The 576,716-nt window shown below is 41.4% G+C and overlaps 2 protein-coding genes across 19 annotated transcripts; one reads left to right on the top strand and one right to left on the bottom strand.

The window, feature by feature from the left end:
* Nucleotides 1-24,368: 24,368 nt before the first annotated feature.
* On the bottom strand, nt 24,369-172,055 carry zeb1b (zinc finger E-box binding homeobox 1b). 8 transcript variants are annotated; one of them, XM_048548937.2, is made up of 10 exons: nt 171,927-172,001; nt 151,253-151,369; nt 92,106-92,312; nt 75,134-75,196; nt 69,183-69,368; nt 61,161-61,363; nt 50,081-50,189; nt 36,510-38,266; nt 31,802-31,982; nt 24,369-26,687 (listed from the first exon to the last, which is right to left on the bottom strand). In XM_048548937.2, the coding sequence occupies exons 2-10, from the start codon at nt 151,272-151,274 to the stop codon at nt 26,158-26,160; spliced, it is 3,258 nt and encodes a 1,085-aa protein (XP_048404894.1). In that variant the 5' UTR covers nt 151,275-151,369; nt 171,927-172,001; the 3' UTR covers nt 24,369-26,157. The 8 variants fall into 8 exon arrangements, with proteins under 8 accessions (XP_048404894.1, XP_048404923.1, XP_048404877.1 ...); XM_048548966.2 differs by lacking the exon at nt 151,253-151,369 and adding an exon at nt 170,126-170,202 and having other exon boundaries at nt 171,927-171,943; XM_048548920.2 differs by lacking the exon at nt 151,253-151,369 and having other exon boundaries at nt 31,802-31,979; nt 171,927-172,054.
* Nucleotides 172,056-248,220: 76,165 nt separating this feature from the next.
* znf438 (zinc finger protein 438) lies at nt 248,221-501,876 on the top strand. Of its 11 annotated transcripts, none has more exons than XM_059639208.1 (9): nt 248,222-248,324; nt 254,849-254,938; nt 255,361-255,413; nt 386,006-386,094; nt 390,457-390,539; nt 415,146-415,231; nt 433,179-433,304; nt 437,488-439,600; nt 481,491-487,889. In XM_059639208.1, exons 4-9 carry the CDS (start codon nt 386,023-386,025, stop codon nt 482,431-482,433), a joined length of 3,423 nt encoding a protein of 1,140 aa, XP_059495191.1. In that variant the 5' UTR covers nt 248,222-248,324; nt 254,849-254,938; nt 255,361-255,413; nt 386,006-386,022; the 3' UTR covers nt 482,434-487,889. The 11 variants fall into 11 exon arrangements, 9 of the variants coding, with proteins under 9 accessions (XP_048404813.2, XP_059495191.1, XP_048404822.2 ...); XR_009442880.1 differs by lacking the exons at nt 254,849-254,938; nt 255,361-255,413 and adding exons at nt 493,521-493,594; nt 501,483-501,876 and having other exon boundaries at nt 248,237-248,369; nt 481,491-482,469; XR_009442881.1 differs by lacking the exons at nt 254,849-254,938; nt 255,361-255,413 and adding exons at nt 493,521-493,594; nt 495,090-495,191 and having other exon boundaries at nt 248,237-248,369; nt 481,491-482,469.
* The last annotated feature ends 74,840 nt before the right edge of the window (nt 501,877-576,716 follow it).

Here is a 576,716-nt window from a genome sequence, read left to right as displayed (position 1 = left end):
AGGTGGATTGGCCATGCTAAATTGCCTAGGGTGGGAAATGCAGGGATATGGTAAGGGGTGAATCTGGGAGGGATGCTCTTTGGAGGATCAGTGTGGGCTGAATGCTTCCAAACTTTAGGGAATTCTATGAATTCAGCATGGCCAACCCATTGAACCTGCATACTTTGGACTGCGGGAGGAAACCTCTGTAGACACAAGGATAAAGTGCAAACTGCACAAAGACAGTTGCCTCAGGCAGGAATGGAAACTGGGTCCACTGTAATCCTTTGTTCAAGGAGACAATGAGATGAATCCCTCCTCTTTATTTATTTTTTGCTGGGATGCAGGATGTCATTGGCAAGGATAACATTTCTGCCCAATCCCAAGTGCCCTTGAACTGAGTAGCTCTCTGGACAACTTCACCAGATTACTGTGGGTCTGGAGTCACATATACATTAAAGAATTGGAGAATTGTAACTGGGACAAAATGACCATCCTAACTCAAGCCAAACACAGACATACACGGGAATTTCCTAATGGTCTGGTTTACAATCCGCAATGCAACCAACAAACATAAGGAACTAGACCCCAAATACAAACTCTTGCAAAAAATAATCTGGATATGACACAACCCAACTTAATGGACTGGATCAAATAAATTCCATGCAGAGTAGAACAATATCGCTTCATCGGAGATCGCACTGATGATGTTACCTATCATGGTGGCGAAATATCTGTACAATAACCAGCCAGCTCAGTGAGCAATTCAACAACCTGATCAGGATCATGTCTGCTGGTGCTGCCTTCCTATAACTCCTCTTGGAACTTGTGGAATAAATGGGAGAGTGTAATTCACTTCAAAGCAAAGTGAATCAGCATTCAGAAGAGAAACAGAAGCTGCTGTTTAATGAGAGATAACGGGAACTGCAGATGCTGGAGAATTCCAAGATAATAAAATGTGAGGCTGGATGAACACAGCAGGCCAAGCAGCATCTCAGGAGCACAAAAGCTGAAGTTTCGGGCCTAGACCCTTCATCAGAGAGGGGGATGGGGAGAGGGAACTGAAATAAATAGGGAGAGAGGGGGAGGCGGACCGAAGATGGAGAGTAAAGAAGATAGGTGGAGAGAGAGTGCACTGCCACAATGATGCCACCCGAAGGTTGCAGGAACAGCAACTCATATTCCGCCTGGGAACCCTGCAGCCATATGGTATCAATGTGGACTTCACCAGTTTCAAAATCTCCCCTTCCCCTACTGCATCCCTAAACCAGCCCAGTTCGTCCCCTCCCCCCACTGCACCACACAACCAGCCCAGCTCTTCCCCCCCACCCACTGCATCCCAAAACCAGTCCAACCTGTCTCTGCCTCCCTAACCGGTTCTTCCTCTCACCCATCCCTTCCTCCCACCCCAAGCCGCACCCCCATCTACCTACTAACCTCATCCCACCTCCTTGACCTGTCCGTCTTCCCTGGACTGACCTATCCCCTCCCTACCTCCCCACCTATACTCTCTCCACCTATCTTCTTTACTCTCCATCATCGGTCCGCCTCCCCCTCTCTCCCTATTTATTCCAGTTCCCTCTCCCCATCCCCCTCTCTGATGAAGGGTCTAGGCCCGAAACGTCAGCTTTTGTGCTCCTGAGATGCTGCTTGGCCTGCTGTGTTCATCCAGCCTCACATTTTATTATCTGCTGTTTAATGAGTTGGGATGGGTGGGGTGGGAGTACAGTGCCTGATGTTGACCAGGATAGCCCCTGGCCACAGTGCTGATCAACCTAAATGAGGAAATGATTCTTTTAAATAAATGGCTTCTTCGGTGGTCCCTCCATATGCTGTTGTGGAGGCTAGCATGTCTAAGCTCTCTCACTACAGTCACCGAAACACTGAGAAACTCAGCAGGAGAGATTTCCAAACTGGTCTTACCCATGATCCGTTATTCGCCTTGTCCTCAATGTCAATATGAAGCAGTAGTAATAAAAGATCAGAATTACTCCGTAATATTTTAAACTTGAGGTCAGAGAGAACAGTTTAGAGACAATTCCTTAGGGTCTTAAGCTTTCTGCAAAATATACTACACCATCTGAATATTTGATTTAAACAGTGTTATGTACTGACTACAACACTACTGCAGTGCAGTTGAAGAGGAAACACAGCTAACTTATCTTCAGATGTAATGTTGATATTTTTAAAAATCCCAACACATGGCCAATTATACTAAATTATGTTTGTAGTGAGGAACCCTTACATCTCTGATGGTGGATAACAATTTCATGCAATTAACACTTACACTATTATTTCATGCTTATTGTGCCAGCATACAGAAACATTTGCAGCTAACGAATGTAAACTTTAAAATGCAGTTTCATCTGGGAGTACCATAAATTATCTTCGAATGTAAACAATACGATAACAGATCAAGTCCAGCCTGACAGCCCCAGTGGATATTCATTGAGCAGTGATTGATGCGAAAAATGCTGGAGCTGCAGTGATCCTGCATCAGTCACAGTTCTCTGCTGGCTCTGGAGCTGACCCTGTTAGCACAGACTGACTCAGATCATTTGTTTCAATGGCACAGAGGGATTTCAGAACAGCTGTGTATCACTCCATTGCTCTGACTGCACTGCTTGTACTGTGTGTATTTCTTCCAGGTAGGAGACACGCCAAGTATACAAATTAGGGCTGCCATATTAAAAGAAAATGTACCTTTAGCTGTTCTGACAAATACTTCACCACAGATACAATTCACATTTCCATCTGTAAATGCGGTAAGCTTCTTAAGGAAATGCAATGCAAATATTCTTGAAATTTAATGAGACAGAAAAAAAATGTTTTAAATGTGATGCAGAAAAGCTTAATGATTACTAAGCACTAGTGGATATATTTCTTTTGGTAAAACCTTATTTCGAAGGTAGTCTTAATGCATATGTTAAATAATTTCGCATAATTCTACATATGGATCTTGTGAGAAGTCCTGGATTGATTAGTTTACACAGTACAAGGCAAGAATGCAAACATTTACACCAACCATTTTGGTGTTTCTTTTTCAGTTTGAAATAAAATATGCTGACCACACAATAAGTTTACGGAGAAAAATACGTTATCAAATATATTGTACAATACAAGGGCTGCTGGACACCTGTATTAGGTTATGGATTCCATGCACCATTTATATTGGCATTTAACCAAGAGCTAACACAGCAGAATTTCAAGGTTCTGTCATCTAGCTTTTCAGTACTGTAGTCTCCTGATTAAGTTGTTCAGAACATTTGTTAATACGCTGCTGATTTTCTATAATTCAAAATAGGATTGAAATATAATTTGTTACCGTCAATTAATTTTCGTTTCAGAAAAGGTTTTTTGATCTTGTACATGATACATGTACTTTCTGATTCTACATTTAAGGACCATATATTCTTTGGGCGGGCATGCTCTATTCAGGGAAATTCAAGCTTGGTTAGGTAACTGAAGGACCAAGCCCTAATTTCCGACAGTGATCATTCCTCAAAAACCTACTCCCTTACGTCCATTCAAAAGCATTTGTCGCTATTTTGAATATCTCTTTATATCTCTCCTTTATTGAGGAATCTATTTCTCTTAAATTAGCATTGCTCTTACCTCTAGCTCTCACAAAGTTTTCCTAAACCAGGCTTCATTATCCTTGGTCAAATTTGACAAGTTTGTTGAGAGGACATTATTCAATCAGATCTGTGAAAAATTTTAATGGAAAATAAAGAGAGAGCAGGAGAGAGAACTCACCGCAGCAACTTTTGTAGTGTTACAATTACTATAAAATTCTGACATCATTCGTATTCACCTTGGTGAAATCAGACTTTGGAGTGAGCTGCACATTTGTTTTAGACTGCAATGTGCATAGGGGCATTAAACTACGGTGTTAATAGGAAATAGGAAGAGTAGACTATTCAGCCCCTCGAATCTGCTCTATCTTTCAATAAGGTCTAATTGCAGAGTGAACTCCACTTTGCTGATGGGACGAGCCAGCACCATTTAGGTGTGGGGCATAGGTCATGGGGAGAGCTTTGGAAACCAGTACAAAAAAAACTCAACAGGCCTCGTGGAGAGAAACTCTTCATGACACTTGCGTAATTTGACACTTGGGACTGGATTTTACTGGAAATCAGCTTTGTTGCAATATGATCACTTTCCAACAGTAAACTCAACTTGTTCAACAGTTTACAGCAAAATATTGATGGGGTAAGAAAGCAGACTAAAAATTGGCAAACGGAGTGTAATGTGGGAAAGTTTTAGAAGAAAGAACAAAAGTATTATTGAAATGGAAAAAAATTGCAGAATGCTGCAATACAAAAGGGCTTAGAGATCCTTATCCATTAAATACAGAAAGCCACAACATGGGTGCAGCAGCTAATCAGGAAGGTTAAAGGAATGTCGGCACTTATTTCAGGGAGGTTGAGTATAAAAGTCAGGAAGTCTTACTGCAACTGTACAAGGTATTGGTGAGACCACATCTGGAGTACTGTAAGCTGTTTTGCTCCCCTTAGAAAAGTAATGTATCGTTTCATGAGAGACAGTTTAGAGAAGGCTCACTAGGATGATCCCTGGTATGGAGGGACTCTACTCACTGGGGTTTAGAAGTATGAGAGATGATATCATTGAAATATATAAGATTCTTAAGGGGCTTTACAGGATAAATGCTGAGAGGATGGTTCATGTTTCATGCAAGAGTCTAGGGCCAGAGGGCATAGTCTCAGAATAGAAGGGTGCCAAGTTAAGACTGAGATAAGTAGGAATTTCTTGTCTTGGAGAGTTGTGAGTCTTTGTAACTCATTGCCACAGACAGCTGTGGAGGCACAGTCCTGGAGAATTGAGGCAGCTAGATAAGCTGAGATAGATAGCTACCAGGAAACCAAGATTATAGGGAAAGGGCAGGAAAGTGGACGCGAGGAATATTAGATCAGCCGTGATCTTACTGAATGGCAGAGCAGGCTTGAGGGGCTGAACAGCATACTCCTGTTCTTATTTCCTATAGTATTATGGTCTTCAACCTTTCTTCATAAGACAGAATGTTCCTCCCATGTGTAAACTCAGTGTTCATTCTCTTAAGTGCCTCCAATACAAGTGTAACCCTCTTAAATAAGAGACCAAAACTGTACACTGTATCCCAGGTCTTTTATCACCAATGCCCTGTACAATTGTGGTAAGACCTCCCAATTTTTATATTACATGATCTTTGCAGTGAAGGCTAATATGCCACATGCATTCCCAGTTAATAGTCATACTTGTGTGTTAATGAAGATGATCTTTCTATCAGAGCATTCTTTGATCTCTGTCCAGGAAGATAATATTATGCTTCAATTCGTTCCATCAAAGTGGATTAGTTTATGTTTTCTCATATCCTCCTCCATATGTCAATTTTTTGCTCATGCATCATTTACCTAAGTCATTATTCAGACTCTGTCCGTTTATTTGTTCGTGGAATGTGGGGACTACTTTGCCCATCCCAGCATTCCCTGTCCGTCAACGATTGCCTTGGAGGTGGTGGGGGGAATGGACTTCTCAAACTGCCACAAATCTTTGAGGGTGTCTGTTCTCCACGTGCTGTTAGGAAAGGGGTTCCAGAATTTTATTCCTGTGACAGTGAAGAAACAACAAGATTGTTCCAAGTCAGGGCAGCATGTGATCTGGAAGGGAATTTGCAGTTCATGGCGTTCACATGCAGCTGTTACCCTTAGTTGATGTTGTGAGTACGTAAGGTAGTGTCAATGGAGTACATATTCTCCATTGGGCTTGCTCTCCAACCTGTCTATGCATCATCAGAAAACTTCTTACAAAACACTCACTCCCTTCAACCAAATCATTAATAAAGATTGAAAATAGTTGGGATCCCAGTATTCATTTCTATGGTTCATCATAATTTGCAGACGTGAAAATGACATGATTATTCAGACTCTCTGGACAGAATTTTAACTTCTCTGGAGAGGCATAGGTAACAGTGAGGAAATTGGGAAAAAATGGCAAGAATGAAAAAATCAGAATCCCAACATTGTTTCTCCACCAACAGCATACAATGACTGAAATGTAAACATGGTCTACACGATGCACTGCTTTAAATTGACAAGGCTTTTTGGCAGTGCCTTCCAAACCTGCACAATTTCAAAGGACAAGGAAAGCAGATGTATTCAAATATCACAATCTCAACCACTTCTTACAAAATCCCATGCCATCCTGACTTTGATTGGGGGACTATAGACAGAACAGCAATGGTTAAGGCTTGGAATCTCCACTTTATTAAAATGTGGAAGCACATTCATCACAAACTACACCCTTCAGCTTTAAACAGTGACTTCAGAATTTCAGCAGAGAACCATGTTATTTGCATCTCATGAATGCATCAACTCACCTCATTTATTATTTACCACATCCAATTCTCCTCTCATTCCCAGAGAAAGTGGATGGTGCAAATTCCTGATGTGAACATTAGAGAGGGTGCTCATCGATTGGATATCTGGGCCATTTTTCTCCTCACCACTATGTCCCTGCATGCTCTACAGGCAGTATCATTCTCCTCTCTTCATCCGTTCAGGTCGACATTAGCAAACCACAGACCTCATATCATCATGCCAGCTTTCTGTCCAACTCCCTTACCTATCAACCTTTCAGGACTCCACCATGGAGCCCAGGGGCACGTACAATTTTTATTATTCTGCTAGTTCACCTTGCACGCAGGGACACGTACGTCTTCACAGGGTGCATCTTTTAACTCTTAGATTCATTGCTTAACATTCACTCAATTTGTACATACTTGGAGGTCACCAGCCTCTGTGCCTTACGTTCATTTTAGTGTAGAAGGAGGGGCAGAAAACTTGACTCTATCGGTGTGTGCACCCAGGACTTTGCAGTCCTGGCATTTGTCTGTAGTCAGATTGTTAAAGGTAGACATGAATGTATGTAAAATCCGGCTCAATGGAACCGACCAGCTATTTAATCCTAGCAGAACTTTCAAGCTGTTAAGGCATTTAAATCTCCTACCCTTGAATGCGAAAAATGCAATTTAAAAGCAACCGTGCTAGGTATTTCATTCCAACTGTTGACACAAACCTCAGGAGTGTCCTCTAGAATTCATACTGAATGACTGAATTCTGTCCAGTAACTGTTATTATTGGAAAAAGGACGCTTATTCACAATTTGATTGATAGATCCAAGTGTCTATAAAGTCTTTGATGTAGGGCTCAGAGTATAATGACTTGCATCTATCAAGCATTAAACAGTTCAATGAAATATTTGCTATTATAAAAGTGATTAAGTAGTTGAGGGAATATAAATGTAGTGACTGGGTCTTTAATAATGATATAATGTTCTTTTTTAAAAAAAGTGAAGTCATCAATAGAGGAAGAGGTGGTGGCCTAGTGGTATTATCGCTGGATCATTAATCCAGAGGCACAAATAATATTCTGGGGATTTGGGTTTGAATCCCATCATGGCAGGTGGTTGAATTTGAATCCAATGAAAATATGTGGAATTAAGAATCTAATGATGATCATGAAAACATTGTCAATTGTCAGGAAAAAAAAAACATCTGGTTCATTACTGTCCTTGAGGAATGGATACTGCTATCCTTACCTGGTCTGGCCTACATATGACACCAGACCCACAGCAATGTGGTTGACTCTGAACTGCCCTCTGGGCAATTAGGGACAAGTAATAAATTCTGCCTGGCCAGCGACACCTTCCTTCCATTAATGAATGAAGGAATAGACACAATTCATCTCATTATGGCTACGATTGTATGTCCATGTGGATATTTGGTCAGTTGGCATGGTGACTACAATGGCAAAGAATGGAGGACAGGAAATCATAGGTTGGTATTAAGTTGGCATGCTGCTATAGAGGCACAGGTTGGCATGTGGTATGTGAGGGGCATTGGCTGGCACGTACAAAGCATGGAGAATGTGTAGCAATGAGGATTTGAGAGGGTGAGGGCTATGTATTTTCATCAAATATACCTGGGTTGAAGTCACAGATCACCCAGCAGGACCTTTCACACAACACATCTTCACCCCTGTTCGTCCCTTTGGCTTCCTCCACAGTCCTGATGTGGTAGCAAAAATTCAACCAAAATTCTTTATTTAGGGTATGAACAGGGCTTTGGAAGAAATCAAGCTTTTATAATAGAACTGGAGATAAAATATGTTTATGAAGGAAATGAGGAGTTGGGAGGAAATAGGTGGAGATGGGGATAGTGGTACTGAGGGGATTGAAACCATTTATATTTTTAACAGATTTTGTGATATTCTTGAAATTCTTTTAGCCTAATGTAGTTATGAATTGCTGGGAGTGGAAATGAACTTGTTGACCTGCACACTGGAGTCTGCTCACTTTGGGTGTGAAGTGGACAAGGCCAAACAAGTAGTGGATCTACCTCTCAGCGTCAGGGACAGCAAAATCATATTCCCCAGCAGCCTGGGGATGGAAACTGAAATGTAATTGGAGTTCAGTCCTGATTCATGCACCCTACAGGAAAACTGCGTACACGGGCTCTTGTTCTACTGCCACCCTTGTGCATGCATTTTAGAAGTTCAAATCGACCACACCTCCAGGCTCTCCTTTATCCAACCCCCTGGAGTATATTCTCAAAGAACTATAATAAATTTCTTGAACATTATTTCCCTTTCAGAAATCCATGCTGACTGCTTGATTGTACTATAATATTCTACATAGTCTGCTATTACACCCTTAGTAATTGTTTGCAACATTTCACAGTGCCTGATGTTAAGGTCTCTGGCTCATAGTTTACTGATTTTTGACTCCCTTTTTTATTGACTATTACATTTGTGGCTTTCCAAAATTTGTAGGATTTTGAAAGATAACCATCTGTGTATCCACTGCTTCAGTAGTCAGTTTTTTTGCCAGGAGCCTAGAAATCAGACAAACAGGTTCATTAGTTTACCTAAAAAATTCCACTTGCAACCAGGATTGTTTAAGCTCCTCCCTCTCTGCTATAGGGTTTCTTACATATTTAACTAGATTTTTTTGTATTCTAAGAATGCTTTCTGTACCTTCCCTTGTGAACAGTGATACACAATAACTGTTCCAAGTCTCATTTAATGCCCCAATCTATTTCACTTTTTTTTTATATACAAACGCAACTCTTACTGTCCTTATGTATTTTTCTAATTTACTGGCATTCTAATTTCTTCCTCTATTATCTTTTCTAAACCAGCCTTTGCTGGTTTCATTTTTAACATTTCCCCAAGCATCTGGCCCACTACTAATCTTTACATTGAAAGAAAAGGCATACAATTTGATCTCACTATTAGCTTACTTAATTAATAATGACAGCACATCCTTCTTTTCTAAACAAAATATGTATTTTAGCTGAGTTATAAAATACGTGCTGCTGATTAACTAAAGTCTCACCTTCTAATCCATTTTCCCAGTTCACTGTAGCCAACTTAGTCCCCATATAGAACACAGAACATAGAACAGTACAGCACAGAACAGGCCCTTCAGCCCACAATGTTGTGCCGACCATTGATCCTCATGTATGCACCCTCAAATTTCTGTGACCATATGCAAACTTACGTGAGGAATAAGAGAATGATCAAAGAAAGCGTACAGCCGATCAGGGATAGCATAGGGAACTTGTGTGTGGAGTCTGAGGAGGTAGGGGAAGCCCTAAATGAGTGTTTTGCTTCTGTCTTTACGAAAGAAACGAATTTTGTAGTGAATGAAACCTTTGAAGAGCAGGTGTGCATGCTGGGATGGATAGAGATAGAGGAAGCTGATGTGCTGAAAATTTTGTCAAACATTAAGATTGACAAGTCGCCAGGCCCGGACCAGATTTGTCCTCGGCTGCTTTGGGAAGCGAGAAATGCAATTGCTTCGCCACTGGCGAAGATCTTTGCATCCTCGCTCTCCACTGGAGTCGTACCTGAGGACTGGAGAGAGGCAAATGTAATTCCTCTCTTCAAGAAAGGAAATAGGGAAATCCCCGGCAATTATAGACCAGTAAGTCTCACGTCTGTCGTCTGCAAGGTGTTAGAAAGGATTCTGAGGGATAAGATTTATGACCATCTGGAAGAGCATGGCTTGATCAAATACAGTCAACACGGCTTTGTGAGGGGGAGGTCATGCCTTACAAACCTTATCGAGTTTTTTGAGGATGTGACTAGAAAAGTTGATGAGGGTCGAGCTGTGGATGTGGTGTATATGGACTTCAGTAAGGCATTTGATAAGGTTCCCCATGGTAGGCTCATTCAGAAGGTCAGGAGGAATGGGATACAGGGGAACTTAGCTGCTTGGATACAGAATTGGCTGGCCAACAGAAGACAGCGAGTGGTAGTAGAAGAAAAATATTCTGCCTGGAAGTCAGTGGTGAGTGGGGTTCCACAGGGCTCTGTCCTTGGGCCTCTACTGTTTGTAATTTTTATCAATGACTTGGATGAGGGGATTGAAGGATGGGTCAGCAAGTTTGCAGACGACACAAAGGTCGGAGGTGTCGTTGACAGTGTAGAGGGCTGTTGTAGGCTGCAGCGGGACATTGACAGGATGCAGAGATGGGCTGAGAGGTGGCAGATGGAGTTCAACCTGGATAAATGCGAGGTGATGCATTTTGGAAGGTCGAATTTGAAAGCTGAGTACAGGATTAACGATAGGATACTTGGCAGCGTGGAGGAACAGAGGGATCTTGGTGTGCAGATACATAGATCCCTTAAAATGGCCACCCAAGTGGACAGGGTTGTTAAGAAGGCATATGGTGTTTTGGCTTTCATTAACAAGGGGATTGAGTTTAAGAGTCGTGAGATCTTGTTGCAGCTCTATAAAACTTTGGTTAGACTGCACTTGGAATACTGCGTCCAGTTCTGGGCGCCCTATTATAGGAAAGATGTGGATGCTTTGGAGAGGGTTCAGAGGAGGTTTACCAGGATGCTGCCTGGACTGGAGGGCTTATCTTATGAAGAGAGGTTGACTGAGCTCGGTCTCTTTTCATTGGAGAAAAGGAGGAGGAGAGGGGAGCTAATTGGAGGTATACAAGATAATGAGAGACATAGATAGAGTTGATAGCCAGAGACTATTTCCCAGGGCAGAAATGGCTAGCACGAGGGGTCATAGTTTTAAGCTGGTTGGTGGAAAGTATAGAGGGGATGTCAGAGGCAGGTTCTTTACGCAGAGAGTTGTGAGAGGATGGAATGCGTTGCCAGCAGCAGTTGTGGAAGCAAGATCATTGGGGTCATTTAAGAGACTGCTGGACATGTATATGGTCACAGAAATTTGAGGGTGCATACATGAGGATCAATGGTCGGCACAACATTGTGGGCTGAAGGGCCTGTTCTGTGCTGTACTGTTCTATGTTCTATGTCCAGCAGTCTCTTAAATGACCCCAATGACCTTGCTTCCACAACTGCTGCTGGCAACGCATTCCATGCTCTCACAACTCTCTGTGTAAAGAATCCGCCTCTGACATCCCCTCTATACTTTCCTCCAACCAGCTTAAAACTATGACCCCTCGTGCTAGCCATTTCTGCCCTGGGAAATAGTCTCTGGCTATCAACTCTATCTATGCCTCTCATTATCTTGTATACCTCAATTAGCTCCCCTCTCCTCCTCCTTTTCTCCAATGAAAAGAGACCGAGCTCAGTCAACCTCTCTTCATAAGATAAGCCCTCCAGTCCAGGCAGCATCCTGGTAAACCTCCTCTGAACCCTCTCCAAAGCATCCACATCTTTCCTATAATACGGCGACCAGAACTGGACGCAGTATTCCAAGTGCGGTCTAACCAAAGTTTTATAGAGCTGCAACAAGATCTCACGACTCTTAAACTCAATCCCCCTGTTAATGAAAGCCAATCCCCCTTTTTTGTTATTACATTAAGATTTGGATATTGGTTTCAGGCATGTGCTTCTCATCCTCAACACAACAGAATTTCCCTTTCAGATTGTGTAGGCTCTTGCCTACAACATCATGTACAATTATACCATTAATTTAGTCTAATGAAACGTTACCATATCTAAATAACCTGCTCACTGGTTCGTTCAAAAATGCAATATTCTGAGAAACTGTTCTCAATGTAATTTTGTGAGCTTATTCTCAAGGATACCTTTGCCATTTTGTCTAATTTACACAAAAATTAAAATCATACATTATTAATGCAGTTCCTTTCTTACAATGGCCCTCCTCTACTATTTACCAATGTATACTTTGTCCGACAGTAGCTAGATTAGGGATGTAAACTACTCCTACCAGTGACATTAACCTTTGCTATAACTACTATTTCTAACTGATTCTACATCATAATCTTGAGGCAAAATCATTTCTCATTGGTGTATGGAGATCCTTTATTAGTCAAGCCACCCCGCATCCTTTTCTCCTTAGCCTTTAAAAATGTCAAATATCTTTGCATGTTCAATTTCCAACCTTGGTCATCTCACAACTATGTCTTTGTTATGTCCACCAAGTCATATCCAATTTTTTTTTGCTTTTTTGCTGTCTATTCAGGCATCTTATGTCAAACATTGTATGCTCGCATAACAATGAGCATCATTCCCTTCAAGTTGTGCAACGACTGGAGGTTTTGTGCTAGCCCATTAACGTACTGATGCATTGGCTTCTATCATCAGACGTCACTGCTATGCACGGAACTTAAAAAGGCCCATTCAACAGAAATCAAATATGAGGGAACATTGATAAAGAGCCTTTAATCTTATTGTTACTCTGACCCTATTTGCCAATATACTCATGTGTGTTTTCTCTGTTCTTTGCTGTCACACGAAAATGCACAATTGCCTTGCCCTCTGTCACTTAGTGTTTAAATCTTGTGAAAACTGCCTGCCCCCAGCTCATTATTTATTTTCAAGGCTTCCCTGCAGTCCTTAGTGTATGATTCAGCAGGTTAGATGCTAATCCCAGGACAACTTGAATGAAGAGGTTATTCGAATGGTTCAGCTCTTTCATTCTCTCTAGGTTAACAACTTTCAAACATTCTGACATTTATACAATCTGTATTTTTTCTTTAATTTTTCCTTCTGACTACTATCATATTTTTGCTGAACTAGATGCATGCCACAAAAAGTGCTCCTCTGGGCAATTTTTGCCTCTTTCATGGAAACTGACAACTTTTCAATTTTTGATCACCTTCTGTGTAACAAAATCCTGAGGTCCGGTTGCCCTTACGTGTCAAAGTATTGCTTTGATTTAAGAACCTTACAATAGACTTGTGTTTTTACAGTGCCTTTCACACAAAATGTCTCAAGGTGTTTAAAAACAAATTTAATGCTTTTCTAAATTGCAGTCAAAGTTGCGATGTAGGAAACCAACAATCTGCTGACTTAGACAAGAATGCTACCACCAAGATACAGCCAAAATTTCAGCAACTTTTAAAAAAGCTATGAGGCATCTCTGCATAAAGTTGAATTGCCTCATCAAATTGTTCCTCATTTTTGTGCCATTTGACTCAGGGACTATCTTTGTTATTCGATGGAGGGGAAGGGGCTTGAAAGCTTATAGGACATTGATCAGAACCTTACTCTCAACTTTGTTCTGTTTATGCCATTACACATTTTCAGTATGGCCTGCAGGAATAGGAAGTGAATTGATTTAACAACAGAACCGAGTAAGCTTATTCACTTGGTCACCTTGAATATTTTTGATATGGAATCTGACATGTCAATTACTGCCCTGAGATTTTATTCCCAGCTGTTCCAGGCAAGCTATATCTCACCTTTGGTGATATGTACAACTCCAATTTCTTACAGGTTAAACTGGGCAGTAAGGACCAGTGAATCAAAAACATTTGTGGATAAACTCATTTTGCTGAGTTTTACCAGTTTTGGTTAGAGGGGGAAGGGAGACGTCCTACTGAAATAGCAGGGGCCCACATCAGAACAGTATTTTTTCCCCACAAACAGCTGAGTATTAGATTGGCTAGTGATCCACAAGGCAGGCAGCATCTTTGCAGAATTAAAAGCCATATTACTGACTTTACTGAGTTACAGGACTTTGCATTTGGTGCGGCTGAACCCTCAGCGACAGGGAGGCTTCTTGGAAATGAAATGAACTTTCTGGAGGAGCCCAAGACATTATTAGAGTTGAAATGTCCCCAGTCCCAGGACAGAGTAATGAGGTAAAAAGCAGGTAGTTCCCACAGCTCCAATAAACACTCCAGACGGGCCTTCCCTCAATCTTAGGACCAAATTTTGACTTTTAATTTACCTCCCCAAGGTCAAAGACTGGACCTCCTCAAGGTCCAATCCCTACTGTGACAGGTGAGCAGCACAGGAGACCTGCAGACAGCCAATCAGGTCAGTGTTTGTAGTAAAATTGATGAGCCAATCCAATTACTAGCAACATGGGATCAGCACAATGTCACAGCCCAAAAGTTCAGTCATTAGAAACCATAATTAAACATCAGTTTAGAAGCATGTGGAATAGGTTAATGAAAAAAAGCCTGCAAAAATTTGTTAAAGTTATTTGATAGTGAGTTTGAAGACATGCAATAGATGTAACAACTTATCAAATGCAATTTGATTATCTATCTCAAGTGTAAAAGTAATCAAGTAGTGGTAGTGCAGTATTTCAACAGCCCCAGCATTAACTTGGGTAGGTATCACGGAAAACATTTAGAGGTAGTGGAATTTTTAGGAGAGATTTTTAAGCCTGTACATAGAAGTACCTACAGAACGGTAAGTGGTCCTGAACATAATTTTAGATATTGAAGTCAGCAACTGGTTGACAATATTAGTGGGGAAGCATTCTGGAAACAGCAACCATAATATTGTTACTTTGAAGACTATAGAAAAACACAAGGATTGGTCTGAAATCAAAGTTCTATATTGGGGAAAGGCCAATTTTAATAAGATTGGGTATAATTTAGCCAGAATGCACCAGGAGCGGATATTTTCAGGTAAATCTTTTGTCAAAACAGTAGGGCGCATTGAAGGAGGAAACACAGGAGAGTACAGGGCCAGTGTATTCCAATAAAAATAAAACGTGGGACCACGAATCCAGCAAATCCCAATGAATGGAAGAGACAAGATTGGATAAAGAGAAAAAGGCAGGCTTTGGAAAATGCCGAGAGCTCAAAATAACAGAAGCTCGAACAGCATATAGAATGCACAAAGAGTAACTTCAAAAGGAAATTAGGACAGTAAAAAGAAAAGGGGTCTTGCAAGGGTAAGAGCAGGAAAGAAGGAAAAGGGAAAGGGAAAAAAGTACATTAAAAGGGTAAGAGGATAACTGAGGAATGAATATTGTATCCATGTAAAGGACCAAAATGGTAATTTGTAGATGGAGCCAGAGGAAGTACGTAGAGAGCTAAATGAGTAGTTTGTCAATGTTCACTAGTGAGAGGGTCAATGTGGGTATGAAAAATCAGGCAGGACTGTAATACACTTAAAGAAATTAGCATAGACAGAAATGAGGTACCCAATGGTCTGGCAGGTTTAAAGGACAATAAATCAACAGCGCCAGATGAAATGAGAGAGTGAGGCAAGGGAGGAAACAGCAGGGGTGCTGGTAATAATTTTCAATGCCTCTCTAGCCACAGTTAGAGTACTGCATTGTAGCTCTGAAATCCACATTGTAAAAGGGATGTGACTGCACTGCAGAAGGTGCAGAGGACATTTACCAAGATATTGCCTGCGCTGCAGTGTTTCAGTTACGAAGACATTGGATAGTCTGGGGTTGCTTTTCTTTGAGCAAAGGAGAACACAGGTGGACCTGATTGAAATATCTAAAACTATGAGGGGTAGAAATAGGGTAGACGTTAAAAACACATTCCTCCTTAGTGGAAAGATCAAGGACAAGGAGACACAGATTTAACCTAAGATGAAATGTGACAAAAATATTTTTCACCCAGATGGTACTGGGAGTCTTGAACTCACTACCTGTAAGCGTGGTAAAGGCAGAAACACTCATAACTTTCAAAAAGTATGTTGATGTGCATTCGCAATTGCAAGGCATGCGATGCTGTGGGCCAAGTGCTGGAAATGGAATTAGAATAGTTTTTGATCAGCAGAGATTTGATGAGCTAAAGACTGTTTTATTTCCATGATGCAGACCTGTACGACAAGTGGAGTATTTCATGAATTCACATGAATAAAGGTTCCTTGAATGTGAAACTAAAACACTGGGTTTTCATGGAATCTAGAACACTGCATCTACCTTTGAAAATAATAAGCAGAATTAGAGACAGTAGGAACTGCAGATGCTGGAGAATCCGAGATAACAAGGTGTAGAGCTGGATGAACACAGCAGGCCAAGCAGCATCAGAGAAGCAGGAAAGCCAATGTTTCGGGCCTAGACCCTTCTCCAGAAAACCTTTTCTGATGAAGGGTCTAGGCCCGAAACATCAGCTTTTGTGCTCCTAAGACGCGGCTTGGCCTGCTGTGTTCATCCAGCTCCACACTTTGTTCTCTTGGATTCTCCAGCATCTGCAGTTCATCTCTGATTCCAAGTGTCATGATCTGATTTTAAAATACCTCAGTTCCTCAACACAATTTAACTGCTTTGATTGACAGTCAAATTTGTATATGTTTTAAAAAAAAATCCATTCATGGTGAAAGTTGAAGGAGTTCTTTTTGGGGGTGTGGGGTTTGGAATAAGGGGTGAATACGTGTGATATTAGAGCTGGGCAGTGCTGCATGAGAATCTAACACAGTGAGACACGCAGAGCAAGAGTTGAGGAGTCAGCAGTAACAGCTCTTAATTCACAAGAAGATAGGAACAAGAGTTAGAAAGTGCATCTTTAGGTCAGCATGGACAACATGGGCCAAGTTGCCCCCTTCTGGGTAAATCATTGCTATAATTCTATACATCTTCAATAGAGATCTTTAAAACCATTTCCTAATCGCTGCTATTTTATCATGATGACTGCTTGAATGAGTTTCAACATCTACAATTATTTCAGCAGGATATTCAGTGTTCAGTTTAAAGAAACTATTGAAGGATTATGATGCATGGTCTAAATAACATTTTAAACACCCGAGAGGTTTAAAAGCTAGATACTGGTGAACAGTTATGGGGCTGGTGAGGAGGGGCCAAGGAAGGCAAGGGAATTCAGTGACAGTTAGGCTAAAGGGGCTAACAGCTTCCAACTGAGAAAATCCAAGTGATCCAAGGACAGTCTTTTAAATCAGCCAACATCAGTACTGTGTCACCCTTATGGCTGTCTAGAATTTCCTACTGGGATTAGTGTGTCTGACATAACACTGTCCCCTCAACCATGCAGTGAAAATTGGGTCTCATTGGAATCCTTTAAATGAAGGTGGCTCTGCTTAGTCTGAAATTACCCAACTCCTGTTCCAGTCTCAGGAGATAAAATCTTGCCCAAGGCATTGGGCAGGTGAAGAGAGCAGTTATAAATAAAGCCAAGAATACAGTATGCTTTAATAAGAACAGAGTACAAGAGGAAAAGGGGTGATGTTGAGCTTGTACAAGAAACGTTACACCTCAGCAGGAATATTGTGTAGTTGTGGGTACCACATTCTATCAAAGATGTGAATGTGTTGGAGATAGTGTAGAAGTGATGAACAAGAATGGTTCCAGGAATGGCAAACTTCAATTATGAGGACAGGCTGAAGAAGTTGGGTCTATTCTCCTTTGAGAGAAAGCTGACAGGAGGTTTTCAAAATCATGAATGGACTGGATAGTGTAGGTAGGGAAAAAAAAACTGTTCCTAGTCAAAGAAAGAAAGATGCAAAAGCATAGATTTAAAGTAAAGATAACAAAGCGCGAAGCTGGATGAACGCAGCAGGCCAAGCAGCATCTCAGGAGCACAAAAGCTGATGTTTCGGGCCTAGACCCTTCATCAGAGAGGGGGATGGGGAGAGGGTTCTGGAATAAATAGGGAGAGAGAACCCTCTCCCCATCCCCCTCTCTGATGAAGGGTCTAGGCCCAAAACGTCAGCTTTTGTACTCCTTAGATGCTGCTTGGCCTGCTGTGTTCATCCAGCTTCACACTTTGTTATCTTGGATTCTCCAGCATCTGCAGTTCCCATTATCTCTGATAGATTTAAAGTGATTCACAAATGAAACAATGGTGATGTGAGGAAAAAACCTTTTCACACAGCGCAGTTAGAATATGAAGTAAAGAGTCTGGACGTGTGATGGAGGCCAGTCTAACTGAGACATTCAAGACAGCATTGGATGATTAGTTGTATAAAATAATGTGCAGGGATATGAGGGAAAGCAGGTCACTAGGGTTACATAATAGAAATGATGCCAGCACGATGGGCTGAATGACCTTCTTCTCGGCCATAACAATTCTGTTAATCCGTGGGTAACAGCATTGTACAGACTTGAGAGCTTGGAAGCAGTCAACTGTGGATCTGTTTTAGTACTAAAAATATATAGATCATTTGGAATTGAAAGAACAAAGTATCAATACTTAGGAAACTAAACAAAGTTGCTGGAAAAGCCCAGCAGGTCTGGCAGCATCCGTTAGGGAGAAAACGGAGTAAACGTTTCAGCTCCAGTGACCCTTCCTCAGAACTGATGGTGGCGGGGAAAATGTCAGTTTATATGCAGACAATAGGGAGGTGGGTGGGGTAGAGTAAATGATAGGATAGAGCCCAAAGAGAGAGAAAGACACTGGGACAGACAAGGGAGTTGCTAATGGCCAGGCTGGGAGGGTGAATAGTTGTTAATGGGGACTGTTAGTGACTAATAACAGGGGGTGTGTAATGGCAGGCTACTGGCAGTGGTTACAAGGGCTGGTGTGTGGGATAGGGGGCTGGGACCTGGGAGACTTTAGATCCTAAAATTATTGAACTCAATATTGAGTCCGCAGGGTTGTAGGGTCCTCAAGTGAACACTCCGGCTCATTCGATGTGCTAACAAGAAACTTTTTCTTTTCCTTTCAGGCAAAGCCCACAAGATGCAACAACTCAAAAGATGCCCATGGCCCTCTAGAAGCTTCCTGTCCTCCCCTTCGTCCTGACTCCATCCTCTCTCCCAATCCCTCCACCTCCTGTCAGGTACTCACCATCCCTCCTAATCTTCCACTCTCCAATGCTGAACGTTCAGTACTCAGTAAAGGACTCAGCTTTATCCCTCTGAGTCCCCACCTTAACGAATTTTGGACACGACGTGACGCTGAACACTTCTTCTGCCATCTCCACCTCCGTGCTTCCCACAGACCCCTTTGCCCAGTTCCAATGCTCTCCCTCCACCTGGACCCTTCTCTCCGGCCTGTTACTTGCACTCGATCTTTTCATTGAGAACTGTCGACGTGAAATTAGTCATCTCAATTTCACTGCTCCCTCACCCAAACCAGCCTGTCCCCCTCTGAACTGATTGCACTCCGTACACTCAGATCTAACCCTGAATTTGTCATTAAGCCTGCCGATAGGGTGGTGCTGTTGTAGTCTGGTGTACCGACCTCTACTTTGCAGAGGCTGAGCGTCAACTCTCAGATACCTCCTCCAGGACCATGATCCCACCATGGCACATCAGGCCATTGTATCGACAACAGTAACTGATCTTATTTTATCCGGTGATCTCCCCACCTCCAGTGTCTGCATGGGCTTCCTCTGGCAGTCCAAAGATACGTAGGTTAGATGGATTGGTCATGGGAATTGCAAAACAAAAAAGGCAGCGGTGGATGGCTCTTTGGAGCAGCGGTGGGGGAACCTGATGGGCTGAATATCATGTTTTCACATTGTAGGGATTCTACGATGGTAGAGGCAGAAACACTCATAACATTCAAGGAGGATTTAGGTGCACACTTGTGATGGCAAAGCGCTTAAATGCTATGGGCTAAATGCTGGAAAATAGGATTAGAATACTTAGGTGATTCGTTTTGACTGATGCAGGCACAATGGGCTGAAGGGTCTTTATCTGTGCTAAAGATCACTTCTTACTCAGTAACTATAAACTCCTCAGTCACATGGCTCTCGAGTCTGTCCAGAGCAAATATGGGGCAAGAAAGAATAGGGCTGGGCAGGATTAGAGACCACGTGATGTTGGAAGATTGGAAGTTGACAAAAGGTTATGGTGCCCAATTATATTGAATTAGGCTAATGTCCAAGTGAATGGGAGCAGGTCTCTCCATTTCGGTATTCATCTGGCTTTGCTTCTGTCTTGGGAGGTGGTAGTCTCAACTCCAGCCCATCCCACCATGAAAATAGCCTGGCCAGCAGTACCACCTAGGGGGAGGGATCACAACATCAGGAAAAACCTTTGATCTTTGACTCAAAGGGCATTTTCTGGGCCACAGACAACACAAGTATAGAAGTTAACTTGCTTAAAAGCATATTTGTAAAACCACTGATGCCATACATTAACAAGGCAGATTGCCCATCTAAGACCTAAAGTTGACGTTTAAAAAGCAAATCAAGACAGCCTGTTTTAATATTCCAACCTACTTTAATTTTAAGGGACATGTTTGGCTTACAGGGTTATCAGTAACTGAATAGAATGACCCTCCGATCCTGTATAAGCCGGTATAAGCCATTTAGCCCCTTCAACCTTCCCTACCATTCAATAAGAACACACCTGGTCTGATTGTATACTTAAACCCACACTCCTTCCTAGCCCAAAAATCTTTCATCCATTTGCTTAACAAGAATCTATCCACCTTCGCACTGAAAAAATTCAAGAAGCCTACTTTCACCACCATTTCAGAGAGCCCCAAAGACACATGATACATCACACCTCCATTTTAGAAACTCCCATAACAGGAAACTATACAGTAAATGGAAAAGTCCTGGGGAAAACTGGTGTACAGAAAGATCTGGTGTTCAGGCCGATTATTGACCTGTGTGGCCACCTTCAGAGAAGAGAGTGGTCAAGAAGGCATATGGCATGCTTTCCTTCATTGGATGGGGTATTGAGTACGAGAGTTGGCAGGTCATGTTACAGTTGTATAAGATTTTGGTTCGTCCACATCTAGAGTACTGTGTACACTTCTGGTAGTCAAGTTACCAAAAGGATGTGGATGCTTTGGAGAGGGTGCAGGGGTTCACCAGGATGTTGCCTGGTATGGAGGGCGCTATCTATGAAGGTTGAGGAGATTGGGATTATTTTCATTAGAAAGACAGATATTGAGGGGTGACCTGATTGAGGTCTACAAAATCATGAAGGGTATAGACAAGGTGGATAGCAAGAAGCTCTTTCCCCAGAGTGGGGGACTCAATTACTAGGGGTCATGAGTTCAAAGTGAGGAGGAGGAAAGTTTATGGGAGATATGCGTGGAAAGTTCTTTACACAGAGGGTGGTGGGTGCTTGGAATGCATTGTCAGTGGAGGTGGTAGACACAGACACGATAGTGTCTTTTAAGATGTATGTGGACAGATACATGGATGGGCAGGGAGCAAAGGGAGACACAGACCCTTAGAAAATAGTTGACAGGTTTAGACAGAGGATCTCGATTGGCACAGGCTTGGAGGGCCAAAGGGCCTGTTCCTACGCTGTAATTTTCTTTGTTCTTTGAAACATCCTCATCACATCTATCCTGTCATGACCGGTCAGATGATTTGATGGAAAAATATCAAATCCTTTCATCCTCCTTAACTCAATGATATAGACCTAGCCTGTTCAACCTTTCCTTGTAAGATACTATCAGTCTATCAGTCTGATAAACCTCTGAACTGCCTCCCAACAAAAATAACCTGAGGTCCCATTAGAATTCTAACCAGTCTGAATAATAAGCACCACGGTTTGTATGTGCTGTTGAAATGCCTTGCCTAGAAAATCATGTAGCAAAATTTGGTTCCTAACTTCAATTGGGCACCCGGCATATTAGAGACTATCAACAACTTGTCTCCACTACCAGCTGATATAGTTGGTAGCTAAATACTAGACTTGCATTGACCTTTATTTCTTTATCATTCTATCTCGTCACCCTTCACTTCAGGTAAACATTGGTTTCTGGCTTTTCTTACAAAAATATTGCCTTACATACATATCCATTTCAACTCTACTTTTAAATTCACTCACGTAATATGAGCCATCATTATCGCCCATCCCTAGTTGCCTTTGAGAAGAGGATTGTGAGCTGCTTTCTTGAACTGCTGCAATCCATTTACTGCAGGTACATCCGGAATGCTGCTAGGGAGCGAATGCCAGCTTTTTGAATTAGCAACACTGATAATCAGAACAGTGATTTCAGGATGGTGAATGGCTCAGAGAACTGGGTGTTGATGTCCCCATATATTTACTACTCTGGTCATTTTTAAATGGTTACAGTTGTTGGTTTGGATGATGCTACTTAAGGAGCCTTGGTGAATTTCTGTAGCGCAACAGCAGTTAGCACTGCTGCCTCACAGTGCTGGAGAGCTGGATTCCATTCCAGCCTTGGGTGACTGGGTTAAGTTTGCATGTTCTCTGTGTTTGTGAGGGTTTCCACTGGGTGTTCTGCTTTCCTCCCACATTCCAGACATGCAGCTTAGGTGGGTTGGCTATGCTAAATTGCTCTGTAGTGTCCAGGGATGTGTGGGTCAAGTGGGTTAGCCACGGTCAGTGTGGGGTTACACGGATAGGATGGGTCCGGCTAGGTTGTTCTTTGAAGCGTCACTGCAGACTCAAATGGGCCTCTTCTTTCGACACCAAACAGATTCCATGACTATTGTGTCCATAGACACCTTGTAGCAGTGTGTGTACCATCTACATCAGTAATGGAAAAGATATGGCAATTGAGTGGGTTGCTTTCCCCCCGCCCCCACCCAAATGGTATCAAGCTTCGTGCGTTATGGAGCTGCATTCATCCAGGTAGGTGAACAGTAAATCATCACACTCCCAACTTGTGCTTTGTAGTTAGTGACAGGCTCTGGGGAAAGAGGTGGAGAGCTCTATATGGCTGTATTCCTAATTGAGTCTGCTCTTGCAGCCACAGCATTTATACAATTGGGCCGCTCAGTTTTTGGTAAATGGTAATCCTCAGGATGTGACAGTGGGGAAATTCAGCAATAGTAATGCTACTGAAGCTCAGGTCTGGCAGTATCTGTGAAGAAAAACAGAGGGGGGGTCTGGTGACACTTCCTGTTCTGAGGAAGGGGCACTGGACTCAAAATGTCAACTCCTTTTTTCTTCACAGATGCTGCCAGACCTGCTGAGCTTTTCCACCAACTTTGTTTTTGTTCCTGACTGACAGCATCCGCTGTTTTTTCAGCAGTTATTGGATATTGTCCAGGTCTTGTTGCATTTGGACACACACAATTTCATTACCTGAGGAATTCCAAATGGTACTGAACATTGTGCAATCATCAGCAAACGTTCGCACTCTGACCTGACGATGGAGGGAAGGTCAATGATAAAGCAGCTAAAGATGGTTTGGGCCTAGGACTCTGAGGAACTTCTGCAGGGATGTCCTAGAGCTTACCTACCTAGAACTGACCAACTATCACAATCATCTTCCTTAGAGTAGCTATGACTCTAAAGTACAGCGACAGCCCCAGATTCCCAAAGGCTCCAGTTTTGCCGTTTCCTTGCTGTCACACACAAACTTTCATTTTCTACTTGTCTACCTGTTCATTAACCTCTCTCAGGCACCTAAATCTTCTGCAGTCCTCTTCTTCATTTGTAAAATCGGAGGTTGGTGCAAACAGCAGTCAGATCACACGGAGGCCCCTGTGTTGGTCTGCTACAGAGACAGTTTGGGGACAGACAGTGATGTTTGTCTTTTTAACTTTGCTTCTTGTTTTTTCTGATCTATGGCCAGACTGTGCAGAGCTGTAATATAACTTTTCTTCTTCATTTTTCTATTCTGTACTTAGAAATTGTACCTAGGTGCATTTGTACTTAAGATGGCAGTCTAAGTGGAGACAATTTAAGTACTCATTTAAGTACGTGACAATAAAGCTAATTCAATTCAAAATCAAATCCCAATATTATCTTCAAACACTGATTACACTTCCTTTGCCAAATCCAAAATATGCATGGATAGTAAGAATAAAACAGATTCATTATTGACACCGGGGGGGGGGGGGGCTATTAGCCCCATTTCATCATTAGAAAAGCTGTTAATCAAATTTTAAAATGTACAAATGATAGTTACCAAAAAACTTTAAGGATTAGATGAACTTGAATTCCTAATCTCATTTATCACAAACGCTGATAATAGAAACTCTCTCTCTAACACCATATACATTCAAGTGGTAGGATCAGAATGGTAGTAGCATGGACAAACAAGCAGACCACTTACCCTGTTGACCAGTTATTACATCTGAAGAAAACAAAATAAGGATGCTATCCATATATGCTTCAAACTGAAGATATCAGCGAACATTAGTAAGAAACTGATTTTCTGGAAAACCCACTCTAAAAGGCAAAGAGGCATTGAATCACAATTAACATTTACTGATTAAGATATTGTTAACATATGATCAGGAAATCATTCATTCTAATGAACAGCAAAATGATTTCATGAAAGATGCAAATTATTCAGTAATTTGAAAAAAAATGACATGTATTTGGGGGTATCTTTGCACAAGAACCTAATCACAAACCCATGATTTCAAAAGTCACAAGTTAGCCAAAATCTTGAATAATACACATAATACAAATGTCTATAATATTTCTGGAACAGAATTAATACACAGCAGTGGAGTCACATCTTCAAACAGTTTGCTGATGCATTTTATTGTGAGATGGGGAGTTTGGTATAAAACTAGAAAATGACTATGTAACTAGGCAATTAAAAAAAAACTTCTGGTTTGTATCAGATGTAGACTAAAACAAACTGGCACAAAGCAAAAAAATGTTCCCAACACTGCGCATGACTTTGTAATTTGGCTCATTGAGGACAGTAATACAGTTTCATGGTTACACAGTAATTTAAAAAAACTGCAAAAATACCATGCTGTACATTATATTTGAAATTCAGTAGCCCAATGTTCCAAAAGTGAGGCAGGGCAAATAACAGGATTCTGAATGTAAAATTTATACATTCCCATTTGATACTCTAATTCTACAGTCCAAGGCAAGTAGTATTGTTACATAACACTTAAACAAAATCTCATTGCAAGAGAACCAATTGTATTTCTGCTTTGAATTCTTATCAACCTTCCAAATCATTTTTCTTACTAAAATATATTATTGTATTAATACAAACTACAGTATTATACACTACATTGTGTAATAAATAACAATAAAGAAATATAAAAATAAGACACATAAATATAAAAGTTTTCTAAAACTAAAAGTTACACGTGTCAGTAAGTAGGGTATTAATACTGCCAGGTTCAAGGACATACAGTACAAAATTTGCACAAACATAGGAAACTAAGTTATCATAATCTGAATTAAAATAATACTGAAATAAAAATCAGCTAACACTGTTAATAACTTGCACCAAAGCTAAGGGCTGGTTACAGCCACATTTCCATAATACTGTTTTGTAAAATGGCACTTGCAGCACACAGGTCTTGCATAAGGCCAGGGGGATACAAAGCTCCATACCATAATCCTCATTTACCTAATTAACACTGTCACTCAAAACACTGACTTTTGTTCTCTCCAACACTAATACTGTTAGTTCTTACTTTGAAGACTTGGCAACAAACCGCTATACAACTAACTACAAGTCTTACCACATCCTTCTCAGTTTTATTTTTCTAGTAGCTGCTTTAAGGCTAACATTATGCTTCAAATGAATTTATATTCTAAAATAAGATCAACTAATGTTATCAATTACTAACCTCTAGTGCGATACTGATAAAGGTAGACAATAATACTTAGGAGTATGTTAGATACAAGTATAAAGGGAATTCTGTAGTGCAGAAATTTTCACATCCTTTCAAACCAAAGAAACGTTAAGGTTCAGCAATGGAGTAGAGAGCTGTAGTACTACAAGTCTACAATTAATACTTGCATTTGCAATAGAAATTTTCATAGAAATCTCTCCCAGCTGTACAGTGTTGAAGTTAATGAGATACATGAACAGCAAAATGAAGAGCAATACAGTTAAACAGATAATACAGGATGACTGGTAGCAAATTCTTTTAAAACCTGTTGGTTTGCCTTTTGAATCAAGACAGTTTATGCAATTTATCACTTGCAACTTTTTTTGCATTTTTAATACAAACATCATTCCTAATATCTTGACGGTTCATATGGTAAATTGTTAATTGTTGAGGTTCAGGCACGCTGGGGTTTCTACACAGTAGTGAAAACACAGTAATCGAGTGTTTCTGGAATTTTTGTTTTACATGGTACTATATTAGGTGCAGAATATTTCTTTGCCAATTTATATTCCTGATCAAGTATTCATTACATTTTTTCTGCTGCGTTAACTTCCAAAGCCTTCAGACTATTCATTGTATTTTCCTGTTCCGCATCACTCATTAGGTCTGTCCCATTTACTTCTCCTTCAGCTTCCACTTCCTCCTCCTCCTCCTCTTCCTCTGATTCTTCTCTCATTTCCTTTGCACAATTATCCTGCATTTCATCACTTTCTTTCTCTTCCTCCTCCTTTTCACTTTCATCTTCCCTTGCAGTGCTGTCCTTGTCATCCGAGTCCATGTGGGACGGAGAGGTCCTGTTGTCTGTGTACTCACTGTTGTTCAGTGAATCAGGCCCAGTCTCCTCTGGCTCTGCTCCTTCCCGTTCTTCAGCTTCTCGCTTACAGTATGAGTAACGGTGGTTCATATGCTGAGAGTAGGAGCCAGAATGCGAGAAACGCTTGCCACATTTATCACACTGATATGGTTTCTCCCCAGAGTGCAGTCGTGTGTGTTCGATCAAATGGTGTTTATGTTTGAATGCTTTCTTACAAATCCCACATTGATGAGGTCGCTTACCTGTTCAAAATGAACAAATTAGAAAAAAAACAAAAAACTTGCTACAAGCAAAAAAAAAGTCATTGATCTCAAGGCTATACTGAACAGTCTGATTACTGTAAAAATATAACCGCAAATATTACTGCTGCACATCTTGCTTTTTCTATTTAGCATTTCATTTGAAAAAGAATCACTTTTCAAAGTTGGACCCCATTTTATTTGAAATACATTTCAAAATGAGTGTCAACCAGTTTACAAACCAATTTTATTTCAGGAGATCCATATATTAGCTTGTTTCAGGATTAAATATTTTGCATCTTTGATTTAAAACGAAATTAAGAATGGAACTTAAGGAACAAGATGGCTGACTACTGGAACAAGAAGAATTCAATCACATCACGTCACTAACAGTACACTGGAGGCTGCTGGAAGAGGGTCAGGGATTAGTTCCAATCTCCACCAAGTTCGAATGCTGAGAGAGAAAGCTTGAACACTGGAGAAATGCAAGACCCACAGCGCAATATAGACGTGGATGCTCCTTAAAGTCAGTTAAATTCACATTACTTAAATTGCCTGCCCTTTAAATTTTAAGAAAGAATTCCCTGTTGTGTAGGATTATTTTTCGATATTGAGTGTAATGACCAAGTAACAGGTATTAATTAGTCTGTTCTTTGTGATTCTTGTAAGTTATTATCTTCACACTTTGTGGCTGCATTTCTGTTTGCCAGGTGAGTTACACCATATTGCCTCAGGCCAAACCAAGGTCATAAATTTATCTTTAATGGAACAAACATGGAGGTCAGTTTATAGCTTAATTGTTGAAGCATATTGCAAAGTAAAACTGCTTTAGGTCTCAAGTTGTAGTTCTTTTCCCAAAATTGACTTAGCTTTTTAAACTTAATGTGCTTTGAACAGAGACTTTTGTTTAAGCTATATAATAAACCTGTACATTTCTTGGGAATTAAGCTCTGTAATTTCTGCAAGGTTGCTTACAGAAAGTAAATCCAGAGTTGTAAATCAATTATAGATAACAAGGTGTAGAGCTGGATGAACACAGCAGGCCAAGCAGCAGAGGAGCATGAAGGCTGACGTTTCAGGCTGGAGGGTCTAGGCCCGAAACGTCGGCCTTCCTGCTCCTCTGGTGCTGCTTGACCTGCTGTGTTCATCCAGCTCTACACCTTGTTATCTCAGATTCTTCAGCATCTGCAGTTCCTACTATCTCTATATCAATTATAGCATTGTAGCATTACACAGCTCAGTAGCAAAAATCTTAAATTCCATCTTTGATGGAACAGATAAAAGAGGAAAAAGGACAATACCATAAAACAGACTTTCAGTGCACCTTTGCATCTCATGAGATGGTCCCATTTAGGGTGCATGCATTCAGAATAAACAACCTCAAGTGGTGATAGATTTTCCCCTATCTTCAAACATTTGCTGTTCATTTTGCATTACCATTAGACAGGGTGGTTAAAGAAGGTGATTAGCATGCTTGCCTTCATTGCTCATACATTTAAGTATGGGAGTTGGGAGGACATGTTGGAGGTTGAATAGTATATTGGTGAGGTCTGTTCAGGAGAACTGTGTGCAGTTCCTGTCACCCCACGACAGGAATGATATTATCACTGTTTACATTCAAGTAAAAGTCAATCTTATGTAAAAGTCAACTCCCTACTTTTGTCCAAAAAATACTAGAGTTTTCCATACATGTTGTGTAAAAGTCAACCCTAGATCTTCACCGACAACAGGTCAATGTTTGAGAGTCTACTGTCATTATCCTGTACATGCATGTTACGAAAAGGAAACTTTTTGTGCTTTTGAGAGTTCTGATGTACAATTCACACCAACATTGGCCGACAGATTTCTTAAGCTCACCACTGAATAAGCACTATAATTAGTATGATACAACATTTATTATACCATTTCCAATACAAGATAGGCTTATATGCATTTACTTCGGTATAATTACCATACCCCTGATCAGATGGACGCACACCTGATGATGATTTCTCACAGCTTCAATGATCAGTAAGACTGTACAAAAGTCAGATGTCTGATAACTTTACTTTAAAAGTCAGAAATAAAAGCTTAAAAAGCGTTAGTTTGAAAAACTAAAACAGCAGCAATGAGAAGAAATGGAAGAATTTGGCACAAAAATTTAAAACGCATCAGGTCAGAGTCAGCTGCCAACCTCCCTTTGTGCGCGATTGGGCTTCTGCTAACAATACCCTATTTTTGACTGTAGCATGAATTTCTGCCCCTCAAAAGTACGCTCCACAGAATAGTCAACCCCATAAACTTCAACCTTAAAAGTCTAAGAAATTTGACTTTTACACAGGTACGTATGTTAAATTGGAGAAGATTCAGAAAAGATTTATCAGGATGTCACTAGAAATGGAGGGTTTGAGTTATAAAAATAGGCTGGGACTTTTTACACTGGACCATAGGAGGTTGAAGGGTGATCTTACAGAGGTTCATTAAATAACGAGTGGCACAGATAAAGTGAATAGCAAGAGTCTTTTTCCTAGGATGGGGGGAGTTAAAAATAAGTGGGCATATTTTCCAGGTGACAGGAGAATGATTCAAAAAGGATGCAGAGCAATTTTCTTTTTTTCAAAACACAGAACGGTTCTGTGTGAAATTAACCTCCAGAGCAAGTGTTAGATGCAGGTACAGTTACAACTACAACATTTAAAAAGACATTTGGATAAATACATAAATAGGAAAGATTTGAAGAGCTAGGGGCCAAATACAGGTAAGTGGGGCTAGTTTTGTTTGGCAATGTTGTTGGCAAAAGTTGGACCGAAGGGTCCGTTTCCATGTTCTACGGCTCTATAAACCATAAAGGCAACAGAAGTTGGGGCGGCAAGGTGGCTCAGTGGTTAGCACAGCAGCCTCACAGTGCCAGGGACCCGGGTTCGATTCCCACGTTGGGTGACCGTCTGTGTGGAGTTTGCACATTCTCCCAGTGTCTGCGAGGGTTTCCTCCAGGTGCTCCGGTTTCCTCCCGCAGTCCAAAGATGTGCAGGCTGGGTGGATCGGCCGTGCTAAATTGCCCATAGTGTTCAGGGGTATGTGGGTTATTGGGGTGGTGGGGGGGAATGGGTCTGGGTGGGATGCTTCAAGGGGCAGTGTCGATTTGTTGGGCCAAGGGCCTGTTTCCACACTGTAGGGAATCTTTAAAAAAGACGTCACCACTAGTGGAACGAAATCCAACCTAAAAAACCTACCAATAAAGCTGAGTTAATATTTTATATCTACCTGTATCTATTAATTGTAATTGGGAAAACTAAAAATATGTATTAGGCTTTGAGCAAGGAGGAAAGATTGAAAGACAAAAGAACATAGAACATTACAGCACAGTACAGGCCCTTCGGCCCTCGATGTTGTGCCGACCTGTCATACCGATCTCAAGCCCATCTAACCTACACTATTCCATGTACTTCCATATGCTTGTCCAATGACGACTTAAATGTACTTAAAGTTGGCGAGTCTACTATCGCTGCAGGCAAAGCGTTCCATTCCCTTTCTACTCTCTGAGTAAAGAAACTACCTCTGACATCAGTCCTATATCTTTCACCCCTCAATTTAAAGCTATGCTCCCTCGTGCTCGCCGTCACCATCGTAGGAAAAAGGCTCTCCCTATCCACCTCTCTGATTATTTTATATGTTTCTATTAAGTCACCTCTCAACCTTCTTCTCTCTAATGAAAACAGCCTCAAGTCCCTCAGCCTTTCCTCGTAAGACATTCCCTCCATACCAGGCAACATCCTAGTAAATCTCCTCTGCACCCTTTCCAAAGCTTTCACATCCTCCTTATAATGCGGTGACCAGAACTGTATGCAATACTCCAAGTGTGGCCGCACCAGAGTTTTGTACAGCTTCACCATAACCTCTTGGTTGTGGAACTCGATCCCTCTATTAATAAAAGCTAAAACACTTAATGCCTTCTTAACAGCCCTGTCAACCTGGGTGGCAACTTTCAAGGATCTGTGTACATGGATACAGAGACCTCTCTGCTCATCTACACGACTAAGAATCTTACCATTAGCCCAGTACTTTGCCTTCCGGTTACTCCTACCAAAGTGCATCACCTCACACTTGTCTGCATTAAACTCCATTTGCCACCCCTCAGACCAACTCTGCAGCTTATCTATGTCTCTCTGCAACCTACAGCATCCTTCGTCACTATCCACAACTCCACCGACCTTAATGTCATCTGCAAATTTAGTAACCCATCCTTCTACGCCCTCATCCAGGTCATTTATAAAAATGACAGCAGCAGTGGACCCAACACTGACCCTTGCGGTATACCACTAGTAATTGGTCTCCAGGATGAACATTTCCCCTCAACTACCACCCTCTCTTCTTTCAGCAAGCCAATTTCTGATCCAAACTGCTATACCTCCCACAAGAGTTAGGTCTTCAGGGCCAAAAACAATGGTGATAATACAAGAAGATAAATAAAGAGAGAAAGATTTTCCTCTCCCTGCAAGTTACAAGGGGAGCAGCAAAAGTGAGTCCATTTCCTCTATTTAGCTCAATGTGCAGGCAGGTGATAGCCTTTGAAAGCCAGCATTGGTAACATTCAGAATTAAAAGTTTGTTTACATGGTCAACATTAAAAAGTGTGTTGATGGCCATTAAAAATCCTCTGGTTCACTAATCGTAGATTGTCACAGAATCCCTGCAGTGTGGAAACCAGGTCATTCTCTATCCCAAAGAGCTATAGATGCTTAGCCTGGGAATTTTCAACAGATATCGATAGTACCTAAAGCACTAGGGAGATTGAGGACATTGGAATTGTGTGGGAAAGTGAAAGTAGATGATCAGTTATGGTCTTGCTGAATGGTGGTGCAGGCTTGAAGGGCTCTGATATATTCTTCGCTAAGGTACATGAGTTGCTTTACTATGTGTGCAGCACATGAAAAAGGAGCTCTCTGAAGAAGGGTCTAGGCCCGAAACGTCAGCTTTTGTGCTCCTGAGAGTCGCTTGGCCTGCTGTGTTCATCCAGCTTCACTTTGTTATCTCTGACATGAAAAAGGAGTACCCAGTTTATAAAGTTAAGTACATCAATTGTGTTTCAAACTGAAAACAGACAAGACAATGTTGTATAAAAATACACGGTTCTCTTACCTGTGTGCTCATACTTGTGTCTAAGAAGTGAACTACTTTTCTGAAATATTTTATCACACAAATCACAGGCATACATTCCATTCTCTGTCTTTTTAATTTTCTTACGAGGAGGCATAGAGTCTGAATCATTCTGATCATCAGGATTGGGCACATCTCCGGAACTCATCTCTTGTTTTTCCTGCTTCAGAAATACAAATTACCTTTTGTTATGCACTTTCATGTAACTAAACTGTATTAGTTAGGTACAGTTGCACCCTTAATTATTAGGTTACTTCACAATTCTACAAAAGTGAGGAGCTTACACTAACCTATTGGGATGGACAATGGGGAGGGGGGGGCGGGAAAGAGAAGAGACAGCCTGAGCGAGAGCGAGCCCAAGCCCGAGCGAGACAGAGACAGAGCAAGAGAGAGGAAACGTGAAATGCAATGTTATTATGGGGAATAAAAAGCTTATAGGATAGGAGACAGTTGATTTAGGAGGAAGAGCAAAGAATTTCTATTAATCTCAAATTCTTAGTCAATAGTACAAGAGTAAAGTTAAAGTCAAAGTCATTAAAGATACCAAGTAACTTATTATTTAAGGTATTACAGTGCAGACAGCTGGAAGTGTGAAAAATTTTGGGGCCCCTTATCGACACAATATATTGGCATTAGAGGCAATCCAGAGAAGGTTCACTTGGTTGATACTAGGTAAGCAGGGAGAGGCTAAGTAAATTGGACCTGTACTCATTAGAATGCAGAAGACTAAGAGGCAAACTTACTGAAACATAGAATTCTTCGAGGACTTGACAGAATAGATGTGGAAATGTTGTTTCTCCATGTGGCAGTATCTAGTGCATAATCTCACAAAAAGGGGTTGCACATTTAAAACATGGATGAAGAGGAATTTCTTCTCTCAGAGAATTGAGATTCTTTACTATTGAAGACTGTTAAGTCTGGGTCATTAAGTATCTTGAAGGTTGAGATAGACCAGACTTTAATGAATAAAGGAATCAAGAGTTATGGGGAGTAAAACGCAAAGTAGAACTAAGGATTATCAGACCAGCTGTGATCTCACCAAATGACAGAGCGGACCCAATGGGCTGAATGGCCTACATCTGAGTAGAATGGCCATCTTGTGGCATGTGGGAAGCTGTGGATACTTCTCCTGACCTAGTCATTCAAAGCTCAAAATGAAGGTGGTGATGGATTATTGAATGAATGCAGCAATCCTGATGCCTGTGGCACCATTGGTAGCACAGCTGTAGAGAAGTTGGTGGGGGTGGGAGTGGGTTAAAGGGCAGAACCAATAGGGGATTCTGTAGTTAACAGAACAGGTAGGTGTTTCTTCAGTCATCAAAGGTTACATCAGGATGGTTTGGTGCTAGCATCAAGGATATCGCAGAATGGCTGGAAACAGACATTATTCTGCAGAAGGGTAAAGTCAGCAGTGGGACATATTGGTACAAATGACAAGTAGAAAGAGGGACTGGAATTTAGAGAGAGTACAGTCAAAAATTAGCAAGCAAGACCTTGAAGGTAATAATCTCTAGGTGACTCCTCGTGCCTTGTTAAATTCAGTACAGAAATAGGAAAATAGATAAACGAGCGGCTGGAAAAATACTGCAGGAGGGAAGGTTTTAGACTGCTGGGATAGCTCTGGAGGAGAATGGCACTTGTACAAACCAGAGAGGTTACATCTGAACAGGCCTGGGATTCGCTTCCTTACGAGGCATTTTGCTAATGCTGTTGGGGATGGTTTAAAGTCACTCAGCCGGGATGTGGGAACCAGGACAGAATACTACAAAGTGATATCAGGGTGCACAAATGCTGGGAGAGGCAGGAAGTACTAGAATAGAGAACTGTCAAGTTTATCTATTGAGTTGAGTAAGGGGAAAATGTAATGAAGGCTAAATCAAACATACACTGCATGTGAGAGAATATTGGGGGTATAATAAATAAGATTGAGGGGTTACAAGCAAAGATTGTCCAGTGGGATTAGATCTTGAGGTGATAATGAAGTCTTGGCTTAAGGGCTGGCATATCTGGATTTTGATTATAATTAGTTACAAGGTGTTTAGAGGAAAAGGAAAAGATAGAAAGGGGATAGGTGGCATTCTTGGTTAGAGAGAGCACTGAGGTACTTGAGAAAGAAGCTATTTCAGAGGGGTAAGAACAGAACTGACTTGGCTAGAGCTCAAGATTAACAGTACTGCAATTACACTTCTCAATATCCTCTCCACTAGCTACTGAGCAACAAATCTGCAAAGAAATGAGAGATCTCAACATTATACAGTAGTTCTAATGGGCAACAATGATTGCCTGATTATTACAGAAATAGAATATTTACTGGGATAAATACAGTGCAAGAGACAGCAATTGGCCAGTAATCCTTGATTGAGTTCTGGATTCTTTTCTGCAGCAGGATGTCCAACAAGAAAGAATCCATTGCCAGGCCTATTTGGGAATGAGGTGCGTCAAATAGGTCATGTGATTGGCAGGGAACATTTGGGGGACAGTGATCATTATATCATAAGATTTGAATTAAGGTTAAAAAATTAAACTGGTCAATCCAGAGTAAGAATAATTAACTAGCAAAGAGCAAAATTCAACTGGGTTGGGTAGACTGGAACCAAAGGTTGGTGGGATAAACAATGGCTGAACAAATGGGCTAACCTTCAAAAGAGATAAAGTGTGGAGCTGGATGAACACAGCAGGTCAAGCAGCACCTTAGGAGCACAAAAGCTGACATTTTGGGCCTAGGCCCTTCTTCAGAAAAGGGTGAGGGGGGAGAGGATTCTGAAATAAATAGGAAGGGGGGGGAGGCAGATCGAAGATGGAAAGAGGAGAAGATAGGTGGAGGGGAGACAGACAAGTTAAGGGGTGGGGATGGAGCCAGTAGAGTTGAGCGTAGGTGTGGAGGTAGGAAGGGGATAGGTCAGTCTGGGGAGGATGGACAGGTGAAGGGGGCGGGATGGGGTTAGTAGAGGATTTGGTTTAGGCACAATTAAGGTATGTTTCCTCAAAATGGAAAGGCAGGACAAGTAAACAGACAGATCACAATGATAAAGGAACTGGAAAGTGCTTCTGGTAGGTGTCGGTTAGAAAATACAGTTGAGAACCATGCTGAACTCAGAAGGTTTAGGAAGGGCGGTCAAAAAAATACAAATATGAGAAGCAAAGAAGGATAACGAAAACTACTGGAATTCAGCATAAAAAGGAAATCACAAAACCTTCTCAAAACACATCAACAGTAAAAAGGTGGTTCAAGAAAAAGCAGGGCCGATTAGGGATCAAGACGAGATTGTGCTTAGAGGGTAATTGCATGGCTGAAGTGTTAAACAAATACCTTGCATCTGTCTCTACCTATAATGCTGATGCTGCCCAGGCCATGGAGACAGAAAAAGAAACTCAGTCATTAGAAGGGTTTAAAACTGACAATAAATACAAAGGATCATACTGGATAAGCTGCCAGTACTGAAGTTGATAACGCACTGGAATTGGACGAGATGAATCGAAGAACCTGAAGGTAGTGAGAACGGAATTTGCAGAAGCACTGGCAATTATTTTTCAATCTTCCTTGGATTCAGATGTGGTGCCAGAGAATTACAAATGTTTTGCCCTTGTTCAACAAAGATCATAAGGGCTGGCCCAGCATTTACAGATCTGCCAATTTAACAGTGGTGGTGGGTAACTTTTGAAAACAACTTTAGGTTAGAATTGGATTGATTTGGAAGGGTCAACATGATTTCTTCAGGGAAAATAGCACCTAAGTAGCTGATGTTTTTGAAGAGGTAATAGCAAGGGCCAATGAGGAGAAAGATCTTGGTGTTTTTCTTCACTCATTCAGAGGATGAGGGTGTCGCTTTCAGGCATTTATTGCCTGTTCCAGTTGCCCAGACAGCAGGAGAGAGTCAACCACATTGCTGTGGGTCTGGAGTCACACGTAGGCCAGACCAGGCAAGAATGGCAGTTTCCTTCCCAAAAAGGACATTAGTCAACCAGGTGGGTTTTTCCCAACAGTGTACACTGACTTCCAAAAGATTTGAGAGGAAAGTTAAGGTCATAGCATAAAAGGGGCCGTGACAACAGACAAAATTGGCAGCAATATGGTAAACAGGCTGTAAACAGTTAATTAATATTTTTAGGCTCTAAAGGTGTTTACTGAGCTTGGGACCCATGCTTTTCCTGATACATACAAAATTATCAAGATATTGACATGCAGAGGGCAATTTCAGAGACTGTGGATGACAAAACTTGAAGGAATTATAAACTGTGGTGAGCACAGCATAAAAGTTTTAAAAGACATTGATGGTATGGGCAGATACGTGGCAGATGAAGTTTAATACAGAGAAGTAGAACGTGAAGCTCTTTGGTAGAAAAGAGACAGAGACACAGCAGAAAAGGCCCTATTCTCAGGGGTGTGCAGAAGCAGAGGCCAGGGTGTACACAAAGCTTAGTAAAAGGTGGCAGATCATTGCAGTTAATGAAACATACAGTGTCCTAGGGAAAAGGCAAGAAACTGACATGAAACTAAAATGCCAGTGTAGACGTGATGGGCCATATCGCTTTCTTCTGCTTCATAACAATTCTGAAATTTGGTGAAAACTAATGTTCAGCTTTACAAAATAGAAAGAAACTTTGTGAACTATCCATCTACTTTCTTTTGAAAACCTATTTAAATACCAGATAACAATTCATAAAAGATCTGTAATAATGGTATACTTACTGCATGATTTCCATTGGTTTGAATTGGTTTCTGTTGTGATTCAGATCCATTTGAATTTGTTGTTTTATATGTGTAGGCCACCTGTGGAATGAAGCTGGCCTGCTTTATTGTAGCTAAGGCTCTGAGACATGGAACATTGTTTTGGCTTGAAATGGCAACAATTGTGGGTAATTGAGTTGTATTTGTAGGAATTGCAATATTTATAGGTTTGGCACTTGAGTTTACTTCGGAATTATCATTTTCTATTTGTTCTTTTTTTAAACAAGTTAGGTTTAAGGGCTCCTCTTGAACATAATGAACACTGCTGTGGTAAACACTGGTAATTGTGGGTCTTTCTAGTCCCTCTTTTTGCTGTCTTGGAAGTGACAGATCAAGAGGTTCCAACTGTAGATCCTCTTGGTTGCTATCGGGTGTGTTAAGATAACTTTGTGAATTTCTTGAAGATGCAGAAGAGAGATTTAGAGGTGATGGGGAGGGAGTATTACTCCTTGAAGGATCTGCCATCACATTAAGTGGTGTACTTGTAGTCTTAGATTCAGTGATCTTATCGAGAGCTTCTGAACTTGCAGTGTTGCCTTGTAAATCACAAGCAGGTGAAGTATCTGTATGACTGGCATGAAGATTTGATTTGACCTCCTTGTTGCTTGGTGTGGGAGAGGAAGGACAAGATGGCAGGACCGGAATCTGACCTGTTTGCATTTTCTCAAACCACTTTTTCACTTTTTCTAATGGTAGGTTTACAGCAACTGAAATTTTTGCTAATTCTTCCGATGTTGGTTCTGCATTCAATGCATAATATGCCTTAAGAAGTGACAACAGATTCTTCAACGGCTCTTGATCTGAAGAGGTGCTCTCTTCTGTTGATACAGAAGCTCCAGAGGTCCTAATATTATTTCCTCCTGAATGAGATTCAGTTTTAAGTTGATAGTGCTTTAGTTCATGAAGTGCATTTAGTCCACCAGGGCATTCATTACAAAGCAGACATGTGTTACCAACTCCTTCAACACTGGTCTCCATTTTCTCAGTTTTGACTGTGAGGTCTTCTGGCGGCTTTCCATTTGTACAATTGTCTGCTAGGTTAGGAATCTCCTTTTTCAAATTTTGAGGCACAGTTTGAAGTTGACTTGGCTCCAAGCTGTAGTTGATGATGATTTTCGTTGTTCCATCTTGATCAATCAAAGGAAGACTGATTGATGAAATAAGGGAATGACTGTTTTGTTGAACTGATGCAGAAGAAACTGTTCCTGGGTCTTTGGAAGGGAGAGTGACATGATTATTTTCCAATACTGCAACTTTAAGAACATTCTGAATGTCACTTAAATTTATACTAATAGGAGAGACAAGGCCTACAGTTGGCAACACAACAGCCTGAACCACGCTCTGAGGTGAAGTTGTGACCTGGAGAGGGTTATTGCCACTTAACCCTCCATTCTGGAAAGAGCTTGCACAGTTGATACCAGAGGTCACAACCATAGTTTTGTACTCATAATCCACAGGCTCAGTTTTGATTTGGTTTACGGTAGGCTGTTCTTGTAAAGGCTTATTGTTTTCTAGCTTATGACGGAGTTGTGTTCTAGCAGGGCTATTAGTTGATGGTGAAAGGGATGGAGAAGTGCCTTGAGGTGTCTTGATTCCTGAACGTGCTCTACCATTAAGTGATATAAGACCAATGCACTTCTTACTACTGATGTGTGAACTGTAAGAGCCAGAGTGGGAAAACCGTTTCTTGCAGTTCGGGCATTCATATGGCTTTTCTCCTAGAGAGAGGGAAGAAAAGAAGACAGTGACCTAAATCGTACATTCTTTGTTATACACAACTCCTTGCAACTTCAGGTCATAAAATGTTCATTCTCTCAAGACGTTTTCAGACAAAACCCAAAAATTAAAAATGTGCTTCAGCCAGCACTCTCTCCAAGAAGAGGTCAATCTAATGTAACAAAAGCAAAATCCTGCAGATGCTGGAGTTCTGAACTGATTGGCAGAATCTACGGAGACGGAAATAGAACGAACATTTCAAGTCGTATATGACTCAGTTTTTCCCAGCACTTTCTGTTCATATTGTAGCCTTGATATGCAGGTCAGTAGAAATTTCCAGTGTTTGAACTCAAGCTAATTATTAATAGATGGGCTCATGTATCTCATCATTGATTCTGATTCAGATGGTGCAATGGTTTCTCTTGGCAATAGGTACCAGAAGAACCCAAGCTTACAGATGTATTCATAATCTCATAATGGCTGATTCATTTGAAATGGGCTCTTCTCTGAAGTACTATTTGATGTAGTTCATTAAAATGTGACAAGTCCATTTTACATCTTTTGTGTCTCCGATTTGGTTTGATTCAAAAGTTTCTGCATCAACTCTGAATAAAGAAATGTATACTGTAAGCTGCTAGGCCCGAAACATCAGCCTTCCTGCTCCTTGGCCTGCTGTGTTCATTCAGCTCGATACACCTAGTTATCTGTTATACTGTAAATTATCTGCCGAAATCTCAAGTCAGCTTTGCCTATATCTGTAGGAGATAGGCAGGAATATTTGTCACAATCCTTTCATATAATCACGATTGGAAATTTTACAATTTACTATACTGAGAGAAAGGTGCCCTGCAGCTTCTAGAAATTAGCTCTTAGCAATTGATTCAATCTTGGTCATTTTCACAAATGGATTGCAGTATCTTACTTGTATGTAAACTAAATGCTTGTAAATAATACTGAAATTTTAGCCTGCTAACTCTGCATTTTCCACTACTGGAGAGATCACAAGTGCATGACCAAATGTACAATGGGGGTGGGTGGGGAGAAAGATCCAGAATAGGTATTAATTGGTTACTAAATGGACAGCAGCAGTTCAAGACGACAGCGTATCAAGACTGTCTCACAGACAATTAGAGATGGGCACTAAATGCCAGCCCACCCATTAACACCCAGATCCCCTGAATGAATACAAAGCGCACAGAGGAGGCCATTTGGAGAATTAAGCTTATGCAAGCTCTTTGCGGGAACTAAGCTTGATCACACTTCCTCATCCTTTTCTCAAAGCCCTGTAAATTTTCTCTTCACAAAGTAATCTGCATTTAGAAGCAAGTGGACTTATTAGTGATAGACAATGTGGTTTTGGGCAGGGGAGGTCATACTTCACTAACTTGATCAAGTTTTTTTTTGAGGAGGTGATCAAGATGATTGAGGAGGGGAAAAAAGGGTTGTTGCTGTCTGCACGGACTTTACTGAAGTCTCTCACTAGGTCCCTCACGACAGTCTTGAACAAAAGGTGAAGTCACATGGTATTGGGGTGAGCTGGCAAGATGGAAACAGAACTGGCTTAATCACAGAAGACAAAGGGTAGAAGCGGAAGGATGCTTTTCGAAATGGAGGGCTGTGACTACTGGTGTTCCATAGGGATCAGTGCTGGGATTTCTGTGTTTGTGATCTGCGTAAACAATTTGGAGGAAAACGTAGCTGGTTTAATTATTAAGTTTGTGGATGATCCAAAGATTCGTGGAGTTGTGGTTACTGAGGAGGATTGTCAGAGGACACAGCAGGTTATAGATCAGTTGCAGGCACGGGCAAAAAGAGTTTAGCCCAACAAACGTGAGGTGATGCAATTTGCAAAGTCAAGTACAGGTGGAAATTATACAACGAATGGCAGAGCCCTTTGGGAGCACTGATATGTAGAGGGATCTGGGTGCGCAGGTCCACAGATCACTGAAGGTGGCTGTACAAGTTGATAAAGGTAGTAAAAAAGGCTTTGGCATGCTTGCCTTCATTGGAAGGGGCATTAAGCACAAGGATAAATAAGTTATGCTGCAGCTTTAAAAGAACTTTAGTTAGACCACACTTGGAATATTGCCTATGGTTCTGGTCACTACACTACCAGAAGGGTGTCAATGCTTTGGAGAGGGTACAGGGTACAGAAAACATTTACCCGGACGTTGCCTGGAGGCGGGAAGTTGGGCTGTGGCGGCAGCAGCAGTGGTGGTGGTTTTAGGTGTGAAGGAAGGTTAGCTAGACCAGGTTTGTTTTCACTGGAACACAGAAGGTTGAGGATAGCAGTTTAAAAGATTGCGAATGGCAGGCATAGGGTGAAAGGATGAGGCTTTTTCCCCCAGTATGGAGGGGTCAATTTCTAGGAGACACAAGTTCAAGGTGTGAGGATTGGCAAGTTTACAAAAGATGCGTGAGGCATTCCCCCCCCCACCCCCACACAAAGAGTGGTGAGTGCCTGAAACGTGTTGCCAGAGATGGTGGTGGAAGCAGGCACAATAGCAGCATTCAAGAAGCACTTGGACAAATACATGAATAGGAAGGGAATAGAGAGATACAGATCCTATAAGTGAAGACAGTTTTAGTATGGAAGGGCAAAATATGGCGACGGAGGCTTAGAGGGCCAAAGGGCCTGTTCCTGCACCATATTAGTCTTTGTTCTTGTTCTAATTCAATTCCTTTTAAAAGCCCCAATTTTATCACCTCCACCACACAATTAGATAATGCATGTTGGATCCCACTTTCAAAGCTGGCACTGGCTCTTATAGGATGCAAAAACTAGAGTTAGTAGGTAATTCAGCCCCGAGCCTGGGCCATCACTTTACACAATCATGGCTGGTCTCATCTTGGCCTCAAACTCGCTTTCCTGTCTACTCTCCATAACCCTTCAATCCATTACAAATTAAAAATCTATTAGCTTCTTAAATTTACTTAATATCCCAGTATCCTGGGCAGTGAAATCCAGATATATGATCCTTTGAATCAACTAATTTCTCCTTATCTGTTCTAAATCCATGACCCCTTAACCTAAAACCAATATCTCTTGTTCCAGATTTACCCACAAGGGAAAGTCTTTTCTACATATCAGTGCTCCCAAAGGGCTCTGCCATTCGTTGTATAATTTCCACCTGTACGTGACTTTGCAAATTGCATCACCTCACGTTTGTTGGGCTAAACTCTTTTTGCCCGTGCCTGCAACTGATCTATAACCTGCTGTGTCCTCTGACAATCCTCCTCAGTAACCACAACTCCACGAATCTTTGGATCATCCACAAACTTAATAATTAAACAAAGCATTGACACCCTTCTGGTAGTGTAGTGACCAGAACCATAGGCAATATTCCAAGTGTGGTCTAACTAAAGTTCTTTTAAAGCTGCAGCATAACTTATTTATCCTTGTGCTTAATGCCCCTTCCAATGAAGGCAAGCATGCCAAAGTAGAAAATTACCATGTCATTACCATAACTATAGCCTCTTATTCTACTAAACTCTTGAGCAGTATACACCTACACTGTTACTATCTATGTACGAGACAACCCACTCATCTCTGGAATCTCTGGAATCCAGCTAGTGAACTTCTTCTGAACTGTCTCCAATATAGTTACATCCCTCCCCAGGTAAGGGCACCAGAATTGTATGCAGCTTTCTAGACATAATCTCACTAATATCTTTTACACTTGCAGCAACACTTCCTTACTTTCATACTCTATTCCTTGAGAAATAAATGTCAAAATTCCACTTGCCTTCATTATCACCTGCTGCACAGCAGATTTCTGCACATGTTCCATGCACAAGGTCAACCAGACCTCTTCACTGAAGGACTCTGAAATTCCTCTCCATTTAGAGAAGTTGCCTCTCTATTCTTTCAACCAAAATAGATAGCCTCACACTTATCCATGTTAAAGTTTATCCGCCAAATGTTGGTCTCTTCAAGTAACCTATTCATATCCATCTGTAAATTTTTCTTATTTCTTCATTGCAACTTAGTTTCCCAACTATTTTAGTGTCATCTGCAAATTTGGCTACAGCGTTTTCTATCTTCTCATCCAAGTCAGGAATGAAGATTGACAGTAGTTGGGGCCCAAGGACTAAGCCCTGTGGCACCTCACTAGTATACCTATTTATCCCAATTGTCTTCTGTTAGTTAGGCAATCTTTTTCTAAGTTAGTAAATTACTCTGACCCCAGGTGATCATAATGTTGCATATTATACCTGTTGTGCAGCACCTTATCAAAAACAAATTTTGCTAACCACCTTGACGGTCTCCCCTCAAGTTTGTTGTGACTAGGTCACAGGGACTAAGACTGCTTTATTCCTCATTCTTACAATACCTCCATTAATTTTCCTCTTAAATTTCTCTAAGAAAAACAGGACCAGCTTTACTTATCTACTTACCTGAAACCTTTCACACCACATCATTCTTGTCATCTTTTCTGACCAAAACTATCATAGACCTAGTACTGTAACATATAATAATTTGTTTGGTTGACTCAACAATTAGATATATGTTCAGTTTTAATGGGATCCAATGCTGGTAAAAATTATTATATACTTCTGAAATGCTTAATGCATTTCATGCTTGATTTTGCAGTTTAAAAATCTACAATTGGTTAAAAGAAAAGATCATTATTTTCCACATTCTCGCCTCGCTCAGAAATAACTATTCATAACGCACATTTATATCCTCAACCACTGGACTCAAAGTACTTCACAGTCAGTTAAGTACTTTTGAAAATGTGGCAGTCAACCTTCATAGTTGCAAGCTCCCAAGACCAGAAATCATGTTTTATGATCTTGTCTGACAAATAATATTGACATTGGAGACAACACCCCAGTGCTTTCTGGACATAACGTCATAATGTATTTTATATCCTCCTGAAGGGGCAAAAGGGACCTCATTTTAACATCTCATTCCAAAAATTGGCACCTCCAAAAATATAGTACTTCCTTGAGTTCTGAACTGGAGTGTCAGTCTTTAATTTTTCCCTCAAGTCCTAAAATGTGTCATGAAGGCATAAACCTGTGACTCAGGAATGTGTGCTACCAATCAAAACTGACCGACTTAGATTAATATAATCATTTTCTGTTTTTGTCTAACTTTAGTAGTATTATTTGAAGAAGTAAATTTGGTTTGAACTTCAGTCCCTCTTCAAAATGTCATGCTCAGTCACGAGTGGTGTACCACAAGGATCAGTTCTGGGTACTCTTCTATTTGTGATTTTTGTACATGATTTGGATGAAGGAGTGGAAGGGTGGATTAGTAAGTTCGGACAGTACGAAGGTGAGTCACGTTGTGGACAGTGCGGAGGGCTGTTCTCAGTTACAAAAGGATATTGATAGGATGCAGAGCTGGGCTGAGAAGTGGCAGGTGGCGTTTAACCCTGAAAAAAGGAGAGGTGATTCATTTTGGAAAGACAAACTTGAAAGCAGAATACAGGTTAATGGAAAGATTCTTGGCAGCGTAGAGGAGCAGAGAGATGTCGGGGTTCGTGTTCACGGTTTCCTGAAAGCTGCCACTCAGGTGGATAGAGTTGCTAGGAAGGCATATGGTGTGTTAGCTTTCATTAATGGAGGGATTCAGTTCAAGAGCCAGGAAGCCATGCTCCAGCTATACAAGAACCTGGTTTGGCCACACCTGGAGAATTGTGTCCAGTTCTGGTCACCTCATTACAGGAAAGATGTGAAAGTGTCGGAAAAAGGTACATAGGAGATTTACCAGGATGTTGCCTGGAATGGAGGGAAGGCCTTACAAGGAAAGGTTAAGTGCGCTAGGGCTCTTCTCTTTAGAATGAAGGATGAGAGGTGACTTGAAAGAAGTGTACAAAATGATCAGAGATATAAATAGAATGGACAGCGAGACTTTTTCCTAGGGTGGGGTTGCTTTTACGAGGGGACCTAATTTTAAAAAGAGAGTGGGGGCACATATCCAGGGAGAGGTCAGAGGTAGGTTCTTTACTCGGAGTGGTAGGGGCATGGAATGCATTGCCAGAGAGGGTAGTGGAGTCAGCTTCATTAGGGGCATTTAAGCGGCTATTAGACAGGCATATGGATGATAGTATAAGTTAGCGGTAGAGGTTAGATAGACCACAAACAGGGCCTCAATTCAACTTTTGATTTGGAAATAGTAATAATGCCAAAATGACAGCTTTCAGATCCCTTTCACAAATCTGATCACTGAAGCGACCTTTCTACTAACATTTTATATTTATGACATGGACGGAAAATCAAGGAGACATGCAAAACATCAATCTGTAAAGTTAGTCAAGAGAACATATGACCAAATTCAAGGTTCTGTCTTATAAGGACTGAACCTAAATTTTCGCAAGAGAACTGCCCAAGTACAATAGCATGAGAATCAAACTCTACTTACTGAATTTTATGCTCAAGAATGACACATTACGAGTGACATTCTTGAAGATAAACTGCAGTCCCCTAAATGGTATCAATACAGTTCTGCAGTTGCAACACTGTATTCTTTGCTGTGTTGTATTACACTAATGTACTTCATATGGTGTGATCTGCCTGTGCTGCATGCAAAACAAAAAAAACAACTTTTCACTCTACCTAGGTAGATGTGACAATAATAAATCAAATCAAACAAATTAATCACAATGTAGATCCCTAGGCTAAATTTTGATCTTATTAGTTCTGCACGATTTTTCCAAATTTCATGCAGTCAAATTCCTAAACTGAAAATTTGCCTAATACAAATATTGACATTGATCTGATATCCTGGGAAGTCTATGCTCTAATTTCACAATTCTCGACAGGCTTGGAGTTGATGGGATTGTCCAGCTAAGAGGGGGAAAAAAAAAATCCTTCGTAAGGGAGTTAAGGCAAATAGTTGGAAATATGTTAGCTATACATCTATCTGCAAGTATGCTCAACTCTGAATACAACTGCAAGGCTTCTCCTTTATACATTCCATAATCTATTCTTGAGGGTGAAAGTTCAGCAACTCTAGTCAAGACAGAGGAAAACATACCTAAATTCTTTCAATAGAATTTGTTTATATTTATTTCTTTAGATCTTTGCTGCTCCTCGAACGTTGGTTCCATGCAGCAACTCGGTCCCACAAAGATTGACAAATTTCCAATACTTGGCAAATGTTGGATTGCTAATATAGGGTAGACACCTCAATTCTGTTATCACCTAATATCTACATACTAATATTTTCAAGCAAGGACTACTAATTTGCAATCAAGACCAGATAGCTTACTGGATTTTTCCATTGACACAAAGCTCAGTGGAAAGCTGAGCTGTGAGGAGGATGCAGAGAGGTTGCAATGTGATTTGGACAGGCTGGGTGCAAATGCAGCAATGTTTTGATTAATGTAATTTTATCCAATTTGGTAGCAAAAATAGTAAGACAGATTATCTGGATGGTTGTAAATTGAAAGGATAATGTTCAACAAGATCTGCTAAAAAATAAACACACAGGTGCAGCTAGCAGTAAAGTTGACAAACTGTATGTTGGCCTTCATAGTGAAAGAATTCAAGTACAGGAACAAGGATGTCTTGCTGCAATTATACAAGGCTTTGGTGATGCCACAATGAGAGTACTGTGTTCAGTTTTGGTCTCCTTATCATTGGAAGGATGTTCTTGCTATAGTGAAAGTGCCGCAAAGATTTACCAAATTGATTCCTGGGGTGCAAGGACTGACGCTTGAGGAGAGATTGAGACAGTTAGGATTTTATTCACTAAGGTTTACTAGAATGAAGGGGTGGGGGGAGCAGGGAGGAATCTTACAGTAACCTATAAAATTCTAACAGGATTAGATGCAGGAAGGGTGCTCCCAATGGTGGGGTGTGCTGGACCATGGTTAGTAGTTTAAGGATAAGGAGGTAAAACCTTTTAAGACTGAGACAAGGAGACAGCTCTTCATCCAGAAACAGGTGAGCCTGCGGAATTTACTACCACCGAGAGTGATCAAGGCCCAAATATTGTGGCGTTTATCAGAAGGTAGATGAAATGAAATTATCACACCTAAAGAAATTTACAAGGATCAACCTGTGGGCATAAACCTTAGGAACTAAATACACTCGGCACTGCTCACATTGACAGAAAACAAAATGGACATCAGATCAAACAGTAAACGGTTTGCTGCCTTCTCATCAATTTTGGGTATGGAAAATACTTTCAAAAAAAAACTTCATTCTTGGACCGTAACAGAAATTTCAGTTAATTATAAGCCCAACCATTGGTTGGGATGCCTTCATCTTGACTTTGTTTACTCGCATGGGCTCCAATTTGACAATTAATAAATGACAAGAGACAATGTGACCAAGGTTTCAAACTTGGATGCTTAAGGGAAGCTGACAACCTCCCCCCAAAATCAAAACAAATGAAATCAAGAACCTTCAAAGGATATAAAAACTGACATGAAAGAAACAAGTACGTTCTTTGGCTCTCTGGCAGCTATCCAGACAATCTGGAAATTGGTTAAGCACAAAAATATCTTATTTCAGAATCATAACACTGAACATAAGGTGAAATAACTTGTGAAATGCTCGAGTGAATCAACTTCAGCACCCAATGCCCAAGATGAGAAGTATGCACCAATAAACAGAGTTTCCCAAGCCATCACAAAGTATATAATAAATGTATGAAATTCCAAGGGGATCAACAAAATGACCAATTTTCATGACCGACTGCTATTTACAGCAGGTTTCTTCAAGAACTATTTAATCTAACACAAACAACAGCAGTGAAAAAGTGTTCCTAATTTACGCAACTGAATAGTTTGGAAGAAGAGGGTTGTGTGCAGCACTAACAAACCAGTGGAACCAAAGAGTCTGTTTCCATGCTCAACATTCTACGTATTCATTGATATTTCCAAATTAAAAGATACACCCAGAAACTTAAGCAACAGAGTAATTTCAGATCGGTCAAACAAGTGTTTGGTGGTATGCAAATGCTAAGAAAATATGCTATGAAAAATAACTCCATGATGGTGTCCAATTTTAACAATTCAGGATTAAACCATATTTTGAAATCTAAGATGAAACTAGTAAAAATACTAAAATATCATCTTTTGGACACAAAAAAGATGCCAAATAATCTGTTCAGGCAGTATTAAAGCAAGATTACAATATATTTTCTCAAAATTTTCTTTCTCACCCCAAATTTACAGATTTCAATGAGCCTCCTTGGGTGAATAAAATGCAAGGTATCTTTAATTACTCAATTCAAAAAGGTAGACTTCTAAAAGCCAGAAAGGGGATGGGTCTTGTCAAAGATGGCGATGGCATTCATTGTCTGAGGTCAGTAATCATGTACTTTAGAAGTATTAGTCTTATATTAATGCTTCTATCAGTCCAAAAGCTAAGTGCTCTCTGTTCCATCACTTCAAACCATATTGGTGAAACCTTGAATGATGTCGTTAACATAAAAATTAGCTCCTTGGGAAAATACATTCTCTGTTGAAACAAATCGCTGACCCAATTTTTTTTTTAAAAAGGACCTGGAGAGCAGAGACAATTTCAAAGAACGATATCCAGTGCAAGTATCTTTGTGTCAAGCAGTGCAGGCTTGGTTTTCAATCAGGTACTACTATAGGATACATATATTTTGAATTTTGGTAGTGCAGGCAGTTACAAGAGTAATATTAATTCCCTAAACTATAAGCTGCATGTGCATCGTAATAGAATAGAAAGATCCTCGAAAAGGTTAATACCATTTGTTGCAAATTAATAGAAAAAAGAAAGATTTTTTCCCCCCCTTTGAGGATTAAATGCTAATCAGGCAAAGTTCCATACAGTGAAACTAGCAGCCTAGCTTGTTCACAAAGCCCTCTAGAGTAAATATCAATCAGGTCAACTGATAAGCTTTTTGAAAGCTTACCACCATAACTACACAACTGGAGCAGGAGGAATTGCCCACTTTGAGATGTCAGCTAATCAAAGGTTGGCATCCAGAGCTCAGCAGAACCATGAAAGGCCATGGCTGCTGCTGAAATATCACCCTAAGACTCCAGATGGAGAATCACAACAAACTGCTGGAAACAAAGTAAGCAGTCATGAGAGGAGATGCTTACATGGTTATTAATTGACAACTAAAGGGCCTTAAATAGCATTGGGTTAGGAAATCAAATATGGACCCTTCTACCTAGACTTAATTTCTCAGGTGGCAGGATTCTCCTACCATGACACTCTGTCCTTCTGGATTCTACCCTCACTATTTTCCAATTGAAAAACAGCATTGGGGATGAAAAAGAGCAAGGGGGAAGATCAAGAAAAGTCACGATCATTCATACATAAAACATCCTAATTCAAATGATGTTTTCAAAATATTTGTTAAGCTTTGTGACCAATTGATGCCAGTCCTTCAGATTATGTATTGCTGAAAAAAAAATTCTTTCCATACATCAGGAAATTTGCAAGAATACCAAAGTCACACAACCCCAAGACTGCCAAATTGTAGCAATCAGAATGTCTCTTCAGCAGTTCACAACAGGCAAGTTACTGACTGTATCCTTCTACCCCACACTTAGAAAATATAACTGGAATCTTAATGTTGTTCGATAACATTTGCTAAACAATCCAGACTGTTATGCACTATTTCAATTTAACAAAACAGGCAACAGCCATTCTCTGATCCTTCAAGGGCAATTCCTTAAATCAGGTAACCTCTAGACTTTAAATTTTAACAATTAATAGTCAGCTGTCATTTAACTGGTGCATTTTCACAGGCAACACCTCTTCCAATCAGAGGCTACTTGCCAAATCACACACTTTTCTCATATAGAATGAAATGTTGGTGTTCTTTACATTTGCATTCTTGTAAACGTCAGGAGTACAAGATAAAGATGCAAACATTTGTATCCTTCAGACTATTTGGAGTAACTGCAAGGTTCAATTTACTGGATTTGTTCGAGGTAGTTGAATCATCCTTGGTGAACCTTCTAAACTGGCGTCACTCGAATGTCTACATTCATTTGTTTACTTGTATTGGAGTCTGATCTTGTTCCAGTTCCAACTATAGTCTTTATATAAGGAAGCGACTTAGACATTGAGATGTTAGGAGAGTGAGGTACAAATGCCATAGTCCAGAGGACCACTAAGCTGCTTCCTCAGACAGACAGAGGAAACCGTTGGAGAGTTTAACCAAAACAGGCAAGGTAGAGAAAGCAGGGGCTTCATGGTGATCCCAGCCCGATTAGGTATTGAACCCATGCTGTTGGCATCACTGTGCATTGCAAACTAGCTATGCAGCCACAAAACTGACCAAACACCTGGCAGCAGAGAAGAGGACACAGAAAAAACAAAAATCACACAGATAAACGGCTGCAAGCAATTTGCTATTTGGAGGATAAAGTATGTTGCACAGAAAGACAGAAGATGGGAGTATGCCATTCAAACCCTCGTGCCTGCTGATTTTCAGCAGAATGAGTGAAGAATGACTGAAGGCATTCCTCACCTCAGTTCTAAAATGATTACCCCTTATCCTTAAACTATAACCTTCTGGTTCTGGTTATCACCATCAAGAACATCCTTCCTGCATTTAACCTGTCCAGTCTTGTTAAAATTTTGACGTGTCTATGACACCACCCCCCCAGGCCCATTCTTCTCAACTCCAGTGAATACAATGCTAATTAACTTAATCTCTCCTCTTACGTCAACCCTGTCATCCAAGGAAACAATCCGGTGGCATACCTTCATTGCACTCCCTCTTTATTGCAACAGCATCCTTCATCAGATATGGAGGCCAAAGCTGCACAGTTTTCCAGCTGTGGCTTCACCAATGCCCTGTAGAATTGCCTCTTTTGCCATCTAATTGAAACACAAAGGACCAAAAATAGTTCTATACTTACCACTATGGATGCGTAAGTGCTCCTTTAGATGATGCTTGTATTTAAATGCCTTTCCACATTCAGTGCACTTGAATTTCCGGTTCCCACCTGTCTGTGTTACAACATGGCGCTTACATGCAAATGAAAAGAGAATGGTATGAATAAAGATCCTTAGAACAGGTATTTTAGACTTAGCAAAAAAAGGTTACATAGCCTCTAGATTTCAATGACCAGCCCTTTTCAGATGTCTAAGTCTTCATACCTGCATGCACCAAGACCTGGATAAAATCTAATCTAGTTTTTGCTACTAAGTGGAAAGAACGTAAGTACTGTCTAACTAAAGCAATGACTATCTGTACTAAGAAAGTACAACTATCACCTCTTGAAGGTCAACATTACCACTGTTTAAATCTCACCATCAACATACTAGCAAGGATGAGTCCTTGACACGAAACTAAACTGCATCTACAAAGCTGGATTTAACACGTTTCCTGCTCTCATCTCCAGCACAATATCAGTCACAGGCCATTGTAAAAAAAAGCCAGCTGCCCCACAGCCATTTTATGCTCAATGTCACTTTCGGTCAAATACTGCCTTGATAACAGAGGCAATCCCTCTCACCTTACTCTTTTATTCAGGTTTTCATCAAGGGTATAAAGAGGTCAGGAGCTGAGAGTATCTGGTGGGACCCAAACTGAATGTCATTGAGCTGGTTATTGCTGGTTAAGTGCCATTTGATAACAGCAATGGCCATTCCCATCACTTTTCATGAAGAGTGAACCAATAGGTTAGTAACTGGCTAGGGTTGGAGCTGTTCTGCTTTTCGTGGACAGCTGAGTTGGGTAATTTTCTACCTTGCCAAAGACAATGTGGTAGCAGTTTGGCTAGAGATGCATTTACTTCTTGACCACATCTTCTGTTGACAGAATATTGTCAAGGTCCACAGTGTTTACCCAGTCATTTCTCAACATCACATGGAATGAATCGATTCAGGTAAAGGCTAAAGACATTTTATGCTGGGGCCTCAACAGAAGGCCATGATGAATCATCCACAGGGTACTTCTGGCTGAAGATGGTTGTAAATGCTTTAATTAGCTTTGAGCACAGATGTACTGGGCTCCTACATCTTGCAGAACAGTTATTTGTGGAGACTTTGCCTATCGATTGCTTAATATTCCACTACCACTCAAAAGGGATGTGGAAGCCTGCAGAACTTAACCTGGTCCATCATGGCCTGATTACCATCAGACAGGGGATTATTGAATAAGAAATGTTGGGAGGAGGCCGGAAAATGCACCAGGTGTACCTAAAGAACGAGATGCAGTCCTAGTGAAGCCACAATGCAAAATTAGCCGAATAACAGAAGCAACATGCTTTGGACAAAACGAAATTAACTCTCAACGAATAGATCAAAAACAAAAGGGTAAAGATGAAGAGTTACAAACATTTCAGCATGAAGGACTGAGTAGATAGTTCAGCTTGCCCATCCCTAAAGTCCCAACTGTCAGATACCAATCCTAGTTTGTTTTTAATATCACCTGGGAATGAATCAAACTGTTGAACACACTGGATACAGGAAACGTTATGCGACTGGACAACAATGGATGCAGTGCTAAAAATTTGTATTCCAGAAATGACTAATTGAAGTATAACTACAACACTTGCATCTATCCAACAAAATAGAAGACTACCTTGGTATGTCCTGTTCACTAAAAAGCACGAAAGACCCGTTCTTGCCAATTAGCATTCCATCCATCTTCTTTCGATCATTAAAATGATGGAAAATGTTAACAGTGCTATCAAGTAGCAATTACTCACTAACAATTTGCTCAGTGGTGATGAATTTGGATTCCACTCTGACCACATAGCTTCAGACCTCCCCATGTCCACAATGCAAGCATGGACAAGAGTTGTACTTCAGTGGTAGGTTGGAAGTAACTGCCTGGACATCAAAGCAGTGTTTGACAGAATGTGGCTTCACAGAACATGTAAAAATTAAAAATCAATATATGTCAGCAATAAAAAAACTTTGATGGCTGGCTCAAAAATAGGTACTTGTGGTTGTGGAGACCAATCATTTGGTACAGATGTTCTTCAGGGCGACATCCAAGGCCCAGCTAACTTCAGGGGCTTCAATGACTTGCTTTTTATACTAAGGTCCAAAATATGTAGTAGGATTGTTGTCTGACATTTGCTGTGTTGCAACTCTGCAGATACCAAAACTAGCACATTCATACTGTCTCCAGAAAGAATGAGACTGTCTCCCCACAATGTTATTCATCACGACCACTGCTGAATCCCCCACTATTGACACCCTTGCGATCTCAACTGATCAGAATCTGAACTGCTTCAACTGTATAAATAAATACAGGGACAAGATTAGGTCAGAGACTGGAAATCCTAGCGTGAATAACAATCTTCTGACTCCCTGAAGCCTTTTTGTCAAATGCAAACCACAAGTCAGGTGTATGATTAATGCAACTCCACAACACACAAGGGGCTCAATGACATCTGGGACAATGCAGTCCACAATCAGATTCCAATAGTCATGGGCCAAATGTGGCATAGTGGTAGCGTCCCTACCTCTGACGCAGAAGGCACAGACTGAAGTTCTACCTGCTCCAGAGGTGGCATGATGTGTCTAAACACATTGATTTTAACAAACCCACAAAGCAGCAGTGTGTTCCATCCAAACTGCACTGCAGCAACTTGCCAAGGCTTTAACAGCACAAACCAAACCTCTACAGCCAAAAAGGACAAGGGCAGATGTTCGCTAACACCGTCATACATTCCTCTAAGTCAGTCCTATGAATTGGAAACTCAAAATCCTGAAGTCTCCAGCCTACTGAATACTATTATGGAAATACCTGAATCACATGACTACTGCAGTTCAAGAACGAGGATCATAATCTACCTCAAGGGCAGTTACGGATGGGCAACAAATGCTGCAATTTCCAGCAACATCCAAATTTCATGGAAGACTTTAAGAACAGGTGCTAGAAAATATTGGTTCTGAATTTTAAAGTGAAGAATTCTGAGTGCCAGATGGACCCAGGCAAGACCGATAGGGAACAGAAACAGAAGTTGCTGGAAGCTCAGCAACTTCTGTTTTTGTTCCTGATTTACAGCATCCACAGTTCTTTTGGTTTTTAAGACTGATCCGGACCTTGAATGATATTAGATCCTATCTTGGAGAATTGAGTGAAAAATTCAACTCATTGGCTTCAGTAAAACAATTAATTCCTCAAGTGAAAGAATGGGAGGAGCAAACAGATGCCAAAAAGGGGCCTGACAGTAAAAAAAAAAACTCTTGATAACAAATTCTCTACACGTGGAATGCAGCAGTTCGGAAGGCAGCTCATCACCATCTTCTCAAGGGCCATGAGGGACAGGCAATAAATGCAAGCCTAACCAGCGACACCCACACCCCATGAGTGAATTTTTAAAAAAAGACTTGTTGGGAAAGGTTGTTCATACTAATAAGCTATTCAAGAGTGCACACTGACGTACCAGGCTGGAAGTATTTCAATGGCTAGCTCAATTTCACTGTCCATCATGTTGCAGCGATCTGCTAGGTAAAGCTGCACAAAGTGCTACCGCTTGCAGGTACAATGTTGTCAGGGAGAGTTTTCAAGCATATCAAGGCAACTCTTGTACTCAATGTTTGTGATTTTCATAAATGATCTGGAGGCAGGTACAGATGGTCTGATTAGCAAGTTTGTAGATGACATTAAGGTTGGTGGAACAGCAGATAGTGAAGGGGGCTGTCAGACATTGCAGCAGAATGTAGACAGACTAGAGAGTTGGATGGAGGAATGGCAGATGGAGTTCAATCCAGGCAAATGCGAGGTGATGCATTTTGGAAGATCCAAATTCAAGAGCAAACTATATGGTAAATGGAAAAGCCCTGAGGAAAACTGATGCACACAAAGATCTGGGTGTTCAGGTCCCTTGTACCCTGAACGTGGCAACGCAGGTGATCAAGGCGAATACGGCATGCTTTCATTCATCAGACGGGGTATTGAATACAAGAGTTGGCAGGTCATGTTGCAGTTGTACAGGCCTTTGGTTCAACCACATTCAGAGTACTGCGTACAGTTCTGGTCGCCACATTACCAAAAAGATGTGGATGCTTTGGAGAAGATGTAGAGGAGGTTCACCAGGGTGCTGTCAGATATGGAGGGCACTAGCTATTAAGAGAGGTTGAGTAGATTAGGATTGTTTACATTAGAAAGCAAGAGGTTGAGGGGGGACCTGATTGAGGTGTACAAAATCATGAGAGGTATAGATGGGGTGGACGTCAAGAAGCTTTCCAACACCCACTTCCCCGTCCCCTTCCCAGAGTGGGGGACTCAATTACTAGGGATCACAATTTCAAGGTGGGAGGAGAAAAGTTTAAAGGGAGATATGTGTGGAAAGTTCTTTACACAGAGGATGGTGAGTGCCTGGAACACGTTGCCAGTGGAGGTGGTAGAGGCGGGCACGATAGCGTGATCTAATATGTATCTAGACAGATACATGAATGGGCATGGAGCAGAGGGATATAGGCCCTTGGAAAATAGGTGACAGGTTTAGATAGAGGATCTGGATCGGCACAGGCTTGGAGGGTCGAAGGGCCTGTTCCTGTGCTGTAATTTTCTTCATTCTTTGCTCTTTGTTCAACAGCCTGTGCGCTCTGAAACATTGAAGGGACACAAAGAAGGGTGAAAAGAATCTTCTCAGGACCTGTCTTGACCTACGGTGCTCAAAATTGGTCTATGCATCACACAGTTTCAGACTTGCATGACTGTAGTGCCATGATGTCAGTCCACTGTCTCACAGATGGTTTTCTCCTCATAGTGATGAGGGAGTTTAGCATAGCTGCTTTAACGTTAGTCAACTTTAATTCATAGACGTGTCCTTTACACGGAGGCAGGAGCTGCATCCCAGATGAGCAACTTAAATACAAAGCCAAATCAAGTCTGCATTAATCTCATTCACTCCGGCCTGTTCAATAGATTGCTCCATCCTCTTCTCATGGAATGACCTCACTTCATCGTCAAGGGTTGTTCTCATTGCCCCATTTTGCCATTATTCAGAACATTGTCCCCATTTGTTGGCACATGCTGTGAAGGGCACAGCATACCATAATGAAGCAGGACACCCCATCTGGAAGAGAGTCAAAACCGCACCAGGTGGCACAGTGGTTAGTACTGCTGCCTCAGAATGCCAGGGACCCGGGTTCAATTCCACCCTCAGGTGATTGTCTGTGTGGAGTTTGCACATTCCCCCCGGGTCTGCATGGGTTTCTTCCGGCTGCTCCGGTTTCCTCCCCCAGTCCAAAGTTGTGCAAGGTAGGTGGACTGGCCATGCTAAATTGCCCATTGTACCCAGGGATGTTTAAGTTAGGTGGGTTAGACATAGGAAATGCAGGGGTACAAGAATGGGTCTGGCTGTTGTGCTTTTCAGAGGGGCAGTGTGGACTTGATGGGTCAAATAGCCTGTTTCCGTACTGTAGTGATTCTATGATCCGTCCAGGGATCTTCAAAAAGGTCTAGGTCGGAATCCTTTTGGCCCCGGCGTAAGAGTGAACAGCACCAATTCTTTGCGCTCCGTCAATCTGTGGATTCTTAAGCGTGTCAAGAGCCAGGCTTGGAAGGGATATCACTGATCTCCCAGCAGCTATCCTTGTATAGTCCAAGGTCTTCAGAAAGGCAGGCATCAGACAGTGCTAAATATATAATGGGTCTTCTGAAATTTGACATTAATAATCACAAATTATTTTAATAGGGAGTAGAATCCTTTCCCAATCACAAAAACAACTACTGGGTGATGACTGAGCACTTACATAGCAACATGAATACAATTAATAACACTTAGGAACCCCAGCGATCGAGAATCCTAATGCCCTATCTGTTTGACTGTCTACTCAGTTAACCTCAAATGACAAGGTAGGTTCTTCAGTACTGCATCAGTAACATTTTAGATGCACATGACTGTATTGGGTGATGCCACAAAGGTCCCCAGTTACTCCCTAAAATGAGCTGCTGGTACATCGCATCCAAAGCTTTCAAGTTGCCTTTGAGTTAAGGGAAAGCTCAGAGGGTGGCTATCCTCCAAGTGGAAAAGACCTTGTGTACCAAAAAAAAAAGACCCAGGTGTCTTTCTCCATGACAGCCCAACAAAATCCTGCATAGGTGTATGAGATGGTTGGCTGTCTCTCACTGTAAAGCAACCTGCCAAAAACAGTGTCCTGGAAGTCACTGAACTCTAAAGTGGTAGCTGAATTGGGTCAAGACCAAGCATGATATAACTAAGAGGCTGGTGCTTTGATAATACCAGATTGCCTGGATAGAACATCCAGGAAGTGTGGGGCAGTGACCACGGAAAGATCTTGTGTACAAGTTGTTTCAAGTGAAATTAAGCTACGTGGCCAGCACAATCACTCCCAGGGTTTCAAAAGAGACAAGTCACCAAGTACCCACCTTCCAAAGCCATGACCACTTCTATTTAGAAGGGCCAGTGCAGGAGAGAAAAGGGAACACTACCACCTACAAGTTCTCCTTCAAGCCACTCACTATCCTAACTTGGAAACATTTGCCATTCCTTTGTGTCTCTGTGTCAAAATCCTGGAAACCACCACCCCCAGGATAGCAGTGTGGATTTAGCTACAGCACATACACTGTAATGTTTCAGAAAAGCAACTCACCACCACTTCCTCAATGGTTAACAAATACATCCTCAGCGTCTCCCGCATTTCCCGCTACACATCCCTCACACCCCGACCCCGCCACAACTGCCCAAAGAGGATCCCCCTCGTTCTCACACACCACCCCACCAACCTCCGGATACAACGCATCATCCTCCGACACTTCCGCCATCCACAATCCGACCCCACCACCCAAGACATTTTTCCATCCCCACCCCTGTCTGCTTTTCGGAGAGACCACTCTCTCCGTGACTCCCTTGTTCGCTCCACACTGCCCTCCAACCCCACCACACCCGGCACCTTCCCCTGCAACCGCGGGAAATGCTATACTTGTCCCCACACCTCCTCCCTCACCCCTATCCCAGGCCCCAAGATGACATTCCACATTAAGCAGAGGTTCACCTGCACATCTGCTAATGTGGTATACTGCATCCACTGTACCCGGTGTGGCTTCCTCTACATTGGGGAAACCAAGCGGAGGCTTGGAGACCGCTTTGCAGAAACACTTCCGCTCAGTTCGCAACAAACAACTGCACCTCCCAGTCGCAAACCATTTCCACTCCCCCTCCCATTCTTTAGATGACATGTCCATCATGGGCCTCCTGCACTGCCACAATGATGCCACCCGAAGGGTGCAGGAACAGCAACTCATATTCCGCTTGGGAACCCTGCAGCCTAATGGTATCAATGTGGACTTCACCAGTTTCAAAATCTCCCCTTCCCCAACTGCATCCCTAAACCAGCCCAGTTCGTCCCCTCCCCCCACTGCACCACACAACCAGTCCAGCTCTTCCCCTCCACCCACTGCATCCCAAAACCAGTCCAACCTGTCTCTGCCTCCCTAACCTGTGCTTCCTCTCACCCATTCCCTTCCTCCCACCCCAAGCCGCACCCCCATCTACCTACTAACCTCATCCCACCTCCTTGACCTGTCCGTCTTCCCTGGACTGACCTATCCCCTCCCTACCTCCCCACCTATACTCTCTCCACCTATCTTCTTTTCTCTCCATCTTCGGTCTGCCTCCCCCTCTCTCCCTATTTATTCCAGAACCCTCACCCCATCCCCCTCTCTGATGAAGGGTCTAGGCCCGAAATGTCAGCTTTTGTGCTCCTGAGATGCTGCTTGGCCTGCTGTGTTCATCCAGCCTCACATTTTATTATCTTGGATTCTCCAGCATCTGCAGTTCCTATTATCTCTCATCCTCAGAACAGGTCATTTGACCTAAAATGTTAATTCTGATTTCTTACCACAGATGTTACCATACTTGCTGAGTTTTTTCAGCAATTTCTACTTTTGTCTCTGGTTTACAGCATGCTCAGTTCTTTCAGATTTTAATGAAAATTCTGTTCCTGTTGAGTGTTGCACCCAGAGTTTCTTGATTGTGGAGGGAAGATTGGAAGTGCATAGTTAATATGGTGGAATGGAGTATCAATGAGATACAAACGTATGGAAATAAGCTTCTCACTACTCGTCAGAAAGATTCTGATCTTGCCACTTATTCCTCAAGAACTAAATCTGGTGAAATTATTTCAATGATGAGCATGTGCGGGGTGGGAAAAAGACAATGAAGTAATTAACTTGCCAATATTATCAGCATACCAGGTACGGGAAAAGATCCTCCCCAACAGTGAGGAGAAACAAGCCAGAAATAAAAATCCAGATCATTACACCTAAACATTTGAATTACCTTAGGCAACTAGGCTAGAATCTAGAAAAAATACTTATTGCTTTGCTAGTGATGAAAACCTCTTCTGTGTGTTCATTTTTTGAGAATGAGGTCAAATCAATTCCTAACAGGAAATCCATTACTTCCAAATCATTTATTGGAATGTTTAATACTGCACTAAAATCTTTCACACAATGCCAATATCCATAGCTACAAGAAGGTTCAGTTACTTAATTTGTGGCGGTTTTTGATAGATTTATAGCAAAACTTGAGCCATGCCCACTGACACTATTATATCATGAGCATTTCTTGATGGTAGGAAAATGGCAATGCAAAATATTGGGTAAAACCAGGTCTTGATAACATGCCTTCATTGATACAAGTAGGGACTGCAGCTGCATGGTCAACTGAACAGCTCAAAAATATCCTGGGATTTTTTCGCTCTAGATTCAACATATGACAGTAGTATTTCATTTTTCTTTCTCAATACAATTCAAAGATGAGTTGTTTCTGATAAGAAACTCCAACCCTCAGCATCTGTATGAATATTTCAGTTTATTTGCTAACTGCAGAATGTAAGAGATCAAGGTTACATTCAGAAACCACTAACACTACTCAATTTCACTCTGCCCTATTCCTTCAGCAATTATTACTCTAATCCAGCATTTCATGGATTTCTGACATATTCTTGTTAAGAGTATTCTTTCCTCATCAAACCTGCAACTCTACTGTCTATACCAAGTGGTCACAATATCCTCCAACCAACTACTTGACCATTTTATACCATCTCTTGTGCCTCTCAATATATAGACTACAAAGTTCTTTACCACCTTTTCAAATTTCTCCATAATCTCAGTTTTTGATCTCAGCAATTTTATTTTATTTAGTGCACTCTGTTCTCTTCACTCCAAGTCTACATTAGTACTCCTTTAGTCCCATCACTGGAAGCCAACCTTTCAGTCACTATGAATTTGTTCTTAGCAGCTGCCTCCCGTAAGTACTTCAACATACTACTTTCTCCTTTTGTTCAAAAGCCTTCTTAAAAGCTAGCTAACTGTGTAATTTACCTACCACCCTTACTTCCCTTCTCTTAAGTGCTGTGAACTGCTTCACACAATATAGGCTGTAAAAATGCAAGCTATTTTTATCTACACTCTTGCCCATAGAGACCAGCCATTTCGTATTCCTCCAGTCCGTAGGGAATTGCCCAGCTGGCGTGAGATACAAGCATCAATAAGCAGCTCCACAGGAAATCTCTCAGATGAAAATCCCATCTGACCCCCATACAATTACGCTGGATCCTCCATAGAGCTGTTCAATGATAGTTTTAAAAAAAACTGCATTAAGAAAAACGATCCAAGAGAAATTATAAAAACAAACAACAGATCTCCAGATAGGAATCAAGTTCACTTTTTAACATGTTGGCACCTTAATTATTTATAAAGAATGCTTAAAATCAATGGTGGTTGGTGGAAGGAAAGGAGGGCAGGCAGGAGGCAGAAAGGTGGACAGGAGGAAAGGAGGGCAGGAGAGTGCACAAGCAAATTATAACAAAAGCAGCCATATAAGTACAGTGGCTACAAGAGCAGGTCAAGGCTTGGAATTCAGCACGCAGTAATTGATCTTGAGTCCCAATTTGATGACTGCAGTTCCAACAACACTCAAGAAGCTTGATGCCATCCAAGGACAAAAGTCTGCTTGCAAGATAACTGTGGCACCACCTCCAACATTTACTCCGTCCACTACCAACACATATTAGCAATATTACAGTAAACAAAGATGCACTGTAGCAACTCAGCAAATGTTCAATCGAAAGCAAACCCACAACCGCTACCACCCTGGAAGGAAAGGGTTGCAGATGGCATTGGAATACTACATGTTTAAGATTCACTTCAAACCAGATGCCCTTCAAGTAAGAAAATGTGCCATCCTTATTTGGATTGGCCTACCTGTGTCTTCACACTTAGAGCAATATGACTGACTCTTAATCATTCCTTGAAAAGGCAAAGTAAGCAAATCAGTTTGAGGACATTTAAGGACGTCCTCATCTCACAAAAGAATAAACCCAAAAAAAAGCAGCCACTTTACAGAGGGATTGGTCAGTCAACATTCCACACTACGCAGGACAGAGATAACCAAATACAGTAGTGTTAGATAGACAGTCCAGAAGAGATTTGAATAAATTCAAAACCTGTTGAGCTTTTTAAAAAAAATTTTTTTAAAGTACATTATGCTAGAGATGCTCAGTAGATCAGGTGGAGGGCACCATCATGGAGCAAAGGAAATGTGCAACATACAAAGGCCAGAACTAGAAAACTGACATAAACATGCTAAGGAAGTTAAACACAAACTGGAAAATTTTAAAGTGTTATAGGACTGAAAGCCAACGCACTTCAGCGAGCACTGGGGTGAAGGGCGAACAGAAATTTTTGCAAGTTAAGATATGAGCAGAATTTTGGATGAGTTTATTTACAGTAGGTGAAAGCTGATAAACCAAAACAGAAGAGTATTTGAATAAGAGTCTGGATGTAACAGAAGAATTGACAGGTTCCAAAAATGGTGGGCTGAGACAAAGGTGAACTTCAGAAAAAGAAAATCCCACAGCGAAATGAGACAACTCCATATTTTGAGTTATAATGGTGAACTTGCCTTACCAATCAGCAGGGTTCAAGAAACAGGATAAATAATTAATGGCACTTGCTAATATGGCTTATACCTGAATATTTAATTGCCACTTTCATATTACCTGATCTCGCCCTGACTTATGTGAAGCCATGTGACGATCCAGTTGTGTCCTGTAGGCAAAAGTGTAGCTGCAAATGGAGCAGCTGAAGTTGTCTTCATTTTTTTCATGCCGATATTTAATGTGCTCTTTGAGAGAAGTCAAGCGCTTGTAGCCTCTATCGCAATATGGGCAGGTAAGTAGCTGAGCAAAAGCATCTGGTGTTCCTAAAAACATGAAATAACACTCAGGTAAATCTTCAATTTTAAGATATTTCTAAGATGGAACTGACTACTGTAGGCTTTTGTTTAATATTATGGCTCCAAAGTGAATGAAAATTGTATTAGAAAAATAAAAACAAGATAACTAAATTAATACAATTACTCAGGGCAATTATAGATATTAGACATATTATACATAGATTTGATCAAATACTTGCAAATAAAATCACACACAAACATGGATGGTACCCAGATTTTCTTCCCTCTTTCCTAGTTAAAATAAGTGTTACCCACATTTTAGCTTGTAGATATACTGCAAAAATATCTATTATAGCTTGTGTGGCTTGCATCCAAAGGTTAAAAATTAGAATGCTCATGGTATTTGTTTGTGACTAAGCCAAGTGAAGGTGTATTTTACCTTTGCAATAGAAACCAAATTTCACGATACTACGGGAAATATACCACAACCTTTAAAGGGCCAACATAGCTTTAGTTGAATGATCATACAGAACGTGAAGAGACTGAAAACACAAGATATTTTGTTAAAGCCTTTTGTCTTGCACTGACCAAAGTTATTTGCAAGGAATACTAATGTAAAGGGCAACAACATTTTATATAGCATGAAGATTGATTGGCAAGTGGCTCTGCTTGGTTTCTCCATGACACCACCACTTCTTATCAGCATTGTCTTGTCATACAGTATAAAAAAGTTGTTTCACAATGCTCTACCTTTACTTACAACATGTCTTAAGTGACAGTCAAAACAACGGCCCCAAGAAGGCTTCCAAAAAAGCAGCAACCAAGAATTGTGAAGGCCAGATAAAGCACTGGAAGGAGAACTACAGCCTGTGTCCACGAGATGCTAAAGCAAGTCCACCCAGAATTCAGAATCTTCTCCTCTGCCACAAGTGTCAATAATTCATTTGTCAATGATATTTTCAAACAAAGGGTGAGATAGGCGTTCTGTTTTATCCACTACAGCAATGGCAGATCATCTGCTCCTGGGAAATCCAGGCCACAGTCCACTTGTTGCTACCCAGGGAGTTACAATTAGGCAGTTACATTATTTATGTAGATATATTAGTTTCTTTGCATTCATTCAGTTCAACATAGATAAACTGTTGTTGACATACAAGGTTTACTCTTCCTGTTACACAGCTTCTAGAGCACTTCTTCTAGTTGCTAATTCATTACCTGCAGCATTGATCTTGAACTCAGCTGCACATTTTGTAATCTCATTCTAAACTATGCAGCTGAGTGCAGAAATTAAGATGAAACCACTTAGATTCAGAGAAATTGATGTGCCAGTTTAATACAGGCAGGGATACAGGAAACAAGGATATGATTGAGCTCTTCAGAGTTTCTGTTCAAAATTGGATTTCTATCAAAGGCTATCTTTGTAATACTTGTATTTTTAAACTGTACAAATCAGAAAATTAAGATGTGATGCATTTACAGTGTCAGAATACAGCAACTGACATTTGGAATGCAAGGGCTTCAGATACCATATGCAAAGACATTAATTTAATTCAGTGGATGAACTGCGGTATTGCTCACCAATCTGCAGAAAAGAAACACTTCCATCTTTTTGATCTTTACTTATGGTGGCACCACATGCTCTTGGACTGTGCAATTAATTATCTCCCAACATAGAACATAAAACATTGGACATGCATTTTTCTTTGTTCAGTTTTGAGCAACTACTCTCAATTGCACATTGATCAAATGTTTCAAGAATGCTGTAGATCTTTCAGCTGAGACGTATGAAACTCAACAAGTGCCAGCAGCTTGGATGTTACAAAGGTCGATTAAAGGGAGGCCAATGCTGACTAATCAAACAAAGAAAATATTGAAAAAGAAGAGAAACCCAAAGAGTAAACATGTTTGGACCTTTTTTTTGGGGCAGAAGGCAGCAAAGATGTAAAAGCTGCTGAACAAAGTTGCGATTGCTCGTTAGTTATTTTCCAGTTATTGAATTATTGAACGTTCTGACAGAAAAACACTAACAATAGCCTCCAGCAGTCTGTAAAAATTGCACTGACCCAGTGACTTTGAAATTCAATTAAGACAAACAGTCCCACATGCCAATGAAGAACTCATTGGAAACAGGTTTATTGTCACATGTACTCATGAGTTCAGTAAACAGTTTACCAAGTCACCACTTACAGGGCTCCATCTTGGGTTCAATGATACCTAGGCACAGGATCTTAGTAACTAAATTAGAAAACTAAAGAAATAAGAAGTTCAGCATTACAGTTCAAGTAGACATCGCCACCAGACCATGTCAGGACCTCGCCTCCTCAAACTATCAAGTCCCCACTGTGGGCCTACTGCAGTCCCAGTCTGGGCACCAAGCTGTGTCACAGCCGATAGCCCAAGGTCCCAAATCCAGGCTCTGGAGTCCTCGATCCTATCACTGCTACTGCAGATGACCTTCCCCCAACCTGACATTGCTCCGGCTTCCCCACAATATCATTAGAGAGAGAAAAAGATGAAAACTGAAAAAGGAGTTTGAAGGAAGTGGCTGGCCTTGAGCAGATGGGCTCAGGAGCCCGAACACATCCTTCCATTCCGGCTCCACCATCTCGGGCAACTTTTGATGAAGCTCATTTTCCAAGGATTGCATGAAGTTTAGCAATCATCTTTTGAAACTGCCCAAGTGAACTGGCCAGTTACTATTCTTACTTTGTTTCTAATTTATCCCTTAACTGTGTCGGTCTGATCAAGGGCCTATGAACAAACATGACTGAGTTTAAATCAACATCATTAATTAGATTACTTTAAATTTTGCTCTGCTAAATTTACAATATTAATAATAAATTGTTAATTTCTTTTTAGACTATACACTTGGTATATAATATCAGTTATTCATAAAATCTAGTTAAGAATAATTGGGCAATTTTGAAGGGTCATTGAATTTTTAATTTCACTTATGATATCTAGTGCTAGCAAGTTTAAACTTGACCTGGCTTGTCCTTTCGTCCAACATTTTTTTTTGCATTGTACTGTCAGGAAACTGCTAGCATACAAAAAATGTCAAGGTATTATCTTTAAAAAAAAACAATGTTTTTAAAATCTATACAATACTCTCTCCGAACTGTGTCAATAACATGTCTCCAAATGCTTTTAAAGATGGAAATAAACAGAGGCAGAGAAACGTAGCAAATGAAGAGTAGGATTGATGACGAAAGAAAGATTGAGAATCAAAGTTTCGAAAGAGGTGGCAGCACAGTGGTATTGTCACTGGATGAATAACCCAGAGACTCAGCCTAATGCTCTGGGGATATGTACATGAATTCCACCACAACAGATGGGGAAATCTGAATTCAATCAATAAAAACCTTGAATTAAAAGCTAGTCAAATAGCAAACAAAAATTCTTTGCCCAATTTCGTAAAATACATCTGGTTCACTAATATTCTTTTGGAAACGAAAAATCTGACTTTCATTGCCTAGCCCATATGGGACACCCCATCCACAGCAAGGTGGTTGACTCTTAAATACCCTACAAAGTCCAATCAATGGAATTAAACAGGACAGATCACACCACATCAAACAAGGCACCAGAAACAACAATGACAGATACAGTCCCACTGGCCCCGCAAAATCCACCTAACATCTGAAGGCTTATAATCAAAATTGGAAGAGGTGTCCTACAGTCTAGTCAAACAACAGCTTGACAATGTCTGTGAGGTATGATTTTGTGAAAATGACCATGTCCCAGACACCATCTACAGTCCTTGTTATGTCTCGTCTAACTCTGGTGGACGTGTCAGTAGAAGTCACAACTGTATACAGTTGGGAGAGTGTTGCCCTGGGAATCCTCAACATCATCTCAAAATCCCATGAAGCTGCATGGCATGAGGTCTATCATGGGAAAGCAAACATCCAGATTGCCATGTGCCATCCCAGCACATCATCATCTGATGAATCAGTAATGCTCCATGTCACACAGAGAAAAAAAAAATAGTAAGAAAAAGAGAGAGTGTGAGGAAATGGCCAAGTGGTATTATCATTAGACTACTAATCCAGAGACCCAGCATTAGTTCTGGGATAATCAGAGATAATGGGAACTGCAAATGCTGGAGAATCCAAGATAACAAAGTGTGAAGCTCGATGAACACAGCAGGCCAAGCAGCATCTCAGGAGCACAAGCTGACATCCCGGGCCTTGACCCTTCATCAGAGAGCCTGGGCTCAAATCCTGGCATGGTAGATGGCTGATTTTAAATTCAATAAAGAGACTGAAATTAAGGGTCTAATGATGACCATGAAAGCATTTATGACTGTCTGAAAAACCCACCCGGATTCACTCATGTCTTTTAGGAAAGGAAATCTGTCATCATTACCTGCCTACATGTGACTCCTGGCTCTCAGTAATGTGATTGACACTTGACTGCCTTCTAAGCAATTAGAGATGGGCAATAAATGCTAGCCCAGCCAATGATGTCCACATTCTTTAGCGTATAAAACAAAAAAGGGAGTGAGAGAAAAATAAAGGGAGTGAGAGAAAATAAAGGGAAAGAGGACGGAATAAGTGAGAGAAAATAAGGAAGAGCAGACAAAGGAGTTGCCGATAGCAACCCAGGACAGAAGTAAATGTTGAATGGAGAAAGGCAAATATGGTTCCATTGTTTAAAAGGGAACAAAGGAAATACCAAACAATTTAGGCCAGTTAGTCTTACTTCAGCAGTAGGTAAATTGTTAGAATTAACCCTGAGAGATAGAATAAACTGTTACTTAAAAAGGCATGGACTATTCAGGAATAATCAGAATGATTTTGTTAAGGTCATGCCTTACAATTTTCAGTGAATTCTTTCAGAAAGTGACAGGGAGGATCGATGAGGTTAGTACTGTGGATGTTGCCTTCGTGGAATCTAGAAAGGCATTTGACAATGCCTCAAAAGGCAGATTGGTTTAAAAAAGTAAAAGCCCATGGGATATAGGATAATGTGACAAATTGGATCTAAAGTTGGCTCAGTAACAGGAAACAAAGGGTGACAGCCGATGACTGCCCTTGCAAATAGAAAGCTCTTTCAAATGGCGTTCCACAGGCCTGTGTGGGGACCTCTGCTGTTTGCTTTATACACTAATGATTTAGATCTGAACATGGAGGACACAACTGGGATATTTGTAAAAGAAAAACTGGCCATGTAGTACATAGTGTGTAGGATTGCTGTTTAAGATCCAAAATGATATAGATGGGTTGGTGGAAAGGACAGGCAAGTGGCAGGTAAAGTTTGACTCTGGTATGTGAGGTAATGCACATAGGTCAAACAGTAAATCAGAAGAAACATTAGACAGGAATATATCCTGAGAGAGGGCGATGAAGTAAGAGATCTCCGTATCCAAACGTAGGTCCCTAAAGATGGCAGTACAGGTAGGTAAGGTTTTAAAGAAGGCATATGAAATACTCTCCTTCATTGGCAGAGATACAGAATACAAAACTGGGATATAATGACGAAACAGTATAAGACACTGGTGAGGCCACAACTGGAGTAATGTGTAGTTTTGGTCACCTCATTACAGGAAGGATTAATTGCTCTTGAGACAGTACACAGAAGCTTTGTTAAAATGTTGCCAGAGCAGAGAATTGTAGCTATGGGGAGAGATTGGGATTATTTTCCTTCGAACAGAGAAGGCTGAGGGGTGACATTATGAGGAATGCAAACTTGAGGGCCAGAGATACAGTAGACAAGAAGAACCTGTTTCCCTTGGCAGAGTTCAAAAACCAGGGGTCACAAATTCAAATCAGGTGGCAGAAGAATTGTGAAGAGATAGGAGGAAGAGGATGGTGGATATCTCTGGAATTTGCTAACTGAGTCAGTGGTGGAAACAGAGATGCTAAACCCTTGAAAAGTACTTGGATCTGCACCTTAAATGCTGTAAGCTGCAGGGCTATGGGCCACGTGCAGGAAAATGGAATTAGAAAGGGCATCTGGCTCAGCATAGACAAGATGAACTGAATAATCATCTTCTGCAGTCTATTTTTATGGTTCTACGGCTGCTAACTGGAATTTAGAATAGTTGAAAATTGGTTGGCTATGCTGGGAGCAATTCATATCTTAGGTCTGCTACAATACTCCAGTTAAGCTCAGTACAAGTTGGTGAAACAACACCTCATCTTCTGCCTCAACACCTTACAGCCCTCAGGATTCAATGTTGTCAAACTCCATGTCAAAGCTTGAACACTTTCCTCTACAGTCATTGCCCACACTGACAACCACAAGTCAAACCTGGGGTAAAGAGCTGAGCACCTTTCCCACTGATCAAAAATCACAACACCACATTATAGTGGAACAGGTTCATTTGAAAACAAGATTTCTGACTTTGTCCACTCCAGACCAACATCGGCACCTCCACATCAGAGGGAGGGTGACAGTAACTGCACTTTATATCAAAGCAGCATTTGACCTCGTGTGACATCAAAAAGCCCTGACATTAGTGATACTCAATAGGAATCAAGGGAAAACCTCTCCCCTGGTCAAGAATCATACCCATCACAAAGGAAAATGGTTGTTGCTGTTTGAAACCACAATAGCATTCATTCAGTTGAAATATTCAAATGTTTCATGAAATTCAAACATGTAGTTAAAAATAAACAAAAAATCTGGCTTTTAGGAAGTATCCTAAATAGCCTCCTGGGAAATATTATGTTTTAGAACATAAGAACCAGAAGCAGGAGACAGCCATCTGGCCCTTCAAGCCCACTCTACCATTCAAAGAAGATCATGGCTGATCTTTTCGTAGCCTCAGCTCCATTCACCCACACTCACTATGACCCTTAGTTCCTTTACTGCTCCAAAAATTATCTACCTTAGCTTTAAAAACATTCGATGAGCAAGCTTCAACTACATCCCTGGACAGGGAATTTCACAGATTCACAACCCTTTGAGTGAAGCCATTCTTCAATTTAGTTTTAAATCTGCTCCCCCTAATTTTGAGGCCATGCCCTGTTGTTTAGTTTCACTAGCAAGTGGAAACAAACTCCCTGCTTCTTTATCTATTCTTCATAATTTTATATGTTTCTATAAGAATCTCCACCTCATTCCTCCAAATTCGAAAGAATATAATCCCAGTCTACTCAGTCCCTCCTCAAAGGTCAACCCTCTCATCTCCAGAATCAACTTAGTCTCCTCTGCATCCCCTCCAATGCCAATACATACTTTCTCAAGTAAGGAGATCAAAACTGCAAGCAGTACTCTAGGGTGTGGCCTCACCAGCAAACCATACAGATGCAACATAACGTCCCTGCTTTTAAACTCAATTCCTCTGGCAATGGACAACATTCCATTTGCCTTCTTAAATTACCTGCTGTAACTGCAAAGCAACCTTCTGTGATTCATGCACAAGGACACCCAGGTCCCTCTGCACAGTAGTATGCTGTACCTTTTGACTGTACAAATATTAGTCATTTTTACCATTATTCTTACCAAAATGGATGGCTTTACATTTATCAACATTGTACCCCATCTGCCAGGCTTTTGCCCACCCACAAACTATCTATCTCTCTCTACAAACCGATTGAGTCTTCTGCACATTTTGCTCGAACACTCAGATGAGTGTCATCCGAAAACACTGACATCCTACTTGTGGTCTCCAACTCCAAATCAATGTAAATTGTAAACAATCATGGTCTCAACACTGATCCTTGAGGCACACCATTAGTCACTGATTGCCAACCAGAAAAGCACTCATTTATCCAAACTCTTTGCTTTCTGTTAGTTAACCAATCCTGTGTCCATGCTAATACACTGACATTAGATAAAGGCTCACAGCATCATGGGCAATCAATCATTTAAATTTTATTGTAAAAAACCAAGTTACCATTTTCTTCTTGTCCACAAGCTTCTGGTGTGCCTCGTCTATGTTGCTCTTCTGGTGCTTCAGGGAAAATGACAGCAGTATCTCCTTGCTGAAGGTATTCTTGAACATTTGGATCATTCTCATTGCTCTGCTCATCTCCTGCAGTTGAATCACGAAAGCAGTTCTCCCCTTCGGAATCACAGCCTTCTTGATGAAATATCAAAACATATCCTACGTTATTGAAAAGCACAGAACCAAACCAAAAAGAGCCTAAAATGATTTTGAATCTATGCATTTACTTCAAAATGTATATTTAATAAACCTAATTATAGTTTACACTGAGCAGACAATTGATAAAGTGGTCTACTTCTATACTATCAATTGTTATGGATTCTTTTAAATTTACCAAAAGTTTGGTTTTAACCAGAAAGTGTCTAAAGGTTTAGCTGCGTGTTCTTGCTTTGAAGACATTGTAGCTTCAAACTTCATTCAAGAATTTCAGCATTTTATCTCAATGATATTTCAGCACAACACAGAATGCTGCAATGTTGAAGTTGCCATTTTACAACTAAATAATTAAATTTAGGTCTCCACTGACATGTTCAGTTACATATTAAAAAGCTCATGGAACCACACAGAAATGAATCGGGAGTTGGGTGCGTTCTGAATTTTTTTTTTTCAGAAAACCTTGTCACTGTTTAAATGCACATTATTTCCTTTCAAAAGGAACCACCGCCAGTTATATGGAAGCAATACAATGTTTATCAAATTTTTCAAACTAGTTACAGGACAGTATGGGCTTTGTTTAAATTAAGTCATATTTCTGTAACATTAACTAGCCAATTTTTGGCAAAAAAGTAATTTAGGATTTTAGATCTATATTCTTTGTAGTAAGGATTTGGAATTAAGCTATATTCCAGCGTTGTGTTTAACGAAGTTCTAAAGAAAAAGCTACAGAACATAGTGAGAACGTGCAATTATTCCAACTGAGTCAGGTTATGAAATGTTGCAGCTCACCAATTATTTCAAACTGATATCAGGGTTAATTATATCATCCCTGACCTGTTAAAACAGGATGCACTTTATTCATTTTGAGACAAGCAAATGTTGCTTTATTTAAACCTGAATCTGGGGTGGGGGAAGTGAAAGGTTGCACTATCAGGCAGTTACAGGAGAATGGTGCAACATTGAAACTTTCATATTTGGCCAATGGAAAATGTTGTGTGCTATGCTAATATTGAACAAACGCAAGAGTCAAACTCTATTTCTAAGTCTCTCAGTAACCAAAAGACAAAATGAAAATTAGTATCAGAGATAACAGGAACTGTAGATGCTGGAGAATCCAAGACAAGGTATAGAGCTGGATGAACACAGCAGGCCAAGCAGCTTCTGCTCCTAAGATGCTACTTGGCCTGCTGTGTTCGTCCAGCTGTACACCTTATTATCTCACGAAACTAAGTATATTTTGCAATACTGAACTAGAAATCAACTAAGAAAAAAGCTTAAAAACACTAACTTATGTATGCAGCAGTGTGAATAAATAATCATGCAGGTTTTCCCACATATTTTCTAACTTGGGCTCAGGGAGATGTGAAAGTAATCCACTGAAAAGGGGCAGTAAGGTCCTATATAAAACTGTAACAGTAACAAATATTCTCCTATTCAAATTCAGCTACTTTCCTCCCTTTCACGGGTTACTTAGAAATTGTGTTTTAATCAAAATTAATTCATTCTGCTAATTCAAAAACCGGTGTCGCACAATTACAGATCAGACATTCAGAGGCACCCAACTGATCTCAAAGGTCAACTGACTGCCCAGTGAAGACGGAACATTAAAATATTTAAGCTGCAGAAAGTTGCCGAGTAAGCAACAGATCGCTAATTTTAGGTAATGCTGAAATTTTAACCATGAGGATGTATGGCATTGCAGAATAAGTAGCAAGCTACAACACTGCCAGCATGAAGATACAGCAATTTTAATTCCAGAGCATAATTTTAACATGGTTGATTGCTGCCCTCCTGATCACAATATAAAATAAAACATAAAATGAAAATATATAAAATATTTTCTCTGTACTATTTCTGGACTACCTTTCAAAGCTTAAGGTAAGAATGCCATGCTTAAATTAAGGCCAATTTTCAATATTAATCTGTTGGAACATCATTGGGATACAGATCCCAAGGTTTCTGCGAGAATTTCTAATGCCTCAAAGGAAATGAGAAACTGTACTTTCTATTCCCCTACGGTCTGCATGAAAATCTTCACAGCCACCATCCAGCAGACCCGAGTAAAAGGTGGCTGACATTCTCAGCACCTCTGTTCAAATCAAGAAGAGTTTTAATAAGCTCTCAAATTCAGCAAGGCTCTATCACCCTTAACCTGACAGCACAATTTCACCTCACTTTCCACCATTCTCACTGATTCCCTTTGCCTAACTACATTCTTCCACAAATACCAAGGGCACTAACTCTCATTCCTGACACCATCACCTCTTCCTTAACTACGTTAATCTACCACATACTAACAGACTTGTCATACATATTACCAGCATCAAAATCCAATAGTCCCATCTTTTCCTCACTTCATAAGAAATACATGCCTTTATTTGTCATGACCTCATTTTGGTTCTTCTATAATTTAGCATCGCCAACCCACCTAGCCTGCACATCTTTGGACTGTGGGAGGAAACTGGAGCACCCGGAGGAAACCACCTAGCCTGCACATCTTTGGACTGTGGCAGGAAACTGGAGCCCCCGGAGGAAACCCACGCTGATACGGGGAGAATGTGCAAATTCCGCACAGACAGTCGCCTGAGGCTAGAATCAAGGCCAGGTCCCTGGCGTTGTGCGGCTGCAGTGCTAACCACTGAGCCACTGTGCCGCCCCATTATCCTTGAAAAGATGGTGGTGAGCTGCTTTCCTGAACCGCTGCAGTCTGCATATTGTCGGTTATCTTACAATGGCATTAGTGAAGGAATTCCAGGCCTTTGACACAGGATAGCGAAGCATTGGTGATATATTGCCATGTCAGCATGGTGAGCAGTTTGGAGGGGAGCTTGCTGCGGTGTGTGTTCTCATGTATCTGCTACGCTTGTCCTCTTAGATATGTGATCATGGGTTTGAAAGGTGCTGTCTAAAGATTTTTGGTGAATTTCTGCAGTGTATCGTGCAAATGGCACATGCTACTGAGCGTCAGTGATGGACAGAGAGGATGTTTGTGGATGTGGTACCAAAGAAGTGAGCTACTTGATGGTGTTGAGCTTCTCCTATGTTGTTGGAGCTGCATCCATCCAGGAGAGTGGGGAGTATTCCATCACATCACTGGCTTATGCCTTATTGGTGATGCGCAGGCTTGGAGAGTCAGGAGGTGAGTTTCTTGCTGCAGGGTTTCTCATTGCTGACCCGGTGTTATAGCCACGTAGTGATAGGGCTGTTCCAGTTCGTTTCTGGTCAGTGGTACCTTTAGAAGTTGCATATTTACTGATGGTGATGCATTGAATGTCAAGTGGGTGATGGGTGAATTCTCTGAGAATGAAAGACCCCCATGATGTTGATATAGGGCTGAATTCAGTGATGGAACACCAGTAAATTTCAGTGGGGCTACAGTGAATGTACTGTGGTCAGCCAGGGGGAACCTCTCAGAGTATGTGTTTCCGGACTGGGACTGTTAAGGTATACAAGATAATGAGAGGCATAGATAGAGTTGATAGCCAGAGTCTATTTCCCAGGGAAGAAAAGGCTAACACGAGGGGTCATAGTTTTAAGCTGGTTGGAGGAAAATATAGAGGGGATGTCAGAGGCGGGTTCTTTACACAGAGAGTTGTGAGAACATGGAATGCGTTGCCAGCAGCAGTTGTGGAAGTAAGGTCATTGGGGACATTTAAGAGACTGCTGGACATGCATATGGTCACAGAAATTTGAGGGTGAATACATGAGGATCAATGGTCGGCACAACATCGTAGGCTGAAGGGCCTGTTCTGTGCTGTACTGTTCTATGTTCTATATCTCAGCATGTAGATTAAATTATAAGCTTCATACATCTCCACTGATCTAGTGAGCACATTCCTTCTGCAGGGAGAGAACCAAGACAGGTAATAAGTTTTTAGTATTTCCCTCACTCTGGCAGAGTTATGATTAATGGAAAATATAATACAGCAGTGCTTCCAAGCAGGATGTCTTTGTACCACATACCTGTTCATTCAACTAAAAACATGCAACAAAGTTCACTCTTTCAAACTACAGTCTCATCACTGGTGCCTGCAAATGTCCAATTTTCCACTACCATTCTAACTTCTGGGAATAATATCTTTATTATATCTTGCATGTTGGGCTGTTTTGCATTTTTATAGCAGCTGTGTTGGCATTGCCAGCATGTTATTATGACAAGTTATCAGAAAAAACACTGAAAATGTTCAGGATGAAAAGGGAGTTATGAAGAATGTATTTGAAGAATATTAGGTCCCCAGTGTCAATGTAAAAATTGAGTATATCACCAGAATTGCTTAGCAATGAACTCATTGTGTACATCTATAATTGCATGATATCCATCAGTTTTCCCACAAACAATGAAGATCGCTGTGGCATCACCTTCAATGCACAAATTTCTCTATTTGGTAGCTGTACAGGATGCAGCCAACTAATATAATACAGGAGATTTCCTGTGGATACTTGGTAGTCAGCAACACTTACTGATCCAGACAGCTGAAGTTCTGCTTCATTTAGTCCAGTAAGTGCTTATTAACTATCCTTCTGGTTCTATAGGATAGAGTATACATTTGGTGAGATGAATCAGCTGCTGAATTACATTTGCAACTGGAGGTTCCTCAGCACTTGCAAACTATTCTGTCAAGTTGCTGGGACGGCAGGATGGCTGAGTATTGAGCGAGAAGAACCCACCAACTACCTGAGTATCATGCATAAAATGAGATCCACGACCCACAATAGGTGCATATTAATTTTACTTGAGAATGTTGCTGGTTTGTGTTTTGGCACTCGGACAGTAATATATCCAATCCAAAGCAGGAGACAAAAAAGAAATTAAAGGGTTGTGGTGGCCCTGTTGATCAGCAGGAGCCGCATGGTTTTTAATAGCTAGCCTGAAGTAGTGCATCCTGAGAAGATGCTGACTCAAAAGGTGGGAAGGGGCTACTTCCAGGGTCAGGTTGGAAACATTCGAAGTGGAAACAGGAGTTGGCCATTTGGCTCCCCCCTTTCCCCAGCTTTCAAAACAATCATAAAACAACAAGAACTGCAGATGCTGGAAACTAAATAAAAACAGAAATTACTGGTGAAACTTGGCAGACGGTAAAGGAGGAAAGCAGAGTTAACATTCAAGTTCAATGACTCTTCAGAACTTAACTGTTAACTTGGATTCGGTTTCACTGGAATCAACAACCGAAATCAGCCATCTACCCAATCCTTCCAATTTCAGCAGCAAAAAGCATACTGGGAGGGGATGGGAAAGAGAAATAATTTGCGAGGACTGGTCAGACTGGAGGTCAGAGACAAGATCAGCATTTTGAGCTGCAGTGGAATTAGAGCCCTATAGCAAGAGGCTCTCTTTTCCCTAAGGGTAGGGAAGGGGGAGGGATCTTCAGCTCACAGTGCTCAGCTTGGCAAAGGGCCAACATTCCATTAACCAGTCTGATGACCTGCTACACCTATGTGCTAGATTTCTGTATTTTGTGTAGTGCACCTAAATTCCTTTGCATTGCAATTTTTGTCTATTTAAGTAACACTGTTCTTTTGTTTTCCCAAAATAGCTTTCGCATTTTGCCACATTATACTCCATATGACAACTTTTGCCTACTTGTGTAACCTATCAATATCTCCAAAATTGTTCGTACCACTAAAAATAACCGACTTTCGACCTTTTCTGGTGCTGTCTGCAAATTTGGCTACAGTACATTCATTTGCTTTCCCCAAGTTATTAATATATATTGTAAACAGTTATATAAACATTTAGGTTGTACCTGTGTAACCATCACTGCGTGTCTGAGCTTCAGGCCCCAGGTTGTCTGCATTTTCTTTCCTTCCTAAAATGCAGAAAGTGATTGCTGTCAAACTCCAAATCAAATGGTGATGAATACAGGTCAGTTAATTGATAAAGTGCATCGTCTCCGTTCTGATGAACATGCAACACCAAAATCAGGTTCCTGATTGCAGTTTTTGGGTGCAATCTACTCTACTTTGGAATGCAGATATAAGAACAAAACGTTCCAAATAGTGGTCATCTTCAAGCCACAAAGTGACTTTAGTTCTGGTACCACAGGAAAGCACTTGCGTAACAGTCAATGGGATTTACAAATTAAAATCCCACTGTCATAATTAAATAAAGTACAGAAAAAGTTCAACTCATGTTACTCTGGATTAAGGGGTAAAAATCAGCTTTGCAAAAATCGTATTGCATTGTCCATTGTTCCTAACCCTAACCCAGTTTGCAATCAACTCACATGTGAAGTGCTTGAAAATTGGTTTGAACAGTTTACGTAAACAATTTATTTTTCTGAAATATTAATCACAATATCACAGTGAACAAGACTGAATTTTCCTAAGGTTTATATTTTTAAACTTTTTTTAGATGTTATTCTGCTGCAATGCACTAGAAATAAATACAGCTGTAAAATATTTCAAGCACACAGGAACTGAAGAAAGAATGCAGAGATATGAAGCTATTTTGTGATCTTCATTGCATTAGATTATGATGAAAATGACATAACCTAGAAACCCGCTTCCTATGAGGCAAGCCCATCTGAAACCGTTTCACTGCAGCTGCTTCCTTTCATTTATGCTTTTAAGGTGAAAGCCTGAAGGGAGCACTTGAGTTCAACCTGAAGCAAATATTGCATAGAACATAGAACAATACAGCTCAGGACAGGCCCTTCGACCCTCGATGTTGCGCTGACCTGTGAACTAATCTAAGCCCCTCCCCCTACACTATCCCATCATTATCCATGCATAAGATGTGCTATGTATAAGCATTCTAGTTTTTAAAACTGAACTAGTTCTTATCCTTATTAACATTTTATTTTAAAAATCCATTTTCAGGGTTTTATTGCACTTGATGCACTCAGTGGCAAGTATGGGCCTTAGGGTTCCTGCAGTTTGTCTCCTTTACAGTAGCTTGATCTAACTGAGTGGCTTGCAGTCACATACAGTCTGGAGGACAATCCAGATTAATTAGACAGCTTCACTGTCAATTTTATTGATGCAGGGTTTCTAGTACCAAGATTTTTAAATTCAAGCTTTCTGAAACCACCATGATGGGATTTAAATGCACATTCTCCAAATTTTGAATGCTGATCTTTGAAATTACAAATCCAGTGATATAATTACCTCAGCATTGATTCAACTGCATTAAAAGTTAATTGGAAATAAAAATGAAGATAGAGACTTTCCACTATGTCGGAACATGAACCAAAATGCACGTTACTTCCAAAGCTATGGTAACATTTCAGAATAGATTATAACTTCTAAAGATACTTTTTTGTTCCATATACTTTGCGATCTTACAGTTAACGGTCTTTTCGCAAAGTGCTCAAACTAAAAGTACTTGGAATTTCTGAAGGCACAGCGGAGGCAATATTTTCTGTGCCAACAGAACTGAAATGCAACAGTGAAATGGCATGCAAGTGCCTTTTGTGCCTCCCACAAAGTTTCCACATGAGTCATTAAAAATAACATTTTTTCGTTGGTGTGTGAACCACATCCATGCCAGGTAACTTCAAGAATTACTCAACCACTATTATGGGAAGAAACAGAGTGCCTATTATGGAAGAAGGCATGACAATGTTTCAATTTATTGGCAGAATAAACAAACCGCCCCTTACAAAACACTATACTCCTTAAAGCAACATGTCTTTAAGTTAATGTTTTACAATTAGTTCAAAAGCTCTTGTTCCTATCACCTTTGATTTAATACTGTAAAGATGGCATCTTTCCTGGCAAATATCACCTTCCACATCAATGAGATGAAGCTCGACTGTCAGTTTTCTACAGAACTTTGACCAAACAGCACGGGCTATTATTAAAGGGAAATCCTTAATTTCTACCTTAATTACAAGGGATTACAAAAGCTGTATTTTAATGCATTCTGTAGAATGCAAAACCTTTGCAAGAGAAAGCAGCAATTGAGTTGCCCATGTTCTCCAGTCATCGGAACATTCCAGGATAATAGCTTGGTCACTTGTTCCTTGCCTATCAAGGGTATTGTAGATATAATTACTGGTACAGACTATAGTTGCAGGGTAAGCATTAAACTTATCCTTTGCCAGCTAGTACTCCAGTAAAGATCTATACATCTTGCTTTCTGTTATTTGACACCACCAGGTCCAATTTCATGAGACATGTGGCCTTAAACATAGTTTAAAATCTCCATTTCTTATACTACCCAAAGTTTAAAAAAAAAATCACCTTCAGGGATGTACACATAGTCGATGTTACACAAAGAACATGACAAACTTCTTGCATTTGTACTATGCCTTAAATATATTGGAGTATCTCACCATCTTAATAGCAAGATTACACAACAAAACACAAATTCCAACCCCTATTCCACATTCCTCCGCCTCCGCCGCATCTGCTCCCACGATGAGGCATTCCACTCCCGCACATCCCAGATGTCCAAGTTCTTCAAGGACCGTAACTTTCCCCCCCCACAGTGTTCGAGAACGCCCTTGACCGCGTCTCCCGCATTTCCTGCAACACATCCCTCACACCCCGCCCTTGCCATAACCGCCCAAAGAGGATCCCCCTCATTCTCACACACCACCCCACCAACCTCCAGATACAACGCAACATCCTCCGACACTTCCGCCATCTACAATCCGATCCCACCACCCAAGACATTTTTCCATCCCCACCCTTGTCTGCCTTTCGGAGAGACCACTCTCTCCATGGCTCCCTTGTTCGCTCCACACTGCCCTCCAACCCCACCACACCGAGCACCTTCCCCTGCAACCGCAGGAAGTGCTACACTTGGCCCCACACCTCCTCCCTCACCCTCATCCCAGGCCCAAAGATGACTTTCCACATTTAGCAGAGGTTCACCTGCACATCTGCCAATGTGGTATACTGTATCCATTGTACCCGGTGTGGCTTCCTCTACATTGGGGAAACCAAGCGGAGGCTTGGGGACCGCTTTGCAGAACACCTCCGCTCGGTTCGCAATAAACAACTGCACCTCCCAGTCGCAAACCATTTCCACTCCCCCTCCCATTCTTGAGATGACATGTCCATCATGGGCCTCCTGCAGTGCCACAATGATGCCACCCGAAGGTTGCAGGAACAGCAACTCATATTCTGCTTGGGAACCCTGCAGCCCAATGGTATCAATGTGGACTTCACCAGCTTCAAAATCTCCCCTTCCCCCACCGCATCCCAAAACCAGCCCAGTTCGTCCCCTCCCCCTACTGCATCACACAACCAGCCCAGCTCATCCTCTCCCCCCACTGCATCCCAAAACCAGCCCAGCCTGTCTCTGCCTCCCTAACCTGTTCTTCCTCTCACCCATCCCTTCCTCCCACCTCAAGCCGCACCTCCATTTCCTACCTACTAACCTCATCCCACCTCCTTGACCTGTCCGTCTTCCCTGGACTGACCTATCCCCTCCTCTCCACCTATCATCTTTTCTCTCCATCTTCGGTCTGCCTCCCCCTCTCTCCCTATTTATTCCAGAACCCCCTCCCCATCCCCCTCTCTGGAGGGGGGTCTAGGCCCGAAACGTCAGCTTTTGTGCTCCTGAGATGCTGCTTGGCCTGCTGTGTTCATCCAGCCTCACACTTTGTTATCTTGGATTCACCAGCATCTGCAGTTCCCATTATCTCTGTACGACACAGATAATGTTTTAGAGGAATAAAGCAAGGTCTAGGGAAAGGATTTGAGACATGAGGACGTAGGCAATTAAAGGCATTTATTATCAGAATAGGAATGCACAAGAGTGCAGAATTAAAGGAGTACAGATATCTGAGGTTTGAAAAGATATCAAGTGATTACAGGGACATGGAGAGGCAAGGCTATAAGAGGGATTTGAAAAGAATTTTAAAACTAAGATGTTGCTTGATCAATATAGGTCAGTGAGCAAAGTGGTGACTCAGGAATAGGACTCATTATGACATTCAGTTTTAGATGACTGCTGAGTTTTAGATGCCAAAAACTGAAGTTGCTGGAAAAGCTCTGCACATCTGGCAGCATCCACGGACAAAACAAAAAAAAAATCAGAGTTAACGTTTCGGGTCCAGGTGACCCGAAATATTAGCTGATTCTTTTTCCTCCACAGATCCTGCCAGACCTGCACAGCTTTTCCAGCAACTTCTGCTTTTGTTTCTGATTTACAGTATTGACAGTTCTTTCAGTTTTTATTGAGTTTTAGGTGACCTCAGCTTCAGGGTAGACTATGGGAAACCAACCTGGAGTGTGATATATCAGTTACTAGTCCAGACATTAAAAAAGCACAGATAAAAGCTTATGCAGATGAGCTTAAGAAGAGACAAAGTCAAGTGATTTTCCATAGTTAAACAGGCAGTCTTTAGAGATGGCATGAATGAAGTCAGAATATTATCTAAGGATCAAATGTGGAACTGTGGGTGTGAACAGACTGGTGACCTCAGGCTGTTGCTAGAGACAGGGATGGAATCTGTAGCTAGGGGTGGGAGCTTGGAGCAGAGACTGAAAACAATGGCTTCAGTCTTCACAATATTCAAAGAGAGGAAATTTTGGACATCCAGCACCAGATGTCAGATAAACCGTCTGACAATGTAACTGAAAAATAGGAGTGGGCAAAAGACCGATCCTTGGGCATAACAGAATCAAACTGTCCCTGAATCTGACGTGGTTCCATGACTTGCATTGGACTTTTCAAATTGCAAGATAGTTGCTAGACTACAGAATCAAACAGTGCACCCACTGTTCCATATATTTCAAAATGGACTAAATATTTAAGCAAAAAGTCAAAAAGGACTTCAGTTGAATTTTAAAAAAAATCATTTACTTGGTTTCCTTTCAACTTACTCCCTGCATGTCTCATGAATGGCTCAGCTCCTTTGAGGTATGATTCCACAGATACTAGTCAGATACTAGTTCCCTCGTCCATTCAGTATTATTTTTGATTCTCCCACATAATGAATATTTATTGTTATTCAACTTTTGTTGGCAATAACCCACATATTTCAGGGATGCAAAGAAAGGTGGGGTGGAAAATGTTACAGATTCTCACATGCATTCCCTGCATTGCTAATTTCAACAAACTGGATTGAAGACTGCTATATAGATCAAATGCTCCAGGATAAAAGATACACGGCCAGACATAAATTTCTCAAGTTTCAACACAGGTTCATACAAAGAAGGAAAAAGGATAGTCAGCAAGTTTGTGAAAAGGTTGGCCATGATCTGTGGCTAACATTACACACAAGTCTGAAGGGACAAATAAATTCCTATCTTTTCAGACCTGAAGTTCGCACAACAGTTCTTTTTCGAAATTTTTCAACAGATCCGTATTTCCCCCCACCCTCGCACCCCCCAAAGTGGGATGTACTTGATAACTACATTCAAGTTATCAATACAGACCTCGAAGTTCATTAGAACTCACTCAAGGTAAAGGGCAAAAAGGTGGGGAACAAAAAAAAAGTCCCAAACTTTACTATAAATGCAAGCATGCAACCAAACAGAACAAGGAAAATGTTCAGACGAGGCAGATTGAAAAGAAAATTACAGTTTTTCTCAAACATATTTGTGCAATACAGATAGCCACATTTTAAAAGATCAAGGTTCACAGTCAATTTTCTATCAGGGCTGGTCACTGTGGACTTGGAAAGAAAGCCGTCACATTCTGCCAGTTCTTCACCTTCACATCACTGTTTTCTGTAGTGAAAAACACAAGCTTATAATTATGGCTTGTCACTGAGTAGAGATTTAAAACATCAATCATGGTTATTAGTCCGCAATGGGGAAAATCCATTTTTGAGAGATTTGATGGTCCACTGTCAGAGTTCCCATTATTCTTTGGGAAAGATAGGCTTTTCAATCCTCCTCTTTATACAACAAGTTTCAATCAAAGCCTTCATTCTAACAATACCTGGAATCAAGAAGTGTCAGTCCACCTTATTTGAAGGTCTCATTTTGAGTGAAATATTCCAGATGAGGAATTTTAATGTTCGGATAATTATCCTTGGACACCTATTTCAGCGGGAGAAGCAGTTTCAGCCATGTTATTTTCACACTGGTTGCAAGTTCCATTGAACTTGGCTGCTTTCAGGTGATGCAGCAGCCATTTTTCAGTGCCCATCTCATTCTTACACCTTTGCTTCAAACCAAATTCCAAGGCTTTTTAGTTAGTTGTTGAAATTTAAATATTAATAGATTGTATTTCACATTAGCTTAGCACTAATGATCGTCAAAATACATTGCTGACAAAATTAGAAGTGCAACAAGTATTTCAAACTAAATATTTAAATAAATCTACAGTGATCAAAGTGTATGGTGAGTTGATGCGTCTATTATTTAATAGTACAGTCCAATCATCAGTTTAAAATTACATCTTTCTCATACCCAATTTACATGGTCACATTAACATCTGTGCAAGTCAGTGACTTGGGTTATTATTCAGTGCAGATATGCAATTTCAATTGTGCTTATTTTGGAATTCTGGAACAGTCACATAGTGAATTCAATGTTAACTGTTTCATCCTCCACAAATGCTGTCAGATCAGTTTAGTTTTCATTTCTGAAAAAAAAGTGTGTGTGTTTGGCATTTCCAGCACCAACACTGACTTGCTTTTATCCAAGATAATAAAATGTGAGGCTGGATGAACACAGCAGGCCAAGCAGCATCTCAGGAGCACAAAAGCTGACGTTTCGGGCCTAGACCCTTCATCAGAGAGGGGGATGGGGTGAGGGTTCTGGAATAAATAGGGAGAGAGGGGGAGGCGGACCGAAGATGGAGAGAAAAGAAGATAGGTGGAGAGCGTATAGGTGGGGAGGTAGGGAGGGGATAGGTCAGTCCAGGGAAGACGGACAGGTCAAGGAGGTGGGATGAGGTTAGTAGGTAGGAGATGGAGGTGCGGCTTGGGATGGGAGGAAGGGATGGGTGAGAGGAAGAACCGGTTAGGGAGGCAGAGACAGGTTGGACTGGTTTTGGGATGCACTGGGTGGAGGGGAAGAGCTGGGCTGGTTGTGTGGTGCAGTGGGGGGAGGGGACGAACTGGGCTGGTTTTGGGATGCGGTGGGGAAGGGGAGATTTTGAAGCTGGTGAAGTCCACATTGATACCATTGGGCTGCAGGGTTCCCAAGCGGAATATGAGTTGCTGTTCCTGCAACCTTTGAGTGGCATCATTGTGGCACTGCAGGAGGCCCATGATGGACATGTCATCTCAAGAATGGGAGGGGGAGTGGAAATGGTTTGCGACTGGGAGGTGCAGTTGTTTATTGCGAACCGAGCGGAAGTGTTCTGCAAAGCGGTCTCCAAGCCTCTGCTTGGTTTCCCCAATGTAGAGGTAGCCACACCGGGTACAGTGGATGCAGTATACCACATTGGCAGATGTGCAGGTGAACCTCTGCTTAATGTGGAATGTCATCTTGGGGCCTGGGATAGGGGTGAGGGAGGAGGTATGGGGGCAAGTGTAGCATTTCCTGCGGTTGCAGGCGAAGGTGCCGGGTGTGGTGGGGTTGGAGGGCAGTGTGGAGCGAACAAGGGAGTCATGGAGAGAGTGCTTTTATCCAGTTTAGTTTTAAACTTATTTTCAATAAACTAGAAAAAAATGGTAGAAGGCATTTCAAGATGTAAGTTAGGAAGCACACAGTAATATTGGGCAAAGTTAATATTGCTTAGTAATATTGGAAGTCTATGGTGCAAGAGTACTAAGAGGAGTTGACTGATGTACTGGCGATCAAATTTGCACTGCGATATGATATATTTGAGTTTCTTAAATGTTGGAATGGCCTTTAGGCAACGTTAAAAGAGTCTGACAGCGCTGGCTGGTGGTAGAATACTGATATTTTAAGGATCATTGTTGGTGACAGAATTGGGGGGCGGCGGCGGGGAGAAGAGTAGAGCTGGTGAGTCAGAACAGTGGGAAGGAGGAATAATGTGGAATGGCTTCTAAAAGAAATTGAAGACATTTCCTGGATAAGTTTTATGAAATTACAAAGTGACAGGAGAACAGCCTTATTATAGGAATAAATGGTCTTTCTCCAAACATATTAGAAATCATTATTAGTGTGCACTGGGCCAATTCCTACCAAATTCTTACATCTCTTTTTATAATGGAATTATCTGCATAAATTTATAATCACAACCTTAAAATGGTCACAACACAGGAGGTAACATTGGGTCTGTGTCTGTGTTGGCTCTCTGAAGGAACAATTCATGTAGTGATTCCCTTGCATTCTCTTTGCAGCCCTGTGCACGCTTTCCTTTCATTTAATTATTCAAATCCTCTTCAATGCCTCACCTGAACTGATTTCCATACTTTTGGGTCACGCATTCCAGATCCTATACACTTTATGCTTCAAAATTCTTCCTCAAGACACCATTATTTCTGCCAGTTACCTTAAATGAGTGCCTCCTAGTCCTTGACTCTTCTACCAACAGGTACAGTTTTGCCTCATCTGATGTGTCCAAATTCTTCAGGATTTTGAATAGCATTATCACGTCACCTTTCAGTCTTCTCTTCTCCAACACTCCCAACTTCTGTAATCCATCAATGGAAGCCACTCATCCTCAAAACCATTTCCATGAACACTTTCTGCAGCCCTGCTGCTTTCACATCCCAAATTTGATGTCCAACCCCATCCTGCCACCTTTAAAAGTTCAGTCGTTTGTATGCCTGCCCAACCAATGTGTTCACATCCTTTTGAAGTACTGCACCAGCCATTTTACAGTTCACAATATTTCCAAGTTTTATATGATGTGCAAAGTTTGAAATTGAGCCCTATATACCAGGAATATTACCAAAAATCAGCAAGAGCAGAGAGCCTAACACAACACATTGGATAGTTCATTGTAAACCTTACTTCAGTTCCAAAAAAAAAGTACCGTCCAGGATGGCTTGTTCCCTCATTGGTTCCTCAAAGTACTGATTCAGAAAATCAGCCCATAGACACTACATGAATTCCTCCTCTATTGTTGTTAGTAATTTGATTTGCCCAGTCTATATGCAAATTGCAGCCATCCATAATTATAGATGTTCCTTTAGTACATGTGTCTCTAATTTCCAATTTAATGCCATCCCAAATCACCCCTACAGTTTGAGGAATCTATGCACAATGCCGCTAACTTTTTTTTTTGCTTTGTGGTGTTTCTCAGCTCTATCTATACAGATTCCACATTGTCAGAGCTGTTATGCTTCCTCATTACTTCGTTAATCACCTCTTTGACCAGCAATGCAACTCCAACAACATTTTTTTTAAAAAATGGAATATCCCTGGACGTTCACTTCCCATCCCGTCATCCTGCAGCCAAGTCTCCAAAGTGCCAACCATCACACCTGTTTTGATTTATGTACCATTAATTCAAGCAATTTATTGTGAATACTTCTTGCATTAAAGGTAGAAACCTGTAAGGTTAGTCTTTTTAGCACTACTTGTGCTTTTCCCATTATTTTCCATTGTGGCCCTATTGGATCCTTTATTTCTCTGCTTAATCACATTTCTTATTCCCTTCTGTCTTGTTTTTTTTTGTTTCTTGTTATTCAGTCCATTTCATAGCAATGTTGCTCTGCCTACCAGTTTGTTGCACAGCACTTCCTGAAATGAGAGTCTACATACATCACATCAACAGCACTGCTCTAGTCAATCCTTTGTAATCTGACCAGAAAAGTCAAGTCAGTCAGTTGGCGACAATTTAGGAAAAATTGGAGCATTGGAAATAGGAGCACAAATAGGCCTTTCAGACTCTGAAATGAATTATTGCCATTGTCTTTGAGCCTGTTCCATCATTTAGCTAAAACGTAGCTGGCATTCATCATCAACATCAATTTCCAAAGCAATCTCCATATCTTTCAATATCATAATATTTAGAAATCTTTGATTTCAGTGTATTCAAATGATTGAGCATCCAAAAACCTGGGGTACAGAATTCCAAAGATTTACCCTTCTCTGAAATAAAAGTCTCCTCTCAGTCCTACATGGCCTACCTCTTTTTGAGTTTGGGTCCCTTAATTCAAAAGCCCTTTCCCCCCAAAGCAGGGAAATTATATGTCCTACAACTACCCTCTTGAGCCCTATGACGATTTTGTACAGTTCAATTAAATCATTGATTATTCTTCTAAACTGTAGGAGATCAGAGGCCCAGTCTACTCAGTCTCTCCACACAAGGCATCCGACCATTTTAGGGATCAGTCTGGTGGACGCTGGTTGCACTCCATTTTTGCTAAGTTTGTCTTTCCCAAGGCAAGGCCAAAACTAAACAATACACAATCTTCCTAACTATCATTCCATATAAATTATTGCAACACTTCTTTAACTCTGAAAAGAAACTGTCTTCCAATAAAGGTCAAAACACTACTTACCTTCCTAATTGCATGCTGCACCTGCATCTTAGCATTCAGTGACTTTACGAACAAGGACACCCAGGTTGGTTTATAAAGCTATTGTCAAAAACGGCATTCAAAAAATTTCTGGTTTTCCTACCAAAGTAGGCAACTGTCATTTGATAGTCCAATCCTAAAACGTTTCTTCAATGTTCAACATTAGATGTGATTCATGTGCTAAATGTTATATAAACTCGTACACAGGGAATTGCCCTTTGCAGACAGAAAGAAAAGGGCATGTACAGGTAGTTCTCCTATAACAGGATAGTTGTGTTCTTGTATGATCTCATGCTATAGAAAATTGTCATAGAAAACTGCGTTATAAGAAAATCACTATAGCTGTAAAGCAGAAAGTCTGCGCTATCCAAACTGCATCCATTATTCACCAGTCACATTACAGCTGATTTGCTTTCATGAAATACACCTTACAGCAGAACCAATTGCACATGCACTGTGCTCATTTCAGTTCAAGTAGGTGATAGCTATTCATTGGCTCATTTTTTTTCTTAGGGCAGTGCTCTGATCAGCGGCAACCTGCCTGGGTTTAAATTTAAACATCGTGTGGCAGGTAATTGTCAATCAGCATTAATGGGTACAGTCTCCACGGCAATGCCTTTACCAGATTCTAATTGCAAACCAACCAGGATTCACTCCATCATGCAGTATAAATGTCATTTTCCCCCCGGAATTGGCATTTTGGCAAATTGTCCTGATGAGATCAAGCTGAAAAGCTTTGACAAATGTACTAGTGAAAACAAAGTTGATAACTATGCGCATTTAATATTATAATTCCATCTGTTATACTCTAAAAACTTAGCCTTTCTAAACCTACTTGAACCCCCGTTGCATCTTGCTCAAACATTGCCAACCAGTTTTGGGTCACTAGCAAACCTGGAAATATTATATTTAACCTCCATATCATGCATATATATTGGGAGCTGCAACCCAAGCAGGAATTGTCAGCCGGCTAACCCAAGAATGAATCGGACATTCTTGGGTTTTATCCTGTTTACTGTTGACCAGTTCTCAACCAATGCCAACATGTTATCCCAAGTGTTCCTCCAAAGCTAGATTTCTGCCTCACTCAGCCACACCCTCCTGTCCATGACCACTGACTAAATTTAATGCAATTAATCTGAGGGCTGTGGCTGCCTCATGAAAATGTCCAAGTACCTCAGGCCCTCACTGATGTGTTGTAACTTTTTGCATCTCCAAGCTGGGGTTCCTCCATCTGCCAAAACTGGCTGAAGATGTGGACTGCACTGGTGTCTACCAGCTCCTCCGTACAACAACTGTGGTATACCATCTACACAGTCATCTCTATTCCATTCAATTAAAATAACGCATGTGAAAAATTTTTAAAAAGTGTATTTCTTAACTGTATGCTTCAACAGAAGAAATACACATCAATCACTTGTTTTCCTGTGATGTCACGTGTTGGCTTTTAGATGAAGCAACAAGTTGAACAGGCTCTTGGCCATCAGTTTTTCATCACCCACCTTCACTGCCCTGCTCATGCAGGTTTGCTCTTCACTTTATGAAGCTGCTCAGCCATTCTTTGTTGTTTCAGAAGCATAGGTTCCACCTTGCCTTTGCTGAATCCGCTTCTCAATAATGCTGACACATGACACACTCCTCTTACTCTGCTTCACAGTGAGGCTGACTTGCTGCACATTCCACCCTGTCTATTTAAGTTATACTGATTATAAGAAGTAGGCCATTTTCTTGCCTTAATCCCATAAACCTTGATTCCGGAATAAAAGAATGAATGATGGAGTCTGAACAGCTCTCTGTAGTATTCAATAGATTCATGTCCCACAGAGGAAATTCCTCTTTGTATTCACTTATGGAAAAGTGGGTGTTGCTGGCTGGCCAGCATTAACTGCCTATCCCAAGGTGCCATTGATAATGTGGTGGCGAGCTGCCATCTTGAACCATTGGAGTTCACATGCTGCAGGTTGTTCCACAATGCCTTTATGGAGGGAAGTCCAGGACTTTGACTTAGCGACACTGAAGGAAGACCATATATTTTCTAGTCAGGATGGTGAGGGGCCTCGATGGGGATCTGAAGGTGGTGGTGCTCTCATGTACATGCTGCCCTTAGCCTTCTAGATGGAAGTAGTTGTGTGTTTGTAAGGTACTGTCTAAGGATCTTTGGTGAATTTCTGTGATGTATCTTGCAGATTGCACACACTGCTGCTACCAAGCGTAGGTAGAGATAGATGCTTGGGGATGTGGTACCAATCACAGATCAGTGTAGAAACAGGCCCTTCGGCTCAACAAGTCCACATCTGACCCTCAGAACATCCGACCCAGACCCATCCTCCATAATCCACCTGATCTACACATCCCTCAATACTATGGGCAATTTAACATGGCCAATCCACCTAGCCTGCATATTTTTGGGCGGTGGGAAGAAACTGGAGCACCCAGAGGAAACCCATGCAGACAAGGGGAGAATGTGCAGATCACCCAAGGGTGGAATTGAATCTGGGTCCCTGGCACTGTGAGACAGCAGTGCTAACCACTGAGCCACTACGTCACCCAAATCTTATGGGCTGCTTTGGGCTGGATGGTGTCAAGCTTCTTGAGTATTGTTGGAACTGCACCTAGCGAAGCAAGTGGAGAGTATTCCATCAAACTCCTGACTAGGGCCTTGTAGATTATGGAAAAGGCTTCCGGAAGTCAGGAATCTTGTATATTTCATAAGGCCTCCTCTGATTCTTCGAAAATCCACTAAGTACAAACCCAACCTACTCAACTTTTCATTATAGGAAAACCCTGCCCAGCCCTGAATCAACCTAGTAAACTTTCTCTGATCTGTTTACAGGAATGATCCTAGGAATGAAAGGCTTGTCATAATAGGAGTGGTCAAGAACTTCAGGTTTGTACTCATGTTTAGAAGGGTGATGGAGAGTCTGATTGAAATTCATGGAATACTGAGAAGTCTGGATAGAACGTATGTGCAGATAGTGCTTCCACTAGTAAAAGAGACAAAGACCGGAGGGCACAGCTCAAAATGAAGGGAGAAACTGTCGGCACTGAGATGAGTAGGAATTTCTTTAGCCAAAGGGTGGTGAATCTGAGCGACACATTGCCCCAGAAACTGTGAAAGCCAAGTCATTAAGATATTTGAGAGAGACTTAAGTTGGCTCATGATTGGTAGGGAGATCAAGGGTGATGGGGAGAAGGTAGGAGAATGAGGTTGAGAAAAGTATCAGTCATGATTGAATGGTGCAGCAGACTCAATGGCCTAATCCTATTTCTATACTTTACAGCCTCCAATGCCAAGTACGCATTTCCTTAGAGAAAGGAAAGGAAACTATTCACAGTATTCCAGGTGTAGCCTTGAATAATTTTAGCAAGACCTCCCTATTTTAATATGCCATTCCTTAATAAAAGAGCAACAGTTTAGTTATGTTCCCTATTACCCATTGAATTTAGATGGTAGCTTTTCATGATTTATGCACAATGATCCCTGCGTTGCAACCTCCCTCTAAAATTTAGTATTTAGTCCTTCTACTGTTCTTTTCAAAGTGCATAACCTCATTTTCTCTACATTACAGTCTACGTCAAGTTCTTGCTCATGTAATTTGTTTATATCTTCCTGTATATCGCTTGCATCATCTTCACTAACTTCCAAATAATTTTTAGATCATCCATAAAACTGATGACAGTACATTTACTTCTGTCACCCAAATCATTAATATACATTGTAAACAATTGCAGCCCCAGTACTGATCCCAATGACACACGACTAGTTACAGGTTGCAACCCTGAAAATATCCCCCTTTTCTGTACTCTATTTGCCAATCCTCTATTCAGGCTACCCCCAACATCATGGGCTCTTATACTAATAAGCAACCTTTGTCTCAAAAAATCCAGATTTTTGGAATTCCCAATTTCTTACATCTATTGGTTCCCCTTGATCTATCCTGTTGGTAATCTCCTCAAAGAATGGCAATAAATTTGTCAAGCACAATTTCTCCTTTGAGACACCATGCTGACTTTGCTTCATTTTACTGTACTTCTAAAATGGTGCTATAGCATCTCTTGTAACAGACTCCAATCTTCCCAATGACCGATGTCAAGCTAACAGATCTGCAGTTAGCTATGATTTTGTCTCCCTTTTGAATGAGGATGTTAAACCAGCAGTTTCATAATCCTTTGGGATTTTTGCCAAACTTCAAATTTGGCACACTGTCCAGACTAACAACGATGTATCATTTGGGGCTAAAATTACGAAGACTAATAGTTTTAATGGAAGACCTAGACACAAATTACTTAAGGCAATAGTTTTCTAGATCGAATCCAAGAATCTTGCAACATAGGAAAGTGCCATTTAGACTATCATATTTATATCAATACTTAGAAAATTTGGTAAATTCAGACCCACATTCTGGGTTTTTCCTCAGAGCCATGTAACTTTTCCTTTAAGTACACAGCTGAAGTACACCTTTTGAAGTTTTCTATGGAAACTGCTTCCACCAACTTTTCAGATAATCCACCGCAGACAAGATAAAATCTGGCTCTGGAAAATAAAATCCAACTTCCCCTCAGTCCTTTTGTCTATTATTTTAAATCTTGGACCTCTGGTTACCAATCGGTTTGCCAAAGGAAATAGTGTCACCACTCTTGCTCCAGAGAGGATCCTTCACAATTATAAATACCTTTATTATCAAGTCCATAAGTAACTTTTCTATTTCAAACGACAACCATCCCAACTTCTCCAATCTCCCAGATAACTGAAGTTCTTGGTATCCTACGGATAAACCTCCTCTGTAGCCTTCCCAACACTATGATCTCCTTTCAAAAAATATGATGCTCATAACTGAGCATGAGATTTCAGTTTAGCCAGCTGAAATTTAACCAAGATTTAATGATTGCCTCATTTTTGTATTCAGGGGTCCTATTTGCTTTCATAACTCAGTTTATTTTGCCATCTTCAAAGATTTGTGAATACGTCCCCAAGTCTCTCTGCTGTGCACACCCTTCAAATAGCAATATTTAAAAATACTGTTGTGTCATTCCTTCCAAATGCATCACAATACATTTGCATTAAATTGAATGTTGAAGATTTAATTTTTGTGTATTCCTGGGATGTGAATGTCTTTTCAAAGCCAGTATTTGTAGTCCATTCGTAAATGCCATTGAGCAGGAGGTGGTGAGCCATTTCTTGAGCCTCTACAGTTCATCTGGTTTGCACCCACAGCGGTCATGGAGTGTGTTTCAGGATTTTGACGTATTGCTGGTGAACAAATGGCAATATAGTTCCAAACCAGATTGGTGTGATAGATGTCTGCCCGTAAACTTGTACTAAGTTAGAATAGCCTACATAAATTATGCACCTTTTGTCGCTTTTCGACACGTAGCTCTTCTGCAAAATTACTGAAGACTTCAAAAAAAAGTGAACTGCACCACAGTTGACCAATTAGTGGAAAAAATTCTTGCATAGAAATGAAAAAGGGAACAAATGATTAAGAAGTGCTAAAACAAAACTACACTAATACAAGCAGGATTGGTGACAGTGACATCCTGACAGGAGCTTATATCAGGAGGATCAGCTGCAAAATGAACAAGAAAAACAGAGTGATCAGGAACTGACAAAATCACTTAAGTACATAGGTAGTGCCCATGATATTGGCTGCAAACATTTTTACCACTGTAGCACAAAATTAAATTGCCTTTTCTGCTTTCCATAGAAAGCAGTCTTTACAATTATATTGGTTCAAGTGAAATGCGATCCATTAGGACAACGAGTCATGGTGGTTTTTGAGCATACATCTGCAACAAACGTGTGAACTTAATATGCTTAGCATGCTGCAAACAGGGAAGAAAAAGAATGACCAGAGGATTGGGAATGTAAACAATGTGCATTCAATACTGATGGCTATCTCAACCAAAAGAGAAATCAATTTTCTTAGCACCACCTCCCCCGTCAGCTGTTCAAAGGCCAAAGGCCACAGGCCACAAGTTCATAATGTGGCCACATGAGGTTAGGCCACAATTATAACCTGAACTGGTGGTGGTATGCTTTCTCCAAAAACTACAGTCCATGGCAGGTGTTGGGGTTTGGGGAGGTGGCGGTTGGCAGAGTTCAGAAGGAAGTTCCAGTGCTTTGGTCTCAAGTTACGCATCTGAGAGACAATACAAAACTAGAAAAAGCGTGCAGTTTGAAGTGAAATCTGTGTGGCGATGTTCTCTTGTTTCTGCTGCACATCTCCTTCAACGAAGTATAGGTCAAAGGGTTGTTCTGTTTACGATTATTAAAAATTGCCACACTAGAAATTTTACAGCAATGGACTTTGAGCTGACAGTTAACTATCATTCCTGGCAAGATAGTCTAAACCCTAATAACTATATACAATTAAAAGAGACAAGCAGCGTTATTCTTTCAAAGCACTAATCCCAAAATGCTTACCATCATCATCAATCCAGTTGGAGCTCTCATTTTCTTCGTCTGTCTCCTCTTTTCTTGATAATACTGAACGCTTTGTTGGCAAGTCATCCTCCAGTGCATTTGTATCACCATCTCCAGGATCAGTCACACTCTCATCTTCCACAATATGCAATTTATCTTCATCATCTGTATCTGAACTTGCTTCAACTACATTATTATAGTTGGTGACTGCAAACAAAAACAAATAAAATGATTATGCTAACATCAGTGATAAAGTACACTAAGATCCTTGTGATTCACATTTCAATGTATTACTGGAAGTCACATCTGATAGATTGCTCTTAAAATCAAGAGTGGCACCGTGTCTTGTAGGAATTGGGAGTGGGAGTAGACAGTTACACCTTTGAAGTCACTCTGCCATTTAACATGATCATGGCTGATCTTATTCTAGTCTCAACTCTACTTTGTTGCTTGCTCCTGATAGCCCTGTCCGCCATGTTCATCAGAAACATATTTTTCATTCTTGAATCTATTGATTGATTCTGCCACCACTGCATTCTGGGGCAGTGAAGCTCCACAGATTACGAACACTGAGAGAGGCAGTTTCTCTTCCATTCAGTTTTGAACCTATTCACTCACTATATCCATGACATCTTGTTTGAGACTGTCCCAGAAGAGCAAACAGCTGTTTAAAGTCCACCATATCGATCACCTTTAGAATTTTATATACCTCACACTATAACAATCTCAATACTGAAATTTGTATTCAGGTAGTCCAATTAATTTAATCTTGCTGTGGAAACCAACTACACTGCATTTTGTTTGACATAAAAGGCAACAATTAAAATCCCTAAAAATTCAATCACAATGAAAATCAGTATGCACACAACTTAGGTTTTTCCTCGAAACCAGTAACCCCAAGGAAGCTTTTAAGTGTGATAAGTCCTCTTACTACAATTGGTTTAGAAATTTTTAAAAAGTTAGCTTTTCCCAGACAACTAACACCCCCACTGTTTTAAACATTGCTTAATATAAAAGTTACGTGAAACTGTTCATCAAAATTACACACAGAAAAGAAAATGAAGTTTTTCTCTGTATTAACTCAATCTTTCCAAGGGAGCATTCTCAGCTAAGCTGCCCTTCCAGGGAAGCTAGGCAGTATTACAAGATAACAAAGTGTGAAGCTGGTTGAACCCAGCAGGCCAAGCAGCATTTTAGGAGCACAAAAGCTGACATTATGGGCCTAGACCCTTCGGGGGGGGGGGGGGGATGGGGAGACGGTTCTGAAATAAATAGTCGGGGGCGGGGGGGGGACCGAAGATGGTTAGAGGAGAAGATAGGCGGAGAGGACAGTATAGGTGGGGAGGTAGGGAGGGGATAGGTCAGTCCAGGGAAGACTGACAGGTCAAGGAGGCGGGATGAGGTTAGTAGGTAGGAAATGGAGGTGCGGCCTGAGGTGGGAGGAGGGGATAGGTGAGAGGAAGAACAGGTTAGGGAGGCGGGACAAGCTGGGCTGGTTTTGGGATGCATTGGGGGGAGGGGCAAGCTGGGCTGGTTTTGGGATGCAGTGGGGGAAGGGGAGATTTTGAAGCTCGAGAGGTCCACATTGATACCATTAGGCTGCAGGGCTCCCAAGCAGATTCCCAAGCAGAATGAGTTGCTATTCCTGCAACCTTCGGGTGGCATCATTATGGCACTGCAGGAGGCCCAGGATGGACATGTTGTCTAAGGAAGGGGAGGGGGAGTTAAAATGGTTCACGACTGGGAGATACAGTTGTTTGTTGCAAACCAAGCGTAGGTGTTCTGCAAAGTGGTCCCCAAGCCTCCACTTGGACAATTTTGTTTTTAAAAATCTTTCTTGAGGGGGGTTTCTGGATGGCTAAACAAAGCAACACAGCTGATTTCCAGGTTTTAAAATGGTGATGTTACCACCTTCTCAAGCTTAATTAGGGCTGTGAAATAAATGTTGGCTTAGCCAGCAATTCCCACATCCCATGAATTCATATAAAAAAACAGAAGTAGTTAAGTCTTTAGAAAGATTGATAAAAATAAGATAGATGTAAGTGAAAAAAAGATACCCATAGGCAAACAAAGTGTCCAGTGCAGAATATTAAACAATATGAAAGTGGTTTGAACTAACATTACTGCAAAAGAAATCCAAGTATGGATAAATAATGAGAAGACTTAGTTAAGGTTACACATGTCCTTAAGAAAAGTAAAATTATAAATACCATCTTGTAGAAGCCACCCAAAAAACAAAATTGACCGTGAGAAGAAACAGTTTAATGTAGGCAGAAATGAAGCTTTGCAGATATGTCACAGTAGTGTTCAGGTATGGAATGACATTGTGAAGATCTTATTAACAGCAACTTGCCTGAATAAACAGTAGCTTGCAATAGTGATTCAATTCTATTATACTTGCCTTATTGCCAGTTTTCTTTCAATTAGGCCTACGTAATGTTTCTCAGTCCTTGCATGGTATTTTGTATATTATGTTAGTTTTGTTGGTTGTGGGTATAGGATCTTTATGTTCGTCAGTAGCTGTCACAAGGTGGTTGTTGGTTTGTGGGGTTCCCTGATACCTGGGGATCAGAGTAGTCTTGCGGACATCTCAGATATATGAGAGATGTACGGTAGGGCAACTAACGTCTGGCCATGTTGTTTTCCTCCTTTATTCATTCATGGGATGAAGGCATCACTGACTAGGCAGCATCTATTGCCCAGCCCTAATTGCCTCAAGGGCAGTTCAGAGTCAACCATATTGCTGTGGATCAGAAATCACATGTAGGCCAGATCAGGTAAGGGTGGCAGTTTCCTTCCCTAAAGGACATTGTTGAAAACCCCATCTGGTTCACTAACTGACATTCACTGTCATCTTTAGATACGTAATTCCAGATATTTATTGAAATCAAATTCCACAGTCTTCCATGGCAGCATTTGAAACTGGGTCCCCAGAACATTAACCCAGAAATCCCAGATAACAGTCCAGTGACAATACCACTAGGCCATTGCCTGCCTATGTTGTTGCGGTCTGTTGTGGAGATAACAGCAGGTTGCGCTTTTTGGGTACCTATTCCTTTTAAAACCTCCATATAAGTGCTCCTGTTTTGCTTTGAGCAATTTTTTCAGATTGCTGCAAGGTAATGTGGCTCATTTTAATAAAAACCTGATACAGCTCCATTTATGGGTGCTGGTGCATGTATGTATCTGGGCCACATGGGCAGTCTTTCAGTATATGCTGGTCAGGTGTTCTTATATTACCCACCATTATCCACTATCAATAAACTAACAATATACAAAATATCATGCAAGGACTGTGAGAAACATTGCATAGGCCAAATTGGAAAAAACTAGCACTGAGGATACACAAACACCAACTAGCCACTAAAAGACTTGACCAATTCTCGCTTGTCTCAATATACCTAGACAAAAGGATATAAACTCAATTGGGACAAAATATCCATAGTAGCACAAGCGAAACAATGACATGCCAGGGAATTCCTTGACACCTAGCATTCCAACCAGAACTCCAAACACATTGAAAAACAAAACCACAAGTGACGCCAACCACCCTAGCAGAACTGAGGTATTTAAATCGGCCCACGGTATATTTTAAAAGCTTTTCTGATGAAGGGTCTAGGCCCGAAACGTCAGCTTTTGTACTCCTAAGATGCTGCTTGGCCTGCTGTGTTCATCCAGCTCCACACTTTATTATTCCATTTAAATAACAAGCAGGACAGAACACCAATGCTTCAACAGAGGCGCACTGATGTTACCGAGCAGGGTGATGAAACGTCAGCAATCAAACATACTGACTCGGTCATCTAGTCTACAACCTCATGCATAACTTGAGCTACAAACCTTCTCAAAAACTTTAAACCTCTATTTATTCTGCTCTTATTTCAGTGATTGTTCATTTTTGTATTGTTTGTAAATATCAATCCTTCCAAAAGTTTAACAAATTTACCATAATGTCAAGTTTCCTAAGTCAAAGCTGTTGCTGCAATTCACAGAATTTATTGCTCTAAATCTTTTGTTTCTAATGACACCGATAGGGAAATCATCAGTACTTCTGATGCTTATTGCTACGTAGTAACACAAATGTGCAAGGCCTATAATGGTTATCTAGACACCAGAATACTATAGCAATTAATTACCATGTGTTAATCCACTTTTATTGCCTCCATTTTGAACATAATCTTTTACAGTTCAGTAATTGACTCTGGAAAATTGTAGCAAAATGTATTATTTTGTTATTTCTTTTACCCATTTCTTGCAAAGATTCCTTTTGACAATTCTAAAGGTCATCTACTGTAATGCATGAATCGTTTCATTCTACTTTAAGAGTAATAGTAAAGTCACTAGCCCTACCAGACCATAGGGTTACTCTTCCATTAGGCTTACAACTAGCAGTGACTTAACTTGGTGGATCACCTCAGACAAGAGGCGAGTTTGAGAAGGTGTGACCTTCATGGTAACCTCAGCCAGTGCTGAGAAATGAACTCACACTACTGGCATCACTCACTGCAAATGAGCTGTCAAGTGAACCTGAGCTAACCAAAGAACAAAGGAAATAACATTAGCTGCTGAATTAAGTGAAATGTTCAAGATTATTACAAATCTGAATGCATGTGAAATAATTCACAAATGTGAGAAAGCATTAATGGTAGCATACCACAATAATTTAACAGCACATGAGCTCAGTATAGCTGATAAACTCTGAAAAGGTATTTGATGCCTTAGTTATTAATCATAGAAAAGGGCAGTAGCAAAATGGGTACAAGTTAGCTGAAGGATAAGTAAAAGGTTAATGAGTATTTTTCAGCTGGAAGGTGAAATCCCCAGTGGAGATCCCCAGGGGTCATTACTGGAATCCTTGCTTTTCCTGATCTAAAAGTGATCGAGACCTCAATGCGTTGTACCCAATTTCGAAGACTACAGATGCCACAAGCCTTGGAAGGATTGTTAACAGGGTAAAAGAGAGAACTTCAAAAAGGATACAGGAAGTGGGCAGATTTGGTTTGAATTGGCAGATGAAGTTTCAATGCAGGAGTGAGAGAGAATTCATTTTGACACCAGGAATTTGGAGGGACAGCATAAAAGGGAACTGAAGGGTGTGCAAGATCAGAGGTACATTTGCGCCCAGGTGTCTAAGTGATTATCAAAGGCAAGACAAGACAAGTAGATAGGCAAGTTAATAAAGCATGCAGTATACTAAATGCCATGATTAGAAGCATACAGCAGGGAACCAATGAAGTACTTGCACAAGACACTGGTTACACTATAGCTGGAATGCCAAAATTTAGAGGATTTAATGTATTGGAGAAAATGCAGAAGAGGTTTATGAAAATGGTTCCAGGGAAGAAGCATCTTAGTTATTAAGAAAACTTGGGACAGTTTGTCTTGTAAAGAAAAAGGCAAAGAGGAGATTTGACAGTTTAAAATCATGAGTGGTCTACATAGAGTAGATATGCAAAGCTATTTCCATTTGTAAATGGATTGAGATCAGTCTAAAATTTGGAAGAGAAACAACTGCAAGGCAAGAAAAAAAAACTGAATTGATAGAGTCTGAATGCATTGCCTGGAAGTGTGATAGAGGTAGGCTCATTTAAAGCATTCATGAAGCACTGAATGATTATTTAGAGAGAAACAATATGCAGGGTTACAGGGAAAAGACATGGCACTGAATTAATATGTACAGAGCCAGTGCAGACATGGTGGATCTAACGGCAACATTCTGCACCATTACAACTCTGAAGAGTACTAGGCATATCAAATTAATGCAGAAATTGACAGAAAAATGAAGGGTAATTTTACGAATGGAAGGTTTCACCTGTTAGGAAATGACCAACTAATGACCAGCCTGAGTGTGGTCCCAATGGTAAACATTACATGACCCTGTTCTGGTGAATAGTTATCGATCTGAAACATAGACTCCGTTTCTCTTCATGGATACTGCCTGACCTGCTGAATCTCTGCAGCTTTTGTTTTTATATTATCCTTCCCGACCAAGGAACAAGGAAGGAGATACTTCTAGACACAAATCATTGTCTACTACGTACTGAAGGTGTTATCCATGCACTGGTGGAGTAGGACTCACTTTTGAAGATTCTGTAATTCGAAACACAAAGTGCACAAAGAGAGGGTTTTGAACACCAATTAATACAAGAATCCATGAGATGCAATAATATTTTGACCGAAAGCCAAACAGCACTGAATCTAAGCCAAAGAACCAGGCAGGCTCTTCTGTGGCACGACTGAAACAAATATATTAAGAATAAGGAGCATGACAAAGGTAAAGATAAAGTATAAGTAAAGGGTCACAGAATAATGGAAAAGTTACTACAGCCCTATTTTAATGAATATATAAATATGCACTAATCAATAGCAGCAGCAAAATGAGCAAAAAAAAAAATGCTCTCTAGCATATGGTAGGCTGGATTGCTGTTAGCAGCGAGAGAAAAAGCACTAACGGGGCGGTTCAAAAAGTGGACAGGCATATAAAGAGGAACACCATGTTAAAGACAGTAGCAGGTGGCAAACTTCTTAATAGAACTATAAATCGACAGATAATTTCTCCACACATTTTTGTTAACAAAATCCTATTTAAAAAACTCTAGTAATTCAGCAAAATGTTGAGACTTGTTCCAAAAAGTATTAAAAAATATGTTTTCATTCAACAAAACCCCTGAATAAACTCCTTCAACTTTATTCATCATGATCATCTGTGTTTAGGTCAATTAAGCAGTTACTGAACTGTATTAGGAAGCAACTAGTTTCAAGCAGACAGTAATTACTTCAACCTGGAAATCAAGGTCCATAAATGGTAACTAGACAGCATTAGCTACACTTGAAAAATTTCCTGATTAATGACTTTAAGTTACCCCGTGCAAATCTGCCAAATTTAAACAGTCCTTTTTCATGATTCAGAAGAACAATCACAAGCATGTTTACTGGCAAGTCACCAAAGACACTTCAACTAAGGACGATCACAGCTCATAAGCACAGCTATATATAAAATATCTAGTCTGATTCCAAACTATTGGGTGAAATGTTGCCCAGAAGCCACTTGATCCCTTCTCGTTTTTCTTGGTTTCTTTTTGCTTTGAACACACAACTTCAAAACACTCAAATGCTTCAAAATTTCTAGGCCTGTCCAGTTGTGAAGGGAAAAGGGTAAAAAACAGTGTAGGAAAACAATAATGGAGGCAGTAGCAAGGGACTGACTTTACACAATGCAAGGGGCATGAGCATGTAAGAGTAAAAGACAGGTGTGAATGCACACAGAGGAAGGAAATATGAAAGCAACAGGTTAAGTTAGGGAGGAATACAAGAAAAATGTCAAAAATCAGAAGACAGACGTTTTTTAAAGAGGAATAGGACCCTATCAAAAGACCACGAACTAGCTAAATTTGGATGCACGTGAAAATAGATAGGCCAAGTGGAAACAGACCTATTTTTCCGCACATAGGCTACAGTTTCAAGACCCTAAGTTCCAGTTCCACATGATAGGGGGTAATTCATGGTAAAAATTGAAACTTTAAAAATTGAAGTATAAACTGCAAAGCATCTGAATGAATGGGGATTAGCAGTCAGCCCAAGACATAATTTTCAATTCGCCTAAAAATGGTACAAAATTTTTAGACAATAGTAACAATGCTGTCACTAATGGATCAGCGGCACTATTGTAATTTTTTTTAAAACCTTTAGTTATACTGGAACAAATCTCATATCTAGTACAATATACACTGCAGAGCTCACTTTACTTAATGTTAGAAATTGCTACTGCATACTGGCTTCATAGCATAATTATACATCAAGAACCAGAATCATAGAGTAAGGTCTAGGGCCGAAACGTCAGCTTTTGTGCTCCTGAGATGCTGCTGGGCCTGCTGTGTTCATCCAGCCACACATTTCATTATCATAGAGTAATACAGCTTTTGCAGATATAATCCTTCTGACTTAAACAGTTGAAAAACCAATTCAAACCCTGGCCTCTCTCTTCCAGAATAACCATCTCCCTGCAAGGTCCTGTGAGGTTCACATTCAAGACCTGCTTGAGTATAAAGTTTCTCAGAAGGCAAAGCATCTGTACAGCAGTTTTCATAAGAAAAATAACCTGCAGTTAACCTTCTGGCCTGACCTCAAAAGCAAACAACAGCTTGCTTGTTCTTTTTTAAACAAGGTGCTGCTCACGCTCCAAAAAGATCAGTATTCAGTTCATAGCTCCAAACCAACAATGGACTAAAAAAAGCGAATTAAACCAATGAAAAATCAACGAGAATTCTAATATGAAGAAACCCTTTTACATACCAAGGTAGACAGAAATTTGGAACTTTTTTTGAAAACTTTAAATAGAGTCAGAGTCATCCAACAATGAAACAAACCCTTTGGTTCAATCAGTTCACATCATCCATGTTCCTAAATTAAAGCTAATCCCAATTAACTGTACTTGGCCAATATCTATACCTTTCTCTTTCATGAACTTATCCAAACATCTTGCAAAGATTTTAACTGTACCTACATCCACCACTTTCTCTGACAGTTCATTCCACACACAAACCAGGACTTTGTCTAACGAAGCAGAACTTTTAAACAACCTGCACTCTAGTCCTCTAGCTTATAGGCCAGAATTTCATTAGCTCTTGATTATACACTTATTAATAGCATTTTTACCCAAATGCTGACTGTGTCCACACCATTGAACTCCAATCACAGATTCTCTAATTTGTACCTTGTCACCATTTATAAAGTACCCTGTTCTACAGTTTTGGTTCCAAAGTGGATGCCTTCACATTTTCTGACAAAATCCTTTTTGCTTATTTACTTCACCTGTTGACAGCTCAAACTTTAGGCCTCCATCTAACTTGGTTATAATGCCAGTCAACTTAGTGAAATTTGATACATAGCTTTACATTCGTATGCAAAATCATGAATGGTCAAGACCACAACACAGATCCTGCAGGACCAATGATCACATCTTGCCAACTGGAATTCTTGTTTACCTTCTGCTGCTCAGCAAATTTGTTAACCAGGTCAATAATATCTTTCATTTCAAAGGCTTTAACTTTAAGTAGAGGTCTCCTGTGAAAAACTTTACATTTGGTTACCTGACAATTTCTTGATCAGTAATTATCAGCATTCATTTACCAGATTAACTTTGTGTTTCTCCAGGCAGAGCAGGTAATTAAGGAAGGCAAATGAAATTTTGGCATTTATTGCAAAAACACTAAGAGTATAAAGTACAGAAAAGTGCTGATGCAACCACATAAGGCATTAGTAAAATCACAAGGAGTATTATATAAAAGTTTTGGTCTCCTTACTTGAAGCGGGGAGCGGGGGCGGGGGCACGAGGAGGAGGAGGAGAGATGTCATGGTGTTGGAGGCAGTTCAGAGAAGGTTCACTAGATTAATTCCAGAGATGAGGCATTTGTCTTGTGAGGAGAGAGACTGAGCGGTTTAGGCCTATAGTATCCAGAGTTTAAAAGGATAAGAGGAAGCCTAAATCAAGATATATAACATCTTAAAGTAAACAGTGATGTTTGCTCATGCGGACCAAGCAAGAACAATAGCTCTTATTTTTAGATCAAGGGGAACAGATTTAAAAACAGACAAAAAGAAATTACTTCCCTCAAACAGTCATGAGTCTTTGGAATTCACTACCCTAGAAGGTGTAGGGGATGTCGGGACATCTTAAATTCCTAAAATTTACTCAATTTATCATGAGCTGAACGGTTCTGAACAGCAGGCAGGAATGAGGACTTGTGGCAGAGATCAGCTAGGATTGCATTTAATGGTACAGCTCAAGGGGCTCAATTGCCTACACCTGCTCACAGTCCTCATGTTTCTAATGTCGACTTATTAGTCATTAAAAAGGAAAGCACAAGTTGGGCAAGCTTAAACTGTAAAAAACTGATGGTAAGATTGAGAAGAAATTTGTTGATATTCTAAGGCATATCATTGAGGTGGTAGCATTGGGTGTCTGGAGAAACAGGAGGTCCCCAGGGCCGGGAGGAGTCTATCCCACGATACTGAGGAACGAAAGGCAAGGTAGGATATCACTGAGGCCTTGACACAGCTTTGTATCCTTTTTAGATACAGTTAAAAATTCCAGAAGACTGGAAAATGGCTAATTTTGTTCTTTTAAGAAAGGCAACAAGAATAATCCAGCAAAGTATAGCCTGGTGAGCCTTACGTCAGTGGCAAGGAAATTATTGGAGAAGACTCTTAGGGACAGGATTTACTTGCAATGGAAAAGAAGAGACTAATTAGGGATAGAATGGCTTTGTACAGGAGTGGTCTTGTCTCACAAAATGTGAGATTTTGAGAGAGTGACAATGATGATTGATCAGGGTAGGACAGTGGATATTGTCTACATGGACTTAACTAAAGCATTTAATAAGGTCCCTCATGGTAAGCTGGTCCAGAAGATTAAGTCACATGGGATACACAGCAGAGTCAAGTTGGATACAAAATTGACTTGGTCACAACATCTGTAAAGTGTTTTTTTTAAACTGGAGGTCTGTGCTAGTGATGCTCTGCAAGGATGAGTGCTGACCTCTTCAGTCAGTAATGTTATTGACATTTCGGTTGAAAAATGACAGATGGATTTTAATTTGGACATGAGAGTTTTGCAATTTGAGACACCAAATGCACGAGAAAAGTCTACAGTAAATGTAAAAGAGCACTGGTTATACAGAGAGGTCTTGGGGTGCAAATCCATAGCTGCCTCAAGTGGATAGGGTGGTAAGGCGGTATATAACACATTTGTCTTCCTTGGTTGGGGCACTCAATATAAAAGTTGACAAGTCATTATGCAGCTGTACAAGACTTGAGCTGGGCTACATATGGACTGTTGTGCGTAGATCTAGTCACCACACAATAGGAAGGATATAGAGGCTTTGGAGAGGGGGCCAGAAGAGGTTTACCACAATATTGTCCAGATTGGAGGGCAATTGCTAATCGGAAGATGTTGGATTGTTTTAACTAAACTAATGGAGGCTGAGGGGACAACACGATACATGTTATACAAAATTGAGGGGTACAGATAGGGTGAATATTCAGAGTCTTAATCCCAGGATTGAAATGTCAAAGAGGAGAAGGCATAGGTTTTGGGGGTGGGGGTGGTGATAAGATTTTTAAAAAGATGTGCAAGGCAACCTTTCATTTTACTCAGAGGGTAATAAGTGCCTGGAACACACTCCCAGGGGGAAATGGTAGAGCAGATATAACAATGTTTAAGAGTCAGACAGATGTGAACAGGCAAGGAATAAAGGGATAGGGGACATGTACAAGCAGATGCAATTAGTTTAGAATAGCATCATCATTGGCACCAATTTAATGGCCCAAGGGGCCTGTTCCTGTACTGTACTGTTCTTTGTTCTAAACAAGGATTTACCATACTGCTAAATGTGAAGTTTCAGACAGCACTGGGTGTCCTCATACAAAGAGCACAAATTCAACATGCAGGCACAGCAAGCAATTCAGAAGGGAAATAACATGATAACTGAATTGCAAGAGGATTAAAAGGTATAGAATATATAACCTTTGCTGCCTGTTCTTGTACAAAGTTTTGGCGAGACCACATCATAGATAGTGTGGGGGTTTTTGGTCTCCAAATTTAAAGGAAGGATATACTACATTTGAGCTGGAACAGCCAACATTTACTGGATTGGATTCTGTGATAAGAGTGTCCTATGACAATAGGCTGAGTAAATATGGTTTATATTTTCTAGAGATGACAGCAGATTCAATCTAAACATTGAAAATTTAAGAACTTGTCAAACTGGATGCTGAGAAATTGTTTCTGCTGGTCAGGGAATACAAAGCCCATTTACCCTCAAGGAATCAAGGGGTACAGAAATCAGATGGCAAAGTGAACTGGCAACCCAAGATTAACCATAAACATATTGAATGGTGGAGCAAGCTCTACAGACCATATGGTCTAGTTCAGCCCTAACATATTGTTCCCATATAAAACCATAAGAAAGAGCACTATTGCAACTGAAGGATATGCAAAAATAATTCAGAGATGATTTTTTGACAAACATTTCATTGAGGAGAGCAAAGGACAGCACAATGGCAATAAGTGAATTTCATTATGGTTGTGTTTAACAGTCGCCAGAATGAACTACAGAATTTATGAGTAAGATGGATAAAGATACCAGGTGTGGAGCACACAACTCTTCATTTTTGAAAGAAATGAAACAGTCCAATGGGGAGTAGCAAGATGAAAGTATCAGATCTGTTGCTGAAGTCCTTCCTTACCAAATTAACAACCATACTAACAAAGACAGAGCATTAGAAATATGAGCATGGCAGTAAGACCGAACAAGCTTGGTACAGAATGCTCATCCCACTTGACAGACTATTCCAAAACAGACAAAATTGCTATTAAAGTTCAATTTACTACAAAACAACAAGTTAATAAAAAAACTTATAGAAAGAATGCAATGATAGAATTTTTTTGAAGTTATATTTGGATGCAGAAAAGAGGTCTTTAAAGATTACAAGTGGCCAGGCCAATCAGGAATACAAGTTGGCTGACTCAGTTAATGTCATTCAAAACAGAAGGACTGAGCAATATTGTCTTGATGAGCACAGCAGTTAAATGTGGCTTCACCATAAAATTAGATTCCCTACAGTGTGGAAACAGGCCCTTCAGCCCAACAAGTCCACACCGCCCCTTGAAGCATCTCACCCAGACCCATTCTCCTATAACCCTACATACGCCTGAGCACTACAGATAATTTAGCATGGCCGATCCACCTAGCCTGCACATCTTTGGACTGTGGGAGGAAACTGGAGCACCCGGAGGAAACCCACGCAGACACAGGGAGAACGTGCAAACTCCACACAGACAGTCGCCCAAAGCTGGAATCGAACCTGGGTCCCTGGTGCGGTGAGGCTGCAGTGCTAACCACTGAGCCACCGTGCCGGTCTAAAAAGGTACTAAGAATGAAATATCAGGAACAAAAGGCTTTGATTATTTTATTCCGAGAAAATATCCTTGCCTCTGGACCCAAAGGTCTTGGTTCACGTCCTACCCAGGCCCAGAAGTGCTTCATCACATGCTCAAGCAGAGTAACTGAAGTCACTATAAAAAGGCACAGGCCAATCACCATACAAGTCTGAAATATCTGATCTTGTCTCAGTTCAGGGCTAAGTGAACCCCTGGCTATAGGGCTTAGAAGGAAGTTTAGCCAAGAATAGCAGCTACAGTAGGTAGTTCAAAAAATATACAAACAGAGACTAAAATTTGGGAAGAAAATAGAGTCATTATGCATGTAGAGATTCTAGCATTGTGATATTGTCTTTGGACTAGTAGTCCACAGACCAAGGTAATGCACTGGAAACTCAGTTTAAATCAAGTCCGAGTTGTCAGCATAAGCCACTGCATTTCATTCGTGTTAGTATTGTGTGTACTGGGTGTACCTAACAGGTAGGTGATGGCATTGTCGTAAAATTGCCAGACTATTAATCCAGAGATGCAAGTAACGTTCTGGAGAGTTGGGTTCAAATCCTGCCATGGCAGATGGTAGAATTTGAATTCAAGAATAATCTGGAGTCACGAATTTAATAATGACCAGGCATAGTGGAATGTTTCTTGCTGCAGAATTTCTAACTTTTGACCCATTCTTATGGCCACAGAATTTATATGACAAGTCCAGCTTAATTGCCAATGGTAATCCCCAGGTGTTTTGAAGTGGGGAATTCAGCAGCAGTAATGCATGGGGAAATTATCACTTGTTGGAAATGAGCATTGCCTAGTACTTACGGAGGGTTTAACATGATTCTTACAGACTCCAGTTTTGCAAAGGATGCTTGATGCTTTGTCAATTGTGCCTTTAATATCAGGGGTAGTCACGCAACTGACTTCTGGAATTCACTTTCTTTGTCCATGTTTGAACCAAAACTTAATGAGGTCAGGAGCTGCACGGCCATCGCAAAATTTTAACTGAGCAGCAATGAGCAGGTCACAACTAAGCAAGTACTGCTTCAGAACACTGGTGACTTGCATAATTTTGCTAATGAGCCAGAATAGATGGGATGGCGACTAGCCAGGTTGGATTTGTCCTGCCTTTTGTACATAGATCATACCTGGGCAATATTCCCTATTGCTGCGCAGACATCAGTGTTGTAGCTGTATGGGAACAGCTGGAAAGAGCAAGGCAGGTTCTGGAGCACATGTCTCAGTACTATCTCCTTGATTCTGTTCAGGCCCAAAGCCACTGCAGTATCCATTCCTTTCAATCTTTTCTTCATCAAGTGGCATGAAATAGACGCGAGTCTTCAGCCAATTCAATCATGCTGTGCACCTCCAGCACAGGCAGAGATGGATCATCCACTTGGTACTTCTGGCTGAAAATTGTTACAAATGATTCAGCCTTACCTTGTGCACTGATTGCTTATCCCCAACCCACCTAGCCACCACAGAGGCAGAATGTTTCTGGAGCCTTCTCTTCCAATGAACTTCGACTATATCTGGCAGAAGTAGAGCCTAGATTTGATCCACTGGTTGTGGAATAGCTTTGCGCTATCAACTGCTGCTTATGCTGCTTTGCATGCAAGTACACCTGTGCTGTTTCTTCAAGATGACTGCCTGGCAGTGCTCCTGGAAGCCTGTACTCATCATTAAGCCAGGGTTGATCCCCATGTTCATGGCCATTTTTATAACAGCAATTAAGCATGGTCAATAATTGTTGTACTCGACAGTGCAGCTCACATCCCTTTAAAATATAAACACAAACATTCAGAATTAATTTAACATGCATGTACAAGATGGACTGTGGTTCTAACCTTGACCAACCAGCCTCCTACATTAGTGTAAGGGAACATGGAGGCATCCCAGACATAAATGCACATGACCTCTCAATTGTGAATTTTCAGTGCAGCCAGAACAGGATTTGCATTTGCTAATGGGTCAACTCCCAAACTACAAAACACAGACATATTCAGGTGGTAACAAATTTGTGCCACAGAGCCACTCTGTGTTCTTTTGGAGAAAAGCTCTCAAAACTAAAAGGTACATGTTTATGGTATGTCCACAAAACAATAGGATCAATGGCAAGGCCAGCATTTAATGCCCATCACTGACTGATATCAAGATGTTGGTAGTGTACTGCATTCTTAAATCATTGCAGTCATGTTGGAAACATGCAAGGTAGTGTGTTTTCCAAGATTTTGACCTAGCAATGTTTTTATTCTGTCAAAGATGCTGGGAAAGCTCAACAGGTCTGGCAGCATTTGTGAAGATTTACAAAAAAGTTAACGTTTTGGATCTGGTGACCCTCAGAACTGACGGCAGCTGGGAAAACGTTAGTTTATATTGAGTCTGAAACCTGAATACAGGGTAGGCTAGGATATGGAGGCTCATGACCTGTGACTAGTTGCAGCTAGGAGCAACTGCCTGACGAATGCTCTTGGTAACTTAGACAGCAACAAGATGGCTTCTCGATGCAAGTTAGCACAACAAAAATGGCTTCTAGCCTGGGCACTGTAAATTCCGCTGGAGCTGCATAATGGTTTCTAGGCTGCTAATTACTAATTCTGCTAGAGTTGCGTAAATAACTAACCCCCAGACCGTATCAAAGAATGATTAGCAGACAAAGAACCCTTTAGAATACAGAAGTAACTTGATAAGATAAGGAAGTACTAACTGCTCTTCGGGTTCAGGTGCGGAGGCACCATGTCGCTAGAAAGAAGTGACCTAAGCACTGCGAATTAAGTTGTTCACCAGTTAATATCATTGAATCAAGTAAATGCCAATGAAGCAATATCACGTATTGATCGGTAATTGTTTGAACATACTATGTGATCACGCCTTGTACCTGCTTCAAGAAAAGTATAAAAATGTCTTCGTATTAAGTTGTTGTGTGCAGCTCCTCCGACAAATATGGAAGTGCTCAACTTGTGTGTTTCTGGATGCTCTATATCCGGCCATAAGAAGAAATAAAGAGCAAAGCCTTAAACAGCCAGACCGATTGAGAGTACTCATTGATTGATCGCGGAACCAAGAGTCCCCACCGGGGGTCAAGATTTTCAATATGTCAGTTTATAAACTGATGTTTTCCCAGCCACCATCAGCTCCGAGGAAGGGTCACTGAACTTGAAGCATTAACTTTTTTTTCCTATCTTCACAGACGCTGCGAGACATGCTGAGCTTCCCCAACAATTTTGTTTTTGCCCCTGATTTACTGCATTTGCAGTTCTTCCATTTTTAAAAATAATAATGAAGGAATATTGAATATATTTTCAAGTCAGGATGATGTGATCTGAGGTGGTGGCGTTCCCCTATGTTTGTTCTGTTTTCTCAGCAGTAGGCAGAGGTTTGGGAAGTGCTGAAGGAGTCATATCAGCAAGTTTCTGCAGTGCAGCTTATAGGCAATACGCACTGCAGCAATAATCTGTCACTGGTGAAGAAAACAGCAAACTAAGGTGTTGTGATCTGATCCAATTTCTGATTGTGAACGTACAGATAATAGCCTAGCTAAAAACAACAATAATAGCACTTTAGATCCTGATCTCACCCTATAATCTTCAAAATCAATTGTATTAATAAGCTTTAACTATTAGTTGAATAGAAACTTAATCGCTGAAATGTAATGTCATGTATAATTAACTATACAGGATTCTCAGGTCAAAGTACTAAGCCAATTGCATCTCTGTATTTGGTTAATTTCTAAGAAATTAAAAATAGTACAGAAGAACTTCCATAGTTGTGGTCATTTATTATCAGTGTTACTTATCTACTGATGCCCATTTATACCCTTTCTTAAGGAGTCTTTGCCAGACCACAAGTTATATGAAATTAGATTAGATTCCCTACAGTGTAGAAACAGGCCCTTCAGCCCAACAAGTCCACACCGCCCCTTCGAGCATCCCACCCAGACCCATCCCTGAAAACTATAGGCAATTTAGCAATGCCAATCCACCTAGCCTGCACATCTTTGGACTGTGGGAGGAAACCCATGCAGACATTGGGAGAACGTGCAAACTCCGCACAGATAGTCGCCCGAGGCTGGAATTGAACCTGGGTCCCTGGTGCTGTGAGGCTGCAGTGCTAACCACTGCGCACCATGCCACCCCGAGTCATTTTTAAGTCAAATATCATCGTGAAATTAAAATGGGTGCTCACAATTCAAATCCTTCAAAAGGGCAAAAAAATGTACATTTGTCAGCTTTCTCACTGAAAGCAAGGAAACAAACCTCATTATTGGCTGGCAAACAAAAATTTTGAAAATGTTCTCCCTGTGGGCTTTATTGTAATGTTCAAGTCAACTTCAGGTTACTACTCAAAACTTGCAACAGTTAGATAGAGGAGAGAGAGTAAGAGAGTCAGTAAACATTTTTACTATCTTTACTTCTGTGAAATTTGACTAATCTCAGCACAAAGAATTATAAAACTGAGTGTGTAATCATGGTAGAAACGCACTGCAAGTCAATCAATGCCCAACAAAAAACAAAAGTTGGCAGCTTGTCTTTTCTGTCACAGATAGAGTGACTAATCATATCTGTATCAACACCACTGTCAACATCTCACAATTAAATATAAATGGCTGATCACTCAAAGACAAATATGTGTTGGTGAGATTGTAGGACACTTATGGATTATGTCGTGCCTGAAGACTAAGCATGGTATGACAATACAGTTTGAAAATTTAAAGCAAAAAACATTCTTAGCAATATAGAATTCGGTCCTGACGAAGGGTCAACAGACCCGAAATGTTAACTGATTTTTTCTTCACAGATGCTGCCAGGCCTGCTGAGCTTTTCCAGCAACTTCTGTTTTTGTGCTAGAATTCGGCAATAAAAATTTATAAGACTTAGAATTCAAAATGAATTTGTACACTTCAAGAAGGGCAACACGTATGCTTCTAAGAATTAAAAGACTGAAGTTGCAATAAGCTAAATTATGCTAGAAGCTCAAGGCAAAAATGCTCCAAATAACTTTTTGGACAAAATCAAAATTTCTCAAATCACAAATACAGTTCATTTTCAATAACAGACATTCATCCATGTCAAAAACAAGAATTTCTAAAACATGACAAAATTAAAAAAAGTCCTTGACAACTTCACACAAGACAATTCTAGAATTAATTCGTTGCTCATTCATGAATTTAACGTTTTTTGAAAATCACTTGAAGTACACATATTTTATAAACCTTTAGCGGGCCTCGAAGATGCTATATTATAAGTCTCTTTCAGGTAGAAATTTCCTTGAATAAAAATATATCAAACATACAATTTTCAAAGTTTAATTATGTAGTTTTCTTGCAGCTGTTGAGAGGGCAAAGAATTTGTCTTTCAGTCATTCAGGAGAATTTCTTTTAATTTGGAAATATCCCAATGCTCAGCAAATCGGCAATTTTTTGAACTAGTGCTATTAGACTAAATGCAACACTGTAGAAGGTTTAGTCCATCTGTGCCCATCCTCTGTAGTGGCAAGAATTTTAACAACAATTTATGAAACTAAACTACCCTGTAGCTACACTGAAGATAAATTATTTAAATTACTAAGTAGGCATACTGCTCAGAGTATCAAGAACCGTGTGATAAGTGTCATTACAAGCCATGAAGAAAGTAAAGTAATACAGTGAAACTTTATTTTTCATAGTGAAGTGCTGGGAATTCCAAATTTCCTTTCAACTCACTAACTATAATTAACTATTTTTAATACCCATTACAACCATTTGATTCACTCAATGAAGATATTAAGGAAATGCATGATATGCAATAGAACAGGAAGGAAAAATTACCCAGTGAAGTTACATATGCCCATCATTCCTCTTGAAGTTGATGAACATTTGCCTGCATAACATACAGATACGTCACTAATGATTTCCCAGAAAGCTTTATTACTCTCTTCTTGAACTTGAAATTCATTCTTACTGAAGTTTTTAGTATTAGCTTCAGTCACTTTTAAAGTATGCTAGGTTCATCATGCCTAGGTCCATGGTTTAAATTTTCTATGAGCAGTGGAGGAAAATAAAATTAAAAACTTTCATGAGCAACCAAGCTGAAGTTATGCCAACCAAGAAAATGACTTTACTATAAGACTTGAGATGGTACAAAGATCAAACTGAAATTCTAATTCTAGCTAGTTAATCAGATCAACTACAAACAAGCAGAGAATGCTGAAAGTAGTTGTATCTAGTTTAAGTGAACTAATCTCAATATTCTACATTTACAAAATAAATAGTAATCTTAGTCAGAACCTGAGCTATACAGAACGAATGAGCAGTTTCAGTATCACGAGATATTGCTCAGAGTCAATGAGAAATTGCTAATTTAGAAAAAAGTTAGTTAGGGAGGAACTCTCAGTTGACAAAAAACAAAACTGTTGAAATTACTGACATAGATTGTAATTAAATTCTCCTTCTGTAAAGGGACAGCCGAATTTTCGTGCATGTAAATTTTACAGTAAGGTTACATGACTCATATTCCAGCACATGCAAGTAATGTCTCACTCCATTTCCCTAAACATTTAGAAAGCACTAAACAAATCTTTGTTGTCAGTCAGTATTCTGGAAACAGATAACAAACAAGTACTTACTTAATCACGTGAAACTAAGTATAAATATAATATCCTCGTAAAGGCACATCAATCTAGGGCTTTGTTAGGGGGTTGCAACCAAAAGAGGAATACAAAGCTTAAGGCTGAAAACGGGAGGTGAAGGTTTGTACATGTTGACAAACAAAGATTTTTCTGCCATTCTTCTCCACCCCCAAAAAATTACATTTTCCAGCAGGTTTGAAAAATGTAAGCTTCCATGACTCAGAAATGTACAACTCAAAAAACCTTCAGTTGATTGACTACTTTTGTCATTTTTACTAAGATTCACACTTTTATCCTGCCCAGGTATTTTCTTCAATGGAGATGGTGGCCTAGAAAATCATCCCTAAATAATCATACTAGATGCTTCATCAACCACCTGTTGCATGCAAGTGGTCCACTATCAGATAGCCAATCCTGGAATGTTTCTCCACAGCAAACTAATGTTCAACTAATTCTTACTCTGTGCTCGTAATAAATGGTATAGTTGAAACCAGGGTTGCAATACATGAAATGAAGATGCAAGGCCCTGCGGTACCATTGATGCATTGCATATTGACACACAAAATTGCGCAGTTGGTCAAATTTATTTTAACACATTAAAGACCTCAACATATTCAAAAAATAAGTAAGTTATTGACCCGAGTAGGATAATAGGTTTGGCACAACATTGTGGGCCGAAGGGCCAATACTATGTTATACTGTTCTATGAAGTTCACATTCTTTTCAAAGAAATACATGGCTAACTAGAATAAACAATTCTCAAAATGACATCAAGTCTAGCTTGTAGGCAAACTGTTTCAGTAGCTTAAAAAGCATTTTCTATTCAACCTCTTCAGAGGCATTACTACTCACTTCTGGAGCAGGTGAGACTTCAGAGCTAAGATACCATGTAAATGAGTTCCTTGAGTTGTATGTGAATCACACCAATGACAAATTATGTGATAAAGCATATATACCGGTGAAGCTAGTCAGATAACATTGAAAATGTACCTCTTGTAGTTTTCAATGTTATAAATATTGTGTTACATCAAGATCAATAAACTATGCTTTAGTTAATAGCAAAATGGAAGACTGACTTTGGAAATGAAAGCTACGTCCGAGTTGGAAGGCTTTGGTTAACCACAAATATTCTCTCTCGTCTAGCTGAAACAGTGTACATATCATTGCTAAACAGTGAACACCAGTTTTACTTCTGTATAACTTAGATGATAAATCCCACGAAAATTTGTCACAACATCCTTAAAGACAGATTAACAAACTGGTCTCAGTTCCACCATTGCTGATATTTCCATAGTCTGAACTATTCATGTTTAAGCTTACCACTGCCCACTGAAGTCAGCTGCTCCTAAACCAAGCACCAAAGTGACCTGTGATGGCTTAGCTACCAAATGAATAAACTTTCGAGTAGTTGGGAAGTCAGTTACAACTTTTAATCCACACTTCTTCAGATTAATACCAGTTCAATAACAATATAGAATAACTTAAATGTTGATGACATTCTTCCAATGCATAAGTTAATAGCAAAAGGGGAGGCAGTAGTCTAGTGGTCATGTCACTGAACTAATAATCCCACAGTTCCAGACATGTTCTGGGGAAACTGTTTCAAATCCACCATAGGATATGGCGAGATTTCAATTCAGACAAAATAGAGTAAAGGAGTCCAAAGAACAGCACAGCACAGGAACAGGCCTTTCAGTTTGCCATGGCTGCACTGACACATGACGCCTTTCTCAAATAAAAGCCTTTTGCCTCTACATGGTTTATATCTTCATTTATCTGTCAAGATGCCTTATAAACAATGCTGTTGTATCCACCTCCACCACCTCCTCTGGCAGCATATTCCACACACTTAGCACTCACTGTTGGAAAAAAGCTTGCCTCACATTTTCGTTATACTTATCCCCTTTTACCTTAAACCAATTCTACCCTGCAAAAAGACTACCACTGTCCATTCTAACCATGTCTCTCATGACTTTGTAAATTTCTATCAAGTCTTCCCTCAGCTGTTACATTCAAGTGAAAAGAAACCAAGTTTGTCCAACCTCACCTCATTGCTAATACCCTCCAAAACAAGGCTACCACCTGTAAACTGTTTTTGTACCCTCTCTAAAGCCACCACATCTCTCTCGTACAGTAGTAACCAGAACTGTACACAATATTCCAAATGTGATTTAACTAAAAGTTCTATGCAGCTGCAAAATGAATTAGCAATTTTTTATATCCTAGGGCGACCAATGAAAGCAGTTTTCATTCAATTGGGGAATGAGGGAGTCCATTTATTGCTCAGAAGGCAGCTATGAGTCAGCCACAGTACCGTGGCAGTTTTCTTCCCAAATGGATATTCTTGAACTAGATAGTCTTTCTGTTAGAAAAAAACCTGTTAATTTCAGATATTTACTGAATTCAAATTCCACCATCTGCCATGGCAGGATTTGAACTCAGGTCCCCAGAACACTACCTGTGTCTCTGGATTAGCAGTCCAGGTGATAATACCTGGAGGCCATTGCCTCCCTTCTTGACCAGCTTATCCACTTGTTGCCACTTTCAGGGAACTGTGGATCTATATGCTTAGATTCCTTTGTATTTGGATGCTACTAAAGGCTTCTGTCACTTACTGTAAATCTGGAATTAAAAATTGATCTGACAGATGTTGTTTTTGACCGTGGTTGCAAGGTTGTTATCTGATTCACTTAATTTCCTTGTGGGAAGAAAATCTTCAACCACTACTAGGTTTAAACTAATCTAGACTCAAGAATGTGGTTGATTCTTAACTGCCCTCTGAAATTGCCTTGCAAGCCACACAGCTCAAGGACAACAAAGTGGTCATCCAGATAGCATTGCCTCCACGCCAGGAGCAGATAAAAAAAACCTGTTCCAACTTAATTTGATTCACTATGTATATTGGTTCTTACAAAATGTATGCACAGAAAAGGTATCTCTTCACTTGACTGCCAACTTATATCCACATCCCTGCCACGTTATCAATCTCCCTTGTGCTCAAGCTAACTTGAAATCAGAAAAGAATTCTTCTTCAAATTCATAATTTAAGAATCTGAATGGCAAGATTTCCAAAGTAGAAATCCAGAAACCCACTGGACAGTATCTTCAGCCCTACCTTGTTCACTTTCACCAAGCCACTATCCAATTTGGACCATCCAACTAATATTCAATCCATCTAGCATCTGAAACCAATTTCAGTCTCTGTGAAAAGCATGATTATTCCAAGTTCTGCCTTTTTGAGGCAGTTCATCAACATTTCCAACTGTGCTGCGAGCTGCCACCTATCTACAAGAGCTTGTTATACATCTTACAGTAACTTTCCACAGACACAGAGCACAGGATGATTCTATGCTCATCTCCACAGTAAGGAAATGAGTGTAGTCTTGGGAACAAATCGTAAACACCAGTTAACAAAGAATAAGTCGCTGAAGGTAGCAACACAGGCCAACAATGCAGCAAAAATGAACCACAGGACTCAAGATCACTCACTGCACAGACCACATTTCACAAATTCCACCAATTTGAACTTCCACTTTGATCCAGCTAATCGCCAGGGAAAAACTGCTTCAGTTATTAGATTGTAAGCATAAACATAGACACAACAAAAAAGTGCACTTTTCCTCAAAGTGGTAATCAATATTTACAAAAGGATTCCTAAAATAGATTTTTTAAACTAACCGCATGCTAGCATTAGCACATGCAAATTGTTAACAAATCAAAAGCATTAAATGATATAACAAAAGGTTCTCTAGTGGACAAAGTGAGTTCCACTGAATAAAAACATAAAACAGAACAAGAGTTGACTGTTCAGCCCCTTGAGCCTGCCCATCATTTAATAAGGTGGTGGCTGACTGGATTGTAACCTCAAACTCAGTATTCTTGCCTACCCCTGAAAACGTTTCACACCTTCACTTAACAAGTATTAATATTAATCTGAAGTATTCATGCAGCAAAAAAAGTGGCCAAAATAAACTTAAACTGAACTAAATGGCCAACTCTAACTTGCAAAATTCCAAACAAATGCCATGTACAACCATAAGCTAACTTATTTGATGTATTTAGCATTGAAAGCAAGTGGAAATTAAATATTTGTACCGCAAGATTATAACCTACATATACATCTACGTATGGCTATTAATGTCATTAAATTTTTCCAAGCAAAAATAATACTTTTAGTTTTTAGATAAAGCTGATACATACCTACAAATGTATCGAATTAGGAGACTATTACAGCCTGCTCTGCCATTGAAAAAAAGTAACGGTTGATCTGACTACTCCATACTGTTGCCTACCCTCAAAATCCTTGCACCCCCTTGCTTTTCTCATCTGCCTTCAAAGTCTTCGCTTCCACCAACATAGAGTTTCAAAGTTTCATTACTGTGTGACTTTGTTTTCCTCTCCAATCTGTCTCTAACATGCTGTTCCTTGTGCTTTTTATAAAATAGTAGTCCTTATTTCCAGAATCCCTGCCAAGAAACATCCCATCACCTTCTATTGTATTAAGAATCCCTCAGGATCTTGTATTTTTCAGTCACGTCACTGCTTACTCGAAAACAAGAACGAACACAAGCCTAGCTTGTCCAACCTTTCCCCAGAAGAAAGCCTGCCCATTCCAGATGGTAGGGTTACTAGACTGTGAACTACTTCCATCTTTCCTTACATTTAGAGTAAAATATAAAGTATTGGTCTCCTTTTGTAGTCTCACCAAACACCCTACATGTAATTGAAGCACTACTTCCATTCTTGTATTAATTTACTTTTATAATAACCATTTATTAGGTTCTGATGACTTGTACATCCATAAAATGGTTGCAATTATGCACGTGGATATCCAGATCGCTCTATCATTCACCATTCTTGTGCTGATTATGTACTGTTTTAAAATTCTTCCCACCAAAATAGGTAATTTTCCCCAACTTTTGCCCACTTACTAAAACCACCTGTAGTTCTTTGTAGCCTTATGTCCTCTTCACACCTTACTGTCCTACTCAGTTTGGCCCAGTCAGCTAGTTTAGCAACTATACGAACACTCCCTTGATCATTTATATAAAAAAAGTTACAAAAAAAAATTGACAGCCCACCACTGATCCCTCTGTTACTCTACTCATCACATCTTGCCAACTAAAAAATTACCCACTTATGTCTTTTGTTTTCTGTTAGCTAGCCAGTCTGCTACCCTTACACAAGCTAGAATCCCTATAGTCCAGCAAGTCTACCCTGAACCTCAAAGCATGCCACCCAGATCCATCCCTCTATAGTCCACCTAATCTACACATCACTGAACACTACGTGCAATTTAGCATGGCTAATCTACCTAACCTGCACATCTTTGGACTGTGGGAGGAAATCGGAGCACCCGGAGGAAACCCACGCAGGTACAGGGTCAAATGTGCAAACTCTGCACACTTTTCACAGGGTGAAATCAAATGTGGGTCCCCGGTGCTAACCACTGAGCTACCGTGCAAGCCCAGAATGAGCTTCTATATTCCACAACCACTTTTGATGGGGCACTTCATATAATGACTTCTGGAAATCCAAGTACAGTACATCATTGATTCTGCTTTATCCAGAGAATGTAACTTCGGTAACTATGGTTTATGCAAAACCATGTTGACTTTATTTCAATATTTTTTCCGAATACTCTGCAATTACATATTGCAGCTAACATCTTACAAATACGCAGCATAGATGAGTTGGACGTAAGGGTTGGTCTCAGTGCTGTCTACTGCTTTCTGCCTCCCTCCTATTTTGAATAAAGGAGTTACATCTGTTATTTTCCCATCTAAAGAGCTCTTCTCTCAAATTCAGGGAATTTTGGAAAAGCAAAATAAATGAATCAATTCACTCACTAGTCACTGCTCTCTGTAAGGCTCCAGACTGTATCTGAAGAAATGTTTTCAGGGTATCCTACGCAAAGTCATAGAAGTGGATTCTCTTCTAGTCCATATGAAGTTAAAAATCTTCATGATCACTGTGCTTTTCTGACGAGCTCCCACTTCTTCCATGACACATCCTAACATGCAGTTATTGTACAAATGTCTACATTCTACTCCCACAAGTAACTTCTTGCCTTTTATCACTTTGCATCCATGCCAAACCATTTTCTATATCCTGATTACCCAAACTTGAGTTACTCTCTACTACGCTAATAACAGTTGAACAATTTCTTGCTTGCCTTCTTCGTAAATGGCATATACACTCAAAATGCACAGATTTCAATCACATCAATCTGCAGACAATTTTCTACAATGGCCTACAGATCACACTACAGATCACTGTGCGTAGCATTCAAAACAAACATTCAGATATCCTAATATCGTCATAAACCTTACTTGTTGAATTACACTTATATTTATACTATGTCCTTTCTTCCAATGCAAAGTCTACAATATATTTAAATACTTTTGCTTTTTGGATTTACCACACCTTCCCAAATTATATCCATTACCTCCAGTCTGTCACTCAGAATCCTCTCTAACACAGAATCGTAGAATTCCTACAGTGCAGAAGGAAGCAATCAAGTCCATCAAGTTCACACCTACCCTTCAAAGATCATCGCACCCAGATCCACTTCCTTATCAATCCCTATAACCATGCATTTCCCACAGCTAATCCACCTAATCTGTACATCTTTGGTCTGTGGAAGGAATCTGGAGCACTTGAAGGAAATCCACAGTCACAGCGAAATCTTGCAAACTCCACAGTCACCCAAGAGCAAAATTGAACCCAGGTCCCTGGGGCTGAGAGGCAGCAGTACTCACCATAGAGCCACCGTATAGCCTTAACCTGCCTTTACAGATGCCATTCTTTGAGCCAAATGTTTTTAAAAAAAAAACACATTTCTAAAGTTAAATTTTTGGCATTTGTATAAGATTGGTGGAAAATGATGATGTTTTGGTCCATCTTGAAAGTTAGACCCTGATAGTTAATTTAATATTGATTGATTGCCTGAAAAACAGTAAACAAATTCTTGAACACATAAAAGGCTTGGTCTAGAATTCATAATGTGTCAAAATCAGGGAAAAAACATTTGAAAATTTTCTTCAAAAGGCCTACCACACTATTAACCAAAGGAAACTATTTTCATCATTATAAGCATATTAATAAAACTTTTAAAACATTGCTCATCCAACTTTTACTGTAGGATTCCAGCTTTAAAAAAAATCAACAAGGAAACAAAGCAGAGTTCATGTAAAGTTCAGTTAACATATGGATAAATATTTGAGTTAGTGCTCAACAAGTGTGACACAGCCTTCCAGTGCTTGTTTTAATTATTTTCACAGAAGAAAAAGGAAAAACATTTACGTGGTGGTTGCGATAGCCACATAAAACTTAGCAATTATTGCTCATTTGGGGAAGAAAAATTCAAAAATCTATTCTGTGTCACATTTACAAAGTAAGCTGACAAAATTTAACAATCTATGTTACCTTGCAAGTTAAAATGTGATATGTATTAATTTTTTTTAAAAAGTCAAAGCATCACAGAAGCAGAATTTTGCTATTCAGTCCCTTCAGTTTGTTCTGCTGTTCACACAAGATTTGATTAGCATACTGATCTGAGCTGTATCTCAACTCTACCTAGCCACCTGTATTTCATAATACTTAATATGACCTTGCCATTCAGTCAACATGCTTGAAATTTATTCATGTCTAATCCATCTGGGAGAAGGTCCAATTATGAAAAACATGTAATGGCATCAGTCATACATACGTAGAATGGCTCAAGCATAAGGCTCCTCCATCTCCTAATCTGCGGCCTTTAATCCAAGTTAAGACTTTGAGCAATACTTTAAATTGCTGAAAGGAAATGATTAAAGCTTTAAGCTTCAAAAAAGTAAATCTGAGGCAGTTAACAGACCTTTTCACATTGTTATAATTGTGGCATAATGATTTAGTCCAGAACAGTGATACAATCAAGTAGCACCAAAGGCTACAATGTTCAAACAAGGACTTTATGTATGCCACAGGATTGATACAAGTACAATAATGGAACCAGTGAAGAACTATCACTTAACATGTAACAAAAATGAAAGGGGACTCGTGGCGCAGCGGTAACGTCCCTACCTAGGGAGGTTAGAAGGGCCATGCTCAAGTACCAACTGCCCCAGACGTGTTTCATGACAGCTAAACAGGTTGATTTGAAAACAGTTAAAATGGAGAGGATGAGGAAAGAGTAACTCATGTAAAAAAGGAACCCAAACATCTTTGGGTTCTTGTTAGTGTCTCTCTGACCTACAATATCTCAGTTTAAGATTTACTTGCCCAAGAGCTGTATTTTAAGGAGTGGATTAAAACTATTTTATTGGAGGCTGTCGCAGAATTCTAACACGACTGAACCTGAAATCTAAAAAGCCCAGACTAACGTTCTGGGGACATGGGTTCAAATTCTACCACTGCTGGCTAATTAAATGCAGTTGGAAGCCTGAAGGCAGTCATCTTCAATTTAAGGATATATGAGGCACTGCTTGTGATTCTCTAACCCAGAAGGCTTTGGTTCAAGTCTGACATGCTTCAGGTGTGTCATAACGCATTTGAACAGGTTGATTAAAAATACGTATTAATAGAACTGACTATCTATTCCACATTGCCAACCATTATGAATTTATTTTGACATCACCCCAAAAAAACTCCTTCCACTCAAGAGATCACACAAGAGTGCAAGCTAATGCACTCAAAGTTTTGGGGGGAGGGGGCACGGAATATATTAGTATGAATTGAGAACTGGTTAGCAGACAGGAAACAATAGAACAAATGGGTCTTATTTTGAAGTACAAGGTGGTGACTACTGGAGTACTACACATCACTGCTTACAGCCTAAGCTAGTCTTCACCTGTATGGGTTTGGATGACGGCAAAATGTAACAAATCCAAAATTGCTGACAATATAATATTAGGAGGAGTTTTTTTAAAAAGCAGTGGGAGGAAAGAGGAGCCTCAAAAGCAATATAGAGATAGCAAGAACTGCAGGTGCTGGCGTCAGTGATAACAGTACGAAACTAGAGGAATACAGCAGACCTGGTAACATCACAGGAGCAGGAAAGTTGACATTTCAACTATGATAACACAGTGTGAAGCTGGATGAACACAGCAGGGCAAGTAGCATCAGAAGAGCAGGAAAGCTGACATCTCATGTCAAGATCCTTCTCCAGAAAAGGATCTCGATCCAAACGTCAGCTTTCCTGTTCCTCTGATGCAGCTTGGCCTGCTGTGTTCATCCAGCTTCACACCGTGTTATCTCAGATTCTCCAGCATCGGCAGTTCTACTACCTCTATTTCAATTAAGGACCCTTCTTTAGAAATGGAGGGGTGGAAATGAAGCAGGGAAATAAATAGAGAGGGTGGTGTGGGGCGGTGAAAAGGCGATAGGATGGTGATAGGTCAGGGCAGGTAGGGAGTAGTGGGGATTTGTCAAGTTGCATAAGGTCAAGGAGGCAGGGATCAGATGGAGGGTCGGACATAGGATGAAGTTGGGGGGGAGGGCGCGTTTAAAACTGTTGAATTCCATGTTTAGGCCATCAGGCTGTAGGCTCCTGAGATAGAGTGAGAGTTGTTGCTTCTCCAGTTTGGCAGGTGTCAGTGCAACACTGAAGGCGGCCCAGGGTGGACCTGTCACAGAGGGAGTGTGAGGGCGGGGGAAAGAAGAGAGTTAAAATGGTCAGCGACCGGAAGGTGTCGTCATTTGTCACGTACAGCATGTAGACAGACAGTCTTCAAAAACGGTCTCACCAATGTAGGGGAGACCATATCGAGAGCCGTTCCTTCGAAAGGCAGTTTGGTTGTGGGGTTGGATCGTATTCCCCACAACCAATCTGCCTTTCGAAGGGAAAGCTCACTCCGCAGCTCCCTTGTTAGCCCCACACTCCCCACCACCTTTCTCTGCAAGTGCGACACCTGCCCCTACACCTCCACACCCACCACCAGCACACCTCAACCCCCCCAAACCCTCACTTCCATTCAAGGCGCCAAATGAAGCTTTCATATCAGACAGGAGGTTCATCTGTACATCCTTCCATTTGGTCTATTGTGTTCGCTGCTCCTAATGTGGTCTCCTTTACATTGGTGAGGCCAAGTGTAGACCTGGAGACAGTTTCATAGAACATCTGCACTCTGTATGTGACAAATGACAACACCTTCCACTAACCAAACATTTTAACTCCCCCTCCCACTCCATGGGTGACATGTCCATTCTGGGCCTTCTCCAGTGTCACCACCCACAAATTGGCAAAGCGCCACCTCAAATTCCACCTCACAAGCCTACAGCCAATGGCCTAAACATGGAATTCACCAGTTTTCAAGTCTCCCCACTCCCAGTCCAATCCTACGCCCAACTCTCCCTCTCATCCCCGCGTCCTTGACCAGACAGAACCTGTCCATCTTCTCTCCCACCTATTGAACACTCCCACCTCACTGACCAATCCCCACCACTCCTTACCTGCACTCACCTATCACCATCCCACCTACCTTCCCCAGCCTCACACCTCCTTACCCCTCATTTCTGAAGAAGGATCCTGACCTGAATCATCAACTTTCTGGCTGCTCTGTTGCTGCCTGGCCTGTGTTCCTTGAGCTTCACACTGCGTTTCATAGCAACATTGAAAAGCTGAGTGAGCAGACAAATACATGGCACTTGCAGCAAAATGTAAATAATTTTGAAGTTGCCCACTTCAGTAAGAACTGAGTGGCAGAGTATGATTAAACAGTTGAAATGAAATGTCAATGCATAAAAAGGCGCTGTGGTATCCTTGTACACCAGTCACAAAGAAATCATGCAGGTGCAGCAAGCAGTTCCGAGCAAAGGTTATATTGTCCCTCATACCAGAACGGTCTGAATGCAGGAGGAAACATGTCTTTGAGACTTTGGGAGATCATAACTGGGAGTATTGTGGGCCATTCACAAGGATTTCTGTGATGGCTGATTTGCCACATCAGGAGATATTGGGTTTCCTTGGCCTATATTCAGTGGGAGTACGAAAACAAAAGGCATCTCATTGTAACATAAAACTCACTCAGGGCTACACAGACTGGATGGTGGCATTATTTTCCTTCTAGCTGGGGAATGTTTAATAAAGGAAACACACTAACGGCACAGCATGGACCATTTAGAATTAAGGAGAGGAGAAATTTCTTCACTCAGAGGGTGGTGACCCTTGGAATTCACTACCATATCAGGTAATGGAGGCCAAGGTGATCCATATTTAAAAAGCAAATGGATAGGTTTTCACTGTCCAGAACCATCGAGAGAGTTAGGCAAGAACACGAGTAAAGCAGTGAGTGGGTTGGAGGATCTGCATTGATCATATCTAATAGCACAAAGGCTCAAAGAGCAAAAGGCAGACACTTGCTCCTATTTTCTCAGACTCTTAACTGTAGATGTTTGCCATGCAACTATTAAAAGACTTTAGGATAAAAACGTGCTGAATACAATTATTGAGGAGCCAGGAACAAGAAAAGAATTCACCTAAAGGATTCATTATTCCCAGCTATATTTTTCGAAGAAGCAAGTGGGGAACATGAACGTTTCGAAGACAAACTGAAAAAAAAAACTAGTTTGCTTAAAGAAATGAGTTCCACATCTCATCCTCACATATAATACCCTTTATGCCTTCACTGTCACCACACCCCACCTTTACAGGGAACACTTAAGAAGTCTCACATGAACCAGTTTTGGGGAATTAAGTTACTGTAATATTACAAACAAGCCACCAACTTCACTATTCACTGTCTGCTGTGAAACTCAAACCTTGATTCCACATACAGCCAGAGAACTGCTACTCTTGGCAGGCCCAAGAGTTTCCCCTTTTACACACAGTGCTTCAGCATCATAGACAGTACATGATCTGCTCAATTTCCTTTTCGCAGAAGGGTTCAATCATTTATGAAACAGCGTACCTCAGCAGTAGTGTGTATGAAAAGAACCACCATCAGACCCATTATGATGCCATTAAAAAAGGGAGCTCCATGATAGGGAGAAATACTGCCATGAGCAAAAGACGACTGTTCCACACCAATAAACATGCTGCTATTGGTGGGCTTCTGATAGGCAGCACTCTGGAGAAGCTCCAAGAGCCACTGGATGCAGTAGTGTGTTGGGCTGAGGATTTTTGTGTGAACTTTCCTATGCTTCAGCCTCCCTGTAGATAAAGTTGCTAGGCCTTACCTTGAATGCTTTCAGATGCTTTTTAAAGTTTCTTTAAATCTCAAGGTAGTAGCCTGGATACGTGCTCACCTCTTCGAAATATCATTCATCTCACTTGATACTTAAATAAACCTAACCATATGACACTGAGCAGCAGCCAACTTGAAGAATGATTTACTGGACTGTAATCTCTTACACTGCTTCCTTTTCGCTCCACAACCTTAGCATCCAGCTCCTCTGATGCTGCTTGGCCTGATGTGTTCATCCAGTTCTACACCTTGTTATCTCACCCTACCAGTTTGCCACCTCAACATGTTGTATACATGTATCAAGTCACCGGTCGTCCTTTGTCATTCTAAAGAGAAAAGCCCTAGCGCTCTCAACCTTTCCTTGCAAGGCCTTCCCTCCATTCCAGGCAACATCCTGGTAAATCTCCTCTGCACCTTTTCACATCTTTCCTGTAATGAGGCGACCAGAACTGCACACACATACTCCAGATCTGGCCAAAACAGAATTGTGTATAGCTGGAGCATAACTTCATGGCTCTTGAACTGAATCCCTCCATTAATGAAAGCTAACACACCATATGCCTTCCTAGCAACTCTATCCACCCGAGCGGCAGCTTTCAGGAAACTGTGAACACGAACCCCGACATCCCTCTGCTCCTCCACGCTACCAAGAATCTTACCGTTAACCCCGTATTCTGCTTTCAAGTTTGTCTTTCCAAAATGCATCACCTCTCACTTTTCAGGGTTAAATGCCACCTGCCACTTCTCAGCCCAGCTCTGCATCCTATCAATATCCTTTTGTAACTGAGAACAGCCCTCCGCACTGTCCACAACGTGACTCACCTTCGTATTGTCCACGAACTTGCTAATGCACCCTTCCACTCCTTCATCCAAATCATTAACAAAAGTCACAAATAGAAGAGGACCTAGAACAGATCCTTGTGGTACACCACTTGTAACTGAGCACCATGTTGAATATTTTCTGTCCACTACCACCCTTTGTCTTCAATGGGTCAGCCAATTCTGAAAGCTTCCCAAAAGGCCAAGGAATCCAGAACCAGCAGTCATAGTTTCAGTATATGAGGTAGACCATTTCTGACTGAAATGAGGAGAAATGTCTTCACTAGAAAGTGGTGAGCCCAGGGAATTCTCTGTTATAGAAAATGGCTGTGGCAAAAACACAATGTTTAAGGAGGAGTTAGATACAATTCTTTGATCCCTTCAGCCCAGAAGGGTATGATTTGAAAGCTGGAACAAGATACTAAATTGGGTAAATCAGCCACGACCATACTGAATGGTGGGTGGCCTTAAAGGGCCGAATGGCCTGTTCCTCTGTTTCTAGAATGTGGTTTGTTTCGTTAAATTCAGTTAATTGCAAATCTAGTAATATCAATATTATTCAATGGATTGCAGGAAGCACTTGTTTCATATTACTTATAGTGGAAATCTACATTTGCAGTGCACGTCTGCTAAAAGAATATTGTAATACTGGACTTTTTAAAATTTATTTAATTAACGTACAATGCGTTAGCAGATAAATTACCTTCTAATTTCACACAAGGCATTTCAAAGCGTGTAACTGAAAGGTGGAAGAATCTGGTAATTTAAAAAAAGCATTCATCTCCCAAAGGGAATATTTTAAGCCAGCTACGCCATTCCTGGTACACATTTTGCTTAATGGACAAATATACAATTTTAATTTAACCTATACATGTATCTGATCAAACGATTCTGGCCACTGCTCAACAACATAGACAAATAATACACTTCTGATCTAATAACAACCTTCAATATAGTACAGCATTGCCAATTTTAACATGAATTTTTAGCCTGTGTTTTACAGGTAGCTCTCCTTTAGCACGGTAGTTGCGTTTGTATGTGACCTCACCCTCCCAAAAATCATGCCGTAGAAAATCATCATAGAAAATTGTGTTGCAGGAAAATTGCTATAGAAAATCACTACATTGTGCAGTAGAAGCTGCGTTATCCAGCGTCCACTATTCATTCAGATGACAGCTCATTCACGTTAACAAAATGCACATTATAGCAGAACTACCTTAAAGTTTCTCAAAATGACTGTCAAACCAATAATGGAAACATCCATTCATGCTCCATTTCAAACTTAAATCTAGGACAAAAAAAACTTTTTCAAACAAGTACCATGCTCTCAAATACAGCCTTATGGATTTGCGTTTACAACCACCCACACATTTCGTTTTTTCAGCCAGGGTATCCCCAATGAAATTCGTGTCTATCATTCCTTTGCCATGTGATTAGAGTATGTTAAAATATATAGGCTGTGGAAATCTCAACTTTGCTTCTATTAATTATAACACCTCCGCAATTGCTATCTGAGCATTATGGTGATTATTTGACAATATACATACATCTTTAAAATAGTTAAGAAATTTAATACAAAGCTAATGTACAACTTAACTTGCCAGAGCATCCAGGGCAATGGGCCAAAAGCTGGAAATGGGATAAGTCAGTCAGATCTTGGTTGACTGGCACGTGGGATAGGTCACGTAGACTAATAGATGTTTACAGTGCAGGAGGAGGCTATCATTTACACCTTAATTTTAAACAAATTCCAATATGAAAAACTTTTGGAACTTTTCTTCATGCTGGCGTGGCTAGAATGCTGATTAAAAAATGTTCTAGTTTCTACCTCAAGGTTCCACAATTTTCAATGTAGGTATGCCCACAAAAGTTTTCTTTAGTGTTTTCCAAGTATCACTGAGTCTGTTCTACATGGTCTTAGATGACAAAAAGTTGAAATACATAGTAATTTTATGACAACAATACAGGAGATCAGTAAAAAAGGTAAATTGTCCTATAGTCTGTACTTCTGTCATCATCCTTCTCTCATACCAAATTCACGCTCCTTTTATTCACTGTCAGCAACCGCCACATTCCACATATCATACCTTAAGCATGACTCCAAACATCAACATATCTTGTGCTCTACACTCACCCACTGCTTTTGGGAAGACTGCTGTCAGATCAAGTGTCTGCTTAATTGAACACCACCATTGAGACTGCAAAAGACACATACACATGCTAATCCAATCACTTGCCACTTCCTTCCTGCACTGTTCCAATGCAGTCTTAAAGAACACCACGTCTTCGTTCCAGAGATAAAGAAGGTCTATGCCCGAAACATCAGTTTTCCTGCTCCTCTGATGCTGTTCGGCCTGCTGTGCTCATCCAGCTCTACACCTTGTTATCTCATACTCTGATGACGGCAGGTTTCACCACCGAAAAATTCAACACCTTGTGACTGTACATGTCTACCAAATATTTTGCTGGCATTTCAAATACAAAATGCAATCCCATAGCAAAAACCGTGACACATGAATTAGGACCTGAAGTAGGTGATTCAGCACCGTGGGCCTGCTCAAACAAGATCATGGCTGATCTGACATGAAACACTATTCTGCATTCCCAACCTCCTGATAACGTTTCACTCACTTGCTTATCAAGAAACTATCCACTTCTGCCTGTTACAATATTCAAGGACTATACTTCCACTATCTTTCAGAAAGGGAGATTCAAAGACTCAACTATCTGAGGAAAAAAAATACTGTTTTATATGGGCAACACACAATTTTTAAATAATGGCTCCTGAGCCTAGATTCTTCTCTAGGAAGAAACATCCTCTCCACTCTGACCCTTTTGAAGACTCCTCAGGATCTTACATCTTCCAATGAAGTCACTTCTTACTCTTTTCAACTCCAGTGGATACAAACCTGTCCAACTTTTCCTCATAAAGACAACCTTCTCATTTTGGGTCTGTCTACAGCAAGAGTGCAGGAGTGGTAACCACCATGTCTGTTGGCAGGAATGGCCTGCTGCGATCAAAATTCTGCTCCATTTATCCCCTATTACTCCAGGATAAGATACAGACAAGTTGGCACAGAAAAGAGGGCACAGAGTCACAACACAGAAACAGAACTTTTGGTCCAACTCATCTGTGCCAAGTTTCCTGGACTAAACTAATCTCACTTGCCTGTATTTGTCCCAGTACCCTCTAAACCTTTCCTGTTCATGTGCCTGTCCAAATGTCTTACATGTTGCTACTGTACCAGCAGCTACTTCTTCCTCTGGCAGTTCATTCCATGCATGAACCACACAGTGAGGAAAAACTTCTTTTTCACAACCTTTCTCCTCTCACCTTAAAAATTTGCCCCATGGTTTTGAAATCCCCTGCCCTAATAAAAGACCTTTGCGATTCACCTTATCTCTGCCACTCAATTGTATAAACCTCTATAAAAGATCGCTCCTCAACCACCTGCACTCGTGTGTGTGTGCGTGGAGAATAGTCCCAGCCTATCCAGTGTCCCCATATAACTCATATCCTCCATTCCTGGTAAAATCATTTCTGAACTCTCTCCAGCTTAATAATATCCTTCCTATGGCAGGGTGACCAGAACTGGACACTATAGCCCAGAAGAGGCCTTACCAACATCCTATACAACCTCAACATGATGTCCCAAACTCGTATACTCAAAAAGGTCTGAGCAATGATGGCAAACATGCTACACACCTTAACCATCCCGTCTACCTGCCACACCACTTTCAAAGAACTATGTATCTGAACCTCTAGGTCTCTATTCGACATTGACCAGAGCCCTAGCCATGAACTGTACAAGCCCTGCCCTTGTTTATTTTACGAAATTACAATATCTCACATTTATCCAAGTTAAATTCCAATCTGCCACTCCTCAGCCCAAAACATAGGCACCGTCACCTTAATCTTGAAATGACCATCTTTGCTCCCTTTTCAAAGCCAGGGGACACTGGATAGGCTGGGACTATTCTCCACTCACACTCACATGTGCAGGTGGTTGAGGAGCGATCTTTTATAGAGGTTTATAAAATTGAGTGGCAGAGATAAGGTGAATCGCAAAGGTCTTTTATTAGGGCAGGGGATTTCAAAACCATGGGGCAAATTTACTTCGGAACTGGTCTGTGGTTTTCATGCTTCCATTTGCACCTGCTATATTACCATTACTTCAACTACACACAAGTACTTGCAGGAAACATATGACAAGCACATTCAAACACTCAAATTTATGCTGTTATCTTGGTTAGAAGATTGACAAAGCATGTACAGCCCATTAAAATCCAACAAAAAAAATCAAAGCTACTGCTTTATGAAATTTCATATACTTCATTCAAAAAAAAAATCAGTCTACAGTACACTGAGATAATTAAGACAGCAATAGCAAATAATCAAGAAGGCTGATTCTTGGGATGAAGAGGTTTACATTTCAAGTAAAATAAAACAGGTCGGACTTCATGTTATTAGTGCACAAAAGAATCACAGATAATCTTGGGGAAACATAGCACAGCCAGAGGACAGTTAATAGGGAAATGCTGATAAGAGATGTCCCCATATCAGGGTGTCAAAAACTAGGGAGCAGTGTTTCAAAATAATGAGACCCCCATTTAAGATAAAAAAGAAGAACAATTTAATCTCTCATGGGTTATTAGTCTTTGCAATTCTTATTATAGGTGCTCAAACCTTTTAGGTAACATGCTACTGCATCCAAAATGTGGCAAAACAACAAGATCAAATTGAGCGCTTCAATGTATATTTAATGAATGGATTCAAAACCAAGAACATATTTGTGTCTTTATCCACCAATGCTTCCACCTTTGACATGGCTACACACCAAAGCCTATTTGCCCTCTATTCCATTTAAAAAGACCAGAACAATTCAAAGCACTGATGTGGTGCGCACTTATTATTCTCATCAGCATCACATTATTTTCTTCATGAGTCACTCGCTGACTAATCAAGCAATTGGGTGGCCAGGCAGAGAACACACTCTGGAAGCCACCTTTCTGTCCAGTCTCCCCAAATCCCTTACCTCTGGCATGCAATTTAACAAACCTTCCTCAGAAAAGGCAACACCAATCTCAACGGCTCTCTAGCTGACAGGCAAGATATTCAAATTCACAACAAGATGCCACCCATTAGCCTTATTTCTCTGTACAGAAACTGCCAGAACTGATGAGTATTCTCACTTTATTTCACCACCTATTTTCAGCTGAGCAGAGCTTGACAAATCAGGTCATTTGTTGGGAAGTCTCTAGCTTGCACATGTTTGCTTACCATTTGCACTTGACCAAGTGATTGGAATTTAGCAATATTTCCATTCTCAGAAACCCTTCCTAATTTGACCATAATATTTTTTGCCTTAACATAACCTACTACAAAAAGCTCTCAAAGAATTACGAGCTACTAGCATCAGATCCTTACAGTCAACTTCCTCTACACAGTTGATTGTACAGGATACTCCCAAATGGTAAAGGATTCTACCATCTTTTAAAAAAATTCCACACTGCAACAAAAACAAAAGCTTTGCTTTCTATGGTCACAACTGTATCTTAAATTTATAAAGATGAGTCATTGTCACCTTATCATTTCTTAAGACATAGCTGGAATTGTTCATCTTAACTCAGTTGATGTCAACACAGGAAGTCAAGGTAATTTTCACACCTCCACAACGTGCCTGAGATTTCCTTGAGGGTTACCTCTTGATTTTCCAGGCTAACTTTTCAACTGTCAACAGTTCCTTTCTTATTCTCACCAAATCAATTAAATGTCATTTTCAATGGAGAGCCAGAGTTGATTAGGGGAAACAGACATCCTATTGCTTTTGGTTTTCTTAAACTTTTGCCGTTTTCAGGAATTCAGACTCACACAGTCACAGTGTAGGAAATGCCCTTCCACCTATTCAGGCTGCACCAACATTACTAAAGGCACACCAATCCCAATTTCCTGCATCTGTCCCATATACTTGAATGTGATGATATGTGAAACACTCATCTAAAATTTTTTGTTTAAAAAGGCTGTAGGCTTTCCAGACTCCACTACCTTCCCAGCAGCACATCCAGATTCCTACCAATGCTGTGTGAAAAAAAGATTTTCCCAAATCCCCTCTGAATCCGCTGCCCCTTACCCTAAAACTATTCCCTCCCGTGATTGACCCCCACCCCCACAACCAAGGGGCCAGCTGCTTTCTAAATCACCTTATCCATACTGCTAATAAACTTATACACAATCATATCTCTCCTCAGCCTTCTCTGCTCTACAGAAAACAACCCAAACCTACTCAATGTCTCCTTAAGCTTAATTTCTCCATCCTAGACAACATTCTGGTCCACCTTGTCGGATGCTATCACATCCGGCCTAAGGGAAACAGAACTGCACACAGTACTCTAGCTGTGGCCTAACCAATGCTCTGCGCAACTCCAACATAATCTCCTTGGTCTTATACTCCATGCCACAACCAATTAAAGCAAGTGACCCATACACTTCCTTAACTATCCTATTCACGTGCTGTAGTGACCTCATGGATCTGTGAATAAGATCCCCTGTTTCTCTCAGCTACCCAGTGTCTGGCCATTCACCAAATACTCCATCTTGTTTTGTCTTATAAAGAGCATCACCTCGCACTTAACAGGGCTGAATACCATCTGACACTGATGTGCCTATCTGACTAATCCATCTATATTTTCCTGTAACCTACAACCATAACTATTACCACTCTACCAATCTTGCTATCATCTACAAATTTGCTTAACATTCCCTCCACATTTTCATTTATTGTTTACGCACATTAGAAATAATAAGGGTCCCAATATTAATTCTTGTTGTACACCACTGGACACTGGCCTCACGTCATCCAAACAGCCTTCTATCATTATCCTTGGTGCCCTATTATACTAAGCCAGTTTCTGAGACGTCTTGCCAAGTAGAATTCAATGCGTTTTAACATTCTCAAGTCAATCTCCCACATGGGACCTTGTCAAAAGCTCTGCTAAAATCCATATCAACTGCATGTCCCTCATTTACTGACTTGATCACATTTTCAAAAATTCTAAAAAAATTTGTTCAGCATGACCTCCCTCGAACTAACCCTATTTAACCCATGCCCTTCCCAGTGGGAGAAAATTCTGAAGGAATTAATGCAATAGTTTCCCTATCAGATTTGAGACTCGCTAGTCTGCAATTTCTTGGCTCATTTCTACTACTTTAAAAAAGTGGAACCACGTTAGCCATCCTCCAGTCCTCTTGCACTTTCCCAATGACCAGACAAGAATTTAAATTTGTATCAGGAGTTCCTGCAATTTCCCATCTCGCCTCCCAGAGCAGCCTTAGGTGCAATTCATTCAGGCCAAAGAAACAGTATCTAAGGCCAGAGTCTCCAATACATCTTCATCTCTGAGAAACTGTACAAGTTCCTCACAATCCCCTTCCCTAAGTACCATATCTTACATTCTCCTTTTCCAGAGTGAGAGCAAAGTATTCATTCAATACCCTTTCAATGTTCTGCAACTTCACACACAGGCTGCCTTTCTGGTCCCCAGTAGGCCCTAATCTTTCCCTGGTTAACCCTTTAATGTACGTATAAAATATCTTAGGATCCTCCCTAGACCTCTTCTCATGCCCCTTTTTTGCTCTAACTGCTTTCTTAAGTCCCCTCCTGCACTTCCTGTATTTCAAGGGCCACAGCTTAAATTGTTCCCTTTAGACTGTTAAAAACCCTGCTCCTTTGTCATCCAGTCCTGAATTGTCCTAGGCATCTAGGATTCTGTGAATTTACTGCTCCTGCATTTTCTGTCTAAAAGGGTACACATTGGACCTGTACTCTCCCCAGATCCCTTCCGATTGCCCCTAGCATTACTCCACTATAGACTTACTGTCTACTATGCCAAATCATGCTTTATTTAAAAAATTGCCATCCCCCAATCCAAAGCTATCTTTTTCAAGATTCTTTCTAACTCTGCTACAGAAGAATCTAGTTATTTGGTGAGTATCTAACATGTGTCTAAGATCTATTCCAGTCCCAACTTTAACACAGCACAGCAACTGGCGGTAATGTTAGTAACACAGTAAATCACTAAATATATAGTTTAAAAAATTTAGTGGCTCTTGTGGCATAGTAGTAATCCCAGCTGCTTCAGAGATGTGCAATAATCTCACCCAACAGGTTGATTAGAAAATGCATAAAATAATTAAGTGCAGTTTAATTTAGATAAATGGGATGTGCTGCATTTTGGAAAGGCAAATCAGGGCAGGATTTACACACTTAGAGACCTTCGAATGCAGGCACATAGCTCGTTGAAAGTGGAGCCCCAGGTAAATAGGATAGTGAAGGCAGTGTTTGGTATGTTTGCCTTTACTGGTCAGTGCATTCAGAGTAGGAGTTGGGAGGTCATGTTGCAGCTATACAGGTCATTGGTTAGGCCACTTTTGGAATACTGCATGCAATTCTGGTCTCCCTGCTTTACTAAAGATTTTCTGAAACTTGAAAGAGATCGGAAAAGATTCACAAGCACGCTACCAGAGTTGCAGGGTTTAAACTGTCAGGAGTGACTGGACAGGCTGGGGCATGACCTTATCGATGTTTATAAAATCATGAGGGGCATGGATATGGTGAATAGCTGAGGTCTTTCCCCACCCCACTAGGGTGGTGAAAGATAAGAGAAGAGAAAGGTTTGAGAGAGACCTAACGGGCAAATTTTTCATGCATGTATGGAATAAGCTACCAGAGGAAGTGGAGGAAGCTGGTCCAATTTATTTAAAAGGCATCTAGATGGGTATACAAATAGGAAGAATTGAGATGGGTATGGGCCAAATGACAAATGCGACGAGATGAATTTAGGATATCTGGCTGGCACGAAAGAGTTGGACTGCGGGTCTGTTTCTATGCTGTACAACAACACAACTAGTCCCTTAGAACACAAGACGATGCTTTTAATCAACTTGTCCAAACACGTTACAACCTAACCTGGAGCAGCAGGGACTTAAAATCAGCAGTATTCTGACCCAGGAGATTCTTTCAATTTGCTGGAATGGGGATGAAAATGAACAGCATTGACGAGTTAATTGACAATAGCGCTGTGGTACAGGAAGCCATTCAAGAGGTGGGAGTAAAAAGGAATTTAGTGATAGTAGGATTCTGTATGATGAAGGGACCATTGATGCAATCCTCAGCAGAAAGCACAAGCCCAGGTGATGACACTGGACAAGCGGTACAAGGTTTTAAAGGAGTTCAAGGATAGAGAGAAAAGTTGCAGCACAAGGGACAGGCTTCAGTTGTTGTGATCAATGTAGTTATAAATGACATAGCTAGGAGGAAGAGAGGGGTTCTATATAGTTACTCAGAGGAGCCAAGCACAAAATAAAAAGTGGAACATCAACACTCAGCATTTACATTGCAATTTACAACTGGATCAAAAAACAAAAGAAAGCAAAAGTCAGATTTTAGGAATGAATGTTTAGTTCAGAGACTCAGACTTGTGGGCTCTTAAAAGCACAGGAGACCATTCAGCCCGTTGCATCTATGGTCAAAGATCGGACTTCACTAATCCAGTTTTCCATCCCTTCAATGATAACTCTGGAGGATATATGGCAGTGTAAGTGAATCTGTTAATGTGCTCAGATGTTACAAGAGTTTAACTCAACCACCTCTTTAGGTACTGAGTGCAAGACACCAACCTCCCTCCAGGTGAGAAAAATTCTTAACTCTTCTCTTAGATTCAACCTAGCAGGTAGAAGGCTGTCCCCAGATTATTGAACACTCCACAAATGGAAAAAAAGTGCTTTCCTATCCACTCTAAAAAATGCCCCTCAAATCTTATATCTCTATCAAGGCCCCTCACAGCCTTAAATTTTAAAACTGAAATTTGGGCGGGGGGGGGGGGGGAAAGAGAGAGAGAGAGCGGTTACTAGTCCCAGGATATTAATTCTGTTCTCTCTACACAGATGCTGTCAGAATTGCTGGGGAGAGATTTTGACTGGTATGCTGTGCATGCTACTCGTTACCTTGACTAAAAAGAAATATGTAAATGTTGGGATGCAGAACACCAAACCAATATCTGGGAACAGAAGCTGGTTTTATCAAGAAAGGTTGGACAGACTAGGCTTATAAATCGATCCACTGGTGTTGAGAGAGAAAAAAATAAGAGGTGAACTGACTGAAATATACAAGATCCAAAAGAGACAGATGTGCAGAGAGCATGAATCCAGAACTAGGGACCACTTTTCAAAAATCAGGTATCATCCATTTTAACAGATCAGATTATTTTCTCCCCCCCTCCAAGAGCCAAAAGGCTTGGCTTCCACTACCTTGTCAAGAAGTATTCCAGAGTCCTTAAGTATTTTTAAGCCAAAGGCAGTGCTAAACAAAGGGGTGAAAAGTTATTCAGGTAAGCAAAAATATAGATTTGAGGTTACAATCAAATCAATGATTTTTACTGATTGTTGGAGCTTGAGCGGCTTAATGGCTTCCTCCTGCTCCTTGATCATAACAAGGCCATTGATGCACACGTTGACAAGATATTTGCTTTCTCTCAAAAGCAAAATAAGCATTCGTCAATATCCTCAATAATCATCAACACTCCAATAAAATTAAAACCATAACACACAAGCATTAATGTCTTTGATAATAAAGTGTGAAGCTGGATGAACACAGCAGGCCAAGCAGCATCTCAGGAGCACAAGAGCTGACGTTTCAGGCCTAGAGGTCTGATGAAGGGTCTAGGCCCGAAACATCAGCTTTTGTACTCCTGAGATGCTGCTTGGCCTGCTGTGTTCATCCAGCTTCACACTTTATTATCTTGGATTCTCCAGCAGCTGCAGTTCCCATTATCACAGCATTAATGTCTTTGACAGTTTTAAACAGGCACAAGACATGGGAAAAGTTACCAAAACAATTTTATTACAAATAACCACCACATATCTCTGCATACAAAAAGTTATCAACACATGCATAACTTCCGCATGTTGGTGAGGTCACAACAAACAAGCTTCCATCACACATACACAAAGATGGAATATTTTAACCAAGTAGCTTCAACCCTTTTTAATGCATCTTGGATTTAAATGTCACAATTGACAGAGTTCATTATAATAAGACACTATATTTCTACTTACGTAGTAGCACCTGAACACATGTAACCTTAAACTGTAAATTATATTCATTTGAGAGGAATTCATTAACTCTATGATTTCAGATTCTCCTGGCTTCTAGTGAACTGAGTACTGCTACGCAGCCTCCTTCTTCCAATCCCGCCAATGCCCTGAAAGACTGCTCCTTCATCTCTCACTGCTCAGAGCCACCACCTCCCCAGCAAAACCACGCAAATCATGCGCAACACGTCATCCATGGCAGACTGATACTTCCAGCCCCTCATTCAACACATTGATTGCTTTCTAACTGCTCATTCCTCCGTCAAAGGGTGCTTCCCTCCTATTCACATCAAACAGGAGAGAATTGGTCTATACTTGAAGCAGCAGTTCCTCACAAAATTTTGTCATTCTACTTGATTGTGGTGAAAGATGAGAATGGTAATTTATTGGATTGGTTGCCCAAGTGAAGGATTTTTTAAAAAACACTGTTCGGGAAGCAAAACTGCCAACTGTACATTTTAAGCACTGAGCAAAGGTTACATTTGACACCTCAATCTAGTTAAATTATTCTACTTGCCTAACTATTCCACACACTTCACACATACTCCTTCTTAGAGGGATGCTAAGGACTTTCTTCAGCCAGAAGGAGGAACTCATTTCTGCAGAAGGCTGTGGAGGCTAAGTCATTGAGTGTATTTAAGAGAGAAATAGATAAGCTCCTGACTCATAAAGGGGATCAAGCAAAAGAATGTGGTGGAGAAACATATCAGCCATGATCATATGGCAGAGCAGACCTGATGCGCTACACGGCCTAATTTGGTTCCTATATTTTATGGTCCCCTATGAATGCCAAGTCCAACCATAAAACTGTCATCCACTTCAGTACTTTTAGCTTTTCCAGTATTTCTCCTTGTACCAAGTCTTTTTTGTGACCATTTTATGCTTTTACAATATTCACCCAGGAAAAGGATATAGAGGATAGTGAGATTTGTGTGGACCATGCTAATATGCTAGGGTATTTTAAAAATCAAGAAATAAGTGGTGTTGGATCTCTTGAGGAGCGTGAAGGTGAAGTCATCCCCAGGGCTGAGTGGTATCTACCCTAGGTTACTGAGAGACGCAAGAGAAGAGATTGCTGGGGCATGGACCGAGATCTTTCTATCCTCACTAGCCATTGGAGAGGTCCCAGAGGACTGGCGAGTTGCTGATGCTGCTCCTCTGTTCAAGAGTGGAAATTGAGATAAAGCAGACAACTACAGACCACTGAGTTTCACATCTGTGGTTAGAAAGTTATTGGAGAGAGGTCTTAGGAATGGGATCTGCACACATCTGTAACAGCATGGCCTAATTAAGAATGGTCAGCATGGCATTGTGCAGAACAAGGCATGTCTTACTAACTTGACTGAATTTTGAGGAGATGACAAAGATGGTCAATACAGGTAGAGCAGTGGATTTTGTTAACAGTGATTTTACGAAGACTTTTGACAAGGTCCGTCATGGTAGACTCATCCAGAAGATTAAGGTGCATGGGATCCACAAGTGACTTGGCCATGTGAATTCATGAACTGGTTTTCCCATAGAAGAGGGTATTGGTGAAAGGGAGGTTCATGACTAGGTCCATACTGGAGCCTCTGTGGTTTGTGATATATATAAATGATTTAGATGAAAATGCAGGATGGGTGGGTTAGTAAGCTTACAGATGATACAAAGCTCAGTGATGTTGTAGATAGTATAAAAGGTTGTCAAAGGATACAGTGGGATATAAATTTGTCGCACAGATGGGCAGAGAAATGGCAATGGAGATAATCTGGCCAAGTGTGAGGAGCTGCACTTTCAGAGATCAAATGTTAAAGAAAAAGTATACAGTTAATGGCAGGACTCTGAACAGCTTTAATGTAAAGAATCTTGGGGTTCAATTCCACAGCTCCCTGAAAGTGACCACACAAGTAGATAGGATGCTAAAGGTGGTGTATGGCAGGCTTGCCTTTACTGAGCAGAGAATAAGTACAAAAGTCAGGATAGCATGTTATAGTTTTAAGACTTGGGTTAGGCTACATTGAGAGCAGTGCCTGGATTAGAAGATATGAGCTAAGAAGGAGACACTAGAAAAACTTGGGTTGCCTCCCATCAAATGGCGCAGGATGAGGGGAAACTTGATAGAAGTCTGTAAAATTATGGAGGTGCATAGACAGTCAATCTTTTTCCCAGGGTTAAAATGTCTAATACTAGGGGACATGCATTTAAGATTAGAGCGAGAAAAATTCAAAGGAGATGTGAGGGACAAGTTGTATTTTTAAAAAAAATGGTAGGAGTCTGGAACACACTGCCCGGGGTGATGGTGGAGGCAGATGTAATACGGGCATTTAAAGGGACTTTTAGGTAAGCACATAAATACGCAAGGAAATGGAGAGATATGGACCAATGGTAGACGGAGGGGATTAGTTTTATTTGGCGTCACATTTGGCACACAATGGGCCAAACGGCCTGTGTGCAGTACAGTTCTTCTCAGCCCTGTAGAGATGAACATTTGTCTTTCCCTAGTCTCAAGAATTACAACTCTACCACACTCTGCAAGGACACCAGTATGAATCACGTTCAAATGAAGTGCATTATGTTCCAAGTTTCAGAGTAATCTTAAACTAGGCAATCACATTTAAAAAGCTGGCTGAGCGAAACAAAACAAGGGGGACGTGAACATTCATAAAAGCGAAACGCACTATGAAGTTGTCACTATGGTAATCATGAGAAAAACTATATTGCAAAAACGTCACAAGATGAGACAAAGTACAGATTATTCTGGAACACAGTCAACTTACAGACAAATGGAATTGAACACATTTCCCCCCAAATTGCCACAGTACAAAATAACCACAATTGTGCAACACTATTTAATCTGGACTTGAAGGGCATGTTTGGAATCTAAAGTTAAGGAAGACCTTGCATCTTTTTGCTTCACTATAAGTCATGTTCTGAAATTTATCCTAATGTTTGCAACTGTTTCCTGCTTGAAACAGTGCATGTGAACAAAAGGATATTTAGAAATGATGGTGCATGCACAATTAACAAGATGCACTCACATGGTGTTTTAACTACAAGGGATTTCAATAAGCTCTAAACAAAATTTAACAGCAATATAAAAGGAGATATCAGGGAAAATAAACAGAAGTTTCAGTAAAAATGAATATCTTAAAAGGAACAAAAGAAAAGGGAAAGATTTAGGTGGGAATTTCCATTGCTGAGATTTTCAGCAGCTGGCGAGCTGTTCAAAAAAACACAAATGTACAAAAGTCAGAAGTGAAGCAAAGGGAAAGTCCATGGAGAGATGTGAAAACAAGGATCACAATTCTGAAACCAAGAACTGCCTGACTGAGAACCAAGTAGGAGAAAATTACTGCAGATTCTGGAATCTGAACTGAAAACAAAAATTGCTGGAGATCACAGGGGGTCAGGCAACATCCAGGGAGAGAAAGCAAGCTCATGTTCAGTCTAGATGACTTTTCAAACAAACACAGCTCTGAAGAAAAAAGTCATCTAGACTTGAAACACAAGCTTGGCTTTCTCTCTATGGATGGGGAGAAATAAACTTTCTGAAATAGGGAGAAATTAATCGCTGGATGTGAAATTGGGCTCATTAACACTTTCTTGGAAATGAAAGTGTTCTTACAGCTGCAAAATATTTGTGGGGATCAGAGGAGACCTTACTGAAGCAGAGGATTCTTCGGAGACTTAGATGTGAAGATGCTGTTGCCCCTTGCAAGCCTGTGTAGGATCAGAGGGATTATTCTCAGTCAGGCTCTCCTATTTACAACCATGATGATCAGAGTCATACTTGATATATCGGAAGACAGCTGTGGTTGTCCAAGGTCAGTCATCCTAGCTTCACGATATCGCCGCAGCAGTCCCTTAGGGTAGTCTCCTAGACTCAACCATCTTCAGCTGTTCACCAAATGAGCGACATGTCCTTGATCAGAAGGTCAGAACTGGATGTTCACCAATAATTGCACAACATTCAGTTTGGATGCAATTCCTCAGACTCAGAAGCAAGCCATGTTCAAATGCAAGGTCAAGAGCATGGAATTTCCTCCCTAATTGCATTTTGGGTCAACCTACAGCATGTGGGCTGTGGCAGTTCAAGAAAGCAGCTTACAAGCACCTTCAAGCACAGCTAGAGACAAGTAATGAATGTTGGCCAGCTACTAACACCCAGATGCAAACAAAAAGGGGTTGTGGCAAGCACATTTAATTGGATGAATCAAAAGGGACAATCAGAAATGACATGCAATAAGTAATATTTAACACCACAAAAGGGCCAGGCAACAATCACTGGCAGGAGAATATATAATGATCACCCATTGGCATTCAATGGCATTGACATCACCAATCCCCCTACATAGCATTCTGGTGATCACCATCAAATAGAAGCTGAACTGGGCCTTAAGTATAAATGCCTGTAGCTACAACAATGTCAGAGGCTAAGAATTCAGAGGCATATAACATGCCATGTGACTCCACAAAGCCTCTCCACCTTCTACAAGGCACAAGTTAGGAACGTGATGGGATATTCCCCATGTGACTGAATGAGTGCAACTCCACTAACACATGAAGACCTGACACCATCAAGGTGTAAGCAGCCCGATTGACTGACCACCCCATCCACCAGTTTGAAATGCTCATTGTTCACCATAAATGCTCAGTGGCAGCACTTTAGGCCATATGCAAGGTATTGTACAGCAATTCACTGAACTTCCCCTAACAGCATCTTTCAACCCTTAACTTTGATCACAAGGACAGCAGATATGCATGGGAATGGAGCCAACTGTCATGTCCCCTTTAAGCTACATACCATCTAGTTACAGCCATTTCCGCAGTGCTAATGCATCAATGAAGTGTTAGAATTCCTTTTCCAGTAGCAAACCACATGATCTGCAGTAGCAAGAAACAGTTACTCTTATCTTCAAGAACAATTAGGAATGGTCAGTCAAAGAGGCCCATATTCCATGAAAGATGTTTAAACTAGAGGAAAAAAGGGCCAAATGAGGAATGGAGGTATTTTTACCTCCTGGATCGTGGCAACAGTGTTTACTATCCATAAGATGCATTCCACTATCTCACTAAGACTTCTCAGACAGCAAAATTGTTCTCTGTAACCTCAAGTAGATGGAAGGACAAGGGCCCCCCAAGCCGCATATTGTGGGACATTATACCAGCCCATGGTAAAAATATAGCAGAGTTATCTGCAAAAGTTGACAGCCCATTCCAAACACAAACTCTATGCCTAGAAGGATAAGAACAGCAAATGCATAAAACCACCACCACCACCACCTGGACGTTTCACTCCAAGATACACACCATCCTGACTTGGAACTATATCATTCCTTCAATGACCTGGTGTAAAAATCCTGAAACTCCCTACCCAATAATGTCCCACAAAATGCGGCTTGGGGGCCCCTTGTCCTTTCATCTAGTTGTGTATATCCCTATAGCTCAGGATCACCTTTGCTAGGGCAAATGGGGATGGGCAACAAAATATGCCCTAACCACTAACATCCACGACTGATGAATGAATGAATGAATGCGAAAAGAGCAGTGAACAGGAAATTCAAAGACGTGGCATGCTAAAAACTGATAAGAGTGGAAGGAAGACCGGCTGTGCCTAAAACCTATAAATCACTCAGAACAGATGGGATGTATCCCAGTTTCCCCAAGGTCATAGAACTTTTGATAACATGGCCTCCAGGTCCTTATGACTTTACTCCCAACACTGACTGCCACATATCCACTCCCACTGTTTTTTTGTAGGAGACTGAAGGGTGACTTGCTGATTCAGATCATTTCCTACTTGCCATTTTCTCATTTAAGAGGAGGGCCCAGAAACATTGGTGTATATTCTTTTCCCCTGCTGTGCCATTCTTAAGACTAGGACTGGTAGCCCAAAGGTCCACCTTCCCCTCAGTGTCATCTCTACCATTCAACAAGATCACAGCTGACTTGACAGTAGTCTCAAAGCCACTTCTCCTGCTTTGCCCTGTAACATTGAACATCAATGCATAACAAAAATCTTAACTGACTGCCAGGCTAATTAACCTACGGTGACAGCAAATTGCAAATTTGTTCCCCCTGCTGATGTACGCAGCTGGGGAACAGCAAGGTTAATAACTGCATGAAATAACCATTCAAACAAGCAGGCTGGATGAGGCTGGCCTGCTGCCTCGAGTGCATTGAACATACCTGGGTTAATAAAGCCTACATTGAATAAGTCATAAATGATTCATAATTTTAGGACTAAATCCTTTGGTTTGGGCAATAAATTTTTAAAGCCTGTTCATGGGGTGTGGAAATTCGCAGGTTGTGCTATCTCTTTGGGCTGGTATAATGTCCCACAATATGCGGCTTGGGGGCCCCTTGTCCTTTCATCTAGTTGAGGTTACAGAGAACAATTTTGCTGTCTGAGAAGTCTCAGTGAGATAGTGAAATGCATCTTATGGATGGTAAACACTGTTGCCACGATCCAGGAGGTGAAGACAGCGAGTGTTGCAAGTAGTGATTGGTATGCCACTAAGTGGGCTGCTTAATGTAGGATGGTGTCAAGCACAAATTTGTTGAATCTGCCCTCATTTTTACATGCAAGATTCCAATTTTAAGATATCAACAAACCTAGAGTAACTGCATTTCAAAATAGCATCCCAGAAGAAAAGGAACGCCTTGTTAATTGGCAGCTCATTCATCTAAATGTGCATCTCAAACATCTCAGGTGAACAATGTTGTCTGAGGATAGATCACAAGGGCCTTTAGAAGGACTCCTGCAGCACTTCTCTCTCTCTCTCTCTATCTCCCTGAGCCAGGAGGCCTGGGTTCAAGTCACAACTGCTCCAGAATGCACACCAGAGAGGGGCATGGAGGGCCAGGGTGAGGCTCAAGAAAGCACACACCTCAGTCAGTGTAGTACAGTACTCATTACCTCATCAAAGAACGCAAGTGAATTTGAAGCAGTTGAAAGGGGTTTACCGGGAATGAAGGATCATTGCGTGAAGAAAGGCTGGCTAGGCAGTTATATCAAAGATGTTTCCTCTTCAGAAGTATCAAACAGCCAGGGGTTAGTGTTTAAAACAAAAAAAAAATCAGGGGCCCCCAGTTAAACCAGATGAGGCAACTTTTTTGCACCCAACTGGCCATGAATCTTTGGTTTCTTCTTGAAAAAGGCGGTGGAAACAGAATCCTTGAATTTTTAAAAAGATAGAGGTGGATTGATTCCCTTTAAAAGGTAAAATGTTATTGGAAATAGGCAGGAACATGGATTTGAAGTTACGGTCAAATCAGCAGTGATCCCTTTGAAAGGCGTGCAGAGCCAAATGGCCTACTCCTGCTTGTTGTGCATATACTAGTACGGATAGTAGAAATACTGTGTAAAATAAATTGTAATGCTGAGAGTCAAGGCACACATCACTTGGCTCCAGAAGTAAAGATGCCCTCAAGTTGCTGTAAAACATAGCTAAATTCATGAGAGGACATGAAAACATATCAGGACGGTTACAGTTGCAATTTTAAGCTGTAAAGTGCAAAATCTATATATGAATAAAGTTAGGTGTAGCCTTTATTGCAAGACAATTTTGAATACAGGAAGAGAGGTCTTGCTTCGATTGTAGTAGTTTGTGTAGTACTCCAGGTGTGGCTTAGCGTGAGTTTTTGTCTCCTAATCTCAGAAAAGATTGTTTTGCCTTAAACCGACTGCAATGATGGTTCGCAGGATGGGAATATACATGAGGAAAGCTTTCGCCCAACAACTTCACTCTAGTCCAAAGGAATAATGGACCTTCTGGGAATGCAAATTCTATAACTACTTTTGCATATTTCTTAACAACACTTGCAGTAGTGGTCTACAAGAAAGTCATTCTAAAGGAGGATTACATGAAATAGGAGACATGCTTTGAGATGGAATAAAAATTGGCTATTGTGAAGAAAAAGCAAAGGATAATGGAAAATGCAGCTTCACCAACACAGCAAGTAGTCAATACAGGAGCACCACAGGAATATACAAATTTTTGCTCCTAAAATAGTTTAGAGCTGGAGACAGCAAATAATAAAACTTGCAGATTCTGCCACATTAGGAAGCAAGGGAGTTTCAATTAACAAAAAATTTGCTCAAGGGATCAGAATAGCTTGAAAAGGTGAACTGAGGAATAGCAAATTACTTGTATTTATCCATATTAAAAGCAATGAGGCTAGAGACAGGATATATGCCATGCAACATTAAATAAATAGCCATAAGCCTCAGGACAGCTGAAAGATCTGGGATCTAAATCAGTGGACAGCTCAATGAAACCAGTACCCCAAAAACCATAATCCCCTTGATCTTGCTAGTGTTTTTTCTGCTTCCACTGTAATTTCTGCCAGAGTACAAAGCTCACAGAGTGAGAATAAATATATACAGGGACTTTAGCACAAGCATACCTGTAACTCATTACACAAGTTTAGTCGCAAAACTGTTGAAATATGAGAATGAAAGCTGCATTTATGTGAAAACGTCTCAATTGAAGTGAATCCTCAGGAACTATTATTGAAACATTTAAAATTCTTTTGGAATAAGTAAACTGAATGAAATGATTGGCGTTCCAGAAGTAGGATGATCAGGTGCAAAAATCAGGAGAAGATGCAGAATTTGGGTTGAACAAAACTACACAAGGAGGAGTAACAAACATTAAAAGGAAAATACAAGAATTGCCCAAAGCAAAACAGAAAATAGGAACAAGAGTAGGTCATTCAATCCTTAAGTCAGCTCTGCCATTCAGCATGATCAAGGCTGATCATCCAACTCCATAACCTGTTGCCACTTTCCACCATATGTTTGGGTCCCGTTAGCCATAAGAACTAGCCCTCAACTTAAAAAAGGCAGATGGTACAAAAGAAGTCAGGAACAAGGCAGATATTTGAGATAGTGGGGTCCTGAAAGTTATTAATTTTAGAATCAGTGCACATTTTTATGTTTCCGCACATTTTATAATAGCCTTTATAGGAAATTACCAGCCTGACAAAGGGGAAAATAGCTTTTAATGCAGCAAATGTTTCAGCTTAGAACTGCACAAGTTTCAATTTTTCAGCAATGAGAAAAAAGTTAGGTTAAGCTATTGTTCTGTTTGCAACTGTGCACGTGCACCATACCAGAAATGCGCATGTACAAAATGCCAAAAGTATTGCTTCATCACGTGGAATTCCAAGGATGCTGTTCAAAGGATCTGCACATTTCAGCAGTGTACAGTTGCACTGAACACACCAGCGCGTAGCACACTTACACAGGGTGTCAACAAACATTGTGAATACTAAAATCAAGAGCTAAAATCATTACCCAAACTGAAAGTGAACAGCAGTTGGCCTTCCAAAAGTGCCGTTATGCAACTAAAGAACCACATGTTGACATTCAAGTTATTCTTATTAGGTCTCAGAATGGCTTCCACAATTCACTGAATTTTCTCGCAATGCACAAGTATAACCGGTTTAAAATTATTACTTTCCAACATTTAACATGAAGCATACATATAAATACAAATAATCCTAAAACTGCAGAATGATAAATATTTTGTGTGCCAGCATTTTTTTCATTTCAGAAATTTGAACTCTAAGGAAAGCTGTGTATTCTAACATAACTTCACCAATTGTGGCAAAAATAAAGTACAAAAACACCAACTCCACGTGTATTATTATTTCTCCTAAAGTTAACAAATTGATGAAAGCAGGTTTGTATGAAAACACACATTATTTGGCATTAATTCATTTTGGAACCTCACTCAAACAAAATTCACAAATGAAGTATTATGCAAATATCTAACAGATAACAGCAATAACAAGACTTAAGTACTGAAATTTGATTCAAGATTGCTTTGGTTTTATAAAAAAGGTCGATTATATTCACTTGCTACATCACTTCCTGGTATCAAAATTCTTAAAATTATACTTGAACCCTTCAGTCTTCCTCTACAAACCCCGTTACAATCTTAATTAGCCTGCAACTGTCTCCAGTATCATTTAAGACAAGTCTGATCTTTAATACCAAAATACAAACCACAGTAAGATTTTAACAATTTCAGCAAAACACAAATAATCCACATCTACTCTAATTGATTTCTAAAGACTACATTGGCAACTGCCGCAGAGAATAAACTGAAGTAATGGATTATAGCAAGCATGGCAAAAAACTGCCTCAGTTGTGATTTTGCGAAGGGGTGTAGAAAATAAATTCAAAACATATGAGATACTAACTAGGAGTCCAACATTCTAATGAATGCATTCTATTGGGTATAGCCTTTTGTCAGGGTCTATCACATTTCCTCCACACCCTTCCTCACGGAAGTTTGTCTGTAGACGAGAAGTTGCAAAGGGTTTAGCAGAGAGAAACTTGTACCATATTCTAAATTATGGCAATATTCATTTAGTCATCAAGCAAAACTGAAATCAACAGTGTCCACTAAGGCAGTTAACCTGTACTTAATTCACTATCTATACCCAGGTTCAAACACTGTATCCAAGTAGTTTCATTTTTGCTAACAAAAAGCAAAGCGCTACTTAATGCAATGTACCACAAAAATTAAAGCAGAACAATTAAGCTTATGCATTTTCAATTGGAATACCGCAGGAAATCACTGCAGTTGTGCAGTAACAATGGACACAGTCATCCTCATGTTAAACAGTTTTACAACTGATACTTAGCTCAATGTAGAATCTAGTTTAATTTTGCCACGTGAACTAGACATTTATTTTATGGGGATAAATGATCACGCATGTCTTCTAGTCTTAAAAGATTCCTCAAACAAAACATGAACACCTTCAATATTGTTAACATATGCCAAGAGATTTCTTCCAAACAACACAGCATCAATATTGACGCAATTCACTTCTACAAAATATCAGGTACAGAAATCATTCAGGTCAATACCAACATCCTACCATGAATACATCCCGTACTGACTCTATTTTGGAGGTGGACAGCAAAACCGAAACCTCAAAAAGAAAATTAATATTGTCTTTAAACCATTGCCAGAATTTCAAGGAACCCCCAAGAAGGGGGATGAGACAAGGGGACTAAAATTTAGTACTATGCCTACGGCATTATTTGCGATGCTTAAACACCAACGCTGTGATATTGCCAGCAGCAAGGAAGACATCAGGCAGCTCAATTGCCTATGGACAAATAGAAGCCTGAGTGGCCAGTTAGTGACTTCTCCCATAACTTTTGGGATTTCAGTTACAGTAAAGGACTCCCACACCTGGTCACAAGTTATCCACTACAAGAAAACCATGGTGCAGAGTTGGAGGTTTCCACAATGATAAAAGCAGATTACAGTAGAAAGGGTAAAGGGGATGCATCCACTCATGCTTCCCCCCACCTCACCATACTCTCACACTCGCTCTTTCACCTAGGCCTGCCAGCCTGGCCCCAGTGAGACCCTGAACTCAACACTAACATCAATTCAATTTCCAGCCTACTTCTCACTAGGACTTGCTCCAGGTGGGTTCTGCTAGGATATGATAACTGCCAGCCATTTGATTGGTTAGGGTCTCCAAGAGGTGGTACACACTTTTGGGGAGGGATTGTCATCAAATCTCCAGCCAGTTAAAGGCGGTTTGGCCAACTGGATTAGATTTAAACTTGTAACATGAAATACATAAATCCTTTACGAAACTTGGTCACCTTAGCACAAATGCCGCCTCGTACGGCTCTTAATCAGAATGTTAAAAATTTCAAAGCACATACCAGACAGACAGTCAAGCATTGTACTTGTGGAGCCGATTTATTGAGGTCTAATTTTTTTTTTCAGTTGCTTCATTAAGCTGCAACTTATGTGTTTAAGCTGTAAATGCAAGGATAGTGATGTTGATACTCTAGAAGGATAACATGAATTACAACTCGAAACAGATTTCATCCAAACTTATCCCTTAACATTCAGCAAGCCAACCAAGTTCCCTTAACCCAGAACTTCCCAAAGTGGGGATTAGAATTCCAAGTGGGGTTACAAACTGAAATTTTGGGTTGCAAGCAGTGTAGTTTTCCTTTTCCTACTCACATTCATAGGTCTTCTGGCCCCCACATCCTGCTTTATACGCCCTCCAACTTCCCTATCTCCCATTCCCAGTTTTCAGAGAGTTTGTAACAATATTTAAGCTTTGAAATGGGTCACAGCTGACCAAGGTTTGAAAGCACCACCTTTTGGATACAAGCCGTTTCAAATTTTTGGTTCCTAAAACAAAAATCACATGTGTTCCCAACAGAATATCAGACCCGATTTTAAAATCATAAAATCTGTAAAAACTCCATACCCCATAACTATCAAATGAATACAAAGAACAATACAGCATAGGACCAAGCTCTTCAGTCCTGCAAGCCTGTGCCATTACAATTTGCTCTTCCTCACTAAAAAGGTCTTCACTTACAGGATCTGTATCCTTTTATGCCTTCCTATTCATGCCTTCATCCAGGTGTTTTACGAATGTTGCTATTGTATTAATACGATGACATTAACACATGATTCATCTACTTTGCTAGAAGAAGGAAAAGAAAGTTGGAGTAGGTAGAGTTGTAGTCCATATTCTGGATTTCAAATTTCACCAGCTGCCACTGGATTCCTGGGTCCCTGGATTAATAGTCCAGCAATAATACCACTAGGTCATTGCTGTTGTTGCAGTCCATGTGGTATACATATATCTGCAGTGTTTTTAAAGAAGGGAATACATACACATGCATAATTACAGAACACAGACGTAAAATATTTTAATGCAATACATCAATCCAACCCAAAAGACAGCATTCTCTGCCCAGAAGACCTCCAAAGGCAAGAAAAGTGTTTAAACATCAGGTTCATCAACTCAATTTAAGCTGATCCTCCTCTAGGGGAGGCCGTGGCCCGACAATGCTGCACTGTTAATTCAGAGTCCCAGATAACAGTCTGGGGACCCGGGTTCGAGTCTCACCATGGCAGAAGGTGGAATTTTAATTCAATAAGTATATGGAATTAACAATCTAATAACCACCATAAATCCATTGCCGATTGTCAGAAAAGGCCCACCTGGTTCACCATCTTCAGGAAAGAAATCTGCCATCCCTACCTGGTCTGGCATACATATGACTCCAGACCCACCAACACTGGTTGACTCTGATCTGCCCTCTGGGCAATTAGGGATGGGCAATAAATGCTGCTTGGCCATGAATGAACAAAGAAATTAAAAAAATTCAGTGTTGCATTGCCATTTCTCATATCTTTCATATGAGAAATTAAACAACCAGAAAAGACAGAGGTGTTTTTATCTCCAGGGAACTTAACTCTTTAAAAAAGAACTGTAAGGAATTCTTCCAATATCTTGGCTATCCTTCCGAACAACACCACCACAGGATATTAAAAAAGCTGTCTGAAATCTGTTTCCAAACAGTGGCAGATTGCAATAGCGTATTAAATTCAAAGATAGACCAGCGAGTCAGGAAATATGCTGTAACTTCAGGGTTATCAACAGCCATTCAAAGGGACTCAATTTAAGTATTGGATAGCACGATGGTGGCCTGGCTTGGTTTGATCAGTTACTTGACCAAGTAAACGTGCTGAATAAACAAGCTGTTATTTTCATTTGTCCACTATTCTCTTACTTCGATGTATAAAATGTCCAATAAAAGGCTCTTCCTCCTCAATTTTAAAACTATCAGGTAGAATTCAGTAGTCAAGTATAAAATTTGGTTTGGTTCACGATTCAGAAATCACACTATTTCCAAAACCAAAATCCACAAAACATACATTTCGCTGACATGGAGAAGTGAGTAGCCAACAAGAACAAGATTAGCCTATCAGATTCTTTTATTTCAACAATTGTGCAATATGCAACCATATTACTGAGTGGCAATTTAGCAGATGACTACTTTCATCAGAAGGGAGCCAAACCTAACGTGAGAATTTGTTCGAGTATTAATTAGGCAAAGTTAAAAAAGGTACTTCAACTACAGTAATGCACATAACCAAGTACTGACCAGTTCAAAGTACATTGTGTTGCGCAGTGAATTAATCTAAGAGAGAATGCAGTATATCCAAATTGTACTTCCTATTCAGACAGCCAAGTTGTATTTCCTATTCAGTTTCCTTATTGTAGTAATAGATGTTTACCAGCTTTATATCTGGCTGGCTAGTTTGATTATTACTGCCAACTTCACTATTCTAAAAAGGCAGATAACATTTGACTGAAAACCCATGAGAGAGTCTTCAACAGAATAGAAAACAGATTCTCCTATTGCAGCCTCAAACGTTTCAAACCAAAACATTCAGAGGACTGTATATACAGAAAAATTTTACATCCACCAATATCCTTTCCAACAGAGCACTGTAGATTCCAGAATTAACTAGATATCTATTAAAAAAAATCAGGAGTGACGTACTACTGGGCAAGTTTTTCAGAATGTGGGCATCACTGGCTAGGCCAGCATTTGTTGCTTACTCATCCATTTCTCATGACAATTACAGGAAAATTCTATCCTTCTAACTTCCTCTTTCTGTTCCTTGTCCTGGTTGAAATGAATTTGGGTCATCTGCACCTGGCAGACTTACCTCTATTATCAAGATCAATAATACCACATTGAAGTCACAAGAAACAGTTAGGGTGCGAAGTGGAAAATAGTGTCACATTGTGCACTAGAGGGTGCTCCAAGGCTGAAGTTCAATCACAACAAGGAAATAACACTTCACCCTGCATTGGAAAAATGCCAAGTCTTTAGCAAGTAAAATGATTACAATTGTTTAATTACACCATGTTAATACTCCAAAAAATTCTGCTCTACATACACTTTGACTTCTGTGCCAAAGTCATGAATTTTGATTTAATATCCATTTAGACAGCAAACAAATTCTGCCTACTTCAACATAATTTAAGCTACGGACTGAATTTTCAACCACAATTGTAATAGTCTCCTATCCCATGGAAAAAGAAATTTGGTTACTCATGGTATACGTATCAGTGACCACTGAGAAACACTGACGGTAAAAATAGATAAGCAATCAGGCTGAATCAGAGTATGTATACCCGACAATCTCCATTCTTTCTGCCATCGTAAGTCAAATTTAAAAAGATTTCAAAATCATAGAATATAAATGACGTTCAATGGGTTAGTGTTGAATTTACTATTCACTGTATTTAAGTATACTCAAACTTCCCACACTGATGAATAACAATACTGAAGTGCAGTGACCAGGTCATTTTCATACAGAAAATGCAGCTTTCACACAAAAATGTGGAAACTGTAAAGATCCATGTCAAAACTATGACTCTGCATACAACCTAGAGCATATTTTGTACAGTATTAGCATATAAAGTAGGTCTAAACTGTTCAAGTCACATAAGCAGATAACAGATATTAAGTGCTCCAGTTGTATCAATCTTTTTGAGCAGTTATCAACTTCTATGGTGTTAGGCATGGTTACATTAAGTTGCTAAAATTCAATTCAAATTCTGAAATACAGCTATTTCATCTGTAGCAATATCTTATGGTAAAGTGGGTGTCTTAATCAGAGATACTTACATTTTCCAATAACAATCTGCATTAAAATTTTCAGTCCTATCCAGCCAAACGAGTCAACGCAAGGTTGCAATATAATAGTAGTCCATGATTTTAATTTCTTTCTGCTTTATAATGTAGCTGTAAAACAAAACCCTGTGGCTTTAAATTTGAAGATATTCTGCACATCCATTCTTTGGATAATGAAACAATTAAATTAAGCTGCATGAGTCACTTCATAGGATTGCATGTGACAAACACACAATGAAAAATTTAACTTCAGGTGAAACCTGAGCTACTTACAGTCAGTCAATTTCAGCACACTTTTTCCAACATGAACTGACCAAGATTCTTGACCATTATAGGGCATCCCACTAAGCTGCAAATAGGGTAGTCCTGGAATACCAAATGAACTATGTTTCATTGGATTGATAGTTAACTCAAGAGGATCCTAAACTTCATTTGGAGTTCACCCAGTAACCTGCAAGGCAGTGCACCAAGCGCTATAAAGTAGGATGAAGCTATTGGACACTGTCAGTGCAATGGGTCAAATGTTGTCCATCCTAGCTAGATTACAATTCCATTTCTACCAGCTTGCCTTATAGCACAGTGTCTTTTCAGGTATGTCAGCCACGTGCATTTACCCACCAGCATACATGTTTTATGTATTAGCCCCTTCATTATGCACAAATTATAATTCACTCTCACAACCTAAGCAATGCTTTAATAGCAATACTCACTAGTAAAGTGACAGATGAAGTTATTGAGTACAGGCACAGAATGTTTGGAGTGATAGATGGTACTTTAAGTCATAAATTGAGTCATGAAGTGTAACACTGATTTTGATGCACCATGCACAGTTAAGTGAACAATCCTCATTACCCTACTGTACACATACCCATTTCTCTAGTTTCAGTTTTTTTCCCAACTGTTGTCAATGGAACAATCATGGAAACAGTCATGACTACTATTACCTGTGGAAATGCTGCAGGGGCTAAAAGACTTAAAGTGACAGCCATAAACCACACTCCGAGAATCTTAGTTTTGAATGAAGCTTAACCAAAGTCTGGATTATGTGTAACAAGAACAATAATGCCTCAATAAAGCATTGGGAGACCTCTTAGTATTTTCACCAAGCACTCTTTCTTAAACAGTTGGAGTGAACCCTTCAATTTCTATTTTATCCTGTCTATTTTATCCTGAATGGGCACCCATATCTGATTAAAATAGCTCAATCAGTTCAGACACATCGTGACAGACATCTTGGGTCTTCTGGTGCAGAAATAGGGATGCCTTTCAAACCCCATCCCCAAACATGACACAAAGTTTCCCCTCGTACAACAGTGAAATCCTCTGCCCTTCAAATCTTTATTCATCTTTTCTAGTGCCTGGATCCAATTATCATTCCATTATTCTAACGCACTCTTTGTCCAAAAAATATTACTGTTCTGTATTCAGTCCCATTTGCCTTTGATGTGCATACGAAAGTCCCCCTTCAATAGGATATTGAGCCACCTGTTTCAAACAAATTACTTCATGGTTTTGTACATCCTATTGCTACAGGGTTTAAGTCTTATTTTCAAGTCTTATCAGTCATCTGATAGTCTGCTCATTGAACCATTTATTATCCAAAAAGCAGTTCTGCCGGTCATACCAATGCCAATTCAGATGTAGAGCAAACCAGTCAATTCTGTTCCCGTACTCCTGTAAGTTTATTTTTTTCAAATGTTATTCAAGTAATTGATCATTACAATTCTGCACATGTCTATAAAAAAAAAGCCCATCACCTTCTCCCCCAACCCTCACATCTCAAAATATTAAATCTATATCCCCTACTTCATCTACCACCAGCTATGGGAACAGTTTTTCCTCATATGCCCCAAATTGGTCATAATTTTGTGAACCTATCAAATGTCCTTTAAATATTCTTGAGTCTATGAATGCAGAAGGTAGAAGAGTACAGCACAGGAAGAGGCCTTTCAGCCCTCCACATCTGTGACAACCTTGTTGCCATTGAAAACTAATCTCATCTAAGGTTTTGGAGTAGATCTGTAGCTTGGGTTACAACCAAATTAGCTCAACACTAATCTCATCTGCCTGCGTAAGGTCAGTGTCCCTCCTCTATTCCCTCTGTTCATGCATCCAAGTGCTTCTTAAACAATGCTACCTTCTCTGCTTCTAGGTACCCACAAACTACATTAAAAAAATTGTCTCATACATTTCGAAGTTTCTCCCTCCCACTTTATACCTATGCCTCCAAGCATTTGGCATTTCCACCCTGGGAAAAGGACTCCCAATTATTCATCCTATTCATGACACTCAATTCATTCTGCTAACAGGTCACCCCTCTGCCTCCAATGCTCTACAGAAAACAATCCAACTTTGTCCAAGCTCTCTTCTTAACTAAAAGAAACCATTCCAGGCAATAACCTGGTAAATCGCTATCATTTTCTCCAAAGACCCTGCATCCTTCATATAGGGTGGTGACCAGAACTACACAAATGTGACCTAATTGAAGTTTTATAAAGCTGCAACATGATTTGCCAAATTTTATACTCAATACCCTGACTGATGAAGATAAGCACGCTGTATGTCTCGATTACCACTTTATCCACTTGTGTCGCCACTTTCAGGGAGCTATGGGCTTATACCATAAGATCCCTCACTATACCAACACAGTAGGGTCCTGCCACTACTATCAATTTTCCTCTTGCATTTAGCCTCCTTAAAAGCATCATCTCACATTTATCTGGATTAAAGTCCATCCGACACTTCTCGACTCAAATTTCTAACTAGTCTATATTCCACTGTATCCTTTGACAACTTTCCTCACTCTCCCCAACTCCAATTTTTGTGCTGTCTGAAAACTTACTCATCAGACCACCTACATTTTTATCTAAATTATTCATAAATAACAAATTAATACAAACCTAGCTTTCTTTTAAATAAAACTCACTATTTAAGTAACAAATAAGTTAAATCTCTTTCTTACCTTCATAAGGACTCTCATATCCTTTGCAAAGTGTGCAGTGACATGCTCTACTTGTGGCCTTACCTTTAACCAGAGCTTCATATAGGTTCAAATAACTTCCTCACTTTTGCATTCAATACTTCTATTTACAAAGTCAAAGATCCTGTATGCTTTACCAATCACATTCTCTATTTGCACCGCTATGTTCAAAGATCTATGAACATATGTTGCCACATCACTGCCTCAGCACACTCTTCAGAACAATGCCTCTGCCTTTTTTGATCAAGGATTAGGATATTATTTGGGAACTTATAAATCAGAGTCATCCAGCAAGGAAACCGACCTTTCAGCCCAACGAGGCAACACCAAACCATGTTCCCAAATTAAACTCGTCCCACATGCCTACGCTTGGCTCATTTCCCTTCAAACATTTCCTAGTTGTGAACTTATCCAAATGTCTTCGATATTTCAACTGGACCTGCACCCACCACTTTGTCTGGCAGTTCATTCCACACACAAAGGCACTGTTAAAAAGGACATCAGGGCAGCTTTTTAAAATCTCTCTCCTTTAACCTTAAAAATATGTCCCCTAATTTTGAGCCCCCACACCACACAATCATGGGGGAAAAATCCTTTGCTATTCACCCTTCACGATTTTATAAGCCTCTATAAAAGGTCATTGCTCAAACTCCTACACTCCGGCAAATGAAGTCCCAGTCTTTCCAGTCTATTTTTTCATCTCAAATCCTCCAATCCTGACAACATCCTGGTAAATCTTTTCTGAATCTTCTCCAGGTTAGTAACAGCTTTCCTATAACAGTAACGAGAGCTGCACATAAAATTTCAGAAGACGCCTCTCCAACATCCTGGACAACCTCAACATGATGTCTCAACTCCTATACACAAAAGGTCTAAGCAATGAAGCCAAGTATGCTAAATGTCTGTTCACCTGAGATGCAAATTTCGAAGAATTATGTACCTGAACCCCTAGGTGTCTCTGTTGTACAACACTACCCAGAACACTACCATGAATTGTATAAGTTCTGTCTTTGTTTGTATTACCAAAGTGTAACAGCTCACATTTATCCATCTGCCATTCCTCAGCCGATTGAGGAATTGATCAAGATCACTCTGCAATCTTAGATAACGAGTAGATCACCGATTTTGATGTCATTTGCAAACTTGCTAACCGTAGCTCCTACATTCACAAATGCCTAAGTGGACCCAGTACCGATCGCTGTGGAACACTAGTCACAGGTTTCTGGTTCTAAAAACAACCTTCCACCCAGACGTTAATGGTTTGTCATTTTCATTTGTGAAGGAAGTGTTTTTTTTTAAAAATGGTCAAAGTTTTTTCAAGCATTGGTCAAATAGTCTTACCAAGAAATCATGTGATTTAACCTAGGTGTCCAATTCTCTCACCATGTGGCTTATTTGAAGTGTTTACTAATTTAAGATTCAAATTTTAGGGAAACAAATGAAGGGATATTCTGGAAGGGGAGGGTTAGCAGCCAGAGGTCATGACCCATTTGGGACTAACGAAATATACAGACAGAGAGAGACGTGGTCCTGCAAAGGGAATTTAGGGTGTCAGGCCACAAGTTGAAAAGCAGCACTGGTAGGGTTGGAATCTTGGGATTACTCCTTGCACCACCTGCTAGTGAAAAAAGATGATGATAATACAGTTGAATATCTGGTTACAGTGATGGTTTAGGAAAGAGGGCTGAATCATTAGAATCTCTCCTAGGGCAGGTGGAACCTGTACAAAAGACATCGGTCACACCCAAACTGGAACAGCACCAATATCCTGGCAGGGAGGTTCGCAGTACCAGTCGGGAGGGTTTAAATTAGAGTGGTGGAGGGTGGTAAACAAAAGCAGTGGATCAGCATGTGGAGTAAGTGAAGAGAAAGATGTTAAGTCAAATCAACTCTGATAGGAAGGATAAGCAAGGCCATCTCAATGAACATGGTGGGACCTGCGGTCTGAAAATGTATTTATTTTAATGCAAGGGATATAGCAGGTAATGCATATGATCTTAAAGCTTGGATAAGTGCACGAGGCTACAAAGTTACAGTCCAGCCAAAAACTGCTTGAGAAAAAGGGCAGGATTGGCAGCTCAGTGTCAGGGTTAGAAGTTTTGGACAAGATAGAGGGAAGTGTAAAAGGGGTTGGAATTTGCATTATTGATTAAGGAGAATGTCACGCTATACAATGACAGGACATTTTGGAAGGCTCATCCAGCAAGGCCAGAAAAGGGTAGAACTCAGGAATAAGGAAGGTGCAATGACCATGAAAGGGGTTATACTATAGGCCTCCCAATCGTCTGCCAGAGTTGCAGGAACAGATATGGAGGAGGATCATGGAAAAATGTTTTTAAAATAAAAACCAAACACAGGGTTCGTGTAGTTGGTGACTAACTCCCACAATATTGACTGGGATTCCCTTATTGCCAGGTAGAATGTGTAACGTGCATCCAGGAAGATTTCTTTAAACAATAAATAGATAGTCCAAGTAGGGAAGGGGCTGTACTTGTATTAGGTAATGTGCCTAGCCAAGTCAAACTTTCAGTGGGGAGCATTTTGAGAACAGCGATCATAATTTGTTAAGTTAAATTCCTTAACTTAAGAGAAAACATCAGGATTTCAGTATTCCTTTTCATTTTATGCTTTTACAAAAGCTTGTTTCACTCTGAGTGGAAGACATTTTGTTTTGCATTTATGCAAACACTATAGGAATCTGACAGACCAAAGTCAATGGAAGTTCTGTTTGGCTGATAGCAATTTGGCAACTTATCAAATTAGTTGTCCAGTGAAATTGCTAAATTGGGGGAAGGCTAATTACAAGTGAATCAGGTAAGAACTGGAGAAATCAGACTGAAGCCAGCTGCTTGAAGGTAAATCCACATTTATCATCTTTTAAAGGCAATCTTTTAAAAGTCAATTGGTCAGAGTTTGCAAGTGGCACGTCCCTATGAGGGAAAAAAAGGGAAAGGCAGCAAGATGTACAACTTTAGAAAACAGGAGAAGTTGAGTCAAAAAGGCAAAAAAGCAAGCATAAATATAGGAAACTGAAATCAAACAAGGCCCTTCAGGAATATAAAAGGAGGCAGACAAGAACTTAATGAATTAGGACTAAAAAGGGTGCGTGAAGTGTCCTTAGCAAGTAAGATTAAGGAAAATCTCAAGGCATTTTTAATGGTATATAAAGGAGGAAAAGGGTAAGTTCACGAAAGTAGGAAACGTATGGATGGAGCCAGAGGAAGTGAGTGAGGTCCTTCAATGAGCACATCACATTAGTATTCACCAACGGAAAAAGATCATGTACAACGGTAGACAGCTCTGGAAGATTAACTCATGTGAGATACATAATAAGTTGGCAAATTGGGCACATAATTGGCTCGGTTATAGAAGGCAGAGTGGTGGAGGGATACTTTGACTGGAGGTCTGGAGATCCTGTGTGCCACAAGAATCAGCGCTGGGGCCTTTGTACATTTACATAGGAAGACTTCAAATGAGTAGTAAACTTACTGACGACACCTAAATTGGTGGAGTTGTGCATAGCGAGAAGTTAGCAAAGGCTATAACTAGATTTAGTAGATTTAGTGGGGTGCAGAAATGGCAGATGAAGTTTAATTTAGAAAAGTGTAAGGGGACGCTTTTTGGGAGGCCAAATGCAAGAGGAAGACATACTTGTAAAAATGACAAGATCTTAGGAGCTTTGATATACAGAAGGATCTTGGGATATTGGTCCACAGCTCCCTGAAAGCAGCAATTTGACTGGATAAAGCAGCAAAGGTGATATACAGCAGGCTTGCCTTTATTGGTCAGGGCATGAACACAAAAGCTAGCATGTCATGCTGCAGCTCTATAAAGTTTTATTTAGGCCACATTTGGAGTTGTGCACGCAATTCTGGTTGGATAAGACAGATGTGGAGACTTTGCAGAGACTCAAAAGGAGGAAAACCAGGATGTTGCCTGGATTGGAGGGTCATAGCTGTCAAAAGGACAGGATAGACAAAATAGGATTGTTTTCCCTTGAATACAGAAGCCTGAGCAACAACCGAATAGAAGTACATAAGATTTTGAGATAGGGTACATAGCCAGAGAGTCTTTTTGCCCCACAGTGAAATTGTAAACTTACAGCCCCTAGTAGTTTAAGGTGAGAACCAAAAAAAAATTTTAAAGATGCATGGGGGAGTTTTTTGTTTTATACAAGAGGGTGGTAAGTGCCTGGAACATTTGCCATCTGTTTCTACCATCACTCTGGCAAATGTTAAACAGGCATTTCAACAGACACGAGGTGGGGGATATAGACCATATGTAGGCAAATTGTATCAGTTTAGCATGACCTCATGGTGAGCAGATAGTTGGTAGGCTGAAGGGCCTGTTCCTATGCTTATCATTTTAGGTTCTATATTCTAAGGGGTGTCACAAGCAGATCCAGTTCAGAGAGTAAACAGTTGAATGTACCAGCAGGACTGTTCAGTTTTGGCAGTCTCCAGGTCAGAGCTGGAAAGAAGTATTGCACTGTTTAAGCAGTTCAAGTAAACATAGCTGGAAAACATCGGAGTTTCTTCCTCAGTGTAAACGAGGAAATATCAGTGAGTGTAACTGTGGATTGTAGGAAGAGACAGTAACAGACAATTACGTTCGTTGAACATAGAGAAATTCTCCAAAAGCAAATGCTTGCCACCACTGTTACTGAATTGGAGAGTGGAGAGTGAAGACAGCAGCGATACTTCACTAGGATTGAATATCAAAAAATGAATATGTTAGGGCCACATCTTTTCGTTGTTTGTGATAAACTCAAAGTTGTTTCTACATATAATGCACATTGTGTGTGTGATCTTTTAGTTTGTACAAAAAGGCAAAACTAAGGCCTATCAGGCCAGATTTTAGACGGCAGTCTGACTTGTTAACAATTCCCATCAGCAGGGGTAACACCACCATCCCTTCTGCCAAAGCATCATCTCACCTCTCTGCCCATTCAGATCCTGATACAGACAACTTGTGTTTTGTTCCAGAGTTTGTCATGTTTGAGAGTTTGGTATCATTACTACCCAGAGTACTCCAGGCTAAAAGCCAAACATTTACCATGACTTGCTCCTTTATATAAAAAAATATGAGGGAGCAATGGCCTAATGGTATTATCATGGACTGTTAATCCAGAGAACAGATAATATTCTGGTGACCCAGATTCAAAACTTGCCACAACAGCTGGTGGAATATGAATTCACAAATATCTGGAATTAAGAACCTAATGATAAGCATGAATCCAATGTTGATTGTCAGATAAACCCACCTGGTTCACTAATGTCCTTAACCGAAGGAAACTGCCATCCTTATCTGGTCTGCCTTACATGTGACTCCAGACCAACGGCAATGTGGTTGAGTCTTAACTGTTCTTTGAGCAATAAATGCTGGCCTGGCCAGCAACATGTTAATCCCATGAATGAATTTTAAAAACCAATATTCACTCACGGGTTGTCGTTATTTCTGGCCAGCCCAGCATTTATTGCACCCCCCTCCCCCCCACAATGGCTCGAGAAGGTGCAGTCCATGTGTGGTAGGTAGATCCATGATGTCCTTAGAGAGGGAGTTCGAGGATTTTGACCCAGCAGAGAAAGAGTGGCAATATATTTCCAAATCAGGATGGTGACTGGCTTAGAGGAGAACTTGCAAATGGTGGTGTTCCTGGGTAAATGCTGCCCCAGGTCCTTCTGGATGGAAGTGGTCACAGGTTTGGAAAGGTGCTGTCCAAGGATCTTTGGTGAATTTCTGCAGTGCATCTTGTAGACGGGGCACACTGCTGCTATGAAGCATTGATGGTGGAGACAGTAGAAGTTTGTGGATGTGGTGCCAAACAGGCTGCCTTGTACAGGATGGTGTCAAGCTTCTTGAGAGCTAGCTTTCATTCACTGCCTTGACTTGTGCCTGGTAAATGGTGAACAGGTTTTGAGGATCCAGGTCAGTTGATCGCTACAGCATTTGTAACCTCTGACCTGTTCTGGTAGCTACTCTATTTATATTGTCAATCCAGTTGAGTTTTTGGTCAATACTAATTTGCAGGATGTTGATAATGGGGGAAATTCAGTGATGCTAACACTACTGAATGTCAAGGGGCAGTGGTTCGGTTGTCTTCATGAAGACAATCACTGACTGGCATGTGTGGGGAATAGAAGTCACTTACCACTTATCAGCCCATGCCTGGATAGTGTGCACATCTTGGTGCATTTAAACATGGACTGTTTCAGTATCTGAAGAATCACAAATGGTGCTGTTGGCCTTGAGCCTCCTTTGAATCCAAGTTGATAATGACCTGGATTTCATAACCCAATTTTTTAAAAAATGCTTTGTCAGTTTTAGAACTTCCAATTTGTGGGTTACAGCTGCCTCCCCTTCACCCCAAATGTGCAATCGCTTTACATGTCCATCCCCATGAGGATTGGCATCAAGGCTCACTGCTCCTTCCTGGAACAAAGGCCTGAAACACCCCATCCACCCCTACCCTCCTCCACCTGGCTGAGCTCATCCTCAATTTGAACAACTTCTCCTTTACTTCCTTTCACTTTCCTCAGGTCAAAAGCGTGGCCATTGGTATCTACGTGGGCCCCAGTTATGCCTGTCTTTCTATGCTGTAAGTGGAACATTTCTTGTTCCACTCCGATTACTCCATACCTCATCTCCAATTCTTCCTCTGGTACGCTGATGACATTGGCACTGTATCCCTCTCATCCGGAATCAGAAAACTTTCCACCTTGTCCATATCCAACTCCTCCCTTCCTCAATGTCTCCACTCCTGGGGAAGGCTGTCAACTACAATCCACTACAAACCCAATGACTCCCACAATTGCCCTTACTATACAATCTCACATTATACTTCCTGCAAGTACTCCATTCCATTCTCCAAAATTCTCCCATCCTAGCCACTCCAGTGATATCAGCTTTTACAAAGAGGCCTCCAAAACATCCACCTTCTACAAGGAAGTATTCTTCACCACCATGGTCAACAGGGCCCTCAGCCGACCCATTGCACACACTTCAGCCTCGATTCCTTTTCTTTCTTCCCTACAACACAATTTTCCCAGTCCTCATTTACTACCCAGGGTCCACATCCGAAAGGATCAATAACCACCTATTTCTGCCATGTCCGACAGGATACCACCAGCAGACATATCCCTCCCTCATCAGCCTTCGGCAGGTTCCATTCTCTCCAGAAACCTTGGTCCACACTTAACTCCTCCTCAAACCCCCCGTACCTTCCCTCACGATCACAGAAGATCTAACGTGCCTGTTTACTCCCTCCCTCCACACCATCCAAGCCCCAGACACACTTTCCAGGTAAAGCAGTTATTTACTTGCATTTCACTCAATCTAGTATTCACTATTCACAATGTGGTCTGCTTTACATCAGGGAGACAACATGAAGGCTGGCCAATCACTTTGCAGAATGCCTATGTTCTATCCAAAAATATGATCTGAGCTTTGGTTTTCTGATGAAGGGTCTAGGCCCGAAATGTCAGCTTTTGTGCTCCTGAGATGCTTGGCCTGCTGTGTTCATCCAGCTCTACTCCTTGTTATCTCGGATTCTCCAGCATCTGTAGTTCCCATTATCTCTGAGCTTGCCACTTCAAAACACCATATTCCCCGATCAACATGTGTGTCTCAGGCTTGCTGCAGCATTTCAGCAAAGCTCAGTGCCAGAAGACCAACCAATATCTCATTTTCCACTTGAGGATCTTGTGGCTTTCAGGATTCAATAGAGTTCAAGAATTTTAGGGCTTCAGCAGCTTCTCTAATGTCCTGCCCCCAACTCCCATAGACGAGGCCTTATCATAGATGGCCTGTTACCACAACCAACCCATTGTTAGCTACTGACTGTCCCAGACTGACTTCCTTTGTCTGCCTAACTATTATCATGATTTCTTCTCTCTTGGGCTCCATTTCCATTTATCATTTACTCCTAGCCACCCCATTCCCATCCTCAGCATATATACTAACCTTTCCCTAACTACAATCCATTCTGAAGTAGTCTCTGGACCCAAAACACCTCTCTCCAAAGATGCTGTCAAGTTCGAGTTTTCCCAGCAATTTCTGGCTTTGTTACAGGTTTCTAGCATCTATAGTTTGTCTTCTTTTAAGACAGTCTAGTCCAAGCATAAGCAGCCTCTCATTTCTCCTGTCTCTTTCTCCCCCTAACCCTTACTTCATTTATTTTAATCACTATTTTGTCACCCTCATCTTCATTAACACACACCAAAACAAAGTGCTCCTGAACTATTAAAGACACGTGTGCCCATAAACTTATAAATCACACTTTGTGATCCTAATAGAACCTACTCCAGTCTAATGACTTGCTTACAACTTACATGATAGATGATTTTGGGGACACTGCATTAAGTAACACAGCCCGAGAGTACTTTATTGAGTTACAAAGCTCTTTGTGAGGTTTGATTAAAAACATTATATAGATACAAATATCTTTCTGCAGGGACGACTGCATGGCCTCTATCCAAACTGTGTTCTTTAAAGATACTGATTTAACTTAGCAAGAATTAGATAAGCTAAAAGATTTGAAGTACACTGACAACTAAATACTACAAACACCCACTCCCTGGAATAAACCCACAAGCTTGTTCCTGGTCAGTCTTATACTGGGAAGCATACAACTCATTTTTTCTTTGCACACACAGTTAGTTATGCATTGAAATTTTTTTTTGGAAAATAAATCAGGAAAAACCTTCGAGCGTTTGCATCCGACCCTAAATTCAACAGCACCATTTAGTAGGCAGACATGAGCATCCAGCAGATGACCTGCAATCTTTCCTCCAGAGTAAAGTTTACAGCTCATATTCTTAAAGCTATTGTAAACCAAATTACATGCCACCAGTTTCTACTTACTGAAGCACAATGCTAAATTAGAGACACACATACCTCGGGCAAAATGGCGAAGTTCAAAGTTTTTTGGCAGCATGCAGATTGAACATGGTTACAAAACTTCTTCCCAAACACAAATTCAATTAGAAGCTGTATGCTGGCAAACCCGAACCCAACACTTGAGTGACGGTTACTGAAAACAAAAATGCTTGAAATCAAGGCAGGTCAGGCTGCATCTGTGGAGAAACTGCAAACTAACATTTCAAGTCTAGATGACTCTTCATCAAGTTTGCAGCCCCACACTACTACAAAATATGCTGTGTCCTCCACACTTCATGTCAGCTTTCCCACATCGACAGGAAATAAAACATTAGCTTGTTCATTCCACAGGTGCTGCCTGACCTGCTGGGATTTCCAGCATTTTATGTTTTCATACAGATTCCAGTACCTGCAGTAATTTTTGCCTCCTTGAATGCTAAATTATGTCTACTCCAGACGCAAACCAACCAATTAACAAATTCACTGATAGTTCAGCATACTTTTAGACACAAAAGGTGATCATGACAAGTAAAAGAAAATGACACATTTGCAAAAACTGTTCTTGTTTTCTCTCCACATGGGAGTCTTACCCAAAAACTGCTCAGAATGAACAAAAAGAAAACTGACCCAATAGGCATTGATTTTGGTTAGAAATCAGTGATCATTCCAAAAGAGCATCCAAAATTATTTAACTCATGCTGTCTCCATCAAGTAAGAGTTTCAGGTATGATCAAAGTCTTTCAGTTGCTGAAAAAACATAGTATTTTTGCCAAAACAGAGGTTGGTGAACAAACAAATTTACCTTTATTCCAACTAGTTCATGATAACAGACTTCAGACAGCAAGTTCACTTTCAGTGAAGAGAACAAAATTATTTGTTGCCCTCCCCAAATTTATTATTTTAACAGGGGCTCTTTCTGCACTGTAGGGATTTTACAATTCTGTGACTCATTTGTCAGGAAACTGGAAGGATCTGATAGGTTGGACGCAAGATGGGTAGCCAGAGTTAAATACATAGAGTAGGCAATTCTAACCGTATTAATATCTTGAACATCAAAACAGACTGTATAAACCCTTGTGTAAAATTCATAATTCTGACGTAATGCAAAATGAACTGTTGGTCTGTATGTTGTTAATGCTTTACAGGATTTACTTTCAACTAAATCTTAGGAGAAGTCATTATTGAGATGCGGAAACTGACCAGCAGTCATCATTTCAGTGAACCATTCTAAACCATCAAATTTAGTTCACTTCCAAACATGGTGCCAGGGCTCAAATCAGTCAGTCATTCATGTATCAGAAACTAACCAGTCAGTCAGTCAGCCAGCCATTGTCAGGATTCTTTTTCCAGTCTACCTCGGACCTGGAGATGGAGCTCTGCGTGTTAGAGGTAGGATGGCACTCACTCAACGCCAGATTGGTTTTACTGCATCCAGACGTTTTACAAACATCCTGGCCCATCAATACGGTGCATCCATCAGAATCCCACAGGCATCAAATTGAAGCCCATTCCATGATACAGTTTCATTCCATTTCAAAAACAGGCCTCATAAAACCCCCCACAGCCCAAGACAGGAAGCAGCCGGGCACGTAGTTTTAGTGCTGCTGGAGGTTTTTTTTGGAGGGGGGGGGGTGAAGAATTGGAAGGTGTCCTGTGGATAAGTTTATTATTCATGAAAAAAATTAAAGATATTTGCCAAAGATTAGGGGTCAACTTTTATAGTTACTGCAGTAAATATGGAAATACTGCTATTATTTATTTCATTAAATGTGAATTCTGAACTCTGATCAATAGGTGAGTCTTTGTATAGCATTTTCAATTTTAAAATTGAAACTAAACTGACAGATGGCTGTTGGAGAGAGTGAGAGTAAGAGCGAATAGTTATGTCCTAATTTGGTTCAAGCTCAAAGCATGAATGTAGCATTTTCAATTGTTTTATTTTTCTATTATTTCATACATGCAGATTTCTTGTTAAGCTCGAATGAGTGGTTGAATGTACAACCAAAGTAGAATGAATTGACCCAGCTTTCATGTGAAGCCTTCTGTCCCATGTATTCCATCTCAGCCAAGAAATGCATACACAGGTAACAAAAATCCACTCTGGATCCCTACCCCAATGACTCAGTTGGAAAAGTATGAGTCAATGAAACTGGAACAGAGCTTCTAAAAAAAATTAAACAAGACATTCAAGATCATTTCTGACATCCTATTTTTAGAAAAGGTTATTTGACTTCCAAGAGAAAACTTCACTTCAAGATATATGCATCAGTGGTCTTTATTGCCATTTCCAATTGGCTTCAAGACGACAGTATGAGGTCACCATTCGACTTGCCGCAGTTCATGTTAGGAAAGGAGTTCTGAAATTCTAATCCAGTAACCATAAAGGAGTATGCAATGTGTCTCAACATCATGGTGTGCAACTTGGAGGCCTAGGTAGTTCCATCCAGCTGCCACTTTGACTATGTAGTGGAGATTCGACATGCAAACAAATACAGTTGCTTGCTACAATGGTACATCCTGTAGATAGTACACATTATAGCCATGGTACGCTGGTGGGCAGACATTCCAGTAAGCAGATGAGAAACTGTTAAAGCAAACAGTGTCCTTTTTGACTACTGTGTAACTTACTGAGTCCTGGGTGTCAGGAAAGCCTTTCAGCCAAGTGAAAAGTTTTTATTACATTGCAGATTTGCACCTAAGGTAAAAAGGCTGGGAATTGTGGTGATGGTTTCGGGACATGTACAACTCACACAGAATAATCAAGCTGGCTACCTTCTTCAGTAGTGAAGATGTTGACATGGCTCTTTCAATTATATTCAGTGACCACACAGAACCAGTTACCAACGTGTCTGCCACCAATTGGCAATGTCATCAAACAGTTACATTCTCTGTTGTTGGTAATTGTTTAACATGATGTTAGTTGCCATTTATCAGCTTTAGCCTATTTGTTCAGATGATTTGATGCACATTACCATATAATGTCTTGATATTTAAGGAGGAACTGCAGATGGAGCTGAACCCTGTGCAATCAGCAAACAGCCCTACGACAGTTAGAAGGTTGTAGTACTCGATTGTACACTAGTCCTGAGCATTCATCGTCAGGAATCCCTCAAGGTGACAGCGCAGGACTGGGATTATCACACTGTTGAAGGCCATACATCTCTCTTTTTAACAACAAAAATTCTATCTACAGCAGAATTTTCTCAAATTCCAACTGAACACAATTGTACTGAGGGCTCTTTGTTGCCCAACTGTCCCCCTCTTCTTGGAAATGATTCTGCAAAGTGATTTTGCAATTGAATCTTGTTCTTCTGTATTATTTCCAATATTCTACCTCCAACACTACTACTTCCTTTTGAAACTTGTCTCAAGACAGTAGTATTAAGTTGAAATATTTAATCAGTGTATAAAATACTGCCAATTGTACAGTACTCTGGATTGAAGGCAGAAATGAACTAACAAAAAGAATCCAATTTTATAATTTAAAATCAAAATACAAAACTGTGATCCCTCAAACTTTTCATATTCCAAAAAAACAATTCCAAATTTCACTTTGTGTCTTTGTAGTTATTTTGCACAAACATCACATTTTCCCATGAAGTCAGTCTAATGAATAAACGGTCATATATTATACCATACAAGTGACTTCTCAAAAAGAAGTCAAAATTAAAACATTAAATGACATGCATAGTGGCTAGATTGTTCATGGGTACTGATTTGAACAATACAGTCAGGTTCAGAAAACAAGGTTTTAACTCTAAGACACTTTTAAAGTATTAAGTCTCATTAGAAGTAACATTGGCTCTAAATATTGTTGCTATTCTATTCAAGTGTCATCATACTTCGTGAAATTAAAAGAAATATTACAAAAATATATCGTTTGAGGATGTCAAGATCTCAACTGCAACTTTCATGGCTACAATGATAATCTTCCATTTTCCAACAAACACTGTGGGGAATATTCCAAGTTTATGCACAAATATGAAAAAAGGGTTGTCCCTGTTTATACAGAAACCAGTCAATAAACCCTTTCTTTTATGGCAGATACCATATGAGATATAGCAAAAAAACTCCAAAAAGTAACTGTGACATTCTGTTACTGCTTTTCTCCAAGTAGTGCACAATAGTTGAAAAATCTCAGTAAGTTCACTGACTGAGCTAGAAACCATGCCAGAGATAACTTAAAGGCTTAGCTAAAAAACAAATGCAGTTAATACAACAAAAAAGGTGCCAATCTTAAACTCAGCTATACAGGATCAAAACTTTTACAATTTTCAAATTACAAATAAAAACAAGGATTAGTACAATGCTTATCTTGAAAGGCAGTCAACAATTCTTAGTAATTTCTAAGACTAAGTCTCCTCTTAACTTAGATGTACATCGGCAAAGCAAAATCTAAAAAAGTATGCAATTAGGACAAATCAAAATGATCCAAATATACACAAAACAGTTCATCTACTTGCCCAACATGCCAGTGTATTTTCTAAATTAATACACAATTTTTCTTTTCCCACTGTATTTTACCCAAATCCCAAGTATAAGACTTACTTGGATGAGCTAGCCAATCGTCTGATCACGTGTAGGCAGTAAAAGAGCAATACTCTAAAAAGCCAAATAGAAAATAAATACTGATCCAGACAGTTGATGTGCCAAGCACCTTACGGGTGGGGGGAGGAACCCCTCCCCCTTTCACCACAACATAAAAGTAAACACATGGATAGTGCTCAGGATTATTCTATGCTTTGTTGTTTCCTTCAGGCACATATAGTGAAAAAGGTCTATGCGTAAATCTGATTTGACAGGCGTTTAGGTTGACTAAGGATGTAGTGAAAGTGAAATCATACCTAAGGCATTCAGAGTGTCTGGACAAAGGTCACTGAACAGCCCCTCAGATGTTTGCTTCCTGCTTTTTGGCTAAAAATAATTTTTGCGAGCGCACCAACTTTGGTAAACAAAAAACTCCAAGTTGTAGAATGTGTAATACATCTTTTCTGTTCAGATTAATCAATTTCAAGATAATGAAATGTTCATCATACCCACTTTAGAAACATCAATCTTGTTGCAGTTCACTACTTCAAAGTTTATGAAGTTAATAAATAAAAGCATTACCAAAACTAAGCAGTGTCAGTGCAAAAAGAGCTTTCAGCAGATTAAGGATTGAACATGTGACATTACATTTCACTTCGGACATCCAAATTTCATTATAATTTTGGAAAATTAAGATGTATGGAGCGCAAGGTTATAACCATAGTGAGCGTCAAATGCACTGAACTGTATTTTGTGTCTGGCTGTGTTTGAGACTGACATCAAGTTTCAAAAGAAAAACAATGCATTCCAATCTTCCATGCCAACATCCTTAAAGATGGTTTTCCATCTTTAATTAAATAGCCAAGTTCATTTATGCTCAAAATATTTCAACCACTTATCTGAAAGCAGATGAGGATTCAGAGCACAGAAAATATTGACCTCTGAGATGATTTCTGTTTCTACAGAAATTATTTGTCCTGCATTCACTCTACTTCATCAGCCAGTGTTGATATGGCATTCTTCAATTTCTTGATCCCCAACTCTTCAATAGCCAAGACATCACTTGCATTTCCTATCCTAAACCTACAACTTGCTTCCCAAAAATTATTTAAGATAAATTATTTTTAGGCACATGCAATTTCTCAGCATCTTTAAGTGAAGTTTGGAAAGCACTGTATGCCGGTAAACCCAAGTGTGCTTTCTCAAAATGAGAAAATAAACAAGGGAAATCCCTATTCAAGCATCCTCAATTTTGAATTCACAGGAATTAAAACCAAAATTGAGAAATGCAAGTGCTATACTAGCACATGGAACTAAACCATGCAAAGTACCAGATAACAAAGTGAACTTGCACTTCAAACAAAAAAAACATCCAAGTCAAAACATAGTTCATATTCTGTTTCTCTGAATGCTAAGTCTCTCAGTGCAAAGAGATTCCCACAACCAAGAATATTCCAAGGCCCAAAACTATGCATTGAATGATGCACTAAAGTTTAAAGGCATCTGGCACTCATTGTGGAAAGGGCACCCTCACTCCTCTCAGCAACAATACCGAGGCTGGGCAAAAAGGTAAAACCTCTGGGGCTGTACATTTATACAAACTGTGTAAATATTAATTTTAAATGTAATGAGTAACTATTATTTGAAGAAACTGGTTTAGTTTGCACCTTATGCAAGATCGATTTTGAATGTCTATTGTCATGTACCTTGGAAATTTTAATAATATATTCTCGGGGAAAAAGAATGTGCAAACAGCGAATAAATTCTTAAATCTCTAATGTGTGAAAGAAAAACTGAAAGTCAGTTGCTTTAACCTGATATTTTTAGAAAACTACCCTAGTGGGCAGATACAGCAAACGCACACAACTAGGGTAAAAAAAATTAAAGATTTATGACTGCTCCAATAGGATTAGCGATACAGAGCAGTCGCTTAACACTATGTGCTACAGTCAGTTAACTAGATTTGTTTTTTCTGTAGATGGCAGGACACGAGTGATTTAAACGGATGGAATAACACTTCAGGCTTCGAAAAAAATTTCCCCGCGTTCACCGCATTCGTTACCTGTGCGCACGTCCTACACAAAAACCTCCACCCAACATAAACACGTTCATTATTACCCCTCCTCCACTCGCTTCTCTGCAGGAGCTTCCAGGCGTCAATCTAATCAGATATTAACGATTGCTACACCCCTCCCAACATACATAAAATAGAGGGAACGACACACCGAGGGGAAACCAGGGTGTGCTTGTCGAGATTAAAATACACCGAAAGGGGATTGGACATGGAACACCAGCTGTCTCCTTTCTAATATGCAATTTCAAAATAAAATCTAAAAGGCTTGGATTAAAAATGTGAAGTGCCTTTCACGAATTATGCCCGTGCAAAAACACAAAGGAAAGTAACCTTACTGCAACCATGGTAAATAAATCTCTCCCAGGAGACTGAAGCAGACAGAGGGGGCTGAAACTAACACCATTTCTACCTGCACAAGTTGCCATTTGCTGCAGCCTAGTCAGCTCGGCTCGGCTCGACACGACAATCAGGAATCGTTTTCTCCTCCTGAAAGGAAATACTTTTCTCTTTTTAAAAATCCGCTTCAATCCCACATTGTTACTTGATTTCAAGAAGCACACACTGAATAGATATGCAGGCGCCAGGTTTTCTTGCCATTTTTAACAACGTAGCGGTCCCATTTTTCAGGTAAACATGTTTACATCGCTCTCCCTCCCTTCTCTCTCGCTCGCTGTGGCAGGCGCACATGTCACAATTTCGTCAGCAGGAAAAGCCCATCAACTTAGCATCAACCATTAAGACAAAACATTTTAAATGAAAAAAAACCCTACAATCACTCTAAATGCATACATCTTAAATGAAAAATATTATTTTAATTTGTATTTCAAATGTGGTAACTACACAGGAAAATACATAAAAACATCAAAATGCGAGAAGGGAAATGCTGTCACACCGTTAGCTTGTATTTCCTGAAGGGGGAAATCTCTACCTTCCTAACTTTGAAACAAACAAAATATTTTCAATTTAGGACTAAATTGTAACCGATACGCTCAAAGTACTGTTCTTCCTTACACTGAAGGATTCAAGAAACCAAACATACACACGCTCACATAAAACTTTAAATAAATGAAAGTGGGGGGGGGGGGGGGGGGGGGTGGGAGAAGAGATCCAACTCCTTCCCGGCTATAACGTAAATGTATTCCTTATATAGCGCTTTCAGCCGAGAGTCCGAGTCCGCGGAGCGGGCCAGAGGCCCCGTAATTCGCTCGAACCGTGACTACCCATTTCGGCACCAATCAGGTAGCCGGGCAAAGAGACAAACGATAGACTCAGCCTTTCCTGGAGTATAACATCAAGCAATTAAAGAAAACAAAACTTCAATCTGTTTATGTTTACACCAGGGAGGGGAGGAAAGGAAGAAACATACAAGCCAAAAAATGTCTCGCTTCCTCTTTTAAACACTTTTCAACTTTGACTGCGTCAGGTGATAAGTTCATTTTTAAGACCGTGGTATAGTTCAGGGAGACCCGAAAGAAATAAAGAAACGGCCCTCACCGCCAAAAGCACCCTGCATAGAAAGAAGGCAAAGTGTCGGAGTTTTGAATGCACATTTTATAAACACAAGACTAGAGAATAGTCTGGTCTAATTCGCCCTGGGGTGGGTGAAAGGAGAGGGAATAGGGGGAGGAGGAGGAGGAGGCTGTCTGACTGACGAAGCAGATAAAGAGCTGGGAGCGGCAGCGTATAACGGTCCAGGGCCATGAACCGCTAGGCGACGGGCGAGAGAGGCCAGGGAGCAGGAGCAGGTAATGATCTCACCCTGACAACAGCAAAAACTGCTCGCCTCCCAACTTTCACCACACTTTGCTCAATCCTTTCCTCAACACCAACCCCACCATAACCCCCTCCTCCCAAAATAAAACGACCCACCACAATCAAACTCCAAACAACCATCATTAAACAAAAAAAACCCGCACTGAGACTGAGCTGTCTCTTTCTGTCGAGTTCCCGATTTCAAATTCGACTACTCTCTCTCTACCGCACAGCCGACTTTCTCCGAGTTAAGTTTTTCTTTTGTTTCTGCTCTTTTTAATCCAGTTACACCACCAATTCTTCCCCCCCCCCCCCCCCCCCGTTTATCCCTGCTCTTAAAAGAGTAAGGAGAAGAGGAGGTGTTGTTTGAAAGGTGGGATTGGTGTGAGGGGAGAATTGTGAAGATCTCTCCTCCACACAGGTCTGCCTCCCCCACCTCACCCCGGTGAAAAGCTCACCGTTTTTCCTCCTCGGGTTTGCCTGTTTTCTGCGCTTACACCTGGGGCCATCCGCCATGATCCGCTCGCTCTCTCGTTTCATTGATAAGCGCTGTCAAATTCCAGGACGCGTGCAACCACCCCCAGCCTTCTTTGCGACACTTTTATTTTTCTTTGCGACACACCTACCTTTCCACCGCCCCCTTTTTTTGCGCTCCTCGCGCTCTCCACCCACAACCCCCCCCCCCCCGCTTTCGTACAGCGCGCGCGCTCCTTACTATGGGAACGACAGGTTACCCTGGAGATGATTTTCCCTCCCTCCCTCCCACCTCCTCTATCCATCACCTTTTCTTCCCTCCCTCCTTTTCTCATGAAACATTTGGGTTTGCGGCAGAATTTGAATGCAGCGCGGGAAATTTAAAACTGACCGAAGTAGCCCAAGGTAGGAAGCCAGGGTGAGGAAGGGATTAGGCGTCCTCAGCACTTCCAACAAGCTCTGAACCAAGGGGAACTGTTATTCACTTATCATACACAGGGAGAAGTAGCTGCACGGAGATAACACAGATTTAAAAATTAATTATATATGCGCATTATTGATATAAGTATGAAGGTGTTTTATACACAGTTATGTGACTAAGTGACTTGAAGCTGGTAGCGAAGACGATAGAGTGTGATTGCAAACATCTGTCGCACATTATTTTATAGTCATATTGCATGTGTTATTTAACAATTTTGGCATCGTTTTCTCTGCTAACCCAGCGAAATATCAACCTGGAAAGTGAACTTTGCGGCGCGAAAGGCTGGTGAAAACATTGACCACGTGTTAATTTGATAATCGTGAATGAAGTAATTTTCAATGGTTATTAGTTATTAAGAATCACTTCTCAGGCAATAGGAAACGATAACGTTGTGCGCAATTCGGTGGCACGAGGATATGAACGGGATAAGAGTAAAATTTTAAGTGCATAAATTATTTTGTTAGTATCTTGTAGTAAATGGTGATTATTTTCCTAATGTAGAGGCAGGCCTACTTTAACAGTGCCTTTTACCAATGCAGTGAGAATCATAAATGTTACTGATCATAGTTTTCAGATTTTTATAAGTTTGCCGTTTGTTTCCAATTTGTAGGCGACCGATGATAGCTGGTGTTTTATAGTAGTTCATTGTGTTCATGCTGGCTAAATACTGGTCAACTCCACAAATAATGACATTTACAATTTGTTTATTATTAAACAGAACAAAAATGAAACGTTTTTAAAGTTTGTACAGCGTAAAGTATAATAGCTATGACTTTGAAAATATTCGAGCGTAATCCAAATATTTTTATCTGAATGTAGGAAACATTTGTGATCTGCTCTCAGGTTGCAATATTCAGTAGTCTTATTCTACGTCAAAGGTTTAAATATAGCGACCCACAACTAAGCATGAGGGTCAATTCGATTACTACAATGCGCATTATTTTTTTGTGCAACGGCATAAATCGGAATTGTAATAACTACCCACTCTGTTCTAATAAAAATCGAAAGAACTGCGGATGCTGTAAACAGGATCAAAAACAAAGTCGTTGGAAAAGCTCAGCAGGTCTGGCAGCATCTGTGAAGGAAAAAAAGACTTCTGAGGAAGTCACCGGATCTGAAGCGTTAACCCTGTTTTTACTCACGCTATTCTGTTTGTCAGTCTCTTTTTAATTACATTTATACTGTATTAAAAGTAAAAATGACAATACAGACGTGAGGATAGATGGAAGAAGGTAGAATCGTTCCCTTTGGAGAAAAAATGCTAAAAGGAGATCAGATAGAGGTTTTCAAAATCGTGACTGGGCTGGATAGAGTAGGTAGGGAGAAACTATTCCCCTTCATTAAAAGAACAAAAACAAAAAGGATGTAAGGCATGCGCATATCTAATTACATTTTTATCTATATTGTCTCTGTGAAGTGAAGAGAAAGTTTTGCAATCAGCGAATAGTTAGGGTATTGGAATGCGCTCCTGGAAGTGTGGTGGAAGCAAGTTCAGTTGAGGCATTCAAGATAGCATTGAACGATGTGGGCAAAAAAATCATGTGCAAGAGCACGGCGAAACGGCAATGAAATTCGCGCTTGGGAGTGGTGCTCATTTAAAGTGCAGCATGAGGGGCCGAATGGCACGTTACATTCGCGCGCCGTTATACATCTGTAATGGTTTGGAACTGGAATATTTCCTGTAAAGTATTAATTGTACACAAAAGAACTTGATTTACTGTACACGTTAGTTTTCAAATTAATTGTTTTATCCCTTCATGCACTCTGATGAGTACAGGTTTCTGGGACTAAAAGTGAAACTGGTTGAATTTTATTGCTATGACGCTACGATAGTATTTAAGTTGTGCCTTATTCAGTGTTGAGAACGGGATAAAAAGACGAGTCTTATTCAGTATTCATTGCCCATTTCGCCGAGCGGCGTCATATAATGCTGGCAGGTGAATTCCGATTGGAATAGGTAGTTGCCAGGGCCTAGGATCTGCAGAGTGAGGGATCCTTCCCGATCTGCATTCACAAACGAGTGAGGCGAAAAGCTAAACTGCTTTCGCTGACAGACGTTCTTGATCACTGAAGCAGCGCCAAGTAATGAGCTCCGAAATCCCGTTAGTTTTCCGTGTGTTTATCATGGTCCGTTTGGCACAGTCACACGCGTATGTGAAAAACTTCACTTCAGTGTCCGATCCCATGTAAATGACGGGATCGTTTCGTCAAATCGCAGTCAACAGAGTACATGGGCAGTGCACTCAGGTTGTCCATTTTAAAATGGCCGTTTAAACCCGTCATGTCCTGAACCCCACTGGCTCCTTAAAGCAAAGACGAAACAAAAAAGCCAGCTTATATGAGCCTATATCTGCACATTTGAGTTGACTTGTCATGTAGTCGGGAGCTGTCAACGTGTTTCGCAACCAATGAATTCCTTTTGAAGTGTAATTAGTGCTGTTATGTAAACAACTGTCCCATCAAGGTGCCGCAAAGAGCAAACAAGATTAATGTTTTTGTTTTGGTGGGACTTTCGGTTTATTTTTTAACAATTGCATTTAAAGCCGCGCAGAACAGTTTCAATGCACTGCGTGGTACAGAGGGAAGAACACGCAACTTTTATGCTTCTGCCGCGTTCCAACGCCCACGGGAGACGCCTGCAATTTAACTAAACTTGCAATACACAATCTGTAGACTGATGCATTATTTTAACACTTCTGTCATCTTTCTCGCGAAAAAAAAACGATAACAGCGTGGTGGGGTTGCTCAGACGCACCACATTACTGAGATTCTCAAAGTACAACGATTCAGAAAGATTTTTCCACTGATCTCTCCCCTAGCTACCCCGTCTGGGGCGTTTTTGCAAATCACCACTCCTGGCGCTTTATGGTATTTGCCACTTCTAGCTTCCCAAAATCCACAAACCTGACTGCCCTGGTCGACCCATTGTCTCTGCCTGCTCCTGTCCCACCAAACTTATCTCCACCTATCTGGACTCCATTTTCTCTCCCTTGGTCCAGGAACTCCCTACCTACTTCCGTAACATCACCCACACCCTCCACCTCCTCCAGAATTTTCAATTCCCCAGTTCCCAACACCTCATTTTTACCATGGATGTCCAGTCCCTATACACTTGCATTCCCCTTGAGAGATGGCCTAAAGGCCCTCCACTTTTTCCTGCCCCCCAGGTCCGACCAGTCCTCCTCCACTGACACCCTCTTCCGCCTAGCGAACCCTCACCCTCAACAACTTCTCTTTCAATTCCTCCGACTTCCTACAAACATGGGCCCAAGCTATGCCTGCCTCTTTGTAGGTTATGTGGAACAGTCCCTCTCCCATACCTACATTGGCCCTAAACCCCACCTTTTCCTCCCTTACATTGATGACTGTATCGCTGCCGTCTTGTGCTTCCATGAGGAGCTCAAACAGTTCATCCATTTCACCAACACCTTCCCCCCGAACCTTAAGGTCACCTGGACCATCTCTAATACCTCTCTCTCCTTCCTGGACCTCTGTCTCCATCTCCGGCTGCCACCTAGAAACTGATATCCATTTCAAGCCCACCGACTCCCACAGCTATCTAGAATACACCTCCTCCCACCCAAAAATGCCATCCCCTATTCCCAATTCCTTTGGCTCCGCCACATCTGCTCTCAGGATGAGGCATTCCACTCCTGTAATTCTCAGATGTCCTCATTTTTCAAGGACCACAACTGCCCCCCCCCCCCCCCCCCAGTGGTCAAGAATGCCCTCGACCATGTCTCCTGCATTTCCCGCAACTCATCCCTCACACTCCCTCCCTGCAATAAAAACCAAAACAAAATCCCACCCCCCCCCCGTCCTCACATACCACCCTACCACCTCTGGATCCAACGCATCATCCTCCAACACTTCAGCCATCTGCAATCTGACCCCAACACCAAAGACATTTTTTCCTCCCCATGCTTATTTGTCTTCCGGAGGGACCACTCTCTCCATGACTCCCCTGTCCACTCCACACTCCCTTCCAGCCCTACCACACCCAGCACTTTTTCCTGCAACCACAGGAAGTGCTACATCTGCCCCTACACTTCCCCCCCCCCCCATCCCAGGCCCCAAGAAGACTTTCCACATCAAGCAGATGTTCAACAGCACATCTGGTAATGTGGTATACTGCATCTGCTGTTCCCATCAAGGCATCCTCTACAGCAGGGAATCCAAGCGGAGGCTTGGGGACTGTTTTGCAGAACATCTACGCTCGGTTTGCACTAAACTGCACCTCCCAGTTGCGAACCATTTCAACTCCCCGTCCCATTCCTTAGACAACATGTCCATCCTTGGTTTCCTGCAGTGCCACAACGATGCTACCCAAGGGTTGCAGGAACAGCAACTCACATCCCATTTGGGAACCCTGCAGCCCAATGGTATCAATGTGGACTTCACAAGTTTCAAAATCTCCCCTCCCCCTACTGCATCCCAAAACCAGCCTTGCTCGTCCCCGCCTCCCTAACATGTCCTTCCTCCCACATAACCCCTCCTCCAACCTCAAGCCCCACCCCCATCTACCTACTAACCTCATCCCACCCCCTTGACCTGTCCATCCTCCCGGGACTGACCTATCTCCTCCCTACCTCCCCATCTACAATCACCTTTACTGGCTCCATCCCCACCTCCTTGACCGGTCTGTCTCCCCTCTATCCATCTTCAATCCGCCTCACCCTCTCTCTCCCGATTTATTTCAGAACTCCCTTCCCGTCCTCCATTTTTGATGAAGGGTCGAGGCCCGAAACATCAGCCTTCCTGTTCCTAAGATGCTGCTTGGCCTGCTGTGTTCATCCAGGTCTACACCTTGTTATTTCAGATTCTTCAGCATCTGCAGTTCCTACTAACTCTGATTACAGGTAGATTTGTTGGAGCCAACTACTAGATCTTACAAAGCTGGACCATGTACATTTACCCCCCTATCTGAAAGTTAGAATAGTTTCCTTGTCACCACCCCTAATCAGTAGAATGGGTGGAGACAATGTAGCATGAACATTAACCACATTGGAGTCATTTCTTTATACAAGATTTTCCTTGTTCCAGTATTTCCCTTTCCTTTCTAAAGATCTTGTTGGTTGCAATGATTCGCTCTCAATCATAGAAACATAGAAAATGGGAGCAGAAATAGACCACGCAGCCATTTGAGCCTGCTGTAACATTCAATGTGATCGTAGTTTATCATCCAACTCAGTACCCTGTTCCTGCTTTCCCCCACCCACTCATCCTTTGATCCCTTTATATCTAAGAACTATATCTATCTCTCTCTTAGCTACATTCAAATGCTTGGCCTTTGCCACTTTTTATGGCAGAGAATTCCACAGGCTCACCATTCTCTGGGTGAGGACATCTCTCCTTACATGGCTTCCTTAGACAATGATTCCTGGTTGAGGACTCCCTAGACATCAGGAACATCTTTGCTATATTTACCCTGTCTAGAGTGTTAGAACTTTAAGGGTTTCTATGAATGACCCTCATTCTTCTAAACTCCAGCGAATATATTCCAAACCAATCTGGCCTCTCTTCATATACCAGTCCTGCCATCCCGGGAATTAATTTGATTAACATTTATTGCACTCACTCCATGTCTGAATAGCCTTCATCATGTAAGGAGACCAAAACTCCACACTGTACCCCAGGTCCTAAACACACCCAGCTTGTGATCAGATCTCAGAAATAGCTGCTCCATTCTATCTTTCAAACTGATTTTTTTGCTTCCACTTCCAATGTTTTATTTCTTATGCTATGTACATCCAGATACAATTTTTTTCTGGGTAGTTGTTTCCTGCCTATTTATCCTATCATGCTTTTCTTACATTTTCTGACTTACTGGATTTGATATCCACCTCCCAACTCTTTCTACATCCAGCTATAAATCTTCATCAACATGAAATATTGTGTTTGTCTCTCCGCAGATGCTGCCTCATCTGCTGAGTCCAAAGTATTTTGTTTTTGTTATCGATATTTTACGTGTAAAATATTTCGTTTCATTGTATTATAACTTATAAGCCTTTCTCCATCACCATAGTTACACATTTCACAAAACATGGATACATGTGGTTTAAGTGAAAGTTGTCCCTTTTGTCTAGCCTTTCTTTGCCTCAAAAATGGTCTGAGTACACAAGGTGTCTAAAACCTTTTCCTGTACAGCACATTTGCAACCACATGGTGATATTTTAAACTTTATTCCCCTGTCTAGGCCAATATGTGGCAATAGGTGTAATCCAAAAACTTCCACCCTAGAGATTCTGTTGCTTTAAATTATTAGAAGATTATTCTTTGAAATTCCATGGTAGAATGGAAGAGAGTTCATGCTGTTATTGGCCCTGTTGTGAATCACAAACTTTGTCCATTTCACTTCCCATTCCAGAATCTTTTCTATTCACTCTGGAATTTCCTAAATCCTGGAATCTTGAGTGTAACATACCATTTGAAACTCTGGACCTCAACAATCAAGCCCCAAGACTATGGAATCTCCCACATTCAATACCTTGCCTTTTCTTACTACCTTTACTGTTGTTTAAATGGGCCATCACTTGTTGAGGAAATTGATCAAGCATTGTTTCTCCTTCTGAAATGTTGCAGAGTGGGGGATCCACTTGACTCAGAAACTGTATACCATTCTGCTGCAAGATCACAACTTGTATAGGCTTGCAATGTGTACAATTAAGATTTATGACAAGAGGTCTTTAATCTGTAACAATGACTTTGTGTACATCTTTCTGTAAGTGTTACCTGCCTTGCTCAATATTATGAATATGTTTAGCTTACGATTTAGATGTGCAACATCTGCAGTATTTTACTTTTGTTTTTGAACTTTTCAGGAACCATCTCAGATTTTGGTCCCTGGGTGACTTGCTAAAGCATCCTGAGTGAACAAAGACTTGCATTAACAACCAATTTAATATTGTGATCAGAGGTAATGGGAACTGCAGATGCTGGAGAATCTAAGATAACAAAGTGTGCGCCTGGATGAACACAGCAGGCCAAGCAGCATCTTAGGAGCACAAAAGCTGATGTTTCAGGCCTAGACCTTTCATCAGAAAAGGGGGATGGGGAGAGGATTCTGAAATAAATAGGGAGAGAGGGGGAGGCGATAGAAAGAGGAGAAGATAGGTGCAGAGGAGAGTATGGGTGGGGAGGATGGACAGGTCAAGGGGTGGGATGAGTTTAGTAGGTAGGAAATGGAGGACTGGCTTGAGGTGGTAGGAGGGGATAGGTGAGAGGAAGAACAGGTTAGGCAGGCGGGGACGAGCTGGGCTGGTTTTGGGATGCAGTGGGGGGAGGGGAGATTTTGAAGCTGGTGAAATCCACATTGATACCATTGGGCTGCAGGGTTCCCAAGTGGAATATGAGTTGCTGTTCCTGCAACCTACAGGTGGCATCATTATGGCACTGCAGGAGGCCCAGAATTGACAAGTCATCTAAGGGATGTGAGGGGGAGTTGAAATGGTTCGCAACTGGGAGGTACAGTTGTTTACTGCGAACCGAGTGTAGGTGTGCTGCAAAGCGGACCCCAAGCCTCCGCTTGGTTTCCCCAATGTAGAGGAAGCCACACCGTGTACAGCGGATGGACTATACCACATTGGCAGATGTGCAGGTGAACATCTGCTTGATGTTGAAAGTCTTCTTGTGGCCTGGGATGGGGGTGATGGAGGTGGTGTGGGGGCAGGTATAGCACTTCCTGCGGTTGCAGGGGAAAGAGCCGGGTATGGTGGGGTTGGAGGGGAGTGTGGAGCGGTCAAGGGAATTACGGAGAGAGTGGTCTCTCCGGATTGTGAGTCTGGCTTGCAGTATAGTGCACTCGCATGCACTGGAAGCTAAATATATCAATACAGAAGTCCCAGTCCTTTGAAGTCAGAAAAAAACATGTAAACACACTGCACCAATTTCAAATTAACAAAATGAGTGACAGCTATCTTTGGTTCATTTCTCAGGGCAAAGCTTTGTCCAATTGCAGTCAACCAGTCTGACTGAAATTTTATTTATAGCTTGCATTTAATTGTCAGTCAACATTAACCAGTACATTGCCCACAGCAACGTCTCTATCAATAAGAGTTCACTTGTCAACCAACCAGCACTATCCTGTAAATTTTGTTTTTCTCTTTAACTTGGCATGTTTACAAATTGTCCTGATGAGTGCAAGACAAAAGGTCCTCAACAAAATGTGTCTTTTTCAGCAATACTCAATATTGTCTAAATAACAAGATTTGGACTTAATACAGAAACAAATCTGGAGATTTTGTTGGATATTTATAGAAATCAAGAAAACTGTGCATCAAGAACAAATGTTCAATAATAAGAATTTACAGCTAGAGTTAGAGCACAAATAGTAAGTGATGATAATGAGTTTGTAAGACATTTGGTATGTTCATTCCTGAGGTACTGTGCACAATTCCAGTGTGTACCACAGCATAATCAAGAAATAACAGAATTGTTGTGGTGCAGAGGAAACCATGCCTGTACTAGCTCTTCAAACAAGCTGCATTACCTTATGCCGATCTCCTCCCTTTTCCCCATACCCTTGTATAATATTTCAATTCAAATAATCATCCAGCGCCCTCGAATTCCTCAATTGAATCTGTTTCCATCATGTTTCCGGACAGTGTATTCTATACCCTAACTATTCGCTGTGTGAAAACGTTTTTTCTCATTACCCTTGCTTCTTTTGAGCATCATATGCCGTCTATGCTATCTTGTCATTGTTACTTTCATGAACAAGAACAATTTCTTACAATTTGCTCCATTCAGCCTGCTCAAAATTTTGTAAAATTCTATAAAGTCTCTTCATAGCCATCTTCTCTCCAAGGAGAACAGTCTTTACTTCAATGTATCCTCATAACTGAATATTCCCATTCCTGCAACCATTAGTGTAAATCACTTTTGCACCCTCTCCGATGCATTCAAAACTTTGCCATAATGTGGGATTCACACAGTACAGATTACTCCAGATGAGGTCTAAGAAGTGTTATATACAAGTTCAACATCACTTCCTTGTTCTTGTACACTATGCCCCAATCAATGAAGCCAAGGACTCTGTATGCTTTATTAAACTTCTCATTACCTGTCTTGCCACCTTCAATGATCTGTGCACACATTTACTCAGCACCCTCTGTTCCTACACCCCCTCTGGAATTATTCTACCTATTTTATACTGTCTTACAATTTGATAGCAAATATATGGAATAATATCTTTCTTCTCTCATCGAACCTCATTTGCCACCTATCTACCCACTTCACCAACAAGGATATCCAGGCATTAGGTGTGGTGCAATAAAGGGCTTGAAGCTTCCAAGTTATGATGGAATGTTGAAGAATCTGGGATTATTTACTCTGAAATAAAGAAGTTCCAGATGAAGTATGTTATAATCTTAATATTTGAGATCCTTCAGATAAGCGATTAATTAAATTCTGATATGTAATCAGGGGATATAAGACCGGAGAAATTGGAGCAGGCCATTCAGTGTATCTCAAGTTTTGAAGAGAAACATGGCACTATTTAGATTTTGGTACTTTGTAGAGAGGGCATGAGGGAGGAACTGAGTGTGCAAAGTAAACAGGTGACTGGACAGGTATTTGATGAAACTGGCAATTACATGGAGTTAATTCTTTTTGACTGACCAGATAGCTTATGGATTCCAATAATTGTTACATTATTAGTTAAATTTCTTGTCTCTGTTTCTTCACAGTATATAAAGATGTTATTGTCAATTTGATAAACCATGTTAGCATCTAGATCATAGATTTTTCCACTCCTTCCAAAAAACTTTCAGTACAGCATGTGCAGAGTAGGGTTTATTTGATAATATCTTTCAAAAGTAGTAACGTTAAAAATCATTTTCTGGAAATTATCTTCCTTTTCTTTCCCTCTCATGCTCTCTCTTGCTCCTCCCGCTCTCTCATAGAACTTCATGCGTTTTATCTTATATTCCCAGGAATAGCAGGAGCTAAAACTCAACATACCCACAGCAAATCCTTCAAATAGCTACAATTAGTATTTGATCTCTTTTGCATTCTATCTCACCAGTAAAGTGGTAAACATACAGCGAAGAGGAACAGGCATGAGGAATCCTCAGTTTGACTCTGGAGTCTCGTAGTACTGAGTCCAACATCAAAGAGAAACTCTCTTGCTATGATCATCTTCCGCCTTCAGCTGATGCATCATACTCCTCCATTTTGAACATCACTTGGAAGCAGCACTGAAGGTAATGAGGGCAGAAAATGAACCCAGGATGAGGGTACATTCTTTAACGAGTGACTCCATAACACCATTACTGGGTGAGTTGATTGAGACTTGATGGGCATAGCTTAAAGCCTAGATGTAATCTACAGCAGATAGTGAGAGATTGAACATGTGAGGAAAGCATTTTTGATTCTATGTTTATCAATCTACCTGACCTAGACGCATCTGTTCATGACAGTATTGGTAGGATTCCATTGCAAAGTCCTTGAAAAGATGAAGTCATGGCTTTACACTGACCACATCTTTGATTGTGTTGTGTGGTACTATGACTATGTTCAGGATTGGGATAGATTCAGAACAGATCTAGCAGGCCAAAATTTAATATCAATGCAGCACTGTAGCCACAAGCAGAAACAGAATTGTATTGAATCACATTGTTACCACATGGTTCTGACAATTCCTGACTCTACGATTACTGTCAATCCAAGAGACTAAACATGGTTCAATGAGGAGTGTAGAGATAATGGGAACTGCAGATGCTGGAGAATGCACGATAAGAAAAGTGTGTAGCTGGATGAACACAGCAGGCCCAGCAGCATCTCAGGAGCACAAAAGCTGACATTTCGGGCCTAGACCCTTCATCAGAGAGGGGGATGGGGAGAGGGTTCTGAAATAAATAGGGAGAGAAAGGGAGGCAGACCAAAGATGGATAGAGGAGAAGATAGGTGAAGAGGACAGTGGAGGTGGGGAGGGGATAGGTCGGGGAGGATGGACAGGCCAACGAGGTGGGATGAGGTTGGTAGGTGGGGAGTGGAGGTGCGGCTTGAGGTGGGAGGAGGGGATAGGTGAGAGGAAGGACAGGTTAGGGAGGTGGGGATGAGCTGGGCTGGTTTAGTGATGCAGTGGGGGGAGGGGATGAGCTGGGATGGTTTTGGGATGCAGTGGGGGAGGGCGAGCTTTTGAAGCTTCTGAAGCATTGAATCATTGATACAATTGGGCTGCAGGGTTCCCAAGCGGAATATGAGTTGCTGTTTCTGCAACCTTCAGGTGGCATCATTGTGGCACTGCAGGAGACCCATGAAGGAATGGGAGGGGAAGTTAAACTGGTTCGCGACTGGGAGGTGCAATTGTTTGTTGTGAACCGAGCGGAGGTGTTCTGCAAAGCGGTCCCCAAGTCTCTGCTTGGTTTCCCCAATGTAGAGGAAGCCACGCCGGGTACAGTGGATACAGTGTACTACATTGGCAGATGTGCAGGTGAACATCTGCTTAATATGGAAAGTCACCTTGGGGTCTGGGATGGGAGTGAGGGAGGAGGCGTGGGGGCAAGTGTAGCACTTCCTGCGGTCGCAGGGGAAGGTGCCGGGTGTGGTGGGGTTGGAGGGGAGTGTGGAGTGGACAAGGGAGTCACAGAGAGTGTGGTCTCTCCTGAAGGCAGACAGGGGTGGGGATGGAAAAATGTCTTTAGTGGTGGGGTCGGATTGTAGATGGTGGAAGGTAAAGGGGAAGTTCAACGAGATCTGTGTGTTCTTGTACATCAGTCAATGAAAGCAAGCATGCAGGTACAGCAGGCAGTGAAGAAAACTAATGGCATGCTGGTCTTCATAACAAAGAGGAATTGAGTATAGGAGCAGAGAGATCCTTCTGCAGCTGTACAGGGCCCTGGTGAGACCGCACCTGGAGTATTGTGTGCAGTTTTGGTCTCCAAATTTGAGGAAGGACATTCTGGCTATTGAGGAAGTGCAGTGTAGGTTCACGAGGTCAATTCCTGGAATGGCGGGACTATCATATGTTGAAAGATTGGAGCGACTGGGCTTGTATACACTTGAGTTTAGGAAGATGAGAGGAGATCTGATTGAGACGTATAAGATTATTAAAGGTTTGGACAATCTGGAGGCAGGAAGTATGTTTCCGTTGATGGGGGAGTCCAGAACCAGAGGACACAGTTTAAAAATAAGGGATAGGCCATTTAGAACAGAGTTGAGGAGATACGTCTTCACCCAGAGAGTGGTGGATATTTGGAATGCACTGCCCCAGAAGGCAGTGGAGGCCAAGTCTCTGCATAGTTTGAAGAAAGAGATGGATAGAGCTCTTAAAGATAGTGGTATCAAGGGTTTTGGGGATTAGGCAGGAACAGGATACTGATTGTGGATGATCAGCCATGATCATAATGAATGGTGGTGCTGTCTCGAAGGGCCAAATGGCCTACTCCTGCACCTATTGTCTATTGTCTTCTCTGTCCATCTTCGGTCCACCTCCCCCTCTCTCCCTATTTATTTCAGAATTCTTTCCCATCCCCCTCTCTGATGAAGGGTCTAGGCCCAAAACGTCAGCTTTTGTGCTCCTGAGATGCTGCTTGGCCTGCTGTGTTCATCCATCTGCACACTTTGTTATCAATGAGGAGATTAGAAGACTATGTTAGGACCACCATTAGAAAGACCTAAAAATTATATGCCAAAAGCATAGCAACATGCAACTAACAGTAGAAGAAGCTTGTGATGGTCAGAGCTAAGTGAACCCATGACAAATGGGTCAGGTGAAAATTCTGCTGTCCTGCTACATGTGTGATGGACATTTCAATATCTAACAGAAGTATTAGGGCCCATGAACATTCCATCTTCAATTATGGCAGAACCTGGCAGGAATGTACAAATCAAGGCTGACCCATTTTCAGCCATCCTCAGGCAGAGTGACCAGTGAATGGTGGATCTCAACGTGTTCAGAAGCTTCTACCACAAATTCAATTCACTTTATGTGGCTGAGTGCTTTGTGCCCCAGGCCTTTGCTGTACTGAACAAAATCCCAGATGTGGTGGTGAAGACATATATTTCTGAACTTGCCATGCTCAAACCAGCCATTCCAATGCAGCTGCAACATTGTCATTAACCTAACTAAGATTAAATTGTTGTATTATGTTTTGTCCAGAAAAAGCAAGAGAAACCAATTAGCATCCCATCTGTCTATTCTCAATTATCAGAAGCATGTCGTAAGATATTATAAACAATGCTTGCAAGCATTATTTGATTATCAATACTCAGCTCACCAGTGCTCAATTTGGGCTCCAGCAGAACCACTTATCTCCAGAATTCTCACAGCCTTTGTCTAAATGTGAATAAAAGAACTGAATTCTAAAAGTGGAGTGAAAGTGACTGGCCTTGAAATTGTTTGACCAAGTGCAACATCTAAGAGAATGGTAAAGTTCAGGTCAATGGGAATCGGGGGCAAACCACTCCATTGGCTAGAATCAGACATTGCACAAAGGAAGAAGACTGTGTCATTGGAAGCCAATAACCTCAGTCCCAGGACTTCCCCAAAAGCGCTCCCTCAACCAATAGGCACAAGTCAATGGAATATTCTTTACTTGTCTGCTTGAATGCTGCTCTATCAACATCCAAGAAGCTCAAAACCATTCAGGCCAAAGCAGCTTTGTTGACAACGTTCATTCTCTCCACCACTGGAAAATTAGGACTGCAGTGTGCACTGTTGTAAAATGTAGGTTAGCAACTCTCCAAGGCTCCATCATCATTGAAGGTGAGAATATTCATGGAGCCTCCTTTTTGTGTTAGTTGTTTAATTATTCACCACTATTCATAACTTTAAAAAGCTGACAGCAGAGTTTTTACCTGATCTGTTGGTTGTGGGGTCACTTTATCTTGTCTTTCATGTGCTTCTTCCATATTTAAAATATATGTTACTGTGCTGTAGCACTTGTCATGCGCACAACCTCTACCAGCTAGAAGTTCAAGGACAGTAGACTCATGTCCACACACCTCGACCTGCAAGTTCCGCTTGAAGTTACGCACTATGCAAAACAGTTCAGTGCGTTAAATCCTGGAACTCAGTCCCTTGTGGCACAATGAGAGGGAGTCCATTACATGGAGAGTCGTGACTCAAGAAGCTAGCACCACATGTTATTGAAAAATTAAGGACATACAATAAACATGATCATTGCTGGTGACACCCAGATCCCATGAATAAATACCAAGCGAGGTGAAGGTCTGAAGAAAAGCTGCAGCAGCAGGTTGACTGGGCCATGGCTGAAACATTCAGTCAAGAGTCTTTGTGAAAAGAGAGAAATTTAGAAGTACCACATTATGATTTCTGTATTAGAGAAGTTTTTAAGGGCTATGGTTTTATCAGGAGGAAAGCTAATTGGATTACTACTTGGCTGGAAGGTATGAAACTTAAGGGTTAAGGGTTTGTTTTAGTTTGTCTTAAAGAAGGCAGTTATGTCCCACAGTATTCAGTTTCCAAGGCCATTTTCTTTCACTGTGCATATCAGTCATTTGGTTGTAGTTCTGGAGGGATTATTATCTAAATTTTCAAACAACATCAATCAGAGGTACAATTACTACTTTAGACAACCAAAAGATGATGCAAAGGGATTGGCATAGTGGGAGAATGAGCTCATAAAATGCAGTGATTTTACTCTCATTAAAATGGCTTATTTATGAACATTAATAACTAATAATATTGCAAGTGAACATTCTCGGTGCTTGTTCTTCACACCATCAGCAGTTACCCTCTACACACATCTAAGGAACATAAATAGAAATGTTAATAACTAAATATGACAAGTAATAATTGAATGCAGTTTAATTAATATTATATTACTCGGTGCTATAATTCAAGTATATAGTTTCCTCTGTGCTAATACATATCTTGTGCTGTGAGTGATAATAATTAACTGGAAGAAATATTCCTAGTCCAAGTCTGTCGCCACTGTTTTTCTGTCTCATTCACAGAAAAGTCTCTGAAAATAATGTGTTTTGTGGAAAGGGTGGAAACGCAAGGTGACAGCTGGTGATAGGGCATGTAAATTTTGTCATTGCTTATTATCATACATTGTTTTTCAGTGTTGAGGGAATAACAGCTCAATTGTCCGATTGTTTTAATTCACCAAATGAAATGTGATGTTTCTGTCACGTAAAGTAGAATAATCTGTAAAGCCAGATTGAACTCTGCTGTGAACATGTTGGCTTATTTTGTTTAGAACATTTAACATATCAACCCAAGGCAAGTGGACTATCACTAGCTAGGGACTAGGTAGAAAAACTGAGGAATGAACCCAACTGTACTTCTGAATTAACTGGTGGAGTATTATCGCATAGGCTAGGGGGAATGGTAGCTACATGGAGGGAATGTCGCGATGACCTAATTTTATTTTGAACCTTTTCAACACTTTTAATGTATTGTTGTACTGTAACTTAAATAATCACTTTGTGTGTTACTTCATCACTTCATTTGTTACTCTGGGAAACACACTGGCATTCATTATTTTAATTATATTTTAAGAAATTTTATTCACACCAATTTGAAGTAGAGACCAAGTTGCTCAATGCATCCTAAGACATTGTGGAAAGCTGGAGAAGAAATTACAGAGTCCATGACAGAGATGTTTGTATCATTGACAGCCACATGTAAGGTGCCAGAAAACTGGAGTGTGACTGACATTGGTGGCATTATTTATTTAAGGAAGGCTGCAAGGTAAAGCTAGGGAATGACAGACTGGTGAGTTTGACATCAGTGGCCGTGGGAGGGAATTCTGAGAAATGGGATCTACATGTATTTGGAGATGCAAGGACAAATTAGGGATAGTCAGCATGGCTTTGTGCATGGAAAATAGTGCCTCACAAACTTGAGTTTTTTGAAGAGATGACTAAGAAGGTAGATAAAGGCAGAGCAATAGTGGTGTCTAAATGGATTTTAGCAAGGCCTTTGACAATGTTCCACATGGTAGACTGATTGGTAAGATTGGATCCCATGGGATCTAGGGAGAGCTTGCCGATTGGATACAAAATTGGTTAGACAGGTGACCAGAGGGTGATGCTAAAGAGTTATTCAAACTGGAAGCCTGTAACTATCAGTGGGCCGCAAGGCTTGGTGCTGGGTCCACTGCTGTTCATCTTTGTAAACGATTTGGATAAGAATATAGGAGATGAAGTTAGTAAGTTTGCAGATGACACCAAAATTGGTGGTATTAATGGACAGTGAAGAAGGTCTTTTCCACAGGCTAGGGCAGTCCAAAACTAGAGGCAATAGGTTTAGGGTGAGAAGGGAAAGATTTGAAAGGGACATGGGGGGCAAAATTTTCATGCAGAGGATGGTGTGTGTATATGGAATGAGATACCAGAGCAAGTGGTGGAGGTGAGTGCAATTACAACATTTAAAGGTTATTTGGACAAGTACATGGATATGAGCTAACTGCAGGCAGACTAACTCAGTTTCAGAAGCTTGATTGGAATAGACAAGTGGGGCTGAAGAGTCTGTTTCCGACTCAATGCCAGTCAGCCATTGGTGAGAGAGTGTCCAATCTTAAAAGCTAATGCAAATCAGGCTTTTTTTTTCAAAAGTTTGGGTGGCAGAGAAATTTGAATTTGATTAAATATCTGGAATTAAAAAGCTAGCCTAGTGTTGACCACGTAAACATTGTCAATTGTTGTAGAAAGCTATCTGGTTCACTGATCCCCTTTAGAGAGAGAAATCTGCCACCCTTCCCTGTTCTTGGTTATATGTGGGCCCCAAACCACAACAATTTGATTAACTCTTAATTGCCCTCTGAAATGTCCGAGAGAGATAATCAGTTCAAGGGCAACTGTGCAAGGCCAATAAACATAATCTCCCATTTAACTGAAGAATTAAAAGAAATTTTAATAAGGATAATGTCAAGGAAGAATTTGAACAGTGAACTGGGGAGACCTAAATGTCTATCTAAAACATAACAATATGTTCAAAGATTTAGGAAATGAGGATTTAAAGCTTTGGCAATTATTAGAGAAAATGCATGAATAAATCAAGGGCCGGCCTTTTGAAGAAGGCACAATGCAAAAGTTTTTTTAGAGAAGAAACACATGCCTATGGTCATTTCAACAGTTTTGATTGAGGGAACAGATGCAGGAGGAGAGGGCCTTGAAGGAGGAACATTATGTAAAGAGTAAAATCGGAATGTGGGTGAAGAGGTCGAAGATGTTTGGGGCAGGAGAAAGGATGTAAGAACTAGGAGCAGGAGTAGGCACTTCATCCCCTTGAGCCTGTTCTGCCATTTAATATGATTATGGCTGATATAATCTCGGCCTCAATTCCACTTTCCTGCCCAAGCTTTCAATGCATTACTAATTGAAAATCTGTCTGTATCTTCCTTAAATTTACTTAGTATCCAGGTATCCACCACACTCACCACACTCTGGATAGAGAATTCCACAGATTCAGAACACTTGGTGAGAAGGAGAAAAGGGAGTATATCTTGTGGCCAGAGCTAGAAAATTATGGTAAGGAGTTCAGGTGATAGCTAACAAATACATGGAGATGAATGTCTGAGTAAACTTTAGATTACATAACAAGAGGCCACATCAAAGGTGACAACACAAAATAAGAGTTCATACTATAGGGGCTACACATTAACTTGAATAGAGGATTGGTTAACTCACAGGAAACAGAGTAGACGTAAATGGGTTGACAAGATAGACAAGATATGATGAGTGAAGTGCTACAGATCAGTGCTGAATTCTTGTGTTTACAAAATAAAAACCGAAAGGACTGCAGATGCTGTAAAATAGGAACAAAAACAAAGTTGCTGGAAAAGCTCAGCAGGTCTGGCAGCATTTGTGAAGGAGAAAACAGAGTTAATGTTTCAGGTCCAGTGACCCTTCCTTAGACCTGATGGTGGCTGGGAAAATGTCAGGTTAAATGCAGAAACTAGGGAGATAGGTGGGGTAGGGAGTAAATGATAGGATAGAGCATGAAAAGAAAGAGACACAGTTGGACAGACAAAGCTCTCTGATGAAGGGTCTAGGCCCGAAATGTCAGCTTTTGTGCTCCTGAGATGCTGCTGGGCCTGCTGTGTTCATCCAGCCTCACATTTTATTACCTTGGTCAGACAAAGAGTTGCTAACGATGAGGCTGGGAGTATGAATAGATGTTAATGGGGACTGTTAATGACTAACAACAGGGGATATGTAGTGGCAGACTATGTGAAAACAAGGCCTTCTGTGTGGGGGAAGGGGCTGGGATATGGGAAGAAAGTCTAATGGTGTTCTGAGCCTCCCTCACAAGTCAGACCAATGGGATGTGGCTAGTGGAGAAGATGTTTGTGAATCTCATAGGTACTTGGTTGAAATTGACAGAAAGGGAGGAATGTCCTTGTACATCACATTGTTTTGGTTCATTCCTCCATGGGACAATCTATTTGATCGACAGTTCATGCCTGGGTCTGAAGCACTAATTTCTGAAAATGAAACAGATGTTTCTTTGAATACTGATCTGACACCATATAGTCCAAACCCTGACTCTACACTAAAACTTGTAAGAAGATCAGGAAGGCTTCATTAACCAGTTTCTAAATTTGATTTGTAAATGTAGTTCTCTTTAAAATAAAGTCAATTGTAACAATGCCAAGTGTGCACTTTCATAAAGATTTATTTATTTGCTTTTCACTGCTCCAGCTATATGGTTAGTGAAACATGGCATAACAAAAACTTGTTTTTGAAAGGGGGAAGCAATGTGATGTGTTTATATATTGTGAGCATGTGCAGAATACAATTACATCATTAAACACATGACAGTTATCTTGGTATCTGTCTTTCATTCTAAGTGTGTCTCGCTGTGTAACAATGATCTATTGTTTTGGACATTGGGCCAACTGTTCCATATGTCTAGCTCAAACTGACTGAGGAATGTGAATCACACGAACTTCAACCCAGAGTTCACTTTCAAACCCCACACTTTGATCAAAACAGTAGTAGTAGAACATTTTCAACCTGAAAATGGCTGATCTGTATCCGAAGTCTAGTTGCTCCATATCCTTGAATTGTCTTGATACTTTACCTCTCCAACTTTTTTCAGATACAGACCCCACCTCTAACATCTGTTGTTGTGCACTGAAAGTTCAGAATCTTATGCAGTTCCTCCTGTTTTTTTGGATCACCCTTTTTCTAACCCCTCAGCTCCCTGCTTTCCTTCCAAAATACTCAATTCACCTCTGATAGCATTGTAACAGAAATGGAACGTTCAGATGGTTGAGCTTGCTCTGCCATTGAATACAATCGTGCTGATCTCACATATCCTCCTAACTCTTTATTCAATTGGTAATCATAAATCTATCCATCTCCACTTTAAACAGGATCGAAGTCTGTGGTATAGAAATCCTAATCCCAGTTCTAAATTACATGGAACTTATTTTTAAATTGTGCCTTGGTTTTAGGTTCCTCAAGCAGGGGAAACAACTGTATCTCCCTTTCAACCTATTTTTCAAATCAACCTGTTCAGAAATGTTAGTGAACACCTCTGGAGCAAGCAGGACTTGAACCCAGGCCTCCTATTCCAGAGATAGGCACACTACCACTGTTCCACGAGAGGACCATTCAAATTTAGCTTATTTTTCTAAATAACCTGACTCCCTTTCTATCCCTTGAAGTCTTTTGAAGGTTTCAGTGAGTTTACCTCTCAGTCTTCAAAACTCCAGAGAATGCAAGAAAGCTGATACTTCGGGTCTGGACGTTTCTGTAGCTCGACACTTTATTATCTCAGACTCCAGCATCAGCAGTTCCTACTATCTCCAGAGAATGCAAGCCCAGTTTGCCCAGTCTCTACACAGGACAGAGATAATAGGAACTGCAGATGCTGGAGAATCGAGATAACAAGGTGTAGAGCTGGATGAACACAGCAGTCCAATCAGCATCATAGGAGCTGGAAGGCTGACGTTTCGGGCCGGGACCCTACACAGGACAGTCCTGCTAACCCAGGAACAAGTCTGGTGAACACTTACTGCATTTCTTCTACAACTTTCCTAACCTTGTAAAGGTTCAGCGTGTATTCTTCTTTTCTGAGATGCGCCCACATTAGAGGTTCTATTGAAATCTTTCTTGTTTACTCGCAGTAGTTGTTTCTTTCTGCCTGACTTCTTTGGCATCTAATCTTTCAAGCTCCATTCCTCCAGCAAAACTCAGCATTAGAGAAAAGGCAGTTTCAGGAAATTTTTTAGAAATAATTTTGCTTTCAAAAGGATGAATCTTGACCGTAAATTTGGATATTTAAGATTAATGAACTATTTCCCACTGTTGACTTCTAAAAGGATGCAATGTACTAATTCTTCATTAGCATCAAAATGCCTTTTTTGAGAGCAGAATGAACAAAAATTGGTTGTTACCTTGTGTGTCTGTTATATGATGTGATGCTAGCACTTTTTGTGCCTCAGGGATGACATTCCTATACAAAGTCTATGTCATCACAGTTGATTAGGCTCCACTTTTCTACATTGGCTGCAGGTGAGGTACACATGCCGTCTTATAAAATGAATGTTGCCTAAATTACTGTTTTGAACTTTAGCAATTGTCTTTCAGAGTTACACCCAAAAAGGAAGGAAAAACTCTGGTGTGAAAATGTTTGGTCTAATTAATCCAAAATTCTTTCCATTCTCAAACCCAGCCACAGTAGAGTCGAATTAGTGCAATTATTGGCATGTCTGTATACTTAAGGCATTCGGTATAAGAAAAGACAAATAAGAAGCAAGAGTGAATGCCAGATCTGTGAAATAACATCAGGAAGGAAGGTGTAACATTTGTTCATGCATCTGCAGCAAAAATGTAAAGTCTCCAGAGAACAAAGAACATTTCAGCCAGAGGCTAGGATTTTCTCAGCAGTTGGTCTTTAAAAACCTGGAGCCATGTGGAGGCCTGGAGCCATGAAGGGGGCCAGAAACTATGGGATAGGACAAGATCCATGGGGGAGGCATGGAGACATGGTGCAATCTAGTTCCATGATCTGTCACCATAAAAGTGACAACACAGAACTTTCATGCATCAGGTTCTTTTCAGGGAGTAACTGAGGCATTGGCAAATGTCAGCCAGTTGTCTGAGCACTGTTACATAGCACATAACATTAGCACAAGGGTAGAAAAGGTCAGTATATTTAACATTAATCTCGTCCCTGATTAAAAATCTATAGCTCTGCCTTCTTTTGCTCCCACCGATTATCATAGCAAAAGAATGCTAAACAATAACACAGAGAACCACCATTTGTAATCCCCCAATGCCAATATTTACATGTGAACCTATCTATTGTTACTGTTATGTCATCCAAATCCTTTTTCCCACCATGCCTACCTCTGTGACCAGTGGTGAAGTTAAGACGCAGTAAAAGACTACAGCAGTAAGGCAGGCAATGAGATTAGAACTGATTCTTATGTGCAAATAAATAGTCACAGATTGATGGAACAAAGCTTTCATGCAACAATTTATATGTAAGTAGATATTTGTGCTGCTCTAATTCCTACCATTACGCTTCTTGTTGCTGAAACTCTTAGGACTAGACGTGAGCCTACAAGTGAAACAACAGACCAGAGATTCATTCCTATCTTGTTCTTTTTGATCAGATTGTTAACTTCTGTGAGGTGTTGAAGCCATGTCCTTTGTATTATTGTTGCCAAATTGATAGGCTTGCCAACCTTTTCAAGCTGCTTTGGCTATGTGTTTTATTTGTCTTTCTCCTGAACAATGGGTAGAGAAACTACCACATTGTTTCAACCTTTTGCAGCAGATACTAACAAGTTCTATCATCGAAATAACATGCAGAGTCCAGTCTGAGGGTTATTCACAGCAACAAATAAAACTTTTGGTGGAACAGTCATGAAAATTGTGACATGAATTCAAAAGCAAAAGCTTGTCCGAAGCTCAAAGAATCCAACAGGTAAGCAAACTTAGACAAAGCCTTTAAACTTTGACTCTGCTAATAATTATGTACACTTTAGCAAACAGCACACCTGACCTGGCTTCACCGTTTGGGAATTATTTTGAGGTTTTCCGAGAAATATATTGGAAGTTAACATGTTTTCTATAGTACCTTTATTTCCCATTCATATTCCTAATTCAGTGTACTGAATTCAGCTAATAATGTTTAAAGCAAAGAACATTACCTAAGAATCATTGAACACTCAATATTTCTGATATGAATTGTCCTAGGCAACGTAATATACATGAAGAAGAACATAGGGTTAGCATTGAAGTAACTCCACAAAGGCCTGTATCCTCACTAAGTCACCCTTGATTTACACATGCATGGTACATGACCCTGAGACAGCTAGATCAGAGTTGGATCCAAGAGTGAACGGAACCTCTGATGAAGGATCTAGGCCCAAAACGTCAGCTTTTGTGCTCCTGAGATGCTGCTTGGCCTGCTGTGTTCATCCAGCTTCACACTTTGTTATCTTGGAACCTCTGACATTCCAGTTTATATCTTTCAGACTCCTTAATTGGACCAGGTTAACAGCCCTATTCAGGGAACTCATATTCAATGAGATCCACCTGGCTGACCTCAGTACAATCCCCTCTCCCTTTCAGTCCTGGGATGTAGGTCTGTTCTTTTTTCTGTAGCTCCTCCTGGGGCATTTTCATACCAGGTCCTATTCCTCGAATCTGCCTCGGATACTGGCGGCATGTATGGGAATGTAGCCTGCCTCTTGCACTTGGAGAATTTTGGTTGAAATTCATCTTCAGGCAGTAACAGTGTCGAGGCTGCAACATCTGCCATGTCTATCTTGTCCTCCAAGCTTTCTTCAATGCTAGGTAGAGGGGTGCAACCCATAAGTTCTGACACCCTTGCTCAATGTTCTGAGGGGCTGTCTACATTTTGTTCCTGTCCCATTTATGAGATTGCAGCTTTCAATGTAGTCCACTTGCTTGTTCGGGACCGGCTCTCCCTGCCAACCTCACATCAAACAAGCCTCTTAGCCATTCCCAGGGTTTTGACACCAAACTTCGTCCCTGGAGTAAACTACCTCTTTGGCTTAGTGGAGTCTTGTGTCTCGTATTGGCAATCCTGATGCTATTTCGTCATTTAGTCATCGTTCCTGTGTTTGACAAATGACTCTATGCACATCCAACCAATTTGGATAGGTGTCCGCAATGACTAAAAACATTGAGCCCATGAAAGAACTGGCACAGTTGATATATAACCAAGTCCAGGGTTTACTCAGCATTCCCACAAATGTGAGGGAGCTGCTGACAGTAATTTTTGTCCTTGTTGACACTCTGGGTTCTGCCCCACCAACGTGGCTATGTTGACATCCCATCCTGGTCACCAAATATAACTTCTCACCGGCAGCTTTATTTGCAAAACCCCTGGATGACCCTGATGGTGTTCAGCCAGCATCTGGCAGTGCCCATTTCTTGGGCCAATCACTCTTGCTCCCCATAATAATATGCCATCCTCTACATTGATCTGATTTTGCCGAGACCACAAAGGTTACAATTTTGGCTGTGATGGCCCTTTTGTTTCCTCCATCACATCAGCTGTTTTAGTTTTGCCATGACAAGATCTTTGCGTCCACAGTCTGATATTGGCAGTACTGACCGGAAGGGTGTCCAGAAAGTTTAAAAACAGAACAGACTTTTTAGTGGTAGTGTCACCTTTGGTGTATCCACCCATGAGAGACAGTTCAAGATATCCACATTTGCCACTTGGCCTCCCAGATAATGTTTCAACTTCTAACAGTACATAGTCAGAATGAGAGCTCAAAGCTGAATTTGACCTGAAGCTACAGTGTTAGAGCTCTGATCACTTTAAGTAGCCCTGGCAGGGGTTTGTGGTCCATTAGTATTACATATTTACATCTGTAAATGTATTCATGGAAAGGCATTTCTCACACCACAAATGACTGCCAAACCTTTCTTTTTGGTCTGGGCATATCTGCATTCAGCATCGGCCACAGCCTAGGAAGTGTATGCTATCAGGCTTTCCTCTCTGCTGTGCTACCAGTGAGCCAACACTATCCCGATACCATACAGAGAGGCAGCACATGTCAGCACTACAACTTGCTTAGGATCATAGTGTGCCAACATCTTTGATGATGATAGCTGCTTCTTCAATTCCCGAGAGGTTACATCTTGACTACGAGACCGTTTCCAAGGCTGACCTTTCTCCAATAGCAGATATAAGGATGCCAGGATGGAGGCTGGGTTATGTATGAATTTTCCATAATAATTCACCCACCCAAGGAAAGACCTAAGCTGCAGTGCAGACCTGGTAGCTAGAGCATCTTTGATTGTCCTCACTTTATCTTCCAACAGATGTAACCCACTCTTGTAGATTTGGTAGCCCAACTAGGTCACTTGGGTGCCTGAAGTACAAATTTTGTGCTGCTATGGTGTATCTGTATCCACTTCTCTAATTGCTCTTGACACTTCTTTTTTGATGTTTGTCCCCTGTTATTCAGTAGTGCTACTCTCACTCTCACTCTCACTCTTTCCCCCGTCCCCCCGCCCCTGCCCCTGTTACCTAATGTTGTGTGTGTAGTGACTTGGCTTAAAACAAAACACCACTGTGTAAGAAGACACTCTTGTTTATAATATCTGTCGGTCAGAACTCCCTGATTGAATCGGGTTGACAGTCCAAATCAGGAAATTCGTATTCTGTGAGATCCACCTGGCTGACCACGTTGTGATCTCTGAAAGCAATTTCATTTTCTTTCCATTGAGCAGGGTTTCTTTGGAGTGACAAGTAATAAAGGCACAATTTAAACAATTGAACTTCTGTTTTTCTGAAGCCAAATATCTACATATTCCTTAAAATGAAGAAGCAACCTAATCATTGCTGTTTCATTTTGTTTTATAATTTACAGTGCTTAACAGTTTACAGAAAATGGTGATGCAATTCTTGGAAAAGAAATGGTTTCAAAAATAATTTTTGAGTCTTGTCTGAAAAGCATCTTAACCTTGTCTTTGTGCCTGTTGTACTATGAAGAATTCTCATTCTCACCTTCTCCCCTTGCCTGAGGTGAGGTGACCTCCATGTTAAACCACCACCAGTCGTCTCTCTAATGAAAGAGCAGTCCCTTGATCTTGTAAGACTGTGGTGACTCAGCCTTTACGTTATGTTATAGGACATAGAACAATACAACACAGAACAGGCCCTTCGGCCCGCAATGTTGCTCCAACCTGTGAACTAATCTAAGCCCAGCCCCCTACACTATCCCATCATCACCCATATGCTTATCCAAGGACTGTTTAAATGCCCATAATGTGGCTGAGTTAACTACATTGGCAGGCAGGGCATTCCACGCCCTTACCACCCTCTGAGTAAAGAACCTGCCTCTGACATCTGTCTTAAATCTATCACCCCTCAATTTGCAGATGTGCCCCCTCGTACAAGTCAACGTTATCATCCTCGGAAAAAGGCTCTCACTGTCCACCCTACCTAATCCTCTGATCATCTTGTATATCTCTATTAAATTCCTTCTTAGCCTTCTTCTCCCAATGAGAACAGACCCAAGTCCCTCAGCCTTTCTTCATAAGACCTTCGCTCCAGACCAGGCAACATCCTGGTAAATCTCCTCTGCACCTTTTCCAATGCTTCCACATCCTTCCTGTAATGTGGCGACCAGAACTGCATGCAGTATTCCAAATGAGGCCACACTAGCGTTTTGTACAGTTGCAGCATGACATCACGGCTCCAGAACTCAATCCCTCTACCAATAAAACCTAACACACCGTATGCCTTCTTAACAGCACTATCAACCTGGGTGGCAACTTTCAGGGATCTATGTATATGGACACCAAGATCCCTCTGCACATCCACACTAACCAAGAATCTTTCCATTGACCCAGTATTCTGCCTTCCTATCATTCTTTCCAAAGTGAATCACCTCACATTTATCCGCATTGAACTCCATTTGCCACCTGTCAGCCCAATTCTGCAGTTTATCCAAGTGTCCCTGCAACCTGCAGCATTCTTCCACACTGTCCACCTGTCCACCAACTTTAGTATCATCAGCAAACTTACTGACCCAGCCACCTATTCCAGTATTCAATAGTTGTTTCATGTAAAGCTGACAAAATTTCATCCATTGCCAATATGGTACTTATGGACTTAGTGACATGGCACTTATATCACAGCCACTAAACAAAATCTTGCAGTTTATTTGTTTTTATGACACTGGTTGCAACAGTGCTTTTGAAGGACAGGATTTGTAATTAAGTGAAAAAAGTATTGTGAAGCACTGGGATATCGGATTTGTTTTGGAATTTGACAGTGCCTGTTAATTAAATGTGAAATAAGATTATTAAATATAGCCATCTTCGCTGATGCTATTGTGAATTGCTCATCTTTACGCGGTTAATCAATATTGTATACAATTGAATAATGACGCTCATCGTTTTTATCCATACCATTGAAGCGCTTTATGCAGTGCTGGGAAACAAATCTACATAGAACGGTAGTAGTAAATCAACCAAGGAATTGACATTTTGCTAGTGATGCTTAGTGATTTCCAAATGTCAGGAGTGTCTACTTTAATGCAGTTCATTCGAGGAAATTTAAACAGTAACAATCCAACACATTTGAAATACAATGAATAAGAGCCACGTCAGCTAACTTGTACCTCAAGTGAATGAAACCAACCCAGTGCTTTGTAAATGATGCCCATTGATTTAAAGGAACTGCTTGATTTCAAGGATGAAAAAAACACTTCAATTCTACCGTGAAACCAACAATCGACTGTACCACCTAAATATTTACAATATGTAGACCACTGATAGTTCCCAGAAGTCCACAGCTGATTAAATTCTGGTAATCTTGCAATGATTATGTCATCAGTTTAGTCTCTCTCAAAGGATGTTATCACATACCACTGAAATAGAGCATCCTGCTTGCTGGTTTCAGCCATAACACCAGTTTGTTGAGAAAAGAAAACACTCTCCATATTACAGTTAAAAGAACGTTGCTGCACTATTTATATCCAGATCTTAAAAAAAAGGGTTTTGCATCTAGTCTACACCTTGAATATTTTAGCTATTATGAGGCCAAGGTGCCAAGGTCAGACCAGAATGTGTTTTAAAAATTGACATTTTGTGTGGCATCACTGGATCATTTCTGAAATGCAGTGAGATTTTCAGAGGAATGGCAGAAAATCAAAGCAAGTAATAAAAATGCCAGAAATCTTAAATAAAAGCAGGAAGTGCTGGAGAAACTCTGCATGCCTGGCAGCATCTTTGGAGGTAGGAATATGACAATAGGTTCCAAAGAAGAACCATGTTAAAATTGAAACTCTTGTTATTCTTTCCTCAGAAGATACCAGACCTGTTGAGTTTCTGTTTTTATTTCCTTATGGAGTTGAAGGATCCTCAGGGCTCCAATTCATAGATTGTTGATTTGTGGAACTTGCATCAAGTTATTGGAGCAGCAGTGTGAAACTTTTAATCTGGAAGAAATGGGATAATGGAGGGTTTAGGGAATGGCTGTTGGGGGCAAAGCAGGATCCATGAGGGCTCATACGCAATTGTTGTGAAGAGTGATTTAAACTCAGCCCCTCAAGTTACCATCTCTGGTTTTAAGATGCCTGTATTTGTGTTCAGTGAATGTTTGTATTCATAAGGGGAGTATAAGACTGCTAGCATCGCTTGGCACTCCAAGGCGTGTAGACAAGGCTCTGGTGAAGGAATGAGTAGCAACTAACAGAGTGAAGATGGGAGCAGGTTCTCTGACATTGGTCGGATTAACAAGAAGGAGCTACTTTAAATACATCCTGAGCACAAATAGGGACTGCAAGGGAAAGAACATGCAAAACAAGACCACAGGCATTTACCCCAGAGCTCATTGCTTGTAAACTATCAAGTGCCAATGGTGTAGGAGGCTCCAGTTTTCCAGGCAATTGATCTTAGACATTTGTGTTCTGGTTCAAAGCCCTATAGCCTGCATTGCAGTCCCTGACGTAGTGCCATTCAGGTCACTGTAGCACTCAATATTATGTATCCTGATTGTTTTATGGATCAATTGTAAACCTAGGTGGCATCTTGTAGTCAGTAACACATCAGTGTTTGCCAAGTGACAGATCCTCTCTTTTGTTGGTTGGGGTTTCTATCCAGTTTGAGACAGATGGTCGAGTACAGACACATGGTCATTGGTAGTTGTCACATTGATGGATTCCCTCAGGTCCAGGGGGCCACCAATCAAACCCACAGAGGCACTAAAACACTGATAGGCCAGCTAGACAGATTAGTGAGCAGAAAAAAAACTTCTGTTCCTTGAACGATCACAGGACATGCATCTTACAGGTCTGTATTTTGTTTCTGGGCAGCTGTCGTATTGGCTTTAGTCTCTAAAGGTTTCAGATGCTGCATCTCTTCAGGTCAACTGTTAAAACTCACAAAGAGACTGATAATTTTAAACAAGATATATGAGTTAGCAGTGACTAACTGAAAGGATCACATCATAAGATTTCAAGTCTTAAAACTTTTGATTTGACTTTAACTTTTTAACAGGATCAAAATGCCCATCTACGGTCATAGTTTATTGCTCAATATCTGTTCAAGTGCAGTTTTTACGGGAACCAATCTAGTATCATTACCAGCTTCCAATCAGTTTGGTCTGTCCACTTTGGCAAATTGTATCATCAATAATTGTTAAAAAGGTGTTTGTTCAGTTTTCAGAGATAGATCAAACTGACTACCAGCACTTTGGCTTTAGTAGTTATTCTTTCTCCTTTCACCACCCTAGGAAAAATCTTCTATATCTATTAGTTTTTTAGAAATGGCTCTGGGGATTTAAGTGTCACTGGTTCTTAACATCCTTCCTTGGGAGTTTGTACAAAATGATGTCTTACAGTTTGACCTATGCAGATCTAAATTTGAGATGGTTACTTATTAATATTGATAAATCATTGTTCCACAACGCAAAATCAATTTTGCTGGAATTTCTTGTGTTGTCCTTCCAGACTCCTGTTTTCTCAAAAACTTTGAATCCTAACACCTTAAGAAGACCTGTTGTGTCACCCAAGGGTTAATCAAGTTCTTTTTGTGACTGATGCTGAGGTGACACACAAGTCTCTCTACTTTTTGAATTGACAATGACTCAGTAAAATCAATCATGTGACTTCTAAGATGCCATATACATTTACATAATTACACAATTGTACCACCACAATGATGCACAAATTACTCACAGGTTTGATGAGCAATATAGTAAAAACATCACTAAGTGACCGTATAGTACAATGAAAGCCAAAGCACCTTCCATTCCTGTCCACTTTTACAGTCTGCTTCTCACCCTCCCCTAACCTGTGGCTGAAGATACAGTAGCAGCAGTCTATTCCCTTGTCTCTGCTTGTGGCTGAGGTATCTCTGGCTTGAGGGATCCTCCGGAAACTGCTCCACTGGTGTCATTGAAGGGCAGCCTAGGTCACAGGGCCTTGTTTAATCTATGGTCCCTCAGTCGGAAGGCCAGAGGAAGTAATGGATGGTCTCATTACAATCTCTTCAATTTTCTTATGGTGCCCTTGCGTGCTGGGTGAGGCCACTGACTGGCATTATTTCTTAGTATCTCTGACCCATTGGCAACACTGAGTAGCATCCATGCTCCAGATTCCCATCTTTTCTGTGTATTCATCCTGCATCTACTTGTACTGATGTTACATCTATGCTTCTCCAAAAAGTTGGTCGCTTTTTCTCTGCAAGCATTCATAGAGTCAAACTCTTGAGACATAATGGAGCATGTGTGCTGCCAGGACTTCTCCATTGTTTGTCTATGGTTTCAAATGCCTCAGGGATCTCTGACACTTGGAAAATCATCTGCCGGTGATGCTGTAGGAATACCCTCTTTGGTTGCAACATCTGAGGCCCCCCATGTGTAGACTGTGTCCATCTTCCTCTGAGTGGGAACAGCCCACTGATGAACCTGCCTCAGCTACTCCTGTTGATTACCTGTGAAGTACATTTCTCTCTGATCCCTGTTCTAAACTAAACTGAGGCCCATCTGAAGTGTGTGTGTTAGCATTGATGGGAGGTCCACAGGAATGAGATGACCATCTCAGTCAACCTCAAGGATACCTCTCTCTCCGCTGAGGAGGGCAGGAATGATTAGTCTGCTACATGTTCCTCACCTAGCCCATGGAAAACACAGGAAGAGAACTTGGCGGACTTAGTAGGTGCCTCTGCTCCACTCAATAGTTGACAGGATTTGTGTAACCTCAGTACACATTGAACTGAGAGACTGCCTTGCTTTTTACCTGTAGATTGAACTAACAAATGACACTGTCCTAAACGATCTCCTGCCGCACTCTAACTATTTCAAGATGCCTTCTCCATAGGGGTCAGGATATGGAGTAGCAGCACCAGCACCAAAATATCACCGTGGCGTGATACATTCTTTCTTCATCCTATAGAAGTGAATGATTTATGACCAGATAACCCTTCCTCACCTATTCCAGCTTGATATTCACATGAAATGTTGCATTTCTCAATGATGTCTCTCAACTGCACTCCATATATGAGGGCAACTGACCACTTGATCTGACAGTGCTCAGGAGAATTACGGGCTTTCAACCTGCTCAGTTTGTTTGTATGGTGGTCTTTACACTGATGGAGGCCGAAAGTGTCACTTTCCAGATTATTGAAGTACCTTCTGTAATACACCCTTTCTGTGACTTCCCAACTGCTAAACTGTTTATCTCTCATGGAGGGAAGAGCATATCTCTCCTCTCAAAGAGTCCATCAAAGTTTCAAGGGACACATCAGAAAATGTGGGACCACGTTGAAGTCCATCTATCAAGATTAACGCTGGTCCTGTGGGCTCCTTTGTGCTGCATTCCACCAAACAAGGCAGGCTCATTACTGGGTACTTCCTCCAAGGCACTCCTGCCCGTCAAATTGCTCATCAAATGTATCTCCCAGGTAGTTGAGGACTTTGTATTTCTCAATTACAGTGCATCATAAAGGCTGGCATGGCACAGGATTAGGAAGTGATCTGAGCAGTGGGTTCCTAGCCACATACAGAAAATCTAACTCCGTATTTCAGAGCATCATCTAACTTTAAGCTTCACACAGCCGGGGCCAGAGGGAGGGTTGGGCAATGGGTGCAGGTTCATGTGGATCGTAAAGTATCATTATCTGGACACATAAATTTGGTCTAAAGATAGACTCCCTTTGTGAGAAGACTGCATTAACATCCCCACCTTTGGTACTTCTTCAACAATCCGTATTGTTTATGTGTACTGAGCCCCTGTGCCAACTGTATTTTAGCTGACATGCTTCTCATGAGTCCTAAAAACTATGATTTGAGACCACGCCTCCAACAGGGTGGAGATCAGGAAACATCCAGTGTGAAAGGTCCTAACCTCTGTGTTGGAAGATCCTATTTGGGATGGACAGAGGTTCTACGAGAAAACAAGGCTGATCTGAAAACAAGAATACAGGCCAGATGTACATGTATCCTGACTTATTTCCATGACTTGCTTTGTGCTATGAGCAGGGATGTGGTAAGAATAGAATCCACATTTTCAAGGCCCTCTCATTTCTTTCTTGTCTGCAGGACTATGATACCTCAAAGCAAATGTTCCACCTTAGTTGCACATACAGCAAAGAGCAAAGATTAATTCAATTAACCGCTTTCTATTAGTTAACATATTAATTGACAAAAGATCCCATTGATTAAATGTGAAATCATAAATTACGAAGCAAGTGCAACTGGTCTGTATGGAGGAGTTTCTTTTAAAGACTGCTCTAACCTACTTCCCAGTCCCTGATCTTCTAATTATACACTCTTCAACTTTCTGTCTGGTGGAAGCTGAGCTTCCCAGTAGAGGGAGGTCATCTGTGATCCATTGGAAATGTGATTTGGAGAGTTCTGCATGTAGTAATGCCTCCAATAGGTTGGTAAATCATTTCACAGACTCAGGTGTTTGTGAAGTTTGCAGCTTGGGTGTTTCAGAAGTATATTAAGTGTGAGAATGCAGCCTGTGCTTCAGTATTTGAAAGAACAGGTACTCAATTTCTGGCTGTGTTTGAGTCACATGCTCCTAATCCTTGGCCATGCAGAATGGATGGAGATGGAGGGAGGGGCCACTCAGAGGAAATTCTTCTAGGTCTACTCCTGGTGATAAAATTGTGGGTGGATGTATATAAAAGAAAAACTATAAAGCTGGAAGAGAAGCTAGATGTGGTAAAGCATTTTGAGTGTAATGAGAGAACAGCAAATGAAGAAGTGATCTGGGACCACCCTTCTCACCATAAAAGAGAAAGCCTTATCAATTTATGAAAATCTAACAAAACAAGTTGAAAATCCTGCAGATGTGCCTGCCTTTAGTGCTAGCAATGGCTGATTTGCTGATTTTAAGAACTGCTATGCTTTTCATAACGTAAGGTTATGTGGCAAAGGTGCCAGTGTAGATGAGGAGCATGCGATGGCATTTCCCCGCAAAGTAAAAAAATTAATTGGCGAAGAAGGCTACAACTTAAATCAAATGTTCAATTTGGATGAGACAAGTTTATATGGAAGTGAATGCAATCAAGAATCTACATTTCTATGAATGAAGCACATGCCCCAGGCTTTAAGATGGCAAAGGATTGTATGACTGTGCTGCTGGGTTCCTATGCCAGTGGAGACTTAAAGCTTAAATCTATGGTGGTGTACCACTCTTCCAACCCACGAGCCTTGAAAGATTACCTTAAAGTAGATGCCTAGAGTAGATTTAAGTCATGCAAAAGAGTTTACATGACTGAGCAATTTATGCTGAACTTTTGATGTTTTTAGAAAGCATTTCAGGAAATAAATGTGGGCTTCAAGATTCTCCTCATCCTAGATCATACACCAAGCCATCCCGAGACCAGTGAGGAGCTTTCTGAAAACATCAAAGTGACATTTCTACCCCCAAACACAACCTTTTTCGTTCAATCCATGGAACAGGGTGCAATAGCAGCTTTTATTTTTTGAGGCACACATTTAAGAGATTGTGCTTATCCCCCTCAGTGGCTGCAAGCAATGTTGTTCAATTTTGGAAGAGCTTTAACATCAAGAATGCAATTGGCATTATCATGGAGGACTGAGGTGATGTCAGTAAGGATTGCTTGCATGCAGTTTTGCAGAAGCTTCTCTGACATTTTTCCAAGATTTAAAAAGCTTTGAGTCAGAAGAGCTCCCAAGAATCAAAGCACATGTGTTGATCTTGCGAAGCAAGTTGGATTTGATAAAGTGGAGGGTGAGGATGTTGAAGACCTGCTTTGAGTCCCACTGTGAAGACCTATCTACAGTTGATCTACAATAACTCGTCATTAAGAGGTAAGTGGAACCAGGAGATGAAGTCTAGGAAGCAGCACCATGAGAGCTTTCCACTTCTGTTTTGTCTTCTTTCCTGAGGGAAATTGAGAAGGAATTGCAACGACTAGAGGACAATGCAGAATGCAGCAGGGTAGCAGTTTGTGAAGTAGGTTCTTTGGCAACCTATGAACAGCTTCTTCATGAGCAAAGAAAAAGGGCAAAGCAGCAAAAACTGGACATCTTTTTTTCAGCCAACCTCCAAGAAACAGTCAGAAGACAATGAACCACAGCCATCCACTTCTGGATTAATTATTTTTCATCCTAATCCTGCAAGCAAAACTGTTTCTGAAGATGATGATAACTCTCAACCCCTGCATTAACAACAGACCTTCCTCAGAATCTCCTTCCCTATCCAGTCATCTTGACATTTTTTTCAAGATAAGGTGATAAATTTACTGCTATTTCATTATTGCATGTGAATTAAACATTTGTTCAAACTGTGTTATCCTTTGCGTTACGCTCTTGAGTGATTCTTTCGGTCATTTTGATTGTTTTGTTTTTGGTGGTCTGCCCTTAACACCCCCTTTTCCAATCAGCCCCGTTACTTCTCTAGTGTGAATTTCTATAACGCCATCGTTTCACAGGCTTGCATCTATCGTGTTAAAGCAGAACCTCTGTAGTTGTATCAATCTAGTTATCTAAATAAAAATATAAACGCTAATAATTAGCATCCCTTAGGCACAAACAAGACAAGGTTCACGTGTATATAATGCCGTTCACAACCACAAGATATGCCTACGCTAAAGCACATTATCATCAATAAATAGCCCTGAAGTGAAGTCACTGTTGTAATGTAAGAAACGAAGCATCCAATTTGCACACAGCAACTCCCACAAACAACAGTGTGATAATGACAAGATAATCTATGCTATTTTTAAGTTGCTGAGTGACAGATAAATGCTTCTGGATGCTGGAATATGGGGAATACTGACATCCCTATTCCCAAGGCTGAACCAACCTATTTGCATGCCATAAATTGAAAGCCCAAGATGGGTAACAGATGAATAGAAGGAATCCTCCTAAACCATGATGACCAACCTTTTAATGTTTGTGCAAGGTCCTGACCTCCTCAAACCCATCCACACTGAGTTTGCTGCTAAACTGAACACATTTAGGATTTTTGGAAAGAGGTGAACATAAGAAGAGTTGAGCAATTCTAAGTACATCCAGTAGAAAATGATGGTGGCCAACATAAATTCCATTTAATTGTAAAATGAAGAGCTTGTATGTCTATCTTAATGTGTACAATAGTTGATCTGTGTTTTTTTTATTGTACCACCACGTTCTCCTCATTTTCCATCGCTTGCTGTTGGCTCTCTTCCTAGTCGATGGTGATATCCTGTTTTTTGATAATATTGTGCAGAATAGGTCACAAGAAATTGCAAGATGAGAAAAGACAAGTTCCAAGTCTGATTTCTGATATCCTGGGATTTGAATGATACTATGATAGTGGGGTCATTCATTAACCATTGTAACCAATCACTATCAATTAGTCAACAATAGATCCAGTTTAGGAACAAAGAACAGGAATGCGCCATTCATTCCATCAAGCTTGCAGTGTTATTTAATTAGAACATAGCTGATCTGTGTTTTAACACCATCTACCACCATGGTTCCATATCATTTATTAGTCTGGCTTATCAAAAATTTATCGGTATCATCTTTCCAATGATTTTGTCATGGGAGGTGTTGAGGGATGCACCAGTGATGGAAGGTTGTGAAGATCACAGGTTCAAAAGTCATCTGTCCTTCTGAACTTCCCATTTGTCATGTCAAACTACTCGTAGTTACCATGATTGGCTGCAAGTAATCAACTTAATTTGTATTGAGTGTATCAACACAATGGGTGAAATTTTGTCAGCAAGGGAAAGCAGGTTTGGACAAATTCTTGCTGAGAGTTCATCCTGATATAATCCTGTCCTCTTTTAGAATTCACCACATTGGATTTGAAGGTAAGTGGGGAAATTCTGTCCAGTTGTCAGGTAAGATATTTAAAAATTTGAAAGGGTTATTAACTTCAGTTTTAACCAAGGATTTTGGCTTTATTAGTCAATAGACCTGTTTCTTGAATTGGCAGCAAAATACCAGGTTCACAAAGGTGAGTGTACAGTAGGGAGTGGTTCTTCAGTGAAGCGAAGAGCTGGCCATGATAGAAGGTTGCTGCTGACAGCATTCCTTCTCAGAGACTACTTTTCGAGCTTGGCAACTTCTTCAAAGTTATTTCATATGTCTCGCTCCTCATTCACCTTCAGCTACTCTTACCTGCTGTTACCTTCAGTGCAATATGGAAGCAGTTTATATAGCTCTACTTTACATCTTTGATGAACAACTACAGTGGCTTTACCAGCAACACCTAGGAACAATTTAACACCAGCAACAGCTGTCTTCTCCTGTGCCATTTACCACTTCATAGAATAAAACAAATTGACATGGAGATCCATCTCCAAGAAACTGAGATATGTGTTAGAGAATCAATTGTTTCAATGTGTGTCAGTACAAGTGCTTGAGGAGGTTCAAGTTTTCATGCTGCTGATCTTGGTACTGTCATCTGCAGCCTCCTAGAAGAAGACCTTCTTCCATGGGGCCAGGTTGCCATGTATTGTCAGCTGTCATCATGGTTCATTGTCAGTGGAAGACCATGTTGAGGTCTCTGCTTCAAGGCTGTGTGCATGCTTCTCAGCGCTGTCTTTGTAACTTGCGTAGTTCAAAGTAAAGGGCAACATTTGTGGATGGTGTGTTTAAAGATGCATGATTTATATATATATTAGTATTGTTTTGGAAATTTGTATTTCAAAGTAGAGGCTGTTGGCTGACTGTTACACCTATAAAAGGCTTTCTTTATAAGAAAGCCCAGAGTCCTTATGGAACCGTGACTAAACGTAGTAGTTTTCAGAAAACAGGTGACTGCAACCCCTGTGATGTTGCTGGAAAGCCATTTATACTGGGTTTTCGACAAGTAGGGTAAACATTTAAGGTCAGAAGATTTGGAAGAATCTAAGATTGAACAGCTTTTTAAATACAGTTGGGTAGACACGTGCTGAGTTTAGAATTGTCTGGTTTCTTTCCTAGAGCCAGTTTAAGGCATTTCAGGGAATAAGTCCCCGTAGCGAAAAGGTGGAACTTCCAAACCAGGAAAATTTGGTGAGAAATCTGTAGGTTATTAGAACTGAGAAAATTTAGGCTATCCCGTTTCTGATAAGTTCATATTTGCAGCCTTGAAAGAGACTCTCAGAATTTACTCCATAGTCTATGGTAAAGCAAGTAAGGAGTCAGTTATGTAGTAATCCTAAAGAGTAAGATAGGGCTGTAATTTCTCTTGACTTAAGTTGCTGTAACAAGAATGTCAGGAAATATGTTAAAATTTTGTTTTGCTGTGAGTCTTGAGATCTTTCTGACTTTCTGACTGTCTTTTATAGTTGGGTAGCCTTTTTTTACTTTTCCTCTATGTCATAAACTTCTGTCCTATTGTTTAAAAAAATATGCAGTTGCATTTGAATATGGTTCAGTGATTGACCACTATGTCAACTAGCCAAAGAAAAGAGCACATATGGTATGTCAAAGCAGGTTTTATTCTGGGATTTGACTTGTCCAGTAGTCCAAGCTTGGATCAAAATAGTAATTGTAAGGACGGATACAATATGAGCGTGAGTGAGGAACAGTATAAAAGGCCTCACTGAAATTCAAGTACCATTTATATGTAAGACTTGCTCATATCAAGCTCTTTTATCACATGTTCAAAGAAAATCAATCATTTCAATTTCCACAATATCCAACCTTTGCCAACAATTCAGCAGCATATAACCACAATTCTAATAAACTCATTGGGCTGTAAGTTCTCCACCAATGTAAACAACAGAGGTTTTATTCTTCCGTTCCAAATTTCCATTCAATGAAAATTCTGATTCATTGTTTGTCTCACTACATCTGATCATTGCTGGATAATGGAGATTAGGTGTGATATTATCAAGTAACATTGCCCAATTTAATTGTATCTCCAAAGACTCATGTCTCAATCTTCCAAGTACCCATTTTGCAACTCCACTGACTGTGCTAAATTCTGAACAAACGGGTCAAGGAACTGCTTGCAAGAACAGGTCATCCAAAATTGCCAGCATGAGTGTGGGAGCTTAGGAATCACATGTTATGTTCAAAATTACAAATATGATTTAAAAGGAATACTAGAAATAAACACGAGCAAATCAGACAGCATCTGTGGAGTGAAAAGACCAGCTTTTTGATGTATAGACCGTTTATTAGGAGGAATTGATGGGTTATAAATGTGTATTTCACATTGCAGGTTTAAGTATATCTGCCAATCCTGTGCCTTTAGGATAAGGATGAGCAATGAGAGGCTTGTTTGCAGAAAATGCTTATTAGACAAACAATCACAAATGATTAATTTTGTCTCCTCTAGCAGTCAGGTAAACATCATTAAGTGTTCCTGTCATGTATGCAGACTTGACCATTAACTATTATTAAATTATCCATAAAGACAGAGGTGATTAATTCACCTATTTAGAATGATATTAACACATGTAACAAAGCATATTCCACATATTCAGCCAAGATGTCAAACTCTAGTCAGCAGTAAACAAAATGATCACAATTGGCATTAGATAAAAATTACGAGGAGAAATATGTTCATCAGAGAATCTAACCATCTCCCCATGGCACGCAATGCCATTGCTGTTGCTGAACATCAACTATTGACATCACAGCGGTCACCATTGATCAGAAACAAAATATTATGGCTACAGGAGCAAGTCAGAAGTTGGGAATTCTTCAACTCAAATCTAACTCGCCAAAGTTTCTGTCCACTTTTATAAGTCACAAGTTCAAATATCATGGAATAACCTCCACTTTTCTGGATTATGCGTGGGCTGACTGGTGACATAGTGGTTTTATCAATTGACTAGTGATAAGATCCCAAAATCCTGGCTAATGCTCTGGCACAAGGGTTCATAAAACATTGAACAGTTCAGCACACTACAGGCCCTTCATCCCATGATGTTGTGCTGACCAATCATCATACTCTGAGATCAAACTAACCTGCATACCCCTCATTTTACTATCACCCATGTGCCTATCCAAGAGTCCCTTAAATGTAGATTCAAATCCTACCATAGAAAAATCTAATAATAGATTCAGCATTTAGAAAAGTGAGTTTAATGATGTTTATGAGATGTAGTAAATATGTAGGTCATTTAGCCCATTAGCCTTTCAATATGATCTCTTGTCTAAATGCCCCTTTCCTTGCACCTTCAGTGTCTAGAAACCTTCTTCTTTCTTGAATGTATGTGGTGACTTGGCCTCCACAACTTTCCATGGTAGAGGAGACTGTAGGTTCACCACCCTGTGAGTGAAAAGATTTTTCCTTATTTCAGTCCTAAATGGTCTCCATATACATATTAATCAATTAAAACATTCTAACTGGTTTAAAATTTAACAGCATCTGGGGGTTGTTTAATATATCCTCATTTACTCACAAATTCTGTATCTAATACTACCTTTCTCACTAACACCTGAAAAAAAGTGTAAGTCCAAAAGCTTGTGTTTTCAAATAAACCTGTTGGACTATAACCTGTTGTTGTGTGATTTCTGACCTTGGTACAACCAGATCATGCTGATAACTAGGCAGTTGGCTTCTCTCTGAAGGTTGTACATTGTCCTTTGGTTTTGATTTCATAATTTAATTGGGAATTCTCTAATATGGTTTTCAGCTTTTAAATATAGCTGTGGATTTTAAACTTTCTTGGTGAATCAAACTCAATGAAATGGGATCTAGGAGGTGATCTTTAATGTAACTGAAGCAAAGACACATTCACGCAGCATATGTTTGAACTTCAATTAAGACACTCAAGAAGAAAGCTGAAAATATGTAAATAAATGTACATTGATGCTATTATAAACATAATGGGTTTTAGCTATTATTAAGACACCTGCAGACATAAGTACACAAAGTCTTGACAATAAACTTATTGAAAAGTGAGTTTCTTTTCTAATTTTTGATTTGTGTGATATATAACTGTTCATCGTAAGGAGTTCATTGTTGCATAGGTGTGGTTTGGTTAGCTCAGTTGGCTGGACAGCTGGTATGCAATGCAGTGTGATACCAACAGTGTGGGTTAACTTCCATACCAGCTGAGATTACCATGAGATTCTCAACCTCTGCCTGAGGTATGGCAGCTGTCAGGTTCATCTCACTAACGGTTGTCTCTCTCTCATGAGAAAGTTGAACTATGTTGGTTTTACCTTTTGCCCCCACTCCTCACTGTTTAGATGCTGTACAACTTATGCTGTGTTGATGCAGAAGAAAATAATTAGTTATTGCTACAATTTGTGGTAAGTCTGAGACAGACAGACAAGTGAGAAAGTGATAACAAAGTGTGAAGCTGGATGAACACAGCAGGCCAAGCAGCATCTCAGGAGCACAAAAGCATCAGTGGGTGTCAGACAACAGTATAGATACTTCTATTAGCATTTAACTTCATTTATAAGAGCACTGGCTTTGCAGTGACCCCTTATGTATAAACCATTAGCTGGAAACTAATCTTTCTCGGGACATCACTGAATGCCTACTCTCGCAGTCAGGCACTTGGTAAACATTGAGTATATCTGCTCAGTGCGAATTACAAACCATGTGAACGTGATCCATGTTTGAGCTGTGAACTCTGTGCCACCCAGTAGTTGGACCACAAGTGAAATATCAGCATGACAAAAATTATATGCTCTGATAAGGTGTGCATTTTGAGACTTATTCATTGTGCAATGAGAGCTGCATTTTGTTGAAAAGCAATATACGCACCTTCTGCATGGCAGAGGTCATGGGGATGGGGGGGTCACTTCCTGTGTGGCAGAGGTGCTGAGGGAAGGGGCATCTCCTGTACCGGACTGGGGGCAGGGGCACCTACTGTTTCGCAGAGGGACTGAGGGGAGGGATACCTCTGTGTGGTAGGGGGACTGGCAGGGGTATCTGTGGACATCAGCCTCTTCATAATGAAATCAACTTCAAAAGACATAGCAAGTTTGGTGTTAATGTTAACAGTTAATGTTCCTCTGTGTTACAACCACACAAGCTTTTTTTTCTCAAAGTCTATGGGGGTGAGGCTAGAAAAGAACAGCAAGTCAGACAGCATCCAAGGCACAGGTAAGTCAGTGTTTTGGGCCAAGACTGAACATCACAAATCCTGCACTAGCAGAATACATTAAATCAAATTTTATTGAAGGGCTGTAAATTTGATCAACTTAAGATGACTAACCTCATTTTCAATCAACTTTAAATATCCTTGTTTCCAGTGAGCAATTTAAATACATTTAGGTTTATCACAGATATCCATGAATCTTTATCAACTTCAGACCAGCTGTCTCCAGATTGATCAATTCAACGACCTCAATTTACTGTCTGTAGATAGTATCAACAATGGTACCCAACAAAACGTGATTAATTTCAGGCAGGACTGAGATAACAGCTTTCATCTAATCAACTTTAAGTAGATAGTAAGGATCATAGGCAGAATCTGTCCAAATACTAGTACGAAAGTTGGAGAAGTCATTTGAGATGACCAGTGAGAGGCTTCTCAATGTTGACAATCAAAAGTCCAATTTTCCAACCAAGTGTTAAATGGTAAGTTGCGATTCTCACTCGTGAGTGGCAAGAAGACTTTTGACATGCATTGGCATACATTAACATCCCACTATGATCTAATCTTGCCTCATGTATATGCAGTTTTTCATTCTCCCATACACCAGATACAAATTAGTTGGAGGCAATTCCTAATGTGAAAGTTGAAGTGGCTACATGGTGTCTACAGGACCAAGCACCAACATCTCAGGGCACACTCCATGACCAGTGACTGTGTGCTCCATCCATGTACCTTGACACTCAACATGTTCCAACCTCCTACATCAACATGGCACACCTTCAATCCACTTGCACCATGCTTCTACACTTCAATAATGTTTTTAAAACATACTGGCACCATTCATTGAAATTCTGTTGCACGTTATTGCACGCAGGGACAGGTGCCCAGTTCATGGATTAGACTAGGCTTCCTCACTTTGTTTTAATATTCAGTTTGGACCTACTTGGATAATCACAGCGTCCCTGTCTTTTCAATTGTAGAAGGGGTGCACATGTTGCTGTACGGCACTGTGCTATGTCAGTCTCACAACTGCACTTTTACAAATTGTATGTGTATCAACCAAATAGAAATGTCTTAAAGTCTACAGGGAGTAGTCCTCAGTCAAGTCAAAGGACACTCTTCAATCAGAAGGTCCCAGTACAGTAGATCAAGAGCAACCTCTGATTTCCAATTCGAGGGATTGCACATGGTCAGGCAGCCACTTGGGGTAATCAGGGATGGGGGTCTGTGCTGTACAGTCTGGGAAGTGGGCGTGATCAGCCATGACTGTTCAGTGTACTCACCTCCAGGAGTCGGAAGAAGACAGTTGGGGATGTGCCCCCCAGTTGCTCAAAGTGGGGAGTCACAGTCTGTCCTGGGGTCTGTCCATTAAAAAAGCAGCAGAGCCACAGCCGCAGAAGAGAAGCTGGGGAATTCAGTTGTAGGGATTGTAAGCGGCATGCTGGGATGCTAATGGGAAAGCAGTTGTGAATAGGAGCGATTGATATGATTGACCAGAAACTAAATTGGCCAGCCATATTAAATAGAATGACCACAAGAACAGATCAGAGGCTAGGAATTCTGTGGTGAGTAACTCACTTCCTGACTCCCCAGATCTTGTCCACCATCTACAAAGCTCAAGTCAGGAGTGTGATGGAATACTCCCCACTTGACTGGATTGCTGCAGCTCCAAAACTCAAGAAGCTTGACACCATCCAGGACAAAGCAGCTTGCTTGATTGGCACCACATTCCCGCAACACATATTTGTCAGATACTTTAGAGACATTTAAGTGACTCTTGGATAGGCACATGGAGGATAGTAAAATGTAGCATATTCAGGGTAGATTGATCTTAGTAGGATAATAGGTTGGAACAACATCATGGGCCAAAGGGCCTGTACTGTGCTGTACTGTTCTATGTTCATACAAGTGCCAGGCTATGACCATCACTAATATGAGACAATCTAACCATCTCTCCTTTCAGGTTCAATGGTGTTACCATCACTGAATCTCCCAAAATCAACATCCTGGGTGTTATCATCAACCAGAGACTCAGTTGGACTCACCAGATAAACACAATGGCTACAAGAGCAGGGCAGAAACTAGGAATACTGCAGCAAGTAACTCACCTCCTGACTCCTCAAAGCCTGTCCACCATCTATAAGGCACACGTCGGGAGTGTGATGGAATACTCCCCTCTTGCCTGGATGAGTGCAGCCCCAACAACACTCAAGAAGCTTGGCACAATCCAGGACAAAGCAGCCTGCTTGACTGGCACTACATCCACAAGCGTCCTCGCTCCACCATTGACGTTCAGTAGCAACAGTGTGTACTATCAACAAGATGCACTAGAGAAATTTATCAAAGATCCTCAGACAGCACCTTCCAAACCTACAACCACTTCTATCTAGAAGGACAAGGGCAGCAGACACATGGGAATACAACCACCTCCAAGTTCACCTCCAAGCCACTCACCATCCTGACTTGGAAATATATCATCATTCCTTCACTGTTGCTGGGTCAAAATCCTTGAATTCCTTCCCTAATAGCATTGTGGGTCAACCTACCGCTGGAGGACGGCAGCAGTTCAGGAAGGGAGCTCACCACCACCTTCTCAAGGGCAACTAGGGATGGGCAAAAAATGCTGGCCAGTCAACAGCACCCATATCCCAGAAATGAATAGAAAAAATATCCATTCCCTCCACCACTGACACTCAGTAGCAGCAGTGGGTGCTATCTACAAGATACATTGCAGAAATTCACCAAAGATCCTGATGCAGCACATTCCAAACCCATTTCCCTTTACATGTAGAAAGACAAAGACAGCAGATACGTGGGAATACCACCCCCTGCAAGTTCCCCTCCAAGCCGCTCTCCATCCTGATTTGGAAATATATCTCTGTTCCTGCTCTGTTGCTTGGTCAAAATCCTGGAATTCCCTCCCTAACAGCATTGTGGGTCAACCTACAGCACATGAACTGCAATGGTTTGAGAAGGCAGCTCACCATCACGTTCTGAACTTGAGATGAGCAATAAATGCTGACCCAGCCAGCGACACCCACATTTCACAAGTGAATAAGAAAAAGCTGAATATGTAAGTGTGATGGATGATAAAGCTTTGAAGGGAAAGGGGTAATGTTGAAAGGGAAGTCACTGACAGTCAGTAATACTCTAGCTTCAATGGGGGAAGCAGTGGACTAATATATCAGGCAAATTGACTCAATATGCCTGCGGCTGAGGGAGTAAAGTGAGGAGATGAAGAATTGAACAGACAAGTTGAGTCAGGATATGGGGAAGTTTGAAGCAATTAGGTTGATAGGAGAGTGACTCAGAAGGGAACATGTACAGTTTTGGGTTCAGCAAGGATAAGTGTCTGAGCATGAGACTCACTGTGTGAAGCACATTACAGTTTCCTTCCAGGGTGATGGAAATAATAAGTGCACAATGGAACTATAAATGACTGTCTCCACACCCAGAGTGGGCGGGTGTGTGTTTCATTCTGTGTTATGAAGCCCTTCAAAGGTCAACAGAACCCATACGTACAGGTGAAAGCCACTTGCGAGCACTACTTGCTTTGTAAATCTGAGGCATTAACATACCATGTGGCATATCCTGGCCCCAAGCTTTCTTGATCAGCATCGGGAATCAATCCCAAATAATGGCTGTGATGCAGAAGCAAGATACAGTAGCCTAAAAAAAATTCACCCTAGCTGTCAAAGTACCAAATACCTTCCATTGTCCCCATAGACTCATGAACTCATCTATGTTTGTAGCATAGAAGGACACTTTTTCAGGCTATTTTGTCATGTTGGTCAATAAATGTACACCTAAATATTGCTTCAATGTTATGAGTCTTTCTGAATCAACCATCCTTTCAGGCAGTGAGTTCCAGACTCCCACCACCCTCTGAGTGATAAAAAAAGCTTTCCTCCAAGCTCCCCTCTTAGACTTCTATCTCTTAAACCAAGGCCCACCCTCTATCCACACCCGCGATTATTAAACCCCGCCATTAATGAAAAAATACCTTCCTATCTACCGTGTGTATGCCCCTTATAATCCAATATGCCATTACTATTCTCCCTCAAGCTTTGGCCCACATCTTCTGAGGAATGGCAAGCAACATACTCCCAAACTTAGTGCTATTCTGAATTTCTCCCAGGACCTTCCAAGTCTGACTTTTCCACAAATGCAGATCTTGAGAAAACCTGCAAAAGCAAAGGAGGATTTTGGAAAGACAGAGCAAACCCCATTTTTATGGCATCTACTGCTATATGGTAAGTTTAAGCATCCTGTCTTTGGATCTTATTGAATGGATGAATTGATGGGTAGTTGAGGTAAGCAGGAACAGTGGATAGAATAAGTGAGTGAGGTAGGTAGCTGAGTCAGAAGGCTATTGGGTGGTCAGATCTCGTTGGACCATAGTCAGGTCAAATGGTTTTGCTAGGGCTGTTTGCGAGTAGTCAGGTCAGAGCATGTAGTCAGGTGAGGTTGACGGGCAATCAGGAAATTGGGGAATTATAGTGGTGGCGGGTATTTATGAGTATTTGGGGATATTTGTAGGGTCTGTGGAATATTCATGCACCAGGACATAGATTGAGATGTCAGTTCTAAGTTGCCAAGATATCAGATTAAGTATGAATCTTTCAAACATTTTCTGGATAACTATCCTGGTCTATAAATTAGTGGGTGGCTGATGACCTAGTGGTATTTTTGATTAGACTATTACTTTTGTGACGCAGGTAATGTTTTGGGGGCCTGGGTTCGAATCCTGCCATGGCAGATAGTGGAATTGGAATTTAATATTAATCTAGAAATGAGAGTCTAATCATAACCACGAAACCATTGCCAATTGTCAAGAAAAACCCATCTGATTCACTAATGCCATTTAGGGAAGGAAATCTGCTGCCCTTACCTGCTCTCCATACATGTGACTCCAGACCCACAGCAATGTAGTTGACTCTTAACTGCCCTCAGGGCAATTACCAATGAGCAATAAATGTTGGCCTGGCTATTGATGCCCACATCCCATGAACAAATGAAAAAAAGTTTGAAATCATTTGCGGAAGGCTCCAGCACCGTGAAAAATTGTCCACAATTGTTCTAAGCATTTCTGCCTCAACTACACTTACATGCAATGACTTCCAGATTCCCACTTCCTTCAGGGTGAAAATACTTTTCCTCACCTCTCTTCTAACTTCTAGCTCTTCTAAATCTATGCCCCCGGTCATTAATCCATCAAAGGCAAAGTTCTTCCCATTTACACTGTCTTATATTTTTATACATCTCAATCATGACCCCCTCAGTTTCTTCTGCTCTAAGGAACCCAAAGCCAGCCTGTATAATTTCCTTTTAAAATTGAAACTCTCCAGCCCAGGCAACATCCTGTTAAATCCTGGGAATTCACCTCCCTAGTGCAATCACATTCCTCCTATAATGCGTATTCCAGAACTGCACATCATACTGTAACCAAACTTTTGTACTGTTAGCATAAATTCCCTGCTCTGAAGCATTGGCTAATATAAACATGTATACCATATGCCATTTTAACACTTTATCCACCTGTCCTGATACTTGAAGAGAGCAGTGTACATAAAGGACCATTTTCCATGCAAGAAACGACAACATTCAATTAACCTTTCTAATTGCCTCCTGTTTCTGCAGACTAATATTTTGTGATTAATGCACTAACACACTCAGCTCATTCTGTACTTCAGAGATATACAATGTCTATTTAAATAATGCATTGTTTTTCTATTCTTCTTGCCAAAATGGTCAAGTTCACATTTCCTCGGATTAAACTCCCTTCTGCCAAATTCTGGCCCAGTTAATTAACATACCTATGTTATTTGCAGACAATTTATGGCGTCTTCACAACATACTTTCTTACCTCTATTTGTATCGGCAACTTATTTAGCGACCATAGATTTGGACTTCTCATCCAAGGTATTGATATATGTCATAAATAATTAAGGGCCCTGCACTGGTCTCTGTGACACAACACACATCATCTCCCGTCCAGCCATAGGTGACCCATATCTGCCCAGTCTCTATTTCCTATTATCCAACCAATCCTGTGTCCATGCTAATATGTTACCCCTGCTTCATGAACTTTTCTACGTAGATAATAAACACCTCTGATGTGCTATTTTGCCAAATGCCTTCTGAACATCTAAGCACACTATATTCACTGGTTTCCATTCTTTGACATTGTCCGTAACTACCAAAAAGTACCGAGGATGAAGTCCCTCTGGCCAGGTGACTTGTTAGACTTTCTTAGTAGTAATTTTCTCAGTATCTTCTCTCTAGTGATAGTTTTACATTTTTTTAAATCTTTCACATAATGATTCACTGTTTCTGGGATTTGTATTCTCTACTGTAAGGAAAGATACCAATATCTGTTCAATTCATTTGCTAATTCCTTATGTTCCATTAATAGTTCCCCACACCAACTCTCCAGAGAATTGATGCTCTCTTTACTTTCTCTTTTCTTTTTTAAATCCCCATGGAAACTCTAACCATCTGATTTTATACTTATAGTTTTTACTCGCATTTTCATTTTCCTTTTCTTATTAATCTCTAATGATTCCTGTCTCATTATACACTTCTGAACCAAGTATAGCCTGCTCTCTGCAGGACATGCTGCACTAAGAAACTCGTCTGATTTGCAAGTTCTATATGTAGATATTTCCTGGCTGTCTGTTCTTCATAAATGCCATGTAGCATTGAATGTTGAGGTTGAAGCCTTTGTCAATTTATAACCATGTCACTATATTGACTGCTGCACATATTTATTGCTATTTGTGTCATCAATTCTCCTGTTTCATTACAAATTATACACGCATTCAAATATAAAGCCTTTGTTTCTGTATCTTTCTTAATTTGTAATATCCAATCCTGTCTGCTATTGCACTTTTAGGTTTGTACACGTTGTCCCTTTCTGTCACATATCGATCACCAGGTTTCCTTTACTGCCTTCCTCCCATCTTGCCTTCACTATTTAATTTATCAAATCCTCCCAAACTTAATTCTTTGCCTCCATTGCATACTTTAAAGCCCTCTCTATCACCCTAGTCATGTAGCTAGCTAGAACACTAGTCTTACCGTAATTCAGATGAAAACCATCCAACAATTCAGTACCCATTTTTGTGCCAGTGCCTCAGGAATCAAGTTATCAAAATACATCACTTTTCGACCAATTTTGAGCCATGCATTTATCTCTCTGATTATACTTATCCCACATCAATTTGTTCATGAGTCAGGTAGTAATCAAGAGAATAATTTGATACCTAGCTGTTCATACTTTCTCAGTTAAGTGTATCTTTCCTTGTTCCACCTGTCATTTATCCAGTTCTCTTACTTACCTTTAACCCAGGATAAGTAATTCCAAAAATCAGTTCTCAAACAGTGCTGGGATTGAAAATTCCTTGTACTATTGGTATCTATTGTGAAGTAACAATTAAATCCTGTTCTATAGATTGATGTGCCAGAATATGACTTTAACCAACTAAATAGTATAACAGAAGGTCATGATCCCCAAATTTACAGTTGATCCTATGAGCCTTGATGTCTCCAACTAATGATTAAATAGCTGCTCGTCTTCTGCTTTTCTCTCTGATACCCTGTTTGGAATGTTAATGCTTTCAGCCAACAATTAACATTTTGCAGAGAGCATTGTTCAACATGTTCGTTATTGCTGAGCAGCTGTGCTGTGCAAAGCAGCCACTGGGTACATTTTCAAAGCTTTTACAGTGAACCAGTAACAGCAGCTAGCAAATAAAACTAATAACTATTCATATGTTGGATGGTAGAGTTAACAATAGTATAGCTGTCTTTCAATAATGAGGGTCTCCTGCCTGAAAAGGTCACAATAACCAAAGTGTTAGGATCTCTATAACTCACTGTAATAATGTTGTCTGAGATGGGTTGTGGTTTTGGAAAATAAATTTCTTCATTTTAAAAAGCACTGATCACCGCAAACAGTGATCCATAAAATAGGTTTCCACTATATTTCAAAATCCTGATTAGCCCGACAAAAGTTCTGAGTATAACTATAAAGGTCAAAGCATAATGATAATGTACATAAAGCCTAAAACCCTTAGTTAGAGTACCTCGTGTCGTATTAAGCTCCATAATAGAAAAAATTCTTCAGTAATTAAATGTTCTAGAATGTGGACTATAGGTACCTGATTAAATGTTAGAAATTCGGACCAGCCAGCAAGAAAAATGTATTTGTGGAACTAAGTGGGTTGATGCCACTAAGATACAGAGCAACTGTAATTTAATTGGATGGCAGAACAGGCTAAAAGAGCTGATTAGCCTTTATCTGTTCCCATGGGCGGAATTCTTTCAGTTCCTAAACATCTTGAGCAGTGGCAAGTCAGTTGGGAAAGTATGATGAGACCTCAGAAATTAGATTTTCATGTTGAGGAGAAAATGCTATTTTCCAGCCAAGGTTTAATCAGTGAGATGAGAATCTTGCTAGCCAGTGGTAAGAGTCAGCTTTGCTATACCTATTCTTGTCTTATTTATATGCAGTTTGCTATTCTCACACGCAGCAGAGAGAAATGCGACAATGACAATGTTCAATGTGAAAGTCAGATGGATACCAACCTGCTTCAGATTGGGCCCATCATGGAAAAGGTGAGCGGTCTCCTGAAGATAATATTCAGATGCTTTGATAAACTTCGCAATACATTCCAGACAGAGTGGCCACATACTGCTTGCATGTCATGTCCTGCGCAACTGGAAAAAGCAAAAAAGAGATGTAATGAATGTTGCAGAACTGCTGCAGTTTTCCAATAAGGAAGATGAGGACATTGAGCAGGAGGACCATCACTATCAGCATGACAAAGCAATATTGCATCACGCACAACATTCTAGCCATCTGATTGCAATAGATCTGAGTTGGATGAGGACATTCATTTATTGTAAATTTTTTGTTGACTGAGAGGCAAGCAGGTTCTGTTTGTTCCCAGAAACAAATGCAGCCTTTTTTGTTTGTTTTTTCTTTGCATTTCCTGTTGTTCAATAAAAGTTAATATTTTACTGTTTAAAAACATTCCAATATGTCATGCTCCCGCATTGCACAAAGACAAGACGTTATGCCAAGCTGGACATTAGGGAAATGGTAGCACTCCTTGAGACATCGTTCTATCATGGTATACTGTAGTCCTGAACAAGGCTATTTTGCCCATCATGCCAGCACCAGCTTTTCAAACAAGCACCATTACCTTGAGCCAATCTCCTGCCTTTCCCCATCCCTGGGCACCATTTCTAGTTAAGTAATAATCCAATACCCTCTTGAATGCCTGAATGGAACCTGTGACCACCACACTTCCAGGAATTGCATTCCATTCCCTAATTACTTGCTGGGAGAAAAAGTGTTTTCTCACATCATCCTTGCTTCTTTTGAACATCAATTTTAATCTATGCTTCTTGCTCCTGTTTCTTTTTTGAGTAGGAACAGCTTTTGCCAATCTATCAAGCCTGCTAACGATTTTGTTATAGTTTATCAAATATCCTCTCAGCCTTCTTCAATTCAAAGAGAACAATCACAACTTTTTCAATCTACCCTCATTACTGATGTTTCTCATCCGCAGAAGCATTCTTGTAAATTGCTGCAACAGTCTCTCCAAAGCTGACATTTTGGGCCTGCTGAAGGATCAGAAGTATCAGAAAAGAAGGGTCTGGGTCCAAAACGTCAGCTTTTGTGCTCCTAAGATGCTGCTTGGCCTGCTGTGTTCATCCAGCCTCACATTTTGTTGTCTTGAATTCTCCAGCATCTGCAGTTCCCATTATCTCTCCTCCTAGGATTGGTTGGGCTACATGACCTATTTCCATGTATTTGATGTATTTTGATCTCAATGTTACTATGACGAGAGAACACAGATTTTCTTTACATTCCAGATTGCTCTTTGCATTATTCTGTACCATTTCATCACGACTTGGCTTCACCAAAGCTTTTCTAATCCTAATTAGGCATCATCCCTATTCATAATTCTCATTAAATCATTTTAGAATGGGAAATATGAAAAGTTGAAAAACACATTCCCATTTGAGATAATAAAGTGTGAAGCTGGATGAACACAGCAGGCCAAGCAGCATCTCAGGAGCACAAAAGCTGACGTTTCAGGCCTAGACCCTTCATCAGAGCCTCTGACGAAGGGTCTAGGCCCGAAACGGCAGCTGAGATGCTGCTTGGCCTGCTGTTTTCATCCAGCTTCACACTTTATTATCTTGGATTCTCCAGCATCTGCAGTTCCCATTATCTCTGATACAATATTCCCATTTGAGCCTGGTGTTCCATCCATGTAAGTATTTTCACATAGAAATAGAGAAAATTAGAGCAGCATTCAGCCATTCAGTTCCTTCAACCCTCTGTATGATCACGGCTGATCATCCAACTCAATAAATAGCTTGTTCCTTCTTTCCCTCTATATTCTTTGATAACTTTAGCTGCAAGTGCTGTTTCCAATTACTTCTTAAAATTGTACAATGTTTGGCCTCAAATGCTTTCTGTGTGGTAAACTTAAATAAATGTAATCATAATGCTTTGAAGATAGACCTGACTGAAGTGATCTGGGAAGTTAAGTACAGGACAGATCCATAGAAAAGCACAGTTGACATTTAAGGAGCTATTTCATAACATGCATGCATTCCATCAAGAAAGAAGGACACATTGGCCGACTGAGGAAGTTAAAGATCGTATCAAATTGAAAGAAAAAGCATACAATTCCACGAAGATTAGTGACAGATCAGAAGTTTAGACAAAATATATAAAAGATGCAATGCATGACAAAAGAAATAGAAGAAGAAATTAGTGTATGAGAGAAAGCTATTTAGAAATGTAAAAATAGGTGATAAGAACTTATACAGATATTTAAAATGGAAAAGAATAACTAAAGTAAATGTTGATCTTTTCCAGTAAGTTCAGGGAATGAATAATGGGAAACAAGGAAATTTTGTGTCCGTCTTCACTGTAGAAAATACAAATAAAATCCCAGAAATATAAATAGATCAAGGAACATAATCATAATCATAATGAGCAGGGACAATGTATTGAGAAAGATACTCGAACTAAAGTTTGAAAAATTCTCAAGCCCTAAGGGATTTCATCCTAAAGTTGTCAAATAAGTTTCTGCTGAGATTGTAGATGGTTTGGTTGTAATTTTTAAAAATTCTTTTGATCCTGGAAAAGTCCCATCAGATTGTTATCTGTTCAAGGTAGGAGGGAGAAAGAAAGCAAGAAACTACAGATCAGTTTGTCTAGCATCAGTTATAGAGAAAATTCTAGAGTCAACTAGTAAGAAAGTTTTAGAGTGATTAGAAAATCTTGATGCAACCAGGCAGAGTTAACAAAGAACTAACAAATAATATGGAGAAAGGGGAATCTGTGGATCTGGTGCATTTAGATTTCCGGAAGGCATTTGAAAATACCACTTCAAAGTACCACTTCAAAGGTAGCTGTACAAACTAAAGAGTTCATGGTGTAGTGGGACAGAGGATTATTTAACTAGCAGAACTGGGAAAAGTCATAAAATTCTCATTTTCACGTTGGCAGGAGTAAAGTGCAAAGTTATCAATGCTAGGGTCACAACAATTTACAATTTGTATAAATGACTACACAAACAACTAACTGTCAATATTTTCAAATCAACTTGTTCAAAGATTTTATTACACTACTCCAGACCCTGACCCACAGTTAGGCACACTGCACCTCAAGAGCCTTAGGGACTAAATGTATGGTTATTAAATTTAATGATGATACAAAGATAGGCAGAAGAATAAGCTGAGCGAAAGAGTGAACTGGTGAGCTTCTCAGTGAATTACAAGCCTTGACAGTGAAGTCCCCCCTCCCAGAGATTGATGACAAATATCTTCTGGGTCCTAGGGATTTCTGCTGGAAGGTTGACATCAGGGGATCCAGCAACTAGAAGTTGGATCATTTTCTGTCGGGCTCTTAGGGATCGCAGAGAGAGGGGAGATTGAGAGTGTGAAGGTACGGCTGGTCACCAGCAGCCATCTCCTTGCCTCACACCTCTGTCCCTGATGGGCATCAGATTGGGGCAAATGATAGATAGCTCATCCTGGCTTTCCATTTGGAAAACCAACTACATTTGTTGCCTGCATTGGAAATGTAGCCAGTTGTAGTCCTTAAGCAGCTATTAATTGATTTCTTAAGGGCTTTCATTGATGAGAAATTGAGGAAGTGGCCAAATGGACTTCTCACTCAGTGCTTATTTGCTAAAGTGGCCAAAGTTGGCAAGTATGTCTCTGGGGAAAACATGGCCAATCATTTGACCCTTTCCCCAACTTCCTTATCACCTACAAGAAGGAGATAATGGCACCTTGGTGTTCCTGAAGTTGGTCAGCTGGAGTAGTTCCTGTTCAGGAATGACACAATAGGATACAACTGAGAACAGCTACAAGGTCAATTATCCCATACATTGCTGGGAGCAGTATTGTACTAATAGCCAGATATGCCTTCAGGACATAGTCGTTGCCTATAATGGCAGTTACCAGCGAGGTAAATTAGAAATTCTTACTCTTCCATCATTTATTTGGCGCTAGTATGTATGAAATGAAAATACTGATCCAAAGAACTTTATACATAAACTTGGAAATTTTGCCCAATAGTTTCTCCTGATGTTTTTCTGTGAGGTCATTTCTGGTATACCTCAGAGCTCCATCTTCAGTTCATCTAATATAGTCTTTTCTTGAAGCTTTGTAAAGGAGCATGAGTATTTCTTACTCTGGATATTTCCAGATTGAATGGCTCAAATCGCTAATATATGTCCAGCAGGGATCAAATGCTGAACTTCCATGATTTCGCTCCCATTTACATGCTTCATTATCTGTGATAGTTAATTATTTTGGAAGTACAGATAATGTGGGAACAGAATGTTTTCTGAACTGCGTGCCACATTAGGAATTTGGTGCAAGTGGGAATGAAATGGAGAGGAGAGAGAAGTTGCTGCTTTTTATTCTTTGTTTTATCTCCAGTAGTTGAGAAGTGTTTTTTTTTACATTGTCTCTAGCAGAGCGGCTAACTAGCTGTTATTTTACCTCAGTAATTTTATAACTTATGAATTAGTCAAATAAAACAAAAAGTTTAGTCCGATATTTCTAAACTGCTGCTATGCCATGACTGCAACATGTGGAAGTTTGTGGCATACGCTGCATTCCGGAGAATCACATGCAGTAAGTGGCTGTATTTTGAGCACTTTGGCTCAGTTTTGTTGAGCTGGGTTTGAACTTTTAAATGTTATGAGATGTTAGAAAGGAGCAGCCTTACTTGGATATTTTGTCCCAAGAAGCAGTCACATCTCTCAGGTTAAGTGTTACTTTTGGGTTTGTCAATGCCAGAGACAGGAAGGTGTGACTGCAGTCCAGGTACATATGGAATTCCAGGATATAGGCATTTAATAAGATCATGACATTGTTTTATTTGGATGTAGCGATGGAGGAAACTCAGCCCTAGATTTTGACAAATTGGTGTGAGTTACAAGCTACCCAAGGACTAGAGGATGGATGAGCAAATGACCATGGCACCATGGATGCAGAACATTATCTATGTGGGGCCCCGGTGGAAAGGCGTGTGGTGGGAGTTACTGTGACAAATGTAAGCAGCCTGTTTTCACTTGTTGTGGATGTGGCCAATCCACATCTTTGGTCTGACTAATAAACATCCCAAGATCAGGTAGAGTAAACAATACAAAGTTTATTGCTCTACTATAAACTGTATACATTTTGAATGAGTACTTCCATTAGTGATGCTGTTTATGCTCAAAGCCTTCCATGTCCTTCTACTAACTTTCTCAGACTGACACTGTCCTTGTTACATCATTATTGTGGATCGCATTAATCACATGCTTCCAAGTATTAACCCTCTCAGATACATATACAACAGTGATAATGGGACAATATTGTCATGGGATAGATACTACTCTCTACAGCCACAACTGAGAGTTCAAAAGATTGTGTTACCTGCTCAGTGCCAGCATGAAGCACAACTCACAGATAGAAATGAATTTGGAATGGGATGGGAGGGTCAAGTTGTAGTGGTGCATGTAAGAATAAATGATGTGTAAAACTAGGAATGATGTTCTGCTGAGATGGCAAAAATGGGAAATAGATGAATTAGATATAATTGCCATGACAGAGACACGTTTCACCATGGCCACAGTTTGGTAATAAATGTTCCAGGACACATAGCATTTCAAAACAAACAGATATAGAAAAGGAGAAGTAGATTTGGTCATAGAAAATGACGTAAGGGCATTAGTGAGAAACGATCTTTCTTCAAAAGATAATGAACTTGCATCTGTTTGGGTTAAGATTAGCAAGGTCAGAAAAAGCTGTTGGGCGTAGTTTTTTAAGTCTCTTAATAGTAGTTGAACTATTGGACAGAGCATTTAGCAAAAAATTACTGGGTCTTGTAATAAAGGCAATGTGATAATTATGGTGAATTTTAAACTTCATGTAGACTGGACCAATCGAATTGGCAAAGGCAGAATGAAAGGTTACTTTGCAGAATGCTTTTATGCTAAACATTAAGCTATTTCAGATTAAGTATTGTACAACAGGCAGGATTCATTTGTGATTTCGTTGTAAAAGATCTGCTGAGGAACAATGATCATAATACAAATGACTTCCATATTGAGATCGAACGAGACATACTCCAGTTCAAAACAAATTCTATCACTTAGGTATGAGGAGAGAGTAATCTAAGATTTATTGGGTAAATAGGCAAAAAGGTATGGTAAAATTAAACTGAGAAACATGCCAATGTTCAACAAAAATACCCTTCATCAAAAAGTAAAACATAAGGAGAAATATCCACCTGAGGCTTACCAAAAAGTTAAGGGTAATATTAGATTAAAAGATCTTTAAAAGATCAGTAAATCTGAGAATTGGGAATATTTTAGAAACCAGAAAAGCATAAACAAAAAGTTTTTAAGAATGAAAAAAAAGGATACTAAAGAAAAGTAGCCATGAATATAAAATCAGCAAGCTTTTGCATGTACATGAAAAGAAGAAGAGCAGGTAAAGTAAACTTTGGTCATTTAGAAGCAGAGACAGGAGAATATGTTACAGGAATGAAGAGTCACCAGAGATATTAAATAAATGTTTTGTGTCTGTCCCCAGTAGAAGGCAAAAATTATGTAACTTAGGAACACAGGAATAGGCCATTCAGACCCTCAAGCCTGTTCCACCATTTATTCAGATCATGGCTGAATTATGGCCTTACTCCATATACCTGCATTTGACCCATATCCATTAATAATGTTGCATTACAAAAAAAAATCAATCTCAGAAAGCTCACAAGTGATCTAGCACCAACTGCTGTTTGTGGAAGAGAATTCCAAACCACCAACATCTTTTCAACATAGAAAAGCTTCCTTACATCTCTCCTGAATGGTCCAGCCTTAATTCTCAGTCTATGCCTTCTAGGACATAGAACAATACAGTGCAGAACAGGCCCTTTGGCCCTCGATGTTGACCTGTGAACTAATCTAAGCCCATCCCCCTAAACTATCCCGTCATCATCCATATGCTTATCCAAGGACTGTTTAAATGCCCCTAATGTGGCTGAGTTAACTACATTGGCAGGCAGGGCATTCCACGCCCTTACCACTCTGAGTAAAGAACCTACCTCTGACATCTGTCTTAAATCTATCACCCCTCAATTTGTAGCTATGCCCCCTCGTACAAGCTGACGTCATCATCCTCGGAAAAAGACTCTCACTGTCCACCCTGTTTTAGTTCTAGAAAGAAGAGGTAACAAGGGGTTAATAAGAATGAAAAACTTCTAGTGATGGATATCATTATAACAAAAATACTGGAGCAACAAAAGAGACTAAAATTCAACAAATACTTTGGACCTAACAGACTACAGTGTAACAACTGAAAAGAAATAGCTGCAGAGATAGGGAATGTCAGGTTACAATTTTCCAAAATTCCCTAGATTCTAGTATGGTCCAGGCAGATTGGAAATTAGTGAATGAAACAATAGACAATAGACAATAGGTGCTGGAGTAGGCCATTTGGCCCTTTGACCCAGCACCACCATTCATTATGATCATGGCTGATCATCCACAATCAGTATCCTGTTCCTGTCTTATCCCCATAACCGTTGACTCCACTATCTGTAAGAGCTCTATCCATCTCTTTCTTGAAAGTATCCAGAGACTTGGCCTCCACTGCCTTCTGGGCAGAGCATTCCATATATCCACCACTCTCTGGGTGAAGACGTTTCTCCTCAACTCTGTTGTAAATGGCCTATCCCTTATTTTTAAACTGTGTCCTCTGGTTCTGGACTCCCCCATCAACGGAAACATACTTCCTGCCTCCAGATTGTCCAATCCCTTAATAATCTTATACGTCTCAATCAGATCTCCTCTCATCCTCCTAAACTCAAGTGTATACAAGCCCAATCGCTCCAAGCTTTCAACATACAATAGTCCCGTCATTCTGGGAATTGGCTTCGTGAACCTATGCTGCACTCCCTCAATAGCAAGAATGTCCTCCCTCAAATTTGGAGACCAAAACTGCACACAATACTCCAGGTGCGGTCTCACCAGGGCCCTGTGCAGCTGCAGAAGGACCTCTTTGCTCCTATACTCAATTCCTCTTGTTATGAAGGTCAGCATGCCATTAGCTTTCTTCACTGCCTGCTGTACCTGCATGCTTGCTTTCATTGACTACTCAAACACCACTATTCAAGAAAGTATCAGGCAAATGTTGGAATGTGTTATTAAGAAGTTTTAACAATACACTGAGAAAATCATAATATGATCAGATATGGTCACTTTTTTTTGAAAGAAAATTCATATTTGACAAATTTATTAATATTTGTTGATTTTGTAATCTGTCGGCAGTTGAAAGGGAACATGCAGATGTAGTATAGTTGGATTGCCAAATGATATTCAACCCAAGATGGTGGTGCCAGCATGGTAGGTGGTGTTCAGACTCCTGAGCTCATCGAATCCAGGCTGGCTGCATCCTTCTCTTTCTCTCCCTTTCCTTTTCTTTCTCTTTTTTTCTTTTCATCTGATGTTATGGTGAAGCTGGAGCATGGGCTCAGCAGGTTATCAGCTTCAGCAGTGGTGATGCCCACAGCAATGACTGCTGGCTGTGGGAGGCTTGGAGCATGGACCTAGCGGGTTGTCGGCTGCAGCGTTGGTTGTAGCCCAAGCGAGGACCTCTGGCTATGGTAGGCCCAGAGCGTGGACTCAGGGACTTTGCTGGTCTTTGGCTGCACTGGTGGTAGTGCTTGTTTCGAGGACTCCTGGTTACAGTGAGTCAATGTGGTAGTGGCAGTGCCTGGAGCAAGGGACTCCAGGCTCCTTGAGGCCCAGGACACCTTGCAGAAGCCCTGGGGCCGTGTTTGAAGACCCCTTGTGCAGGAGATTAACTCTATTTATGAAATTTCTTTATACTCTTTTTGTAACTCAAAATAGTACCCGATTGTGGCGACAAAACACTTTTCACTATGACAATGAATAACTCATAATCTTATAATACAAGGTTAAAGTCAAAGGAGTTGGTGGGAATATATTAGCAGGGATAGTGGATTGGTTAACGGACAGCAAGCAAAGTGTAGAAATAAATGGGGCATTTCAAGCTGGAAGACTGTTTCAAATAAAGTGCCTCAATGATCATATTGGAATTTTAGTTATTTACAATCTATGTTAATGGATAAGACAACCAGACAATGCCTAATGTGTAAAAGCTTTCTGCAAAAATATAAAGTAGGAATGAAACTTGTGAAGGAAACAACTAGAGCTTCCAAAGAGATAGGTTAAGTGAATGAGGAGCAATGTAGCAGATGGATTACAATGTGGGAAACTGTGCGTTAAATGAAGTTCAGTGGAAGAGACAACAAGGTGTAGAGCTGGATGAACATGGCAGCCAAGCACGTCTTAGGAGCAGGAAAGCTGATGTTTCGGGCCCAAAACGTCAGCTTCCCTGCTCCTAAGACGCTGCTTGGTCTGCTGTGTTCATCCAGCTCTACACCTTGTTATCTTTGGTTCTTCAGCATCTGCAGTTCCTATTATCTCTTAGGTCAGTGGATGTTGTGGACTTTACTTAAGCATTTGTTAAGCATTTGCGGTCGGTTCAGGAGATTAAGTCACATGGGATCCATGGTGAGTTGGTAAATTGGCTACAAAATTGGCTTGGTAAGAGAAGACAGAGCGGAGGGATGTTTTTCGGACTGGAGGTCTGTGACCAGTAGGTGTTCTGCAAGGATCAGTGCTGGGACCTGAAATGTTTGTAATATATATAAATAATTTAGATGAAATGTCAGTGGTTTGTTTTGTAAGTTTGTAGACAACATGAAAATTGGCAGCATTATGGACAGTGAGGAAGTTTGTCAAAGGCACAGCAGGATATAGATCAGCTGGAAAGTTAGCAGAGAAATGGGAGGTGGACTTTAATCCAGAACAGTGTAAGGTGATGCATTTTGGGACAAGAGAAAATGCAGTAAATGGCAGGACTCTTAGGAGCATTGATATAAGGGGATCTTGAAGTACACGTCCATGGCTCCCTGAAAGTGACGGCATAAGTGGGTAAAGAGGTAATGTAGCATGCTTGTCTTCATTGGTCGGAGCTTTTACGTAAAAGTTGGCAAATCATATTGCAACTGTGTAAAACTTTAATCTAGCCACATTTGGTGTATTGTGTGTAGCGCTGGTCACCACTCCACAGGAAGAATGTGGAGGCTTTGGAGAGGGTGCAAAATAGGTTTACCAAGTTGCACATCATCCTCCAACACTTCCGCCATCTGCAATCTGACTCCACCGCCAAAGACATTTTTCCATCCCCACCCTTGTCTGCTTTCTGGAGGGTTCACTCTCTCTGTGACTCCCTTGTCCACTCCACAGTCCCCTCCGGCCCCACCACATCCGGCACTTTTCCCTGCAACCGCAGTAAGTGCTACACCTGCCCCCACACCTCCTCCCTCACCTGCATCCCAGGCCCCAAGAAGACTTTTCACATCAAGCAGATGTTCAATTGCACATCTGCTAATGTGGTATACTGCGTCCACTGTTCCCATTCTGGCCTCCTGTACATCGGGGAAACCAAACAGAGGCTTGGGGACCGCTTTGCAGAACACCTACACTCAGTTCGCAATAAACAACTGCACCTCCCAGTCATGAACTATTTCAACTCCCCTTCCCATTCCTCAGACGACATGTCCATGCTGGGCCTCCTGCAGTGCCATAACGATGCTACCCAAAGGTTGCAGGAACAGCAACTCATATTCCGCTTGGGAACCCTGCAGCCCAATGGTATCAATGTGGATTTCACAAGCTTCAAAATCTCCCCTCCCCCTACTGCATCCCAAAACCAGCCCAGCTCGTCCCCGCATCCCTAAGCTGCTCTTCGTCTCAAATATTCCCTCCTCTCACCTCAGGTTGCACCCCCATTTCCTACCTACTAACCTCATCCCGCTCCCTTGACCTGTCTGTCCTCCCTGGACTGACCTTTCTCCTCCCTATCTCCCCATCTTTACTGGCTCTATCCCCACCTCTTTAACTTGTCTGTCTCCTCTCCATCTTTCTTCTCCTCTATGTATTTTTGATTCACCTCCCCCTTTCTCCCTATTTATTATAGAGCCCTCTTCCCCTCCCCCATTTCTGATGAAGGGTCTAGGCCCGAAGCATCAGCTTTTGTACTCCTAAGATGCTGCTTGGCCTGCTATGTTCATCCAGCTCTATACCTTGTTATCTTTTTACCAAGTTGTTGCCTGAATTGAAGTTAGTTAGCTATAAGGACAGCTTGGTCAATCGTAGGTTGATAAACAGGAGGCTGGAAGAATACAGCAAGCCAGGCAGCATCTGGAGGAAAAGAGCAGTCAACATTTCAGGTATTGCCCTTCTTGTACAGGTACCTTGGATTCCAGCATCTGCAGTTTTTTTTTGTCTTGGACAATCTTGGGTTGATTTACTAGAACATCAACGTTGATGGAAGCCTGTCAGAAGTATACAAAATTATAAGGGACATGGATAGGACGGATAATCAGAGCCTCTTTCCCAGGGTGAAAATGTCAAATAATAGGGGCATAGGTTTAAGGTGAGAAGGGGAAAGTTTGAAGGAGGTGTGCAAGGCAGATTCTTTTATGCACAGGGTAGTAGAAACCTGGAATATGCTGCCAGAGAAGGTGGTAGAAACAAATAGGATTGCAACGTTTAAGAGGCATTTAGATAAACACATGAACAAGCAGGGAATAGAGAGATATTTTTGTGGAATGAACTTCCTGAGCAAGTGGTGGATGTGGGTACAATTACAATGTTTAAAAGACATTTGGATAACTACACGTATAAGACCATAAGACATAGGAGTGAATAGAAGTGGCTTTGAAGGGATATGGGCCTGGAACAGGCAGGTGGAACTAGTTTAGTCTGGGATTCTGTTCTGCATGGACTGGTTGGACCAAAGGGTCTGTTTCTGTGCTGTATGACTCTGTACGGACCATATGCAGGCAGATGGCATTAATTTAGAATGGCATTGTGGTTGGTGCAGACATGGTGGGCTAAAAGCGTGTTCCTGTGCTCTACTGTTCTATGTTCTATGAAAGTTGGATGGCGTTGTGGAGAAAGTGACACCTCGGTGATTGAAATGGTGTGAATGAGGGGGCAGAAAAATGCACAAATACAACAGCTTGCATGTATGCAAGTTCTCTAATGTAGTGAAATATCTCAAAGTGCTTCACAGAAGTGTAATTGGGCCAAAAAGATAAGCTAAAACCAAATCAAAGAAGACAAGAGGGTAGGTGATCAAAATCTGGGTCAAAGAGGTAGGTTTTATAGACTGCCTCAAAGAATACAAGAATTGGAGAGATGTTGTGGAGGGATTTCCAGAGGTTAGGGCTTGGGCAAATGAAGACATGGCTCCTAATAAAAAACAAAAGAACTGTGGATGCTGTAAACAAGGAAACAAAACAGAAATTGCTGGAAAAGCTCAGCAGGTCTGACAGCATCTGTGAAAGAAAAAACAGAGTAAACATTTCGGGTCCGGTGAAAGGGTCACTGGACCCGAAACGTTAACTCTATTTTTTCCTTATAGGTGCCGCCAGACATACTCCTAATAATGGGTGAAGGGAATCAGAGATGCAAAAGAAGCTAACATTGGAGCAAAGCTGAGTTGTCAGTGGATTTAAGGGCTGGACAGGGCAATGGAAGTTAGAATTGGTAAAGCATGGAAAGATTTGAAAGCAACTAAACAAATTTTAAAATTTACATGTTTGTGGACTTACAACCAACAATGCTTGATGGGTGCTTGGATTTTGGTGCAAGCCTGGACAGAAACAGCATAGTCTTTTGGTAAGCTCAAGATTATGGAGGATGGTAAGTGGGATGCTGCCCAGAAAAGCATTGGAATCGTCAAGTCACAAGGTAATGCAAGTGTAGCGCAGCGTTTCACAAGCATATAGGCTGAGGCAGAGGAGGATACAGGCTAAGGTGGAAGTAGGTGGTCCCAGAAATGAAAAGGAGAGAAGGTCAGTTACCTCTGTTAGGATCAATTAAAATGACAAGGCTGTGAACAATCTTGTTTAGCCTGAGACAATGGACGGGGAGGGGAATGAGGCAATAGAGTTTATAATGGGGCCAAATACAATATCATCAGTTATTCCAATGTTTAATTAGGGCACACTTCTACATATCCATTCTTGGAGGTTTACAAGCAGTCTGATAACACAGTCAGAAGAGGGTTGCCATGGTTGGTAATGAGGGAGAGCTGTGTGTGTCAACACTCAGGTGGATGTGGATGTATTCTTTTAATGATATCGCCAGTGTGATTCATTGGAATAGGAGAGTGTCATGGATCAATCGTTATGGGATTTCAAAGATGGGGATGTGGGTGCTTGAAATCCTCTGGCTGAAGCTGAATAGCTGAGAATGATACCAACTGACTGCAATCGTATTGAATGGGGCAACAGAGGAGAGGCACTCACTAAAATGACACATCTTTGCCAGGAAATGCATTTGGGTACATTTACATTATCTGTTTGTGTTGTTTCTGATATTATAATTATAGTGGTATCAGTTGCATGCAGTACAGCTCACTTCAGAGTAGATTCCATACTGTACTGGGTTTACTCAGAAACAGATGTATTTATTTACCTTTCTGATGTATCAAGAAGTTGTATCCTGTTATTGAACAAAAACAGAATAACTGAGATACATGTGCAGGGGAATGGGAGAGCACCGTTTGCAGCAGACCTTTCCAGTTGGCCATATATTGCACTGAATGATCTTAGTCACAGGATAGTACCTGTGAGTATTGAATTTAGCTACAATACGTACATCGTTAGTGCTTAATACAGATTTTATGCTTTCTGCTGTAAAGCAATTTCAGTCAGATTTCAGGCTCAACAATGCATTGATTACTAAACCTGATCTGTGTGGTAATATTGCAGAGTTGCAATATTTATTTTGTGCAAGAGGCTCAATTCTGGAAATGAAGCTAGCACAAAATATATGTTGGGGAGGTTTGCTATTTAAACCCGTATTCTACAGTAACAATCAATACAAATTCATTTGCCCTACCCCCCACCTTGAACTCCTGCTTTGGTGCTTAAACTAGCACGAAGTTAAGTTGGCACAATATCAATATCAGTCTGCAGAAATACCAGAGTCTCTGATCTATAGTGTGTCTCCAGGCAATGAGAATTTCTGTGCAGTGCCACCTGTTTTGGCTAACTGTATGACTGCATTTCAAGTCTCTTGTTTCTGCAACATGACTTTGTTATTCAGCTGATTGAAGTTGGAAAGTAATCCTTAAGAAGCTGAATTTTTCATCAGGAGATTTTAATTAAAAATGAGTTTTTGAAAGTATTGTTTCAAAGTGTTTTGTACTAATTTTTGGATTTGCTTATTGGTGCATCATTTCCAAAACAATTTTTTTTTGAGTTTAACACTTTCTACCAAATCTCTCTCTCTTTGTGAAGCATTTAGATGCATGAGTTTAAACTTGAATTGCAAAAATAGCCTTCAAGTTACACTTTAATGAGGCCCTCAGATTCCGTGGAGGTTTTGCTGTTCTTTGGCACAACTTCCCAAAGATGGCAGGGTCATCACAACCAGTTCTCAGGAAGGGTCTCTGGACCTGAAATATTAACTCTGATTTTTTTTCTTCACAGATGCTGCTGAGCTTCCAGCAACTTCTGTTTTTGGTCACAACTAGTGTTAATTAAGTGGGAGATGAGAGAGATTCTGAATTGCACGACCTGCAAAACTGATGCTAAAATCTGAACATTGATTCTAACTTAATTTGTATTGATATTCTATTCAAGTTACCTCAAAGAAAATCCTTAATTCAATACCAGTAAAACAGTCTGTGGACAACGTAGCAACAGCTCCACAACAGAAAAGTAAATAATGCCAGGATTACGCAGTCCAAAAGATGGGATGCATTTATTTTTGCATGTCAGGATTTGGTGATGTAATTTCCTATTCTGGCACTCTATTATGGAAATACTAGTCCAAGTGAAACCAAGCAAGTACCCATGGGAGTGCTACAATTCCAGTCTGGTCTTTGCCAAACTGGCTTCAAAGCAGTTCCATGTCTCTAATCAGAATACTTGTAAGAGCCATTGGGAGGCTGTCCTGGGAAACCAGGGCCTCTGGGCTAATACTATTAAAATAAGTTTGCAATAAATATTGAATAACTGAAATGAATAAAAAACTAACTTAAAAATAATAAGCTTCCTCTTGCTTTTCAAATCATATAATATGAGGAATTTTCCAACTCTGTCAGACCTGGCATTTAATGCAGGGTGAGTGGGAATTTCTGTTTCAAAATTTGTCGAATATTTTAGCTCCTGCTGTAAATCTCTCCTTGTGATTAAGTGACTGTGGGGGTAGATGGGAAGTCATTGTGAGAATTGTTGGGCCACAACCATCTAGCCATCATCATGTAGGGCAGGCACAATTAGCTAATTTGTCCTTTTCCTGCTTGTAATTTCATATGTTTCTCAGTAATGGAAAAGACATTTTGCCATTGAATCTAACTTGATATGATATTAAACTAATATTATCAGAAAGGAAGATACCGGAACTTAATAAAATGTGAGGCTGGATGAACACAGCAGGCCAAGCAGCATCTCAGGAGCACAAAAGCTGACGTTTTGGGCCTAGACCCTTCATCAGAGAGGGGGATGGGGAGAGGGAACTGGAATAAATAGGGAGAGAGGGGGAGGCGGACCGAAGATGGAGAGTAAAGAAGATAGGTGGAGAGAGTATAGGTGGGTAGGTAGGAAGGGGATAGGTCAGTCCAGGGAAGACGGACAGGTCAAGGAGGTGGGATGAGGTTAGTAGGTAGATGGGGGTGCGGCTTGGGGTGGGAGGAAGGGATGGGTGAGAGGAAGAACCGGTTAGGGAGGCAGAGACAGGTTGGACTGGTTTTGGGATGCAGTGGGTGGGGGGGAAGAGCTGGGCTGGTTGTGTGGTGCAGTGGGGGGAGGGGACGAACTGGGCTGGTTTAGGGATGCAGTAGGGGAAGGGGAGATTTTGAAACTGGTGAAGTCCACATTGATACCATTAGGCTGCAGGGTTCCCAGGCGGAATATGAGTTGCTGTTCCTGCACCCTTCGGGTGGCATCATTGTGGCAGTGCAGGAGGCCCATGATGGACATGTCATCTAGAGAATGGGAGGGGGAGTGGAAATGGTTTGCGACTGGGAGGTGCAGTTGTTTGTTGCTAACTGAGCGGAGGTGTTCTGCAAAGCGGTCTCCAAGCCTCCGCTTGGTTTCCCCAATGTAGAGGAAGCCGCACCGGGTACAGTGGATGCAGTATACCACATTAGCAGATGTGCAGGTGAACCTCTGCTTAATGTGGAATGTCATTTTGGGGCCTGGGTTAGGGGTGACGGAGGAGGTGTGGGGGCAAGTGTAGCATTTCCTGCGGTTGCAGGGGAAGGTGCCGGGTGTGGTGGGGTTGGAGGGCAGTGTGAAGCGAACAAGGGAGTCACGGAGAGAGTGGTCTCTCCGGAAAGCAGACAGGGGTGGGGATGGAAAAATGTCTTGGGTGGTGGGGTCGGATTGTAAATGGCGAAAGTGTCGGAGGATGATGCGTTGTATCTGGAGGTTGGTAGGGTGGTGTGTGAGAACGAGGGGGATCCTCTTAGGGCGGTTGTGGCGGGGGCGGGGTGTGAGGGATGTGTTGCGGGAAACACGGGAGACGCGGTCAAGGGCGTTCTCGATCACTGTGGGGGGAAAGTTGCGGTCCTTAAAGAACTTGGACATCTGGGATGTGCGGGAGTGGAATGTCTTATCGTGGGAGCAGATGCGGCGGAGGCGGAGGAATTGGGAATAGGGGATGGAATTTTTGCAGGAGGGTGGGTGGGAGGAGGTGTATTCTAGGTAGCTGTGGGAGTCGGTGGGCTTGAAATGGACATCAGTTACAAGCTGGTTGCCTGAGATGGAGACTGAGAGATCCAGGAAGGTGAGGGATGTGCTGGAGATGGCCCAGGTGAACTGAAGGTTGGGGTGGAAGGTGTTGGTGAAGTGGATGAACTGTTCGAGCTCCTCTGGGGAGCAAGAGGCAGCGCCGATACAGTCATCAATGTACCGGAGGAAGAGGTGGGGTTTGGGGCCTGTGTAGGTGCGGAAGATGGACTGTTCGACGTAACCTACAAAGAGGCAGGCATAGCTGGGGCCCATGCAGGTGCCCATGGCCACCCCCTTAGTCTGTAGGGAGTGGGAGGAGTCAAAAGAGAAGTTGTTGAGGGTGAGGACGAGTTCAGCTAGGCGGATGAGAGTGTCGGTGGAGGGGGACTGGTCGGGCCTGCGGGACAGGAAGAAGCGGAGGGCCTTGAGGCCATCTGCATGCGGAATGCAGGTGTATAGGGACTAGACGTCCATGGTGAATATGAGGTGTTGGGGGCTAGGGAATTGGAAGTCCTGGAGGAGGTGGAGGGCGTGGGTGGTGTCACGGACGTAGGTGGGGAGTTCCTGGACCAAAAGGGAGAAAATGGAGTCCAGATAGGTGGAGATGAGTTCGGTGGGGCAGGAGCAGGCTGAGACAATGGGTCGACCAGGGCAGGCAGGTTTGTGGATTTTGGGAAGGAGATAGAAACGGGCCGTGCAGGGTTGGGGAACAATGAGGTTGGAGGCTGTGGGTGGGAGGTCCCCTGAGGTGATGAGGTCGTGAATGGTGTTGGAGATGATGGTTTGGTGCTCGGGTGTGGGGTCACGATCGAGGGGGCGGTAGGAGGTGGTGTCGGAGAGTTGGCGTCTGGCCTCGGCGATGTAGAGGTCAGTGCGCCATACTACCACTGCGCCACCCTTGTCTGCGGGTTTGATGGTGAGGTTGGCGTTGGAGTGGAGGGAGCGGAGGGCTGCCCGTTCTGCGGGGGAGAGGTTGGAGTGGGTGAGAGGGGTGAAGAGGTTGAGGCGGTTAATGTCTCGACGGCAGTTGGAGATGAAGAGGTCAAGGGAGGGGACGAACGGTCAGTCCTTAGTAAGGGGCTCACCTTTGTCCCCCTACAACCACACATCAACGAATACCAGTCACGGTTGGACATAGAGCTGTTTTTCCGCCGTCTTCGCCTCCATGCCTACTTCTTCAACCGGGAACCTAACCCTCCTTCCACTGACCCCTTCACCCGCTTCCAACACAAGTCCTCCTCCTGGACACCACCACCAGGCCTCCTACCCTCCCTCGACCTCTTCATCTCCAACTGCCGTCGAGACATTAACCGCCTCAACCTCTCCACCCCTCTCACCCACTGCAACCTCTCCCCCGCAGAACGGGCAGCCGTCCGCTCCCGCCGCTCCAACGCCAACCTCACCATCAAACCCGCAGACAAGGGTAGCGCAGTGGTAGTATGGCGCACTGACCTCTACATCGCCAAGGCCAGACGCCAACTCTCCGACACCACCTCCTACCGCCCCCTCGATCGTGACCCCACACCCGAGCACCAAACCATCATCTCCAACACCATTCACGACCTCATCACCTCAGGGGACCTCCCACCCACAGCCTCCAACCTCATTGTTCCCCAACCCCGCACGGCCCGTTTCTATCTCCTTCCCAAAATCCACAAACCTGCCTGCCCTGGTCGACCCATCGTCTCAGCCTGCTCCTGCCCCACCGAACTCATCTCCACCTATCTGGACTCCATTTTCTCCCTTTTGGTCCAGGAACTCCCCACCTACGTCCGTGACACCACCCACGCCCTCCACCTCCTCCAGGACTTCCAGTTCCCTGGCCCCCAACACCTCATATTCACCATGGACGTCTAGTCCCTATACACCTGCATTCCGCATGCAGATGGCCTCAAGGCCCTCCGCTTCTTCCTGTCCCGCAGGCCCAACCAGTCCCCCTCCACCGACACTCTCATCCGCCTAGCTGAACTCGTCCTCACCCTCAACAACTTCTCTTTTGACTCCTCCCACTCCCTACAGACTAAGGGGGTGGCCATGGGCACCCGCATGGGCCCCAGCTATGCCTGCCTCTTTGTAGGTTACGTGGAACAGTCCCTCTTCCGCATCAACACAGGCCCCAAACCCCACCTCTTCCACCGGTACATTGATGACTGTATCGGCGCCGCCTCTTGCTCCCCAGAGGAGCTCGAACAGTTCATCCACTTCACCAACACCTTCCACCCCAACCTTCAGTTCACCTGGGCCATCTCCAGCACATCCCTCACCTTCCTGGACCTCTCAGTCTCCATCTCAGGCAACCAGCTTGTAACTGACGTCCATTTCAAGCCCACCGACTCCCACAGCTACCTAGAATACACCTCCTCCCACCCACCCTCCTGCAAAAATTCCATCCCCTATTCCCAATTCCTCCGCCTCCGCCACATCTGCTCCCACGATAAGACATTCCACTCCCGCACATCCCAGATGTCCAAGTTCTTTAAGGACCGCAACTTTCCCCCCACAGTGATCGAGAACGCCCTTGACCGCGTCTCCCGCGTTTCCCGCAACACATCCCTCACACCCCGCCCCCGCCACAAACGCCCTAAGAGGATCCCCCTCATTCTCACACACCACCCTACCAACCTCCGGATACAACGCATCATCCTCCGACACTTTCGCCATTTACAATCCGACCCCACCACCCAAGACATTTTTCCATCCCCACCCCTGTCTGCTTTCCGGAGAGACCACTCTCTCCGTGACTCCCTTGTTCGCTCCACACTGCCCTCCAACCCCACCTCACCCGGCACCTTCCCCTGCAACCGCAGGAAATGCTACACTTGCCCCCACACCTCCTCCCTCACCCCTATCCCAGGCCCCAAGATGACATGCCACATTAAGCAGAGGTTCACCTGCACATCTGCCAATGTGGTATACTGCATCCACTGTACCCGGTGTGGCTTCCTCTACATTGGGGAAACCAAGCGGAGGCTTGGAGACCGCTTTGCAGAACACCTCCGCTCAGTTCGCAATAAACAACTGCACCTCCCAGTCGCAAACCATTTCCACTCCCCCTCCCATTCTCTGGATGACATGTCCATCATGGGCCTCCTGCACTGCCACAATGCCACCCGAAGGTTGCAGGAACAGCAACTCATATTCCGCCTGGGAACCCTGCAGCCTAATGGTATCAATGTGGACTTCACCAGTTTCAAAATCTCCCCTTCCCCTACTGCATCCCTAAACCAGCCCAGTTCGTCCCCTCCCCCCACTGCACCACACAACCAGCCCAGCTCTTCCCCCCCACCCACTGCATCCCAAAACCAGTCCAACCTGTCTCTGCCTCCCTAACCGGTTCTTCCTCTCACCCATCCCTTCCTCCCACCCCAAGCCGCACCCCCATCTACCTACTACCCTCATCCCACCTCCTTGACCTGTCCGTCTTCCCTGGACTGACCTATCCCCTCCCTACCTCCCCACCTATACTCTCTCCACCTATCTTCTTTTCTCTCCATCTTCGGTCTGCCTCCCCCTCTCTCCCTATTTATTCCAGTTCCCTCTCCCCATCCCCCTCTCTGATGAAGGGTCTAGGCCCGAAACGTCAGCTTTTGTGCTCCAGAGATGCTGCTTGGCCTGCTGTGTTCATCCAGCCTCACATTTCATTCTCTTGGAATTCTCCAGCATCTGCAGTTCCCATTATCTCTGATACCGGAACTTAATATTTGTTTTCACGCTTTACCCCATGTTAGCAATGCCTGTCTCCATTTGCTTTGAGAAGATCGTGGCAGTCATTGTCCTTGAACCATGTCAATAATGCACCCACAAAGTTCTAAGATTTTGGCCTTCAGCATGAGGGGAAGGTGATACATATCCCAATTCAGATGGTGTGTTTGAAGTTTTCAATTATCCATAATTGTATTAAATGGCAGGTCAGGCTTTAATGAAGTGAATAGCTTATTCTTGTTCCCTTCTTACTAACTGGAGGGAAATCTGCAGGTGATTGCATACCTGTTGCTGGTGGAGACTATGGGGCTGGGCAGAGAACAAAGGCAGATAATTGAACTACAAATTAACCATGATCTAACTGAATAACAGAAAAGATTTGAAAGACTAAATAACCTCTTTCTGTTACTGTATTCCTGGGATCCTAATGAGATGCTGTTGAACTATGCTTTGTGAGTTGCTGCAGCCTGTTCTTTAGATTGTATGTACTGATGCTCCAATGAAATTTGCTGTCTGACACAATCAAACAGATTATTCTGTCCTGGACGGTGTTAAGTTTCCTGAGTATTGCTGCAGCTGAGAATGACATACCATGTTAAAATCATAAAACAAATACAAACCACATCTATTCAAAAGAAAATAAGCAAAATAAACCAAATATATGATTAATCAATTTAAACTTAAGTTTTAAGTCTGCAATATCACCAGGAATGTCTTGGCAGTAGTAAAAATAGACAAGCAATAGGCTGAGATAGCAAAACCTACATCTCAAAATGACTTGGAAAAAAAATTCATATTTACAGAACTTCCTTTCTAACCTAAACAGAATAACCAATATATGGTAATAAAAACTGAAAGAATGTGAATGCTGTCAATGTCAGTCAACATGGCTTGAAATAAAGTTTAAACTGAGAGGGAATTGAAGGAGACCACACTGAGACAGAAGAACTATTGGGTGTGTACTCTGGATTATGCATTCCCATTTCTACATTGCAGCTGCAATATTCCTGAAATGTATGTAAACAGAAGTGTTCATATTTTTGTCTATCTCTCTTCACAGTCATCCTGTGAATTAATTATGTCTTTCATCCATCCAATTTTAGTAGTCATTTGAGTATTGCTGATAAAGACTTTGTCAAAACTTTTCAACTTGTAATAATCTGGACAGTGGGCAATAATACCAGTTTAAGGGTAGCTCAACATTTATGCTGCATGAGAGGAGATTGCTGATTGGTGAGCAAGTAAACACCAATTAGTGGAGGTGTTGCCATGGAAAATGCAGCCATTAATGGTGATTGACAGTTAACTCTCAGGCTGTTTAAATTTTAAACCTGCCAAATTGATTGGTCAGAGCATTGCATGCGAAATGAACTAGGATACGGTTGTCACCTGTTTTGATGAGTTGAAACAGAATCAGTGTGTGGACATTTTTTTCCCTGTCTGCACCAAATAAGGTCCTGCATATTAATATATATAGTTTTCAGTTCACACAAGTACACCACTGTCAACATGACTCATAATCCTAAATAAATTGTCACTCTGTTACTTTTCACACTCGAGAATAAAAAGCATTGCAAAGAGGAAAAGTTCAATTTATTTTTTTCTTGCATTTGTCACAGTGACATGGTGGTTGGCACTGCTGCCTCACAGCACCAGGGACCTAGGTTTGACTCCAGCCTTGGATGACTCTGTGTAGAGTTTGTACATTCTCCCCATCTCTGCATGGGTTTCCGTCGGGTGCTCCAGTTTCCTCCCACAGTAGAATAATGTGCAGAATGGGTGGATTGGCCATGCTAAATTATCCGTACTGTCCAGCAATGCGCAGGCTAGATTGATTAGCTACAGTAAATGTGGAGTTACAGGGATAGGCTAGTGCTAGTTGTGGGTGGGATGCTGTTCGGAAGGTCAATGTGGATTCAATCGGCTGAATGGCCTATTTTTGCATAGTAAGGATTCTGTGAGTCTATTCTATGATCAGAATGCAGAAGCAAGAAATAGACTTGATTAGAAGAGATTCAGTTTTATTCAGGATGAGAGGAGAATGCTATTTAGTTGGGCCTTCATTGGCATGGAGATGCAGTAAAAGCAGTTAACTGTCAAGATTAATTCTCAGAACAGGCAGCTAGATTCTGATTGGTCAAGGTATTGCCATGGTTTTACAGCAGTTTTGAAAAAAAGTATAATGCATATAGAAATTATTTTTGTCTGCAGGGTGCTGAGCACTTATGTGTATAGCTTCCAAAACACAAATACATCACACTGTGAGGCTGGCTGACAATTTTAAATTTGTTTTCATTGTAACTCTTAGCACAATCTGGATTATTTAATAAATGATTTCCCATAGCAGAATCACATCTCATGATGGATATATTTTTGAGGCTGGTTGAACATGAATGGCATGTTTCCAGCTGCCAGTGGTGTTGTTTGATATGATCCTTTAGACATTGGGATGTATGGCTATATATCTGGCTTCACACTGGAGCTCCACTACCACATTATTCATTTGTGTGGTTGGCAAAACATCTTTTTGGCTTGATGGTAGCATCACATTCCATTAAGACTTGTGCAAAATACCAGTTCATCTGACATCTCATTTCCACTATTAATTCCGCAGACTTACTTTCTGTAAACTCACTTTGTTGACCTTTTTCTTTTAAAACTGTCTATCAAAACTTTTACCATCTGCCTTTATGGTTCTAGCTAGCTTTCTCTTGTACTCAAACTTTCTCTTTTTTGTTAATCTTTCAGTCACTGCTTTTTTTCAAATATACTATTCAATTTTCTGGCATGACACACTTGTATCATTTAAGTTTGATACTTTCTTTAATTTTGTTAATTAACCACGAATAGTGAGTCCTCCCCTTGAAGCATTGCTTTCTCTTTGGAATGTATTATTTCCATGTATACAGAACTATGCCCTTAAATGTTTACCCTGCGTCTCTATTGACCTATCGCTTAACCTAATTTGCCAGTTCACTTTAGCCAATTCTGCTTTCATGCACTCGTAATTGCGCTTAAGTTTATAATAATAGTTTTGGACTCACTTTTCTCTCCATGAAATCAAAACGTTATGATACGATCATATTATGGACAGGAGGGTTGCTTAGTTGTTAGTACAGCCTCACAGGTCCAGGGACCCAAGTTCGATTCAAGCATTGAGTGACTGTCTGGGTGGAGTTTGCATATTCTCCTGTTTTTTGCATTGGTTTCCACTCGGTGCTCTGGTTTCCTCCCACAGTCCAAAGATATGCAAGATAGGTGGAATGGTAAATTTCCAGGGTCCAGGGATGTGCAGGTTCGGTGGTTTAGCCGTGGCAGTTAGGGGGTTACAGGAATCGTGAGGGGCGGCTGGAGTTGAGTATGGGGTAGGGTGCTCTTCAGAGGCTTGGCGTGGACTTGATGGGCTGAATGGCCTCTTGCCACACCATGGAGTTTCTATGATGATCACTGCTACCTAGCCTTAATTAATCAATCATACCTTATTGCACAATAATCTCTGGCGTAATCTGCTGTCTGTTTGACTAAAGAGCATGCTTTTCTAAGAAACTATTCTGAAAGCATTGTATGAACTTCCCATTTGGGCTATATTTACCCAACTGATTTTTCATATTCAAAATGCCCTGTGCTTACCACTGTACCTTTTTGACACTCTCCCACTACATTTTCTTTAAGAGTACATTGTACATATGTGGTTACTATTGCGGAACCTGTAACCACTCCTGCAAATAACTACTTGCCCTTTACCATTTCTCATGTTAACTCCAAACTGCTTCTACTTTATGGTTTCCTATATTTAGGTCACCCTTCTCTATTGTGACAATGCTTGAATAAATAAGCAGAGCCACCCCTGCACCTTTTTTCTAACTTCCTGTCCTTCTTTAATGTCATTTACACTATTTATATCCCAGTCAACGGAGGAGAGATGGGTTGATTAGGAACCAAAAAAGGGACCTGGACATGGAGCTAGAAGCCACAGTTAAGGTACTAAATGAATACATTGCAGCTGTCTTTTTACCAAGAGAGAAGAAAATATACTAAGTACAATGTTATAGTTCCTGTAACTTTTCTGTTGAGATGCTTACAGCAGGATCCAGCAAATTAATTACCTTTTCTGGAGAATCCACGATAGCCCTAAAGAGGGCTGTATTGTAGGAGATATTCTACAGGCTGACCAGGAATGGTAAAGAATTCAATAAGACAAACATGGCAGGTCTGGTAGCATCTGCAGAGGAAAAGTAGTTAATGTTTTCAGTGATAATGGGAACTGCAGATGCTGGAGAATCTGAGATAACAAAGTGTGGAGCTGGATGAACACAGCACGCCAAGCAGCATCTTCGGAGCACAAAAGCTGACATTTTGGGCCTCGACCCTTCATCAGAAAAGGGGGATGGGGAGAAGATTCGGAAATAAGTAGGGAGAGAGGGGGAGGCAGACCGATGATGGATAGAGGAGAAGATAGGTGGAGAGGAGAGTATGGGTGGAGAGGTAGGGAGGGGACAGGTCAAGGGGGCGGGATGAGGTTAGTAGGTAGGAAATGCTGGTGTGGCTTTAGGTGGGAGGAGGGAATATGTGAGAGGAGAACAGGTTAGGGAGCCGGGGACGGGCTGGGCTGGTTTTGGGATGCAGTGGGGGGAGGGGAGATTTTGAAGCTTGTGAAATCCACATTGATACCATTGGGCTGCAGGGTTACCGACTCCCACAGCTACCTGGAATACATCTCTTCCCACCCACCTTCCTGTAAAAATTACATCCCCTATTCCCAATTCCTTCGCCTCCGCCGCATCCGCTCCCAGGATGAGGCATTCCACTCCCGTACATCCCAGGTGTTCTTCAAGGACCGCAACTCCACCCCGACAGTGGTCAAGAACGCCCTCAACCGTGTCTTCCACATATCCTGCAACTCATCCCTCACACCCCGTCCCCGCAATAACTGCCAAAAGAGAATCCCCCTAGTCCCCACATACCAACCCACCAACCCCCGGATACAATGCATCATCCTCCAACACTTCCGCCATCTACAATCCGATCCCACCACTAAAGACAGTTTTCCAACTCCACCCTTGTCTGCCTTCTGGAGAGATCACTCCCTTGTCCGCCTCACACACCCCTCCAGCCCCACCACACCTGGCACTTTCCCCTGCAACCGCAGGAAGTGCTACACTTGCCCCCACACCTCCTCCCTCACCCCCATCCTAGGCCCCAAGATGACTTTCCACATCAAGCAGATGTTCACCAGCACATCTACCAATGTGGTATACTGCATCCGCTGTACCTGGTGTGGCTTCCTCAACATTGGGGAAACCAAGCGGAGGCTTGGGGACTGCTTTGCAGAACACCTGTGCTCGGTTCGCAATAAACAACTACACCTCCCATTCGCGAACCATTTCAACTCCCCCTCCAATCCCTTAGACAACATGTCCATCCAGGGCCTCCTGCAGTGCCATGATGATGCCACCCGTAGGTTGCAGGAACAGCCACACATATTCCGCTTGGGAACCCTGCAGACCAATGGTCTCAATGTGGATTTCACCAGCATCAAAATCTCCCGTCCCCCACTGCATCCCAAAACGATCCCAGCTCGTCCCCGCCTCCCTAACCTGTTCTTCCTCTCACCTATCCCCTCCTCCCACCTGAAGCCACAACCCGATTTCCTACCTCCTGACCTCATCCCGCCCCCTTGACCTGTCCGTCCTCCCCGGACTGACATATCACCTCCCCACCTGTACTCTACTCTCCATCAATCTTCTCTTCTGTCCATCTTCAGTCCGCCTTCCGCCTTTCTCCCTATTTATTTGCTAACCTTCTCCCCATCCCCCTTTTCTGATGGAAGGTCTAGGCCCGAAACGTCAGCTTTTGTGCTCCTAAGATGCTGTTTGGCGTGCTGTGTTCATCCAGCTTCACATTTAATGTTTTCAGTGCAGTGACTGTTATTCAGAACCTTATGGAATTCAAACTGTGCTAAACCTGTGAGCCAGAGAACTGCACGTATGAAATAAAAACACAAAGCATTTAAAAAGCCCAAGTCAAGTGTCCTTCTGGACTTGAAATGTTAACTCTCTCGCCGTCTGCAGAGACAGTGCCAGACCTGCTGAGTTTCTCCAGCACTTGTGTTCTATTTTTCAAAATCAAAACCACGGTCATACAAAAACTTATGAACCAAAAGTAAGGTGCTCCCTTGGTTGGGGTGTTGTGATTGTGCTGCTCCAAGGTACAGTTTAGAGCCTGATGCTGAGTGAGTAGCAGTAGGCTCCTTGCCTGCAGCCTAGGCCTGGCCTGTTGGGGTTGGGGGGGGGCCGCCCCGCTCTTCTCCTCTCCCATTGGAGTTCATGGACGGAGTGAAAGAAGATGGCGGCGCCCAGCTAGAGCCGATCATGGCGGATGCCTCAAGGTGCAAGCACAGAAAACAGGCGAACCCGAGGAGAAAAAACGGTCAGTCGGATTGCATTTTCACTCCTATCCCCCATCAGAGAGAAGGTACGAACCTTCCCGAAGTTTGCCCCGGTCGGAACTTTCTGATTTCTCTTTAAATATAAAAAATAAGTATGTTCGCTTCCACCCGACTGAGGATGCGGTTTCGGTTTTGATTTTTTTTGCGGGGGTGGTAATAAAATAAAACGGGAAAGAAACAAGCGGCTCGGCCTGCCGGTGCTTTTTGTGGCGTCGTCTGTCTCTTTCTGAAGACGACCTTCCCTTTCGTTTTGTTTTGAACCCAAAACAGAAGAAAACAAAAGCGGTCGCTTGCTGCCAAACGGGGCACTTCCATGCCGTTGGCCGGCGATTGTGGCCGCGGTGAGGCGGGCCTTGTGTAGCGGGACAGGGAGGGAAGCCTGAGGATGGCCAGCCTGGGCTGTCTGTCGGGCCGGCTCCTCCTGACTTCCCGTGTGCATGTGTCTGTTCGGAGGAGGGGAGAAGCTGGAGTTTACAGCTCTCACCGGCCCCGAACATTTTATTCCATTACGGGCCAGCGTGGGCGTGTGACGTGCAGCTGCAGCCGCTCTGCAGCGTCTCGACTCCTAAAGGGTTTCTCACGGTTTTCTCTGAACTCACAGCCTTTGCACTCTGAAGACAGTTCATATGTGTGCGTGTGTTCTTTTCTCTCCCCGAGCCGACAGCTGAACTGAATACGGATAAATGGCTTTTTGTGTTTAAATTCATTGACAGTATTGGCGGTGGGGTGGCTGAAATGACAACTGGAATGGGGTGAAGTTTTCATGCCCTACGATTCATGAATGCAGGGCCGCTAAGTATTGGCCCCTTCTTCCAAATTTACCAATCTGAATGTATGTAACACATAAATCTGAAATTGTTTTCGTTATTGATTTGCCACCTTTGAGTATATATAGTGCTGAAAACGTGCTTGCCTCGACCTTAAAACTTTACAAATAATACTCACGGTTTAGTCACCTTTCTGTATTTAGTATTGTATAGGTAGAAGATGCTGTTGCCAGCAATGAAAAGTGAATATCTCAAAAACAAACTACTATCTTATTATCAATTATTTACAGTTTAATTCCTTGTTCGGATGCGCCATTTATACTATGCTGGTAATAACACTTGTGGCTCTTATGGGGAGGCAGTGGCCAAATGGTATTGTTACTGGACTGTTAGCCCAGCGACCCAGATAATGTTCTGGGGCTAAAATTGTATCAGAAATAATAGGAACTGTAGATGCTCTAAAATCCGAGATAACAAGGTGTAGAGTTGGATAAACACAGCAGGCCAAACAGCATCAGCTTCTAAGATGCTGCTTGGCCTGCTGTGTTCATCCAGCTCTACACCTTGTTATCTTTAAGGTTTTGGGGACCCAGGTCTGAATCCTGCCATGGCACGGGGGTGAAATTTGAATTCAATAAATGAATCCAGTGTTGATTGTCAGGAAAAACCCATCTGGTTCACTAATGTCTGTTAGGGAAGGAAACTGCCATCTTTACCTGGTCTATCTTATATGTGACTCCAGACCTGCAGCAATGTTGTTGACTCTTAACTGCCCTCTGGGTAAAACAGCAGAATTATAGATCGACTGGAGAGTTGGGCAGATAAATGGCAGATGGAGTTCAATCCGGGCAACTGCGAGGTGATGCATTTTGGAACATCAAATTCAAGGGCAAACTATACAGTAAATGGAAAAGTCCTAGGGAAAATTGATGAACAGAGAGATCTGGGTGTTCAGGTCCATTGTTCCCTGAAGGTGACAATGTAGGTCAATAGGGTGGTCAAGAAGGCATATGGCATGCTTTCCTTCATTGGGCGGGGTATTGAGTACAAGAGTTGACAGCTCATGTTGCAGTTGTATAGGACTTTGGTTTGGCCACATTTGGAGTACTGTGTACAGTTATGGTTGCCACATTACCAAAAGGATGTGGATGCTTTGGAGAGGGTGCAGAGGAGGTTCACCAGGATGTTGCCTGGTATGGACGGTGCTCGCTATGAAGAGAGGTTGAATAGATTAGGATTATTTTCATTAGAAGGACGGAGATTGAGGGGGGACCTGATTGAGGTCTACAAAATCATGAGGGGTATAGACAGGGTGGATAGCAAGAAGCTTTTTCCCAGAGTGGGGGACTCAATTACTAGGGGTCATGAGTTCAAAGTGAGAGGAGGAAAGTTTAAGGGAGATATGCGTGGAAAGTTCTTTACGCAGAGGGTGGTGGGTGCCTGGAATGCGTTGCCAGCGGAGGTGGTAGACGCAGACACGTTAGCATCTTTTAAGATATATTTGGACAGGTACATGGATGGGCAGGGAGCAAATGGACACAGACAGTTAGAAAATAGATGACAGGTTAGACAGAGGATCTTGATCGGCGCAGGCTTGGAGGGCCGAAGGACCTGTTCCTGTGCTGTAGGTTTCTTTGTTTCTTTGTTTAGGAATGGGCAATGAATGCTGCCTAGCTAGCAGTGCCCACAAACTGTGAATTTAAAAAAAAAACTCTCTCTTATTTTCCAACTATGTATTGCAAATTATGTTTTGGATGTAAACAACAGATTGGATTTTGGCAACAATATTTCTGTTGCCTGCATATATGCTTAGATTTTTGGGATATGTAATTTGGTGGCATTTTCATGATCATAGATTTTGATAACGATTCTGAGGTTGATATTTAGTTACAACTCAATCAATTTTATCACTGGTATTGATATAATTTAAGTTCACAGAATCATCTTTTAGGTGAATTTGTATGCTCATAGCAGTTGGTTACTGAATGACACGTTAAAACAAACTTAAGGTCTTTCATCACTAAAATGTAATTATTTTCCATCGATCTGCTAGTAGTTCTTCTGTTTATTTTTGTTGATTTATTGATATACTAGTCTAAAACAATTGCAGTTAAATATATCTGACTTAGATATTGTGCAAATTGAGCTTGTTTTGATAGGATACTTCTGGGAACAGTTTGTGGAAAATAAATGTGTGGATTGTCTTATGAGGATAAGTTGGACAGACTAGGCTTGTTTCACTGCACTTTAGAAGAGTGAGGGCTGACTTGATAGAAGAATCCGAAATGTCTTGATACTGAATGGCCTTGACAAGATGGATGTAGGCATTTGAATCTTGGGATATGGGCATCACTGGCTAGGCTGGTATTAATTGCCAGTCCTTTGCCCATGAAAATGTGGTGGTGTAAGTTCAATGGCTACAGCCTATTTGGTGTATGTGTTCTCAAGGACTGTTAGGGGAGTTGTTTCAGGATTTGTATATTTAAGACTGAAATAGATAGGGGAATCAAGTTATGGGGCAAGGGCAGGAAAGGGAATATGAGAAATCTCTGATCAGCCATTATCCTTTTGAATAGTGGAGCAGGCTTGAAAAGCCAAATGGCCAACTCTTGTTCCTATTTGTTACAGTCTTATAGAAACATTCTTAGTCTGTGAAAGCAAAGATTATTGGTACAAATGGGAAGATGGAATTTGAACATACGCAGATCAGCCATGATTTTATTGAATGGCAGAGCAATGGTTGTTATCTATTTTGTATTGTTCGCAAATATCTTAAGTGTGCCCATTAAGGAGAGTTGAGCTTGAATGCTATTGTGCATCTTTTTGAAGTTAGAATATACACGAAGAGGCAATTCAGATACAGTTGGAACGTATGTAGCTCAAAAGTGCGAATAAAACAATTAATATTAAGGTAAACAATTTCAAGGAAGTTTGAGGCTCTATTGTGTTTTTACTTTATGGTAATACATCGCTTTTGTTTTGTGGCAGCATTAAATTTTGAGAGATGTCTGAAACATGTAGAATCATAAATTTCATTTTTCATTAAAGTAGGGGTCTGGATAACGGAATAGATTGGATATTAACTATGGCTAATGAGATGGAAAATTCCCTTGGAAGGGCCCAATATAAAATTAATTTGGACTGTCTTAATCTGTTGAGTTGTCCCGCAGCTCAAAGTTGCAGCCAGTTGCCATGATTTGGCCTTATAATTTAGAATGATTTGTGTAAAATATGGGTCAGGAAACATAGGACTGGTGCAGTAAAAATGTTCTTTTGAGCTCAGTGTTGGTGCCTGTAGTGCAGAGTGGAGGACATTTTTGTGCTCCCTGAATTCCACAGTATTCACTTTTACCTTGGGTATTTAAAAATAAAACCTGAAACTAAATAAAACTATTTATATATTATGTTGAAACTAAAACTGAGATACTGCAATACTGCACCTGGTGCATTTTATGATCTAATCCACAAGGGACTGTCGTGTTGGAATGTGACGATAGTGGAATTCAGTCCAGTCTGAAAATCTCATATCGGGCTTAGGATGTACCAGGGCTAATTAGCTGTATCAATGGCATCCAATCTGCTTTGACAGTGATGCCCTCATCCCAAGAATGATTTTAAAAAATGGAGTGATCATGTATGTGTTTGTGCAGTCATTCACCGCAAGGGAAATTCCTAAATTTGTCTTGCTTATTGAAGTCAATTGATGAGTAGAGGCTAGACATGTCCCTAGAAGATAGAAAACTTTCTGGGCTAGTTACCCTGGGATGTTATTAATATCTCCAAACCAGGAATAGTCTGCATCACGAAAAAAAATTTGAAATTGAAAAGAATTCAATATTTGATTTAAGCAGCAATTAAGAACCACAGATGCAATGGCTTAATTGGAATTTTATTTTTGAATGTGGATAAATGACCTAAACTACACAGCAGAAACTGTTTTCATAATTTAGTTGTTGTATAATTTAGACTTTTTTTCTCACTCTATTGATATATTTAACGGAAATCAAATGAAATTCAACTCCTACACATTGCCAAGCGGATTTGTGCGAACCACTGACATCAGTGTAATAGTAATATTAATATTGTCAGCTGCTGTTATGACCAGAGCACTGTGGTGACAATAGGATTTGTCTTTATCTATGCAGTTCTGGTTGCTGTGTTTTTGGTCTCTGTTTTTGATCAGGGTTTAAAAAACTGTGCTGCAGTTTACATCCTTGGGATCATTCACAGATGCAGACGAAGGTTGCATTCATTTGAAACCTAGACATGCTTTTCTTTCCTAAACAACACATACTGTCTGAATGCATAGTGAAATTGAATTCTCTGTCTTCCTGATCTGGCCCTGGAGACCATTAACATGATGAGTTCTTTGAGGATGGGTCATGTAGACTCCCTGCTGGTATGAACATAAGTTTGATCTCTGGTCTTTTATCCTCTTAAGTGATGGCTTTGCAGCTCTGGTTTTTGAGAAAATGATCACTATTGGCCAGCACACAGTACATACAAACACCATACAGAGAAAGGAGAGCTGGCATTTAAAGTCTCTGTAAACCTGGCTTTCGCAAGACTTTGTAATGTCTTAGTTCAGACAATATGAACATTTCATGTGGGGAGAGGGGGTGTGAGAAAACTTATTTTGCTGTGATTTTCCACCTACAATAAAATGATGTTTGACTGCAATGAATGTTTCAATCTCTGAAACAGATATGTGAAATGGAAAAGGCACAGTGATGTGGAACAAAACAGAAAGTGCTGGTGAAAATCAGTTGGTCTAGTAGCATCTGTAGAGACAGCAACAAAATTCAATTTTTGAGCCAAGTGACTCTTCGTCAGAACATGCAAATGGTATGTTGTGAAGCGAGTTCAGAGCCATAGTTCCCTCTTTGGGAGTTTGTATTTCAACCATTCATCTAAGTAAAAGCCAAGATAACAAAGTGTGAGGCTGGATGAACACAGCAGGCCCAGCAGCATCTCAGGAGCACAAAAGCTGACGTTTCGGGCCTAGACCCTTCATCAGAGACGGGGATGGAGTGGGGGTTCTGGAATAAATAGGGAGAGAGGGGGAGGCGGACCGAAGATGGAGAGAAAAGAAGATAGGTGGGGAGGTAGGGAGGGGATAGGTCAGTCCAGGGAAGACGGACAGGTCAAGGAGGTGGGATGAGGTTAGTAGGTAGGAGATGGAGGTGGCACAAGATTTCACAATAAGAGATGCTCATCAGATCAGATGAGATGGTTGTTGGTCCGTGGTACCGTAAAATTTGCAGACCTTTCACATATTGACCTTGTAAAGTAGTGTAGACATTTGGGATATCTACATAAATGGAACCAATTCAAAACTTTTCAGTTCCACCTCCAGAGGTTCTGTTCACTTATTGTACTCTTTTATAATGCAATCTATTTTCTTCTATTCTGTGAAATGTCTGTTATATTGATTCGTGGTAAACACAGTGTGGGAAAATAATCCTGACAGTTAGCACATCCGTTTGCTTGGAAATGCATGTTGTTGGAAAATATTGTCTGATTACAGTTCCTTGACAGATGCAGCATTTCGGTAAATTCAGGTCTAAGCCAGTCAGTGAAACTGAAATTGAGAGCCCTTTCTTTGTTGACAGAGTGTATTAACTACTCAGTCATTTAAAATTTTGTTTTTCTATCTGGAAGTGTTATCACACACAACTGAACTGCTTTCCCACCAGCAAATTACTGTGATTCTTTTTTTCCTTCTTATTTTCTTCCAGGAAAACGTTCCTATGGCCAATTGTGTATGAACAAGTGAAGGGGTAGGGAGAAAAGCAGGGGACAAGATCAAAATGGAGTTGGAAGAGGAAGTAAAGTATTCCATCCATTCATTTTGTTTTTAACTATCAACCTTCTGTGTAGCCAATTAGATATTTACAAGCAAAGGCCTTTATAGGCAATGAACACCATCGAAGTGAGGAAGGGATAGGGATAGGGAGAGCAGGAACGGGTTAAATCAAAATGGAATTGGAAGGGGAAATGAAGCAGTGTATTCCCTGCGGTGCCCACCTCTGTCTGTTTCACCTTTAAATCTACCCAGTCAATTCCTCATTTCTTTTCCCTGCCTAGTCAATTAATCAATTATCCCCAATCACCTTAACTACTTGTTATATTAATAGATTCCCCCTCTTTAAGCAAAATCTTTTGAAGATGTGGTGATAATCCTTAAACAAAAGTAAGTGTTTTTTTACCACCTACAACATTTTAAGATTAACAAAATATATTTTTCCAGATTCTGTACAAGACTACACTTTCTTCCTTTGAACAAAAACGAAGTTTTAATCAGTAAGTGACCCAAACACACACTGACTTTTTTCTTTTTATTTTAACAGCTCCTCACTGCCATTGGGTTCTTTGAGCCCTCTGATAATTTGTTGGAGCAAGTACCTTTTTGTTGTGAAGCAGTATGACAACTTATGACTTACATCAGCCCAGTTTATTTTGGGAATCTCTTTACCTAACATTGTCTTTGCACAAGTAATTTCAATCTTCACCCTTTTCTCAGTGATGCTGTTAGTGAAATGTTTAGTATCTTAAAGTGAATAGTTTTCGCATAGCATAATGAACAGAATTTTCTAGGATTGTCCCTCACAAAAGTTTTCCTTTAGAAAATTGGATAAATAAACCCCTGCTTCCCTGGTTTCTACTCATGCCAGTGTTTCAGCAGCTAAGATACTGAACTACCATTTCAATTTTTTCATGATATTCCAGGCCAATGGACAACATTTATTGTTACTATCCATCAAGAATACGTCTTTTGCTGTACCTGAAAAGCAAACTTAAAGATTGGCATATGTAAATTTTGTTGAAAAGGACTAGATTAATTTCCTCTGGGTCATGCAAAGCTGGAAACCCAAGCTTGCAGTTTTCTGCATTTCATTTCATAAATGTAATGTTTCACTCGAGACTTCATCAACAGTTGCATGTTTCTTCATAATACTCAGTTTCAATATGTTATAATTGACATGCAGTCTTGTTTGACTGCATGTTCAGTTTAACTGTGCAATCAGACTTCTTACAGTGTGGAACTGGAGGAACACAGCAGGTCAGGCAGCATCAGAGAGCAGTAAAGGCATGGTTTTGGATTGGGACCCTTCATCAGTCCTGTTGTGTTCCTCCAGCACCACACAATTGACTCTGACTCCTGCATCTGCAGTTCTTGCCATCTCCAATCAGACTTCTTAACTGGTCTGTGATTTGCCTGGATGCAAAATCATTTTTCTCCGAGGAGCCCGATTTATCTAGATGAAGTTAACACTGTCCAAGTGAAACTGTTGACCCAAAGTCACTCCTGACGTATTCTGCTTTTGGTATAAACTCATGTACTTAATGACCCTCAAAATCTGATTTTCAGTCTTCAATTCTCTTTTTAGTTTATTGGTCATCTATTACTCTAATTCTGTAGACCCCACCCCAAAAGGAAATCACCAATGTGTGTTATAAAGCTCTCTGCCAACTTACCTCTGATATCAGCCCTTATTAGGTCTGCTTTGAGCCGAACACAGTCTACTTTGTTGAACTGTGAAATACCATACTGTCACTACATCATCCAACTCATTGTCGTACTTGTTTAATTTTAGTAGCTCCCCTTCTGGATGACTGGCTTCTTTAAGTAGTCAAATATATATTCCTTTGAAATTTTTCACCCTTTAAAACTGTGTCTTTTATTTTGTTTGACTTACATTTTTAGAAGTATATTAAGAGGTAAGATATTCAAGATCACTTTTGCCACCATAAATAAATCTACACTAGTATCTTAATCACCAAGTTTCTCTTAAAATCCTGTGCCATGGTTTTAGCCGTAGATATTTGATAAGGTGCATGTTTTCTTTGCAAGTACTGTGTGGAGCTGCCTGACCCCTATCTGATACCTCCGCATATACCCAAATTCTTTGCAGCTCTCTAGGTTTATTTTTGGCGTCCTTACCAACTTACAAACTTGTATTTGTTAGTTGCTATCAACATATCTTGATCATTTGGGCACCTTTGTGTTGTGGTGTTCCCACCATATTCCATAGTTGTTTTATTTATCAAACTACAAACTCTACTTGCTGCCCCCACCTTATTCTTGGTAGATAGACTGCACGATTTCTCCGTCTGTTGAAACATTCCTTCTGCAAATTTGTTATCTTTTCCTTGAGCTGTTATCACTTCCAGGTCCAGAACTTGTGTGTTTTCTGGCCTCTACATTTGGTCTTACCTCCGGTCACTGACCTATTACTTAACAGATGCTTCGATTTGCTGGCTTTCCCTGCCTCCATATAGTGGTGACATTGCTTGTTCTTCCACTCTTCTTCCACCATAGTGTCAACTCTGGGGAAAATACCCTTGTCCTAGCTCTCTGCATCATTTTCCCCTTGTTCACTATGGCCATAGCCTGGTCCTTTATAATTATAAGGATATATGTGTACATGAAATGCCTTGTGCTTCATCACTGTTGAAACTCATTGAGATTTTGTAGTTATGTAATCAGTGCTAGTTAGTGCTAATGCACCTTAACAATTTGTTGGCCACTGTAAAATTACATTATCTTACCCAGACCTTTCCATTCTTACAACACTTCTGTATTGCCAAGTGTTTGGATAAGAATTTATTTATGATGGCCTTATATGATGCTGCACCCTTGTCCTTGTACGCAAGGCATTCAAGTGCTCAGAAAAAGTGAAGCTAATTGTACATCTTCCAAAGTTGAGGATGTTAATTGTTGATGAAGGAATTCTTGAATTCCTCCAGAAATTCAATTGATTTACAGTGGAGACCAAACTATTTAATGATTTCTTTGCATAAACTTCCCTTGCCAAGGCAGTCACAAGTTTGCAACTCTGTTGGTCTGTATTTATGAAGCATGTCATCTATTATTGTGATTCCTTCCAAACAATCTGTTACTAAAGAGTCTACGTGCTGCAGAATTCATTACCACAATGCCCATAGTTGCCCACATTAAATTCATCATTGACAATGACCGCCCGACCCCCCCTCTCCCCCTCCACACCACTACCACCACCATTGTTTATTAGGAATTTAGCTGGTGTCCCTTGTGTGGTTGCTTTCTGCTTCTCCTCTACTCTATTCATGATAGCATTTTTCTCATGGATATTCACAGCACCAAAAGAGGCCATTTGGCCTGTTGTACCTGTACTCATTTTCCAGCCCTTGGCTCACAGCAGAGGAGGCTGTGCCAACACCAGTGAGTGACTACCTTCTGCTTAAATGTTACGCATTTTGGTTTCAACCAAACCTTAGGCAGTGACTGCCAGGTACCCATAAATCTCTGGTTGAAAATGTTTTCGTGGTGAAGGGCATCATAGCGGCATAGAGATGGACCCAGTAGTGAGAGATGTGACTCTAACATTGGCACTGAATTGTCGCGACAGTGGAAAAGCTTTTCACTGTTTTACGGCTTTTCTCACGTAAAATACATCTGACAGAGTTAACATTTCGGATCTGGTGATCCTTCTTCAGAATTGAGGAACAGTTCTGGCGAAGGGCCATGAGACCAGAAAACGTTAACTCTGATTTTTTTTCCTTTACAGATGCTGCCAGACCTGCTGAGCTTTCCAGTAACTTCTGTTTTTGTTCCTGATTTACGGCATCTGCAGTTCTTTCAGGTTTTATCCTGGTAAATCTGTTTTGCAGCCTCTCTGTCATGTGGTGACCAGAACTGTATACGCTACTCCAGTTGTGAAATAACCAGTCTGTTATGCAGTTCCAACATAGCCTCCCTGCTCGTTTGTCTTTATTCGAGTCACCCGTAGTGCTGTGGGTCAGGAATTGCCTGTCCGCTGGAGGTGGTTAGGATGACTGATCTCCTTCCACCAAGGATATTAGTGAACTGGGTGGATTCTATTTTGCACAACTATCAACTGTGGTTACTTGGTCACCATTAGGCTAGCTTTTAATTCTGTGTTTTTGGATTAAAATTTCATCATTAGCTTTGATGGAATTCAAATGAATGGCCGCAGAGTATTAGCCTGGTGTTTTGGATTTCTCGCCCAGTGACATAATCATTGTGCCACCACTTCCCCTTGAATTGGACAAACACCTCAACCTCTTAGTTAAATCAGGCAAAATTAGTTAGAAGTTATAAATGATTAATTATCTATGTGAAGTTTTTAGCTGTACTTATGTTTTTTCTTTGTAGTCATCTGTGTAAATCCAGTTTTCATTTTATTGCAATGACTGATGAATTTTTTTTTAACGTTATCCCATACTTTCAAGTCCTTTGCTACAATTTAGCTATCTTGCTCATGGGATACTCATTGTGCTGTTGCGGAGTCCTCCTATATTTTTCACGTGCAATTTATTGCTGATCTCATCTAAAACTTTTAGGCACTCATTGCCCCTTAATCCTGCGTCCTTTGGTAAGATTTTTAACTTGAGAAGCTGATTATGCAAACTGCAGTTAGGTCTTGCTAAAGGATCACAGTAATGTATAGATTTTGTAAACTATAAACTCACTGACTTTCCAGAAACATCACTTTGTTGTATTCCATGCCAAGTTTTATTTGAGCCTTTCTCATACAAGGCCTGCTTAATAATAAGGGTATTTACATGACAGTATTTTGTACAGGTAAAGCACTTTGTCCCAGCTGTTTAGTAAAGAATCAGCACTCTTTTCAGTGATGTCAATATTTTGTTATTCCCAAACTTGAAGCAGGTGGAGCTGTCAAGGTGCTTCACCTTATTTTGGCCCTTATTACTATAAGAATCTAGGTAATATTTTACATCGATGCAACAGTTTGCATGGCATGTGCAGGTGGTGTTTGTTGTCGATAATGAGAGGAGATCTGAGAGAAGGAAGTGAATGACTGTGAAAGGAATGGCCTGTCTATTAAAGAGCAAGTGTAACTTTCATAATTCAGTCAAAGCTCTGTGGCAGGTATTGCTGTTTCTTGGATTTCTTAATCCCAAAGTTTCAGCTCACTTGCAGTCTGGACCATGCCTTGGAAAGTCTTTTACAAGAGCAAATTCAGACATACTGTATTGTATCATATTGAAATTGGAACTGTTATAGATGTTCCAATTTCCCATCTTAGACAGCTATTTTGAAACTTCTGTTTTTTCGCTATGAAAGATATGAACTTCAATCAGGTAAAGGTAATACCACAACATATTTAATGAAGCAAACTGTCAGCTTTTCTCGAAAGTGAATTTCATGTGAAACCACAACTGTAGAAAATATTATTTCAGTAAAATTTGCATTAGTATTGATTGCTGGGGAAGGTTGTAGTGGTAGGTAGTTGACGTGGAATATCCTGCTGAATATTTCCTGCATGTACTGTTTTGTAATCCATATGTAGAATATTATTGTCATTATTTTGATTTTAAACTTAAGTTGCTTTTTTTCTCTTAAAAGCAACTGGATGTTCTTGCAGGTTCTTTTAAAATTTAGAAAGGTGAACAGAATGCTTTAGGAAAGGAAAATTTAAGTTTCAGACTCAGATTCGCAGGACAGACAGTAAGCAAAGGAAGTAATTCGTAATTCTCTGCAAAAGTATATCTCGGTAAATAGGAAAGATGCTGTGTGAATGATAAACCAACAATGGATAACCAAGGAAGTTAAGGAGAATAGTAAGTTGGAAGAAACTAGGATATTAGCTGGGCTAGTAAGTTTCAGTTATGAGGAGAAATTGGGTTTGTTTTCCTTAAAGTGGAGAGGGGGATCTGATTGAGGTATGCAAAATTATGAGAGGCATAGAGCAGATCGTGAGAATCCGTTCCTCATGGCAGACATGCCGAGGACAAGAGGGTGTAAGGTGAGGGGCAAGTGGTTTAGAGATTCGAGAAAAAGCTTTTTCACCGTGAGGGTAGTAAATAAGTGCTGCCTGATGAATTCATGACTATCAGTATATCTCAGCAAGGAGACTACAAGATGCTGGTAAGACCAAATCTGGAGTACCTCCATGCTGAACAAATACTAAACAGGTTGGGACACTGCTCATTGGAATGAGAAGAATTAGAGGTGACCTCATTGAAACATTTCGAATTCATAAGGGGTTTGACAAAATAAACGCTCAGATGATGTTGCCCCTCATGGAAGAGCATAGGACTGGAGGACAAAGGCTCAGAATAAAAGGGTGCCGTTTTAAGACTGGAATGAGGAGGAAATTCTTTGATTGAGAGTCTTTGGAACTCATTGCCATAGAACGCTATGGGCCCATAGTCCTTTTGTGTATTGAAGGCTGAGATAGATTCTTAATCGGTAGGAAATCAAGGGTTATGGGGAAAGGGCAGGAAAGTGCACAACAGGAATAATCCTATTGAATGGTGTTGCAGGCTCAAGGGCCAAACTGTCTTCTCCTGTTCCTGTTTTTTATTGTCTTATGGACTTAAAAATTTTCAGCAAATGCGTATTTTGCCTTTATTTTAAGTAGAGCCATGTATCATTAACTTGCAGTGGAAGCCACATCAAAGCATGGTACCTCCAAACACTTGGGATGCCAAAGAGATTAGAACCCAGTAATGGGACTGAAACTTGAACCAGAGTTAAATGTGCCATCAGCTGTGGCAAGAAGAGACACTAATTGAATTGAAGATAATAAAGTGTGAAGCTGGATGAACACAGCAGGCCAAGCAGCATCTCAGGAGCACAAAAGCTGACGTTTCGGGCCTAGACCCTTCATCAGAGGCTCTGATGAAGGGTCTAGGCCCAAAACGTCAGCTTTTGTGCTCCTGAGATGCTGCTTGGCCTGCTGTGTTCATCCAGCTTCACACTTTATTATCTTGGATTCTCCAGCATCTGCAGTTCCCATTATCTCTGACACTAATTGAATTGGTCTGTTATAGATTTCAAGACCTGTTACGTTTTTAGTGAACATAGCAATGCATCACTGATTTTAAATACCTGTATTCTTGTTATCAATAGAATGTTTTTCTATTTATGCAACATTCTTTGTAATTAGTGTATATTTTAATAATATGAGTAGCTTCCAGCCTTAAATAGAGAATCAACTCCTATGAAACAGACTTCCTGAAATTAAGTTTGTCAAAGATTTGTCTTTGACTCGATTCCTTAATTCTATTTCTTTCTTGCTGATTTTATTTTGCTAATCTATGTATTGATGTTGGTCTCTATTCTGAGTGATGGATATTAGCATTCAGGAGGAATTATTTAGTTCTCAATTTGAAAGATTAGGGAGTCAACAAACAACAACCTTATATTTGTGTATATGTAGTTGAAATGTAAGCTTTTAACACCTCAGATTAGTGTCAGCAATTAGATTATACAACTAATTGCATTTCTTGAAAAAGCACAAACGCATGATTTTTAAAAAATTTTTCACTGTAAATTCTCCTAATCTGATAGAATTCCCTCGGATCTAGATATTTTCATTCTTTTTACTTGTGAAATTTGTTCCTAAAATTCCTATCATGTTAAGATAACATGCTTAGTCCTGTAGGAATTACATATTGCTCTAAATGGACTAAGCCAAATGGAAGTAACATTAAGTAGACCTTGAGATAAATTTGTTACGTAGCCAACAGTCGATGATTCTTTCCCATCAATGACTTGCAAGATAAATGACTGCAGTTGCAAAGTACTGTATTCCATGGGGTGTAACACTATGGACTATCTTGTTCCCAGGCTTGGTAGTAGTGATGGTAGGTGCCGTGGTGATTGTGTTGGCCAGGCTATTATGTTACTGCAGGTGAAGAGAAACATATCCACGGAGATATGAAAACAAGAAGAGGGTGTATATTACATTTGAGAAAACCATCAATATGTCTATGGTAAAATAGTTCTGTCAATGCATTGACTGTCAATAAACCTTCATTACATTTTTGTTTTACTTGTCTGAACTATATTTCATTAAATCTGCATTTATAATGTATCGTTCTTGTAAAGTTGTCACTCTGTAATTCAGCCTGGCAATGAAACTACATGTTATTGTTCTCTCAAATAGTTAAAATGCTTCTTGAAAAGTTTTGATTTGCAATTTTCTTGTAATATGACACTTCTTATGTCCAAAGCAAGCATTTATACAAAAGATATAAACAAAAACCATTTACCAGTAATGGTTACATTTATTAATTGAATTGATTCTCGTAACAGATTTTCCCTGCTCTAAGCAAAGATTGACTTGTCAAAAAGGGAATGTATTGAAGGTTGATCAGACTGATTCCTGGGATGGCAAATTGATTGTGTGAGGAGACATATAGACTTCTAGAGACTAAAGGTATCAAAGGAGTGTGGAGAGTGTGTGAATATGGTGTTCAGATAGATGTTTGATGTGCTGAATGGCCTAAACCTGCTCCTATTTTTATGTTTCCATGTGATTTTATGCATTCTTTTTGAAAGTTTGAGGAGTTGCATCAAAGCTAGAGTTTGCACTGAACGCATACTGTGACGATAAGTTAGATTTTCATTGTCAGTTTTCTCCAACTTGCCAGAATGAACAGTATGTTTGCCTTTCATGTGAATGGGATTCTTGGTCACAGTCTGTTTTAAGAAAGATTATTTTAATAGTAATGAGTTTTTTGTTTTGGTTTACAGTCTTTGTACAGAGGCATTTAGTCAATAAAGCTGGGTTAGTAATCCAGCGGAAAATGAAGCAAAATACTGTGAATGCTGAAATCTGCAATAGAAACTGAAATTGTTGGAGAATGTCAGCAGACCTGCCAGTATCTGTGGATAGAAACAGAGTTAATAGTTCAAGTCGAACGATTCTTCTTTGGAACTCAGCTTTAGTTCTGAAGGAGTTGTTGGGCTATCTTGATCTGCATTTCTATCTTCACAGATATTGCCAGACAGTACTCCCTCTTACTTTTTCGATGTGTGCACCTCAGGATTTGCATCGCCTCACTGTCAGAGGTGTGTGGAATCTCGGTAAGCACATTTTAAAGTGAACACTGCCAGATCTGCTGAGTTTCTAATGAACTTTGTGTTTAGGTTTTATTAATTCAGACCAGAGGCATACGTATAACTTTGTCATAACTACCCGACTATTGGAATAAGTAAATAGTGTAGATAGAAGCATAAAAATGTATATGTGTTAATTAAGTTATATGAAATGCTTGGTAGATAAATTTCAATGAAAGTAGGTGTGAAGTAATTCTTTTTTGACCAGAATTGGTTGGAAATGAGCATTAATTTAGCGAAAAGCTGGGAAAAGTTGGAGATCAAAGAGATTTACGAGTCTGTGTGCACAAAGCTCAAAAATGATGTAGTCAGGTACAAAGAAAAAGACTCAAAGAAGGAGTGATCCTTCAGAATGTGAGGCCGAAAATTAACTGTGAAAATATTGCAGCTGCTGTACAAATTGTTTGTGTGACTATGTCTGGAGTCCTATGTACTATTGTAGGTATTGCACCTGAGAATTTTTAGTAAGTTTTTTGAAAGCAATGCAGCACAGATTCACTAGAACATTGACAAGACTTCATGGGTTGGATTACATAAATCAAGCTCTGGATTTACTACAGTCTGGAAGGTTAACAGATGATGGGATCCAGGTTTTCAGAATTTTGAAAAGAATTGTTAGGGTAGATTGAGAGAAATCTTTCCAATAGTGAGGTAAAAGAGATCACAGCCAGGCATTGTGTAACAAAGTTACTTCTGTATGCAAAGGGTCATTTCGTCAAATATGAAATCAAATATTACAGAAGAGGCCGTTTGGTCTGCTGAGTCTGTGTTATCGAGAACTAATAACCACATTCCAGTACCGCAGATGGATAGAGGAGAAGATAGGTGGAAAGGAGAGTATAGGTGGGGAGGTAGGGAAGGGATAGGTCATTCTGGGGAGGACGGACAGGTCAAGGGGGCGGGATGAGGTTAGTAGGTAGGAAATGGAGTGTGGCTTGAGGTGGGATGAGGGGCTAGGTGAGAGGAAGAACAGGTTAGGGAGGTGGGGAGAAGCGGAGCTGGTTTTGGGATGTGGTGGGGGAGGGGAGATTTTTGAAGCTTGTGAAATCCACATTGGAACACTTACGCTTGGTTCACAATAAACAACCGCACCTCCCAGTCGCGAACCATTTTAACTCCTCCCATTCCTTAGACGACATGTCCATCCTGGGCTTCCTGCAGTGCCACAACGATGCCACCCGAAGGTTGCAGGAACAGCAACTCATGTTCCGCTTGGGAACCCTGCACCCAATGGTCTCAATGTGGATTTCACAAGCTTCAAAATCTCCGCCTCCCTAACCTGTTGTTCCTCTCGCCTATCCCCTCCTCCCACCTCAAGCCGCACCTCCATTTTCTACCTACTGACCTCATCCCGCCCCCTTGACCTGTCGGTCCTCCCCGGACTGACCTACCCCCTCCCTACGTCGCCACCTATCTTCTCTATTCATCTTCGGTCCACCTCCCCCCCCCTCACTATTTGTTTCAGAATCCTCTCCCCATCCCCCTTTTCTGATGAAGGGTCTAGGCCCGAAATGTCAGCTTTTGTGCTCCTGAGATGCTGCTTGGCCTGCTGTGTTTGTCCAGCCCCACACTTTGTTATCTCGGATTCTCCAGCATCTGCAGTTCCTATTATCTGTGACGACTTTCTAGTTCCTTGTTCATGGCCTTGAATAATATGACCCTTCAATTCTCATACGAGTACCTTTTGAACCTTGTGAGGTTTCCTGCCTCAACTATCCTCTCAGGTAATCCATTCCAGATTCCTACCAGATTCCAGGTGCAAAAACCTTTCCTCATATCCCCTTCTAAACCTCCTGTCTTTTAGCTTAAAATTGTGCCCCTTTGTTATTGACACTGTAACTCAGGGGAACACCTGCTTTATATGCATGTTGTGCATGCTTGACAATCTTATACACTTCAATCAGGTTCCTTCTCCGCTCTAAAGAAAACAATTCAAGCCTATTCAGCCTCAGTTCTTAGCTAAAATGCTCCATCCCATGTAACATCCTGGTGAATCTCCCCTGCACCCTTCCCATGCAATCACATCCGTCATATAGTGTGTTGACCAAAACTGCACACAGCACTCCACCTGTGCTCCACCCAAAGTTATGTACAGCTCCAACATAACCTCCCTGTTCTTATTATCTGTGTCACAGCTTATGAAAGCACATGTCCCATATGCTGCCTTAACTACCGTAATAACGTGTCCTGTCACCTTCAGGGATTTCTGGACAAACACCCCAAGTCTCAGGAAGAATGCTCTTGCTCTCGAGTGTGTGCAGCAAAGGCTTACCAGGCTGATTCTGGGGATGGCAGTTCTGACGTATGAGGAGAAATTGACAAGGTCGGGATTGTTTTTGCTGGAGTTCAGACAAGTGAGGGGGATTTCCTAGAGACTTAAGAATTTCTAACAGGATTGGACAGGGTAGATGCAGGGAGGATGTTCCCAGTGATGGTGTGTCCGGAATCAGGGGACACGGTATGAGGATTCACACTATATGATTTAGGATGGAGATGAGACATTTCTGCACCCAAAGAGTGGTGAGCCTGTGGAATTCATTACCTCAGGAAGTAGCTGATGCCAAAATATTGAATGTATTCAAGAGGCAAGTAGATATAGCACTTGGGGAACATGAGATCAAAGGTTATGGGGAGAAAGCAGGATTAGGCTATTAAGTTGGACGATCAGTCATGATTATGAAGAATGGCAGAGCAGGCTTGAAGGGCCGAGTGGCTTCCTCCTGCTCCTGTCTTCTAAGTTGTGTTTTTATGATTACTGTGTTCTGTTGAGCTTCCTCATGTCTCACTATTCATATCATAGTTGTTTCTACCCAAGTGCATCATTGCCTGCACCCTCAGTCCTCACACACCCTTCCCACAATAAAAACAAAGACAGAATTCCTCTTGTCATCTTGTATTTTCCCCTCCCCTCACCTCCCTCTGCCCCCCCCCCCCCCCCCCCACCCACCCACCCACCCACCCATTAACCTCTGGATTCAACGCATCATTCTCCACCACTTCTGCCACTTGCAATCTGACCCCACTACGCACGATATATTTCCCTCCCCACCCTTATCTGCCTTCCACGATGCCACCCAGAACTGGAGGAACAGCACCTCATATTCAGCCTTGGCAGCTACAATCCAGTTGGTCTCAATGTGGACTTCATTAGCTTCAAAATCTCCGCATCTCCGACCTCATCCCAAGACCAGACCGCCCTCACACCTGCCTCCTTGACCTGTCCATCTTCTCTCCCACCTATTAGGGCAGCATGGTGGCTCAGTGGTTAGCACTGCAGCCTCACAGCACCAGGGACCCGGGTGTGAGTCCACCCTCGGGTGACTGTCTGTGTGGAGTTTGCACATTCTCCCCGTGTCTGCGTGGGTTTCCTCAGGCTGCTCCGGTTTCCTCCCACAGTCCAAAGATGTGCAGGCTAGGTGGATTGGCCATGCTAAATTGCCTGTAGTGTTCAGGGGTGTGTGGGTTATAGGAGGATGGGTCCGGGTGGGAAGCTTCAAGGGCGGTGTGGACTTGTTGGGCCGAAAGGCCTGTTTCCACACTGTAGGTAATCTAATCTATTCGCTCCTTCCACCTCTCACTTACCAGAGTTGAATTCTGTCTGTCTATCTGACCAATCTCCCTTTATTCTCCTACAACCTTCTTCCTCACTGTTAACCACTCAGCCAATCTTCTTGTCACTGCAAAATTCTTTAGCATTCATAAATATAAACAGCTTTCCACCACTACCTTCTGTCTCCAGTCATTAAGCCAGTTTTGGAATCTTTGTGCTTTTAACACTTTTTTCAATAAGTCTCCCATGTGGGATTTTTGCTGAAATACATAAATTATATCAACTGCACTACCCATATCTCCACACCTGGTCACCTCATCAAAAATAAGATCAATCATTTGTTAAGTATGGCTTCTCTGTCAAAGCTACGTTGACTATCCCTAATCAAACGGTTCCTCTAAGTGGAGATTAATTTTTTACTTCAGAATTTTTTCCAGTAGTTTCCTTACCACTGATGTGAGACTTAATGGCCTGTAATGGGAACACTTCCACAAATACCAGAGGATGTGATCTCAGATAGTTTTAAATTTGGGATTGACATACTTGTGGTCACAAAGGATGTAAAAGGATATGGAGCCAAGTCAGGTGGGTGGTGTTGCGGTTATGATCAGCTCTGATCTCTCTGAAAGGTTTAAAAAAAAGCTCAAGAAGCTGGAAGGCCTACTTCTGTTCCTATGTTGCTTAATGTTTGTCACCGATTTCTGTCCCAGCTATTCAGTTAATTTAAACCTGACTATCGGGATCCTGCATCCTTATCAATCTTGAACTTGAGCTGAATTTAAGTTCCTTGTTCAATGGACATATGTACGTGACAGAAACCTCCCATTTCTAGCCTGGCAGATCTTCAACCTTGCCCCAGCTCATGTTACCATGTTACTCAGTTGTGTTACCTATCCTATATTGCACAGTATTTCATTTATTCTCACTTTTCCATGCATACTGAGCTGCTAGTTTCTCCCGTACCTTCAATTTTAAAATTCTTGCCTTTTATTTGAATCACTTAACTAACTCACCCTTTTAGAGTTCTCTGACACTCAACGAACAACCTGCTATTCCTCCAACTCTGACCATCTGCCTTCTATCCCCACTGCCTTTCAGCCTAATTTTCTGGAATCCTTTCCCAAAATCCACCATGTTCCTGAATCCCCACTATCAACATCCTTGTAGTTACTATTGACCAGAAACTCAACTGGACTTGCCACATAAACACCGTGGCTACATGAACATATCAGAGACTGGGAACTTTGACTAAGCAAACATCAGTTTATTCCCACATCAGGGTAGTGAATGGCTTGGAGGGAAACTTGCAGGTGGTGGTGTTCCCATGTATCTGCTGCCTTTGTTCTTCTGGATGGAAGTAGTTGTGGTTTGGAAGGTGCTGTCTCTTGGAAGGAGGAACAGGAATACGGAGTACTGGGCTAATGGTAAGATTCTTGGTGGTGTGGATGAGCAGAGAGATCGCAGTGTCCATGTGCATAGATCCATGAAAGTTGCCACCCAGGTTGTTAGGGCTGTTAAGCCGTACGATGTGTTAGGTTTTATTGGTAGAGGGATCGAATTTCAGAGCCATGAGGCTATGTTGCAGCTGTACAAAACTGGTGTGGCTGCACTTGGAGTATTGTGTACAGTTCTGGTCTTCGTATTTTAGGAAGGATGTGGAAGCATTGGAAAGGGTGCAGAGGAGATTTACCAGGATTTTGCCTGGTATGGAGGGAACATCTTATGAGGAAAGGCTGAGGGACTTGAGGCTGTTTTCGTTAGAGAGAAGAAGGTTAAAAGGCGACTTAATAGTGACGTACAAGATAATCGAGGATTAGATAGGGTGGACAGTGAGAGCATTTTTCCTCAGATGGTGATGGCTAGCACAAGGGGACATAGCTTTAAATTGCAGGGTGATAGATGTAGGACAGATGTCAGAGGTAGGTTCTTTACTCGGAGAATAGTATGGGTGTGGAATGCCCTGCCTGCAACAGTAGTAGACTCACCAACTTGAAGGGCATTTAGATGGCCATTGGATAAACATATGGATGATAATGGAATAGTGTAGGTTAGATGGGCTTCAGATTGGTTTCACAGGTTGGTGCAACGTCGAGGGCCGAAGGGCCTGAACTGCGCTGTAATGTTCTGTGTTCTATGTTGTATAAAGCAAAGAAAAGCACTAGTGGAGACTGGACCCTCATTTAATGCTGATCACATTAGTACAGGATCAAATTATATTTTTATCAAATGAATCATCATAGGGAATGGCTTCACTGGAATATCTGGCTCACACTCTCACCCTTTCTGTGGTCTGTTCCATTTATGTGTTTCTTTTGCAAAAAGACAAGACTAGATTTTGGACTTATCTGTTGAAGCATTTGAAATGTTTAATTGGGCTATCAAATCCCTTTACGTTTTATGAATGTCAGTAGTTGACTTGGTAAGCTATGTTCCATCCTGTGAACATCTATCTAAATTCGTACTTTGCATCTACCAGATCAGATTCAGCTGCATATGAATATACCTGCTAATCATAAAAGTAAATTCTTTCTAGTTAAACGGTAGAACTACCAGGTTTTTGTTGAAGCACATCAAATTTACCACACAGATTTCCACATGCAGGCTCCACCAGAGTGTTAATACTCTTGACCTCTCCTGGGCTCACCTTCCCTCATCTTAGACTTGGGAAAATTTGTTTTAAAACAGGGTGATATTCGACAGAAACTGAAACAACTGCGGGTACTTTAAATCAGGAACAAAAACAAAGTTGCCAGAAAAGCCCAGCAGGCCTGGTAGCATCTGTGAAGGTAAAAACAGAGTTAACGTTTTGGGTCTGGTGACCCTTCCTTAGAACTTCCTCAGAACCTCCGAGGAAGGGTCACCGGACCCAAAACATTAACTCTCTTTTTTTTCCCTTCACAGTTGCTAGTTTGAATCTTGTTTCATTGGTTTTCTGAACTGAGAACATTTCTACATCCCAATGCAATTTGTTGCTAGGAACCACTCCATTAATATTCTGAGCATTTTGAGAGTAGGAAAAAAAATTTGTACAGGAGCAGACTTTGTTATGTGACTGCTGTATCACTTGGTGAGTTATAATAATTCACTTACATGGTTTAAACCAGGCTATTTTTCTGCTTGTTGATTTGTGTGGAAAAACCCAGGATGATGTTCAGCAAAGACATTGCCCGCTCGATTTCTCAATGAGAAAAAGTTGGGTTCTAAGGTTTACCAAATCCTGTCACCTTAAGTGTATTTTGTTACTATTTGTGATCTTGAGATAAACATATGAAGCCTGATGAAACTTAGCCTGATTTCTGTGGCTTTTGTTGGAGCTCTTGCACAAATTCAAACAATTTAATCACTCTTTAATCAGGAAGGTGATTATTGCAGTTACCCATCATTTCTGAACAGCTGTAAGTTTTGTTACACTGTGGTATAATTTTGTGGCGATCCTGTTTGCTTCCCATGGTAAATGGTTTGATTTGAAAGAATGCTTTCATTAATCCAGCAATCTCCCTGCTCTAATGTATTAAAGTTTGGAACACTTTTTTTTGTTTATACATGTATTTGAACTTCCCACATTATCTTGGACAATGTTAGCCTGGTTGACAGTTTCTGCATAAATGTAACCCAATGATATCATATTTAAGCTGCTGTCTTGTTTGAAGTGATGGGAGTCTGGTTTAGATTTTATTGCTTGATTTAAATTTCCTAATTGTTGCCTTGTTTCTGGAAAATCTTCACACTTCTTACCCCTGACTTCAGAGTTCTGTGTTGTAGTCTGACAAAGTATATTGATGAAGTGTAAAGCTGAGTAGAACTGTAATGGTTTCATTTTAGTATCACATCAGGTAATCACTCACCGACCCTATTGTAACCGTGCGCAAGTGGCTCCTCTCAATGGATTTGGTATGCGTAAGATTAACTTCCTTGAAGGCATTTAAGTAGGTCTTATGATACAGTGGCTTGCACACCAGCCATTGAACCAGAGGCTCCAGGTTCAAGTCCTAGCCCACAACTTGACAGCCAAGAAAGGTGTATTCAGAATGCCATCAAATAAGTCGAGTATCAACTTTTAACAATATGCTGCTGCCAAGTGTAATGGGGCTCCTTGAGATTGGAGCACCTGCCATCACTATCCATAGTTCCAAAGTTGTGGCCATGATAGTTCAGGTTGTTTCTGGAGGTGTGGGCAGTCAGCTCAGTTGTGTGGATCAGATTAAACCCAGATGAAAATTTTGTCACCAATTCAGGGGGAAGCTAACGGCCTGCCACCTTGCCCTCTGTGTAGTCTACTGTGGTGATATGGGGCATACCTTTGGGCAAAGAACAGAAAGAACGACTCTTCAGCCTGTTTGATTATCATTATCAGATGTGCAGTTGCTTGGTCTGTTGACATGGGTCCCAGATATGTTGTAAATGGTCATGTGCCAAAATGGTTTTCTAATCATAGTATGTTCGGTGTAAAAACCCATAGGAAGTCTGAGCGTGTATACGTAATGAAGGATTGGCAGCAGTTCATTTGGCACTGATGTTGAAATCAGGCCCATCCATGATTAAGAAAGCGAATGTAATGTTGTCGTTTATCTCAAGAGGGTTGGAATATAAAAGCAGTGATGTGCTTCTGAGACTTTATAAAGCTCTAGTTAGGCCCCATTTAGAATACTGTGTCCAGTTTTGGGCCCCACACCTCACGAAGGACATAGCCCTGGAGCGTGTCCAGCGGAGATTCACATGGATGATCCCTGGAGTAGTAGGTTTAAAGTACGATGAACGGCTAAGGATCCTGGGATTGTATTCATTAGAGTTTAGAAGGTGGACGGGAGATCTAATAGAAACTTAGAAGATAATGTATGGCTTAGAAAGGGTGGACGCTGGGAAGTTGTTTCCGTTAGGCGGGGAGACTAGGACCCGTGGGCACAGCCTTAGAATTATAGGGGGTAAATTTAAAATGGAAATGAGACAACATTTCTTCAGCCAGACAGCGGCTTGTGGAATTCATTGCCACGGAGTGCAGTGGAGGCCGGGACTTAGATGCCTTCTAGGCAGAGATCAATAAATTCTCGACCTCGCAAGGAATCCAGGGCTACGGGGAGAGTGCAGGGAAGTGGAGTTGAAATGCCCATCAGCCATGATTTAAATGGCGGAGTGGACTCGATGGGCCGAATGGCCTTACTTCCACTCCTATGTCTTACGGTCTTATCAATGGGGCAAATATTCATCATTGAACACAATTAGTCACATCTAGGAGACTGTTCGAAATCCTGTGGTGCTGCTGTTCAGTAAGGAGTAAGCAGGATTGATGATGAGACTTGGACAGGCAACGTACATTTGTCTCCTAAATTGGTAGACGCACTATAAATTTAATTTTCTTCATCACTTGGGGTGCTTAAGAATGGTCTTAGCATGGTACACATTTCCTGGCTGCAGTATCTTAGTGGTATTGTATGTGTGTTTTTTTTAAACTAGCCTTCTTTCAGGCAACCAGTGTAATAAGGTTACTATGTTCAATGTCTTCAAAAGTGTGATTAAAGTTGAACTTTGAGTTGATATAACAAAATGAATAAAATATGTGATTTTTATGAATATACAAGTTGATTTATGATCAATGTGGAATACTCACTGAGTTAAGACAATGTTGTGCCGATTTTAAGACTGTTGTAGCTGCCCAAGTAATTTAACTAAACATATAACTTCAGCTTGAAACACATTAATCTTTCTGGACAAATGCTTAACTAATTTACCAAAATTCTTTTCACTGGATGACGATTGTGTTTATGCAGTGATTTTTCCCTTTTCTAAATGGGAAGATATATTGGAATTTTTACTTGGATGCATGATCTTGTGATCTTGGAGAGTCTTGACACAAGTTGGAATGGGACAAGGAAAATACGTGTTGTTTTTGTTCCTCTTTTACATTGCTGAAATTGCACTTATTCTGTTCTGTGGAACTTGAAGGACCTAAACCTATCATTACTAAATTGGTGACTTTTACAAATTAACTCTTAAGTACCAACGTGATGCTCACAAAGCTGAGTAATGTAATCAATCCATTCGTTAGCTAAAGTGAATCTTATCTATTAGAATGATGGAAAGATATTATGCGAAATCAACATGTGTAAGCACTATGTAGCAGGAGTAAATTACATTGTTTCTTGTAGTACTTTGTTTTTTTCATTTAATTTGACCTGAGTTTGCCTTATTTTATCTTTTCAGATGCTTAAATGTTGCATTGGCAATAATTTCACTGCCCAAATGCAATAAGTTTAGAGTGGTGAAAGAAAAAAAAATGATTATTTTTCACAGCCACCAATCATCTCGGAGCTCTTTCTACCCAAGTGTTTTTGAACTGTAGTTACTTTTATAATGTAGGCGGTGCAATAGTTGATTTGTTGTAGCAAATGTGCACAACAGCAATGTGTAGTGATTGACCGATAAATATTGGGCAACACTCTGAGAATAGCTCTTGCTAATCTTTGACATAGTACAATGGGACCTTTTTATCTGAGACGTCTATCTGAGCAGCGGGAATGGAGCCTTGATTTAACATCTTATCTGTGAGATAGCACTTCTGAGAGTGCATCATTCCATTTGTGTTGCCCTGCAGTGTCAGCCTTGATTTTTGTGCTTTAGACCAACCGTCATACAAGATGGGTATATTTCGAACCGAATCAAGTAATTCAAACCTTGGCATCTTTGACGTTCTGAGGGCAATCAGGATCAGCAAAATTATACACAACCACAATCTGTAATCTGTCATAACGCCCACTGCACCACCTAGGTGGGAGATCAACCGCCAGTTCAGGGCACAGTGAATGTCAGCATGCATAGATACCAACAATGAGGTGTCAATCTACTCAAGCTACAAAACAGGACTACTTGGTAATCGTAATATTCAATTGCAGAATAGGAAAATCTGTCCCATATGCCAACTGTCAAATTATGTTGAATCTAAAAAAAGTCAGATGATTCATAACTTATAGAAGGTTACATAATGAAATGGAAATTATAACTATCTGAAGAGCTTTACACCTGCCTGGAAGTGGAATAAGGTGGTGGGTGGAAGCCCCCACCAGTGTGACAGGTGCCTTTTCTCCGCATTGCACTACTTTCTCGTGCAGGTGGCTTGTGCTCTGCATGATTCATTTTATCACTTTATCTAATTAGACAGTAAAAACAAGAACCACTGCTATCCCACTACTCGGCAACAGTCAATGAGTTTTTTTTAAACGCAGTCAATGAGCTTGTAACATCATTAAGTAATCTTTCATGCATGATTTCGCTGGTCCGAATATTGGTGACTGGCAAACCCTGAAATCTAGGAATTCTCCACAGTGAGTCACCTTTAACTTATCTTTCCATGGAATAACAACAGTCATTTGCATAGATAATCACCAGACATTTTACAGAATGATAGAAGTGATATTTTGATTTCCTATAGGTATTGCAGTCAACAGCAAATGATACAATATCATTCCATTAAAGAAGGTTGTAATCCTTGTTCCAAAGCAAGCTATAATTTGATTAAAAAGAGAGCCTCTTTAAATCTGTTGATGGTGCAGACCAAACCTTACAAACAACTGTACTTTAAAATATACATACAATTTGAGGAAACAGGCCATTGGGCCTAACCAGTCTGTGCCAGCATTTCCCCTCAACACACAAAATATGCAAGTATAAAGTAAATATTCACATTCATCTAAGATAACAAGGAGTGGAGCTGGATAAACACAGCAGGCCAAGCAGCATCAGAGGAGCAGGAAGGCTGATGTTTTGGGCCTATACCCTTTTTCAGAACTGAAACGTCAGCCTTCTTGCTCCTCTGCTGCTTGGCCTGCTGTGTTCATCCAGCTCTACACCTTGTTATCTCAGATTCTCCAGCATCTGCAGTTCCTACTATCTCTCCCATTCACATTCATTTATACTGGAGTTGAATATTTTGAAGCCTGGATCTCTCCTTTTACATAAAAGACAAATCGCTTCAATGTGTTCATGTTCTCCAGCTTTCATCCACCCACATACTGTAGATGGAATCTGGAAAAAGCTGGGGTTAAGTTTGTTCCAGGATACATCTGAAACTGCAGTATGGGTGATCCAAACTGACTCCGTAAACTAATTCGATAAGGTTTTTGTTTAAATGAAAAGCAGTGGAGTTATTGTGAGTGATGAGAAGATTTATTCTCCCAAGGCGCTCAAACAGTATATCTTCCAGCATTCCAACAGGAATTTGGGAAATTTGGCTTGCAACGAATGCAAAGGAAATGCAATGGAAGATATGAAACATAAACTAGCAGAGTAAGAAAGGGAATAAAAACTTGCATTCATTATCCATCTCTAATTGAACAATAAATACATCATGAGATATAAAGGCTGCAAAAGACAAACAGGCAAGACGTTCCCCACCAGAAGTCACAATCCACTAGGATGTGTTAACATTTTAATGCAATTTTACAAGTTCAAAACATAATTACAGCACTGAGAATTGAGACGGCAGAATTGAAGTTTAACAGTCAATTGTCTGTCAGCCTTTTCTTAAAAGAAACTTAATGTTACCTTTGCCAAAGCACAGGTGTTTGGAGGCGGTTTGCAAAAGTCTGCAGAATAAGCTTAACTTCCTGTGTGTAGGAGCACAGCAGTATTGCCATTTGAATAGTCAGTTGAATGTACCTCGCTCGAATTGCACTTTGTCCGCACTGCAGTTTACTTAGTTCAGTGGACATTGGTACCTTCAAACCCTGAACCCATTAAATCTCCTGATAGTAAACCACCTAAAAAGGACAGCAGTGACTGAAGGGACTGAAAGCAAAAATGTCAAACAAAGTACCTGTGTGTGTGTTACTATGCTTTAATGAATTGTCCTGCCCTGCTGAATTCATTTAAAGCTTTTACTGCTGAATTATAAATACTATTAAACATCAGTATAAAAATGTAAAGAACATGAAGATTAACAATTTACAGTTCAAATGTGAATCAGCAATTAAGCCAAAAACTATTATTAAAATAATTGAACAAGTTAGAAAGGTTCTTCGTGCTGTTTGGTTTTCTTTTCAATGTGACATCAAGTTTTCATGTGACATCAACCACCTGAAACATTCACTGTTTCTCCACAATTGATGCTTGGTTTACTGAATATTCTCAGCATTTTGTGCTTATATATAATCATTTTGGCCAACTTTCAGAATTGAGGCAGACTGGTCGAATCTGACATTTTCAGCCCAGAATCTGCAGAAATTTTGCTTGAAATTGCCACGTAAATCGACAATCATTTGTATGCTTTTCAACCAAATTATTCACAGAATCAAAAAAAAATTATTTTAGAAAAATACCACAAATACTCCTTTTTCAAACAATGAACAGAATAATTGTAATATTTAAAGAATACGCTCATTCTCTTTGAGGTTGCTGCAACACATTAGATAAAGCCTGATTGAAAACATGCGTTTGGGCAGTCATGAAGATCATGTGATAAAACTGGACAGCAGAAACTGGCTTGGCATTCACATTTCATAAATAACTAATTGTAGTAAAACTTGAAGTAAGCAAGTTTTTAAAAAGAAACCGAATTTTAACTGACATCCTAGTTCAAGGTACGAATGCCATCAGCTCTGATCAAGAGTTTAAGAGGAGACTAATTCACAAGTGGCCTGTTAATAAAATCAGAAAATTCTGGTAATATTGAGCAGGTTTGGCAGTATCTGTGGATAGGGAAACAAGAAACATTTCAGATCAATAACTGAAAGTTGTCAACTGAAACATTGACTCTCTTTCACTGCTAGCTGTCTTGCTGAGAATGAGCATATTTTCAATTGTACTTGATTTCCAGCATTCACATAATTTTGCTACAGTCTGAAGTACTATTTTTGCAAATTATTGTTGTCAAAGAGATGCATTCAGTGTAAGGAAAAGCTCATTTTCTCCAGGTAGTCAGCCTGCGTATAGAGGAGGTTAGTGAACCTTGGCCCATTACATCAGCCCAGGTTTCCTGCATCGGATTCTCTTTGAGAAACAAACTGGTGAAAAATGAAACTACAAATTCCAGAAGGAGTATGAACAAAAATATAATTCTAGCACATCAAGTCCAATAGATTGAACCTAACCTGCAAAATATAAAAGATTAATGCCCAACCCACAGCACCACTCAAGCCCCCAAGCTCAGGAATAACTTAGTTGCACACCTGTCATGTAATCAGGATAATACAGTCAGCACGGACAATGTTATAACATGCATCATATTGTACACTGGTAAATGCAAAACCTTTGAAGAATTTGTTCAGCGCATGATGGATTCCCACTTCACTCTTAACTCCTCAGCAGTTGTCAAGACTGTCTTTAAAGTAGATGGTTTGCAAGGTGCACTTCCTTTGCTAAAGGATAACTTGGGCTTAAATACCCCTGCAAAGCATACAGCCAAGCAACGGTTTAAAGACACATTTTGTAAGCCTGCATTTGCAAGGAGTTGACCAACTCTTAAGTTTATTGCTGATGGTTGGAACTGGAACAGTCTTGGACAGACAAAGAATGTTCATTGTTTTTTCAATTTAAAAAAAAGGACTTAAAACTTAAATCTCTCACTCAAAATTTTCTTCCGTTACTAGGAAAAAAGATAATCTTTCAGTCTAAAACAGTGATGAGACTGTAATTTTCAATATAACTGAAGAGATGCTTTGAATCCATTTCATAAGGTGTACACAATGCAAGGAACTTTCAAGTAGATTCGAAAACCCTGGTAAACACATCCAAGTGTTGATTAAAATTTGAAACAGTGCATAACTAGAAAATAATTGCACATTCAACACCTGTAGCCCACTTTATATTTTCCTTATCTTCAGTTGCATCGAGGATCTATGTCAAGCATATCTACAGTTCACGTTACAAATTTATCACTCTGTACTTTGTGGGTCTTACTTTCACATACCTTAAATCTATATTTAACGTGTTTTTGAGTTGTCAGCTTCTCCAAGATCTTTTGGGTGCCACACATTTTTTTCTCTTGTTTCTTGTTAAATGATTGCTACTTTACCAAATGACTAGAAAACCACACAATAGAAATAGACTTCTCCACTATTTCCATATTCTACAATAGCCACATGTGCATGTAGAGCATCTGTTATGGTTAATCAAATGTAAGAAACAAAAAAATTTGAATGCTGTAGAAACATAGACAATGACTAAAGTACACTAATAAATGATCACCTTTCCTATTTTTGAATGATAGCATTTAAATTTTGCCTCAGACTATGCATGTGCATTTTCACTTTTGTTGTACATTTTGCTCTTCTGGAGTGCATGTGGTCTTCCAAATGGCATGTAGCTTTCTTAAGGCTCTAACAAAACCAAACACCAGGTGCAACCTATATACAAGTTTTATGCCCCTTCTGGGAAACAATGTGGACTGTGCCATTCCATACGTTCAACTCAGGTAAAAATCTGGAAATCTTTGAAGTGTTAAATTGAACCTGTAGCCTTCACTAAAATTACACAGTATATTGATGTTTTGCTGGCCACAGCACTATCGTCAATTAACACGCTGGATGCAAGCAAGATGAAATTGCAATTGCAAAACAATTAATGTTAGTTGTGGTAGCTTTCTCACCGTTGAGACATTCAATCCCATTTCAAGTCCTGCTCCAGAGCTTTTAAAGCAAAGTTTAGAAGTTTTGGTTGCCACAGGCTATATTGGCATGTATTGCTCATCCTTAATTTCTCTTGAGCAGGCTGTGGTGAACAGCCGCCTTGAACTATTGCAGTCTGTGGGGAGATGATGGCATCGAAAGGCTCTGAAGTAGTAATCTAGAGACCCGAGCCAGTGTTGTGAGGAACAAAAACAAAGTTGCTGGAAAAACTCAGCGGGTCTGGCAGCATCCGTGAGGGAAAAAAACAGAGTTAACATTTCGGGTCCAGTGATCCTTCCTCAGACCCATTCTGAGGCAGGATAACTGGACCTGAAACGTTAACTCTGTTTTTTCCTTCACGGATGCTGCCAGACCTCCTGAGCTTTTCCAGCAACTTTGTTTTTGTTCCTGATTTACAGCATCCGCAGTTCTTTCAGTTTTATTCAATGTTGTGAGAACATGATAGATGTGAAATTTCAATTAGTAAAACAAAAATCTAGACTTGGTGACCATGTAAGCACTGTCAATATTTGTAGCAACCCATCTGGTTCCTGAATGCCCTTTGGTAAAGGAAATCTGCAATCCTTACTTGGCCTGATAAACATGGCTCTTAGCTGTCCACTGAAATGGCTTGAGGAACCAGAAAGATTAAGAGCTGGACTTGTCAGCTTTGCCTACTTCCTATACAAGAATATAAAAAGAAAGGTATACCTACAGAACTATTTAGGAAGGAAGCAATGGTGAAGAAACGGCGATATAGTTTGAAGTCAGTTTGGTCGGATTTTAGAGGGTACCCAGATGGTAGTGTTCCCTTGCATCTGCTCATCCTTTTATGTGGGGAAGGTCACCAGCTTTGACGTTGCCTTGGTGAATTGCTGCAAAGTAATGCACACAGGAAGATACGCCTGGAATAGTTTCCTGGTCCCATATGTTGTGGAACCACCTAGGTGTAAAATTATTTTAGATCTCATATTGTGAATTGTGGCAGGATTAATGAATAACTTCAAGTAAAACAATCCACTGGGAAATATGATCACTATGCTGTTGGATCCTACATTAAGTGTGAAAATGATATACTCTAATCATAACCATTATATTAAACATAGCAAGTTAGTTAGGCGTGAGGGGAGAGCTGACTAAGATTAATTGGGTGAATAGAATAATAAGTATGGCATTTCGTTTATAGGAACAATTCGAAATGTTCAAAAAATTGACAACATCTGATAAATAAAAGTTCATTAAGAAATATCCATCTGTGACAGGCTTAAAAAGTTCAGCGTAGCTTTAATCGAAAAGAAGAGGCTGATTTTGTTGTTAGGAATACAATTAAATCACAATGAGCGAACATTTGATGACCTAAAACTTGGGTTGTGCCAAATTTGAGAGTCATTCCCACCTGCAGGATAGCAAACCCAATAAAACCGAAGAAGGGTCTAGGCCCAAAACGTCAGCCTTCCTGCGCCTCTGCTGCTTGGCCTTCTGTGTTCATCCGGCTCTACACCTTGTTATCCCAATAAAACAATACCTTGGATTAGACTAAGTTCCACACTGATAATTCTGGTTGCGATTAACCTGTGCAGGCTTGTATTTTGCCAGTGGAAGCAGTTGGAGCAGAGTTAGGCCATGCTACAGTTTGAAATGTTGGGCTAGTCATTATTCAACATGGAAATCTCTCTGCAAACTCATGACATTATGGCTGTACCAGTGAAAAAAGTACAAGTGCTGTCGCCTGGAGATGAGTGAAGTTAATACAGCAAGCACAAAGCAAAGTGGATTTTGATAAGAAGTAGAAGATTCCACCATTGTTCTACCACTTTGTAACTTAAATCTGTCTGTGAAAGCCCTTGAATGTGAGACGGTTGGAATATGTTATTTTCACTGAAATCATTGTTAAGTGGAATAAATGCAACTCCCTTTAATTTTTAACACTTATAGCATTTTCTTAAAGTCACAACACTTAAACAGTTAAACATTCACAAGTGTATGCTTTAAAAAAGATATTTGTTACTGTGAAACTCTTCCCTGGCTGTAAGACAGACTTTTCCTCCCAATCCTTGGTTCAATTTTACTGTGGCTAGATTCCTTTTTATCCCTTTGAACTTATTCCTGTTGTAATTTGAAGGTTGTACTTGAGCTTTTTTCCTTGCTATTCTCCATTACTAATCCAAAATTTATGATTTGATGAACATTCTTAGTTAAATCTTCTCTACAAACGCTTGGCTCGAGTTGTTCATCAACTCTAGAAGCAGCAAATTCCTCCTTCTGAGTTGGATTGACAGCATACCAAATATGATAACACAAGAAATAAGAGCACGAGAAGGCCTATCTGCACCTCAAGCCTTCACTGCCTGTCAGCAAATCTGACTGATCTGCTCCAGGCCTCAACTATCTTTTCATGACAGCTCAGCATAGTCATTAACTCCCTGATAGATGTTTGAATATCTGCTCCTTAAATACTTTGTGATATAGCCTCCTTAACTCACTGGGGGAAAGAATGATGGTCAATGAAGTTCTCCTGAGCATGTCAGAAATTCTTCCATCCTTTTTCTCAATTAGATTAGTCTCATCAGAGTGGGTTGCATACAAGAACATGAAGTAGAACACAGAACATAGAAGAGTACAGTGCAGAACAGGCCCTTTGGCCCTTGTTGTTGTGCCGACCAGTGAACTAATCTAAGCCCCTCCCCCTACACTATCCCATCATCACCCATATGCTTATCCAAGGACTGTTTAAATGCCCATAATGTGGCTGAGTTAACTACATTGGCAGGCAGGGCATTCCACGCCCTTACCACCCTCTGAGTAAAGAACCTGCCTCTGACATCTGTCTTAAATCTATCACCCCTCAATTTGTAGCTATGCCCCCTCGTACAAGCCGACGTCATCATCCTAGGAAAAAGACTCTCACTGTCCACCCTATCTAATCCTGTGATCATCTTGTATGTCTCTATTAAATTCCCTCTTAGCCTTCTTGTCTCCAATGAGAACAGACCCAAGCCCCTCAGCCTTTCTTCATAAGACCTTCGCTCCAGACCAGGCAACATCCTGGTAAGTCTCCTCTGCACCTTTTCCAATGCTTCCACATCCTTCCTGTAATGTGGCGACCAGAACTGCATGCAATATTCCAAATGAGGCCGCACTAGTGTTTTGTACAGTTGCAGCATGACTTCACGGCTCCGGAACTCAATCCCTCTACTCATAAAACCTAACACACCGTAAGCCTTCTTAACAGCACTATCAACCTGGGTAGCAACTTTCAGGGATCTATGTACATGGACACCAAGATTCCTCTGCACATCCACACTATCAAGAATCTTTCCACTGACCCAGTATTCTGCCTTCCTATTATTCTTCCCAAAATGAATCACCTCACATTTATCTGCATTGAACTCCATTTGACACCTTTCAGCCCAATTCAGCAGTTTATCCAAGTCTCCCTGCAACCTGCAACATTCTTCCACACTGTCCTCCACTCCACTGACTTTAGTGTCATCTGCAAACTTACTAACCCATCCACCTTTGCCTGCGTCCAAGTCATTTATAAAAATGACAAACAGCAGTGGTCCCAAAACAGATCCTTGTGGGCACACTACTAATGATTGATGAACTGTCCTGTGTTCTTTCTACTTACATGCTATCAAGCATTGGTGTGTACTTACACAATAGTGTTCCTTCTTTTATTCTACGTTTTATAATAGGAAACCCATAATTAAACCTGCGGCAATACAAATGGTCTGTAAACATTCATAATAAAAAGCTGCATGGAAACATTTAACTGTTGATGAACAAATTGACTTCATCAAAAAGCATTTTGTGAAATGGTTTGCGGATAGCAGGAACTGCAGATGCTGGAGTCAGAGACAACTCAGTATGGAGCTGGAGGAACACAAGCCAAGCAGGAAAGTTGACCTTTTGGGTAAGGACCCTTCTTCAGAAATGGAAAGGGGGAAGTGAGCTGGGAAATAAATAGAGAGGAGGGGTGGTGTTATGGAAGGTAGGTGGGGTGATGATTAGTGAGTGCAGGTAGGGAGTGATGGAGATTGGCCAGTGGAATGGGAAGGGCAGATAGGTTGAAGAGAAGATGGACAGGTTGTGTCAGGCTAAGGAGGCTGGCTTGAGAGGGCAGGTTGGACATGACATGAGGCTGGGGGTGGGGTGATTTTAAAACTCATGTTTAGGCCATTGGGCTATAGGCTCCCAAGGCACAATGTGAGTTGTTGCTCCTCCGGTTTGCGAGTGGGGACTCTGAAGGAGTCCCAGGATGGACATGTCACCCAGGGAGTGGGAGGGGGAGTTAGCGTTGTGACTGAACGGTGTCATTTGTCGCGAACAGAGTGCAGATACCATATGAACTGGTCTCTGAGTCTATTCTTGGTCTCGCCACTGTAGAGGAGGCCAAATCGGGAGCAGCTGATATATAGACCAAGTTGATGGATGTGCAGGTGAATCCCTGTCTAATATGGAAGGTTTGTTTTGTGCCTTGAGGGGAGTGTCGGGGCAGGTGTACTACTTCCTGTGGTTGCAGGGAAAGGTGCTGGGTGTGGTGGGGTTAGTGGGGAGTGTGGAGTGGATGAGGGCGTCGCGGCGTGAGCAGTCCCCCGAAAGGCAGACAGGGGTGGGGATGGACATATGTCTTTGGTTGTGGGGTTGGATTGTAGGTGGCAGACGTGGCAGACAATGATACATTGATGCAGAGGTTGGTGGGGTGGTATATGAGGACAAGGGGGATTCTGTTTTTATTTTTGTTCAGGGGGAGGAGATGTGAGGGCAGAAGTGCGAGATGTGTTGAGAAATGTAAGAGATGTGGTTGAGGGCATTTTCAATCACCAAAGGGGTAAAAGTCACCGTCCTTGAAATAAGAGGACATCTGGGATTTGGCGCAGCAGAGGTGGAGGAATTGGGGGTAGGGGATTGCATTCTTGCCAGAGGTTGGGTGAGAGGAGGTGTCATCTAGGTAGCTGTGGGAGTCAGTGGGCTTGAAATAGATGTCAGTTTCAAGACAGTTACCAGAGATGGAGATGGAGAGGGCCAGGAAGGAGAGGGAGGTATTAGAGATGGTTGAGGTGAATTTGAGGTTGGGGTGAAAGGTATTAGTAAAGTTGATGAAGCTTACAAGCTCCTCGTGGGAGCAGGAGGTGGCACTGGTACAGTCATCAATGTAACGGAGGCAGAGGTAGGGGATAGTGCCAGTATAACAGCACAACAGGGACTATGAAGAGAAATATTTATCCTATTTTTGTTTCAACTGATGTTTCTAATGTCCAAAGGTTTTAAAAACCTTTTGTAATCAAATATTTACTCAATGTGATTAAATTTATTTGTTGAATTGTTCTTTTATAAAAATTGATCTACAGGCCTTTAGAAACTGACTTTTAAATGAATATTTCCGTCATCACAATTAAATAACATTTCTATCCAAAACTGAATTCTGAGCAGGTGGCAGCTACAAAATTTCCCAGCAGCCTGATGGATGTGTGGTGATGGGTTGTGTCTTTGACTTTTAGAAGTGATTTCAAATTACTTTTAAAGCTACAAAAGGGACTGCAATAAGTTCAAAGAGGTGAACTGAAGAGATATTTAGCTGAGAGTTTGCATTTGATTGGATAGATGAAGAGCAATTTAGATTACATTCTCTTTTCTACCCCACAAGACTGCTTCCCGCTGTCTTCCTGATGCTCTCAAATCTTGCAGTCCTGCTCAACCCCACAGTGACACTGTCTCTACTTTGTCTTGGTGCCAGTGTAACTGTTCGTGCTCACAAAGCAAACATGATTAACATCAGTGCTTCACCCCAGACAAGTGAACCACTTCTCACTCCCCCCCCCCCCCCCCCAACCTCACTTTCACGCTCTTGCTCCGTCTCTCCTTCTCTCCATCACTTGTCCCATGTGTCTCCGCCCCTCCCCTCTCCTCGCCGTGTATCCCCCTGCCAACCCCAGCCCTTGTTTCTCAGTGAGTCAGAATTGCAGCACTGCTGTGTCTAATGTCAGTTTCCAAAGAATCTGACTTGGCACAACACACCTGTAATCAGAAGTGTACAACCCACAAAGCCACCATAGTTCTGCTTACTAATTGGGGAAAAATAAGTCAGGCATGTTTCAATGCATGCAGGTGATTTTCCTCAGTGAATTACCGTATAGGTGTTCATGTCTGATTATTTTTGCTTTGGACTTGAGGAGAAAAAACATTTTATACTTAGACAGATTTGAATTATTTGCAGTCTGGCCCTCTGCCATTAGAATGTAGGCGTTGGGCAAAAGTGTGTGATCATTTTTGAAATGCAAATGTTAGTAACTGACAGGTTAAAATTCATGCCTCATAAAAAATACAAAGATGGGTACTTTCCCAAAATCAAGAAAGCAATGAGGTAAAGATTGAAACTGTTGTATTCTTCTTGGCCTAACAGCTTTCTGACTGTCTGTATCAAGTGCTAGATGGAAATTTGTGACTATAGTTTGGCAAGCAGAAATGTATTTTAGAATCAGCTAAGCAAACATTTAGCCTGGCCTTGGAAATGAACTCTGAAGGCAGATTTTCTTAACGGTATTCCAGACTTTGTGTCTGGAAATCTGTCTCATTGGTTCATCTGTACCTGAAGGACAACTAAGTTCACACTGGAACTGGGGAGTTTGATGAATTTTTTTTGTATTTTTTCTCTCTAATTGTTCGTGATGTGTGAGCAAGGTAAAGTGGCATGTATAGTTGATATCTAGTTACAAATCTGGGCAGATATTGTTTTCATATCGAGGCAAAATATTGTAGATGGTGGAAATATGAAACAAGCACAGACAATTGGCTGGCCAGCAGAAGACAGCGAGTGGTGGTAGAAGGAAAATATTCTGCCTGGAAGTCAGTGGTGAGTGGAGTTCCACAGGGCTCTGTCCTTGGGCCTCTACTGTTTGTAATTTTTATTAATGACTTGGACGAGGGAATTGAAGGATGGGTCAGCAAGTTTGCAGACGACACAAAGGTCGGAGGTGTCGTTGACAGTGTAGAGGGCTGTTGTAGGCTGCAGCGGGACATTGACAGGATGCAGAGATGGGCTGAGAGGTGGCAGATGGAGTTCAACCTGGAGAAATGCGAGGTGATGCATTTTGGAAGGTCGAATTTGAAAGCTGAGTACAGGATTAAGGATAGGATTCTTGGCAGCGTGGAGGAACAGAGGGATCTTGGTGTGCAGATACATAGATCCCTTAAAATGGCCACCCAAGTGGACAGGGTTGTTAAGAAAGCATATGGTGTTTTGGCTTTCATTAACAGGGGGATTGAGTTTAAGAGTCGTGAGATCTTGTTGCAGCTCTATAAAACTTTGGTTAGACCGCACTTGGAATACTGCGTCCAGTTCTGGGCGCCCTATTATAGGAAAGATGTGGATGCTTTGGAGAGGGTTCAGAGGAGGTTTACCAGGATGCTGCCTGGACTGGAGGGCTTATCTTATGAAGAGAGGTTGACTGAGCTCGGTCTCTTTTCATTGGAGAAAAGGAGGAGGAGAGGGGACCTAATTGAGGTATACAAGATAATGAGAGGCATAGATAGAGTTGATAGCCAGAGACTATTTCCCAGGGCAGAAATGGCTAGCACGAGGGGTCATAGTTTTAAGCTGGTTGGTGGAAAGTATAGAGGGGATGTCAGAGGCAGGTTCTTTACGCAGAGAGTTGTGAGAGCATGGAATGCGTTGCCAGCAGCAGTTGTGGAAGCAAGGTCATTTAAGAGACTGCTGGGCATGTATATGGTCACAGAAATTTGAGGGTGCATACATGAGGATCAATGGTCGGCACAACATTGTGGGCTGAAGGGCCTGTTCTGTGCTGTACTGTTCTATGTTCTAATGCTAGAGAAACTCAGCAGGCCAATCAGCATGCGTGCAGGGAGAAACAGAATTAACACTTTGAGTCCACTGTTGCTGTTTTTCAGAATAGTTTTCATATTTCTGGATCCCCATCTAATCTGCAGTGCTGAAGTGATGCTGAAATGATGTGATTTGACACTGTATCGTATGTCTGAAACAAAGTGCTGGAGAAACTTGGGTAGCATCTATGGAGAAGGGTAAAAAGACCCATTGTTTTGAGTCCAGTGACCCTTGTCAAATCAGTGATAATGGGAACTGCAGATGCTGGAGATTCCAAGATAATAAAATGTGAGGCTGGATGAACACAGCAGGCCAAGCAGCATCTCAGGAGCACAAAAGCTCTCTGATGAAGGGTCTAGGCCCGAAACGTCAGCTTTTGTGCTCCTGAGATGCTGCTTGGCCTGCTGTGTTCATCCAGCCTCACATTTTATTATCTTGTCAAATCAGTGTCTGATTTGGTACAACATGAATTGACCAAATAGTAGATGAACTGTGACAACTAATTGTGAGTAAGTTTTCAACCTGCATGGTAAAGGATTCCTTCATATTTGCAAAGACTATTCAAGACTTAGATATTGCTGTCAATATCCATGTCCATGTGCTCATAGGAAGCCATATGCATTTGCACTGCATATTATATAATAGGCATCAAAAGTTGCCACTGTTGGATAAATTAGTATTTATTAAAGAAATGAATTAGCAGCTGGTGCACTGAGTTTAGTTAATTACAAATTGTATCCCCAAATAGGTGGTGACGCCATAGGATCCCAACTAGGCCAAGTGCTCAATCATTTTTTGCGGGGTTTCATGAGTAACATGTGATAGAACACTCCTAACCACACACCTCTGGCATATTTGTCATAGATGGATAATATGTTTGCTATATTTGAATCCACAGCTGCACATAAGAATGTCCTTACATCTCTTAATGGTTTTCACCCTGTACTCAAATTTACCTTTGAAATGGAACTATCAAGTGAGCTCACTTTCCTTGATATCCTAAGAAATCAGTAAGCAGATTTCCTCTTACTGTCTACTGCAAGCCTGCCTATGTTGGTCTGCATATGTACTGTGATGCTAGGTTGGGATGTTTTGGGATGGTAGATGGCTCAGTCAGCACTGTAATAGTCAAGGCTGGAAATGATTGAACATTGGCTGGGGGTTCATTTGAATATGATTTGGTGTCAGGTGGTGGACAATGTTAGTAGAGGTAGATTTGTTAAGTCTTTGTGATGGAGAAAATGTGAAATTCAAATCTGAGCTTTGGGTCAATTAAGTTGCAAGGTTTCTAACAGACTGGTTCAGCCTGAGACAGCTTTGAGGGAGAAAGATGGCATTGCTATCAAGGGAGGGGAGTTTATGGCAGTGAAAGAAGCCAATGTTTTTTCTTCTCTCACTGTCTTACTGGAGAATATGAAATGCTTCTCATCCAAGACTGGCAATCAGGCAAGTAGTCTGACACTATAGACACAGTGAAAGGGCTGAGGGAGAAGCTGGAGAGATAAAGTTGCACACATCAAAGTTACCACAGTGCTTGAAGATGATGTAACTTTCATTGAGGTAGCTTTCGTACTGTGACAGCGACAGAATCATAATTGGAAAATGACTTAAACATGGTGTTGGTCGAAAGACAGATACTATTTCTCCAGCAACCACCAGTCATGCAATCCGTCTAACATGGAAATTGAGCTTAATATTATCGAAGTTCATGTTATGTATGACATTCGTTCTGTCACCAAAAAAGGTTGTTTCTATCCATCATAGGGGCTCAATGCATTAATGTGCTTCAGGCTGCAATTGTTCATTTTCCGTTCAAGCAGGTTTATTGTGCTTTGCCCAATTCAACTTGTGACATTAAAGCTACCATAATTTGTAATTTTGAACCATTCGTCTTCGATTTTCTTGATGCAGTGTTTCGCATTTGTTGGATTTCTTTATTTGAAGTGTAATTTCCTCTTAGACCAAAGTGACATGACCTTATAGTGTCGTGGTCTGTTATCAGGCGAAGTGCAGAAGACTGGTGTCACAAAATAGATTGTTAAGACTGTTTCCTCTGTTGGTAAATCTGTCGCACCAGAAACTGGGGCTGTGTTACTAAGTTCCTTTATGCAGTGAGAGCTGAATTTGTAGCTCAGTTAAATGTAGGTGTGGTCTACCTTGTATACATTTCCCCCGTTGCTCATTTCCCACGTGGTGGAAGTTCCAGAGAGATTTACAGCTGCCTACAAGAAGTTATTACTGGCATAAGCATGTGTTGTACGTTCCTGGGCCTCTGTATCATCCTTTTAGGTGGGAGGGGTGAGTGGAGAAGAGGGCGGAGGGGGGGTGAAGAAAGGAATTAAGTGTGGTTTTTCTGATACTGTCCTATTTTTAAGTGGTACTGCATTTGGAATCTGCCCTAATTTTGAGAGAGGAAGATACCGCCTTGAAAGTAATTTTCTATTGCTTTAGAAACTTTGTGAAAGTGAATAATTTTCCATACCATTTTACTAGCCCACCTCTTTCTTTTTTGGTTCCTCCTCACTAAATTTACTTTTTCCTTCGACTCAGCTGCCTCTAACTTGCTGGCTGTGCTTTATGTAGGCAGAACAACCATGCATGTCAGATTTAAATTCTTTTAGTCAGCTGTGCAGACACAGATTTACTTCATATGTGTCTGTGGAAGAAAATGGAATTATTACACTGCTTCTAATTCCCAAATGGAGTTTGCAGGTGGTGGGACATTAATTTTAACTTCAACATTGGGAAAGTCCTGACTCAAAGCTGGCCGGATCACTGTTTTGCACAAAAAAATAACATTTCTGGTATTAAACTTGACTTGGGACAGGAGAGCCTCTCCGAATGTAAACTGTAAGCATAAAATATATGACAGTAAATTGTATTCCTTTATGATTGCTGCCTGTTTAGTCTTTAAGCTAGGCACAAACGACTGCTGTTAAATTAGTAGCCTTGAGCGGTTGCATCTTCCCATCTCCTTGCACCCATTCCCTCTTCATCCCTCCCTCTCAAACCATTCTCCTCTCATCTCCCCCTTTGTCCCACCTACAGATGTGAGTTCCTCTCCAACTGATCCTGAGGGATCTTGACAGGGTAGATGCAGGGAGAGTCTGGAACTAGGGGTCACTGATTAAAAACTCCATTTATACAGATACAAAGCAATTTTTTTCACTCAAGAGGATTGAGAGCCTTTGTAACTCTTTCCATGAAAGGGCTGTGGAAGCAGAGCCTTTGAATATCTTTAAGGTAGAGGTAAATAGAATCTTGTTAAGCAAAGTTGAAAGGTTATCAGGTTAGACGGTGAAGTAGATTAGACATTACAGTCAAATCAGCCATAATCTTATTGAATAAAGGAACAGACTAAAGGTGCTGAATGGTCTACTCCTGTTCCAAGTTTGAATGTTTATATGTAACCAGGTACTTCTACCTTGAGCTTCAATGCTTATGTTCTATTGAACAATCCACATGTGGATATTGTGGCATTGAAGAATTCAATAAATATTTATTACAACTAACTATGAGTATAAACCTTCCGTTTCTCAGGCAATACTCCCGCTAAGCTGCTTCATGGGTCCATGCATGGTGATAATTATTCTGCCATGATTCAGAACGTTGAAATCCAGTTCTGGAAGTCACTGCCGTGCATGGACCTCTGTAATCTGTGCCAAAGGGAAAAAATAGCAGGAAGGATGTTCTTAAGCATGTAGGTATTTGGACTAATACTGAGCTATTAGATTATAACAGTATATGATGGAGTATGAGATCTTTATAGCTTCTGATCACGTGCTAGGATACAGTGATGGTTTCATGAACATACACTTAAAGGCTAACTGACAGACTCTCTATGAGATCAAACACATCACTTGTGCTTTCCCCACTGTCTCCCTCCTGCACTGTTCCATCCCCATTTCTCCCACACCCTCTGTCTGTCTGTCCCTCTCTCTCTCTCTGCCCACAAACTCCCTTCCATACCCCCTTTCTCTTCTGCTTTCACCTCCCACACATTCCCTTTTTCTATTTATATTTCTCTTTTTCTTCCTTTTCTCTCTTTCTTTCCCCTCCCCCCCATACCTCCCTCTTGCCCGCCTGAACTCCCTTGAACACCCGCTCTCGCCCCCGCCACACTCTCTTGCAGCAACCGTCGCCCCACCTCGTTCTTGCTCCCACCCCTCTCTCTGTTCCCTTATCACCCCTGATCCCCTCTCATTACACTCTTGCCCCTTTGCCCTTCCCTTCACCCCAGTCTGTCTCCCCTTCCCCTCTTGCCCCATTCCTCTTGTTCCCCTCTCTCATGCACCCCTTGGCCCTGTAGCACCCCCCAGCTTGTCCATTCCTTCTCTCACCTCCCCATCTCTCGCCCACCCCTTGACCCCCCAATTCACTCCAACTCACCTTACCCCTCTTTTGCCCCTTCTTGTACCCACTTGTCCCTCTTTACACAGTTCCCCTCCTGCCCCCCACAACCTTCCCCCTCAAAACCCCCTCTTGTCTCCACACCCTCGCTCCCGTCTGCCTCTTGCCCTCTTGCCCCCAATTCACTCCCTGCTCTCTGCCTCCCCCACTCTAGCTGTCTCCCCCTCACCCCTCCCCATCTCTCACCTCTTGCCCCCTGCCTGACTCTTGCTCCCATCACCCCTGTCCTCAGACACCCCCTCGCCACCCGTCTCTCACCCTTGCTCTCCCCGCCCCCGTTTCCCTCACCCTGACCCTTTTGCTCCCCCCCATACCCCCTCCCTCTGTTTCTTGGCACCTCCCAATCTTGTCCTGTTTTTGTCCTTTAGGACTCCTCTCTTGCACCCCCTTTCTCACCCCCCCCTCACCCCTTCAGTGTCCCACTCTGCTTTTTTCCCTACCTGCCCTTTCCCCTCCCATGCCATCCTCTCTCCCTTGCTCTCTCTTACCCCCTCCTTCTCTGTTGCTCCCTCTCTTCCACACTATTCCATCCCATTATCTCTCCCACGCTTTCCCTTTCTATCCATCCTCTCTCTGTCATGAATCCTTCCCATGTTTTCCTTGCTTCATTCCTTTCCATGTCAATCACCTGTCTGCTTTGCATTGAATACCACAGAGAGCTACACACAAACATAAAGTAAATCCTATGCATCACTGAAACAGATTTATAGAGTAGAAGTTGGGAATTGCCCACGAACATGGTGACTACTGTCAGGTTTTATGAGCCTTGCTTTGTGGAGATGTGTGTTTTGTTAGCTGATTCTGCATCTCTATTTGATTTTAAAACTTTCTTGTAACATTTGTTACTGAATGCACTTGGTTGAATAATTTGTTGATATACCTGGTATCAAGTCGTTTCCCTCAGTTGGCCCCGTACGCTCTTGGCTCCATCTCCCAAATTAACGCACCTAACCATCAGAAAGGAAAGGGCTGACAAAATCTATCTTATGTTTAAAGAAACCAAAAACCAAAAGAACTGCAGATGCTGTAAATCAGAGCAAAAACAAAGTTGCTGGAAAAGCTCAGCAGGTTCTGGCAGCATCTGTGAAGGAGAAAACAGAGTTAACGTTTTGGGTCCGGTGATCCTTCCTCAGAACCCTCAAATCTTATGCTTATAGGTAATCTGTTATTTCCCTCCTGCTAATTTTGTCATCTGTTACTTTATTTTGAAGGTAAAGGTCTTATTTTAGCTGTGTCATTAGATGCAGTTGGCTGTTTTGAATATAACTGTACAGACATTTGGGATTTTTGGTGGTAATAAAGTGCTTTGCTTGTGTGTGTGTTCTATAGCTATCCACATATTGACCTCTGATTGTATGGTTCTTTTCCCCCCTAAATTACACCAGTTTTTTTCCCTCAATATTCTCTGCCAGTTTGATCTTTCCATAATATGGAGGCATCAATTTGGGGTGGTGCTAATCCACAGGTGGTGAGAGATTTAGGAATGTTTTTCTGGAAGTCATGTTGATGTTTCCTGCAGAGCCAGTGGCTCTGGTGATACTGTGATTCGGATAAAATCAATGCAAATTTATCTGTATTAATACAGATTTCTAGAAAGGTAACATCCTGACGAAATAGACATAAGCTACATATTCTACTGGATTGGCCTGTCCCGAGAATCAACCTTGATTTGGTATTTGTTCCGAACTGGCGTGTATGCTCAACTCCGAAGGGTATCCGACTACTCTCAGTACTTGCATCTTGCCAGGAACAAATATTCAACACTCAAGCAATGCTAATGCACCAACAATGACACACAGAAATGTAGTCAAAAGAAACCTTTTATGATGATCTCAGCAGGATCATCAGAGGAGTACTACACCAAAACAAATTAATGAACCTTGCTGGTTTCAATGCCTGTACACTGTAGAAGGCAGCACTGGGATATGATTGCATTTGCAGAGTAAATCTCTAAGGCTACCATCTTCAAGTGTAAACTTCCACCTCACCATCACAGGTTAATCTTCAAACAAGGTTGTAAACATTAAAACTATATGGAGTCACCCCATTTCTGAACATTGGCACATATTAGATTATGTTATTATGTGACAGAAACTTCAAAGGTGCACCCTGCTTTCTTCATGTCCATAAGACTGTTAACTTGCCAGAAATGTGATGTCCTTGAAGGTAACGTCCAAAGCCCTTCAATAATATTGGATCACAAAGAAAGGTTGATGTAGCTATACTGAAAGATATGGTCAAGAAACGGAACTGAAACAAAAATTAGCTGTAAGATAGAAAAAACATTGGCATAGAAACTCCTCTTATGAATAGTAAAGGGACTCCTGTTTTGAAGAGTAAGTGCAAGCATTGCACCTGAGATTCTTAGATTTGTCAATCGAAGCACTAAGATTTTTTTGATAAGAAAATCCGAGCTCTAAATGACATGTACAGCGTTTACAGGTGCGACATCTCTGACTCATACAATTCGCTGAAAGAGAAGCCAGATTCCATCCAACAAAGACATGCCGTAGCCCAAACTAAGATGAAGGGCCAATTGCGAAAGAACAAGGCTTCACAGTTTTAGGAAGCTGCTGATAAGTATGATCAGGCCTTTGATCTGTTTATGGCTCCAAACCTATTAGTTATGTACCTGTTCTCTCAACAGGCAGCAATTCTAACCTAACATACGTGTGATTCTCTTTTGATGCTCAAAGCACTTTAACAATCTCTTGAATCAAGAATCCACAGTGTACTACTGAATTCCTGCTTTAGCATCATGTTCTCACTAACCTTCCCCTCAATACATCTATAGCTGAGGTTGTCAGCAATTGTTTGTGGGTAAGTTTCTGGGAACCATTGGCATTCTGCTGAAAGTATTCCAGTACAGAGATACTTATATTGTTAGCAAACTCCTCTTGCTTTTTCTGCTTAATATGAAGTTCACCTGCACTAACAAAAGCGAGAAAATCCCATCTGTCACAATCATCGTGGTATTTTGCTTCTCCCTTAACAGGACAGATTCTTGAAAACATTATTCTTAACAAGATTATTGGTCTATTTTGTAGACTGGGTGTTCAGAATTACAGTGCTTTTTGTGCTTAATGAGGAATGGTCAACGTGATCATTGAGACATGTCAGATGCAAGAAAAGTGTTTCAGCAGAACAAGGACCTGCACATGGTGTTTGTTGATTTTCACCACAGCTACCTTTTTATTAAACCATGAAGGCCTGTGGAATGTGCTGTGTAACGTGACTAGCCTGAAAGGATGAACAAGGCCATATGCTGATTTCATGATGACATGATGCCCAGTGTGATAAAGAGCAGTGTCTTATCGGACGCTTTTCCTGGTATCATGCAAGGCAATGTAGCGAGTCCCGTTCTGCTCGGCATTTACCTTTTGGTTAGGTTCTTGTATGCCCACACGAGTTTTGAAATAGGAGTACATACATAATTCAGGACAAACTACAACCTCTTTAATCAGGAAAGACTCAAGGCTTGTGCAAATATTACAGAACAGTGACTAAGCGAGCTCCTGTTTGCTGTTGGCTCAGCTTTCATAACAAACACAAGACAGGGCACCCCGCAGCTAGTTTACTGCTTTGGACTGACAGTAAATTAGAAAAAGACACATCTTGTACCAATCTGCCCTGATAACAAGCTCCAAGACTCCATAACATCATCAACAATACTCAGTTCAGAATTCAGCTATCTTTGGAGTACCTTTTTAACACCTGATGAAATTGCCTAAAGCCTAGCAAAAATGCATGGTATTCAGTGGGTTTATTCACAGGGATGTGGGAGCATGCATGTTTTTGTGAAAACAAAGATCAAACTCCACCTGGTAATTGTTCTGCAATCTGATCTCTGTGATTGAGAGGCCTGGATGACCTACCATTGTCATGTAAAGCATTAGATGCATTCTACTTTTGCTGCTTGAGGTCTGTAACATCAAATGGCTGGACCAAGTCACTAATATTAGACCTTGTAAGGTGCTGCATATCAATCGTGAATCTAATAGTGAGAATAATCAGTAGTGAAGCTCTCCTGGACTGAATTGACCCTGTGATTTGCATGTGTACCAGTATTGTGCACCACCTGACTACAGGTACTCCTGTAACCTAAGCGAAAGGCACTCTGAAATCTACTCATAGAATGGGCAAGTTGATCCATAATACAGTGGGGTAACATTTATAAACTCTGGACAGATCCAAGTGGCACTGTTTCTGTCATCAGGCAGTCTCCCAATTTCATGATAGAGTCAAGTCCCTAATGGACAAGTAAGTGCAAGATTTTTTGGTGCGCCTCAATTTAATGATAAGATGGATATCAATTACAATTTTAGACAGAGTTTTGAGAGAACCAGTCTCACTATTTGCCTTGATTTGGTATAAGATGCATTCCAGGCTCAGATATGTTTTAACAGGTTTGAACCCACTTATTAGATTTGTTCATAAGTACAAAAGAAATGATATTTAGCACAAAGCTGAATTTCTGGCCTATCCAAGTTGGGACACAAGTTTGTAACACTGGTTTGACTGAGCATCGCTTTCTTGTTCTGTTCTACTGACTGAACTCCTTCTGTCTTTGGCCTTAGTTCTTGTGCATCAGGCTGCTAAAACACAAGCCTTATTTCCCATTGCTAGCCATTACCCTCTGCGCATGACCAAACACATCCTGATTAATTAACATATCAGTGAGCAGTTAATGGTCAGTTTTAGATTGACTGTGTAGTTCATGCTGAATTCCTGATTGCCAATACTTTTAAAGAAGCCAGTACTGGTGACATCATTTCCTACTGTCTCTTCATTCATTCTTTCACAGCCGATCATATAAAATCATCTCCTCTCTAATAGTTTGTCTCTCTTGAAAAAATCTGTGGTATTCTAAGTTAAGGTGGCACCAAGGAACAATTAATATGTCTGCTTAGAATATGTAATGTGTAACCTATTTGTTAATAACTAGGATATCTCAAATGATGCATCCAAATATCCTCCAAAATCTGTCAGTATTCTTCAACCATAATAACCATGTACAACAACTGCATAACAACCTTTGGTATGTAAGACAAATGAAAGTTCCAAGTAACCATACAAACCAATATACCCAGGCCTGTTACATACTTTATGTTCCCATTTTAAACCATAGCTGTACCTTTAAGTAAAAGTTAGGTTTACATTAACTCGAGCTTTAAAACACAATAATACTGTAAACCTTTTGACCCAGCCATATGATTTCTCGTCTGCAAAAATTTTTTAACATTTAACCACAATGAAACATTAGTGGTATTACACATCTTAAGAATTATTAAGGTAGATATGTTCCCAGGCCCTGATGGAATCTTCCCAGAATATTGAGGGAGGGAAGACAACAAATTGCTGGAGTGTTGACAGACGTCTCTGTATCCTGGTTGGCCACAGGTGAGGTCCTAGAGGACTGGAGAATAGCCATGTTGTCCCATTGTTTACGAAGGATAGCAAGAATAATCGTGGAAATTACAGGCCTGAGTGTCTCACGTCGGTGGTAGGAAAATTATTGGAAAAGATTCTCAGGAACAAGTTCTATACGCATTTACAAGCAAGTGGACTTATTAGCAATAGACAAGATGATTTTGTGTGGGAGAGGTCATACCTCACTAACTCAGTTGAGTTTTTTGAGGAGGTGACGAAGATGATTGATGAGGGAAACACAGTTGTTATTGTCCACATGGACTTCAGTAAAACCTTTGACAAGATCCCTCATGGCAGTGTGGTACAAAAGGTGAAGTCATATGGTATCAGCTGAGCTGGCAAGATGGATACAGAACTGGCTTAGTCATAGGAGACAGAGAGTAGCATTGGAAGGATGGAAGGTTCTACAGGGATCAGTGCTGAGACCTCTGCTGTTTGTGATCTACGCTACTGATTTGGAGGAAACCGTAGCTGGTCTAATTAGTAAATTTATGGATGATACAAAGATTGGTGGAGAGTTGCAGGTAGTGAGGAGAATTGTCAGAGGATGCATGGTGGTTGGAGGCATGGGCAGGAAAATGGCAGATGGAGTTTCATGCAGACATGTGAAGTGATGCATTTTAGAAGGTTAAGTACAGTTGGAAATTATGCAGGGAATGGCAGAACCTTTAATAGTATTGATAAGCAGAGGGATCTGGGTGTGCATGTCCGGAGATGGTGCAGGTAGATAAGGTAGTAAAAAGATTTAGGGCATGCTCGCCTTCATTGTAAGGGGCATCGAGTATAAGGACAGGCAAGTTATGCTGCGCCTTTATAGAATTTTAGGTAGGCCACACCTGGAATATTGTGTACAGTTCTGGTCACCACACTACCAGAAGGAAGTAGATGCTTTGCAGAGGGTACAGAAAAGGCTTACCAAGATGTTGCCTTGTACAGGGGATTTTAGCTATGAAGAAATGTTGGCTAAACTGTGTTTGTTTTCACTGGAATGCAGGAGGTTGAGGAGCAACCTGGTAGAAATTTATAAGGTTGTGAATGGCATGGATAGAGTGAAAATTATGAGGCTTTTTTCCGAGGATGAAGGAGTCAGTTACTTGGGGACAAAGGTTCAGGGTGTGAAGGGCTAGTTTAAAAGAGATTTGCGAGGCAAATTTCTCACACAAATGGTATTGAGTGCCTGGAACATGCTGCCAGAGGACGTGGTGGAAATAGACACAATAGCAGCATTCAAGAAGTATCTGGACGAATACGTGAATAGAAAGGGAATAGAGGGGTACGGATCCTGTAAGCAAAGACACTTTTAGTATGGAAGTGCAAAATGTATCAACACAGGTTTGGAGGGCCAAAGGGCCTGTTCCTGTGCTGTTTTGTTCTTTGTTATTTGTATAATGTAATCTAATTCCTCATTTGCTTAATCAACTCAAAACTATTAATTTACAAAGAATTCAATTCTACAGAAGCATGACACAAAACCAGGCCTCCAGCATTGAATTTATATTTATGATTTGCAATTGAATCTACAAATTGAGATCTGGTTCACTATCACATATGAAGTGACATTAATCATTTATCCAGAAATTTAACTTGAATAATGTTGACAAAGCACATCTCATTTTGTGAGATTTCTGTTTAAGCTAAAATAATTTTATTTACATAATTTCATATCGTATCAACCAAAATGTTGATGCGTATGTTTAACATTTTCTTGTGCCATTAAAGCAAATGAAGTCATTATCAGAGATAGTAGGAACTGCCGATGCTGGAGAATCTGAGATAACACGGTATCAAGCTGGATGAACATAGGCCAAGCAGCATCAGAGGAGCAGGAAAGCTTGATGTTTCTGGTTGGGACCCTTCTTCAGAAATGTGGGAGGGAAAGGGGATTCTGAAATAAATAGGGAGATGAGGAGGCTGATAGAAGATGGATAAAGGATAAGATGGGGTGAGAGGAGACAGACAGGTCAAAGGTGGGGGAGGGGGGGTTAGAGCCAGTGAAGGTAAATGTAGGTGGGGAGTTGGGGCGGATAGGTCAGTCCAGGGAGGATGGACAGGTCAGGGGGGCAGGATGAGGTTAGTGGGTAGAGGATGGGGGTAGGGTTTGATGTGGGAGGAATGGTTAGGGAGGCGGGGACTAGCTGTGCTGGTTTTGGCATGTGGTCGGGGGAGGGGAGATTTTGAAACTTGTGAAGTCCACATTGATACTGTTGGGCTGCAGGATTCCCAAGTGAAATATGAGATGCTGTCCTTCTTTCAGGTGGCGTCATTGTGGCAAGGCAGGAGGCCCAGGATGGACATGTCGTCCAAGGAGTTCGGGGGTGGAATTGAAATGGTTCACGACCGGGAGGTGTAGTTGTTTGTTGCAAACAGCACGTAGGTATTCTGCAAAGCGGTCCCCAAGCCTCCGTTTGGTTACCCCGATGTAGAGGAGGCCACAATGGGAACAGCAGATACAGTATATCACATTGATAGATGTGCAGGTGAACATCTGTTTGAAGTGAAAAGTCTTCCTCGGGCCTGGGATCAGGGTGAGGTATAGGGGCAGGTGTAGCACTTGCTTCGGTTGCGGGGAAAAGTGCCGAGGGTGGTGGGGCTGGAAGGGAGTATGGAGTGGACAAGGGAGTCACGGAGAGAGTGATCCCTCCGAAAAGCACATAAGGGTGGGGAGGGAAAAATGTCTTGGGTGGTGGGGTCGGATTGCAGATTGTGGAAGTGTCGGAGGATGATGTATTGGATACGGAGGTTGGTGGGGTGGTATGTGAGGACAAGGGGGATTCTGTTTTGGTTATCGCGGTTGGGGATGTGAGGGATGAGTTGCGGGAAATGCGGGAGACACGGTCGAGGGCATTTTTGATCACTGTGGGGGGGGAGTTGTGGTTTTTGAAAAAAGAGGCCATCTGGGAAGTTCGGGCGTGGAATTTCTCATCTCGGGAGCAGATGCGGCGGAGGCAAAGGAATTGGGAATAGGGGATGGCATTATTACAGGAAGGTGGATAGCAGGAGGAATCTTCTAGGTAGTTATAGGAGTCGGTAGGCTTTAAATGGATATTGGTTTCCAGGTGGATGCCAGAGATGGAGCCAGAGAGGCACAGGAAGGAGAGAGAGGTGTCATAGATGGTCCTGGTAAACTTAAGGTTGGGGGGGAAGGTATTAGTGAAGTGGATGAACTGTTTGAGCTCCTCGTGAGAACACGACGTGGCACCGAAACAATCGTCGATGTAACGGAGGAAGAGATGGGGTATGGGGTCAGTGTAGCTTTGGAATAGGGATTGTTCCATGTACCCTACAAAGAAGCAGGCATAGCTTGGGCCCATGCTGGTACCCGTGGCCACCCCCTTTGTAGGAAGTGGGAGGAATTAAAGGTGAAGTTGTTGAGGGTGAGGACGAGTTCAGATAAGCAGATGAGGGTGTCAGTGGAGGGGGACTGGTCGGGCCTGCTGGACAGGAAGAAGCGGAGGGTTTTTAGGCCATCGGCATGGGGAATGCAGATATATAGGGACTGGACGTCTAGAGTGAAAATGAGGTGTTGGGGACCGGGGAATTGGAAGTTCTGGAGGAGGTGGAGAGCGTGGGTGGTGTTGTGGATGTAGGTAGGGAGTTCCTAGACCAAGGGGGAGAAAATGGAATCCAGTGGAGATGAGTTCAGTGGGGCAGGAGCAAGAGGAGACAATGGGTCGATAATGAAGTCCTTATCACTTGTGTTCCATCATTAATGGAATTATAGCTCCAGTAAACTTTAAGCAGGGATAAGAGGAATGTAGTTTTTTGTCTTGAAAGAAAGTGATTTTGAAGCTATCTTATGGACTTAAATTTAAGATCGTTAACAGTAATAAATATACGTCCAGAATGTGACTTCAAGGTTAAACTAAAATAGGGTAAAGGCATAAAATTTAAATTGACCAAACCTAACTTAAAAGAACTGTAAGATATAGAAGTATAATTAGGCCTTTCAGCTCATCGATGTCAGCACTGTTTTTTCCAGCACAACACTGAACAAGTGGTTGAATTTTCTGAGTAGGACCATTGTAGGAAATATACCACAGTAATGGAAGACACAGTTGAATGCTGCTGTGATTAGTGTGAAAGTACCATTGACTTATCTGAATTTCTGAGACATTAGCAGTTAATCTCAAACACTTGTGAAGGACACGAAATTTGTATTATTAATTTTGGAAAGCCCTTTTTGCTCTTGATTTTAAAATTCTCATCCTTGTTTTCAAATCCCTGCATGTCCTTCACCCTCCTTGTCCTTGTAATCTCCTCCAACTGAGACTTCTGGGCTCAGCTAATTCTGGCCTCTTATCCATTCTTAATGGTAAATGCACTACAGTGGATGGCCTGTTGCCAGTTGAATTGATCCCCTAAGCAATGGGATTTTCTTGTTACATCTCTCTGCCTCTTTAGGTCACTTTTGACCTTTCAGACCCTCTATAAATTCTACCTGTGACAAATGTTTGGTCATTGATCCTCAGTCTTCGAATGTGGAAGCATTCTTTACATGAAAGGTGTTATATTTATTGCTAAGAGCGTTGGTTTAGCTGTGTTGGATGAATAACTGGTTTGTGGTGCAGGGTGATGCCAACAGTGTGGAGCTAATCCTTGTGCTGGCTGAGGTACTTAGGAAGGATTTTCCTTTTCAGCCTCTCCTCTCGTTCAAGACATGGTGACCCTCAGGTTAAACCACTACCAGCCATTTGTCCTTAATGAGAGAGCAGCCCTATGTTCTGGTAAGATTATGGCAACTTTACTTGGCCTTGGTTATTGTTCAGTTTTCATAAATGGAGTAATTGCTCAAATAGTGCATCAAAGTGACCAAGAGTTAAAAACTAAAATGCTATTAAATTATGAAAACAATTGGAAAAGTATTTGGTAACCACTGGGAGTTAGGTTGTTAATCACCTGCTTTTAGGGAGCTAGCCAGATAAAAGACAATTTTGTTATAAACAGGAAATGTGTGTTTAGGTGGGAGTTGGCAGGAATGCTCTATGAGTGACTGTGGAGACCTTTGGAGAGGAAATGGGAAAAAAAACTGCATAAATACCTGAGTCAGTAATGATTTCATACAGTTTGGAAGACACGCAACCAAGTTTTGGAAATTCTTCAATATTCTGCAACATCACTGATTTTTCAATCTTTTTAGTGAATCATTAATAGCCTTTTTTTTGTTAAAATTGTTTAACTTCTGCTTACAAATTAGCACCTTTTACCACAAAAATAAAACTGACTTCATATTTATACCAGAATTTTGGTAGACTGCAAACTTTAGCTCAGTGTCAAGAAGTAATGAGCCAGACAGTGTCATCATTACTGACAGGCTAGCAACTATTCACAATTAATCCCTGCTCTTCATTATTCAAACAATAGATTAAGAAATGGCAAGAAATCATTGAGACACACTTCAGGTGATCAAATCTGTTGTGGATCTGGAGAGCTGTTTTGAGTCCTATTATGCACTTAGTCAGACTTGTACTTGGGTGGGTGAGGGTGTATTTATCGTATGCAGCTGGAGCAACAGATGGGTAGGTAAAATTAAGGCCGAATTTGATCCACATTAGAGAGTACTAAGTGAACTCTATCTCAAGAGTACTTAATAGCAGCCATTGATTATAGCTACTATTTGGCAGGGATTCCTGAAAAGCCAATCTAAGAGGGAAAGGGTGAAAAAGAGACCAGAGAAAATTTGCCTTCCAATTATGCCTCAAAATGATCTTACAGGAGTTCAGGTGTAATGAATTACTTGGAAATGCAATTACATTTGTGTGGCAAAAGCCTCAATGGTTTTCTACACAGCAAGATCCCCAAATTACTATTTGGTTCAATGGGCAGTTAATCTCTCTGGAGATGGTTACGAAAAAAAATTGAGCAAAACACTAGGACTACTGTCTTGCAAGAATAATAGGTCTTTGATTTGTTTTCTTATTAAAAAGATGACTATTCTGGCAATATAGCAATCCCTCACGGAGTATTCACGTATCTGAAAAAAAAACCCAAACTTAGTTTCTTGCATTTTGAAGGCTAATGGGGTTATATTATTGCCAAGTTACTTTAATGCTGGTATTTCCTGTATATCGTTCTGCATAGGAATGCTGGAGTTTTTATGCAAGGTTGGTGTGTAAAGACTAGATACAACCATTAATAGATTGTCAAATGAGGTAAAAACAACTGTTCGTAAAAGAATTCCACATCCGCGAGTATAATGGTCATAAAATAAGATTGCCCAAGCCAATTTTGCAAATCAAATCTGTTATTTCATTATTTTGAGTATCTTTAAATACACAGGAGAAATTAAAGCTAAGTATTTTGCGAAGAAAATTATGCAAAGAAAAACTAGCAAGAGCTGCATTTTTTAAAGTTCCTTCATAGGATATGGGCGTCAATGGCCAAGCCAGCATTTATTGCCCATCGCTAATGACCCAGAGGGTAGTTAAGTATCAGCCTCATTGCTCTGATTCTAGAGTCACGTGCAGGCCAGACCAGGTAAGGATGACAGTTTCTTTCCTCAAAGGTCATTAGTGAACCAGATGGTATTTTTTGAGAAGTATAGAGAGAAAGAAGCAACTCTGCCCCAGCCCCCAATCTAGCACATCCTGGTGTAATAATTTTAGTGCTGACTAATCTTGAATTGGCAGTTGGGTTAATTTGCACACAAACTTGAAGGAGTCGGTGAGAATTTAATTTCCGGAGCATCAGTTGAATTTTCTCATGTTGCCCTCAGGGCTGAGAATGGAATATGCTGGGAGTAATGGTTGGCTTTAATTGAAATGCCAGAGATGGGCAATTAAAGCTGGCCTAGACAGTGATGCTCACATACCATGAACGAATATAAAACAAAAATTGCTGGGAGCATTTTGACCACAAAGGGAAATGTAGAATACGAGAAACTGGCTGGGAAAGTGAAATTGAGGTTAGGTGACCAGCCATCATCACAGAAGATTTTGTAGCAGGATCAAGGAGTTGTCTACCCCTATTCCCATCTCATTTATTCCTATGAATTGGTGACATTTAAAAAATGTTCTAAACCATTAGATTGCCAAAATATATTGAGCTTTGAAAATAGCGTGAGGATCTTTTACCCCATTGTTGATCTGTTGCTGTTATTTCCCACTTAACATACAGTTGCAAATCAAATGTGCTTGCCAGCCTTTGCACACCTGTGTACCTTTTCTATTCATTGTGTAGGACTCGTAGCCTCTCCATTACCTTCAAATCAAGATCGGAACTTTCTGTGTGGAATGAACGTAAACTCATGTCCTACTCTTCTGTACTACAGCGCAATAGTGCTTAAATTTGCACCTTTGCCAGGCTTGTGCGCCAGTTCAGACTTTAATCTCTTCAGCTTCATGACTTTTCCTTTGATCATGTTGTTGCAGTAGATTCTACTAGTCTTCAAAGCTTTATGAGCCATTAAATATTCCCCTTCATAAATTAAACCAAAGCAGAATAAAGAAAACTAAGGCAATTCAACTTGCTTCATTTTGAGTTCCAGAAAATATAGTTCAGATATTTCTTTTAGTATTCTTTATCAATATATTGCATGTTGCTATTTATCTCAGTACAACTAACTCAAACCTGAATTAGCTGCTGTATCTGAGATAATGGGGACTGCAGATGCTGGAGAATCTGAGATAACAAGGTGTAGAGCTGGATGAACACAGCAGGCCGAGCAGGAAAGCTGATGTTTTGGGCCTAGACCTTGTATCTACTATTTTTTTTAAAAAACTGCTTGCTCTGAGTTAGTTTCTAACAAATTCTCTTTCTTATAGCACTTTTCTGCTTTCCAGTAAATATTTTCTTTTGAAGATATGATTTGCCAACTTGCTTATTTTTGAAATATAGTGAATTACTGTGCGAGGGTCATTATTGTAACAATTCTGATGTGTTCTGATTTCTTGTCACAGATGTTGTCAGACCTGCTGAGTTTCTCCACTGATTCTATTTTTGTTTAAGATTTTTGTATGTATGTTCCAGCCATTTACTGTCTCAGGGTGGTGGTGGTCTTTGCCATTGCCTCTCTTGAATCACTTAGCAAGAAAGGAAATACTAATCAACACAATCTGGCTTGCCATCCAACATTGCTAAGTGCAAATTGGCTCAGTGTGATAAGTCACTGCTCTTCAAAGTAATGCCTTCTATGTGTTGTTGAGATATTTTACGAGATTTGGTGAGATATTTTATGTATGCAAATTTGACCTTAGTTTGTTAATTTTAGTTAGCATCCAGTAATGGAAAGTGATTAGGAAGGCAAATGGAGAGAGATAATGGGAACTGCAGATGCTGGAGAATCTGAGATAACGAAGTGTGGAGCTGGATGAACACAGCAGGCCAAGCGGCATCTAGGCCCAAAACGCCAGCTTTTGTGCTCCTTAGATGCTGCTTGGCCTGCTGTGTACGTCCAGCTCCACACTTTGTTATCTAGGAAGGCAAATGGAATCTTGTTCATTGTAAGGGGAATGGAATATGAAAGCGCGAAGCTTGGTTAAGCTGATTTACTGTGTTTACTATGTATACTAATGTACTGTGTTTATTTTTGATGTTCTGATTGAAGAAAGACTATAAGTTGCATGGGAAGCAATGCAAAGAAGGCTCATTTGATTGTTTGGGACAAAAGTTATCTTATGAGAAAGATTGGGCCTGCATAAGACATACGAATGGAACTAAGGCCATTTGGCCCATCAAGTCCACTCCGTCATTTAAATCATGGCTGATGGGCATTTAAACTCCACTTCCCTGTACTCTCCCCGTAGCCCTTGATTCCTTGCGAGATCAAGAATTCATCGCTCTCTGCCTTGAAGGCATCTAACGTCCCAGCCTCCACTGCACTCCGTGGCAATGAATTCCACAAGCCACTGTCTGGCTGAAGAAATGAATCCTCATTTCCGTTTTAAATTTACCCCCTCTAATTCTAAGGCAGTGCCCATGGGTCCTAGTCTCCCCGCCTAACGGAAACAACTTCCTAGCGTCCACCCTTTCTAAGCCATACATTATCTTGTAAGTTTCTATTAGATCTCCCCTCGATCTTCTAAACTCTAATGAATACTGTCCCAGGATCCTTAGCCATTCAACGTATGTTAAACCTACCATTCCAGGGATCATCCGTGTGAATTACTGCTGGACACGCACCACGGCTAGTATGTCCTTCCTGAGGTGTGGGTCCCAAAATTGGACACAGTATTCTAAATGGGGCCTAACTAGAGCTTTATAAAGTCTCAGAAGCCCATCACTGCTTTTATATTCCAACCCTCTTGAGATAAACGACAATATTACATTTGCTTTCTTAATCAGGACTCTACCTGCAAGTTAACTTTTAGAGAATCCTGGACCAACATTCCCAGATCCCTTCGTACTTCTGCTTTATGAATTTTCTCAATGTTTAGAAAATAGTCCATGCCTGTGTTCTTTTTTCCAAAGTGCAAAACCTCGCATTTGCTCACGTTGAATTTCATCAGCCATTTCCTGGACCACTCTCCTAAACTGTCTAAATCTTTCTGCAGCCTTCCCACCACCTCAGTATGACCTGCCTGTACACCTAACTTCATATCATCGGCAAACTTCACCAGAATACCCCCAGTCCCTTCATCCATGTCATTAACATATAAAGTGAACAGCTGCGGCCCCAACACTGAACCCTGCAGGACACCACTTGTCATTGGTTGCCATTCCGAAACAGCCTTTTATCCCAAGCCTCTGCCTTCTGTCAGACAGCCAATCCTCAATCCAAGCCAGTAGCTCACCTCAAACACCATGGGCCCTCACCTTACTCAGCAGCCTCCCATGAGGCACCTTGTCAAAGGCCTTTTGGAAGTCTAGATAGATAACATCCACTGGATTTCCCTGGTCTAACCTACTTGTTACCTCTTCAAAGACTTCTAACAGGTTTGTCAAGCATGACCTCTCCTTACTAAATCCATGCTGACTTGTTCTAACCTGACCCTGCACTTCCAGGAATTTAGAAATCTCATCCTTAACTATGGATTCTAGAATTTTACCAACAACCGAGGTAAAGCTAATCAGCCTATAATTGTTGGCATACTACTCACGTCTTCTACTGTGAAGACTGACGCAAAGTACTTATTAAGTTCTTCAGCTATTTCCTTATCTCTATCACTAGCCTTCCAGCATCAATTTGGAGCGGCCCAATGTCTAGTGGAATTTCGAAGAATGACTGTGATCTTACTGAAACTTGTAGGATGCTGAGGGATCTTAACAGTTTAAATGTTGAAAGGATATTTCCCTTTATGGGAGAGACTAGAACTAAGGGACACACTTGAAAAATCATTTCTTTGTGACTGAAGTGCAGATAATTCTTTTTCTGATGATTGTTAGACGAATTCTCTTCCCCAGGGAACAGTGGATGCAGGGTCACTGTACAGAGGGTATAAGAAAGTGGAGGCCGCAACCATATCATCCATGATGTTAAAGAATGGCAGAGCAGCAGTTCTGAGGGACAGACTGGCCTACATATCCTAAATTCCTACCCTTGTTGTGTCAAATAAATGATTTGACATACATTCAGCGCCAGAGCTACATTATATGAGCAACATTACAAGCCAAGGTGTGAGGAATCACATCTTTGTCATGCTGGCACAGTGTATCTGTATATGCTACAAATCCACTATTACCACTGCTATGTTAACTGGTCTCTTCCAACTTGCACACTGTTATCTCTTTTCCTTAGCCATCATATTTCTCACTTATATGCTGTCCCTTTGTGCTGTGATTTGAAAATACATCATTTTCCACGGTTATGCTGGCAACATCTCTCTCGATCTCTGTACTGTAAATAAATAGGTTGTGTTTATCCAGAATCAGATACTGAATGAGTAGCAGTTTCCTTCAGTCAAATATTAGGAAGATGCAGCTATTTACTTTGGTCCCTGCTGCAATCTCTCTTCCCTTATCACTGACTTATTCTTCTCCCTGACTGCTCTATGAGGCCGAAGCACATTGTTCAATCTGCTTCAACCTAAGGTTCTCTCTTACCTCTGAGCATGTTCATTTCTTTGATTGCTACTCCATCTCCTTTTCCTTTTGGCCTGTCTCTCCTCAATACCGAATATCCTTGGATATTCACTTCCCAGTCTTGGTCACCCTACAGCCATATTTCAGAAATGAATCTTAAATCATACGCATTCACCTCAATTTATGCATTTCAATTAACAAGCTTTTGGTGAAAGCAACTTAGCTTCAGTTGCTTGCCACGGTTTCAAATGTCTTCTCTTGCTTTCTACTTTTCTGCTTTCTTTTACTAGATTGGGATACCGTGAATTGCGCTCCTTCTCAGGTTCCAATCTCTTTGCCAATCTGTTTTAAACTGTTCCCGACACTACTAATGAATTTCCTTGCAAGGATATTAATCCTGGCCCTGCTCTGCTGCAGTCCATTTCATCTTGTATAAGTCCCAGCTGCCCCAGAACTGATCCCAATGCCTCAGAAATCTTATGATCTCGCTCAAAACCAGTTCTCCAGCAAGGTGTTCGAATTTTCTTAGTTTTGTGCTAACTAATACGTGAGGCGAGAAGTATTCTTGAAAGTACTGTTTGTAAGTCAGGCTCTTCAAGCTTGTTCCTAGCTTGTTAGAATTTACTTTCAGAACCTCATTCCACTTCTTCTAATTTGTATCACCATGGACTACAGCCTGTGGCTGTCCATCCTTGTGTGGAGAACATTCTATAGCTGCTCCTTGACATTTTTGACCTTGATAACAGAGTTAACGTGTCACCCTGGAGTCACAACCAAGACCACTGAAACACCTGTCTGTCCTCTAATTAACAAATTGTTTATTTCTACTACTTTTCCCTCACCTCTTCCTTCCCACCTGTACAGTTGAGTGACCAGTGGGATCAGAAACTTTGCTGTGATTGCACTCCTCGAAGGAACCAACATCATGACTACTATCCAAAACCAAAAATGGATTAACTAGTGAGAACTTGGGACTTCTGCAGGTAGGTTCCAGTTGTAATAACCACTGATTCTCTTGGACTGTCTAGCCACCCATTCCCTTTCTGTTTCCATGCTTCTATTCTACAGAGGAGCTATCCACCTACCTCTCACCCTTTCAGATGTACCACAGTGACTCCAGCCGCTACTTGAGTTCGCACCTTCCTCTGGCAGTTCATTCCATACCAGCATCACATGAAGAAGTTGCCCCTCACTTCTTTTTAAATCTTCCTCCTCTCACCTTAAACCTATTCCGTCTAGTTTTGGACTCCACCATCCTAGGAAAAAGACCCTTGCTGTTCACCTTATTGTGCCTCTCACGATTTTATAAACCCCTGTAATGTCACCCTTCAGCCTCAGATGCTGCAGAGAAAGGTACCCCAGCCTAATCAGTCTTTCCCTGTAGTTGAAACCCAGCAACAGCCTTGTGAATCTTTTCTGCACCCTCTCAACATACTTTCTATTGAAGACTGACTAGAACTTTGTGCAGTATTCCAAAAGTGCCTTCACTGATGTTCTGAACAGCTCTAACATGATATCCCAACTTCTATACTCAATATTCTGACCAATGTTGGCAAGCATACCAAGCGCCTTTTTCACCATCCTGACTACTTACGATTCTGCTTTCAAGGAACTATGCACCTGCCTCCCAAGGTCTCTTTGTTGGGCAGCACTGCCCTGGGGCCTACCATTGACTGTACAAGGCCTGCCCCTGTTTGCCTTGCCAAAGTGCCACGCCTTGCATTTATCTAAATTAAATGCCATGTTCTACTCATTGGCCAATTAGCCCAGCAGATCAGGGTCCCAATGTACTCTGAGTTAATCTTCTTCATTGTCCATTTATTTACTTACTAACGATGCCACTTATATTCACATCCAAATCATTTATATAAATGACAAAAAGCAGTTGGACACCATTGATCACAGATTACCAGTCTGAAAAACAGCCCTACACCACCACCCTCTGTCTCTTACCTTCAAGCCAAATTTGTATCCAATTGGCTAGTTTCCTCTGGATCTCATGTAATCTAACATTATTAACCAGTCTAGCATGCGGAGTCTTCTCAGATGCTTTGCTGAAGTCCATGTAGACAACACCTACTGCTCTGGCTTTACTAATCTTTTTTGTCACTTCTTCAAAAAGCTCAATCAAGTTAATGAGACATAGTTCTCCCCCACACAAAATGATGCTGACTATCCTTAATCAGTCCTTACCTTTCCAAATGCATGTAAATCCTGTCTGTCAGAATATCTTCACTGACTTACACACCACTGACATAAGCCTGACTGGTCTATATTTCTCTAGCTTTTCCTTGAAGCTTTTCTTAAATGATGGCATCACATTAGCCCCCTCTTGGTCTTCCGGCACCTCACCCATGGCTGTCAATGATATAAATATCTCAGCACTGGGCTAGCAATGGCTTCCCTAGCTTCCCACAAACTTCTGGAAAACACCTGATCACACCGGTATAATGCATGATTTCCACTTAGTATAGGACGTGCATTCCATGTGACCAAGCTGTCCTGTCATGTCTTCAACTCACTTATATTAACTTTACTTTATCTTACTCAATTTCATTGTTCTTAACTTCATAAACTTAGACTTATTGATAAACCTAACCAGTACTGATAAATCCAGCTAATGCTTAACACACTTGACTAGTTGTAGTAAATCTTATCCAAAGCACCTCCTTTACACTATATCCAATTTCAAACTAAACCTAATTTGCTACTCATTATGTCTACGTCTGACTTGGACGTAGTCTTCTGACCATCCTCCCTGTATTGACTGTGCTGTTTGCAATGGCTCTTACATAGGGCCTCTGAGTTACTTTGAAGTCTCTGATGTATTAATAGGGTAGTTTCTGTTCATCCTGCACAACCTGAGTCAAAATCCCTTGCTAACAGCACGTTGGCTGTGTCTACCTCCTGCGAACTGCAACAGTTCAAGAAGACAAGTCCCCTACATTGATAGCTGCACTTAAGAATAGGCAGTAGATGCCTAGCAGTGACATTCATGTCCTGTGAATGAATTTTTAAAAATAAAGCCACCAAGGCTGCCTTATAAAGCCAATAAGACTAAAGTCACTAAGCCCCTGAAGCCTTGTATACTTTGCCTTTTTTACACTGATAGGTGCCTCAGCTCCCCTGATTTTCAGCAGACAGTCCCTTCTAATTTTGATTGGGAGGGGAGTGAGAGGCTAATTATTGCCGTGATATTCAAATGTGTTCAATTTTGACTCCTACAGTGAGTGCATCCAATTATAATGCTGCCTGGCACAATGAGTGTTTCCTGTGTTTTCTGCTTATGTTGGTTCTGCTCTTCTAGTTTCATTTTTGCAATCCTGGTAAAGCTGTCAGGTTACGGTGCTTACATTGTCCACAATGTTGTAATGCTGAAAATTCCTTGAGTGATTAAATAACACCAACAAACTAGGCTGTATTTCCACAGCTCTGTAAAATGTCAGGTTCAAGTGAGTAGTTGAAGAAAATAATGTGCTTTGAGCTTGTTAAATGAGGTGATATTGCTGGTGTTATTGATTTAACCAAAAAAAGTTTTTTGTATGGGATGTGATATGTGAACTGATCGGGTTTCTGTGCTATTAACATGCAATCTTCAACCACATTAAAAGCAGTTCTTCTGGCATGCACTAAGAAGAGTCACACTTAGCCTTTATCATTGTCTACGTCATTGAAATTGTCGCCAAATTGCTACTCTAAATAATTGCCTGTTTTCTTAAAAGCATGATGAAAGCACTTTTTACATGCAGCACTTTTGAATTATGAATATTGTATGTATAATAATCAGTTTTGGTTTGACTGAACTGCTTCGCTTGATCAGTTTAAGCATTGTATTTTTTATTTGCTAGATAGAGCCAGGCACAAAAGAGTTCAAAACATTTGAAGTTTAACAAAAAGATGCAATTGTGAGTCGCCCGGTAAATGTTGATAAAGCCAGAGGCAAATTTTAAGGTTTGGTAACATCCAGCTTCAATTTCAAAGCTTTTATCTATTTCTGGGATGTCGAAGCTGAATTTGTGCTTGATCTATATGGAAGATTGAAATAATATGAAACTCGGTGTAATTGCAGACATTCTTGTAAGTGTCCAGAGGAACTGAAGTGAATGATGATGCAAGTAGCGTCACACAAGAATACAGCATACCTTAAATTCTCAGTAGACAGTTTCTAACTTATTAAAATGAGCTCATATTGCATTTTTATTTATCTTTTTGTCTCGTGAATAGCAATCATTATTTTAGGTTTTTTTTGGAAAGTACTTTTCAGGTAAGAAAGGTTACTGACCCCTGGCTCAAGCAGCTGGATTTAGGTCTATGCTAGGAATTAGTGAACACCAAAATATGTGCTGTCTCTGAACTAAGGCTTCCACCTTTGTAAGGACCATGTAGATGTGGGGCTCATTGATTGATACTGAGAAAATCTAACCATATTAAATGTGAAATAATGTCAAATACAAAAGTCGAGCCCTAATTTATCTTATTTCATTTTACAGAACCTTAACATTCCATACAAATAGAATCAGAGACATTTATTAATTTGTCATTCATTTTGTTCTGTTCTGTAATAAAACTTTATGTTATGGCCTAAATGGGAATTAAGAAGCTGGGTAACATAATAGATGTTAAAAATATTCTTCAGTATCAGAAAATTGAAGACCACTGAACTTGTGGTTTTAAGCACATTCTAGGCCAATGTCAGTTTACACATCAGCTCTTGGCACTGCACAGAATAAAAAAAATGGAAGATTTGCATTTTGATCATACCTATTACAATGTCAGGATATTCAAAAGCGCATTCCAGGCATTGATTTAAATTTAAGGGTAGCGTAATGCAGCAAAAATGGCAGCCAATTTGCACACAAATGGTTTTCTCAAACAGACCCTCAAACATTATACTATAGTACTGGAGTGTCAGACTAGATTTTTCTGCTGAAGCTGTCCCTGAAGGACAACAGAACAAGTTAGGTTTTTGTAAACAAAGACTGTAACAATTTGTGAAATGACTGTGAAACCCATGTAGTTCTGACTGATCTTGGAGGAAATATTTTTGTTAAAGTTTTTTAGAAACATCCTGGGTAAACTTTCATCAGAATTTGATAACATTATGACTGATTCTGTTTACTTTTACTTTTGTCTGATATGCTCTTGACCGCTGGCTTACATTGACTGAATGAATCACATTTCATTTACGTTATGTGAAAGTTTAGAATCTTAAAGGTTTTGGTGATTGAATGCCACAGTTCCAACCACATTTTCCAGCAAATTGGAAATTAGTTTAAAAACAGAAACAAGAGAACTGCGGCCGCTGTAAATCAGGAACAAACACAAAGTTGCTGGAAAAGCTCAGCAGGTCTGGCAGCACCTGTGAAGGAAAAAACAGAGTTAACGTTTCGGGTCCAGTGACCCTTCCTGTTGTTGTTGGAAATTAGTAATTTTGTTCTGTTTGAAAGATTAAACCTCAGCATTTAATTATTGAACTAACTTTCTTGGACACCCTCAATGAATATGGAACAAATCATTGAGCCATAATTTTTTTCAGTTGTTTTACTCACCATTGGCCTTAGTTGCTGTGCTGCAACTATATAAATGCATATTATTTATTTCCATAACGCATGGAAGTCTGCCTGAGACAAGCCAGAGATTCAAAATATTTTTCTTAACCAACATGGTGAACATGTGAATAAAAAACTGACGTTGTTAAATGGTGAGTGAGCTTCACACTTTAAATTGACCCTGAATTGGAATGGAGTAGAATCTCCAATCATGCATTATGAAGAAGTAGGCATTCCAACTTTTGCTTCTTTTCAGTTTTGTGAGAGGGTAACTTAGGCAGTGGCTTGGCTGAAGATTGGTGTAGTTCAGCACATACTGTTTTTATTAGGCAATTTGGATTGTCCATTGTGGCCTCCCAATACTGTGGCCTCTCAAGAAGTAGTGAAAGGAGTCTGTTGTGAAGTGAGCCATTTTTGTATCAGGGCTGAAAATAAATTATTTTAAAAAGACCTGATATTTCTTGAGCTTTTAAAACTAGATATTTTCAACATCTGTAAGAGCTTTACATCTCGTAGAGATGAATGCTTGAGACTGAGTGCCTATAACCAGAATTAGATTTTATAATCCACTTTATTAGAAGCTGACTCCCAGTCTGTTCAAAATACCTTTTTAGATGGTTCGCATCATCCAGTGTTAGGTCAGCCAGGGTTCTCACAGTACATCTTCCAAGAAACCTGGACGTATCTTTCCATGGCCAGTGAAGAGCTATACGTGTTATTTCCTGTTCTGAATGCATTGGTGTTGGCAATTTGCTTTCACATTTTTCCTCCTCAAGCTCTTGCAAGATATTAGTTTGACCTTGATGCATGTGCAAACTTTACTTCCAGAATAATACTTTATCACCTTGGAGAATTTGGGGGGGAAAGTGAAGGTTTTAAAGGTGTTCCTGTCAGTACAGAATGATTTGTCTCTTCCTGTGAACCTTTAACTGGATAATAACATACAGCTGGTTAGTTGGAATCTGGAATCTCTTCTGTTTCTATCAGTTCTGTAAGAATGTTGGATACATTTGTTTGACTGCCTTAGTGTAATAGTTTGCGTTGTGCTTGGAATGCTGTTAGTTACAGTATCTAATTACCAGCATAATTCAATTGGGTTAGGATGAATTATTTTTCTCTTGCCTGCCTCTTTCCTTTTTCCCCTTCTCAAGAAACAGTATTTGCTTAAACTATACAACTCCTTTTAATCCAGTTTCCTTTGAAGTTTGCGGCCAAAATGTCCACAGGAAACCGTGTGACCTTGTATAAAGTTGACACCATAACTAAGGATGTACTGTTAAATGCACACTGCCCTTGAATAATCAAAGGAATAACTAATGCAATTTTTTAAAATGTTAAGTATTACAAAATTTACTTAATTTAAAAAAAAATGAGAGTTGTACTGGAATATTTATGTCCTGCAGTAGAGAACTGTACATTATTCATCTTAATATTGTTGGATACTGGTGGTTGTGGAGATTGATTTGATAGATTTTGCTGCAGTAATTTTTTCTCAGGAAAAATTAACCATATTATTTGAAAGTTGATTGTTTGATAGATTTCTGGTGCATATAGATTAATTGAAAATTTGTAGTTTTGTCAACAAGATGAATGTATTAATCTGTTTACTTGCATAGGCAATTACCCACAAATGACAAACTGAAGTCAGGAAAAAAAAGTGCAGTTTACGTTTGGATTTACATCTGTCTCTGCCCTGTCTCCCACCACATTTGACTGTATTGGATCATTTTTAAGTAGCTTGCTCACAGAAGGTCAGAAGTCTTTGGAACTCTGCTTTCACTAAGTTTTAAAGAATGGGAGATATGTTCTTGATAAGAAAGGTGTTGAATGGTTATTGTGGATAAGTAAGAATGCGCAATAATCAGATCAACCATGATCTTAATGAATGGAAGAGCAGCCTCGAGTTGCTGAGTAACCAACTGCTCATAATTAAAATGTTGGTAATGAGTCTGTTACACATTTTCAGTTTTGGTAATGAGAATAATATTATAATTGTAATAATTTGTAATGAGAATAATATTTTGGTAAATGATTCCTATGCACTGAAGATAAACAATGTTTATTTCATTAAAACTGATGGCTCCACGTGAAAGAAGAAAATTGTATTTACATAACGCATTTAAGGACTCTTTCTGGAGAATTAAATACCTTTAAGTTTAGCCACTGTTGTAAGGAAGGAAATATGGCTGTCCACTTGTGCACAGCAGGGTCGTGCAAACAACAATGCAGTAAATGGGTAGATTGTCTGTTTAGGCGGTGGTTATATCCAGGTCACACAAACATTCTTGCTCAAGTATTGCCATATTTATTTTGTTTACACCAAAACGGACAAATGAAGGATAACCTGGAGGATTGCTGTGGAGTGGGGCTTGAACCATACTTGTTGATGTGAACTAAGCCAGTACTGACAATGTAATGAGTTTGGAATTGACATTTGCAAGGCCACAGAGCCGTGTGGTTACTGGACTAGTAATTTAGAGTTTCCACCCAACATATGAATGTTAAAATTTGTGAAAGCTGACTGGTTACAATTTGAGGCACAAGCCTTGTAATTGTTATTGTATATAGATATATATTGATGCTATGCGATCCTTCAACTGATGAGCATGGGCCAATCTGCTGCTGGATAGAACAACCTTGGGAGAGATCTCCTGCTTGATCCATTGTGTATGTTGTGTTCGTTGCTGTCCAACAAGCCAGCTCAATGGTGCTGCTATCAGCATGTGCATACCTTTGCATTGAATCAGGGAATTGACCAGGATCCCTGCTCCAGTTGCTCATTTGGAAAAGTAGCAAGTGTGACAGTGATAGTGGGAGCACATTTGGGATCAGCTCAGGTCCCCCCATGACATGATAACTTGTCTATACCGTGTCTGCATTGAGGCTTCTATGTGAAAAATGGCTTCATCAGTTGCGTGCCAGTGCCCTTTGAGGACCGAAGAGAATGTTTGATTGGACAAAGCAACCATGAGGACGTGTTGCATACCTGTTTCTTTTAAATCTGATTCCAAATGTGGAGCTGAATCACATGATTATATTTCTGAGAAGAAATGGTGCAGACTGACTAAAAAACAAATCACTTTCAAAAGACGTGTAGAATTAAGGGCTTGGCAAAGGTTACTTTAAATAAATTTGTGTGTCATGGACTTCGTGGACTCAAAATAGCAGATTAAGCACATACTGCAAAGCTGTACTTACCATGCAGTTCTCTGCATTGGTTGGCAGAATAATTGATACCTACAGAGTGGTTATAACAGAGGCATGAAAACAAATTGTGATTACAGTTTTGGCAGTTACACTAAATTATTCAACTTGCCCCAAATATATATTTTCCTGGTAGTACAAGCCTTTGTGCTTGAAGTGTGGCGGGGCGACGATGGCCTCGTGGAATTATCACCACACTATTAATTGAGAAACATAGGTCATGTCCTGGGGACCCATGATGGCAAATTCTATGATGGCAAGTGCTAAAATTTGTATTGAATAAAAGAAGTCTAGAATTAAGAGTCTAATGACAATAAGTCCACTGCCAATTGTTGAAAAAGGCCTGTCTGGCTCACGAAACTACCATCCTCACCTGGCCAGGTCTACATGTGACTTCAGACCCACAATGTTGTTGACTTGCAACTGCCTCACTAGGCAGTTATGGATGGGCAATAAAATGCTGGCCTAGCCAGTGATGCCCTCATTCTGTAAATGAATAAAATAAAAGAATATATGTGCTGCAAATATGCAGAAATGCAGTAAGTTAAATCACCATTTGGAATCTGTCTACATTTTTAAGAAACCTTTCTTCTTCCAGCAGGTTTTTTTGTGACTACAGGTAGAGATAGCTGGACATTTTCATGATATAGCTTTTCAAAAGTTGTAATGTAAAAAGGAGAACATAATAAGATAAGAAACCATGGTATTAGGGGCAAGGTCCTGGCGTGGATAGAGGATTTGCTGACTGGCAGAAGGCAATACGAAGGGGTCTTTTTCAGGATGGCAGCTAGTGAGCAATGGAGTACCACAGGAGTCAGTGTTGACACCACAGCTTTTCATGTTATACATTCATGATCTGAACAAAGGAACTGAGGGCATTGTTGCTAAGTTTGCAGCTAAGACAAAGATAGGTGCAGGGGCAGGTACTGTTGAGGGGACAGTGAAGCTCCTGAAGTACTCGGGCAGGTTATGAGAGTGGGCAAAGAAGTGGCAGATGGAATACAATGTGAAAAGGTGTGAGGTTATGCAGTTGGGTTGGAAGAATAGAGGTATAGACTATTTTCTAAATGGAGGAAGACTTTGAAAGTTGGAAGCACAAAAAGACTTGAGCCCTGTTTGGGATTCTCTAAATGTTAACATGCAGGTTCAGTTGATGTTTAGGAAAGCAAGTGCAATGTTAGCCTTCCTTTCAAGACGACAAGAATACAAGAGCAGGGATTGTGCTAGTGAGACTGTACAAGGCTCTGGTCAGACCGCATTTGGAATATTATGAACAATTTTGGGCCCCGTATGTTAGCAAGTATGTGCTGATGTTGGATGAGATTTACAAGTGTGCTCGTGGGGATGAAGGACTTGTCATATGAGGAGTGGTTGAGGATCTTGGGCTTGTACTTGATGGGGCTTTAGAAGGATAGGGCAAATGTTATTGAAATTTACAGAATATTCAGAAGCTTTTGTCTGCAGACAAAGGATGCCTTTCACTCAGAAGCTTGGGTAGAGTGGAAGTGGAGAATACATTTCCACCAGTAGGAGATTAGAATCAAAGGCCACAGCCCTCAGAGCGAAGGAATGATTCTTTAGAATTGAGTTGAGGAGGAATTTCTTCAACCAGAAGGTGGTAAATCTGTGGAGCAGAGTAATTGCTGTTTTGTATGCTTTAAGTTAATCCAGTGTTTCCTAGTTCTCAACTGCAGAGGGGCTGTGGAGGTCAAGTCATGGAATGAGAAATAGTTCGGTTCTTGATTAATAAGGGGATCAAAGGTTACAGGGAGAAGCCAGGAGAAATGCGTCAGCTATCATCAAATGGTACAGCAGCCTTGCTGGGCAAAATGGTCTAATTCTGCTCTTAGGTCTTATGGTCTGACAGTACTTGAATTACTCCAAACTGATTTTTTTTTCTTCTTTGATATTTAAACTCAAAAGTTCTTAAACTCCAACAATCTTGCTGGAGGCTGCATAAACGTTTTACAGTTGATAACCATACCCAACTGCTTTGAAAGTTTGGCAGCAGAAAAACAATTTGTTATGTTTTTGGTATGAAGGAGTTACATTCATATTTCCTGCGCTGTTCCCTCTGCTGTCCCTCTCCCTCTTGTTATTATTGTCTTGGTGTTGAATGTTCCCAGTCTCCTTTCGCCTCCTGGCTTGCAAGTTCCGGCCAAGAATGTCCCAGGTGAATGTGTGGGCAGGACATTTTTGTGGAGGATAAACGTTAACCCTCTTCCTGTGGAGGAGCGACTCTGTTGCTTTACTTGTAACTCTTTGAACCACCTCCTGAGAAACCAGGTCCAGGTGGTAATTTTGTTATTGTAAGCATAGCAGTTCTCAGCATTTGGTTTCACTTTGTGAGATTAATTCAGTGTTTCCTAGTTCTCAACTTTATTCTTAAAGCATACAAAACAGCAATTACTCTGCTCCTTAATGAGTGTTTACAAGCTCACAACGTGAATTGAGGTTAAGCAGGATTTTGACTGAAACCTACCAGAGAAGAGTTTTTGGGGTGGAGAAACAATAACCAGTTTTGAAGAATATTGCCCTGGAAACACAGCAGGAAAAATATATTTCAGAAATTCAGTACCTTCATTTACAGTGTACTGCACTGCCAAATTACAGCACTTCAAGGCAGAATCACCGATGTTCTCCACCCTCCTGAACAATAGATCTAGCAACTGAAATTAGACTGTCATATAATGGCTTTGTTTTGTAACATATTCCAGATTTTCATTGCTTTCTTGTTCCAAGGTACAGTTGCTGATTAGACAAAGCTAGTTGTTAGTGAAAGTAGTGAGGCTCCAGGTTGACTGGGGCAGAGTGTTGAGTTCGTCTTTGTTGGCTCGTCACAGGTTCTTTGTTCTCTCTCTGTAGTGGGCTATTTGGAAGCATTTAAAATATAAACTTGCCATGAAATATATTTTAAAGTTTTCTTTTCTCATCTCAGTCTTGTCAGATGAGGAGATAGTCGTGTAGGTTGCCAAAGAATTTTCATTAGCGAAACATTTTATGTTTTGTATTCTCGACGACTATCATTTTTCTCAGTTCAGTTTTAAACTTCAGCGTTTTTTGCCTTCTTGAAAGCAACCGGATGCTCTTGGAGGTGATTTTTTAATTTAAAAAAGTGAACAGAATGCCTTGGGCAAGGAAAAACGAAGTTTCAGACTCTGGTTAGCAGATCAGACAGCAAGCATGCCCTGATAGATATTTAAGGAGGTAATTAATGACCCTCAGCAAAAATGTATCGCAGCAAGGATGAAAGGTTCCGAAAAGGATTAACCAATCATGGTTAACCAAGAACATTAAGGAGCATATTACCATATATACGCGTGTAAAATTCAACCTCCTATTTTTGTCAAAATAGTCCAGAATTTTCGATATGTCTTGTGTAAAGATTGACCCTAGTTCTTCACAGATAACAGTTCAACGTTTGTGAGTCAAGGTATTATCCTGTACATAAATGTTACGATGTAGAAATTAGTTCTTTTTCATGCTATCATATGTTTTGATGTACCATTCACACCACTGTTAGGCTACGGATATCTTAGGTTCATTATTGAATGAGCACGATAATTAAAACGACAAAAAGTTTATAGCACCATCATTTCCTATATAGGGTAGTCTTATATGCATTTACTTCACTATCATTACCATATTCCTGATTCCTTCCTTCAAGCAGGATTCGATTGGACTTGCAGCTGTTGACGATTTCTCTTGGCTGGAATGATTGGTGAGACTGTATGTGAGTCAAATGTCTGATAACCTAATAATCAGAAATAAAAGCTTAAAATATTAGCTTGAAAAACTAAAACAACAGCAGATGAGAAACAAAGGAGGGAAGAGGAAGAAATTAGTGCGAAAGTTTAAGACACATCAGGTCAGAGTCTGGTGACAAACACACTTTGTTAGCAGCTCAGCTGAGCTCAGTCCCCCAGTAGCACTGAATTTCAGCCCCTCAAAAGTAGTAATCATGTAATAATCAACCCCATAATTTAACCTATTAAAAAGGCTAAAAATTTGATGTTTACGCGAGTATATATGGTAATTTGGAAGAAACTAGGAAGTTGCTTGAGATGAGAAGCCTCAATTATGAGGAGAAGCTGACTGGCTGGGTTTGTTTTCCTTGGAGGAGAGGAAACGAAGGGAGAGGGGTTCTGATTGATGTATACTAAATTATAGTATCCATAGTGACTACATATGCAGGAAGTGTGCTCAACTATGGCTCTTGATTTGCCACATGGAATGCCTGGAACTGCAGATGGACTCACTATGGAGCATCAGTGAGGCTGAGAATGTTGTGGATAACATGTTTAGCAAGCTGGCCCCATCATCAGTAAGGGCTATATAGACAGAGAAGAGATAGGTGATCACCAGGAAGACCGATAAACATGGACAGGCAATGCTGAAGTCCCCTGTGGTTATTCCCCTCAAACAGATGTACTGTTTTGGATATTGTTGGGGGTGGAGGCCGGGGGATGTGTGTTTGGCCTTTCAGGAAGAGCAGCAGCAGCAGCCAGGTCAATGCTAACTCGATTGGCACGTTTGTACAGCAGGGAAGGTTAGAAGTGTCAGTGAGCAGTAGTGATAGGGAATCTATAGTCAAGGGTACAGATAGGTCTTTCTGTGGCTGCAAGTGAGATTGCAGGCTGGTGTGTTGCCTTCCTGGTCTCAGGGTCAAGAATGTCGCTGAGCGGGCACGATATTTTGGAGGGGAAGAGTGAGCAGCCAGAGATTGAGGTCCATATTATTAATGAAATAGGTAGAAAGAGAGATGAGGTCCTGCAAAGGAAGTTCAGGATGTAGGTTGGAACTTTAAAATCAGGTTGTAATCTTGTGATTACTACATACCATGTCCTAGTGAGGCTGAGAATAAGAAGATAATACAACTCAATACATGGTTAAACAACTGGTGTAGGAGGGAGGTCTTCAGGCATGAGGACCACTGAGATGTCTTGTGGGACAAGTGGGACCTGTACAAAAAGTACGGGTTATACTTAAACTGGAGGGGTACCAATATCCTGGCATACTAGTGCCATTCTGGAGTCAGAGAGTTATACAGCAGGGAAATAGATTTTTTGGTGCAACTCATTCACGTTGATCAGACATCCCAATCTGACCTAGTCCCATTTGCCAACATTTGGCCCATATCCTGCTAAACCCTTCCTATTCATATCCCCATCCAGATGCTGTTTTGCACTACATGCCTCCCAACAGCCAGTGGGTAATAGACAAACAGATATGAAGACAGATTATGGAAAACGGTGGAAACAACAGGGTTGTTTTGTTGATTTTAACTTCCCCGATATTAGCGAGTTTTGAGAAGATTTGTAGATTGAAGATTTTTCCCCTATATTGACTAGGACTCGTTTAGTGCCAGGGACTTGGATATGGGTGAGCTTGTTGGGTGTGTCCAGGATGGTTTGTTGAAACAATATGTAAATCGTTAAACTTGGGAAAGAGCCATACTAGACCTGGTATTGGGGAATGAGACCAGCAAGGTGATCGAAGTCTTGGTGAGGGGAGCAATTCGGGAACAGCAATCACAATTCTGAATTTTTTAAGTTACTTGTGATAAGATGAAGAGTAGTCCTCAAGTGAAAGTCAGTGTAGTTTTGGTGGGCTGAAGGGCCTGTTACTATTTTTGTCCTTTGTTGTATGAGAGGTAATAGAGAGAGAGTGGATTGTGAGAATTTCTTCCCCATGGCTGACATGTCTAAGACCAGAGGGCACAATTTAAGGTGAGAGACAAGAGGAAAATGCTTTTGATCCAGTGGATGGTAACATATGGAATGTGCTGCCTGAGACGGTGTAGAAACTAATGCTCTTGCAACGTTTAAGAGGCCCCTGAATAAGTACTTGAAATGCAAGGCAATAGTAGGCTAAGGATGAACTGCAGGTAAATAGAGTCTCTAGTTTGACGGTTGGCATAGACAAAGTAGGCCAAAGGGCCTATTTCAATGCTGAATGACTATGAAAACCAGAAAACTTGAGCAACTCTACCCATTTCTAAAGAAGGGTCCCGACCCAAAATGTCAGCTTTCCAGCTCCTCTGATACTGCCTGGACTACTATGTTCCTCCAGTTCCACACTGCATTATCAACAACTCTATCTGCTGTGTTTGGTTATCTTCGCAAAAGATAACTCAGTCAGAGCATTTTTCATTCATGGATGTAGGCATTACTGGCTGGACCAGTATTTATTGCCCACTCTAATTGCTCAGAGGCCAGTTAAGAGTCAACCACAATGCTGTTGGTCTGGAGTCAATTACATGTTATAACAGGTAAGGATGGTAGATTTCCATCTCGAAAGGTGTTTGTGAGCCAAATGGAATTTTACATCGTCATGTGATAGCCACTAGGCTAGTTTTTTATTTTAGATTTTTGTTGAATTTATTGATTTCAGATTTCACTCTCGACCATGATAGGATATGAACCTGTTTTCCCAGAACAGTAATATGGGGTTTTGAATTATTAGTTGGCCTTTAAGTCTCAAAATGTTGGAGCTCAATTGAGCATATGTATTACAGCTTTCCGTGTAGTTGGTGAACTAACACATTGTAATTCAGCACTTGTCCGCAGTATTGCACCTGAATCTGTATTTAAGTAACATTAGTTTCTAGCTATTTTTGATTAATATCATACTATGCCATGAACCCTCTGCCTGAAGACAGGTTCTTGGCTCATTGTCTATTGATGCTTCAAAGACCAATACAGCATAAGAACAGGCCCTTCAGCCGTCCAAGCCTGTACTGACACACTTTCCCCTTCCGTGCTAAAACTGTCTTCGCTTACAGGATCCATATCCCTCTATTCCCTTCCTATTCATGTATTCGCCCAGGTGCTTCTTGAATGCTGCTGTTGTGTCTGCTTCCACCATGATCTCTGGCAGTACGTTTCAAGGCACTCACCATCCTTTGTGTGAAAACGTGTCTCGCCCATCCTTGTACCTACACACCCACATCTCTCTGCATATCAGTACTCCTAAGAGACCATTCACTGTATAATTTCCATCTATACTTGGCCTTCCAAAATGCATCACCTCACATCTGTCTGGATGAAACTCCATCTGGCAATTTTTCTGCCCATGCCTCCATAGAACATAGAACATTACAGCACAGTACAGGCCCTTCGGCCCTCGATGTTGTGCCGACCTGTCGTACCGATCTCAAGTCCATTTAACCTACACTATTCCATGTACGTCCATATGCTTATCCAATGACGACTTAAATGTACCTAAAGTTGGCGAATCTACTGCCATTGCAGGCAAAGCATTACATTCCCTTACTACTCTACTATTCCCTACTACTCCAGCTCATGTGTATTCTGTAGTATCCTCTAATAATCCTTCTCTCTATCCACAAGTCCATCAGTCTTTGTATTGTCTGCAAACTTACTAATTAAACCAGCCATGTTTTCCTCCAAATCATTTATCTGGACCACAAGCAGCAAAGGTACCAGCACTGACCCCTGTGGATCAGTTGCATTCTGAGCCGTTCATGGTAGCTTTTGTCAGTGATAATTTGTCATTTCCCAAAATGAGGGCAGGGTGAGGAGACAGGTCCCAAGCCTACCCCACCCATAACCAGAATTGATTCCGTGAGTCCCCACGGCTTAGCTGAACTCGTCCTTGCCCCCAACAACTTCTCTTTCAATCCCTTCCACTTCCTACAGACAACGCGGGTGGCCATGGGTACCTGCATGGTCCCAAGCTATGCCTGCCTCTTTGTAGGTTATGTGGAACAATCCCTCTTCCGTACCTACACTGGCCCTAAACCCCACCTCTTTCTCCATTGAGGACTGTAACAGCGCCGCCTCATGCTCCCATGAGGAGCTCGAACAGTTCATCCATTTCACCAACACCTTCCACCCCAACCTTAAGTTCACCTGGACCATCTCTAACATCTCTCTCACCTTCCTGGACCTCTCAGTCTCCATCTCAGGCAACCACCTAGAAACCGATATCCATTTCAAGCCCACCAACTCCCATATCTACCTAGAATACACCTCCTCCCACCCACCTTCCTGCAGAAATGCCATCCCCTATTCCCAATTCCTTCGCCTCCGCCGTATCTGCTCCCAGGATGAGGCATTACACTCCCGTACATCTCAGATGTTCTCGATCTTCAAGGACCGCAGTTCCCCCCCACCTAAACACACACAGTGGTCGAGAATGCCCTTGATTGTGTCTCCCGCATTTCTTGCAACTCATCCCTCACACCCCGATCCCGCAATAATAACCAAAAAAGAATCCCCCTCATCCTCACGTACCACCCCACCAACCTCCGGACCCAACGCATCATCCTTTGACACCTTCCGCCATCTGCAATCTGACCCCAACACCAAAGACATCTTTCCCTCCCCACCCTTGCCTGCTATCCGGAGGGACCAATCTTTCTGTGACTCCCTTGTCGGCTCCACACTCCCCTCCAGCCCCACCACACCTGGCACTTTTCCCTGCAACCACAGGAAGTGCTACACCTGCCCCCAGACCATCTCCCTCACCTCCATCCCAAGCCCCAAGAAGACCTTCCACTTCAAGCATATCTGCCAATGTAGTATACTGCATCCGCTGTACCCGAAGTGGCTCCCTCTACAGCGGGGAAACCAAGCAGAGACTTGGGGACCGCCTTGCAGAACACTGATGCTCTGTTTGCAATAAACAACTGCACCTCCCAGTCGTGAACCATTTCAACTCCTCCTCCCATTCCTCAGATGGCATGTCCATCATGGGCCTCCTGCAGTGCCACAACGATGCCACCCGAAGTTTGCAGGAAGAGCAACTCGTATTCCGCTTGGGAACCCTGCAGCCTAATGGTATCAATGTGGATTTCACAAGCTTCAAAATCTCCCCTCCTGTTACTGCATCCCAAAACCAGCCCAGCTTATCCCTGCCTCTCTAACCTGTTCTTCCTCTCACCTATTCCCCCCCCCCCCACCTCAAGCGGCACCCCCATTTCCTACCTACTAACCTCATCCCGCCCCCTTGACCTGTCCGTCCTCCCTGCACTGACCTATCTGCTCCCTACCTCTCCACCTACACTCACCTTTAATGGTTCCATCCCTGTCTCTTTGACTTGTCTGTCTCCTTTCCACCTATCTTCTATCCGCCTCTCCCTCTCTCCCTATTTATTTCAGAACCCTCTTCCCCTCCCCCATTTCTGATGAAGGGCCTAGGCCCGAAACATCAGCCTTTCTGCTTCTCTGATGCTGCTTGGCCTGCTGTGTTCATCCAGCTCTACACCTTTTTGTCTCGGATTGTCCAGCATCTGCAGTTCCTGTTATCTCTGATACAATTTTAATCCCCACGGCAGTTGGTGGAATTTGAACTCAATGAAATATCTGGAATTAAGGATATAATGATGACCATGAATCCATTGTCGATTGTCAGAAAAACCCACCTGGTTCGCTAATGCTCTTTAGGGAAGAAAACTGCCATTTTTACCTGATCTGGCCTACATTTGACACCAGACCCACAGCAATGTGGTTGCCTCTTAACTGCCTTCTGGGCAATAAATGCTGCCTGGCCAGTGACGTTCTCACCTCATGAATGAATAAAAAAGGAAGTTAGCAATAGTCTGAACATGGTAGCCATTTAGCAAACTGAGTTAACTGGCCCAGTGCTGATAAAATGTCAAAAGAAAACAGAACACCTGCATTGTATATGACACCAAGAAAGTATTCATAATTTGAACCAAACTTTTGTCTGAACCTCTTCAAGTTTTGTGTGTATGAAACTTTTCAGCATGTAAGTAAATCCAACAGTGAAAATATGGAATATAAAATAAATTTCAGTCGCTCCTGCTTCACCACCTTTTCCTCAGCTGCAGGCACTGATTCTATGTTGTATGGAGTTACATAATACTTGCTCTCCAGTGCTCTAACCACGTGATCATTTATCACAGTGTCAGAAATCTGTATCACTGGGGCTCTTCATTCCTGAGCCAGACTGTCCCCACCTGATGTTTGTATATGGCGTGCAGGAGGTTTGGATAATGATCAGCGTAGGAGATGCCCAGTTTTCTCCTTCCTAAGATCGAGTGCAGTTTCCTTTGGGCCACTTGGAAGTCACAAATGGATGGTACAGATATTTCTGCCAAAAGAGGGAGCAAAGGGGAAGTGGACTTGATGTATTGTTTTATTTATCTCTGAATAACAGTTTGAGTGATATGAACAGAACTCAAACCTGATGGAAGATCTTGGCGCAAACTCTAAGAAGAGAAAATAAAATAAATTGTGAATGCAACAAGGCTGAAGGATTGAACTAAGATTGAAATAGCTGAGCTGCAAGCTGTGTTGCAGTGAATTATTTATGGACAAAAACATGCAAATAATTGCAGTTGAGATGGTCTCAGTGCCTTCATTTTGAAGGACATACTAAATATTAAGCATTTGTCTTTTCCCCATGGCCTACCTTAAATTTCCCCGGAGTGCAACTAATGCATGTTTAGACCTCCAAATGTATTTCTACAGATGCCAAGCTCTAAATAAAGATCAATGGCTGCCTTGAACTGAATTGACCTGAAATTCCTCTTATAACTTCTAACTTACTAACCTACCTCCTGTTAGCCATTTCCTGCCTCCAGCTCACTGCTTGTTCCATCTTGCTGCTTATGGAGCTCATAGAGATGTACAGCATGGAAACAGACTTTGGTCATCATGTATGAGTTGGACCCAGATATCCTAAATCAATCTAGTCTCATTTGCCCATATCCCTCTAAACCCTTCCATTTAAACCATTTCAACTCTCCCTCCCATTCCTCAGACAACATGTCCATCCTGGGCCGCCTCAGTGCCACAGCGATGCCACCCGCATCCCTAATTGCCCAGAAGGCAGTTGAGAGGCAACCACATTGCTGTGGGTCTGGTGTCACATGTAGGCCAGACCAGGTAAAGATGGCAGTTTCCTTCCCTAAAGAGCATTAGCGAACCAGGTGGGTTTTTCTGACAATCGACAATGGATTCATGGTCATCATTATATCCTTAATTCCAGATATTTCATTGAGTTCAAACCATTTAAATGTTGTAATAAAAAATTGTAATGTTGTTGTAATTTTACCCGCTTCCATCACTTCCCCGGGCAGCTCATTCCACACATGCACCACATTCTGTGTGAAAATGTTGCCCTGTAGGTCCCTTATAAATCTTTTCCCCCCCTCACCTTAAACCTATGCCCTCTAGTTTTGGACTCCCCTACCATGGGGCAAAGATCTTGGCTATTCACCCTATCTGTGCCTGTGATGATTTTATAAACCTCTATAAGGTCACCCCTCAGCCTCCAACGCACCACGGAAAAAAGACCCAACCTATTCAGCCTCTCCCTATAGCTCAAAACCTCCAACCCTGGTTGTAAATCTTTTTTGAACGCTTTCAAGTTTCACAACATCCTTCCTATAGCAGGAAGGCCAGAGTTGAGCACAGTATTCCAAAAGTGCCTGAACCAGCATCCTGTACGACCTCAACATGACCTCCCAATTCCTGTACTCAATGCATTGACCAATAAAGGCTAGCATACAAAATGCCGCCTTCACTCCCCTGTCTACCTGCAACTCCATTTTCGAGGAACTATGAACCTGTACCCAAGATCTCTTTGTTCAGCAACACTCCCCAGGACCTTACTATTAAGTGTATAAGTCCTGCCCTGGTTTGCCTTTCCAAAATGCTGCATCCTGTCACATTTATCTAAATTAAACTCTACCTGCCACTCCTTGGCCCATCGGCCCATCTGATCAAGGTCCTGTTGTACACTGAGGTAACCTTCTTTATTGTCCACTATACCACCAATTTCGGTGTCAAAACTTACTCAGCTCACCACTTCTTTTGGCTGACTGATCTTACCACTTGTTTGTTCCTTATGCTGCACCCTCTCACATACTGTGTCTTTCTCCCAAACTCATACTGTGAGCAAAGGCATGGGAATGGTTAAGAAGAAGTGCTGTGAGGAAGGGGTGTAGGGAAACTCATGAATGATAGGTAGGCTTGGCAAATGGCTGGGTGAGGAAATGAACAGGATAATTCAGGAGGGACATGTGTTGAGCAGGGGTGCTGGTGAGAGAAAGAACAGTGCATGGGATGGAATGATCAGCAGGAGAGGTGACACGTGGCAACTTGCTTTTAAAGAAGTGTGATATGTGCAGTAACTACATTAAAGGAAAGGGTGACAGCAGTGTTGGTGAAGGTCACTAATTTACCAAGCACACTAAAACAAAAACATGCTATTGAACATATTGTAAATGTGGGATATCTCTAATGCTTCCATCACGTGCAGCTAGACTGCAAAACTTTGTCCCATCTCAAGCTAGACTTTGAAAATAGCCGTGTGGAAAAGATCTTGCTAACATAAAAATACTTGAGTTTTCTGTTTTATTTTTCAACTCCTCTGTTTCTAATATTTTTTAAAAATTCACTCAGCTGTGAGCATTGCTGGCTGGGCCAGCATTTATTGCTTGCTCTCGTTGCTGTTGAGATGGTAGTGAGCTGCTGCCATGAGCTAGTGCAGTCCATGTTTTGTAGATCAACCCACAATACTGTTAGGGAGGGAATTGCAGGATTGACCCAAAGCACTGAAAGAACAGTAATATTTTGTTCCCAACAAATCCAATTTTCATAGAATATGGACTGAAAGCAGATTTTCTGATAGCTTGACAGTTGTTATTCCACTGTAAATAGGAGTTGTGCCTACCTCCAGGTTCCCCATCTTATCAGGTCCTGGAAGGGTTTCCCAGGAAATTAAAGATTCCACGAGACAATTCCTCTGCACATGGAACCTTCCAAAACTACCCACTTAAATCAGAGAATTCAGTGGGTTGAATAAAATTAAGTGAGTAGTAACTCAAGAAAAGTTAGATTATTGAATATGTAGACTAACACGAGAGTAACTGCTCAACTGATCCATACTTAGCTCATGCATTTCTAAGTACACCTCCCATAGATCCCTGACATTCCAAATTCTTGATCTGATGCTCCATTCGCTGTCTGTAGGAACCTCTCCATCCTCTCCCCTATTCTGGTTCTGCCAATCTCACTCTCTTGCCTACTCAGAGCCTACTGTCCTCTTCCCCTGCTCCAGACTTGTACACCCACTGCCCATGCTTCCACTTCTCTGGATCTGAATTGCCCCCGTCCCCAGATCCTTATTTGATGTTCTACCCGTACTCACCTGGCATCTGCCTATTTACCACCCTATTCTTTGGCATGTAATCTCAAATTTAACTTACATTCTCACTGCTTAACAGCAACTGTCAAAGTGGCTGTAACTCTGGACTTTTTAACTTTCAGAATGCAGAAGTGTACCTGTGTGAAAAGGGCATATGATTTACTTTCTCCTGACAGTTCTGTACTGTGAGAGACCAGGTTGGTTGGTTGGAAGAATGGCTGTGATGGAACTTCCTGTCAGAAATATAGACCTCTTTTGTTTTGTTTAAAAAAAAGTAGATTGCCACTGCTCAGCAAATCCACCCAATGTATCTCTGTCTAAATTTTAAAAAAATCTAAGTGCCAGGCAGGCCTGATGGACTGAATTATTCCTTGTGCTATGTGATTCTACAATCAAATTATGGGACATCTTCAATGATTGAATGTGATAAAACTTTGAAAGTGTAAATAAGGATTCAGAATTACCCGCCAAGATACTTTAATGTTATCATTTTATCTCATGTAATATGGTGTCTTGTCCTCCTATTCAAATCTCTCCATGACCTTCCTACTTACCTGTCGTGGCTGTTTCTCTAACCCTTGCCTCTTGCAAATCTCTGCTTCCTTCGCCCAACATTGTTGGTTGTGCCTAAGCTCTAGATCAGTGTTTGTTTAATCTCTCTTGCCTTTTGCACTTGTTTAAGTCTATCTTTCTGATATCTCCTCCTTTGGCTTAAAGTCATAGAACGCAGGATGAGACCATTTGTCATGTTGAGCCTGTGACTGCTCTCTGCAAGAGCATTAACATGATCCAGCTCTCCTGCAAATTTTTCCCTTCAGTGCCTATCCAATTTCCTCTTGAAAGTTATTACTTAATCTGTCTCCACGTAATACTTGCTATGTGCCAGATCATAAGCATTTGCTCAGTAAGAAGGCTTTTCTTGCTATCTGCTTTAGTTCTTTTACCAGTCACTTCAAATACAACTCAAATATTAGAACTTAGAACATAGAACATTACAGCACAGTACAGGCCCTTCGGCCCTCGATGTTGTGCCGACCTGTCAATTATGGAATTAATCTTAGGAATTCCTTGCCTGAGGAAGTATGGGTTATTTAGTATATTTCAGGCAGAATTTGAGATTTGACAGACAGTGGGTTGGTTATAGGTGGTGTACAAACAAAGAAAAGTGATGCTGAGAGTACAACCATATCAGCTGTGATCTTCTTGATCAGTGGAGCAGGTTTGCAGGGCCATATGCCTCTTCCTCCTAAGTGCTATGTTCCTTTGCAAGTTCCCCATTCCTCTTTTCCGCATGCTTGCTGAAGTCTTCACAACCTCCCCAAAATGCGGTGACCAGAATTGGCCACAGTACACCAGTTTTGACCAAACTAGTTCTTAAAAGACTCCAGTAAATTCATAGTTTTGTATGCTGTGTACCTACTTAAGTTCATAATTCTGTTTGCCTTTTTGCTTTCTCAATCTGCTTCTGCTCCCTTCAGTGTTTTGTGTAGATATACTCCTTGGCCTCTTTATTCCCTTGTAAAATTACAGCTTTTAAGTTTAAATCACCTCACTATTTTCTTAACAAAATTTATTATTCTTGGTGTGAAATTTCATCACCCATGTGTTGAGTCATTGTACTCCAGTCAGTTTAGTATAGTTTTAAATTTTGTGTCATTGTCAATTTTTAAAATACTGCTTCATTCGTTACCTGACTCAAAGTCATTAATATAGATCAAGAAAAGTGATATCTCTAGTACTGGTCATTGGGGAACTTCACCTTGTGCTTTTTCTTTTGAGGCTTGGTTTTGTCCTATCATGTTTTTGTGAAAAGAGTAATGATGTTTAGCCATGTTAAGAATGTGATGTAACTGCAAGTTGTTGCTGATATTGAGAAATCCAACTTTTAATGTTAGAGTCCAGCTTTGAACAATGTGCCTGATTGAGATAAGCTTGCACTATGTCATAATCATAATCATAATTCATGTGGTAATCACAAAACTTTACTTTGGGTGATAACACCAACCTGCATTTATGTCGTGACTTTTATGTTGCAAGATATGATGACATTTAGTAGAAATTTAGGACATTTAAGAGATCAGAGTTACAGGACAGCAAGCATCTCTGAGGATTGTAAAGCTGGAGAAAATTGGAGATAGGAGATGTGGGGAAGATATATTCATTGTTTTAAAGACGTGCCTCTCATGACGGCTTGCTAGCTCAGTGGTTAGCACTGCTGTTTCACAGCACCAGGAACCTGGGTTCAATTCCAGCCTCGGGTGACTGTCTGTGTGAAGTTTGCACATTCTCCCTGTGTCTGTATGGATTTCCTCCAGGTGCTCTGGTTTTCTCCCACAGTCCAAAGATGTACAGGCTAAGTTGTTTGGCCACACCGAATTGCCCGTAATGTTCAGGGATAAGTAGATTAGGTGGGTTTTGGGGGATGGTTCTTGGTGGGATGCTGTGAGGGTTGGTGTGGACTTGTTGGGTCAAAGGGCCTGTTTTCACACTATAGGGATTTTTTGCTATGACCTGAGGATGTACTGCCCAGGGAAGTACTTTAAAGCCAGCGGTCTGCTGTGATGCAAAAAAGACCATGGTCAGTTCACACACAGCTAAGTTCTACAAACATCAATGAGGTAATCTCTTCTATTCTTCATGGTATTAGATGAGGACGAAATATTTCACCATAGAAATAGTACCATGGGATCTTTTACTTCTACCTGACTCGTCAACACTCCGTTATTTAAGAGTTCAAATGTGCTTTGGTGTTGGACTCCTCTGTGAAATGCAATCCACCGAACGTTGGCCAGGACTATGTGCTAGAAAATGAGCATGGAATTCAAATAGTCAAAGCATTAAATGCGACACGTGATTTATGTCCTTGTTTGATGTTCCTTTCTCCTATTTTCCTGCTGGTACGAAATCTGTGTCTCGTGCATGATAAACTTTTAGCCAGTGCAAGTGTTCTGATCTGAACTAAAGATGTCATTTTACTTCAGACAAATTGTTTCATCCATAATAGTTGCAAAATATTGTTATAAGATAGTTTATTGTATCATTCTTTATACCTTGTGTGTGAATTGAGTGTGGACTTGCCTACGAGAGCAGGCTTTAAAAGATCTTGCCTGAAGGGCAGAACAGAATATTTGGCATCAAAAAACACTCCATCATTTATTGTGTGCTGCCCATAAGGGAAGATACTTGACTATCACATTGGGAGTTAACATGGCTAAATCTCACTGGCATCCATCTGAGCCAAATATTTCTCAGATGTTGAAGTGTCAAAGAGGCCTGAATGAACAGTTCTCTACTTTCTTCCACAGTTAACTGGAGCTGTCTGGTGGGCAATGAACTTGTGCATGTCTGGTTTTGGAATCTGAGCTAATGAGAGATGTGAAGGTGTTCCGACGCACAAACTAAAAGTAGCACTGGGTCACAGTGAGTTCATGACAGTGAAACTTGCGGCTCAGTGCAGTTTTTCATGTCGTTTCTGTTAACTTGTAAGTAAAGCAAAATTACTCGATGGGCCAATAGTTAAAAATATCGATTAAATCACCTCTGTTAATCTTGACTGTTTACTGGGTTTTAACTTTCATTCCAAGTCACATACAAAATGTTCCATGTTCTTTTTGTTGACCCCTTTTAGTCTATGTCCACATTGGTAGGATTTTGTGTCCAGTCTTTTGTTTTTTTTGTTGCACTATCGATATACATTTTCTCAGTTTGGCTGTATCGTTACATTAGAACTGAGTTTGGAAGTGAAACGGCATGCAAGGCACTGCTGCTCTGAGTTACTGGCAGGAATGAGGCCCACTTAAAGTTGCAATATTGTTGATTCTGATAGTGTCCCAGAATCTAATCCTGGTCATGACATAAGTGTCATGTACCTCATGTCGCAATTTATAGCTAACTGCTTTTGCAAATCTGCAGGTTGAGAGATCGTATGAAGGTAGTAAAGTTTGGCTGGTGCAAGCTTACTAAAATTGGCTCCGCACATGGGAGTGCAGCTTTTCTGAAACTGAGGGCATGATTGAGGTTGTTGAATTGCTCGCTGAGCTGGCTTGTTTTCGTTCATACGTTTCATCACCACGCTGGATAACTTCGCCAGTGAGGCCTCCGATGAAGTGAAGTTGCTCTACTCCACTTGGAATTTATGCTGTCCAGTCCCTTATGGTAAGTACTGTTATTTCCGGTTTTCATCTATGTGTGTTTGTATATGGGGTCCAATTCCAAATGTTTGTTGATTGCATTATGTGTTGAGAACCATGCCTCTCGGAATTCCTGTGCGTGCCTCTGTTTGGCGTGGCCTATTACGGTTACGCTGTCCCAAACTGATGGCAATCATTGTTCTAGCACGCTAATATTGCAGAAGGTTCATCATGTCATTTTGCTGCTGGTTAACATTTGTGTATCCTAATGGCTAGTTTCCTTCCTGTCTATCCGATATAATGTTTGTGATAGTCATTGCATGGTACTTTGCAAACCACGTTGGTTCTGCATGTTGTGGGAACGGGGTCTTTAAAAACCACGTTGGTTCTGCATGTTGTGGGAATGGGGTCTTTAATCCTTGTGAGTGTTTGTCATAGACAGACAGGAAGGAAACTAGCCATCAGAATACATGAATATCAGCTAACAGCGAAATGACATGACGAACTTTCCTTAACATCAGTACACTAGGACAATGAAGGCCATCAGTTTAACTGGGACAGTGTAATCATAATAGCGCAAGCCAAACATAGATATGCACAAGAATTCCTAGAGGCATAGTTCACAACCCACAATGCAATCAATAAATGTATAGAATTAGACCCCATATACAAACCCATACAGATCAAAACTGGAAATGACAGTACTCACCATAACTGGCTGGGCAGTATAAATTCCAAGTAGAGTGGGACAACATTGCTTCATCGGAGGCTCCATTGATGATGTTACCTGGCATGGTGACAAAATGTTTGAACGAAAACAAGCCTGCTCAGTGAGCAAGTCAACAACCTCACCCACAGCCTGAGCTACAAATCTTTGCTAAAACTCTGAGGGTATGATTCAATGGGTCTGCGTACTTCATATTGTGATATCTGTCACGTGTGTTAATACCTTAATGTGGAAGAGGCCTATTTCTTAGTGTAATCTTGCCAGCTGACTAAAGAAACCAAATGCCAGGAAGCTAAGTTTGAATTGTCCATATCTTTGTGTGTTCTGATGCTCCCCTGCATTGTGCTGAGAATTAGAACTAGAGAACAAGCTGAACTGTACCCAAACACTTTTATGGCTAGGTGGAATATAGGAATTTAAGATGAAGGCACAGTTGCACGAACCTGGAGAAAGAAAAAAATTGAGGGTGGCAGTGGTGTTCATTTTTTACAACATTTTCTTCAGCTCTTAGCCTAACGTTTGTTTTGGTTTTGATGGGGAAAGGATTTTTCTGCATGAATTAATCTTACAAAATGTGTATAATGAAGAGATGTGGCCATCTCATGCGTGGGCAGAATTGCCTTTTTCAAACAAAAGCTTGTTGTTGTATGAAATGTATGCTCAAGCCCTCAAAACCAGGAATAACAATCACTAAAGTTCTGTTGTTCAGTATTAAATTGCATGTATTGGTAGTAAGAGAATTTCACTTTAGCTTCTAAACTTGTGGAAAATTGAAGAAAACACAATTGACTCAACCTGAGTAAATTGAGACAATATTGGTGACAGAATCAGTTTTTATTTGTAACATGGCAAAAATTCAAGAAGGCAAATAAATTAACAGATACACTTCATGGACAGTATTTTCACTGACTTCTGGACATGTCAAAACTCTGGCAGGGATGAGCATAACTGATGTTTTCCTACACTACAACAGCAACAACACTCCAAAAGAAGTGCCACTGTAGTGACAACACTTTGCTTTGAGGTGTGCTGGCATGTCCTGTTGCAGCAAACCTGGGCTCAATGAGTTTGAGTTGCAAAACAGAAGAATTATTGCTGACATCAAATTCAGGTGAGGTTGTAGATATGCTCGCTCAGCTGGTGGATTTGGTTGCAAATGTTTTGTCGCAAAATACCAAGTCAAGACTGTGAGAAACAAGATACCATCCAAGGACTGTCAGAAACACTGCATAGGCCAAACTTGAAGAAAATTGACTATATGCATAATGAACACCAACTAATCACCAATAGACATGACCAATTCTCACTTGTCTTACTACACATGGACAATGAGGCACATGAATTCAACTGCACATCTATAATTGCACAAGCCAAACAGAGACAGACCAAGGAATTCCTGGAGGCCTGGAATTCCAAAACTGGAACTCCATCAACAAACACATTGAATTAAACTCTGTATAAAAACCATTGAGAAACAAAACCGGAAATAATACCAACCACCCAGCAAACCGAGGCGTATAAATAACAAACGGGGTACAGAATACCAACGCTTCACTGGAGGCACACTGATGAAGTTACCTAGCAGTGTGACAAAACGTTTGCAACCAAACCCACCGGCTCGACGAGCATGTCTGCAGCCTCATCCACAACCCAAGCTGCAAATCTTCCTGAAAACTTTAATCAAATTTAACTGCTTTCACGTCTCGTCTCTCCAGCTCGGAACCATCCAGCCCTCCAACCCACACTAACTTATTTCTGGCACCAAAGAAATGTGTCCGTTGCCTAACTGCAGTACTCGATAGAACTATCAGAGCTTTGTACGTGTGTCTCACAATGTAACTTAGTGTAAGGAATAGGTAGAATTATTTTCAAAAGGTGGGGGCAAGAAGAGGGGAAGGGAGAGAGAAGAATGTCAATGTTTAATCAGTTTTGAACTTGAAAAACATCAGGTGTTTTTGTCGGGGTTGAGCAAGGATGAGGTTAATTTTTTAAATGACCCTTGAAGGCTGCTTAGATTATTGTGGGGCCCAATCAGATTATGCAATGGTTCTCCCAGTGTTTTATAACTGGAAGAGGTCATACTTTGTAGAGTTAGACTAAATGAAAACCATTTCATCTATTAAATGTGCAATGATTATAGTTGTAGTAACAGCCAAATAGCTGCCTTTATTTCCTGATTTTTTGTTTGCAATGATTATATTCCCATTTGTAATTATAAATACGGTGTAATAGGATGACAGACTTTACAATTCAGCTTTTCTTTTAATTTGTTTCATTTTGGAAAAAAAGATCAAATTGCCTCCATTAGTGTCAAAATTCTGTGCTGTTATCTTATTCGAGAAGTATTTGGCAAAGAAACAGTTTGGCTAAGATTCCCGTCACCTGGAATTTTTTTTATTGGTAGTAATGCAACACTCAAAAAGAAAATCTTTCTTTCCCTTTGTATAACCCCAGCATGTAGGGAATAACTAAAAGCAGGTTTAAAATCAGTTGAGAAATTGCTTGCCCTTGTGATTAAACCTGGCACCAAACAATATGGATTCAGAAGGTCCAAGGATATTTCCTTTGCACCTACATTCTGCCTGTAAAAATGACTCTGAACCTTCCAACACCTGCCACTCCGACACCCCTGTGTTCTGGATGTGAGTTTGCTCGCTGAGCTGGAAGGTTCGTTTTCAGACGTTGCTATAGAAAGCAGGGACATAACACCAGCGCTTCGTCGGAGGCTCACTGATGATGTTACCTAGTATGGTGACGAAACGTCTGAAAACGAACCTTCCAGCTCAGCGAGCAAACTCACATCCCGAACCTCAACCTGAGCTACAAATCTTCTCAAAACTCACTAACCCCTGTGTTCCCATGCCAACACTTCTGTCTCAGGCTTGCTGCAGTTCTCCAACAAAGCTCGGCGCAAGCCAGAGGAACAACATCTCATTTTCCATTTGGTGACCTCGTAACCTTCAGGACTTAACATGGAGTTCAACAATTTCGGGCCTGAATGCCATCTCCCATGTCTTTTATCAACCCAACTCTCCAGGTCCTGTCACGACATGAGTTGCTTTCAGCACATCCAACACATTTTCATCCACTCGTAATCCCTATTATCTCATATATGCAGCTTTGCTTCTTTGCTGATTTACAATCGACAATCCCTTTGTTTGTGCCTCTCTCTCTTTGGGCTCCATTTCCACTTATCAGCTCTCCTATTAGTTCAGAAGAAGGGTTTCTGGACTTAAAACATTCCTGCTTAAATTCAAGAACCTAGGGTCTGTCCAAAAGAAAAATGTTGTTTTCAGATGATAGATTTTCTCGAATTTAAAGAAGCCCAAAGTCAACAGAATAAGAGACTATGCAGCATTTGGAAGAAATGAGCAGTCAACGTTTTGAGTATTAACCTTCTTCAGGACTGCTCCTGAAGAAGGGTAATACCCGAAACATTGACTACGCCTTTCCTCCAGATGCTGTCTGGCTTGCTGTGTCCTTCCAGCCTCCTGTTTGTTTACCTTGGATTCCAGCATCTGCAGTTTTTTTTGTCTCTAGAATAAGAGACTAACTGAGGTATAGCACATAGGACAATCCTAAATGACAATAGACACAAAAATGCTGCATCTTTGCTATCAGATTAATATGAAGTTTTTTAAAAGTCAATAAAATTGAGAAAATGAGGAAATCAGAAGACGTAAACTAATTGAGAATAGAATAATGAGTATATTAACAAAGTCATTTGGAAATAATTCAACTCACTTAATATATGAACGGAATCTAAGCTTTTAGTTAATAAATTTACTGAGGATGAGTCGAAAGGTATTTCAACTTATTTGAAAAGGTAGTTGGGCAAATAAAGTGACTGAGATGTTTGGATCTAAATCTTATGGACTGTTTCAACAGGTACAGCTATGATCATGATGCAAATTTGTCGGAAGAACAATCTGCCAATTATGAAACAGATTTGAAAAAACCTCATGGCCTTGTCCCTGCGGTCTGTTAATGAAAATTTAGAACAACAAGATAGAAACTTAAATTGAACATTTGCGGAATTTGTGGTTTCATTCACTGAAGTTTGAGGAAAATTTTGAGAAAGTAAGATAAATTACGATTATGCAAAAATTCAGAAATAGTAATTCCTGCAAACCTAAGAACTTATTTAGATGAGCACTAAGAACAAATGATCAGAGAAGCAGCAGTTCTGGCTGATACCTATGATATCTGACGTGGTTACAGCTGGGAGATGATCATATGGAAATCTACAAGGAAATTGGAGGAATATAAAATCTGCAATAGAAATAATACAGGTTTGGGGGAAACAAACAGAAGGATGTCAAAGCAATGAAGGAAAAACACTAGAACTAAGAAGTGATATTAAAAAAAACTGGACATACTTTAAAAACATGAAAAACAATAATCAGGATACTGGGAATTAAAACTGCAACGGTAGTAAAAAGGGGAAGCATGCAGGTTCTTTACTCAGAGAGTGGTAAGGGCGTGGAACGCCCTGCCTGAGAATGTAGTTAATGCAGCCACATTAGGGGCATTTAAACAGTCTTTCGATAGGCATATGGATGATGATGGGATCGTGTAGGGGGAGGGACTTAAATTAGTTCACAGATCGATGCAACATTGAGGGCCGAAGGGCCTGTTCTGCACAGTATTGTTCTATGTTCTAAGAATAAACAAAGAATATAAAAGATAAGCATAATCTAACAACTTTAGAAAATGTTCGGCACCACAGAATGTAAAAAAACATGTTTAGATAGTTGTAGAAATGGATAGTTACCCCTAAGCTACTGTTTTGTGTGCCTTAGCCATTGACTCAGCAACAACAAAACTTTCTTGATATCTGAAGACAAACTGGTCATGCTTTGCAAGAGGTATGAGTGTGCAAAGGGTTGGGAGGGAGTTGGTGATGTGGTCAGTGTTGATAGAGGAGATCTTTGTGTTATATCCTTTGGCATGAATATTGCTGTTTCTGTTTTGTGCTGATTGATATAGAGTCAAAGCTATCTGAATTTTATTATTCAAAAACTGCAACTTTGTGTGGACTTTGGAAAAGTATAGAAAATTCTTGTATTAATTGGGAGATGATTCAGAAGAGGATCATCCAGCTAGCACTGGAAGTTCCTCCACAATGTATCAAAACAGCAGGATGGCTATTCTTTTAAGATCACTAGGTCGGAAGGCAAGGATTTTCGGAATGTTTCACTGAAAACAAGAGAACAAGCTTGGAAGAAACTGCAACAACTGCTTCTCAGCTTATTGCATCCCATGGGAAAAGCTGTAGAAAGGGAATACTTAATAGACGTCATGCTTCACATAGCCAAATTTCAACATCAGAGTGAGGAATGTAGTGTGATATTTAAAAGTAATGTTTGAAATTTGAAAAACAAGTGCTGGAAATATGCAAAAGGAGTTATGGCTTGAGTATGAGGTGTGACTCTTCAGCTCTGATGAAGCATCAGTGTTGTTTCTCTTGTATACTGACTGCAATGTTGTGCTTATGAAAACATTCTGTGGAATGCGTTGGGTTAAATATGATGGTAAAGACTGAAGTGGACAGCTCTCCAGGGAAAAAGACTTGTGTGCCTTCCATATGGCTTTCCAGTTCAAGATAACTAAGTTTATCTTGATTGGGAAGAAGTTGAATATGACTCCCTCTGGTTTTCAGGATAACAATGATATTAGGCTCCAGTAAGTCTGTCGAAAAGACAACCACATATTATTTGCTTAAGAATTAACCGAACTGAGGAAAGGTTAATTTAACATTTAAAATATGTTTGGATACTGTCAGAAATGTCTTTATTTGTGTAATTAAAAAGTATGCTTCCTTTTATCTAAGTTGTTAAAACCTTGCCATCTTTATTCAGGAATAACTGACCATCAAATGTCGGTGCTGATGCAGAAGATACTGTAGATTCTAGAAACCTGCGATAAAAATCAGGGAATTCTGGCAGAGCTCAGGAGTGCAGCACCTGTGGAGAAATAAATATAGTTGATGTGACTGATCAATGACTTTCCACCAGAATTGTTCAAGTTCAAAATTGATTACAAGTAAAGGTGGGGGGAGTGCTAAATTGGAAAAACAACAAAGTGGAAGCTCTGTGATAAGGTGCAAGAGGAGGAAGATAAAATGACAACAGATTACATGGTTAAAGGGCATGATAATAGGATATGGAAAGAAACAAACAATAATCCTCGATGAAGTGTAAATGACACAATGATGAACAGCTGCAGCCACAAAATTATTATTGTTCAGAAGGAGGCCATTCAGCCCATCATGTCTGCATCAGCTCTTTGTGATTTCGTGTCATTGTGTGGAAAAGGCAAGACAATCCTGAACATTGTTTACATTTCAGTCATCATCTCACACTGTGTCGAATACCTCAATTGAACCTGATTCCACCACACTTCCAGGCAATGCATTCCAGACCCGAGCTACTCATCGTGTAAACAAGTTTTCTCACAGGTCACACTTGCTGATTTTGCAATTTGCTATTAATCTATGCCCCTTCATTCTGTTTTTTTAAACAAATGGAAACAGCTTTCTCTGTCTACTCTGACAGGACCCCTCATGATTGTGAAAAATGTGGTGAAATCTTCTCTTGACCTTTTTCTCTCCGAGGAAAACAACTCCATTTCTCCAGTTTATTTTCATGCAGAAGGTTCCCATCCCACTTCTGCACTGACTCCAAAGCATTCACGTCCATTGTGAAGCGTGGAACCCAGAACTGTACACAGTACTCAGCTGCGGTCGAACTAATGTATTGTACAAGTTCAGCATAACCTCCTTGCTCTTAATTTGTGCCCCAATTTGTAAAGTCTGGGATACTGTATCCTTTTGTGAATTGTTCTCTTTATCAATGCTGTCACTTTTAATGAATTGTGTGCATACACCAATAAATAAAGAAAATGAGTGTAAAATGAACATGTTCCAAGAAATGAACAAACTAAATGAGAATACAGATTTCAGTGTGAAATTCATTGTTGAGTGAGGAAGGCAGCAAGGTGATGAATGTAAAGGTCAGGTATTGTTTCTTGAGCTGCATTGGAACACAGCAGGAGGCAGAGGAAGGGAGCTCAATGTGAGAACAGGGTGGAGAATTAACAAGCTTGTCTGCTGAACAAAGGCGTTGTGCAAAGCTGTCGCCCAATCCACTTTTGATTTTCCCAGTGTAGAGCAAGTCTCATTTAGTGATGAATTCAGTTCATCAAATTGAAAGATTACACAAATGACAAATTAGGTGGAAAGGCTAATACAGCAGTTGTAGGGATTTAAATAATTTGGGACAGTTACCATTCGTTACAAACAGAATTGGGAGTCCCACATTATATGTTGCCCACCTGGTGAGGACTGATTGAACTAGTTTGATAATGTATTGAAAAGGGTATGTTGGAATTATTGGTAAAGTAACTTTTCCAACTTATTATTCCCCACCTTTATTTGGGACCAACAACATTGGAAAGAGAAGATTTCTTGCTTGGAGAATACTAGAAGCTAAAATAATGAACAGGACCTCAAGAGTTATCTCTGGATTATTACCGTAGCCTCATGCAAAATGATGCAAAGGATGAGCAAGTTAAGGAGGTGAACATAGTTGATATGAATCTATAGACCAGTGAGCTTGACGTCTATTGTGGTGTTAGAATCAATTATTATGGATGTTATAGCTGGGTGCTTAGAAAACAAGGTAATTGGCAAGAGTTAGTATGGTTTTGAGAAAGGAAATTATGTTTAACTGATGTATTGACATTCTTTCAATGAGTAATGTGCTTTGGATAAAGAGGATCCTATAGACATACTTGAATTTCCAAAAGGCATTTGACGAGGTGTTGTGAAAAAGCTTAGTGCAAATTTCGTAGTTAAGTGCTAACATTATGGCAAAGACAGATGATTGGCTGGCTGATAAAAACAGAATATTCATAATTGGACCTTTGTCTGATTGTCAGGATGCAAGCAGTGGAGTTCTACTGGAGTTTCTGTTGGGACCTCAACATTTCACAATTTACATCAGTACCTTTGATGAAAAGAGTGGATAACCAGGGATCTTTTCCCCAGGGCGGAAATGACTGTTACGAGAGGACGTAATTTTAAGGAGATAGGAGGAAGGTATGGGGAGATGTCAGATGTAGGTTCTTTATACAGAGTGGTGGATGAGTGCCAGCAGTGGTAGTGGAGTTGGATACTTTAGAGACTTTTAAGCAACTCTTAGATAGGCACGTGGATATGCAGGGCAGTTTGGTCTTTGTAGGATAATCGGTCGGCCCAGCCGTTCTATGTTCTAGTGAAGGCATGGTTGCTAAATTTGCAGATAACATAAAACTCGGAAAGTATGTTACAGATGCAGACAGGTCTGTTGATGGCAGATGGAGTATGTGAAGTTGTTCACCTCGGCAGGAAGAATGAAAACATAGGGTATTACTGAAATGGAGAATGTAGAATTTTGAGGTACAGAGGGATATAGATGATTCAGTGCATGTATCATAAAGATTTTGTATGTTGATACAACAAGTAATTAGAGGCTGTTACAATGCTATCCTTTATTTGAAGAGATGTTGAAGATTAAAGTAAAGATATTGTGTTTCAGTTATACAAGCATTGATGAGACCACATTTTCAATATTGTACACAGTTTTGTTGTCCCTATTTTAAGAAAGAATGTGAATGAATTGGAGTTGTTTAAGAGCAGGGTAACTAAATTGATGGAATGAACAAGTATGGAATGAATGGGTTGTCTTATGAAGAAAGTTGATAGTTTGTTTTCATCTTAAATGGTTTTGCATGTGGACATGGTATTTACTGTTGAGGGTGAGCCTGGAAGTAAGGGGCACTGTTTAAAAACTATGGGTCACCCTTCTCAGATGGACATTTCAAGAGAATTATTTCTGAGGGTTTAGTATTGTGGAGCTTTCTCTGTCTCAGAAGCCTTCTAAGGCAGAGGTTAGATTCATGTTAGGTAAGGGAATCAAAGGTTATTGTGGGGCAGTTGGAAATGTGGAATTCAGTTTATAAACAGATCAGGTATAATCCTATTAAACGGTAGAATGTGCTTGAGGGGCTTAATGGCCTACTTCTGCTCCAAATATATACATTGGTATGTGCAAAGAGAGCCATGGGACACTGACACCAGTCCTGCAAGAGGAATGAATGATATAATTGTGACAGGTTCTGTCTCATAAAGTCTGTGACCAGGGTCCTAGTAGAGGATACAGGTAAATAAGGTTGTCAGAGTGACTTTAAATTTGTAAGTAGGCGGGGAGCCCTCGGTTGTAAAGAAATGTATAGAAATGGTTTGAAAACAAGTGAAGACAAAGAAAATAAAGTTGCATTCATAAATTGCATTCCACTCCCGCACATCCCAGATGTCCAAGTTCTTCAAGGACCGCAACTTTCCCCCCACAGCGGTCGAGAACGCCCTTGACCACGTCTCCCGCATTTCCCGCAACACATGCCTCACACCCCGCCCCCGCCACAACCGCCCAAAGAGGATCCCCCTCATTCTCACACACCACCCCACCAACCTCCGGATACAACGCATCATCCTCCGACACTTCCGCCATCTACAATCCGACCCCACCACCCAAGACATTTTTCTATCCCCACCCCTGTCTGCTTTCCGGAGAGACCACTCTCTCCGTGACTCCCTTGTTCGCTCCACACTGCCCTCCAACCCCACCACACCTGGCACCTTCCCCTGCAACCGCAGGAAATGCTACACTTGACCCCACACCACCTCCCTCACCCCTATCCCAGGCCCCAAGATGACTTCCCACATTAAGCAGAGGTTCACCTGCACATCTGCCAATGTGGTATACTGCATCCACTGTACCCGGTGTGGCTTCCTCTACATTGGGGAAACCAAGCGGAGGCTTGGGGACCGCTTTGCAAAACATCTCCGCTCAGTTCGCAATGAACAACTGCACCTCCCAGTCGCAAACCATTTCCACTCCCCCTCCCATTCTCTAGATGACATGTCCATCATGGGCCTCCTGCAGTGCCACAATAATGCCAACCGAAGGTTGCAGGAACAGCAACTCATATTCCGCTTGGGAACCCTGCAGCCCAATGGTATCAATGTGGACTTCACCAGCTTCAAAATCTCCCCTTCACCCACCGCATCCCAAAACCAGCCCAGTTCGTCCCCTACCCCCACTGCACCACACAACCTCTTCCCCTCCACCCACTGCATCCCAAAACCAGTCCAACCTGTCTCTGCCTCCCTAACCTGTTCTTCCTCTCACCCATCCCTTCCTCCCACCCCAAGCCGCACCTCCATCTCCTACCTACTAACCTCATCCCACCTCCTTGACCTGTCCGTCCTCCTTGGACTGACCTATCCCCTCCCTACCCCCCCCACCTATACTCTCCTCTCCACCTATATTCTTTTCTTTCCATCTTTGGTCCGCCTCCCCCTCTCTCCCTATTTATTCCAGAACCCTCACCCCATCCCCCTCTCTGATGAAGGGTCTAGGCCCGAAACGTCAGCTTTTGTGCTCCTGAGATGCTGCTGGGCCTGCTGTGTTAATCCAGCCTCACATTTCATTATCTTCATAAATTGTGTGTTAGGTTCTAAGTTAGAGAGAAAATGACATGATGTAAAGTGATTAAGCTAGGAGAGATGAATAATAAATATAGGCACATTAATAGTGATAAAGGTTAAGTTGCTGTAGTTCTACCAGACCATAGGGCTGCACTCTCATCTGAGGGAGGTAACTGGTGTTGAGTTTAACCTGATGGTCACAGTGCCTCAGGTAAGTTTGAGAAGTGGGGATCTTAATGGTAACCCCAGCCGGTGCTGAAATTCAATTCATGCTGTTGACATCATTCTGCATTGACAACCAGCCATCCAACCAACTGAGCTAACCGACCATTAATAAATACAGGGAGGGTGGGCTGCTTGGAGAACAAAAAGAAATTATTGTATTGGGTACAGTTTCAAAGTGTGCAGGTGATATAAACTGTGAGCAGGATAATTAATTTTGGAGGGACAGGGAGGCTGCTAGAATGGGTGAACATATGATGTGGAAGTGCTGGTGTTGGACTGGGATGGACAAAGTCAGAAGTTACATGACACCAGGATTCATCATAACCTGGTTTAAACAAACGTGTTTATTTGAAATCACAAGTTTTCGAAGTACTGCTCAGTAGTGCTTCACCTGACAATGGAGCAGTGCTCCAAAAGCTTGTGATTCAGGTATACCTGTTGGAATATAACCTGGGGTCCTATGACATCTGACTGGGTGGACATATGACAGTTGCAGTTTAATGCAGAGAAGCATAAAGTGATACATTTTGGTAAGACCAAGAAGAGGCACATAAATGTAAGGGCACATTAGTGTTTGCAAGAATAGAGACATCTTGCACGTATATCCGGACGCCCAGTTGCTGCTGGTGCCATCTCTCTTGCTTGGCAAACCTCCTTGTCACCACACATCCTACAGGCTGACTGTCCTCACTGGTGTGAATGCCTCATATCACTGACCCTCTGACTTGTGATCACTCCAACTCTGGCTATGCTCTTGGCGATTGTCCTCCTTGCTGAACCACCAATTCTCCCTTTCTGCTGCTTATTGCTTGTCGCTTCTGAACTGTAGCCTTGAGTGAGGGAGTTGCAATGCCTCAAGGACCTTGGAGAACATCACTGCGTGAGGACATTGATTATAACAGCCGAAGCTCAGCACTTCTGCATCATTGCGTCTTGCACTTTCATAAACTCCAAGCTCTTCCTCCAAAGGGGATTTAAATCATGCTTCAGTTATACAAAGTCCTGGTTAGATCACACTTGGAGAATTGTTAACAGCTTTATATACCATACTTGGATAGAATGTATTGGCCATAGAGAGAAGCCGTTGTAGACCTACCAGAATGATACTTTGACTGAAAGGATCATAAGGAGCAATAATAGAAACAAAGATTTTGTACTCGAGAATCGAGCATTGTTACAAGTTTTTTTTCAAGATTTTTTAAAATATTAAGCTGAGTAGATAGAGAGAAACTACTTCCGCAAGTTGAAGCTAAGACTTTGGGGCATTGTTCAAAAAAAAAGCCCCCAATTTTTAGTCTGTGAAATTAAGAAACACTTGTATGCGCCAAGGTTCTTGAAATTTGGGAATTCATCTGCAAATGACAATTCATGCTGGAAAAATTGTTAAATTTAAATATAAAACAAATTTTTTTGTTAGCCAATGATATTAAGTGGTAGAGGCTAGGGAGAGTACATAAAGTTAAGTCACAGGTCACCCAGAATCTTATTGGATAATGGAACACACATAGTCTATATGGCATATTTCTGTTCCAGTGTGCTTCTCCTCACATCATTCCCTATTTCCCCTGGTCAAACAGCTTTTGATGTTTTCTGAAGCCCATCCTCATGGTCCACAAAGGCCAAAATAGACAAGCTGACTCAATATCTGGAGACCTTCCAATGCATGAGTAAATCAGTCAGCTGACCCTAAAGAAAACCACTTCCAAGGAAAGATTACATAGCTGGGGGCCTGATGCATGTACCTGCTAACTAATTCCTGATGTTCGGTGGCATGCTGGCTGGCACCTTCGGCTCCTATTTATAACCAACCAACTAAATCTCTGACTTACACTATTGACAGTATTTGAGAAAGCAAACAGAAATCAGACCAATATAGTACCATGCAAGTGAACAGCAAGTCAAATCAATAATACAGCTGTATCCAGAAATGAGCATTTATAAACTAAAATAATATTGGAGAGTAGGTGAATGAGCTCTCTGAGAGATGATAAATGTTGGAGGCAAAAAATTACGAACAGAAGTAGGATAAAGTCTGTTTCAAATAATGATGTGCTGAGTACTGCCCACCAGCAGCAATGACAGTCATAATACAACGGTGTGCTCAGACATTATAATGAGAAAAGTAATGAGATCACTAATTTGTGATGTATGCAGTTGTGTTTCAAATCATCTGCCAAAGAGTTGGTAAAATCTTGTAATTTACTCTTTATTTTCCCTTGATTTTTAGTTTAGAATTTTGCCAGTTAGATTTAAATTGAGCTTTGCCAGCTTTGGTCATCGGTGTGACAATCTTGTCTCCACATCAAAAAGACATGTTCAACTCCCACATCAGGTTTTAAACTCGTAACCTTAGCAGGTGCCACCTTGTACATTATTGAGCAGTACTTTGAGGTATCATCTTTCTTGTGAGTTATTAAAGCTAGGCGTTGTCTGCCTCTTGTGAACAGAAGAACTTTGAAGCTTATTTAAATAAAACTGGAGAGTTCTCTTCAAACACTGGCCAGATGACCTGGTCCATTATCTTATTTCTGTTTCTGGAATCATGCTGATTTGCAAATTATCTGCCATGTTTGCCTGAAAAAACACAAGTGACTGCATGCTTGAAAGCAGTTCATTAGCTGTGAGGAGCTTATCCGATATCCTGAAGAGGTTAAACAGCTTGTAATTCATTGCAGCTCTGTTTACTCATTATTTTCCAACATTTATATCATTTAGAAATTGTGTTTTTGTAGAATCCTTGATGGCTGATAATGATAGCTTGTTTTGATTTTTGAAACGAATATGTTTCTACGTGTAAGTTGTAATCTGAGTTGCAATGCCTGAGAATGCTGGAAGCAGATTTAAAAGGAAGTTGGATAAAAACTTGATAAGAACATAGAACATAGAACATAGAACATAGAACAGTACAGCACAGAACAGGCCCTTCAGCCCACAATGTTGTGCCGACCATTGATCCTCATGGATGCACCCTCAAATTTCTGTGACCATATGCATGTCCAGCAGTCTCTTAAATGACCCCAATGACCTTGCTTCCACAACTGCTGCTGGCAACGCATTCCATGCTCTCACAACTCTCTGCGTAAAGAACCTGCCTCTGACATCCCCTCTATACTTTCCACCAACCAGCTTAAAACTATGACCCCTCGTGCTAGCCATTTCTGCCCTGGGAAATAGTCTCTGGCTATCGACTCTATCTATGCCTCTCATTATCTTGTATACCTCAATTAGGTCCCCTCTCCTCCTCCTTTTCTCCAATGAAAAGAGACCGAGCTCAGTCAACCTCTCTTCATAAGATAAGCCCTCCAGTCCAGGCAGCATCCTGGTAAACCTCCTCTGAACCCTCTCCAAAGCATCCACATCTTTCCTATAATAGGGCGCCCAGAACTGGACGCAGTATTCCAAGTGCGGTCTAACCAAAGTTTTATAGAGCTGCAACAAGATCTCACGACTCTTAAACTCAATCCCCCTGTTAATGAAAGCCAAAACACCATATGCTTTCTTAACAACCCTGTCCACTTGGGTGGCCATTTTAAGGGATCTATGTATCTGCACACCAAGATCCCTCTGTTCCTCCACGCTGCCAAGAATCCTATCCTTAATCCTGTACTCAGCTTTCAAATTCGACCTTCCAAAATGCATCACCTCGCATTTATCCAGGTTGAACTCCATCTGCCACCTCTCAGCCCATCTCTGCATCCTGTCAATGTCCCGCTGCAGCCTACAACAAAGGTGAAAAAAAATACAGTAGTTTGGGAAAGAGCAGGAGAATGGAATTACTTGGACAATGTTTTGAAGAGAATCAATGGGCATAATCTGGACTATTTTGTATTGTACAAATTCTGTGATTCTTAAGAAGTTACGAGCGTACAAATTAGGGGTGGGAGGAATAATAACTGCCCCTCAACTTTGCTGTGCCGTTCACTAAGATCATAGCTGATCTAATTGCTCCACATATGTGCCTACCACTAAACACATTTCACCCCCTTGCTCATCAAGAGTCTGTCTTCCTCTGCCTTAAAAAAATTTCAGACTCGCTTCCTCGGAAGGCAGTGGAATTCCAAAGACTTGTGACCCTTAGAAGGGGAAAAGAACCCTTCTTAAGTGGGCAGCATTTGAAAAAATATTATCTCCAGTTCTAAATGCTCCACAAGGGCATGTTTCAATCAAGCCCCCTTTAAGACTGCTATATTTCAGTAGACACATGGCTAGTACAAGCTTTTCCTGAAAGACAACTTGCTCATCCCCAGGTAGTTGTATAGTAAACCTTTTCTTTAGCTGCTTCCAATGCATTTACTACCTTCCTTCAAATGGAATCCAGTGTTGTACACAGTACCCCAAATGGGGTCTTGCTAATGCCCTCGATAACTGTAACATAATCTCCTTATTTTTCTGTTCAATATCCCTCTCTATAAATGATAGAATTCTATCATCTTTCCTAATTTCTTTCAAAATTACATGAATACTAACCTTATGTGATTGAAACATGAAGGCACCCAGATTCTCTTGGTCAGAGCTCTCCAATCTCTCAGAATTTAGACCTGTGTACTTTAACACGTAGAGTCTGAGTGTCGATTTCACTGCCTGTCCATAGTCCCTCGCCATGTACATCTCTCAGAGTTGATTTTATTGTCTTGCTGGGTTCTCTTGTGTGCATATTGATCATCATGCTGCTGCATTTTCTGCTGTATGATCCACCAGCAAGCGTTAGTGAGTAAAGCTATGAACATGACTTGTTGTGAAAATAATTGTTAAGATTTTGTAATCGATTTGAGCTGGAATCCTTCAGCACCGTTTGTTTAAATCCTTATTTGACAAACTCGATGCTGCCTGCAGTGAACCAGTCCACCACATTGATATGAGGTGTTTGAATCTGAGGAAGATCATTCAAAGGTTTTAATGTCTAATGCCAGAAATCATCTCTTTCCTTAAATCAAGGAATGAAGTGTCCAGTGAGCTTTCAGACAATGAGTTCTTCTAGACATAATGTCAAAACTGAACAAGCTGAGTTATAAATTTCAAGAAAAGAACAGAAACTTAGTACTCTTAGTGATTGGTGCTGTGAGTTTAAATTGAAACTTGCTCTGTGTTCATTCCAATTAAAAATAAAAGTCTTCAACATTTCCTGAGTCTGGAAAAAATAATGGAAAAATGTCAAGATTAAAAGAAAATCTGGAAATCTGCACACCTGAGAAAGTTAGCAGAGGAATTCAACTGGCAATTTCAAGAATTAAATGCAATAGAACAAATTGTCATGTTTTTCTCTCTTCCATCCTTTCATGTGGGTTAGTTTCTATCAGCTGTTTGATTTATATAACTGGAGTTGATGTGGAGATAGTTACTATGCATCTGTATCATTGAAAGGATAAAGGCACCAGGTGCATGGGAAGCCTACTATCTGAAAGTTCATCTCCAAGCCATGTACAGTTGGAAATATATTACTGTCCCTTTGTTGTCACTGGGTCAAAATCCTGGAACTCCTTTCCTCACAGCGCTGTGGATGTACCTACACCAGATGGATTTCACTTGTTGAAGAAGGCTGGGCACCACCACCACCTCAAGGCCAATTAGGATTGGCAACTAGTTAATAAAACTCCGTACCATGAAAGAACAAAGAAAAACTCTAAGAACAACTGATGAGAGTTCGAGGAGACACGTTCTTGTTTTCATATGATTTTCAGGTTGCTGTCTGTGCTTAGATGAACAGTTATTAGAGGGTGACTAGTACTGGAGGATCATGAGGCAGTTTCAGAATTATGTATGATAAGGTGCTGCCATTTGACTGTTCACAGACTTGCTGTTTCATCAAAAGATTGGCTACTTCCCTCCATTTCAATACCTTTTCCTCATATGTGCTGGGCTTAGAGATGAGGAGTTGGGCTGTGATGCTTTTGATGAATTGATGCTTGCACAACATTACTGCATGAAAGCTGGAACATACCACTGTGTGGTAAGCTGGTGCAAGGTTTATGCAGGGTGTTTGGATCACTGCCAGTGCCACAAAGTGATGAATTTATCTATGACAAGCAATCGTGACACAAAAAAGATTAACATAAATAATTACTCCAGGAGGATTGCATTTATGCAAGATTTTTTTAATCTACCTGTAGTACATTTGTGTCATTGTTGATGATATGTTGGAGAATGTACTTGTTTATAATGGGCCTGTTATGAGCAAAGCATAACAAGTTTCAGGAAATAACAATGACAGTAACACACGCATAACATTAAAGAAATATGTATTTTCCCCTGGTGGGTTTCTGGCGGATTGACAAATGAAATAGTCCAATCAATCTGTTCGGAGATTTTATGACACATCTCTGGAACAAGTAGGACTTGAATCCAGGCCTCCTGGCTCAAAGTGAGGGACATTGCCACCTAGAATCATACAATCATACATTTGGCCCATCAAGTCTATACCGCCAAAGGTATACCACTACTTACACTAGCCCCACTTTCCCGCACTTGGCCCACAGCCTTGAGTGTTACAACATTTCAAATGTTCATCCAAATTTATTTTTAAAGATTGTGAGGTTTCTGACTTCAACTACTCTCCCAGGCAGTGTATTCCAGTCCTCTACTATCCTTGAAAGCCCTCTAAACCTCCTGCCTCTCACTTTAAAATTATGCTCCCTTTGTCATTGACCCTTCAGCTAAGGAGACACACAGGAAGATGACCGTAGCCAATACTCTGTCTCCTCCAAATGAATTTTGAAAAAGCTACATACATGCATTGGTGTACAGCAAATTTAATCATTTATGTGCTTCATTGAGGACATGAACCAAATAAGGAATATGTTCGTGCTCGGACCTTTCACTCCTGCATCTTAAGAGGCTGTATTTAGTTGAACTTCCCAGTTGCCTTAAATGTTGTGGATTGCTGATTGCTGGCACTAACCCATTCTGAATTGAGTCGTTTGTCCTCGTTGCAGATATTAATCCTCCTTGATTGTAGAACTTTGAGCTGTGTGTTCCCATTTAAGGTTATACATTATATCATTAAATTGTTAACTATTATGATCAGAGAGGAACTTCCTATGTACACTTGGCACACAGTAATTATACTCCTGTGCTAATGGTGGTGCTTCACTTAAAGTAGTGGATATAATTATGATATTGCAAATTTACATGGACATTTTCATTTAAAACCTAATGTCCCGTGCACGTAACTGGGAGGTGGGAGCCTGAGATTTAACATCTATGGATAAATTGGTGAGTAGAATTTCCTTCTAATTCTGAGGTACAATAGCACTTGGAATGGGGAATGGTGACATGTAGGCTTTAGTTTGCAGTATGATTCCTGGTAATGATAGTATTTTGAGGTAATAGTCTTAAGATATGAGAACATTCTTGAGAACTTTTTACCTTTGTTCCAGGTAAGGAGAGTTACAGCATGTGGCAATACAGGAAAGAGTGCCAAGATCTTGAGTTCTAACTCCGGTGACTGTGTAACTAGGTCAGAGCAAGGCAGTTGCGTTCAGTTTTCTTAGAAAATTTGTTCCTGTCTGTAGAAGTTGCGTAGGAACTTGGCATGTTTCTGCACTTTGAGATGAATATGGCTGACAGCTACGTTTGCGAGCAAAGGTAGGAGTTCTTGATCAGGAAGTATCGGTTAGAATGATTTCTTAGTCTGGAAGCATGAGAATGAAAAGGGGTTCGTTGAATTTTCGAGCAGTGGTCAGCAATCTTGCATTATTGAGCATTGTGTTGGCTTTGGCAACACTGAGAAAAATGTTGAGCTATGAGAAAGCGGTTTGCAGGTAGTGGGAAAAGGTGAGTTTGAGGGAGTGTTGCTCGTCTGATCTGGCCTGATGTTCAGTCCTTAGGTAGATGGTTGTTTAGGTAACTATGTATTTGCCAACTGCACGTTGGCACATCAACAAATGAAATATTTGAATGATTTTCAGACCTGATATCTTGAGCCTTATGACGAATGGACTGATGCTTCATGGCCTGCCGATGCGAGAATGTAAATTATTTCTTTAGATACCGTATTTAAACAACCTAGTTGATAAATATGTCCAAAGATGCCACTATTGCCAACTCTGTGCTGACTCTCTGGAAGTGTAAATAAACATATGGTCAGTTAAATTAGATTTATTTTTTACCTTTAGTTACACCTCTTGTAAGTAATTGTGACAAGTTGAAGCTTGCAGTTGGCATCTCTCTCGATGCGGTTGTGTGCCAAACATAGTCACTTCAGCAATTACTTCAGAAATGTAACAGTGCAAAAAACTCAGTTTGGATTAACTATGATAAAATGATTAATGGCTCAGGTTATCAAACCAAAAAAAAGCTGTCCTTTAAAGGCAATTAGCTATAGCCTGTACAAATATGGAGCAAATAATTAGGCTTCATTAATCTACTTCTATCATACAAATAAACATCCAGTAAACGGTATTTAGCACATATAATTGTTCAGGTAGATACTGTATCACCATCATTTTTATGATAGATTCCCTTTTAAATTTTTTTTAAAAATGTCGGACACTTTTAAGTAAACCTTTCGTAAATGAACATGGTGTTCATTTCATTTCCCTGCTTCCTGTAAAAATAAAACATTTGATCTGAAAGTCTGCTACATTCCTTTTGCAATAAATTAATGATTGTTTTAGAATTCAGAAACAAAAAAAACCTACCAGAGGTATTCACTCAGCAATGACTTGTCATATTTAAAGTGTCTCTATGCGTTTTCCTCTCTTTCATGGGAGGACACACTCTCACTCTTTACCCTTAATTAGCTCTCTTTGAATATAGCTTTTGAAATACAACCACCTTTTCTTCAAAGAGATAGCAAGGACTGCAGATGTTGGAAATCAGAGTCAATAAAATGTGGGGAGAGATAATGGGAACTGCAGATGTTGGAGAATCCGAGATAACAAAGTGCGGAGCTGGACGAACACAGCAGGCCGAGCAGGCAGGCTGATGTTTCAGGCCTAGACCCTTCATGGGTGTAGGCCCGAAACATCAGCTTTTGTGCTCTGAAGATGCTGCTTGGCCTGCTGGGTTCGTCCAGCTCCACACTTTTTGTTATCAATAAAATGTGGAGCTGGATCAGACAACATCCAAGGACTAGGAAAGTCAGTTTTTCAGGTCAGGAAAACCCGAAATGTTGACGTTCCCAAGATAGTAGGAACTAGCTGTTGGAGAATCTGAGATAACAAGGTGTAGAGCTGGATGAACACTGCAGGCCAAGCAGCATCAGAGGAGCAGGAAAGCTGATGTCTAGGCCCGAAACATCAGCTTTCCTGCTCCTCTGATGCTGCTTGGCCTGCAGTGTTCATCCAGCTCTACACCTTGTTATCTCATGTTGACTTGCCTGCTCCTCGGATGCTGTCTGACCTGCTATGTTCCTCCACTTTTTCTTCAAGTTAATTTACAGATAGCACGAAAAAGGTAGAGCATACAAAGAGACATCATGCATCTTGGAATTGTGTTATTGCGGATGGTGCAAATTTTCATAATTTTATTGTGACACTACTTGATTAGCTGAGGGGAATCGGTGCCCTTGGAAATTTTTGTTATGTCAGTAGTTTTGCCTTTCTTTTAGAGATAACCAGAATTAATTTTTATGCATTATTTGTAGATTCTCAACAAGTTTCTAGCTACTTTATTAGTTTTGATTTGTACACTCCATTCTCACACCTTTGAGTGAAAGAACAACAGTCATCACCATTTGACAGGAAGTGTGTGCAGACAGGCCATTTTTAGTGGTGCAGTTGGATATGCATGGTTTGCTTTCATTTTTGTGCTTAGTAGAAATTTTCTTATTAATAGAAATATTTTAGGCATTTCCCCAGAATTCTTTGTGCCAAGTGCATTTTAAATGCAATTAAAAACAAGTAAAATATGCTGCCACATGGCAGTTAGCTGTATCCTGTCAAAATATTGTTCTTGCTATTAAGGAGTATAGTGGTTGAACCAACACACGGGTTTTCTTGTTAATACGCCAACTTCTTCAAAAACAGAATTGCTTTTACCTGACATATTGCGACCACAGAAATTTTCAGAATTTGTTATAAATAGCCATTTACAAACAGTGGCCTTCCATCACGTTTATATCATGCATCTTACACCATTGGCAAAACTGTCCAAGGAAGGGTAGAAGAGTAACAGGCCGGGGAGCGAAGGAACAGTTGAACCCTATACACTACATTTCTTGTTATTGTTCATAGTCAGATAGGAAGCTGATGGTTACTGATCATAATTAAACTGTCTGATATTTCCGGGACTAGGTATCAAGACATTGTTGCAACTATGTTCATTCAGATTGTATCACACTTTCTCAATGCCATTTGTAAAGAGGAGAGCCTTTGTTAATCAATTGTCATTACCCATGTCAATGAACGTTACAATACACACAGTACAGAACAAGCCTTGCATGTTCAAGTGACAGTGTAGGTAACTGCATCTGCATCTTGCAACACAAGCCATGGTTAAAGTTGACCTTGGGATAATTAGTGAATAATTAAATAAACTTGAATTATAGCATAACATGAAACACCTTAAACATTTGAAAACATTTTATAAACTTACATTAAGTGCTGAATTCCTCCAGAGAAATTGCATATACGATTATGGTATATTTGAGTCCAATGACACCTCTTCAGTTCTTCAGCAATTTCTGCTTTACTGTTGAGTATTGCTTTAAAAGAAAGATACATGCTGTCACAGTTTTTCCTCTTGCAATCATCAGGACAGACAAAAGAGTGCCAGATTCAAAGTGTGTGACAATTTATGCTGCATGAGAAAAAAGGGGTTGATTGTCGGGCCACGCACACACGCACACACTTTGTAGCCTGCATCTGAATCAAACCACGTAGTTATGCTTGGTGTTAGGTCGAATGAATGCAAATGTGGACCCGTCATTAATATCAGCTTGCATCTTGGCAATGTAAATGCCCTTAGTAAGGATGACTATACCAGCTTGTTTGTCACGCCTGCAAGTCTATGTTTTGGTTGGCCTTTATCTGCACTGAGATTCATGCAAGAGTGGGTGTATAGGTAATCCTGTAAACAGGGCTCTGAGGCTTTTGTTAATGTGCAAGCTTCATGCTGCAATAGGACACATCAAAGCTATCCAACGAAATAATGTCAACTTCAATCAAGTCATTGCTCCATATGTATCACATTTACTCAAAACTCTGTTGCAACCTTTTGTGGAGTAAAGGATTAACTATTATGCAGGTGTAGCAAATGTTCAGGAAAGCTATTGAATGAGACTGCAGCTAGAATACTGCATACAGTAATGGCCAATGTACTTACAAAAGGATGTTAATGCATTGGAATATTGGAACAGGAGTGGGCCATTCAGCCTCTGAATCTTGGTCTGCCATTCACTGAGATCATGACTCATCTGTGGCCTCATTACATATGCCGATCTTTGGTCTGTATTCTTTAATACCTTAGCTTAATAAAAATGTATATATCTCAGATTTAAAATTTATATCAAAGAAGTAGTTCACATGACGGCTACCAGGAAAAGGTTAGTGGGGCATTGCAGAGGCCACTTAAGAGACACTGCATACAGTTCTGGTTGCCCTTCTGTAAGAACGATGCTGTTAAACTTGTGAGGGTGCAGAAAAAGATTACAAGGATGCTGCTAGGACTGAAGGGTTTGAATTATGGAGAGAGGTTGAATAGGTTGGAGTGCCAGAGGCCGAGGGGTGATCGTATAAAAGTTTATCAAATCATGAGGGGCACACATTTGGTGAATAGTTAACAAGTATAGACACCATCAGCAAGGTCTCAGCTTATATTGTGCACATTCTTGTGAGCAAGTCAGAACACTATTAAATCTCACCACCGTTGATTTATTTTGCAACCTTGTATTGAACAGGGCAGTTATTCATGGCAGAATTGACAGACATGACAATTAGCACTGTCTGAATTCATTGTGACTTCGTTGATAGAGATTAGTCATAATGAATAGTCAGCAACACCATTATTGTTGAGCTGTGCGACCATCAGTATCATGGATAACAATTTAACTCCTCTATGTTATTACCATAACTGATTGCAGAGTGTATTTCAGTTGCATTCTTAGACAATTTTTTTTACTTTATTCACTAATCCCACAATTGCAGTCATGTTGTTACCATGTAGAGGTGAAAGTCATGAGCACTTTCTATGTAAATTAGTTATCATATTTGGCAAAACTTGGGCAAAGCATGTAAAATTCTGAAACAAGTTGGTTTTCTCATGTTTGAAGATTAAATTTGGCCATTTTCCTCTGATAATTAAGTAGCATATAATTTTTGCTAATGTTAAGGTACTCTTCTTTCTAACCCTGGAGTGTCTGTGCAAGAATTCCTCTGTGATTGCAACAGCAACATTTATTGCTTAGAATTGTGCTGAAATGAATGAGTATCGTTGAAATAACTTTCCGTGGGGGTGGTTGTGTAGGAGAATTGCATGAGGCAAAGTGGATTTTGGCAGCCTTAGTGTAAACTCTAGTTAAATTAACTTGCACAGCTTTCTAGTTGGGTTACATACGGCGGTTGTCTGAGGTGGTAGACTGTACAGAATGAAAATGGACACGTGGTTCAGTGGTTTTGCCTTTTTTTGAAATGGCTACCATGTTGATTACTTACCAATAGGAAAACTAGCATTTCTGTCACAGTGATAATGGGAACTGCAGATGCTGGAGAATCCAAGATAACGAAATGTGAGGCTGGGTGAACACAGCAGGCCCAGCAGCATCTCAGGAGCACAAAAGCTGACGTTTCGGGCCTAGACCCTTCATCAGAGAGGGGGATGGGGTGAGGGTTCTGGAATAAATAGGGAGAGAGGGGGAAGCGGACCGAAGATGGAGAGAAAAGAAGATAGGTGGAGAGGAGAGTATAGGTGGGGAGGTAGGGAGGGGATACGTCAGTCCAGGGAAGACGGACAGGTCAAGGAGGTGGGATGAGGTTAGTAGGTAGGAGATGGAGGTGCGGCTTGGGATGGGAGGAAGGGATGGGTGAGAGGAAGAACAGGTTAGGGAGGCAGAGACAGGTTGGACTGGTTTTGGGATGCAGTGGGTGGAGGGGAAGAGCTGGGCTGGTTGCGTGGTGCAGTGGGGGGAGGGGACGAACTGGGCTGGTTTTGGGATGCGGTGGGGGAAGGGGAGATTTTGAAGCTGGTGAAGTCCACATTGATACCATTGGGCTGCAGTGTTCCCAAGCAGAGTATGAGTTGCTGATGTTCGTCCTGAAGACTTAATATTTTTATCTCGTAACGCTTCCAGCTGTACCTACACATTATTCACCTTACAACAGCATTTTAATTCTGTGATTTCATTTTAAGGATGACTGATGTGGAAAGTCCAATAGGGTAAAGCATGGAGTCCAATGAATGCTATGTCATCCAGGAAACATTTTCTTTTAAAAATAAACTGAGGTTTGCATGATGTGCTGCTACATCTTGAAGTGGTAGGATGTGGGTTCTTGCCTGCAAGTTCCTTTGAGCCAAGTTTCTCATCTTTACTGGAAGGTGATTAACAATTCTCGAGCAGTTTTGCTCACTTTTTTTTCCTTATGACCTGCGAGTCCAGTTGTTGTCCTGCTCAATAACCAGACCCAGGAACACTGAAACATGCTGCATTGCTGCGTGATGGTGGCATATCCTGTGTACATTCCTCACAAAGTAAGCTCGTACTTTTGTGCTTGCTGCCTTTGTGAGTTTTCCAAGAAGAGGTCAAACAGAAGAGCAAGAGGTGCTTGCTGCCTGTATGTTGGGGTAATGCTACTCTTCACTAAAATTCATTCTCTATTTTTGTTTTTGCTGGAAAGCCAGACAAATGAAGGTGTTTTGTTTTTTGTTATCCTTTCTTGGGGTGTGTGTTATGAATTTGCAGTTTCACCAGTTGCTACAGTGGGATTTAGTCCACGTCCCCAGAAATTTAAACTGGTCCCTTTGGTTTAATAATTCAGTGACGTTACTGTCCGTTTTGCTCCTGCCTTGTAATGTTCTGGCATCCCAACTCAATCGATACCTCAAAGCCCAGACAGATAACACTGACTGAAAGAGCCAGGACTGCTGAGTGAGAAATGGCTGGCAAATAGACACCAAGCCATTACATATGATTTTCTCCAAAAGAACAGAAGTAACTTCATAAAAACCAAAAGAACTGCAGATGCTGTAAATCAGGAACAAAAACAGAAGTTGCTGGAAAAGCTGAGTAAGTCTGGCAGCATCTGTGAAGAAAAATCTGAGCTAATGTCTCAGGTCCGATGACCCTTCCTCAGAACTGAGTCCTGAGGAAGGGTCACCGGACCTGAAATATTAGCTCTGATTTTTTTCTTCACAGATTCTGCCAGACCTGTTGAGCTTTTCCAACAGAAGTAACTTAATTGAGACTTCAACCAAATTATGCACATTCATATCTTTGTGCCAATTAGGTCAATTCTTTTGACTTGGGAATGATGGGTGGGGGAGGGACAGGTGAGAATAAATGAACTTTTTAAAACAAAAATCAAGGGAACAAAGAAAATTAGAAGAATTCAAGCTATAAAGCCTTTGGCAAAATCTAGTTTATAAAATTTAGTATTTTTGAAGTAACTAAGAAAGTTTTCCCCCTCCAAAACAGATGGGAAAATATTTTAAGGTGACAGAAGTCCTGCAATGGAGATATAGTTCAGGATAGTGTTGTCTTGGAGTATATGGATCTCTGTTTTTGTCTTCACAGTCAATTACTTGTTTTGCAATCTAGAGATGTTAAAAACAGATCATTGATATGCAAAAACCACATGTTCCTGAACCTGACTTCCGTTGTGAAATCTTGAAAATCCTGTTAAACGGAGCTGGAAAGAACATTTGTAACTTTTTTTTCTTTCATCCTTCTTTATGGGCTTCAGATCGGTATGATCGGTATGACAGGTCGGCACAACATCGAGGGCCGAAGGGCCTGTACTGTGCTGTAATGTTCTGTGTTCCATGTTCTTACTTAAATCTTCTATGCAGCCCTAGTATTAAGTTGTTTTCAAACTAGAAATACGTAAGCTCAGTTAATGTAACTTTGTAGGTGAAATGTCCAAGATCCTTCAAAGGCAACTGTGTCTGTGGGACTTGGGTGCCTGTCCCTGCATCTTGCCACTTGGTCAAGGATGGGGAGGGGATGAAATGTGTCCCCTAGCTCATCGAACCACACAGCCCTTGCCACTGTACTCAACTCTCAGAAAGTGGTGGGATGGAGTTGACTGATGGATGCTGACTTCGCTTAAGCATTTCATTAGTTCTGCTTTATAAGCTCGAGGACAATCTCAAAACCGGTTTACAGCAATCTTCTCCTGACTTAAGGCTGTCCTTGCATGTTGTTCAGTGGGAGTTACTGGACAGTAATCAGGCATCCTAATCCAGGACTGCTTTCCTCAAATTAATTAAGCTGTGAATACTGTTCTGGAACTTGAACCTTGGTGGCTTCCTGTGCATGTAGTTCAGTTACAGGAAAAATATTTTAAATCAGATTGGCCTTTTCAAGTTCTACCTGCAAGGGCAGGACAAAATGTTTTAATTAATAAAGGGTACCTGGAGTTTGAAAGCTTAATTTAAATTGAGAAGATGAAATCATTGTTTGAAAGGATTTGAAAACAAAATCTCTTCATAGGATGTGGGTATTTCTGGCATAGGCAACATTTGTTGCTCATGCCTAATTGCCCTCGTACAAAATGGCATTCTCGACATTTTAGTGGGAAAGTTAAGAGCCAGCCACATCACTGTGGGGTTGAAGTAGACTGGACTAGTTAAGGTTCACAGATTTTCTTCCCTGAAGGATGTTACACTTCTGTGAAACTTTGCCATTTGCTTCGAGCTTTACTCTTGGCTATTAATTAAAGGTTTACTTTTGAGAAAGCAGCCCTGTTCCCTACGGTAGGGGAAACCCCTCCCTTATTAATATAAATAGGAGATGGTTACAAGATTCTCTTGAAAACCCCAGATTGTTATCAAAGCTTCAGCTTCAGGCACATTACAGTTTTCTGATGAGTGTAAGGCCAGCATGGTTAGTCATCACAACTGAGTCATAAGCTTAGCAGGTATCACGTGGAGAATGTGGGTGGCTGTTCAGAAATGGTGCTCTGGAAAATACCTCTACTGCTGTGGTCACACAGTCCGTCCTTATGCAGTAATTTCAATGTCAAAATGTTCAGGTTTGTCGTTAATGTCGTGGATACAGTTTTTTTTTCAGCCTGCTTAAGCAACATTGTATAGAGAGAGCGACATCTATGAATGCCTAACATTCTTCATAGATTAAATCCTGTACAAGCTATGTTGTTTGTGGTGTACCTGTGCACTACAGTGTTGTACATGCCAACTGGTAAGGAACGTGTCCCGCCGAGTTGATATACTTGGGTAGGGAGAGTGAGTTTGACTTCTCCTGAGGCAGCTATTTACAGAGAACCATTGGCCTGGGATCAGGTCACCACCTTGTCTGTCATTTCTGACCACGGGGAACAAAGGTGTGTAATTTCACATCCATTTTTGGGGAGTTCAGATGGAGGCTAGGTATTGGTACAGCTGTTCTCCAGATGTGCTGATATTGCATTCAACATTGAAGGTTAAAAAAAATCTGTATCTTCTCAAGTGTGGTAGGTTCTGTGAACTGAAAGGCCTTGATTGTAGTTTTGACTGCCCCACGAGTGGTTGCTTGTAGATTTTGAAAGATGAATACCCTCCTTCTGTGCTGTGATTTCTGTAATTCTCTGTTGCAGTGGTGGAAGAGCAACCTTCCTGTGTGCAGATAATGTCCAAAGATCCACACAAAGTGCCTTCTAAATGACCTTCCTGCTCTCACGCAATTGATGAAGTTGAAAAAGCAGCATCCATTAATATACTGTCCCATGCTGTCAAGTATGCCGCGTGACTCACAGTTACACATAGACATAGAACATTACAGCACAGTACAGGCCCTTTGGCCCTCAATGTAGCTGTACAAAACCCTGGTGAGACCACACTTGGAATATTCTGTCCAGTTCTGGTCGCCCTATTATAGGAAAGATGTGGAGGCTTTGGAGAGGGTGCATAGGAGGTTGACCAGGATGCTGCCTGGACTGGAGGGCTTGTCTTGCGAGGAGAGGTTGACTGAGCTCGGACTTTTCTCTCTGGAGAGAAGGAGGAAGAGAGGTGACCTGATCGAGGTGTACAAGGTAATGAGAGGCATGGATAGAGTCGATAGCCAGAGACTTTTCTCCAGGGTAGGATTGACTGCCACGAGGGGTCATAGTGTTAAGGTGTTAGGAGGAAGGTATAGAGGAGATGTCAGAGGGAGGTTCTTCACCCAGAGAGTTGAGAGTGCATGGAATAGTTTACCAGCAGTAGTCGTGGAAGCGGAGTCATTAGTGACCTTTAAGCAACTGCTGGACATGCACATGGACAGCAGTGAATTGAGGGGAATGAAGGTTAGGTTATTCTATTTTTGGATTAGGATTATTCCACGGCACAACATCGTGGGCCGAAGGGCCTGTAGTGTGCTGTACTTTTCTATGTTCTGTGTTCTATGTGATGCCGACCTGTCATACCAGTCTGAAGCCCGTCTAACCTACACTATTCCATGTACGTCCATATGCTTGTCCAAAGACGACTTAAATGTACTTAAAGTTGGCAAATCTACTACCGTTGCAGGAAAAGCATTCCATTTCCTTACTACTCTCTGAGTAAAGAAACTATCTCTGACATCTGTCCTATATCTTTCACCCCTCAATTTAAAGCTATGCCCCCTCGTGCTCGCCGTCACCATCCTAGGAAAAAGGCTCTCCCTATTCACCCTATCTAACACTCTGATTATTTTATATGTCTCAATTAAGTCACCTCTCAACCTTCTTCTCTCTAATGAAAACAGCCTTAAGTCCCTCAGCCTTTCCTCATAAGACCTTCCCTCCATACCAGGCAACATCCTAGTGAATCTCCTCTGCACCCTTTCCAAAGCTTCCACATTCTTCTTATAATGCGGTGACCAGAACTGTACACAATACTCCAAGTGTGGCCGCACCAGAGTTTTGTACAGCTGCAGCATAACCTCTTGGTTGCGGAACTCGATCCCTCTATTAATAAAAGCTAAAACACTGTATGCCTTCTTACAGCCCTGTCAACCTGGGTGGCAACTTTCAAGGATCTGTGTACATGGACACCGAGATCTCTCTGCTCATCTACACTACCAAGAATCTTACCATTAGCCCTGTACTTTGCCTTCTGGTTACTCTTTCCAATGTGCATCACCTCACACTTGTCTGCATTAAACTCCATTTGCCACCTCTCAGCCCAGCTCTGCAGCTTATTTATGTCTCTCTGCAACCTACAGCATCCTTCGTCACTATCCAGAACTCCACCGACCTTAGTGTCGTCTACAAGTTTACTAACCCATCCTTCAATGCCCTCATCCAAGTCATTTATTAAAATGACGAACAGCTGTGGACCCAACACCGACCCCTGCGGTACACCACTAGTAACTGGTCTTCAGGATGAACATTTCCCATCAACCACCCCCCTCTGTCTTCTTTCAGCAAGCCAATTTCCGATCCAAACGGCTATATCTCCCACAATTCCATTCCTCCGCATTTTGTACAATAGCCTATTGTGGGGAACCTTATCGAATGCCTTGCTGAAATCCATGTACACCACATCAACCGGTTTACTCTCATCTACCTGTTTGGTCACCTTCTCAAAGAACTCAAGGTTTGTGAGGCACGACCTACCCTTCACAAAACCGTGCTGACTATCCCTAATCAATTTATTCTTTTCTCGATGATTATAAATCCTATCCCTTATAACCTTTTCCAACACTTTACCAACAACCGAGGTAAGGCTCACTGGCCTATAATTACCAGGGTTGTCTCTACTCCCCTTCTTGAACAGGCGAACCACATGTGCTATCCTCCTGTTGTCTGGCACTATCCCTGTAGACAATGACGAGTTAAAGATCAATGCCAAAGGCTCGGCAATCTCCTCCCTGGCTTCCCAGAGGATCCTTGGATAAATGCCATCTGGCCCAGGGGACTTATCTATCTGCACACTCTCTGTAGGATTTCTAATACCTCTTCCTTGTGAACCTCAATCCCACCTAATCTAGTAGCCTGTATCTCAGTATTCTCTTTGACAACATTGTCGTCGTGAATACTATCGAAAAATATTCATTTAGTGCTTCCCCTATCTCCTCTGATTCCACACACAACTTCCCACTACTATCCTCGATTGGCCCTAATCTTACTCACATCATTCTTTAATTCCTTAAATACCTATAGAAAACCTGAGGGTTTACCCTGGTCCTATCTGCCAACAACTTCTCATGCCTCCTTCTGGCTCTTCTGAGCTCTCTCTTTAGGTCTTTCCTAGCTACCTTGTAACCCTCAAGCGCCCGAACTGAGCCTTCACATCTCATCCTAACATAAGCCTTCTTCTTCCCCTTGACCAGAGATTCCACTTCCTTCATAAACCACGGCTCCCGCGCTCTACAGCTTCCTCCCTGCCTGTCAGGTACATACTTATCTAGGACACACAGGAGCTTTTCCTTGAATAAGCTCCACATTTCTAATGCGCCCATCCCCTGCAGTTTCCTTCCCCATCCGATGCTCCCTAAATCTTGCCTAATTTCATCGTAATTGCCTTTCCCCCAGCTATAATACTTGCCCAGTGGTATACACCTATCCCTTTCCATCATTTTAAGTAAACATAACAGAATTATGATCACTGCCACCAAAGTGCTCACCTACTTCCAAATCTAACACCTGGCCGGGCTCATTACCCAGTACCAAATCTAATGTGGCTTCGCCCCTTGTTGGCCTGTCTACATACTGTGTCAGGAATCCCTCCTGCACACACTGGGCAAAAACTGACCCATCTATAGTACTCGAACTATAGTGTTCTCAGTCAATATTTGGAAAGTTGAAGTCCCCCCGTGACAACTCCCTGTCTCTCTCACTCCTGTCGAGAATCATCTTTGCTCTCCTTTCCTCGACATATCTGGAACTATTCGGAGGCCTATAGAAAACTCCCAACAGGGTGACCTCTCTTTTCCTGTTTCTCACCTCAGCCCATTCTACCTCAGTTGACGAGTCCCCACACATCCTTTCTGCAACTGTAATACTTCCTTGACCAACAACGCCACACCTCCCCCCTTTTACCATCTTCTCTGTTCTTACTGAAACATCTAAATCCTGGAACCTGCAACAACCATTCCTGTCCCTGCTCTATCCATGTCTCCGAAATGGCCACAACATCGAAGTCCCAGGTACCAACCCATGCTGCAAGTTCACCCACCTTATTCCGGATACTCCTGGCGTTGAAGTAGACACACTTCAAACCAACTTCTTGCTTGCCGGTGCCATCTTGCGTCCCTGAAACTTTATTTCGGACCACCCTACTCTCAACCTTCTCTGTACTTGAATTCCAATTTTGGTTCCCATCCCCCTGCTGAATTAGTTTAAACCCACCTGCATACCCTTAGCGAATGTCCCCCCCAGGATATCGGTACCCCTCTGGTTCAGGTGAAGACCATCTTGCTTGTAGAGGTGCCACCTACCCCAGAAAGAGCCCCAATTATCCCAGAATCCAAAACCCTCCCTCCTGCACCATCCCTGTAGCCACATGTTCAACTCCTCTCTCTCCCTATTCCTTGCCTCACTAGCACGTGGCATGGGCAACAAACCAAAGAGACACCAACTCTGTTCGTCTTAGCTCTAAGTTTCCATCCTAGTTCCCTGAATTTCTGCCTTAAATCCCCATCTCTCTTCCTACCTATGTCATTGGTGCCTATGTGGACCACGACTTGGAGCTGCTCCCCCTCCCCCTGAAGGATCCCAAAAACATGATCAGAGACATCACACACCCTGGCACCTGGGAGGCAACACACCAACCGTGAGTCTCACTCATCCCCACAGAACCTCCTATCTGACCCCCTAACTATGGAGTCCCCAATGACTCTGTGCCAGAGACCTGTGCCCCACTGCTTTCCCCTGGTAAGTCATCCCCCCCAACAGTATCCAAAGCGGTATACTTATTGTTGAGGGGAAGGGCCACAGGGGATCCCTACACTGCCTGCCGGTTCCCTTTCCGTCCCCTGATATGCACAGTTCTAATGTAATCTGTGCTAATAAATTAACCAAAAACCTGAAACAGAGCTTTTAATTTCTGTACTTTTGCATGTGTTTTCCAATAAGAGAAGTTGCACTGATTTGGCTGTAACATTATCAGTGGTCTAAATGATGTTAATCTTCAAATTTTGCTGGAGCAGAGCATCTCTCAGCATTTGTGATCAGAGATAATGGGACCTGCTGAGAATCCAAGATAACAAAGTGTGAAGCTGGATGAACACAGCAGGCCACGCCGCATCTCAGGAGCACAAAAGCTGACGTTTCGGGCCGAGACCCTTCACCAGAGCTGATGAAGGGTCTGGGCCCGAAACGTCAGCTTTTGTGCTCCTGAGATGCTGCTTGGCCTGCTGTGTTCATCGAGCTTCACACTAAGTTATCTCTCAGCATTTACTTTTTTCTGTATTCTTCAGCTTTATAATTTTTTTTATTTAGTAACTTGTTGGAAATGACATGATGCTGATGTGACAAGGATATCAGGACTTCTGCATCTTCAGTGAGTGATAAAATCTCCAGTGCATTTGCTTAACTGATTAAATTTAAGCATCGAGAAAGATACAGAGAAATGATGGAAGAGGAGAGTGAACCCCAGTTGGTGGATTGGTAAAATCAGGTACAAGAAGAAAGATAAAGAGAGGGAAAGCAAGATCTGATTAGTGAGAGAGACTGAGAGGAGCAGCAAGAGAAAAAGAACTTAAAAATCACCAGTAACAATCTACAATTCAAGTTCTTCCCTTTCAGGGCCGATGAGGTTAATTGACATAGAACGAACAATTATCATGTTATTAAAAAGATACTTTTTTTGTTAATTGTATCCTAACTTTGAGCCTAATTTAGTGAGCAATTAATATGCACATTTTTAAAGCAAGTGGATAGTCAAGAGCAAGGTATGCATTCTGGCAGTAAAAGGTCATTGTGTTAAATCCTCCTGTATGTTATGACAATTCACAACCCGAGATATCTCTTCACCCCTGAATTTGTTGGTTTACTTGCCCAGTACTTGGCACTATTTGTTAACACAACTTTGATCTGAGTCCTGGTATAATAATAGTGTCGCCATAATGTAGTGAATACCATGGTTTTTTGAGGTGATTTTAAAAAAAAGTTTGCCATTCTGTATTGAATGTGATTTGCTAAAGCAGAAGAATAACTGTGTATCTTCTACTGAGATAACAAGATGTAGAGCTGGGTGAACACAGCAGACCAAACAGCATCAGAGGAGCAGGAAGGCTTGTACTGTTGTGTATATGCTCTGCAATGATTCTTGGAACTAATTGGACCTTGCTAAACCTGTACTTAGTAAGGAGCATTCAGAAGATGTTCCCTTGAGTCAATAACTAAATATTTATCATGGGCCAATTAGATAACTACCAAACAACTTCCTTTCTCACTATTTTCAAAAATACCAGAGACCAGTATCATTTGAAAAAGATTCAACATAGAACATAGAAAAGTACAGCACAGTACAGGCCCTTCGGCCCACAATGTAGTGCCGTGGAATAATCCTAATCCAAAAATGAAATAACCTAACCTACATTCCCCTCAATTCACTGCTGTCCGTGTGCATGTCCAGCAGTCGCTTAAATGTCACTAATGACTCCGCTTCCACGATTACCACTGGTAAACTATTCCATGCGCTCTCAACTCTCTGGGTGAAGAACCTCCCTCTGATGTCTCCTCTATACGTTCCTCCTAACACCTTAAAACTATGACCCCTCGTGGCAGTCAATCCTACACTGGGGAAAAGTCTCTGGCTATCGACTCTATCCATGCCTCTCATTACCTTGTACACCTCGATCAGGTCACCTCTCTTCCTCCTTCTCTCCAAAGAGAAAAGTCCGAGCTCAGTAAACCTCTCCTCATAAGACAAGCCCTCCAGTCCAGGCAGCATCCTGGTAAACCACCTTTGCACCCTCTCCAAAGCCTCCACATCTTTCCTATAATAGGGCGACCAGAACTGGACAGAATATTCCAAGTGTGGTCTCACCAGGGTTTTGTAGAATCACAGAATCTCTACTGTATGGAAACAGGCCATTCTGCCCAACAAGCCCACACCGCTGCTCTGGAGAGCATCTCACCCTGACTCATTCCCCTACCTTTGCTTTTCCCCATGTCTGACCCCCCTTATATAAACATCCCTGAACACTATGGGCAATTTGGCATGACCAGTTCACCACCTTGCACATCTTTGGACTGTGGGAAGAAAGCACAGCAACTGGAGGAAACCCACGCAGACATGGGGAGAATGTGCAAACTCCACACAGTCCCCTGAGGGTGGAATTGAGCCCAGGCCCCTAGCAGTGTGAGGCAGCAGTGCTAACCACTGAGCCACTGTGCTGCCCTCCATGTACTGTCCAAATGTATCAACTCTCATTTATCCAGACTGAATTCCATTTGTCACTGATCAGCCCATCTGACCAGCCTATCTTTGCTCTCTTGCATTCTAAAGCTCTCCTCCTCTCTCTTTATCACCTCAGCAATTTTTGCGGTTGGGTGTTGCAATTGTCAGCCCTATATTTGCAGCATAACCTCGCGGCTCTTAAACTCGATCCCCCTGTTAATGAAAGCCAAAACACCATATGCTTTCTTAACAACCTTGTCCACTTGGGTGGCAACTTTGAGGGAGCTATGCACTTGAACACCAAGATCCCGCTGTTCCTCCACACTGCCAAGAATCCTGCCTTTAATCCTATATTCAGCTTTTAAGTTCGACCTTCCAAAATGCATCACTTCGCATTTATCCAGGTTGAACTCCATCTGCCATTTCTCAGCCCAGCTCTGCATTTTGTCAATGTCTCACTGAAGCCTGCAATAGCCCTCAATACTAAACAGCACCTCCAATCTTTGTGTCATCAGCAAATTCAAGGATAGAAATTGAGGAGTTTTGCTGGAAAAAGGCTTGATTCTGAAATTAATCTTGAAGATTTTGAAGACCATAACATCCTAAGGCCTCAAGATGTATGACCAGAAGCAGACCATTTAGCCCATCAAGTCACCTCCGCCATTCAGTGAAATCATGGCTGATCTGATAATCTTCAACTCCACTTTTTTGCTTTTACCCATAATCCTGGATTCCCCAACTGATTAAAAGTCTGCCTGTTTCAGTCTTGAATATACATCGATCCAGCCTCTACAGCCCTCTGCAACGCAGGATTCTATACACAACCCTCTGAGAGAAGGAAGTCGTCCTCCTCCCTCTCTCTCAATTGGGTGAAACTTTTTCTGAGATTATGCTCTCTAGTTTTAGACTCTCCCATAAGAGAAAAAACAACCGTTTTATACCTGCCCTGTCAAGCCCTTTAGTAATCTTACATGTTCTAATCGGGTCTCCTCATTCTTTTGAACTTCAGTGAAAACAAACTCAACCTGCTCAACCTCTCCTGAATAGAAAATCCCATTACATCCAGGATCAACTTGGTGAACCTTCTGTAGAATGCCTGCAACGTCAATATTTCTTTGCTAAGTTAAGGGGAGCAAAACTATTCACAGCTGTGGTCTGACAAGTGCCTTGTCTACTTTTAACAAAACTCCTGTATTTTTATACACTATTCCCTTTGTAATATGAGCTGCTTATCCATTTATTTTTTCTATTACCTGCTGAACTTGAATGAAGAGTTTTGTGATTCGTGCATAAGAATCCCCAAATCCCTGTGTTCCAGCTTTCTGTAGTCTTTTCTCATTTAAGTAATATTCAGTTGTTTTATTCTTCCTGCTAAAGAACACAATGTCACATTTTTCCACATTACATTCCATCTGACAAATCTGTGCCCACTCATTTAACCTGCCCATATCCATCTGCAGACTCCGTGTCATCTCACCATTTGCTTTCCCACCTATGTTTGAACTATCTGCAAATTTGGTGATAATATCAGTCCTCTATCAATGCTAATATACCACCTTAACACCAGAGACTCTTATTAAGTTGCCTTATGTGCGGTACCTTGTCAAATGCTCTTTGGAAATCCAGGTATATTGCATCCACTTACCCTTTATCTATTCTGCTTGTTAGTACCTCCAAGAACTGAAATAAATTTAGCAGGCATAATTTACCCTTCGTGAAGCCATGCTGACTGTATGTGAATTCATTATGCATTTTTAATTGATCTATTATTATGTCCTTAACAATATACTAGCATTTTCCAATGGCAGATGTTAAGCTAACTGGCTTATAGTTACTATTTGATTTGTCTGTCTCTCTTTTTGAGTAAGGATGTTACACTGGCAGTTTTCTAATCCTTTGGGAGTTTTACCAAATGTAACAATTCTTAGAAGAATACTGCCGTGCACCCATTCTGTGGCTTCTTCTGTTAAAATCCTTGAATGCAACCCATTGGGTCCAGAGGACTTAAAAGCATTTAACCCCATTAAATCCTAGTACTTTTGTTCGATGTATGATTTAGAAAATCAATCATATGTTGAATGTGCATTGAATGCTACCTTTAGGAACTGTTCAGTTTGCAGTTAATAACTAGGGGTGAATTTCACAAATACAGTCTTCGCTTTCTGTCAAGATGAAACATGCTGCACAATTTTAAATATGTATCAAGTGATCTTGTTTGATTTTGGAAGGTAGTATAAGATGAAGGATAGCAAGAACTGCAAATGCTGGAGTCAGACATAGCACTGTATGGAGCTAGAAGAACACAGCAGGCCAGGCAGCACCAGAGGAGCAGGAAAGTTGATGTTTTGGGTAGGGACCCTTCTTCAGAAATGGGGAGAGTGAAGGGAGCTCAGAAGTAAATAGAGAGAGGAGGTGTGGGGCTGGGGAGGGTAGGTGGGATGGTGATAGCGCCGCCCCTCCTCTTTCTATCACTATCCCAACTACTTTCCCCAACCCCAACCCTTCTCTCTATTTATTTTGGAGCTCCCTTCCCTCTCGCCATTTCTGAAGAAGTGTCCCAAACCTACTTTCCTGTTCAACTTTCCTGTTCCTCTGATGCTGCCTGGCCTGCTGTGTTCTTCCAGCTCCATACTGTGTTATCTGAGATGAAGAATAGTATTTTTAAAAGATCATGTGGCATCACTGACAAAGCTGAACTTTATTCCCTTATCGACTTGTCCCAAATGAGAGAGTTGTAGCAGTGTGCTTCAAATCTCTGTTGTGAAGCTGCTTTCTCCATACGGTTCAGAAGTGAGCTCCAGGATTTTGAACCAGCGATAATGAAGGAATGATGATAAATGCCAACAAACAAGATGATTTGTGAAGATGAAGTTTTCACGCATTTCTGAGTTCGCTTTTTGAAATAATTCAGACTAATTTAACAGATGACAACCATTTGAATCCATTAACCTCACAGATAAATTGTAATTTCTGTGTGGGTGATATCTTAATTTGGCTTTGACCAACAGCTGTTCCAAATCGCTATGATTCCTGTCCCATTTACAACAATTTTTTTCTAAGAGCATTTTGCCTCATCTGATTACCTATGTTTCATATGAGAACCGAGGTAGTGTGTTAACAGATTATTTAACTGTAGGGGCATGAGAGCAATCAGAACTGAAACTGTATTTTTTGTTTTCTCCCCAAGTCTCATTGTTAGAAATTTTTGATTGCAAGTTGCTGAGTCAGTCCTTATCAAAAAGAAAACTTCAGAAATTTGCTGTGCACTGAACCAATGGCAAGTTGGTCTTACTTTTTTAGGCCGGTGACTGACAAGTTGACTGAATAGTGTATTGTGCGTGTTTGTGTAAGTCTAGGAAGTTTTAGGAATTGAACTGCAGGATTTTGAGCAAGCAGTAATGAAGGAATGATGATAAATATCAATAAACAAGATGATTTGTGAAGGTGGTGATGTAATCATGCATTACTGACTTTGCTATTTGATATTATGTGTATATCTGATGTAGGTCTGTGACAAACGTTGAGACACAAGTTAAATTGTATTCCCGAGAGGAAGAGAGATCGTAAAAAGGTGAAAAATCATCCATGGCTTTACAAGGACGTAAAGGATAGTATAAATGCAAAACGTAGGGCATATCATACTGCAAATGTTAGTGCATTCTGGAGGATTGGTTTGGAAGGTGTTGGCTGTAAAGGGAGTTTGGACAAATTTAGTTTGTTTTCATTTGAATGTTGGAAAATCAGGGACAACCTGATTCAAGTTTACAAAATAGAGGAGCATAGATAGAATGGGTAGTTGGAGTCTACTTCTCAGGGTAGAAATGTCAATTACCAGAGGACATATGTTTAAGGTAAGGGGGATAAGTTTAAAGGAGATGTGAGATTTAAGTTTTTTTTACACAGCGAGAGGTAAGTGCCTGGAATGTGCTCCCAGAAGAGATAGTGGAGGTGGATACAAGATAAACCTTTTCAGAGCATCTTGGCAGATATATAAATAGGCAGGGAATAGAGGGTTATGGACCACGTTGAGGCGAAAAGTTTTCAGAATGGCATCGTGTCAGTGCAGTCTTGGTGGGCTGAAAGTCCTGTACCTATTGATTGTTGGAGTTCAATCCAGGCAAATGTGAGGTGATGCATTTTGGAAGATCCAATTCAAGAATGACCTAATACAGTAAATGGAAAAGCCCTGGGGGAAATTGGTGCACAGAGAGACCTGGGTGTTCAGGTCCCTTGTACCCTGAAGGTGGTAACATATTGGATAGAGTGGTCAAGAAGGCATATGGCATGCTTTCATTCATCGGAGGTGGTATTGAGTACAAAAGTTGGCAGGTCATTTTACAGTTGTATAGGACTTTGGTTTGACCACATTAGGAATACTGCATACAATTCTGGTTGCCACATTACCAAAAGAATGTGGATGCTTTGGCAGGGTGCAGAGGAGGTTCACCAGGATGTTGCATGGTATGGAGGGTGATAGTTATCAAGAGTGGTTGAGTAGATTAGATCGAGGTTGAGGGGACTCCTGATTGAGGTCTACAAAATCATGAGAGGTATACACGGGGTGGATAGCAAGACACCTTTTCTCAGAGTTGGGGACTCAGTTACTAGGGATCACAATTTCAAGATGAGAGGAGAAAAATTTGAGAGAGATATGCATGGAAAGTTCTTTACGCAGAGGGTGGTGGGTGCCTGGAATGTGTTGTCAGCGGAGGTGGTAGAGGCGGGCACGATCGTGTCATTTAAGATGTACCTAGACAGATAGATGAATGGGCAGGGAGTAGAGGGATACAGATCCTTGGAAAATAGACAACCGGTTTAGATAGAGGATCTAGATCGGCGCAGGGTTGGAGGGCCGAAGGTCCTGTTCCTGTGCTGTAATTTTCTTTGTTCTTTGAGAGACATAGAAAGAGAGTGGATCTCTTTCCCTGTGGCAAAGATGTCTAAGACCAGACGGCATAATTTAAAGTGAGAGGCAAGTGGGATGGAGAAGATCTGGGGAAAATGTTTTTTGTCCAGAGGGTGGTAGATGTATGGAATGTGCTGCCAAAGAGCATAGAGTGACAAGTATTCTTGCAACATTTAAGAGGCATCTGCATATGTACTTAAAATTCCAGGGAATAATAGGCTGTGGGCCAAATACAGGTAAATAGTGTTTGTCTACTTTGTTGTTTGATGGTTGGCATAGACACAGGGAGCTGAAGAGCCTGTTTCTATGCTGAATGATTGTATGAAAATCTGAGAACTTGAACATTGATTCTACCTGCTGCATTTGGTTATATTAGGAGAAGGAAGCTCTTAGTTAGTGTTTTTCATTTATTGATATGGGCATTGCTGGCTGAGCGAGCATATATTGCCAATGCTAGTTGCCCAGAGGGCAGTTAAGAGTCAACTACACCACTGTTGGTCTGGAGACAATTATACATCAGAGCGGGTAAGGACCATATATTTCCTTCTCTAAAGTATGTTTGTGAACCAGATAGAATTTTACAACAATCAATAGTAGCTGTTAGGCTAGTTTTTTATTCTGGATTTTTATTGAATTTATTGAATTCAGATTTCACTATTTACTGTGGTGGGATATGAACCTGTGTTCCCAGAACATTAATATGGGGTTTTCGATTGTTAGTCCACTGACATTACCACTAATGTCACCATTTCCCCTAAATAGTGACTCTTTTAATTTAACCCCAAATAAATCTGAAAAAATGGCAACAACTTTATTGCTTAAAGGACACAATATTGAATCTGAGATGCATGGCCTCTTGTTCCCAGAAGTTTGAAATAGTCAGACTTTAAGACTCAAAATGTTGGAATTTCATTGAGTGTATTTTTACATCTTTCCATGTGTTTGGTGGACTAATGTGTTGTTAAGCACCTGTCTTCAGTGTTCCACCCTGGATCAATATCTGATTAACAGTTAGATTCTAGCTGTTTTTGGATAACATAATAATATGCCATGAACCCTCTGCCTGAAGGCAGGTCTTTAGCTCATTGTGTACTGATGTTTCATCCTGAGCTGGTCATCTTGGTTAATTTTTGTCAATGGTATTTTGTCATTGTCCAGAACTCTCGAGGGTAGGGTGAAGAGATAAGTCCCAAGCTTAGCACATCAATAACAAGAATTGAACTGGCGTAATGGGGTCCAAAGGGTTTCTTTCTCTGCTGAATGACTGTATGAAACCTGTGTGGATTGGGAGAACTTTAAAAATCAGCAAAGGGTTGCCATAAACAAAATCAAAAGAGTTGAGATTAACTATGAAGGAAACTTAGCAGAAAACGTAAGCACTGATACCAAAAGCTTCTATAAGTATATAAAAAATGTAGTAGAAGTAAATGTTGGTGCTGTAGAGAACGAAAATGGTGAGGTAATAATGGGAAACTCAGAAATGACCAAGGCATCAAACCAAAATTCCCCCTCCAGTCCAAAACACAGTCCTCTATCACACCCTCTGTCTCCTACATTCAAGCTAATTTTATATCCGATTGGCTAGATCCCCCTAGTAAGGGCTATGGGAAGCAGGCAGATAAATGAGTTGAGAACAGGATAAGGTCAACCATGATCATGTTAAATGGCGCAGCGGGCTGAAATGACTGAATTGTTTACTACTGCTCCTAATTGCTGTATTTCTATTTTCTTACTATACTTCGTTGTGTATCGTAGCATGGCTGTAGTAACTAACGTCCTTTTCCAATCACAGCACAACAGCTAGTCCTTGCTTCTGGTGATTTAAGGTCAACTGTGAGATGCCAGAATATGTGGATTCTTTTTTCTTGTCTTGGGAAGCCTCCAGCTGTGGAAAAGTGCTGCCAGCCGTGCCTTTGCAAGATCCTCAAAATACAGTGACATGAAAGGCATCTAACAGCAGCATTGTTTCCCAAATCAACTTGCGCAGCATCAAAGCTCTAATCACTCAAAATGAGCTCCGCTGGGCAGGTTATGTAATTGTTGTAATAAAATGTGAGGCTGGATGAACACAGCAGGCCCAGCAGCATCTCAGGAGCACAAAAGCTGACGTTTCTGGCCTAGACCCTTCTTCAGAGAGGGGGATGGGTGACGGTTCTGGAATAAATAGGGAGAGAGGGAGAGGCGGACCAAAGATGGAGAGAAAAGAAGGTAGGTGGAGAGGAGAGTATAGGTGGGGAGGTAGGGAGGGGATAGGTCAGTCCAGGGAAGACGGACAGGTCAAGGAGGTGGGATGAGGTTAGTAGGTAGGAGATGGGGGTGCGGCTTGGGGTGGGAGGAAGGGATGCGTGAGAGGAAGAACAGGTTAGGGAGGCAGAGACAGGTTGGACTGGTTTTGGGATGCACTGGGTGGAAGGAATGAGCTGGGCTGGTTGTGTGGTGCAGTGGGGGGAGGGGACGAAGTGGGCTGGTTTAGGGATGCAGTGGGGGAAGGGGAGATTTTGAAGCTGGTGAAGTCCACATTGATACCATTGGGCTGCAGTGTTCCCAAGCGGAATATGAGTTGCTGTTCGTGCAACCTTCGGGTGGCATCATTGTGGCACTGCAGGAGGCCCGTGATGGACATGTCATCTAAAGAATGGGAGGGGGAGTGGAAATGGTTTGCGACTGGGAGGTGCAGTTGTTTATTGCGAACTGAGCGGAGGTGTTCTGCAAAGCGGTCCCCAAGCCTCCGCTTGGTTTCCCCAATGTAGAGGAAGCCACACCGGGTACAATGGATGCAGTATACCACATTGGCAGATGTGCAGGTGAACCTCTGCTTAATATGGAAAGTCATCTTTGGGCCTGGGATAGGGGTGAGGGAGGAGGTGTGGGGGCAAGTGTAGCATTTCCTGCGGTTGCAGGGGAAGGTGCCGGGTGTGGTGGGGTTGGAGGACAGTGTAGAGCGAACAAGGGAGTCACAGAGAGAGTGGTCTCTCCGGAAAGCAGACAAGGGTGGGGATGGAAAAATGTCTTGGGTGGTGGGATCGGATTGTAGATGGCGGAAGTATCGGAGGATGATGCGTTATATCCGGAGGTTGGTGGGGTGGTGTGTGAGAACGAGGGGGATCCTCTTAGGGCGGTTGTGGCGGGGGCGGGGTGTGAGGGATGTGTTGCGGGAAATGCGGGAGACGCGGTCAAGGGCGTTCTCGACCACTGTGGGGGGAAAGTTGCAGTCCTTGAAGAACCTGGATATATGGGCTGTGTGGGAGTGAAATGCCTCATCGTGGGAGCAGATGTGGTGGAGGCGGAGGAATTGGGAATGGGGGATGGAATTTTTGCAGGAGGGTGGGTGGGAGGAGGTGTATTCTAGGTAGTTGTGGGAGTTGGTGGGCTTGAAATGAACATCAGTTCCAAGCTGGTTGCCTGAGATGGAGACTGAGAGGTCCAGGAAGGTGAGGGATGTGCTGGAGATGGCCCAGGTGAACTGAAGGTTGGGGTGGAAGGTGTTGGTGAAGTGGATGAACTGTTCGAGCTCCTCTGGGGAGCAAGAGGCGGCGCTGATACAGTCATCAATGTAACGGAGGAAGAGGTGAGGTTTGGGTCTGTGTAGGTGCGGAAGAGGGACTGTTCCATGTAACCTACAAAGAGGCAGGCATAGCTGTGGCCCATGGCCACCCCCTTTGTCTGTAGGAAGTGGGAGGAGTCAAAAGAGAAGTTGTTGAGTGTGAGGACGAGTTCGGCTAGGCGGATGAGGGTGTCGGTGGAGGGGGACTGGTCGGGCCTGTGGGGCAGGAAGAAGCGGAGGGCCTTGAGGTCATCTGCATGCAGGTGTATAGGGACTGGACGTCCATGGTGAAAATGAGGTATTGGGGTTCGGGAAATTGGAAGCCCTGGAGGAAGTGGAGGGCGTGGGTGGTGTCACGGACGTAGGTGGGGAGTTCTGGACCAAAGGAGAGAAAATGGAGTTATCACTTATGTAATTGTTGTGTCTGACACCAGACTACAGAAGCAACTGCTCTGTTCAGCAACTCGGGTGGGAGGAGACTCTCAGGAAAACAGCTAGAAACACTAGCAATGCCCTATATCAGCATAAGACATAGGAGCAGAAATTCGGCCCATCGAGTCTGCTCCATCATTCAATCATGGCTGGTAAGTTCCTCAATCCCATTCTCCTGCTTTGTCCCCATAACTCTTGATCCCCTTGATAATCAAGAACCTGTCTATCTTAGTCTTAAATGTATTCAATGACCTGGCCTCCACAGCCTTCAATGGCAGTGATTTCGATAGATTCACCACACTCTGGCTAAAGAAGTTTCTCCTTATTTCTGTTCTTAAAGGTCTTCCCTTTACTCAAATCATCCTCAAAGCATCCCTGATGAGATCAATCATTCCTGACAGCTCATGCATTCCCTGCTTAGTGACCAACCAAAATGGAAACCAATAGAGTGGCACGGTGGCTCAGTGGTTAGCGTTGCTGTCTCACAGCACCAGGGACTCTGGTTCGATTCCAGCCTTGGGTGACTGTCTGTGTGGAGTTTGCGTGGGTTTCCTCCAGGTGATCTGGTGTCCTCCCACAGTCCAAAGATGTGCGTGTTAGGCGGATTGGTCATGCTAAATTGCTCGTAGCATTCAGGGATCTGTCGATTAGGTGGGCTCTGGGGGATGGGTCTGGGTGGGATGCCCTGAGGATCAGTGTGGACTTGTTGGGCCGAAGGGCCTGTTTCCACACTGTACGGATTCTTTGAAAAGGTTCATTCAGAAAGGTACCAATTTAATCAAGAAATTTGATTGGGAACACATGGAAATAGAGGTGTCAAGAGCAGGCAAACCTCCACATAACACATCTGTTCAATCTGCCACATGCCACATTGCTTCCCATTGGGCAAAATGTGTAGATTGGCATTGGACTTATAAATGGGTACAACTCCAGATCCATTGAACTGGAGTAGAAGCAACTTGTGAATGATCCTAAAGAATTGTATCACCACAATGCAATCAAATGCCTGTTGGTTAAGAATTAGATCTTGGTATTAATGAAGATTTGGTGCATCAATACTTAAGACTGTTGATGATAATTATACCTAACCTCCTTCCTTGATCCTACCTCCCTCAGTCACCTTGAGGACTACCCTTTTCTAATTATATCATATTTTGCTTTGGGTAGTGCCACTCTAATAAAGCAAAACTTGCTGCATTGTTCAACTGTCATTTTTGAGCAGTTTGATAGTTCATTCCTACTTGCCAATGTACTGTGTTGTTGCCCAGATCTTTAAATAGCGAATGTTTGAAAAATTTTCAATCAAGGATCTTTAAATTAATATCTCAACAAATCTGACAATGTCTGTGGAGCAAGAATCAAAGTTAATGTTCTGAGTCCCAAATTACTCCTCTTGAAGAGCGTTATAATTGTTTACTTGAGCTGTAAAAGTTCAGAACAATAAGAAGTTGCAACATTGGTCATGGTAAAATATGATGAACTGAATTTGCCATGCCTTGTAACTGAATGCTAATTCTGCTGCAAGTCCTGCAACTAACGTCTGGAAAGGTATCGCAATGGCGTGGCTTCATGAGAGAGCAATTGTATCTGACTAATTTATGAGAGTTTTTCGACAAAATCTCAACTAGAGAGGATAGATGGGAGCCAGTGGATGTGTTGAATTTTGTCTTCCAGAAGGCATTTGACAAGGTACATCACAACAGTTTAAGTCGCAAGCTAAGAGCCCATAGTATCGGAGATAGTATATTGGCATGAACAAAGACTTGGCTAGTGGGCATGAAACAGTAAGCAGCGATTAAGGGGTTATTTTTCAAGTTGGTGACCCAAGATATGTGGGGTTTCACAGGAATTGGTGCTGCAACTATTTCCAACATAAATTAATGACTTGGAAGAAGGAAGTGAATGTACTATTGTCAAATTTGCAGACAGTTCAAAAATAGGTGGAAATGTATGTTGTGAGGGGGATATAACCAGTTTACAGAGCAATATTGATAGGTTAAGTAAGTAGGCGAGAAGTTGGCAAATGGAGTACAGGGGCTTCTGCAATAACACAATAATTGCGGTACTGCGCAACATCGCATTATTGAAATAACGGGGCCTATGGGAACAGCATGGTTAGGGGCAGACAACCAAAAAAATCACTCAAAATTGCTCAAAAATCACTGAAAAGCCGAATACATAGGATAGCACAGTTTGAATAAACGTTTAATTCATATATAATGATTAAATAGAAATAAATTTAACACGCTATCTTGAAAAAAATGTTGAATTAATGGGGGAAGAGGTTTTAAGGTTGCTGTGTTGTTAATGCAGGGGCTGAGGGTCGTCGTTATCATCATCTTCTTCATCATCATCATCATCATCATCATCATCATTATTTTCAGGTGCATTTGTGGTTACAGGGTTAGGGCAGAAAATGGCTAATCTAGAAGTAGGGAGCTGTGGTACATTGTCTTCTGACTGTTTCTTGGGGATCGGCTTAAAAAAGGCACCCAGTTTTTGCTGCTTTGCCCTTTTTTGGTTAAGAAGCTGTTCATAGGATGCCGTGAACTGCTACCCTGCTATGTTCTGCATTGTAATTGTCCTCTAAGAACTGCAACTGCTTCTGAATTTTTCTCAGCATAAAATACAAAGCAGAAGTGGAAAGCTGTTGTGGTGTTGCATCCTAGACTACTTCAACTTCATCTCCAGCTTCCACTTCCTCCTTAGTGACAACTTGTTATACATCAGCTGTAGAGAGGCCTTAGCAGTGGGACTCAAGTAGCTGTTCAATATCCTCACTCTCCACTTCTTCACGTCCAAATTGCTTTGTAAGATCAATACTATGTTCTTTGATTCTTGGGTGCTCCTCTGGAAAAAAAAATCTGGGAGAAGCTTCTGCCAAACTGCATGCAAGCAGTCCTTACTGACATCACCCTGGGCCTCCACGACGATGCTGATTGTACCCTTGATGTTAAAGCTCTTCTAGAATTGAAGAGCACTGTGCTCATACCCCTCAATGGCTGCAATTAGTCTCTGAAATGTGTGCCGTAGATAATAAACTGCACCCTGGTCCATGTGTTGTAGGAGAGAGGTTGCGTTTGGGGGTAGAAATAGCACTTTGATGTTTTTAGAAAGCTCACCAATAAGGTGGGGGAATGCCTTGGTGCATTGTCCAGGATGAGGAGAATCTTGAAATGCGCATTTTTACCTCTAATACTTTCTAAAAATCATGTGATGCCAGCGCAGAGCCTATTTCGGCACTAATATTGTACATTTTCAGGACAAAGCCTGCAAAATGATCGTGTGATATTGAACCATAGTCCTCTACACATCCATGAAATCATGTTATAGCCAACACAAGTTCGCATTTTAAAAATAGTGTTCCCCTATTTGTCAGTTGTGTTACAGCCAATTCGCATTGCTGGAACTTGCATTATAGCAGCATGCTGAATCGTGTGGGGAAAATGTGAAGTTTTACATTTTGGAAGGGAGTACAAAATATTATTTCAATGGAGAAAAATTGCAGAAAGCTGCGACAGCAAAAGGACTTGGGATAAGTCTTGAGTGTATAACGAGTACAGCAGGGAACACTGGTGTTGAGGATTATGGTGGACGAGGATTGTTGCCTATTCTTACTGATTGCAGTCTATGTGTCAGGAAGTTCAGAATCCAGTTACAGAGGTGGGAGCTGAGACCTAGGTCTCTGAGTTTAGAAATTAGTTTGATGGAATTGTGGCGTTGAAGGCGGAACTGTAGCCAATAAGTACATGCCTGACATGGTTATCCTTATTATCCTGATGTTCTAGGGATTCCAGTAAAGGGCCAGGGAGATAGTCTCTGCTGTAAATCTGTTGCTCCGGTAGGTGAATTGCAAAGGGCCAAGGCCATTTGATGGGCTGGAGTTGATGTGAGCTATGACCAATCTCTCAAAACACTTCATAATTATGGAGGTCAGAGCCACCAGGCAGTAGTCATTGGGGCATATTGCATGAATTTTCTTTGGCAATGGGATGATGATGGTCCTCTTGAAGCAGGAAGGGAATTCAGATTTTAATAAGGAGACATTAAAGATGTCTGCAAATACGCCTGCCAGCTGGCCTGCATAGGTTTTGAGTGCATGCACAGGGACCCCATCCAGGCCAGTTACTTTCTGTGGGTTCACTCACAAGAAGGCCGATCTAATGCCTGCAGCGGTGACCACGGATACAGGTGCATCTCAGGGTGTTGGGATAGGCAACATTGTTTCACTGACCGTATGTTCAAAGCAAGCGTAGAATGCATTGTGCTTGTTGGATATGGATATACTGTGTTCCACGATTCTGTTCAATCTCTCTTGGTAACCTGTTATATCATGTAAGCCTTGCCACAAATGACTGGTGTCTGTGTGGTTAGTCTGGGTCTCAAGCAAAGTTTGGCACTGCGTCTTGGAGTCTCTGGTCTTACAAAGGTTGTATCTGGTTGCCCAGCTTGTATGCCTCAGTAGGGAATCGATCTCCTGGTTCATCCATGGTTTCCGGTTAGGGAACAGTTGGATTAAATTCTTTGGCATGCAGTCTTCTACACAGTTAGTGGCGAAGTCTGCAACAGTACTGGCATACCTGTTTAGATTGGCCGCTGAATTCTTGAATGTGGACCAATCCACTGCCTCTAGGCAGTCCTGTAGAAGCCCTTCCATTGCCGCAGACTAACACTACACTACTTTCTGTACTGGGTTCTCATGCTTCAGTTCCTGCTTGTAAGCCGGGAGCAGGAGCACAGTATTGCAATCTGATTTTCAAGAATGTGGACGGGGCTGGAGCAGTAGGCATCTTCGGTTATATAGCAGTGGTCAAGGGTGTTAGACCTCTGTTGGGACAAGAGAACATGTTGATGGTAATTTGGTAGCACATTCTTGAGGTTGACCTAGTTTAAGTCACCAGCTATGATGAACATGGCCTCGAGGTATTCTGTCTCAGGACTGTTTGTTTGTAGTGTTGTATACTTTGTCAAGTGCACTTTTCACTTCTGCATGGAGTGGCATTCTGCAGTGTAAATGTCAGCATCCTCTCAGTTGAATAGCAGTTAGTTTGACAGGGACTTTGTGAATATGTCGGCATGTGGGCCTTTTGGCTTCAGAAGCCTACCATGCTGTGTGCTAGGAGGTGGATAAAGTAATCGTTCTGGGTAATCAAAAATAGACTTGCCTTTAAAAGTGAATTTCTGTTCATGTGGATGGCAATATTTTGGGATCACTGTTTAACTAGAATAGTTAAATCTGTTCCAATTCGAGTCAGTACCACAATGTACTGTTTTAAAGTGACATTGACAAAGACCCATAAAGTCAATTCCTTTTCTCCTTTTTGGAGTATGTGCCTAACAGGCCATCCAGATTCAAGGGACATGCTGTAGATAGAACTTTAAAATGCAGTGTTTCTGTGTGATTTATTGTTTTGATTTCTATAAAATTGAGGATCAATGGCACCTCAAATCTGAATTACTCCAGAAAGACGATCAACAACGATCCCACTGTCAGCAAAGTTATCGATTTTTGTCAACTGTGATATCCGTGGGTACCAAAGATCCATCAAGATATTGTATCAGGACCTGCCTGGCTGCCTATGATTTGGGTGAATAAGATTTAGTATCCTTCCCAGAAATGATGATGATACACAAGTGCAACTCAACAGTTCTACAAAATAGAAAAGTACAGCACAGTACAGGTCCTTTGGCCCACGATGTTGCGCTGTGGAATAATCCTAATCCAAAAATAAAATAACCTAACCTACATTCCCCTCAATTCACTGCTGTCCATGTGCATGTCCAGCAGTCACTTAAATGTCACTAATGACTCCGCTTCCACGATTACCACTGGCAAACCATTCCATGCGCTCACAACTCTCTGGGTGAAGAACCTCCCTCTGACGTCTCCTCTATACCTTCCTCCTAACACCTTAAAACTATGACCCCTCGTGGCAGTCAGTCCTGCCCTGGGGAAACGTCTCTGGCTATCGACTCTATCCATGCCTCTCATTACCTTGTACACTCTCTTCCTCCTTCTCTCCAGAGAGAAAAGTCCGAGCTCAGTCAACCTCTCCTCGTAAGACAAACCCTCCAGTCCAGGCAGCATCCTGGTAAACCTCCTTTGCACCCTCTCCAAAGCCTCCACATCTTTCCTATAATAGGGCGACCAGAACTGGACAGAATATTCCAAGTGTGGTCTCACCAGGGTTTTGTAGAGCTGCAGCATAACCTCGCGGCTGTTAAACTCGATCCCCCTGTTAATGAAAGCCAAAACACCATATGCTTTCTTAACAACCTTATCCACCTGGGTGGCAACTTTGAGGGAGCTATGCACTTGAACACCAAGATCCTGCTGTTCCTCCACACTGCCAAGAATCCTGCCTTTAATCCTATATTCAGCTTTTAAGTTCGACCTTCCAAAATGCATCACTGCACATTTATCCAGGTTGAACTCCATCTGCCATTTCTCAGCCCAGCTCTGCATTTTGTCAATGTCTCGCTGAAGCCTGCAATAGCCCTCGATACTATCAACGGCACCTCCAACCTTTGTGTCATCAGCAAACATATGAACCCATCCCTCAACCTCCTCATCCAAGTCATTTATAAAGACTACAAAGAGCAGAGGCCGAAGAACAGATCCCTGTGGGACACCACTCAGCACTGACCTCCAGGCAGAATACTTACCATCTACAACCACTGTCTGCCTCCTGTCAGCCAACCAATTCTGAATCCAGACAGCCAAATCACCCTGTATCCCATACCTCCTGACTTTAGACATTCAGAAGCAGCTGGGTTCGTTTAATCATGTTATGTGCTCATTACTAGAGCTGTTTCGCTTGTAAAACCTCATTTTGAAGATGTTGTTTGAAAGATACACTCTAAACTTAATATTACATGACAATAATCCAGTTAGTACTCTCAATACCCTCAGGTGTATTGGAAGCCAAGTCACCTAGGATTGCACTGCATCAGTAAACACAACCTGCTATTGCAGCTTGTTTATCTAATTAACTTTTAATGTATGGAACAAACAGGGTACCCATGGGATATGGCTTTTATCCTGTGAATTTGAATGAGCAGCTAAATAAATCTCAGGCCTCAGCTAAGTAATGCAATTGATCCAAGGTGTTTTAGGATTGATTGCTTTATTTCAGATGGTATGAGGTGAATGCATTTTGGAACAGCAAAGCCTGAGTTGGGGATGATATGAACATTGCTTGAAATATTCATAGTTTCTTCTGTGACAATCTTGAATTTAAGTGGCATTATTTGCACACACTCACTGGTAATTCCGAAATAAGTGGGTTCAGGAATGTTTCTGAGAACCTTCCCCCATCCCTTTGCTCTAATTCCTTTTGGGGCTATTTAATTGTCTTCAGTAATGCCCATCTGCAGCCACTTCCAAGTGGAAAACAATCAGAAGCAAAATCTCAATTGTGTTTCCCCTTTTTAATCTTTGGAGTTGAGGCTAGTAATAAGATCCTACCATCAGATTGGGTGAGTTGAGATAATCCAACGAAGAGCAGGACTCACCTCTACTGGCTCCATCCCCGGCCCCTTAAACTTGTCAGTCTCCTCTCCACCTACCTTCTCCTCTATCCATCTTCAATCCGCCTCCCCCTCTCCCCTATTTATTTCAGAACCCTCTTCCCATCCCCCTTTTCTGATGAAGGGCCTAGGCTCGAAATGTCAGCTTTTGTGCTCCTAAGATGCTGCTTGGCCTGCTGTGTTCATCCAGCTCCACACTTTGTTGTCTCTGATTTTCCAGCATCTGCAGTTCCCATTATCTCTGGAAAAATTGAGTGGTCAGTTATCAATATTTTGTGCACATATATGTGGAAAAAGTGTTTCAGTGAAGTTTTGGATTTAAGGAAGATAGGAAATGGACAGCCAAGAAGTTATTTAGAAATTAGAAATTTGGCATCAGCTATTTGGGCGGGACGGTGGCTGAGCGGTTAGCACCGCTGCCTCGCAGCACTGGGGTCCTGGGTTTGATTCCAACTTCGGGCAACTATCTGCGTGGAGCTTGCAGATTCTCCCTGTGTCTGCATGAGTTTCCTCAGGGTTTTCTGGTTGCTTCCCACAGTCCAAAGATGTGCAGGCTAGGTGGATTGGTCATGCTAAATTGCTCGTTGTGTTTAGAGATGTAGATTAGGTGTGCTATAGGGTGATGGGTCTGTGGTCGGATGCTCTGGGGTTCAGTGTGGACTTGTTGGGCCAAAAGGCATGTTTCCACACTGTAGAGATTCTATGATCCTCTAAGTTTTTGCTTCATTTGGTAAATCATTTAATTATTCAGAGCAGTTTTATAATGACTATAAGAGCTTTAATTAGAGACAAAGCATGCTCTTTATTTTTGAATTTGTATCCACTTAGGCTTTTGACTTTTGAAATAATGTGACATTTGTTCATCGCTTTTCTCTATTCTTATATCTGTATTCTTGAATTGTTATTGCAGCCAAAGGACAGATAACAATGAATGAAGGTCAAAATAGCTATGTTAAAGAAATTAATGAAGAGTATGTAAAGAAAGAAGATGATTTGCAGGTAAACCAAGAAATAAATTAATTCAATTTCATGATTTATTTATTTTTACCTGTGATATTTAGTGCATTTTGTTTTTATTATTAATCACTGGACAGAAAAGCATATAACCGAATTTGATTATAATAAAATTGAAAGAAGTTTTCCGCATTATAATTATAAGCTGGTAGTCTTTTAAAAAATTAATTCTTAGAGTGTGGGTGCCACTGGCAAAGCCAGCTTTTGTTGCCATTCCTATCTGCGCCTATGATTTCCCCACAGTGAGCTCTCAGCCTTCATGCTCACTGCATGTCAGCTGGAATGAAACCCCTGCATTTTTTTTAAACAAAGACAAATTAAGAGGAAAACTTCATTTTGCGAAATTAAAACAAAGTGCTGGAGAAACTCAGCAGTCTGGAAGCGTTTATAGAGAGGTAAGTGGAATTAACATTCAACTCCAACATGAATATGTCATTTCAAAAGAGAAGTTATATGGGATTTGAAACATGAACTCTGTTCACTCCCCACAATTGCTGCCAGGCATGCTACATTTCTCCTGCACCTTGTTTTTTTTAAATTTCAGATCTCTAGCTGTTGTTTTAGTTGTGTTGTGTGATTGTGCTCCTGACTGACGCATCGTTTCTGTGCAGTTACAACATTTGCACCTAGCTGACAATATAGGCAACTACGTAGGTATGTCCCGACTGCACAAAGTAGGACAAATACATACCAGCCATTTGCTGCCCATCAGTCTACAATGAAGCAACAACTTCACACCAATGTCCAGTTTTCTAAGTTCATTACAATGTCATCGGAGCCACTCAGCTCCTGACCCCATTACAGCCTTGCTTTAAACATTGGCAAAAAGCCTGAAGGTGAGATGAGAGTGACTGCTCTTGACTTTAGTGCGGTATTTGACCAACTGTGACATTGAGAACCCCCAGCAAAATTAAGCACTTTAGGAATCGGGTACAATGCTCTGCTGATTTAGATCATACCAAGCATAAAGATGATTATGGCTGTTGGAGGTCAACCAACTCCGCCTAAGAATATTGTGCTCAGCCCAACCCCCACCTTCAACTGCTTCATCGATGATCTTACCCACTTCCAAACTTATAATGGAGGCATGTTTGCTGATAATTGCATATTGTTTAATGCTATTTGTGTCTCCACAGACATTGAAGAGGTCTGTGTCCATCTCCAGCACGATCTGGACTCACACATGGGCTTATAAGTGCTCAGTAGCATATGTGCCTCGCAAATACCGGGCACTGACTGACCTCAATAAAGTAGAATCATGTCTCTTTTTAATTGTATTACCATCACTGAATTTCTCAGTTTCATCTTGCTGGAGGTGTGGAGCGTGGGGCTACTATTGACCAGAAATTGAATTGGACTAGCCTTGTAAATGCAGTAGCTATCATGGAGTAGAAGTTGGGATTTCTGCAGCGAGTAACTCACCTTCCTAACTCCTCAAAGTTTGCGCAATATCTGAAAGGCAAGGTGTGTGATTGCATACGCGCCACTTGCCTGGATGAGAGCAGTTTCAACAAAACTTGAAGGTCAACATCATTTGGATAAAATGGTACCTTAAACATTCACAGCTTCCACAGCACCAGGTTGATGCACAGTGGTTGCAATGTGTAACATCGCAAAATGCACTGCAACAACTTGCCACGTCTCACCTGACAGTATCTTCCAAACCTGCGATCTCTGGAACGAAAAATGCAGGGCAGGGACATGTAGGAAGTTCCCGATTTACAGTAGCCTGATTTATGAACATTTGTGCTTATGCATGTGATCCCATATAGGGGTGTAATTTTAAAGACTCAATATACAAATATTTCCTGCATTTATTTACAACTGTCTTGCATTGTGTTTTGAATTGCATAAAAATTTACTTCGGAACAGACTCCAAAACAGAACCTGTTCACAATCTGGGTACTGCCTGTATGTAGGAACCATTGAATGCAAATTCTGCTTTGAATCACCATCCTGACTTGCGTATATATCACCCTTGCATCATTGTTGCTGTGTCAAAATCCGGAATTCACTTCGATAACAGTGCTTCAATGCCAAATGAATTGTTGCAGTTCAAGAAGACATGTCACGAGCAAGCAAGGCCAATTAAGAATAGGCAGCAAATGCTGGTCTTGCCAGCACTACTTCAGGTGCATGAAGACTGAGGAAAAATAATAGCCCACAATCTCAAGTGCTTTACCACCAATAAAATAATTTTAATGTATCGTGACAATTTTACATAGGAAGTGAGTTAGCCCCTAACTAAGACCCACCAAAAGGATTGAGAAGAAGCTGCTTGTGCTTTTTGTTCAGGGGTAAATATTGGCAAGCCCAGTCTGAAAAGAATCCCCTGATTGTCTTCAAACAGTGCCATTGAAACATGTCTGTAACATGACAAATGAGGCCTTGTCTTAGTGCCGCATTTGAAAGATATTAGAAGAGACCAGAGTTGAGATGGAAATATTTCTGATGACATGCCTTCTTGGATCAAAAAACTTGCTTAATATTTGAATGGCACAAAGATGTGGAAAGAATTGCCTGCAACCATAATCTGATGCTCAGAACAAGCCATCACTCTGCATCATTTGCTGTATTTGCGAAGACTGGCTTTTGTGGATCTCACTAATGGACTTGAAGAGTTGATACTGAGTGTGTCATGGTTCATATGTGAGGAGCAGTATGTGGCGGTTGTACTGGTGAAGTAGCACCCTAATCAGAGGATAAGTTTGTTTCCTCCTGCAATGTCAAGTTGTTAAACTACTACTGAGCTCTGCAGATCAAATTATTCTGCTAGTTCGTGTAGAGGAAGTTCCTTGCTGTTAAATTTTGGAATCAGTCTCTAAACTGAAGACTATTACAGTGCAACTGGATTCAAATCTGTCGTAAAACCCCTGTGATTTGGTTTTATGTAGAGTGGAAATATCTCTAATGAATACATGTGCAATTGTTTTAGAGACTTTTTTTAAGTCATAAGAGGCTGTTTTGACTGGATTCAACACTTGGGATTATATTGAGCAAACTTAAAGCAGGAATTCATACTCTTTGTTACTATATAGAAGATAGACATCCTGAAGGATTGCCAAGAAGTTCTGGCATGGCTAGAAAAACACCCATATGCCTCCACTTTACTAAAGCTTCTCATTCTTGCTGGAAAAGTGAATTTCTGTTTGTAACCTGTCATGGTTTCTGTATTCATTTTAAACTGAATGCTGAAGTTTGTACACATTTTAACTGGGGTCTTACCAGTTTTTTGTCTTGATTTTTGACCTATCCTGTTATATTTCAGCAAGTTGAAAAATGTACGTGGAGTCTAATGGCAAAGATAATGTTAACCACATTACTCGCCTCCAAGCTCTTTGAGGGGAAGGGCTGCCAATAGAGACAGATTCGAAGTCACAAGTCACATAACACCAGGTTATCGTCTACCAGGTTTATTTGAAATCTCAAGCTTTTGAAGCTCTGCTGCTTCTCAGGTGAAGTGCCTGACTTCACCTGATGAAGGGGTAGTGCTTAGAAAGCTTGTGATTTCAAATAAACCTGTTTCACTGTAAACTGCTGTCATTGCAACTTCTGACTTTGTCTTCTTCAGTCCAAGACAGGCACCTCCACTTCTCAGATTCAAAGTATTGTTGATTTCAACTCCATTGTGGGATAATCTTTGTTGCTATTTTGATGTAATATTGATAGATTTGCATTTTTGGAGGTTCCATCTCAACTGAAACCATCATAAATGTTGTCGTTTATCGTTGGTGATTCTGACTGAGGTTAAAAGAATCACACAATACTTGACGTTAAACCAGCCATTTTGGCAATTGTAATTAACATTATTTTATCCAGCAAAATCAAAGTCAGATTAGCACACTATGTATCTCATTGTCATTTGTAGGATCTTGCTCCTTGCAAAATTACTGCTGTATTTGTCTGCCACAGCGGCAATTATTGCACTTCAACGAGGCATTCTGCTTACTTTTATTATTTGCGTTTCTGTATGTCTGCCTCCCCCTCTCCATTCTGGTCCTCTCTGACACTGTCTGTTGAAGTAGTTTTGAATCTGAGAAGGTGAAACGTCAGAAATGGGACAACTTTATTCCTATATAAGGGAAACTTAGGGTGGGCGGGTGGCTTCATTTGGTTTACTAATTACTGGAAAGCAGAATGTATTAAATTTGTGCTGCTGTTATGCCTGGAATTTGCTCAGCTCCTGATTGCTCTGACGGACTCTATTCAAAGCTCATATCCTTTTTTTCTACCACTTTGTAATGCAGCACAACTGTAATTTAACAGCTGCCCACTGTCCCCCTCCCCAAAAAGAATTGTATTGTGCAAATGAATTCGTTTTTAACATTATTTATCTTCCTGGTGTAGGATGAAAAACATGAAGATGTTGAAATGAAAGAAGATACCATATGTTCATTTGACCAAAGAGCAAGCCCTCAAAATGAGACCAAGTTTGTATTACATTCTATTAAACTGTTAATAGTACTACTGAGAAAAATTCCATTAATATTAATTTGGTATTTTCGTTTTCATGTACATTTGACTCCCTCAGCCGCACTCTCTCTTAAGGGTGCTGATTCATGCCACTCTACAGATCTGTACCTCTTTCTATAAAATGTGCATAGGTAATGTTTGGAATTAATTTGAGCAGAGTAATTTACACCCAGGTTTGATTCTGTATATAGCTTTGTACTTTTGGCACAGATTGCAAACAGCATTTAGAAGCAGGCGCTGCAGATTACTCTTCATTTCAGTTTTAGCAAGGATGAGTCCAACTGTAGAAATGCATCTTACCATTGCTAAGTTAACTTAGAGGCTGTCCAAAATTAGACCTGACAGTACCATGGGTTTTCAAAAAACTTGTAGAGCCTAGGCTGCAGAATGCTTGTTGTATATTTGATACCAGTGTCAAAATAATGAGATATAAGTTGGTCCTTAAATGTTAAACTTTTATTCCATGATTGGCTGGGCCCAGCTTTATTGGATCAATTTTAAATTCTGTTTTATTTTAGAAAATGTAACTGCAGTTTGGCTGTTGAAACAAGTCTGTTTTACTAATCTGAGCATTTTTTTTATCTGCTGCCACTTTGTTCACCAAAAGATTTTTTTTGATGTTCTTGTAGTAAGGTAAGTTTAACAATTGTAAACCTTGTGATTGTAAAAACCTAGTAAAAATTGGAATTGAACTGCCAAAGGAGATTAGCAGAAAATATAAGCACTGTTACCAAAAGCTTCTACCAGATGATGATGGTGCAAGTAAATGTTGGCTCTTTGGAGGGTCAAAATGGCAAGATAATAATGTGAAACTCAAAAATGGTAGAGACACTAAACCAATATTTTGTCTCTGTTTTCACAGTGGAAGGTGATAATTTCTTCCCAAAAACTGCAGTTAGTACAGAGAAACTTGGTGAAATTGCTATTACTAGAGTGAAGTGTTAAGAAAACTGATGGATTTAAAGCCAGATAAATCCCTGGGAACTGATGACATGCACCCTAGGGTTTAAAGGAAGTGGTAGCAGAGATAGTGGATGCATTAGATATGATTTTCTGAAAACCCCTGAATTCTGGTGAGTACCCCATGGATTGGCAACTTGCTAATGTGATGCCTTTATTCAAAAAAGGAGATGGGCAAAAAATGGGGAATTGTAGACCAGTTAGTGTGACCTCTGCAGTGGGGAGATTGCTGGAGTCAATCATAAAGGAGGAGATAACTGAACATGTGGAAAAACAAGGCTCAATTCACCAGTGTCAGCACAGTTTCATGAAGAGCAAGTCATGATTGACCAACTTGTTGGAGTTCTTTGAGGATCTAAACACTGGATACCTAGACCCCCAGAAGACATTTGACAAGTTGCTGCATAAAAGGCTCATCCAGAAGATTGATCTCAGAGAGTTAGGATTAGAGTATTGGCTTGGATAGAAAATTGGCTGACTGACAGAAAATTGCGGGTGGGGATAAGTAGATCTGTCTCTGGATGGCATAATTAATGGGATACCACAGGGTTCAGTTCTCAGGCTTCAACTATTTACAATCTATATAAATAATCTGTAAGCAGAGCCATGGTGTAACATAGCAAAGTTTACAAATTATACTAAAATCGGTAGGAAAACAGGCTGTGATGAGGCGACAAAAAGTTGACAGATGGACATTGATCGGCGAGGAGAATGGGTCAGAATTTGGCAGATGGAGTATAATGTGGATAAGTGCAAGGTTATCCATTTTGGCCGGAGAAACAATAGGGAAAATTATTATTTAAATGGGAAGCAGTGCAGAGGGATCAGGGCATCTTTGTACTTGAATTGCAGAAAGTGGGCATACAATTGCAGCACATAATAAGAAAGGCAGATGGAATCCTGGCATTTGTTGCAAAAGGACGGGATTATAAAAGTAAAGAAATGTTATTACAATTGTATAAGGTGTTGGTGAGACCACGCCTGGAATATTGTGTCCAGTTCTGGTGTCGTTACTTAAGGAGGCTTGTGGTCCCACGGGAGGCAGTTTAATGGAGATTGATTCATAAAATCATAGAATCAATTATAGAATCCCCATCGTGTGGAAACAGACCCTTCAGCCCAACAGGTTCACCCCAACCCTCGCAGCATCCCACCCAGATTCATCTCCCTATAAGCCACCTAATCTACACATCCCTGAACGCTATGGATGATTTAGCATGACCAATCCACCTAGCCTGCACATCTTTGGACTATGGGAGGAAACTGGAGTACCTGGAGGAAACCCACACAGACACAGGAAGAACGTGCAGACTCCATACAGACAGTTACCCAAGGGTGGAATTGAACCCGGGCTCCTGTGAGGCAGCAGTGCTAACCACTGAGCCATTGTGCCGTCCGTATATTCCAGAGATGAAGGGCCATTGTATGAGGAGCGGTTGAATAGCTTGGGCTTGTAATCGCTGGAGTTCAGAAGAATGAAGAGGGATCTTCTCTGAGGGTTGTGAATCAGTAGATCTCTATCACAGAGTGCAGTGGAGGCAGAATCAAACAACAAATTCAAGAAAGAAATAGATACGTTTCTGATGAGAAGCGAGATAAAGTGCTTCGGGGAGCAGGGAGGAAAGTGGAGTTGAGATCAGGATAAGATCAGCCATGATCGTGTTAAATGGTGGAGTGGGCTCGAAGGGCTGAATTGCCTACTCCTACTCCTAATTCCAATGTTCCTTTGTAAACCAGCCATAGGATAGCCATCATTCGTAATCTTTTCCCTGCAAGAAATTGTGATTTCCTGTAGCCTGACATCATCCTAGGTCAGAGATAATGGGAACTGCAGATGCTGGAGAATCCAAGATAATAAAGTGTGAAGCTGGATGAGCACAGCAGGCCAAGCAGCATCTCAGAAGCACAAAAGCTGACGTTTCGAGCCTAGGATGAAGGGTCTAGGCCCGAAACGTCAGCTTTTGTGCTCCTGAGATGCTGCTTGGCCTGCTGTGTTCATCCAGCTTCACATTTTATTATCTATCATTCTAGGTTAGCTGTTTCCCGGTCAATGCCAATGCAGGTCGTACAAGAATAGAAGCAATCGTGTGAGCATCATAGTTTTCACAGTCATTCACTCTGTCCAAGTAAAACGTTAATTGAACCAATAAAAATGCTTTTAGTTCTTCAGCTTATTGTACGCTCATGAAAATTCATGACAAATAATAATTTGCTTTTGTTTGTGTTCGTTAATGAAAAATTATTGCAAGTAAATGTCCCTAGGGCCGAACAGCACATCAGAAACCCATTTCTTCCATTGCTGCTTGTTCAGAGCAAGTTATTTGATACCATATGGAATATCTTCTTTCATTACATCCAGCTGTTTGCAGTTTTCCACAGTTGATGCTAGTTATGTTTGGAGTCAGGAAAGTATCTGGCCTGGTGGTATTAACCCTAGATTATTAATCCAGAAACTCAGCTAATGTTCTGGAGACCCAGGTTTGAAACTGCACCGAGGCAAATGGTGAAATTTGAATTAACAAAAAAATGTCTGGAATTAAGAATTTACTGATTACCAATGTTGATTGTTTTAAATCTCATCTAGTCCACCAATGTCCCTCACAAAAGGAAATCTACCATCCTCACGTGGTCTGGTCTACATGTGACTCCAGATCCACAACAATGTTGACTCTCAGCTGCCCTCTTGGCAATTAGGGATAGGCACTGAATGCTGTCATAGCCAGTGCTGTCCTCATTCTAGGAACAGATTTTAAAAAAACACAGACTTAGTTTGGTATGGGCACTTTGTTAGCCTCTCTTACAACCTTCTGTTAGAACTACAGATGCACTGTGTTTAGTCTGGCTCATACCTAAGGACCTATGTGGCTTAGGTGACATTACCTAGAGTTATGCACATGCCAGGATTCTAACACAATGTTGGGAAAACATGAAATTGGCAGGAAGCTTAAAAAAAGTTAGCAAGTGGTGAGAATTTGCAGAACGATCTGGGTGACCAGTGCATGAATTGCCATATGCTTGTATGCAGGTACAGCAAATAATTAGGAAAGTTTATAAAATGTTATTGTTTATTATTAGAAGAATTGACTATAAAATATGGAGGTAATGCTTCAATTATACAGAACATTCATGACACCATAGCCGGAGCACTGTTCTACAATATTCAGGAGCTTGTGTGTATTTATCAATTGTGAAATCTATTTCTATCTGATGCGAAGCGCAAGAATAGTGATTGGTATTATCATCCTGTCAGCATCCATTGACTTTAAATTGCGCATTTCCAAGGGTGGAATTGAACCCGGGCCCCTGTGAGGCAGCAGTGCTCACCGCTGAGCCATTGGCTAAATACTGAGAATGGATGGCAGCAAATGCTGCTGGTTAGTTATCTGGAAAGGACACAGCTGTGGTTTTGGGTCCTTATGACAGAGAGAATGGTACATCTGTAATTCTTCAGATGGCAGCTTGCTGACCTTGACTAGATCTACTAGTTGAGATTTTCTCAACATGGAGGAACACAGTAGGTGAGTTAACTCCTCCCTCAGTTTCCTATTGTCCTTTCCCAAGTCATGTTGCATTACAATTCCACAGGAAAGGGATAGAAACAATAGGAATATTGGAAAGAATGAAATAAAAAAGAGGAATATTCTCAAAAATGCAACAGGCACCAAACAAATCAATAATTCTGGTTAATATCCTTTATCAGATCTGAGTGTCAAGTTAAATGTAGTAACTTATCTTTAGATTTTAAGCTATTGATAGACCTGGGTTAATTGTCAGCTTTTTCTACCCTAGTTTACTACTCCACATCTGAGTCTCCTTTTCTTGGTCAGGTAACTATTCTTTCTGTGTGAGTATAATAGTTGGTTTTTAAGAGTTTGTGCTACAAAAGAAACTTTCACATGTTAAAGAGAAAATCCTGGCAGCAATTTCACCTGAAGAACTCAAGTTCCACTCTTTTTCAGTGTTCATAAATTTTTCTTATGCATTCTGAAGATATTGTGGTTTATCACTTAGCTATGTAGCTGTTCTAATGTTTTGTTATTTTCAGAAAGATCTAAATGCATCGGAAGTTCATCAGAGACTAATATCTGGAAATGATGGAAAGGTTTGACACAGTAGGCTTGTACCTGCTGGAGTTTAGAAGAGTGAGAGGCGACTTGATTGAGATTTTTAAAATCTTGAATGGACTTGTCTAGCTGGATGTGGAAAAGGATGTATTCTGCTGTGGAAGAATCTCAAACTTGGCGTTACTGTTTAAAAATTAACAGTTACCTATTTAAGACAGAAATAAGGAGAATTTTTTTTCTCTCTCAATGTCCTGGGTGTTGGAACTCTTATTTAAAAGCCAACAGGAAATGCAAGGGGTAAAAGTTTATCAGGAGAGGGATGAAAATGTTATTATTCAGGGCAAAGCAGCCTGGAGGTACCAAGTGGTCTACTCCTGCACTTAATTTGTAGTTCATATAGAGAAGAAAGGAATGATGACAATCGGCAAGTTATGCCCTGTTTACTAAACCCAGATAGTTAGTAAAAACCAAAAGAACTGCAGATGCTGTAACTCAGGAACAAAAACAAAGTTGCTGGAAAAGCTCACCTTCCTCAGAACTGCCAGTTCACCGGACCCAAAACGTTAACTCTGTTTTCTGCTCCACAGATGTTGCCAGACCTGGTGAGCTTTTCCAGCAACTTTGTTTTTGCTCCACATAGCTAGTGTACATTGAAATGGATAGTGGTCTTATTACTGATGATTGGTAACGTCAAGGTATATTTCCCTTCAGTCTAATAGACAGGCATTCACTTGCAGTTTCTGCTAGCAGACCCCGTGTCAGTTTTCTATCCATGCTGTTATCGTTTCTTTAATTCCATGGTTTTAATTTTGGTAACAAATCTATGATGTGGTGCTTCATCACAGACCTTTCAGAAGTGTAAATATTTAACGTTAATCATACTATTCTTATCAATCCTCTATTATTTTACCAAGTAGTTGAGTCAAGTCCATCAAACAGGATTTGTCTTTAATATTTTAGTGCTGGCTTTCATTTATTGTCTGGCATTGTTTCAAATGCTGGTAAATGTTTTCCTGAGGTATTGTCTCCAAATGATTCCCCATCACCAATGTTAGGCTGACTGTCCCGTAATTACCAGGTTTATCTCTCACCTCTGGCTAAACAGAGATGCAACATTTGTAATCTTCCAGTCCTCTGATGCAGATGATGGTGTTTTTTGTTGTGAATTTTCCCTTTAGTAATTCAAGACTTTTTGGCTTAAATGATGAAAATATTTGGATTCTTGTTAAAATTCTTGGTATCGTTGCTAATAGATGATCAATTATTTTTAAAAAACCTGCAGAAAAAAGAGATTATTTTTAGGCCTACATCAACAGTAATATATTTTCCTATTAAAATATGAAACCTCCTACTGGGCAGCTTAGTATTTCTTGGATTATATGTCCAATCATGAAAATTATTAAAAGGAATGATTTTCTTCACCTTTGGGCAAGTGTTAACGATGTGCATTTTTGTTCTGTGCATATGTTCTTGTCTAAATTTTGAAAGCAACAGTGCCTCATCTCTTGTTTTTTTATAATGTACATGGTATATGCCATTAGGTATAAACATTCAAACTTCATAATTGTTAAATGTACTCCCTGAAAGTCTGTATTGTACCTTGGATTGTTTGGTGGCTTCTGGATTACAATAACATTTCCAGCATGAGTTAAATGAGTTTGGTATTGATGGAAGGCAGCTTCATTTTTAATATATGGCTGCTACAGTGTTAATAACTGTGCCTTGTGTTTTTGCTGAATCTTTTCTGTGCCTTTTCCGTCACTTGATAGTATAGTACAGACTGACATTTTTTGGATACCTGCTTTATTTACTGTTGAAATTGGTGAGGAGGGAATGAAAAGTGAAGGAACTAGATCCTGGTCATCTGAAACATGCAGGTTGCATGTTAATGATACCAGTGTCTCAGGCAGTGGAAGTTGCCACAAGAACTTTAGACTTCATTAAATACATAGCAATGCTCCATTCACTGAGCCTTTCAATTCCAATTCAATCCAGTTGAGAAAAGATGTCGACCTGGCCCCTTCATAAAGGGATGCAAATTAAATCAGTTAATTCACACTGACTCTGAAAAACTGCTACCTTGGCAGAGCAGCTGGTTTTTTTTCTGTTTATGTTTCTCCCTGTATGACTCAGAATTCTATTGAGTAAACTGATAACTCAAAAGTAGCAAATCACTTCTGCAATACCTGCTGCTCGTTTGCACAGGAGGCATTTTTGTTGTATTGTACATCTGTCTGAGCAGATTTGGGGGCGACAAGCCAACTAAGGAAATTCAGAAACTGGAGGGATGGGTGCTTAGTAACAAGTGTTGCAAAAACCTCAATGACCTATGCATGTACTTGGCATAAAAGTCTAGAATGCATTGCACGCTGTGCATGTGTAAGTAGTTAATTTGAATTCTGTTCACTCCCATGTAAACATTTGCCCGTTGCAATAACCTTGTGAGTAGCTGAAATCTGTAAGCAGTTTTCAGATAGTTAGATTACTTTAATCTGAGAAGCTCATTCTCTGAGTGGGAACGTAAAGAAAAAGTTCTTGTTACGCAGTGAAGTAGTAGGATGAAAGGGTTTAGACTCATTTCATTTTCTCCAAAAAAATTACATCATGTAGGGCAGAAACAGGAGAAGCTCCAATTTTAACTCTGGATGAGTCGACACAGACCAACGGAAAGGGATCCAGGCATTTTAACTCCATGACTTCACCAGGGCCAACCCTGCCAAAATCCAAAGTGAGTGATGATGAGATTGGGGACAGGGATTTCATGAGCACGTTTGGACGTCACCTTTACATACCTGCAGAAATTGTGTCTGATATTCTGGGAAGTGCATCAGAACAGTACAGATGAGGGAGGAAGTGAGAATTTGTGGTCCCAAGGTTTCCTTGTGCGGCCCAGAAGCACAGCTGCTTCTTTTGACTCTTAAGAAAACCATCATAAATATACTTACCCCTAAAGACTGTTGGTATGTTGATCTTTATCTCGAGGAAGTTGATATTCAGAAGTGGTAGTTGGAACTGCCAAAGCTGGATTCTGAGATAACAAGGTGTGGAGCTGGAGGAACACAGCAGGCCAGGCAGCATCAGAGGAGCAGGAAGGCTGACATTTCAGGTCTGGACCCTTCAGAAAGAAGAGTCCAGACCTGAAACGTCAGCTTTCCTTCTCCTTTGATGCTTCCTGGCCTGCTGTGTTCCTCCAGCTCCACACCTTGTTATCTGAAATTCAGAAGTGTTGCCCAGCTAGCCACAACTGAACTACTTGATGTTTAAAATGATCAAGTTACTTGAGTAAATATGAAGATACTGTTTTTACGGGGTGATCCATAACCAAAAAGTAAAATCTAAAATTAGAGTTGGATCTTTCACAAGTAAAATCAAAGTACCCTCTGTCACAAAGGACCATGGATATCTGAAACTTGCTATGACTTTCCCAATAGATTATGTATGCTGTGCAAATTAGCATTTTCAGGATTGAGCTTGGATAAAATTTTGAACAGATTAAAGTAAAAAAAGAGTGAATGGGAAATAAGCTTGGTGGACTTAATGTTGCCTGTAAATTACCTTTCTGGAGTTTACAGCTCTTTGCCACTGAGTGAATGTTCTTAACTAGACTGACACTAGGTGCCAATAAAACACCTTCATGTTATGTTGGTGTGATATTCTGAATGACACAACCCCAGTTATTGGCAGTGTTAGAAGTGGAAGCCACTTTAGGGATTTGTCAGAACAGCTCCAGAGTTATTGTAGAACAGGAAATGCTCATAGAATTTTGTATTAAGAAGAAATTAAGAAAAAGAGCTAGATTGTTATAAATGGGTGATTTAGTGGTGGTGGATAGCAGGTGAAACAGCACACAAGTGATTTGGTGGTGGAAAATATGCCGTTCAGTTACATATGTAAGTACCTCTGGATATAGAAATAAATGGAAAGAAAAAGGAGCTGGGTTCTTGAGGACTCTTGTGGTGCAATGGCAGTGTCCCTATCTCTGAGCCAGGAGACGAGTTACATAATAACTGAACAGGAAGATTAGAAATAAAGACCTGTATTCTGGAACCTGGCTTGCTGCAACCATCTCTGACCCTGGTGTGGGTGGAGGGCATGGACAGGTCAGAAGGCCTTATCATGAGTCTTGCTAAAGTAGCCATCCACAAGTCCAGGCAGAGGGCATTAATTCTGGTCTGCCTGCCTCTCTCACATGGCAATATTCGTGCCAAGGTGTCCTTGGGAGGGGAGCACACTGTGTCCACCATTGCCCTTAAAGCATTCACAAGCTAGTGAACTCTGTAGAGACTGAGGTAAATTATCTCTTCCTCCAGCATTATTTTGATTTAATTCTTTCTCTTGTTTTCCCCATCATTTTGTTTTGTTATTGCTACATTGCCTCTGATGAACAATTTATGTTTTTGTTATTTATTAATTTGTTAATTGGATGATTGGTGTGGCTTATAAAATTGAAAACAAGCTGGATTCTTTACAAAAAAAATCAAAGTTGACTTCCAGACTGGGGAAGGGTCCAGAAGGGTATTGTAGAAATTGGTGTTTGTGCTCAACTATACATTTATATTAAAGCCCAGGTAAATGTCTCAAAGTTCTTTGCTATCTAATTCAACAAATGGATATAAATTTGTTAAGTACTTAACTGCCTGAGCCAAAGTCCTCACCCACTGAAATAAAGGAGCAAATTTGGTTAGATTGTCTCTTTTTGGAGATGGTCATAGGCACCACTAAAACGATGGGCAATGTTATTTGCTACTTGTCAGCCCAAGCCGGTATATTGTTCAGATCCTGTTGCATTTGAACATGCACTTCTTCAGTATCTGAAGAGTTGTGAATGGTGGTGAACATTTTGCAAACAATGGTGAAAGTGGCCATTTCTGACCATATGATGGAGGGGCCATTTGTTGATGATACAGCTGAAGATGGTTGGGCCAAGGACACTACCCTAAGGATCTCCTACAGAGATGTCCTGGAGTTGTGATAACTGACCTCCAATAATCACAACCACCTTCCTTTGTGCCAGGTATGACTCCAAGCTGTGGAGAGTGTACCCTGATTTCCACTAATTCCTGTTTTGCTCGATGGCACACTTGATCAAATGGGACCTTGATATCAAGGGCTGTCACTCTCACCTCACCTCTGGAATTCTGTGCTCCTGCCCATGTTTGGACCAAGGCTGTAATGAGGTCAGCAGCTGAGTGACCCTGTGAGAACCCAACCCAGGCATCACCGAGTAAATACTGTTTGATAACACTGTTGACGACACCTTCTATCACTTTACTGATGGTTGAGAAAAGGCTGATGGGGCAGTAATTGGTTAGGTTGGATTTGTCCTGTGTGTACAGGACATACCTAGGCAATTTTACACATTGTTGGCTAAATGCCAGTGTTGGAGCTGTAGTGGAGCATCTTGGCTTGGGGAGCACAGGTCTTCAGTCCTGTTGCCGGAATGTTGTCAGGGCTCATACCCTTTGCAGTATCCAGTGTCTTGATATCACGTGGTGTGATATGTTCTTATGTTTCTCAGGTTTTAGAGTGGATTTGTAGCTAGGGTTGTGGATGTTGTGGTTGGTTGGCTCACCGAGCTGATTCGTTGTTCCGCAGACATTTCATTACACTGCTGGGTAACATCATCAATGTAGCCTCTGATGAAGCACTGTGGTGTTTATTTGTTCTTATTTGGTAGTAACTTAAAATCCTCAGCAGCGCAGAGACAATAAATAAAGAGAAATGGTTTCTAATAGCTGAAGCAAATTTAAGATGTTTGGCAAAAAATCAGGGACAACAAGAGGAAAATGTATCCTACAGGATTTAGAATAAACTTTCTTATAAAATGGTGACTGCAGATGCAATACTCGATTACTACAAGGAGTTCAACAAGTCAATTGAAGGGCAAAAAATTGTAGAGATAAGGGACAAGAGCACAGAAATGGGAATACAGCTCCTTAAAGTGGCAGGTCACTCAATGGCTTGAGTGACCTCCCTCTGTGCCAAGTCTATTATTATTCATGTAATCAAATGCACCACCTGTTTCTTCCCTTATTTTAAATTTAGTTGATTGTTGATCCACACAGTTTTGGTGCAAATCCCAGATGTTGGTAAGGAAGATTTTGTTGGGTCTACAAGGCTCTTTGCCTGGGCTATTTCTGGTGCACAGATTGATGCTGGGTGATCAACCTGGCATCATTTCTTTGAGACTTTTTCGCAGCTTGATACAACAAAGTGTTCTTCTTGGTCGTTGTATAGGGCAATTAAGAACAAATCATACCTCTGTGCATCTTGGAGTCACATGTAGGTTAAGCAAGGAAAGAATGACAGATTTCCTTCCCTAAAGGGCTTTAATGATCTAAATGGGTTTTTACAGCATCAACAGTGCCTACATGGCCATGCGTATACTAGTTTTTTGTTTCTAAATTTTGTTGAATTCAAATTTCACCGTCTGCTTTGTTGAGATTCAACCCCACGTTCCCATAATATTAGCCTGGAACTCTGGATTACTAGTCCAGTCACATTACAGCTAGGAATGAAATCAGTCTCTCCTAAAATCATGTTCATTGAAATTTTATTGAGGACTTGATCCTGTATTAGAGACTTACTTTCCTTCAATACATTCATGAAGGAGATGTGAATTATTAGTTCTGCTGGATAATTTTATTCCAAAGAAATGGCTGGAGAGAGCATCGATACAGTCAACCAATCTTTTAAAAAAAATTGCAGCAACAGACTTACCATAAGATAAACATTTTAAAATTGAGACTGCATAGGATTTTGATGGAAACAGACCTGAGCCAAATTATTCAAGGTATTAAAGCTTTCACGAGTCCTGAAACAGGTGCATGGATCACGACGCATGTCTGCAGAAATTAAATCAAGTATTTGGTATAGAAAGCATATTGTTTGGTTATTTTTAATGTGTTAGCCTAATATTAGCATCATTATCTTAACACACAAAGTAAAAGACAGATGCTTTTGTGAACATTTGTGTCTTGATGACAAGGTTACAGCTGCTGCTACAGGAAGTTTCCACCCGTAGACCAGAAATGATGAACAATGCTCTAAGGATTACAGCCTAACCTTGATTGAATCCTGATTGTGACCGGTGGCGACATGTTCTAAATCTGTTTGGTTTTACTCTTAGACATCCAAAAATATCCCAGATGAAGGTAATAATAAATAGGATTTTGTATGTATATGTGTTGAACTCTATTATGTTAGCCAAATTGTACAAAAGCAGCCATGTTTCACATTCTGCTTCAGAGTGTTGTTTCATTTTCAATATTATGCAAATGTAGAATATCAGACTTTTTATCCAGACCGAGGTTGCACGCAGAAGAGTGTGCAGAATTGTGCTTTGTTTCTGGATACAAGGTCATCTTTTATTTTGATACTTAACCCTTTAATGGATGAAATACGTAGCGTTGATATAATTGCCTTAATAGTAGCATGTGTTGGACATTACATAATTGCTGGGATGAATTTCAAACACTTATTTTGGTGTTTCAAATTTTTTTCTGCCCAGTTTTTGCTTCTAGAGTACATCAAACAGTTCTAATTAAAATTCTATTTAAGGTAATGGAACGGTTTGGAAACCTATTGAAATGGAGTTAATGCTAAATGCAGGCCTTGTTGCTCGCCTTTTTATTTGTAGTTTCTTTGTACTTAAATCAATGAGTGAAGTCAATGGGTAATATTGTGGCACCAAGACGAAGTGGATTGCAGCGCTTTAAGAAGGTAGTTCACCGCCACTATCTCAGGGGCAACTAGGGGTGGGCAATAAATGTTGGCCCAGCTAAAAACACCTATATCCTATGAGTGATTTTTTTTTTGAAAGTGAAAGACTTGAGGTAAAAGTACCTTTAAAAGTCACAACTGGAAGTTTAATGTACAGGGGTACCAGACTATTTAGGACAGGCAGGAAGGTAAGGGATGTGGTGTAGCTCTGATATTCAAGGACGACATCAGGGCGGTGCTGAGAGATGATGTAGGTTCTATGGAGAGTGAGGTTGCATCCATTTGGGTGGAAATTAGAAATACTAGAAGGAGAAAGTCACTGATAGCCGTAGTCTATAGGCCACCAAATAATAACATCACATTGGAGCGAGCAATAAACAAAGAAATAACTAATGCCTGTAAAAATGGTACAGCAGTTATCATAGGGGATTTAATCTACATGTAGATTGGTCAAACCAGCTCAGTCAGGGTAGCCTTGAGGAGGAGTTTGTTGAGTGTATCTGTGATAGTTTTCTTGAACAGTATGTAATGGAACCGTTGAGGGAGCAAGCTATTCTAGCTCTGGTCCTCTGTAATGGGACAGGAATAATTAATGACCTTATAGTTAGGGATCCTCTTTGAAGGAGTGACCACAGTATGGTAGAATTTAGAATACAGATGGAGATTGTGAAGATTGAGGGGGGATCTTATAGAAACACATAAAATTATGAACGGAATAGATAAAATAGAAGTAGAGAGGCTGGTTCCACTGGCAGGTGAAGCTAGGACAAGAGGGCATAGCCTCAGATTAGGGGGAGCAGATTTAGGACTGAATTGAGAAGCAACTTCTTCACCCAGAGCGTTGTTAATCTGTGGAATTCCTTGCCCAGTGAAGTAGTTGGCGCTACTTCAGTAAACATTTTTAAAGCTAAGATAGATTTTTTGAACAATAAAGGAATTAAGGGATATGGTGAGCGCAGGGGTAGGTAGATCCGAGTCCACGAAAAGATCAGCCGTCATCTTATTGAATGGCAGAATAGGCTTAAAGGGCCAGACGGCCTACTCCTGCTCCTAGTTCTTATGTTCTTCTTTATACAAAATTAGCCTTCCTAATTATGATTGTGGTGTTAACTCAGCTTCTTTCAATGCTCTTTTCCGTTTAGTTTATAGTGTTCTCCATTATCTCATTCTGCCACTGCAGGAATGTTTGCTTCTGTCCATATATTTTCAAGCAGTTTCAGATCTCCAGTCTCCTTGCTGTATCATTGCCCTTCAGGAGGATGGTGTTGGAGCTGGAAGATATAGAAGCTGTTATTCTGTCACTTTTGTAGCAGGATAATCAATTTTTTTATCACTGAGGCTGCAATACATAAGTATATTTTTCCATCATACTTCATTTACTTTCACTGTTTAATCAGCCAAAGGAGTTTAATTTCATTTCACTGTGATGTTAATCTCGCTTTAACAACGTGCCATAGTTTCCCTGGTGTTGCTGAACAGTTTGGCCTCTTGCACAGTTGTAGAATAGGAACTGATTCCCTGGAGTAAGATGTGAATGGCAACGTGCATCATCAAACTGCTGAATACGTTAAATGCGCCAATATTTTTTGTCTCATAAAATATTACCACTGTTGTCCTTTTCTTCTTGCACGTTCACATAACAGTGATGATTAATTCTGTCAGCCGCCAGAAGAAAATACTTTCACTTCTGCAACTTTGAGATGGAGGCACTGTTTTTGGTTCTTAATCATGAATTTGTTTTGTAGGTTAATTGCACCCTGCAGAAGTATCCAAAGCGTTACACTTGCTGCAACTAAAGGTTGTAACCATGAAACTTGAGAATGAATGCTCCGTAGGCAAACTGCAGTCATGCAAAGTGCAGTCTAGAGGAAGTGAAGTAGATGTATTCTTAAAATGTGTGGCTAACTGCATTTTCAGTGATGTGGTCAGAAATGGCATTCAGTGCTGTGGAAGACAAAATGATGTCGATGAGCACAAGGATAGTGTCCATTGTTAGCTTTGCAATATTATAATTCATGTAAACCATTTGATGATTTCCCTTCTTGGTCAAGGCCTAGTGTATAAGAGAGGGGAGGCTATGTTAGAGCTGTGTAAAACTCTAGTAGACCACACCTAGAATACTCTAATTTTATAAGTTCAGAAACTCGGCAAAACTAATACTTAGCCAAACTATGGTAAAATTCAACCCAGTATGTCTGATATTACAAAATTGGCAATTTCCTTCCTAATTACTTGCTGCATCTGCAAGTTAACTTTTAGTGACTTGTATACAGGTACACTTGAGACTGTTTGGGATATCAATATTTCTCAACCTCTCTTGCCATTTACAAAATACATTGCCATTCACTTTTTTTTCCTGAAGTGAATAACTTTGCACTTAGTCACAAAATATTATGTGGTACGGTGGCTCAGCGGTTAGCACTGCTGCCTCACAGTAACAGACATCTGGGTCTGATTTCTGCCTCCAGTGACTGTGCATGTGGAGTTTACACATTCTCTCCGTGTCTGTGTGGGTTTCTGCCCGGTGCGATGGTTTCCTCCCACAGTCCAAAGATGTGCAGGTTAAATTCACCTGTAACGTCCAGGGATGTGCAGGCTAAATGGATTAGCCATGGTAAATGCTGGGTTATGTGGATAGGGTAATGGGGTGGGTCAGAGTGGGAACCTGTATGGAGGATCAATGAAGAATCAATGAGCCAAGTGACCTCTTTCTGCACTGTAGGGATTCTATGATTCAAATGAACCTGTTCTTGCCTAATCACTTAGCCCAGAGTTAGCCTACCTATTCGTATCAGTGTGGAGTTACATTTCAATTTTTCTCATGCTCCACAGCAAGTGAACAAATTTCAGAAAAATAAATGTTACCACAACTGTCAAAAATTCCAAGGCAATAATTTGTTCATTTAGTTGAGTAACTGATAAAGTAACCGTTAAAAAGTGCCAAACAGCAGAGCTAGTTCATAAAATCTTTTTTATACCTTTTGGTTCAGCAGCAGAGAAAGAGAGAAAAGGACTCAAGTTGTTCTCCAGCTCTGATCACCAGGGCAGGTGGTGGGGCCCAGAACAAATTTAAGGATTTGGCTAACGAAAGTTGACCTTGGTTCACTTCTCGTGGGACAGACTCTGAACGTCCTTGGTGGAATTCACATGGAATTGGGGATCAGATGTGGGTCCTCTTTTTGCCAGAGATTTCCTGCTGTGTTGTTAGATCTTTAGGGATGGAAGAAGAGAGGCAGGCTTGAGTGTGAGAGTGGCTCAGGCACATCTAGCCATGCACAGATGCAACCCTAGCCAGCAACCATCTCCAACCCTCTCACATCCTCACTAGCTTGCTTACCATATGGATGCACTCTGCAGCCTATTCATTCACCGTCCTATTCGTATTCCACAGCAGTATGTAACCCCAATCTAATGTCTATGGTTTTGTTTACTATCCTGAGTGGAACCTTGCCAAAATCTTACTTTAAAAAAAATCTAAATCCATCCCATTCTTGGTTGTGGCTTAGCTGTTCAGCTAGTTGCATCCTCATGAAACTCTCACAAGTTTGTCAAGCATCAACTTCTTTTTCATAAATCTTTGTCACTTTGCCCAGTCATGGCATTATTTTCTAAATACTCAGTTATCACATCCTTTGTAAGAGTTTCTATTATTTTACCTGCTACAGATATCCAACCAGCAGGTTTGCAGTGCTCATTTTAATCTCTCCCTCCCATGTAAATTATGGTATTAAAATTGCTATTTGCCAGGCTTCTGAAGCCATTTTCACATCTATAGAACTTTGAAAGATAATTCTCAGTGCATTCAACACTCTGGAATGCAGCTTGTCTTGTCGAAGGGATTTATCAACTTTCAATTTTGTTAATATTTTTAATACTACCTTTTTATTATTAATAGTTCATTTCACTTCCTCATTTTCACAAGTTGCTTTGTTTCCTAGTGTTTCTGGGAGATTTTCTGTATTTTCCTCTTTGAAAACAGCATTTTCCCTGCATGAACGTTGAATGAAACACAAAACCACATCATATTTAGCAAAAGCTTCTATTTGTTTGTGACTGTCTTGTACTTATAACCCAAAAGCCTTGTATCACTGTAAACTATAAACATGTTCTCTACCTCTAATCGATCAAATCCTTTCTTAATCTTAAAGGCCTTTATCACGTCACCGCTCAGCGTTTTTTTTCTTTAAAGAAAGGCATTTGAGCTTGTTTCTTTTTTTTGATGAAAGTAAACTCTTACCAACAATCTGTATTAAAATCATAGAATCCCTATAGTGTGGAAACAGGCCCTTTGGCCCAACAAGTCCACACCGACCCTCAGAGCATCCCACCCAGACCCATAATCCACCTAATCTACACATCCCTATGGGCAGTTTAGCATGGCCAATTCACCTAACCTGCACATCTTTGGACTGTGGGAGGAAACCAGAGCACCGGAAACGCAAATACAGGGACAATGTGCAAACTCCGCACAGACCGTCACCCGAGGCTGGAATCGAGCCTGGGTCCCTGGTGCTGTGAGGCAGCATGCTAACCACTGAGCCACGGTCCTGCCTGGTGCTTTTAACAGAGTAAAATATTGCAAGTTGCTTCATTGGAGCATGATAAAACTTGACAGCGAGCTTCATAAGGAGACATTAGATCTGCTGATTGAAAGCTTTGTCAAAGTGATTAACCTCGGTGGGGGGGGGGGGTGGTGGTGTGCTCGGAAGAATACAAAAGTGGAAGTTTAAAGCTTTGTGCATAGGTGGCTGGAAGGACTGCCTTCAGCGGCTCAGGAATGATTATAATCAGGGATGCACTGAGAGCATACCTGAGAGCTGATACCATTGGACTGTTAATCAGAGACCCAAATAATGTTCACATCCAACCACAGCAGATGGTGAAATTTGAATTCAATAAAATCTGGAATTAAGAGCCTGATGAAAACCATGACATTGTCAATTGTTGGAAAAGCTCATGTGGTTCATTCATGCTCCCTAGGCAAGGAAGTGGCATCCTTACCTAGTCTGAACTACATGTGACCTCTGATCCACAGCACTGTGGCTGACTCTTAACTGTCCTCTGGGATGAGTAGTAAAGGGTGGCCTAGCCTGTATTGCTGTCATCCCGTGAATGAATTTTCAAAAAAAGCCCAGAGTTGGTGCAGTTGTCAGGCTGCATGTGCTTGTAGAGGTAGAGGGGGGATAACGAAAAGGAGAAATTTCCATAAGACCATAGGACATAGGAGTGGAAGTAAGGCCATTCGGCTCATCAAGTCCACTCCGCCATTTAAATCATGGCTGATGGGCATTTCAACGCCACTTCCCTGCTCTCCAACCCGTAGCCCTTGATTCCTTTTAAGATCAAGAATTTGTCGATCTCTGCCTTGAAGGCATCCAATGTCCTGGCCTCCACTGCACTCTGTGGCAATGAATTCCACAAGCCCACCACTCTCTGGCTGAAGAAATGTCGTCTCATTTCAGTTTTAAATTTACCTCCTCTAATTTTAAGGCTGTGCCCACGGGTCCTAGTCTCCCCGCCTAATGGAAACAACTTCCTAGCATCCACCCCTTCTAAACCATACATTATCTTGTAAGTTTCCAAACAAGAATGAGAATTTTAAAATCAACGTGTTGCCTAACTGGGGCCCAGTCTAAGTGAGTGAGCACCCATCAGGGAGATGGGGGAAGGGGACTTGGTACAAATTAGCACGTGAATAGCAGAATTCTAAATGACCTTAACTTTATGGAATTTAGAATTTGAGGTTGGTCAAGAGCCCATTACATGGGAAGGCAATGGCCTTGTGGTATTGCCATTAGACTATTAATGCAGAAACTCGGCTAATGTTTTGGTGAGAGATAGTAGGTACTGCAGATGCTGGAGAATCTGAGACTACAAGGTGTAGAGCTGGATGAACACAGCAGGCCAAGCAGCATCAGAGGAGCAGGAAGGCTGATGTTTTGGGCCTAGACCCTTCTTCCGAAACGTCAGCTTTCCTGCTTCTCTGATGCTGCTTGCCCTGCTGTGTTCATCCAGCTCTACACCTTGTTATCTCTAATGTTCTGGTGACCTGGGTTCAAATCCCTCCATTGGCAGATGGTGGAATTTTAATTCAAGAAAGAATCTGGAATTAAAGTCTAATAATGACCATTGTCGATTGTTGGGAAAAACCCACCTGGTTCACTAATGTCCTTTAGAGAAGAAAATCTGCCATTCTTACCTAGTTTGGCCTACATGTGACTCCAGACCCACAGCAACGTAGTTGATTCTTAACTGTTCTCTAGGCTATTAGGGATGGGTAGTAAATATTGGCTTAGCTAGAGATGCCCACGTTCCACGAATGAATAAAAAAAGCCAACTCTGAATGTTCCAAAGGTTTACAGATTACACAGCAGATGAGCTGAGGTGGGTCAGAATTGAGTGATTTCATAGAAATGGAAAGACTAAAGCAAAATGCTGCTGCTAGAAATTTGAAATAGTAAAAAAAATGGTAAAAGTGTTCAGTGGGTCAGGGTTAGAAGTTTCATATTAATGAACTTTTGTCAGACCTGACTGAGTTTGACCTGAAAGATTGACTCGATTTTTGTCTCCACATCTGCAGTCTGGCTTGCTGAATGTTGCTATCATTTTATGTTTTAATTGGAGATAAGCAGTCTTAGTGGTGGCACTGGTATATTGTCAGAAGCTCATCCTAAAATTAAGAATGGTGTTTCAGTCTCAAGTAATTGCCAGAGAAAGAGATTTTCTTTGGTTCCTGCCATAAACTCCATTTTGGTCTTCCTAATATTTCTTTGGATTGAGATAAAGCCAGTATCGGGTTCTAAATATTCCCAGAAAAAGGTATTCGTGAAAGTTAGGGAAGGAAAGAAAGTGGTTAAGGAGCCTATTACAGTGTTGCAGAAAGAGGGCTCAAGGGAAAAATTCACTTGGTCAAAGTTACAAAACAGTAGAGATCCCGTTAACTATTGGATGGGCAGCATAGCCATGTAATTAGTGGAAAAGATATTGAGGAGTCAGTTTGCAAGGAAATTACAGACATGTACAAAAATTAGGTAGAAGTTATAGCGATAAGCTTTAATTTCCTAATTGTAAACTGTGATCGATGAGGAAGAGATCATGAGGTGTAGTCAGAAGAATTTTGTGGATTGGAATTGTTTACCTGTACATGTGGTTCTTGGAAATGAGGTGGCTCCAATGTGTCAAGTGCTTGTAGGGAATGTTTAGGAGACAAGGATCATAGCCAACCTAAACCTTAAGATTCTATGGAAAAGGACAGGAACAAGGCAAAGTAATAATAATTTATTCGGTTACACATTGCTTGTAAAATGCAGAGAGTGATAAATTTCAAGCAATCACAAACCCCAAAGCCGTTGGAAAGAACAGATAAATGGCAAGGCTACACAGGATAAGGTGGGAATATCTGAGTCACTTTTGCATGGGACTGGCATGGACACAATGAGCTAGATGACCGCCTTCTTGCTGTAACGTGTTTTTTGACTCAACGTTTAGCCCTCTGTTAGGTTAATGAATAGCTTCAGGTGATATGAAAAGGAATCGTGTAGTGGTATTGCCACTGAACTAGTAATCCAGAGACCCAGATAGTACACTGGGGATCCAGGTTGAAATCCCATCACAGCAGGTAATGTCATTGAAATTAAAAAAAGCCTAGAATAAAAAGCTCTAGTAGATGACCATATGGCCATTGTTGATTGCCATTAAAATTCATCCTTAACTGGTCTTACCCACAATGACTCCATACCCAGACACTTGACTAGCTTCTGAAATGGCCTAGCAAGTCACTCAATTGTATCAAATTGCTAAAACAATACATTCTCAAAAGGAATGAAACTGGACCAGGCAGTAGAAGCTACAACAAGAAGTTCAGCGCTGACAAACCTCTTTGAGTCCTCCTTACTAACATGTGGAATTGAGTGCAAAATTTAAGAGAGTTATCTCACAGCCTGACGTAGTCATACTCACAGAATCTGATCTTGCAGATGATGTCCCAGACACCATGGTGACCATCACTGTGGTTTCCACTTAGGAGAGAGTTGGCCTGGGAGTCCTTAATATTGATGTCAGACCACCATGACATGTCAGGTCAAACATGGACCAGGCTACTGCCTGCTGTTTATCACACACCACCCTGAGATGATGAATCTTTAATCACTGTGTTGAACACTACACGAAGGAAGCGGTCAGGGTGACAGAATACTCTGGGTGGAGGACGTCAGTGTCCATCACCAAGAATGACTCAGTAGCACCACAACTGACCGAATTGGTTGAATCCTAAGCAGCTGCTGAAACCAAGAAACGAGAAAAACATATTTCACTTCAAATTCAACAATCTATGTGTTGCAGATGCATCTTAATAGTGTTGATAGGAGTAACCACCACATATTCCATATGGAGAATAAGACCCATCTTCATATTGAGGATGTATTCCATTATGTTCTGTAGCATTATTGCTGTGCTAAATTGGATAGATTTCAAGTAGATCTAATAACTCAAGACTGGACATCCAGGAGGCACTTGTCAGCTGTCAGCAGCAGCACCAGAAGCAGAAATGTATTTGAAACAATCTTCAGCCTGATTGCTAGGCATATCCCCATTCTACCTTTACCCTCAAGTCAGAGGATCAGCCTGGTTCACTGAAGAGTGCAGGTGGACATGTGATGGGCAGCACTAGCCAGAACGGAAAAGGTGTCAACATGCTGAAGCCAGAACACAGGACTACTCATGTTGCTTATGCTGTTTGGTACAAGTTAAAGACAGAGTTAAACATTCCCAAAACCAATAGACCAAATTTAAGATCTACAGTCCTGTTACATTGTCATGATGGCGGTGGACATTTCAATAGCCCCAGTAACTCAGTGGAGGAACAAGCTTCATTAATATCCCCAACCTCAAAAATGGGATTGTCGAGAGCATCAGCTTTAGGGATGAGGCTGAAGCATTCATAATAGTGTTCAGTCAGAATTGCCAAGTGGATGATTAATTTTTGTTTCTTACAGAGGGCCCCAGTATCACTGGTGCCACTCCTCAGTCAATTCAGTTCACCCTGTAATGTTAAGAAACAGCTGGAGCTATAGGATGCCACAATGACTCTGGTCTCTGACAACATTATGGCAATGGCGCTGAAGACTGGTGCTGCAGAATTTGCTGCACCCCTTGCTGATCTGTTTGAGTGCAGCTACAACACTGACATTAAAACAGCTTTGTGGATAATTTCCCATGTACATCCTACACACAAAAAGCAAGACAAATCGAAACTGTCCAGTTACCACCCCAATCTGTCAAATTTGATCATCAGTGAAACAATTGAAAGGGTTACCAACTGTACTGTCACATAGCACTCACATAGTAATAAGCTGCTCACTGACACTCTGTGTAGGTTCCACCAAGGTCATTCAACTCCTGACTTCATTATAGCCTTAGTTCAAACATGGACAACAGAACTGAATTTCAGAGGTGAGGTTCGAGTGACTGCCCTTGACATGAAATCCGTATTTGACTGAATGTGGTATCAAGGAGCCCTAGCAAAACTGGAATCAGTGGAAATTGGGAGAAAACTGTCTGCTGGTTGAAATCACACCTGGCACTCAGAAAGGTGGTAAGAATTTTTTAATGTTGCTTACCTCAGCCGTAGGACATCATTGCAGGAATTCCTCAGCACTGTGTCCTAAGTTCAACTATTTTCAACTTTTCATAAATTACCTTTCTCCCTACCGTAGGATCAGAAGTCTGAATGTGATAATTGCGTAATTGTCAGCATCATTTACAACTTCAGTTACTGAAGGCATTCATGTCCAGTAAGATCCGGACAGTATCCAGGTTTAGGTTGACAAGTAATAATTAACACCACACCACACCACACAGTGTCAGACAATGAACATATCCGACAAGAGAGAATCCAGATATCACACTTTGATATTCAGTGAAATGACCATTGCTAAATCCTTCACAATCAGCTATCTGGGGGCTACCATTGACTAGAAACTGAACTGGACTAGACATATGAATATAGTGGCAACAAGAGCAAGCTAAAATGAGGATCCTGCAGCAAATAAATCACCACTTGACTTCCCCAAAGCCAGCCCATCATTTCAGGCACATGTCAGCAATATGTCAGAATACCCCCACCTACATTAATAGGATCACCGAGCTGCACTGCATGAAAACACCCCTTTGGCCCAGCTCGTCCATGCTGACCAGATATCCTAAATCTAGTCCCATTTGCTAGTGTTTGTCCCATACCCCTCTAAACCCTTCCTCTTCATGTACTTATCCAGATGCCCTTTAAATGTTATAATTGTACCAACCTCCACCACTTCCTTATTCCATACATCATTCTAACTTTTTTTCTGTTGCGTAGACCTTCAAAGCCCGTGCGAATCTGTGGCTTCTGGAAACGGAAGTCATACAACAGGATGCCAATTGATGTTAACAGAGCTCCCCAGGTAGAGGGAACAACACTCCTCACTTATCTAGATGAGAATAGCTCCAACAGCATTCAAAAAGCGTGACACATCCAGAATAAGCAACCTATTTGATTGCAGCGCATCCACAAACATTCACCACTGATTTGCGGGAGTATCAGTGTGTACAAATTACAAGATGCACTGCAGAAATTTGCTCAGACTCCTCAGACCATACCTTCCAGATCTATGACTAATTCCATCGAGGCGGACAAGTGCAACAGGTAAATGGGAGTACGGCCACCTGCACGTTCCTCACCAAGCCACTCTCCCTTCCTGATTTGGAAATATATCATCATTTCTTTTGGGTTGCTGGTCAGAAACCAGGAAATTTCTTCACTAACAGTACCTGCACCAAATAGACAGCAGCACTTCAAGAAGGCAGCTCACCACCATGGCCACCATCGTGTTAAGGGCACTTAGTGATGGGCAGTAAATGCTGGTCCAGCCAACAAGTCCCTCATCCCTGAAAGAATTTTAAAAATCTGTTTTCAAGACCAGAACTGTTCATAGAACTTTAAGTAGTCTAACCAAGTTTGTCTCCAAGATTAACATAACTTCTCTGCCATTCCTTGCCGATCCATAACTGAATGGCATATTAGGCCACTTCACAGTGAAGCTTTGGTGTGATACTCGAGCCACAGCCAAGCCAGTTTGGCTAAAGTTTCCTTTGACAAATAGTGAGCCAGTTATAATGGTAATGTAGCCATTTCATGTTCACGGTGTGTTTGCAAATTTTCTAGCACTGAGTTCAGTACTTAAATCTAACTTTGAACCCACATAGTTTGAATTCTTAGTGCAATTGTCTGGATTACATACCCAATAATTAACAGCCCTACATAACTGGTCCCATTACAAAGGAAATAGAAAATATGTTTTCAGTGAAATAAAATTTGGCATATTTAAATCTGGATCCAAAATAATTGGTCACGGCACAGCTGCCATCTATGGAGAAGACTATACTAACTAGCAATGGTGAATTGTCAATTGTAATTGAAGAGAGTAGCCATATTATTACAATTTCTTCTCTCCTGCAGTATGTCCTTTTATTGTTTTAGAATCACAGTTTTTGTCCTTATGTTTCACTGCCTGAATCCTTTTTCATTGTGTTTAGAGTTAAAGTCTTTGCCGTATGAATTATGCTGTATTGGTTTTGAAATAAGAATACATGAGACCTGTATGTAAACATGCATGACTTATGAGCATCAAGTGTTTTGATTTCATCATATTTTCATTGTCTTATTTAGCGGAATTTTGTTCATACCAAAATGACGTGGCATATAATGCTAGTATTACATGATGTTGAATCAATTGTGTTTGCCTCCACACAAGAGAGTATTCTGTAATTTCTTTGTTACAGACAAGAAGTTGACAATGTAGATGACAGCCAAACACAAATCTGTGAACAGATGCAGGGTTTTATTCATGACTCACCAAAGGCTGCTGGTAAGATATTGTCTTTCAGTAAATGCAGTGATTAACTTGGAGCACTAGAAAATCTTGTAATTTGAAAAACTATGTATTTTTCAGGTATAAAATTAGGGAAATGTTATAATTTGAGTTAGTTATGTTTGTATTCTGTCACTAAAAACATGTTAACCCTGCATTCATTTATAGTGATCTTCTTTGTTATCTGTTTGCCCACTGGTGAAATTGCACTGGGCTCTGCGATCTTAAGTGCATAGTAATCAAAGGAAGTAACCATTAAGATGCATGATGATGAAAGGGAGTAATGAGGATTCATTTAGAGATGAACTGCAGTATGTTGGCTTTTTGTTAACTGTTGTTGCATTTAGTTTTATAGCGCCATCAGATATATAGGACAATAAACAGTAAATCTTACAGATGATCATTTGTCACCTTTGTCACCTTTGTCAGCTGAATGCCATGAAATTGGGAGGATTGATCTGAAGCACAGTTGAATTTGTTGACTTCTAAAGAAAAAGAACAACACAGTATAGAAACAGGCCCTTTGGTCTTCCAAGCCTATGCCAGCACGCTTTGCCTTTCCATACCAAAACTGTTTTCACTTATTCCCATACTATTCGTATATTCATCCAGGTGCTTTTTGAATGCTGCTCTTGTGTCCACTTCCACCACCAGCTCTGGCAGCATGTTCCAGGCACTCTCACCACCCTTTGTGTGAAAAGCATGTTTCACACATTTCTTTTAAACTCCTCCCACAACCCCACTCTTTGAACCTGTGTCCATAGCTATTGACCCCTCCACCCTGGGAAAAGACCTCATACTTTCCACTCTGTGCATGCCATTTGTATTCTTATAAAATTCTATCAGGTCGCCCTTCAACCTGCTCTGTTCCAGTGAAAACAAACCCAGTCAACCAACCTTTCTTCTTGGTTAAAATCCCCCATACCATGTAAAATCCTGGTAAACCTTTTCTGTACCCTCTCCAAAGCATCCACATCCTTCTGGTAGTGTGGTGACCAGCACTGTATGCAATATTCCACGTATGGCCTAATTAAAGTTCTATAAAGCTGCAGCATAACCTGCCTATCATTTATACTGAATGCCCCTTCCAATGAAGGCAAGCGTGATACAGGCCTTTTTTTTTACTACCTTATATACCTGCACTGCCACCTTCAGTGATCTGTGGACCTTATACTCAGATCCCTCTGCATGTCAATATTCCTAAATGTTCCACCATTCACTGCATAATTTCCATCTGTACTTGATCTTCCAAACTGCATCATCTCACATTTGTCCAGATTAAACCGCATCTGTCATTTTTCTCCCCATGCCTCCAAATGATCTATGTCCTGCTCTGTCCTCTGACAATTCTCCTCACTAACCACAACTCGTCCAATCTTTGTGTCATCTGCAAACTCAACAATTAGACCAGCACCATTTCGTCCAAATTATGTAGACCATGAATAACAGAGGTCATAGCACCCGCCTCTGTGGAGTTTTCTGATATTCTTCTCCTTGTGTACCCCTAATTAAATTTAAATTCATATTGTCAGTTCTCATTTGCTTTTTCCATTGCAGTTCACTCCACTGTCCTCAGTTAGAACTGCTTCCAGTGTTACATGCAAATGTCAAAACCAATGTCATTAATGTTACTTCATAGTTAAATGTCGATATACTGAAGCCTTGTGCCTGGGAATCAATCCCAGGTTACCTCAGTCCCTTGTATGGACAATCTAGGGACCCTCTGCTTCTCCCTGGAACTGAGGATCAAGCAGACCTGCCTAACTTTGTTCTCTCATCCAATAATGTCTCCTTCAACTTCCTTTACTTCATGTAATTAGAGGCGCCACTGTGGGTACCTGTAGGGAGGTTATTATTTGTTCCACTGTTCTAACACCCAGAGCACTTCAAACCCATCCAATGGCACTCTCCGATGCAATCTCAATAATTATAAATCCTAGCCTTTTACCTTGTGTTGCTTCATTATTCAAAGCCCCAAATATTGCTTTGCGGGGAAACTATGTTTTATTTATACTTGTTTCAATTTAGTCTCCCGTGTTTGCTGTTCGCAATGCATTCTTGACTTTGAGAGGAAATCAAAGAAGCTGACATTTTATGGAACACCTTCATTCAGTCCACACACACGGCATCGCCTTTCCAGTTGCTTTGCATTTTAATTCATTACCTTGCTCACATGTTCACATTTCTGTCCTTGGTATTCGCAATATTCCACAGAAGTCCAGTGCAAGCTGAAAAATAGACAAGTAGTTTGGTTAGCTATTCATCTTGCATTTCAGTACTTTTACAGCCTTCTGGACTCAACATCGAGTTGAATAACTTCCAATCATAAGCATGATTTGTTCTTGGTTTTTTGCCAAATGCCCTGTCTCTGTTGTTTTAACGTTTTTGCTAAATTCGCAGAATTGTCCTTAATTCGTCCATGAACACTTACAATGTTTTACTTCTATAAACCAACCATTGCTTCTTTTTCCATGACATCTTTGTCATTTAATTACTCTCACTCTTTAATCTTGCCCTGATCTGTCTTTCTACTGAACCGTAAAACAAATAAGATGGCGGTGGCAGAGTAGGCAGTGTCCGGGCTTGTCCACTCCATCTGCTTTATTTTTGTTCTTCCTTTCTCATCTTTTTGGTGGAAAGCAGTAGGAAAGTGGCTTTTTTGGGGTGCGGAGTATTGCGGCTGGTGAGCTCAGATTGGGACTGAGGCAAGTGGCAGGGAGACAAGCATGGGGAACTGGTATTGGTGGAGAAGACGAGGCTAGGTGGAGGAAGGATGCTTCAGGCAGCTGCTGTGGCTGCGTTCAGCGGACAGCTTCTGTGAAGTCTTGCAGCCGGGATTCCAGTGATCTGGTGTGGATGGCCTGCTTCGACAGCGGCTTTCATCCCGGTATTCCAGCAGCCCCACGTGGCAGTCTTGCAGTGGTACTGTCTTTTCCTGAAGCCAGAAACCGTGAATTGAACTAAGATGGACTTTGTCTTAATTTTTTGTTTTCTTATCTGTCTCTGCTATTAATGCAGGCGACTTTGTATAGCGACTTATACACGTTACATTTTGTTTTGCAAAATGTGCAAGTCACCATACATGACTCTTCTATTCTGTTTGGTTTGATTCTGTGATAACACGGTGTAGAGCTGGATGAACACAGCAAGCCAAGAACCATCATAGGATCAGGGAGGCTGATGTTTCGGGCCTGGACCCTCCTTCAGAAAATTTTCTGAAGGAGGGTCTAGGCCCAAAACGTCAGCCTTCCTGATCCTATGATGCTGCTTGGCCTGCTGTGTTCATCCAGCTCTACTCCTTTGTTATCTCGGATTCTCCAGCATCTGCAGTTCCTACTATCTCTGGTTTAATTCTGTGTTCTGTTCTGTTCTCTTCTATACCCACACTTTCTCAATATGAGAAAACCTACCACATTTCTACCTCTGTTCAGTTCTGAAGAAGTCATACTGGACTCAAAATTTTAATTCTGTTCCTCTCTCAACAGATTGAGAATATTCACTGTTTCGGTTCCATGTCAACTCAGTGACTTGAAGAAACTAAGCATATCAGAAATATTAACATTACATAATATAAGTATAAAGAAGGTAGCAAGGTGGCTTTCTGTTGCATCTATACGTGTGTGTCTTTTTCTTTCTATACTCTTGGTTATATGCAGTCTGTAGTTCACCATGTCTTCAGCTCCCTCAGCCATTTTTTGGATCAACCTCTGCGGACCGCTTTAGCTTTGTGACTGGATTTTACTTTTCTTCTGTTTGTCTGTTCCCTTCCGCCACCAACTCAACAAATATCTCTCTATCACTATGTTTGCATTTTAGAAATTTGGGCAATATTCTTCAATACGATTAAAAAGTATATTGTTCATTTGTGGTAACAGGTGGGCATACGTTCATCTTCATGACCCTTAATATCAAGATTGTGAAAGCTGCAGCCTGTGTGAATGTGTGTACTCCATGATGCATTTTCCTTTGTACAGCAAAGCATTCTGGCTCTACTTATTGCTGCTTCTGGGCACCAAACCTGTGATTGAGAGTACAGTGAGGGAGGACATGCTAATGGGGTTTCCTTGATACAAAAACACTGGAGCTTCAACATCCTGTGCTCAGTAATAGATTAATATTCAGTAATATTGTATTTTTCTTTCTTTTTGGAATTTTCCTTTTTTTCCACCTTTACTCATTAATTATGATCGGTCCTGCAAACATTAACCTACAGGATAAAATCTACTGGTATAAAGCTACTCTGAGACCAGGACTTCTGTCTGCGGCTTCATTTGTCCATATAATTGTACTTCAATATATTAACACTTGCAGCTCCTTTATATCAGATTACAACATGTGCAGGTGCACCTATTTCTTATGTAAAATAGAAAATACAGTCTAGGATAATTCACCATGGGAATGAGCACTTTTCTGATTGTCTACATCTGTTGCAATAATGTAGCCAATGCCAGTGACAAGAAAGCAAGACTAAAACATCTGCCCAGGAGACCACCAACAGATGTTAACATTGCAGATGGTTTGCATGATAGTCTTTCAGTGACAAAGGCAGGATACTTTGACAACAGTGTTATTAATCTCTGCCAAAAAAAGTAACGGGTGTCTTGAGTCAGCCAGAAAGCCACCTTTAATCAAAAACTAATTGATAAGAAAGACGTTTTATTAACTACTTAACATTTGTAAATGTGATTTGAACAGCATACTTTTCTGGCTTCGTGGTGAGATTTGACTAGAATTGTATTTCTTTTTGTGAATTGTACCTGATACAACACATCTTTCTTAGAGGTGGTTAGCAGGGTCTCGTACGTCCTGACGTCTCTCATTTACTGAGCTTGTCTTCCGATTTGTATTTTGTACTTAACGAAAGATACTCTACTCTCTATGTATACAGCTGCAACCTTTGTTAAAATTTTAATATTTGCCATTCTATTTAATAGTTTAAAAAATAAACCATTACTTTCTGCACATCCCATTTCTTACTTAAACAGTCTCTGAGTAGAGAGAGATAATGGGAACTGCAGATGCTGGAGAATCTCTGATGATGGAGCTCTCTGATGAGGGGTCTAGGCCTGAAACGTCAGCTTTTGGGCTCCTGAGATGCTGCTTGGCCTGCTGTGTTCATCCAGCTTCACACTTTAGTCTCTGAGTAGTTTCTTTTTCAGCAGGCAGAGATGAATCTTATTTTAGCTAGCATTGAAATTTGTGCTAGTCTGTGCAATTTGCTTGGAATTTGCGCACCTCAGGACAGCTTAAGTAGTCAGGGGAATGGATCAAAGGGATGTAAATGCTGATCAAGAAATTCACTTAAAAAGGAAATGCATTTTGGTTTCTTTAATACAAAACATTGAAGCTTCAGTATGCTGTGTAGTGTATTGGACATTTTCATGATATGGAACAGATTAGCATTCAACAATCTTGCATTTTTCTTTCTTTCTGGTTTTTTGCTGTTTACCAGCTATGCCTTATACATGTTTATGTCTCATGCAAATGTTAATCTACAGAATAAAACCTCCTGATATGCAACTATATTGAGATCAGGGTTTTTCTCTGTTACCCAATTTAATCGCATTATTTTGCTTCATGCAGTCAGCATTTGTACTTGCCTTATATAAAATTACTATAAAGTATAGGTGCACGTATTGCTCATGTACAATAGAAAACAATCCTGGATAATTTTTCAATGGTTACATTATTGCAACAGACAAACGGGCAACAGTGATAATCCCAAGAACAGCTGTAAATCAGGAAGTGGATGGACTGGAGGAACTCAAGAAAAATACAGTCACCAGGGAAGCGTGGCTCAGCAAGCTGTTGGAGCTGCTGTTTGAAGAGAACCTGTGTCCCGATGGACTTGAGGACTGCAGGAGTTCTACAAGTTTGCGTTTTCGGCCCAAGTATCTTCAGCAGCAAAATTGTGACCTTCCCTTCAGCATAGGGTTAGAATCTTTGTTAAAAATTCTTTTGTTGAGGCTTAGGTGTCACTGCCTGGCCAGAATTTATTGCCCATCCCTAATTACCCTGGAGAAGGTGGTGATGAAGTGCCTTCTTGAACAGCTACAGTCCATATATCGTTAGGGAGGGTTATCCAAGATTTTGGCCCAGCAATGGTGAATGGATATGTTTCCAAGTCAGGATGGTGAGCGGCTAGGAGGGGATCTTGCAGGTGGTGATGTTCTCATGTATCTGATGCCCTTGTCCTTCTAGATGGACATGTTTGTAGGTTTGGAAGATGCTGTCTGAGGATCTTCGGTGAATTTTTGCAGTGCATTTTGTAGATAGCAGATACTGCTGTTACTGTGCTTCGGTGGTGGAGGGAGTGGATATTTATGAATATGGTGCCAATCAAGTGGGTACTTTGTCTTGATGAAGTCAAGCTGCTTGAGTGTTGTTAGAGCTGCAGTCTCCAGGGTAGTGGAAGTATTCTGTCACGCTCCTGACTTGTGCCTTGTAGATTACGGACAGGCTTTGGAGGATCAGGACGTGAGTTATTCGCAGCAGTATTCCTGGCAGCTGACCTGCTCTAGTGCCAACACTGCAAATAGTACTCAACTTGTGGCTTAGATAATGATAAAGGGTAGCACGGTGGCTCAGTGGTTAACACAGCAGCCTCACAGCACCAGGTACCCGGGTTCGATTCCACCCTCGGGAAACTGTCTGTGTGGAATTTGCACATTCTCCCCAAGTCAATGTGTGTTTCCTCCAGGTGCTCCATTGTCGTCCCACAGTTGAAAGATGTACAGACTAGGTGGATTGGCCATGCTAAATTGCTGATAGTGTTCAGGGATGTGTAGATTTAGATGGTTTATAGGGGAATAGGTCTGGGTGGGATGCTGTGAGGATCAGTGTGGACTTGTTGGATTGAAGGGCCTGTTTCCACACTGTAGGGATTCTATGATAGCTCCAGCTTAACTTCTCTACATTGTCATCTGCGATACCTTGGCTAATAAAGGAAAGGATCCCAAATGCCTTTTTACCCACCTTATTATCCTGTCCTGGTACTTTCAAAGTATTTTCAGTGTTCTTGCATTAATTATATGTTGCTTTGCTTTGTTTGCCCTAGCTGAATGCATTATCCCATATTTCTGTGGGTTGAATTCTATTTGCCAGTTTTCAGTCCACCTGAGCAGTCCATTGCTATCTTACTGCAGTCTTCAGCTATCGTCCTCACTATGAACAATGAGGCTACGAACATTTGATGATACCTTTACATTTAAGTCCGAATTGTTAATTAAATGCCGAAAATCTCTTGAAAGAATAAAAAAAACACAAGATAGGTATACGATTGTGAGTATATTGAGTTTTAAATATCACTAGCCCTGCAGAAGTTGGCTCCCATTTGACACCTGGAGGATTTGAATATCCCTGACCATGTTCTTTTTTCCTTTATTTATTCACCGGTGAGGGCGCCACTGTCTAGGCTAACATTTATTGCCCATCACTAATTGCCCAGAGGACAGTTCAGAGTCAGCCACATTGCTGTGGATCTGGACCCACAAGTAGCTCAGTTAAGGATGGCAGTTTCCTTCCCTAAAGGGCATTACTATAGTTATTGAATTCAAATTCCATCATCTGCCATGGTGGGATTCAAACCTAAGTCCCCAGAACACTGCCTGGGTGTCTGGATTAACAGTTCAGCGATAATACCAACAGGCTGTTGCCTCCCCAGTGTTTTGCTCTGTATAGTTGTATTTTCACGTGTTTTGTTGAAAACGCAATGTTACCATTTGGAAAAGAACCTTGCCACAGAGCCTGTGGCTAGATATGGAGGCTGAGACTTACCAACCTGTTCTTTGCCAGCTAATCTGCCTTTCATATTCCCGATAACGTGGAGGTGCCGATGTTGGAGACTGGAGTGACTTCACCTGATGAAGGGGCTGCATTTTGACAGCTTGTGATTTCAAATAAACCTGTTGGACTATATCCTGGTGTTATATGATTTCCAATTTTTTTTATATTCCCATCAGAGGAGTCTGTATAAGGTGCAGAGGACAAAGAGTGAGGTGGATAGAGCGTGTTATATAAATGGAAAAAAACTGGATGAGCATGATGCCTTTCTCAGGTTGACTTTGAATGATCTTTTAGTTCATAAACCAGGGACTTTCTTGTTGCATTAGACTGAGAATGTACGTGACAGAACCAATGGAATTTTCAGACTTTTTTTTATTCTTTAATGGGATTGGCTAGACAAGTAATTGACCATCTCAAAATATCCAGAGGGCAGTTAAGAATCAACCACATTGCTGTGTGTTTGGATTCATATGTTGACCAGATCAGGTAAAGATGGCAGATTTCCTTCTCTAAAGGACACTATCCAGAATTTTACACCAGTTGACAGTGGCTATGTGGTCACTACTAGAATTTTTTTTAATTTCAGATTTTCTTTTAATCTAAATTCAGATTTCACCAATGCAATGATGGGATTTGAACCCAAATCTTCAGAACCTTAGCCTGGTGTTCTGGATTACTAGCTGGGATAGGATAGGTTTGGCAGGTTTCAGTCTCCATACCTTGCTGTAGGCTCTGTGGTAAAGTTCTTTTCCATATGATAATGTCTGCAGCCTGGGCTTGCATGAAATGTCACTTCAAGTTTAGAATGCCAGAGATACTGGTATTTTCTTCCGTTTAACCCCTAAAGGTTCTGTGATCATGGAATGTATGAGTGCTGAGTCGCAAACAAAGCTGAGATTCTGTCGAATTTAAATTTGTATTGTCAGTGCCTTAATTATTTATTTAAGAATTGATGGTAGTTAATCAGGGTTACATTGTACTTTCAAGAAGGGTTTTCATTATTCCGGTATTTTCATTTATTGATTTCCAATTTCTTAACAATACTGGCAAGTGTAAAGTAATCAGTGTGAAGTGTTGCCCCTTTATCAAAGTGCTGTGGAAAGAGGAGATCAGGTGTGTAACAATCACTTGTGACACCATCTTTGCCGTGGTTTCATTTTTGGAACTCTGACTGTGCATCGCATTGATATGCCCACTCATAGTTGGGTTGTTAGAGTAAGGCGTACAGTCCTAATTCTTAATGAATGCATCTAAACAAAAGGAGATTACCTTTATCTTGAATAAATACCGGAAGTGCTTGAGAAATTCAGTATGTCTGGTAACATTTGTAGAGAGAGAAAAAGAGATCTTCTTTTATTTAAACTTCATTTGAACTTTATCTTATCTTGCCCAAGTTCACCCAGTCTTCGCATTTGATTTATTTGTTTTTCAACACCTTTGAGCTTCTGTTGTATACACGGCAATTTTTTAAAAAGCAGAATATTCAAGTAGCTGAGTGATTTTCAAAACACCAATTTAGTTTGAGAGATTCATTGTATTACAAGCTTCTTTCCAGTAAGTTGATAGCACACTGGATTAATGCATGGGGAATGTTGTGCTTACCGAGCAGTTGGTTAATTTCCATGCAGCAATATCACACATGCTAAGTCTTTATTGTGTTGTGATCTCCATAAGGGCTGATAACATACAAAGAGAAATACAAATTTCCAGTTCATGTCCAAAAGAGTAATTTTTTTTACATCCTAAGTCTAAACAAATAAAATTTCTATTGACTAAGTACCGTTTTCTTTTGCAGGCAACTTGTACTTTAAATTATACAAACAAAAGGTACCTATATTACACGCTGCACACTCCAAGGAATAACAGTTTTTATCATGAACAGTTCTTGGGTGTTCCCAAGTTCCAATGAGTTGCTTCTCTATTACTTTCCCAGCTGGGCAACCTCTAATTCCAGAAGCATCTATCAATATGAGTTACGGGTTGAGCATTTTCTCTACTTAAAATGTGACCTGGCTGGTTCAATTTATTGATTTTGTTTCTTTGCAATTTGCTGTAGACCACACTAATCAAGAGTCTGCCATCTATCCATGATATCCTGGGTTTAAAGGGAAGTCTGTAACCTGATCTCAGAATCACAGAATCATTATGATAGAGAAAGAAGCCTATTGTGCTCGTTATCTAGTTCCAATCTCCTATCTCTACCTGATTTCCCTGCTAAGCATTACTATCCAAAAAATCATCCAATGCTCTCTTGAAAGCTTCAGTCTCAAAATGGATTCCTGTACCCTCTTTTCCTTGGCAGTGGGAAACATATTAGCTTTGTATATCAATATAAGTAATAATTAGTTATCTTTGATAATAACTTATAGAGTTGTACAGTACAAAAGCAGACCCTTTGATTTGACTCGTCCATGTCAACCAGATTTCCCAAACTAAACTAGTCCCACTTTGCTTGCATTTGACCCGCTTCTCTAACCTTTTCTATATGTGAAACTTTCCAAATTTGTTTTAAATGTTGCAACTGTACCTGCATCTACCACTTCCTGTGGCAGTTCATTCCACACACGAATCACTCTCCATGTGAAAATGTTGCCCCTGAGGTCCCTTTTAAATCTTTTTTCCTCTCACCTGAGAAATACGGGTCCTTGTTTTGAGCGCTCTCCCACTCTCTTTCTTTCTCTCTCTCACGCTCTCCCACTCCCTCCCCCCCATCTCTCTCTCTGTCTGTCTCTCTCTCTCTCTCTCTCTCTCTCTCTGTCTCTCTCTCTCTCTCTCTCTCTCTCTCTCTCTCTCTCTCTCTCTCTCTCTCTCTCTCTCTCTGTCTCTGTCTCTGTCTCTGTCTCTCTGTCTCTGTCTCTGCCTCTCTCTCTCTCCCCCCCACCCTGGGAAACGATCTTTGCTATTCACCTTATCTTCATGATCTTATGAAACTGTATAAGGTCATCCGTCAATCTTCTCCACTCCAGTGAAAAAGTCCCAGTCTATCCAGTGTTTCCTTATAATACAAACCTTCCAGTCCTAGCAGTATCCTGGTAAATATTGTTTTGAACCCTCTCCAATTTAATAATATCCTTCCTATAGTAGGGCAGCCAGAACTGTAAATAGTACTGCAGAAGTGGCCTCACCAACTTTCTGTACAACATAACAGCCCAACTCCTTTACCCAGTGGTCGGAACAATGAAAGCAAGCATACTAGACACCTTCTTAATCATCCATAGCTGTCTAGCTGTGACGCAGCTTTCAAAGAACTATGTACCTGAACCCCTAGATTTGTCTGTTCAACAACTCTACCCAGGGCCCTACTATTAACTATGTAAGTCCTGCCCTTGTTGGTTTTATTAAATTTCTATAGCTCGCATTTATTCAAATTAAACTGCATCTGTCACTGCTCAGCCCATTGGCCCAATTGATCAAGATCCCTTTATAATGTTAAATAACTTCCTTCACTGTCGACTACACCAGCAGTTTTGATGTCAAGAGCAAACTTACTAACTATGGCTCCTAAATTCTAATGCAAATCGTTTAATTAAATGACAAACAATAGGGACCCAGCACCCATCTCTGCGGAACATCACTGGTCACGGGGCTCCAGTCTGAAAAGCAACCATCCACCACCACCCTCTGTCTTCTACCATAAAACCAATTTTGACAAGCTCTCCCTGAATCCCATGTAATATAACTTTTCTAATTAGTCCACCGTGCAGAGCCTCGTCAAAGTCTTTTAGAAAACATCGGCTTTACCTTCGTCAATCTTATTGGTTACATCCTCAAAAAAACTCAATCAAGTTTGTAAAACACGATTTCCTGTGCACAAAGCCATGCTGGCTGTCCCTAATTAGTCCTTGCATTTCCAAATGCACATAAATCCTCTCAGGATTCCCTCCAACCACTTACCCACCACTGATGTCAAACTCTCACATCTATAGGTTTTAGGCTTCTCCCTACAGCCTTTCTTAAATAAAGGCACATGATTAGCTGCCCTCTAGTCATCCGGCACTTCACCTGTGGCTGTAGATGATACAAATATCACTGCGAGGAGCCCCGCAATTTCTTCGCTAACTTTCTACAACATTCTAGGACACATTTGATCAAATGCTGGAAATTTATTCACCTTTATGTTTTTTCTTAGGATCTCCAGCACTTCGTCTTCTGTAATGTGGACTGTTTTCAACTCACCAATATATATTTCCCCGCGTTCCCTATCCCCCATTTCTTTTTCTAAAACACAAACTGATACAAAATATTTGTTTGGTATCTCTCCAATCTCCTCAGTATCTCTCCTGTCTCCTCTGATTCCACACGCAAGATGACTTTTTTTTAGCTTAGATTCCCTACAGTGTGGAAACAGGCCCTTCGGCCTAACATGTCCACACACCGCCCCTTGAAGTATCCCACACACCCCTGAACACTCTGGGCAATTTAGCATAGTCAATCCACCTAGCCTGCACATCTTTTGGACTGTGGGAGGAAACCAGAGCACCTAGAGGAAACCCACGCAGACACGGGGAGAATGTGCGAACTCCACACAGTCGCCAGAGGCAGGAATCGAACCCGGGTCCCTGGTGTTGTGAGCCCGCAGTGCTGACTGCTGAGCCACCATGCCGCCCCGAGCTTGTTGATTTTTATGGGGCCCTATTCTGTCCCTAGTTGCCATGCCTTATTTTCCAAGAGAAGGTCAAGTTTTGCTCCTTCTCTAGTCAGTACACCTGCTTATTGATAACGAAGATTTTTTTGAACACGTTGAACAAATTCCTCACCATCGAAGCCTTAACATTATGGCAGTCCCAGTCCATGTTTGTAAAGTTAAAATCCCCTAGTATCAGAACCCTATTAATTGTACATATAGAACATAGAACATTACAGCGCAGAACAGGCCCTTCGGCCCTTGATGTTGTGCTGACCTGTGAACTAATCTAAGCTCATCCACCTACACTATCCCATCATCACCCATATGCTTATCCAAGGACTCTTTAAATGCCCATAACGTGGCTGAGTTAACTACATTGGCAGGCAGGGTGTTCATCGCCCTTACCACTCTGAGTAAAAAACCTGCCTCTGATACCTGTCTTAAATCTATCACCCCTCAATTTGTGGCTATATCCCCTCGTACAAGCTGACGTCATCATCCTTGGAAAAAGACTGTCGCTGTCTGCCCTATCTAATCCTCTGATCATCTTGTATGTTTCTATTAAATCCCCTCTTAGCCTCCTTCTCTCCAATGAGAACAGACCCAAGTCCCTCAGCCTTTCTTCATAAGGCCTTCGCTCCAGACCAGGCAGCATCCTTGTAAATCTCCTCTCCACCTTTTCCAATGCTTCCACATCCTTCCTGTAATGGGGCAACCAGAACTGCACGCAATATTCCAAATGAGGCCGCACTAGCATTTTGTACAGTTGCAGCATGACAGCATGGCTTTGGAACTCAATCCCTCTAGCAATAAAACCTAACACACCGTGAGTCTTCTTAACAGCACTATCAACCTGGGTGGCAACTTTCAGGGATCTATGTACACAGACACCAAGATCCCTCTGCACATCCACATTACCAAGGATCTTGCCATTTACCCGGTATTCTGCCTTCCTATTATTCTTTCCAAAGTGAATCACCTCACATTTATCCGCATTGAACTCCATTTGCCATCTTTCAGCCCAATTCTGCAGTTTATCCAAGTCTCCCTGCAACCTTCTTCCACACTGTCCACCACTCCACTGACTTTAGTGTCAACTGCAAACTTACTAACCCATCCACCTATGCCTGCGTCCAAGTCATTTATAAAAATGACAAACAGCAGTGGTCCCAAAACAGATTCTTGAGGCACACCACTAGTAACCGGACTCCAGGCTGAATATTTTCCATCAACCACCACTCGTTGCCGCCTTACAGAAAGCCAGGTTCTAATCCAAACTGCCAAATCTCCCTCAATCCCATCCCTCTGTGTTTTCTCCAATAGCCTACCTTCTGGAACCTTATCAAAGGCTTTACTGAAGTCCATGTACACCACGTCAACTGCCCTACCTTCATCCACATGCTTGGTCACCTTTGCAAAAAACTCAATGAGGTTTGTGAGACACGACTTGCCCTTGACGAATCCATGTTGACTGTCTCCAATCAGATTGTTGTTTGCTAGATGATAATAAATCTTATCTCTTATAATCCTTTCCAAAACTTTTCCGACAGCAGACGTAAGGCTCACAGGTCTATAATTACCTGGGGCATCTCTACTGCCCTTCTTGAACAAGGGCACAACATTTGCAATCCTCCAGTCCTCTGGTACTAAACCTGTAGACAATGAGGACTCAAAGACCAAGGCCAAAGGTTCCACCACCACCCCCCTAGCTTCCCAGAGAATCCTCGGAAAAGTCCCATCTGGCCCAGGGGATTTATCTACCTTCACACTTTCTCGAATTGATAACACCTCCTCCTTACTAACTTGAATCCTTTCAATTCTAGTAGCTCGTAACTCGGTCTTCTCCTCTACAATATTCTCCTTTTCCTGAGTGAAAACAGATGAGAAATATTCGTTTAGTACCTCTCCGATCTCCACAGGGTCCACACATAACTTCCCACTTCTGTCTTTGACTGGCCTTATTCCTACCCTAATCATCCTCTTATTCCTCACAGACCTATAGAAAGCTTTAAGGTTCTCCATTATTCTACCTGCTAATGTTTGCTCATGTCCCCTCCTTGCTCTTCTTAACTCTCTGTTTAACTCCTTCCTAACTAATCTGTAACTCTCCATCGCCTCATCTGAACCATCTCGTCTCATCGTCACATAAGCCGACCTCTTCCGCTTAACAAAAGATACGATTTCTTTAGTAAACCGCGGTTCCCTTAGCTTATCACTTCCTCCCTGCCTGACAGGGACATACCTATCAAGGACACGCAATATCTGTTCCTTAAACCAGCTCCACATTTCAATTGTCCCCGTCCCCTGCATTTTGCTACCCCATTCTATGCCTCCTAAGTCTTGACTAATCGCATTACAATTGCCCTTCCCCCATCTATAACTTTTGCCCTGTGGCATGTCACTATCCCTTTCCATCGCTAAGTTAAACATAACTGAATTATGGTCACACTCTCCAAAGTGTTCACCTCCCACTAAATCAAACACCTGTCCTGGTTCATTACCAAGTCCCAGATCCAGTTTGGCCGCTCCTCTTGTCGGCCCTTCGACATACTGTGTCAGGAAACCGTCCTGCACACATTGGACAAAAACTGATCCATCCGACGTACTAGAGTTATAGCATTTCCAGTCAATGTTAGAGAAGTTCAAGCCTGCCACAATGACCACCCTGTTCCTTTCATACCTGCCCAGAATCGTTTTGCCAATCCTCTCCTCCACATCCCTGGAACTTTGTGGAGGCCTATAAGAAACTCGCAGCAGTGTGACCTCTCCTCTCCTGTTTCTGCCCTCAGCCCATACCACCTCAGTAGACGAGTCCTCATCAAAAGTTCTTTCAGCCACCGTTGTACTGTCCTTGACTAACAAAGCCTCACCTCCCCCGCTTTGACCACCTTCCCTGATGTTAATGAAAGATCTAAACCTTGGAACCTGCAACATCCATTCTTGACCCTGCTCCGTCCATGAGTCTGAAATGGCCACAACATCGAAGTCCCACATACCTATCCATGCTGCAAGCTACCTTATTCCGGATACTCCTGGTGTTGAAATAGACACACTTCAAACCAGCTTGCTGTCTGCCAGCACACCCCTGTGACAGTGAAACCCTGTCCATGTCCTCTCTACTGTCTTGCTCCTGTGCACAGGAACTACACCTCAGTTTCCCATCCCCCTTCCGAGCTACTTTAAATCCACCCGAATAGCACTAGCAAGTTTCCCACCCAGGATATTAGTACCCCTCTGGTTCAAGTGGAGACCGTCCTGTTTGTAGAGGTCCCACCTTCCCCAGAATGAGCCCCAATTGCCCATGTACCTGACGCCCTCCCTCCTGCACCATCCCTGCAGCCATGTGTTCAGCTGATATCTCTCCCTGTTCTTTGTCTCGCTATCACGTGGCACGGGTAACAAACCAGAGATGACCACTCTGTTTGTTCTAACTCTCAGCTTCTACCCTAGCTTCCTGAAATCCTGCCTGACATTCCTATCCCTCTTTGTACAAAGTCGTTGGTACCTACGTGGACCACGATGTGGGGCTGGTCACCCTCTCCCTTCAGGACCCCAAAGACACGATTCGAGACATCATGGACCCTGGCACCTGGGAGGCAACACACCAACTGTGAGTCTCGTTCGTTCCCAACAAACCTTCTATCTGTCCCTCTAACTATTGAGTCCCCAATGACTAACACTCGCTTCCTATCCCCCCTTCCCTTCCCTTCTGTGCAAGAGGGACAGACTCTGTGCCAGAGATCCGCTCCCCAGTGCGTGCCCTTGGTAAGTCTCTCTCTCTCTCTCTCTCCTCCCCCCCCCCCCCCCCCCCCCCCCCCCCCCCCCCCCAACAGTATCCAAAATGGCATACTTGTTTTTCAGGGGTATGACCACAGGGGATCCCTGCACTGACTGCTTTTTTCCCCCTTCTAACAGTTACCCAGCTTTCTTCATGCTTAGGAGTAACTACTTCCCTGTAACTCTTGTCTATCACAGACTCTGCCCTCCGAATGATCCAAAGTTCATCCAGCTCCCGCTCCAGTTCCCTAGCGCGGTCTTGGAGGAGCAAGAGTTGGGTGCACTTCCTGCAGATATACTTGGATGGGACACTAATGTCGTCCCTCACCTCAAACATCATGCAGGAGGAACATTCCTCGACCTGCACTGCCATCCCTGCTAGCCCCCTTATCAGAAAGTATAGACAAAAATAGAAGCTTACCTGATTTGTCCCTGGTGTATAAAGTTAGAGGAGGTGGATGGTGGGAGGCCCTGCAAGGATAGCGTCTCGGGTTTAGAAAATGATCACTTATATATCTGAAATCCCTTGACATACTTGTTCCTTACTTTCCCTCTGACTATTGGGGGGCCTATAGTACAGTTCTGTCAAGGTGGTCATCCCTTTCTTATTTCTGAGTTCCATACATACAGCTTTACTGGACAGTTCCTCAGAAATATCCTGTCTGTGTATAACAGTAATATTTTCCTTAATTAAAAATGCCTTTTTCCCCCTCCTCTCTTGCCTCTCCTTTTCTATCCTTCCTATAGTATCTAAAGCATGGAACATTGAGCTGCCAGTCTTGTCCCTCCCTCAACCATATTTCTGTAACTTCTCTGATGTCCCAGTTCCATTTTCCCATACATGCCCTGAGTTCATCTACCTTACCTATAAGACCCCTTGTGTTGAAATAGATGCTGTGTAATTCAGAGTTACCTCGTTTTGTGACTTGCTCTTGCCTGCCTTTTTCTAATTAGCTTGCTGTTTTTAAATTAAAAACCATCCTTTTTGCTTTTCTGAGATTTGGGTTGAAGTGCGTCATTTGGACAGACTAGAGGGAACTAACTTTGCTTCTAAAATTACTTTACCTGACTTGGAAGTGCTTTTGGTGACCTGTGTGCCTAAAATAGAAAAACCTGTCTTTTCCTAACACTATGTTACTTACCTTGATTCTATTCTAATTGTTTCACAAAAAATTAAAAATTATCATGTCACAAATTTACAGAATGCTAAAAGTGTTATAGTGCAGAAAGAGAACATTTTAGCCTATTGTGTCTGCACTGACTCTTCAATTCTTTTCAAACAGTCTAATGCCCTTTAAATGCTTGAATTGTACCTGTTTTCCACAATATTTAAGGCAGTACATTCCAGAAATGACCCACTCATGGCTGAAGAATTCTGTATACAGTGTGGGACATACTTGAGGTGGTAATTGGCTTATTTCCAAGGCTACTAATTAGTACATTTAATGGAAAATGGATGGGATCACAGTGGCATCACTAAAAGCTCATGTATAGCATAATTCAATCATTGTAAATCAGTAAGTCTAATTGTAAATGGATGGAATCACAGAATGGTGTTACCACAAACATCTAGAAGCGCCTTGTTTTAAAAAAAATGATTTTCTTTTCCAGTGACTAAAATCATAACTTGAATATTTTCAATTACTGATCTGGAATCCAGTGAATTTTTACAAGGGATATTGGCAGCATTAGGATTTAGTTTGATTGCTTGAAACCCTTGGAGATTGGTTTGTGACTGATTACTTACTGTTACAGGACTGCAGTTATTTCATTTAAATCAAAATGAGAAACAGCGAGTATTGCCAACTACATTTGGTCAACATACACAAGAGAAGCCTGCTGGAATGACAGATGGGCCTAACAGTGTACATAAGGACAAAGGTAAAATGCTGCAGAATCTGAATTAGTGCTTAGAGAAGTGTTGACCACGATAAAATTATGCCATGGCCCGACAAAAAAATGTTTTAAGAAATTTATTTGAGAAAATACTGGATGAATTGATGAAGAGTCGCAATGAGCCTTTACACAACAATTAATTTTCATGTACAGTAACTTTGATTGTAACATCCATTGTTTGTTGCTCATGTTTTTTTTAAAACTATATAAAATACCTATCAGCAAAGCTGTGCAAAAGCACAGCTCACACACTCAATGTATTTTAAACTATTTAACATAAATGTATTTTATGAGATGTAGAAAGGAAGTATATCTCTGTGTGTGATGGATTTCAAAGAGAGAAACAAACAGGCAATATCTCAGAGGCAGAGTTAGGAAATCGAAAGCAAATAGAGAGTAAGAGTGCAACTACTTTTAATCAAGTAAGGAAGCAAAACTCTCAAATTGGGAGGTAGTAGAGTTTTAAGATTAGATAAATCTTTGCGCAAATAGATATATATTTGAAATATTAATCTTAAATTAACATTATAGACAGTTTTAAGTTTGTTTTGGTAACTTTGCATAAAAGTCAAGTAAAATACTTTACAAAGACATTTAAAGTATTTGTGTCCTTGAGCCTCCTGGGTAGTTATGGTATACTTTGGAGGTTTCACGGAGATGAGAGGTAGCGACGGTAACAGACTGTTTAATGTAACTCCAGAAGTAAAGTAAATATAAAAATAGTGTTCAGGAGGCCAGTGGATTCTTCAGGCAAGTCAACTGAAAGAGAGTAGCATGAACTGCATTCCAGTTTACATCACCCCGTGGGATCATCGGTGTTTCTGTTTGATTTTTAGAAATGTTTCCATGAGTTGCTGAAACAGTCAAAGACATAAGTTTAAAACCATTGTTTCAAACCATGGGGCAGAAGGTTAGAATTTAATGTTTTTGTGAGTCTTCCAGAAATAGAATTTTTAAAAAGTTTTTAAAGAAGTTTTTTAAAACTCTCAGAAGGGAAATGGTTTAAAATTTGAAAAGATGTTTTACATGTATATGAAGAGCAGTCAGGAAAGCGGGACCAAACCCCTTCAGAGAACTGGTGCTCTTAAAAATATTGGATTCAGTGCCTTTACCTGTAGTTCTTTGGTGAGTTTTTCAAAGCAGTGTTTCTCAATAAAATTGCTAATCTTCTCTCAGCTATGTGCAGAAAGGATCAACTAGGCAATATTTAATTTACTAGCTTAGATTAGAACACAGTCTCCATGCAACTTATAGGCTGAGACCGGATATCTCTGCACTACTATACATTGAAGACACTGTCTCCTCTGGGAATGCTAACCAGAGATTCCTAAACCAGGCATTGTTACCTCCACTGGGGCTGAGGGACAATCAATTGTGGTCGTGTGTGCTGAGGCATTTCAGATTGATGACTGCCAAACAAGCCTGTGGTTGGACTTCCTGGGATTGGCAGCATGAAGCCCGGTAGAGCCTTTTAAATGCTTGTGAGCCGAACCACTGGCATGTGCTCGACAACTTTACATAGAGCCTTCTATCACTCTGAAGTGGTACCAATTTCTAAGCTTTGAAGTGGGGTCATAGTGAGAAAGGATTTGGAAATCACTAGATTAACTATTCTGAGTTTTCATTCGTTCTGTTTATTTTGCCCTATTTTTCTTTCTCCCCAACCCCACCTCCCAAAAAAAAAGTTTTCCCCTTTCAATTATTGGAGATCAGAATGTGAACCTATTTGCAGCTTTCTGTTGAAACTTGCCATTTATAATATTGCCAACAATACAAATGCGGCAGATTTTCAACAAGTTTTCATTTGGAGCATGTTTCATTATAGAGGCATAGAGTCAAGGAGTAATACTGCATGGAAACAGATTCTTCAGTCCAACTTGTCCATGCCAACCAGATACCCTACACTGATCTGGTCCCATTTGGCCCATATCCCTTTAAACCCTTCTTATTCATGTATCCATCCAGATGCCTTTAAATTTTATAATTTTACCCACCTCCACCACCACCTCTGGCAGCTTAGTCCATACATGGACCACCCTCTGTGTGAAAAAGTTGTTCCTTGGAGTCCCTTTTAAATCTTTCCCCTCTATGCCACCTATATTTGGACTCCCCTACCCTAGAAAAAAGACTTAGCTATTCACCTTAACAATGTGGTTTATGATTTTATAAACTTCTATAAGGTCCCCTCTCAGCTTCCAATTCTCCAAGGAAAACAAAAATCTCAGCCTGTACAGCCTCTCCCTGTAGCTCAAACCCTCCAACCCTGGCCCCATATCCTTGTAAATCTTTTCTGAACCCTTTCAAATTTAACAACATATTTCCTATAACAGGAAGACCAGAATTGTTTGCACTATTTTAAAAGTGGCCTCAACCAATATCCTGCGCAATTGCAACATGATGTCCCAAATCCTGCACTCAGTGCACTGACCAATGAAGACAAGCATGTCAAACGCTTTCTTCACCATCTCGTCTATCTACAACTCCATTTTCAAAGAACTCTGCATCTGAACCTCTACGTCTTTTTGTTCAGCAACACTCCCAGGTCCTTGCCATTAACTGTGTAAGTCCTGCCGGGTTTGCCTTATTAAAATGCAACATGTTAATCTAAATTAAAATCAAGCTGTCACTCCTCAGCCCAATGGCCTATATAATCAAGGTCCCGTTGACTCTAAGATAACCTTCTTCACTGTCATCTGCAAACTTACAATCCATACCACCTTTATTCCAATCCAAATCATTTCTATTAATGACAAAAAGCACTAGACCCAGCACTGATCCTTAATGCAGTCTGCTGATCACAGACCTGCAGTCCAAAAAACCAACCCTCTACCACCGTCTTCTATGATCTACCTTCAAGCCAATTTTGTATCAAATTGGCGAACTAACTCCCCCTGAATTGGATTTGATCTAACCGGAACACCACTTGGAGCCCTATCAAATGCCTTGGTGAAGCCCATATAGACAATTTCTAACGCTCTACCTCTGTCAATCATCATTGTTACCTCTTCAAAAAAGTTAGTGAGCCACAATTTCCCATGCATAAAGCCATGTTGTATTATTGTAAGAAATTTTTGACTAAGTTGAAAACAAGCATGACACAAGAATTTGGAATTGCTATTGGTGACTTGCTGGTAGGTTAAGTACATCCTCTGATCAACAATGTGAATTGCTGTTTTTAGTGAGATGAGAAACTAAGGTAATTTTCCCAATCTGTTTCCCACTGTGTTCATTTCAGTCACATCCTTGACATTTTCGTAACATTTGGCCATATATGACCTAGAGCAGCTCTCCTCATTTCTAATAGGTATCTCCTCTTGTGTGGTGAAAATTTATTCTTCTGTTGCTTCATTTCCTGGTGTAATAATATTTTGATGAGTGAGCCATTAATAGGTTGAATACCTGCTATTCATTAAGTATTGCTACTTTCACAATATTGTTCTTGGCTTGTGTGGCTAATACCAGTTCGAACAACTGGTTATTTTTTGTGAAGGTCATTAAAGAAATTTGTAATTTATCTCAGAATTGTCAAGTAGGTTCAGTTGGTAAAGTCTGTTTATCTCTCTGTCAGACTGATATTGTGATATTGTTGGAGGTGCAATCTTATTGTCAGAACTTTAAACTTAGGCCTATTCTACTGGTTCAGGTAAACTGTAAAGACCCAATTGCGCAATGTAAGGAGAAAGTCCTCCCAATTTCTTTGCCAGCATTCTATCCTGCCAGTGATACCAAACCAAACAATTTGGATTTTTTTTGGATCACACTATATAGAATCGATGCTGCATTTGCTTACTTAGTCACTGAATCTGATAGTATTAGCAAATCTCATTGTAAATATGTATATAAATACTTTTTGAAAAAGTAACGCACAACTTCTACACCTCAGAGGGGTTGAGTAACCCATGATTTTTTTTTCTCTATGCAGCAGGAAACCAGCAACCCTGGATTTCCAGAAATGATGTATATTCTTTAGTTTGGCAATTGTTCTCGTCATGTAACTGAGGTCACTCCACACTGACTGTGTTCAGCTCGGAATATGGGTGCAATTTCTTGTCAAATTTCAGTGCTGCAAGATAGTGACTTGAGAAGATAACATAGAACAAAATACCATTTACCTTGAAAGTGTAGTCACAATTATGCTTAGTTACTTATTGTGTTTATTTTTCAACAGATACACAAGGACCTCCATCCACTATGACTTGTCAGAAGAAAAGTTTGTCAACCAAGGGTCATTTCAGGACCATTGCTCCAAAAGTTAGTCCATCACCAATGGCAGTATCTGCTTCTTCAATGGTACCTCTTTCCACCATTAGTGGCATTTCTAGTGGACCCACTATTTTATCAGATATTCAGACAAATACATATTCAACAAAGAATGCAAAGCCCATAATCATGCCAGCTCGGAACTATGCGCTGATGCCTGTTGCTGGAAAAGAGGGAACTTACTCACTTGTAGCCCTGCCACAAGTTGCTGCCGCTACTCCACAAATATCTTCAAAGGTCAGAAAATCAGTCACAGGCTCTTGTACTAGTCAGGCACCAGTTTCTCAAGCCATCAATAGACCACCAGTTGTAGCATTTGGGCAGACCGCACCTCATGTTGCTGCCACTGAAAAATTGAAGTTACCAATTCCACGCTACCAGTCGATGTGGGCCCAACCAGCTGTGAAGCAAGGAACAGTCTCAAAACTGGCAGTAGTGAAGCCAAGTAATCTTCAGTGTCGATCATGTATGCCAGGAGCAACAGCAATACAGGTTCAACCATCTGCAGTGCCCAGCCATTCAAATATTGATTCAAATGTCGTAGCACCTAAAACTGGATTGTTGCTTGATGTGGACAAAGCAGGATGTGTCTCTGCTGACATTACAGTTCCTGCAACACTTCCACAGGATATAAATCTGATGCTTCAACATTCTTCCCCATCCAAGTATGACATATTGAAAAACAATGAAACAACTGATGTGGACAGGCCTATGCCACAGCCTGGGGAAGCAAAAGTTATTTCTAAGCCCAGTCTGGATCAACTGTCAGCAACATGCAGCGTTTCAACATGGCCTGTTGTCCAAACTGACCGACAATCTCCTCTTATCACTAAGTGTACTGGACCAGTTGGTTCTGTGCCACTAATGCATTTTGGAAATTCAGTTCAGTTTATTGCACCTACTCCTGCACCAAAAGGCAAAGTTCCTATTTTACCATACTCACGAATGAAAAGCACTATTTTTCATAAGCCCAGACAAAATCAGACAACTTCTGTAACATTACCTACCCAATTCAAGGCAGGAATCCCCACTGCATTGTCAGTCAGTGATCAGTCTGGAGCTGCTGAAATGTCTAAGGATATCTGTATGGCTTCTGATTTTCATGGAGACAGTGCTCATAAACCAGGTAGCCCATTATCGTTTACGCCAACCTGCAATACAGATCCACGTATATCAGAAAAAAGGATTCTAGATCGACTAAAGAAACCAAACAGCAATGTAGTCAAACACAGATTAGTAAGTAAAAGGAAGATCACAGATAATGTAACCATTTCCAAAGTGAAAAGATTTCAGACCAGAACACTCTTGAGCAGAGTGCAGGAAGATGAAGAAAAGATGAAATCTGATTTTTCTCCACAAGACTCTGGAACTTTCAAAATGAACATGAAAACAGTAACAAATGAAAATTCAGACAGAACAGCTGAAGTGCTGAAGAAGTTTTGTAACATTATGCCCAAGCCTGTAGCAGTTACACAGGCTGTAACTCCATTAGCATTGTCTGGAAGGATGTTTACAGTCCAGAACCTTGCTAGTTTAAAAACAGAAACTGCACTAAATGATGCAATAATCAACAAAACGGCTAACTTGGTGCAGGTTGCCGGTACATCTGGCCACTACAGAAACTTGCCTGGTCAGTTGGTCTCGGATGAACAAGCATATAAATGCAATGTTTGTGATCGAGGATTTCAGTTTAAACATCACCTTCAGGATCATTTGAATATTCACTCTAAGAGCAGGCCTTACTGCTGTCGTATTTGTCACAAGGCCTACAGTCATTCAGGCAGCCTTAGCACTCACATGAAAAGGTGCCATAGTGAAGTACACCGTAAGAAGCTTATGTGCTGCGAGTTTTGTGCAAAGCTCTTTGGACATATTGGAGTCTACTTTTTTCATTTAAAAGAAATTCACAAGGTCTTAATCAGCAATGAGCAGCCCAATAATTCACTTCTTCCAAATAAGACAAATGAAAACAGTAAGGAAGGATTGCTAGGAGCTGCGCAACATCTGCCTCTGTCAGACAGGTAGTGTTCTTTTTAAAAAAAAATTGTGCAGCAATACAGATGCTTATCCCTGTCGTATCTTTGTTTACATTATTCTGAGGTCTGCAACTGTTAGGATTGTTTTTCCAATCTTTATCCAATGGTGCATTCTTAATAAAGGTAGAAATACACTGTTCTTTCAAGGCTCATTTGATGAGTTTTCTGCCACTCTGTATTGCCGTTGCATTGCTGGTTCTTATTGAGTTTTGTTCAGGCATGTTTTTGTAAAGTATGAGACATCTATAACAGGGAGGTGACCGTTAGGCCCACCTGGCTGCTGGCTCTTTCCCACATTAATGTATAACCATGTCCACTATCTGAGTCATTTCTTAATGTCCTCTGTCTTCCTCTGATTGAAATATTTATGCAGTTTTCTATTCAAAGATGTAGTGATTTCCCTGTCATTGATTTACTGTGACAGAATATTATATGCTCTAGTACTGTTCATGGGAATAAATTTCTCCTTGAGCTCTTTAGAGAATTTTGCATTCAGGATTCCACCTTAGTAGCTGCTGTTGAGATTTTAAAGTGACCTCCCTAGATGCTGCTTAATTCATGCAAGCAAAACTTTTATGAAACCATATGCAAGGGAGAAGTTCATCTTGGTTACCCAAAAAGCTTCTCAGAAATAGTTTTTAGGTTACATTTAGGATTCTTAATTCCGCACAGACATCCATTATCTCAACATTCAGCTTGGGTCTGTTAGTTTCCATGGTAACTCAACCATTGTGTAAGGATTCTCATTACCCTTCTTGCACTAAGTGGCAATAAATAATGGTTAAAAAGGCAAGTAACATTACAACATTGAAGAAACTGAGTATAAGAACGGCACTAATTTTGAGTGCTTAGTGTTAACGTCTTAGTGTTAATCCTAAAATTAATCCTTCATCATACTTCAGTCTCTCCTTTTGGATCCTTGATGGAATCCTCTTCCAAGATACCCACCAGTAGTTCCAGGGCTCCTACTGGATTTCAATGACCAGAGATTTTCTCATTTGCATTTCTCTTACTGCTTTAGTGAAGCCCCAGTGGCTAAGCTGGAGTGACAACCATCATTTACTTGGATAGCAAAAACTTCATAAAACAGAATTATATGGACACCACTGCCAACATTCCAACCAGTTATACTGTATTTTTGATATCTTGGCTCTTAATTACTAGCCAAGACCTCCAATGCTCTAGCAACCCCCTTGGTCAAGTTCACCCTAACCCTCTGATGCTTGACAGCTTTGTTCATTGAACGTCTTGGGGTGGCTTATGACATTTCCACCACAAGCCTCGCAGTTCTTCCCAGAGCATTGCCAACATTCAACAAGTTGTTCCACAGTTGGCTGGATATGTAACCTGTGAGAGCCACCCGGCAATCTGAGAGTCCCCCACAATTTAGAGGTTGGTGATCTGTAAGCAGAAAATTTGATTGGTGCATAAGAAATACAAACTAGGAGTAGGCCAATCATTCCCTTGAGTTTTCTACATTTAATAATATTATGGCTGATTTCATCTCAGTCTCAACACCACTTTGCTTACCCACAGTCCACAACCCTTCAACCTAATACTATTTTAAAAATTGTTTATTTCTGTCTAAAATTTACTCGATGCCCCAGCATCTACCACACACTGGGTAGTGACTTCAACAGATTCACAACCCATTCAGAGAATTCCAAGATAATAAAATGTGAGGCTGGATGAACACAGCAGGCCAAGCAGCATCTCAGGAGCACAAAAGCTGACGTTTCGGGAAGGGTCTAGGCCCGAAACGTCAGCTTTTGTGCTCCTGAGATGCTGCTTGGCCTGCTGTGTTCATCCAGCCTCACATTTTATTATCTTGGAATTCTCCAGCATCTGCAGTTCCCATTATCTCTCCCATTCAGAGAATTATCCTTTCTCATCTGTTTTAAATCTGCTGCCTCTTTTCCTAAAACCATGACCTGTTGTTCTAGAGAATGCACTGTCACACTTTTCCATAGTAGAACCTTGTCTTATCCATCAAAAATTACCAATGCATTGGGGAAATTTGGACTGTTTCAGATGCTGCCTTTTTAAAAGGTCTGACCGATGTCAGGATTGCACAAATATTTCTGATGTTCTTCAGGGTATTTCAGGAGCAGGGGATGTAGTGCTGTGATTCGTTACAACATTCTTGCATTTTCTTCAAAAGTGTACCATTTGAACACTGAAGCTGAATGCCTTTCAGATCCTACTTTATATGACAGCCCATATTTCTCCAGTCCCAGGAATTCAAATTTATATTCCCTGAATATGTTCTGGTGGCATATCATCAATTCCACTAGCAAGAGAGACTAAGACCTGAGGGGACAGCCTCAGAGTGAAGGGCTGACTCTTTAGAACTGAGATAAAGAGTAATTTCTTCAGCCAGAGGGTGGTGAATCTACAGAACTCATTGACGCAGAGGGCAGTGAAGGCCAAGTCATTGAGCGTATTTAAGACTGAGGTCGATAGGATCTTGATTAGTAAGAGAATCAAGGGTTATGGGGAGAAGGGAGGAGAGTGAGGTTGAGAAAGATATCATCCGTGATCAAATGGTGGAGCATTTGCATTGGGCCAAACAGCATTATTCTGCTCCTTTACCTTATGCTGTTCTGGTCAATGTAGGTGTGCTCTCCATTATAGACAATGTAAAATTCCTGTTACAGTCAGGGTCGAGTACCACATTGGGAACACCTCCATCAATGGTGTAAATCCAGACCACTGGACTCAAGGATTTCCTCACCTCCTATGAAACCGAAATGTGGGTTCTCCCAAGGGACCTTTAAACTGAGGTGATTGGCTTGCTTGACTGAGATGGCCTCTCTTGCATTAAGCTTACGTGAATCAAGCAGGGCTTCGATATCATCTGTTAGTTGTGGAATTGCTTAGCTCTGTCAATTGCTGTTTATGTTATTTTGCACACAAATATTCCTGTTGTGTAACTTTACCATGTTGATATCACATTTTTAGATATGCCTAGTGCTGCTCTTGACATGCCCCACCAGAAGCTCCCCAGGTTTGATGGTAATGGTACTTGGGAAATATGCTGGGCTGCGGTTGTAGGTTGTGTTGGGGTATAATTCTGTTGCTGTTGATGGCCCACAGCATCTCATGGATGCCCTGTCTTGAGGTGCTAGATCTGTCATACTGTCATAGAGATGTACAGTCCGGAAACAGACCCTTCAGTCTAACTCATCAATGCCGATCAGATATCCTAAATTAATTTAGTCCCATTTGGCCTATAACCCTCTAAACCCTTCCTATTCATATACCCATCCAGATGCCTTCTAAATGTTGTAATCGTACCAGCCTGCATCACTTCCTCTGGCAGTTCATTCCATCCACACACCACTCACTGTGTGAAAAAGCTGTCCCTTAGGTCCTCTTTAAATCTTGCCCCTCTCACCTTAAACCTATGCCACCTTGTCTTGGATTCCTCTACTCTGGGGCGGGATGGGTAAAGCTTTGGCAATTCACCCTATCCGTGCCCTCATCATTTTATAAACCTTTGTAAGGTTACCCCACAACCTCTGATGCTTCAGGGAAAATAGCTTTAGTCCATTCACCCTCTCTCTATAGTTCAAATTGTCCAACCCTGGCAACATCCTTTTAATTTTTTTCCTGCATCCTTTCAAGTTTAACATCTTTGCTATCGCAGGGAGACCAGAATTGAACACAGCATTTCAGAAGTGGCCTAACCAATATTTTGTACAAGATAACAAAATGTGAGGCTGGATGAACACAGCAGGCCCAGCAGCATCTCAGGAGTACAAAAGCTGACGTTTCGGGCCTAGCCCCTTCATTTTTGTGTTCCTGAGATGCTGCTGGGCCTGCTGTGTTCATCCAGCCTCACATTTTGTTATCTTGGATTCTCCAGCATCTGCAGTTCCCATTATCACTGATACAATATTTTGTACAGTTGCTATGTGCCCTCTCAACTCCTACACTCAATACACTGACTGATAAAGGCAAGACGTTCAACAAGGTTCCGCATGGCAGACTGGTTAGTAAAGTTAGATCACATGGTATCCAGGGAAAAACTAGCTATTTAGATACAAAATTGATATGAAGATAGGAGACAGAAGTTCATGGTGCAGTGTTGTCTTTCTGACTGGAAGCCTGTGTCCATAGAAAATTAGGCAAACGTCTAAAACCAAGCAGCAAAGTTCCTTCAGATTTTTAAACAGAAAAGAGTTAACGAAGTAGGTGTAGGTCTGACAGTAAATGAGTCTGGAGAATTAGTAATTGTGGATAAAAGGATGGCAACAAATCGTACAGATAGGTTGGGTCTAGGATACAAATAGCATCCTAGAAATATCTATGAATCAGGAATGGAAAGAGAGAGAGAAACCCAAAGAAATTGCACTGAGCAGGGAAGTAGCACTGAGTAAATTGGAACTGCAAGTTGACAAGTCTCCAGGTCCTGATGGATTTCATTTTCGGGTCTTTAAAAGAAGTGAATAGTGAGATGTTTTGTGTTGATTTTAACCATTCAAGATTCTAGGAAGATTTTTTTAGACTGGAAAGTAGCCAATGTAACTCCTTTATTCAAAGAGGAAAGGAAGCAGAAAGTGAGAAACCACAAGCCAGTTAGCTTAACATCTGTCATAGGGGAAAAGTTAGAAGTTATTACTACAATGATACGAGGAATGCAGGAGTTTAGACACAAGGAAGGGTTGGACATAGTGGGCTTATTCTCCTTGGAACACACAAGGTTAAGAGTTGACCTTATTGACTTGCTGAAAATTATGAGCAATTTTGATGGAGTAATGAGGAGTATTCTGTTCCCACCAGTTGGTATGTTATAACTGGGGGTCACAACTTTAAGATTGTCAGCAAGAGAGCAAGGAGTGAGATAAGGTGGAATTTCTTTACTCCATGAATTGTTAGGATTTGGAATCTGTTCCCTGGGAGAATGGTGGAGGCAGATTCCATAGATTTGAAAAGAAAGCTGGATATATATTTGAAAGTGATTCATTTAGATAGTTACAGTGGTAGGGCTGGAGAATGGTACTAGCTGGGAATTTCTTTCCGGAGCTGGTACAAACATGGTGGGTCAAATGGCCTCCTCCTGTTCTGTAACATTCTATTATTCTATTGAAAACATTTTAACAGGGCATTTGATATAATTTCCGGGTATTCAGGCAGAGCCAACTTGGCTTTGACAAAGGGAAATTATCTTGAACCAGTTTATTGGAGTCCCTTGAAGAAGATTAGGAAAGGTTTAGAAGGATATGGACTAAATGCTGGCAAATGAGACTAGAGTAATTTAGGATACCTGGTTGGCATGGACAATTTGGACCAAAAGGCCTACTTCCATGCTGCACAACTCTCTGACTCTATGACTAGGTAACTTGTGCTGCAAATAAAGGGAAGGCAATGGATATATTGTATTTAGATATCCAGAAGGCATTTGATGAAGCACCATGTCAAAAATTATTGCAGAAAATAAAAGATCATGATTTAGGGGTAACATTGGTATGCATAGAAGATTAGTTGGCTTAGGAAGCAGAGAATAGGAATAAATGGGTCTTTTTTCAGGCTGGCAATATGTAATGAGCAGTGTCCCAAAGGGATCTGTGCTTGTGCCTCGACTGTTTACAATGTGCCTAAATGATTTCTGTGGAGGCTCTGAAGGTGTAGTTGTCAGTTTGCTGATTTCACAAAGATGATAAGAAGGTCAGTTGTGAAGAGAACATTAGGAGCCTACAAAAGGATATAGACAAGTTAAATGAGTAGGCAAATATCTGACAAATAGAATGTAAAAAGGGAGGTGAGAGGTTGTCCATTTTGGCAGAAAGCATTAAAAAAAGCACATTACCTATGGTGAAAAGATGCAGAGGTATGAGGTGCGGAAGTGTCCTCGTGTTTGAATCACAGAAGATTAGTATGTAGGTACAGCAAGTAATTAGGAAAGCTAGTAGAATGTTGTGTTATACTGTGAGGAACATAGGAATAGGAGCAGGCTATTCAATGCTTCAAGCCTGTTCTTTCATTCAATGAGATCATGGCTGATCTGTGGCCTACCTCTATATACGTGCATTTGGCCCAAATCACTTAATACCTTTGATTAATTTTTTAAAAATCTACTTCAAATGTAAAATTAACAACTGATTTTAACATAATTTGCCTTTTGTGGAAGAGAATTCCAAACATCCTCTCCACTTCCTAGCCTTTCTCCTGGACGACCTGACTAAATTTTAGACTATACTCCTTAGTTCTAGAATCTCCAACCACTGGGGAATTGCCAGGGAAGTTATGCTTCAGTTATCCAAGGCATTTGGTGAGATTGCATCTGAAATACTGTGTCATTGACAATCAGTTGCTGACGAGTATGATCATCCATCTAGGAAATTCCATTACTGTGTATAATACCAGTCACTGTAACCACGGAGAGGATGTTAATGCATTGGAAGCAGTTCAGTGAACGTTTACTAAACTAATACTGCTAGACCTGCTGAGATTTCCCAGCAATTACTGTTTTTGTTTCAGATTTCCAGCATTCACTATTCTTTTGGTTTTTTACTAGGCTCATACCTGGGATGTGCAGATTGCTTTATGAGGGAAGGTTGGACAGGCTAGACTTGAATCCACTGGAGTTTAGAAGAGTCAGATGTGACTTAATTGAAGCACACAAGTCCTGAGGGGACTTGATTGTGTGGAGGTCAAAATGATGTTTGCTCTTGTAGGAGATTCTAGATCTAAGGCTGATGGTTTTCAAAATAGGTCAACCGTTTAAAACAGGCAATGAGAAGAAAAAAGAAAATTTCTCTTAGAGTGTTGAGACTGTTTAGAATTCCCTTCCTCAAAAGGCAGCAAATGCAGAATCTTTAAATATTTTTAAAGCAGGGCTAGATAGATGCTTGACCACCAAGGGAAAGATTCTTGTGTGTATGCAGGCATGCAGAATTCAGGTTAAACTCAGAACTGCCCTGATTTTATTGAATGGTGGAGCAGGCTCAGAAGGCTGTATGACCTACTGTTTTTCCTTGTTCCTGTGCTTAAATCCTGAAGACATATTGACTATCCCTATAAATATTGACCTGTCAACCTGAGCAGAGTGTCCATCTTAAGAGTTTCTTGTTTCACTATTTTCCCGTTCCTTTTTATTAGTGCCCACTGGTCTTGAGCTCCCCATCCACATATGGCTCAATCCCATCTATAAACAATTCCTCTACTTTCCCTTCTATGGGAAGGCATTTGCAGCTGTTGTATATAGTAGCCTGCTTCTTTGTTTCCTTTCTGTGTCTTCTGGCAACTTTGAGCAGTTCTGAACATCCCAGTGTTCCTCTATTAAAATCTGTACTTCTGTCCAGGTCATTTATTCCAATTCTCTGCTTCCTAAGTCAACCAATCTCACCTCCACTGTGACACCAAGTTACAACTCTGGAACAACATTGTTTGTATTGTCTTTATTGGCCTGGTTGTAAGGTGGACTGCCTGAAATCGGCATGTCAGGCAAAATTTGTATGACCACAGCAAGCCTAGGAAGCAGATTGATTTGACTGGTTTACCTTATGAACAATACTAGCTACTTTTTAACTCTAAAGAACCATGATCCTGGCACCACACTGGCTTGGTTATTTCACCCGTTGCTGCGGATCCCTCAAATTTTCACACCAGTTCCCCAAACCAAATGCCCACCTAATGGTTGTAGGATAAACATACCTATCACCTGATATCAACATTTGAACTAGTACAAATGATGAAGCATTCAGGATGTCACTGACTATGCTGTTGTTGTCATAAATGACCATTTTCGAATCTGGATGGCCTAAGCAATCAAAGATATTAATGGAACAAAGGCAAGGGAGAGGCTCAACTTTGTTACCCAAAGGATGTGTCAAAAATATAACTCAACCTCATACAGACACATGTTATCTTAAACATGAGCTTCAGCTCTGCTAGTAACAAAGGTAACTAATATCCTCTTTGGGTGCTCACTTCCCCTTATCTCATTGCTCTGTGCAGCAATAAATAATGTGCTTACTCAGGCTGTCCTTGTTGGAGCATTGAAGAAATCAAGGATATTTAGAACAGTAAAATTAGAGTACAATTCAGTTTTAACCCTAATAATAGTAATCCCTTGTTCCTTCCGGCCAAATGGAGAAAATAGGCTATCTTTTTTAACTTCATCAAAATTGTAAGAATGTACAGTAACTCCACTTGGGTTTCTGCTAGCATGAAAGTAGTCTTAATAGTTGAAGTCTCTCCCAATTGTATAAGTTTTCTATTACTAATATAGTTTTTGCAAATCTACATTGAAAGCCTTTCAACTTTGTGCTGAATACATGTTAGAATTTCCTGACTTCAGGTAGGGACTACAAGAGCTCTTTGCAAACGTAACATTTCACCACTATGCCATGGTATTGTGTTCTGTGTTATGGATAAACTAGATGTGTTTCTGTCATTTCAAATATTGTTCTCATTTTGCAGAGACTTCTTTTAAATTAACCATGCATCTTTTCTCAGTTTGGCTGGGAGTGTAAGTAACTGTTAATGTGATGTAATGCATATTAAATAGTTGATTTGATTTTGAGTTTCAATGATACATTGCAACAATTGAGATTGAAATACTGTTGTGTCTCAGAAGTTCTCTTCACTCAGAAATTCTTATTCACAAAAGGCCATTCTCCAATATAAAGTTGCCTGTGTAACCAGTACAGATATACTTGTGATCAGAGATAATGGGGAACTGCAGATGCTGGAGAATCCAAGATAACAAAGTGTGAAGCTGGATGAACACAGCAGGCCAAGCAACATCTCAGGACCACAAAAGCTGACGTTTCGGGCCTAGACCCTTCATCAGAGAGGGGGATGGGGAGAGGGTTCTCTCTCCCTATTTATTTCAGAACCCTCTCCCCATTCCCCCCTCTGATGAAGGGTCTAGGCCCGAACGTCAGCTTTTGTGCTCCTGAGATGCTGCTTGGCCTGCTGTGTTCATCCAGCTTCACACTTTGTTATCACAGATATACTTGCATCTGTCTGCTCGTCAAATCTCACTTCCACCATCCCTGTGTGGTTTGAAGTTTTATTTGGATTTGAATGAACAATTGCAAGAATGTAGCAACATGTGAAAACAGTTAATAATATGTGGAGGCCTCCTGCTAAGAGATGGACAAATATCTAAGACTAGCATATTTTAGTGATGACTTATTTTCCACTTCTGATATTAAAAAAAAGTTTGGTGAATGCTGCAGTTGTTTCATCAGTTTCTGCTACGCTGTATGTAGATCGTGCAGAATTACCTTCACTACAAACATTGTTAGCAACTGCACGGTGCATGGCCCTCTGTCCATTACCTTGAGATGTTGAATACTTCCCATAATCCAGCCCCACTATTGCCAGTTGTCCTCTGGCACCTCAATGGGATGGCAGTTATTTTTCATTTTTGTTTGAGCTCTTGCATTTAGTGCTGTTCAATAGCTGGGGGTGGCATAGCAGGTTTGATTCTGTCCTTCCCCATGTATATAACCCGCAGTAGTCAGCTGAGGTATTTTTTTCTTGTTTTCTGTTTTTCCTTAATTAATAAACAGTTTTTTAGTGGCCAAACCTTCTTTGCTGAATGCAGAGTCTACACAAAGTGTGGATCAAACCCAAAATTAGCTAAAGCAGCAGGATAAAGCAATATGTGAATTATGTTTGCAGTTGGACCTGATATGTGTGCTTTATCATAGAATGTATCCACTTTGAAGATCTTTTATTCTTTGCCCCGAGCATGTTTAGTGAGTATTTATTAAACTGTTAGGATATTCATTGCAAACATCCAGCATTTCCAAAGGTTATTTGAAAAATAAAGCAACCTTACATTTTCACCTACTGTACAAAAGAGCAGAGACTGAAAGACCTGTGGATGCTAGAAATCAGAAAGAGAAACAGAAATTGCTGCAAAAGCTCAATAGGTCTGGCAGCATCTGTAGAGAGAAATCAGTTAACGTTTTGGGTCCAGTGACCCTTCTTCAGAGCTGATGGTAGTTATGAAATAGTTTGTTTTTATGCCGAAGTTAGGGTGTTGGGAGGGGAGTAATGAGTAAACAATAGGTAGAGATAGAGCCCAAGGAGAGTCAGACAAAGGACTGGATAATGGTCAACATAAGACAATGAATAGCTGCTAATGGGGACTATTAGTGGCTAACAATGGATTGTGTGTAATAGATGATGTGATAACAAGGCCTGGTGTATGGGGTTGGGCTAAGGACATGGGAGAAAATGCCTCAAGCCCTAAAATTGTTGAACTCAATATTGAGTCCAGAGGGTATAGATTTCCCAGGCAGAAAATGATGTGTGTTCTTCCAGCTGGTGCTGAGCTTCACTTGAGCATTGCAGCAAGCCTCAGAGAGAGATGTTGGCCAGGGAACAGGGCAGTGTGTTGAAATGTCAGGCAACTGGAAGCTTAGGGTCTTTTCTGTGGGCAGAATGAAGGTGAGCTGTAAAGCCGTCCCCAATCTACACTTTGTTTCTCCAATACCGAAGCTTCCTCGGAGGCTCACTGATGATGTTACCTAGAATGGTGAGGAAACGTCTGAAAACGAACCTTCCAGCTCCGCGAGCAAACTCACATCCAGATAAATTATCATAATCTTTTGCCTGCTGCACGACATACAAGCTGTGGATCTGCCACAGACCTAATATGTGTGAAAACTGAGGTTATGCATAACAATGTCGTCACACCTATGTTTTTCTGCAGCTTCCTTACTGTAATACTCCATCCCTTATCCCATGAAGTTTCCTGCTGAAGTAGAGGAAATCTACAGATAAAGCTGGAAACTATTCAACTATCTCACTCACAGTCCAGAACCAAAAGTATCCTGTCATCAAGCTGCAAAGTGCAGATAACACTTGCATGTACATATACTCCGAGACTGAGCTCCAAACAATCATCCAATGGACTTGGACAATTAAAATGGGTATCTAGTGCATGGTCGATGAAGTACAATGCGTATAAATGTGAGGCTATCCACTTTTATGGCAGAAACAAAAAGGTCAACAATTGAGTACTGATTAATTAGGAAATGGGAGGTGCAACGAGATCTGGATGTCCTTGTACAACAGTTGCTGAAAGTAAACATGCAGATGCAGCAGGCAGTGAAGGAAGCAAATGATAAATTGACCTTTATAGCTAAAAGAATCGAGTACAGGAACAGGGATGTCTTGCTACAATTGTACAAGGCCTTGATGAGATAACACCTGGTGTATCAAAGAACAAAGAAAATTGCAGTACAGGAACAGCCCCTTCAGCCCTCCAAGCCTGCACCAACATGCTGCCCATCGCAACTAAAACCCCCTACGCTTCCAGGGACCGTATCCCTCTATTCCCATCCTATTTATGTTTTTGTAAAGACATCCTTTAAATGTCACTATAGTATCTGCTTCTACTACTACCTCCGGCAGCGAGTTTCAGGCACCCACCACCTTCTGTGTAAAAACCTTGCCTCGGACATCTCCTTTAAATTTTGCCCCTTGCACCTTAAACCTGTGGCCCCTTGTAACTGACTGTTTCCCCCCCACTCTGGGAAAAAGCTTCTGACTCTCTACTCTCTCCATTTCCTTCATAATCTTGTAGACCTCTGTCAGATATCCTTATGTGAGGAAGGATGTTCTTTCTTTGGATGGAGTGCAATGAGCGTTTACCAGACTGATTGTTAGGGTGGCAGAACTGGTGATTGAAGAGAGACTGGATTGGTTTAGGACTATATTCACTGGAGTTTAGAGGAACTAAAGGGGAGCTTACAGAAACGTACAAAGTTTGAAGAGGACCACACAGAGTAAATACAGGGACAATTGTTCCTGATGACCATGGAGTCCAGAACCAGGGGTCACAGTGTAAGGATATGGCATAAGCCATTTAGGACTGAGTTGAGGAGAAATGTCTTCATGAAGTGAGTTATGAACCTGCCACAGAAGGCTATTGAAGCTAAAACATAACTGTTTCAAGGAGTTATAGTTCTTCGGGCTAAAGGGATCAAAGGGTATGAAGAGAAAGTGGAAACAGAGTACTGAGTTGGATAATATAGCCATGATCACATTGAATGATGGACCAGGCTGAAAGGGCTGAATGGCTGACTTCAGATCCTATTTTTTATACTTTACATTTCTAATTCTGGAAGTGTTGGAGAAAATGAGCCTTAGGCTAAGCATCTGGAAGACAACAGCTCTGTATCAGCCTGCTTGCACAATACCTGTGACTGTCAAGATGCACAACAAGCCACTGAACTATATGGATCAGTTTTCATACTTTAATAGCCTCTTCTCAGTGAGAGCAAGCATTTATGATGAAACTCAATGTCCTTTCCAGCATGCCAACACAACCTTTGCCCATCGGAGGAACAGATTGTTAATGTCATCGTCATTGAACAATAACCTCAAACCCAGCACCAGGCCCATGGTCTACAGGACAGCAGTGCTACCTCCATTCTGTAGGCATCAGAGACCATGAACAATATACAGATCCTTTGAAAAATATCACCAACAATGCCTCTGCAAAATCCTGTAAATCTACTGAGACAATAAGCACTTCATTATGAGTAACTTTTTCTGGGTCAGTATTCCTAGTCTTAATGCACTGGTTTTAGCCACTCAGCTCTGTGGGTGGGCCACATTGCTTATGTGCCCGACACAAGCTTCCCAAAGTAAGATCTCTGTGCCAAGTGGTTATCAGGGCGATGAAGAGTCCCAGTAAAAAAAATTTCAACACCCACACCAACTTGTGAAAATCTCTTCTCCAAGACACCCCAAACTGAAGAAGATCCACTTGCTAAGGTGCCAACCATTTGAACAAGTAGCAAGTGGAGGCTAAGTGCAAATAGTGGCAGGTGGGCACAACAACGTGAGTAACCTACTTAACTGCCTAGTCAACCATTTCCACATGTGACAGTGCATGTGGATTGCGTATTGGACCACTGAGTAAGCTCAGAACTCACAACTCAGGAGTTGATCCTGATGAGTAACCTAAGAAAACCAATGGAATTCAGAAGTTTCTTTACCCCAAAGAATTTTGTGAATGTGGAACTTGCTACCTCAGGGAAAAGTTGATAGAAAGTGCAGCTTCATTTAAAGTGAGGCTGAATAAGCATCTGAGAGAAGGAAATAGAGGGTTGCGTGAATAAATTTAGATGAGGAAAGACTGGCAAAGACTCAACTGAAGCGTAAACATGAATGTGGATTTTTTGGGCTATGTGACTTGTTCCTGTGCTGTAAGTTCCGTGTAATTTTGTATACTCCAAATGTTACCTGCAACTTGTCAAACCTAACTTCGATTCTATTTAACAATTTACCATGTTAAGATTTGTATCTGTCCTGGGCTGCCATTGAAGTACCATAACCCCAAAGTTACCTTTCTGTTTAATGTGAGATTTAAAGAGCAGTTAATTTTGTGAAACGCTTCTGATAACAGTGGGCAAGTGCTTTGCATACTGAGTCACACAGACCAGGAAAGTCCAAAAAGTTCAATCTGTGATGAATGACCTAATCCTGACCCAACATCACCCACATTGGAAAGTGTGCATGTGGCATGTAATTTCAGTCCCAACAATGCATGGACAACATTACTGGAATTTATCTGTAGATTGTCAAAATTTAATAATCTAATAATATAATTTGTTGATGTAATAATGTCTTGGGATGTGGGTTTGTGGTTTAGACTCCCACCTCTCTGCACGATGTTAGCTATCTGTCTTGCCCAACCTGTCAAAAAGATCTTGACCAGAGGTTGAACATCTTCCTGTTGAGGTGGAAGGGAAATATGAAGATGAGTTGTCAATAATCCTGGGATTTACACTGAGTACCTTCATACATTTTCCAAGAATACCAGTCCTCTATTGTTACTGGAAATTAATAGGTTTAAAAGAAATTCTACAGAATACGTTGAATAACTTTCACCTGGGTTCTTCCCCCTAAGAAACTTTCTTGAAGTGAGTGTTTAGCAGAAAAGTTCCAGGCCATTATTCAGCAACGGGTTGCCACTGAGTGGGATGGACTCCTTTATTGGACCTTCCAGCGTGGTGGTATAGTTTGTTTAAAAAAGAATTTGCATGCCTGCCCTCCCAGCAGGGGCCCCATATGGATCATAGAACGAATACAGTGTGGAAACAGGTCTTTTGGTCCAACAAATGCACACCGACCCTCAGACTGTCCCACCCAGACCCATCCCCCTATAACCCATCTAATCTACATATCCCTGAACGTTATGGGAATTTAGCATGGCCAATCCACCTCGCCTGCTCATCTTTGAGGAAACCAGAGCTCCTGGAGGGCACACCATTTACTGTAGACAGAGCTTCTTTGTATCACTGTTTTTCTGAAGATACATGGCTGAAAAGGAAAAGTTATTTCAATCAAATATGTAAATCCTTTCAAATGTCCTTAAAATGTTGACATTGTCCAGATATTTTTGATTCAATGTGTTAATTGGGTTAGTTCAAATCATTATAAGTATTATCCGCTAATGCAAACGGAATTTTTGGTCTTTATTGCATCCATTGTAATTGCTTTAACAATGCAAAAGAAAAAAGACCTCATAGTGGTTTGTTCATATTGTATTATATCTCATTATGGGAGGGGCTGTAGAAAGGAGAAGTGTATCTTTAGTTTCCCTACTTAGAGATGTGACTACTGTACCCTTCAAATGAAACCAGGTGTTTGTGGCGCAGAAAATTGTGGACACAAGCCTGAGAGTCAGCTTTAGTGTTCTGGAATGACACTGCTTTTGTTTGACTCCCATTTGTCTGTATTTTATGGAACAGAAAGCCTTCGGGAAAAATGAACATTTGGTCATTTATTGGGTGGAACTTGAGTATTGCTGAAAAAAAGATGCATTTTGCCAAAGGTTTTCATCTGCACTCATCAAAGCAATTTGTAAGAAGACAAATTGAAGCAAAGAACAACATTTATACAGTAAGAGATAAAAGTGCTGATAGATCGGCAAATTGACTCTGTTTGATGAAGGAATACCCGAGTTAATGATTGACACTTAGCTGGCAGGCACTGTTTGAATTTTAAACCAGGCAGGTTGACTCTAATTTGTAATGGCATTGCCCCAAATAATGAACCAATGACCGGTTACCACCTATTTTGTTGATTTGAAATAGGCACTGTGAATATACACACTCTTTCAGTCCACACAGAACAGGACCTTGTGAATAAAAACCAAAAAACTGTGGATGCTGTAAATCAGGAATAAAAACAAAGTGTCTGGAAAAGCTCAGCAGGTCTGGCAACATCTGTGAAGGAAAAATAGAGTGAACGTTTCAGGTCCGGTGACCCTCCCTCAGAACTGATAGTGGCTGGGAAAACATCAGTTTATATCAAACCTTGGGAATGGTTGTATATAGCTCCTAATATATACAGTTTCACCACACTACAAGGTTGTCTGATGATCCAAGTCTTTGCATGTTAGAATTATCCAGCAAATGCTGTCCAATTGCTGAGTTGCATATAATGTTGGACATAGTGTTGTGAGTTTTACAGGCACAGAATCATTGGATACAGTAATGAGAGATAATGGGAACTGCAGATGCTGGAGAATTCCAAGATAATAAAATGTGAGGCTGGATGAACACAGCAGGCCAAGCAGCATCTCAGGAGCACTCCAAATGTTACCTGCAACTTGTCAAACCTAACTTCGATTCTATTTAACAATTTACCATGTTAAGATTTGTATCTGTCCTGGGCTGCCATTTAAGTACCATAACCCCAAAGTTACCTTTCTGTTTAATGTGAGATTTAAAGAGCAGTTAATCTTGTGAAACGCTTCTGTGCTCCTGAGATGCTGCTTGGCCTGCTGTGTTCATCCAGCCTCACATTTTATTATCTTGGATACAGTAATGACCTTGCTTGTTGTGAACAGCTGAAGGGATATGACATTTGCTATGATCCTTCAGTCTTTGGGATGCATGGCCTTTATGTCTGGCTTTACACTGGCATTGCAACTTATAGACTGCATTACTCATTTGTGTGATAGGCACAATGTCTTTAGCTTGATGGCAGTATCTTGTTAGTGGCAAACTGTATTCATGTTGCTACTGTACAGTAGCTATGTGAAACAGTTGGCTTGAAGTGTGCCGCACTTGTGTATACCGGAAGCCACGTGATACACATAATACATAGGGCACTCTGCAGACTGAAAGAGTATTTGCATGTGTGCATATTTCAACTCATGGAATATAAGTGACAGGTAAGGGCATCTCAGCCAGAAAATGATTGTCAGAAAATTTGACTGGTTTAAGATCAAACAAAGAATGATGGTTAACTGTCAATCATCATTTGTTGGCACATTTTTCATGGCAACGTCTATACCAGACTCTAGTTGCCAACCAGTCAGCGCTGTGCTCTCATGGAGTATAAATGTTGACTTTCCTCACAAAGTTGTATTCTTGTGACTTGGCTTGATGAGTTTTTTCATAAATACTAAATAAATGTGTGAAACAAAGTACTAAAATATTTTTTCCCTTCAGTAGATATTTCTGATATGATGTAAATTTTAGTTCAGTGTTATAAAAAGAAGTTATTTCATTTAAATCAACAGAATTATTTGCTTTGTTTGACAGTGTCAATTATATTGAATGGTGAATGCACTTCACAATACAATACATCTAATTTAGTCCGAGATAACAAAGTGTGGAGCTGGATGAACACAGCAGACTTTTGTGCTCCTGAGATGTTGCTTGGCCTCCTGTGTTCATCCAGCTCCACACTTTGTTATCTCGGATTCTCCAGCATCTGCAGTTCCCGTTATCTCTGATCTCATTTAGTCAGCAGGTTGATTTATCAATTGTGATTTGGAACTCTGACCAGTTTTCATAAAAATATTTTTGCACATTGTTTTTAAAGCCTTCTTTTTAGTATGTTCATTTTCTCATTTTGCATCCCTTTGCTCTGAGAGCTGTGACTTTTGTTGCTGAGCATTCCTCCAGACATCATTGACATTCTGGTACTTCATTGACATTCTGGTACTTCATTGAAGTGGTAATTTTTACTTCAACAGTCAGCACTCTACTAAATTTCTAAGTGGGGGAGGAGGGGACAGGAAACAAATTCATCCTAGTTGAAACTTCAGTTATTTGAAAGTGGCTGTTTCTATATTAATAAAAAAAATTATGCCTCAAGTCAGATTAGACGATTAGGTGTTTATTTAAAGAGCATTTCAAATAATTTGGAAAACTGTCCATGGGTTACTTAACGTCACAATATGTGAATGATTAATTAAATCCTTATGCACTTCAAAAAATAAGATTTGATGTCTAAAAAATTAGTGCCATATTGTGGTAGTTCACTGTTCCTATTCAGTTTCTGATTTTTACAATGTCACTACGACATAAGGATCACTAAAGGAGGGAAAATTGAAGGAAGAATAATGTGTGAGTTTGTCTTCCTTTTCCTGATCACTGACTAAAGTAGCACTGTATGACCAGAGGTTGTCCAGCCACTAGTCCTTTCGGTATGACTGTCAGAATAGAAAAATGGTTTAATAAATTTAGTTTACTCACCTTCAAACCAAAATGTTAGGTTATTTAATACTGGTATGAGGAAACCTTATGAATATTGCAACACCTAAGGTATGAACTCCAGCTGATTTATAAGAAACAGAATTTGCAATATTTGCTGTAATCTAGCTAAGAAGGTGACCAGATTTTCAACAGGATGAAATATATAGTTTGTTACATGCAGGAACAAGCAATTATATACATCTTTTCAAAAGCAGAACTAAATTTGTTGAAGCCTTGATGCTGCTTGCTTAAGGCTCTCTCGTGTGCTCTCTCTCTCGCTCTCTCTCTCGCTCTCTCTCTCGCTCTCTCTCTCGCTCTCTCTCTCGCTCTCTCTCTCGCGCTCTCTCTCGCGCTCTCTCTCGCGCTCTCTCTCGCGCTCTCTCTCGCGCTCTCTCTCGCGCTCTCTCTCGCGCTCTCTCTCGCGCTCTCTCTCGCGCTCTCTCTCGCGCTCTCTCTCGCGCTCTCTCTCGCGCTCTCTCTCGCGCTCTCTCTCTCTCTCATGTGATCTCTTATTACAGTGAGATGTATTGTTCACCCTGTTCCAAACATGATTCCTTTCAAACCCTTAACGGGACATCTGCCACAGTCTTTGTGTATATTTTTACATCATCATTTTTACTTTTACAAACTTGCACATCAGAGGTTCAGTCTATCAGGAGGTTTTGTACCTCTGCTGTGATCATGTTCTTGTGAGACTTGGAATATCAGCACACTTTTTCTGCACTTTTGTTCCTTGACTTGAATGGACCCCATTACATTTGTAATATATTGTTCTTGAATTTCAGTGGTGAGTGGAGTTCCACAGGGCTCTGTCCTTGGGCCTCTACTGTTTGTAATTTTTATTAATGACTTGGACGAGGGAATTGAAGGATGGGTCAGCAAGTTTGCAGACGACACAAAGGTCGGAGGTGTCGTTGACAGTGTAGAGGGCTGTTGTAGGCTGCAGCGGGACATTGACAGGATGCAGAGATGGGCTGAGAGGTGGCAGATGGAGTTCAACCTGGAGAAATGCGAGGTGATGCATTTTGGAAGGTCGAATTTGAAAGCTGAGTACAGGATTAAGGATAGGATTCTTGGCAGCGTGGAGGAACAGAGGGATCTTGGTGTGCAGATACATAGATCCCTTAAAATGGCCACCCAAGTGGACAGGGTTGTTAAGAAAGCATATGGTGTTTTGGCTTTCATTAACAGGGGGATTGAGTTTAAGAGTCGTGAGATCTTGTTGCAGCTCTATAAAACGTTGGTTAGACCGCACTTGGAATACTGCATCCAGTTCTGGGCGCCCTATTATAGGAAAGATGTGGATGCTTTGGAGAGGGTTCAGAGGAGGTTTACCAGGATGCTGCCTGGACTGGAGGGCTTATCTTATCTTAGAGAGGTTGACTGAGCTCGGTCTCTTTTCATTGGAGAAAAGGAGGAGGAGAGGGGAGCTAATTGAGGTATACAAGATAATGAGAGGCATAGATAGAGTTGATAGCCAGAGACTATTTCCCAGGGCAGAAATGGCTAGCACGAGGGGTCATAGTTTTAAGCTGGTTGGTGGAAAGTATAGAGGGGATGTCAGAGGCAGGTTCTTTACGCAGAGAGTTGTGAGAGCATGGAATGCGTTGCCAGCAGCAGTTGTGGAAGCAAGGTCATTGGGGTCATTTAAGAGACTGCTGGACATGTATATGGTCACAGAAATTTGAGGGTGCATACATGAGGATCAATGGTCGGCACAACATTGTGGGCTGAAGGGCCTGTTCTGTGCTGTACTGTTCTATGTTCTATGTTCTATGTTCTAATTTCAGTTTCAATGTCTGGTCCAAGCATCTGTAAGATTGATTGAACTGTTTAATGACAAGGGAAAAGTATTTTCCTGTGTTTCCTCTTTGTACCACCTCAAGATTGCACTAAATAAGCTTCCAATTCATTACCATCACTTTAGGCAATTACTCCTCTTCTGTATTGGTCTCATACCGAAATATTTTCTCCTTCCTCCAATTCGGTTAGATGTGCTCTGGTTATCACCATTATCATCGTAGAATCCCTACAGTGTGGAAACAGGCCCTTCAGCCCAACAAGTCCACACCAGCCTGTTGAGGAAACATAGTCAGCAGGACTTGTAGCCTGGAAATAACTTGTGCAGAATGGAATGCTGCGTACTAAGCTTTCTTTGCGTGAATGGTTTTGATTAGCTTAACCACCATTGCAAAGGAGTACCTCTAGAGTTTGCTGTTTGGAAAACCTGCATTTTACTTTGACAATGCTTTGCTATTTCTGATTCCTCTTTCAGCTTTACCATTGGACTGGGGATGTCTTTTGGAACATATAAGAACTAGAAATTCAGAATTTTCTGCAAAGTGTGTTAATTAGTTTGCAAATTGTGGGCTACTGTCATAAACAACCTGGTCAGAAATGTTATATGTTGCTAAAATATCTTCATTAAAATTTAAACAACGATTTCACTAGTTGTTGTGTCTGATTGTTGACTTATATCCTCCTTGAAAAATAATCATTGACAATCAGGTAGGATTTCCCATTCAAAATGTTTAGATCGCTTCCAGAATTTTTGTACTATTCTTTCATGGCGGGGGGGGGAGGAGGAGGGGAGAGGTGAGGAGGGGTGAGTGTGTCACTGGCAAGGCCATCTTTTTTTGCTCACCTTCATATTCCTTGAAAATGTGTTTCTGAGCTGCCTTCTTGAACAGCTGCAGTCATTGGTGTGGGTGGATCTATAATATTGTTGGAAAGGGTGATTGGTTTGGAAGGTCCTGTTAGAGGAGCCTTGGATATTATTGGAATGATTGTATACATTGCTGTTACTGTATACCAAAGGTGAACAGACTGAATGTTGGCGTTGGTGGATGTGGTGCCAGTTAAGTGAGCTGCTTCATCATGGATATTGTCAAGCATCTTGAGTATTGTTGGAGCTGCACTCGTTCAGGCAAATGGAGAGTATGTCATCACACGTTTGATATGTTCTTTGTTGATGATGGACAGACTCTGGGGAGACAGAAGATGAGTTCAGCAAGACAGAATTTCTGGCTGCTGACAACATTATTTGTGTGGCTAGTTCAGTTCTGTTTCTGGTCAGTGCCAACCTCCAGAAAAGGTTGCTGTCAAATTCTGGTTGGAGATTAGGTTGAGTTGGGTTATAAGGGTTAGTTTAGCCCTTGCCTTGTGCATCCCTAGCAATTAGAAATCGTTTTCTTCTGCAGATCTTCCACAATATCCATGTGGCCCTGGTGTATTTTCTCCAAAATTTCTACCTGGAGTACAAGTATCACTTGTTTCTCATTACAAACCATTAAATTGTCCAACATGATAAAGTAATTGCTGTAGGCATAGAAGATATTCATCTCCATGCCACTGGGATATTGCTGTGGTCAACCTGGTGTACAGTGTTGGCAGATATGTATGCATTGCTCATTTTGCATCTTCACATGGCAAGTCTCTTTGATCTCTTTTAAGCTTGCTGGCCATTGTGTTGCAGTGAACTGAAGATATGGCTCATTTCATCAATGAAGTTCATACCTTGTTGTGTTGTACCATCAGTCGTTGTTCTGGACAGTATATCTGCTACTGTTTGCAGCTTGCTGTGTACATATACCATTACATAACCATTTTCATTAATCATAACTGGGATCTCTGGATTCTTTGACACATTCTGGTGAGTTCGTTTTCATCAATTGAGGAAACTGGGATTTGTGATCCGACTTGAAGACCTCCTTTATGATGATGTAATCTGAGAACCTATTGCAAACCCATATGACTATCAGAGCACCTTTCTCCAAGATTATGTTCCACGTCTCAGTGTAAGACAATGTTTAAGATGCGTAATAAACCAGCCTGTGATATCACTCTGGCTGCTCTTGGAGAAACACTTCCCTCAAACCTGTAACTCTGGTATCTGCTGCAATTGTCATTACTGAAGGACTACGATGCACTAACATATCTGGCATTTTCTTAATCCTTTGATATGCCTGTTCCTGATTTAATACCATACTTAAATGTCTTGAAATTGCTGTTTTAAAGTTTCAGTAATTTGTGCTAGCTTGGGCAGAAATTTTGCCAGCTCAGCCAATTAACCATTCCAAAGAATTATTGAAGATTTTGGACAAAGGCAGGAATTGGAAATTCACTGATGACTCTTGTCATTTGCAGGCTGTATGCTCTTGGTATTAACAGTGTGCCTGTGTGATGAATAGTCATTTGTGAGAGTTCACATTTATCACTTAAGTGACAGGTCACCTTGTGGAATATTTAAAATCACTCTCGGCCTTAGTTTATATTCTTTGATTAATTCGCCAATGTTTAAGATGTTATCCATGTGGCAAATTACTCCTTTAACATTCTGCAGAATGTTCAACAAGTTCTTTGGAAAATATCCGGTGCTGACGTCATACCAAATGGCAAGCGATCAAAACTAAATCTCCCTGAATGGCATAATGAAGGTTGTCAGTAACCTTGACTTCTTATCCAAAGGGACTTGCCAAAAGTTACTGCTTGTGTCCAGCTTTGCAAAATGATACTTTTAGACAACTTTGCCAAATTTTCGTTTCCTGGGGACATGGGATGAATTTCCCTTGCTATAGCCTGATTAATTTGTGATAAGTCTATATAAGTGTGAAGAGTACTGTTGAGTTTATTGACTGAAATCATTCTAGAGCACTGCTCTGTGGGCTTGGTGACTGGAAAAATGACTCCCATCCCGGCCATCATCTCTTCTTGTTTCAATAGCAGCTGTGGTATTTTCCTTGGCATGAAAAGACACAGCAAATTTTTATGTGGTAATATTATATCCAATTCTAAGACTTAACCGTAGAGACGTAAAGATGTACAGCACAGAAACAGATCCTTCAGTCCAACTCGTCCATGCCAACCAGATATCCTGGATAAAATCTAGTCTTGGCCAAAGTTCAGTGGTACAATACCCTAGCAGAGTTTGCAGTGGAACAACAATGGCAGGTATTTCTGGATATAATGCAGAAGGTGCAGGATCAGTTCATTCCAAAGAGGAAGAAAGATCCTAAGGGGAGGCAGGCGCGGTGTGGCTGACGAGGGATGTTAAGGACTGTATAAAGATAAAATAGAAGTATAACATAGCAAAGATGAGTGGGAAGCCGGAGGACTGGGAAGCTTTTAAAGAGCAACAGCGGATAACTAAAAAGGCAATACCCAGATAAAAAATGAGCTATGAAGGAAAACTGGCCAAAAATATAAAGGAGGATAGTGAAAGCTTTTTTAGGTATGTGAAAAGAAAAAAGTGGTTAAGACTAAAATTGGGCCCTTGAAGTCAGAAACGGGTGAATTTATTATGGGGAACAAGGAAATGGCACAAGAGTTGAATAGGTACTTTGGATCTGTCTTCACTAGGGAAGACACAAGCAATCTCCCAGATGCAATAGTGGCTGAAGGACCAAGGATAATGGACGAACTAGAACATAGAACATAGAACATAGAACAGTACAGCACAGAACAGGCCCTTCAGCCCACAATGTTGTGCCGACCATTGATCCTCATGGATGCACCCTCAAATTTCTGTGACCATATGCATGTCCAGCAGTCTCTTAAATGACCCCAATGACCTTGCTTCCACAACTGCTGCTGGCAACGCATTCCATGCTCTCACAACTCTCTGCGTAAAGAACCTGCCTCTGACATCCCCTCTATACTTTCCACCAACCAGCTTAAAACTATGACCCCTCGTGCTAGCCATTTCTGCCCTGGGAAATAGTCTCTGGCTATCGACTCTATCTATGCCTCTCATTATCTTGTATACCTCAATTAGGTCCCCTCTCCTCCTCCTTTTCTCCAATGAAAAGAGACCGAGCTCAGTCAACCTCTCTTCATAAGATAAGCCCTCCAGTCCAGGCAGCATCCTGGTAAACCTCCTCTGAACCCTCTCCAAAGCATCCACATCTTTCCTATAATAGGGCGCCCAGAACTGGACGCAGTATTCCAAGTGCGGTCTAACCAAAGTTTTATAGAGCTGCAACAAGATCTCACGACTCTTAAACTCAATCCCCCTGTTAATGAAAGCCAAAACACCATATGCTTTCTTAACAACCCTGTCCACTTGGGTGGCCATTTTAAGGGATCTATGTATCTGCACACCAAGATCCCTCTGTTCCTCCACGCTGCCAAGAATCCTATCCTTAATCCTGTACTCAGCTTTCAAATTCGACCTTCCAAAATGCATCACCTCGCATTTATCCAGGTTGAACTCCATCTGCCACCTCTCAGCCCATCTCTGCATCCTGTCAATGTCCCGCTGCAGCCTACAACAGCCCTCTACACTGTCAACGACACCTCCGACCTTTGTGTCGTCTGCAAACTTGCTGACCCATCCTTCAATTCCCTCGTCCAAGTCATTAATAAAAATTACAAACAGTAGAGGCCCAAGGACAGAGCCCTGTGGAACCCCACTCACCACTGACTTCCAGGCAGAATATTTTCCTTCTACTACCACTCGCTGTCTTCTGTTGGCCAGCCAATTCTGTATCCAAGCAGCTAAGTTCCCCTGTATCCCATTCCTCCTGACCTTCTGAATGAGCCTTCCATGGGGAACCTTATCAAATGCCAGGAACTGAAAGGTATTGGTATTAGGCAGGAAATGGTGTTGGATAGACTGTTAGGTCTGAAGGCCAATATGTCCCCAGGACCTGATGGTCTGCATCCCAGGGTACTTAAGGAGGTGGCTCTAGAAATTGTGGACGCGTTGGTAATTATTTTCCAACGTTCTATAGATTCAGGATCAGTTCCTGCGGATTGGAGGGTGGCAAATGTTGTCCCACTTTTCAAGAAAGGAGGGAGAGAGAAAACAGGAAATTACAGACTGGTTAGCCTGACGTCAGTGGTGGGAAAGATGCTTGAGTCAATAATAAAAGATGAAATTACGGCTCATTTGGATAGCAGTAACAGAATAGGTCAGAGTCAGCATGAATTTACGAAGGGGAAATCGTGCTTGACTAATCTTCTGAGGATGTATCTATGAAGATGGATAAGGGAGAACCAGTGGATACTGAGTTGGATTGAAAATTGGCTGGCTGACAGGAAGCAAAGAGTAGTGATAAACGGGTCCCTTTCGGAATGGCAGGCAGTGACCAGTGGGGTACCACAAGGTTCGGTGCTGGAACCGCAGCTGTTTACGATATATATTAATGATATAGATGAAGGCATTAAAAGTAATATTAGCAAATTTGCCAATGACACAAAGTTGGGTGGCAATGTGAAATGTGAGGACGATGTTATGAGAATACAGGGTGACTTGGACAGGCTAGGTGAGTGGACAGATGCATGGCAGATGCAGTTTAATGTGGATAAATGTTAGGTTGTACACTTTGGTGGCAAGAACAGGAAGGCAGATTACCATCTCAATGGAGTCAAGTTAGGTAAAGGGGAAGCACAACGAGACCTAGTTGTTCTTGTACATCAGTCAATGAAAGCAAGCATGCAGGTACAGCAGGCAGTGAAGAAAGCTAATAGCATGCTGGCCTTCATCACAAGAGGAATTGAGTATAGGAGCAAAGAGGTCCTTCTGCAGCTGTCCAGGGCCCTGGTGAGACCGCACCTGGAGTATTGTGTGCAGTTTTGGTCTCCAGATTTGAGGAAGGACATTCTTGCTATTGAGGGAGTGCAGCGTAGGTTCACGAGGTCAATTCCCGGAATGACGGGACTATTGTATGTTGAAAGATTTGAGCGACTGGGCTTGTATACACTTGAGTTTAGAAGGATGAGAGGGGATCTGTTTGAGGCGTGTAAGATTATTAAGGGATTGGACACTCCAAAGGCAGGAAGCATGTTTCCAATGATGGGTGAGTCCAGAACCAGAGGACACAGTCTAAAAATAAGGGGTAGGCCATTTAGAACAGAGTTGAGGAAAAAATTCACCCAGAGAGTGGTGGATATATGGAATGCTCTGCCCCAGAAGGCAGTGGAGGTCAAGTCTCTGGATACTTTCAAGAAAGGGATAGGTAAAGCTCTTAAAGATAGTGGAATCAAGGGTTATGGGGATAAGGCAGGAACAGGATACTGATTGTGGATGATCAGCCACGTTCATAATGAATGGTGGTGCTGGCTCGAAGGGACGAATGGCCTACTCCAGCACCTGTTGTCTATTGCCTATTTGTCAGCATTTGTCCCACATTCCCCTAAACTCCTCCTAATCATATACCCATCCAGATGCCTTTTAAATGTTGTACCAGCCTTCACCACTTCCTCTGGCAGCTCATTCCATACATGTTATACACTCAGCATGAAAAAATTGTCCTTTAGGTTCCTCTTAAATGTTTCCCCTCTCATCTTAAACCTATGCTCTCTAGTTTTGGACTCCTCCACCTTAGGAAAGAGAGTTTGGTCTATTTACTCTATCCATGCCCTTCATGATTTTATGAAGTTCTCCAAGGTTACCCCTCAGCCATTGACGCTCCAGGAAAAATAAGTTATTTTTGAAGTGATTCATGGATTCTTGCTTCCTAATCCCTTCCAATTTTCTGATAATGTTAGGATCTATACAAGCCCTTCTACTTAAGAGAAAGGTCTTGTTTTTGTAGAACTTTGTATTATCAATATCTACAAACCCTTGTACTGTAGTATGGCCTGTAGCTTTTCTTTGACTTTTAGTTCAAACTCTCTTGGACATGTAACTGACTTCTGTTAGTTGCTGGCACTCTATTAATAACTATGGTTCATTGTCGTATAAAATTGTCAGTTATTATCAGTTGACACGCATATCTGTATTCAGAACTCAGGATTAGGTTAAATGATTTCACCAGGAAGGGTTTGTTTTCTCTTGTGTGTAGTTGTTTTCTTCAAACCTGTGAAGTTAAAGATTTCACATTGGCACATTTTCTCAAAATGGCAAAGTTTTGTCAGGTGAAAGTATTGTGTTTTAGTTGCCAGAACATTTTTAAACCTCCTGGGCCTTTTTGATGCCACAGCATTGTCAAAGTTTTATATCATCCTAGTTATGCCTTCTCATTCATGTTCCTGTGCTTTCAGCACTCTTTGTTAACTGAAAGTTTCCTGAAGTGAGGTTTTTCTTCACCTTTGAGAATTACTCTAATTATGGATCTCTATCTGTCTCACAGCTCTGTTGCTTTTTTTTAGTGTGAAGCTTTCCTTACACACTACCTACAGCAGAGTGCCAGTGTATTAATTTCTGTTTCTGGGTTTCATTGTTATATCTTTCAACTAACCTGTGAAAATCTCTAATAAACGCATCTATCTATACAAGATAATAAAATGTGAGGCTGGATGAACACAGCAGGCCAAGCAGCATCTCAGGAGCACAAAAGCTGACGTTTCGGGCCTAGACCCTTCATCAGAGAGGGGGATGGGGAGAGGGAACTGGAATAAATAGGGAGAGAGGGGGAGGCGGACCGAAGATGGAGAGTAAAGAAGATAGGTGGAGAGAGTGTAGGTGGGGAGGTAGGGAGGGGATAGGTCAGTCCAGGGAAGACGGACAGGTCAAGGAGGTGGGATGAGGTTAGTAGGTAGCTGGGGGTGCGGCTTGGGGTGGGAGGAAGGGATGGGTGAGAGGAAGAACCGGTTAGGGAGGCAGAGACAGGTTGGACTGGTTTTGGGATGCAGTGGGTGGGGGGGTAAGAGCTGGGCTGGTTGTGTGGTGCAGTGGGGGGAGGGGACGAACTGGGCTGGTTTAGGGATGCAGTAGGGGAAGGGGAGATTTTGAAACTGGTGAAGTCCACATTGATACCATTAGGCTGCAGGGTTCCCAGGCGGAATATGAGTTGCTGTTCCTGCAACCTTCGGGTGGCATCATTGTGGCAGTGCAGGAGGCCCATGATGGACATGTCATCTAGAGAATGGGAGGGGGAGTGGAAATGGTTTGCGACTGGGAGGTGCAGTTGTTTGTTGCGAACTGAGCGGAGGTGTTCTGCAAAACGGTCTCCAAGCCTCCGCTTGGTTTCCCCAATGTAGAGGAAGCCGCACCGGGTACAGTGGATGCAGTATACCACATTGGCAGATGTGCAGGTGAACCTCTGCTTAATGTGGAATGTCATCTTGGGGCCTGGGATGGGGGTGAGGGAGGAGGTGTGGGGACAAGTGTAGCATTTCCTGCGGTTGCAGGGGAAGCTGCCGGGTGTGGTGGGGTTGGAGGGCAGTATGGAGCGAACAAGGGAGTCACGGAGAGAGTGGTCTCTAAGCAGTGCCACAGTGATGCCACCCGAAGGTTGCAGGAACAGCAACTCATATTCCGCCTGGGAACCCTGCAGCCATATGGTATCAATGTGGACTTCACCAGTTTCAAAATCTCCCCTTCCCCTACTGCATCCCTAAACCAGCCCAGTTCGTCCCCTCCCCCCACTGCACCACACAACCAGCCCAGCTCTTACCCCCCCACCCACTGCATCCCAAAACCAGTCCAACCTGTCTCTGCCTCCCTAACCGGTTCTTCCTCTCACCCATCCCTTCCTCCCACCCCAAGCCGCACCCCCAGCTACCTACTAACCTCATCCCACCTCCTTGACCTGTCCGTCTTCCCTGGACTGACCTATCCCCTCCCTACCTCCCCACCTACACTCTCTCCACCTATCTTCTTTACTCTCCATCTTCGGTCCGCCTCCCCCTCTCTCCCTATTTATTCCAGTTCCCTCTCCCCATCCCCCTCTCTGATGAAGGGTCTAGGCCCGAAACGTCAGCTTTTGTGCTCCTGAGATGCTGCTTGGCCTGCTGTGTTCATCCAGCCTCACATTTTATTATCTTGGAATTCTCCAGCATCTGCAGTTCCCATTATCTCTCATCTATCTATACACCTGGTTTCTGGACTGTTCCTTTGAGTTCGGCACTTTCCAGAATCATGTTGCTTCTCAGGTTGAAATAATAATCAAAGACTTTTGATGTCTTAAAATTTATCTTGTGTTTCATTAATACATTTTCTTGCTGTAATATTCTCTGCTACTACTCCTCTGCAATAAAGTGATACAGCAAAACATAAAGAAAATTAGAGTACAGGAACAGGCCCTTCGGCCTACCAAGCCTACACCGACATGCTGCCCATCACAACTAAAACCCCCTACCTTTCCGGGGACTGTATCCCTCTATTCCCATCCTATTCATGTATTTGCCAAGACACCCTTTAAAAGACACTATAGTATCTGCATCCACTACATCCCCTGACAGCGCATTTCAGGCACCCACCACTCTCTGATGCGTGGACTTGTTCTGCTTCTTGATGGCGAATAATTTAAAAGCAGTTCTGCACCTCAAAAACTTTCTTTCTCTGGAGTCTAGTTTTGAGTTTGATTTAGTCCTTACATTTGCCTGAACCTTTCTGGTGGTGTATATTTAGAATTTATGGCTTTTCTGAAGCTTTCTAAGTAACTTTAAGTTTTCAGTTTATCGTCTATTGTTGAAAGTGCTCTGCATTGTCAAACCTTGTGCTGACTCCTGCTGAGATCCTATCTTTCCTAGAAGAATCTCTCTGCTAGACTAAGTATTTATTTCATTAAAGTCACTGAACGTCGCTTTACCACGTTAGTTCAGCAGTCTCTTCATTCCCTGATCCTGGTGTGTTGGAAGTTTGCAGCTACCTTTTGGTTTTGCTTTTCTTTCTACCTCATGATGAGTACATGTAATGTGACAACTTCAGGTTGATATACTCAATTGTTTCTTCGTTTGGAGCTGCACCATTAAGTTGCTTATTTGTACCCTGTTCAAGTGTTGCTCACCAGATCCCTGACCATTGTTCGTTCCTCTAACTTGAAACCTGTGATTGAGAGATCAGGCCTTCCTTCAAAGACCACCATGTCTCTGCAGTGCAGCCTGAATGCCTTTGCCTCTTGATTTTCCACTTCATCTGTGGAACAGGCTTTGAGTTCTTCACAAACGCCTCAAGTTCTGTCGATGTCTGGTGCCAGTTGTCTGAGGTCTAGACTTTCAACCTATTTTAAAATTGTTTTTCAAAGTTTTTTCATCCTTGACAGCTGCACTGCTGTTCACTATGTTGTATGTTTGGTTAGTTTAGCTAGGAGAGGTTACAGTCTTTGATTGGTGTGAACTGGAACTAGATTATTACATATTATGAAAATATATATGTTTTACAGAAGCATGACTAACTGTTACAGCAATGATGCTTCTCTCTTCCCCCCCCCCCCACCCTCTCTCTCTCTCTCTCTCTCTCTCTCTCTCTCTCTCTCTCTCTTTCTCTCATATCTGACATATGATTTCTTACACTGTCATAGTGGAAGGTGTTACTTACACTATTCCAGACATTAACCATTTTCAATCCTTATAGAACATGGAAAAGTACAGGCCCTTCGGCCCACGATGTTGTGCCGTGAAATAATCCTAACCCAAAAACGAAATAGCCTAACCTATTATCCCCTCAATTCACTGCTGTCCATGTGCATGTCCAGCAGTCGCTTAAATGTCACTAATGACTCTGCTTCCACGACTACCACTGGCAAACCATTCCACGCGCTCACAACTCTCTGGGTGAAGAACCTGTCTCTGACGTCTCCTCTATACCTTCCTCCTAACACCTTAAAACCATGACCCCTTGTGGCAGTCAATCCTGCCCTGGGGAAAAGTCTCTGGTTATCGACTCTATCCATGCCTCTCATTACCTTGTACACCTCGATCAGGTCACTTCTCTTCCTCCTTGACTCCAGAGACAAAAGTCCGAGCTCGGTCAACCTCTCCTCGTAAGACAAACCCTCCAGTCCAGGCAGCGTACCTCCTTTGGACCGTCTCCAAAGCCTCCACATCTTTCCTATAATAGGGCGACCAGAACTGGACGTGTGGTCTCACCAGGGTTTGTAGAGCTGCAGCATAACCTCGCGGCTGTTAAACTCGATCTCCCTGTTAATGAAAGCCAAAACACCATATGCTTTCTTAACAACCTTATGCACTTGGGTGGCAACTTTGAGGGAGCTATGCACTTGAACACCAAGATCCCGCTGTTCCTCCACACTGCCGAGAATCCTGCCTTTAATCCTAGATTCAGCCTTTAAGTTCGACCTTCCAAAATGCATCTCTTCGCATTTATCCAGGTTGAACTCCATCTGCCATTTCTCAGCCCAGCTCTGCATTCTGTCAATGTCTCGCTGAAGCCTGCAATAGCCCTCGATACTATCAATGGCACCTCCAATCTTTGTGTCATGAACAAACGTACTAACCCACCCCTCAACCTCCTCATCCAAGTCATTTATGGCAGACTACAACACGAATGTGAGCACATAAAAAAGATATATTAGTTCTTACCTATTGTAACTAGAAGTCAAATCTTAATATGTCAGTGATTACATGTGATGATGCTGTGGCTTTAAGAGATTATTTTATCCTGGTTTCTTTTAAGAGAGAGATTGAACAAGAGGCACCGAGCAGTCTGTAAGAAAGTAAATAGCTTGAGGTCTTGAGTTTTTCTTTAAAAGTTAGAATAGTAGAAGCAGCCTAAATGGGTGTGGCTGAGTTCACTCAGAACCAGGGATTTTAGGTTTAGTTTTCAGCAGTTGCTGTTGGGGTCTTGAAGAGGTGGAAGCTATTTTTTTGTCCCTCTCTCGGTTACAGCTAAAACCTGGTGATTCGATAACTGTGACAGGAGTTGCATGTGAGACGATCTGTGTCCTGAATTTGCTTTTTTCCAAGGATATGTTTTTGCCTTGTTACTATATTGGAACAATTAATTAGTAAAGTTACTGTATCTATTATTCTGTTAACTTAGCTCTATTAGAAAACTTATTCCAATTCCTCCATTCTTTTATTGTATTTTAACTATATGGTATGAATTCATTGTGTTTTGCTTAATGTCGAGTAGATTGATCAATAGAGTAGCATTAAAAACAAGGTATCTTACATTTACCTTAAAGATAAGAAAATGCTGGGGTCTAGGCTGAGATAACAAAGTGTAGAGCTAGATGAACACAGCAGGCCAAGCAGCATCTTAGGAGCACAAAACCTGACGTTTCGGACCTAGACCCTTCATCAGAAAAGGGGGGATGGAGAGGAGGATTCTGAAATAAATAGGGAGAGGGGGGAGGCGGACCGAAGATGGATAGAGGAGAAGATAGGCGGAGAGGAGAGTGTAGGTGGGGAGGTAGGGAGGGGATAGCTCAGTCCGGGGAGAACGGACTGATCAAGGGGACAAGATAGGTTAGTAGGTAGGAAATGGGAGTGCGGCTTGAGGTGGGAGGAGGTGATAGGTGAGAGGAAGAACAGGTCAGGCAGGCGGGGACGGGCTGGGCTGGTTTTGGGATGCAGTCGGGGGAGGGGAGATTTTGAAGTTGGTGAAATCCACATTGATACCACTGGGCTGCAGGGTTCCCAAGCGGAATATGAGTTGCTGTTCCTGCAACCTATCGGTGGCATCATTATGGCACTGCAGGAGGCCCAGGATGGACATGTTGTCGAAGGAATGCGAGGGGGAGTTGAAATGGTTCACGACTGGGAGGTGCAGTTGTTTATTGCGAACCGAGCATAGGTGTTCTGTAAAGCGGTCCCCAAGCCTCCACTTGGTTTCCCCAATGTAGAGGAAGCCACACCAGGTACAGCGGATGCAGTATACCACATTGGCAGATGTGCTAGTGGACATCTGCTTCATGTGGCAAGTCATCTTGGGGCCTGGGATGGGGGTGAGGCAGGAGGTGTGGGGGCAAGTGTAGCACTTCCTGCAGTTGCAGGGGAAAGTGCCGGGTGTGGTATGGTTGGAGAGGAGTGTGGAGCAGACAAGGGATCGCAGAGAGATTGGTGTCTCTGGGAGGCAGACAAGGGTGGGGAGGGAAAACTGTCTTTAGTGGTGGGGTCAGATTGTAGATGGCGGAAGTGTCGGAGCATGATGCATTGTATCCAGAGGTTGGTGGGGTTGTATGTGAGGACTAGGGGGATCCTCTTTTGGCGGTTATTGCAGGGGCAGGTTGTGAGGGATGAATTGCCGGATATGCGGAAGACACGGTTGAGGGCGTTCGCGATCACCGAGGCGGGGGGGGATGTTGCGGTCCATGAAGAACGAGGACATCTGGGATGTACGGGCGTGGAATGTCTCATCCTGGGAGCAGGTGCGGCGGGGGCGAAGGAATTGGGAATAGGGGATGGAATTTTTGCAGGAAAGTGGGTGGGAGGATGTGCATTCCAGGTAGCTGTGGGAGTCGGTGGGCTTGAAATGGTTTATAGATGGTTGCCTGAGATGGAAACAGAGATGTCCAGGAAGGTAAGAGATGTGTTGGAGATGGCCCAGGTGAACTTGAGGTTGGGATGGAAGGTGTTGATGAAGTGGATGAACTGTTCGAGCTCCTCTGGGGAGCTCAAGGCGCCGCCGATACTGTCATCGGTTTAGGCTGTAGCTTCTTAATATATTTTGAGGGAGTCTGGTCTGGTCTATACCAAACATTTCTTAATGATCCATAAAGATGGCATTGGACAATCATTATAGTATCAACAGATCAAACAAATTTTCCAAATCTTCCTTCCATTTTTCTACTACTTTTCAACAAAATGAAAAAAATTCATAAAACCAATGCAAGATTATTTTTCTTATCCAGTAGAAACATATGTACCATTCTTCGAAGGGAGACAGTGCCTTTTTTTAGATGACCCATGTGGTTTGCTGTCAGTGACTGCACTATTTTTATTTCAGTGATTGCAGGAATTACTTTATTTTTTTGTGGCTGTTCCAGCTGTTTTACTAATTATTAAAGCAGTTTTCACAGGAGCCACAGAATCGCAGAATTGTTAACAACACAGAGGAGGCCATTTGACCATCACCTTTGTACCAGCCCTCTGTAGGAGCAATTTGCCTCATGCCATTCCCACTTTCTCCCCATAGCCCAGTTATCTCGCAGAGCAAAATATTCAATTATTTTCCTTCCTGAATATCTTTATTTGACCCTGCCTTTACAATCACTGAAGCGGTACATTCCAAGCCATTCACTCTGTGAAACACCTTCTTCTCATGGTTCCACTACTTCATTAGCTAATTAGCTCGAATCTGTGCCCTCTTAATTATTCAGCAGTGGGAATAGTTATGCCCTATCTGCTCTTTTCAATCCACTCATGATTTTGAATACCTTTATCAAATCTCCTCTCAACCTTCCATTCTGCCAGTCTGTCTGTGTAACTGAAATTCTTCATCCCTGGGACCGTTCTCATGAGCTTATATCGCCACTTATGCAGTCGTGCCTTTCCTAAGGAGTGGCATTGATTACAATAATCCCATTTAGGTGCTAACCAGTATTTGATACAGGTTCAAGTTCCTTGTTTTCATCCAGGGCAGTACGGCGGCTCTGGTTAGCACTGCTGCCTCACAGCGTCAGGGACCTGGGTTCAATTCCACCCTCGGGTGACTGTCTGTGTGGAGTTTGCACATTCTCCCTGTGTCTGTGTGGTTTTCCTCCAGGTGCTGTGGTTTCCTCCCACAGTCCAAAGATGTGCAGGCTATGTGATTGGCCTTGCTAAATTACCCACTAAATTAGTGTTCAGGGATGTGTAGGTTAAGATTATGGGGGGATGAGTCAGAGTAGGATGCTCTGAGGGTTGGTGTGGCCTTGTTGGGCCAAAGGAACTGGTTCCACACTGTAGGGATTCTATGATCCTCCATTCCTTATGAAAAAAGCTTTAAACCTGTCCTGCCACTGTCAATGATTCTTGCACATATAGGTCCAGGTTTAGCTCCCATCAGTTCTGAGGAAGAGTCACCGAACCTGAAACATTAACTCTGATTTTTCCTCACAGATGCTGCCGTACCTGATGAGATTGTGCAGCAAAATATGTGTGTGATAACAAGGCCTGGTGTGTGGGTTAGGGGGCTAGGACATGGGAGAGTTTAGGCCCTAAAATTATTGAACTCGATATTGAGCCCAGAGGGCTGCAGGGTCCCCAAGTGGAAAAGTGAGGTTTTGTTCATCCACCTTTTGCTGAATTTCACTGTAGCAAGCCAGAGACAGAGGTGCTCACCAGGGAAACAGGGTGGTATGTTAAAGTGGCAGGCAACTGGGAGCTCTGGGTCTTTTTTGCAAGCAGAATGTAGATGTTACATTCAGTCACGCCCAGTCTACGCTTCGTCTCCCCAATACAGAGGCAACCACATTGTGAGCGGCGAATGTAGTAGACTAGATTCTGGGAAGTGCAAGCAAAGTGTTTCTTCACCTGGGAAGTATGTTTGGTCCCTTGGAAGGAGGAGGTAAATGGTGGGCAAATATTATACCTTTTGCCAGTTGCAGGGGAAGGTGCTATGGGCTGTTGGGGGATGGTGGTAGGACCGAAGGAAGAGTGGGCCAGGGTTTCCTGGAGGGAATGGCCCTTGCAGAAGGCGGACAAGGGAAGGGAGGGGAATGTGTGTCTCATGGTGGCATCTTGCTGGAGGTAGTGGAAGTGGCAGCTGATGATCTTTTGGATTGTAGGTAAAGACAAGCGGAACCCCATTGCATTTGCAGGAGGGAAGAGAAGGGGTGAGGGTGGAAGTGCAGGTGATGGGTCAGACCCAGTTGAGGGCCCTGTCAACAACAGTGCTGGAGAACCCTCAGTTGAGGAAGAAGGTGGACGTTTTGAAGGCTCCCTCGTCGATGTTGGCCTCATCTGAACATAGGTGACAGAGACAGAGGAACTGAGAAAATGGAATAGAGTCTTCACAAGAAGCAGGGTGCAAGGATGTATAGGCCAGGTAACTGTGGAACCCAGTGGCTTTATTGTGAATGTTAGTGGCCAGTCTATCCTCAGAAATGGCAATAGAGATGTTGAGGAATGGAAGGGAAGAGTCAAAGATACATCAGGTAAAAGTGAGAGCAGGGTGGAAATTGGAAGTGAAATTCATGTACCCTTCCAATTCTGGATGAGAGAGGGAAGTAGCACTGATGATATCATCAATATATCAAAGAAAGAGTTGTGGATGGGGGCTGACATAGAACTGGAACAAGGAATGTTTCACCTACTCCGCAAAGAAGCAGGTATAACTGGGGACCATGTGGGTACCCATGGCTACTTCTCTATCCTGAAAAAAAATGAGAGGAGTTAAGAGAGAAGTTCTGAACCTTTCTTCTTGCTATGTACACTGTTTTCGAGCTTCATCCCAAACATAGATTATGAAATTGTGTGTTGTATTTCATTGATGTACATTTGTAAAAGCAAGAATCTCAATACCAAGTCCTGGGGACCTTCACTGTAAACTCAAGTACATTCCAGTCTGAAAAGCCTCCACTAATCACTTCTGTCTGTTCTTGTGACAAAGCTAATTTCATATCCATATTGCTAGTATCACTTTTATTGCATGAGTTATGACATTGTCACAAGTTTGCAGTGTGACACTTTGTTAAATGCCTTCTTAAAATCTATGTTCATCATTTAAACAGTATTACCCCCCTCAAACCTTTCTTTTATTTCACCAAAGAACTCTGAGTTAGTTAAACGTGGTTTGTCCTAAATCCGGTGAGACTCTGCCACTTTCCCACCTTCATCCTTTCTGCCCTACAGCCAGTTGAAGCTGACCTTTACACGTTCCTTTGTCTAACCAACTGTTTTTTCCCTTTTTCTGGGCTCCATCCCCACCTATTATTTATTCCTTACCACTTCCCACCCCCATCCCGTCTTTCAGCACATAAACTAACTTTGTTTAAGTTACAAGCAGTTCTGAACGCAGGTCACTGGACCTGCTTTTATTTCTGTTTTCTCTCAGTAAGTGCTGCCAGACCCATTGAGTTTTTTTCCAGTAATTTCTGTTTTCTGTTGGTGTTGGAAATTTATAATGTAAGCTGTCTTACTCTCAAGCTCTGATCATGATCCTTTCATCTGTTGTACCCATTTATATGCTCCCCTTTCTCTTGGATCATGGCAGAGCATCTTTAGTATGATTTATATTCTGTATCAAACTCACCAAAAAATACTGAAACAGCGGGTCACTGTTCTTAATTTCGCTCAAGTCTATGGCACTGACCACCACTTTTTGTTTCAACTTCTATATGCACATGGAACCGCCCCTATGAATCCAGCCGTAACAGTTCAATCATAGTCATCATATCCATGTTAACCTTGCCTCAGTGTCTCAAATATTATGATTCTGATCCTGATCAAAAAAATCTTTCTCCTGCTTCATTCCAATTTATTGCTGAAATTTCCTCCAGTGCTATATTACTGCAGAACACACAGACCTCTGACCCCTTATGAGGCCTCCTTCACTGTATAAGCTGTAGAGCTGTAAGTCAGTTGCTTCATATTCTGTTTCTCCTTTGGATTTCCATCTTCCTCTTCCTCCTTAAAAGCTCATCAAACCTACCTCTTAATTAATTACTTGTTATTCTATGTGATCTCAGGATTCTCTAAAGGTTAACTTGCAGGTAGAGTCCGTGATTAAGAAAGTAAATGTAATGTTGTCATTTCTCTCAAGAGGGTTGGAATATAAAAGCGGCGATGCGCTTCTGAGACTTTATAAAGCTCTAGTTAGGCCCCATTTAGAGTACTGTGTCCAATTTTGGCTCCCACACCTCAGGAAGGACATACTGGGGCTGGAGCGTGTCCAGCAGAGATTCACACGGATGATCCCTGGAATGGTAGGTTTAACGTACGATAAACAGCTAAGGATCCTGGGATTATATTCATTAGAGTTTAGAAGGTCGAGGCGCGATCTAATAGAAACTCACAAGATAATGTATGGCTTAAAAAGTGTGGACACTGGGAAGTTCTTTTCGTGAGGCGGGGAGACTAGGATCCGTGGGCACAGCCTTAGAATTAGAGGGGGTAAATTTAAAATGGAAATGAGGAGACATTTCCTCAGCCAGAGAGTGGTGGGCCTGTGGAATTCATTGCCACAGAGTGCAGTGGAGGCCGGGACGTTAAATGCCTTCAAGGCAGAGATCGATAAATTCTTGATCTCACAAGGAATCAAGGGCTACGGGGAGAGTTCAGGGAAGTGGAGTTGAAATGCCCATCAGCCATGATTTAAATGGCGGAGTGGACTCGATGGGCCGAATGGCCTCACTTCCACTCCTATGTCTTATGGTCTGATGGTCTTATCTTTCCTTCTCTAGATGAACATCTGTGTTCTTTCTGCAAATGCTGTTTAATTGCAAATTATTGTTGTCCACCTCAGTTGCTGCATATTGTAGGGCCATTGAATCAGTATAGCAAGGGAGGAGGCTGTTTCTCCCATAATGTCCATACCATGTATCTGTGTAGCCATCTAATCAGTCCATTTCCCTTGTCTGTCTCCATAGCTGTACAGATTTATTCCCCTGAGTAGCTATCAAATTCAGTTGCAAAATCACTGATTGTCTTTCCTTCCGCACGGGCAGCGAGTTGCATGTATAAAAAAGCTATTTCGTGCATAACAAAAAAATTTCCTCACAATGCCCCACATTCTTTCTAGAGCCTTCAATCTAGTCCCTTGGTCTTTGTATTATCAGCTAATTGGAGCAGCTTTTCTTTATCTTATCTATACCTATCATCATCTTGTGCACCTCTACGAAATTTTGCTTCAAACTCCTTTGCTCGTTTGAGAAAAACCTGAACTTCTCCAATCTAATCACTGAAACTAATCTGTTGAATCCCTGCTGTACCATCTTGAGAATCCTCACATCCTTCCTGATGTGTGATTATTTGAACTAGATGCACTTACTCTAGTTATGGCCTAGCCAAAGCTTTATAAAGGCCCAGCATAACAACTTCTTGTTTTCTCATTCAGTACCTCAGTTTATAAAGTCCAAGACTTCATACATGTTGCTAGTTTTCTCCCAATGAGTCTAACAAATTTGAAATATCTATGCAAATAACACCAAGATCCCTTTGACCCTGCACACTCTTTAGAACTATACCATTAATTATGTTTTGCTACATCTTATTCCTTCTGCCTGGAAAGCATTATCTCTCATTTTCTTAAAGATTTTCTTTTCATGATCTGAGTCTTCCTTCTGTCTGTGTAAATATTAAAGGAAGGGAAAACCGTGCTGTTTTCTTAAGTAAAATTTGAACATTCCAGTTCCGATTCAGAGGACCGTCCTCTTCCTTCTTGGAATATGATGATGATGATTCCCCATGCCCACGACAATCAATCTCAAGATCGTCATCCCATCTTCTGATGAAAATCTTTTCTGGGGTATTTCCCAACACCAACTTTCCATTAATCTGAATTCACATGGTTCTTTATTTCTGTTTATCTGTCTGAGGTGGTTTTTAGTTTTATTTGTACATAAGATTAGAATAGTTAGATGGCTTTTGACTCAATGGACCGAAGGGCTTTTGTCTGTGCTGTAAACCTGTGCGATAGAACCAATAAATCTGCGTGAGTGTCACTGACTAAGCTAACCCTTGGATTTGATTTATTATTGTCACCGAGATACAGTGAAATGTATTGGTTTATATGCTAAACAGACAAATCATATACCTCTCTGATGAAGTGTCTAGGCGCGAAACGTCAGCTTTTGTGCTCCTGGGATGCCGCTTGGCCTGCTGTGTTCATCCAGCTTCACACTTTATTATCTTGAATCATACCTTACGTAAGCATGCCAAAGTAATAGAACAGAGTGCAGAAAAGAATATTACAGTGACAGATAAACTGCAGAGAAAGATCAACTCTAATATATGAGAGCTCCGTTCACTCTATGACTCTCTATAAATGGACAAATTGGAGCCCGGGCTGATTTTTCTTTAAGCCTGATAACAATGGGGAAGAAACTGTTTGTATATCTGTTGGTAGGTCTTTTCAGACTTTTGTATTTTCTGCTCTGGAAGAGGGTGGCACAGATATGACAGGGGTGGGAGAGGCCTTTGATTGTATTAGCCACTTGCCCAAGGCAACAGAAAGTCTAGACAGAGGCACTTGGAGGAAGGCTAGTTTTCGTGATGACCTACCCTGTGTTCACAACTGTAATTTCTGGTGATCTTGGGCAGGGCAGTTGCTATACTAAGCCGTGATGCATCCAAATAGTATCAGAGATAATGGGAACTGCAGATGCTGGAGATTCCAAGATAATAAAATGTGAGGCTGGACGAACACAGCAGGCCAAGCAGCATCTCAGGAGCACAAAAGCTTTTGTGCTCCTGAGATGCTGCTTGGCCTGCTGTGTTCGTCCAGCCTCACATTTTATTAACCTGCATCCAAATAGGATGGTTTCTATGGTGCGTATATAAAAGTTGGTAAGAATCATTGTGGGCACGCCGAATTTCCTTAGCCTTCTGAGGAAGTAGTGGCATTATTGTTCTTTCTTGACTGTAGCGTCAATGTGGATGGATCAGAATAGATCGTTAGTGATATTCACTCACAGAAACTTAAAGCTCTCAAACACCTCCCTCTCAGCAACATTGATACAAATATGGGCATGTCCTCCACTCTGCTCATGAAAACAATGACTAGCTCCTTTGTTTGGCTGACTTTAGGGAGACATTGTTGTCTTTACACCATACCACTAAACTGTCTGTCTCTTGCCTGTACACTGTCTCATCAGTGTTTGAGATGTGACTCATCAGCATGGTATCATAAGCAAATTTGCAAATGGAGTTAGAGCTGAATTTGGCCACACAGTCACGAGTATATGAAGATCATAATAGGTGGCTGAGCAAATAGCCTTGTGGGGTGCCACTGTTGAGGATTATTGTGGAGGAGGTGCTGTCCCCTCTCTTGCCCATCCCTAATTGCCCAGAAAGCAGTTAAGAGTCCACCACTTTCTTCTAGTCATTATGTTTCTGGAATGTGGAACTGTCATTCTAAGTGATATTATCTCGCTACCTCTACAAATATGTCAAAAGAAAACTGGCCTTCCTTATTGCTTCCTACTCCCCCCAGCCTCTCTTTCCTATATCTATGTCTGCCCCCTTGACTATGCTGTAAGTTGACATTGTCTTATTTGTGGACTACTGTACAAATATGTATAAAAATGTTTCATGAAGCTGGCATTTAATTTTGTTACTTAACAGTTAATTCCTCTTCTGAGTAAGTTGAATTTTTCGACAGTAAAATTATACTGGAGATTGCTGTTGTGAAGGATTACTTTTTCCACTGCTATTTAATTCAACTAAGTGGTGTGATGCTAAAAGCTTCTTCGTAGCTGCAGGTTTTTAAAAGAGAATAACCTGTAAACCACAGACCAGAGATCTGTGTGTTTGGTGAGTTGGGGGTGTGGGGTGGGGGGGGGGGGGGGGAAACGTTGGCGTGGAAACATGCTTTTATTAGGTAACAGATAGTTAGACACCATATTAGGAGAAGTGCCACATTACTCACAATGTATGTGCTCTGGAAACAAGATGTGAGATCAACTTTTCCTCACCTTTAATGATTACACTATTAATATATACCCTGAGCCTTTGTTCTATGACAGCATGATATTTATGGGCAGAGAGCAGGGCAAAACCATTTGCTTTTCTGGGGAGAAAAACTTGTTTACAGCTGAACTGAGCAGCTGTTGGACAAAGAAAGGAGCAAGACCTGTTTGTGAATAAAACATGCCGTTAAAAGCTACTTGCTTTTAAGTAATAGTTCATGATAACTGTATTAGGAACTAAATGATAAGATTTTCTGAGAGGCCGGATTTACTGTACAAGTCAGCAAAAGGACACTGTGAACATTCTTGAGTGTGAAGTGAACCAGAGTCTTGCAAACCTTTGTTTTTCTTGGTTGGGTTACTCTGGAGGAGGACATGGATATGGTATTTGTTGAGACTGAGCAACACCCATTGGCATGTTTCTTCCAGACAACCCATGTATTTAGCAGAACTCTCCCTTCACAGCCAAAGTGAAAACTACTCATCAGCAGGTTTATAGCCTATTCTGTGAGCTTTACTGAAACAACAAAATCGTACTAGTGTGTTTTGATTCGGGATGTTGTATTTAAACTAATAAACATACAGAAAACTAAACTGAACTGAAATGAATTTTATAAAGAGCTTATAAAATTAATGAGAAATACAGTAGAGCTTGGTATTGTGACTTAATCTCTATCACAGATTTCAAGGCTTTAGATCTTTTTCAATTATGTGTGTATTTCAGCTTTATTAATATCCAATAGAATCTGATCGATGTAAATTCTGCGTGTTGAATTACTTTTACATGCCATAAAATGTATTTTAAATTTTAAAGATATCTGCCTGGAATGTGATTTGTGTTTCTGGTCTATTAATTTTATTTGGCTTCAAAATTGTTTTCTTTTTCACTTCTTCACCCTCCTTCAGTTGCTCCTCTGCATAAAACTTCTCTCAATCATGAAACATAAAAGTTCATCTGTGCCTTTGTAGATACACTATCTCCCCTGTTTTTGCAAATTCTAAGATGCATATAATGCTCATCATTTCAGGTGGAATATTATCATGTACACCTACCTGGGAAGGTGAGGTGCATTACAACAGTCCACTAGTAAAATTAATTGTAGAAATATTATTATTGCTGTTGTTGTAATCTATAACAACCAAGAACAAATCATGATTTTGACATGCCTGTCTTGTTTAAGCTAAGATCTTCACTTTAATGATGATGTTTTGCCTTTTCAGGAAGCAAACTGAGGATAATCAATCACGTGCTGAAATAGTTGGCCTCAGCACTTTGCAAATAAAATGTGCTCGTTGCCAAGTTGTCACCCCCACCTTTGTTGATATGAAACTTCACCTGTTATGTGCTCATGAGGAAGAGCTACAGCTGAGGGTAGAAGAGAGATCAGTGAATGATGGAAGTAGATGCATCAGTGGATTTCCTATCTACTCAAGCATGGAAGCCGAACAAGAGCTGCTCAAGCATGCGGCAAACTACTGGAAACAGCTTGGTGAGAAGAAAACTCTGATCAAGTGTGGCATTTGTGAAGAAGCTTTTCAATCCTGTTTTAAATTGAAGAAGCACATGAATTTGCATTATAAACAGCAGCTCCAGCCAGGTGCTGTGGATTCAAATACAGTTCCTAAGGCTAATAAAATTCAGTTCATTACAAATATAGGGTTTAATTGTATTTTGTGTAAACAGAACTGTGGAAGCAAATCTGAACTCTTCAGGCACTGGCAAAGTTACCACAAGTGCAAGGACCCTGCTGTTTTGTGGACAGTCTTCAGTTCATTGAATGTACATTGCACGGTAAATGACGAATTGCCCAATGTTTCACCAGAGCACACCGCTGTCGGCACTGAACCATTCTGCAGACATGTTGTTGATTCTGCATCGCAGTATGAACTACACGACAGGGAAAAGATTGTCGATGAGTGCAAGGTGCACTTGAGCAACTGCACTGGTGGAGCAGAAGGCAATCTTGATTATTGCCACTTAACATGTCCATTTTGCTTGAAGATCTTTTACTGCGTGAACTGGAAAGGTAACAATGGCAAAGTTGTTGTCTTTCAGCCAGAGGATGTTGTGCATCAGTGCCCAAAGTGCCTACTAAAGTTCTCATTAACTGCTAAAGGCCTTGGAGCTCAAGTACTCTGTACTTCATCCAAACATTGTGATTAACATACCAGTGCTTCAGGAACTTAAAATGTCTCTGAGGTGAGTTGGTAGCCAGTGTAAAATACTGAAATTGGACTGCGACATGTTAATTATTAATATTAATTCAAAATATATGCTCCTCATGAGTGTCCAGGTGAAACAGTATTCTAATGGAGAAGGACTGGTTGTGAGACTGTAGTTTTACTTTCAAATAAAACTGTCTTGGATTCTTGTAATGTGACGGCGCATGGTAAAATTTGGCATGGAATGGGAAATGGCATAAATAGAAAATCAAACAGGAAGGGCAATCTACTGAAAAATAATTCAGCATATAATCAAAATTTGAAATGGTGTAACAGAAACTAATGCAGTATCTTTAGCCTTGAGGACAATAAATCAATGTTGCTGCAGTGAACAACAATGCACTTTGTTTCTGTGGCAAATATATAACTCAGATCCCGAAATTAAAATGTAAATTGTTGTTAATATTGTAAAATAGTGTACTCAGTTTTGACACTGAAGATGCCAAATAAGCCATAAAATTGCTGTAGCTCCTCCTAGTGGGACAAAAAAATCATGCAAATATTACTTCAAGTTATCAACAGTCTGTCAGATTTCATGGTGATAAAATGCTTATTGCACTGTCACACCAGAGTTTTAAAATAGTGGGAGTTTATGAAGAATATCCTTATTGTCTCCATGATGTATTTTGTTGACTTATTTTCTTTTTCTCTCTCTTACCTCACTTGCATTGAGATACATTAAAGTGGTTACTTGCAGCACTCTCGTACCTGATCTAATTAGCCATCATTTCAGTATGAAACTGGATGGTTACTGATAGCAGCTTCCTTGCCCACAGGGATGTCACAACCAAGTGATTTCTTGTCCTTAGCATCAGTACATGCACTTTATTCAAGGCAATGGTCGCAGAATGGAATTCAAAAGACTTTACACCACCATGTAAGAAAGGTTTATGTATTTAAATTGATTAATTTAGAAATTTCTTAGGAAAAGTTTTTTAAATTACAGAAGCATAGTACCAATTTATATAACCAATAGATTTTATATAGATCAGAATTGGAACACAAAAGAAGATTCATTCATTCTATCTTTGTGCCTCTGTTTAGTTCTTCGTGCAGGGCCTTGTTGAAGTTATTTTATTGTGAGATTAGTTGTGCCAGTTGGAAAAGTGCTCTGGAATATTAATATAACAGACTAACTGCTGGGAACACGTCACTTGTCAGAGGGGAATAGTTTATGATATCAGGAGATCTAAATGTGAAGAAAATTCATTATTAAAACGGTGGTAAGAGTTGTTCATTTTGTTAGACAGCAATCTTGAGGAATGGGATATTTCTTACTTTCTTAATGCTCTCTCTTCTCTTTCAATAACCTTTACAAAAGTTCTCCCAGTCATTTGGAAGCTGCATATTTCCATTATCTGCCCTTGGATCATTGCAATCCTGAAGGATTAACAATAAATAGTTATCTCTTTACTGAGATAACAAGGTGTAGAGCTGGCTGAACGCAGCAGGCCAAACAGCATCAGAGGAGCAGGAAGGCTAACGTTTCGGGTCTAGACCCTTTTCTGAAAAAGGATCTAGATTAGGTTAGATTAGATTTCCCTACAGTGTGGAAACAGGCCCTTCGGCCCAACAAGTCCACACCGCCCCTTGAAGCATCCCACCCAGACCCATCCCCCTATAACCCACACACCCCTGAACACTATGGGCAATTTAGCACGGCCGATCCACCTAGCCTGCACATCTTTGCACTGTGGGAGGAAACCAGAGCACCCGGAGGAAACCCACACAGACACGTGGAGAATATTCAAACTCCACACAGACAGTTACCCGAGGCTGGAATCGAACCCGGGTCCCTGGCACTGTGAGGCAGCAGTGCTAGCCGCTGTGCCGCCCTAGGCCCGAAACATCACCTCTGATGCTGCTTGACCTGCTGCGTTCATCCAACTCTACACCTTGTTATCTCAGAATCTGCAGTTCCTGCTATATCTTTACTGAAATGCTTTAATGAATTGCTAAGGGATCAAAGAACATTGGGGAAAAACAGGAACAGGCTCTTCAGTTGATTGATCAGCCATGAACATAATGAATGGCAGAGCAGTCTCAAAGAGCTGAATAGCCTGTGCCACTCCTATTATTGTTCCCAAGCCATATTTTATTCTTGCATGGGATGTGGCCACCACTGGCAAGGAATGTGTTTTTGCCTGTTCCTAACTGCCCTTGAACTGAGTGGCTCGTGAGACCGTTTCAGAGGGCAGTTGAAAGCCAACCACATTGCTGTTATTTGGAGTCCCTTGTAGGTAAGGATGGCAGATTTCCTTTCAGAAAGAACAGGAGTGAACCAGATAGGATTTTACAATAATTGACAAATGTCACATGGCCACCATTAGACCAGCTCTTTAATCCAGATTTTATTGAACTCAGATTTTACTGTGATGGGATTTGAACGCGTATTCCCAAAACATTAGCCGGGGACCTCTGGATTACTAGCCCAATGATGGTACCACTACACCACCACCACCACCTCCACTATGACAACATTAACTTCATTTATATTGCACATTAAACATGAAAAACATAGATCATAGAAGATTAGTGTACAGAAGATGACCATTTGGCCCTTTGTATCTATGCTGGCTGTTTGTAAAAGCATCTCAACTAGGCACATTCCCCACCTAGTACCCATAACCCTGCAATGCTTTTTCTGTTCAGGTAACTACCCGATTCCCTTTTGAAAACCACGATAAATCTGCCTGTATCATATTCTCAGGCAGTACATTTCTGATTCTAACTACTTGCTGGTTAAGATTTTTCTTCATATCCCTGGGTTTCGCAGAACTCTATGAAAATAAGCTGAAGCAGTGGAGCAGATGCTAGCGGATTCATGAGATGACCTGTAGAGAGGAATGTGAAGGTGACAGAAGAGAATTAAGAAAGTAATGGGTTTCAGGAGGAAATCCAGGTAGCAGAAAATACAGCTGATTTCGTTGAGTGAAGGGTAAGAGTGAGGAGACAGAAGGCTAGAATCAGATGAATGGACAGTACAGGCTATGTGAGGGCAATGGATTGTGGGAATCTATAGGCATAGAAATAGGTATTTTTATGGATGGATTTAAAAAGAAAATTAAAAGACTCAAAGGACTGACAACTATTACAGATCAGTTCAATTGGGTGAGCATGATTTCGAGTTGAGTTAAGTTATGGACTACAGAGATTTAGAAAAGCTGATGAATGTAAAGTGTGAAGAGTGTAGGCTAACCGATAAGACATTGGAATAAACAGAGTAGAGAGGTGGCAAAGTCATTAATGAGTATTTCAGCAACAGATCGACTACGTTAAGCAGTGTTACAAGAGTTGTTCTGAGGAAGGGTCACCAGACCCAAAACGTTAACTCTGATTCTTCACAGATTCTGCCAGACCTGTTGAGCTTTTCCAGAAACTTTCTTTTTCTTAGAGTGGACTGGAGAAAACATTGGTTTTAAGTTAGTTTTAACAGGGCACCTCAGATTTGGGCACTTTGATTCAGCCTGAGATGGTCATTGTCAGAGAATGTAAATGGCGCCAAGGAAGTAAATACAGTAGCTTTGGTTTTCCCTGTGCTTTACAGAAAGAAGGGATGAGTCACTATAGGTTAGAAAGTCTCACAGCATGATGGAAACGTCAGAGAAGTGGTGAAGTGGAGCTGATTGTCATTAGTATGCAGGTGAAAAACTGCATGGCTTTAGATGGCATTTCCAGGGGCAGCATAACAATAAAGAAAATGAGATCAGAGGTGGACTTTGAGGATTCCAGACATCATGACATGAAAAGAAAAGCTGTTAGAATTTATAATTGAAAATTAAGCTAAGCAAGGCCAGTTCCACTGAAATAAAGGAAACAAAGCACTAGAGAAATTCAGCAGGTCTAGCAGCATCGGTGGAAAGAGAAACAGTTAATGGTTTGAGTCCAAGTTCACAACAATATTAACCCATTGTGTTGGTCAGAAAATGAGTGATGTTGTATTCAATGTGTCAGAAGTGGCAGAGGTTTTGGAGGACAAAGAGGGCTAATATGCACACAGTGCCACAGACGATGTTAGATTTTGTTAAAGCTGTTCTGGTATAGTGAGGCAGTTAAAACCGACAAGTGAGTTTGAAGTAGGCAGCTGCTCCCACACTTCCCTAATACAGCAATGCAGATTCGTGGTTTATGGACAAAACCAGTATGATGGAGGTTAACTCTAAGAAGCACAGGAAAGTTAGCATCAAAAACATGGGAGGTAGAAAATTTCCAATTAGTATTATATATTATTAGGGCTAGAAACTTTAGGGATAAGAGGCTTAAAATTTGATAAGCAATAGAAGAATATAATGCTGTTGAAATATTGAAAGAATTGCTGACTCTGGACTGCGATGATGAATGAAATTTCATTTGCTCTGGAGAAATCAAATAGACAGGAAAAAACATACTAAAGGAGCTTATCCTGTTGTAGTTGAAAATTTAGATATTGAACTCCTGCACATAGAAATCTTTAAGATACAAATTGCAGTGCTATAACGAGGAATATGCTAAAGATCACCAGGCTGAAATAAAAGGAAGAGAGCTTATTGTATCAAGGTTTTTTTTGAGGAACTTGTTCTAATATAAATTGACAACAATACTTAATAGTCCAGCATTTGAATTGAGAAATTTAAATTTTTAGCACACACTGATTCATAAACAAATTATTGAACATAACATCTGGAGCTTTGAAGTACAGAAGACATTAAGGCAGCTATACATAATGTTATTAATCTTAAAATAAATGAGAAAACTGCTTAAGGAAATTTAACTGGGTGAATACTTCTGTAAAGGACGTCTGGTACACCTTTAACGATGTAATTAACTTGATGCTGGGCAGCACGGTGGCTCAGTGGTTAGCGCTACTGCCTTACAGGTCCAGGGACCAGGTTTGATTCCACCCTCGGGCAACTCTCTGTGTGGAGTTTACACATTTTCCCTGTGTTGGCATGGGTTTCCTCCAGGTGCTCCAGTTTCCTCCCACAGTCCAAAGATGTGCAGGGTAGGTGCATTGGCTGTGCTAAATTGCCCAGTGTCCAGGAATGTGCAGGCTAGATGGATTAGTCATAGAAAATACAGGTATACAGGAAAGGGGGGCTCTGGATAGGGTGCCTTGTGGCGGGGCAGTGTGGACTTGATAGGCTTAAATGCCTGCTTCCATTCTGTAGGGGATTCTATGACTAGAGGTAGTAAATAAGCATAACCTAAGCAAGTGTGGCCTCATGATTTAACGAAAGAATAAGCAACAACTGAAGAAAAAATCAAATCCTCAAATCCTACTGGGAGGAAAGTGAAGGGTTGTACACATCTAAAAGTCTACAGCTCAGAAAGGGGCCCATCAGCCCAGCCAGCCTGCACCAGTCAAAAACCATAGATGTTGGTGTGTTCGCCGAGCTGGAAGATTTGATAAGCAGACATTTCATCCCCTTTCTAGGTGACATCCTCAGTGCTGTGGAGCCTCCTGTGAAGCGTTGTTGCCTTGTGCTGGTTTGAATTTATATGGTTTGGTATTTGCCGCTTCCGGTCGGTGCCGGTTCCAATTGTGCATTGTAATGGTCAGTCTATTGGGTCTAATTCAATGTGTTTGTTGATGGGAGTCCACGGATGAATGCCAAGCCTCCAAGAATTCCCTGGCTGTCCTCTATTTTGCTTGTCCTTTGATGGTAGTGTTGACCCAGTTGAAAGTGTGGTTTTTCTCATCTGTGTGTATTGAAACCAAAGGCACCTGGTCGTGTTGTTTAGTTGTTACTTGGTGTTCGTGGATGCAGATTGCTAGTTGTCTGCCTGTTATTCCTACACTGTTTTGTGCAGTCTCTGCATAGTATCTTGTAAACCACATTCGCCCTGCCCATGGTATCTTTAAAGACCCAATAGATACCATGGACAGGACAAATGTGGTTTACAAGATACCATGTGGACACTATGTGCAAAACACTGTGTAGGAATAACAGGCAGACAACTAGCAATCTGCATCCACGAACACCAAGTAACAACTAAACAACACGACCAGGTGCCTTTGGTTTCAAGACGCACAGATGAGAAAAACCACACTTTCAACTGGGTCAACACTACCATCAAAGGACAACTAAAATAGAGGACAGCCAGGGAATTCTTGGAGGCTTGGCATTCATCCGTGGACTCCCATCAACAAACACATTGAATTAGACCCAATAGACTGACCATTACAATGCACGATCGGAACCGGCACCGACCGGAAGCGGCAAATACCAAACCATATAAATTCAAACCAGCACAAGACAACAACGCTTCACAGGAGGCTCCACAGCACTGAGGATGTCACCTAGAAAGGGGATGAAATGTCTGCTTATCAAACTTTCCAGCTCGGCGAACACACCACCAGTGCGCAAGCTAGAAATCTCCATTCAAACCCTGAAGCCAGAAACAATCACCTTACTATTCTATACTAGAATGAATGTAGAAAGTGCTTAAATATTCATCACAGGGGATAAGAATAATCTAGGATGAGCATAGCTGCAGAAGAGGAGTGTAACAGTAAGTATTCTTTACCTGTTTCCATCAGTTACAGTATTTAATGAGGTAGCCAGAACCCTAAACGGTGATAGTGGAGTGAACATAAAGAATCAACACAGAATAGGTAATAAACTACATAATTTCTCTAGCTATTCACGAAACCATTAGTATAGATAACACAACTCTTCAGTAATGAGTTTAATTATTAAAGTCATAGAGAAGAATCATACTTAACTCATATTATGAAGACAAATGGTAGGAGATTTTTTATGTATAGTGGGTTACTGTGAGAGCAATTAAATATGCTTCTAATAGATTGAAAAGAGTTCTCGTTTATAGAGCTGATGCACATGTCAACAAATACGTTAATCTTGCATTGAACGTGGAAATGATTGTCAAACTCGGGTATTTACTTGCATGATCAACCTGATAAACAACAACCTACATGGATTCATAAAGTGAAGATATTACAAAGAACTGCAGACCCCAGAGATCTGAAACCAAAACAAATTGTAGACAAAACTCAGCAGGTTTGGCAGCATCTATGTGAAGAAAGCAGAATTAATATTTCACGTCCATTTCTGATAAACAGTCACCAGATTTGAAACGTTAACTCTACTTTCTTCCCATAGATACAGCCGGACTTTCAAAGGGAGAGGATCCTGCCTGACTGACTTATTAGTTTTGTTTAAGGAATTTGTATTCTAAATTTAACATCCCGGCCCAGATTTGTATAAGGTTATGACAAAATCTGCTATCTGGGAACGTGATCCTGTATCGTCCATTTTTCTGAATGGATGTAGTTACAGCAGCTCTCGCAGCTTAACACTTAACCAGGGCAAATCAGTTTTGTTGATAGGCATCCATACACTAGCTTATATCTACATTCCCTCGAACACTGATGAACCTTGGCTGTACTGTGCGATATATGCAGGATGCATTTCAGAAACTCGCCAAGACACTTCCTTTTTTGGAAGCATTTTCAGATGCATTTCTAACTCCTGCTTTTAAGTTTGAAGATCAAAAGAGGCATTATCTTCAGTATCCTCCTTGTTCTGTTTCATTCTGCTTTTTAAAAAGAAACTGCTTTCTTTGAGGAGTTGATAGCAGAGCTGACCCAAGAGGATAGTAATGAACACAATATCTTATGCTCAGGAAATATCTGGTAAAGGAGGTATTGTGGCCCACTATGTTAGGGATATCTGGAAAGTTAAAGAAGTTATCAGGTGCGAGGTGGAAATTTAAATAACTCTTTAGACATTTTTAATATGCAGTGGTAAAGTTGTAACCTGGGGTAGGTTACACATCAGCAGGTTGAAGCAAAACCTGTCTCTATCAATAGTTAATTTACTGAGCACGTCTTGTAGTGAGTGCAAAGAAAATTTCTCTTCCTGCCTTCCTTGCAGTTCAACACGGCCACCTTCCCTATGGTTTACCGTTCTCCACTGTTGCATTCCTACTGTTCACTCCCTTTTCTGTTCTTATTGCAGAAGCCCTTCCAGCCCTGAGTCCTCCGCTGCCTCTTGTGATTAGCTTGTCACCTGTTGGTTTTGCTTCCTACTTCTCCAATCTTCCCTTACTTCCATTCACTTCCCCTCTTGCTGTTACTTCCCTTCCATTTCAGCATTTCCTGTCTCCGTAAGTCTCCAGCTTCCATCACTGTTTCTCACTCCCTCAACTGTTATCCCCTCTTCCCCTCGTGCTGACCACTTCAAACTTCACTTTAAAAGGGGAGAGGTTACAGAACATAACGGTTAGCTGAGAAAGAGTTTTAAAATTCAAATTTACAAAGCAAACAGAAAATATTTCATAAGAGAGGGCAAAATGGAGTTAGAGTTGGACTGTACCAGGCAGCCGAGCAGGTAAAATGGAAACATGATTGGAATAATGAACAAGGAGGGATATTTAATGATGGATCAAGTCTGTATCAGGGTAGGGACAAGGATCAAAACGTGGAATGTAGAGGGCAAGGGGAAGTGAAGCACATCTGTGGGAGGAAAATGTGGTTGTGAAGAATCTAAAGTCAAACAGATGTAAAATTTTGAACTAAAAGTATTTAACCAAGTACTTAAAATCGTTGTATTTAGAAAATGAGAAAGATTAGTTGAAAAAACAAAATGATTGATAGAGCTTGGTGATTTGTGTATAACAGTACCACCAGAAGTTGGAGAACTTAAAAAATTAAATAGAGTGGTTATGTTAGCAGAAGTTACAGCAATCCAGTTAAAATAATTACAAGCAATTGTTTGTGTTGTCACAAAAGGGGGACAAAACCCTGAGAAAAATCATGCAACTGATGCAGGAAGCGCCTGCATACACGTATAAAATCAGGTACCATTGACGAATTGTCAAACCACCTGGAAGACATCAATGTGTAGCGATTGTTATCTCAGATTCTCCAGCATCTGCAGTTCCTACTACCTCTGGAAGACATCAATATTTGGCACAGTGAGGTTGCATATAAAATTTGCACAATTAAACAAATCCTTTGTGACGTTAAGGTTCTCTTGCACATCATTATTTGATACAGCCTGTGTGGGCTGTGTTAAGACTTCCATTGACAGAAAGTTTGGATATTAAACCACCTGTTTGTTTATCCCTTCTTGCCCAATTCTGGTTGATGTCCTTGTATTCCTGGTGCATTTCTCACAGAATCAACTAATCCTATCTTGAAGCAGACTTTCTGAGTGAATTCTCAGTCTCTCACATAAACTGCATTCCCCCTTTATACAGGGTGCTGAGATGAAACAGCAATACAAGTGCCATATGTATGTAGCAGCTGAGTTTTAAGAAATATTTCAATCCAATTTGTAAGTGCTGACCTTCACACACAAAAAAAGACTGGAGGAGATAAGATGGAAGCTTTTGTAATCATGCAGAGACCATAAAGAGAGAAAAAGGTGTCAAGATTTGGGATAATCTCATGCTGCTTGTAACTGTTCAGTTTATTCAGGAGCTATTGTTTGGAAAGAATTCTGTTATCTTAGATTCTATTCATTGAAGTGTACTTAGAAATTCTGAAAAGTGAGTGAATGCACTCATTTCCATCTACATAGTTCGCTCTGTGTGTTTTGTTATGTAAAGAGATCCCAAGCAAAACAGTTCTAAACTGTGAGATGTTAAATGCAGTGTGTCAGTATTACAGAGTACAAATAAGCCTGAAGGCAGTTGTATATAATCAAAGGAAGCATTTTAGGCTCAAGCCAGGTTGATTTATAAATGGCACCAGACATAAATAGGTAATAAAACCAAGATGGTGTAACTACAGAGCTGTATTTTGGAAAAAAAAATTAAAAGTGCAGCTGAAACATCACTCACAAACATGTATTTTGGTACAAAAAGTAGGCTGTATTTTAATATGTACAGCAAAATTTGAAACAATAGATGTTAGAGAAATTAAACCTAACATGTTTATATTAATTGAAAGTTAGGAATACTAGTCTTGCAAAGTTAAGCCTTTTGGTTTCAGAAGTACATGCATCTTGCGGCTGAATTAAGTGCTAAAATTCCTATAAACAACTAGACATGTTGAAAATTTGATGGCCCACATCTCTTAGGAGTTTAGATTTTTTTTAAAAAAGCAATGTTCTAAGCAAACATTCTATATGTAGCCATTTCTGCCTCGCTCAGTTTCCAGATCAGTTCAATTGACTGAGCCACACACAGCCTGGGAAATGAGGTCAGGCTGCAGGTGGGCTGGAACACATAGCTGCAGTCTGCTTAAGACCCACCACACGCAAACTGGTGGTCCAAGTGGAGATAGTGGTTTTAATACATTTTTATTTGACAGGTCACTGATAGTTACATTCATCAAATACATACTTTCCACAAACAACAAGCCAAAGGGAGATGCACACCTTATGTAAGCTCTCTTTGTCAGTTTACAATCATCAGTTAAATCTCTATCTCCATCCTACTGATTAATCCTTTATGTTGTAAACATAACATTATTACAACAAAACTCAATTTATATACAGGTAACATGAGAGATTTTGTTTCATGAAATGAAAGCTGATATATCCTTTACCTAATCTTTTAAAGAAATGTTAGAAAAAATGCAATTATGTTGTATTTTGATTAAACTTCTTGTAACCCCGGTTATCTTGAATAAATGTTGTTTTATGTTGTTTGCTGCAGTTGATTAAGGACATTGGTGATGCAATTCATTGGATTTATTTTAAATTTCCTATACCTAAGGGCCTTTAAGGTAAATATCTTGTACAGTTGGGAAAATAAATGTTTTTTGATAAAATTACAGAATTGGGAGAAGTGCTGATTTATGATCCATAATGCTGTGATGTTACAGATGGTGTGTTTATCCTTAATGCCCTGGAAATTATCTGAATGTTGAATGTGAATGTTTATTGCCATGCTTGTAACTTAAAATGACTTGTTCTTGAAATGACCAGCTCATTAAGGGAATAAGGTTTTAGAGAAACCAGTAAGTGAGTTCCCCACACAACACATATAGAGTCTATAGAAGTGCTTAATCTGATACGCCTTGATGTGAAGGAGTTCCTGGACAGCTCAGATAACTTCTGTTTAATATTATATTAGAATTCCCCAAGTCTGGCATACTGAAGTAGTCCAAGCCAAAGACATGAATGGCATCTTTTGTGTGTTTGACCAAGGTGAGTTATCTTTCCTTGTTTTCCATAAAGTAAGTGCAATGTTTGGCTGGATTGCCTGTGCCATCCTCCTTCAACAACTCTTGAATATTGTTTAACTGCGTAGGCTTCCTTTTCCGTGGTTCCATTGGCACTATCAGATGAAATTCCCTTCTTTATACATGGCTTCTCTTCCTTCCCAAAGATCATCAATTCCAGTCTCTTTAGGATCTATCTTATCTCTTTGCTGTTCTTTATCCGTACTATGCTGCTCTGTTGCAACATCTGCAATGTTAGCTTCCCTGTGTACACTGAGATGTTTAACACCTTTAACCAATTTTCACAATCCACAAACTGCTTCCATGATGTTAACTACCAGTCGATGAGAGTCATTGTTGACCATTCTATGGAGTTTCTCACCACCTACATTTGTTTTCTCTGCTTCATCCCATATTTCTTTCATATATGTCCCTGGAAGTTCCCACAAGTAATTTGCAAGTGCACTTTAAAATTTCCAACTGCCTAACCTTTGACCATCTATTCACCATAATAGTTCTAAATCTGTTTTTCTGTAATCACCCATTTAATTCCACCTATGACACCCTTAATATCATCACAGCAAGAGACCATTATGCCAGAGGAAGTGGTGGCTGCAGGTACAGTTACAACATTTAAAAGACATTTGGATAAGTACCTGAAAATAAAAGATTTGGAAGGAAATAAGCCAAATGCAGGCAAGTGGGGCTAATTTAGTTTGGGACCTTAGTCAGTGTGGACTAGTTGGACCCATGCTGGAAGACTCTATAACTGCTGCAGTCCAAGTACAGGGAAGACACATCTGACCATCCATCACCAACATGTGACATCAAGTACTGTTTGGCTTTAATGTTCTTTGTCAATCCTGCTCTCTACTTTAGGATTATCTTAGGCAATAAAAAAGGCCCAAGATGAATTAACTTTTGCAGTATTAACTGTTTTCCTAAGCCCTTATACTCTACTCTCACCCTTTCTTACAACAATAGCTGCAATCTGATGAAAGACTTTGTGTCAGGAAGATTGCTACCATTCATTCACCAGTCTCTATTACTGCTTCCTTACCAAGTCCAAGATGTTCCTATTTCACTGCAGTCCTGATTCTGTCCCCTACGAATGGCCAACGCTGTTTGGATCCAATTTAACTTTACTTGGATATTTTCTCACATTGTTAAAACAAGGAAGCCCAATAAAGAAATCAGTGCAACATTTAGCAATACTGTTAGTTTGGATCATTGTTGCAGCAGCGTTTATTCCTGCTCTCTCCCCCTCTCCGAGGTTGAGGCTCAGCACTGGTTTGAAAGTATACAGTGTAGTGACCTTTGTGAATGCAGAGCTGTACACATGCACATTGGTTCATGTTTATCATCATGCTGCAGTAGTACAGATCACCACTTTGAATGATGACTAGGCAAAGATTCTGTAGAAGCTATGAGAATTATTTTCTTGAAATATTGTTTTAAGTTCTCATGTATTGTTTTAATAGCTGCTGGAAGACTGAAGGTGAACCCAGGAGACTCCTAGTTACTCTAGGAAAGTTGATGACCCTATGAGGATGATAGAATTGACTTAATTCTCCTATAAATAGAACAACTATTTGGAATTGTTTACATAACTGTGTTCTGAGCTGTGATGCTAGGAGACCAAGGAAAGACGCTTGTGCGCCTCTTTTGGAAAACATCTGATTTCTCATTTGGGGACAGAGAGCATTCAGCAGGGAAATGCTGTCAATCCAGAAGGTGCTGAGAGGAAGTCTGGACTTTAGCCCTAATGCTACCTTAGGATGTCTGGAGAGTTGATTGGAGATTGTACAGGAAATGAGCCAAGCTTGCAGGAGGAAGCCATCCTGGGGAAGCTGTGGATGCAGATAGCTAAGGAATTGTTTTGCTTATGTAAACGATAAAGTTCTTGGGGCGGTGGGGGGGGTGCGGTGGTTATAAGAAGCACTGTTCCTGTTCTTGTTTGTAAGAGGTTAGATGTTTAGTGTCTTCTGTTTCTGTTTGTGGAAGAAGACATGTTCAAAGTAAATAACTAGAAGGTGGGACGATCGGCAGGGAGAAGTTGAATAGCCAGTGGTTGTGTACATTGGTCCAGACGATATAGGTTAAAGAAAAACGTAAGATAAGGTCCCAAAAAAGGATTTAGGAAGTAAGTTGATGAGTAAGTCCTCAAAGGGTAGTAATCGCAAAAGTACTACTAGTGTCACATGCTAGTCAGGGTAGAAACAACAGGCTATATCAGATGCGTAAATGTCTGAAGAGATGTGTGAGGAGGAGGGTTTCAAATTCCTGGGGGATTGGGCCTGGCCCGGGAAGAGGTGAGGTGTACACAATCACACCCGGGCAGGACTGGCCTGACGTCCTGGGGAGAGTATGAAGTAGAGTGGTTGGGGAGACTATAAATACAAATAGCAGGTGTTTGGGAACCTATGCAAGGAGTCAGAGGAAGGGGAACGGGAAAAGAAAAGACAAAGGGAAATAGGAAAAATAGGGCCTGAATGAAAATCAATGGAAAGGGACAAGTAATGCTAAGAAACCAGTCTTAACGCTTTGTGTCTTAATGTGTGGAGCATTTGTAATAAATTGACTGAGTTAACCATGCAAATGGATGAAAACAGATATGATATTTTTGGGGGTAATGGGAACTGCAGATGCTGGAGAATTCCAAGATAATAAAATGTGAGGCTGGATGAACACAGCAGGCCAAGCAGCATCTCAGGAGCACAAAAGCTGACGTTTCGGGCCTGGACCCTTCATCAGAGAGGGGGATGGGAAAGAATTCTGAAATAAATAGGGAGAGAGGGGGAGGCGGACCGAAGATGGAGAGTAAAGAAGATAGGTGGAGAGAGTATAGGTGGGGGGTAGGGAGGGGATAGGTCAGTCCAGGGAAGACGGACAGGTCAAGGAGGTGGGATGAGGTTAGTAGGTAGATGGTGCGGCTTGGGGTGGGAGGAAGGGATGGGTGAGAGGAAGAACCGGTTAGGGAGGCAGAGACAGGTTGGACTGGTTTTGGGATGCAGTGGGTGGGGGAGAAGAGCTGGGCTGGCTGTGTGGTGCAGTGGGGGGAGGGGACGAACTGGGCTGGTTGAGGGATGCAGTAGGGGAAGGGGAGATTTTGAAACTGGTGAAGTCCACATTGATACCATTAGGCTGCAGTGTTCCCAGGCGGAATATGAGTTGCTGTTCCTGCAACCTTCGGGTGGCATCATTGTGGCAGTGCAAGAGGCCCATGTTGGACATGTCATCTAGAGAATGGGAGGGGGAATGGAAATGGTTTGCGACTGGGAGGTGCAGTTGTTCCATTGCATCTCTCCCATTACAACTCTCTTGTAATCTCTTCGGCCTTGAAACTGCTGGACCATGTCCTGAAGCAAACCAGGTACCACAGCCACATCACCTTCCTCAGCACCTGCCTACGGAACCAGATCATCCCCAAGGGACTACAGTCCACATTTCAGCCTTCCCAATTTTGCCCCAACCGTGACCACCTCGACACCCAGAATATTCAGACCCTTCAGAAGCGTTCCTCCCTGCGAGTCCTGAAACAGACACTTGCAGCCATGCGCCGGCACCTCCACACACTGCAATCCAGCCTGCCCCAGCTCAGATCCTCCCTCTCCCAGACCTGCACAGGACCTCCGCTGTTTTTTATCCTCCGCAGGATCCACAGACTGAACATCCAGTTTCACTCAGCTTTACTGGACACCAAAAATCGTAAGTACAACCAACTCACTGACCCCTGCCACCCACAAGAGGATTCCTGCGCCTCCCAAATCCCGAGTCAGTCCCTGCCCCTCCCCCACCATGCACCCACCGCCATTGACCATGAGGACACGGCCCGAGACCCCACGGATGACGTCACATTGGCCTCCGCCAGCCACAGAACTTCCGGAACCGCTGCTGCAGTCACCACCTCCACTTCCAGGTACAACACCTCACACACCACCCTCACCGCAGCTGCTGCCGCCCACCCCGATACTCCAACCGCCGACGGAACCCCGCCCACGGCCGACGGAACCCCGCCCACGGCCGACGGAACCCCGCCCACGGCCGACGACCTCATCGCTCCGCCCACAACCTCCACAGCCAGCAACCCCAGAGAAGACAGCCACACTGAGCCCTGCCGCATCTTCACCATCCCCCCAGACCTCCCACTGACTGAGGACGAACGGTCAGCCCTTAGTAAGGGGCTCACCTTTGTCCCCCTACAACCACACATCAACGAATACCAGTCACGGTTGGACATAGAACAGTTTTTCCGCTGTCTTCGCCGCCATGCTTACTTCTTCAACCGGGAACCTAACCCTCCTTCCACTGACCCCTTCACCCGCTTCCAACACAAGTCCTCCTCCTGGACACCACCCCCAGGCCTCCTACCCTCCCTCGACGTCTTCATCTCCAACTGCCGTCGAGACATTAACCGCCTCAACCTCTCCACCCCTCTCACCCACTCCAATCTCTCCCCCGCAGAACGGGCAGCCCTCCGCTCCCTCCGCTCCAACCCCAACCTCACCATCAAACCCGCAGACAAGGGTGGCGCAGTGGTAGTATGGCGCACTGACCTCTACATCGCCGAGGCCAGACGCCAACTCTCCGACACCGCCTCCTACCGCCCCCTCGATCATGACCCCACACCCGAGCACCAAACCATCACCTCCAACACCATTCACGACCTCATCACCTCAGGGGACCTCCCACCCACAGCCTCCAACCTCATTGTTCCCTAACCCCGCACGGCCCGTTTCTATCTCCTTCCCAAAATCCACAAACCTGCCTGCCCTGGTCGACCCATCGTCTCAGCCTGCTCCTGCCCCACCAAACTCATCTCCACCTATCTGGACTCCATTTTCTCCCCTTTGGTCCAGGAACTCCCCACCTACGTCCGTGACAGCACCCACGCCCTCCACCTCCTCCAGGACTTCCAATTCCCTGGCCCCCAACACCTCATATTCACCATGGACGTCCAGTCCCTAAACACCTGCATTCCGCATGCAGATGGCCTCAAGGCTCTCCACTTCTTCCTGTCCCGCAGGCCCGACCAGTCCCCCTCCACCGACACCCTCATCCGCCTAGCTGAACTCGTCCTCACCCTCAACAACTTCTCTTTTGACTCCTCCCACTTCCTACAGACAAAGGGGGTGGCCATGGGCACCCATATGGGCCCCAGCTATGCCTGCCTCTTTGTAGGTTACGTGGAACAGTCCCTCTTCCTCATCTACACAGGCCCCAAACCCCAACTCTTCCTCCGGTACATTGATGACTGTATCGGCGCCGCCTCTTGCTCCCCAGAGGAGCTCGAACAGTTCATCCACTTCACCAACACCTTGCACCCCAACCTTCAGTTCACCTGGGCCATCTCCAGCACATCCCTCACCTTCCTGGACCTCTCAGTCTCCATCTCAGGCAATAGAGCTTGTAACTGATGTCCATTTCAAGCCCACCGACTCCCACAGCTACCTAGAATACACCTCCTCCCACCCACCCACCTGCAAAAATTCCATTCCCTATTCCCAATTCCTCCGCATCTGCTCCCACGATAAGACATTCCACTCCCGCACATCCCAGATGTCCAAGTTCTTCAAGGACCGCAACCTTCCCCCCACAGTGATCGAGAACGCCCTTGACCGCGTCTCCCGTATTTCCCGCAACACATCCCTCACACCCCGCCCCCGCCACAACCGCCCTAAGAGGATCCCCCTCGTTCTCACACACCACCCTACCAACCTCCGGATACAACGCATCATCCTTCGACACTTTCGCCATTTACAATCTGACCCCACCACCCAAGAAATTTTTCCATCCCCACCCCTGTCTGCTTTCCGGAGAGACCACTCTCTCCGTGACTCCCTTGTTCGCTCCACACTGCCCTCCAATCCCACCACACCCAGCACCTTCCCCTGCAACCGCAGGAAATGCTACACTTGCCCCCACACCACCTCCCTCACCCCTATCCCAGGCCCCAAGATGACATTCCACATTAAGCAGAGGTTCACCTGCACATCTGCCAATGTGGTATACTGCATCCACTGTACCCGGTGTGGCATCCTCTACATTGGGGAAACCAAGCGGAGGCTTGGAGACCGCTTTGCAGAACACCTCCGCTCAGTTCACAACAAACAACTGCACCTCCCAGTCGCAAACCATTTCCACTCCCCCTCCCATTCTCTAGATGACATGTCCATCATGGGCCTCCTGCAGTGCCACAATGATGCCAACCGAAGGTTGCAGGAACAGCAACTCATATTCCGCCTGGGAACCCTGCAGCCTAATGGTATCAATGTGGACTTCACCAGTTTCAAAATCTCCCCTTCCCCTACTGCATCCCTAAACCAGCCCAGCTCTTCCCCCCCCCACCCACTGCATCCCAAAACCAGTCCAACCTGTCTCTGCCTCCCTAACCGGTTCTTCCTCTCACCCATCCCTTCCTCCCACCCCAAGCCGCACCCCCATCTACCTACTAACCTCATCCCACCTCCTTGACCTGTCCGTCTTCCCTGGACTGACCTATCCCCTCCCTACCTCCCCACCTATCATCTTTACTCTCCATCTTCGGTCCGCCTCCCCCTCTCTCCCTATTTATTCCAGAACCCTCACCCCATCTCCCTCTCTGATGAAGGGTCTAGGCCCGAAACGTCAGCTTTTGTGCTCCTGAGATGCTGCTTGGCCTGCTGTGTTCATCCAGCCTCACATTTTATTATCATGATATTTTTGGGATTACATAGGCATGATTTCAGGATGACCAGGAATGGTCTTCACTTATATATGAAGCAAAAGGATTAACGTATATGTAGGTCCCTTACAGACTGAAAGAGAGGAATTTATGATGGGGGAGAAAAAGAAATAGCTGACCAACTTAATACATGCATTGGATCTGTGCTCACAAAAGAGGACAAAAACAACGTACCAAAAATGCTGGAGAGCACAAGGTTTAGTGAGAGGTAGGAACTGAAGAAAATTAGTATTAGAAGGGAAATGCTGTTGGGAAATTGGGATTAAAGACTGATCTCATAGAAATCTATAACATTATAACAGGACTAGACAGGGTAGATGCAGGAAGCATGCTCCTGATGACCATGCAGTCCTGAACCAGAGGTGACCATTGAAGGGTGCATAGTAAACCATTTAGGACTGAGGCGAGGAGACATTTCACCACCCAGAGAGGGCGGAGTCTGTGGAATTCTGTACAACAGAAGTAAACAAGGCCCAAAACAACAAATGATTTGAAGGAGTTGGACATAGCTTCTGGAGCTAAAGGGATCAAAGGATGTTGTGGAGGGGTGAATGGAGAAGGATAAAGTGAGAACAAGCTGTTGAGTTGGATGATCAGCCATGATCATAATGAGTGGCAGAGTAGGTTCAAAGGGTCAAATGGCTGACTACTTTTTTCTGTTTCTATAAATATTTGATTGGCATTTTGCTTGGCCTGACCTTACAGTTGAAAGTGATTCAGAGAATCATATGCTTTACCCTCAATTAACTCCATGTTGGAAAAGATGCACCATGTGAAGCACTTCAGTACAAAGGCAAGAGCTCTGTGGAATATTGAAACTCCCCCTGTATTCCTTCTTACATGGATGCATGCCTCGCCTCAACCTAGGATGATTTTGTACTTAAAGTTGTGGGGGAGCTGCCTGTTTTCGTTTTTTTCGGTTGGAGGACCACAATGATAGGAAGGGAAACACATTAGGATAAATACATGACAGTAAAATACCAACAATGATTGTTTTATTTTAAAAGCAGAATTTTGTATGGACATGGAGTGCTAATGACAGTTCTGGGTCAGCACTCTGGTAATGTACTCGTTAATTGCAATTATAATGCTGGGAGGTAGGAGTATTGAGCCTTTAAATTGGCTGTGATGCTCTATTGGACTGTTTCAGTATCGACGGCATATTTTCGACCAATGGAGGGAAGTGGATTGGAGAAGATATGATTTCAACAGTGAATGTGCAAGTGCATCAAACATATTACTGCAAATTGCCAATCTCTGCAGATGTTGAGTCACACGCCAATAGAAGTAAAAATCTGCCTGTGGATTATATAAAGCCATCCAAAAAATGAGAAAAGGATTTGTATGATTCCTCACCAACAGACGTATCCACACAGACTTTGGAGACAGAGAGACTTGAAAAGAATCTCAGATACATTTTGAAGGAAGAAACTTAGAAAAAGATTCCTAATGTTAAAATCATGAAAATTTAGGTGGTTCTGCAGAATAGTGTGCCCACAGTGCAAATGAATGTAATATCACAATGCTGTTATTTGTGCAAATGTATCCAGCTTCATTTAATTAGAATATTGTAATATTGTCTCCCTAAATACAACACCTTAAATTAATGCATTTTATTCAAATATTGTTTTACAGGTGAAAGTATTTTTGGGTGTTTCTATTTAAACTTGCTTATGCAACATGGTTTTTATTTGGAACAGAAATGTTAGTAAAATTATAGGAAAGTAAAAGATTGACCAGGATGAGTCATTCCATGCGCTGGAAGTTTAATACATAGAGGCTCTGGAAATGTCAAGCTGTTTAATTCAGAAATGATCCAATATTTATTTCATGTTCCTAAATGGTCAGACCAATAACAATGGGAATGACCTATTGTGAGGTGGAGTCACTGGATTTTGTACAATGCATATTTTCATAGAACATTACAGCACAGTACAGGCCCTTCGGCCCTCGATGTTGTGCCGACCTGTCGTACCGATCTCAAGCCCATCTAACCTACACTATTCCATGTACGTCCATATGCTTATCCAATGACGACTTAAATGTACCTAAAGTTGGCGAATCTACTACCGTTGCAGGCGAAGCGTTCCATTCCCTTACTACTCTGAGTAAAGAAGCTACCTCTGACATCTGTCCTATATCTTTCACCCCTCAATTTAAAGCTATACCCCCTCGTGCTCGCCGTCACCATCCTAGAAAAAAGGCTCTCCCTATCCACCCTATCTAACCTTCTGATTATTTTATATGTTTCAATTAAGTCACCTCTCAACCTTCTCTCTAATGAAAACAGCCTCAAATCCCTCAGCCTTTCCTCATAAGACCTTCCCTCCATACGAGGCAACATCCTAGTAAATCTCCTCTGCACCCTTTCCAAAGCTTCCACATCCTTCTTATAATGCTGTGACCAGAACTGTACATAATACTCCAAGTGCGGCCACACCAGAGTTTTGTACAGCTTCACCATAACCTCTTGGTTCTGGAACTCGATCCTTCTAGTAATAAAAGCTAAAACACTGTATGCCCTCTTAACAACCCTGTCAACCTAGGTGGCAACTTTCAAGGATCTGTGTACATGGACACCGAGATCTGTGCTCATCTACGCTAGCAAGAATCTTACAATTAGCCCAGTACTTTGCCTTCTGGTTACTCCTACCAAGGTGCATCACCTCACACTTGCCCACATTAAACTCCATTTGCCACCTCACAGCCCAGCTCTGCAGCTTATCTATGTCTCTCTGCAACCTACAGCATCCTTCGTCACTATCCACAACTCCACCGAACTTAGTATCATCTGCAAATTTACTAACCCATCCTTCTACACCCTTATCCAGGTCATTTATAAAAATGACAAACAGCAGTGGACCCAACACCGACCCTTGCGGTACACCACTAGTAACTGGACTCCAGGATGAACATTTCCCATCAACCACCACCCTTTGTCTTCTTTCAGCAAGCCAGTTTCTGATCCAAACTGCTAAATCTCCCACAATCCCATTCCTCTGCATTTTGTACAATAGCCTACTATGGGGAACCTTATCAAACACCTTGCTGAAATCCATATACACCACATCAACCGGTTTACCCTCATCCACCTGTTTGGTCACCTTCTCAAAGAACTCAATAAGGTTTGTGAGGCCTGACCTACCCTTCACAAAACCGTGCTGACTATCCCTAATCATTCATCTTTTCCAGATGATTATAAATCCTATCTCTTATAACCTTTTCCAACACTTTACCAACAACTGAAGTAAAGCTCACTGGTCTATAATTACCAGGGTTGCCTCTACTCCCCTTCATGAACAGGGGAACAACATTTGCTCTCCTCCAGTCATCTGGCACTATTCCTGTAGACAATGACGAGTTAAAGATCAATGCCAAAGGCTTGGCAATCTCCTCCCTGGCTTCCCAGAGGATCCTAGGATAAATCTCATCTGGCCCAGGGGGCTTATCTATCTTCACACTCTGTAGGATTTCTAATACCTCTTCCTTGTGAACCTCAATCCCACCTAATCTAGTAGCCTGTATCTCAGTATTCTCCTTGTTGACATTGTCGTTTTCTAGAGTGAATACTGTTGAAAAATATTCATTTAGTGCTTCCCCTATCTCCTCTGATTCCACACACAACTTCCCACTACTATCCTTGATTGGCCGTAATCTTACTCTCATCATTCTTTTATTTCTTAAATACCTATAGAAAGCCTTAGGGTTTACCCTGACCTATCCGCCAACAACTTCTCATGTCTTCTTCTGAGCTCTCTCTTTAATTCTTTCCTAGCTACCTTGTAACCCTCAAGCACCCTAACTGAGCCTTCACATCTCATCCTAACATAAGCCGCCTTCTTCCTCTTGACCAGAGTTTCCACTTCCTTTGTAAACCACGGCTCCCGCGCTCTACAGCTTCCTCCCTGCCTGACAGGTACATACTTATCTAGGACACACAGGAGCTTCTCCTTGAATAAGTTCCACATTTCTAATGTGCCCATCCCCTGCAATTTCCTTCCCCATCCTATGCTCCCTAAATCTTGCCTAATCTCATTGTAATTGCCTTTCCCCCAGCTATAACTCTTGCCCAGTGGTATACATGTATCCCTTTCCATCACGAAAGTAAACATAACAGAATTGTGATCGCTATCACCAAAGTGCTCACCTACTTCCAAATCTAACACCTGGCCGTGTTCATTACCCAGTACCAAATCTAATGTGGCTTTGCCCCTTGTTGGCCTGTCTACATACTGTGTGAGGAATCCCTCCTGCACACACTGGGCAAAAACTGACCCCTGTATAGTACTCGAACTATAGTGTTCCCTGTCAATATTTGGAAAGTTGAAGTCCCCCATGACAACTACCCTGTCTCTCTCACTCCTATCGAGAATCATCTTTGCTGTCCTTTCCTCTACATATCTCGGACTATTGGCAGGCCTATAGAAAACTGCCAACAGGGTGACCTCTCCTTTCCTGTTTCTAACCTCAGCCCATACTACCTCAATTGACGAGTCCCCAAACATCCTTTCTGCAACTGTAATACTGTCCTTGACCAACAATGCCACACCTCCCCCCCCCCTTTTACCATCTTCTCTGTTCTTACTGAAACATCTAAATCCCGGAACCTGCAACAACCATTCCTGTCCCTGCTCTATCCATGTCTCCAAAATGGCCACAACATCGAAGTCCCAGGTACCAACCCACGCTGCAAGTTCACCCACCTTATTCCAGATGCTCCTGGCATTGAAGTAGACACACTTCAAACCAACTTCTTGCTTGCCGGTGCCATCTTGCGTCCCTGAAACTTTATTTCGGACCTCCCTATTTATTTCAGAATCTCCTTCCCCCTCCCCCATTTCTGAAGAAGGGTCTCGACCTGAAACGTCAAATCTTCCTGCTCCTCTGATGCTGCTTGGCCTGCTGTGTTCATCCAGCTTCACACCGTGTTATCTCAGATTCTCCAGCATCAGCAGTTCCTACTATCTCTTGCCATATAAACAGTGGTTTCAAAAGTAGGTCAGAGGCTAGGAATACTTTAGTGAGTAAGTTACCTTATAATGCTGCAATGCTTGTCCATCATCTACAAGGCACAAGTCAAGAGTGTGATGGAATATTGCCAGTGGCTTGGATGGGTGTAGATCCAACAGCATTCAAGAAGCTTGATAACATACAGGACACAGCAGTCTACTTAAATTACAATGTATCCACAAACACTTAGTCACTCCACCATCAACAAGATGTATTACAGAAAGTCATCAAAGATCCTTACCACCTTCCAAACCAATGAACATTTTCATCTTGAAGGACAAAACATGCTACATGGGAGCACCATCACCTGCAAGTTCCTCTCGCTATTGCTTCACTATAGTTGGGTCAAAATCCTGGAATTCTGCTCCTCACAGTATTGTAGGTCAACCTACAGGTATGTGGACAGCAGCTGTTCAAGAAGGCAGCTCACAACCACAGCCACCACCAGCACCACCTCGAATGCAACTAGAGATGGGCAATAATGCTGGCTAGTCAATGATGCATGTGTCCCATTAGTGAGTAGAATGAATACTTCAACACTAGTAACATTATAATTTATCTCTGAAGCTTTTTCTATTTTGAATTGGTTCGACTTGAGTTTTTTTCAGCTGGCCCTTGGTAAGAGAGCATTGCTGACAAGACTAGCACTTCTTCAACCATAATTACTCTTCAAGTGAGTTGCCTTTTTGAACCCCTGCAGTCCATGGTACACCCACAGTGCTGTTAACTTCTACCAAGGGTGAGGTAAAAGTGATAGCCCTTGACATCAAGGTTAAATTCACCTGAGTATGGCATCAAGGAGCTCTAGCAAAACTGGAATCAGTGGGTATTGAGGTCAAACTGTTTGCTGATTAGTCATACCTTATATAGAGGAAGATGATCAATTATCTCAGCTTCAGGATATCTCTGTAGGAGTTTTTCAGGTTAGTGGGGATGTTTGTAGATGATTGCCCATTGTTCAGCACCATTCACTATTCCTCATACTGAGGCAGTCCATGTTCAAATAAAACACGATCCAAACAACATCCAGGCTTAGGTTGACAAATGGTAAGTAACACTTATACCATACAATGCCAGGTATGGCATTCTAATGTCCAATAAAAGACAATCTAACCACCAACCCCTGACTTTCAATGATGTTACAATCACTGAATCCCCAGCTATCAACACTCTGGGGATTACCATTGACTACAAACACAACTGGACTCTGTATATGAACACCGTGGTGACAAGAGCAGGTCAGAGGCTAGGAATGCTACAACAAGTAGCTCACTTCCTGACTCCCCAAAGCATGTCCACCAACTATAAGGCACAGGTCAGGAGTGTGATGGAATAGTCCCCACTTGCCTGGATGGGTGCAGCCCCAACAACACTCAACGAGCTTGACACCATCCAGGACAAAGCAGCCTGCTTGATTGGCACCACATCACAAATATCCACTCCCTTCACCACAGACACTCAGCAGCAGCAGTGTGTACTATCTACAAGATACACTGCAGAAATTCATCAAAGATCCTTCAGCAACATTTTCCAAACCCACAATCATTCCTGTCTAGAAAGAGAAGAGCAGTGGATACGTGGGAACACCATCATGTGCAAGTTCCCCTCCAGGTCGCTTACCATCCTGACTTGGAAATATGTTGCCATTCTTTCACTGTTGCTCGGTCAGAATCCAGGATTCCCCTCCCTAATGGCGTCATGGTACAACCCACAGCAGGTGGACTGCAGTGGTTCAAGAAGGCAGCTCATCAACACCTTCTCAAGGGCAACTAGCGATGGGGCAAGAAATGCTGGCCAGCCAGCAAAACCCACAATCCACAAATGAATAATAATTTTTAAAAATCTTTGACGCAACAACAGGGAAGAAAGACTATCAAGGTAAACATAGAAGTAAGTCACCCTGGGTGTGGGATTCTGGGTATTTTCGTGCCAAGTAACCAAATGGTTTTCGCTTTGTTGTATTTAATGGTGTTGCCATAAGTGAGGCTTTATAAATGCAGTTGTAAGCTCGGAATGTTTTCTGAAATGGTGAAGTGTTGTTCTAAAAATAGGCTTTCAATGATTTTTATAAGACTGGTTTTGGCTGACACTAAAGGGTTTTTTTTTCAACAAATAATGTATTTGATAAGAATTTTAAACTGGAGTAAGATCATAATGCAAGAGAGTGCCACCCATTATGTACAGATATATTAAGATCTTCAATGTACACATAAAGTATAGCTGACCTAGGGCATAACATTTGATGTGGCACCTAAGTATCCTAGAATACAATACTGTAGGCTAATAAAACTGGGTTCACTGCCATGATTTTCTGTATGACTTATTCCCTGGTGAATGTTACATTCCAGCCTGAAGACTACCTTGTGTTTACAATATAATAGTGGTTTCCACAAGCAAAGCAGTGTCATCATGTAACAAAAACATGTCCTTATGCACATTAATTGTTTACCTCCTTCTGGTTCAATAAATTGCTTTCAGAATATTGTGTGGACATTCTCATTTGACCTTTTCAAATATGGAAAATGTCAATGTCAGATAAAAGCACACACAGCTAAGACCTACTTGCTCCGATTTATTTATCATTTAGATAATGCACAGAATTAATATGATCTGATGGGGCACATAAAATGTTAAAACTAAAAACAGGCTTGGAAGAGGTTAAGATAGCCTGTCTTCCAGCATTGGATCTTTAATAGACCTTCATAATGTGATGTTGTTCAGCCTTCGTTATTCACTGAGCTCAGATCTCCAGCCAGAGCTAATGACAAGAGAGCTCGCTCAAGTATTTGTTTTCAGTCTAAATGATACTATGGTCAAAGTTGTCAGTCATTTATGATTAAAGAGATAATGTTACAAGCTATTAATTATAATGTTAATGATCAGATGCTCAATATCTTCTAGTTTTTGAGGAGCTGCTAATGCTTTGACAAAGTGCAATTTAATTAGCAACAAAATAAAGTCCCTAGATCATGACTGCATTCCATTATCAATCATCCTACCTGATCCATAGATGTTAATTCAAACTTTGGTTCAGGAAATCATCTTCCTTTTTAATTCTAGTTTTTTGAAGACTGCATGAAATTTGTATTTGTGTTATCAGATTGAGTCACATGAGGTTTTGGAACAGGTGCTTAAAACTTTGGCAACGAGTTTGATTTTAAGGAACGATTTATAGAAGGAAAAAGAGGTGGAGAGGCTTAAGGAAAGAATTACAGAGACTATGTCCTAGGTAGCTGATGACGTGAAGGCCAGTTTTCAATAAATTAAAATGCACAGGAGGCAAAAAATGGAGAAATATAGACATCTTGAAGGCTTGTAGGTCTTTCAGAGATTACCGAGTGAGGGACAGGGCTTTGAAGGAATTTGAAATTGTGTATATAAAAGTTGAGGAGTTTCTAATGTTGGAGCTATTGTAAGTAAGTGAACACATAGCTAGTGAGTGAAATATGGAATATGAAGTTTTGAGTGAGTTGAAGTCTGTGGAGGATTGAAAATGGGACGTTGACCAGGTGGACATTGAAAGAGTTAGATCTAATGAGAGCGTGGATAAGGATTTTGGGAACAAATGAGTCAACACAAGAGCAGTGATGGGTTATTTTGCAGAGATGGAAGCTGATGGTCTTGTCGATAGTGTGGACATGTGGTCAGATATGTTGCTGAAGGGGCGAACGGAACAGGTAATCTTCCAAGAATGACTAGATTCTGTGATGAGGGAATAAAATTTGTGGCAAGAACAAAATACACTGTTAGCACAGTGGTGTACATGGATGTCCCTCCAATGGGACAGACCCAACAGAGGTGATGGCACAGCATTACACATGGGGAGGGAGTTGCCCTGGGAGTCGTCAACATTTACTGAGGTCCCCATGAAGTCTAATGGCATCATGTGAAACGTGGCTCTGCAGCAGGTTGTGAGGGAACCAATGAGGGGAAAAATGGGAAGGTGATAGCCTAATGGTATTATACCCAGACAGGCGGCATGGTGGCTAAGTGGTTAGCACTTCTGCCCCACAGCACCAGGGGCCCAGGTTTGATTCCACTATTGGGCGACTATCTATTTGGAGTTTGCACATTCTCCATGTGTGTGTGTGGGTTTCCTCTGGGCGCTCTGGTTACCTCCCACAGTCCAAAGATGTGCAGGGTAGGTGCATTGGCCATGCTAAATTGCCAATAGTGTTCAGGGATGTGTAAATTAGGTGGGTTATAGAGGGATGGGTCTGAGTGGGATGCTCTGAGATTAGGTGTGGATTTGTTGGGCCAAACGGCTTGTTTCCACACTGGAGGGATTCTAAACTACAGTTAACATAGACGTTCAGGTTATGTTATGGGGACCGGGATAAAAGTGTGAAGTGAATAATTTTGGAACGTCAAATTTGAATGCAGAATACAGGGTTACTGGCAGGATTCTTGGCAGTGTGGAGGAACAGAGGGATCTTGGGGTCCACGTCCATAGATCCCTTAAAGTTGCCACCCAAGTAGTTAGGGTTGTAAAGACGACATATGGTATCTTGGCTTTCATTGGTAGGGGAACTGAGTTTAAGAGCCACGAGGTTATGCTGCAGCTCTATAAAATCCTGGTTGGACCACACTTGGAGTGTTGTGTTCAGTTCTTGTCACCTCATTGTAGGAAGGATGTGGAAGTTTAAAGAGGGTGCAGAGGAGATTTACCAGGATGCTGCCTGGACTGGAGGGCAGGTCTTATGAGGAAAGGTTGAAGGAGCTAGCACTTTGTTCATTGGAGCGAAGAAGGAATGAGAGGTGCCTTGATAGACGTGTACAAGATGATGAGAGGCATAGATAGAGTGGATAGTCAGAGATTTTTGCCCAGGGCAGGAATGACTATTATGAGGGGGCATAATTTTAAGATGATTGAAGGAAGGTACAGGGGAGATGTCAGAGGTAGGTTCTTCACACATGGATTGGTGGGTTTGTGGAATGTGCTAGAGACTTTTAAATGACTCTTGGATAGGCTCATGGAGGATAGTAAAATGTAGGGTAGTTTGATCTTAGTAGGATAATAGGTCGGCACAATACCATGGGCCAAAGGGCCTGTACTGTGCTGTACTGTTCGGTGTTCTATGGGTTCAAATCTGTCATGGCAGATGGTGGTATTTGAACTTAATAAAATGTACTCGGAATTAAAAATTTACCGATGACCAAGAAACTAACATTGGCTGTTGAAAAGTCCTATCACTTATGTCCGTAGGACCTATGCTCAAATATCAATTGCTATGAAATCTCAGGAAGAAATGGAACAGAATGGATAACCTGGCATCGACCTAGGCACCCAAAACAGCCTTGTTGGCTGCAACGTCCTCAGCTTAAACATGTGGGGGCTTTGCCAAAATTGGAACAGCTATCTCACAGAGATGGCCATACTCACGGAATTGTATCTTACAGACAATGTCTCAGACACCTCTATCACCACCCAGTATGGAGCATGGAAACAGACCCATTGGCCTAACTCATCCATGTTGACGAGCTTTCCTTAATTGAACGAGTCCTATTTGTCCACATGTGGCCTATATCCCTCTAATCATTTCCGATCTGACAGAAGGCAGAGAGTTGGGATAAAAGGCTCTTTTTTGGAATGGCATCCAGTGACGAGTGGTGTCCCGCAGAGTTCAGTGTTGGGGCTGCAGCCGTTCACCTTATATATCAATGATCTGGATGAAGGGACCGGGGACATTCTGGCGAAGTTTGCCGATGATACGAAGATAGGTGGACAGGCAGGTAGTACTGAGGAGGTGGGGAAGCTGCAGAAAGATTTAGACAGTTTAGGAGAGTGGTCCAGAAAATGGCTGATGAAATTCAATGTGAGGAAATGTGAGGTTTTGCATTTTGGAAAAAAAATACAGGCATGGACTATTTTCTAAATGGTGAGAAAATTCGCAAATCAGAAGTGCAAAGGGATCGGGGAGTTTTGGTCCAGGATTCTCTAAAGGTTAACTTGCAGGTAGAGTGCGTAATTAAGAAAGCGAATGTAATGTTGTCGTTTATCTCAAGAGGGTTGGAATATAAAAGCAGCGATGTGCTTCTGAGGCTTTATAAGGCTCTAGTTAGGCCCCATTTAGAATACTGTGTCCAATTTTGGGCCCCACACCTCAGGAAGGACATACTAGCCCTGGAGCGTGTCCAGCGGAGATTCACACGGATGATCCCTGGAATGGTAGCTTTAACGTATGATGAACAGCTAAGGATCCTTGGATTGTACTCATTAGAGTTTAGAAGGTTGAGGGGAGATCTAATAGAAACTTACAAGATAATGTATGGCTTAGAAGGGGTGGACACTAAGAAGTTGTTTCTGTTAGGTGGGGAGACTAGGACCCGTGGGCACAGCCTTAAAATTAAAGGGTGTAAATTTAAAACTGAAATGAGATGACATTTCTTCAGCCCGAGAGTGGTGGGTTTGTGGAATTCACTGCCGCAGAATGCAGTGGAGGCTGGGACGTTGGATGCCTTCAAGGCAGAGATCGACAAATTCTTGATTTCAAAAGGAATCAAGGGCTACGGGGAGAGTGCAGGGAAGTGGTGTTGAAATGCCCATCAGCCATGATTTAAATGGCGGAGTGGACTTGACGGGCCGAATGGCCTTACTTCCACTCCTATGTCTTATGGCCTTATGATCTATGTACCTCTGTAAATGTCTTTTAAGTGTTGTATTTGTAGCCATATCTACAACTTCCGCTGGAAGCTTGTTCTATACACCCTCTGTCACCAGCAGGACTGATCCAGTAGAGGTGGAGCACAGTCATATACAGTCAGGAAGAAGTTCCCCTGGAATCTTCAACATTTATCTCTGGGCCCCATGGGTTCAGGTTAAACACGGGCAAATTAACTCCAGCTGAATACTACATACTGCCCTCCCTCATCTGATGAATCAATACTCCTCCATGTTGAACAATGTAAGGAGGGATTACTGAGGGTGACAAGGACACAAAATATACTCTGGGTGGAAGATTTCAATGCACATCACCAATTTTGGTTTGGCATCAGTACTACTGGTTGAGCTAGTTGGGATCTAAAGGATATAGCTGCCAGACTGGGTTGTTGTAGACTTCATGGTCTGGACAGAGATAGTGGGGACTGCAGATGCTGGAGAATCCAAGGTAACAAAGTGTGAAGCTGGATGAACACAGCAGGTCAAACAGCATCTGAGGAGCACAAAAGCTGATGTTTTGAGCCGAGAGCCTTCATCAGAAAAGGGGGATGGAGAGAGGGTTCTGAAATAAATAGGGAAAGGGGGGAGGCAAATAGAACATGGATCGAGGAGACAGACAAGTTAAAAAGGCAGGGATGGAGCCTGTAGAGGTGAGGATGGGTGGGGAGGTGGGGAGGGGATAGGTCAGTCTGGGGAGGACGGACAGGTTGGGGGGCGGGATAAGGTTAGGAGGTAGGGTATTGAGGTGCGGCTTGAGGTGGGAGGAGGGGATATGTGAGAGTAAGAACAGGTTAGGGAGGCGGGGATGAGCTGGGCTGGTTTTGGGATGCAGTGGGGGGAGGGGAGATTTTGAAGCTTGTGAAAACCACATTGATTCCATTGGGCTGCAGGGTTCCCAGGCGGAATGTGAGTTGCTGTTCCTGCAACCTTCGGGTGGCATCATTGTGGCACTGCAGGAGGCCCAGGATGGACATGTCGTCTCAAGAATGCGAGGGGGAGTTGAAATGGTTCGCAACTGGGAGGTGCAGTTGTTTGTTGCGAACTGAGCGGAGGTGTTCTGCAAAGCGGTCCCCAAGCCTCTGCTTGGTTTCCCCAATGTAGAGGAAGCTGCAACGGGAACAGCGGATGCAATATACCACAATGACGGATGTGCAGGTGAACATCTGCTTGATGTGGAAAGTCTTCTTGGGGCCTGGGATGGGGGTGAGGGAGGAGGTGTGGGGGCAAGTGTAGCATTTCCTGCGGTTGCAGGGGAAGTGCCGGGTGTGGTGGAGTTGGAGGGGAATGTGGAGTGGACAAGGGAGTCTCGGAGAGAGTGGTCTCTCCGGAAGGCAGACAAGGTGGGGATGGAAAAATGTCTTGGGTGGTGGGGTCGGATTGTAGATGGCGGAAGTGTCGGAGGATGATACATTGTATCTGGAGGTTGGTGGGGTGGTATGTGAGGACTAGGGGGATTCTCTTTTGGTTGTGATTGCGGGGACAGGTTGTGAGGGATGAGTTATGGGAAATGCGGGAGACACAGTCGAGGGCGGTCTCGACCACTGCAGCGGGGATGTTGCAGTCCTTGAAGAATGAGGATGTCTGGGATGTATGGGAGTGGAATGCCTCATCCTGGGACCAGATGCAGCAGAGGCGAAGGAATTGGGAATAGGGGATGGAATTTTTGCAGGAAGGTGTTGGGAGGACGTGTATTCTATGTAGCTGTGGGAGTCAGTGGGCTTGAAATGAATATCGGTTGCTAGGTGGTTGCCTGAGATGAAGACAGCGAGGTCCAGGAAGGGGAGGGTTGTGTTGGAGATGATCCAGGTGAACTTGAGGTTGGGGTCAAAGGTGTTGGTGAAGTGGAAGAACTGTTCGAGCTGCTCATGGGAGCATGAGGCGGCACCGATACAGTCATCAATGTAACGGAGGAAGAGGTGGGGTTTAGGCCCAGTGTAGGTGCGGAAGAGGGACTGTTCCACATAACCTACAAAGAGGCAGGCATAGCTTGGGCCCATGCCGGTGACCATGGCCACCCCCTTTGTCTGTAGGAAGTTGGAGGAATTGAAAGAGAAGTCGTTGAGGGTGAGGACGAGTTCGGCTAGGCGGAAGATGGTGTCGGTGGAGGGGGACTGATGGGACCTGGGGGGCAGGAAGACGTGGAAGGCCTTTAGACCATCTGCATGGGGAACGCAGGTGTATAGGAACTGGATGTCCATGGTAAAAATGAGGTGTTGAGGACCGGGGAATTGGAATTTCTGTAGGAGGTGGAGGGCATGGGTGGTGTCACGGACGTACGTAGGGAGTTCCTGTACCAAGGGGGAGAGAATGGAGTCCAGACATGTGGATATGAGTTTGGTGGGGTAGGAGCAGGCAGAGACAATGGGTCGACCAGGGCAGAAGGGTTTATGGATTTTGGGAAGGAGATGGATGCTTCGATATCTCACAGTCTGTCTAAATCTGTGGCACCAACCCTCCCACCAAGCTCATGCTCCTATCACTCTCACTGTCATGAGTTATATCTTGCCTCTGTAACTCTTACCACTCCTACAGTACTAACTCTGCATGCTCTCAGTACTGTCTCAGTTAAGCATCTTTATCACTTGTGCATTATCCCTTGGTCTTCCACTTAAAATATGGACTTTTGATACCTCTGAGCTTCATCAGGCTTTGGCCCTTTTTCACACAAAGATCAGCAGGAAGCCACCCTATTCCTCTACTACCCCCTCGCCTAACCCCCTCACCCATCCATATCTCTTCCCCTCCCTTTCACATAAACCCCTCTTCTTTGGACCTTCTGGCTTAGAGGCAGAGACATCATCACAGCACCTCAACAGCAGCTACTTATACTCCATCCCTTATACATTGCGTTTCCTCCCTCTTCAGTAATTTCATCTTTTATGCATCCCAATGTTTGCGTAATTACCACGATGGCACTTCCCAGTCTCCCTCCTGCAGCACCGGCCCCTGATAACCCCTCCTTTGCTTATTAGTTGATGCAAGCCCTGGATTGACTGTGGTGACTGTTTTGGACAGACCTGAATGATGAATGATCTCTGACTGATCTCTGTGCAGCTCCCAGTGTTCTCACAATTCCTTGCTCTGCCTATCCTGATCCATTCGGCTGACCATGACCCTGATCCCTGTGTGGAGAGACACAGACCCTCTGACCATCACCACTATGACTAAATATCTGACTGTGACTCCTGGACTGATAGTGACGACAGCCCTTGTCCTACTGAAAAGTGTCCCCCTGAACATGACAGAGGACTTGGAGATATGGCCACTTGCTTGCAGCACTTACAGTACATAGAACATAGAACATAGAACAGTACAGCACAGAACAGGCCCTTCAGCCCACAATGTTGTGCCGACCATTGATCCTCATGGATGCACCCTCAAATTTCTGTGACCATATGCATGTCCAGCAGTCTCTTAAATGACCCCAATGACCTTGCTTCCACAACTGCTGCTGGCAACGCATTCCATGCTCTCACAACTCTCTGCGTAAAGAACCTGCCTCTGACATCCCCTCTATACTTTCCACCAACCAGCTTAAAACTATGACCCCTCGTGCTAGCCATTTCTGCCCTGGGAAATAGTCTCTGGCTATCAACTCTATCTATGCCTCTCATTATCTTGTATACCTCAATTAGCTCCCCTCTCCTCCTCCTTTTCTCCAATGAAAAGAGACCGAGCTCAGTCAACCTCTCTTCATAAGATAAGCCCTCCAGTCCAGGCAGCATCCTGGTAAACCTCCTCTGAACCCTCTCCAAAGCATCCACATCTTTCCTATAATAGGGCGCCCAGAACTGGACGCAGTATTCCAAGTGCGGTCTAACCAAAGTTTTATAGAGCTGCAACAAGATCTCACGACTCTTAAACTCAATCCCCCTGTTAATGAAAGCCAAAACACCATATGCTTTCTTAACAACCCTGTCCACTTGGGTGGCCATTTTAAGGGATCTATGTATCTGCACACCAAGATCCCTCTGTTCCTCCACGCTGCCAAGAATCCTATCCTTAATCCTGTACTCAGCTTTCAAATTCGACCTTCCAAAATGCATCACCTCGCATTTATCCAGGTTGAACTCCATCTGCCACCTCTCAGCCCATCTCTGCATCCTGTCAATGTCCCGCTGCAGCCTACAACAGCCCTCTACACTGTCAACGACACCTCCGACCTTTGTGTCGTCTGCAAACTTGCTGACCCATCCTTCAATTCCCTCGTCCAAGTCATTAATAAAAATTACAAACAGTAGAGGCCCAAGGACAGAGCCCTGTGGAACCCCACTCACCACTGACTTCCAGGCAGAATATTTTCCTTCTACTACCACTCGCTGTCTTCTGTTGGCCAGCCAATTCTGTATCCAAGCAGCTAAGTTCCCCTGTATCCCATTCCTCCTGACCTTCTGAATGAGCCTTCCATGGGGAACCTTATCAAATGCCTTACTGAAGTCCATATACACCACATCCACAGCTTGACCCTCATCAACCTTACTAGTCACATCCTCAAAAAACTCGATAAGGTTTGTAAGGCATGACCTACCCCTCACAAAGCCGTGTTGACTGTATTTGATCAAGCCATGCTCTTCCAGATGGTCATAAATCTTATCCCTCAGAATCCTTTCTAACACCTTGCAGACGACAGACGTGAGACTTACCGGTCTATAATTGCCGGGGATTTCCCTATTTCCTTTCTTGAAGAGAGGAATTACATTTGCCTCTCTCCAGTCCTCAGGTACGACTCCAGTGGAGAGCGAGGATGCAAAGATCTTCGCAAGTGGCGAAGCAATTGCATTTCTCGCTTCCCAAAGCAGCCGAGGACAAATCTGATCCGGGCCTGGCGACTTGTCAATCTTAATGTTTGACAAAATTTTCAGTACATCAGCTTCCTCTATCTCTATCCATTCCAGCATGCACACCTGCTCTTCAAAGGTTTCATTTACTACACAGGTCGTTTCTTTCGTAAAGACAAAAGCAAAAAACTCATTTAGGGCTTCCCCTACCTCCTCAGGCTCCACACACAAGTTCCCTATGCTATCCCTGATCGGCCCTACTCTTTCTTTGACCATTCTCTTATTCCTCACGTAAGTGTAAAATGCCTTTGTGTTTTCCCGGATTCCTTCTGCCAAGCCTTTCTCGTGCCCCCTCCTGGCTCTCCTCAGACCATTTTTGAGCTCCTTCCTTGCCTGCATGTAATCCTCTCTAGCTGAACTTGACCCTAGCTTCCTCCACCTTATGTAAGCTACCTTCTTCCTTTTCACTAGAAGCTCCACCGCTCTCGTCATCCAAGGTTCCTTTATCTTACCCCGTCTTGCCTGTCTCAGAGGGACATATTTACTCATCACTCCCAACAACTGTTCCTTAAACCATCTCCACATGTCTATAGTTCCCTTACCATGGAACAACTGCTCCCAGTCCATGCTTCCTAACTCGTGTCTAATCGCATCATAGTTTCCTCTTCCCCAATTAAATATCCTCCCATTCTGCCTAATCCTCTCCTTCTCCATAGCTATGTAGAATGAGAGAGTGTTATGGTCACTATCACCAAAATGCTCTCCCACCACAAGATCTGATACCTGCCCCGGCTCGTTTCCGAGCACCAAGTCTAGAATGGCCTCTCCCCTCGTCGGCCTGTCAACGTACTGCGTTAGGAAACCCTCCTGAACACACCTTACAAAAACAGCTCCATTCAAATCTTCTGCTCGAAGGAGGTTCGAAGTAGACTTGCCATGTGAGCTACCAGCATGAATGAGTAGAATTGAGATGTAGCAATGGGCTGTGCACCAACATATCCACCCCCCTCCCTATCAATCATGACAAGCCATCTGACTTTGTCTGCACTAAACTGCATGACAATACAGCAGCCCTGTGAGAGTTTAAGCTGAGAGGATAAAGCACAAAATAGTAAAGTATCCAGTTAGGGGCTAAGGAAGTGAGAACTGAGAGAGCAAGCCAGCAGCCTGATCCTGATGGAGCCTGATCCAGTCCATGATCTGGATGCCTGTTCCTATGAACTAATATCCCTGTGGCAGCATTGCAATGTGAGGTGCACTTCAAACTGTAGTACTACAGGGCAGACTCATCCTGGGAATGGATGGGAGATGTGTTGCAATGGTGCCGGGAGAATGGCATGGACCTGATGCCAATGGACTGTCCAAAGATCAATTATGAATCTGCAACATTACTGTGCATCAAGAGTCACATTTTAACCAGGCCGGGTAAAGATGGCAGATTTCCTTCCCTAAAGGACATTAGCGACCCAGAAGAATTTTTACAACTCAATATCTGCGCCCTTTGCCATAGCTAAAGCTACAGGCCAACATTAAAACAGTTGAAACATTGAACATCTTTTCATTCTCCCAATCCAAAGAACCCCAAAGAGCTGAATTTGCCTTGAACTTCCTGTCTGTACATGATACTCCTCTTCCCCATTTCTATGTGAGCCCATTTGTATGAGTGTTTCTGATGTGATCTGGCTAACTATATTAAATTGATCTCTGAGAACTATGTGCTAGAAAATAATCCAATAGCTGTGACTAATGGGATGGGGGCTGTGGTGGGCAAGGACATTACAAATTAGATGGGAGGCGTGACAACACCTCACCTAGTGGTTATCAGTACTTTTGCTGCAGTCACAGCCATTATGATTAATACTGCCAGTAAAACCAATGTGTTTGACAGAAAAGAAATGAAAAGAAAATCTTTGTTCTTCCTCCTTTGTTAGATGGGGTGGATAGGGAGAGCCATTTTCCTAGGATGGTGACGGCGAGCACGAGGGGGCATAGCTTTAAATTGACGGGTGAAAGATATAGGACAGATCTCAGAGGTAGTTTCTTTACTCAGAGTAGTAAGGGAATGGAACGCTTTGCCTGCAACGGTAGTAGATTCGCCAACTTTAGGTACATTTAAGTCATCATTGGATAAGCATATGGACGTACATGGAATAGTGTAGGTTAGATGGGCTTGAGATCGGTATGACAGGTCGGCACAGCATTGAGAGCCGAAGGGCCTGTACTGTGCTGTAATGTTCTATGATCTATGTTCTATGTTCAGCATTGCAATTGACCTATGGGTTCAAACTTTTTTGTTTGTATATCTTCTTCGATTTTAATTAGTTTGATCAAGACAAATTGTATGACTCTAAAGATCAGTGTCACTCCTCCAATATTAAATGGAATTAGTAGCCATTACCAAAGTTCAGATTTGACACCAAGATATTGAGAGAGCAAGCTTCCTGGCTGACTTTGTTCTTCCTGTGAATTCTGTAATACCAGCAAATCTTTAGTTTCTTTTTTACTTCTACTATCTTTCAGACTTTCACTTTGGGATTTAGGATGAATTTAGATTATAAAAAAGTTTCTCATTCACTCCTTTTCTCAGATTTTAACTTTCAAGCAGATGAATTATATGGAATCTCCAATCTTCACTCATATATGAACATATCTAGGTGAGGTGAGAATGAAAGGCCTTGACATCAAGCCTGCATTCGACCAAGTGTGGCATCAAGCAGCCCTATCAAAACTGGAGTCAATGGGAATCGGGGGCAAACTGTCCACTAGTTGGAGTCCTTCTTGGCACATAGGAAGATGATCGTGGTTGTTGGACATCAATCATCTCAGCTCCAGGACATCTCTCAGGAGTTCCCCAGGGTTGTGTTCTAGGCCCAACCATCTTCAGCTGCTTCATCAACGGCCTTTCCCTCCGTCATGGGTGGCACGGTGGCTCAGTGGTTAGCACTGCTGCCTCACAGTGTCAGGGAGCCAAGTTTGAATCCAGCCTTGGGCAACAATTTGTGCAGACATTCCACATTCTGTTCATGTCTGTGTGGGTTTCCTCTGTGTGCTCCAGTTTACTCCCACAGTCCAAGGATATGCACGTTCGATGCATTGGCCAAATTAAATTGCTGAGAGTGTCTAGGGATGTGCAGGCTAGGTGGATTAGCCACGGGAAAATCAGGGTTATGGTTATAGGGGGAGGAAAGGGTGGGTCAAAATGGAATGTTCTTCGGAGGTTTGGTGTAGAGCCAGTTGGCTGAATGGCCTGCTTCCATGCTGTAGGGATTCTATGATAAGGTCAGAAGTAAGGATATTCACCAACAATTGCACAATGTTCAGAACCATTCACATCCCCTCAGATACTGAATCAATCCATGTTCAAATGCAACAAAATCTGGACAATGTCAAGGTTTGGGCTGAAAAGTGGCAAACAGCATTCATGCCAGAAAAGTGCCAGACTATGACCATCTCCTGTAAGAGACAATCTAACTATTCACATTCATGGGTGCTCACATCACTGAATTCCCCCAATATTAACATCAGGGGTTACCATTGACCAGAAACATAACTGGACATGAATACAATGGCTACAAGAGCAGGTCAGAAGCTAGACACGCTGCAGCGAGTAACTCACCTCCTGACTCCCCAAAGCCTGTCCACCATCTACAAGGCACAAGTCAGGATTGTAATAGAATACTCCCCTCTTGCTGGAAGGGTGCAGCTCCAACAACATGAAGAAACTTGATGCTCACATCCACAAGCATCCAGTCTTTCCACCACTGCTGCTCAGTGACAGCAGTGCATACTATCTACAAGGTGCACTGCAGAAATTTACCAAAGGTCCTTAGAGAGCACCTTCCATACTCAGGACCATTTCCATCTAGAAGGACAAGGGCAGTAGTTACATAAGAACACCGCCAACCATCCCCTCCAAGATACTCACCATCCTGACTTGGAAATATACCACCATTTTTTCCCTGTTGCTGGTTCAAAATCCTGGAATTCCCTCCCTAACAGCACTGTGGGTGTACCTATTGCACATGGAGTGCAGTGTCATAGAGTCACAGAGATGTACAGCACAGAAACAAACCCTTCAGTCCAACTCATCCATGCTGACCAAATATCCAAAATAAATCTAGTTCTATTTGCCAACGCTTGGTCCATATCCCTTCATACCCTTCCTATTCTTATATGTATCCAGATGCTTTCTAAATGTTGTAATTGTACCAGCCTCGACTACTTCCTCTGGCAGTTCACTCCATACACGCACCACCCTCTGCGTGGAAAAAGTTGCCCCCGCATCCCTTTTAAATCTTTCCCCTCTCACCTTAACTTGTGCCCTCTAGTTTGGTTCAAGGAGGCAGCTCACCACCACCTTCTCAAGGGAAGCTGGCAACAGACAATAAATGCTGGCCAGCTAGTGATGCCCATGTCCTACAAGTGAATAAAAAAGAGAATTCACAAATGAACTCTAAACTTTCAGGGCTGTATTGAATGCCACTGGCCAGTGAAATAATTTTATATGCAAATATTTGACAAGCATTACAATACATAATTAAATGAGCTCCTGCATAGACAATTGTTATGCTCACCAGAACATGGGCTGAGCTCTTGTAGCATGAAATATTGAAGTACGTTTACACAGAACAATCTTCAAATGTTTAAATATTCTGCATTTGTTTACTTGATAGAATTATTTTCTCACTACACCATGCAAACATTGTCAACCGAGTATTGTACAAGGCAAAGAACAGAAGTGTTGTAAGACACTATTATCCATGTTGTATCAGAGATAATGGGAACTGCAGATGCTGGAGAATCCGAGATAACAAAGTGTGGAGCTGGATGAACACAGCAGGCCAAGCAGCATCTCAGGAGCACAAAAGCTGACGTTTTGGGCCTAGACCCTTTATCAGAGAGGGGGATGGGGTGAGGGTTCTGAAATAAATAGGGAGAGAGAACCCTCTCCCCATCCCCCTCTCTGATGAAGGGTCTAGGCCCGAAACGTCAGCTTTTGTGCTCCTGAGATGCTGCTTGGCCTGCTGTGTTCATCCAGCGCCACACTTTGTTATCTCTATTCTCCATGTTGGGGTGGCATGCTAGTACTGTGGTTAGCACTGTTACCTTACAGTGCCAGGGGCCTGGATTTCATTCCACCCTTGGGCAACTGTCTGTATGAAATTTGCATGTTCTCCCCATGTCACTGTGGGCTTCCTCTGGGTGCTGTGGTTTTCTTGGACAGTATAAAGATGTGCAGGTTAGGTGGATTGGCCATGCTAAATTGCCCATAGTGTACAGGGATGTGTAGGCCAGGTGGATTCGCCATGGGAAATACAGGGTTACAGGGATAAGGGAGAGGGGTAGGTCCAGGTTGGCTGTTCTTCAGGGAATGTCAGTGTGAATGGGTCGAAAGGCCTACTTCCACGTGGTAGGGATTCTATATTCTCTCTCAATACCTTTACTTGCTATTTCTCTTCACCACTGAGTCCTTAATGTATTGAAATCAGGTCTGCAGCTATTAGGTAAATGAACATTAATTTATTAATTATAATTGTACTCATATTTTAAAAAATCATCCTTTTAAAAGGTACAATAGGACCAGTAGCTTACAACTGAAGGAGAAATGGCCCATTAAAGCATTAACAGCTTCCTCCATACTTTACAAGAGGGGGATAGAACAGAATGTGTACATGTCTGATTTTTAATGAGCCATTTCTGCAACATCCTGTGAAAGTTAGTGGTTTTTCTGTACAATAGTCTAAGAGAATATGAAATCCTTCACCAAACGCAGTTGCTTTTTATTTGATGAGTTTTCAAATTCTTTAATATGGTGAACTCTAAGTTTGGCAGCACATTATAATGGAACTGTCAGCTGAAGGTACTGTGCTTCAAAATGGAACACCTTCTCAACTTGGGCAGTTTTCCAAGTTTCATTTAGCTGCTCACAACGCTGGTTACATAAAAGAGCATTATGTGTGTGAGAGAGAGATTATATGTGTGTCCATATCCATGCACATACCATCCACAAATATTCATAGCTCTTACTCCATTGGTTACTTGTACCCTTTCCATTTTGGCCTCCTAAGCAAAATCTTCACAGAGAGATTGAGAGGTGGAGGTGGGGAAGAAATGGTTTAAATGCTGAGTTAACTGCATTTAATTCTTCGCGTTATGTATTTCTCCTAAATGCACCATTCTCCCTTTGCTAGTGCTGAAGTGAATTATTTTTCACAATTGACAGTGGGGTATCCAGAGCCCAGCAGGCTTATGACTCAGGAGACCCGACTGTCTGCTTGAACTGTGCTTGAAAAATGTGTTCATCTAAATGCTGCAGAGAAAAATAGATGAATTTAATTGATTCTGACTAAAGAAGTCAGAATCGGTCTTCTCCCCAGAGAAAAACACACTGCTGAAATCCTGTTCAATTTACAAGAGGGTTTTCGTATTTATAAAATAAGAACAAAACTACCTGGTCCAAAAGATTACACATTAGTCAAAATTCTGAGCGGGCAGCATGGAATAACTAATGCAATAATTTAAATCTGGTACAAATCACTACTTTTTGACAAGATCTATTTATTATTTTGACGGATTGCTAAATAAGAATGAACGAAGGAGAAAGGTGCTATCAGCAGCTGTTTAAGCACCTACACAGCATTGTGGTTCAGCAAAATATGTTATCCCAGGCACTGAGCCACCAATTAAAAGGCTCTGCTGTGCTAATTGAAAGTAACAGGTGCTGCTGCATGCAGCATGTATTTAACATTTCTTTAAATAACTCACACACAAGTAAATGAGACAGCGCAGCAACGTGCTCATCACTATCTTTAAATAATTCAAAGACATGCCGATACTTGTGACATTCATTTTACAGTTGTGTTGAATTTTGCAGTGGTTTTATGGTTTTCCCTGCAACAACCCTGTTACTGGGGAGGGACTAAACTAAGTTGATAGGGGATTGGGAGACAGGAGGGTACATCATAAAAGGAAAACACAGAACACAAAATCTGTGACAGACGGACAGCACTAGAGCAAGAAGGTTTTAGGTGAGTGAGACGGAATGTATTACATTCTAAATTAGGTTTACAGTGCTAGCATGTGAGTGCACATAAATAAGGCTCGTGAGCTGTAGGTGCAGATAGCCACATGCAGAAATGATGCTTGATGATAATGGAGACCTGACTCAAAACAAAGAGCAGAACTGGGCACTAAATATTCCTGGGTTCAAGGTGTTCAGGAAAGATAGGGAAGAAAAAGCAGGAGGAGGGGCTACAGTTCACAGTTTTGCCTCAGGCAAATATTACATTTGCTAAAGAGAAAGGATGTCTTCAAAGAGGGGGTCAAGAAATGAGCCTGTTTGGTTTGATTTAAAAAATAATTGCAGTGCATTAGCTACTGACTGTATGCTATAGACTAAAAATTAGTGGGAAAGATTTAAGGGGAAAATTTGCAAGCATATTAGAGGGAGGTACAAGTTTATAAAGTAGTTATAATGGCATTTCAATCATCCAAAACAGACTGAGTGTAATTGTGTAAAAGGAGAAAGAGATTATGAAGTATGTTTGGAATAGTTTTCTAGAATGTTAGTATCCAGCCCAACTGGGGTGAAGGTAATTCTGGATCTGGTTCAGGAATAATGTGGATCTAATGTCAATGAGAGAACCCGCAAGATGACTCAAATCCTCAACAAATCTGCCTGAGATATGTTCAGGTCCATTCTTCCACTAAGATGATCAGAGAAATAACTCTACTCATTTCCCTCACCTAGTATGCTACCTCTCATCAAAGGCTGTATGTCGAGTCAAAAGATTGAGGTGTTCTACTTTGAGTTTGATTTGAGCGTTACGGGAAGACTGAGGCAGGCCATGACAGAATGCCAGCATGGTAGCAAAATGAGAATTAACATGAGAAGTAGTTGGGAACACAAGGTAGTGCCTACAGACTGAATGGAGTGCCAGTCTGTGTTTGAATCAAAATTGATGAAATGTTCTAGTTCAGAATAAGAGCAATAGGCAGCACCAATGCAGCCTTCAATGTACTGGAAAAAACGGATGGCGAAGGGTGGAAAAGGCTAGGAATAGTGAATGCTCCACAATTTATTGTTCTCTTTCAGAATAACCCCACAGGCCACAACAGGTTGCTCACTATTTGAGTTAGTGTTTAAACACTCCCCTGGAGGGGTGGCTCAGTGGCTAGCACTGCTGCCTCACAGCATCAGGGACCTGGGTTCAATCCCATTCTTAGGTGACTGTTTATGTGGAGTTTGTACGTTGTCTGCATGGGTTTCCTCTGGGTGCTCTGATTTCCTCCCACCGTCCAGGATGTACAGGTTAGGTGTATTGGCCATGGCAAATTGCCCATCGTTTTCAGGGATTCCTAGAATAGGTGAGTTAGAGGGGAAAGGTCCGGGTGGGATGCTCTGAGGGTCAGTATGGATTTGTTGGGCTGAAGGGCCTGTTTCTACATTGTAGGGATTTAATGACTCTAGAACATGGTTTAGTTTCATTAAACCTGATGTCAATATCAAGCATAAGGGAAAAGTGAGACAAATCTGAAGGCACGTTACAATGCACTATTTGTGAAAGGATATGGTTTGGTGTTGGTCACAACAAAAGAATGCAGAGATGAAGGAGATTCATGTATAACATTGGTATTTTTGTAAAGAGACTAGATCTTTTTTCAATCATTGAATGTAGGTATGACCGGCTGGGCTAACAGTCTGCATTAGCCAAAATCTGGATGCATAAGCTATTGTGTGTTCTTCTCCATTGGGTCACCTATGTCTCATTATTACCCTGATGCTGTACAGCGAGACATTGCTTGGCAATACCAGATCTTGCTTGGGATCATAGTCTTCACTTCCCTGAAAGCTATGGCTCGGCTACGTAACCATTTCTGAGGCTGACCCTTTTTAAGGAGTTGATGCAAAGTTGCCAAGACAGAGGTAACAAGATGTAGAACTGGATGAACACAGCAGGCCAAGCAGCATCAGAGGAACAGGAAAGCTGACATTTCGGGCTTATATCCTTCTTCAGAAAAAAAAAATTCTGAAGAAGGGTCTAGACGTGAAACGCCAGCTCTTCTGCTCCTATGATGCTGCTTGGCCTGCTGTGTTCAGCCAGCTCTACATGTTGTTACCTCAGATTCTCCAGCTTCTGCAGTTTCTACTATCTCTGCCAAGACAGAGGCCAGGTTATATATGAACTTTCCATTATAATTCACCAGCCCAAGGAAAAACCTAAGTTCCAGTATCGATGTGAGAGCCAGGGCACCTTTAACTGCCCTCACTTTATCTTCCAACATGTGTAACCCAGTCCTGTTGGCTCTTTAGCCAAGTGAGTCATTTGAGATGCCTAGAATGCACATTTGAACCTTCTAAGATGTACGCCCGCCTGGGAGAAACATCTAAAGTCAATGTCCAAATTCTCTAAGTGCCCTTTATTGGTCTTCCCTGTTATTGATGCATTGTGTAGATAAATGGCAACCTGGAGTAGACCTTGTAAAATGCTCTCCATCGTCTGCTGCAAAATAGCTCAGGCTGATGTTATCCCAAAAGACAGTCTTGTATATTGGTAAAAATCCTTATTAGTATTAATTGTAGCCTATTTCTGGGAATCCTCACCTTATTGCAACTGAGAGTACACATGGCCCATGTCCAGCTTCATGAAGGACAGAGCTCCCTGCCAACTTTGTGTATAAATCCTCTATGCGAGGGATTGAGTATTTATCCAGCTGCAAAAAACAGTTTACCTTTTGTTTAAAATCCCCCACAAAGGCAAACCAACCCATCAGGCTTCGCAATCAGTGCAAACCGTGCTGCCCATTCTGCATACTGGGCTGGTTTGATGCTTCCTTTGCCTTCCAGCCTCCTGATTTCTGCCTCTACTTTTGCTCTTAGGGGAAATAGCACTGGGCGGCCCTTGCAGAATCGCGGAATTGCGTCCTGGTCAACATACAAGGTGGTCTTGTCTCCTTTGACAGTCCCTAGACCTTCCTGATAAACTTCTGGGTATTTAATTAGGATTTCACACAGGCAGCCATTTTCAAGTCGAAAAACGTTGAACCTTTCTGGGTGAATCTTTCTCAATCCATCAAGCTTGGGCCTGAGCCTTTTACTACAATCAATGGGAACTGAACCAGCTGCTTCGCATGTACGCTTAATCTGTAACATTTCCCTGGTATAGGTTCTCAGTCTGGCTGAGATCTCATGTAAGCTTAAGGGTTGGAGTCCAGAGCAAATATGTTAAAGGCTGGTTCTGCAATCACTGAAATGTCTGCTTTGGCAGTGACCTGGATGACCGTTTAAGCAGACAATTACTTTAATTGGTTCTGATTTGGATGTTACTGAGTAATTTAACTGTTCCAAACCAGATGTAGGCAGACTTTCCACAGCGTGCATGCTCCTGGATACTGGCCTATGAGTCCTCTTACTTAATTTAAATACATTGGGACTCTTTTGCTATCTCAAATCCGCATACTGACAGCAGCTACAATGGTTTGCCAGCCTGGAGCCTGAAGAAAATTTTAACTGTTTGGCCAAGACTTGGCTTTGCCTTGGGATTTTGCTGTGGGCTCTCTGCGGAGTCCTCTGTTCAGGGTATGTCCAGATTGAGGCTATGCAATTGCCTGCTCTCAAGTGGCGTTCCCCAAGCTTAGTCGGTCAGGCGAGGGTGACAACTTCCTTAGGAATATTTGTAAGCCATGTGCTCCACTTGCCATTTTTTCAAGTGGTAGACCCAGTTGCAGAGCCTGTTTGAAGGCCAGTTGGGCTTCAGCAAGTAGGGGTGCTTTTGCTTGGTTACATCTTTAATCTGAGATACCAAACAGTCCTGCAGCACCTCATCAAGTGTTCAACCAAATTCATGAACCAATGCCAGTCATATTAACCTGCTCAAAAACCCCTGATATGGACTCCTCTGGATCTCAAATTGCTGAGTAAAAACAATGGCGTCTCAGAATTGGAGGAGGCTTGAGTTTGGAATATTCCTTCACTAAATCCGCCAACTCTTGAAATGTTTTAGTATCTGGTGCCTCAGGGAAAGTTAGGCTACAAACAAACGAAAAAGCCAAAGATCCACAAGCTGTCAGGAGGATTACTCATTTGTCTGTCCCAGTGTCATTTGTGTGGAAAAAGTAACACATTCCTTTCCACTGGACCCAGTCTTCAAAAGCAGGTCCAATGAGCCAAGCTTCCCAAATAATAGATTGATGCAAGCAATACTTAACCCAATTCAAAGACGACTGTTGTGAGCAAGTTTCTTCAGGGCTTGCTTTATTCTCATTGCCACTGAAATAACTTGACAGAGATTAGATTAGATTCCCTACAGTGTGGAAACAGGCCCTTCGGCCCAACAAGTCCATACCACCCTTGAAGCATCCCACCCAGACCCATCCCCCTATAATACACACACCCCTGAACACAACGGACAATTTTAGCATGGCCAATCCACCTAGCCTGCACATCTTTGGACTGTGGGAGGAAACCAGAGCACCCAGAGGAAACCCATGCAGACACGGGGAGAATGTGCAAATTCGACACAGACAGTCGCCCGAGGCTGGAATCGAACCCGGGTCCTTGGTGCTGTGAAGCTACAGTGCTAACCACTGAGCCACCGTGCTGCCCCAGAGGCTGGTATCCCATCACGATGTCACCCTTTCCACATTGTAGGATGTCAGGAACAGGATGTCTGACATTCCTATTTATATCTGTCAGCAGGCCTCCCTGATTGGATCAGATTAAGAGCCCCAAATGGGAACTCATTACAATCATACACCCTAAGGAACGCCTGCAGAGATGTCCTGGAACTGAGATGACTGATCTCCAACAATCGTGACCATCGTCATCTGTGCCAAGTATGACACCAACCAGTGGAGAATTTGCCCTCTTATACCCATTGAATCCAGTTTTGCTAGGGTTCCTTGATGCCACACTGGTCAAATGCGGCCTTGATGTTAAGGGCTATTGCTCTCACCTCGCCTAGATACATGTTGCACCAAAATTCAATGTTGATCATCCACTTGAAAGTTGAAATCTGAGAAAAGTAAAGAATTTGAAATCTCTGGTAATCCAAATTCCCCCTACATCCTAAGTGAAAATCTAAATGATAGTAAAAGCATGACTCCAACAACCAAAGAGTTTGCCCCCACTACCTATCAACTCCAGTTTTGCTAGGGCTCCTTGATACCACACATGGCCTAATGCAGCCTTAGCATCAAGGGCTGTCACCCTTACCTCACCTCTGGAATTCAGCTGTTTAGCCCATGTTTGAACAAAGGCTTTAATGAGATCAGGAGCTGAGTGGCCCTGGCAGAACCCAAACTGGGCGTCACTGAGCAGGTTATTGCTAAGATGGTGCTGCTTGGTAGCGCTGTTGATGACACTTTCCATGGCTTTACTGGTGATAGAAAGTAGACTGATTGGGCGGTAATTGGCTGGGTTGGGTTTGTCCTGCTTTTTATATACTGGACGTACCTGGTCAATTTCCCACATTGTTGGGTCGATGCTGGTATTGTAGCTGTAGTGGAACAGTTTGGCTAGAGGAGTGACAAGTTCTGGACCACAAGCCTGATTGTAAAAAGATGAGAGACATGCACATTTTAATTTTTCAGCGAGAATGCAGAGCCCTCGTGGTGCAGCAATAAAATCCCTACCTCTGAGACAGCAAAGGTTCAAGTCCTAGCTGCCCTGGTTGTGTCTTGATATATCATCTGAACAAGTTTATTAAAAATATCTCCTCAGAGAATGCTATACATAGCTGATGTGTTCATTGTACCTTACAATATGAAGAGAAAACCAAAACTATATGTAGTGGGGAAGCAGGCTGATGACTTGTTCTGTCCCTTACAGCTCTCTCGACGCCTTCATTTAGAAGCTAGGCCTACAACATAAAACATTTATTCGTATCTGCATTACATTGTACCTAAACGTAGTTGTGTGCATGTCTAGGGTTTCTACTGTCCTGTAAACCCTTTGGATGATTGCCATTTTATATCCTGAGTTACCTGAGATCACAACTCATGTTATACGTGACACCAGTGGAAGCAGGGAGCTGCAGTTAAAATATTTAAGTAGGCTCTTATCTGTACAAACAGGGGAAATTAGGAGTGTAATTATATGGGCTAAATGGCAATACAGAAGGATGCACAGCATTAACCATGAAACAGAACTAAAGTAATATGGGTGGGGATTAAAAGCCACTGGGCAGCTTGAGTGGCTGCAATGATACAATCTTACTCCATTTTCTCCAGGCACAGTTCATATTCCATTTCGAGTGCTTTGTTGATGTGGGGGATGGGAAGAAACCAAGGAGGGAGGTTGACTTATAGTTTTTGAACTGTCAAGTTACTGGACGTGCTAGAAGGATTAAATGAGTCATCAAATTGCTTATTTAGGTTCTACTTTCAAGGACGTGATTCCAGTATTGTGTTGATGTGGCTGGAAATATAACGAGTAGATGCAAACATTAACATATAATATAGGCATTCATGCGAAGCACTACATCATTATTTGAAAAATATATAGCGTTTATTCTAAAGTATTTTTAGATTAATTGTACCATGACATTTTTCCAAATTTAAATTATTTTGCAGTCCACCAGTCTACACTTCTGGACTTTTTTGCAAAGGTGGGACTTTTAATCATGGCTAAGTGACGTTAACATTTTTCTTTTGGTAGGATTTTAGCATTAGTGTTTTAAAACTGCTGGAGCAGGCACTGAAATCATGATAATTCAGCATATAACTGGATATAATTCACACTGGATGTGTAATGGTTCAGTGGTGCAGACAAGAAAGAACCCAATTAAATTCACATATAGAAGAGAAAAGCTCCCAGTAAGTTTATCATTGTTTTATTTCATTTGAACCTGTTTGATTGTTACAATATTAAACAAGCCTTGTTAAAGCAGAATAATTCTTTTGTTTGTGTTGTAGCAAGCAGAATTTTGATTGCATTTGATGCATATTTGTCATGATCTGATTGTGGCCAAAACACGTACCACTGGATTTCAGAACAACGGAGAGAGTGTGTTGTAGTGGCTGAAAGCTGAAAACTGCTTCTGTGCTGAAAGGTGACATATGAACCAAAATGTCTATCTTTTAAAATTCATCTGTAGGATGTGGGCGTCGCTGGCTGGCCAGCATTTATTGCCTCTCCCTAATTGCCCTTGATAAGGTGGTGGTGAGCTGCCTTCGTAAAATGCTGCAGTCCACCTGTGGTGGGCTGACTGTTTAAGCTGTTTAAAAAGAACGGTGGAAAATGAGGATTTACAGAAAGGGGGCTTATTAGGATTGGCACTTATCCTATTATTAATTAAGTACGAAAGCTGATGAGCAAAGCTTTTTTTTCAGATTGTGAAGAAACATCTTCATAGTTTTAAATTACAGGCATCGCTGTTGCCAGGAATTATTTCATTGATGCCGCAGACTGCGGATTATTAGCAGCAGGAAATTATTTTACAACTTTTGGTAATGTCACTATTGTCTGCCCAAACAAATCTGCAATCTATAGGAGCTGAAATTGTTAACAATTGTCATGCAGTAACTTGAAATATGGCTGAAGCTGTTAGAAATAATTTGTCTGGTCTGAGGGGCAAATTATGGCTTTTTTTGGGGTAACACTGAGCCAAACAGATTAAGTGGCCCTTGGGTTAGTGGTCAGGCCTGTACTGGGTGTATTGATTGTGGCAAAGGCAGCAATGAAAGCTTTTCAATTGTTCCCTGCTATAGGGCCGAAGGAGAAGGAAAATCTTCGGGCAGAGTCCCTATTTCTGCTGCAAATTCAGCTGCCATAGTTTGTGTGGGAATTGGTGATATGATTCCGCGATTGTGACAATCCCAGTCTCTAAAGTTCAGTTTTGAGGCTCCTGTATGAATAGTCTATCCAAGCATGTTGGCATCAGCAATGAAAACTATATCTCAGCATGAGATACAGCATTGAAAAGATGGTAACAAATGCCTGCTAACATTTAATTGTTTATCTCTTTTCTTTTCACTTCATTTACCTTGTCACAGTACAACCACCTCTTATCATCTTCTTGTTTCCTTTGAATGTTGCTTAATTCCTGCCACCACTGCTTTGTTGTTATGAATGCATTTTGTCAGAGGCTGTCTAATAAAACAAATTTGCTGTCGGCTTTGGATATAATAATTAGAGACCTGTGTTCTTGGGAAGATAAACATTAGCTTCTGAAGTATGCTGCAAAAAGCCCGGTGAAAAATTAATTTAAGGACTGGGAGCCAAGTATCTTTGCATTCACAATGATGCCAAAACAAAGACACTAGGAGGAAAAAGTGAAAATGTTCTTTTAGCAAGAAAACCCATGAACATTTCAAATGTTGAAATGTAAACACAGTGCCGATAATATCCAGCACATCAGTCAGCACCTGAAAGAAAGTGATTGATTAAATTGTATACTGAATTGCCGAATTCACAAACCTAAGCCATTAACTCATTATCTTTTAGAATTATGATCTGTTTCTCTATGTAATATTTTGTTTAAGTTGGGTAACAGTACTTTGCTCTTTCATTTCCAGGTTTGACATATTAGGCAGAGAAATGGCCCTCTGCTTGTAAGAGGTTTTAATTATCATGAACTGTGCTCAGTTGACAATACGTACCTCTGAGTGAGAAGATTATAAGTCAAGTCTGACTGCAGCCATCAAGCTCATAATCTGTTTCTGTTCTTTGGTGACGTTTCTGTTCGTTGGTGTGGGAATGCTAAGGGACCAGAGGTGTGTTCTTTCAGCGAGAGGCTTGTCTGAGTGGCTCAGTTGGCTACCACAAGGAGATTACATTAAAAAACTCAACCAACAGTTCTCCTTCAATTAACACCATTAAAACATATACACATGCACCGACACAAACTGGTTATTCATTTTATTTCTATTGGTGGGACCTCAGTGTGCGTAAATAACTGTTGCCGTTTTCTCATGTAACAGTTGTTGCTGCACAGTGCAATTAATTCTGTATGCAGCTTTTTAAAGAATGTTTCACAGAGCTAAGATAATGACTTTGTAAATGAATGTTATTTATTTCTTTGCTGTGGACCACAATACGTGACTTCCCTTTCTGCTTGAATTAAAGCATGAATGACAAAGGTCTTCATTTTAAAAACCACTGACCTGTGAAAGTGATAAGAGACTAAACAAAGGCAGTGAAACCTCTGTGAGGTCTTTTGAACATGTGGAAGACTATTTGTTCAGAGGCAAGATGCACAAGTGGAACACAGCTGTAAGGAATTTTTTTATTCGTTGGAAGTCTGACATAAATACGAGCAGCAGTTTCCAATTTAAATGACTGAGAAATGAAGAAAAGTGAGGCTTCTGTTTGCCAATATCCATTAAATTTGTTCTCTCTGCAGAGGGCACATCTTCCACTTAATTCCAGAGAACATTGCTGTAGGCTGGTAATTACAATGCCCTTGTCGCCTCCAAGTGTGTTCAGGTGTCTCCTGGAGTTCAGATGTTTAAAATGGTATAATTTATTGGCATAGACCAACAGCAAAAACTTACACCTAGAGACCTTTCCATCCATTAATTCTTCCCTCTTGGCGCCCTAACTGAGAATGAGGTGGAAGTTTGTACATAGGCTAAAATATTCCTTAAACAAATAACCAACCAGTATTGATCATATATTTCCCAGCATTTTGCGAGAAACTAGGGGTGAGATCTGAAAGGCCCTGGAACTTACAGTAAATGTTGATGGGCAGTGAGAAGGTACCAGTAGAAGGTACCAGTCCATATTTATAATGCCTGCATTTTGTAGAAATATGACAATTGTGTTCTGGATGCTTTTGATAGGCAAACTATTGAACATTCATTAATGATTTACGAAGACATGGTTCAATAGGACTCCATTCGAACATTCATGCCTCAGGTCTCAGTTTCATGTGATCTGACATCGTTGACAATGCACGCTAGCTCTTTGTACGATTAAACATTTCCACAACGGATTTGACACTGGAGACAGAGACCAACCGCCCGCCCCGGCTCCCCTTGCACTCCCTCACCCTGCAGCCCTTAGATTGTTCATTGGCTTGAACTGACAGCTTTCTGATCCTGACAGTGCCACTTGGAACAGGGCCACTGCTGGGGCTATGCCCTGCTCCCAAAGGCGATCACCAGTGGACTAAGATAAGGTAAGTGGGGGTGTTTCTCTCCTGAGCTGGGAGGCTGCAGTGAGTGGGAGAGAGGGGTTGTTGTCTGGTGGGGGCAGGGTGGGGGGAGAGATATGTGGGGAGGGGTGTTAGATCGGATGTTGGGAAAGGGAAGTGTACAGGTAGGAGGACATCCCTTTTGTTTGGCCACCTACTTCAGCGGCCGAAGTTGCAGGACTACACACTTGGTAAGGGTCTGTTTCAAACCTGGCATAACTCTGGCCTCAGCAATTCTAGCACGCCCCTGGCTGGTCTCCTACATCCCACCTTTGTTAATTTCAATCATTTTAAACTCTGCTGCCCAAGCCTGAACTTCCAACAAATTTCATTTGACTATCACCCTGGTGCTCACTGATTTAAATTAGTACTAGATCAAGCAATGTACTGATTTTAAGATTTTTATCCTGGCTTTCATACCCCTCCATGGCCTTGTTCCTTTCTTTCTCTATAATCTTCTTTAGCCTCACAGATCTCTAAGATGTTGGCACTCCTCAAATTATAGTGCAGTCTCAATATAATTGCTCCACCAATGATGGCAGTGTTTCCAGTTGCCTTTGTTCCCGACTCTGGATCTTTTCCTTTCCAACACTTATCTTGTTAGCCTCACTTTCTTCCTTTAAGTAATTCCTTAAAGCCAACTTTCTTGACCAAAACTTTGGTTGTCTGACTTCACATCTTGTATGACTCAGTGTCATATCTATGTAATCATAGAACCCCTACAGAGCTGAAAGAGGTCACTTGGCCCAGCACACTGACCCTCCGAAGAGCATCCCACCCAGACCAAGCCACCTATTGTATCCCATAACCCCACATTTCCTATGATTAATGCAGCTAGTCTACACATGCCTGAACACTAGCGACAATTTCAGTTTGGCCAAATCCACCTAACTGCACATCTTATTTAATGTTGTCACAAAGTGTGTTAATGTTAAAGAAATTATGTGAAAATAATTACTGTTTAAAGTACTGGCTTTGGGTTGTGGATGAGGTTGTTGACTTACTCGCTGAGCTGGCTTGTTCTCATTCAGACATTTCGTCACCATGCTAGGTGATATCATCAGTGGAGCCTCTGATGAAGTGATGTTATTCTACTCCACTTAGAATATTTTCTGTCTGGTCCATTATGGTAAGTGCTGTCATTTCTGGCTTTGATCTGTATAAGTTTATATATGGGGTCCAATCCTATTTGGTTACTTTGTCCCAGTTAAACTGATGGCCTTCAGTGTCTGAATGTACAATATTAAGGGGAGATCGTCTTATGGCCTTGCTGCTGGCTGATGTTCGTCTATTCTGATGGCTAGTTTCCTTCCTGTCCGCCTGATGTAATGTTTGTGGCAGCCATTGCAAGTTGTAAGCCCCTACAAGGATTAAAGACCCCATTTCCACAACATGCAGAACAAACGTGGATTACAACATACCACGCAACGACTGCCACAAACATTACACGGGACACACAGGAAGGAACAAAAGCCAGCCAGTTCACTGAGCAAGTCAACAGCCTCAATAATTATTTTTTACAAAATGGGCATCAGCAACTACAGAAATTTCTAATATCTGATTTAGTTGGGCGAAAAGATCCAAATATTTATGCTAATTGCTGGGGAGCTAAATGAGAATTTTCAGAATTGACTGGGCACTGGAAGGTTATCAACACAGTCAATTATCTAATACTCATTACGTCAAGATGCCATTGATAGTCATGCAGCCAACTTGACTGTTGATGGACACTGGAAAGCTAGTTCTGGAAGGGGCGATTTTTAGTCTTCCCATACACTTCTGACAATTCTGCAATCCAGTGCTGTGACAGGTAGAGTGATCCTAGATGAATACACACTGACAAATATGTCTAGGTTCAGCTTGTTAAACTCCAAACAGCATCTCTATGCTTGGTTTCAGAACCTGACTCATTCTGTTGAAAGAAAGAAATATTCATACAGTGAAACATACATCTTCTGCATTGACCAGACTGCAATTACTTCTGTTAATTTCTCACTAACTTGGTTTAGAGATTCTTCAGCAAAGAATCAGACATCCATTCACCCTTTTATTTTAAAAAAAATACAAATACAGCAAATATTTTATTATCCAGCACCAGGAGTGTACCAGTTGCTCAAATAGTCAAGTGGTCCATATAGTCAATGTAAAAACACACACCAAGTCATCGAAACAATGCAGGAGGTATACACGTCACTGGTATACTTTATTTGCAACATAAATTGCTCAAATAATATTGCAACTTTGCCTTATATAAAACTTACTGGTAGACAGCCTTCTCACTCATACCCTCAACTGACTACTCAGACATAGCAGTAGATCATGGTATTTGAGGAGAAACTGATTCAAAATTGAATCAACTAACTGTTCAATTGAGCAAGTAAACTCAATTCAACTGAAACCCCTGCTAAATGAAAATTTCCATTGAGATCAATAAATTTAAATATGTATAATAGTTGGGCAGAATAATACAATACACTTCATGGCATTTGAAGTGTATAATTTTTGCTCATTTATCAAAAGAGCCAGTTAAAACAAGATTTTTTGTATTTGAGCCACCACGCAACAAAATCTCTAAAAGGTGAAATGTTTCCAGTCACACCTTTTTCTTACTTCCTGCTCTCCTCTTAGACATGTTATACTAAACATGTCTGGTTTACCTAATGAGACTATCCAGTGTGTTATGCCAGTATCAAGTCTTTGAAAAAGCAAAATAAATAATCCTGCTCTTCTCTTTCCCCATCCCCTGCAATTTCATCCTCTTCAATTGATTTCTTACAATTGCCTTTTAGAGATTACTATTGCATTTAGTTCCACCACCCTTTCAAAGAATGCATTCCAGATTCCAACAAATCCCCATGCATTATTGTCACAGCCACAACAGGCATGTGTGCAAAGGGGCCTGTGAACTGCAAATTTCTATAACTCACTTACTTTTTCAAGTGTTCCAATTTAAAAATAACACCAGCCAACTTTCAGGCTTAAACATGATAAAAGTCCATTTTTTACACTACTGTCAACAGAAGTTATCGATAAAGTTATCGAGTTTAATAAGTGATATAGTTATGAGCTAAAATACAAACACAGGACTGAAAGTAGCTATGGACCAAATATACTCAAAGCAATAAATCTAAGTTCAGACTATAATCATCACAGAACTGGCTTGCTTGAAGATTTTTCTTTCTGAGGTGAAGGTGTTGAAAACTTGAATTCAGATTTCAGTAGCTGCAAGGAAAGCTTACCTGAACAGTTGGAGACTTCTCCCACCCTGGACTGAGCAGGTCAAGTCCTGGAGGGAGTGAAGGCTCCTTTCATTTATTTATTATGACTCTGCAGTTTTTGACCCTTATGAGCTTGGTTCAATATGGCAGTTCTATGCTGGTTTGCCTCTCTCTGATAGTGCCCCTCAGAGATGCACTTGAAGTTCTGTGGAATTCATACTTCAGAGCCTGGCTTTTACAGATCAAAACTTAAAATGGGTGCCATCCTAAAACTGTTGAATCATGGTTCCATTTTAGGTAATGGATATATCCATTATTATGTCTTCACTTATTATAGTTTAACTAATCTCCTAACATTTAATCGGTTCTCCCATTCATTTAGATTGGTTTGTTGGGAGTTAGGGAGAGTTTTCTTCGCTTCCGGGGGAACCATTATTAGTACATAGAACATAGAACAATACAGCGCAGAACAGGCCCTTCGGCCCTCGGTGTTGCGCCGACCTGTGAACTAATCTAAGCCCCTCCCCCTACACTATCCCATCATCATCCATATGTATGGTTCTGTTCTCTACTGGAAATGTTTGTTGATTTTCAAAATGGTTGTTTTTGATTTCTTCCCAAGATACAGTTTAGTCCCAATACCAGCTCAGATGACAATCATAATCGTGTGACTCCTGGGAGCCATTTTGTAGAATTATGTGTCCATTTCAAACTGATTCGCCTCATTAATAGAATCAATCTATTATCATAACAGTCTTGATATTTCAAAGATTTTTTTCATTGAGATTTGCTTCAAGTTTAAAGTCAAGTGCATGGAGTTGTGATATATGCATAATTAAAGGTAAGATGGCAAAAGAATTTGCATGGCAACCTAAAGGGGATTTATTTCAATTTTAGGAAGTGGTTCATCTTAGCCAAACAACAAATAAGAACAGTTAAACTGAAAAAATTTAAGCTGATTTGCATCCTGCTTTCCCATTAATGTTGTCTGTAACATTTAAGGCAGCCAAAAATCTGAGACTGCACCAAGGCAAAGCCTTTGATGACATGGTTGAGGTTAGATCCCATTGTTAATTGACACTCTTGCCTTTTTGTTTCCTTGTCTTCCTATTTACAGAATGTGATAATCCTGATGGAATAAATGGCAAAGCTCCTGTGAATTATACAATGCCACTGGTAAAATTATTCAGTCTTTGACTGTTATGCTTCCAAAGTGAGGTTCCTTTATGAAACTTCCAGAAGTACATCTAGAGCAGAAATGAAAGATTCTTCTTGTAGTGTCTAATATAAGGCTATAACACCATAAGATACAGGAGAAGTAGTCCATTCGGCCTGTTGAGTCCACTTCGCTATTCAATGAGATCATGGTTGATCTGAATGTTATTCATGCCCCTTTCCTGCATTATTCCCATAACAATTAATTCTTTTACTGATTAACTTCTCTCTATCTCAGGCTTGCAGATACTTGAATATAAAAAAAATTCTTCAGGCAGCTATGCAAATTGTTCTGCCTTCCTATTTTTAGTTATGCAAATGTCCCAACTCCAGACACTTGACACTCAATTTGAAGCAAATCCCAATGAAAAATATCTTTGTAATAGCAAGACCATCGTGATAATACATTGATTTTGTTAACAAGGCCAATCTTTCTTTGAAATGGGCACACAATTCCACAAAATGATTCCCAGAAGTCATGTGATTTCATTGTGGTTTGAGCTGGTGTTGGAACTAAACTGTATCTCAGGAAGAAGCCACATGCAACCATTTTGAAAATCAATGAAAACGTGCCAATAATGGTTCCCCTGCAGAAGTGGCTTGACTAATAATGTACCCTTCCCTTTATCCAAAGAGACTGATTTCAGTCTCAAAAAAGCTTTTGCATCTGAGGGAAGTTTAGAGAGAAGTATCTGAGTCAAAAGTGTTTGCGTGGATTTCATTGAGGTGTAGATTATATGAACTGGCACATTGGAAAGGTAAATGAAGACTGCTAGTTTGAAGCAAGCTGGAAGGTTAGTTTTCAGACGTTTCGTCACCATTCTAGGTAACATCATCAGTGAGCCTCCGACGAAGCGCTGGTGTTATGTCCTGCTTTCTATTTATTATTTCTATTATTTCTATAAATAGAAAGCAGGACATAACACCAGCGCTTCACCGGAGGCTCACTGATGATGTTACCTAGAATGGTGACGAAATGCCTGAAAACTAACCTTCCAGCTCAGCGAGCAAACTCACATCCAGAACCTCAACCTGAGCGACAAATCTTCTCAAAACTCGCTATTTTGAAACAAGCCAACAAAGCCCGACAAACCGACAAACATTTAAATCAGTGTAAAAGTAAGCCTTAAAAAAAATTTAATTGCTTTAATTGACAAAAAAAAGTTGTAAATATTCAAAAAACAGTTGCCTGATTGAATGGGAAAGTTAGTGAATGGGTTAAATGGCCTTTTCATAAACTGTTACCTCCCTGTTATTTTGTTTTAGTTAAAACTTATCATAAAAGTGGCTCAAGCTTTATTTCTGTGATCACTGAAGTTTAATTTCTGAAGATGAGAGAACTGGAGGGTCCCATTGATTGTTGCAATGTACTGAGATGTTAAAATCTGACTGAAGAGACTGCTTTCTCAAAATCTCTGCATCGGTTGTTGATAGAAACAAAAACTATTATGAATTGCTGAGCTCCGTGATGAGTCATTTAGCATTTATCCTGTTCCAGCCTAAATAACTCTCAGATGAACTTCCCAGACAGCACAAACATTTCAGCTTGAGGTAAGAATCTGTTTCATTTTCATTGACAGTGTGAAAGAACGTACGTGATACAGGGACAGTGGGGGAGCAAACAACCCCTAGGTTTCACTAAGACCTATTAAAATTATAATTTTATCTTTGCATGTTTTTAGATATTATTTTTATATCAATAAATTAATCACACCTGCTGAAACAGTTTCTGGGTGGAAGTCAGGACAGTCTTTTCCATGACCTTGTCAGTACATGCTGCAAGTGCTGTTTTGAAATGTATCTTTGGACTTCCCTTCTTTCCAAGGTCCAGTTGCTGAATATTGTCCTGAATGGGAAGCTTGAGATCAATAGTAAATCAAGGCTACAATTTGAACCACTCAGAGACATCCATGCTGGCAGGATGCTCAGGGGAGAACTCATTTTGATTACTGATCAAGCAGAAAATTGTAAGCAACATTCAACCCGATCTGTTGTCAAATCTGAAAACATGATTGGCAACCATTCAGCAACCATCTGTTCATCCATGTTAATCTTCTATGTACTGTGAAGAATTATTGCTCACTTGGAACATGGGAACAGCAATAGGCCATTCAGCCCCTTGAGCCTGTTCCACCTTTCAATGATACCATGACTGACAAACTCCATAGATCTCTAAAAGCCCAATCCCTAAAAGCCTTTGTTTAACAACTGATCCAGCATCCACTGCTATTAACAGAAGAGAATTCCAAACCACTACCACCCTTTATATGTAGAAATGCTTCTGAACATCTTCCTGAATGGTCTGGCCCTAAATCTAAAACTTACCACTCAATCAGTGGAAACAGTTCACCTTCTTTATTAACTCTGTAATTTCCTGTTAATATGTTGATGATTTCAATCAGAACACCCCTAATATTCTAAGTCCTAGAGAAAACAGCAACATTTGCATAATTTCTCTTCATAACCCCTAAAGTCCAGGTATCATTCTTGCAACCCTTTCTGAAGAAATCTTTTCTAATCAGCTTTCAACATTGTTTCATTTTCCCCTGGTTATCATCTCCCCTCGGGACTCATCAACACGAGGTCAAAGATAAGCACCTTTATTATATATTTATTTCTTGGGAGGCCTTTACTTGGCATGATGGGTAACTGGAAGATGTCAGAGAATGGCTCGGATATTGCTGCTGCTGATATATTAATGATGTTTGCCAATGCCCTGGAAGAAAGCTGTCCACAAATATAGGTGACCTCTGTACCACAGATTTGCCCTTTGCTGATGGCTTTTTGAATCCTATGCCAATTCAAGGGGAAAGCTAGATATCCTGCTTACAGTGATGTCAGCAAGTCTGCTACTCAACCAATCCCATTGCCATATTCCCACAAGTTAGGATGTTAATGCATTAAATTTTACACATAGTAGACTTATGAGATGGAAATTGGTGGGGTGATAATTATAGATGGGCTGGCCACATGGACTGATCAATGGCAAATGGAATTCAATCTGGATAAGTATAAGGTGACACGTTTAGACAGGACAAACACGGCTAGGGAATTCATGATGAACAGAAGGGTCAGAGGGCGCTTGTTGTGCCCCTCTTTAAGGTTGTGAGACAGTTAGAAAAATGTGTTAACAAGCTATATGAGATATTTGTCTTTATTAGCCAAGGAATAGACTTTAAGAGCAGGAGGTTAGGCTGGAACTGTATGGAATGTTGGTTGGGTCACAGCCAGAGTATTGTGTGCAGTTCTGCAACCTACATTATAGGAAGGATGTGATTGCATTGGAGAAGATGCAGAGGGCATTTGCCAGGATGTTGCCTGGGCTGGAGGGCCTTACTTATGAAGGGAACTTGGACAGATTGGAGTTGCTTTCTTTGGAGCAGAGGAGATTGAGAAGGGAGCATGATTGAGATTTGTAAAATTATAAGGGTAGATGGGAAGAAACCTTTACCCTTGATGGTGGGATCCATGATCCTGGGGATGAAGGGCTTGTCACACGAGGAGCAGTTGAAGACTTTGGATCTGTACTTAATGGAGTTTAGAACGATGAGGGAAACATGATTTAAACGAACAGAATACTGAGATGCCTGGATAGAGAGGATGTGGAAAGATGTTTCTACGAGTAGGAGAGACTAGGACCCAAGGACATGGCCTCAGGGTGAAGAGACGACCCTTTAGAATAGAGATGAGGAGAAATTTCTTCAGCTAGAGAGTGGTGATTCTATGGAACCCATTGCTGCAGAAGGCTGGGGAGGTCAAGTCATTGAGTATATTTAAGACAGAGGTATGTAGGTTCTTTATTGGGACAGGAATCCAGGGTTATTGGGTGAAGACTGGAAAATGGAGTTGAGAAACATATCAGGCATTATAGAATGGTGGAGCAGACTCAATGGGCTGAACAGCCTAATTTTACTATATTATGGTGTTATGGTCATCCAGGAACATAGATTTAACGTAAAATTTCCATATTAAGTGGTGCTGCTATAGACTCTTGAAGATGCTGTCAATTTCAGCGGAGAAATGATAGTGAATCCTGAGGTTATGACTCATGTTACCTCTCCCCAACTATGTCATTGTGATCGAGATCTTAGTATTAGTAAGAACACTTTTTTTTTCCACATTTCAACTCATTTGGTTTTACAATAAATTCATTCTTTGATCTCGATCTCTTTGTGATACCTTTCTTGGTAAAACCAAACAGATTAATATAATCTGAGATAATGGGAACTGCAGATGCTGGAGAATCTGAGATAACAAAGTGCGGAGCTGGATGAACACAGCAGGCCAAGCAGCATCTTAGGAGTACAAAAACCTACATTTTGGGCCTAGACCCTGAAGGCCTGAAACGTCAGCTTTTGTGCTCCTGAGATGCTGCTTTGCCTGCTGTGTTCATCCAGCTCCATACTTTGTTATCTCAGATTCATTTAATCTGTTGTTGACCCCGTCCTGTGTCAAAATGATGTTGCTAATAAGTCAGCAAGGTATTTCAACTAATTTTTTCCAATAATCTTTTTCTCCATCTTCCCCTGGTTTCAAAATTGGATACATATGTTGGTAGCCCTTGTTTGCCTTTGCATTTCTACAGTTTTCAATATAGTTGATCACATCAACTCCATCCAACGTCTTTCTTTCATTGTCAACAGGAGGTGATGATCTGATGATATTATCACCAGGCTATTAATCTGGAGACCGAAGTAATGTTCTTGGCACCTGGGTTCAAATGCTGCAGGCAGTAGAATTTGAATTCAATAAAAATCTGGAATTAAGAATCCAATGATGACCATGAAACTATTGTCAGGAGATCTGGTTCATTAATGTCTCTTCCTTTTGGAAGGAAAACCAGCCATCCTTGTTTGGCTTACAGACTCACAGCAATATAGTTGACTCGTTTGCAATAAGGGATGTGCAATAAATGCTGGATTAGCCAATAATGCCCATATCCCTTGAATGAATTAAAAAAGTTCCATGAGCTACCCTCTAGGTTCCTCTAGGAACGACTACGTTTACATTCCCCTCCACCTGCCCTCCTGCATTGCTCTCTCTCGTCCTTCCCTTTCTTCTGTACATTGTAAGGAAAGGCATGAAAGGATTTAAGAATTGGTATAAGAGTTATAATGTTATATGCCCCAAAATCACAAAAGATGCAATGCAAATACAAGTTCTTCCTTTCTTAAGATGCTGTTCATCCCCTCCTGTGTCCAACTTTATCATTAATTAACTGAAGGTGGATTGATGACATTTTTCCCTTTGAAACTCATCCTTCAAAGCTCTGAAGAAAAGTCGCTGGATCGGAAACATTAACTCTGCTTTCTCTCTGTAGATGCTGCCAGACTTGCTAAGATTTTCCAGCAATTTCTGTTTTCGTTTCTGACTTCCACCATCCGCAGTTCTTTTGGATGTTATTCCCTTCCAAGTTGGGCTTGATTGTTATAAGCCCTCAAGTACTGCACATTAGCCACATGTCCTAAAATCAGTATTCCAAGCAGAATTGCCAAATAGTTAATAAAATAATTTAATATCTTTCATAATTATGTGTTAAGTATTGCATTTTTGTAGCTGTGAAGGCTCAGGAATTAGGTACAGATATAAAATGCACAAATTTTAACTATATTTTGCCAGAACACACTCAAAATGCCTAAAGTTGATACTTTCAAAACAGTTACGGCTCGAATCATCACACAATAGTTAAAAAAGGACCAAATAAAAAAAGTTTATATATATGTAATATTATCACATATTTATCAAGTTATGAGTCATGATTAAGCCAGCAGAGAGTGGGAACAGTGAAGGTGTCCAGAGGTATGCAGAATGCTTGAGCAAAAACAGAAATATTTGTGACTTGACCTTTTAAGATTTGATTGCAGATGCTCAACACTGTGCAAGCAATGCAGTTCCCCTCAAGGTAGTTACTTCATCAGTGGTACTATTGATTATTGTTTACAGAGTGTGCTTTTTAAAAAACATTTCACCAGGCAGTCATGCTGCATCAGCGCGATGACTCTGCAATGAATCATCTGTAAATACTGGATCGTTATAATCACAGCATTGAGTATGGAAATTCCTATGTACCTAGAATAGAATCATTTATTGGCATTTCTCAAGACATTTGTTATAGGTCACCGTTATTCATAATATAGCACGGACCTAATTAGTAGCATTTCTGTTTGACGTGTGATAGATCTGCTAATGTATACACACAATGGATTTGTTGCATCATTTGAAATTGCTTATCATTCGTGTTGTGAAGTATTAGCTTTGAAAGGGTTTAGGTGTTCCTTAACTACTATTATATGTAGAAAAATTGAAATTGTACGTGGCCTTTCACCAAAGACGTTATAAGACCAGGATTTATTTCTGGCTTGCCTCTGACAGAGAAAAAGCAGGCAAACTATGATTTGTATTTTATGTTGAAAGTGAAAGTCATCATCTTCAGCTTCTGTCACAAGCCATACCCTCTCTGCATGTTAGATCTGCCTCTCTGGGTGATGTCTCTAATTGAATCAGACAGTTTGCAACCTACACTCATATTTGATCATTTGTTGGCCTCCCAATTCCAGATCCTTTCCATAATTGCTTACCCCAGTGTCAGCTCCTCTGCTTTTCACACCTTTCTCCTTGGGCTGATATTTTACGCTCTATTGGAAGTCCAGCTGGTAGTGGATGAGCTTTAAAATGGTTGATTGTAACTCAGTTTTGGTATTCCTTTCCCCATCCCAGTTGTTGCCAATTTCTGACACAGTGGGGTGATGGTGTGGGTTACAAACTTTATTCCATATGTGGACATTTGGATCGCTGGCAATTTAGATATATTTTGGCTGGCTTTAGAAGCTGGCTTTTGATAACAGCCAAGAGTTACCATGGACCATAAGTAACTCTGTTCTAGAGTAGCAGAACCCCGTTCACGGTAAATTCAAAACGTGTTGCCAACTTCCCAGGTCATAGCAAAATGTTGCATGCTAAATTACAGATGACAAAATGTGGAGCTGGATGAACACAGCAGGCCAAGCAGCATCTTAGGAGCACAAAAGCTGGCATTTCGGGCCTAGACCCATCATGACAAAAGGGGGACGGGGAGAGGGTTCTGAAATAAATAAGGAGAGAGGGGGAGGCGGACTGAAAATGGATAGAGGAGAAGGTAGGTGGGGAGGAGACAGACAAGTTAAAGGGGTGGGGATGGAGCCAGCAGAGGTGAGTATAGGTGGGGAGGTAGGGAGGGGATAGGTCAGTCCGGAGAGGACGGACAGGTCAAGGTGGCATGATGAGCCTAGTAGGTGGGAAATGGAGGTGCGGCTTGAGGTGGGAGGAGTGGATAGGTGAGAGGAAAAACAGGTTAGGGAGGCGGGGACGAGCTGGGCTGGTTTTGGGATGGAGTAGGGTGAGGAGAGATTTTGAAGCTTGTGAAATCCACATTGATACCATTGGGCTGCAGGGTTCCCAAGCGGAATATGAGTTGCTGTTCCTACACCCTTCGGGTAGCATCGTTATGGCACTGCAGGAGGCCCAGGATGGAATGTCTTCTAAAGAGTGGGAGGGGCAGTTGAAATGGTTTGCAACTGGGAGGTGCAGTTGTTTATTGCGAGCTGAGCGTAGGTCAAATGGCTGAGGTCATTGAATGACAGACCTGCCATCTGTTTCTTGTTAAAATGCTGGAATAGATGACTATACTGTTTGAAGAACTTGAAAGGCATTGATAGGTTCAGATCTGAAGTTTTTGTTAACATTGTTGTGCAACAAAATCTCATTTTGGATGCTAGGTTAACTGTTTATTTTGACAGTTTCATGAGCATTTGAAAGACTTCCCAATGTTTTCATAAGTCTCACGAGTTCACTACATTGTCAATATAGCGTAAGTAGGCAAGGGGAATGATGTGATATATGGAGACATGAGGGGTTCCTGTGTTGTTCCACCCAAAATGAATCATTTCATATGAAGTTACAATTTCCATCTGTCTGCCCATTTGACCATAGACTAGAACTGTAAAACATTATAGGACAGTGGAGATCATTTAGCACATACATCTTTGATAGAGCTTTCCAATTAGTCCCCACTCCCCTACTCTCTCCTCAGAGTTTTGTAGTATTTTTCCTTTAAGCAGTTATCCTATTCTCTTTCCAAATTTACTGTTGCATTGGCATTCACTACTCATTTATGCAATGTATTTCAGGTCATAAATTGGATTTTAAAAATTCCTCATGTCACCTCTGATTTTTTGTTAGCCATTTACATTTGTGTCCTCAGATTAACTGCTTATCTATTACTGGAAGCAATTTCTTCTATAGAGTACTCTAAAAAAGCTATTTCTGAATTTGAATCGCATGTCAAATCTCTTAGCCTTGTCTGCATTGAGGAGGAAATCCCCAGCATTTCTAATCTGTCCTGATAACTAAAGTCCCTAAATCAGCCCCATCTGACTCTGTTCTGCACCTTCTGTAAGAAACTGACACCATTCCTAGAGTGTAGGAGCTAGAATTTAACAGAATATTCTAGATGAGGCCTAACTGGTATTTTATAAAAATTTAATGTAATGTAAATATAAGCAGAAGTGCTGGAAATGCTCAGATGGTCTGGCAAATCTGGACATGGAGAAACAGGTTTAACATTTCAGGCCAATGACTTGTTAGCATACCCTCATTACTTTTGTACCCAATGCCTTAATTAATAAAGACATTGACTCCATATACTGATTGAATGGCTTCTTCAGGCCGGTTTTCAGCAGAGCCACATGCAAAATGTTGAATGGCTAGCCTACTGTCTTCCTGAATCCAGTCCCCATAATATGGCCTTCCCTTAGTGCTATATGATGTTGGCACCCTGACTGAAGAGTGTCACTCTCACTCTAATGCCCATCATGACATTCATTTTGAAAGTGGGAGGTTCATGAATCTCTCATTGTTCCAGCCCAGCAATGTTCCTGAACTTCAGTTTTGCAAATTTAACTGATACGGAAAGTGAGAATGGTATATGTATGTAATCAAAAAAAAAGCTACAATGCACTGTAAAAGCTTCTTTGCATATGTAAAAAGGAAATTTTTGCCTATGGTAAATGTGATTCCATTCAAGGCAGAGCTGGAAGAATTTATAATGGAGCAGAGAGAGTTAGCAGAGAAGCCAAATGATTACATAGTGCCTGTTTTCATGGAGGAAGATACCACACATCTCCCAGAACTAGAGATTCAAGTGGCTAAGGAGAAAGAAGTGTCAAAGGAAATTGACAACAGTAAGAAGATTGTATTTGAGTCATTAATAGGGCTAAAAGTTGTTATAAATTCCCACGACCTGATAGTCTACATTCCAAGGTGTTGAAGGAGGTAGCTTTAGAAATAATCAATATATTGGTGATTATCTTCCAAAATTCTATAGATTCTGGGATGATCCTTGTAGTTTGGAAAGTAACAAATGTCATCCCACTATATACAATATCCTTTTTATTGTCATGTGTGCCCCTTTGGAGGAAGACATTACCCTGTTCTGGAGTCCTCTGACTCTGCCCTCACAAATGGTCCATTAGGCCCCACCTGCACAACTATCTAATTCTCGATTCTTGGAAATCCTTTTGAAGGTCCTTCTTTGCTACTTCACATCCCTGATTTTAAAGGACTCCACAAGATCTTTTTCTTGGCTATGGTTTCAATCAACAAAGTGAGTTCCCTCTTCTGTGAAATATCTTGGTATATTTATTACCTGAAGTATAACATTAGAGAAACTTCTCATTTAACGCGGGCTGCTGACAATCAGAAGACTAGCATGTGGAATGGATGTGTATCAGAGTATCAGATCTAAAAGGGTTTGCTAACACAATGTGGGTAAATTCAGAAATTTTACATTTTGGAACTCAGAAATTTTAATTGGTTGATTCTGAGGTTATACAAATTTCATGGAGCTCATCTAAATTTAAAGCACATGATGTCATGTAACCCATTGTACATCAACAAATTTTTGATTGAATCTCAAACCCCTACACATTCTTCACGGACATTTGTATTATTCCTTTTGAAATATTTATTAGTTTCACTTTGAAAAGGTAATCTGCATTTTGTTTCCATGACAATGTTTTAGCAAAATTGTATATAAGCTTAAAATTTGTCCAAGCTACATTTTTGTGTGTATGGACCTCTTCGTTTTATGTTTTGCAATTGGCAACTTAGTGCTGCAGGGTGCATTTTTTTCAATACATTTTTGTCATAAATCAGAATCATTATAAGTTGTACTCTCTTTACATAAATTAGCCTTCTTGTTTGATAAATGGTCAGTATTCTTTGAGAAGGTGACCAAACAGGTAGATGAGAGTAAACCGGTTGATGTGGTATATATGGATTTCAGCAAGGCATTCGATAAGGTTCCCCACAATAGGCTATTGTACAAAATGCGGAGGAATGGAATGGTGGAAGATATAGCAGTTTGGATCAGAAATTGGCTTGCTGAAAGAAGACAGAGGGTGGTATTTGATGGGAAATGTTCATCCAGGAGACCAGTTACTAGTGGTGTACCGCAAGGGTCAGTGTTGGGTCCACTGCTGTTTGTCATTTTTATAAATGACCTGGATGAGGGCATAGAAGGATGCGTTAGTAAATTTGCAGACGACACTAAGGTCGGTGGAGTTGTGGATAGTGACGAAGGATGCTGTAGGTTGCAGAGAGACATAGATAAGCTGCAGAGCTGGGCTGAGAGGTGGCAAATGGAGTTTAATGCAGACAAGTGTGAGGTGATGCACTTTGGTAGGAGTAACCGGAAGGCAAAGTACAGGGCTAATGGTAAGATTCTTGGTAGTGTAGATGAGCAGAGAGATCTCGGTGTCCATGTACACAGATCCTTGAAAGTTGCCACCCAGGTTGACAGGGCTGTTAAGAAGGCATACAGTGTTTTAGCTTTTATTAATAGAGGGATCGAGTTCCGGAATCAAGAGGTTATGGTGAAGCTGTACAAAACTCTGGTGCAGCTGCACTTGGAGTATTGGGTACAGTTCTGGTCACCGCGTTATAAGAAGGATGTGGAAGCTTTGGAAAGGGTGCAGAGGAGATTTACTAGGATGTTGCCTGGTATGGAGGGAAGGTCTTACGAGGAAAGGTTGAGGGACTTGAGGCTGTTTTCATTAGAGAGAAGAAGGTTGAGAGGTGACTCAATTGAAACATATAAAATAATCAGAGGGTTAGATAGGGTGGATAGGGAGATCCTTTTTCCAGGATGGTGACGGCGAGCATGAGGGGGCATAGCTTTAAATTGAGGGGTGAAAGATATAGGACAGATGTCAGAGGTAGTTTCTTTACTGAGAGTGTAGTAAGGGAATGGAACGTTTTTCCTGCAACGGTAGTAGATTCGCCAACTTTAAGTATATTTAAGTCGACATTGGATAAGCATATGGACGTACATGGAATAGTGTAGGTTGGATGGGCTTGAGATCGGTATGACAGGTCGGCACAACATCGAGGACCGAAGGGACTGTACTGTGCTGTAATGTTCTATGTTCTATGTTCTATTAGATAATCATGTGAAAAATCTACTGAACCTGATGGCGTTTTTGAATTTTAAGTCATTAGTGCATAATTAGAGCTGTAAATACACTTCAATGACACAAAGCCACCATTTACGTTCTTATAAAGATTCATTGTCTTGCGTTGAACATCTTCTTCCTCCTCCTTACTTCTCCGTTGCCTAGTATTGACCTCAAGATTCTTTTCCAATTCTGTTCCATATCTGCATGGTCTTTTCAAACTAAATCTCTCAACCCACACCTTATAATGTCTGACTCTGAATTACAGCTCTTTTGAAAGTTGAGCTTTTATTCACTTACAATGCTTGGAACTCTTCCAGAACCAGTTGGCCTCACTCGTTCTCTGCACTTCTTCAAAAATCTCTTTAAAAGCTTGGCCCTCCTGTTTGGACCTCTCCCAAAACAGCTTTGCCTTGTTACCTCTGATTTCTTCCGTTGTGCTTGTGGCAACCATTGTACTCCTCCCCCCATCACAATCCAAATGCCCTGTTCCCTGTTTAACATTCTCCCATTCACCTTGCAGCATTCCAGGAGATGCTGTTTTACAGGAGGCTGTTAGTTATTTTAAATCAAGTTATGTTTCTGATGCACAATGATTGTTTTCTTGTATGTGAAAAACACTCGGAGTATTTCAGCGTGAAAACGTCTATTTGCGCCAGCAGTACTTTTATTTTGAGTGGCGACTATTTGAATTAATTGAGATCCCAGAGGTGCATTGATTCCATCGGTACTTTTGTACCATTGCCAATGGTTTTAACCCAGTTGACTTGGGCAGAACACCTGCATTTAACTCTCTACGATGGCGGTGGACATTTTCAATTCATGAGCCAACTTGGAATGTGCAGATTTCTCAAGAAGTGCGACATCAGAACTTAAAAACAAAGGGGGTAGTTTTCAAACCTGTCACCTGCAGAGTAAGCCTGCCTGAGAAGATTGGCTTCCTGTTTAGAACCTGGTTTGGTAGCATCGTCATTGGTCATTTTCAGCAGTGATTGGACAGTCAGTCTTCCGGGATGTTGCCCAAACAGCAGCATTGAAAACGCAAAGTTTCCAAATCCTTTGGAAAGCCAGAGATTTGAATTAGATTTTTTTCTAATTCTTAAAATGATCCTTATTTTCTGGCTTGTAATATTGACAGCTATAGATTTTCTCTTAAGTAATTACTTGCGCTGGCCTGTGAACTGCATATGAATTCAGATTCTAATCAACGGCTGTAATTTGTCTGCCCAAGGCCAGCTGCATTGTGATTCAATCTGGGGATCATTTGGAAGCTTTCCCATTTCCATGTTGTTTCTATTTCCTGTAATTTAAACTTGGAATTGTTTATGGAATATTACATTTCTTGTTTGCTTGTGTGTAGCAAATGAGTCGCAGTGCTTTTAGAAAGCACTGAAATGACGTATAAATAATTGATTTATTTGTAAAAGAAGATCATTTTTGTTTGGTTTCCACAAACTTCAGCTGAATTGTCTTTCTTCACTACACAAGCATTTAAATGAAGTGCTGTAGACTTCCTATTTTCATTAAGAAAAACTTTAACTGTGTCAGTTTGAGTTGCAGGGCCTTTACTAAATTAATCTGATGCTGAACTAATTTGGAAACACTGTATAGATAAATGAAAACAGATGGCAAAATTGTTTTGGCCCAGTAATGTTTTTCTTGTACTGTTTGGAAAACTGCACTGTGCAAATGCGTGTATATTAAATCAGTTTTATATACTGTTAGGAAAATCATGTATGGTGTGAAATATGCCATGGAATATTTCAATCTATTTCTTGGGGTTAGGTTATAGGATCTGCATGGAGACCAATGTAATGGAAATCATTCCATTCATGTAATTTATTTTTGAATTTCATTCATGGGATTGCGAGATTCGCTGACCAGACACCACAGTATTTATTGTCCATCCCTAGAGTCAAACGCATTGCTGGCGGTCTGGAGTCACAAGTAGGCAAGACAAGATAAGGATGGTAGTTTCCTTTCCTAAAGGGTGTTAGTGAACCAGATGGGTTTTCTTCAACAATCAACAATAGTTTCACAATCATCGTTAGACTCTTAATTCCATTTGTTTTGTTGATTTCAAATTCTACGATCTGCCTTGGTGGGATTTGAACCCAGGTCCCTAGAACATTACCTGACTCTCTGGATTAATAATCTAGTGATAAAACCAGTAGGTTCTTGGCCGGCTATGTACACACAATAAGGAGAAGTAATAATGATATACTCAGTGGTTCAGTTAACCATGTGAAAAAATTCAAATATTTTGTCTAAAACGAGCCCATTTTCTTCCCTACTGACAGTTAGGAGATGAATGTCGAAGCGTTTGTCATATTTGATATTTTCTTTAGGCTTTGCCGACGACCAGTTTCACTTAAACTGTTTCATAAATGAAATCATAGGGTTTTTTCACATCTAGAATTAAGAGAAACCTAATCCCACCCTATTCCACAGAAAGCCTTATAGGTGGTACATTCTGAACAACATTTTGCGGTAATATTGTTGCATTGATACTGCTATCTCATCCTTCACCTCATCTCTTCTACACTGGGGAAACAAAGCGTGGACTGTGTGACTGCTTCACAGAACATCTATGTTCTGCTCGCAAAAGAGACCTTGAGCTTCCAGTTGCCTGCCACTTTAATGCACCACCCTGTTCCCTGGCCAACATTTCTGTCTCTGGCTTGCTGCAGTGTTCTAGTAGGTTCAATGCAAGCTAGAAGAACAACACCTCATTTTTCACTTGGGGACCCTGCAGCCCTCTGGACTCAATATCGAATTTAATAATTTTAGGGTCTAAACTCTCCCATGTCACAGCCCCCTATCCACACACCTGCCATTACACACTAGCTGTAATTAGTCACTAATTCACCTTCTCAGCCTGACTGGGGCCGTTGTCTCTCTTCAGGCTCTATCCTGTCATTTACTCCCTGACCCATCCCACTCCCCATTTTTCTGCATATAAACTGACGTTTTCCAGCCACCATCTGTTCTGATGAAGGGTCACCAGACCCAAAACATTAACTCTGTTTTTTCCTTCACTGCCAGACATGATAAAATTTAACCCTGTCTCTCCCTCTAGCTTCATTTAACTGCACTCAAACACCAAGGAGAGTTTATTTTTCTATCACATTTATAAGTTTAACTTATATGTTTCTTTCAATTCCTAGACTTGAGAGTTTGATGGAATATTCCTTGATAGGTCACACAACTGAGCTTAAATCTTTTTCATCTTCAAGTAACCCTTTCAAGGCTTCTAACCAAACATTTCTGATCGACCCTTTCAACTAAAACTCTAACACTGAGATAACCTATTGCCTAACTTTTCTAAAGTATCTCCTTTCTTTTGAACTAATTGAAACTATGTGATATATTTAACTTCAACCAGAATATCTGCAAGGTATAGGTTTCTCCCTTTAGCAAAAAAAATTCCTGATCCTTCCAATTGAAACTAAGCTAATGATCTTCAAAGTTTACTCTGTCTGCTTATAAGTTCATAAGAAATAGGGGCAGAATTAGGCCATTCAGCCCATCGAGTCTGCTCCAATATTCACTCATGGCTGATATGCTTCCCACCCCCATTTTCCTGCCTTCTCCCCATAACCCTTCAACCCATTACCAATTAAAAATTTGTCTAAGTCCTCCTGAAATTTACTCGCTTCCCAGCATCCACTGCACTTTGGCGTAGCAAATTCCAGATTCACAACCCTTTGGGAGGAGTAGTTTCTCTTCAATTCTGTTCTAGATTTGTTACCCCTTATCTTAAGACTATGACCTCTCATCCTAGAATACCCCACAATAGGCAGCATCCACTCCACATCTATTTTATCTATACCTGTTATTATCTTGAATACCTCAACTTGATCTCCCCTCATTCTTCCAAGTTTCAGATAATGTAGGCCAAAACTGTTCAATCGCTCTTCATACAACAGTCCCTCATCTCTGGGGTCAATTTAGTGAGCCCTCTCTGAATTGCCTCCAATGCCACCACATCCTTTTTCAAATAAGGTGACCAAAACAGGGAACAATATTCCAGGTGTGATCTTTCCTATGCTTTGTATATTTGCAACAATACTGCTTCACATTTATATTCCATTCCTTTGGCTATAAAATTCCTTTCACTTTCGTTATTATTTGCTCTGCTTGCATGCTAGTTTTCTGTGAATCACGAACAAGGACATCCAGATCCCTCTGCACTGGAGCACCCTGAAGTTTCTCCCTATTTGGACAGTAGGTCAACTTCCCATTTTTTTGACCAACCTTATGCTTATCCATGTTAAACTCCATCTGCCACATTTTGGCCCACTGTCCTAACCTATCACTATCCATTTGTAACGTTCTTATTTCCTCATTGCTACTTACCATCCAGCCTATTTTTGAGTCATCTGCAAATTTGGCTAAGAGCCTTCTATCCCTATATCTAAGTCAGTAATGTAGGTTGTAGATAGCTGGGGTCCAATGACTGAATCCTAGGCACCCCACTTGTTATTTCTTGCCTTCCAGAAAGAAAGTCCCATTTATTCTGACCCTGTTTTCTGTCCATCAACTAGTCACCTGTCCAAGATGACATATTACCCCATATCCCATATGATACAACCTTGTGAATTAGCCTTTTGTGCAGCACCTTATCAAATGCCTTCCGGAAGTCTAGATATATTACATCTATAGGATCACCATTATTCACTTAGTTTGTTACATCTTTGAAGAACTGTAGCAAATTAGTCAAACATGATTTTCCCTTCATAAAACTATGCTAACCCTGATAGATAACATTTTGACTTTCCAAATATCCTGACATTGCTCCCCTAGTAATTGATTCTAACACTTTCCCAACAACAGATTTTAAGCTAACTGGTCTGTAATTTCCCATATATTGCCTTCCTCCCTTTTTGAATAGGGGCATTACATTAGCGTTTTTCCAATCTACTAGAACCTTTCCTGTGTCCAGGGAATTTTGGAATACTGTAACCAATGGATCCACACTCTCTGCCACCACTTTCCTTAATACTCTAGGCTGTAGGCCATCAGGCCCAGGGGACTTGTCTGCTTATAAAACTATGAACACAAGCAAATTCCTATTAGCGCTGCAGGGACTCCAGCTCTCATACTGGTTAAAAAAAAGGCTTCAGAATCCCGAACAAGTTAACCATTAAACCCTCTCATATGCTCAGGCCTAAACCCACATACCATCAGCTCAACATCCAAACTCTAAAAACTAGTCCAAAGTTTGGGATTCTGTTCAGCATGGACTGGTTGAACCAAAGGGTTTGTTTCAATGCTAGATAACAAAGTGTGAAGCTGGATGAACACAGCAGGACAAGCAGCATCCGTGCTCCTGAGATGCTGCTTGGCCTGCTGTGTTCATCCAGCTTCATACTTTATTATCTTGGATTCTCCAGCATCTGCAGTTCCCTTATCTCTTGTTTCAATGCTATATGGCTCTATGACTCTATAAATGATATTAAAATATTTATTGAAATCACACACTTTGGATCATGTTGGTAATTCAAAAATGGTGCAAAGCTGGAACGTATATCTTTTGTTTGCAGAGAATGGATCCTTACTTATGAACATGTCATTTCTAGCAAGTGTAAATAAGCCACATTGTGAGCTTGACTGATTATTTTAATATGCTGTTAGTGTAATTATTAATGCACTCAGGATTTTTTGGATGTGCTCTCCAGTCATGGAATCACAGTTAACAGTAGCTATTTTGTTTTGGCTTCTGTATTTAAGGACTGATGGAGTGCAGTCTGTACTTTGCAAATTACAGACACCCAATCAACCCTTGTCAGGATATTCAACTTACATAACTCGAACTGAAATTTATTCATGATGTTGCTCAATGGTGTTATTGGATAACTTTGTGGACAAATGGCAGCATTCTGTTAGTGGAAAGTAACATTTGCTTAGCCACACAAGTTTGACTTGCCAGAATGTCAGCACCTTTTTCTCCCACAGTATAAATTGTTGCGGTCTTTTGAAAAGTGCTGTTCATGCTTTTGTCTTGATGAGTGGATGATGAAAAATTTCAACAATGTCTTTCTTTTCAGTGACTTCCAGGTTCAAGTCTGGCGCTGCCTTTTATAATCGGGCCTTCTATGTATTGGCTTTAAAAAAAACTCTCCTGGATGCATTTTAAGAATTCCACTTCCTCTAAAACTTTCACTTGAGGACTCTTCCAGTAAATGTTGCAGAAGTTGAAATCCCTTGTTATTTTTACACTTGCCTGAAATTTGCCTAGATATCTGCTTTTCTAATTGTAGTGAGCTGTCACAGGGGCCTATAGTATACTCCATGCAATGTGATTGCTCCTTTTTTTTAATGCGCTATCCACTCGACTTCCTTTAAAGAGACTCCCAAGATTTTATCCTTTCTTACTGCTGTAATTGATTCCCTGGTCAATATTGTAACACCTCCTCCTGTTTCACTTTCTCCCCCTGTCTCGGATGAAGACCCTGTATCCTGGAATACTGAGCTGCCAGTCGTGCCCTTCTCTCAACCATGTCTCAGTGACAGCAATGATATCATCACCACCCCCCCTCCCCCCCGCAACCCCCACCGCCGTCTTCATAGAATCATAGAATCCCCCACAGTGTGGAAACAGGCCATTCAGCCCAACAAGTCCACACGACCCCTCCAATGAGCATCCCACCCAGATCCATTCCCCTACCCCTGTAATTCCCATGTCTAACCCACCTAACTCAAACATCCCTGGGCACTATGAGAAATTTAGCATAGCCAATCCATTTACCCTGCACATCTTTGGACTGGGACATCTTGTGCCCTCAGCTTGTTTGTTAGACTCCTCACATTGATATAAATTTTCTCTAACATTGCAAAACTCCATTGTTCCTTCAATGCCTATGATGTTTATGCTTTTCTGATTCATTTGCTTTCTCTTTTAATTCTGCCTGTTCATCTTTTCCTGCTGAACCTCCTCTCAGGATCCCAGCCCTCTGCCAAATCAGTGTAAACCCTCCCCAATAGCACTAGCAAATGTTCCCGCGGGTATGTTGGCCCGTTGCAGTTCAGGAGCAAGCCATCCAACTTGTTCAGCTCCCACTGCCCCCAAAATGGTCCCAATGTCCCAAAAATTGCAAGAGCTCCCACTCATACCATTTCTCTCACCACATATCCATCTGCACCAACCTCCCATTTTTATACTCACTGGCACGTCACCAGAAGTAATTAAAAGATAACTAAATTTGGATGATGAATCACACAGTAGGCCAGGCAGCATCAAAGGAGCACGAAAGTTGACATTTCGGGTTGGGGCCCTTCTTCAGAAATGGGCGGAGGATGGTTTGAAGGGATCTCAGAACTAAATAGAGAGAGGAGGGGTGGGGCTGGGGAAGGTAGCTGGGATGGTGATGGGTGAATGCAGGTGGAGAGTGGTGGGGATTGGTCAGTGAGGTGGGAGGAGCAGATAGGCGAGAGAGAAGATGGACAGATTGTGTCAGGTCAAGGAGGCAGGGATGAAAGGCAGGGTTGGTCATAGGATGAGGCTGGGGGTGAGGAGATTTTGAAACTGGTAAAATCCACATTGAGACCATTGGGTTGTACACTCCTGAGGAAGAATATGAGGTGTTGCTCCTCCAGTTTCCAGATGGTGTCATTGTGACACTGGAGGAGGCCCGGGATGGACATGTCACCCAGGGAGTGGGAGGTGGAGTTAAAATGGTTGGCAAATGGAAGGTCCTGCTGTTCTTATGCTGCATGGCCTGCTGTGCTCCTCCAGCTCCACACTATGCCATCTCTGACTCCAGCATCTGCAGTTCTTAGTATCTCTAGATTTGGTTGCTGTCCTATAATCTAGTTCCTAGCTGTCTTGCAGATCTCACTGTATCAGAGATAATGGGAACTGCAGCCTGCTGTGTTCATCCAGCTCCACACTTTGCTATTGCAGATCTTATTCATTTTTCTACCAATGTCATTGAGACCAATATGTACCGCGATCTCTGTCCGTTTGCCTCCTACTTCAGAATGCCCTGCACTCATTCAGTGACATCCCTGACGCTGGCACAAAGAGGCAATGTGCCATCCTGGAGTCTCTTTAGCAGCGACAGAAAGTCCTGACTATTCCACTTACAGCTGAATCCCCAATCACTGTGGACCTGCCATTCTTCTTCCTCCCCTTTCGTGCTTCAAGGTTGGCTTCCACTGCTTTCCCTGTGCAGTCATCTACTCCAACAGTATCCAAAACAGTATATCTGTTAGAAAGGGGAACAGTCACAGGTGACTGCCTGCCTCCTCTACTCTGCCTGGTGGGTACCCATGTTGTTTCTATCTGTTCGGTCTTCACCAGTGATCTAACTGTCTCACTGAACATGCTGCTCATCACATAGTCACGTGTGGTCACCAAAGGCAAATAAAGCTTCCATGCTTTTTCACATGTCACAGGATGAGCAGATCACATGTGTCAATTCTACTGCCATGAGTTCCGTTAAGTCCTATAGGCATTCCCTTTTTAACTAAATTAATTATGTTCATGTCAGAATATTATTGACTGACATCCCTTATGCGACCTGTACTTCCGTTATACTACTTTGCTTACTTATATCATTTGTTATATTGGTGCTGATTTTTACATACTCCTGTCACTTCTTAGGTATTTCCTTCTTCCAAAAAAAATACACTTTTCAAAATCACAAACAATTTACACGCTACCTTTCTGTGATTTCACTATTTAATTTTATTTTTCCCAATCAGCAGTTCCCTGGAACTGCTGCTAATCAAATCCTTCTCTCACTCCATCCCTTCACTACCTCCCCTCTCACTCTATCCCCTTGCTGCCTCCCCTTGCACTCTATCCCTTCACTGCTCCCCTCTCACTCTATCCCCTCGCTGCCTCCCCTCCCACTCTATCCCCTCACTGCTCCCCTCTCACTCTATCCCCTCGCTGCCTCCCCTCCCACTCTATCCCCTCGCTGCCTCCCCTCCCACTCTATCCCCTCACTGCTCCCCTCTCACTCTATCCCCTCGCTGCCTCCCCTCCCATTCTATCCCCTCGCTGCCTCCCCTCCCACTCTATCCCCTCGCTGCTCCCCTCTCACTCTATCCCCTCTCTACCTCCCCTCTCACTCTATCCCCTCACTGCTCCCCTCTCACTCTATCCCCTCGCTGCCTCCCCTCCCACTCTATCCCCTCGCTGCCTCCCCTCTCCCTCTATCCCCTCGCTGCCTCCCCTCTCACTCTATGCCCTCGCTGCCTCCCCTCTCACTCTATCCCCTCCCTGCCTCCCCTCCCACTCTATGCCCTTGCTGCCTCCCCTCTCACTCTATCCCCTCGCTGCCTCCCCTCCCACCCTATCCCCTCACTGCTCCCCTCCCACTCTATCCCCTCGCTGCCTCCCCTCTCACTCTATCCCCTCGCTGCCTCCCCTCTCCCTCTATCCCCTCGCTGCCTCCCCTCTCACTCTATGCCCTCGCTGCCTCCCCTCTCACTCTATGCCCTCGCTGCCTCCCCTCCCACTCTATCCCCTCACTGCTCCCCTCTCACTCTATCCCCTCGCTGCCTCCCCTCTCACTCTATCCCCTCACTGCTCCCCTCTCACTCTATCCCCTCGCTGCCTCCCCTCCCACTCTATCCCCTCGCTGCCTCCCCTCTCACTCTATCCCCTCGCTGCCTCCCCTCTCACTCTATGCCCTCGCTGCCTCCCCTCCCACTCTATGCCCTTGCTGCCTCCCCTCTCACTCTATCCCCTCGCTGCCTCCCCTCCCACTCTATCCCCTCGCTGCCTCCCCTCTCACTCTATCTCCTCGCTGCCTCCCCTCTCACTCTATGCCCTCGCTGCCTCCCCTCTCACTCTATCCCCTCGCTTGCTCCCCTCTCACTCTATCCCCTCGCTGCCTCCCCTCTCACTCTATCCCGTCACTGCCTCCCCTCTCACTCTATCACCACTCTGCCTCCCCTCTCACTCTATCCCCTCACTGCTCCCCTCTCACTCTATCCCCTCACTGCTTCCCTCTCACTCTATCCCCTCACTGCTTCCCTCTCACTCTATGCCCTCACTGCTCCCCTCTCACTCTATGCCCTTGCTGCCTGGAATTTTTTGTGATTGTAACCAGCAGTATGAATATGGGTGAGAGGGGTTTGAATGTGCTTTACTTGGGCTTTCAGAATGCTTTTGATAAGTAAACATACAAGCATGGGACTGGGGCTAATGTACTGACATAGACAGAGAACTGGCTGGTATTCAGGAAATAAAGCATTAGGGAAGAAAAAGGACTCATTTTCCAAGTGGCAGCCAGTGAGCAGAGAGGCACCTCAGGGATCGGGTCTTAGTCCTCAGCTTTTCACAATACCGTTTACCTATATTGATGAGGGAACAAATGTAATATGTCCAAGCATGCAGATGACACAAAACTGGGTGGAGGATGAGCTGTGAGGGGGATACAGAGGTACATCAGTGTAATTTGGACAAGTTAAGTGAGTGGGCAAGTGCATGGCAAGTGAAGTATAATGTGGATACATGTGAGGTTATCCATTTTGGTAGCAAAAACAAGAAGGCAGAATATTGTCTGAATGTCAATAGATTGGGAAAGTGGGAGGTGCAATGGGACCTGGGTGTCCTTGTACCCCTGTCAATGAAAGAAATCATTTGGTACAGCAGCTAGTGAATAAGGCAAATGGCCTTCATAGTTAAAGGATTCAAGTACAGGAGCAAGGACGTCTTGCTGTAATTGTATGAGGTCTTGCTGAGACCACTCGTGGAGTATTGTGGGCAGTTTAGGTTTACTTATCTGAGGAAGGATGTTCTGTCTTTGGAGGGACAGCAATGAAGGTTTATCAGACTGATTCTTTGGGTGGCAGGACTGATGTATGAAGAGAGACTGGATCAGCTAGGATTATACGTGCTTGGGTTTAGAAGAATGGGGGATGTGGGGATCTCAGAGAAACCTATAAAATTCTATCAAGACTAGACAGGATAGATGCAGGAAGAATGTTCCTGGTGACTAGGTTCACAGTCTCGGGATACAGGATAGGCCATTGAGGACTGAGATAAAGAGAAATTTCTTCATCCAGAGAGTGATGGAGAATTCTCTGCCACAGAAAATGGTTGAGGCGAAAACATTGATTGTTTTCAAGAAGGAGTTAGATATAGTTCTTTGAGCTAAAGGGATCAAAGGGCCTGGGGAAGAAAGCAAGGACAGGGCACTGAGTTGGATGATCAAATATAATTACATTGAACAGCAGAGCAGCCTCATTGGGCTGAATGGCCTACTCCTGCTCTGATTTTCTATGTTTCTATGGATTGAAATGGGCTTAGGTGAACCATGAAATGAAACCAATGAACTTGATTAAACACAATGATGCTTTCCCAACAACTCTAGCTGCCTGGAAATAAACTTCTCTGTCTTTGCTCTTTACAGATATTAAATTTATGACTTCCCTGTTTTTCCCTTCTTTTGCTGTTTTGAATTCCGCCATTTACCTTACAAAAGACATCCTTTATTTTGGCAAAACCTCCCAGAGAGTCCTTCAATGTACCCTTTCTCAGTAAAAATTAGCCCCAGTTTCCCTCATCTCTCCTTTTAACTGAAGATTATTATCTCAGGAATAATCTCGGTAAATATCTTCCGTCACCTCACCATTGTCTAAGCGTCTGACCTAAAGTAGGTCAATCAGAAATGAATGTATTATTCCAGTTGTGGTCTAATCAGTCCAAGATGTCTGCAAGATAAACACTCTTTTTCTTATGCAAACTGTAGCAATATTTATAAAAACTAGGATCCCACAAGATTTTTTTTATATTTTAATGTTACACCTTTATCAACTAGCACTCCCATTTTGTGATATTTTATATTTGAACCTCTGAGCTTCTTTGTTCTTCTGTTTTCTTGTAATTTGCACATTTTGGTTGAGACTGCATTAACTGCAGGATTTCAGAAATCACTCTAGGAACTGTACTCTGTGATATAGCATTTGGACACATCAGAACCCAGTGCATTCAGTCCTGAAGGCTTGAAAGCACAATTTTAATGATTCAAACTGGTTCCGTCGCATCATCTCAAAAATGCAGAACTCCTGTACCCTGAATAAAAGTGCAGAATTGTGAAGTAGCTTTCAAAATCCTAATAAAAGGAGACTTTTATTTTGTCGGGCAGTTATTACAAAAAAGATGGCTAATTATGGAGATTCACAATGTTCATTTATTCAGAAGCTCATTCTGAACACTCATTATCATGATTTTATGTTTTACATGCAGCTACTATGATTAATTTCCTATCTGATCTTTCAACATTGTCCAGTTATTGGTTTGAATTTTACATTATCACTCTCCAACAATTTATACTTTATATCCAACTAATTGTCAAATATTACAAGATGAAACCATGTACTAAAAATTAAGGCAGAAGAATACAGAATTCAGCAGGTCATTTTAACGGCTGAACAGCTAGTTATACAGGCAATGCTTATTAACTTGACATTATTTAGTCATTCATCCTAATTTGTCTTGTATTTTGTTTGACACTTTTCTCCTTATATAATGTCTTGAGGTTTGGGCCAAGGTTGTTCAGTTCGGTGAAGATTTTCTTTTGTTGCAGCAAATAAATTGTCCCAAAGTTTCCCTTTGCAATTATTTTCATTTACACTTCTGATTATCAAGAATCAGTTTTCAAATTGTACTGTTGATTATTTATTTTACGGCAGTGTTTTGGTTACATGATTGAGTTATGTATTATGCAGAAATATACATTTTTGTATTTGGAATGTATAGCTGTAAATAATGAAAAAGCATTTACTAGAAGTGACCATCTACAATGCTGTTAAAGTGAACACAAAGGGTATAGATAGTAGACAAACATCTGGACTGTGGTTCTTTTAGGAGAAATATTCATTTTAATTGCAGTCAGAATTTGAAACAGTCACAACTGACTTGGATGATGAATAATCCACAATTACAAACAATAGATTTATCGGACTGTTAGAGCTCACAGTATAACTGGGATCAAGTATCCATTAGGTGTGCTACTATATGTAGAGAAAAGTACAAGGGATAAAATGACAGGTCAGTTTGGGGGAGTGATTTATGATAGTGGCCTGCCTCTGTTGCTTACAAAATGTATTATGCACCCTTCAGTTCACACTGTATGTGTTTATCTTCAATTCCCCAATTCTCAATTTGATCAGATTATCATTAACTGTTTTTGCTGACAGTGCCAATCTGGGATTGTGACTTGACTGTGGGCCAAAAATCCTTTCAATCTCCCATCTATCTTGAAGCAAGTTATTTGTATTCTCATGACATCTACTTTCTTGCTGCAACCAGACCGGTTTTATATGTTTCTTTGTATGCCTTAGTTGCTTAACAGTGGATTCCCCTTTGTATCTGCTGTGAGAGTCTTCTTAAGGACATCAGAAATAGAAGCAGGAATAGGCCATTCAGCCCTTCAAGGCTGCCTCCACCATTCTATTAGATCATGGCTGGTCTGCCCCAGTCCTCAAATGCTCTTTCATGCCAAGTTCTCATAGTCCTCAACAGCATAGATATTTCAAAAACCTGTCTACCATATCTTTAAATACTTCCAGTGATCTAGCCTCAACAAGCCTCTGGAGTAGAGAATTCCAGACATTCAATATCCTTTGAGAAAATAAATTCCTTTGTATTTTTGTAGCTATGTTCCCTAGTTCAAGGTTCCCCCCCATCCTCTCAATATTTACCTTGTTGAGCCCCCTCAAAATGTTTCACTAAGATCACCACACATTCATTTAAACCATAATGTATAGAGGTCTAATCCGTTAAACTAGTCTTGATAAATTAAGTCCTTCTTCTCAGGAATCAGCCAAGTGAATCTCTTTTGAACTGCTTCCAATGCAGTATATCCTTTACTTAAAATAGAGGACATTAAACTGTCCAGTGTACTCCAGGTCTTCACGAACTCTCAGTACAATTATAATAACATTTCACTAAACCCCACCCCCTAGCAATAAAGGCCAACATTCTATTTTGCCTTCTTTAATTAATTGTACTGTTTGGAGTCTCTGTCCATTTAAATAATAATCTGCTTTTTCATTCTTCCTAACAAATTGCTTGACATCATATTTTCCTAAATTACACTCCATCTGCTGAGATGTTGCTCATTCGATTGATTGATTGATTTATTAATTACCAATGTATACTGAAATACATTGAAAAACTTTGTTTACAAGTGGTACAGGCAGATCACAGCAAGCAAAAGATGTACAGATCAAAAAAAATTAGAGGCATGCAGGTTACATTGCAGGCTTCATTATTTGATGCAAGAGTCCATTCATATGATAACAAAGTGCGTAGCTGGATGAACAGAGCAGGACAAGCAGCATCTCAGGAACACAAAAGTTGATGTTTTGGGCCTAGAGCCTCTGATGAAGGGTCTAGGCCCGAAACGTCAGCTTTTGTGCTCCTGAGATGCTGCTTGGCCTGCTGTGTTCATCCAGCTCCACATTTTGTTATCTTGGATTCTCCAGCATCTGCAGTTCCCATTATCTCTCTCCATTCACATGATAATGGCCAGGAAGAAGCTGTTCGTGAGATAATAGGAACTGCAGATGCTGGAGAATCCGAGATAACAAAGTGTGGAGCTGGATGAACACAGCAGGCCAAGCAGCATCTTAGGAGCACAAAAGCTGAAGGGTCTAGGCCCAAAACGTCAGCTTTTGTGCTCCTATGATGCTGCTTGGCCTGCTGTGTTCATCCAGCTGTACACTTTGTTATTTCAGAAGCTGTTCCTGAACCTGCTTATGTATGTGTTCATGCACACAATCTTATTTAGTTTCTTACAGTCCTGGGCAGAGCAGTTGCTGTACAAGGCCATTATGCACCCCAACAGTATGCCTTCAATGGTATAGCTGTAGAAGTTGGTGTGGGACATTATGGACATGGCAATATCCTGAGCTGCCTGTTGAAGAAGAGGCGTTGTTGTACCTTCTTGACTGTTGCATTTATATGGGAAGTCCAGAACAGGTTATCATCACTCCTAGCAACTTGATGCCCTTCACACTCTTGGCGTCAGTTCCATTGATGTAGACGGGGGTGGGGGTGGGGGGGGGTGTTCTCCTCCTTTCTTTCTGAAGTCACTGATCAGTTCTTTAGTTTTGCCGATGTTGAGAGACAGATTGTTTGCATTGCATCACGTCACCAAGCCCTCTATCTCCCTTCTGTAGTTGATGCGTCATTGTTAGATACCCGTTCCACTACGGTGGTGTCATCAGCGAAGTTGTAGATGGCGTTCATTTGGAATTTGGCAACACAGTCATAGGTACACAGGGGGTACAACAGGAGGCTGAGGAAGCATCTTAGGGAGCTCCAGTGTTGATAGTTATTGAGGAGGAGGTGCAGTTACCTATCCTCACTGGTTGCAGCCCCATCAATCTATCAATATTCCTTTGGACATTCCTTATGTCCTCATCACAACATGCTGTCCCAAATATTTTGTATCATCAGCAAATTTGGATACGTTACACTCTGACCCCTCCTTCAGGTCATTAGTCTAGAAAGCAAATAATTGAGGTCCAAGGAATGATCCCTGTTGCACTCCTGTAGTTACATTTTTCTAAGCTGAAAAGGATCCATTAATCCTGATTTTCTGTTTTCTGTGTGTTAACCAATCTTCATTCCATACTAATATGTTACCCAATTTTGTGAGCTCCTATCTTTTACAATAGCTTTTTTTGTGGCACCTTATCAAATGCCTTCTGCAAATCCAAATGCATTACATCCCCCAGTTCCCCTTTATTGACTCTGCTTGTTATATTCTTGAATAACTTTAACATATCTGAAAAACTTGGTTTCCCTTTTGCAAAACCATGTTTTTCTAAATGTCCTCTATTTCTTCCATTATTCTAGCATGTTGTCACTTTCTAGATGTTAAGCTAATAGGCTTATAGTTTCCATCTTACAGTCTCATTTCCTCCTTAAACAGGGTGTTACTTTACTGTTTTTCCAATCCTCTGATAACCTCCCAAAATCGAATGAGTTTTGGAATATTTTGACTAATCCCTCCACTATCTCTGCAGCGATCAGAGATAATGGGAATGGCAGATGCTGGAGAATCCAAGATAACAAAGTGTGAAGCTGGATGAACACAGCAGGCCAAGCAGCATCTCAGGAGCACAAAAGCTGACGTTTCGGGCCTAGCTACTTCTTTTAAAACCCTTGGATGAAGCCATCAGGTCCTGTCTACTTGTCCACCTCCAGTCCCATTAGTTTGTCAAATATTCTGGCACTCATGGCACAAACTGTTATGAAACCTTTTCTCCCATTATTCCCTTCCTTACCTGTTATTTTTGGCATATTTATTGTGTCCTCACTGCGAAGACTGGCACAAAATATTGGTTTAACCAATTTCCCATTTGCATCCTCTGAGGGTCCTGCACTTAGTTTAGCCATTCTCTTTCATTCTGAATGCCCATAGAATCCCTTGCTTTTTGTTTTATGTTTACTTTCATTATCAATTTATCCCTTTTTTATTAGGTTTTCAGTCACCTGGTTCCTGAAAAAAAACACATTTTTCCATCTTGCCTCTAGTTTTCACGTGAGGTATCACAAGTTTTTGATTGGCTATCCTCTTTGGCCATCTTTGCTAACCATGTGGTTTCCTTATTGAATCCTTCTTTTTGACCGGAATAAAATTTTTACCATGTGTTATGAAATATCTACTTAAATGTCTACCACTGCTCATCTACTGATTTTTCCCTCATTATATTTTCCCTGCCTACTTTAAACCCGATTTTCTTTATTTCTCTGTAATTCCTCTTGTTGAAGTTGGTTGGTCTGTAGCAGAACTTAACATGCTTATTTTTCTAATAGCAGTGCACGTGTGTTGCCCTTTTTTGTATATCATGCTCAGATGATATCTCTGTAAATGAAGTAACGTTTATGACATAACATAAATGAAGCTGATGCAACAGAACAGATAGAAGCGGTTTGAGGAAGAGGCTTTGAAGTGAAGTGACTTGTGGTCAGACACCGCTATCACTTTGCCTCGCTCAAACAGTTATTGATTAAAATGCCTACAATCAAAGACAACAGCCATGCAATCTTAATAAAAACCAAAAGAACTGTGGATGCTGTAAATCCGGAAGAGAACCAGAAAAGGTCTGGCAGCATCTGTGAAGAAAAAAAATTAGAGTTAATGTTTCAGGTCCAGTGACGCTTCCTCAGAACAGCCAGACATTCTTTCTTAATGTGAGTGCAGCATTATTTAGATTTCATTAACATGCTGAATGCAAATGCAAGAGATTGCCCTTGTTGTATAACAGTTGCCCCAAGTCCTGATTTGATTTGATTCTTTGGTGTCAACCTGTTCCATGGTATAAAGCAATTAATCACAATCCTTTGTTGATATCTCTCCAGCAATTAACTCAAATAACTTATTTGCATCTTTTTAGCTATATATTTGTGGGCAAAATGATTCAGCCCCTTACATTTAGAGCACTGTGTTCCTCACACTGGACACTTTCCTTTATGTGATGACCTCCTACCTTTGGCCTTGTTCTGTCTGCCTGATCTTCTACAAATACTTTCTACTTTTTTGGAATCTGTTCTTCTCACTTGGCATGAAATGTGTCTTAGCATAATGCAATGATTTATCTGTTCTCCCGTTAATACATCTAGGTGATAATTGACAACCTCAGATCCTCTGACAACCTCAGAGCACACGTTTATGGAGTAAGTTTATTCTCTCTCAGAACAGTTGCTTTAATTGCAGGATCTTTTGTGACCTAGCGAATCCTAACTCTGATGAGATCATCTTTCATTGGTCTAAACGCTCAGCTAGATTCAGCTAGATGTATCAGTATATATCAGCATGATCACATGCTGATCAATAGTATCCCTTGAGCTTTGATGTTGAATAAAGTATACCTTGAAAGCCTACAAAATCATGCTATCTGACCTTTCTGATCCTCAGTGATATCTAACCTGTAACACAGCTTGCAATGTTCTTTCCTTAACGCTGATGACAGGATTATTTGTCCAGATTTTATTCTTAAATTAATTTTGCTGCTATTTCATAGTCTTGCCACTAAGAATCGAAATATTGAACATTGTCTGATATCTCCTTTTATTTCCACAGCAGCAGGGGATGGAAAATGTACAGCCGTTTGGGTCAAACAATCATTCAAAGTTGTAGCCATTTTAAAAACTACCTCCTTGCTGCTTCTTTCAGTATTTGGCTTACAGCTCTGACATTTCACACTTTCAGCTGCTTCACTCTGAAACTATGTTTCAAGTGATACGTGTTTCATAGCTCCCAAACAAAGGAAAAAAGCACAGAGATACAGGTCACGTAACTACAGTGAGCCCTTCAGTACAGAAAGGCGAATTGCATTTCTCCAACCGTTCTTATGCTCAATGTCCCTACATCAAAATCTGACATCCTTTTGGCCTAATAATAGACCTAGCCTCCTCCATTTAAATATGCAATAAATAGTATATTTGACCTCCCAAAACTTGTTTGATTCACAGCCTGTAATACTTTTCTAATTTGTGTCACATTCTTCAAATGAAACAGGATGGGGCTGCCTCCCACGTTTATTTATCATTTGGAAGTACGAAATATGGCTTTGGTTTCAGAAATAGCCACATTTCTATATCAATACCAATATGAACCTTATTTGTTGTCTGCTCATGTGTATTGTCATTTGAATGTAGTAGAGTAATTCTTGAGGCTATAATAATTTGTGTTCGTATTATTTTAGTCATTAAGTTTAAATAAACAAAACTGAATTCTTTACCAAGGTGCTGCAGAAAACATTATTCATTATTAATCATAGATTGTCAAACAGATGATAAAATGGAATTGAAACTGTAAACTTGAAGAGTCAGTGACAGAGCATAGGGCCGGCTATTCCAAGGAGAATAATCCCATTCAGATTACTACCATGCCCTTATGAAAGGAGGGAATTCTGTATTTCTGATTGGAGACTTGATCAAGGCTTGTTTGGAAATGCAGAACCATGCTTCCACTTGCCTCCTTTCCACAGCCGTTAGCTGCTGTACTCTGACAAGAAATAGTCCTGAATCCCAGTCAGCCATATTGACAGCTGCCAGATTGCAAGGTGGCAAAGGAGTCAGGAAAGTGATACACTGTTTAGGATGTGATAATGGGAACTGCAGATGCTGGAGAATCCAAGATAATAAAGTGTGAAGCTGGATGAGCACAGCAGGCCAAGCAGCATCTCAGGACCACAAAAGCTTTTGTGCTCCTAAGATGCTGCTTGGCCTGCTGTGTTCATCCAGCTTCACACTTTATTATCACTGTTTAGGATGATTGGGTTTGGCGGGGCTGTGGAGTCTAGAGTCAGGTGTCTGAAATCAGGGAAGTGGGAGATTGTGGGCATGCGATTGAGTGTGGTGAGAGGCAGTGAAAGCATTCTGAGTCTGGAACAAATGAAGGGAGAGGCTGGGATTGATTGTGTCTGGAATGGTGAGAGTTATGAAGTGCGGTCGGGGCTACAGCAGTGAAGGTGGAGCATGCCTGGAGCAGGTGAGATAGGGTTTGGTCCCGAGGGAGCTATAGCAGGGTCTCAGCGTGGAGAAGTTTTCTGTTAGATGATTTTTTTTGCATTCGTTCATGGGATGTGGGTGTTGCTGTTTAGCCCAGCATTTATTGCCCACCGCTAATTGCCCAGAGGGCAGTTAAGAGTCAACCACATTGCTGTGGGTATTGAGACACATGTAGGGCAGACTAGTAAGGATGGCAGATTTCCTTCTTGAAAAGTAATTAATCAATCAGATGAGTTTTTTATGGCTGTCAATGACAGTTATATGGTTGCCATTATCCTGGCTTTTTATTCCAAATTTTATTGCAATAAAACCTCACCATCTGTCAGGGTAGGATGCAAACACCTGTCTAGATGTAATTGGGCCTGGGGTATCTGGGATCATAGTCCATGATGCCACCGCTTCCTCTACGGATTCCCTGTGTGGAGTTAGTTTAATAGTTACTCGGGAGTTAGAGTATGTATTCGGTTAACTTTTCCTGATTAACCAGGTACTTGATTTGATCAGAACCCTTTGGAATCTCTGATTTAAATGGATACTTTCAGAGGGTTTCAATGGAGAGGAATTACCCAATGGAATCCTCAGTTGCCTGATTAGTTTCTTCGCTGTCTGCAATGATGGGGCTTTCACCCCATCCACAACTCCCATCTACACTGGAATAACAAATATCTAGCCAGTGGAAAATCTGCTGATACTGACTTTACACATAGAGTCACTGACACCAACTGTTCACCATCTCTGATACACACTGTACACAATGTGTCGCTGAGATTGACTACACAGTCACTGACATCGACTGTACATATTACGTTACTGACGCAGACTGTACACAGAATCACCTGGTTGGCCATCTAAAGAACAATTTTGCAAACAGTATAAAGATCTATATTTTCTTATTATCCTGCAGCTGTACAAAACTCTGGTGCAGCCACACTTGGAGTATTGCGTACAGTTCTGGTCACCGCATTATAAGAAGGATGTGAAAGCTTTGGAAAGGGTGCAGAGGAGATTTACTAGGATGTTGCCTGGTATGGAGGGAAGGTCTTACGAGGAAAGGCTGAGGGACTTGAGGCTGTTTTTGTTAGAGAGAAGAAGGTTGAGAGGTGACTTAATTGAGACATATAAAATAATCAGAGGGTTAGATAGGGTGGATAGGGTGGATAGGGACAGCCTTTTTCCTAGGATGGTGATGGCAAGCACGAGGGGGCATAGCTTTAAATTGAGGGGTGAAAGATATAGGACAGATGTCAGAGGTAGTTTCTTTACTCAGAGAGTAGTAAGGATATGGAACGTTTTGCCTGCAATGGTAGTAGATTCGTCAACTTTAGGTACATTTAAGTCGTCATTGGACAAGCATATGGACATGCATGGAATAGTGTAGGTTAGATGGGCTTCAGATTGGTATGACAGGTGGGCACAACATCGAGGGCCGAAGGGCCTGTACTGTGCTGTAATGTTCTATGTTCTATGAATTTACCATAAAGCATTCCATGATTGTTGATTTGATGTTTGGGTTACCAGGGTGATTTGCTTTACTAAGGATATTTTGCATCTATTTAATGGCAGACTCCAAGCTCTTTCACAAACCATAGCACATCAAATTCATCAGTATCTATTGGAATCTTAGAAGCATAAATTTGCTTAGTTGGAAACTTAAACCGTTTGCTGAGTTCTGAGAACTGACAGCTTAAGACTACATTCTATTGAAAACCACTATAAGGGCATGTATAATTCATAGATAGTTTAAAAAAAGTGATCCCAAACAGCTCTGCGCAATGGGTAACAGGTGAAATGTGTTTGTTACATGTTTAGTCAGAAACCACAGTGATAGCGTTTTGAATTGCAATGTTGAGACTTGGCCACAGAAACCATAAACAGCAATGTTCTCGGTAGTGATAACATCAAAATCATTTTTATCTCACAGTTTCCCAATGTCGTACAACATCTGAATCACACAAATAATTGGAATTTCTGTGTGAGGGAAATGAATTCAGCCCTAACCTTGGCTGTTTAATTTACGTTGTCTGATGATATTTACAAAATACACTTTTGTACAAAAGGTCACCCCTCCCCCTACCATATGCATCTGAAATGTTAATTTGTCCTATATTTCTGAAGTTTTTTTTAAATTCAAGAGCACACCTGGTTTGGAGTTGACTGTAATGAATGCAAGTGCTATATTACATACCTGTGTGTCCTCCCCTAGCCTCCTGCTTTATTTCTGCTAATCAACAAATGTTAGTTGCTGTTTGTTGCAGCATGTTAACTGAACTGGCAGTGAAACAGAACCCAAATATTATTGAGTGCACTTCTCTTTTATTTCATCTTTGACCTTTGTTTCTTCACCTTTGTTTTTAGGTATTTGCTCTGACATTTCTTTTTCACCCCTCGCTTTTCTAACTTCACATTGTCTTTTATTCCAGGAGTATCTCTGGCCAGCGGCTAGGCATTTCCATTCATCCTGTTTGACCATCCTGGCATGAACACCTCTCAGGAGCAATAGGTTCACCTCGAGTGGCCTCCAGGCTATCCAATTACTAAGCGAAAATGGGTGGTACCCCTGCTTGAAGTGCCTGGCTTTATCTGAGACTCCTGGTTGCAGGTGAAGAAAGAGTGGGGACTACCATGCAAGGCCATCCAGTGATTAAGGATGGCCTGCAGGCATGTGACCTGCCCCCATTGTGGTTTGGAAACCCATGAGGCAGACTCTGTAGTCGAGAAGTCACCAAAACCAGATTGAGCTACTGCCCAGGAGAGAAATAGTTTCACTGATTGACTGAACAGGCAACTGTTGAAGGCCAGAAATAGCATTCTAAAGAAACTGGGTGCACAGTGAATATATTTTTAAAATATAGCTCAGGGTGCGGGTGGTGCCGGCAAGGCCAGCATTTATTGCCCATTTCTCTGATCCTTGAAAATGTTGTGGGGAGCTGTCTTCATGACCCCAATGGCAGTCCATCTGGTATCCATCATGCTTTTAACAAACAAACTCCAGGATTTTAACCTGGCAGCATGATGGCTCAGTGGTTAGCACTGCTGCCTCACAGAGCCAAGGGCCTGGGTTTGATTCCACAGTATGCAGGGTTTGCACATTCTCCCCATGTCTGTGTGGGTTTCCTCCCACAGTCCGAAGATTAGATTGACCCAACAAGTCCACACCGCCCCTTGAAGCTTCCCACCCAGACCCATCCCCCCCTATAACCCATACACCCCTGAACACTATGGGCAATTTAGCTTGGCCGATCCACCTAGCCTGCACGTCTTTGGACTGTGGGAGGAAACCGGAGCACCCGGAGGAAACCCACGCAGACACAGGGAGAACATGCAAACTCCACACAGTCACCCGAGGCTGGAATCGAACCCGGGTCCCTGGTGCTGTGAGGCTACAGTGCTAACCACTGAGTCACCGTGCTGCCATACAGACGTGTAGGCTAGGTGGTTTGGCCATACTAAATTGCCCATAGTGTTCAGGAATGTGTAGATGAAGTGGGTTATAGGGGGATGGGTCTGGATGGGATGCTATGAGTGTTGTTGTGGACTTGTTGGGCCGAAGGGCCTGATTCCACACTGTAGGGATTCTATGAATCTGTATTCATCAATAGGGAGAAATGGCCGGGATGGTATTTGACTTGATTTGATTTGATTTGATTTATTGTTGTCACATGTACTTAAGTACAGCCAAAAGCTTTGTTTTGTAAGCAGTACAGGCAGATCATTACATACGAGGACACAGATCATAGGTTATTTAGACAGATCAATGCATACAAGGTTACAGCCACACAGGAGTGGACGAAATCAAGATCAACATTAGATTTGAAATTAGAGGAGGCCATTCAGCGGTCTAATAACAGTGGGGAAAAGAACTGCCCTTGAACCTGTAGATAAGAATGTTTAAGCTTGTATCTTCTGCCTGACAGAAGAGATTGGAAGAGAGTATTACCAGGGTGGGAAGGGTCTTTGATGATGTTGGCAGTCTTTCCATGGCAACGAGAAGTGTAGATGGAGTCCATGGATGGGAGGTTGGCTTGCGTGATGGTCTGGCCGGTGCACATAACCTTCTGTAGTTTCTTCCAGTCCTCGGCAGAGCAGTTGCTCTACCAAGCTATTATGCACTCAGATTGAATGCTTTCTTTGGGTGCATCTGTAAAAGTTGGTGAGGGTCCTTATGGATCTGCCAAATTTTCTAAGCCTCCTGAAGAAGAAGAGGCGTGGTTGTGCATTCCTGATTGTCATATGGGAGGTCTGGGACATATTGTCGCTCCTAGGAACTTGACAGTCTCAACCCTCTCCACCTCAGCTCCATTTTGATGTAGATAGGTGAGGGGAACTTAACTTGTGGAGGCGTTAATGTTGAAGGTGGTGGACAGGGAACCAAAGAAGTGGGCTGCTTTGTCCTGGATGGTATCTAGCTTCTTGAGTGTTCTTGGAGCTGCACCCATCCAACCAAGTGAGGAGTATTCCATCACATTCCTGTCTTGTGCCTTGTAGATGCCGGACAGAGTCTGGGGAGACAGGAGGTAGGTTACTCACCGTAGAACCCATAGCTTCTGACCTGTTCTTGTAACCATGGAATTTATGTGGCTAGTCCAGTTTGGTTTCTTTTGAAAAACCCCAGACTGTTGGTATTCAGTTTCAGCCATAGTGACATCATAGGATGTCATGGATAGATGGTTAGATTCTCTCTTGCTGCTGATAGTATTGCCTGGCACTCTTGTGATGGGAATGTTACTTGCTGCTTAACAGTTGAAGCTTGACGTTTGCCCAGTTATTATTGAATGCAGGTAGGGACTGGTTCAGTATTGTATGTTGCGTTTTGTAAAATTTGTACAGATATTATTTGCACAGGAAAGAAAACATTGCTTTGAGTGGAACTATTGTATGAAGCTAAATCTGAATATTTTCCTTACCCAAGACAATAAGCCAAGTTCAAATTCCTGAGTGCTGAATAACACGCAAGATGTCTTGAGCCTGTATTTAATGATGCATTATTTTACAAAAGAGATTCATACTGTTTGTAGGTGTTTCAGTTTTGACTCATAATTTAAATTTTGATTGTTAAGTACAAAATCAACCTCATCCTGAAACATGTAACTTCACAAAGTCAAACAAGATATGCAATAAATACTAGTGACACCCACATCCCAGGTGCAGCTAAAATAAAGAGGAAATTAAGGAATATCCTGCTGCTATGTTCTACCTTTGTTTTGAAATGCCTGAGCCAATATACACTTTAATTCACTTGTCAGTTTCTGTTTACTTATCTCCATCATACAGCAGCTTTTACTGAACATCACTGATTACTGTATAACTGGACTCTCACCAATGAACATTCTGAGAGTGGGTTGTTGTTCAATGGTTTGAGATTCAGTTTTGTACAATCACTCTGTACAGTATGGCAGTTCTCTCTAATTCCACAGTTGTTGAAGTGTTCAGTAGTGGGAACTGCTCGTGCTTCATGTGATATAACTTTTCAAATCGAAAGCCAGCATGACTGAAATCTCCTAACCTGATCGGCGGTTTTGGATTTGTGACTCACTGTTGAATCAGTGTGAAGTTTTAACTCCATGACTCAATAATAACACCAAATAAGTGCGTTTAAACTTTCCAGTCTGCCCCTCTTTGATGGCAGTTTCCAGGTCTTAGCTTGATCAGCTGTGGGGTGAAGCAGGGGTCAAAGCTGTTTTTGGCCAACCTTTGAAGGTTGTCCCTGGGGGAAAGTGTTCAGCTCTCTTTAAGTGGCTTTTGACCAGGACTGTGCAATTCTAGCAGATGACAGCCAGTTAGGTACAGAAAGAATTCCTGTTACTTTGTAAACTCTGCATTTATTTCTGCCACCTCTCCTTGGTCTAGCCGCTCCATTCTCCCGAGAAGCCCTCAAATTTATAATCAGCGGCAGCATCAAAGTCTAACTTGAAACTTCTGCTAATGGTTTGTTCAAATGGTGTGCATTAGAATTTTTTTTGGGTAGTAACCTAAGTTTTATTTTCAGGCTCTGTTTTTCACATCAGAGAGAAACAGAGTAATATAACCACTATTGTGCATTGACTTCCATCAGGGGCCACCTAGTGTTCAGTTAGCAAGGTAAAAGTCCCATACAGAGCAATATACACTTTGTTTAGGGGCTATCTAATAACCAAATTCAAAAATTAAATGTACCATCAGTGCCGTAACGGACTAGTCTTCTGTTTTTGCACTGGCTCTATATCCAGTTGACTTTATAAAATGAAGTCCTACTTTTTGACCTTTTTCCAAGGTTCCAAAACAATACAACAGCTTATAACACAGTAATTACTGCGCCAAAAAAGTTTGAGGAAATCTGCTCCAACACTGAAAAATGGAGTAGCTCCTACAGGTTCAACTTTATCCTGTTCTCCATCTTGGATTACCCAGAATCCTGTTTGAGCCTTTATTGGTCAGTGTGTTGAGTATAGGAGTTGGGGAGTCATGTTGTGGCTGTACGGGATGGATATAAAGGAAAGATGTAGCGAAACTTGAAAAAGCTTGGAAGGGATTTACAAGGATATTGCCGAGGTTGGATGGTTGGAGATATGGGAAGAGACTGAATAGGCTGGGGCTATTTTTTCCTGGAGCATTGGAGGCCGAAGGGAGATCTTATAGAGGTTTATAAAATCATGAGGGGCATGTATAGGGTTAATGGTTAAGGCCTTTTCCCCAGGGGTAGGGGAGTCCAAAACTATAGGGCATAGGTTTATGGTGAGAGGGGAAAGATTTATAATGGACCTTAGGGGCAACTTTTCATGTAGACGGTGTTGCATGTATGGAATAAGCTGCTAGAGGAAGTGGTGGAGGCTGGTGCAATTACAGTATTTAAAATGCGTCTGGATGGGTATATGAATAGGAAGAGTTTGCAGTGATATGGGCCAAAAGCTGGCCAAAAGCTAGCTGGGGCTAGATTAATTAAGGATATCTGATAGGCAAGAACTGCTGGACTGAAGAGTCAGCTTCTATGCTGTACATCTCTATGACTCTTTTATAAAGCACCGAATCTCCAACTATTTAAGCAGTAATATCAGGCAGATAAACGTCAGAGGCACAGTTCAAGAGGTCCCTGTGGCTTGAAGTTCAATAATGTTGCAAATTTTAAAACTTTCTTCAATTTTACATGGACAAACTGCAGAGCAGGACATGACCCACCAGCACCAGCCACACATACACTTCCACCACCAACACTGGCACTTCACTTTCAGGGACTCCTTGCCACCATCTGGGCATCCAGCACCTCACCCTGCAAAGGTGGAGTGGTTGAGGAGGGCACAATATGTACTAGAAGTGTATGGCTGCATTGAGTGTAGATACCACGTAGGGAACGGGACACATTATACAGTGTGGAGCAGGCTGTCTACCAGGGCTGCTCTCTCAGTGCGTATT

Source organism: Stegostoma tigrinum, chromosome 2, assembly GCF_030684315.1.
Source record: "Stegostoma tigrinum isolate sSteTig4 chromosome 2, sSteTig4.hap1, whole genome shotgun sequence".
NCBI classification, from domain to species: domain Eukaryota; kingdom Metazoa; phylum Chordata; class Chondrichthyes; order Orectolobiformes; family Stegostomatidae; genus Stegostoma; species Stegostoma tigrinum.
This window is presented reverse-complemented; position numbering and strand designations above follow the sequence as displayed.

What these genes read in the sequence shown, in the direction of transcription:
- zeb1b (XM_048548909.2), bottom strand. Translation starts at nt 172,008, where the DNA reads ATGAAACGAGAGAGCGAGCGGATCATGGCGGATGGCCCCAGGTGTAAG. An exon ending in ATAAGTCAGGGCGAGATCAG is followed by an intron (nt 50,190 to 61,160) that starts GTAATATGAAAG and finishes TTTGCATGTAAG; the next exon opens with CGCCATGTTGTAACACAGAC. An exon ending in AAACCAATGGAAATCATGCA is followed by an intron (nt 31,983 to 36,509) that starts GTAAGTATACCA and finishes GTATTTCTGAAG; the next exon opens with CAGGAAAAACAAGAGATGAG.
- znf438 (XM_048548874.2), top strand. Translation starts at nt 248,267, where the DNA reads ATGGCGGATGCCTCAAGGTGCAAGCACAGAAAACAGGCGAACCCGAGG. An exon ending in TATCCCCCATCAGAGAGAAG is followed by an intron (nt 248,370 to 386,005) that starts GTACGAACCTTC and finishes TTGTTATTGCAG; the next exon opens with CCAAAGGACAGATAACAATG. An exon ending in CAGTGTACATAAGGACAAAG is followed by an intron (nt 433,305 to 437,487) that starts GTAAAATGCTGC and finishes ATTTTTCAACAG; the next exon opens with ATACACAAGGACCTCCATCC.